Source organism: Saccopteryx leptura, chromosome 1, assembly GCF_036850995.1.
Source record: "Saccopteryx leptura isolate mSacLep1 chromosome 1, mSacLep1_pri_phased_curated, whole genome shotgun sequence".
Taxonomy (NCBI): Eukaryota; Metazoa; Chordata; class Mammalia; order Chiroptera; family Emballonuridae; genus Saccopteryx; species Saccopteryx leptura.
The window spans coordinates 155,279,332-155,832,383 of record NC_089503.1 but is presented as its reverse complement, the minus strand read 5'-3'; the positions used below and the strand labels follow the sequence as shown (position 1 = coordinate 155,832,383).

Genomic DNA, 553,052 nt, shown 5'->3' with positions numbered 1-553,052 from the left:
TGTCATGGTTTTCTCTTTAGAAGGTCTTCTCACAACAGTAGTGTCCCCCTTAGCGGCAATTTCGCTTTCCACGGATTTAGTTACCCTGGGTCACTTGTGGTCTGAAAATATTAAATGGAAAGTTCCAGAAATATGCAGTTTATCAGTTTTAAATTGTGCACCGTTCTGAGTAGCCTGATGGATTCTCGGGGGTCCCGCTCTGTCCCTCTGGAGGTGACTCATCCCTTTGTCCAGCGTCTCCATGCAGGTACCAAGTAGGCCTCATGGTGATCAGATTGACATTGTGTTCAAGTAATTTATTTACTTAATAACGACCCAAAGCCCCAGAGTACTGTTGCTGGCAATTCGAGTATTTCAAAGAGAATCTAAAAAGGGCTTCTTTTAAGTGAACAGGAATGTACTGTATATATAGGAAAAAAACGATATATAGTATATAGGGTTTGGTACCACACTCATCCCCGGTGGGTCTCGGAGCATCTACCTCTTGGATGAAAGGGGACTGCTATACTCTCTGTGTTTACCGGAATACTATGCTTCAGAAATTACTCCTAGGAAAAGCCTTTTAAAGCCTTTAGGGCTTTACTGATTCATGGAAAATTGTGTTCTTGCAAGTTATAGCTAGCTCTGTGGTTTTCTCCCATCAGGATATAAATGGGCATGGAAGTTTAGACAGACTTCAGGTCCACCTTTGTGTCTGGGGATAACAGCTTCATTAGTGTTGGGTACAGTTATAGTAACTTGGAAACGTGGTCTTCCAGAGATTAGACTCATCATTGTGAAGGAGATCAATACAACATTCAAAGATTATAACAGAAAATCTTATGAGGATTCGTACATGTAAGAATTTGGGAGTCCCTGTAGTGGCTTTGGTCTTTGCTGTACTGCCTCTTGCCCAGAATACTGTCTTTGCAAGTTGCACCAAAGCATGGCTTTGAGAGATGAACCCAAGATGAGTATTTGGGTAACGACCTCACTATGAAGGTGTTACTTACTGTTTTCTGCAAAATGAATTGCTTTTGGTCACGCTTACATCTCTAAAGTGTATATTACCTTTTGATAAAGTAAGCACCACATCGCTATAATAAATACACTGCCATGCAGGGTAGAGGAAGGGGAAGGCATTGCTCTGTGCGTTCCTCATTGACTGCATGGAGGCAGTTCTCATTAACTGAAAGTTTGTCTTAGCTTTTAAAAATTTCCAGATGGAAACACTGCCTCTCCTTATGTTAGTAGCTCAGTGGGTGGGGCATAGTAACAGTAGCTACTAGTTAATGAGTACTCATCTTGTGCTAAACAACATCTTATCCACGCATCACAACATAGCAGAGGGGGACAAACAGATCTGGCTTATGGCAAGAGTCACTTTTAACCACTTTGTTAACGTCTGTTAAAAATAGCTAAGGGAAGGATGCTGTTCATGAAAGGGAAGAACTCTATCAATCATACCGAACTATTTAAATATATATATTTTAACCTAGTTACAACCCAAGCAAGAAGATGCCAACCACCGTCACAGGGAAACAAGAGCCTGCTGTTTTCATATAACACTTCAAAAGCTGCCGATTATCCAGTCATGGCTTGTTCTTCCACCATTCTCTCTATAAGCAGTAGCTACTGCCATTTTAGCCCCAAACACAAAAGCCTAAATCCTGAGGATGCTTTTCTTACTTAGGAGCAGAATAAAAGTTGCTTTGCAGCAAGCCCACTGCCTTACTGGATTTTGCTTCCCAGGACCAGACCTGTGCAACCTTCTCACCTGCTTTAACATCTGACACTTTCCCATTCGACAGCCAGACAGTCCAAAGCTTTTAGTTATGAATTTTCATCTCCCAGGTCACAAACTCAGATGTGCCAAAATAGTGCTTTATTTTTCTATAACTGAACTTAATTAATTCCTCCCCCCCCCTTTTTTTAGGGGAGAGAGTAAGGCAGACTCCTGCATGTACCCTGACCGGAATCCACCTGGCAACCCCAACTAGGGCCAATGCTTGAGTACAGAGCTATTTTTAGTGCCTGAGGCTGATACACTCCAACGGTATCCATCCTTAGTGCCTGAGGCTGTGCTCAAACCAATCAGGCCACTGGCTGTGGAAGGGAAAGAGAGAGAGATGAGGGAGAGGAAATGGGGGAGAAGCAGATGGCTGCTTCTCCTGTGTGCTCTGACTGGGAATCGAACCCCAGACATCTATATACCAGGCTGATGCTCTATCCACTGAGCCACCAGATGGGGCCTTAATTTTTCTTTTGAGCTCCCATTTTTCCTGGTGATGGAAACTTGACCTTAATTCAAGGTATTTCCTTCTGCTTGTCCTGCTCCTGGGACACATCTTTATTCAGAGGCAAAGTGATGTGGAGAGCAAGGTGAATTACATAACATCAAAGGGTAAACAGAGTATATCAGGTTCTTGGTCTTCATCTAACCAGTCTGGCATCATCTGAGATGTATATTGTCCTATCTAGTCTTGTTGGCTAGTATCTTTGCACACTGACATTCTTTAATTCTTCTTTGGTCTAAATGGAAGAAAAGAAGTTACAAGATATGGAAGACAACATGGAAGACAAAGGAAGAAATTCACAAGGCAGGTATGGTAATTTCAGTATGTTTTAGAAAATTTACCCTATTACCACAATCTATATTGGGGGTAAAACTTTGTAAAGGTTTTTATATCAGAATGGAATATCAATGTTATTTCCACGAAGAAAGTAGTAGGACTTTATTATTTAAATAATTTGAAATGGAATTGATCCAAATTCTTTAAAGCAAAGCATTTGGGGGAACCATTTAATTATTCTCCTGAGATGAGCTGAATTGCTTCAGCTATCTGCATTTAAAAAAATTTAGTAAGACATTGAATTGTTTTGGGAAAGGGTTTTTTTTTGTTTTTGTTTTTGTCTCTTGCTTGTCCTTTGAGAAATATCAAATATTCTATTATCCCATTTCTACTAATTTATCAGCAGTGCTTTAATATTAAATCCATAGCCAAAAAGTTGAAAAGAATCATTCATTCATAGTTGGAGAACATCTGAAACAAAGCCAGAAAGGCCAAAACATAGTTCTTTTGATAAATATTGTCTTTTTAAGCTCGCAAGTTAGCATTTCTAGCCCATCTAACTTTTTGTACTAATACAATATTTTTAAAAATGATTTCTCTGCATGTTATTAATTGTGATTTTCACTGGAGGAATTGGAACAGAAATAAATATCACAGTCTTCCCATAATTACCCTGTGCCAGATGGAACAACAAGAACTGTATCTTCTGCCAATTAATTATATTTCTTTCTTAAATTACAAGTGCTTGGGCATTTCAAAAAATGTCATGGTTCCTATTTTATGCATAAGTTTTTTGCATATATTATTCCTCTGGAATAATATATATATTTTTTCTCCCACAGAATAAAAGGAAGTTGAGTACAATGGAACAAAGGAGATAAACGTGTTTAAAACTGGCATGATTTCATATTTTAATGCCATTATTTAAGCATGAAATTAGAATTGATTGCTGCGGGAACGGGAGGCAATAGGGTAGAATTTAGCATAATAGGTGCTCCATTGAGCCCCTGGGGTGAGGGGCTCATCCAGGTGGAGAGCAGTGCTGAGAAGGGGGCGCACTCCCCGCCCAGGGGAAGGCGAAGAGAAGCCCCTGAGAAAAGAGACCCCAAATGAGCGTTCATGAGGTGGGTGAAACCCAGACGGCGGATGAGGAGGGTGAAACCCAGACGGCGGATGAGGTGGGTGAAACCCAGACGGCGGATGAGGTGGGTGAAACCCAGACGGCGGATGAGGAGGGTGAAACCCAGACGGCGGTCATGTTTTTTAGAATCCCACTGAACAATAGGGCTGGATGTCCAAGGGGTGGAGAGCCAGATCATTGGCATGAGATTTTTGGAAGAAATGTGGAGTGATGAGCTGAAATTTGAATGAGAAAAAGCCATAAAAAAAAAAATCCAGCCCTGGCCGGTTGGCTCAGCGGTAGAGCGTCGGCCTAGCGTGCGGAGGACCCGGGTTCGATTCCCGGCCAGGGCACACAGGAGAAGCGCCCATCTGCTTCTCCACCCCTCCGCCGCACTTTCCTCTCTGTCTCTCTCTTCCCCTCCCGCAGCCAAGGCTCCATTGGAGCAAAGATGGCCCGGGCGCTGGGGATGGCTCTGTGGCCTCTGCCCCAGGCGCTAGAGTGGCTCTGGTCGCAATATGGCGACGCCCAGGATGGGCAGAGCATCGCCCCCTGGTGGGCAGAGCGTCGCCCCATGGTGGGCGTGCCGGGTGGATCCCGGCCGGGCGCATGCGGGAGTCTGTCTGACTGTCTCTCCCTGTTTCCAGCTTCAGAAAAATGGGAAAAAAAAAAAAAAAAAAAATAAAAATCCAATGGTAGCAATAAATGACATTTTTTAAAGATCATAATGTGATGAGAGAAAATGCTTATTCTTGAAATATTTTGAATTCGGTTCCCTCTGCTGTCTATAACATGTATGATCGAGTGGCAGTTGCGTGCCCTGTGCTGTGCCAGGGACAGACACATGTGACATGGTCCCTTGCAGAGCAGCATGGGATGCAGATAAGGACAATGGCATTGTGGTTTGGTGGAAGGGCAAAAATGAAATGATTTGCAAGCTGTGGCTGAAGCTCATAGAAGAGACTGATTGTTGTTGCCTGGGTTAAGAGTAGGGAATTTGGGGAGCTTTTGCAGAGGAAGGTTCTGGAAAAGGAGGAAGAAAGAGATAGTTTGTCAGACAAAGAAGACACAAGTATTTACATGGAGGAGAAAGCATGTGACAATTCGCCGATTCAAGAAATGTCAAGGGCAGTATAATTTTCTTGAAATATGTAGCACAGCATTGGTTTTTAATGAATAGTTGTTCATGTTTTAAATAAAATTTTCTTTTTAAGGGACCACCATTTTTAGTGTCAGTGTGAGGAGCAGGTTTGGTGGTCATAACTCTTGGAATAGTCCTAATAAAAAAAATGCTTTTCAGTAGTCATTTGTCAATGTTAGTACTGACAATTTAGTTGTATGCTGCTCTCAGGCACATGTACAATAAAAAATAACATTTCTAATACTTTTCACAATCTGTTCTGTACCTCGACTTTGTCAGAGCCTGGGTGCAGGAGAAGCTCTGTTCTTTGCATTATGGAAGGCTCCAGTTACCAAGGAAACACTGAGTCAACTGAAGCTGGGCTGCAGCAACTGCGTGGCACGTGTTTCTATACCTGTTCCCGAGGTCTGGGATTTTCTGTCCCTCCTGGGTTGGTCCAGCCCCACTTGTTGGCCTTGCCCATCTGTTGGGACCCTACTTCTGCTCCCGCTCAGCCTCCATCTCAGGCTTCTCCACAGTCTGGGCCAGGCAGGTGACAGTCCCGTGGGGGAAGGGCACCAGCCGCTGCCACTCACCTGTGTGGCTGTGGTGAGGCACAAGGGATCCATCTTGTCCCTGCCCTTCCCCACGTCAGGCCTGGCCTCCAGCCCTGCTGGCCAGTTGTCCCTGCCACCCCACCGCCAGGAACAGAGCCCGGAGCCACCCACAATTACGTAAGGCCAAATTCCTAGCAAATCGCTTCCCCCTTCCCTCACGGCCATTCTGCTTTCCTGATGGAAACTGAGCTGGCCCAGTGCCCTGAGAGCATTCACATCACGAATTCCATCAGGGCCAACTTGTGATAAGGGGTCAGGGTGGCGTAAGTCATTGACATCACAGGCGATTACGTTATTTCATAATTTCAGCCATTTCCCCTCCCAAATGGCAAAACAGGGTGACTCACATTTTGACTGCCTTTGAATGAATTGAGTGCCAAATTGACTTGGTGGTTCTCCCATAGAAATGATTGCTTTTTCTAAAGGGCACAACTGAGCATTGTGGGGGGCTTAAAAACGCTTGTGTAATTGGTCCTCTTTGTGCCATGGCGTGCGCGCATGCACACGCTTGTGTGTGTGTATGTGTGTGTGTGTAGAATGTTTCCAGAGATCATAATGAAAGGAGAAGGCTGAGTGTTTTTCATGATGCTGTGGTGATAGTATACGCACACACATGTCGGGAAAGACTTGCACTCTCTTTAGCAATTCCAGGAGCACTTGTTCTTGCACATATGAATCCATCCTTTAACTCCGGGCTTGTGATTTGCGTGGGCCAGTGGGGCATGAGTGGGTGGCATGCGGCCTGAGGCTTGAGTGGTACTTGTGCATCGGGGCTGGGCCTTTTGGGAAGTTCCCTTTGGGGAGCCTGTTGTCATGCTCTGTGGAGGCTCCACCTGAATCACAAGAGAGCACCTGGACAGAGTCGTTAGAGCTAGAGTTCTCCATGGACTTCCCAGCTGAAGGCAGCTGTGTGAGCAGCACCCATGGAGCGGGAGAAGCCGCCGCTGAGCCCTGCCAGATACCCTCACAGACCGAGAAAGACTGAGAAAGAAACCTTTGGGGGTGGCTTGTTACACAGCAATGGAAGCCTGAAACTCGCCATGACAAAGCATCCCCAAAAAACTTTGTTTTGTCTTTTTCTTTTTTAAACAGTGCATTTACTTAGTTCTGACTAGTCCTCTTTGTTGCCTCTTTCTTAGATTTGTTCTTCATCCTTCCCATGGCCTCCACTTCCCCTTTTCCCATGGAAGCGTGGAAGCTCATTCTAGGTAGCCTCAGCTGGGAAGCACCGGGGGCCCTGCTTACTCCAGAACATCTTCCTTACCAGCCTGTCCTAGAATTTGAAACTTCAACATTAATTTAAATGATCAGTTTCTCCCCCTAAGCTAAGAGTTTTCATCCTCAAGACTGAGCAGGCAACTATCCCTGGACACCTAACTGTAGTTTCTGTCACTTACCCTTGAGCCAGGTTTCGCTCGTTAGTTTGCTTGCTCAGGAGATGGCTAACTGAGAGGGGTGGATGGGCACCGGGCCCTTGCTCCCTGGAGTCTCGCCCACATGTTGACTTCTGTGTGCTGGGCTTTACCCATGTTTAGTCATCTAGTTAACGGCTGCTTGTCCTTCAGTTCCTGACTCCGTCAATACTTTCTTAGGGAGCTGTCCTGGACCCCCCCCCCCCCTGGATTAAGTCAGTTCTCCTATAATAGTGCCCATAGAATCAAATATCTCTTCCTCAGAGCAATTCCATTTCAACTTTTTTTATATGTTAATTATATTATATTTATGTCCTTTGGGATTATAACTCCAAGGGGATAGAGATCTTGTCTGTTTTTGTTCACTTAGCATATATTCTAACACATGGAATGTCCTCAACATGTTTTTTTTTGTTGAATGAGAGAATAGATGAAGGAAATAGACTCTGAATAATTAAATTCTTTTTTCTTATGTTAGAAAATTTTGTGCCTAGACTGAGTGATTTATTACTAATGTGGGCAAGAAAACATGCACACGGCATTCTAAAAAAATCTATGAGATATTTCAGAAAGGGAAATGAAAGTTAAGGGAGGTGTGCTGAAACTGACTTATTAGAGCAGTGTGGACTCCCTTGCAACGTCTGCTCCATTCACATTCTAACTCATAGATAGAACACATTACCAGAAGCCCGAAAACTAGCAAGAGCTAACATGAGCGCTAGCATGCATTGTAGAAACAACCCTGGGCAGCCATAAATATTACCTGTTTTTTTTAATGCAATAATAGTTAAAAGCTCCCCTTTCTTTTAAAAGGAAACAATTTGGGGTTTATTAAGGAAGAACTATAGTGCATCAATATACTTTACAGTTCCCAGATTTATCCTCATTAAAGTCTTGAGTAATTAAATAGAAAAATTATAGTGGGTGTACTAAAATGAGCAGAGAAAAGGAAGGGTTGGGGTTTTATGTTTTATTTTAACATTGCTATTCTGACTTGAATGGGTTGAGCAAGAAGGGCAATCATGATTTAACCAATATTCAAATTATGAAGAGCGTTTTCACAATTCTCTGAGGGTTGTGAGTCAAAAGCCCCCCTTCTGTTTCCTGAGGGATAAATGCCGTTTGTTCTTCAATTTAGAATATCTCGGGAAGTAATTGACCTGGAGAAGTGTGTCTCAAATGTGGTGCTAATGGCAGGGAAGAGGAAACTGGGCAGATGTTGCAGAAGTTTAGAAAAGGCTGGATTCAATGAGATTCAACAGTATTCTTCTCTTTTTACTCATAGGACTGATAAGAGACCCTGTCGAGCTCCAAGAAGAAAGGGTCTAATAGACAACATTTCTCATTGCCATCTGATTACTGAACTTTTAAAGTTAGTCAAGCATCTTAATTACTTATTTGTTTTGGCTTACTAGGCTCTTTGGAATTCAAATGTGTTTTGGTAAACACTTTGGAGATGCAACCCAGAGAGAAATCGCCCTCATGGGTATAGAGAGATGTAGGCATTTTACTAGCTCCTTGGTGACATCTTTCTCTCCTGTCCTTTGCTACAAGATGACTACAGTCCTCCTCTTCTAGGAACAACTTACTATGTTCCTGTTCCTATAAGTGTGCTGATTATTGTAACAACTACCAATTGTTGAATACCTACTATGTGCCAGGCATGATTTCCAATGTGATCACTCAGTAATCACAACACTATCCTCTGAGACAGGTATCCCATTTTGTCACCGTGGAAGCCAGAGTCCAGTTAATTCAGTAGGTGGTGGGACCCGGCTTTGAACCTGAGCGGCCCGGCTCCACTCTGCACCACAGCACTGCGCTGTCACAGTAGTGACTCGCCAGCTCTTAGAAAACAACTTCTTGGGGAGTTGGGAACTCTTTGTAATTTGTGAACTCTACGGGTTGCTAAACAAAGAAGCAAAGAAGTACAGCTTAATGTACCAATTTGACATTTGCTTAACTTCATGCATGTGTTTGGCAGAGTCAATTTTTCCGAAAGATTTCTTCACCTTTTAGAAATACGGAATCTGTCCGTTGGGCTGGTGCCACGCGGAGACTCAAGAGCTTCGCTCTGGGATGAACTGCTCATTCCCACGTGCGGGCTGCTCTTGAGTTTCCCTGTTCTTTCTTTACTTCCTTTTTTAATGGTGTTGCTGTAGACCTTATTATACGTACGTGTACAGATCCGCACAACAAGCTACAAATGATTCAACTACAAAACCACATTGTAGTCCTGGTGTTATATTCACCATGCCTGTCTATTAGACAGTTAGGGAGCCTCTAGTCTGTTTGGGCCAGCATCTCCATCCTGCCTCGATTCCTGGTCCCGCTCTTAGTTATTATCTGGGTTCTTCATCGTCTTCTAACCTTCTTTTTTTGTCCCATGCTGGTTTATGTTCCCTGCAGAATTCTCTGCAGTAGAGTTGTGCAGAAAATTGTCTTTCTGTTGGTAGTAGCTCACAACTTTGACCTCTTTCTCCTTTTTACTAGCCCAATAATTCTACTGAACTACATTCAAGTTATTCTCTGTTACCCCAGAGCTAGTCTTTTTTTTTTTTTTTTGTATTTTTCTGAAGCTGGAAATGGGGAGAGACAGTCAGACAGACTCCCACATGTGCCCGACCAGGATCCACCCAGCACACCCACCAGGGGCGACGCTCTGCCCACCAGGGGGCGATGCTCTGCCCCTCCGGGGCGTCGCTCTGCTGCGACCAGAGCCACTCTAGCGCCTGGGGCAGAGGCCAAGGAGCCATCCCCAGCACCCGGGCCATCTTTGCTCCAATGGAGCCTTGGCTGCGGGAGGGGAAGAGAGAGACAGAGAGGAAGGAGGGGGGGGGGTGGAGAAGCAGATGGGCGCTTCTCCTGTGTGCCCTGGCTGGGAATCAAACCAGGGTCCCCCGCACGCCAGGCCGACACTCTACCGCTGAGCCAACCGGCCAGGGCCAGAGCTAGTCTTTCTGATATGCTTATTTGTATAAAAAAAGAAAAAGTAAAATACAATATAAAAACTTGTTGGTTATTAGAGGCAGAGCAGAGCTGAAGCTGTGTACTTGTCTGAGGACATTGGATATAGTGCTCTTGAGTTTTAATTTATAGTTATGTTTCTTGCTCTTCATTGCATAAAATTATGAAAGTTTTCTAAAACAAGAGAACTGAGCATTAGTTCAATATTAGTTTATCTTCTCTACTTGAAAGGTATTTCCTTTCCTTTACCAATCTGTCTCAAATGGGTAGTTTATTTTTGCTCACACTCTTTCCATTCCTCAAAATCCTTCATTGTTGGACACTGTCCTATTATTTAGCCGAATCACTCTCTTGAAAGTTAACAATGACCACCTTATCACCAAACTTAAATCTCAGAACTCATTTTCTTGGACATCTCTGTAACATTTGACACCACTGACCAGCCACAATGGAAAATGTGTCCTCTGTAGGGTACTGCTACTGTAATTGATACAGGCTGTGAGCACAGTGCCTCTTTGACATCACCTTTTTAACAATTTTTTATATTAGACTTAACTAAGATCCTTAACCCTTTTTCCACATATACTACTGATAATTAATTTCTGTCCCATTTACACTGTAGTTTTTTGTGTTTTTTTTTTTTTAACCTTGACTCATTTGGACCATTTTCTGTCCTTTTCAATCAGGACCCTGAGTTTGCCATCCAGTGTGTTGACAAGTCCTAGTTTTGTGTCACCTGCAAATATGGCTTCAATTTTCTTATTGGAGTTGTTGAGGGAAGAAAACAGTCCTTATTTTGTAGGGCTCAGGATGAAACTGGACAACACACACTGTACTCTTCCCCAAGGCCGACCTGAATCGGTTATTCAGGAGAATTTAGGTACACACTGCTATTGCTTCCCTTTTTGTCTAGAAGGGTATCGTGAAAAGATTTGTCAAATATCTTCTAAAAATACACAGAAATTGGAAACTGACTAACCTAATCAACACACAAAAACAAATGTGTTAGTTTTGGCAGGACTTATTTCTACAAACTATTCTCCATTCACACTCAGCACTGTTCTCTTTTTAAATGCTTATAGCTGGCGTGATGGGAATGATTTGCTCAGCATGTGGATGAGGATGATTAGCATGTGTCTAGTCCATTGTTTGCAAAGTCGACTTGTTGCCCTTTTTCGGAAGGTCAGGAATCTATTTGCTCACTATCAAACTTTTTAGCCTTTCTTCTGCTTGTCTTGACTCCTCAGAGAGGACAGAGAACAGATTCAGCAATCTTCAGGCACGTTCTGGAGTCACTCTTGGAAACTGCATGGACAGGTCACACTTTAGAGACGTCGGGAGGTTCTTTTTTTTTCTTTTCTGAAGCTGGAAACGGGGAGAGACAGTCAGACAGACTCCCGCATGCGCCCGACCGGGATCCACCTGGCACGCCCACCAGGGGCGACGCTCTGCCCACCAGGGGGCGATGCTCTACCCCTCCGGGGGGTCGCTCTGCCGCGACCAGAGCCACTCTAGCGCCTGGGGCAGAGGCCAAGGAGCCATCCCCAGCGCCCGGGCCATCTCTGCTCCAATGGAGCCTTGGCTGCGGGAGGGGAAGAGAGAGACAGAGAGGAAGGAGGGGGGGTGGAGAAGCAAATGGGCGTTTCTCCTATGTGCCCTGGCCGGGAATCGAACCCGGGTCCCCCGCACGCCAGGCCGACGCTCTACCGCTGAGCCAACCGGCCAGGGCCGGGAGGTTCTTCATAGTCCTCTCTTCTCCCTTTTCCAGATTACGTTTGCTCCACTTTACAAGAAAACCCAGCGTTCTCTCTCTGCTCCTTGTTATTATGGCAATATTTACTAGAGTCTAAAGACTTGTACCTCTTGTGATCTCATTTTTCTCTAAATACAATTAAAGGAGCCCAGTTTATTGTTCTATTTTTCCACAATCTTGAGCTCATTTTGTACTTTTGCTTTCTTTGGCGCCTGTCTTCTACCTCCATGCCACTTTGTAACATTATTCTTGGTAACGGATCCCTTTGTCATCTATCCTTCACTCTCTTTTAAAGTTTGAGATCCTAGTGGTGCTGTGCATTGTCTTTCTTGCCTAAACTGTACCCACGAGCATCAAGCTTAGATTTCCAGATTTTAAAATAAGAAATTAAAGCAAGACTAAAAACATCTCTGAACCAAACGAGATGCGGAATCCTTCCAAAATTTTATGATTTCTCTCCAATCTTCTGTCTTTAATTTGCAACTAATTTTTTGACTTATATCTTTGATTGATCGATATGGTATTTACTCAAATTGTGTCATTAATATTGTACAACTGCAACTTAAATGGGCATGTATGCATTTGGGAACAAAATACAATGGCCTCTGTTTAGTATGCTGCTCAGCGCGTAAGAATAGAAGTTCCTGAGTGTCCTAGCCTGAAGTACTGGAGGAGCTCTTACTGGAGGAAAAGGAGGAAGACTTACTGGTGATGGAGGAAGACTTGCCCTCTGATGACATTGCAAAATGGTAGCCTGTTCTTTCGGACCCTTCCAATTGGGGTTGACCAGTTCTACTCTCCCCTTTGCTTTGTCCTCATACCTGTGACACTCTGTTTTCCTGATGTCAGCAGCTGCTGGGCTGTGAGCATCTAGAGGGTGGTCCCTGAGAAAGCATTAGGTGAATATATTTTTGAAAATATATATTTTTAGTATGGTAAGTGGACAGGAGGATGAAGAAAGTGGAGTCTGGGCTGCTACAGAAATTAAACTGGAAGACCAGGCTGGGGGATTGGTACAGGGACATGTGCTATGTACAAGGCTGTCTGCCACTGGCGGGCATGGGGGCTGGTGAGGGGGTGGAGGGATGGAGCGAAAAAGGACGAGAGAGAGAGAGAGAGAGAGAGAGAGAGAGAGAGAGAGAAGAGACTTCTGGACATAGACAGTGGTGTGGCAAATGCCAGGGATGGGGTGGGGAAGGGAGGTTGTGAGAAGGGGAGGAGGGAAAGGGGGATTAATGGTGATGGAGGAAGACTTGACTTGTGGGGTGAACACACAATATGGTGTACAGGGATGTGTCATAGAATTGGGCACATGAAACCTGTTTCATTATATTAACCAGTGTCCCTCCAATAAATTCAATTAAAGAAAGGGAAGCAAACAACCAGTGCCGTCTGTGAACCCGGCTATTGGCAGTAGAAAGGCCAATGGCCATGGGAAATAGAAAGCAAGCTAATTCAGAAATCTCATTCTGTTTTAGAACGATGGTGAGATGGTGCACATTTAGGCTTTATTTGGTACAGATGAGATGGTGATCACCGGTAGGAATTGTCCTGTAGTTACTCCATTGCTTCACTAGATGGTGCTTGTGAGCCAATTAGAAGAAAGATTTGAATGGAGGCTTGCTTTCTTCACTCAAGGGGGGAACAAGGGAAATTTGTGAATTAAATAGAATAAGGCAATGAAATATCAGAGAAATTTAAGACAGCCTTTTATAGTTGTCAGACTACTTGGAGAAAAATTCATCTTCCTTTTTGGTAAAAATATTAAACACTCGGAAGAAAAAATAATAATTAAGACTATTACAATCACCAAATTCTGAATGTTTTGTAGACTGTCCAAGCCTAGTGAATTAAAAAATTGTCTTTCCTCTCTTTAAAAGACAGCATTTATCTTTGGCTAGACACAAAACCATTTAAATTGTTTTATGGTGGGAGCATCATTTTATTTCATAATGTTATTTTGTGAAGTGGGTTGTTGTATATAGATTTTAAGTGGTGTCTAACGGACAACATTCCTTTACTTTTATTCAGAGGCATTAAAGTGTGGAAGTTACAAGGGAAGACCCTAGATTCATACTGCTTGGGTTTAAACCTAAGATCTGAAATTTACTAGTGTGTTACCTTGATACATTATTTCTTTACATTTCCTTTCCCTTATCTTGCCAAAGGTAGGTTACCACAGTGTCCATCTCATAAGGCTGTTGTGACAATTTATGTAAAAGAATTAAAACAGTGTTTGGCTCATAGTGAGCCCTCCAAAATAAATGTTAACTGTTTTGTCATTTTTTAGCATGTTTCACGTACTAAGGAAGACTGATACATTTGTAGTCACAGAGCAATCACAGGAAACATGGATGTAATTCCTTTCTTTCATTGTAGTAGTCTAACCTATTACTACTCTTCCTCGATCTGTGAACCTGACTGATATTTCACCTTTCTTTCGAAAGTAAACTGTCCTTGAAGTCCAGTAGAAGCATTGCTGTTCTAATGTGTGGTGTTTGAGAGGGTAGCGTAGCTTCTTCTGAGTTTTAGGAAAGGATGTTTTGTCTTCTCGTTATAGTCCCGTGTCTGAGCAGTAGCACTGACGGATACAGACTTCTCCCAGTGGAATGTCAGTTGCCAACATGTATCCGCAGGTGCCACGTGGTTGCCCAAATCATAGCAAAGAATGAAAAGGGTACGAGGAAGAAATGATTTTCAGAGTGGGCATGTTCTTTCTTCTCAAAACGGTGGCAATATGGATGTGGAAAAGAACATGGAAGGACAAATGTTCAATTAGATATATCAAACCTGAAGGAAAGGCTATGTCCCCATGTAGAAGCGTGAATTCACGAGTCACAGTTCTAGTTTACCGTTCTCTCTTTAGTACACATGGGCCCCTGTGCCCCAGTTTACAGTGATCAACATGTACTATGGTTGTCAGCACCTGTGCCCTTTGCTCTCAAATGTAGGAGGTAATATGTGAAAATAATACCTTATTTTTTGAACAACGCCAACAAAGTAGCAGGTATTTAATGAAGAGTTGCTCTGTGCTGGGTGTGGTGGTTGGAATCCTACCTGAAATAACACACTTAATCTTCACTACGACTCTGCAAAATAGCCAGTTATCACCCCCTGTCTAGCATGGAGGAAATGTTACATAGTCTGTGGACGGTGCAGCCAGGATTCAAACCCAGTTCGGTTTGACTGCAGAATCTCAGCGTCTAGCCGGCACCCTGAGATGTCAGTTCAAACAAAGACATCGTTCCAGTGGATTCCGGAAGTATAGGCAGCACCCTAAATGACACATTTCCTAATTGGTCTTCCCTGCTGAGACATTAACTTGTCAGCATGGGGTGTTATCCTTCATTAGCTTCTCTCATGCCTGGGTGGTTCGAGATGCAAGCTGTCCTTCATAATTTGGAGATGATACCCCTCCTGTGAGGCTGTGGCCGAGCAAAACCAACATCTGACAAGCAGTTCTTTCCACATCGTGTATACATGTGGATTGCTTTTTGGTTTGTGGCTCAGGCCTCTGTTGGCAGGGCCTGGCTTCTGTATTTTGTTCTGCCAAAGTGTGGTTAGCTGAAGCGAACCCTGTACTCATCAGAGCATCCTCAGTTCTGGTCCCAGCCATGCTCCGCCTTTGGATGGAAGGAACATCGCAAGTCCTTTGGCTTCTTGGGTTTTCTATGCAGGACCTGTTCAGACTATGCTTCCCTGATACGTGTCTGGTCCACAAGACCAGAGAACGAGGTGCCCACTTTTGCTGCTGCATCTTGTCATTGGCTGTTCTCAGATCTGAGATATGTACTCATTTCCGGGACAGAAGAGGGTGGCTGTGTGTCTTAGAGCCACAAGGAGGTTCACTGACTCTCCTGGTTTTAGGAAACTTCACTGTGGCCAGGTCCTGCTGTCCCAGGCCTGTTAGTCTGGCATTCTGATCTGGGCACCCTGCAACAATCATCCGTGGAGAAAGGCAGCTGGTTCGAGGATTAGCGGGTGTGCTTGATGACATCAGGTCCCACTGGCTCGATAGTCACCGTAGCAGAGATCAGCTGTGGCGAGCTCATCTCCTGTGTACAGCGGCCTCCATCTTCTGCCTCTTCCTCCTCCTCCTCACTCAGGGTAACATTTGTTTGACTGCATACTAAAGCTAGGCATTAGGCTAAGTGAGGCTTTCTCAACCTCAGCACCTTTGTTTCTGGGTGTCCTGTGCATTGTAGGATATTAAGTAGTTATCCCTGACCTTTATCTACTAAATGCCAGCAGCACTCCCCCCCCCCCCCCCCCCACCCACCTGAGACATGACAGTCCGCGATATCTCCAGACATTACTAAATGTCCCTAGCAGGGCAATATGAGTCACTGTCGAGATCCACCGGTCAAGGATGTTACCTAATTTAACCCTCATAATAACTCCTTAAAATAGGTAGAATTATTTATTATTTCCCATCTTACAGGTAGGGAAGTGAAGGCATATCATGTTGAGGAATTTGCCCAGGGTCATACAAAGACTTGTTCTAGAAGCTGAAGGTCATAGCACAAATCTGACTCCGAATTCTGGTGTCTTCTACCTCTCTGCCACACTAAGTATGACTGTATGAATTTGGGGTTCTGTTATTTATGCAGGAGCTCTGGTAACCCACTGTTTAAATTGAAACGACCTCTACCCACACTGCATTTAGGTAGTTCCAATCCCTGAATAGTATTTGTTTTTTCATGATTCTACGCCCTGCATGTGTTGTTCCTTCTGCCTAGAGTATGGCTTATTGTCTCCGTATATAGAGAGAAAGCAAATGTATCTTATAGCCTGATACAGCCTGAGTGCTATTGTCACACCCTCTGCGGCACTAGACTACCTGGTCACTCACTGCTCATATACCTACTGCTCCTGCTCCAACCAATGGCCATAATGCTATAACTGTACAGGTAGAACACCTGTAACAGAAAATAACCTTCTAAAATAGTTAAAAGAAAGAAACAAGATTCTATTCTGAGAGTTAAAACTGCATAATAAATACATACTATATCAGATTAGAGATTTACAGAGTTATTTCAAAGACACCAAATTATTTCCTGGTTTAAAAGGTTTGACTGTTTCTTGATGAATGGATTACCATCATCAAGGGGAAAAAAGAGTCCATTAGAAAAGGTCTGGGGAGCATAGACATACAGTCAGAAACAACCGTTGATGATAATCCATCCCAGTTCTGTCCAGGCCTGAAGTGGGTCCTATCTCTTTATGGAAGCTTCCAGTTAGTCTGAGGGTTGTATCTACTGTGGAGATCAGGACATCAGGGTAGTCCAGCTGATTTTGTTAGGTGTTTGACCATCCATTAAATCATTGTTTCTAATGTGTGATAATTTGAGTAGGCTAACTTTTACCTATTGCTTTGCAAGCTTCCCATTTATGGAACAAATGGATCGTATAAACATGCCTTCAAGTGAGCTGCTCCTTCTTTGACATTTACAAAACACGGTGGGTGATACCATACATATCTTTCAATAATGTAGACTCATATGGTAGGAATGTAGTCTGTTTACAGTTTTCTCTAAGACCTTCTGATACATCAAGCAGGAAATTTCATTGTGGGGCAAGTATTTGCGTGACACACAGGACAAGGCAAATGCATTTCAGAGATGAATGAGATAAGGACCGAGCCCTGGAGGTGGACATAGCCATAGGATTGAACGCCAGTCTGGGCAGGATGCAATGAGAAGCAATCAAAGCGATATGGCACATGCCCCATTGGAAAATCTCATGATCGGCAGTAGGAAACAGCTGAAATTTCCACTGACCTTTACCCAAGGCATTCCTGTTCCTTTACCCAAGGCATTCCCAGGAATGTCATTTGGGCCTTCGTCCATAGAGTTAGATATCTGTTCCTACCCCACCAGCGGAGATATGGATTCAGTGTTGACAAAGGATCCATAAAGTATTCACGTTTTGGGATGTATCTGAAATACTCTGTTGTTGAAGCCCTTTTCCTAACTTTGTAGCGAAGTAGTTTTAAGCCTCCCATCTCAAATGGCTAGAACATTTCATCAGTTCAGCTCATGTATTACCTATTATTTATTTATTACCCATTTTTATTTAATCTTCATGATGTGTTTCATTGAGCACGTGTGTGTATGTGTGGGTAAACTTCCTTTAATCCTTACAGCAGCCTTGTTCCATAGGCCTTGTCATACCCACGTGACAAATGAAGAGAGGGAAGCTTAGAGAATTAGAACAGCCTGCCCATCGGATACACACCTGGGCACGTGCTGGAAACAGGATCTGCATGCAGCTTGCCTGACTCCAAAATCTGTGTGCCTCCTATAACTCAGTAGTGTGCTTTGGAAGTTTAATTTTTGTCATGTAAAGTTGTGTCACAGTGTTCTTCTAGATGATCTTTGGGTCGCCATTTTCTTTTTCCAACAACACCCAATATTTTATGAGGGGATTTGCACTGTTGTTTGGGGATTATTTGATAGTATTGTTTGCACATCTACCCCCCTAGCCCCGAAGCACCGGAGGACAGCAAAGTTGTTCCATTCCCCTGTCTGTATATTGTATTTCTGATGAGCTCCCTCTGTGCCGTGGTCCGCAGAGAAAGCAGTGGTGTCAGAGGAGGGTGTAAATCCAGTTTATGAATCTTAAGAATGCCTCACTTTTCATTTAGCTTTGATAGCGACATGTTCTCATTGTTCTGGAACATCTGCGTTAAGGGTCCTGCCAAACACACTTCTCATATGACAAAGTAAAACCCAGTCTTACCCTAAACCAGAGAGGCCTTTAGTCAAATACTTTTATGATGTTACTAGCGTGTGGAACCAGCTGAGGCATATTGTCTATTATTTTTTTAGGGATGTATTAAATCTCTATTTCCTTGACCCTGGGAGCAGTGTAGAATTGGGACATCCAATGAGTAAGGAGGATGGAAGATGAACCGAATACCCTGTCAGTGTGTCAAGTTCATGAGGTCTTTGTTTCTTAGATAATATCAGAGAAGATCAATTAGACAGGTTCTGGGAGGAGCTATTAATAAATGACAATGTCTTACCTGGACTTGACCAAATGTTTTAGAAATCTTGGTACTATGGAACTTTTCAAACACCCACAGGAGCAGATACAATTGGTGTACTGAGCTCCAGTATATCCATCCTTAAGATTCAACAACTGCAAGCACTTCGCCAGTTTTATCTCTGCCCCCATGCCTCTCAGCTTGCTTCTCTTTCCTGCCAACTACTGGGAGGAAGTCCTAGGCTTTACATCATTTTATCAAGAAGTTAGTTCTTCAGTAGGTATTACTAACCGATAAGAGCTTACAAATATAATTACAATACTGTTTACACCTAATAAAAAGAACACCAATTTCTTAATACATATAATCTAAAATCTAAGGCCGTGTAAAAATTTCCCAATTTTTTCAGTGGGGTTATTAGAAACAAGATTCAAATAAGAACTAGATTTATATTTAATGGACGTCTTAAATTTTCTTCCATCTGTAACAGATTCTCTTCTCCCCTATCCCCTTTTTTCCTTAATGACATGAATTTGTTGAAGAAACCAAGTCATTGATGCCACCAAATGTCTCTCCAACAGAGCTATCCTCAGTGTCTGGGGCTATGCTTGAACAAACTGAGCCATGACTGTGGGAGGGGAAGAGAGAGAAAAGGGGGAGAGGGAGGGAGAAGAAGCAGATTGTTGCTTCTCCTGTGTGCCCTGACTGGGAATCAAACCTGGGATGTCCATACGCTAGGCCAATACTCTAGCCACTGAGCCACTGGGCAGGGCCTCATTGATTAATTCTTGTTTGTGCCCTGACCAGGGACAGAAGCCACAACCTTGACTTCTCTGGATGACTCTCTAACCAACTGAGCTACCCAGCCAGGGCTGGTGTGCTATAGTTTTGATTTACATTTCTCTTATTATGGGGGGATTGAACAGATACCCTGATGTTTAAGGGTCAATGGCATTCCTTTTTCTGAAACCACTGGTTCTCAACTGCAGGTGATTTTTCCCCCAGGGGACATGTGGCCGTATCTGGGCTCCCCTGGAGGGTAGTGCTGCTGGCACCTCAGGGATAGATTTTAGATGCTAGTAAACATCCTATAATTTATGAGGCAGCCCTCCCACCACAAAGGGTCATCACTGAAAATGTCAATAGTGCCAAGGTTGAGAAACCCTATGGTGAACATATCTACAGACCATTTCTCATATAGAGTTTTTGCTCTTGTTTTTTCCTCTTTGTAGGGTTTGTTTTCACCATTCACAAAAACCAATACTTCTCCCTATGGAACTTGGCATCTTCCTGAGACTTGCTGTGGCCAATAAAGCAGATGCTGAAGTTCATGTTTAGCAGAGGCTTATGGAACCAGCCCACAGTGGGTCGTGTCCTTGCCCCCAGCTCTTCTACTGTAGGAGCCTGTCTTGAGAAGTGAGCCTCCATCAGTCTGGGTCCCTAAGGCAATATGACTACAGACCCCCTGCTGACCAACCAAGAGCACACAGTATGGTTGAGGATGCTGCTTTATGCCACCGAAATGATTCAGACCACTTGTTGCTACAGCAAAGTCTAATCTATTTGGACGGATGTGATCCTTTCACATTACAGATCTTAACCCTCTGTCTGTGATAGACATTGCAAATAGTCTTTCTGTTCATCATTGGTGCTTTTACTTTGCTTATGGAGTTTGTTTTTTTTTTGCCTCGCAAACATTGCAATGGTTCCCCCTTATGTGTGGTTTCCCTTTCTGAGGTTTTAGTTGGGGGTCTGGGAATATTAGCTGGAAGATTCCAGAAAGAAACAATGGGTAAGTTTTAAACTGCTGCCATTCTGAGTAGCGTGATGAGATCTCGTGGGCCGGGCTCCGCCTGGGAGGCAACCCGTCCCTGGTGCCTTGTGTGGTGTACCCTCCCCAGCCTGCTCAGCCGGGGTCTCAGCGTTTGTGGCCAAGTCCCCCTTATTTACTGAATCGTGGCCCCAAAGCAGGAGAGCACTGATGCTGGAAGTTCATATGTGCCAAGAAGAAGCTACAGAGTGCTTTCTTTAAGTGCAAAGGTGAATGTTCCTGACATAATAAGGAAGAAAAGAAACTATACACTGAGGTTGCTGGGATCTTTGGTGTGAACAAATTTTCAATCACTGAAATTGTGAAGGAAAAAGACATTTGTACCAGTTTGCTGAGAGAGAGAGCACGTTCACACTTATTACAGTATATAGTTACAATTGTTTTTCTTTTATTATTAGGTATTGTTACTCTTTTACTGTGTCTAATTTTAAAATTAAACCTTATCGTAGGTATATAGGTATAGAAAAAAAACCCAGTATATGTAGGTTTCAGGGATCCACTAGGGGTCTTGGGAATGTATTCCTCAAGGATCAAGGGGACAATTGTATTATTATTGTTTTTATTTTTATTTTATTTTATTTTATTTTTTTTGTGTGTGTTTTTCTGAAGCTGGAAACAGGGAGAGACAGTCAGACAGACTCCCGCATGCGCCCGACCAGGATCCACCCGGCACGCCCACCATGGGGCGACACTCTGCCCACCAGGGGGCGATGCTCTGCCCATCCTGGGCGTTGCCATGTTGCGACCAGAGCCACTCTAGCGCCTGGGGCAGAGGCCACAGAGCCATCCCCAGCGCCCGGGCCATCTTTGCTCCAATGGAGCCTTGGCTGCGGGAGGGGAAGAGAGAGACAGAGAGGAAAGCGCAGCGGAGGGGTGGAGAAGCAAATGGGCGCTTCTCCTATGTGCCCTGGCCGGGAATCGAACCTGGGTCCTCCGCACGCTAGGCTGACGCTCTACCGCTGAGCCAACCGGCCAGGGCATTATTATTGTTTTTAAATTTGTAAAAAATGTACTCAAATCTCTCAGTCTTTTCCCTTTTTGTTTCTGGGTTTTGAGTCATGGTTAGAAAAGTTTTTCTTACTCCCAGATTATTCAGAAATTTGGTCATCCTTTGTTAAGCACTTTGATGGTTTTTTTTTTACATTTAATTCCCTACTTCACTTGGTGTGAGAGCTGGATATATTTCCCCCCATATGACTCTTTAATTGTCCCCAAACCACTTATTAAGAACTCATTTCCTCAAACTATTTGTGATGCTGTGTTTATTGTATATTACATTTCTATATGTTGGTCTATTTCTGAATTCTCTATTCCACTCCTCTGTTTATTCATGAGCCAATACATACAATTTTAATTATAGGCATTTAAAAATATATTTACTGTCTGTAAAACCACTTGTTCCCATTGCTTTTGGTTTAAGATTATTGTTTACTGTTATTGCTTGTTTTGTCTCTTCTTCCAAACTTTATACCATACTTGTCTAGTTTTTTTAAATTGAGAACTATGTTTATTTGAATTTCATCATTTACAACTAAATGTCAGGAGAAATTACATCTACGTGTATGATGGAAGGTTCTCTTCAAATATCTTTCCACTTGTTCTGCTTTTGTGAGTTTCAGAGAATTTCATAGTTTTTCTCAAATAGAGTTTGAACATTTCTTCTAACCTGCTATAAAAGTATGCTTTGGATGATTACTGTTTTGATGGGGCAGAAAATATTCTTATTGATTTTTTAAAATTACTGGAAATTCTGAGTCCTTACTCTATCACAAGCTGATCACAGTTTTCCTTTTTGGAATAAAGAGAGCAAGTCTTGTCTGAGCCCTCAGACTCTGGGATGAGAGGAACTATAAAATGCAAGCTAGTGGGATGATATTCCTCAACTCATCCTTTTTAGTTTATATATGTTATAAACAATTTCTCCTGAACATTTTCCTCTCTCAAAGCACATAATCTCTTTTTCAATTCTTGCCTCCTATCACATGCCATGAGACAAATTCCCCAGTACAGAACATTCCAAAAAATTGCTATAAAATAACATTAGATATAATAGAAAAACTGAGCTCATATATTATTGATTACATACAATTCATATTATATGAAACACAAACCTAGCCTAATTTTGTTTGTCTAAATTGGGGGTAAGTGCAATCCCATTGGAATTAACCACAGATTACAAGGCTTATCAATGGGAGTCTCTGTGCAATAGAACTTCTTTCTGGAACAGGTTTTTAAATTATCAATGCAAGTGAAGTTAATTACTATTGGCACATAGTTGTGATGTAACCCAAATCCAGGACATTATTAATATAATACCCATTTTTTTCTTCAAATATAGTTTCCTCCTCAAGATGAGTTTTGCTCAAGTAATAGATAGGCTTTAAAACAGAAAACAGTGGTTCATTTCTGTTGCTATTCCATTTTTCAATGAACAGTTCTTACAGATAACTTTTTTGATTAAAAAGAAAAAGTTGTGAATGAGATTATTTTCTCTTCACACTGTCAGAGGGAAGCGGTGTGTATAGGCGTGCAGTTGTGGTTGTAAGTGTGGTTGTGAAGAGTCACACTGCTAGGGTCAAATCCTGGGTCTGCTAGTCTCTGGCTATGTACTTGGGCAAATCAGTTGTTTCATTAAATCATACCTTTGACCATAGGGTTGACATGAAGATGAAATGTGGTATCGTTTTAAATGCTTAGTTCAATGTCTGACCGATAGGTAGGTATATAACTGTGTGATAAATTATACAGAAAATGTATGTGTGCCACTTTGCTATCTTTGCCAGAATCTTAGTTCAGATGAAGTTGCATCAGAATCGTAACCAAAGATGCTGGTAGAGAGGGGTAGGCGTGGAGGTAACCCAGCTAGGAGAGTCATGGCCCCGTTGCCCTGGCTGTGATCACAGTGGAGGGCTAACCAGGTGGGGTATTCTCACATGACTCCCACATTTCTCCACCGTCTGGTGAACCTACTTCCTTCCATCTGCTGGAAAATTTCTGCATCTGCCCAGGGGAGGAAGTAGGATCCCCCGCTCGTGGTGGAGGCCATCAGCTCAGTTTCCTGCCCCTGAAGGGAAGTCATGGAAGCAGAGAGAACAGCAAGACCATGACAAGTCAGCAGACAGGCCGTCCAGGACATGTAGTTCGCATTAGCCCTGTCTGCTCATGTTTTGATTAATGGGACACTCAGCTACTTCCCATTTCATAGAATGCCCCTTCCTTACTGGTTAACTAGCTCTTTCTACTGAAGCTCAAATGCATATGCCTATTTGTAAATAAGAGATCATGGGCGTGGCTGTCTTTTGAACTATATTGAACTCAAAGGAAAATGAGAAACAATACAACTCAACATCCGTTTTCCATTATTCCTTTTCATATTGCTTCCAAAAGGGAAACAGAACATCCTTCGCATGGAGGGACATTTTTCTTTCCAGTGTGGTCATTGGTCCCCATGAATAACTTTGCAGTCCATGCTCCGGGAGACCTCAAAGGGTAAGATGAAATGGCAACTCAGGCAACTCTGTGTAATAGTTCAAACGGCATAATGAATCTTCAGGGCCGTTACCCAACTGCTGGCTTTCGTAGAGCATTTTAGCTGTTCACGCATGTGGAGAAGATGTAGTAACAAAAAGAACTAATACAAGAGGAAGTGCATGCTAGATCCAGTCCAATCAAAATGCCTTTGACTACAGCTCTCCTAAAAGACAAAGTCTATACACATACTGTCTCTATCACATAGTGTCCCCTTTTTAACCTTTTGCATGCATTCCTTTGTTCACTCATTTATTCAACAAATAGATATTTAGCACCTACTGTAAGCTGTGCACTATTTTCAGGTCTGGGGATACTGTAGAGATCAAGGCACAAGCTTGCATTCTAATGGAGGAAAAGATATAATTATATGATGGAATATCAGGTCGTGATCAGGAATTTGAAGACAAATATAGCAAGGTAAGTGGCTATTTCATATACAATAATCTGAGAGGGCCTCCTCAAGGGGAAGGCATTTGCCTCCTCAAGGCATTTAAGTGGAGGCTTGGATAGACTGCAGAAGAAAGCCCAGGGTGTCTGGGGAAGGGTGTCCAAGCATAAAGAAGACCAGGGACAAAGATAGGTAGTGGGAGGTTCTTGGTGCAGTTAAGGAACAACAAGAAAAAAGTTCAGTTACTGGGATGAATGGGAGGAGTGTCTGGCGATGAGGTTGGAGAGGTGGCCAAGAACCAGATCAGCCAGGACTCAGTTGACTGTGGGCTTAATTCTTTGTAGGAATGATCCCTCGTGTGTTCTCTTTGTCGCTGCCTCGCGTGCCCTTGCTGTGCAGGGTAAGCTTTTACCTATATCCCATTGTGCTGTACTTCTAGTTGGGATGGAACTGCTTTACGAACAGGCAACAAAACGAATCTCCATCAACAGAAAAATTAAACTGTGGCAAATACTTACTATGAATTTGTAAACAACCATTAAAGGGAATGAGCTAAATTAATACTTGGGGGGATTTCCATGATACACTCATAAGTGAGAAAAAATACATTTGCATGTTTGTATGTAGCCTCATTCTTAAAAATCAAAGAGAATTCCCAACACCTATATTAGTATATATATTAAATTATGCACATAAATATACATACATATATCATATGTGTGCTTACATATGACTATATGAGCATGCAGAAGAGTATAAATTATACAAACAGGTTAACAGATTGTTGACAAACGGTTGTTGGTTTAGAGCAGATAGACTTAAATAGCAGCTGTGAACTTTGAGGCAAAAATCCTAGGTAAGCAGAGATCCCCATATAAAACAGGTGGACTAAGCCTGGTATGGAATACAGAGAAGGTCTAGAATCACACCAGCATTAGTCCCTTCCCAGAGTAATTCAGAATTGCTACCAGTTCTTTAGGAAGGGGGAATTGGAGTTGGATAGAAAAACCGAATGTCTATCTTTTATGTATAGTTTTGTACAATCGTGCACGATAAAGTGTAAAAAGTTTTCACTTAAAAATGTTTGGACATAAATTGATCTAAGAAGAGATTTAATTCATAAATGTACTTTCTGAGCATGTTAAATAATGAAATGAGTCAGACAATGACTCCAAAATAGTATGTGTTAAGGTTCAACCACTTTGACCAAATAGATAGATGTTCAGGTTGCTGAAGAAAGTCTTCATTCATTTGGTCTGAGTTCTGCTTGGGAGACAGGTGTGTCTACACAGGCTGAGGTTTCTTAAGTCAACAACATAGACCTTATCATTGGGGAACTTTTCTATATTTCTGAGCTTCAGCCAATGCTTTTCCAATGAAACCTGTGTTTGCACAAGAGTATTTGGTCTCCGTAGTAACATTTGGTAATTAAAGCAATCTCTGTATTCGAACCTCCGTCACTGTGATGATGACTACACTTTAGAGGAATTCTGGGAAGAGGCGTAATTTCTTCACCTCCTGAACTGTAGCATGCGACCATTGTCGAGAGACTTCTCCTTCTGGCCAGTCAGGCTTGGCCTACATACTTCTCCAAGTCAAGAGCACTTGGCAGGTTAGCTCATTAGGGACCAAATGGTCCTTTTAATGAGCTCTGCGGGTCATTGAGCTGAATTTCTTCATCTGCTTTGACTTTTAAAGTGATTATATGTGAGTAGTAACTCATGGGGGATTGAGAAAAAGGAAAAGGTTTCTACCTTTTGGAAAGGCTGTTCATTCAGTTTTCAAAAAATTGCCAGAAAACCCCATTGTTTACAAATTTTTCCATTCTGTTCTGTTTATTTGCCAAGAAAAATCTTGCACCATACCAACTTGTGTTAGTAAAACAAATGGCTCCTTTCACAATACAGCTCAGCGCATTTGTATATTTACATGACTTGTCCAGCACTGCTTTGGAAGGAAAGAGTCAGCCACATTCGCACATGTTTTGTTTTCCCTTGTGTGTAAGCTTTGACCTCTCAAACTAGCTCCCAATGAACCCGCAGGCCTTGGATTGCTTGTAGGCATTTTTCTAAGCCCTCTGTTGGATCGAGTTTTTCTGGGTTCCTTGGAACAGATAGGGTGTTTTCAGGGAGCTGAGCTAGTTTGATTATCTGGGGAAACTGTGAGTGAATAAATGACTGTGGACTGTGCCCTGTGGGTCCCACCTTCCTGGGAAGACCCGGAGCTCATGACGCTTAGTTGGCCATTATTTAATCTGTGTACCCAGTGATTTTTCAACCGGTGCACTGCAAGAATTTTTAAAACATGCAGTACCTGACAATTTAGTCAGGGGCACTGACTTTTTCTCCCTTAGACTGTCAAATAAAAAAAGTCACAACAGCCAATGCAACAACAGCCCTCTGGCGTGAATAAATCAAAATTATATGTATTTTTTTTTGTCAGATTGGCAAAAAGTATGATATTTTTTGGTGTGCTGCAGAATTTTGGTGATTAGTTTATGCGTGCCGTGAGATGAGAAGGGTTGAAAATCGCTGGTGTAGACTGACACGGAACAACTTGCAGCAGACCCACCAACAGCACCAGGCTGGCAGCTTGTCTAGGGGACAGGAGGCAGAGCTTGTGCTGTCCCTGTGGCCTTCTGTGCTTCATTAATCACATTCCCCAGTAATTTCATGGTTGGTGTGGGGAATTTTGTTTTTTCAGAAGATTCAAGAAATTTATAATTTATATGGTGCATTTCTCCAAGGAGTTGAAAGAAATTTTCAACTAGCCTCACACTTGTGAAATCTAAGCACTTGCTTGTTGGGTGATCTTGGACAAATTACTTCATTTCTCTTAACTTTTGGTTTCCTCTTCTGTAAAATGAGGGTAATAAAATCAATTTCATAAACCTTTGGGAGGACCAAATGGCATAACCTAAGTACACATCTAGTATGGTGCCAGGCATGGAAGAGGGTCTTCTGTGGATAGAAAATGCTGCTGTTAATATTGGTGTTTTGATTAGCTTTGGGTAGACTGATGCAGGCTTCTGCTTCCATGGATACAGGGAGAGATGAGTGAGTCTAAGACGGGGGAAAGAACCCATATGTAGGTTGTCATTCTGGTCATCAGTACACCAAAGAGGCCTCTGGACGTGCAAGTGAGAGATTGTGAAGACACACTTCTTCAGTCCTGTCCCCCCCCAATAGCCAGAGAGCTTCATTCACAGCAAGGAGAATTTGGCCACCTTCTGTGACGCATTCTAACTTTGGGCTGGACCCAATCTTGAAGCAATTTTGGAAATCTCAGTTCTACACTGTGAAATGAAGCCTTATGTTTCCAAGGACACTACTCAGCCTGTTGATGTTCACTGGAGCATGATCATACCCCACCCACTGGGGCCAAGACAAAGGCCAGTACAAACCACCAATGCCTTAAGATGAAACTTTGAGCATTAGCTTCAAGTGTTGCCAGTGTTTTGGCCAGTATAGAAAAGTCCATGATATCAGTGAAGAACAGAGTAGAATAAAAGACCTCAATAGGCATTTAAAATCAGCTGAACTTCTCTCTCTGTCCAGTTTTGTACATGTCCAGTTTGGCAATAGAGAAAGCAACCATGCGAGAGAAGCCAATACAATTCTCAATTCTTTGCTACTTGGGGAGGGTGTGTGTGTGTGGGGGGGTGAAAGACAGCCACTAGCAATTTAAAAACATCACTCTGCCTTGTCTGATCACATCATGCACAGGATTCTGGAATAGAATAATTCTGTGAAGAGTGAGTCGGTTTCCTTAACGCCAACTTTATAGTGCAGGAGTAATAAATCACCCAGATCCATGGAGTATTGATCGCTCTGTTCAGAAAAGGAGTAATTTCCCCTCCACTGCTTAATCCTCTTGTGAATATTCTTCCAGAGGTGTGCAAGAATCTGCTCTTAAGTCAACAGTCAGAGTGCGGGTCCAGTTACAAATGTTATTGGATGGTGTCACTGCTCATCTGTAATTGTCGTGAAATACTGGGGTATCAGCTTTCAAAATTAAATTCATTGGGGTGACACTGGTTAATGAGATCATATAGGTTTCAGGAGTACAATTTTATGATACGTGATCTGTATACTGCACTGTGTGCTCACCACCCAAAGTCCAATCATTTTTGGTCACCATGTATTTGACCCTCTGTACTCTTTACTATCCACTCCCTTCCCTCTTGTTAACCACTATACTGTTGTCTGTATCTATGAGCTTTTGTTTGTTTTTCTTGTTTGTTCATTTGTTGCTTTCAGTTTTATATTCCACATCTGAGTGAAATTATATGGTTCTTCACTTTTTCTATTGACTTATTTAACTTAACAAGATAGCCTCAAGATCCACCCATGTTGTTGCAACGGCAGTCTTTCATCTCTTCGTATGGCTGAGTAGTATTCCATAGTCTATGTGTACCACATCTTCTTTACCCAATCATCTAGGGAAGGACACTTTGGTTGCTTCCAGGTTTTGGCTGCAGTGAACATCGGGGTGCATATACCTTCCATGTATGGGGAGTTTTCATGCTATGGTCTCTAACAGAAAAATAAAGCTATTCTTTCAGGTTAGCTTTAGTATGTAGGAACTTGGGGACTAAAAGTGTATCTTAGTCATAGCACATGCATGTTTCCTTCTGATATAACATAAGTTCATCTGTGACAACAGTGTCTCTCCTACAAAGAATGCTACAATCCTTATGGTCTTCAATCTTATATCCTCATTCTAAAGCAGTGCTTTTGCTACTTGCAGATTTAATAGTTTGTAGTTAATTAACAATTAATAATAGTGATCATATGGGGCATACCTTTCAAGACAAAGCACATACTGATACATGAATTTTATTTACTGAATTCCTTTCTTCCTCTCATCTACCCCCTTGGTCTTTCTTTGATTTTTTCCATAAGTAGTTTAAAGTTATTTTATCTTGCTGTATTATAAATTTTTTCAAAGCTGTTTTAAATCCTTTCTGGAATAAGCCACACTACCAACAAACAAATAAAAAATAAATATTCATTTGTAATAATTAGACCACCCAGTTGAAATGCTGGTAGTTTTCTCCTTGAAAGGGTAATAGCATTGTTGCTATTTCATCATTTCCCGTTCCTTTCTTTGAAACCATTATCCTGTGGCTTTGAAAATTTCCACAGAAGAACAAATAGTCCCTTTGCTTCTAGAATTACCAGCAAGCTCATAAGGAAATTGTACCAGAGGTAACTCGTGCATAAGGAAAAAAATACAAAATTTTTTTTCCTGACTTTCCTGAAGCTGATAGGCTAAGGCCTTGGCCAAAACTTACAAGGTATTAACATCTTACAAGGGAGCTGACTGTTGGACAAGCCCTTCCTCCTTCCACAAAAACACTGCAGCTCAGCGGGTCCAACTGGGAGCAGCCCCTGCAGAATGTGGGACAGGCCGCAAAGTGGTGCAGATAGTACGTGGGCTTGGCAGGTTCCAGTCCACGGCAGGAGTTGCAATGTGGTCTCACTGTATTGACAGTTTTAACATTCACTTACATTCAAGAAGAGGAAGGGAAAGAAATGATTTAAGAGCCAGACAGTAGGGTTATAGAATGACAATGGAAATTGCAGAAGTTTTTCTCTCTGTTCTTCTGTCAAGCACCTGGAGCACCACATTTCAATGGTGCATCTGGGTCAGGTAAGAACTGGTGGGTTCTTGACAGTGGTCTTTCAGGTGGGACATCACCAAAGAGGCAAGGTGCGCAGGGGGCTCATGGTCATTTCCTAGGAACGGCACTGAGGACGTCACAGTAACTTGGACAGGATAGAATGGGGCAGGCAGCTGGGACTTGGACTTACACTCCAGGGCAATGTTGGGTCTAGATTACCCACAGTTACAAAAAGCGGAGTAAGGGGGCCCCCCTGGACAACTGTTGAATTTCAGTAAATTTTGCTGTTTAGCCATCAGGATATGGGTTTTCTTTTTGAAAAGTTCTCAATAAAAGTCAAGTATCCACCAAACTCATTATTCTACAGACATTGGCATTTGAAAAATACTCAAAATTCTTCTCATGTCGATGGGTTTAAATGTTATTCCCTAGTAATGCTTTGGGTCTTTGAAGCTTTCAGTTAAAGTTTTGGTTTATAACTCTGTGTTACCTTATATAATTGACTATCTGTTGCCATCTTCCATGTCAAGAACTCTTCATCTCCCAAAGCTACTTGCTAAGCTATGCCATGCATTCCTGTCAAAATCAACATTATTTTAATATGCCTTGTTTCCACCAAGCTTGTTGATTTGTGTTTATTTTAGCACCTGTTTTTGAATGATCATAAAAGAGAAGATAATATATGTCATGCTAATGATTAAATGAAATATCAAGACTTACATTTAGTTTGACTTTTATTACATTTTTCTCCAAATGATAAATATTATAACAATTTTTTTGAAACAAAAGTACAGGTGTTGACTTCAGAAATTCTCATGTTGTAAGGAAATACGTTATTATTTCTGGATTTAGGGGTTATTTTGGCTAAACACTTCAAAGAAGAGTCCTAAAAAATTCTCTAATTTCTGAGCTAAGTTATATATTTACTTAGAAATTATTTGTGATAAAAATGAAGATTTTTTCCCCCTTTTCTGGGCACTCCCTAAACCCAATGTCAATTTCATATTGTTTAAATATCAGCAAAGACATCCAAATTGGGAGTCCTTTTCACCAGTAAGACTGGTAATTAATAACATTTATAACTTTCTGGTCATGTGTTATAATAATTCACCTGTGTGTGAGGTTATTACAGCAAATCAATAATCTGTAGTTTCATTTTACACGAAGAGGTTTAATTCTTAGTTTTGTTGCCTTAATGGTGAATGTCGTCTGGTGTTGCTGATGTTGACATCTATTCTTTTAATCACACTGACCTCCTCCATGGTGATGGAGAAGGGTTTTATAAAAAGAAGTATGTTCTAGAACAGATTTTTACCCCTCATACTGATCCATGTAGTCACTAGCAACCCCCCCAAAGTTGCAAAGCAGTGATGCTTGAAAAGGAGACGTTAGGGGAAGCACTTACGTCTCTTGTCACATCTTGCTTTCGTACCATCCATCTTCCAGCATTTCTCTGGGTCTGTTTAAATCTCAGGCTATGGAAATGTTGAAGTCTCCATGAGTTCCATGGGAGAAGATGGAAGTATTTAAATAAAACTGTTGTAATTTGGGGGTCTGATATTTATACCACTCTATGAATATTGCTTTTACTGTATATTTAAACAATGTATTAAGGATGAGTGAACTGACCCACAGAGTGTCAGCTTGACACAAACCAGAGGCAGACGGAAGGAGGGGCCAGGCGTTATGTCTTCCACTGGAATAGGGTGCCATTTGCAAATACACTGCATATTTCACTGTGCACACAGTAAATGACCAGTGGTGACCCCTGAGGGAGACGTGATTTAGTGATGTTGTGTAGAGGTCTTACTAAAACTTAATGTAAAGACCTAAGTCTTACACAGTCAGGGATTTCACCTTTGATGTTAAGATTGGAATGAAGAAAACTGTGGAAGAATGTAGCAAGATTTAAAAACGGTCATAAATTATCTATGAGGGTGAAATAGCTGATGATTATGTAATGCCTGTTCTTTAAAAAGGATGAACATTTCTTTTCTTGTGAAAGTGACACTTTACAATGCAACAGCCATTAAAACCTGACCCTAACACGTGTGTACACATGTGCCTAGGGTAATCTTGAATCATTAAAAAAAACCCCACAAAAACAACTTTACAAACTGGTAAAATTGTTTGGCCAAAATATGTAGTTCTAAAAGTTCTGTCCTCAAATTAGTTTAACCATAACTCTTGTTTGAACTGATCAGGTGAGATCCTTTTTCTTTGATGTGGGAATTGAGGGAAACTGTTCCTAAGCCTCTCATCATTTCTTTATTAAGTTGAAGGACTGGCTGAAGAGTTGCTTTGTATCTTCTAAGTTAGCATCTGGACTCAGTGGTAAGCAGTAGACAATGTTAGGTCAGGAGGAAGGAGGGCCTGAATTCAAAGGCAGGGTGGAAGGTGGAGGGCCTAAAGAGAGTTTTAGGGATGCTTTAGGGATGCACTGGAGGCAGAGCCTCAGAGGGTAGCCCAAGGTGGGATTTTGGGGGGGGGGTTGAGAAGACAGGTGGACATTCAGAGGTTCAGCCTGAGCAGAGATGATAGGCAAATCCGTGGCCAGAGGTTGCAGAACTCAGTGTCTGCCACAACCTTGTGGAGGGAGGAAGCTGATTGAGACTCAGAGATCCCAGGTAGGGTTTTGTACAAAGGTTTAGGTGAGTTAGCTGGACATAGTCAAGAATACAAGTTTAACTCGGGGCATTAGCCAGGTATAAGTAAACAGACAGGGCCAGAGATGAGGGAAATTTCTCAAACCTTGAGCCGTTGGATGGATGGTTCATACAATGTCACATTAATCTCAAGACAGGATTAACCTCCTTTTTATTATTTAAAAAACTGTTTTCTTGGAGAGAACTTAACTAAATTGTGTGTGTATGGTGGAGGCGGGGGATCTTTCAATTTTACAAATTTCTCTTTTTTTCTTGATGAGAAAAAACAGGAATAAAGGGGAAAGTTTTATTGCAGTGTTCTGAGACTCAATTTTCCAACAGCAGGGTTTTGATAATCGTGAGGGTGGTGAGTGGGTGGATGAAATCTTTTCACACAAAACCAAGCAATTCTCAGAAACCTGAAGGATTTCCAAGAATTCAACTCAATCCTTACCCGCCAACCCAGAAGCTCCTCTCCAAACCGTGTCCCTTTGGGTTTTTATGGAGGTTTCCTTACATAGTAATGATTGATTAAATCATTGGGCACTGGTAACACTGGGGAACAATTTTTTTTTCATTTTCTGTTGCATGAAGTTTTAGAATTGTTTCTATATATTTCTGTATTGCTGATTCCAAATATGAAATCCATTTTTTGGTGCATGCTCTACTTTTTATGCAATTTTAATTTCTTTTTGTTACAGTTAATGGTATGCATTGGTTTTTAAATTGGAGTTAAAGGGCAATGACTCTTGGATTGAACATAACCACAAGGCAATTAACTTTTACATAATTGTAGTTGTTTTTAAATGTAAAAAATTATTATCTGATAAAAACACTCTTATTTTGTTTTAAGATTGAATCATGGCTTCTTCGAGTAGGTATAAATGTAAGAATAGTCCTGACATCCTCTGTTATATATGTGGCTGTTACACACTTCAACGTCAAAGGCGCAATATTTCATCATTTGTGACACATGCATATATTGCCTATTTTCAAGTTCCCCTTGGCGATCAAGACAAGAATTGGGCTCCTCATATAGTGCGTCATAATTGTGAGAAAATGCTTCATGACTGGACAAAAGGAAAACACAAAGGAATGCCTTTTGGTATTCCCATGGTTTGGCGTGAATCTAAGGACCACAGCAGTGACTGTTATTTCTGTCTGATCCATACAAAGGGCATCAGCAAGAAAAAACAGCATATGATCGCATATCCCACTGGTAGTCAACTTGGTCCCTACTGCCCACTAGTGGGAGTCCAGCTTTCATGGTAGACGGTAGCAGAGCAACCAAAGTATAAATAAAAATATAGATTTAACTATAGTAAGTTGTTTTATAAAGATTTATTCTGACCCTGGCCGGTTGGCTCAGCGGTAGAGCATCGGCCTGGTGTGTGGGGGACCCGGGTTCGATTCCCGGCCAGGGCACATAGGAGAAGCGCCCATTTGCTTCTCCACCCCCCCCTCCTTCCTCTCTGTCTCTCTCTTCCCCTCCCGCAGCCAAGGCTCCATTGGAGCAAAGATGGCCCAGGCGCTGGGGATGGCTCCTTGGCCTCTGCCCCAGGCGCTAGAGTGGCTCTGGATTCGGCAGACCAACGCCCCGGAGGGGCAGAGCGTCGCCCCTGGTGGGCGTGCCGGGTGGATCCCGGTCAGGCGCATGCGGGAGTCTGTCTATCTCTCCCCATTTCCAGCTTCAGAAAAATACAAAAAAAAAAAAAAAAAGATTTATTCTGCCAAACTTAGTGGAAATCCAACATAAAGTACTTGGTAAGTAATTATTATTATATGCTTTAACATGCTGTAACTCTGCTTTATAAATTTTATAAAGTAAAGTTACTTCCCTACTTTATAAATCACCATTACTGTGGAATAGGTGGGTGGTTAGAAAATTTTTCTACTAACAGAGATACAAAAGTGGGCCGTAGGTATAGAAAGGTTGACTACCCCTGGCATATCCTAATATTCCTGCAGCAATACAACCTATCTCACACTCTGAGACACTCCTGGTTCCAGTTTTCTATGGTTTTATTTCTTCTAAGGATGAAGAAAGTGAACATGGTGATCAAATGTATTTTGATAAGATGTATGAGGAAATGGTTGTAGAATCTGAAGGGTCTTCTTCTGATGCCAAGCAGTCATTAACTCCTCAGCAGTTTAACCAACCCAAATTGAATGACTTAGTTAGAGATTTGGGCCTATCAAAGAAAGCAGCTGAGTTATTAGCTTCCAAGGCTTCAAGGAAAGAATGTACTTCACCGGTCAGCTAAAGTATCCCATTTCAGGAAGCATGAACAAATTTTTGTGGACTTTTTTTCCAAAGACAAACACTTTGTTTACTATCATGATATCAGTAGTCTTCTCAGCCAGCTAGGTGTTACCACTTACAGTCCAACAGATGGCGGCTATTTCTTGACAGCTCTAAACGAAGTCTGAAATATGTTCTCCTACACAACAGTAATGTTTATGCAGCGGTTCCAATTGGTTATTTATTTATTTTTTATAAAGAAATTTTTATTTTAATGGGGTGACATCAATAAATCAGGGTACATATATTCAAAGAAAACATGTCCAGGTTATCTTGTCATTCAATTCTGTTGCAGACCCATCACCCAAAGTCAGATTGTCCTCCGTCACCTTCTATCTAGTTCAACTTATCTGTGAGAAGATTATAATGACATAAAAATTGTCCTCAACTTTCTGAAGTATGAGGATTATAACTGGATCATTTGTGTGGATCTTAAAATGGTAAATTTCCTGCTAGGACAACAGATAGGTTTCATGAAGTATCCTTGCTTTCTGTGTTTGTGGGACAGCCGAGCTTGGGAGAAACACTGGACACAGAAGGAGTGGCCGAAACATGAAGCTCTGGAAATAAGGATGCAAAATATTGTGAATGAACCTGTAGTTAATCGAGACAGGATCATTTTTCCCTCACTTCACATCAAACTTGGCTTAATGAAGCAGTTTGTTCAGGCTTTGAATAGAGAAAGTGAATGCTTTCAACATATCTTTTCTCTTTTCCTGCCTTGTCTTTTGAGAAGATAAAGCAGGTGTATTTGATGGACCTCAAATTTGAATCCTCATACATGATGAAGAATTTTCCAGGAAGATGAATAAGGAGGAGAAAACATCATGACAGTTTTTTTGTGGCAGTTACAAAGAACTTCCTTGGCAACAAAAAAGAAGAAAACTATGCACTTCTGGTTCAAAGGATGCTGTTGGCTTTTTGTGACATTGGATGTAACATGAGCATTAAGATTCACTTCCTGAACAGTCATCTTGATAAGTTTCCCCAAAATCTTGGAGCTGTTAGTGATGAGCAGACTACTGCTGGAGCATCAAACAAGATTGTCCTCAACAAGTACACCAACGCAAGAGCTACAAATGCAAATTTTTGCCTGAATAGAATTTAAATAAGTTTTGCGCAAATTTTATGATTAAAATAAATGTTTTGATATGTTCTGTTTTGAATTGTAGACAAATTCTGATGCAATCACATCTTTTAGTGTATTAGTGTATTTACTGCATTATATAAATTATTATATTTTCACAAAGATGATGACCAAGAATACATTCCACTTCATTATGTTAAACTAAATTTTGAAAATTTTACAATAAGATGAAAACCTAAAATCCTGAATTTCAAAAAACCCTGTAGCTTACAGAGAAAAACTAATGTCAGATTTGAGATCAGCACACCAGAATTAGGTAAGAACAAGTGTTTTAGTTGATGCAACAAAAATTTTGTTCCCCAGTGTAATTGATTCAACTTCTAGCCCCTCTCCTCTCCCAGGAGGTGGTGGTATAGAGGTGGAACTGCAAATATTAACTCTCTAATCACCTGTTTGGGTCTCCTGTGGCAACCAACCCCCATCCCTTTGGAGAGTCCAAAAGCCATTTTATTAATATAACCAAAGACACCTTTATGACTTTATTACTTGGGAAATTCCAAGGGTTTTAGGAGCTCCTTGCCAGAAACAAAATAAAGATCAAATATATTTTTGTTATGAGTTACAGTATCAGAGCTTCCTGCAATTTATTCATGAAAAATATATAGCCGGATCAAGGTTGAGGATGTGTGGAGAAGGGGTTTGCTACACAGGACCCTCCAATTTTTTTAAATTTAAAAATATTTTATTTATTGATTTTAGAGAGAGGAGAAAGAGAGAGAAAGGCATGAAGGAAGAGCGGGAAGCATCAAATCATAGTTGCTTCTTGTATGTGTCTTGACCTGGCAAGCTCAGGGTTTCGAATCAGCAATCTCAGCATTCCAGGTCGATGCTCTATCCACTGTGTCACCACAGGTCAGCCAGATGATTTTTATTAAAATGTTTACAGAATCTTTACAGAACCTTAGCAAGTTTATAGAAATATTAATAAAACAATACAGTTTCCAATTACCTCTCCCTTCCCATAGTCTCTCCTGTCATTATCATTAGTGTGGAATATTTGTTATAATTGATGTTCCAATACTGATACACTATTATTAACTAAAGTCTAAACTTTACAGTAGGGTTCACTCTTTCTGTTGTATATTCTATGGGTTTTGACAAATATGTAACAACGTATGTCCATTATTACTGTACTGAAGAGAAGCCCCAATGCTTTAAATAAACTTCTATTTTTAGCAATTCATTCATGAAGATCCCCTGAATTTGAAAGTGTTATACAAATCCAATTTTGATTAGTGGAAGGGGAAATCAATGAGGCAATTATTTTGGTTGAAAATAGCTAAAAATGCCCTGACTTATTCCAGAATAGAGAGTGTGTCTAGTTCAAACCTTTGCAGAAAAGGGTCTGTTATGGACTACATTGTGTCCTCCCCAAATTAATCTGTTGAAACTCTAACTCCAAATGTAACTGTCTGTGTTCCATACTTCTTTCCTCTGTTGCTACCTTTTTTAAGTCAAGTGTTTTTGTGGTGGTTTTTTCAAGGGTGGTTACCATTAAGTAATGAAAAGGGTACCTACCATATTCATTGTAATACCCTATCTTATGAGTATTTCTGCACTTCATCGTCCTTTGCTACTGTTAATCTCCATCCTCTCCCCCCTTTTTTTCCTTTGTTGTCACAGTTTAAGTTTGGTTTTGTTGTGTTCTTGGTGGAGCTGTTACTTGTGGTGTTGTTTTCTTTTGTTCTTTGAATCTGGTTGGAAAACCCCCTTTAGTATTTCCTGGAGTGGGGGCTTTCTGCTGATAAATTCTCTCATCTTTTCTGTATTTGTGAATGTTTTTATATCTCCTTCATACTTGAAGGATAGCTTTGATGGGTATAGTATTCTTGGCTGAAAGTTCCTCTCTTTCAGGGCTTTAAATATTGGGGTCCACTCTCTTCTAGCTTGTAGAGTTTCTGCTGAGAAATCTGATGATAATCTAATAGGCCTTCCTTTATATGTTGTACTCTTCTTTTCCCTGGCTGCCTTGAGAATTTTTTCTTTGTCATTGGTTTGTGTCATTTTTATTATGATGTGCCTTGGAGTGGGTTTGTTGGGGTTAAGAAAACTTGGTGTTCTGTTTGCTTCTTGAATTTGAGGCTTTAGTTCTTTCCACAGGCTTGGGAAGTTCTCATCTATTATTTGTTTGAGTATATTCTCCATTCCATTTTCTTTCTCTTCTCCCTCTGATATACCTATTATTCTTATGTTATTCTTTCTGATGGAGTCAGACAATTCTTGTAGGGCTTTCTCGTTTTTTATTATTTTTGAGTCTCTTTCTTCTTCTCTCTGTTGTGCCTCAAGTTGTTTGTCTTCTATTTCACTAATCCTATTTTCTATCTGGGCTGTTCTGTTAGCTAAGCTTGTTACCTCGTTTTTCAGCTCGTGAATTGAGTTTTTCATTTCTGTTTGATTTGTTTTTATAGTTTCAATTTCCTTGGTAATATATTCTTTGTGTTCATTGAGTTGTTTTCTGATCTCCCTAAATTGCCTTTCTGTGTTTTCTTGTATATCTCTGAGTATTTTTAAGATTTCTATTTTAAATTCTCTGTCATTTAGCTCCAAGGCTTCCAATATGTTAAGTCTTTTCTCCATAGATTTTTCCACATCTATTTGTGTTATCTCTCTTTCTTTTGTATCCATAATATTCGATTTCCTCTTTCTTATTGGCATCTGAGGGTGGTCTTGTTGATAGCACACAGGCGAACTCCCTCCGCGGCTTGAATGAACGTCCCTGCGGTAGTTAGCTTTCTCCACACCCTCGTCTCTCAGATTCAAGTGATAACAGTCCTTTCGCTTTCAGTTTGTGTGGAACTCCGGAATGCTCCGAGGATAAATTTTTCTGTTTCTAGTTGATAAATTTGTTGTGATTTTGGGGAGATCTGTCGGACAAGCTGCTCACAGCGCCATTTCCATGACGTCACTCCCAAATGTAACTGTATTTGGAGATAAGGCCTTTAAAAAGGTAACTAAAGTTAAATGAAGTCATAAGGGTGGGGCCCTTATTCAGTTGCACTAGTGTCCTTAAAAAGAGGAAGAGGCCTCTCAAGTGTCTCTCTTTCCATGGGCCCACAGAGAAAAGGCCCCCTGAGAACATAGAAAAGGACGGCTTGTCTATAAGAACTATAAGAAAATACATTTCTGTTGTGTAAATCAGTCTGTGATATTGTTACAACAGCCCCAGGCTGCAAACAAACAGGGTCCCTCTAGGAAAAAAAAACTCCTACTGAATGTTGGAGGGGTTGCACACTGCTTTTCTTTTTGAATCAGGAGACTCTCAGGTGAAGCCGTAGTTAAGTGTTTCTGAGGACAGGACCCCAAATTTACCTATGGTGTTCATCCCTCATGTTCCAGGGAGAAGGGATCTTCCTGAATCACCCTGGAGCTTAACTCCTCATTTCTTCCGCATGATCCTCTGTTGGTGGAATGTGACCCTGCTTGAAAAGGTAGAACTTAAACAAAGAGGTATGGAAGATGGGTTGAATTTTAAGGAGCCTGTGAACTTTGCTAATATGTATGTTTTTGAATCTGTGATATAGGTATTGAGTTTGTTAGGTGAGAAATGGTTGGGTACGGCTACACCTTCTACCTCATAGAAAACTATGTTCTACTCAATGGTAATGCTTGGCATGGTAAACAGAAACTTGTTTTATTTTCTTCAACTTATGGAGCAGCATGAAATGGATCTTTACACTGTTTGTCATATAATGAGTGTTAAAAGGATCACATAAAGGGCCAGAGTATGATATCATAGGTTTGGTGGAGAAAACTGGTTCAAGAATAAGGGATCATGGGAAATAAATTTGTGTGGAATGAAGTTGTAGGAAGAAGGCTAAGGGTTGTAGTTTTGATAGTTAGCATCCTAGGAAGTATCTTACTATGCTTTTCACTTTTCTTACATTCATTTTATTTATTGTAGGCTTTGAAATGATAAATAGTAAAGTTATAGAAGAATAAGGCAAACCTGTGGACTATGAACAAAGTTAAGGTCAAGGTCCTGACTGGCAAGAATCTCTATTAGAAAGCAGTCTGTTTAACCAAAAATGAATTCAGAACAATTTTATTTTTGGAAAAATCTGCTTGAAAAACGTGGGTAATGAGAATCTTCTCAAAGAACTATAGGACAACATTTGACCATTAAAATAAATGGTTTCCTAAGGAACTGACATCATGTCTTGCACATAGGTGGGAGCCAATACATGACCTGGAGGCCCGAGGTTTTTGGTTTTAGAATCATTTACTTTTTAGGACAAGATATTTCAGCTGAACTGTTAAAAGGTTAAAATCTCACAGCCACTTTATTTTGTGTGTTTATCTTACTGATCTTGGCTGGAATGCGAGCCTAAAGGCTCCTGTTGTTTTCTTGTGAGTGTTTCTTCTGCATGTGGTCTTTTTCATGGGTTAACAGCTATCTTAAACATCTTAAAAGGTATCTTCTTTATATATTTTTTTCCAGATGGTTCAACTGTTTCTCACTAATGTGAATTTCTTTCTGCTTGGCTCTGGATTTTATGACTATTATATGTCTTTGGTATGTATAGCATTATTTGAATAATGATCTCTTTGTTCATCCAGGAAGACAAGAAGGAATTCTTATCTTTAGAGCCCCTGATAATACAGGTCTCTTGGTTGGGATCAAAGATGATCATGTTTTAGTTGAGTCTTATTCAAGTATGTGAAGCAATGGGCTTCTAGTCCAGGGTCCTGCCTAGCAATGCTTTGTCAGTGTGACCTGTTTCTACCTTTTTAAATCTCTCTTGGAAGCTTGCCTCTGATTTAAAAAAAAATTTTTTTTGTTGTTTCTCTAACTGGCCCAACATGGACAAAATGGCTGGTGTATCCAGGATCCAATGTTAACTGATCAAAGATATGGGAGAATTCTATGTGACAAGGGAGTAAGATCAAATATAAAAGCAGGGCTCAGAGTGTGTTAGAAATCAATACATAAGGTATAAAGATAATCTAAGAAAAGAGACCTTTGCCAAGAAACTAAAACAAAAGTATAGGACAGTGAGAAATAGCTTCACCTCAAGATACAATGCAAGTACTACCTTGTTCTTATAGTTTTGACCAGAGGATTATAATATGTGGACCAAAAATTTTGGCTTTAAGGTTATTGGTTAAATGTTGCTGTCAAGGAAGGCCTACATCTGTGCCTAACTAAGGGCTCCAAATCTCCTCTTAAATTAAAATGATAACATAAAGAAGTCATTGGAAGAACTGATCTAATTATGTCCAAGGCAGAAGACTCTGTATAACCTTCCCAAAGTAAATACAAGGAGGGAATCTGAATCAAGTAAAAAAAAAAAAGTAAAAAAGTGAGGCAATTTTATAGAAATATATGAAACCAAAGCTACCTGATCAGGAAATTCTTGGAGACTAGATACCTATGTCTTCTCCTGCTGACTGATCCAATTTTAGTACGGCATGTCATTGACTGAATATACATATTGCAACACCTGTTCTAATTGGCATCCCTGCTTCAAAGAAACTATAGTGTAGGAAAAGGCAAAAGTCTATGCTCCTACAGTCTCCTCTGGACTGGCTGAGAGTGCAGTCCAGGAGGTCTAGTGGGTTGGACCTCTCCTAAGTGTGGATTGGAAGAGCAACTCAACAATCTCCTAGGTGTTTATACTGATATTTGGAAAGTGAATATACTTTCAAAATGTCAATGTTGGGGTCCACATCACAATTGACTTGCTTTGTTATGGTGCTATTGTCTCCATCAATATGAGTGACATCTCCAGATATGATATTTCAAAGATTCTGGTGTCCAATCTCACTCATTTGATTTTTAATGTTTTAAACCTATAATTGCGTGGTTGGTGGTTTTGCCATATTTGCTCAAGGCATTTCAGTGTTCCATGGAATTTGATCTTTTACTTCGTGAACTTTCTTAATCACGTTTATCCTCAGACAAAGGGGTGATAATAGACTAGTGGATGGGAAATCACAAATTATTGGCTAAGCCTCCACATAGTACATCTGGGAAAAATCCACCCAAGAGGGAGGCCCAGTGCTTTAGCTCTATAAATAGTGCTTTAGAAGCTAGCAGAAAACCCTCCCTGTTTACTACTCCAGAAAGGGAATCTATGGAGTAGCTATGGAAACTGAGAAGCCATCTTGGAATAGTCTCTGAGGTCATTCAGCTCATTAAAGAAAGCCAAGAAATTTTTCAGTCTTTTAAACACTGAAGGCTTTGGTGATGTCTGACTTGTCTCCAAAGACCCCACTCTCAATTTTTCAGGAGAATACTCTTCCAAGTCATTGGGACGACGCTTTATTTTTCATGCCTTTTATCTGTGTGGCCATCTTTACACTCTTCGCTGTTTACTATCCACTTTCTCTTTTTTTATCTTATTTTTATTAATTTTAATGCAGTGACATTGATAAATCAGGGTACATATGTTCTGAGAAAACATCTCCAGATTATTTTGACATTTGATTATGCTGCATACCCCTCACCCAAAGTCAAATTGTCTTCTGTCACCTTCTATCTGGTTTTCTTTGTGCCCCTCCCCTCCCTCTCCTTCCTTGTCCCCTCCCCCCACCCCACCCCCTGTTACCATCACATTCTTGTCCATGTCTCTGAGTCTCATTTTTATATCCCATCTATGTATGGGTTCATATAGTTCTTAGTTTTTTTCTGATTTACTTATTTCACTCTGTATAATGTTATTAGAGTTTTGGTGCTCAATCCTCCACTTTTCCTTTTCAAAGTTGCCAGTCAAGGGCAGTACAGTTGTTGCCCTCATCTGCCGTTTTGTTTTCCTCCACTTCTGCTACCCACCACCAACTGTGTCTGAAAATATCCACACCATTCGCCTCATCTCATCACCCAAGCGCTGTATCATTAATTTTTATCATAAATGATTTGAAATAGGTTATATACATCATGCCCCTTTATTTTCTGAAATCTACATGTATATATTCTAAGGAAAAGGATATTCTCTTATATAAGCATAGTACAGATATCAAATTTAGGAAATTTAACTTTGAGATAATAGTTTAATCTGCAGTTTATACTTCAACTTTTTCCACTCCCCAATAATGTCCCCTTTAAACTATATTTTCCATCATTTCTTGGCCTTTTGGCTAAGATCAAGTGTAGTGTCTGTTCTTATCAGTGTAAACTATATATATTTTTTCCTTTAATAGAGGATTCAGCATAAGATCCTGCATTTAATTGCTATGACCCCTTAGTCTCCTTTAATGAGACAGTTCTTGAGCATTTTTTGTTGTTGGAATGGACCAAGTATTGTACAGAATGTCTGTTAGTTTGGATTTCTCTGAACATGTCATCTGATCTGATACAGGTTTGCATTCTCAGCCAGAATGCTACAGGGGGCTGTCAGACTAGGATGTGCCTGATGTCCACTCTCCTTTTCATTGCTGACTTTAAACCTGATGGCCTGCTCAAGGTGTCCTCTGCTTTCTGCACTGTGGAGTGTCTGTTTTCTCTCATAAAACTAACAGGCAGTCATTGAGACCTTCCGAGGCCGCGCAAACACCCTTCTCAACATTTAGCAACCGTTGATGGTTCTTACCTGTACCAGCGACCGCTGTGATGATGGTCAGATACTGACCTTCAAATTCCCCCATTCCCTTCGCATTTATCGGTTGGAATTTCACTGGGAGGAAGAACCCTCTTTCCTCCCATTTATTGTCAGTATTGATTTGTGAATTTCTATTTTATTCAGTGGGTTATTATGTATTATTTAGCCTCATTTCATTTCATGCTCAAATTATGATAGATTTGGCTGGTTGGGGCCCCTTCAACATGGTTCTGGTTCTTTTTGCTATACTCTCATCCTTTTTTTGGACACTACTTTCCCCCACTTAATAAGACATTTCCAGTGCATGTTACTGTTTTCCTGATAGCACCGCAGCCCCCGGCCCCCGCCCCCCGGCGCTCTGCTCCTTTAGGTAAGGGACGGTAGTTAGCAAACAGGACGGCACTACCATGCTGCCCCTTCCTGCTGGGCTCAGCGGCTTCAAGCTCTTTTCTTGTAGCCTGGCTGACAGAATGTCATGTCAGGATTTCAAATATTTATTTATCAGTCTGATGAGAGAAAAGTGGCGTATCAATAGAGTTTTAGTTTGCATTTCTCTTGTCCTAGTGAACTCAAACTGCTTCGTCCCTAAAAGAACAACCATGGGGTAATGCTCTTCTTAGATTTGTAGAGTCCCGGGGCGGTGGCCTTTGAGAACAGAAAGGAACATGCAGACTGTCTTGTAAGGAGTTTGGACCTGGAGAGACATAGGGTCAGTAGGAGAGCAATCTTGTAGGAGGAAGCTGAGAAACAGAGGGGTTAAGTAATACGTCCGAGGTCATACCACATACTAGTGACAGAGCTATGGTTTAACACAAACGCCCTCCCATCTTCCCAGCCCCTTGGCAGTGATTTATTGGATATATATTTTTTTGAACAACTGCTTCTTTTAAGCTGCTGTACGTTTGTGTGTACATTAAAATTTGACCTTGTTATATAACTTCTGGCACAGAAAGTTATTGGTAGCCTGCCTACGCTCCACTTACGTTCCTGCTGAGGTTTTTACCTACAGAATGAAAAAAACTGTTGGATGGGTTTGGAGAGACAATTCTTCATATAAATAGTGCTAAAACTCCTTTTTTATGTGGACCTGTGCAGCTAAAATCTAAACAACAAAGACATTTGATTTACTGCAGGCATTAGGTTGGAGTGTTAAGTGGTTGTTTTAATTTTAGAGTTTTTATAAAAGAGCAGCTCTCACCATATAGTTGATTACAATTTAAAAACAGAGATGTATGATTTATTATAAACAGTGTTTTTGAGAACTAAACTTTTTTTTTTTGAAGAACTAAAAATATGTATTTCAAAAAACTTGAACTCTCAACGATGTAGGGACCTGACTCTTTTCTTTTCCTCCTTTGGAGATAGTATGTGGTGGTTAGTTTTACATGGTCAGTGTGTCTTCCTTGGTGGTGTCAAAAAATAAGAAAGAGGACTAGGAATCTTCTGGGTTCTGTGTCTGGCCAGGCTGAAGACAGGGTTTCAGGCAAACTGGATAAGCGACCTTCAGCATAGGCTTGGTCTGGCTGGTCTGATGTTCGGTTACTTTGTCTCTTGTAACTACCCATCCTGTCTCCCAGTCCCATCATCTACTCCCAGCCTTAGCCAACAAGAGCATAACTGATCAGAGTACCAGCAGAAGTGAAAGGTGATTCTGTCACCGTGAAATTCTGAGATCTGGGAATGCCAATGTCCAGTTATAAAAAGTGTACGCCTCCCTTTTCCAATCAAGAACCCCATGAAATATTTGCTTTTGAAACACATAGTGTGTTGAGCAGTCCCGATGCAAAGTATTCAGAATGTTTTTGTGTCACATTTTTCCTGAAAGATGAAAGAGGGAGATATTTTTCTTGCGAAGCTGTGTTAAAAGTTGAGTGTGAGGGTCTGTGTTATTTAGAGGCTTTGCCAAGTGAAAAAGAAAAGTAATTCTGATAAAGGTCTACATGTTGGACAGAGCCCAACACAATGGCTTTTATATACTGTGTCCAATTTTTATGGTCTTTTCCCATCTAGGCTCCCCTGTCCTTCATTGCATTTTGAAAAGAGAATGCATTATTATCTCTAAAGTGAACACACACACACAGGTAAGGCAAACAGCACCAGACAAAGACCCAGAGAGACCTAAAGTACTGTAAAAAATACGCCCTTCGTCTCTCCCACCCTTAGTATACTATTCAAAGTAAACCAATGCTAAGCCATCTGAACCTTAGAGGTATGCTTGAATTAAGATGGCTTCCTTTTAGATTTTTCTGATAAATTCATCAAAACTCAACTTTTCCCTTTCTTAACCATTTTCCTCTCTTTATTTGCTCTATCCTTGCCTTGAGCCTGCCCTACATGTGCGTTTCATTGGTCTGTTGGATAATGCAGCACTGGGTATATTGACAAGCCTTCTACACCATTCCTAAGAATAAACAGGGAGTGACTTCAGATTAAGAGAGATTGCTTTCCAGGTTTTGTTGAACCAGAATTATTAAAAATCTTGTTTAGGTCAACAGTGCTTGAATAAACAGAATGATAAAAATCCTTACATGCTTCTGTGTCCTGGGCACTATTCTATGTGTTCTACATGTATTATTCACTTAATTATCACATAAATCCACAAAGGTTTTATTTTTATCCCCATATTATAGAAATACAAACAGGGATAGAGAAATTAAGAAACTTATTCAAGGTCATGATCCAAGTAAGAGGTAAAATTGGAATTTGATTCTAAGCAGTGTGGCTTCAGGTTATTTGCTATTATACTTTTCTACTCAAAAAGAATAGTGACAAATGCTTTCATAGCGCGAGACACTACTGTAAGAATTTTATGTATATTAGCACTTTTAGTCTTCACAACAACTCTACGGAGTATGCTCATGTTCTATGTATCCCTCAGGAGACTCTCTGTCCTTCCAGACTCTGCTCTGTTCCTTGAGAGGCTGACCTTTGGGACTGAATGTTTTGCCAGAAGGTCTCTGGTTGTGTTTGGACAATGAGAGTTTCCAGCATGAGATCAGAAGGTAGAAGCAAAGTGAGTTCATGGTACTTATCATGCCAGTCCCTTCTGTTCAATGACTGAGGGTTGGCTACCTCTTTTTCTCAAAGACCACAGCTCCATTTATTTGGTTTTCTCTGACAGTCACTCTCTCTGAGTCCTGGTAACAATTTCTTCCTATTATCCATTAAACTGAAGAGTGCTGTTGTTAGCTTAGGGATGCTCTGATCCCCTGCCCACAAATTATTATAAATTGTCCTTCATTAAACTTCCCTCAAACACTGAGAATGCCATTGTTTTCCTGTTAAAACTCATACTGAACAAGGTATATTCCGTATTATCAGCATCCATACTTGACTTATAAGGTACAGGGAAGTTAAATAAAGCACCCAAGGTAATGATTAGAATTGGGATTAATATCTCGGCTGCCTGGTTAGTTCATGCTCTTCTGCCTCTTAGGTTAAGCATGTGTTGGGCTTTCTGCAAAAAGCTGGCAATGCAGGTTATTACATATCAGTGGATAATTAGTGGGTAGTTTACTGTAGCTAATGATAATGATGTAAATATTTACAGCATACAAGTTCTGTGGGGTAAATGTAGTGAGTTCCTTCACACATTTATCAGTTACTAAAGTTGTTCTTTGTGTCAAGCATCTTGCTAGATTTGGGGGATAAATCATCTCCAACATAAGATTGTGGCAAGGACTCCAGTATTTGTTTTCCAATATTTTGGATTTGATTACTGTAAAGAGAGAAATAGCAAAAAAGCCTAGGCGATTGATATAGTTGTGCCATTATTGTCCAATACCCATAACTTTTAAAAACTTTCACTTGAATCAATCATGTTAATCAGTGATTTGTAAAGTGTTTTCTTTATCTGGGCAGGAGAGGCTCTTCTGTTTGGTACAATATAATCAAGGTAGAGAGTCTTATAAAATCAAATGACACCTTTTTTTTTTTTTAATGTTAGCACTACAAATAAAATCCCAATGAACAGATATATGAATTATTTCTACCTGCTCATTAAAATATTCCTTTTGGAGGATCATTTCACTATTAGCTTTTAGAGAAAAGAACCCCAGACTGCAATATTAGTCCTGAGGCTTTGCCTCTGACTGGTTGTGAGATCCGGTTCACATTGGCTAATTGTTCTGGACTGCACTTTTCTCAGCTGTATAATAAGGAAGCTGGACTAGGCGGTCTTTTACTACTAAGATTCTATGACTCTTTGACTCACCTCTACTCTTTTCATCCCTCACAAATATTAGGAGACACAAAGAAATGAAGGAATGTATCTAAAGGTATAAAATTGCATTTAGTGCAGAGTAGGAGTGATATATAAGTCTCTTGATATCTGTTCTCTGGTTATAAGCCCCACAAAGAAATGTGTACTAGTTAGGGTGACAGTAACTGTCAAACAGACACAAAATGTACAGTCACTGGCAAATCATAGAAATTTACTTAAGGTGGCTCTCCTTTACTCAGGGACTCAGACCGACCGAGGGTCTGACATTTTCAACCCAAGTCTCTCAACATCATTGTGGTTATCTCCTTCCCTGGGAGGTGGAGGCAAAAAGAACAAGGGGCATATTTAATGTGTAGATAGGTCAGGCCTTAAAGTGATGCCTATCACTTCCACTCATTTTCTGTTTCGCTCAACCTCAGTATATTTCTCCATCTAAATGCAAGGAATGCTATCAAATACAGTACAGCTGTGTGCCCAGGGGAAAGAGAAGCACATGGACTTTAGCAACCCATGAGTAATTGTTGCCTTACAACAGAAGTGACTTAGGCAAGAATGATTGTCTTCATCTGCAGGGAAATTGCCTTATTCAGCTCTGTGATTTCTGTCTGCAGCACGCGCGTCTGAAAGCTCCTTCTATCAGTTACTCCAATGGAGATAGAAAAGAGACCACCGGGACCTGGAGCCGGAATGAGAGGAAGTCTTTATTCCGGAACTTCTTCCTGAGGGAATCAGTAGAGGAAGATCAACAAAAGGAAAACCCAACATGAAACAAAGAAGCAACAAATAAATGTTGAAAAAAACCCACACAAAAACCCAGAGGGGAAATATGAGAATGGCTGGGATGCTCATCACGGTGCCTTGACGTGCCATCCATCCTTCTAAGAGAATTCAGTCAAGAGTCACGGGATCCAGACCACAGTGGGGCATGCTGCCTTCGAAAGTGTCCCTGGCAAAGGAGACCAGTAAATGATGGCTTGTGTGGTTTTCTTCTTGTTTCTCGCTAACAAACAGATGGAGCCACAAGTGTATCAGTGGAGCCTCTTGTGGCTCAGCCTTCCCCTCTCCCAGGGTCTGTTCCAGGCTCTTCCCGGCGGCCACAAACTCCTGTGAGTGCCTCGAGAGAGCATATTTTCCACCCAAAATCATGATTCACAAGCCCCTTTTGTTGTAAACTAACCTGCAGAGCGGGAGAAGGGAAGGGAAGAAGGAGCAGCAGGCAGGCAAAAGATGTGTTTGGGTTTCTCACTTTGAGATGTGGGTACTGAGGCATCGCAAGAACTTGGCTGATATTTGACTTATCATCATAGCGTCTTTGAAAATATAAGCCAGAACACAACAGATCAAAATAGGAAGAAGGTGACCGCCCCGGGTGCCTCTCGCTGGTAACTGAAACAGATGAAGGGAACTTGGGAATGCAGTGTAATTTTGTTGCAATTGGCTATAAATATCCATTTTTGTAGTGCATATCTAATCATGACTTTTGGGGAAGCAAGAATCACATTCCCGTAAAAGCTGGCTTGGAGATTGTTAAGCCCATAGCATGGTATTCGTCCAATTCCTCCCGTATTTGGTAAGACTTGTCAGTTTATTTATTCATTCAGAAATATGCGAAGAAGGATGATCCAAGTCACAGGAGAGAAAGAGCACTTCGATCCTAAAGGGGAGGCCTGGGCTGAGTATTGGCCTGCCATGAGCTTATGTGACATTAAGCCACTTCTTTAACTTCTTTAGACCAAGGTTTCCTCTTTAGTAAAATACGTTGTTGTGGCTGACTGTCTTCAAGGATTCATTCAGTACTGATAGTCTGCAACTGTTGGTCATTGCTTTTCTTATCCCAGAAAGACTTTCAGGTAGCTGATTCTAGAAACATGTATCTTTAGTTCTGTATGCCCAGATACCAGTAGCTCTTTAAAAATGTATTCTTGGCCGTGGCTGGTTGGCTCAGTGGTAGAGCGTCGGCCTGGCGTGCAGAAGTCCTGGGTTCGATTCCCGGCCAGGGCACACAGGAGAAGCGCCCATCTGCTTCTACACCCCTCCCCCTCTCCTTCCTCTCTGTCTCTCTCTTCCCCTCCCGCAGCCGAGGCTCCATTGGAGCAAAGATGGCCCGGGCGCTGGGGATGGCTCCTTCGCCTCTTCCCCAGGCGCTAGAGTGGCTCTGGTCGCCCTGGAGGGGCAGAGCATCACCCCCTGGTGGGCATGCCGGGTGGATCCCGGTTGGGCGCATGAGGGAGTCTGTCTGACTGCCTCCCGTTTCCAGCTTCAGAAAAATGAAAATAAATAAATAAATAAATAAATAAATAAATAAAAATCTTGCTTCAGTATTCAACCAATCTTTGTAGAGTTAGCTGGCTAAAATAAAGTCATTCAAAAGATTATTGATATCTATCTACTATGGGAATCTAGAAATGATTAATGTTTGGTTCCTGCTTACAAAAAGGTTATAGAACAGTAGGCGATCTAAGACATTATGAGGAAGTGTTGAGTGCTATTAACTCCCCAGTACTCACACGGTAGGAGTTCACAGAGGGAAATTTCTGCCTCCGCTCTCCTTTCCTTCCAGGGCAGATTACCTTTTTGGAGTTCCCTGTGAGAGGCTGGGTGGTGAGGGGGAAGGCAGAGATCCTCTTAAGAATAAGGCCCCGGCCAGGCAACATGGGCATGAAGCAGTGACTCAGGAGGACATGTTTCAGCATCACAAAAGGTACATCTAAACCCTGGTTTCTTTATTTTATTTATTTATTTTCTATTTATTTATTTTTTTAAAGGGAGAGAGAGGGAACAAGAAGCATTCATATGTGCCTTGACTAGGTAAGCCCGGGATTTTGAACCAGTAACCTCAGCGTTCCAGGTTGACGCTCTGTCCACTGCACCACCACAGGTCAGGCTAAGCCCTGGTTTCTTGATTTCATAAATCATTCTTAAAGAGTAAGTGTCCAGTAACCACAGAATTTAAGGCTTATTTCTCACTAGGAAACAACTCTGCTCTTGTTTGAAGGAGAGATATGAAGATAATACTTTCCTTTTTTTCTGTGTGACCCAATGGAAAGACCATGTGGTTTTAGAATCAGAAACGCCAGATGGTTCATCTGTTTCTTACCTACAAGTTGTGTAAGTTTCCCCTTTGTCAAAGCAAAGGTAATAGTACTTGCCTCATAGAACTGCAGAGTTTAAAAATAAATGACACTCAGTGTTTGCTTTCTCCTTTCTTAGTCCATGAAATAAACCACAATGTATTTACTTAGGTACCTGATTTATACATGTAGTTATCTATTCTCCACTGGGGAAGCTCCCCTCGTAGCCGCGTTGACAAAAACTCAAACAGTATTGGCTTCATGTGGCCTCAAAGCTTTTGGTCGATAGACTCTATTGGTATGAGGAGTGAGACTTTGGATTCATTTTGCTTCTGGTGTGTTACCAGGGAAGTGGCCAGAATGTATGAGATTTTGTTGTGACTCATCATTTCTCAGATGCAATGTCTATGTTAAAAGGTCAACTTCCATCTTCATTTGACACAGGGGCCTTCTTTTTACACAATGGTGTTTGCTGAGCAAAGCAAGGCCACGTTGTCTTCAAATGTTGATGTCACAGGAGAAGGAACGTTAAATGAAGCAAAGTTTCTCTCCCCACATCTCCATTCTTCCCTCTTCTTCTCCTCTCCCTTAGCAGCTCTCGCTCTCGCCAGATTGCATATTTTCTTGCACATGACTCTACTCTGAAAACACATCCACCCTCTTGTTTGTTGAGAGTGAGCCATCTGGATCATGAGAACATGGCCTATACCATCCTCACTCCATCAGTTTATCATAGTTAGTATAAAAGATATCAAAGGAGGTTACAGCAGCTTTTTCCTGGGAGATGTTTAACTGTTTGTTATCATTAAGGATCATCTGACTTGGGTACAAAAGATGGGGCTATGTGACATCTGGAGGCTTTTTTCAATGCTGTTAATTCTATTTCCCAGATGTTAGTGCTATGGCTCACAGATACGATAATTCAGAGACATGTGAAAAGGACAAGAGATTCAAATTTCCTTCTTGGACTTGTATTTCTACTTCTCCGTTACTCACATGAACCTCTTCTTGAAACACATACTAAAGAGATGAGTTGGGTAGGGAGCCAATGGCAAAGAGGCCAGTGAGAATAACTAAGAGGTACCCACAGACTCAGGGAAGACACTGAAATGAGTCTCCTGAGAATCTCACTTTTTCAAAGTGGTTTGAATTAACTGCTCCTGAAGTTACTCTCTTTTAAGGCGGAGAATCATCTGCACAGGAACCCTACTGTGAGTCTGCATAAGACAGTGATGCCTGGGCTTTGCACAGTGGGTTTATGAATTTCTACTCTAGAGTGAGGCCTCATCAATGTTAACATATTACATAATTAGCAAAGCACAAAGTAGTTGGGCACAGCGACATTAGGCTCAGTAAACAAAACCAGACTGTGCAGAGCAGTTGGCCCAGGACTCTGTGTGGGGCGGGCATTGGGGGTGTGGTGAGCCAGTTCAATGCCAGCAATTACAACATGTGTGAGGCAGAGGAAATAGTCAACTAAATTAATACGTTGTATCAAGGAAGCTGAGTTTTTAGGTTGTGCAGTGTGAATATTTATTCTTGGGGAAATTATCTCTTTGAAGCATTGTATAAACAAAAAGCGTTTTTAGAAAGCTTGTAAGATAAAACATACTGTTATGGGAAAATGATGGATGGTTGTGTCAGCTACCTGGCCATTAAATTTTGGGCACGTTCCCAAGGCTCTGCCAAGATCAGGTCTCTGGATTTTAGTTTCTTCATCGTAAAAGAGGAGGTGAGATGAGATGATTTCTGAGGTCTACTTTTATTATATTGTATGATTGCCTAATAATTAACAAATTCGACATTCAGTACATGATGAGAGCATGATCCTAGGGTGCCCTGGGGGCCAGGGACCCAGACAAATGAGGCAGTAACCCTGCCAAGGGGCATGCAGATCTGTCTCCTTTGTGTTTGCAGGTGTTCTAAAGGAGTTTGCTGGAATCATCGTGTTTTTCATATCCATATTCCAAGATCCATAAGGAATATGTTACTGGAGGTGTTTCTGGATTCTGGTGGTTGGTCATGAGTTACTGCAGCAGAAAATGAAGGCATTAGTAGGGTATTGATGAGTGATGAGGAGCTCTAATGGAATGCTAATGATGGGGTCATCTGTTTTCCTGGCCTAAAGGGAACACTGGGACATTATCTGTATCTCGATGAATCTCTTGTTTCTGTCCTTTTCTGGCCAGCAATTCCTTACCATTCCACTGAAATTTAAGAGCCTATGGAAAATTCAATTTATAACCAGCTGACAATGTTTTGAAGAGAGACAGAACGTGTTATCTCACTGTCCCAGATGGTTCCATGTTCAGTTCTGAGCCTGAGGAGGTGTGTGGGGTGGTTGATGATGTCTATGGGAAGGGGAGGAAGCAGTGACGCCCGTGAGGAGGAGTGAGCATGCACAGGAGACTGATTTCTGAAGGTGTGCTAGGAAGAGTAAGACCTTTCTCGAGAGGGTCCATGCTCCAAGTGGGCAGAGCCGAGGTGGATGTTGGTCAGGAACAGGTGTACCTCATTTCCACACTCCGTGTATTAAAAGGTGGGTGGGAACTCCCTGGAGAGTGAAAGAGAGAAATGTTAGCAAAAAGAGAAATAGAGTAGTAAGGATTTAGGGAGTAAAGTGAAAATGTACTAAACAGCAGTTTTCAATAAATCAATGTATGCTGCATAATAAGTGGGTTATTATGGAAAGTTTGAATGACTGGAATGGGTTTCAGGGAAAGGGATGTTTTAGGACTGAGGGTTGTTGTTACAGCTAAGCTGTGTGGGCCGTGAGCCTGATTCAGATTGTCATGTTCTTTTGTTGTCAGGTTTATAGTATTTTACATGATAATATGTAGTATATATGATACTACATGATGGTCTGCTCCTTGTCTATGGATATATTTAAATGCTGGGCATAGTGAGTTGTGGCAGAGCACCGGAGGGATAAATGAATGAATTTTCCAAATATACTGCTCACAAAAATTAGAGGATATTTCAAAATGAATATGAAGCTATAAAATATCCCCTAATTTTTGTGAGCAGAATGCTTGGTTACACAATTTTCTCATGGTTTGAAGTATAGCTCAAAATTTGGCTGAGGATTTCAGAATTGTTGATTATTTGCTAAAGTTTACATTTTATCTATAACCAAATCAATCACCCATGACCTAAACACTTTTTTTTTTTAAAGTGATCATAATTTATTAACAACACAGGTGTGAATAGCAGTTATTTACTCAACACAATTTAAGCACTGAGTATCAATTTAATAATGATACAGGTATATAAGTCAGAAAATATATGTGTGTGTGTGTGTGTGTGTGGTATGGGCAGGTGGAAGTTAATAGATTGCAGGAAGTAGCTGTTTAGAGATTGGTGATACAAAAAATGGGGGCAAGGATTAGTTAAAACATTAGGAGTGATTTCCTCTGGGGACGAGAAATGGGAGGGGATGGAGGGAGGCACTGCTATTTAATAATGTAGAACTATTCTTCTATTGATATAAATAACTAAATTAACATATTTTTCTTCTGCTGTGTGAAAAAAGAGCAGGTAAGACAAAAGGGATACCAGTCCCAGCTGACAAGGGAGCAGGGGAAGTGGGGGGCATTCTTGTTCCTTGAGGTCATCAACCCAGCAGGCCTTTTTTCATCTCCTGAAATCTGGGGCTGTCCCAGGAGGGCTTGAATCCAAGGAAATGATCCAAGGTAAGGTGCCAAGAAAGGATTCTTCATCTTGCTCCCTGCCTCCTCTGCAACCATGTGGCTTCTCTCCCCTGGAACAAGGTGGTTTCCTCTTCCGACCTAAACACTTTAATTTATATCCGTATAACCATTCACTCAGACCATTTGCCAAAACTGTGCCGCGCTCTGTGTCACGATAAAGAAGCACCCAGCTTTCAGCGAATGTCATAGTTACGATCTGGATGCCTGAGATAAATCAGGGTGTTCTTATCTTTGATTAGGACATAGCTTTCATTTTATGAAAATAATTATAGAATTATTTTGTATGTAATCTGTTATATACTGTATAAAGATTTGGAAACCAAAAATCAAAATTAGTCATAGCTATTGTAGATAGACTATATCTATTAAAAGCAGTGCGGCCTAATATTATTTGGCATAATATGGGATACAAAGAGTTTTTTTTTTCAAAGAGCTTTCTATTTGATCTTGAATTATGCACAAAACTGCCATTATTTAACTTATTAATAGTTTATAATGAAAACATATTCAAGATGTGGTAGTTTTAAAATATGTCCACAAATTCTTTGTCACTCTTCTCATGGAGAGGTAGACTCTATGTTCCCTCTCCTTAGAACTGGGTGGGCTTTGTGACTGCTTCAGTCAAAAGAGTATAAAACCCCTGCCCTGTGTGCTGTGATACTTATTCTCAAAGCCTTCGGCAGCCAGGTAAGAGGTCAGTCGGGCTCGGGCCACCATGCTGGGAAGAAGCTCACACTAACCCATGGGGGGAAACCTCATGGAGAGACTCTAAGACTCCATGAAGTGACAGAGATGCTTGGCCAACCACTTGATCTCCAGCCCCCTGATGTTTGGGCTTTAGTATCCACCTCAGTAGAACCACCAAACAGACCCTGAGCCGGAATTGCCCAGTCATGCCCTTCCCAATTCTCCCCCCACCCTGAAAACTGTGACAGGTAATAATTTCTTTCCAGCTTTATTGAGAAATAATTGACTTACATCTCTCTATAACTTTAAGGCATACAGAATGAAGTTTTGATTAACATATATTGTGAAGTGACTACAATAGGTTCAGTTGAAATTCATCATCTCATATAGATACAAGAAAAAGAAAAGAAAGAAGAGAAAAAAATAAAAAAATATTTTTTTTCTTGTTATAAAAATATTTTTTTCTTGTTATGAGAAGATTTTTAGGATTTTAAAAAAAGATTTTATTTATTGATTTTACAGAGAGAGAGGAAGGGAGTGTGGGAAGTGAGAAATATCAACTCATAGTTGCTTCACTCCAGTTGTTCATTGATTACTTGTCGTATGTGCCTTGACCCGGCAAGCCTAGGGTTTCGAACTGGCAACCTTAGGATTCCAGGTTGACACTTCATCCATTGCACCACCACAGGTCAGTCAAGAAGCTTTAGAATTTAACCTCTTAACTTTCCTATATATCATACAGGGGGAAAATTTCCCCCTCCCCCCACACTTCACCTTTGGTAACTACAAGTCGTCTCTTTTTTTTTTTTGTATTTTTCTGAAGCTGGAAACGGGATAAACAGTCAGACAGACTCCGGCATGCGCCCGACCGGGATCCACCCGGCACGCCCACCAGGGGGCGACGCTCTGCCCCTCCGGGGCGTCGTTCTGTTGCGACCAGAGCCACTCCAGTGCCTGGGGCAGAGGCCAAGGAGCCATCCCCAGCGCCCGGGCCATCTTTGCTCCAATGGAGCCTCGGCTGTGGGAGGGGAAGAGAGAGACAGAGAGGAAGGAGAGGGGAAGGGGTGGAGAAGCAGATGGGCGCCTCTCCTGTGTGCCCTGGCCGGGAATCGAACCCGGGACTTCTGCACGCCAGGCCGACGCTCTACCACTGAGCCAACCGGCCAGGGCCTAAGTCGTCTCTTTTTCCATGGATTTATTTTTTATCTTTTTTTTAAATTTTTTTTAATTTTTTTTTATTTTTAAATAATTTTATTTTTTTTAATGGGGTGACATCAATAAATCAGGATACATATATTCAAAGATAACAAGTCCAGGTTATCTTGTCGTTCAATTATGTTGCATACCCATCACCCAAAGTCAGATTGTCCTCTGTCACCTTCTATCTTGTTTTCTTTGTGCCCCTCCCCCTCCCCTTTCCCTCTCCCTTTCCCCCCTCCCCCCCATAACCACCACACTCTTATCAATGTCTCTTAGTTTCACTTTTATGTCCCACCTACGTATGGAATAATGCAGTTCCTGGTTTTTTCTGATTTACTTATTTCGCTTCGTATCATGTTATCAAGATCCCACCATTTTGCTGTAAATGATCCGATGTCATCATTTCTTATGGCTGAGTAGTATTCCATAGTGTATATGTGCCACATCTTCTTTATCCAGTCATCTATTGACGGGCTTTTTGGTTGTTTCCATGTCTATTTTTTATCTTTTATTTTCTTTTTAGGTTCCACATGTAAGTGAAATATATGCCTTCTCTGTCTAATTTCACTTAGTATAATGCCTTCTGGTTCTATCCAAATCATAAAATTTCCTAATTTTTTATGGCTGAATATTACTTCATTGTGTGTATCTACCACATTCTTTATTCTTTCATCTGTTAATAGACATGTTCAATGATAAAAAAGTTATATTGTCACTTTAGAACATACTTAATTGTTGCTACCTTGATATAGAGATAATTAATAATTATAATACCCAGGAAAACAAGCATCACAGAGAGGATAAGATAAGAAAGAGGCTAAAGGAAAGCTGGTCAGAGGGCTATGTGATAATAATTATTAATAGAAATACACATTTTTTTTTTTTTTTTAGGTAGGAAGTCTGTCTGTTGTTTTGGATACTAAGGCATTAGGACCAGATCTTAGTGATCTATTTCTATTTCCTGACCTGTTGTCTCTCCTTCAAACATTGTGGATTTTTTCTTTTCACCAATTTGCTGAAAGCAAAATTAAAAATTCCCAACATTGGCTTCTTAAATATTGAGGTTATTGCTTTTAATTAATGTAAAAATTGTACATTAGAGACTTTTCAGTAGTCTCTGCTCTTTCCCTACAACAACTGTTTAGTCATGTCATATGTTGCCATATTAAAGAAAACCCCACACAGTCAAATATGACTCCAGACGGGCTGAAAGTTAGTAGGTCTTCACAGAAGATCCACAGGAAGAGGAGGAATAAGCTACACTATAATGCACAGTTACCTAAGAGCATTGAACATCTTTCCTGAGAATATTGTTATGAACCAGGTGGGGTTCTATACACTAACATAGAAGTGTGGGTGTGATGGTGGTGGGGTGGCTTTTGGATAGATAATCAACAATATTGGTGACATCTTTGAGGGTCTAGTATCAAGTCCTGGACTAAAGTCAAGAAAAGAAGCTCAGAGGCTATTTGTTTTTAGAGCCAATTTAGGTCACTCCCTTGGTGTATTTGTTTGGGTTAAGTAAGAGTAAGGACTCTGGAACCTGAGGTTTGAGTCCTTGTAAGACAAGGACTTAATGTGACACTGGGCATTCTACTTAATCTTCATGTGTTTCAGTTTTCTCACTTGTGAAATGGAGTTAATTACATTCTTCACATGGTTATTGTGAGCATTAAATTAGGGTGTGTGCTTAGCACATGACTTGACATGTCCTAGCATGATGAGTTTTTAAGTTCGACTTGAGAAATGGTAGCTTTTAATATAATATTTATGGATTATTATTGTTAATCAACAATAAATATTTCACAACTGTATCTAAAATTTTTTTCTAAAGTCCTGATTTTTAGTGCTTGCCGATTTCTGTGGTATAAACACTCCTATGTGGCTGATTCAAGCCACCACCAACATGATGTCAGCCAGATGACCGCATCCTTGAGAATTTAACCTTTGACTTTATGGGCTGATATGAGTCAGCTCCAGCATATCACTGAATGGATGACTGTCACTAAAAATGGCATCTGGCCACTTATTTACTAAATATTTATAAGAAATGTACAATTATAAGCTTAAGTTGCATTGAAGTTGTTTCTCTAATTATTAGCAATGAGGAGAAGGTTAATAATGAACCTATTTATTGGATTTCAAGCAGATATGATGATTCTGTCAGTGGCTGTAGCCATTGCCTTGGTAATCGGTGTTAAATGTATAAATGTGAAGCACCATTCAAAGAGCTAAAAGGACCTGGAAAAAAATTCTCATTTCATTTTTCTTCTTTTAAAAAAGTTTTGCTGAGATATCTCCCTTAAACATTTTTTCCCCCAAAGAAGCAGTGCCATTTCTTTCATTCTAAATGTTTGTTGGAAATCCTGTCCTAGTCATTTAGAGTGGCAAATGTCCAACTTTTATACATGTTTATCTTTGTATATGATTATATGTATTTCTATGTTTATGTTTATATGTTTAGTTGTATTGGTATGTTAAACAATTGGAGCTATTTTATCTGGAGTTATTGTGTTTATTTATTTTTTTCACTTTTTTTTGGTCTATCTCCTTTATAAGAATATAAACTCTATTAGTGTGGGGATTACATTATTGCCCTCATTACTTTTTATTGTCAGTACCTAGAATAGTACCTTGGACATAATAGTTGTTCATTAAACATTTGAAAAATAAATGAGTGAATGAATGAATGAATGAATGAATAAATAAATAATATAAATACACTGAAAAATAATTCATCTACTCTATTTGGCCTTTAAGGACATGGCTTTAATTTTTCTTTTCTTTAGTATTTTATTCCTTTTAACAATGTTTTTCAAGAGAGAAGGTAATAATAAGCTAAATGAACTCAGAAATTTGCAGATAGAAATTATGGGTTAGCCATTTAATTACTGGCTATTTGCTGGAAGCTCTTAGAGAAGGTCAAGTTGGTATAAAAGGAAGAATTTCTTATTTCCAAATGTGTAACTGTTTTTTCAAAAACAGTATAAGAAAGAGGAGGAAAAGATGGCAGCGGAGTAGGCAGACGCACAGACGCCCAGCTCTCACCACCAAACTGGAATACAAATCTATTTAGGAAAAATCAGCATGAAAAACCAACTCTGAACTACAAGAACAGCTCTCAAAAACCAAGGAGCAAAGAAGAAGCCACAAAAAACCTGGTAGGGAGTGCCTGAATCACCCCTGCTTACAGGAACGGAAGGGGGGGGTGAGGCTGAGAGCCCAGAGGGGATCTCACACAAGGGAAAAGGGCAGAAACTACTGCTCACAGCCACTTGCCTGGCGACCAGAGAGCGAGGTATGTTGAAAAGCCCAGCTTATCTCCCAAGTGGAAAGGACAGGGAGAGGGACAGACTGTGAGGGGCTAGGAATGCAGGAGACGAACTAAAAAAGCTGACTCATCTGTGCTGGAGGCGGCCATAGCTGAGGAGGGACTGAACCTTTCACAACACAGAGCTGAATTGCTTCCGGATCAGAGATCTCCAGACATCTCTCCAGCTCCAATCAGTGCAACAAGACACAGCTGAAAACAAGAAGTGGGGAGGAGGGGCAGTAACTCAGGTCTCCATGGAGATCTGAGATACACCTCCCCCTACTGAAGCTGAGAAAACACCCTGCCCCCAGGGAGATTAATTGGCTAAAGAGGCCTTCAGAGTCTCAGGTTACACCCACCGAATTCCTGGATACAGTTTCAAGGAAGCCCCCTGCTGAGATCAGTAAAAAGACTATCACCTGTTAAGAAAACAAACAAATCAAGACTTCAAAGCTGCCCAAATCTGAAAGTGGATTACAGATAACAGCTGATACCAACCCAAGAAGACCTAGAAATAACTGAAAACTGGAGGCAGACAACACCAAGCCTAGACTCAACCAACTCTACAAATAAAAAACCCCAAAACAAACAATGCGAAGACAAAGAAGTGCAATCCAAATGAAGCCACAAGAGACACCTTCAAAAGATGAACTGAGTGATATGGAAATAATCAAACTTCCAGATGCGGAGTTCAAAATAATGATTGTAAGGATGCTTAGGGATCTTAGAACAACAATGGATGGTCATTATGAACACCTAAATAAAGAAATAGCAAGTATAAAAAAGAATCAGTCGGAGATGACAAATACAATATCAGAAATAAAGACCACAATGGAAGAAATTAAAAACAGGATAGATAGAGCTGAGGATCGAATCAGCAAGGTGGAGGACAACTGGAATGAAGGTATGAAAGCAGAAAAGAAAAGAGAAAAGAGACTCAAAAAGTCAGAGGAAGCCCTTAGAGACCTCTGTGACAACATGAAGAGAAATAACATCCGCATCATAGGGGTTCCCGAAGAAGAAGAAAAAGAACAAGGGATAGAGACTTTGTTCAATCATATCATAGCTGAAAACTTCCCTAAATTAATGCAAGAGAAACTCACAAGTCCAAGAAGCACAGAGGACTCCATTAAAGAGAAACCCAAAGAAACTTACACCAAGACACATCATAATTAAAATACCAAAGCTAAGCAATAAAGAGAAAATATTAAAAGCTGCAAGAGAAAAAAAAGTTATCACCTACAAAGGAGCCCCCATAAGGATAACATCCTACTTCTCAACAGAAACACTTGAGGCCAGAAGGGAATGGCAAGAAATATTCAAAGTAATGCAGAACAAGAACCTACAACCAAGACTACTTTATCCAGCAAGGCTATCGTTTAAAATCGAAGGAGAAATAAAAAGCTTCCCAGACAAAAAACAACTCAAGGAATTCATTACAACCAAACCAATGCTGCAGGAAATGTTAAGGGGCCTGTTGTAAACAGATCAAAGTGGGAAACGAATATAGCAAAAAAGGAATACACCTTTAAAGAAGAAAATGGCAATAAACAACTTCATCTCAATAATAACCTTAAACGTAAATGGATTAAATCAGGGGTCCCCAAACTACGGCCCGCGGGCCACATGCGGCCCCCTGAGGCCATTTATCCGGCCCCCGCTGCACTTCCGGAAGGGGCACCTCTTTCATTGGTGGTCAATGAAAGGAGCACATTGATCATCTCATTAGCCAAAAGCAGGCCCATAGTTCCCATTGACATACTGGTCAGTTTCTTGATTTAAATTTACTTGTTTTTTATTTTAAATATTGTATTTGTTCCCGTTTTGTTTTTTTACTTTAAAATAAGATATGTGCAGTGTGCATAGGGATTTGTTCATAGTTGTTTTTTTTTATAGTCCGGCCCTCCAACGGTCTTAGGGACAGTGAACTGGCCTCCTGTGTAAAAAGTTTGGGGACCCCTGGATTAAATAATCTAATCAAAAGACATAGGGTAGCTGCATGGATAAGAAAACAGAACCCATACATATGCTGTCTACAAGAGACACACCTTAGAACAAAAGATACACATAGATTGAAGGGAAAAGGATGGAAAAAAACATTTCATGCAAATGGAAATGAAAAAAAAAAGCTGGGGTAGCAATACTTATATCAGACAAATTGGACTTTAAAACAAAGGATATAGTAAGAGATAAAGAAGGCCACTACTTAATGATAAAGGGAGTAATCCTACAGGAAGATATAACTATTATAAATATCTATGCACCTAATATAGGAGCACCCAAATATATAAAGCAGACTTTGATGGATTTAAAGGGCGAGATCAACAGCAATACTATAATAGTAGGGGATTTCAATACCCCACTAACATCACTAGATAGATCCTTAAGAAAGAAAATTAACAAAGAAACAGCAGACTTATTGGAAACACTAGATCAACTCGATTTAATAGATATCTTCAGAATCTTTCACCTAAAGCAGCAGAATATACATTCTTTTCAAGTGCTCATGGTACACTCTCTAGGATAGACCACATGTTAGGGCACAAAAGTGCTCTCAACAAATTTAAGAAGACTGAAATCATATCAAGCACTTTCTCCGATCACAATGGCATGAAACTAAAAATGAACCACAACAGAAAAGCTAAAAAATTCTCAAACTCATGGAAACTAAATAGCAGGTTGTTAAATAATGAATGGATTAAGAATGAGATCAAAGAAGAAATAAAAAATTTATGGGACACAGCAAAAGCAGTACTGAGAGGGAAGTTCATAGCACTACAGGCACACTTTAAGAAGCTAGAAAAAGCTCAAATAAACAACTTAACCCTGAATCTTAAAGAATTAGAAAAAGAACAGCAAGTAAAGCCCAAATGTAGTAGAAGGAAGGAAATAATAAAGGTCAGAGCAGAAATAAATGACATAGAAGCTAAAGAAACAATACAGAGGATCAATGAAACTAGGAGCTGGTTCTTTGAAAAGGTAAACAAGATTGATGAACCTTTAACTAGACTCACCAAGAAAAAGAGAGAGAGAACTCAAATAAATAAAATTAGAAATGAGAGAGGAGAAATAACAACTGACACAACAGGAATACAAAATATTGTAAGAAAATACTATGAAGAACTGTATGCCAAAAAACTAGACAACCTAGATGAAATGGACAAATTCCTTGAAACATACAATCTTCCAAAAATCAATCTGGAAGAATCAGAAAACCTAAACAGACCGATTACAACAAATGAGATCGAAACAGTTATCAAAAAACTCCCAACAAAGAAAAGTCCGGGGCCCGGATGGCTTCACAACTGAATTTTACCAAATATTCAAAGAAGAACTAACTCCTATCCTTCTCAAACTATTTCAAAAAATTCAAGAGGAAAGAATACTTCCAAGCTCCTTTTATGAGGCGAGCATAATTCTGATTCCAGAACCAGGCAAAGACAACACAAAGAAAGAAAATTATAGGCCAATATCTCTGATGAATATAGATGCTAAAATCCTCAACAAAATATTAGCAAACCATTTCCAACAATATATGGAAAAAAATCATACACCATGATCAAGTGGGATTTATTCTGGGGAGGCAAGGATGGTACAATATTTGTAAATCAATCAATGTGATTCATCACATAAACAAAAAGAAGGAGAAAAACCATAGGATAATTTCAATAGATGCAGAAAAAGCATTTGATAAAATCCAGCACTCATTCATGATCAAAACTCTCAGCAAAGTGGGAATACAGGGAACATACCTCAACATGATAAAAGCCATCTATGAGAAACCCACAGCCAACATCATACTCAATGGGCAAAAATTAAAAGCAATCCCCTTAAGATCAGGAACAAGGCAGGGGTGCCCCCTTTCACCACTCTTATTCAACATAGTCCTGGACTTACCACAGAAATCAGACAAGAAGAAGAAATAAAAGGCATTCAAGTTGGAAAAGAAGAAAAACTATCATTATTTGCAGATGATATGATATTGTATGTAGAAAACCCTAAAGTCTCAGTCAAAAAGCTACTGGACCTGATAAATGAATTCAGCAAAGTGGCAGGATATAAAATTAATACTCAGAAATCAGAGGGATTTTTATACACCAACAATGAACAGTCAGAAAGAGAAATTAAGGAAACAATTCCCTTCACAATTACAACCAAAAAAATAAAGTACCTAGGAGTAAACTTAACCAAGGAGACTAAAGACTTGTACTCGGAAAATTACAAAGCATTGATAAAAGAAATCAAGGAAGATACAAACAAGTGGAAGCATATACCATGCTCAAGGTTAGGAAGAATAAACATCATTAAAATGTCTATATTACCCAAAGCAATCTATCAATTCAATGCAATACCAATTAAAATACCAATGACATACTTCAAAGATATAGACCACATATTCCAAAAATTTATATGGAACCAAAAGAGAACACGAATAGCCTCAGCAATCTTAAAAAAGAAGAATAAAGTGGGAGGTATCATACTTCCTGATATCAAGTTATACTACAAGGCCATTGTACTCAAAACAACCTGGTACTGGCATAAGAACAGGCATATAGATCAATGGAACAGAACAGAGAACCCAGAAATAAACCCACAGCTCTATGGACAACTGATATTTGACAAAGGAGGTAAGGAAATACAATGGAGTAAAGACAGCCTTTTTAACAAATGGTGTTGGGAAAATTGGACAGCTACCTGCAAAAAAGTGAAACTAGATCACCAGCTTACACCACTCACAAAAATAAACTCAAAATGGATAAAAGACTTAAATGTAGGCCGTGAAACCATAAGCATCTTAGAAGAAAGCATAGGCAGTAAGCTCTCTGACATCTCTCGGAGCAATATATTTGCTGATTTATCTCCACAGGGAAGTGAAATAAAAGACAGGATAAACAAATGGGACTATATCAAACTAAAAAGCTTTTGCACAGCTAAAGATAACAAGAACAGAATAAAAAGACAAACTACACAATGGGAGAACATATTTGACAATACGTCTGATAAGGGGTTAATAACCAAAATTTATAAAGAACTTGTAAATCTCAACACCAGGAAGACAAACAATCCAATCCAAAAATGGGCAAAAGAGATGAATAGACACTTCTCCAAAGAGGACATACAGATGGCCAATAGGCATATGAAAAAATGCTCAACATCACTAATCATTAGAGAAATGCAAATTAAAACCAAAATGAGATATCACCTCACACTAGCCAGAATGGCACTCATCAACAAAACAACACAGAGTAAGTGCTGGCGAGGATGTGGAGAAAAGGGAACCCTCCTGCACTGCCGGTGGGAATGCAGACTGGTGCAGCCACTGTGGAAAACAGTATGGAGATTTCTCAAAAAACTGAAAATCGAACTGCCTTTTGACCCAGCTATCCCACTTTTAGGAATATACCCCAAGGACACCATAGAACAGCTCCAAAAGGAGAAATGCACCCCCATGTTTGTGGCAGCATTGTTCACAATAGCAAAGTTCTGGAAACAGCCCAAGTGTCCGCCAGAGGACGAGTGGATTAAAAAGCTTTGGTACATATATACTATGGAATACTACTGAGCCATAAGAAATGATGATATCGGATCATTTACAATAACATGGATGGACCTTGATAACATTATACGGAGTGAAATAAGTAAATCAGAAAAAAACTAAGAACTATATGAATCCATACATAGAAGGGACATAAAAATGAGACTCAGAGACATGAACAAGAATGTGATGGCAACAGGGGCGGGGGTGGGGGGAGGGGGGATGGGGCGAAGAAGAAGAGAGGGGTTGGGGGAGGGGATGGGCACAAGAAAACCAGATAGAAGGTGACAGAAGACAATTTAACTTTGGGGGAGGGGTACACAGCACAATCAAATGTCAAAATAATCTAGAGAGGTTTTCTTTCAACATATGTACCCTGATTTATCGATATCACTGCATTAAATTTAATAAATAAATAAAAAAAAACAGTATAAGAAAAAATTCAAAGTTCTATTGCAAACTGAATGCTCTATTGATATTCAACTAAGTGAGTAGCATTCCCAAAAAACAAAGTCTGTGTGATTTATAGGGTAAGGTAAGCAGTGGACCAACAATGCTATTTTCTTACTATAAAAACAGATTTAGGATAGAATGCTTCATATTGTTTTGAAATCTCTAGTGTCTATAGACTGATGGTTGGAATTTTACAATTACATTATTTTCTATCTATTTAAAATCATTTTTGCAAGCTCAGTTTCCTAGATTGCTAGCTCCCATCTTTCCATTTAATTAGTCTGAAGTGATCAAAGCCTAAATTCATTTAGGGACTTTGGGACAGTTTTATTTGACAGAGAATCTCTTAATATGTAACTCTTGAGTGCATTAAATGGTCATTAGGGATTGAGAGGGTATATTAGCTTTTCAATATTGGAGGTTCTCTCTGAGATTGAAAGTTGCTCCCAGAAGAGTTTACATTCTAATGTGAAGCTGACTGAAAACACAAATCCATGTTTGTGGTCACGGTGAGAGTAAAGTTAGCTTTGGCTCTTCTAATCTTGAGATGTCTTAAAAGGGGACATAGAGAAACAAAAATTACCTCGATGCCTTAGAGGCTAATGAGTATTAAAACCAACTTTTATGCCAACAGTGCTAGTTATTTATAGCTAAAAAGTGAATTTAGATCAGTGAAAACATATATTTCAAAATAACGCACATTTTGAAAGTGAAAAAAATCTGAGAGAATAGCAAGAAATACTGATATTAAATCTTTAAAACAGTTACATCATTTACCATTTGTTTTCTAAGAAAGATGTATTTATTTTCAGAGCAAAAGGCTAATTTTCAGACAGTAAAAAAAGATTTGTAACAGGTATATTGAGAGATGAACGTTTTTGGAATCAATGAACTTTGAATTTTAAGTAATGCATTATTATACCATCCATAGTAAAGAAATATGCTTCAAAATGCTCTCAACCCATATGTACTGATTTAGTGTTCCAAATGAGTCTTATTAAATCATAATTCAATCTTTAACTATATCAGATGAGTCTTTAATAATGTATTTTTGCTACAAGGAAAGGAAATATACATATATATAATATATATGGTTATAGAAATATTAAATAAACAAATGCATATATGTATAAAGTCTCCACTAGTTAGAGAGCTTTTTGGGGAAATTTCAACCGTGATATGAGATGAAAAAAAAGCTGTTCTGCCTAGAACTAAAGTTTTAACTTCCATTGATTTTATTATTAAATATATATACTTGGTCTTACAAGAGTTCAATCATATTAAAGATATTCTCTTTAAAGAGAATATCTTATGCTGATGGTAAATAATACTGTAAAGTATACTTAAAATTTTGTTAAGAAGGTGCTTTTTAACTATAATAAAATGATATTTATTTGAGATGTCTATCATCTATCTCTCTCCATCTACCTACTTTCCACATACCTCTTACTTACTTATAAATGTTAAACTAGCAATTTATTGATATGCAAGAGATTACAAATAAGTCCCATGTGAAAAAACCTGTTATATTGTTTTTGTGACTATGCCCAAATATATTTTTTAGGACACTCAATATCTTTCCATAGGTGTTTTTGATAACAATAATGTATCAGTGAGCTTTTGGCATAATTGCCTATTGAGTAGGTATGATATTTCATGTGTGTAAAACATTGCTGGTAAATTAGAATCTTGAGCTTCATATCCTTCTTTAAAGCCAGATGTTTAAAAAAAATGCTTACATTATTTGAAAGCTCATGATCTTTAATTAAAATTATATTTTTTCTAATGGTGATTTTTCCCATAGTCTTTACCTAAAATTAAAGATAAGTGTCATAAGGAACTAGGTGAATTATCTTGTTCTCTACACTTTATGAGAGCAAGTGGCCTCTCTCTTTCTCTTTCTTCCAGCCCAGCTTACCATCTCCTCAAAGTTCTCTTCCTCCGTGCCCGGGACCGATCCTCTGGTGTTAGTCCCCTCTGCTGCTTCTCCCTCACTCAAGTCTAGAATAAAACGCTTCTACTGGATTTTCCTGTAGCCCACATTAGGCAGACTAGAATTTTTATAAAAACTTAACAGAAAGAGAGAGAGTGAAAGAGAGAGAGAGAGAGAGAGAGAAAGAAAAAGAAAGAGAAAAGGATAGAGAAACTAAAAATAGTTAAACTTATATAACACAGATTTCTGATTCTACCATACTTAACTCATCCCCAAGACTTATGGACCCTATTTCATCCCATAACTTAGTTCTCAAAGTAAAAATCTTTTTTTTTTTAAAGGATTTTATTTATTTATTTTTTGGGGGGAGAGTGAGAGAGAGAGAGAAAGAGAGAGCGAGAAGGAGAGAAGAGCAGAAAGCATCAACTCCCATATGTGCCTTGACTAGGCAAGCGTAGGTTTCAAACTGGCAACCTCAACGTTCCAGGTTGACACTTTATCCACTGCGCCACCACAGGTCAGGCTCCAAGTAACAATCTTTTAGTTCCCCCAAAGGTATTATCATATAGGAATAATCCACTTGTCATCTTGAACTCTTGTGGCCAGGATCCAAAGATAGTTCTCAACTTTTCTCATGGTTCCATTTCCTGTTTGTAGTGATACACTAATTCCAGGGTCTGACACTGGTGGGATTCTAATGATTGACAGAGTGAAATCATCTCAGTCTTTGGTGAGATCCTGCCTTGTGTATACTGAGAATGTTTAGGTCCTTCAGAGGTATAAAATAAATGTTAACTGGAAAGTTAGTCTATGATCCATACAACTTCAATTACATGGTTTCATCAGAATTCATTCTATTTCAGAACAATAGTATGTAACAGAATTTTTGCAATGTGCTTATGTATGTTGGGAGTGTGTGTGGAAAGGACAAAATGGTCAATATTGTATACTTATGTATAAACTTCTAAAAATTTGAACTCACAGAGAGTAGAGTGCTTGCTACCAGGTGATCAGGTGTGGGGAAATGAGGAGATATTGGTCAATGTCTACAAACTTTCCACTTGGTGAACCAGTTCTGAGGATATAATATACAACATGGTGACTATAGTTAATAAAACTGCTTTGTATACCTGAAATTTTCTGAGGGGATCTTAACTGTTCTCATTTTCCCTTGGCCCCCAAAATAACTATGTGGGGTAATGGATGTGTTAATTAACTTAATTATTGCAATAATTTAAAAATGTATCAAATCAGCACATTGTACACATTAAATATATACAATTTTATTTGTCAATTATACTTTAAGAATAATAAAGATGGAAAAATGATATTCTCTAGATTTCTATTTCCCTACTCATGTTCTGTTTTTGGGTTTTGTACATCAATCTGTAGGAAAAGCAAACATACTCAGCCCTTACTATATGTGGGTAGATAATGTCCAAATACTGCTTTTAACTTTTTCCAGTACTACCACCTTCTATATTTAAATATTGAGTTGATATAACACGTTCACCAAATCTTAATAATAACAGTAAAAACAATGCAATTATTTCCCTACCATAGGAAAGATGTGTATCAGCAAATTTTCAGACAACCAAGGATGATGCTAAATTCTTTATAGCAATTTCAACAGTGATGAAGCCCACTTTGAACATAAGGTGGGGATTAGAGGAAGAAAGGACTGGCTACACCTACAGAGTTGTTTCATTTTAAGCTTGTTAAAACACTACAATTAAGCTGATTCAAATAAAAAGAACTGTCTAAAGTAAGTTTTTGGATCACCTGATAGTTTTGACTCATCCATATATGAGCTCCCTTTTATTCATTCGGCTGTTTGAGATGTGTAGGATTTCTTTTTCCATTTTCTTTTAAGTAATGTCTTCTTAATTCATAAACGAGTCCTGTGTCACTAGGTCTCAAACTTTACAAAATAATGTAGTTTAAACTCATTAATTGGATATAATTTATTTAGCATTTGTGATGACCTGGTCTAAGACCGACTTGAGTTTATTTTGCACAGCCTCTGGGAGGATGGTTGCCGAATAAATTTTCAGCCTTAATAGCATTGCAAAGAGAACCCTATTTCCAGAATAAGGCGTTGGTGTTGAGAAAACTGTCTCAAAATCACACAATAATTAAGGTGGGAGATAGGACGATAGCCCGGGACTCCTAATTCTCATTCAGAGACAACTTATCAGAAGAAACTTTCTTCCAGGACATTTAGAAATTCCATTTGTATATAGAACTTGATGAAAGCTTACTACTTTTTAGAGTCATCTGCACTTTGCTATGTGTGTATGCTCACCCTATGCCTATAAAACAAGATGTGACCATTTCACCCAATTTGGAGGTACAAATTTCTGACTAAATGAAGTTTGGGAGTAATTGAGAGAGTGAGAAGACCTTTATGGAACTGTGGAGTCATTGTTAAGCAACCCCAAATTAAATTTAGTCGCAGGGTAAACTGATATGAGGAGTGTGGCTAATGCTGTCAGAGGAAATGGGAAAACAAGGAAAGGGTTTATGAAAAGGATAAATAAGGGTTATGGAAGTGTTCACCCATTTGGACATAAACTGGCTCACAGGATGTTAAAAGAAATCAATTTAACTCCACATTTGTGTACATGGTAGAGGCTGGTTGGTTACCCAATATGGACTTTAAAAGAACAAACAAGAAAGGAAATGATTTGTGTCTGTCTTTTGAGTAACACAGAGGAAATGATAAGCGATGTAGACATAAGGGACTGCTTAACGGAGTGATAGGCATCATAATTCAGTTAGATTGCAATTGGGAATCAAGTGAGACCCAGAAAAGTAAAACTTATGATGATGATTACCAAATTAAAGTGGTAAAAATGCTAACAAGAAAGGTGATACTTGGGTATAAATTCAAGGGAGGGGACCATGATAAAATTGCAAGTTATGAAAAGAAGTGGCCACCAAAAAGATTCATTAGTTTTGTCTTTAAAGTTTTAGAGGGACTAAGTCACATATTATAATCCAGGGAAATTAAAAGTTAAAAGGATATTTTTCCTGCACCAGGTTAGGAAAATCTTTGGTCATTTGTTTTTCAAATAGGTTCTCAATCCCTTGTTCGCTCTCTTCTCCTTCTGGTGCCCTATGATGTGGACGTTGTTGTGTTTTATGTTGTCCCAAAGGGCCCTTAAACTATTTTTATTTTTTTTTTAATAATCCTTTTTCCTTCTGCTGCTCCGACGGGGTGTTTTTTTTCTACTTTGTCTTCCAAATTGCTGATTAGATCCTCTACTTTATCCAACCTACTGTTTATTTCTTTTAGTATAGTCACTTTTTAAAATTAATTAATTAATTTTTAGTTTTAGTTTTCTTCCAGGGTATTCTTGATGTCAGATATTTTATTCTTCATTTTTGACCGGTTCCTTTTTATGGTTGCTATGTCCTTTTTTACGCTTGACAACAGTGTGGTGATTGCCGGAGTAGGAAGGAGAAGGAGAGGGAGGGAGGGTATAGGGTGTTAAATGATGATGGACAAAGACTTGACTTGGGGGGTGGTGAACACACAATACAGTGTATAGAGATGTGTTATAGAATTGGGCACCTGAATCTTGTGTAATTATGTTAACCAGTGTTACTCAAAAAAAATGTGTGAATACAAAATATAAAATGCAGATGAAGGCTAGAAAATTACAGAAGAAAGCTAAAACAGTCTAAAATGATAATAAAAGCTACATTGGCAAAAGTGAACTTCATTGTGCAAGGAGCTAACATAAACGAAGTACTACTTTTTTCAGGATTCTAGCACGCAAAATCTCAGAGATGGAGTCAACCGGTCCTGGAAAACTGGCAAGTAAAACCCATGCATAGAAAGAGTGAACACATCGTTCAAATAGGAAAAGAGATTTTAAGTTGAGCTGACAGCAAGCATAGCTTAACTTGCCTTCTTAGCTTTGATGATACAAGTCATTATTTTACCCAGGGCTAGGAAGAAGATCCTAATTTATTTGAACTTTGGGGAGATTCTGTGTAGAGCTGTTATTGAGTGGGAGGATTTGCAAGCCCTGGTCTGAGAGGTGACACTTCCCTTTGGGAAACTGAGGCAGTGGAGAGATGCTGGCCTTGGAGTGGGTAGATGCTGTCCCTTCCGGGTCAGCTGCCCAGAAGCCCCATAAACCTAGACAGACCATGTTTATTATGGGGTTCAGGTTCTTCAATATTATTTGACAGAGAAGACCATTTCTCAGTTCCTTTTAATTTGAAGAGTATGGAGGAAAGAAAAGAAATATAACCATAAAAGCAAACCTGACCTTTCTCCTGTTTGTGGATCTGTGTAATAGAAATCTGGCTTAAAAAAGAACAGTTTCCTGACTTCTCCGCACCCCCTCCCTTACCCCCTGACCTCTGATCCTAGGAATAACTCTAAGACCAAATGCCAGGTGGGCAACGTCTTAATTTGAAGGAATGCTTTGTGAGATTCGGAAATTCTGGCAACTGTGTTGAATCCTTGCTTACAGAAGGGTCTGGGAAGCTTCGATGCCGCCGTGCTTTGCCCATTATACTCAGCATCTGTTCAGCGGGGATCGTGTCTGAGCCAGGTGTGTTCTCAGGTGTATGGATATAGAGCAAGGAAGCAGCACTCTACTTCCGAAGAACTTCCGAAGAACCTGCTATCAGGAATTGAATGTCATGTATTACTTTAGTGGAAATGCATATGGTATTATTGAACAGATATTTAGATGCTTTTATAAAGATCATTAAAAAATTAGTTACTTGACATCAGTGTCCTTGTTTTTTTTTAATCACTACTACTAGCTGCATCTTTATGAATTAAACATGGTTTTGTGTCAAATTTAAGATATTGTTTGTTATTAGATACATCAATAGTATAACAACTACTTTTGGGGGGAAAACAAAAAATGCCATATTGATGTACATGTTGATTTTTCAGACACACTCTAGTTGCTGAACTTTTTAAATATAGGGAAAAAAGTGTGATTTAGAATTTAAGATTTAGAGTGGGTCAGTAAGTAATAAAATGGTTAACTCTTATTGACTTGGTTTGGGAGATGAGCAGGGTCACAGAGAAGGAAAAAACAGTAAGTTATCCTAAACCAGAAATATTAAATGATGCTTCCCTCCACTTAACGTAGCATAAAAAGGCATCTGGCAGGGAGGACATCTGCAGCCTTTCAAACAAATCACAAGGCCACTTGCAGAGATCTCATTTGCGAGGAGCTAGAAAGCAATGCGGCTTCCTCGTGTCAACCTGCATTACTCACCCCAGAGACACATCCCCCACCGGGCAGGACAGAATGCTGTTGAAGAGGCCAAGCTGAATCGTCACTCCCGCATTCTCATTTGGAGTAGAAAGTGGAGGTATGGTAGGGAGAGGATAGAACAAATATTGGTTCTTTCTATATAATCTAGCCATCATCGATGGCTGCCAGTCCTAAGTGTAGATGACTGAACTGAAGATGGTGGCGGCTGCATCAGCAGCTGCGGCTGCAAACAGGGAAGGGCAGCACGTCGCCAAGTTGTTGTTTTGAAAACACTCACAGCACTCAGTGCACAGGATGGTTAGATGTATTTGATTTTCTTCGTTTGTTTGATTTTGTGTGTGTGTTTGTGTTTTACATCAATCACATTTCTTGCTCCTCCAAAAAAGATAGCACACACGTAATTACACATATTTACCTATCATGGGACTAAAATGCATGCTCAGACAATTTTACAACATCATAATTTTTTGAAAAACTAGGTTTCAAGTGATATATACAGTAAGCTTTGGGCCAAGTAGATGTAGAAATGGATCTCGAGTGCCAAATCTGATCTGGACAGTGAGTTGTCTACAGAAATTACTGCCAAAAGTATTAGGACTAGGTCAGAATGTCTTCTGTATAAACTTATGAAAAAACTTTCTGTATCAGGTATATGGTGTGTCGTATGACTAAAATCATCTTGAAATAAGCCAATAAACTGTTTGTTTTAAAATATGCACATACTTAGCGTATTTTAGCTTAATTAGAAGTCTGTGGACTAGAATGATACCATATCTGATTTTGTAGGACTTTTCTTGTATAAATAGTGCATCCATTTATTCAATCACGCAGCTAAAATGTATGGAACAAGGCAGGAAATAGATGGGTAAACTATCAAGTCCTGTGATGAGTGCTCTTACTGTTGCAAGCGCCTAGTAGGATGGGCTCTCCTGAACTGGCGTAGGGGTGAGAACCATATAGTTTGACCTGGGGGTGCGTAATCAGATTAGAATATGAGAGTCCTTCAAAGATGGTGCAGGCTCTGTAGTACCGCTAAAAGTACTTGGTGTATTAACTGTTAGTTACAAGTTCCCAGAATGACTAGCTTGTGCCAGCATTCAGAGCAATGCCTTGGCTCCTTCACTGACAAAAAAATGACTACCAAAAAAAAAAAAAAAAAAAAAAAAAAAAAAAATTAGCTGAACTAAGCAGTGTGCTTAGTGACCTTCTGGTGCAAGTTTCTATTTCCTTGTGGATAAGAAATAAGCATATGCAGACTATCACCAGACTGGGGACCACTATTTGAGAACCATTTGAGTAAGATATAGACTAAAAATGGGGATGGCTGACTTTAGGAATTTAAGTTGGAGATCGTGAAATAGATTCAACCAAATTAGTGTAGAGACAGTAGAAATAGGGCAAATTGACCAAGTTCCAGGAACCACTAGGGGGGAAAAAGATATAGAACATGGGAAATAATTGGAAATGGTGTTAGTGGTAATCAAGATAGTGGTTGAATATTCCAAAATTTGTGGCTTAGACAACTGGTATTCATCAACTCAGGTATACATGAAAGCAGATTCAGTGGCTAGACAATGGGGTTCAGTGCTGAACATGTTGTGTGGAAGTTAGATAACTATGCAACAGTCCAGTAGACATTTGGATATCTACATCGGGATCTCAGGCAAGAGATCTTGAATGATAGATTTAAAAGTCAATGAAGGAAAAAACAGTCAATGAAGAGGAGGAAGGTGGAGCAGGGGGAGGGGGGAAAATAGTGATGGGCAGAGACTTGACTTGAAGTGGTGAACATACAATACAGTGAACAGATAACATGTTATAGAATGTGCATCTGAAACCTGTGTAATTTTGTTAACTAGTGTCACCCCAATAAATTCAATAAAAAGAAAAAAAAATAAAACTTAAGAAACTTAAAAAAAAGGTCAATGGAATTAATAGAAAGGGAAGTCTTAGTTGTATATAAAGTTACCCAGGGGGAGTAAATAAACTAGTAAGAGAAGAGGAGCAGGATTGTATTTGGGGGAATAACATAGATGGTTAGTTAGAAGAGAAGGAATCTTCAAGGGCCAAGAAGGAGAAATGAAAAAGGTCAGAGAAAAATTAGGAGACTGTTATTTGAGCCAATGAGAAAAGAAAAAGTTACAAGGATTCAATGTGGTTAGACTCTTCAGGTAATGATTTCAAAGTTTATAGAATTTGAGAATAGTTTATTTATTCAACAGATATTTATAGAGTGCCTATTATAAGCGTGCGAGATGCAGGAGACTCAATATTGGAGAGCAACAATAAATCTCTTTCACTCTGATGGAACTCATAGTCTTGTTGGAGAGAGCGGTGTTAATCTAAGAATTACTGAAATAAATGTGAAATTCTGATAACTTTTAATTTTAACCTTAAGAGTTTCTTTGAGTAAAAAGATGGCTAGAATCAGGCAGCACCAAGCCAGAAATGGTTAGGAGTGCTCCACCAACAGGAGCTGGGGAGAGACTTTATAAAAGGCAAAAGCAAGTGAGTCAATTACTGGTGGGCTACAAAGCTTAAAGCCTAGATGGCTGTTTGTGGTTGATTATCCTCAGCATTTTGATTTCGTAATCTTGAGGCATTTACAGGTTTAGGTTTTGGTCTCCTTACATTGGCTACCATGACATTAGCACCACATCAGTCTAATGGTTTCCTTGTGAATTAATTTAGCAATACCTCCCCCCCCTTTGGTCATCCTCTCATATGTAAAAGAGTGACCAAAAGTTTGGACAGACAGACAGGAAGGGAGAGAGATGAGAAACATCAATTCTTCATTGCAGCTCCTTAGTTGTTTATTGATTGATTTCTCATATGTGTCTTGATGGGGGGGGGGGGCTACAGCAGAATAGTAACCCCTTGCTCGAGCCAGCGACCTTGGGCTCAAGCTGGTGAGCCTTGTTCAAACCAGATGAGCCCGTGCTCAAGCTGGCGACCTCAGGGTCTCGAACCTGGGTCCTCCACATCCTGGTCCGATGCTCTATCCACTGCGCCAGCGCCTGGTCAGGCAGTGCTACTCTTTATCACCCTTAGAGTTAAGTTGCTCTTTCTCTTGTAAAACTCCTAGGTTATGAACCAGACCTGTGGGAGAACTGTGTTTGCTGTTCATCTTGCTCTTGTTATTCCAAGCACAGTGAGAGCATCCGAGGTACTGCCGATGGCTGTGAACATGCGTCTAAGACCTTGGAGAATGTAGCACAAAGGAAGGCTACAATAATAACTTTCAGGAAGATAATACCAAGAGACTACATCTACTCCATAGCCAGGGCCCATGAACCAAATTAGTTGGCATCAAATTAAGTCAAAGAATGTGTTTGTTAATTTTCTTTGTTTTCTCTACTACCAGGTGTGTTGACCCAAGTATAGCAGGCAGTATTTCCTATGGGACAGATGCCTCCGTGTCCAGCCACTTAGTAATCTAAAGCAATTCTATGATCTAAAATTACCTTAGCAAGAAAACCTAGGACCTTGGCAGTAGACTCAGCAATCATTTCCAGAGTTAAGGAATATTTTCTTCTTGTACATTAACAGAAAAAGCAAGTAGTGTCTCAGTGAGTCTCATCTTAGTCATCAGAAACTGGAGGGGAGAAAAAATGATTTTCCCTCTAACCTTTATAGGTGCCTAGCTGAGACCCTATATAAGTACCTGGCTGAGACCCCCTTTTCTAAGGCCCCTGGTACATGGATAAGCTTATTTAGATGGTGAAAATTTCTCCACTTTGGCCGCCGTATTTCCAGACTACCTTTGGTAAGGTTAACTTACTTGTTTAGTCTTAAAACCAAAGTTTCCTCACCTGAGGCTTCACACTGGACCCATTCCAGCTTATGTCAGACCCAATCTGACCCCAGACCCAGTTTGGTTTCTGAGTCAAACCCAACTTTATTTTTAAGTTGGACCCTGTTAGACCCAGGCTGGTTCTGAACTGTCTATTAAAAGAAATGCTCAAATAATGTCAGAAAGCTCATGGGGCAAAAGCTGTGAACTTAGCCATGACTTCCAGAGGTGACCAGAAGGCAGTGAACTCCATGCCCTGTGCCTGGTTGCTCTCAGAGATCGTTGGTGGTTTCCTTTTGCTCCTCCTCCTGTTACTAGAAACGTTAAAAGGCAAACTGAGGCATATTAAACATTTTAAGAGTTTGAACGAAGATCAACTCAAATTGGCCAGCATCAAGCCAGAAGTGATTTGAAGCGTTCCCATTCTGGTAACATCTATGAAACAAAGTTATACTGCTTATAAAAATTAAGGGATATTTTATATCTTCATATTTATTTTGAAATATCCCCTAATTTTTGTGAGCAGAATATTTGGTGACTATTAAGTTCAATGAAGAGGGGAAGAAAAAAAATCCATATTCGCATGCCCCTTCATTGACTATAGTTTATTATTGTTCAGTGACTTCATTTCCAATTTTCCCTCATGGACTTGAATTCCTTCATAAACATTAATCTATAGCTTTCATCTGAAGAATAATAGTTTATTAATTAGATCAGCATCCTGGGATATCTTGAGTCTCTGATTCACCACTTGACCAGTTAAACAAACTTGGGATAACTCTTTGTGCCTTAAATTTTATTATAGGATTTTTATGGAGATTGATCCAGATCATAAATTTGAAATTACTTTGCAAGATAAATAGCACAGAACACGTGTTGATAGTTCTTATTTTTGGAAGTTACTATTTTCAGAAGTTATTATTTCCATGTGGTGTATAGAAGTTTCACTAGACACGGGTGTTAGGCTGAGTTATTAGTTGTGTTCTTGGTTCTATCACTAATAGTGTACATTTGGGTAGTTACTTCACTTATTTTACTCTCTGTCGACTCATTGGTGAAGTGGGAAGCACAGCACCCATCTCACATGCCTGCAGAAAGTAGGAAAATGCTTAGTGACACATCAAGCCTGACTTGGTCAGTCAATGCCCAGCATTTGCTCTTTCAGGGTCTGGGTTCATAATTTGTTAGTGGTTATTTCAGTTTAAGGGAATGACAAAAATTTGTGAACCTTGAAGTGGGCCTAACCTATCTAGGCATCTAGCAGTTAAGGGTCAAATACCTGCTCACCTTTCCAGTCATGTTCTGGGCAATATCTCCGAGAGTTCACTGGGTTGCAGCTCAACCAACTAGTTGTATTTTCCTTAATATTGCTTCTATACGTGCTCTATATTCTGTGCAAAAGTCTCTCTCTTTATAGCCCAAAGAACTCCTACTCGTGCTTTAAGGTTGAATTTAAGGGTCACTTCTCTAAGGTGAAAAAATTACGTGTCCCTCCTCATAGCATTTACCATATTGAATTGAATTATTGGCGCCATTTTCTTATATACAGGTGGCAATAAATGCCTTTTCTTTTAATTATTTTTTTTCCTATATTTTAAAATGACTTCGCCAATAAGATATAAAAGAGAAATATTTTCCATTCTGTTTTTTTTTTCATTTAAAGTATGTCTGAGTTTCCATAATTCTAAAAAGTGAACAATTTATATTATACAAGGAGCTTGCCAGTCTTAACTTTCCGACCTTTGGAAAATTAGGTACTTTCTATTTATTGAAGGGGACAACAAGGGGTCATTTCTACCCTTTAGGGGTGAGCTTATTCCACAGCGGAGGAAATACCATTTATATTGAGAGCTGCATGGCTTGTGGAATACTTGGCTGGAATCCTATAAAAGGAGAATTCATTAAGTGTCAGTTAAACCCCGTAACTGTCTATTACTGTTATCATGTTTTCTGCCAAACGAGAAGATAACATTTGTACAGAAACATAAAGATGCGGGACGTCGGCCAGGGGGCTTCTGGAAATAAATAAGTGGGCTCTGTTATGTGATGACAGTGGCGCATGCTCTCTGCTCTGCGAGGAAGCCTGAGTTGGGTTTCCTGACTGGGGTGCAGAGCGGAGAGGTCACTATTGCCTGCCCCGCCCTGTCTGGCTGTATTTCATTCAGAGTGGGCGGTGCAGAGGACAGGGAAACATGGAGCTCCGTGTACGGAGTTTGAATTCTGGAAGTTGGAATTCTCAGCTAGCTGTAACCAACTGTATGACACTGCTTTCTCAAACTCGGTCTCCTGATTTTTAAATCAGGTCAGTGGTGTCTGCTTCCCTGATGTGAGGATGAAACAGAATTACTTTCTGCAAATAAAGTGATATGAGAATGGAATGATTTTAATAGGGATCTCTTGAAAATGCAATCATTTTTACCTAGAGAACTTAATTTCTTGTTGTTAAACATCAGGTTCTATGCCAATTGGTGATGGTGGAGGTGGCTATGTTTGGGCAGGCAGTGCTTTCTTTCTACATTAAATCATGCTGCCTGAGCAACATGAGGAATAAGAGTCAATAAGATGCTGTAGCAATGATGAGGCTATGGGATGGACTTGATAGATCATATCATTAGAAACATGCTAATTTTTTCTCTCTACATTCTATGATTATTTTATTCCAAAACTTTTGACATTTATATACAAAGATTAACCAATAAGAAAAAAGTACTCAGATTTATTTGCTTTATTATTTTATAGCTTCTCTTAATGATTCTGTTCTTTTCCCTTTGTAAAAAGATTAATTAATTTAAAAATGACTAATTAAGGGGTGGTAATATAGGTATGTTAATTGCATGAACAGGTTTTCTAATGAATCTTTTTTTTTTAAATTAAGTGAGAGGCGGGAAGGCAGAGACAGATATGCCCTCATCAGGATCCACTCGGCATGCTCCTACCAGGTGATGCTCTGCCTGACTGGGCTGCAGCTCCATTTTTTGAAAACTGAGCTGTTTTAGTGCCTGAGGCTGAGGCCATGGAGCCATCCTCAGCACTAAGGGCCAACTTTGCTCAAATCATTCCAGCCATGACTACAGGAGGGGAAGAGAGAAAGAGAGAAAAATGCAGGGGGGGAGGTGAATAGAAGCAGATGGTCACTTCTCCTGTGTGCCTTGACTGGGAATCAAACCCAGGACTTACACATGCTGGGGTGACGCTCTACCACTGAGCAACTCTCCAGGGCCTGATGAATCTTATTCTGTCTTTTGCCTAACATCTCAGCAAATGATTTGGAATTGAGATAACAGAAGTAGTAAGAGAAAGATAGGCAAGCATAAGAGTCACAGACAGCCAAGGATACTTCTCACTTGACTTGAGCAGATGCAGGGAGAACCTTGCAGACATCTGGTAGTGAGCCTGGCCATGGAGGGTCACAACCTGTGCCCTGGCTGCAGTTCTCACAATACCTAGGTGAATCATCTCTGGAGGGCCGGTGGTACCATGAGGTGGGGTTGGTTTATAGAGCTCTGATATTTGGGTTAAATAAAAAAGACTAATTTTCTTTCTTTCTCTTTCTTTCCTTTCTTTCTTTCTTTCTTTCTTTCTTTCTTTCTTTCTTTCTTTCTTTCTTTCTTTCTTTCTTTCTTTCTTTCTTTCTTTCTTTCTTTCTTTCTTTCTTCCTCCCTCCCTCCCTCCCTCCCTCCCTCCCTCCCTCCCTCCCTCCCTCCCTCCCTCCTTTCTTTCTTTCTTTCTTTCTTTCTTACTTTCTTTCTTTCTTTCTTTCTTTCTTTCTTTCTTTCTTTCTTTCTTTCTTTCTTTCTTTCTTTCTTCTTTCTACCAATGCCTTGTGTTGGAAATAAGTGTGCAGCTGGAATCTCAGGTTTGGCAAGCTGCAAGGGTGAAGAGGGATGGGAAAAGGGTGGATGCAAAATGAACTGACCACAGCTTGAGGCACATGGTTCCTTAAGGAAGCAGAGGCCTTTCCAAGAGTAAAGGCGGCGGGAGGATTAGAATGTGAGCTCGGAGGGCAGACTGGGTGACGGTGTGTTTGACAAAGTCATCTGATGACAAAGCACAGCTATAAGCTGAGCTTATGGTTGACGGGCAGGTCCTGAAAAAAAAAATTGCAGTAGATGAAGTTTCTCTTGCTGCTCTTTTTCCTTTCTCCTGCATCACCATTTATATTTTCTCCTTTCTTAGCTTTCTTCTGGACACAACTCTATTGGTTAGGAAAAATTTATATGACAATTTTTGGGGGGGTCACTCTTCTAAGGAATACTCGCATGTTGAATGTATTAATGAGTAGAATGTGTTGATCAGATGTTGGTTTATTGCTTATAATGAAGGTTGAAAACATAAACAAGAGAAAATTTTACTTCTCTTTCTCCTAAAAGTCTGGGCAGGTGTGGTGACTCTGCCTACAGAATCATCACGGGTCTGGACAAGTAATTATAAGTGGCATGAGTGAATGGAAAGGCAAAGGACAGGATATCTTGGGAAACAGTGATGGGATCTGTGGAGTCTCCCTTTGGCTGTAGTGGGCAGTGAGGAGACAACTGAGAACAAGAGAGGATACTCTCACTCTCATAGATCACATTCAAATGTCTGTGTCTGTGTGTGTTTTGGGGGTATGGAGGAGATAATCAGCAGGTGAACAAAGTGAGTTCTCTGAAGAAAATAAAACCAGGTGATGAAACACTGACTTGGCTAGAGGTCAGGTAGTCAGGGAAATTCTCTTTGGGAAGGTAACATTTTGTCTGAGACTTGCATGGCAAGAAGGAGGTAGCCAGTCACTGCCATGGGAATGGAAAGGAGGCTGGTGTCACTGGGGTTACAATAATGAGTGGGAGGAGATGAGGCCAGAGAAACAAGCAAAGTCCAGATCACATGAGTATTGGGTTTTGTAGGTGATGGTAAGAAATTTTATTCCAGGGGTGATGGAGTAGATTTTATCTGACCTGATCTTCATTCAAGGCAAAATTTCCTTCCTCAGTAAGATGATTAAAGATTGGAGTAATATCAACTAGAGTATTTGAGAGTGATTAGGAGGTTTATAGTGTCATTCAAGGTCATAGAGAATTTAAGAAGTGATATATTCTGGAGAAAAAAAATGCTTCATACTCAAGATATTAAGTTTAAGAGGGGGCAATGAAGCATAAAAATTGCTGGCTAAAAATTTTAATTTAAGGGTAATCTTTAAAATAACATTTGGAAGCCACTGTAAACTTGTACCAGTGGTTGAAGAACTATGTTCATATTAATCACCCAGAATGGTGAGTATAGAAATAGAATATGAGAGAACCCAAGATCATGTGAGAAGAAAGTCTAATTTTATTGTATTAAATATTTGAACCTTGATTTTCAGGCATTCATAATGGCAAAAATGTCTTGTGGTCAGCAAATAAATAATCAATAACAGTTTACTTACTAAGACAGGCTTTCAAGACCTATCTTTAACTATCTATGAAGAGCCCTCCCTTGCCTCAGGGAAGATAGCCTGGTTTTCAAACTTTTAAAGTGATGTTAATTGCCCATGGAAACTCTCACTCCAATTTTAATTTAGGCACATCCGCAGAATAGATGACAGGATAGTATTCTTTCAGAATGGGAAAGCTGTGGATGAGGTTTTAAGGAAAACATGCAGATTACGAATTTTATGGTAACAGACAAAAACCGCACATCTACTCTGGGTCAATTTGCTGCTTTTATTTAAGTAGTCTATTTTTGGTGGAAAGTTAAGTCCTTTTAACAAGAAAAGTAATCAGAACAATTGGCGATATCTCCTATTTTATGCGCCCCAGGAATCAGATCGGCCCAGCTGATGCTCATCTCATCCTGCAGAAGACTGACTGATGGGGCAGCCTGTGGAGAAGTAGGAAGGGAAGGAAGAGGCGGGGCCACGACAGAGCCAATCTCTAGGGGTCCCTGAGCGTGTGGAACTAGTCTAAGGTAACCTTTATATGTTATTTCGAGAGGCAGGGCATGGAGTAATGGCCTAATCATCTTTGCCAGTACTATAAGCTAGGGGAGTCACTGAGAGGGGGATGAGAGGAAGCTCCCTATTTCCGGTGTTATGATAACACAGCCTTGGAGGTCGTGAAGGTAGATGTGAATTCTATGTACAGATGAGACAGGGGCCTAGTCACATAACTTGTGCAGAATCTCGGAGATCGTGAACATGAGACTAGAGTGATAGCAGTCATGTGTTTCTCATTTTCCTGCAGAGTCATTATTTCAGATTTCTGCTCGGTGATGCCCACAGATCATTTTTATTTGTGAAACCATGTGTCTCAACTCACTAGTAGCCATGTATTTTGGGTCCTGCGCTCTTTTCCACCGCACTTACCACATTATCTCCCAGAGGAAGTCTGTCAGATTCTGTTACTTTGATGCATATGGTCCCATGAGCGATTTACCCAACTGCTATCTATCAGAGTAGTGAAATTCTTCTCACAGTTGGGATGATTTACCCTTAAATTATGGGTGACCACTAAGCAACCAATTTGAGATGGAAACTTCTGTAATATGACTAAGCTGTGGTCTCCAGAAAGACATTTGCTTTATTCCAGCAATAACTATCATGGGAAAACACACCACTGGCTTTGTGTGGATGCGTAGGGGAAGCATTTTATCCCCCTAAGACACTGGAAAACTTTGGTAGTGTGAATGGAAAGGACACTGGAAATTGGACTGAAATGTGTATCTTAGCAAGAGGAAAATGCCTTGGCATAATGCTAATCTATTTATCCTTCAGGGTGAGAATGTCATTTGTAATTTAATGTTTAGGAATTATTTTGCCTTAAAAATGAATTTAAAGGCACAATTATTAATTACTTGGACACAGGAAATGTCAAAGTTTAATAATGATTCAAGAACATACTACAACACATATTTTAACAAAGCATCTTAAAAAATGATGGATATATGTTTTTTTGTGACAGAGACAGAGAGAGAGACAGATAGAGGGACAGATAGGGACAGACAGGAAGGGAGAGAGATGAGAAGCACCAATTTTTCGTTGTGGCACCTTAGATGTTCATTGACTGCTTTCTCATATGTGCTTTAACGGCAGGGGGAGGGGGGAGCTACAGAAGACCAAGTGACCCCTTGCTCAAGCCAGCGACCTTGGGCTCAAGCTGGTGAGCTGTGCTCAAACCAGATGAGCCTGCGCTCAAGCCGGCAACCTTGGGCTTTCAAACCTAGGTCCTCTGAGTCTCAGTCCGACTTCTATCCACTGCACTACTGCCTGGTCAGGCTGATAGGTCTTTATATAAAATAACACACATAACTTTTTACAAGGAAGAGTTAAATCTATGTATTTGCCAGAAGTTAGGCTATATCTATATTTATTCACAGTGGTTAGACAATTATATAATTTACAAAGTGATCCCCTGATAATTCAAGTACCCACCTGGCACCTGGCACTATGCATAGTTATTGCAATATTACTGACCATGTTCTCTTTTCTGAATATCAATTTGTACTTCTTGATCCCTTTACCTTTTTCACCGAGTCCTAACCCCCTTTACCTCTGGCAAACATCAGTTTGTTCTTTACCTCTATGTGCCTGTTTCGGTTTTGTTTGTTTGTTTATTTTGTTCTCTGAATTTCACATGTAGATGAAATAGTATGTTATTTGTTTTTCTCTGTGGGACTTGTTCCACCTAGCAAACTTTCTTTAGATCCAACAATACTGTTGCAAATGGTAAGATTTCACTCTTTTTAATGGCTGAGTAGTATTCCATTGTATATATTTACCACCACTTTTTTATCCACTTGTCTTTTGATAAGAACTTGGGTTGCTTCTATAACTTGGCTATTGTAAATAATGCTTCAATAAACAGAGGGGTGAATATACCTTTCTGAATTACTGTTTTGGGTTTCTGCAGATACATACCCAGAAGTAGAATCACTGGGTCAAAAGGCAGTTTCATTTTTAATTTTTGAGGACACTCCATACTGTTTTCCATGGTGGCCACACCAGTCTGCATTCCCACCAGCAGTGCATGAGTTTTCCCTTTTCTCCACATTCTTGCCAGCACTTGTTTGTTAATTTATTGATGATAGCCATTCTGCCAGGTATGAGGTGATATCTCCTTGTGGTTTTAATTTGCATTTCTTTGATGATTAGTGATGTTGATCATATTTTCATATGTCTGGCCATCTGTATGCCTTCTTTGGAGAAGTATTTATTCAGATCCTCAGCCCACTTTTTAATTGGATTGTTTGTTTATTTGTGTTGGGTAGTATGAGTTCTTTATAAATTTTGGATATTCACCCCTTATTGGTTATATAATTGGTGAATATATTATACATATTTAGCAGATTTTTTTTGTTTTGTTGATGGTTTCCTTAGCTGCATAAAAGTATTTTAGTTTGATGTAGTTCCATTTGTTTATTTTTTCTTTTGTTTCTCTTCTCTGAGGAAATATACCAGAAAAAAACTATAGTGAAGCAAAGCATCTTGATTGGTGAGATATTATATAGGTACAGACCATATTTGAGAATAAAGGGTAGCCTTTTTTGGGGTGTGGGTAATATATAAAGTGAAGATCCTGATTTATGAACATTAAAAGCCTTTGAAAGTTTAATAATTTCTAATTGAAGGGTAGACCAGTGGATATCCTTTCTGACCTTAAACAGAAGTGTTGTAGAGAATGTCTTATCTAGTTGTTCTCTATTGAAAGCAGAGAGTATCGTGTAAGCTGGCAAAAATCAGAAAAATAGGTTTCATAGGGAATCTCTATTTATAGTATTTTTTTTTTTTTTGCTGGACAACATATGGTTGAGTTTCCAGAAAACACTTATTGATTGAATATTTTACTCGATGATGTAGAGTTTTAAAAATAATCTCAGAGGTGCTTAAGAAGCTCATAGTCAAGTAACAAAGATAATACATAAACAGCTGATTCGCCTCTTTCTGCATCTTCTCTCCCTTTACTTACTGTTGTCTGTGTAACTTAGGCAAATTGTATTATTCTCATTTCCATAAAATACTAAACACACTCAAACTTCCTTGTCTTTACTCAAACACTTCTCACTCCTTAGATAACAGCCCCTACCGTAATCTCTGCCTAGCCAAATCTTACCAACCTTTCTGGCCCAATGTGTGGTTGTGTTTAGCTAAGTTGAAAGAAAGGACCTTTGAGTTGAGAAAGGTGAGAAATTAGACCCTCAGGCAATGGACTCCTCGTTAGCTTGGATGTTGAAGTCACTTAGAAGTAAGAATTGGTGGCAGGTAGAGAGGACTGTGAGTCAGTGGCAGAGATAATGAGAGTAGATGAGCGTGTTCTGGGAGCTGCATTTGATGGAAAAAACGACAAGGAAAAGATGGTGACATGGAGGGTCTCCCTGTAGAAGAGGAAAAGCAATTGAGAGGTAACTGGAGAAAAATGGGTTGGGAACAGCGTTGGGGAGGAAAGGGAAAAAAATTTTTTTTTTTTTTTTTGTATTTTTCTGAAGCTAGAAACGGGGAGAGACAGTCAGACAGACTCCCGCATGTGCCTGACCAGGATCCACCCGGCACGCCCACCAGGGGGCGATGCTCTGCCCACCAGGGGGCTATGCTCTGCCCCTCTGGGGCGTTGCTTTGCTGCGACCAGAGCCACTCTAGCGCCTGGGGCAGAGGCCAAGGAGCCATCCCAAGCGCCCGGGCCATCTTTGCTCCAGTGGAGCCTCGGCTGCGGGAGGGGAAGAGAGAGACAGAGAGGAAGGAGAGGGGGAGGGGTGGAGAAGCAGATGGGCGCTTCTCCTGTGTGCCCTGGCCGGGAATTGAACCCGGGACTTCTGCATGCCAAGCAGACGCTCTACCACTGAGCCAACTGGCCAGGGCTGAAAGGGAAAATTTTTTTACCACAAGCCCTAAAGTGGGTTATTTAACACTGCATACATAACGATTGACCTTGTGGTGTCCCCAGATGGTGGCCTGGTTACATGTAAGAGCAGAGGTGAAAAGACCAATCAAATAAAATCCTGAGGCTGTAGAATGCTAAGACTTTGTTACTGATTGAACAGGATTGCCACAGAAGAGTGGGAGGGACAGATGGGGCAGGTTAAGTGTTGGCATTGGAGAAACCAAGAGGAATCGGAAAATGCGCAGAGGAAATTGAAAGGGTGGAGGCTTGCTCTGAGGATGCTGAGAATGAATAAGTGGATCAGAAAACAGCATTTTAGGAGATTGCTGAGAGGATATTGTAAGAAAAGGAAGACGTGAGTGAGAAAGAGGTGTAGATGCTATTTTTAAGTACAATTACTAGATTGGAAAACAATGCGCTGTGGATTTCAGTACTGACTCTATCGGCTAATAGAGCTTCGGGCTAGTAAATGCATCTGTTTAAGTCTATTTCTTAGTATGTAAAATGGGATCATGATACTTAACAGACATTTCTCACAATTTGTCTTGAGAGTTGTGTTAAATAAGATCATATGAAATGTATCTATTTCTTCAGGGGAAGGAGTCTTATTTCAGTTAAATTACTTACTAAGCCAACTTGTTAAAATTCTACAATTAGATTCATTTTTTTTTTCTTTAGAGAAGTTACAAGTTATCATCATACTGGAGTTCCAATGGAAGGCTGAATGAAGGGTATATGAAGGGATGTCTTCCTCTACTAGGGAGGTCAGCATTTTCTCCCTCAGGTGAAGTTTACAGGTGACATGTGGTTCAACAAAGTGACCACAGGGAAATGAATCTTAGAATCCAAAGAAAGATGGCAGGCGATTAAAATTAGTGGGGGGTTCCTAAGAGCTGTAATTGTTTTTAAATCTTGGGTTGTAACTCTAAAGAAAAAGAAAAAGGAAACAATAATCTGTCTTTGTTTCTATCGATTATTAGAGTCTGCTTCAGCCTCCCGTGTTCAGGCTGGCCATTCTTTGGAAAATTGTTGCCAGTCAGAGCCCCGCGCTGCATTTAGGAAGAGGGTGCTGGTGAGGAGTAATTACTGGCCTTTCATCTAAACCCAGGAATCTTAAGTGACAGCTGTTTGAGGGACCTCTCATTCAATTAAGTGGTTTGAAACCCTGCCTGTGGTTCAGAAACCTGTGGTTCATGAGTGTGTAGCCACTGGGGCCCACACTGCCTCACTAGACTGTTCTCATTTCATTGGAAACCGACGCTTTGCTGGGGCAAGGAGGATGCCGGGTAGACATCCTGACCACAATTGTTTATTTCTAGAGGGCAAAAATCCCAATGGAAATTGGACTTGAGTCTGGCAGAAAATGACCCCCCCCCCCAAATACATATTATAATGCTGTTAGAAATGAAATATCTGTCTTATGTTTTTTTTAGCTCTGCATCTGAGAAGATGCAGAAGGGTTAGTACTCAAGGAGGGCAAGGTTCTCCTTACACTCTGTCCTCCTTCCCGCCCAGTGGGGACCACATCTCTCCTTCAACCCATGGTGATTACGTTTCTCGTTCAGAAATGGTGTTGCACTAGGTGGGATGAAAAGAAAATAGGAGGCTAAGTACTTCCTGGAATTGTTACAGTTGATAAGGAACAATTTCAAGGCAATCCGTGAGCCCCGCTAGTCAGACTGTTAAATTCAGAAGAGCTTGTGTGTGTGTTAGGACAGGCACTCCCTTGGGTGCTGTCCCTAAGGAACAAGGTTCTCAAGCAGAATGACAATGGCACCGCGCCCACGCTGCGGGAGGTGGAGGCAGGGGCCCTTCCCTGCCTGAGTTAGTTCTCTGGAATCAGTCTGGTCCGGCTCCACTTTCTCTATTTCGTTGGCCTCTTCTTGGCTTATATTTCTTGCTGTAGTTGTATTGCTCTACATGTTGGAGGCCAAATATTTATTGATGGTCTATTTTCCGCGGATACAATATTGCTCTTTGCTCTGAAAAGTGGTTAAGGTTGTTTCAATCTGGCCTCTTTCATGGAATAAATTTCTACTCTAATGGTTTTCTAGAATATAATGCTATAAGCTTTCAAGAGCCTTTAAAGCTAGATTTATTTGTGATCAATAAATGTAATAGAAATAAATAGCCAATAAAATATGACTTCTTAGTGACTGCCTTATAGGCTGGGAGAAATTATGCAAAGGGCCCTTATCTTAATTTTATACCGTTACCATGTAAAAAGGCACATCAGTGAGTGTTGGGGAACTAATGGAAGATAAAGGTATTTAAGGATAAAAAAAAAAGCAAAATGAGGTCAACCTACTCTCTTGTTCTATGTCCTTTCTTGATGTCATCCAAATTACCTATTGCCGGAGTTATATTGCCCGTACTTTCAATCTGGTGGCCAAGCAGGAAGCCTTTCTTATCAATGCCTGTCACGGCACCGCCGATTTAAGAAGCCTATTCTCTGGGAACAAAGGCCGGGACGTTCACAGAGCTGCCCCCTGTAACCCTAACCCGATACCTGTTTGCCTTTAAACTTTCCACAGTAGATCACTCCTCAGGCACACAAAGGCAGGTCCTCGCTCAGCTCCACATTTATCAGCAGAAAGAAAGCAAACATGGCCATTTCGCAGGTACACAGTGTCTCCACACCTATTACCGTCGAGGGCAGCAGTGACCTCCCCCTGGCCCGCACCACCCACAAGTAGCCTTTGATGTTACCGGAGCCTCGTGTTTTAATCCAGTCTAAATATCCCGCGTTTGAACTGCCAGAGTCCGGTTTCCAGCCACGTTAGAAGTGATATCAAAGACAGTCACGTTTTAATGGTCTTTCACTGTCAGACGGGGTACTGGGCAAGGGCCCGCTCGGCCTGGCTGTTTCCTCCCTCTGTTTAACTCGGCTGCCCATCCACATTCCGCCGCTCCTTCCCCACATTATCCAGATGCCACATGTCTGTTGCTGAGGGATCGGCTGCTTCTCAGGAAAGAAATCCTTTGGGGAAAATGAACCTGCTTCTTTTTACAAGTTTAAAAAAAAAAACCCGTCCCAAGAGGTACTGCTACATGGCTTTTCCCAGGAGAGTGGGTGACGTGCATCGTTGGGGTTGGGCACACAGGGACGCATAGCACAGGGTGGGAATGGTCACAGAGGAGGATGATTAGCCCAGGGGCCAGGGAGTCAGGAGCTGCAGACTCCAGGCTGATGACTGGGACGGAAAGGAAGTTTAACAACTGTTCTGTACAAGGAGCTGACTAAACAGATGAAGGTTTTCTCACTATGAAATAGAGTCGGGCCCTTTATGGAAAATGTTAAGGGTGGGACGATGTTGAAAGACTCTGAGGAGCTATCTTATGATACAGATGCACATAGGGGAGTTAAATTTTCAGTTCAGACACTTAGAGGTCACTTTTGTTTATGGACTCATAAAAATAATAATAACACCACATAGTTACCATGTGAGTATGTGGCTCATTCTCTTCTAAGCCCATGATAGATTGAACTCATTTACCCTCACTACCACGCTAGGTGCTATCCCTATCGTTCCCATTTTCCAGATGGGACAACTGAGGCACGGAGAAGTTAAATAACTACCTCTACATCACCCAGCTAGGAAGTGGCAGAGGTAGTATTCTAAGCCAGGCTTTTGCCTGCCGGGTCGATGCCCTAACTCACTACATTATATTATTATGTCAGTGACTGTATCTGACTTGAGAAAACCAAAAACACAACTTTTTTTCCTAATAAAAATTATTAGGTTAGTTTTATTTATTTAAAGAAAAACACACCGCTGTATCTGTGTTGCTCTCACAGTGTCGGCATAAGGGTAAGTAAATATCCAATGGGCCAACTTCCAGGCTTCCCTGCTGAGCCACGATGTTCACAGGGAAGCAAACTCTTCGAGAGCACTGGCTACATTGTCCCATTTGTATACCTCTCAGGAGGGAAAATGTCTCTGGAAATTTCTGGGCATTACTTTCTTTGCAATTGGCAAAGCCTTTTGTTTACCAAATGCTGTCCGCCTTTAAAAGTAAAACTTCCTCTGTGTTCCGAGTGTTGGCCCAGTTGGTACTTCTTCCAGGAGTGTTGAAAACAGAGCTTTAATTAGCAATTTTATCAGTTGCCCCCAGTCACTCACCTCCAGTTCTTATCGGAGTCTCTGGTAGCGCAGGCACTTAGGGACATCAGAAAAGGGCCGGCTCGTCAGTGTGACAGTTGAGAGGACTTCTGTGGAGGGAGAGAGTAGGGTCTCAGAAATGCACAGTATTGAATGGAATGTGATACCGAGCCGAAAGCAACGACCTCACGGAAGGAAGCTGGAGTCAGACTCGGTTTCTCGTGGATTTCTCTGTAATCCTGTATGGTATGTCTGTCACCTTTGTTAGCCAGCGCAGAGTCAGTGGTCTCGCGTCATGTGAAGATGGGACCCAAGAAGGGGGACTTTTCTAAACCAGTTCGTTAGTCACCGAGTGTAACATAACCCGGGGGTGGTTCTTCACTGTGCAAAACCAAAGGAGTGTTTTGGAAAATCAACATAGCGCTTGGAGAATGCTGTTTTCTGGTCAAAGTGAAAAGAATACTAATAAAATGAAGTATATAAAAAAGAACATGAACGCTTTGCCTTCTCTAACACAATCTGATCAAGGAGGTTTGATTCTTTTCCTAAATCCAATTTATGTTTCCTTGTTGTATCATGTATTGATTGTATTCCTGATTTACTAAACATGTTTTTTTCCCCCTGTATTTGAACTGTATTAAAATATATCACTACCTGGAAATAAATCCCTACTTCTTAAGAAATGTAAAGCTCTTAAACTATAAAAAGAAAACCCAGAATTTTATTATCTTCACATGGGCCCTGCTATCATTGCAACAGCAGAGAAAGAAAGAGGAAAAAAAAATCCGAAAGGGACGCATTGGAGCCAGGAGATATATATGCTTGCCTAAGCAGTTCTGATGATTTGATAGCTGAAATGTTTATGCTTTTGTTCACTTAGATAACGTACTTAGGACATCTATTTTAAACAACAGATAATTGTAGTGTTGTACGGAGGGGGCTGACATAGTGGTCGTTGGTATCTGAGGATTATTAAAACAAACTGAGATGGTTGGAGCACAGGGAGACTATTTTTGGTGGAGCAGTTACTTAACTTTTCATGCTAAAAATGATAGTGTTCTAGATTTATTGTAAAACAACAGAAAAACACATTTTCTTCAGAAGCCGAAGGGTGGAACATTAGTTAGAGCTTAAGGAAAACTTGCTTTGTTTTTGTTTTTCTTTCAGCCGTGCTCGAAAGTGAAATGGGTATATGACCTTATTTTGTCTTTTATATTTGAAAAAAATATCTATATATATTTTCCCTCTTTACTGTTTGATATAATTTCAAAGTAGTTAAAAGTACAAAATCAAAGAGCAGGTTAACTGTTCCCTGAAGGATATTGAATGTCATGGTCATTATTCTAATAATAAGAGGTTTGTTTAGCTGCTTTGATTTCCACAAGCTTGATAGCCCCTTTTCTGAGGAAAAAAATGCCTCTTGCCACAAGTTTTCTCACAAGTAAGCAAGCTAAGTAACATGCCAATCTTTGAACTTGTAACAAGTTGGAATCCCTGCTTCCTTCCCTTACTTATTGAGATATAGGAAAGTATTAGCAAATAAAATGTGAGACTTGGTTTAATAGGTTTAGTAGGCTGTGTTTTCTATAGATAAGCTCTACTAGAGATTTAAATCTTACACTCTGCTAGTTCCACTAATGGGACAGGTGCACCACAGTTCCTGACTCAGATTTTTCCTCTGTGTATAAAACATGTATTAATGTGTGCATATGACTAGTAATAACCTTAAGCAGTTATGACTAAATGACTTTCAAGCGACTCTCTCTGACCCCTTACCTCATCATTTCCCAGCTCACACTGTCTTGTACCCAGACACCTGTGTCTATCTGGGATCTCCATCAGTTGTTCCATTGTTCCTCACTTTCTACCTTCATATCCCTTCGTTCCTCCCTATCTGGCTTACGTTCTATTACGTGCTTGCATATCCCTTCAACTGTGTGCTCCTTTCTGGCTTTGTGGTACTAACCTCCTGCCCCCTCTGAGCCTGTGCCTCTGAGCATGGCTGAAGAAACACACAGAAGCAGCTGAATGGCCGCATCTGAAACCCATGACCGCTCACCTCAAGTGAGCCTCAAGATGACCACAGTCCATTTACATCTCCCTAGCTCATTTACTCTCCCCATCTCCCAGGAGAGGCAGTGGTTCTCACCCAGGGCTGATTTTGCCCTCCTGCCTCCCCCTGGAGGACACTGGCAATGTCTGGAGATGCTTTTGGTAGTCACAATCTGAAAGACAGGCTGCCACTAGCATCTAGTGGATAGAAACCAGGGATGCTGCTAAATCTCCCAGGATGCACAAACTGCCTTCCCTCTAACCCCCCATAAAGTGTCAGCCTGCCCCAAATGTCTCTAGTGCCAAGGTTGAAAATCCCTGTGTAAAGCATTTAATATCTTTTCTCTCTCTCTTTTTTTTTTTGTATTTTTCTGAAGCTGGAAACGGGGAGAGAGACAGTCAGACAGACTCCCGCATGCGCCCGACCGGGATCCACCCGGCACGCCCACCAGGGGGCGACGCTCTGCCCACCAGGGGGTGATGCTCTGCCCCTCCGGGGCATTGCTCTGTTGCGACCAGAGCCACTCTAGCACCTGGGGAAGAGGCCATGGAGCCATCCCCAGCGCCTGGGCCATCTTTGCTCCAATGGAGCCTCGGCTGCGGGAGGGGAAGAGAGAGACAGAGAGGAAGGAAAGGGGGAGGGGTGGAGAAGCAGATGGGCGCTTCTCCTGTGTGCCCTGGCTGGGAATCGAACCTGGGACTTCCGCACGCCAGGCCGACGCTCTACCACTGAACCAACCGGCCAAGGCCAATATCTTTTCTCTCTTTAAACTCCCAATACTTCTTCCTATGTGTCCTATAGCTAATTGTCTTCCTTTTCATCTGCGACCTTTTCATCTGAGGAGACTTGCTCAGGCTCCCTCTAGCATACCTGCCCACCTTCCTGCACCTGTGCTTCTCTTTCTGTTACTGTGGGTGCCCACCTCTGGTCCTGGTGGGCCGACCCCTCTATATGTATAGTAGCACTCATCCCCTCTACTCTGCTCAGGGACCAAGTGCCAGTAGTTTTCTGTTTTCTCTCTTGAATTACCAGTTCCCTCCTTGTACTAGATCGTTTCCGTCAGCAAAACAGCATGCTGATAATGTCTCCGATCTGAGAAGTGCAAACAAACAAACCCCAAATCTCTCTTGACTTCACATTCTCCTTTAGTGGCTGTGTGTCCCGAATTTTCCCCTCCCACTCTCTCTTGAACCTGCTCCAAACAGACATCCATCTCCTCTCCTCCAGAGGAACGGTTCTTATAAATGATACCAATCACGTATTCATTGCTTAATACAGGTATCATTTATTTGTTTTCAACTTTCCTGTGTCATCAGTGACTTCTTATACACCAATCACTCTTTCTTTCTTGAAACACTTTCTTTACTTGGCTTTATGTCACTACACTCCTGATTTTCTTCCTCCTTCATCTGTCTCTCCTTAGCTTCCTTTGTTGATTACTCTGTGTTGTAAAAAGAAGATACTTGATCTTTGTCCCTGTTTTTCTGGCATAGGGCTACTGAAATCCTTGGAATATTCTGAGTGATAAAAGTATAGGAGCACCTGACTAGGTGGTGGCACAGTGGATAGAGCATCAGACTGGGACACGGAGGGCCCAGGTTCGAGACCCCGAGGTCTCTGGCTTGAGCACAGGCTCATCTGGTTTGAGAAAAAGCTCACCAGCTTGGACCCAAGGTCGCTGGCTCGAGCAAGGGGTTACTCGGTCTGCTGAAGACCCACAGTCAAGGCACATATGAGAAAGCAATCAATGAATAACTAAGGTGCCACAATGAAGAATTGATGCTTCTCATCTTTCTCCCTCCCTGTCTGTCTGGGCCTATCTGTCCCTCTCTCTGTCTGTCTCTGTAAAATAAATAAATAAAAAAGATATAGGAGCATCTTTTGTCCTAGTGAAGTGGCTCTTGGTGGGCCCTTGGGGAGCTTTAAGATGGGGCTGGTCACCAGAAAGACCAAGTCTTAATTAGAAGCTTGCAAATTTCAGCCTCACTCCCCAACTTCTGAGGAGGGGAGAAGGGGTAGAGACTGAGTTAATCACCAGTGGCCTCGTGCCCACATAGTGAAACTCCATATAAATCCCTCAACAATAGATTTCAGGAAACCTGTGCATTGGCAAACACATCCCAATGCGGGAGAACGGCAAACCTCAACTGCACAGGGACAGAGGCTCCTGCAATTGGGACCCTCCCAGACTTTGCCCTATAGACCTCTTTATCTGGCCATTTACTTGTATCCTTTATAATAAAATGTAATGATAAATACAGTATTTTTCTGAGTTCCATAATGCTAGCAAATCATTGAACCTACGACCTCATCGGTTTGCAGATGCCTCCCATTCCACTCAGACAAAAACCTGCAGCCCTTACAGTGGCCTGCAGGCTGCGGGTGATGGGGAGCTATTCCTACCCCCAATGTCCACCCATTCGTGATGTGCCATCCCTGGCCCTGCTGCTTATTTAATGTGCCTGACTCGCTGCTGTCTGAGAGAACTTGGCACCTGCTTTACCTCTTCCTGTTAATGTTTTTCCCCAGGTATTCCAACGGCTTGCTCTCATTGCATTCACATATTTGGAGACATTGGTCTTTCCCAGTGAAGCCTGCTCTGATCATCCTAGGTAAGGGTTTAGCTACGGCCAGCCCCAACATCCTCCATCCTCCTTTTTGCTATGCTTCCCCCTGTAGCAGGGGTACCCAGATGTCATGCCATATGTTTTACGTAAAAAATATCTGTATTCCTCAATGACTGTATAAATTTCATATATGTCAGCATATTTTTGGGGGGGTCTGTTTTGTTTACTGCTCTATCCTTAGCATCTCGATCAGTTCCAGAAGCATAGCAGACTTACAGTGAAAATATGCTAGGAGGATGAAGGGACAAGAAAATTACAATTGGATACCATACAAACCATTCAGTGATGCAAAGTCTGGCTTTTATTCTTTAAACCCTAAGTGACAGTATTAAGGAGATAAATGTTTTAGTAAAAATAGTGGAGAAAAAGTCACCAACAGCTGTGGACAGTTTGCTCTGTTCCAGGTATACTAGGCTAGTGTCTTTATGTATAGTAGGTATCAAATTAAATATTTACAATACTTCCTATGGTATGGGTATTGAGTCATTTTACAGAAACAGAAACTAAGAGGAGTAAAGCAAATAGCTGAAGATCATATGGTTAGTAAGTGTTAGAGACAGATTTCAAAGCTAATACTGATTTTAAATATCATAAGTTTTCCGTGTTAATCGTGCTTTTTACAGAAGCGCAGGGCAATGCCACGCTGAGGTGGGTGACTAACACCATAGGTTCCACTGATAGGCATCATTGAGTTATTATGGTTTTTCTCAGAGTGTCTTAAAAATATTCATATCTAAAATTAACCATATATCACAGGATTTGGATAATATTTACAGAAAGAAATGATCAAGTGTTTCATTAACATATTACAGTCTTTATTTCAGAAACTCTTGCTGGGAAAACCATGTCAAGAATATACTGCTGCATAGAGTGAACTTGCATTGAAATGTTAACCACAACTTGGCAGCGTGTTTTATTTACTTTATCTTTTTTAGCGAGGGAGAGTGAGAGAGAGACAGACAGACAGACAAGGGCAGACAGAGGAAGGGATAGAGATTGAGACGCATCAACTTACAGTTGCAGCACCTTAGTTGCTGATTGATTGATTTCTCATATGTGCCTTGACTGGGGGGCTCCAGCTGAGCCAATGACCCCTTGCTTAAGTCAGTGACCTTTGGGCTCAGGCCCATGACCATGGGGTCATGTCTATGATCCCATGCTCAAGCTGGCAACCCCACGCTCAAGCTGGTGAGCCTGTGCTCAAGCTGGTGACCTTGGGATTTCAAACCTGGATCCTCAGCATCCCAGGCCAATACTCTATCCACTGCACCACTGCCTGGTCTGGTTTGGCAGCATTTTTTTTTTTTTATAATAAATTTTTATTAATGGTAATGGGATGACATTAATAAATCAGGGTACATATATTCAAAGAAAACATGTCTAGGTTATTTTGTCATTAAATTATGTTGCAAACCCCTCGCCCAAAGTCAGACTGTCCTCCGCCACCCTCTATCTAGTTCTCTGTGCCCCTCCCCCTCCCCCTAACTCTCTCCCTCTCTCCCTCCCATGTCCTCCCTCCACCCACCCTTGGTAACCACCACACTCTTGTCCATGTCTCTTAGTCTCATTTTTATGTTCCACCAATGTATGGAACCATGTAGTTATTGTTTTTTTCTGATTTACTTATTTCACTCCTTATAATGTTATCAAGATCCCACCATTTTGCTGTAAATGATCTGATGTCATCATTTCTTATGGCTGAGTAGTATTCCATAGTGTATATGTGCCACATCTTCTTTATCCAGTCTTCTATTGAAGGGCTTTTTGGTTGTTTCCATGTCTTGGCCACTGTGAACAGTGCTGCAATGAACATGGGGCTACATGTGTCTTCACGTATCAATGTTTCTGAGGTTTTGGGGTATATACCCAGTAGAGGGATTGCTGGGTCATAAGGTAGTTCTATTTGCAGTTTTTTGAGGAACCACCATACTTTTCTCCATAATGGTTGTACTACTTTACATTCCCACCAACAGTGAATGAGGGTTCCTTTTTCTCCACAGCCTCTCCAACATTTGCTATTACCCATCTTGTTGATAATAGCTAATCTAACAGGAGTGAGGTGGTATCTCATTGTAGTTTTGATTTGCATTTCTCTAATAACTAATGAAGCTGAGCATCTTTTCATATATCTGTTGGCCATTTGTATCTCTTCCTGGGAGAAGTGTCTGTTCATGTCCTCTTCCCATTTTTTAATTGGATTGTTTGTTTGTTTGTTGTTGAGTTTTATGAGTTCTTTGTAAATTTTGGATATTAGGCCCTTATCTGAGCTGTTGTTTGAAAATATCATTTCCCATTTAGTTGGCTGTCTGTTTATTTTGATATCAGTTTCTCTTGCTGAGCAGAAACTTTTTATTCTGATGTAGTCCCATTCATTTATTTTTGCCTTCACTTCTCTTGCCATTGGAGTCAAGTTCATAAAATGTTCTTTAAAACCCAGGTCCATGATTTTAGTACCTATGTCTTCTTCTATGTACTTTATTGTTTCAGGTCTTATATTTAGGTCTTTGAACCATTTTGAATTAATTTTAGTACACGGGGACAGGCTGTAGTCGAGTTTCATTCTTTTGCATGTGGCTTTCCAGTTTTCCCAACACCATTTGTTGAAGAGGCTTTCTTTTCTCCATTGTGTGTTGTTGGCCCCTTTATCAAAGATTATTTGACCATATATATGTGGTTTTATTTCTGGGCTTTCTATTCTGTTCCATTGGTCTGAGTGTCTATTTTTCTGCCAATACCATGCTGTTTTGATTATCGTGGCCCTATAATATAGTTTAAAGTCAGGTATTGTAATGCCCCCAGCTTCATTCTTTTTCCTTAGGATTGTTTTGGCTATTCGGGGTTTTTTATAGTTCCATATAAATCTGATGATTTTTTGTTCCATTTCTTTAAAAAATCTCATAGGGATTTTGATGGGAATTGCATTAAATTTGTATATTGCTTTGGGTAATATGGCCATTTTGATTATATTTATTCTTCCTATCCAAGAACAAGGAATATTTTTCCATCTCATTGTATCTTTTTCGATTTCTCTTAACAATGCTTTGTAATTTTCATTATATAGGTCCTTTACGTTCTTTGTTATGTTTATTCCTAGGTATTTTATTTTTTTTGTTGCAATCGTGAAGGGGATTATTTTTTTGAGTTCGTTTTCTAGTATTTCATTGTTGGCATATAGAAAGGCTATGGACTTTTGTATGTTAATTTTGTATCCTGCGACCTTACTGTATTGGTTTATTGTTTCTAATAATCTTTTTGTGGAGTCCTTCGGGTTTTCGATGTATAGGATCATATCATCAGCAAAAAGTGATACCTTTACTTCTTCTTTTCCGATATGGATGCCTTTTATTTCTTTGTCTTGTCTGATTGCTCTGGCCAGAACTTCTAGCACCACGTTAAATAAGAGTGGAGAGAGTGGACAACCCTGTCTTGTTCCTGATTTAAGGTAGAAAGTCCTCAGTTTTATGCCGTTTAATAGGATGTTGGCTGATGGTTTATCATATATGGCCTTTATCGTGTTGAGATATTTTCCTTCTATACCCATTTTCTTGAGAGTCTTAAACATAAAATTGTGTTGTATTTTATCAAAAGCTTTTTCTGCATCTATTGATAAGATCATGTGGTTTTTGTTCTTTGTTTTGTTGATATGGTGTATTACGTTAACCGTTTTGCGTATGTTGAACCATCCTTGAGATTCTGGGATGAATCCCACTTGATCATGATGTATTATTTTTTTAATATGTTGTTGTATTCGGTTTGCCAGTATTTTGTTTAGTATTTTAGCATCTGTATTCATTAGAGATATTGGTCTGTAGTTTTCTTTCTTTGTGCCATCCTTGCCAGGTTTTGGTATGAGGGTTATGTTGGCCTCATAAAATGTGTTTGGAAGTATTGCTTCTTCTTCAATTTTTTGGAAGACTTTGAGTAGAATAGGAACCAAGTCTTCTTTGAATGTTTGATAGAATTCATTAGTATAACCGTCTGGGCCTGGACTTTTATTTTTGGGGAGGTTTTTAATAGTTTTTTCTATTTCCTCCCTGCTGATTGGTCTGTTTAGGCTTTCTGCTTCTTCATGACTCAGTCTAGGAAGGTTGTATTGTTCTAGGAATTTATCCATTTCTTCTAGATTGTTGTATTTGGTGGCATATAATTTTTCATAGTATTCTACAATAATTCTTTGTATATCTATGATGTCTGTGGTGATCTCTCCTCTTTCATTTTGGATTTTGTTTATTTGAGTCCTGTGCCTTTTTTCCTTGGTGAGTCTTGCCAAGGGTTTGTCAATTTTGTTGATCTTTTCAAAGAACCAGCTCCTTGTTTTATTGATTTTTTCTATAGTTTTTCTGTTCTCTATTTCATCTATTTCTGCTCTGATTTTTATTATCTCCTTTCTTTGGCTGGTTTTGTGTTGTCTTTGTTCTTCTTTTTCTAGTTCCTTAAGGTGTGAAGTTAAGTGGTTTACTTCGGCTCTCTCTTGTTTGTTCATATAGTGGTTTGGCAGCATTTTTTAAGGTATAAAAAAACTTTGTCTTCCTGACTTGAGAAATTTTCAAAGGTTGCATCACTTTATATACATTTTGAGATAGCCTGTTTTCTGTGCTACTGTAACTATATACTATATGAAATACAGTGCAACGTTATTCACTTTTTTTTAATTTGTTGCTGAATTTGTATTTCTCATCTCCTGCCCTCACAAATTTCTAAAGGGAGATGTTGAGGGAAATACGGGGGAGGGGGGATGCTTTAGGGGAGACACTAGAATCTATGTAAACACAATAAATAAATAAATAAATTTAAAAAAAAGAGAAGCTTTTACCCATATAATAGAAAGATGAAAAACTAGATAGTATTCAGGGAACTCAGGTGATTATAGGAACATGTTCCCTCTTGGAAGGGAATAGATTTATATTTTATTTTTGACTTTACCATCTTTAATGTAGAGCAAAGAAATTAATCATTTCATATGCAAATAGAGGTCAAATGGCAGTCAGTGACTTAATACCAATGTCTGAAGATTCACACCAGTTCTTGTATTTTGTAACCTTTTAAAAGACATTTATTAACTTTAGCTGGATATCTTTCTATGGGATGTGAGAAAGGTTTTTTATATGGAACAAACTCAAAGAAACATATTAACTTGTGTTGGGTTGAACAGCACAGAATCAGTGGTCCATTACTCTAAATGGCTGCTGTAGGTCAGGAAATAACTATGATGAAGAAATTATCTGTTTTCATAATGGGCTCACAAAGGTCTTTGTATCATGTACTATTTAATACTGAAAAATGGAAGTTATAAAAGAAGTGAAAAATTAAATACTATAACCACAACTTGGAAGGATTTGTGATTTGGAAGGATCCTATGAACATGCAAAATTGTTTATAATAGAGTTCCAAGTAAGAATACTACAGAATAGATGTGAATAACCAGGTATGCTTTTTGGAAATATATTTCCATATCTGCACATAAAATTTTGAGTGCTTATACTTGAGTGATGGTGTATTGCTTAAGGTAATGGTAGAAACCTCACTAATTTTAGTGAATCAATTGCTGTGTGGGGTGGGGCTGTTCCACATAGTCGTTCAAGGATTCAGGCTGACATGGATGCCACCATCTTCAGTTCAGCATTTCCAGTGCCCCCTGGACATTGACAGTCCACTGGCAGATGGGAAGAGAGGGAGACCAGAGGATCTCTGTAGGGTGTCATGAGCTGGCCTGAAAGTGGAACAAATCACTTCCTCCACATTGGCCAGAATGCATCTGAGTGTAAGAGGGGTGGGCGTTGGTTTATCTGTATACCCAGGACATAAAGAAAATGGGTTTTGGTAAACACAGAGCAGTCTCTGTTTCAGGTAAGATCCTGGGTAGTATGTGTAGCCATTCTCATACTTTACTCTGTTTTTTTAATTTATTTTTTAATTTTTTATTCAGTGAGAGGAGGGGAAGCAGAGACAAACTTCTGCGTGTGCCCTGTCTGGGATCCACCCAGTAAGCCCACTAGAGGGCAATGCTCTGCCCATCTGGGCATTGCTCCACTGGTCAGCACCCTAGCTCTTCTTAGCACCTGAGGCAGAAGCCCTGGAGCCATCTTTAGCACCCAGGACCAACTTGCTCCAAGTGAGCCATGGCTGCAAGAGGGAAGGAGAAAAGAGAGAGAAAAATATGAGAGGGAGAGGGGTTTAGAAGCAGATGGTCGTTTCTCCTGTATACCCTGACTGGGAATTGAACCTGGGACATCCACATGCCAGGCCGATGCTCTGCCACTGAGCCAACTGGCCAGGGCCACTTTATTTTTAAGTGGTCACTGGATTTCTGTGTACCAACAAAGATCTAAGGAATGAAGACAGTGTCTCTCCCTTCCAGAATTGGTAGTTAAGTACCAATTCTTACTACTTGCCACCACCAAAACTTGAGGCTGGCAATAGGGTTCTATATGAAGGGACTTAAGGGGGACAGTACCTAGGATTGGCTTTTAAATATCACAATGGTCTTGCATACTCCATTGTGCCAACCATTATTTTATTGTGAATCAGTCTCAACAACTTAACCATTAATCCCTTGAACATGTAAACCATAAATCTTAATAACAAATGGCCACAAAAAAGAAATGGCTAACTGCAGCCACAAAAGTTTTATACATTTAGCACGTAGTACATGGTAGGTGCTAGAAATATGCTCATTACTGACAGATAAGCTTACTAAATTTTTCTGTCCATATTCTGGGAGCCCCTGAAAGGCAGAGACGGTGCCTTCATTCTCTACATCTCTGTTGATACATGATTGGATAATTAGTTTTTAGACTTTTGTCACACAGTGGGGAACGTATAAGCTTATGTTGTTGAGGAGAAATGGAGAGATATTTAGGTTTAGAGGGAGAAGTTCAGCTTGCAAAATAATCAGCTCTCTGATAGGTACATAGATTCAGTAACGTAGTGAGTCTTTTTCGGATAATCTGAGCAGGTAATTTCTCCACTCTGTTTGTTATTTATCTGTAAAATGCAGATAATACTAACAATAACTTTAACTCCGGTACACTGTGAAAATCAAATTGTTCTTAGTTTTCACTGACGAACTTGTAGGGTGTATCTGAGCCATCTAGGCTTTAGAACTTATGGGCATTTACAGTGCTCAGTTAAATTCTGCAGCATGTTCTCTATTTGTCTTTTTAGATCTATTATTTAGTCTTCACTATTCTTTTCTGTTACCCAGATGGCTGTCTTGAATTATTATCAACTAGCTACTCTTGACCTTGAGATAAGGCCAAAGGGAAGTACCAACTAGAGACTAGATAACTGAAGGAAAGAGAATTCGGGGTACTTGTTCTACTGCTTCTTTCCCTTGGGGTTGTGGGCTGGCAGGGGCTGTATTCCTCTCCCATGGGCCACGCTCCTATCAGACAGGTCTCTCCTATGATGACGGCTTTTACCAGGTCCCTATCATGTCCCTTTTCCTTTGTCCTTTCAAGCCAAGGAGTGCTGGTGGTCTCAGGACTTTAGCTCCACCCACACCTGCTCCGTTGGTGGCCCTTTGTTGTACTCAGCTCATTCACCCCTTTTGAGTGTGTCATCTGTATCCTGTTGGGAGTCTGATCTATACATACTCCAAGCACTGCATCACCACACATAATGTGCCATGCTTCAGAAAATGACGGTGTTAATCCATAAGAAACGTGAGATTTCTTCAAAGACAGAAGTAACCTTCAGATTCCCCTATAGCAGTGGTCCCCAACCTTTTTTGGGCCACAGACCAGTTTAATGTCAGAAAATATTTTCATGGACCGGCCTTTAGGGTGGGATAGATAAATGTATCACGTGACCGAGACAAGTGTCAAGAGTGAGTCTTAGATGGATTTAACAGAGGGAATCTGGTCATTTTTAAAAAATAAAACATCGTTCAGACTTAAATGTAAATAAAACGGAAATAATATAAGTTATTTATTCTTTTTCTGTGGACCGGTACCAAATGGCCCACAAACCGGTACCAGTCCGCGGCCCGGGGGTTGGGGACCACTGCCCTATAGGCATGATGTAGTAGCAACATAGGCTAAGCCTGCATACAGGAAACTGGACAAAATTCCTGACATTTGGGGCCTTCAAATTTCAAAGACGTCATCGACTTAGAAAAACAATGAAAGGGCATGTAAACACTGTGAACTTTCAGACGCAAATTATTTACAAGTTGTGCAAATATTGTGCAGGGCCAACAATATAGGATGTTACACATGCAACCGCATTATCTAGGTCAGCTCCTGCTTGAAGAACATTTGGCTACCCCCTCAGAGAAGTTGTGTGTTTTCCTCTGAAGTGTTCACCTGGGTGTCCTTTCTTTAAAATGTTTCTCTGGCATAATATAGGGGTTTAATATATAATTAAGCTGACCTCACACCAGAGTTTGAGACAGTTTCAAACTTAATTAAGTACCAGTTTAATTATTAGTAGGACCTCTTTATTCTCTTAAAAGTTTCCCAGATTGGATGATACCTTATGCAGTCCCCTAGGTATAATGAGACTTTGCTGCTGTTTGTGAAGTTCCTGGGATAGAAGCTATCTATAACCTGTATGAGTTTCCAACACACAGCCTTGTCCTGCTAAGCCACTCATTTACACATACTCTTCGCTGGCAGTCGGTGGCTCTTGGTTTGTTTCTGTGATTGGCTAGCCAAGTATGGTAGACTTAATTCTCTGCTTGGGTTTTCTCTCTTGGTCCTAGTTTTAGCATTCAGTTCCATGTTGAAATAGCTTTCTCCATAGGTATTTCAACCTTAATATAAGCTTTGCATGCCTTTTTTAAATAAAAATTTTTTATTTTTAATCTATTGTGTTGACATGGTTTCAGGTGGCCCACTCAATAGAACACCCTCCACACCCTGCTTTCTGAAACAGCAAGGTTTCTTTGTCTTTGATAGTTTGAATAGCAATTCATTTTTCCCCTCTTACGGAAGTCATTCTGAATTGTTTTATTTCTTTGCTTTACCCATGTTGTTCTGTTCTCCTCTTTTCAGTGTATCATGATGCTTCTGGGTAACCCTATGCACCATGAAGAACGGTAGTTTCTTATTCTTCAAGATTTTCATGTTCTTGAACTCTAGTTCCCTCTAAAGAGCCTACATTTTTAACTTTACCAGTATATTCTCTACTTTAAAGCATAAGTAGAGTTATCCCACACTTTTCTCAGTATAAACATTCATAAATTTGAAGCCCACATTACATTATAATTGTGTCAACCCTGGGAGATGGTAGAATTTTGATTTTCCTGGGGAGTTTGACACACCATTGAAGATTTCTGAAATATGAAGCCATTGGCAGAATTTGATCTTTTGCAGTCATAGCATATAGTCAGAGACAGAAAGCTTATTATAACTCTGAGATAGGATGCATACAAGTTAAATAACCTGGCAACGGCATGGGATTTTCACCCTAGCGAAAAGGTATTGGTTAAATAACCATCTACTTTTAAAACACACATCATCAGTAAAATGTTTATATTTTCAGAGATGTTGACTAAGCACTGAAATATCTGTCCAGTTTCTATGTTTTTTTAAAAACATTTTTGATTAGTCAAAATAGTTGTTATTTACTTATCCATATACTCATCCAGTTAGGAATTATTTACTGAGCACTTACTATATGTCAAGTACTGTGTTGGGCACTGGGGATAAATGGTGAATGAGTAGGACATAGCCGTTGCTCTCAGGGAGCCCACAGACTCCTGGAGAACCAATAGGCACCCAAAGAACAGTGTGATAGGGATGTACAGATGTAAAATGTGCCCCTTACTGAAGACCGAGTGATCAGACAAGGCTTCCTACAAAAAGTCCAGTTCAGGCTGGGCCTGAGACATGAGTGTGAGTTAGGGACAGAAGTGGAGGGGTTGGGAGAAGGGGAAGGGAGAATAGTGTTCTAGGAAGAGTGGGTAGCATGTGTCCCTTGGTCAGGGACAACAGGGCTCATTCAGGAAACCAAACAGTCTGTCTAGAATGTAGAGTGTAAAGGGCAGGGAGAGGTGAGATTGGGGCCTGGTGGAAGCAGAGCTGATAGGTTGCAAGGGGAGGAGTTAGGACCCAACGGTGGGAGTGGTGGGGATATTCAAATAGTCTGACATCCAGAGCCTTCACGGATCTGGCCCAGCATACTTTTCTGGGATATTTTCCTACTGTTGATCTACATGGGCTCAAGGATTCAGGTCAAGTAGACCAGAGATTGTTGCTCTGGTCAACTTTTTAGTGTAGAAAAGTCCTCTTTTACCCATCTCCAGAGACTGTCATCCCCAGTCAACTTGCCATGACTTTCATGATTGGAAGATGCCTTCTTCCTGTGCACCCCTCTATGAGGCTTCGCCCCTAGCTTTTCTTATGTGTGTGGCATACCTTCGCTCCCTGCTCGATGGTGCCTTGGGTACAAGGGCTTGTCTTATGCACCTGTTGCACCTCTGACAGCAGTTGTCTAAAATGTCATGTGATCTTTGGTCCATGTTCATCTCCAGTGAATCTATTCCGGATCGGAAACATTCAACCTCGAATGATCCAGATGTTGGACCTGTGGGACCTTCTTCCTTTCCTCTCCCCTACGTGTCCTTGCTGCATCCTTGGTATAGAAGGAGTTTGTAGGAGTGTCACTGCTCTGATGTCAGCAGAGGAAATGACCCACACCAGTGACAGCAGTACCTTTGAGGGACTTTGGACACAGCCCACTCTTCTACCATTGCAGTGACCAACTACCTGAAATGGAGCAGTAGAAGGAAAAATTGAGATAATAGACAACAAGATCAGCAGTCAGCCTACCAGATAAGGTCTTTGGATTTCTAGACCTCTCTGGAAGAAATTGGAAGATCAGAATTTCTGTGGAACATGTGGCTGTTTAGCTGGAGAAACAGGTTTTGTAAGGATGTGAACTGCCTTCACATTCTAGTTCATACCCCCAGGCTGCTGTGCATGGCAGGCATAAATTACCCACATCACATGACACTTGTCTTCTCAAACGTGCACAGAAATATCCTGGAGGAAGGGACCTTACTCCTGCAGGACTGCCGAGCGGCATGATCAGTGAAGCCCACACGCCTGCTGTGATTGGGAGCTGGAGTACAATGAAAGTGTGACATCGCAGAGCCTGTCTCTGGCTCTGGCCTGCCAGCTCACAGTGTGTTGTTGGTGGGGGCAGCGCCCTCTCTCCAGGAGTGAACTGGGCTCTGGGGTCCAGGCGGGGCAGCAGTCCTGTGTGGAGCATCATCTCAGCCAGATTAGCCTCTTCAGCGCTGAGGGGAGCACCAGTCTCTTCCTGCCCCTTCAGGGAGCTGGAGTCCACACCTCATTGTTGACCGGCTTTGATTGCTTTAAGCACTTGGCCATAGACAGTTTTCACCCAGCTCTGCGGCTCTGCAAGAGGTCAGCCTTTTCCCTGGGAGGTCCCCTGCAGGGAACAGGTTTTGGACAAGTTATCCCTCAGCTCTCTCCCTTTCTACACTTGTCAGGTTCAAGATGTTGCAAATGTTTCATTGCCTTTTACTGTACTTGATTTAATTATTTTATTCTGCGTGTACAATGCTTAGCTTTGTAATGGGTACAACTCAGTTCTTTTTCTTTTAAATTTAAATAACTTGTATTTTTATATTACACAGTTAATAATCTGCAGAAAAACTGAAAAGCTCAGTTAACATAAAAAGGAAATAAAAATAAGGCATATTCTTGGTAAGATTTTTCTCGCTCTGGAGAAAAGCATACACATATTTCAACCTATTGAAAGTCTGTAGACCTCATTTAAAATGATACCAGATGTTTGAATATTGATGGTTTATATGGGAATTTTATTTACACAGAGGTGCACATATATGGGCAATTTAGGAGAATATTATGAGTTATGGTTAGATTATTGAATTAAATTATTTATAGAATTAAATTAACATTGTTTATACCCCCAAATAAAGAAGCCCTACTTAAAACATACCACAATTTTGGTGACCAAAAGCTGAATGTTAACAGGATTGTAATACACTTGAGGATTCTATCAAATGGTCACTTTATTACTAAGAAAAATGGCATCTAATGATCTAGAAAGCTTATTCTATCTGAGAAACAATCATATGATCCATGAGATAATAACACAGATTAGACTGGTAGGTTTCCCAATGTGCTGCCCACTTAAAATAAAAAAAGAACCAACACATTTTTTTTTATATTGGCTAAGGCTCTTCCCCAATGGGTTGGCATAGCTGTGAAGAATCTCCAACTGGGCTTTTGCTGTCCTGTCTGGGGAGAAAACACTTCATCGGGCAGATCCATTGAGAATGAACATGGTGAGTCTTAATATTATTAGTTAATGCTGTAAGGGGGTATTGATTCTTTTCTTTGAGGCAAGAAATTTGGGGACAATTTGCATTGGATACAATATATTATTTAATAAAGTAAATTTAAAATAAATTTTTATTTTTTTCATTCTCATCCTTGAAAATTTTAAGGAAAAATGTAAGCCAGAGAAAAAAATATTGACTCCCATCTAGACAAAAGGAAAATCATGTGGATGAAAAGGAGAAATTTGTTGGGAATAAATGAGGCAAGTCTTTCATAATATGTAGAGCTCATCAAAGTGACATCCTTGGATGGTAACACTCTTGGTGGCTGCCAAGCCTATATGGCATATTGTTGATATTTATTCTTATCAATGTTGCATTAGTTCTGTATAAAAGTATTGCCTTGAGAACTTGAAATCTAAATTCAATCATCTCCAAAAACTAAAGAAATGATAGTTTTAGGAGTGCCAAACTGATTCAAAGAGCTTTCAGTGAGCAATTTCAAAGGCCTCTCTTAAAATTTTATAAAGGATAAGAAAAATATTTTAGATAAAAAGTTCATTTTGTGAGTAGTTGGCATCTGGTAGGTAAATAACTTGGAAATATAGAATGGAGTATGCAGAATAAGGCAGTGTTCCATATAAGATAATTTTAACATAGTAATGCTTTTATTTTAGACATTTTTGATATTATGAATCATATACCTAACTAGGGATTTAAAATACAAGTTATTTGAATGATGATTTAGTTATTATTTTAAAATGACAGTTGACACTTGATATTATATTAGTTTCAAGTATATAGCATGTGATAAGACATTTATATACCTTACAAAGTGTTCCCCCCAATAAGTCTAGTACCTACCTGGCACCATTCATAGTTATTATAATATTGTTGACTGTATTCCCCATGCTGTGTTTTACATCCCTGTGACTATCTGTAATTACCAATTTGTGTTTCTTAGCCCCTTCACCTTTTTTAATCTTGCCATCCAACCTCCCCTTCCATCTAACAACCATCAATCTGTTCTCTGTATCTGAGTCTGTTTCTATTTTGTTCCACATATAAGTCAAATCATATGGTTCTTGTCTTTCTCTGTCTGACTTATTCCACATAGCATAATGCCCTCTAGGTCTATCCATGCTGTTACATACGGTAAGATTTTATTTATTTTTTATGGCTGAGTAATATTCCATTGTGTGCATGTACCACAGCTTTTTCACCCATTCATCTATTGATGGACAATTGGGTTGCTGCCATATCTTGGCTATGGTAAATAATGCTGCAGTGAATGTAGGGATGCATATGTCTTTTTGAATTAGTATTTTGGATTTCTTTGGATAAATACCCAGAAGTGGAATTGCTTGGTTATAAGGTAGTTCTATTTTTAAATTTTTTGGAAACTTTATACTATTCTCCATAGTGGCTGCACCAATTTGTAATCCTACCAACAGTGCACTAGGTCTCCTTTTCTCCACATCCTTAACAACACTTGTTTGCTGATTTTTTTGATGATTCTGACAGGTTTAAGATGATATGTGATTGTGGTTTTAATTTGCAGCTTATGTTGTTTACTTGAGATCTTTTTGATTTTGTTTTTTAGGTAGGCCCATATTGCCAGTAATTTTCTTCTTAAGACTGTTCTTGCCCTGGCCAGTTGGCTCAGTCTACCAGCATCGGCCTGGTGTGCAGGAGTCCCGGGTTCTGCCCATCTGCTTCTCCACCCCTCCCCTCTCCTTCCTCTCTGTCTCTCTCTTTCCCTCACACAGCCAAGACTCCATTGGAGCAAAGCTGGCCCGGGCGCTGAGAATGGCTCCATGGCCTCTACCTCAGGCGCTAGAATGGCCCTGGTTGCAGCAGAGCAACGCCCCAGATGGGCAGAGCATCGCCCCCTGGTGGGCATGCCAGGTGGATCCCGGTTGGGCACATGTGGGAGTCTGACTGCCTCCCTGTTTCCAGCTTCGGGAAAATACAAAAAAAAAAAAAGAAAAAAAAAAAGAAAGACTTTTCACTGTATTCCATAAACTTTGGGTCATTATGTTTTCATTTTTATTTGTCTCAAGGTATCTTTCAATTTCTCCCTTGATCTCATTGTTTGGTAGCATGCACATGTTTGTGTTTTTCAGTTTCTTTTTCTTGTAATTGATTTCTTCACCCCATTGTGGTTAGAGAAGATGCTGATATGATGTCAATATTCTTAAATTTATTGAGACTTTGGGGTTAAACATGTAGATTATCCTGGGAAATGTTCTATGTGTGTGCTTAAAAAGAATGTATATTCTGCTGTTTTGGGGTAAAATGCTCTAAAAATATTAATTGAATCCATCTGGTGTAATGTGTCATTCAAGGCCACTGTTTCCTTATTGATTTTCTGTCTGTATGGTTTATTCATTGATGTCAATGGGGTGTTAGAGTCCCCTACAGTTACTGTATTACTGTCACTCTCTCCCTTTATGTCTGTTGATACTTGCTTTATATATGTAGGTGCTTCTACGTTGTGTGCATGAATTTTATAATAGTTACATTGTCCGGTTGGCTCAACCCCTTTATCATTATAAAATGTTCTTCTTTGTCTTTTGTATAGCCTTTGTTTTAAAGCCTAGTTTGTTTGCTGTAACTATTACCACCTCAGCTTTTTGTTTGTTTGTTTCTCCTTGCATGAAGTATTATTTTCATCCTTTTATTGTTAGTCTGTGTGTGTCTTGATTCAAGTGGGTCTCCTGTTGACACCATATGCATGGTCTTGTTTTTATATCCATTCAGCCACCCTATGTCTTTTGATGAGTCCATTTAAGCCATTTACATTGAAAGTGCTTATTAATAGGTGATGAAACTTGCTGACTGTCACAGACCATCTGATATCAGTGTATCTTCCCTGCTGACATTTGCCAAATCTCTGCCATTAGCACCTTTATGTGTAAGTATCATTATCAGCTTATTTTGATCTCTCTGCATTAGAAATACAGTGTCTATTAAGGTTAACAACTCTTCTATTTTTGAACAGTTTTATTAGCACACATAGCTTGCAGAAATGGATGGGAGACAGACAAATTTTGATTTGTACTTTTAAGGTGAAAAAATAGCTGGAGCATAACTGACTGCCCAGGAGAGATGGCTATGATGGTGCATTCACAGTGACACATGGTCCATGTAGGTCTTTCCATAGCTCCACCCCATTTCTTTTCTCTCTCTGCTCAGAGGCAACTGTTCTCATGAATTCTGTTTTTCTTATTTCCTTAAGAAATGTACATTTTGCCATATTTAGTTTTCCATGCTTTTAGATTTTGTATAAATGGAGTTATATTTTTATAAATTGCTTTTATAACTCAATATAATATTCCCCAGAATCATTCATGATGACACATGCAACCAGACTTTATTTGAACTGCAATATAGTAGTGTATTGTATGAACATAGCACAATTTTTCTGTAAACATATTTAGGTTTACCTATAAATATAAGATTTCTCCTGCTTTCTACAGTTGGAAAAAAAGCTGCTAAGAGTAGTCTTTCTTTTATTAATATTAATTTATTAATTTTTTAAATATTATTTTTAATTACAGGTTTAGAATATTATAGCCATTATTTCTTTAATAATATTTATATTCTTTTCTCCCTCTTTTATTCTTCTGGGATGTCCATTGATATGTGTAGATTGTTTCTCTTAATGGTGTTTCATACATCCTGTAGGCTTTCTTTTCTCCTTTTCATTCTTTTTTCTTTTTGCTCCTCTGGTTGGATAATTTCAAATAATCAGTTTTCAAGCTCAGTGTTTTGTTTTGTTTTTTTTCTTTTGCATGGTTCAGGCTACTTTTGAAGCTCTATTGAATTCTTCAATTCAGTCATTGTATTTTTCAGCTCCAAAATTTCTATTTGGTTCTTCTTTTGTTTGTTTTTTGCTATCTCTTTGTTGAACCTCTCATTTTCTTCTTGTATTTTTTTTTCTGATTTCATTAAATTGTTTAACTGTGTGCCTTCATAGCTCTCTGAGCATCATCATAACAATTATTTTTAATTCTTTGTTGGGAAATCCATGTATCTCTATTTCTTAGGGTTCAGTAACTGGAAGATTATTGTACTGCTTTGATGATGTCATGGTCCCTCTCATGCTTCTCCATGATTGCTATGGCTCTGCATAGGTGTCTGTGCATTTGAAATGCAGTTACCTCTTCCAGACTTTATGGACTGAACATAGCAGGGCAAGACCTTCACTTGTGGGAGAGGGGGAGGCGGACTCTGTGATTCCAGGTCTAGTGGTGCAGGGTATCCAGTGCAGGTGTGTGTGGTAGCTTTGGTCCAGGGCTGTATAATGTTTCATTGGCTCAAGCTTCTGAGGTCCACAGCATTGACAATTGCATGTTCCTTGGCAAGTACTCTGTGTGTGTGTGTGTATGTGTGTGTGTGTGTAGGAGGGAGCTCACAGTGGCTTAAAGGGATAATAGGGTCCTCAGAAGGACCTCCAGGTCTGTGACTAGAGATCGGGGCAGGCAGCAGTGGTGGTCAGATTGGGTGGTGTGCACACACTGGCTGTGGGTACCAGTGCAGGTGCCTGTGTAGCAGTGGGGATTGGTTGAAGACACACATATAGTGGTGGGGGTAGGGCCAACAGCTAGGGCCAACTGGGCATGCACCGGCACTTGAAGGGGCCCTGGCTGTTGGTGTGCCCTCTTGGGACTACAGGGTCTCACCTCAAATGTGTGCAACCTTTTTGTGAGGTTTCTCCACAATAATTTTCCAGATTTTTGTTCCACTGTATGGCTGAAGTTTCCTAAGTAGACTCCTGAGCTCTCCCAGAGCTACTTTTGTTCATGGATAACTAATTCTTCATGTTTGTGTGGAGCGGATGAAAGCGGTCTCCTACTTTGTCATCTTGGTGATGTCATTTCTTTTTGATTCTTGAATATGTCAGATTAGAGACAGATTTATTGGGGTATTTGAAGTGATATTGTCAGGATTTCTATGTAGCAGTCTCAACTTGCACTGAGATATGACCTGTTATACCTTAAATTGTTAGTCATATCATTCTTGTCTCTAAGAGTGGGTGGTCCTATGAAATTCTAGCCCTGTATGATTTAACTTGGCAGTTAATAGCTTATTAATTTCAGAATAAAATTATGTGGTTTTAAGCCTCCCCAAATTAAAGCCATTTATGTAGATTATTCTTGCTCTTTGTCCATATTTCATTAGTTCATGATTGCTAGAATTCTCTTATGGATACACCATATTTTAGAAGGAGAAGAGAGAGGGAGAAAGAGAGAGAGATATTGTTCTTATATAAAAATTACTTTAGATTCTGTCTGATATATTTTGGCAGCCAGTTTCTATGTAAAAAAAAATCACAACTCTTAAAGTAGCTATATGATCCCATTGCCACCTGTATTTTATTATCATCTTTCCCATCATCTGAAAAGACCTTCTAAATATCTGTAATGAAAAATCTTTTCAGCATTTGTTCTATAACAGACCACTACTTCAATGGAAAATCATCCTATAGAATCAGAACACATACATGTTAAATAATCTCAGACTTAGAATCACTAGAATCACTAATATCATCTGAAATATACAAGGTTAGTAAATGAAATAACACATCTTGGTCATGATCTGAATTATTTAAAGCACAGCATCTCCTTAAAAAATTTTTTTCTAAACATTTTTAATTACAGTTGGCATACAATATTCTATTAGTTTCAGACACTTACATACCTTACAAAGTGATTACCCTGGTAGTCAATCTGGTCCCTACCACCCACTAGTGGGTGTTCCAGCTTTCATGGTGGGTGGTAGTGGAGCAACCAAAGTATAAATAAAAAGATAGATTTAACTATAGTGAGTTGTTTTATAAAGATTTATTCTACCAAACTTAGCTAAAATCCAACATAAAGTACTTGGTAAGTAATTATTATTATATGCCTTAACTTGCTGTAACTCTGCTTTAGAAATTTTATAATGTAAAGTTACTTCCCTACTTTATAAATCACCATTACTGTGGAACCAGTGGGTGGTTAGAAAATTTTACTATTAACAGAGATACAAAAGTGGGGGGTAGGTATAAAAAGGTTGACTACCCCTGGTGTAAACAATAGTATCTCATACAAAGTTTCATAAAAGTTGCGAGTTTCTTGGATACAACTGCAGACATGAGAAGTAAAATTTAAACATAAGAAAATATGTATGGTGAATATATAAAGAAAGGAATGAGAAAATTCCAAGTGGCTTCCATGGCTCCTCACCTGGCCCCTCTTGGGAAACACAGGAAAAGGAAAAACAAGAGATCAAGACAGAGCCCGGACACAGCCCTAGGCTAGGATTTGCTAGCAAGTAAACAGCTTCTGACCTGAACTTGAAATTCTAGCATCTGTCTCTTAGAGACAGACAAAAATATTACAGTTCCGTAACATTTCCTTAAAGTTTCCCTTGATGGGTAGCCCTGTTCCCGTTTAAGTATCTCTACACAAGTCAGTTCTCTGCCTCCCTACAGCTTGTCCACCAGGTGCCTTCCTGTTACCTTAATGTTTCACTTCAAACACCACTTCCTCCTTGAGGTGTCCCCTTTGAGCTGTCCCTGATGACTGAGTAGAGGCTCCGCTTCCCCTTCCAGATTCCCAGGTGCACATTCTATTTACATCAAACAAACAAGTAAATAAAAACCCCAAATCTGTCTTGTGGTCAGTTAATTTTAGGAGAATTTATTCTAGACTTCTCATATATTGATTTTACACATTTGAATATTAATGGTCCTGAGAAGTAATTAAAGAAAGAAACTTGTCTTTACTCATTTTTTTTTTCAGAATTAATGGACTATGAAGCATCTCTTTTGAGAAGCGTTAGTCTGCAGATGTCTCTGGAACAAGGTTGAGAAATGCTGTCTTATTGTATTGTGCTTTGTTTTCTCTTCACTGTCTTTCTGCTAGGCCATGATTCTCGGTATTGCCAGTGCTTGGTATGGTGCTAGGTCCTTATTAAAATGATTTGTTAATAAAACGTGGGAGAGAGAAAGGTAATGGCTTCCATGTTTGAAGCTTGGGCAAATACGGTTATTTATTGTTGCACAACAAACCACCCTAAAATTTAGAGACATAAAGCAATCATTCTTTTTTTTTTTTAAAGTGTTTTTGTGCTTTTCCTTCCCACCCTCATCCCGCTTCACATCATGTGGGACCTTTGATGAGATGACACAAGTGGTCAGAGATACTTAGAATGGTGAGGGACTGGAAGAGCTGAGCCGGGGGCCCATTTCCAAGATGGTGTCTTCACTCACACGGGAGCGCCTACATGTGATCTCTCAAGCACGATGGTCTTAACATTGCTGAGCTTTTTGCATCATGGCTCAGAGCTCCTAGAATACGTGCTCCCAGAAGGCAAGAAGAAGCTGCCAGTCTTTTTTTAATGACTTACCCTCAGAGATCTCAAGTACGTCAAAGAATTTACAGCCAAGCTTCAAACGCGCAGCGGGTATGAGAATTGTGACGTCACTCATTGGTGTAAGGGAAACAAGAGTTTGCTGGGTAGGAGAGGTGGTTAAAGAATATGTTTTGAGTATGAGACACCTGTGAGCATCCAGGTGGGATTTCCAGCTGGGCTACATCAGGAGCTCAGGGGAAAGGTGGGAGCTGGAAGTGAGAGTTGAGGCTCACCCCACGTAGGTGTTGCTGCTAGCACAGGTAGGCTTCTCTAGGGAATGTCTGCAGAGATAGAGAGAAGGGAGGCCCAAACATAGACCGGTGTCATGGCCTGGGTATGTCCCCCTCAAATCTTGATGTGGAAATGTTACTCCACAGTGTGATGGTGTTAGGTGAAGCTTTTGGGTGGTGATTGGGCCATGAGGGTGGAGCCTTCATGAATGGGACTGGTGCCCCTAGGAATGAGACCCCAGGGCACTCCCTTATCCTCTTTTCGCCTTGTGAGGACACAGTGCTAAGACGGTGGTCTGCAAGACACCATGCTGGCACCCTGATCTCTTTGTGCTTCTAGCCTCTGGAACCATTAGAAATAAATTTCTGTTGCTTATAACCACACAAGTTAAGTACTCTGTTATAGCAGCTCGAACTCAGTAAGATACCTGAGTAATGCCAACGTGTGAGGGGAAGCAGAGGATAAGAAGCTGCGGCCACAGTGGTGGGAGGAGGGCAGCAGGGTCCTGGGCAGCCTGGAGAAAACCGAGCTCCGTAGGCAGGACATTCGAAGGCATCAGGCCCCAGAGAAGTCAAGTAAAGAGGTCTGCGAAGTGTCACGGAGTCCGGCAATCACGGAATCCTTTAATAAGGGCAGTTTCAGTGAAGAGAGATGGTGGACAGTTGCTGGGTGTTGGGATGAGTTTGGTGGGAAGTAGGGTGGGGGGGAGAGCAGGCTGCTGGGGGGAGGAAGCTCTGCTTCCCAGTTGAGAGCATGCAGCGGGGGAGAGCTTTCTCTGCCCACAAAACCCTGCCTCGGGATTGCCCCAGAAAGTCCCACGGCACCTCATCCACAAGGGTGAGAAATGTGTAAAAGTCACTGAACGGAAAAAGCTTTTTAGGAGGGCAAGGCAGCCAGGGTGGATCACATAACAGCCCAAACATGTGACACGTCCCCAGATAAGCCCAAAGCCAGAGCCAGTAACAGCTCTGGAATCTGCCAGGGAGTAACTGACACGGGGAGCAAACAGCCTTCCTCTGTTTGGCATCTGCAGCCGCTGGGGAGGGCGGTGGGCCAATTCCGTGCTCCTGAAGGGCTCAGAGCCCCTGGGCTCTGCCCTTAGGAAGCTGTGTCCATGGGGGGGGGGGGGCGCAGGACTGTTGGGACAGGGAAGTGTTGTGTCATCTCACACGTCCTGCTGTCCCCCTGACATTGCCCTGTCAGGAACAGGCACATGCAAGCCAGCAGGAGAAACAAAAGTTTTTTTTGACTCTTTGGGACTTAATGTGGCTGTTGAAAAATTTTGTTGCAGTTGACAAATTGTGACTAAGTGAATTAATAAACCTAAAACCCTTAGAACAATGCCTGTTCTAAGAGCAAACACCATATAAGTGTGAAGTATTACTATTAATATCATTTTATTATTATGGTATAACTTTAAATACAGGAGTACAGTTTGATTTGAAGGAAATCTTTTTTCCCCTTACTGTACATTTCATAGATAAGATAGACTTCATAATTTGGACCTTTTAAAGAACCATTATAAAATTGTGGGGGGTAAAAATGTCTTTAACCCTAAATAAAAGCACTATTACCAGAAAACAAAGTGACAGCCACCCACATGTACTTAACATAGAACCTGGATTTGACAACTGAGTGGATATATTTAACCTAAGTGGACGTTCTTTGTGGCTGGTGGACTTTGATTCCAGAGACTTCTCTTTGACTCTGATTATCCAGTTTGAGAGAGTGTCCTTTGGGAAAAGCGGTGCGCTCCAGTGATACAATGAACGGGTGTAAAGTGATCCGACTTGAAGGCCTACTGAAAATTAGGAGCTCCATTGTATACCTCTTGTCTTTTTTTTTTTCTTCTCTCTCAGAGAGAGAGAGAGAGAGAGAGAGAGAGAGAGAGAGAGAATGCTAGCAAGTTCAGGTCAGAAGCTGTTTACTTGCTAGCAAATCCTAGCCTAGGGCTGTGTCCAGGCTCTGTCTTGATCTCTCATTTTTCTTTTTCCTGTGTTTCCCAAGAGGGACCAGGTGAGGAGCTGGGGCAGCCAGCTGGGGAGGTCTAGTGTAGGATCTATGGGGATTATTTTATCCCTTTATTAGTATTCTGAAAAAAAACCCACCTCTACCCAAATCACTTCATGCTTGTACTTCTGAGAGCAGGATTCCATTTTAATTCTATACCTGCAAAAGTTTGATATAAACCCACATGCTGTGGACTAGATAGTAGGGAAAGTGAAAGTGATTTCTGACTTCAAGATATTCATAATGTATTTCAGATATGTTTGAAATTCATAGCCAACTATCTACCTCTTTATCAATCAATCTGTCATCTGGCTATTGTCTATCTATCTATCTATCTATCTATCTATCTATCTATCTATCTATTTATCTAACTATCATCTACTATCTATATAAACTTAGAAATGTGAAGTGTTTATTTCAAAATGTTAAGTTTTTTAATCAGAAAAATAGTGGGGCAAGTATATAGGATTGAATGATGTTTCAGAAAGACTGAATAGACTACAATAGAGTAAATGTGATGAATGAGAGACAAAGACTTTAAAAAGTTGTTCCATGAGTTAGAAATAACCTTTCCAAGTGTTTTAGACAGAAGTAATTGTGACAAACTGGAAAGGAGCAGATGTATGATTAGTCAGCCTGTGAGTGCCACCCCCGGGCTTTGCTAGGTTAACGAGGGTCATCTACTATGGTAGGAAGGGCTGCTGTGGCCTTGTGCTTCTACAGAACACAAGTAGGGTGGTCTCTGATGCTTAAGGAGAGGGGATTTTGGTTAATCACAGGGACGCAGCAGGTGTTCTGTAAATGCCCACTGTTCATAATGTGGCTCACATATGAATTTGTGAGAGTTTTATGGATCCTAAATTCCTGAAATGCCTACTTTCTTTTGCTGTGAGTGTACACTGACATTCTGCCTGGCCTTGGGCTTTCTTTAGGCTGCACATGCATGTTTGAAAACCTCCTGGACGCTATAGTGCTATGCCCAGACTGGGAATGTCAAGAGATATGTCTATTTCCTCAGCTGCTTAGGATAATTGAGTCTGCAACAGGATTTTTGGGGGGCCTTAAATATCAATTCAGATGTTATATTAATGAATATTGGTCTCCATTAATTTTCAAAACTAGAGTTTTTTTATCCTTTATAATGTTATGTCTAAAGTCAGTTATTCCTAACCTTAATTTTATGGGACTTGGAGTAGAGTTAATTCCTGTGCAGTTTTTACATCTCTGGAACTGATATCCTTATTGATCTAGAGACTAGAGTTTGTGTCTTCCAGAAATAAGGCAAAACCTGTTGGTGGTTAGAAAGCATTAATAGTAAAACCATCTGCACAAGTCAAATTTTGCCTGCTGATGTCTGTGGCAAAATCAGATAGAATACCAGGTTATTCCTAACTTAAGTTTTGATTATCCAAACAAATGGAGATATAGCAAGAGCTCAAGAAATGCCTTTGAGGGAAATGAACTCTCTATCTCTCTCTTTGAATTAGCTATTTGTAATGGTAATAATATTTTATAGGGATCAGGTAATTGTTTGGGTAATCTCACTGGTGTGAAATAATTTTCATTATCCTAGTGAACCATATGCAACATAGTGATACATGGTACCATACTCAGTTAATGATCTAACAAAAAGTGTGCCTTTGACGTCTACTACAGTAATCAACAGCCATATGAGGCTACTGACCACCCGAAATGTGGCAAGTCCACCGAGGAACCAAATTTTAAATTTTGTTTTATTTTAATTATTTTAAATTTAAATGTAAAAGTGGTTACATGGTTCGGTCATTGGACAACTTTTATGAATGTTTGAAGAAATGTGAGTATGTCAATTGACTATTTTAGTAAACTCTCTGAAGTCTGAATACAGAGCAAGTGCTTGCTATGAAAATTTAGTATCTGAATTGGGATTGTGCTATATGTGTAAAACTGGATTTTAGAAACAATACAAGGTGGAATGTAAAATATCTCATTGATACTTTTTTTACATTGATTACATATTGTAATGGTAATACTTAGATATAGTGAGTTGAAGAAAATACAGTATTCCATGTAATTTTACCTGTTCCTTTTAGAGTTTTGTTATGTGGCTGCTGGGAAATTTCAGATTCCATATGTAGTGACGTTATATTTCTATTGGACTAAACAGTACATGGTTGAGTATATCAAAAGAACAAAACATTTTTTTTTTTGAATAAAAGCACAGGGAAGATCTGGAAGTAGTGGGAGCTTTTAGGTGCTCACCAGAGAGGAAACTTTACAGCTCAAGGGATGATGCATACAGGGCTTGGATGAGAGTGTGTGTGTGCGGTGTGTGCACTGACTCAGTGTGAAACAGTGGGGGGTCCTACTGTAGAGCTGAGTCCTGAGACAGCCTGATCGTGCAGAGAGCTGACTTCCAGGCAAGGAGCCTGAGTCTTATTCTCTGGGCAATAAAGAAGCAATCTCAGCTTTTTGGAAAGGAGAATATTTTCTGGACCTTGATTTTTGCTTCACTGGAATGGAGAAAGATTGGAAGGGAGACCAGCTAAGAGAATATTATGAAATTCATGGTGTCAGGAGGACCTGATTTCAGTTAGGTGGTGGCATTGAAAATAGAAGTAATGATAAGGAAAATAATAATGGCTGATATTTATTAAGAGCTTATTTTGTGTCAACTGTTGTGATAAATATCTTTGCAGGAATTGTGTCACTCCCATAACACTTCTCTGAGGTAGGTTCTATTGTTGCCCCCACTTTACAGCTGGGAAGCTTAAGCATACAGACCTCAAGCGTTTTGATGACAGAGCTAATGAGATCTCAGTAAGAGGTAGACTTTGACTGAAGTAAAGAGATTGGCCAGGAAGAATTAGGTTCAATTTTGGGAGGTCTATGACATCTTCTCCTGTTTCTCCCATCTTTCCTGGAGGGAGGGCGGGGGAGGGTCGCCCAGCCATCAAATCACCACCTCTGTTCTGGGACTTGGCTTCTTTTCTCTTTTTTTCAGAATCTTAGAATATCAGATACATCAGTCTCACAAATTATAACCCAAAAGCATGAAACTTGAAGCTAGAAGACCTGAGTTTAATCCCTTACTTTGACTCATAATAGCTATATGACTAAGTAATTAATGGTGTGAGCCTCAATTCTTCTGTAAAATAGTGCTAATGATAATCCGTGACTCTCCGGAGTACAGAGAGGATGAAATGAGGTCACATATATGAAAATCCTACCTAGGTGACTGGTAAAACTTTAGGGTTGGAAATTTTTTCTTTCTTTGTAGTATATCCTAAAGACAGAAAAGTAACTTGTGGTGGAAAGAACACAGGTTTGTTTCTAGACTTGTCTTGGGCCAAGTTTCAGAGTTTCTTAAGGTTTGTTATCTCTGAAATGGGAATAAAAATATGTTCTTTTCCTACCATTATATTGTTTTAGGGTCAAATAAATTAACATACATGATTATGTGATTTAAGTTTGAGAAATGATACAATAGAATATAAATATGAATTGGTGATATTATAAAGTACACAAAGTTTTAAAACACAAGAAAGTCATTCACTGGATATTTAAGAAACAGTATTCAAAGAAAGATAAAAAGTGCCTGACTGGTGATGGTGCAGTAGATAGAGCATTGACCTGGAATGCTGAGGTTCCAGGTATAAAACCCCAAGGTTGCTGGCTTGAGTGCAGGCTCTCACCAGCTTGAGCATGGGGTTACTGGCTTGAGCATGGGATCATAGGTATGATCCTATGGTTGCTGGCTTGAAATCCAAGGTCACTGGCTTGAGCCCAAGGTTGCTGACTCGAGCAAGGGGTCATTGGCTCAGATAGAGGCCCCTCCCCCACCATCAAGGCATGTATGAGAAGCAATTAATGAACAACTAAAGTGCCACAACTATGAGTTGATGATTCTCATTTCTTTCTCCTCCCATTTCTCTCTCTCCCTCCTCCCCACCTCTCTCTTGCTAAAAAAAAGAAAAGAAAAGAAAAGATAAAAAGCAATAATCCAGACTCAGAAAACGGGCCTTGGAAACTTAAGTGATCTTGACCATAGTCACATAATGTTCTTACAGAACAGGAAGTAGAATTTTGTCATTTTAGGTTCCCAAGGTTTCTTCAGTCAACTGTCTTGAAATCTCAAATGTCAGATAACATAAAACCTGAATTCACTGCAATGATTTCAAAAGGTAAGTTGCCCTATATAGAGTGAATTGCCATTTATTTGTAAGTAACTGGTGTGTGTGTGTGTGTGTGTGTGTGTGTACATATGCACATATATGTGTCTTTTCTGAAAGAAATTAAATGTTGACTTAAGAAGACAATATCAGGGATTAATAATAATTCTCTACAAATGCTATAATGGTGATATATGTAGATGGAAGCTCTTTATTGTCTCAGAAAGATCTCTCAGAAGTACTGTGAAGTAAGTGTGAGTTATGAAACAGTGTGTACAGTTTGCTACCATTTGAAAAAAATAATATACATATATGCTTCATATATATATTTGCATATGTCTGAATATCTCTGGAAAGTTCTAAAATATTTAATATTACATGAAAGTTACTGTGGTCTTCCATTGTTCATATGATAATTCCATTTTAATGATTAGGTTTATTTTGCAAAAAAAAAAAAAGTGAAAGCATGAAAACTTAAAAAAGTAAAGATGTTGATGACTTTAGCACTATTGATGAGCCAGTAGCTAAGGACTTTATAGACAGCCATCAATTTAAATCTAAAAAATCAAGAAATAATTATAATATTATAATATTATAATGAATAAATAGAAACAACTTACTTCACCGTTACTTTAAATTATACTAAGAATATTGCCATTTTTCACTTCTGAGTAAAATGTAAAATATAATTTTTTAATAATATGTGGTATGTGCTTTAAATATTTTAACAAATTATAAATAGTCTAATTTATAACATCTAAAATTATATTCGAGTATATTCAAATAGATTATTCTAAGTGTGACGTTAGTAAATATTAAATGTATTGATGAATTTAACATAGTTAAACAATTTATATATTTCTAAATTTTTCTTAGATTTTGATTGTTATAGGTATATGTGTATTTTATTATTACTGCAGTATTGCTTCAAAAATAGGCTATATATTTGTTTGAAGAAAGGGCAGTACAATTCTTCTAATTTTTTAAAAATTCAGTTATATTTCTTTCAGATTCTAGTTAATAGGGACCTTGCTTTGTTTTGTATATTTAAACTAGATCAATACAAGGAAGTTATGGCCATTTAGTTTTTCTTTCAATTACTTAAATCTGCCAAAATTTTTATTTTGCCTCCTTTGCTGAAAAAAGGTTCAATATATAATGAATATATCATAACAAATGCATATTAAAATCATACCTGGGAATAATCGTTTTAGATTCCTTAAAGTGATATATATTATCCTATGCTAAATAGTTACACATTTTGAAATGTAGGATTTTGTTCTTCAATGTTTGTGACTGTACTTCCTAAAGTACCATTTTTCCAATAAACTCATTTATGATAGTCAACAAGTGGTGTCAATTTCAAGATTTCTAACATATAGTCTCGAAACACTAGAGCAATATCTTTGTCGGAACAAAGTACTAGTTGACAATTCAAAGACATACCTTTTTCTGAATGGTGTATTGTTAGGAGGAAATACTTGTGAACAAAAGGTGGAAATAACTGAACGGGGAGTCAGGTATCACAGGTTGAGAACAAGAATAGTGAGGAGAATATATGGGCAAAGTCTAAAGGCTTGAATGACAGCTCAAAGACAAGATGGGATTTCACCCACTTTCAAAACACCGCTTCTGTGCTCTACTTGAAAGCACCGGCTGCTTTTCTTCAATTCAAATGATTGTAAATATTCAGGGCTCAAGCATATATATGAGCTTCCACTTGCACGGGGGTGGGGGTGGAAGTAGCCGTATTTCTCTGGACTTCATTCAGCAGCTCGCCCCTTTTCAAAGATTCACATTTTCAAGTGCACTTTAGAGACGAGTTGTTTACATGTATATGCCAGAAGTATAATTTTTATTTTTCCTTATCGAAAATACCAGGATCATGACATAAGAGATCTTGCTGTTACCTATGATTTAAAAAATAATCTACCCCTAAAAGCTAAGGCCAAGGAAAACAAACACCCGTTAATGTGGTTAAAGCATGTAAATAATTCTAGCAATGTAATTTTGAAAATACAGGAATATTTTATGGTCCTCCTTTAGAATGGTGCTCTTCTAGCAAACTCGCCTGTAATCATTTAAGTGATGTTAATCAGGGTGGTCGAGAGGCCTGGGGTGCCGTTGTGGTATTCCTAGCAGAAAAAAATTACTATACATTTCAAAGACATGGGTGTTATAACTGGCACTTTTTGTGAATGGAAGATAAATATCACATTACAAAGAAACAAATACCCAAGGGAATAATAAAGTAAAATAATGTGAAATAGGACAAAAGACTGTAACTTTGAAATATAACTGAAAGGAACAATCTGGGGCTCCTTATGCCTTTTAAATTCTTTCTTTTGTAGGAATTGTAATCAAACTAACAAGATATGGGTAAATAAAATGAAATAATATGAATTTTGGGTGGGAACTGGAGCTAAAACATTTTTGAAATATAATTTTTAAAAATGTTTTTATAATAATGAGAATATCTAATCTATGCTATGGTGTTGTTTTTTTTAAAATAGAAGTCCTTAATTAAAACTAGGAACATTATGATTAGTTAAAAATCATTCGAAGAGAGGTAGTTAATTGGCAAGTTTTACTTTTGCTATTTTACTGAATACTTAGGCTATGAGAAAAGTTGGCTTAAATAGACTTGACTATACATTTTAATAGAGAAAATGAAATAGAAAATTAATCAGAGGTGTCATCCTCAAAATATTTATGCATTTGGGGGTTTTAAGTTAGATTAAAATGAGAGCAACCACAACAAAATAATTCTTTGATAGCCTTGAAAATCTTAGCCATTACTTTATCTGGGTAAATTTCCATTTCAGTTTCTTACCAATTTCCTTGGAGGATACGGGAGGGAAAGCTACATACTGACTAGCACTGATTTGGAAAGAGAAACATCTTCAACCCGTACAATTACCAAAAAATGACTGATCCTTCACTGGAGTTTGGAAGACATGACTTGGGATATGTATGCGTTTGTGACTTTTAGAGCAAGAAAGAGGAGCCTCTGAACTCCTTGAGTCTTTAGCTGTGAGGAGTAGTAAATCTTGGTAAACATTTACTATGCCTCATTTTGATATGAGACATAAATGAGGTCCAGAGGGATTAAACAATTTTCTGGTGGCTAGCTAATGACAGAACTGGATCACAAGTTGGGCCTGCCAGCTGCCTTCCGAGATTGTGGTCCGAGGATCCCTTACCTCTGCCTCCACCCGCACACACAGGAGCCATCCTTCTGCCTGTGTCTTTGCCATCTCTGTGTGGTAATGTGGTAGGAAGGTGAGGATGGTGGTCTGTCTTGCTCCCACCCGCCATTTATCCATCTTTTCAGCTGTGACACAGAGTGCTTCCTTTTTGCTCTCATACTTGTCTCTTCAGGGGTGTGTGTCGCATGCTTTCTGTCTTTTCCATATAAGACTGCCTCCAGGGTTCATGGGAAGTTGATTTCATCTAGTAAAATGCTCCCGATTTCTTTTTCTTTTTCTGTTTTTGGAATGGGCATGACACAGTGATCATAGTTAAAATATGTCCTAAGATCCTTATCTTCCAACCATGGCCCATCTGTGATACCTGTATTTGCTGACATCCCATCCCAAATTATCCCACACACAACTGTCAGGTTAATTACTTTAAAGCAGAGATTTCCCCAATGTCATTGATGTCATTTAAAATATGAGTTTACTGTGTTTACAGCAATAATTCCTTAGTAGGTTGTATAGGATTCTCCATGATCTTTCCCCCCAGTTTTCAGTGTTGTCTCTAGCCATTCATATCAATGGACACTCGACTCAGTAACAGTGACATTATTGCTCACTGTCCATCCAATGAGCTATGTTTTCCTGCATCTCTTACTAGGTCAGATCATGCCTGGTGTTGAGCCATGACAGGTGATGTTACCTACTAACACGGGCAATCAGGAAACCTATCCAACCAATATTATCAACACTGTCACTGTTACCAGTAGTACTTACAGGGCAGAGTCATACATTTAACTCAGACCATGTGCATTGAAATATCATTTATTAACTCTACCGATAATTAATCTGGTGTTCCTCCTCAGTTCTGCCTTCTAGGTAGCAGGGACCTCTGCCCCTGAGTTCCCCTTCTCCCAAAGTAACTAGACTAAATGTTGCATTGTGTTTAAATCATAGACCAAATGTAATTGAAACATTTTACTTGTTCAATCTCTAGAATCAAATGATCAGTCTCAGAGACTTTCGTCTTCTGTTGTTTCCTCCTTTCTAGGATGGTGTCTGTTGTATTGGTGGGGGTGGAGGGTTCGCATATGTCAGAGGAGAAAGCTAGGGTCCCTTGGACCTGGTGTCTCTTGCTTCTCTGGCCTCTGTATCAATGTTCCGTGCCCATTTGGTTGGCGCTTGTCCTGCTCGCTCTTGCTGCTGGTGTTATTTCCTAGGACTCCCAGGCAGAGTCAGTCACGTGCCATCTTATGAAGGTACCAGTGATCTCTTTGGGCCCTTTCTGCATGGTCCACTTTGCAGCCACTGATTCAGAGCCTTCTGACTCATCTAACCTCTGCAAACGCCCCACTCAGATTCAGTTCTCTGGCATCCCGTCGATGCAACATGGAAAGATAGCTGAGGAAAGCCACACGCCTCCATCCCTAACCACTATAACACATTATTTTCTTAACTTTCTTAAGGCTTTCCTTCTGCTGGGGGGGTTCCCTGCGTAGAGTCCCAAATTGGGAGTGTAGGGGAGAGCCCTGCCTGTGTCCTCTCTGTGCACTCTCCCTTACCTGGCGCATCTTGCCTTTCCAGGGCAAACTCGGGACAGTGTCACGTTTATGGCTACGTCCCTCCTACTCCTCTCTCTTTTCTCACACCGTATAGTTGTGCCCAGAGTCTAGCCTTCTCCATGTCTTCTGGCTTATGTGCTTCTGTTGTCAACCACAGAGGGGCGTGGTAAGTGTCCGAGCTGCTCTGCTTTGTGGGCAGGCTTTCTGAACCGAGTCTCCAAGTTGGGTTCTACCATGGACCAAGAAGAACCGGAATTGATTGCCTTTTTTTCACATAGTTATTTCTCATTTAAAAATCAACATGTTTAAAGGAAACTTAATAACTTTTCTCTCCTCAAACTTGATTTTACTCCTTTGTGTCCTATTTCTGTTAATGGCAGTCTAACCCCACCTCAGAGGAAGTCTTAAGTTCTGGATTGTTCTCCAGACCCTATAAATTAGCCTTTAGTTCCCCCAGCCTTTTCTTTAAGCGTCCATCGTTTCAGTTCCCTTTATTCTGTGCTATCCTAGTTCTGTACCCCAGTCTTCTGTCCTCTGTACATTTATCCTAGTTTCTTAACTAATTGTGCCACTTTCAGAATTTCCATCTCAAAACCATTATCCACACTGCCACACTGTCAGAATTATAAAATCCAAATCTCAAAATTTCCATCACCCCAAATATTTTGTTCTCCACAACCTAGGGATAAGTCCACTTACTTGACAAATATTTATTCAGGGTCTCCTAGGTTGTACTTACCTTTTCAATAGCTGTCACATCTGTTACTTTTCTCTTCATTCCTAAAATAACCACTGCGAGCCTATCATGATCTCTTGCTCAGATAGCAACACTATCCTCCCATCTGGTCTTTCCTCTTTCTTGTCTCCAATCCATTCTCCTAACAGCAAAAGAGTTGTAAAACCTGAATGTAAGAAAATGAGCTAACATATACACAGGTTCTAGAAGAACCAGGAAGAATTCCCCTTAAGAAGGAGAGAGAAGAAGATTGGAGATATAGGGAAAGTAGGTACAAAGAAAGGGAGATATATCAGAAGAAAAGGCAGGAGGAATCGTAAGAGGTGGGGCATGGTAGGATGTTGGCTGGAATCAAGTGGAGTGGACCCTGGGCATTTTTGGGTGTTTAGTTTACTAATGAAGTATCCAGAACACATGTTTGTTTGTAAATGTTTGTGATAAATACCCTATAAACGTCCTTGAGTAAACTGTGGTCGGTTTGTTCCTTCTGTAAAGCCATCAATATTGATAATGATAACAGCAACAACTGAATTTTATAAATAGCGAACAATGATAATAAAAATCAATAGTATTAGGGTTACAGATTGATCTATGAAGAAAAGAGGACAGGACCTTCTATACACCAATTGCTTAGAAATACCACCACACCTCCCCCAACCCCATTCTATAACATTTCTGAAGAACAGTGATTTCTCAAGGATCTCTAAAATCTCTGTTAGCCAACGTTCTTCACAAGGCAGAACTCTGGCCCTCTGAAGAGAGTCGCCTAACCTCTGTCTTCTTCTTTCAGACCGCTGTTAGGTTATCCTTTCTTCATCTGCCATCTGTTACCTTGAATATTAATCTTTATCACCTAATGTGTATAGTATCTTAAATTATTTCTTATAAAGAATTTAAGATGCATTCTATTAAAGTGGACGTGAATAGAAGCAGGCCTAGTGAGATCGTGGACATTTCTAAAAAGTCACTGGTTTTGCGGATGTCTGTTCTTCTCTTCTCATAACTTACCTCTTTAAACAATCCATCTTAAAGGTTTTTCAGTGCTTTAAAAAAACTGTTCCTAGAGGCTTCATACTTGTAACCCAAATATAGGTGACAGAAAGGAAGAAATGAATGAATAGTAAAGGTTGTACAGCAGTGGCTGACACTGCACCTTCGAGGACGACCTCTGCTGGGTTTCTTCTCCACCAGTATGGGTTGAAAAGTCCCGCGGAGGAAGGGAAAGTGAAGATTCTTTTGGATAGAGTGCTGGTCTGTTTCCCCTTCAGGAAACACTGGGCCTTGAAGCAGGTGTCACAGAACCAGTGTGGGGCACACTTCCCAGCAGAAGAGCATCTTCTATGAGCTCTTCCTAAGAAGTCAGCACACAATTACTACAGCACAGCTTGGCTGGTAGAAGGAGCAAAGCGTGACGGTGTGGGCTGCTCAATATGACAGTTAGTGGCCTTTTCCCTCTTTTTGTTTTTTATTATTAATTTTAATGGGGTGACATTGATCAATCAGAGAAAACATCTCCAGGTTATTTTGACATTTGATTATGTTGCATACCCATCACCCAAAGTCAAATTGTCTTTCGTCACCTTCTATCTGGGTTTTTTTGTGCCCCTCCCCTCCCTTCCTCTCCCCACCCCCCATAACCACCACACTCTTGTCCATGTCCCTGAGTCTCATTTTTATGTCCCACCTATGTAAGGAATCATATAGTTCTTAGTTTTTTCTGATTTACTTATTTTACTCCATATAATGTTATCAAGGCCCATCCATGTTGTTGTAAATGATCCTGTGTCATTTCTTATGGCTGAGTAGTATTCCATAGTGTATATGTACCACATCTTCTTTATCCAGTCTTCTATTGAAGGGCTTTTTGGTTGTTTCCATTTCTTGGCCACTGTGAACAATGCTGCAATGAACATGGGGCTCAGGCTCAGTCAGGGAGTAAATTCCAAAGGGGGGTTGAAAACTAAAAGTGGCTTTGAGGTGGAAATACCTTCATTTCACAGTAACTTTGGTGGACTCATTTAATTGTCTCTACCTTGTGGAAAAGTGCCAGTCATTTATAGGCAGTAGTTAATTTTGACATTTTACTCAACTTTTGTTTCCTTACTTTAAAAAAAAACAACAACTCCACATATTCATAATCTTACCTTTTTTGCTTCTGTGGATTTTTTCCATTTTTTTCCCTTTTATTCTTAAAATGTGCACCTTTTGCTGTTAAGATTTTTTTGCCCTTGGCCTTTGGTGTTTGGGGTTTATAGTTTTGAAGACTGATTTACTTTGGGTCAGGCGGCTTGGCACAGTGGCAATGTTTTAGTTCAGGAGATGTATTTATTAGTTTTATCTATCTCTGTTTTTTTCAAAGAACCCAGGATACCAAGAATTTAAACACACCGTACTCCTTCAACACAACTCACAGTAGCCACAGAAGCAGGACTGGGAAATGACAAAAGAGAGAGAGGGCATTTTCTCTCTTGTCATAATTCTCTGCTCATTATGTTAACATGGGAGTTGCTTAATTTTGTGGGAAGTTTAAAAACAAAAACCTACCTGGAGAGTGCATAGAAAATGTTGTGTAATATTATTTCTGTCGTTTTAGAAAGAATATTAGGTAGCATGTACTTTAGACTCCAACGTTGACTTATATGGAATGAATTTAGTAAACTCATACATAACTTTGCTCCTTTTAAAAAACTTTTTGCATATATTTTTATTTTTTTAAGGAAACCTTGGAGCAGCATCTCCATGATAGAACCTAATAAAATCTTACCTTCAGGCAAGCCTCTTGTATATAAAACTGGACACTACAGGGTTGGGGCTTTCTATTAGTACCATCCATTTTGTTAGCATTTTTCCAATTTATCTTGAGTTACTAACTCTCAGCGTACTATGCCTATTGTAAATATTTAAGCGTTACTGTTGACATAAAGATAATACTGACAAATTGAGTTAACATTTCTGTTGAGGATTACCGACCATGTGTAGCCCAGAACAACTTTAACACCCGCACCAAACCCGATCCTCGGGCCAAATTGTGTTTAGTCTACACTACAGCGCTGCTCCTCAAATGAATTTTTAGCTTTGATTTACACAAAACATGAAACAACCTTTCTTGCATCAATTAATTGTTTGACTTTCCTAATACATTTCCATTTTAACTAGATTATGTCCATATCAAAGGAGAAGGGACGTGTGCAAGATGTCAGTGTCTCGGGTGCGCATACCCACCCACCCTGGTGCACGGCAGCTCCATGGGGTGCGGTGAGGAGGGCATCTGTTCTGTTTCTCCACCGCCTCACCTGAAGCTCGCTTTCCCGATGTGCCTCACGTTAGGGGCATGCTTCATGTGGTGAGTGGCTCCCACATGATTTCACGGGCTGTAGCATCTTCGGCAAATATAAAATAATTTGGAGGATTTTATCTTGTAGAAGAATGCCAGGTCCATCCACACACACACACAAAATGACCCAGAGAAGCGAGCAAGACAAGCAGTAGGTGAAATCCCATTCATAGCGGAGTGGTACATTTCTGGTAACCTCTTCAGAGACTGACTTCTCCTGTTGTGCAATTGACCAGAGAGTGTCCATCTCCAGGCTTATGTCGATGTCATATTAATCTTAGCCCCGTATTTATAAGACGGACATCACTGTGAATATATTCGGAAGGAAAGTTTTACAGACATTCTCACAGTCGCTTAATTCTGGGGGCATTTTGGAATCTTGGTCTTTTCAGACTACACTATGTTAATAAATGAGCACGGACAGTTCTCTTTCCTGTTTTGATTAAATTCAGCTTCCATAGAAAAGCTTGCTACTAACAGTTTGATGGAGTTCAAAACACACATTAATTTGAGTTATTTCCTTTTCCTTAAGTCACTGATTCATTTGAGAAAACGGTAACAAAAGCCTGCTGACATCAGGAAGGCAAAATTATAATTTGGTGAAACTGCATCTTTCATAATTACTTTGCAATTTAATTTCCCTCCCTGCTTTAGTCCAGAACCCTGGACTCCGTGTACAATTATGGCTTACTCTCAGAAGAAGAAAAGCTATATTCTCCAGCTTATTCTTATAAAATGATTTCTGCATCTGTTAGTTTATATGTATTTCTTAGAAAATTTCCAAATAGCTATTTAGGCAAAGGAAACCCTTTTCTTACCGCCTTTTTATTTCTACATATTATATTTTTCCCCCAAAAGCCTATTTTCAGACCTATTGCATGAGGTAACTATTTTTTTTCCTTTAGGAAAGTATCTTATTACAGAATTAAAATAAAAATTTAGAGCACTTATTGCAAAGGTTTTACTTCCTCAGATAGAATGTCCCCTGTTTGTGACAAAGTGGTCAGGATTAAAATGTCCTGAAAAGATAAATATGAGCAAGGTCCTACCTTTTGAAGCGTCTATCTAATGAGGCTGTTGGGGTGGGGGCATTTTTCTACTGAGATGCTCTTCAGAAAAGGGAACTCAAGTTGGGAGAAACTCCAGAAATGCGATAGAGGTCTGTGCGGTCTGAGATGCCTGAGGTTCTCGTTTCATTAATTCCTTGGAGAAATCTATAGCCTTCTTTTGGGAAGCAAATGGCTTTGTTGAGACTCATCAGGCTCTGGGACATCAAATAGCTCTTACAAAACAACAGCGTTTTGAAGAAGCAGAAACAGATGGATTGAATTTCCTTTGAAACACAATAGGGTTTAAAAATGACGGGGAGAACAAATAATGCCAAATCCTCAACTTTTGTAAAAGGGTTTGAAACATTTCCAGCCTCAGAGGGCCGTCTTGTTCACTTATCAGGACGCATTGACAGCAGTTCCTGCAGAACCCCACCTGTCTGTGCAGATGCCACCGCTGAATCAGGTATTCAGATCCCGTGGTCGGCCTGACATCACATTCCAAAAGAAATCATACTGAGCTTTGGTTTTTCAAAGTTAAAAAGAAAATGAATTTAGTAGAGTTTTTAAGAGTTTAATGTAAAAACAAAATACATTAATAGCTGGTGCGGTGCGAGCCTGCCTTTTTGTTTGTTTGTTTGAATTAGAAGAAGAACCAAAAAAAGGGATAACTTTCAAGGTCCTGGGTACTTGGAATATTAATGACAAAGAGGGGAGGCATCTCATATGTTGTTTTCAATACCATCGTGTATAAGAAATGTTTTCAATGCAAATATAACAATTTCCAGGAGACCTGACCTGTGGTGGCGCAGTGGATAAAGCGCCAACCTGGAATGCTGAGGTCGCCGGTTCAAAACTTTGCACTTGTCTGGTCAAGCCACATATGGGAGTTGATGCTTTCTGCTCTTCCCCCCTTTCTCTCTCTCTCTCTCTCTCTCTCTCTCTGTGTCTCTCTCTCCTCTCTAAAACAAATAAAAAAAAGAATAAAGTTCATCTTTAAAAAAAGTTCCAGGAGAAAAAATTTAATAAATTCTGATGATTTAGGTGGCTGATAAGTGAAATTTAAGCAAGGCAGTATCATGATACAAGTTTAATTAAGATTAGCTTGGCTATAATATATGATGCATTGGATCTGGGTGAGGTAGCAATGACTCCAGCAGCTAAAATTTATTGAGTTCTTATTCATTGCTATGTCTTTTTATATGCATTATGTCACCTCTGCCTCTTGACAGCCCTGTGAAGCCATTACTATTATTGTCCCCATTTTACAGATGAGAATAATGGAGTTTAAGAAGTGACACTTGCTTAAGGCTATGCATGTCGGTCAGAGCCAATCCTGCAATGCAAGGCAATGTTTTTCAACATTTTGTTGTGGAGGAGTGTTGAGTATAGTATATACAAGAAAAACATCACAGTTATTCAAAGGAGAAAGCAATAGAGATGAAGAATAATGCACGTTTGGAAGGAAGCATGAAAAGGATAAAGTTGAGATTTCAAGGTTGAATGACTGGGGGGAATGTTGTGTTTTGACCGCAGTGATGATGGTGGATGACCTGATTCAGAGGTGGAGAGAGATGATGATGATGATGATTATGATGATGATGATGTGATGATGATGGAGTCTGCTTGAGCCTTTCTTTGAGATTTTACAATTAGACTGAGTTGGAGGCAACAGCATGACAGAAGGAGAAAAAGGGGTTTCAGTTTAAGAGGGATGTAAGGGCTGGAGCTTCAGAATATCAAGAAGGTAATGGAAAGTGTGGGACTAGAGGAGTCTCACATGGAGAAGAAGAATGAAGAGGGAGAGTCAGAGACTAAAATTTGACCCTTCAAAGATGCTGAAAATATAACATCCATTTTGTCCTAGAAGAGTTCTCTGACGAGTCAATAGGGAGAAATAAATGGTGGAGGAAGAATTTGAAGAGTTGCTTCATTGTATGTGGGTGACCTTCAGTTTGGGTGGAGACATGTTTGCTGTTCAATCTTTTTTAATACTTTCAACAATACTTGATACTATCATAAAACTTCTCCCATGCAATGTTGATTCATGTTATATTTGTGCAATTATGTTACTTTCTGTTCCTCTGTTTTAAGAGCTGAGGGAACATTTCCTACTTTTTCTCATTCATCTTCAGAGTTTATGGAGAAAGTGAACTCTGATGGAATCATGCTTGAGACGTGATTATAGCTTCAGTGTTTCCTTGCAGACCTTCCAATGTGTTCCTGATTGTTTGATGCAAGACAGAAAAACCACACTACATCCTCGCTAACACAATGATGCATTTCAGAGACTTCTAAGATGGAGCAATAGCGGGTCGAATGAACATTTTGGTTAATTATTTCTAAGTGAAAAATATGCCAGTAACTGACACGAAGCAGTTGTATTAGTTAGGAGGAAAAGTCAGTAAATTTCAGCTGAGACCAAAGATATCTTGGTTGACAATCATGTAACCCACAAAAATGTACCAAGTATTTTCTTTGTCCCTCAATAGTGGCGCATTGTCTCCATTTGTTTCTCAGTTTCTGCAGTCCTTTGTGTTTGTTTCTTTCTTTTTGTGCCCACTGCTTCAACCTTTTGCTGGAGCTACTGTGATTTTATACGTGGGCATCTTCCCTCTTCTTTCACGTGTCCTACAGTTCATTGGTTTATTGCTCCAGAGTCACACTTTTACAATTTAGATCCGATCATTTCACTCTCCTGTTTAAAGATCTATTATTCCTTATAAAATTATACCTGAATACATTAGTTAGTATGGCGTACAACATCCTCTGTTACCTGGTTTTTGCTAAATTCCAGTCTCGTCATTAGTCCTGCTCTTCCTCACGTATCTGAATTCCTGCTGCGCATTCCACATGCCAGGGGCTCACGGCCTCTGGACTGTTGATCATTGCAGAGCCAGCCTTCCACACTGCCCTTCCTCATCCATGGCTTGGTTTCTAGTGGGCGAAGCATCTATGAGGAGTCTTGCTGGAGGTATTTAGTTCAGAGAAAACGTATCTGCTCTGAGAGCCCTGAGAGCAGGAGTGGTATCTTCTCCACCCCTTCTCCCAGTTCCTAGCACAGGTTTGAGCACGTACTGGTTCATCTGAGATTTTTAAAAAACTAGTTCCAGGTCCCCAGAATCAGCGTGATGGCATAATAATAACAAGGACAACAAAGGACAAAGGACACAATGGTCTTGATAGTTCAGAAAGATCTTAAGTGGCTCTTCTTCCTACAGGGTTCAGGTCTGTCTTTGATTAAAGGTTATGTACAGAATCAGTCAGGATCCAAGCAAAAAACAGATGTCATGGTGCAAATGGTTCTACTGGAAAGAATTTAATAAGGGAACAATGATCAGAGGTGTGGACAAGGTTAAGGAAACCAACAAGGGATGGTGACATGCCCAAGACTAGTTAGAGCAGGAGGCTGTTGTTACCCTTTGAATTTGTTAGAAGAAGGGATATTCCACAATGGGACATGCCAGTATAATCTTTTTCCATGAAGCAACAAGTAAGAACTCTTCCACTAACACTTTATTGCCCTTAATAATTTCAAAGAAAGAAGTCATATTTTTGAGTGACAATTGTGGCGGCTTTTATTTATTTATTTTTGCAGAAATATTATTATAAAACAAAATGCCTGCAGAAAAATTCAGAAAAACATTCATTGGCTTGCAGAAAAGTTTCTATGCTCTTTTAAATTTTCATTAAATCTCCTAACCCCACTTTAACAGATCCTAAGACATGTCAAGTCCTCTGAGCTCTTCTCGAGATGACGAGGTTTAAGGAGCTGTGGCTGTACGGAAGTTTCTCTAAAAGTCTAACACAAGATAATGGAGAGGCAGAGGTTAATGGGTTGACTGTCAAGATTGACTTCTTTTAAGCTTCTGATCTCTGGGCTGAAGACTGGAAGATGGTGTTTATTTGACTTGTGTGTACGTGAGGTCAGTAAAGCACCCCAAATACCATCTTATTTTTATTTACGAATTCCATTTCCTAAAAGCAATAAGACACTTATTTCCTACCATGTGTTGCTGGGATATGACTGAAGAGTTCAAGTGGCTAAATTGAGTTGGTTTGGAGCTTAGTGACTCAGAACACTCTTACCATTCATCAGCTGAAGCTGGACTGCCTGTCTGCTCGTAATTTGGCAAGTAGCATTTTTGTCTACCAGAAGCACTCAGAAAAATTCTCCCGTCAGAAGTGAAGGATGTGGAAAAGGGTTCAGTAAAATCAGCAAGACAAGATATCTGCCCTGATTAGACTACAGCCTCAAATGTGCTACTGGGGTACATTTTGCATGGTGATGATCATTATTACATACAGAGAATGGAAAATGAATTCATCTTATCACGTCTCAGTCTCTAGCTGTTAAATGAAGAATGGCACCTATACTGGGAGAATAAATAGATGGTGATTTCCAAATAATATTTCTCCTGGTTTCTCTGGAAGAAAGCAGCTATATAAGTCCAAACCGGGGATGGGATTCTTAGTAACTCTATTTTTGTTCCCTAGAATAAACACGCTTAAACAATATGATGGGACATAATTTCCTTTGTTGTATAAATCAGGTCACAATATTCACCTGCTGACTTAAACCCTTGCTTCCTATTGCAATTCCATAAAAGCTAAAGGTCTTTATGGGGCCAAGAAAGTGCTAATTGAGTTGGCTTTCCTGTCTCTTCAGTGCTGTCTCCTCCCGTCTTCCTCTTGCTTGCAGCACTCCAGTCATGTGGGCTCCCTCCTTCTCAAGCTAGTTGAAGTCCCTCTCAATTCAACTCCTTCTCCTTTGCATGGGTGCATCATTCCCTCCAACCAGAATCTTCTCTCCTCAGGTCTTCATGGACCTGATGCCTTATTTTCATTTAACTCTTAGTTCAAAAGCCATCATCTCTAAGTAATTCCCTAACCATCCAATGTGATGCTGCTCTTGAGATGCTTTCTTGGTGCCTTTGTAGTATTCAACATTGTGTAACCTTCTCTTAGTTAATGATCTGTGTACTTGTTTATTGACCTCCTTCCACTGGACGGTGAGCTATGGAGAGCAGAAGGCTTACTGACCTTGCTCACTGCGTTGTTCCTGGGTTCTAGAAGAATGGCTGCTATGAAGTGAGTGCTCCATTAGTGGTTCAGTTATTGAATGAATGCTTGAGGGAATAGATCTCTCCCAGGGATTTAGCTAGATTGTGAAAACTTTATTTTCTCTATTGAAACAAACAAACAAAAAGTTGAATCACAATTACACAGCCCCTAACCTGTGTACACAAAGAAATAGAACATTCAAGAAGTTGGGTTTTATTTTAAATTTATAGTTTGCCTTGAGTTGATTTTTAAAAAGGACCCTCCTAATTTTTTATAGGGTAACTTTATTTTAGCCATGGTTCTAAGTTCTTAGGTATATCAATGAAATCCAATTAATTAAAATAGAAAACATATTTCTAAATATGTTCCAGTACCACTGTACCATGGTAGACTTCTAAAGTTAGGTTAGAATTTTCCCAATGTACATAATCTTTCTAAGTTGACATTAAGTGACAATAATTCTGAAACATTCTTTATACATCATTTTGTTTTTATTTTCAATGAATCTGACTGGTATACTATAATAGTATTATCAGCATTTGTATCAACTTTTATTAAATTATTCTAAATTTGCATCCACTTAGGTTTTGCATTATTGTAGAGTTTTCAGAGGAGGCTGACAATACAAAATTCATCTTCAAGACCTACTTTAAAGTTGTCATGGAGAGTTAAATGAATTCTAGCTCTGCAAATATTGTCACCAGCTGAAAAGAGAGAAAAAGGAATTTGTTTATTGATGTCTATTAAGACAAAATAACATGCCAATATTCTCTTTTTTATTATTAATTTTAGTGGGGTGACATTGATCAATCAGGATACATAGGTCCAGAAAAAACATCTCCAGGGTCCAATATTCTCAATGTTCCATCACAGATAAAAATGAGGTCTAACATAATATCATTTTTGTGTTTGTATTTTTTTTTCCTTTTAAATAATTTTATTTTTAATGGGGCGACATCAATAAATCAGGATACATATATTCAAAGATAACAAGTCCAGGTTATCTTGTCATTCACTTATGTTGCATACCCATCACCCAAAGTCAGATTGTCCTCTGTCACCTTCTATCTAGTTTTCTTTGTGCCCTTCCCCCTCCCCCTTTCCTTCTCTCTCTTCCCTCTCCCCCCGTAACCACCACACTCTTATCTATGTCTCTTAGTTTCACTTTTATGTCCCACCTACGTATGGAATAATGCAGTTCCTGGCTTTTTCTGATTTACTTATTTCACTTCGTATAATGTTATCAAGATCCCACCATTTTGCTGTAAATGATCCGATGTCATCATTTCTTATGGCTGAGTAGTATTCCATAGTGTATATGTGCCACATCTTCTTTATCCAGTCATCTATTGATGGGCTTTTTGGTTGTTTCCATGTCCTGGCCACTGTGAACAATGCTGCAATGAACATGGGGCTGTATGTGTCTTTACGTATCAATGTTTCTGAGTTTTTGGGGTATATACCCAGTAGAGGGATTGCTGGGTCATAAGGTAATTCTATTTTTTTTTTTTTTTTTTCTGAAGCTGGAAATGGGGAGAGACAGTCAGACAGACTCTCGCATGCGCCCGACCAGGATCCACCTGGCACGCCCACCAGGGGCGAAGCTATGCCCACCAGGGGGTGATGCTCTGCCCCTCCGGGGCGTCGCTCTGTTGTGACCAGAGCCACTCTAGCACCTGGGGCAGAGGCCAAGGAGCCATCCCCAGTGCCCGGGCCATCTTTGCTCCAATGGAGCCTTGGCTGCGGGAGGGGAAGAGAGAGACAGAGAGGAAGGAGAGGGGGAGGGGTGGAGAAGCAGATGGGTGCTTCTCCTGTGTGCCCTGGCCGGGAATCGAACCCGGGACCTCTGCAAGCCAGGCCGACGCTCTACCACTGAGCCAACAGGCCAGGGCCGGTAATTCTATTTTCAGTTTTTTGAGGAACCACCATACTTTCTTCCATAATGGTTGTACTACTTTACATTCCCACCAACAGTATATGAGGGTTCCTTTTTCTCCACAGCCTCTCCAACATTTGCTATTACCTGCCTTGTTAATAATAGCTAATCTAATAGGTGTGAGGTGGTATCTCATTGCAGTTTTGATTTGCATTTCTCTAATAACTAACGAAGATGAGCATCTTTTCATATATCTGTTGGCCATTTGTATTTCTTCCTGGGAGAAGTGTCTGTTCATGTCCTCTTCCCATTTTTTTATTGGATTGTTTATTTGTTTGTTGTTGAGTTTTATGAGTTCTTTGTATATTTTGGATATTAGGCCCTTATCTGAGCTGTTGTTTGAAAATATCATTTCCCATTTAGTTGGCTGTCTGTTTATTTTGTTATCAGTTTCTCTTGCTGAGCAAAAACTTCTTAGTCTGATGTAGTCCCATTCATTAATTTTTGCCTTCACTTCTCTTGCCATTGGAGTCAAATTCATAAAATGCTCTTTAAAACCCAGGTCCATGAGTTTAGTACCTATATATTCTTCTATGTACTTAATTGTTTCAGGTCTTATGTTTAGATCTTTGATCCATTTTGAGTTAATTTTAGTACAGGGGGACAGACTGTAGTCCAGTTTCATTCTTTTGCATGTGGTTTTCCAGTTTTCCCAGCACCATTTATTGAAGAGGCTTTCTTTTCTCCATTGTGTGTTGTTGGCCCCTTTATCAAAAATTATTTGACTATATATATGTGGTTTTATTTCTGGGATTTCTATTCTGTTCCATTGGTCTGAGTGTCTATATTTCGGCCAATACCATGCTGTTTTGATTGTCGTGGCCCTATAATATAGTTTGAAGTCAGGTATTGTAATGCCCCCAGCTTCATTCTTTTTCTTTAGGATTGCTTTGGCTATTCGGGGTTTTTTATAGTTCCATATAAATCTGATGATGTTTTGTTTCATTTCTTTAAAAAATGTCATTGGAATTTTGATGGGAATTGCATTAAATTTGTATATTGCTTTGGGTAATATGGCCATCTTGATTATATTTATTCTTCCTAACCAAGAACAAGGTATATTATTCCATCTCATAATATCTTTTTCGATTTCCCTTAACAATGGTTTATAGTTTTCATTATATAAGTCCTTTACATTCTTTGTTATGTTTATTCCTAAGTATTTTATTTTTTTTGTTGCAATCGTGAAGGGGATTATTCTTTTGAGTTCATTCTCAAATGTTTCATTGTTGGCATATAGAAAGGCTATTGACTTCTGTATGTTAATTTTGTATCCTGTGACCTTACTGTATTGGCTTATTGTTTCTAGTAGTCTTTTTGTGGATTCTTTGGGATTTTCGATGTGTAGGATCATATCATCTGCAAAAAGTGATACCTTTACTTCTTCTTTTCCGATATGGATGCCTTTTATTTCTTTGTCTTGTTTGATTGCTCTGGCTAGAACCTCTAGTACCACATTAAATAAGAGTGGAGCGAGTGGACAACCCTGTCTTGTTCCTGATTTAAGGGGGAAAGCCTTCAGTTTAGTGCCATTTAATATGATGTTAGCTGATGGTTTATCATATATGGCCTTTATCATGTTGAGATATTTTCCTTCTATACCCATTTTGTTGAGAGTCTTAAACATAAAATTGTGTTGTATTTTATTGAAAGCCTTTTCTGCGTCTATTGATAAGATCATGTGGTTTTTATTCTTTGTTTTGTTGATATGGTGTATTACGTTAGCCATTTTACGTATGTTGAACCATCCTTGAGATTCTGGGATGAATCCCACTTGATCATGATGTATTATCTTTTTAATATGTTGTATTCGATTTGCTAGTATTTTGTTTAGTATTTTAGCATCTGTATTCATTAGAGATATTGGTCTATAGTTTTCGTTTTTTGTGCCATCCGTGCCTGGTTTTGGTATGAGGGTTATGTTGGCCTCATAAAATGTGTTTGGAAGAATTGCTTCTTCTTCAATTTTTTGGAAGACTTTGAGTAGAATAGGAACCAAGTCTTCTTTGAATGTTTGATAAAATTCACTGGTATAGCCGTCAGGGCCTGGACTTTTATTTTTGAGGAGGTTTTTAATGTTTTTTTTTTATTTCTTCTCTACTAATAGGCCTGTTTAGGCTTTCTGCTTCTTGTTGACTCAGTCTAGGAAGGTTGTATTGTTCTAGGAATTTATCCATTTCTTCTAGGTTGTTGAATTTAGTGGCATAAAGTTTTTCATAGTATTCTACAATAATTCTTTGTATATCTACGGTGTCCATGGTGATTTCTCCTCTTTCATTTTGGATTTTGTTTATATGAGTTCTTTCTCTTTTTTCCTTGGTAAGTCTTGCCAAGGGTTTGTCAATTTTGTTGATCTTTTCAAAGAACCAGCTCCTTGTTCTATTAATTTTTTCTATAGTTTTTCTGTTCTCTATTTCATTTATTTCTGCTCTGATTTTTTTTTTTTCCTTGTTTTTTTTTTTTTTTCATTTCTGAAGCTGGAAATGGGGAGAGACAGTCAGACAGACTCCCGCATGCGCCCGACCGGGATCCACCCGGCACGCCCACCAGGGGCGATGCTCTGCCCACCAGGGGGCGATGCTCTGCCCATCCTGGGCGTCGCCATATTGCGACCAGAGCCACTCTAGCGCCTGAGGCAGAGGCCAAGGAGCCATCCCCAGCGCCCGGGCCATCTTTGCTCCAATGGAGCCTTGGCTGCGGGAGGGGAAGAGAGAGACAGAGAGGAAAGCGCGGCGGAGGGGTGGAGAAGCAAATGGGCGCTTCTCCTGTGTGCCCTGGCCGGGAATCGAACCCGGGTCCTCCGCACGCTAGGCCGACGCTCTACCGCTGAGCCAACCGGCCAGGGCCTGCTCTGATTTTTATTATCTCCTTTCTTCGGCTGGTTTTGGGTTGTCTTTGTTCTTCTTTTTCTAGTTCCTTAAGGTGTGAAGTTAAGTGGTTCACTTGGGCTCTCTCTTGTTTGTTCATATATGACTGAAGTGATATGAATTTCCCTCTTATCACTGCTTTTGCTGCATCCCATAGATTCTGTTATGTCGTATTGTCATTTTCATTAGTCTGTATATATCTTTTGATCTCTGCACTTATTTCTTCTTTGACCCATTCATTTTTTAAAAGTATGTTGTTTAGTTTCCACATTTTTGTGAGATTTTTTTTCTCTTTTTTGCAGTTGAATTCTAGTTTCAAGGCTTTATGATCAGAAAATATGCTTGGTACAACTTTGATTTTTCTGAATTTGCTGATGTTGTTTTTGTGGCCCAACATATGGTCAATTCTTGAGAATGATCCATGTACACTGGAGAAAATTGTATACTCAGTCACTTTGGGATGAATTGTCCTGTAGATGTCTATCATATCCAGGTGCTCTAGTGTTTTGTTTAAGGCCACTATGTCTTTGTTGATTCTCTGTTTGGATGACCGATCTAGAGCCATCAGCGGTGTATTGAGGTCTCCAAGTATGATTGTATTTTTTGTCAGTTTTTGTTTTAAGGTCAATAAGTAGCTGTCTTATATATTTTGGTGCTCCTTGGTTTGGTGCATATATATTAAGAATTGTTATGTCTTCTTGATTCAGTGTCCCCTTAGCCATTATGAAATGGCCATTTTTGTCTCTGAGTACTTTTGCTGTCTTGTAGTCAGCATTATCCGATATGAGTATTGCTACACCTGCTTTTTTTTGGATGTTATTTGCTTGGAGTATTGTTTTCAGCCTTTCACTTTGAATTTGTTTTTATCCTTGTTACTTAGATGAGTTTCCTGTGGGCAGCATACAGTTGGATTTTCTTTTTTAATCCATTCTGCTACTCTGTGCCTTTTTATTGGTGAGTTTAATCTGTTTACATTTAGTGTAATTATTGACACTTGTGAGTTCCCTATTGCCATTTTATAGATTGCTTTCTGTTAGTTTTGTGTCTTGTTTGATCCTTCTCTTTCGTTTTTCTATCTTTTGTTTTTATTTGGTTGTATTCCATACATCTTTCCTCTGTTGCTATCTTTTTTATCTCATGTGCTTCTGTGGTGGTTTTTTCAATGGTGGTTACCTTTAAGTAATGAAAAGGATTCCTACCTTGTTCATTGTAGTGCACTATTTTGTGAGTACTTTTGCACTCCATCGTCCTTTGCTACTGTTAATCTCCATCCTCTCCCCCCCTTTCCTTTTGTTGTTGTCACAGTTTAAATTTGGTTTTATTGTGTTCTTCTTGGAGCTTTTACTTGTGGCTTTGTTTTTTTTTGTTCTTTGTATCTAATTGGAGAACCCCCTTTAGTAATTCCTGGAGTGGGGGTTTTCTGATGATAAATTCCCTCATCTTTTCTGTATCTGTGAATGTTTTTATTTCTCCTTCATATTTGAAGGATAGCTTTGATGGGTATAGTATTCATGGCTGAAAGTTCCTCTCTTTCAGGACTTTAAATATTGGGGTCCACTCTCTTCTAGCTTGTAGAGTTTCTGCTGAGAAATCTAATGATAATCTAATGGGCCTTCCTTTATATGTTGTATTCTTTTTTTCCCTGGCTGCCTTGAGAATTTTTTCTTTGCCGTTGGTTTACGCCAATTTCATTATGATGTGCCTTGGAGTAGGTTTGTTGGGGTTAAGAAAACTCGGAGTTCTGTTTGCTTCTTGAACTTGAGGCTTTAGTTCTTTCCACAGGCTTGGGAAGTTCTCATCTATTATTTGTTTGAGTATGTTCTCCATTCCATTTTCTCTCTCTTCTCTCTCTGATATACCTATTATTCTTATGTTATTCTTTTTGATGGAGTCAGATAATTCTTGTAGGGCTATCTCATATTTTTAAATTTTTGAGTCTCTTTCTTCTCTCTGTTGTGCCTCAAGTTGCTTGTCTTCTATTTCACTAATCCTCTCTTCTATCTGGCCTGTTCTATTAGCTAAGCTCATTACCTCGTTTTTCAGCTCATGAATTGAGTTTTTCATCTCTGTTTGATTTGTTTTTATAATTTCAATTTCCTTGGACATATATTCTTTGTGTTCATTGAGTTGTTTTCTGAGCTTCCTAAATTGCCTTTCTGTGTTTTCTTGTATATCTCGGAGGATTTTTAGGATTTCTATCTTAAATTCTCTGTCATTTAACTCCAAGGTTTCCAATATATTAAATTTTTTCTCCATAGATTTTCCCTCATCTAGCTGTGTTACCTCTCTTTCTTTTGTATCCATGATATTCGATTTTCTCTTCCTTAATGGCATCTGAGGGTGGTTTTGTTGATAGTATTAATGAGATTTAATAAAGAATAAAAAGTTAAAAAAAATTAAAGAGTTTTTTTTTAAAAATTAATAATGAAATAAAGAAAAATAAAATAAAATAAAAATTAAAAAAAAGGAAATTATTCCTCCCCCTCCTTTTTTCCTCTCCTCTTCTCTCCCCTCTTTCTTGAGAAAATCTTGTGGTGAACCTAGAATTATATTGTACTAAATAGAATAAACAATGCCTGTAATGGAGGGCCTGAATTGGGGAGAAGTAATAAAGGGGCAAAAAAAAAAAAAAGAAAAAAGAAAAAAAAAGGGCGTATGGACCCACAAAAAGCAAATAAGAAAATAAATTGGGTCAAGAATAAAATGATTTGCTTTTAGGTGTTGGTTGACTAAGAGTTATGATGAGAGGAATAAGAGGGAAACAGGAAAATGGGGGGACAAATTAAAAAATTACTATTGTATTTAGTGTAACAAGAACTAGATAAAATGGAGAGCCAGGGATGGGAGCACTGCTAGTGTTTTAAAAAAGTGAAGTAAAAACCCCCCAAAATGCCACAAACATAAGTTTGAGTCCCAGATAAGATATTGTTCATTATTGAGGTTTGAATGAGAGGAGACGTAATGGAGAAAGGAAGAAACTAATATAGAGGGAGAAAAGAAAGAGAGAAAGAGAGAAAAAAAAGAGGGAACCACTAAAAGAAGAAAAAAGAAAAAGGAGAGAGAGAGAGAGAGAGTGAGAGTTAAGGGTTTTGGAGTGCAACCCTCATATAGAGAAAGGAAGAGGAAAGAAAAGATAATGGGAGATGTAACACTTATGGGTAGTGTAGTTCAAGGAGAGGAGAGAGTAAGACCGGCAGAGACTTAAACGACCCAATTGGAGGAGGAATAAAAAATATCAAGAATGAAGATAAGAGAAACAAACGAACAAATATAATAAAATGGGATTGGCTATAAAGTCTGCGTATTATTCTTGATTTTGAGAGGTTATCTTCTTGCTTTTTCTTTTCTCTCCCTCTTCCTGGTCGGTGACTCTGTACCTCGGGTTCTGCCCCTTTGGCACGCTCAGGTAGAGTTTTGCAGTTGCTAAGTCTCTATGGCGATGTCGTGTATTGTGCTTCAGTCTCGTTGGCAGTCGAGGCTCATTAGCATTTATAGACTCCGACAGTGAGAGAGTCCATGTTCCTGGAGCCTTTCTCCTAGTCTTTCCTTCCTCAATTAGTAGCCTGATAATCCAGCTGTGGGGTTGCTGCTTCCTCTGCCTGGATAGCAAGAGGAACTGGCAACTCCCCACTCTATTCCCACTCAGCACAGGGCTCTGGGTAAGGCTCAGTCAGTCAGAGCTGCTAGCATAATCAGGCGGGGCTTCCACCTACTCAAAGACCTCTGGCTCTGCCACTCTGTGGGATAACATGGGCGCGCACTGCTGAGGCACTTGGAGAAATCTCTCTCGCACTATCTGTGCGCAGAGCAGGATACCAGGCTAGCAGTCTCACACTCTGAGTGAAACCCCCACCCGCACAGAAAAGTTCCAGCATTGGAATTGGCTCTCGCTCCGTCCCCGTGTGTGGCTTTTTCAAGGCACTGGGGTGGCCTGAGATTCCGCTTTTGGCCCACACATAGGCCCCTGACTCTGCCCCTCTGTGGGATAACACGGGCAGGCACTGCCGAGGCACTTGGAGTAATCTCTCGCTCAATCTCTGCATGGGCAGACCAGGATATCAGGCCAGCCACCTCACCCTCTGAGTGAAACCCCCACCTGCACGGAAAAGTTCCAGCGTTGGAATTGGCTCTTGCTCCCTCCCCGTGTGCGGCTTTCCCAGGGTGCTGGAGCAGTCCGGAGATTCCGCTTTTGGTCCACACAGAGGCCTCTGACTCTTCCCCTCTGTGAGGTAACACGGGCTCCCACTCCTGAGGTGCTTGGAGGAATCTCTTGCTCACTCTCCGTGCGTGCCGACCGGGATATCAGGCCAGCCGCCTCACCCTCTGAGTGAATCCCCCTCCCGCACAGAAAAGTTCCAGTGTTGGAATTAGTTCTCACTCCCTCCCCGTGCGCGTCTTTCCCAGGGCACTGGGGCGGCCCGGAAATTCCACTTTCGGCCCACACAAAGGCCTCTGACTCTGCCCCTCTGTGGGACAACACTGGTGCCCACTCCCGGGGCTTTGGAAGGAATCTCTCACCCACTATCTGCACGCGCCGACCCAGAGATTGGGGAAAATGGCTGCCCCGCTTGTCTTTCTTTATCTGGGTTTGGCGCGAGTGTTAGCTTGTATTGCCCGGGTTGCCACAGGAACAGTTTTTCCTCGGCTTGGATCTCTGTGCCACAGCCTGGTTCGGCCGTTTGTGCCACGGCCTGTATCTATTCACCCCCTTTGCCCGCCTTAGTTTCTATATTCTCAGTTCCCAGTGAAAGCCGCCCTGTTTAGGTTAGTGAGGAAGGTGGAGCATTTCTTACTCCCTATTTCCTTTGGGGTTTGATTATATATTTAGCCAATTTTTCGCTCGACCATACCTTCGGGTGTATTGCAAAACATCTGGAGGCTCCAAGGATAGGTTTTTCTGTTTCTGGTTGAAGATCTTGTTGAGTTTTGGGAGAGATTTATCGGTATTGCTTCCTATCGTGCCATTCCTCTGACGTCGTCTCTGTGTTTGTATTTTAAGAGCAGTCTACAATGAAGTGAGGTGGATAAGAACATGAACTTTGATGTCAAAGAAATACAGACTTGAATTCTGGCTCTGACATGTTTTGGCTATGAAATAGTAGGGAAGTTATTTCAACTTATTGAATCTCAGTTTTTTCATCTACAAAAAAGGCTGATAATGCTCATTTCACAATGTTGTTGGGAGAGCTAAATAAGAGTATAGGTAAAGCACTTAGTACAGAGTCGAACACATAGTAGGCATTATAACTATTAGGTTTAAAACATTTTTTGGGGGGATGGTGATATTATACATCTTTATTTATTCTTTATTTAATTCAATTTTTAATTTTTTAAAATTATTGATTTTAATGAGAGAAGAAGGGGGGAGAGAGAGAGAAAGAGAGAAACAAGGGAGACTAGAGAAACAGGATCATAGATAGATCTGTTCCTGTATGTGCCCTGACCAGGAATCAAACTGGCAACCTCGGTGATACTGGATGAAGTTCTAACCAATCAAGCTATCTGACCAGGATATACTTAATTTTACTTTTAATTACAGTTTACATTAAAAATTATTTTGTGTTAGTTTCAAGTGTACAGCATTAGGCTGAAAACTTCTGATGCCGTATTTTAGATAGTCGCTCTCTTATGAAATGTGACGCATAGATTGAGTGAAGTCAGTGGTCTGTGCGTGTGTTTATAGGAGAGCTCAAGTGGGCTCTGTCTCGGATTGTCCTTATCTGTTTCAGGCTTGTTTGTTAACTCAAGACACTTTTTGTTGTTAAAATAACTCCAAGTTTATTAATTTACAGTTAATCATTTATGTTAGTGCTGTATAAACTTTCAGAATGGAAATAAAAAATACTTTTTTCTCTAGAGTCTATGAGTCTGTTAATTATACTTGTTGGTTAAACAACTTTTTAATTTTTTAATAGAGTGGTCACTATGGTAATATATGTCATTTGAAGTCTAGGTCATTGCATTCATTCAATGAGCAATTTTAAGAACTATTTTCTGTTCAAAATGTATTTGTGAGTATAACCTAAATAAGCCATGTATGCTTATATATGGTAAGAGAGATGAGACTTATTCAAGAGTGAGTCTATTTATCTTTTCAGGAAAAAGGTACGGTCACTGATAAAAACGATATGATTAGTTCAGAATGTTCTTTGCATTCAGAAAAGGGGAGGTGGAACGCCCGTGGAAACTGTGGTAGAAGACATGCTATTGAGTGGAGGGCTGTGGAGGCGGCCATCCAGGAAAGAAGAGCAACATAAGTAAAAATGGAGCAGAGATGAAGAGAAAGGTCAGCGTGGTGAAACATGGTCTCAGACAGGCTCAGGAGAATCCTGAGAGATGACTCAGAGGTTCCTGAAGTAAGGACGAGGAACCTGTACTTTTTAATGGGCCTTTTCTAAGTCAGGAAGTGGTCCATCCTAGTAGCCATGTGGAGCAGAAGACGTGATGGAGGCAAGTCAGGCAGAATGAGTCACTGAGAGACCTTGTGATAGTCCTACGCGATTCAGTGAGGCCTAAACCAAGTGTGGACGTGGTGGCCTGGAAAAGAAGGAAAATAATCAGGGATTTGGTGTGTAACAGAATAGAAGGATGGGGAAATGGTAGGGCTGAAGAGGAGGCTGCAGAATCAAATTACTACAAGGAAAATGGTTCTACAATTACTAGTAATAAGAAAATGAGATAGGAGTTTGTACTGAGATCGTAGATAATGAAGTGAATCTAAGTGTTAGTCAAATAATCCTTAGCATAACAATAACTAAAGTTTTTTTTTTCTTTTTCTTTTTTAAAATTTTTGATGAGTCATGTATATTACTCATCAAAGTGGTCAAAAGTGTCTATTATGTGGAACTTAGCTTTTGTATCTAGACCCAACGGGTCTGGAACTCTGACTCAGAACAAGCCCTTTTTGCCTTAGAGCTTTTTCCTCAGTAGACTCAGCATCACATCTTTTCCCAGAAACCCACATTTGAGAGATTAAATGATATTTTAATCTGTTACTACAGATAATTCCAGGCAGGAATAGACAAAATTTGATCTCTATCTCTGTCTGTATCTCATATATCTATTTCATTCATATAATTGTCTTTCACTTAATATAATTATTGGTAGAATAAAATCAATACATAATGCATTTTGATCATTTGATCAGTGTTCATAAACATAGAATTGGCATTTATGAATTCACATGGATCTCCTAAAGTTACTTTTGGAGAGGGAAATTTCCATGTTTTTCCTTAACCCAAACATGAATTTTTGAAGTTAGATTTCTGCATCTGAACCAATGTAATCTGTTTGACTCACCAAGAACTAAGAAACGGGAGCAAATAAAAAACTGTAACTTTCCATGTGGTTTGTGCTCACCAAGAAAGAATCTCTTGGCTAATTTGAGAGAAATAAAAATGTTTAAATAAGGAAGTTAGAATGAATAAAAAATAACATTTGAATATGAGAACCAAGATTTCCCACTTCCTTTACTTATGAAACTACTTCTGTTGACTATGAAGATTTATAAACATGCATTTTCATCATAAGTTGCATTGTGTAGTCTGCTCTCGTGGTTTATTGGTCTCCATATTCAGACCATTTTCTGCGGTAGTGTGAGTATTTTTTAAGAATGCTGGAGAAGTAGACACTGTCTCCCTTTTTCCCTGCCATTCTTTCATCAATCTCTTCTTGTATGGAATGGTGAATACTTTTAACATAATTCATCAAAATCTTTAATTGAACTAAGGCAGGACTGGGATAAATACAAGTATTATTTTCCTTTTGTAGTTGAAACTGAGTTCTGTACAGGACTTTTATTTGTAAAGTTGGGTTATTTTGGATGTAAATACTGGTAGTATATTCCCATTTTCAACATTTGAAAAAAGTCAAAGACATAGAGTTCTCTTGAACAGTATTAACAAATTCTGATGAGCCACCACATTTTACTGCAGACTTCCCATTATCTACGTGTCTTTATAGTGCACTGTCAGGAATGATGTCATTTCCCATGAAATTTTATGAATGCTTTACCCTCTAGAACCTTTTAGGCTGAGAGAGCCATGAAAGCCACATATTTTAAAATGTAATTCTGTAAGAGCCATACAATATATTTAACACTAAATACAAGTAAATATGTGCATTTTATGTAAGACCAACACTTTTAAAGTATAATAAGTCTCTGAATTCTTTTTAATAACGTTGTTATGCTATTGCTAACCAGTGATGAATAAAGTACTTCTTACCATTAATGCGAGTTCTGGTGCTTCATGGTTTTGCTGATGGCTTTGTAGTCTGGTTGATACGTGGTAAAGTTAAGCTTCATGCAGGCATTGAGACTTCCATCCGTTAAACGTGATCGTAGGTTGGTCTTAATGTTCTTCAGATGTGAGAAAGACTGCTCACATGCATATGTAGAGCTAAACATTGTCAGTACAGCAATACTCACACACAGCAGTGTGTGGTATGTGACGGGAAGCGAATTCCAAGTTTTGACAATCAGTTGGTCTGGGAGTTGAAGTTTTTCATTTCTCCCCACTTGTGTTTGCTCGCCAACACAGCTTGCTGTCCTGCAAGTCTTTCCAAATCTTTATTCAGTGACTTGAACTTATTCACCCACATGTCTGAGGGCTTCAGGTCAGCAGCTTGTAGCTCAAAATCTCTGACGGAGACACCAGGGATGTAACTCAGATCAGCGCTGTCTACTGCACACTCGTGTGGATGGGTGATGAACTTTAAAAAGACGAGTGCACTCATGAAATTCTCCAAAGTGCGCTTTGAATGACTGCAGGAGATTAGATGTGAAGCCCGCTAGCTGCTGGAGATCAAGATGTGGAACAGGGTCACTTGCTGTGCATACATCTTTAAACTCTCCCAGTTTTTCAAAATGTAGTAAACGACCTGTTTCAGTGTCAGCAATGAAGAGTTCCAGCTCATTTTCCAATGCAAACACTGCTTGTTGAAGGGATAAGACTGTATTTCCAATGCCTTTCATTTTCACATTGAGCTGGTTCAGATGTTCAGTCATGTCCACAAGATAGTAGAACTTCAGGAGCCACTCAGTGTTAGCTAACTCAGGATGCTTGATGTTTTTCATTTCAAGAAAAGTCCGGATTTTGTTCAGACAAGCTGTGAAAAGCTGAGCACCTTTCCTCTTGACAACCAATGCACACTGCTGTGCAGAAGCAGACCAGGATAATTATTCCCAACTTCATCCAGCAGTGTTTTAAACTGGCGATCATTTAAAGCTCGGGCAACAATAAAGTTGACCACTTGAATGACCAGTGACATCACCTCAGCAAGCTGCTCACCACACATCTGAGCACAAAGCACCTCCTGATGTAGGATGCAGTGAAAACTTAGGATGGGTCTCTTTTCATGTTCATGAAAATGCGCTACGCCTCCTCTGTTTTTCTCCACCACGCACGGAGCATCATCAGTACACACCGAAATAAGTTTATCCATTGGTAGATTTTTTTCTTTAGCGAACTCAGTGAAAGACTTGAATAAATCCTTCCCTTTGTTGTCTCTTTCATAGGCAAAACAGCAAGACTTTCCTAACATAGTGTATCACTGACAGCATACCTTGCAATCACTCTGAACTGGGATAAATGGCTTACATTTGTTGACTCATCCAAAGCGAGAGAAAAGAATGATGCTGTATTTATGTCCTTCACTTGTGTTGCTTCAATTTGATTTGCCATCATAATGGTACAATTGTTAACAGTTCTTGCTGACAGAGGCATGTCTTTTATTCATTTGATTATCTTGTCTTTATCCGAAAAGTCATCAAAAAGTTCATTGGCAACATCAAGCATGAATGTTTTGGCATACTCCCCATCTGTGAATGGCTTTCCATTTCTCACAATTGCTAAAGCACCAGCAAAGCTAGCCGAATTCCAGTCACCTTTTGGGTCCAAGCACGGAGTTGCTGCTGATTACCTTGCACTCTGCACAGTAGCTCTTGATATGCTTTCTTCCTGCTACTCCCAGCTGGATATTTTGATGCAAATGTAGTCTGGCGTGTGTCAAAGTGCTGCAATTTTATCATTGCATATTAGACATACTGCAAAACCTGCTTTCTTCACAAAGGCAAATTCCTCTGTCCATTCCTGCTGAAAAGTACGATACTCCTCACCTTTTTTTCTTTTAGCCATCTTCTTCGTCAAAAGGGTTTCTGCAATTAGCTAGCTGACTACTTGATTCAAAGGAGGGAATTTTACTCCCTGACCTCACAATGACCCATGTACATTACGCATTATCCAATAAATTTTGGTGTTGTCCTAGAGGATAGCTGTGATTGGCTCCAGCCACCCGCAACCATGAACATGAGTGATAGGAAATGAATGGATTGTAATACATGAGAATGTTTTATATTTTCAACGTTAATATTATTTTTATTAAAGATTTGTCTGCAAGCCAGATTCAGTCATCAAAAGAGTCACATCTGGCTTGTGAGCCATAGGTTCCTGACCCCTGCTCTATATCATCTGCAAAGAGAAGCTGAGACCATTTTTTTTCTCCATGGGCCTTCATACTGTATTCTCTATTCCTTTTTGTTTTTTTAATCTGTTTCCCATTTTGATTTCTGTGTTATTTATTTATTTATTTAGACAGAGACAGAGAGAGGGATAGATAGGATAGATAGACAGGAAGGGAGAGAGATGAGAAGCATCAATTCTTCGTTGCAGCATCTTAGTTGTTCATTGATTGCTTTTTCATATGTGCCTTAACCGAAGGGCTATAGCCAACCGAGTGACCCCTTGTTCAAGCCAGCGACCTTGGGCTCAAGCTGGTGAGCCTTGCTCAAACCAGATAAATCCTTGCTCAAGCCTGAGACCTTGGGGTTTCGAATCTGGGTCCTCCACGTCCCAGTCTGAAGCTGTATCCACTGCGCCACTGCCTGGTCAGGCTGTATTCTCTATTTTTTAGGTGATTAGGAAACCAATGGTCTGTATCTGTTGTATATCATTTCTCTTTTTCCTCCCCATTTCTCTTTTTTAAAAAAAAATTTTTTTTTTTTTGTTTTTAATTTTTTATTTATTCATTTTAGAGAGGAGAGGGAGAGACAGAGAGAGAGAAGGGGGGGAGGAGCTGGAAGCATCAACTCCCATATGTGCCTCGACCAGGCAAGCCCAGGGTTTCGAACGGGCGACCTCAGCATTTCCAGGTCGACGCTTTATCCATTGCGCCACCACAGGTCAGGCCCCATTTCTCTTTTGATAATATATTTTATTGTATTCCTCTTTGGCCTATAGCAGATTATTTCTAGAGTAACTCCCATGATATATGTCTCTCAATGTTCATGCCCTTGTAAAATTTCCTCTTTTTGAGTGTGGATGGAAACTATGCCTTTACTATAACCTAATAGAATATGACAAAGGTGATGGATGTTGCTTCCTTGATTATGTAATGTATCAGGCTCCATCTGGCTTGCAGACTCACTCTAGAGACTTCCCCCTTAGCTGACATTGAGAAAGTAAGTGGCCATATTGGGAGGGAGCCTTTGAGAGCTGAGGGAGGTCTCCAGATGATAGGGGATAAGCTAGTACCCTCACTCTTACTGCTATAAGGAAATTAATTCTGTCAACAGCCTGAGTGAGTCTGGAAATGGATTCTTCTCCAGTGAGATTCCAGATGAGCAGGAGGCCTGGCTGACAACTTGATTGCACCTGTGTGACCCTAGGCAGAGGACCCAATTAAGCATATTTAGATTTATGATCTGTAGAAAGTGTGAGACAATAAATACATGTTGTTTAAAAATGCTTGGTTTGTGGTAATTTATATGGTCATGTCTTATTTACCAAACAAGCTTGGCAAGGCCTTAAGAAGTAAAGCTGTTGGTATCTCAGGCAATACCATGCCAAGGTTATAGATGACAGGCAAAATCTTGCTAAATTTTTACCACAGAAACTTCTACAATCTAAAGCAATGTGTTGAATTGCTTTAATTCAATGGCTACAGTTGAAGCAATATTAAATGTATAGACACCTTTTGAGGATAGAGACTTTGTCAAATTCATCTTTGTATCTTCTTTGCCTGGCTGGGGTCTGACACATACTTGGCATAGAATATATACTGTGTCAATTAGATTTTTATCAATGATTGCACTATGTCAATAAGCACTATGAGTTATGGAATAGGTCAGCAAATGGTGACCCACTGGTCAAATCTGACCCACTGCTTGTTTTTGTAAAACCTTTGTGCTGAGTGCTTTTTATATTTCTAAATGATGAAAAAATAAAAAGAATAATATTTTATGATTTAGAAATTATGTTAAATTCAAATTTTATTGTTCATAAATGAAGTCTTATTGAAACACAGTCACATTCTTCATGTATATGTTATCAACGAGTGTGTTCCTGCTAGAAAGCAGAGTTGTAGTTGTAAGAACGACTGCATGTAGTATTCTCATCACTGCCCTACTGCTTGACACTCTACAAATGGCTGTGACTCAGTTACAACCCAACTGATTTTCAAGTGCCATGCATACTGCCAGATAATAACACTAAAACATTTAATATATATTTATTACAGTAGTGCATACCTATTGTATCTAACAAAGAAAAGTAGACTTTGAATGTTGTTCTTTCAAGGCACAATGGACTATGACTTATTTTGTTATTCAAATAGATGGCAAAGTAGTGTGTTTTTGTGCAATAAAAATATAACCGTGCTAAAAGAACACAAGATATGACCGCATTTCTAGACTAACTATGCGTGACAATATTCCATCCAATACATTGGAATGCAAAAACTAGAAAAATTTGATACCCATTACAGAAGAATTTATTCAAAAAAATAAAAATGAGACTACAACTAATGTAAGTTTCTGGGTGTCTTATTTGTTAATAAAGGAAGAAAAGCTGTTTAGTGAGTTAATGAAATTGTACTTCATTGCAGAAACCAAAGAAATCATTTAGAAAAAAACAAACTTGTTTAAAATTATGAACTTCCTCAAGAGAACAGTTGCTTAAACAACTGAAGACATTGGGAACAACATCAATAGTCAATTAAAAAACAAAGCAAAGGGTGTTTTTGAGTGTTTTTCTTTGGCTGTTAATGAAACAATAGATGTTGCTGATACTGCTTAGTTGTTGTTTATTTAGAATCAATGTCAAGTTTGAAATGACTGAGGAATTAATCTCTATGAATAATCTGTGTGGAACAACCACAGGTGACAATGTTTTGAAAGAAGTTGAGAAAACACTAACTTAGTCCAATCAGAAGTGGAATCTGCTCATGGATATTGTTACTGACAGTTATATGATATGGATGGAGCAGAAAAAGACTTAGTTGGACAGGTAGAAAATAAACTTATGAAAATATAAGGTGTTTAAAGTCTGTGGTTAGTCTAATATTTTCTAGAGGCATTTAAAAATACTTGAATATATCATGTGTTTTTAAATCTGTGTTATCAATGGTAAACTTGATTAGCTTTTATAGATTTAACCATAATCAATTCCATGAATATTTGCCATAAATAGAAGTTAATATTCTAACTTATTCTATCACATAGCAGTGTAATAACTTCTCAGTTCTAGAGATTTACTGTGACTTTTTTTTTTTTTGAGCTATGGAAGACAGTGAAATTTTTTTTGAAGAGCTGAACTCATTCAGTGTTTTTGCACACTACATGACTTTGGAAATAAGCTTCTTAATTAGCTTCACATCCTAATGGGTGGGAAGTAGTATCTTATTGTTTTAAATTTCCCTAATTATTAGTGATGTTGAATATCTTTTTAATGCTTATTGTTCCTTTGTATATCTTCATGAGAGATATATTTATTCACATCATTTGCTTATTTTAAAATTGGGAGTAAGATTTTCCATTTTTGAGTTGTAGGAGTTCTTTGTAAATATTTCCTTATTAGACATATTTGCAAACCTTTTCTCCCATTCCCAGTAAACACTTTTTTGACCTTAATGCAAATGCAAAGAAAATTTCCATATTTCAAATTCCAATCAACCCAGCAATTGTAGAGCTTCCACTTGTTCTTTTTTTTTTTTTTTTTAATAAATTTTTATTAATGATAATGGGATGACATTAATAAATCAGGGTACATATATTCAAAGAAAACATGTCTAGGTTATTTTGTCATTAAATTATGTTGCATACCCCTCGCCCAAAGTCAGATTGTCCTCCGCCTCCCTCTATCTAGTTCTCTGTGCCCCTCCCCCTCCCCCTAACTCTCACCCTCCCTCCTTCCCATGTCCTCCCTCCCCCCACCCCTGGTAACCACCACACTCTTGTCCATGTATCTTAGTCTCGTTTTTATATTCCACCAATGTATGGAATCATGTAGTTCTTGTTTTTTTCTGATTTACTTATTTCACTCCGTATAATGTTATCAAGATCCCACCATTTTGCTGTAAATGATCCGATGTCATCATTTCTTATGGCTGAGTAGTATTCCATAATGTATATGTGCCACATCTTCTTTATCCAGTCTTCTATTGAAGGGCTTTTTGGTTGTTTCCATGTCTTGGCCACTGTGAACAGTGCTGCAATGAACATGAGGCTACATGTGTCTTTACGTAACAATGTTTCTGAGGTTTTGGGGTATATACCCAGTAGAGGGATTGCTGGGTCATAAGGTAGTTCTATTTGCAGTTTTTTGAGGAACCACCATACTTTCCTCCATAATGGTTGTACTACTTTACAGTCCCACCAACAGTGGATGAGAGTTCCCTTTTCTCCGCAGCCTCTCCAACATTTGCTATTACCCGTCTTGTTGATAATAGCTAATCTAACAGGGGTGAGGTGGTATCTCATTGTAGTTTTGATTTGCATTTCTCTAATAACTAATGAAGCTGAGCATCTTTTCATATATCTGTTGGCCATTTGTATTTCTTCCTGGGAGAAGTGTCTGTTCATGTCCTCTTCCCATTTTTTTATTGGATTGTTTGTTTGTTTGTTGTTGAGTTTTATGAGTTCTTTGTAAATTTTGGATATTAGGCCCTTATCTGAGCTGTTGTTTGAAAATATCATTTCCCATTTAGTTGGCTGTCTGTTTATTTTGATATCAGTTTCTCTTGCTGAGCAAAAACTTTTTATTCTGATGTAGTCCCATTCATTTATCTTTGCCTTCACTTCTCTTGCCATTGGAGTCAAGTTCATAAAATGTTCTTTAAAACCCAGGTCCATGATTTTAGTACCTATGTCTTCTTCTATGTACTTTATTGTTTCAGGTCTTATATTTAGGTCTTTGATCCATTTTGAATTAATTTTAGTACACGGGGACAGGCTATAGTCGAGTTTCATTCTTTTGCATGTGGCTTTCCAGTTTTCCCAACACCATTTGTTGAAGAGGCTTTCTTTTCTCCATTGTGTGTTGTTGGCCCCTTTATCAAAGATTATTTGACCATATATATGTGGTTTTATTTCTGGGCTTTCTATTCTGTTCCATTGGTCTGAGTGTCTATTTTTCTGCCAATACCATGCTGTTTTGATTATCGTGGCCCTATAATATAGTTTAAAGTCAGGTATTGTAATGCCCCCAGCTTCATTCTTTTTCCTTAGGATTGTTTTGGCTATTCGGGGTTTTTTATAGTTCCATATAAATCTGATGATTTTTTGTTCCATTTCTTTAAAAAATCTCATAGGGATTTTGATGGGAATTGCATTAAATTTGTATATTGCTTTGGGTAATATGGCCATTTTGATTATATTTATTCTTCCTATCCAAGAACAAGGAATATTTTTCCATCTCATTGTATCTTTTTCGATTTCTCTTAACAATGCTTTGTAATTTTCATTATATAGGTCCTTTACGTTCTTTGTTATGTTTATTCCTAGGTATTTTATTTTTTTTGTTGCAATCGTGAAGGGGATTATTTTTTTGAGTTCGTTTTCTAGTATTTCATTGTTGGCATATAGAAAGGCTATGGACTTTTGTATGTTAATTTTGTATCCTGCGACCTTACTGTATTGGTTTATTGTTTCTAATAATCTTTTTGTGGAGTCCTTCGGGTTTTCGATGTATAGGATCATATCATCAGCAAAAAGTGATACCTTTACTTCTTCTTTTCCGATATGGATGCCTTTTATTTCTTTGTCTTGTCTGATTGCTCTGGCCAGAACTTCTAGCACCATGTTAAATAAGAGTGGAGAGAGTGGACAACCCTGTCTTGTTCCTGATTTAAGGTAGAAAGTCCTCAGTTTTATGCCGTTTAATAGGATGTTGGCTGATGGTTTATCATATATGGCCTTTATCATGTTGAGATATTTTCCTTCTATACCCATTTTGTTGAGAGTCTTAAACATAAAATTGTGTTGTATTTTATCAAAAGCCTTTTCTGCATCTATTGATAAGATCATGTGGTTTTTGTTCTTTGTTTTGTTGATATGGTGTATTACGTTAACCGTTTTGCGTATGTTGAACCATCCTTGAGATTCTGGGATGAATCCCACTTGATCATGATGTATTATTTTTTTAATATGTTGTTGTATTCGGTTTGCCAGTATTTTGTTTAGTATTTTAGCATCTGTATTCATTAGAGATATTGGTCTGTAGTTTTCTTTCTTTGTGCCATCCTTGCCAGGTTTTGGTATGAGGGTTATGTTGGCCTCATAAAATGTGTTTGGAAGTATTGCTTCTTCTTCAATTTTTTGGAAGACTTTGAGTAGAATAGGAACCAAGTCTTCTTTGAATGTTTGATAGAATTCACTAGTATAACTGTCTGGGCCTGGACTTTTATTTTTGGGGAGGTTTTTAATAGTTTTTTCTATTTCCTCCCTGCTGATTGGTCTGTTTAGGCTTTCCGCTTCTTCATGACTCAGTCTAGGAAGGTTGTATTGTTCTAGGAATTTATCCATTTCTTCTAGATTGTTGTATTTGGTGGCATATAATTTTTCATAGTATTCTACAATAATTCTTTGTATATCTATGATGTCTGTGGTGATCTCTCCTCTTTCATTTTGGATTTTATTTATTTGAGTCCTGTGCCTTTTTTCCTTGGTGAGTCTTGCCAAGGGTTTGTCAATTTTGTTGATCTTTTCAAAGAACCAGCTCCTTGTTTTATTGATTTTTTCTATAGTTTTTCTGTTCTCTATTTCATCTATTTCTGCTCTGATTTTTATTATCTCCTTTCTTTGGCTGGTTTTGTGTTGTCTTTGTTCTTCTTTTTCTAGTTCCTTAAGGTGTGAAGTTAAGTGGTTTACTTCGGCTCTCTCTTGTTTGTTCATATAGGCCTGAAGTGATATGAACTTTCCTCTTATTACTGCTTTTGCTGCATCCCAGAGATTCTGATATGTTGTATTTTCATTTTCATTTGTCTGTATATATCTTTTGATCTCTGCGCTTATTTCTTCTTTGACCCATTCATTTTTTAGAAGTATGTTGTTTAGTTTCCACATTTTTGTGGGTTTTTCCCCCTCTTTTTTGCAGTTGAATTCTAGTTTCAAGGCTTTATGATCAGAAAATATGCTTGGTACAATTTCAATTTTTCTCAATTTGCTGATGTTGTTTTTGTGGCCCAACATATGGTCAATTCTTGAGAATGTTCCATGTACACTAGAGAAAAATGTATACTCTCTCGCTTTGGGATAAGTGTCCTGTAGATGTCTATCATATCCAGGTGTTCTAGAATTTCTTTTAAGGCCACTATATCTTTATTGATTCTCTGTTTGGATGACCGATCTAGAGCCGTCAGCAGTGTATTGAGGCCTCCAAGTATGATTGTATTTTTGTTAGTTTTTGTTTTAAGGTCAATAAGTAGCTGTCTTATATATTTTGGTGCTCCTTGGTTTGGTGCATATATATTAAGGATTGTTATGTCTTCTTGATTCAGTGTCCCCTTAGCCATTATGAAATGGCCATTTTTGTCTCTGAATACTTTTCCTGTCTTGTAGTAAGCATTATGAGATATGAGTATTGCTACACCTGCTTTTTTTTGGGTGTTGTTTGCTTAGAGTATTGTTTTCCAGCCTTTCACTTTGAATTTGTTTTTATCCTTGTTGCTTAGATGTGTTTCTTGTAGGCAGCATATAGTTGGATTTTCTTTTTTAATCCATTCTGCTACTCTGTGTCTTTTTATTGGTAAGTTTAATCCATTTACATTTAGTGTAATTATTGACACTTGTGGGTTCCCTACTGCCATTTTATAAATTGCTTTCTGTTAGTTTTGTATCTTGTTTGATTCTTCTCTTTTGTTTTTCTATCATTTGATTTTGTTTGTTTGTGTTCCATACCTCTTTCCTCTGTTGCTACCTTTTTTAAGTCAAGTGTTTTTGTGGTGGTTTTTTCAAGGGTGGTTACCATTAAGTAATGAAAAGGGTACCTACCATATTCATTGTAGTACCCTATCTTATGAGTATTTCTGCACTTCATCGTCCTTTGCTACTGTTAATCTCCATCCTCTCCCCCCTTTTTTTCCTTTGTTGTCACAGTTTAAGTTTGGTTTTATTGTGTTCTTGGTGGAGCTGTTACTTGTGGTGTTGTTTTCTTTTGTTCTTTGAATCTGGTTGGAAAACCCCCTTTAGTATTTCCTGGAGTGGGGGCTTTCTGCTGATAAATTCTCTCATCTTTTCTGTATTTGTGAATGTTTTTATATCTCCTTCGTACTTGAAGGATAGCTTTGATGGGTATAGTATTCTTGGCTGAAAGTTCCTCTCTTTCAGGGCTTTAAATATTGGGGTCCACTCTCTTCTAGCTTGTAGAGTTTCTGCTGAGAAATCTGATGATAATCTAATAGGCCTTCCTTTATATGTTGTACTCTTCTTTTCCCTGGCTGCCTTGAGAATTTTTTCTTTGTCATTGGTTTGTGTCATCTTTATTATGATGTGCCTTGGAGTGGGTTTGTTGGGGTTAAGAAAACTTGGTGTTCTGTTTGCTTCTTGAATTTGAGGCTTTAGTTCTTTCCACAGGCTTGGGAAGTTCTCATCTATTATTTGTTTGAGTATATTCTCCATTCCATTTTTTTTCTCTTCTCCCTCTGAATAACCTATTATTCTTATGTTATTCTTTCTGATGGAGTCAGACAATTCCTGTAGGGCTTTCTCGTTTTTTATTATTTTTGAGTCTCTTTCTTCTTCTCTCTGTTGTGCCTCAAGTTGTTTGTCTTCTATTTCACTAATCCTATCTTCTATCTGGGCTGTTCTGTTAGCTAAGCTTGTTACCTCGTTTTTCAGCTCGTGAATTGAGTTTTTCATTTCTGTTTGATTTGTTTTTATAGTTTCAATTTCCTTGGTAATATATTCTTTGTGTTCATTGAGTTCTTTTCTGATCTCCCTAAATTGCCTTTCTGTGTTTTCTTGTATATCTCTGAGTATTTTTAAGATTTCTATTTTAAATTCTCTGTCATTTAGCTCCAAGGCTTCCAATATGTTAAGTCTTTTCTCCATAGATTTTTCCACATCTATTTGTGTTACCTCTCTTTCTTTTGTATCCATAATATTCGATTTCCTCTTTCTTATTGGCATCTGAGGGTGGTCTTGTTGATAGCACACAGGCGAACTCCCTCCGCGGCTTGAATGAACCTCCCTGCGGTAGTTAGCTTTCTCCACACCCTCGTCTCTCAGATTCAAGTGATAACAGTCCTTTCGCTTTCAGTTTGTGTGGAACTCCGGAATGCTCCGAGGATAAATTTTTCTGTTTCTAGTTGATAAATTTGTTGTGATTTTGGGGAGATCTGTCGGACGCGCTGCTCACGGCGCCATTTCCGTGACGTCACCTCCACTTGTTCTTTAACTTGGAGTAATTATCTGAAATTTAACAATATGCTAAAGGGCAAATATCAAGGCAAGAATTGAATAGACTTCTTTAAATGCCTTATGAATATGCTCAGATAATAATTATGTACTCAGGGGGTAGGGAACACTAACTCTGAACCCCAATTAAAAATGTTATTTCCCATCACAAAAAAATTTCATTCTTCTAATTAGTATCTATGTAGTATAAAAATTTTATTCAATTACAATTATTTTATTTTTAATTTTAACAATAAAAACTGTGGAAATTTGTTTCTTTCTTGTTATGTGAGTATCTAAACAATATCCTTGCTTTTATTTTCTGATTTACAAATCTTGAAATATTTGCTCTCTGACCTTTTACAGAAAAAGTGCACCAACCTGTCATAATAGATTTATTATAGGAATTAGACCTTACACACTTGTATGAAGAATTGGGGAAGTTAAGGTCAAGGAGAGAAGGTGGATGATCACCAAAGAAATCATGTTAACCTGAGAAATCAATCATGTTCAGATGCCTAAGTCACATTGCAAAGGAGAGGCAAAAGTATGTGGGGAGGAGAGAATGAAGCTGCTATGTCGAGTTCACCTCTGTGGCCCTCCACCAAGTAAGCTGGTAGTGCATCTGAGCCATTATCCATCAATAGTGTCAGTAGTTGGAAAGGGGAGCTGTATACAAGGTGGAAGAGAGCAAAGAGAATTCAGAACCCATGGGCACCTTTGAATCCATCACTACAACTAACCACAATGATTTTCAGAAAGCAAGGCTCTTGAATTACTTCTACCTTCCAAGTTTCATACAAATTCTTCCCCCCTGTCCAATTCTAACTCAGGACCATATGGTCAAAAGGATTCTGGGAAAATAAGTCCAGCTTAATCAAGTTGACATATGTAAACTACAATTGTGATTGAATCAGTAGATGGTGAATGATCTCATTTTAAAGTTGCATTATTTGGGCTCTTTGAGTTAATATCCAGTTTCACCCTCTTTTATTTTACTACTTATTTATGTAATACATATTTTCCTTTTAAAATCAACTTTATTGAGACATATACAATAAAGTGAACTAGTTTTCCATGTACATTTAGATGAGTTTGGCCAATGTATATTTTTGTGTAACCACCACTTATTTCACTGAAAATGCATAATGTTTCCATTATTCCAAAATTTTTCTCATACCCTCTATAGCCAGTTACTACTCCACTACCCTAGACAACTACTGATCTGCTGTGTAACACTAGGGGAAGAGAGAGAGAGAGAGAAAGAGAGAGATTTGTTGTTCCACTTATTTATGTATTCATTGGTTGATTTTTGTATGTGCCCTAACTAGGGATCAAACCTGAAACCTTGGTGTATTGGGATGATGCTCTAACCAACTGAACTACCCAGCCAGGACTCAATGCTCTTTTTAAAATGAATTGCTCAACCTTGCAATGTTCTGCTCTTCTTTCACTATTGTCTCTGTGTGCATATTCTGTATTCAGTCACCTCTTGCTGTGGGTCTCTCTTTCCCAGGATGAGTCTCTATCATTCCTACCAGGCTTTATCTAATCTCTTCCTGAAGTTTTGCTAATGTTAACTTGACCATCTTCTTTATTTAGTAAATTTGTTTCAAAAAGGACTATGTGCAATTAAAAAAAAAAAAAAAAAGAGATCTGGGCCCTGGCCAGTTGGCTCAGTGGTAGAGTGTCGGCCTGGCGTGCGGGGGACCAGGGTTCGATTCCCAGCCAGGGCACATAGGAGAAGTGCCCATTTGCTTCTCCACCCCCTCCCCCTTCCTCTCTGTCTCTCTCTTCCCCTCCCGCAGCCAAGGCTCCATTAGAGCAAAGATGGCCTGGGCGCTGGGGATGGCTCCTTGGCCTCTGCCCCAGGCGCTAGAGTGGCTCTGGTCACGGCAGAGCGATGCCCCGGAGGGGCAGAGCATCGCCCCCTGGTGGGCAGAGCGTCGCCCCTGGTGGGCGGGCCGGGTGGATCCCGGTTGGGCGCATGTGGGAGTCTGTCTGACTGTCTCTCCCCTTTTCCAGCTTCAGAAAATTAAAAAAAAAAAAAAAAAAATCTGGAAAAAGACATATGCTAAAGGTAATGTTCAGAAAGCCTGTGTCTACTCTTTTATAGAAAAAGGGCACCTATGCAATTTTATATTATATTATTTGTCCAGTCATTTGATTACCAACAGAGCTGCTACTGATATTATTGATGGGGAGACCTTGGCAGTGTAAGCTGTATTTTTAAAGTTGGTTTCTGAGGAAACATTAGGATGTTTCTCAAGCTCTTCTGATGTTGGACATGACACTCTATAACATTAGTTTGACCATACTCACTTCTGCTTATGGAACACCTTTTCGTTGATGTAGCCTTCAAAACAAAGTACCCACATTCTCTTCTAGGGCATCACATACGTAGGGACTTTTTCTGTCTTAACTTGAGTGTAAATTGTTATTATGTGAACAGTGGTAATTTGGAAGAAGATAATGCTGAGTTAAATAATTTAACATTGTTGAAAGGTTGTTTTTTCTATACAGTAGATATAACCTTTGAATTTTTGTATTTTACATATATATATGCATACATATATATGCATACATATACACATATATGTACACACATATATACATATATATATAAGGTCTACTGGAAAGTTCTGTTTTTGGAATAAAACAAAATACAAATTTTTCTTACCATCAATAAACTTTATTAAAGAATATAATTGCCATTATTATTAATGATTTCTTGCCAGCATGAGGGCAATTTGTATATCCCATTTTTGAAAAATGTTTTATCTTTTGATGCAAAAAATTGAACCAGTGCTTGTTTGATGTCTTCTTCATTTTTGAATTTTTTGCCCTTCAAAAAATTTTGTAAGGACAAAAACAAGTGATAGTCGGAGGGTGCTAAGTCCGGGGAATATGGTGGATGCGACAGACATACTTCTGTAGCATTTCTTCCTTGTTGCAATTCATAAAAATTATAGTGGCGTAAATGAACTTAATCAGTAGCCATGGGTACACTATCACTTCACACATAAGACTAACGTGAATCAACTTTGTTTTAGTTAATTTGCTACGTCAGTATGTATACATTAAGTGATAAAAATAGAGAGGCACACATGCGCCAAATAAACATGTGCTTACGTGTCGAAACTTGTGATAGAAACGGACAGAACTTTCTGGTAGACCTTATATATAGATATTATATATATGTATGTATATACATATATATTTTGTCATATGGTGAATGATTAACCTGTATGGCATTCTTGTATTACTTGGTTTTATATTAGACACATTAGCTGAGTAACCTTGGAATATAACAAATCCTCTATGCCTTTGTTTTTTATTCATCTCTACAATGGGGATGATGACAGCACCCAACCAATCAGGTTGTTTTGAGGATTAAATTAAATATTATATGCAATGTGTTTGGAAGACTGTCTGACTTACAGTTGCAACTCAACATGTGTTAACTGTTATTATGTACCTATTATAAATTTAGAAATATTACTTAGGGAACACGAGAAGGGAAAATGCAAAAAGAGAAACCCAATCTACTTAGTTAAGAGAATAAAAAAGGATCAATAAAGGAATTTGATGGGGTATTTACCAGAAAGAACAGGATATGAAAACATAAGATTGTTTTGCTTAATGGAGAAAATCTGTCACACTACTTTTTAAATAACAATAACAACAGCAACCTAACAAACCAGACAACTCTTTGGGAAGATCAAGTTATTAATAGTTGAAAGTTAACTTGGATTTTCTTTGTGAAACAACTATTTTCCAAAATATTTGATGTTTGCTTATTTTTATTAGTTACACAATTTGACATTTATTTGCTTTTTACAGACAATAGGAAAACAAGGTCTATTCATTTTATACTTATCTCTGTTCCACATCAGTTCTTTTCTATTATCCTTTATTTGTACTTTATAAGAAACTGATTAAATAACATCTTTATTGGTTTGCTACCACTTGTTATGTTTGTTTTTATTTTTCATATAATGGGGATATTGGGCTGCATATTCTGGTTCTTTTGTTATAGTAAGTTTTCTCTTGTCTGAAAAATGTTTTTGTGGGTTTTATAATGTTAGCTTTTTATGATGAAGATGATGTAAACTTTCCACTTTTTTCTAACAAATAAGAGACAGTTTTGATCTGAGATAGCCCAGTGTAATTAATGCCTATGGTTGGTATAGTCTACTTAGATTTAATATTTGCATTGAATATAGTAAAAATGTTTGCTTAGATATATGATTAGTAAATTTTTACTTAAAATAAGTAATTATAGGAAAATTTATAAAGAGTGTACTAAAATTTAAATAAAATAATTACCTATATATTTATCATATAATTTTGGAGGCTATGTCTGATAACTAATTTATACTCTTTATTCCCAAGCATGAATTTTTATATCTCTTTAAATTCCAGAAAGGTTTTGAGGATGTTAGCTGCTTGAATAGAAATGGAAATGATGTAATCATTCAAAAAAAGGATTAAAGGACAAGAAAATAAATATTGAAGAGTTAAAAATGATGGAAAACTTTGGTTAAAAACAATTACTACATTAAAATATTCAGGTCAACTCTGAGCTTCTTAATAAATGAAGCATAAAATATTCAGGAAAGACAAATACTTTTCTTATGACATATTCTAAGAGGAATTTACTACATGGAACTTATTTAGAGGTATTGGTATTAACAGCAATTTTGCTGATTACAGAGAAATATTTATATATTCATATATCATATTCATTCATCTTTTCCCACCTCTGCTTTTTGGATAAAGTTTTAATAAAATGTAACCTATATGCAAAGAATGATATGTTTGCACAAATCATGAGTATAAATCTCAATGAATTTTCACAAAGTAAACACATCCATGTAACAAACCTTTTAGATAATCAAAAAACAGATTAGCCATAGTCCTGAAAAGCCCCTATTGTGCCTTCCTGCAGTCATGGTCTTCCTTCCCAAAATAACTACTAGTTGGATTTCTAACACTGTGTATTAGTTTTGCTTGTGTGAACTTTACATAAAAGGAGTCAGGTACTACGAAGCCTTTTGTGTCCGACTTTCTCTCAATGTTATGTTTGTGAGATTCATCCCAGTTCTTTTAGTATAATTTTAAATTATTAATTTTCATTGCTCAGTAGTTTTCCATTATATAAATATTATGTAATTTATTTGTGCCTTTGCTATGGATGGTCGTTTGTGTAGTTTCCAGTTATTGGCTATTCTAAATAGTGCTACTATGGACATTTCTGTAGATGCTCTTTTGTGATACATGTATATATTTTTGTTGGGTATACATCTAAGATGAGAATTGTTCCACTATAGCATATACATGCATTCAGCCTTAATAGATTGCCAATCAATTTTTCATTTTTCACTCCTACCAACAGTGCATGAGAGTTCCATTTGTTTCACATCTTTGTCAACACTTGGTATTAATGTTCTTTCATTTTAGCCATTTTTGTAGGTGAGAGGTTGTATGTTATGGTCATTTTAGTTTCTATTACCCTGATGACTAATGAAGTTGAATATTTTTTCATATGTTTATAAGCCATTATTAGCATGTTGTCTTTCAATAAGAGTCTGTTTGCATCTTGTGCAATTTTTCTTTGGAGTTCTCTAATATGGTCCTCTATTGAAAGTCCATTTCTGTCTAGGGCCACAGAAGGATCCTAAAGCATTCTATACTCTTGATTGCAAAGCAAGACATATAGATTAGATTATCAAGAATAAATGCAGAAAAGTTAATGTTTTATTTAGATATTTAAAGGACTGATATAAATAAATTATTACCTAGAATGGGCTTGGATTGGAGAAATGATTGTTCATAAGGACAACTCCATTCTAACAAGAATAGGTTAAGGTTTGGAAAAGGTAACTTCTCAAAGGACCTGACTGCATTAGTTGGCTGCAAAATATGCTCCTGATAATAAGTAAGTGGGCTGTTGAGTGTAGTTTTCTAAACTTTTAAATAATATTATTCATCCCAATACTGAAAATTGTCTGCCAAAATGATGATTTTGGCATAGATAAATGTAGTGTTGAAGAAGATTGAGACAAAGACCTGCAATTTATTAAGGTTAAAAATTGCAGATGATATATTATAGAATTGTGCACTTTAACCTTATATAATCATATTAACCAATGTCACCCCCAATAAATTTTATAAAAAAATTGGTTGCTTGATGTAATGGGGCATCCTGCTCTTAGATTAGGAATGGCTCTTATCCTCTTTATATGAAATGAATTAACATATGTTATGTTTAAAAGAGTACTTTGTACCTAGTAAATTTTTATTGTTGTCATTGTTACTATTATTGTATTTTGCTATTTCTTCATCACACCTTTTGCTCCAGCTGCTTGAAATCAGGTATTGTTTGTGAACTTATCTTCTGTAACTAAATCTTCTGGCTGCTTCTGACATCTGTAGAAAAGCAGGTCTGGGAAGCTCTTTATTTTGCCTTCAATTTTTAATTATAGCCTTGCTGGTTAGAGTAGTCTTGGTTGTAGGTCATTACTTTTTATTGCTTTGAATATTTCATGCCAATCCCTTGTGCCCTGAAGTGTTTTTATTGAGAAAACAACTGACGGTCTTTTGGGAGCTCCCTTTTTGATAACTAATTTCTGTTCTCTTGCTGCTTTTAAGATTCTCTCTTTGTCTTTAACATTTGCCATTTTAAGTATTATGTGTCTTGGTATGGGCCTCATTGGGTCCATCTTTTTTGGGACTCTCTGTGCTTCCTGGATTTGTGTATCTTTTTCCTTCACCAAATTAAGGGAGTTATTAGTCATTATTTCTTTAAATAGGTTCTTAATCCTGTGCTCTCTCTCTTTTACCTCAGGTACACCTATTATATGAATGTTGTTGATCTTCATATTGTCCTAAAGTTCCCTTAAATTTTTGTCATTCTTTTAAATTTTTTTTTTTTTTTTTGCTGCTCTGGTTGGGTGTTTTTTTCTATTTTGTTTTCCAAATTGCTGATTTGTTCCTCTGCTTCATCCAACTTATTTTTTATTCCTTCCAGTGTATTCTTGATGTCAGATATTATATTCTTTATATCTTATTTTTCCTTTTTTATGGTTTCTATGTCTTTTTAATGCTGTTGAGCATTCTTGTAACAATTACTTTGAATTCTGTATCTGATAAATTGCTCACTTCCATTTCATTTAGCTCTTTTTTTTTCCTGGAGGTTTCTCCTGTTCTGTCATCTGGGGCATGTTTCTTTGTCTCCTCATTTTGGCTGCCTCTTTGTGTTAGTTTATGTATATTAGATAAATCTGCTATGATTCCTAGTCTTTGTTGAATGGCCTTATATAGTAGGTGTCCTGTGAGACACAATGGTGTTATTTCCTTTATTTCCTGAACTGAGTGCTCCAGGAATATCATTTGTGTGGGTTATCTGGGTCTTTCTGTTGTAATTGGGTTTTGATTGCTATTGGCAGTTCATGTGTGGGATTGGCCCTCAGGCTGGCTGACTGTGAGGTTAAAGACCCTCCCTTGCTTGGGGTTTAGAACCAACCCCCCTTTCCTCTGCAACTAAGATATCTCTTGGGAACCTCAGCCAGTGCCCATGGGAGTGGGGCCAGCTCTTTCTGCATTTCCACCCTTCCTACCATCTCAGTGTGTCTTCTTGAATCCTTGGTTATCAGATTCCTCTTCAGCTAATCTTCAGTTGGTTATTCAGACAAGTGATCTTTAATTTAGTTGTATTTACAGTTTACTCCTGTGAGGAAGTAAGTGTAGCTCTCACTCCATCTTGATCCTCCGGAAGTTGTTCTATTTTAAATTGTACTAATAATCATTTTGAATTTATTTCAAAAAAGAGAAAACAAACGAACAAATGAGCAATCCAACCTTTACCCAATGGCTACACAAAAACCATTTAAACAAGTACATATTTCTTTCCTGCTTGAGCCATCAACTCTTTTGGGCTCAGGGACACATTTACTCTGTCTCCTACCTTCTACGGCCATATATTCTTTGCACAGTCAGATGGCAGCAAGGGGAAGAATAAGGCTATATCCCAAAGGGAGAAAAATGCTAAGCAGGCTACTTAGGTTCCTGATTCCACTGAAAACCAATGGTGATGTAATTCAGAGTCAAAATACCTCCCCAGAACCTGGGAGAAATTCTGGTAGCCTGAAAAGGACAGAGGTTGTAAATGGCTCCAGTATAACAGGCCTCTCAGTTTATCTTTATAGAAAGTAAGACCAAGGGCCACCTTAGTTGTGTAGTTTTATAAGTGTAAATAATTTGTGGAGAATGTGTTGTTTATATTGTGGCTCTAATAAGATATTTTCAGGATGCCCAAAACTTTAGATGTAATAATCTGTTAGTATGATTTGAACATGTCAACATTCTGGAGCCAATCCTCATAAAATGCAAATGTCTAAGATACAGTTTTAGATTATTATTTATTTTATAATGCTAGAGTAAGAGATTTATAGTTCTCACTATATCACTATTTGCAGTTGACCAGATAATTTAAGAAATATTTCATCAACTATTCTTTTACTCATCCAACCTCAGCAATAGCTATTAGAAGCAACTACTCTGATAATCTTGTTTTTCTACCCTAAGCAGAAGAATGTAACAGTTCATACTGTGGTAGAAAGAAGGAGAATGATACCTAGTGAATCAAATTCCATAGTCCTGTGGAGGACACACAGTTATAGGATGAAGATACACCAAAAAGCATAAGGGGGCTTCCCAGAGGCACATAGCAGGGACAGCCAAGCCATTGAAGGAAATGCGTTAGTCACACCTTAGAATTAATTTTTTTTCTGTCACCCTATATTTTGTTTCTCTTTAAGAATTAATTTTAATTGAGGTACGTACTAGGATGCTTAACTTACATGTGTTGAAGAATTTATACATCTAGATGTGAGAAAGCACATTAAGATGAACACTGAATTTGTTTTTGCATATTTCTTGCATCGTTTCTATTTATATGTTACAGACATTTAGCTACTTCAGAATGGTAATTACAAAATAATAGCTTAGATGAAATACAAACATTTATTGCATTACATAGTGTGTCACAAGCCCTTACTCTCCTGAAATCTTAGCCATCAATGTCTATGCTTATGTTCTTTGTGTGCGCCTCTTCCAGGCTCTTGTGCTGTGAGAATTTCTAAAAGCATGACAACTGTTAAATACAACAATAGTCGTCTGGTATGAATGAATCAAAATTATACCTATTTGTGTGTGTGTGTGTGTGTGTGTGTGAGATCAGCAAAAAACACATTTATTTGATGTGCTGCAGAATTTTAGTAATTAGTTTATGTGTGTCATGAGATGAAAAAGGTTGAAAATTGCTGCTGTAAATCTTTAATTACAGGGTGTATGTGGTCTCAAAGAGTGACCCAAAACATTGCCATCTAGTGGCAACTATTGTGACACACACACACACACACACACACACACACACACACACACAGTCATGTGACTTCAACCCCTATACCTAGGGCTAAAGATTTCAACTCATTCAGTTAGTTGAATATTATAGGAAACCGTACATTAATATGGTGTTCAAACACAGTTTGAAAACACTTACTGGGAAATATTATGTGTGTGGGGGGCAATACAAGCATTGCTGTTATGCTATATATGAGCTTGCTATAGGCTATTGGGACATATTTGCTCACTGTTGTTTATTCTGGAAATATTCATTTGAGTTAAAAGTTATGTACTTAATTACTGTTGTGTTTGAATAGTTTTCATCTTGATGTAATACACCATTAGGGTCAATAAAGTTTATTTTTAATTTAAGTAGACAGACAGAGACTTCAAAGGAAAGAGGGTGAGGTCGCAAGTGAGTGAGAAAAGATGGCCAAGTTGATACAAAAGTATCAAAACACTGTAGGAAAAATATCCACCTCTTTTGCATAATCAATCACTGAAATGTGTCAATAAGAGTGAGGTTATTTTAAATAATTTACAAATATACTGAGATAAATAACTTCAGAAAAATGTAGCTAAGCTCTTAAATCCAACCTAGCTCTTAAAAGAAAACATTAAGAGGTAAGACCTAGAGTATCTGAAGATTTGTACAAATTACAATAAATCAAAGCTATTTCTTGTAGTAGGATATTTTCATTCCTAAAATTTAGCCATCTGGAATTATTTTTAAAGTACCATACTATTAAATCTTTTGAAATAGAGAATTTTCCTCTTAATAGGAAATCTGCATTTCATTGTAATGGAACATTATGTCCTTGGCCTGGCTGTTCTTGAATTGTAGGCTTAACATATAGTAGAGGCATTCTAGTAAATTTATTTCAGGCGTGAAAGCCTGGGGGAATAAATGCCTACATGTAACTAGAGGATTGTAACAACTTGATATCTACTTCTATCATGACGAATTCCATGCAAGTGATGCCATGAGACTCCTTGTTTTGTTGTGATGCTGAGAGAATGGAGTTAATTTGGTGATGGCAGTAATTAACTATTGGCAAATCAGACTGCATAAGGAGACACAAAATAGCTCCTTGGCAAGTTTACACAATAACACAGTGTGCCACGGGACAATAGTTTGCCTTTTTTCAAGGAAGGGAAATCGTGTACTATAAGACAAGATAAATCTGTAAAATGTGGGCAAATTTAAAAGGAGGCCCAGAAGATCAAAAATAACTCTAATATTTTTTTAAAGGAAACTATTCTTTTTTTTTTTTTTTTTTTAAATTTAGAAGCTATTCAAGAGGTTAGTAAAGTGATGATTAATGCTGGTATGTCTTCAGCTAGGGTCAACAGTTTTCAAAATAAATCAGACAAGTGGCATAGGGTTTATGAAAACTGGTTGGATAAAGATTTAGTCTCTGGTCATTGGGAGTGTGGACTTTTCGGCTGACCTCACAGACAGTACCTCTCCTCATGGCTTCTAGCTGGGGCTCTGATAGGACTGGAGACTTTCCAGATGATTAAGGATAGAGTGGGTAGATGAAGGATTGTGGGTGAATTGTTGAAATTCGCAGCTGTAAATCTCTCAAGGTTTCATTAGTTTTTCCTTAGGATCCCCAGTCTTCTAAATGATAGTTTCAAGACTTTTCACTTCTTATTTTCCCACTAACATTAAACACCTGAGAGACCTGGGCGGCAGTTGGGAGGCTAGAAGAAAGTTGGAGAGTGGCATTTGAAGAAAGTGCTCATATCTGTGGCACATGTGTGGGTGAAAACTGAGCATTTCCCAATGACGGCCTGATTAATACTGGTAACAAATTTCCAATAGCTTCTGATTTTAAGCTTAACATTCTTGTCCATGGATAAGAAATGTTTAAAATATTTTTTTCTAGTACTCACCATTCTTATGAAACTTCTATGCATATTTTAAAGTCATAGTATCATGGAATCACAAAATAATCTTGTCTGATACACTGAGGTGCCGGGGTGAAGTAACGTCTAAATCGCACATATAGTAAATATAAATGTTTCCAATTAGAGGAGAAAAGTAGAAAAATAGCTATAAAGTTCCACATAATTTCAGTACTCAAATAGTTTTATAGAGACTTTGCCCAACAAGATTTAAAAATTTTGTTCACATAATGCAAATATTACTGACTTAAAATTATTTGTTGTGTGGAAATCAGTTTGATTTCAGAAACTCAAATATGTTGTTTAGGATGAAAAAAGTCCCATGAAAGCGAATATGAGAGATTATATTACGGAATACCAGGGCTATTTTAGAAGAAAATTTAAATCTTATAATAATTATTTAGAGAGTTTAATGCTTTAATTATTTAGAAAGTTTAGTGCTTCTGATAACATTTCCTTATATGATAAAACTGTTGAGACATTGCCATATCAAGATAATATTCAAAATATTTTTAACTGTAGGATTTAAATTTTTTTTTTTTTTTTTTTTTTTTCTGTAAGAAAATAATCACAGCAAAATACAGAAGTCTGAAATGGGTTTCACTGGGTGCCAGGGGAGGTGTGAGCAGGTTGTGTTGCATCTGGAAGCCCGAGCGCAGAGTCTGATCCTTGCCTTTCCCAGCTTCGAGAGGCCACTCCACATTTCTTGACTTGTGGTCCTCCCTACCCTCTTCAAAGCCAGCAGTGGCAGGTGGAGCCCTTCTCACCTTGAATCACTCTGGCTTTGACCCTTCTTCCTCTCTCCACTACCTCTGTCCAGGACTCTTGAACCCACCTGAGTAATCTAGGATCTCTCACTGTTTTATTTATTTATTTTATTCTGTTTGTGTGTGTGTATGTGTATGTGACAGAGAGAGGGACAGATAGGGACAGACAGGCAGGAAGGGAGAGAGATGAGAAGCATCAATTCTTTGTTTCAGCTCCTTTAGTTGTTTATTGATTGCTTTTTCATATATGCCTTGACCAGGGGGTTACAGCAGACTGAGTGACCTCTTGCTCAAGTCAGCTGCTTTGGGCTTAATCCAGCAACCTTGGGCTTCAACCCAGTGACCTTTGGGCTCAAGCCAGCGACCATGAGGTCATGGCTATGATCCCATGCTGAAACCAGCGACCCTGTGCTCAAACTAGTGAGCCCGCACTCAAGCCAGATGAGCCCTTGCTCAAGCTGGTGACCTTGGGGTTGTGAACCTGGGTCCTCCGTGTCCCTGTCTGACCCTCTATCCACTGCGCCACCACCTGGTGAGGCTCCTCTCCCTGTTTTAAAGTCAGCTAATTAGCAACCTTAAATCTACCTGCAACCTTAATTCCCCTTGGCTATGTACGGTAATATGTTTACGGGTTCTGGGGGTTAGAACGTAGACATTTTTTGGGGACAGGGTCATTAGGCTGCTATGTTAATTTGGTGATGGCAGTAACATTAGAGTTATGCTAAATAAGAAACACCAGTAAGGTAGGAAAAGCGATGAGTTGGGCTGAGTGTGCCTGTGCTTCTACAGTGTGCCTGTCTGATCCACTGGCCCACTGCTCATTCTGGCCAACATGGTATTGCCAACCTGGTCAAAATTTGTATTTTTTTTCTAAATCAATAGTTGAAAAAATGCTACCTAAAAGCCATATAGTAGCTTTTAAAATGGAAGGAAGATTTTCTCTCATCCTGGTAAGTCCCTGATTGATATTGTTGTTAACCCCATTCCCCCCTGAGATGTTGTGGTGAGATAGCAGAATGACTGTGTACACTGGTGTAATTTCAGTTCTTTTGAACTTTGTAACTCGGTGGGTAACTTGAGGTCCAACACTTGAATGTGGTCTCTTCTACCAATTCTGGCTAACTTACACATGCAACAAACTGACTGCCCAAGGCTTGATCACAGAATGGAAGAGAGCTAGAACTATGGTTAGATTTCAAAATGACACCAGCCTTGCATTTACCAAGGAAGGAGACAAAACAGGAATCTAAAAGGTGACAGAAACAGAAAGATTGAAAGGCAAAAAAGTGGATAGAATATTTTTTAAAAGTGAATAAAAACAAACAGAAATATAAAGATGCAGCCTGATGATATATACTGACAAAAACCATGGAACGCAGAAAAGACACAGAAGGAAAATAAAAGTTATACAGAAACTTTAACAGAGAACTTGAGGAAAAGCAGATGTAGGAGAAAAAAGTATAATCACCAACATTGGGCAATGCTAGAGAAAGTGCCGTAAGATGGGGGAGGGAATGGGAGCCAGAAGGTTAAAATAATGTTTGCTTTGCTTAGCCTTAATAACAGGCAAGGGACTTACTGCCTCCTTGTAATTTTTCATCCAAATATTAAAATTTGTGACTAGTTCTATGAATCCTAAGACAATAACAACCACTTGCCCCTAAAAATTTCTTCTTACTCAAAAAAGCATACAGTACATTTTGTCATTTGAAAGAGTTTTTTGGGAGTCTTTATACTAAGTTTATATGTTTACTAGTATTTTAATTTAAGCATATTAGGATTTTTTTTAAGTGAGTGGAGATGAAAAATTTGAAATCTGTAACATTACCATGCAAGGTAATCTCCCAAAGAGATGGGCATGTATAACTTGGCATAAAACTTGGCCAAGCATGTTGAGTGAGATGTACTTGAAGCAGTGATCCCTGTTTTCTGCGCAAAGTGGAGATGTGTCCTGCTTGTAGGCAGGCAGATGGATTAAATGACATGTTTGGGTCCCTTCTAGTCTTAAAATGACTACAAAGATTACAATCTGTAAACACTCCATGTCCCAGCTGGTGGGCCAATTAACCCTTCTCTGCTTTGAAAATAAAGTTAACTTTCAGTTATCTGCACTAATTAGGGAAAGTGGGAGGGGACAGGTAAACCCAAATGATGGAAAGTCTACAAAGAATTTTACTTTTCTTTGAAAGGGTCTTGTAGTGACATGGAAAGGCGGTGCCTAGGAAGTACTTAACATGCACAACTTGACCATCAATATGAGCTCTTTGTTGTCATCAGTGACCTTCTCTAGCTTTGCCCTCTTTCAGGGGCTCGTATAGGGTCTCGCATCTCTTTGGGAAGTGTCCGTAAAGTTGAAATTGAAGTGCGCTGCCTGACCTGACCCTAGAGCTTGTGTCCCGTCCCCATTCCTCACTGCTTCACTCCAAATGGGGGATGAACATTATTCGTTGCTCACAGGTGGTTGAAAGCACAGGGCATTCACTCTGGCATTCAGGTGGACTGGATTCTCCTCTGGCATTGGCTGTTTCTCAAATGTGCCAAGCATGCCCCTTAATTCAGTGATTCTTGACTTACGGCTTCCTCCTTCTAGAAAGTTCTTTCCTTGGATAGGTATGGATGGCTCCCTTGCTTTGTTTCTTTAAGAGCCTGTTCAAATGTCTCCTTGCTTTACCCTCTTATAGAAAAGAATGGTACTCACCCCATTCACGTTCTCCCTCACTCTGTGTTATCTTTCTCCATAAATTATCATCATCTGATTATCTGACATGCTCTTTTACTGGTTTATTTATTGTCTGTTTCTGTGCATTAGTATAAATTCTTCGAGGAGAGAACTCTGTTTTGGTTACCAGTGTATTGCTAGCACATGGAACACTCTGCACATAAAGGTAATCTATAAGTATTTGTTGAATACATTAGTTCAAGATCTTTGTCTAATATGATGCTGGACTGAAAAAGGGCCACTTACTAAGTAAGCTGCCTGCTTCTCACCGACAAAGGAGAGAGGAATGCTGCCCGCGAGCTCTGTGTCATAGCCCAAAACTGAGCATCAAAAACACAACAGTCATTTAGCTGAACCAGCAACTGAAAATCACATCTCTCTGTCTCCCAGGTACTATATTGTATGGTATAAATTTCTCTTATTTCCTTGAAGGCTTTGCAAGGTGTAAATGTTCTGTGAAGTGGTCTGAGGAGCAGAGCAGGTGTAGGGCTGCAGGCTGATCTGAGTCAGCATGGTGAGAGGGCAGGTCTTCAGTAATGGAAGAGCAAAGGCCATAGCAGGCACATGGCCCACTAGGCTGAAGATACAGGCAAGAGTATGAATAAGAAGTCTAATTATACAGTCCAAAGCCAGGAGTGTAGGAGGTGTCAAGATGCCCAGGGCGAAATAGGACAGCACTAAGGTTGGAAGTGGTGACAAGACAGTAGGGGCCAGATTCTCTATGCTGATGAGTGTGGCCTTGTGTGATTCAAAGGCTTATTGATGGCATAGAGCCAGATGTAGAATTGTCATAATGGGTCCCTTCCTCCATGGCATATTAAAAATTATATTTTAGGCCCTGGCTGGTTGACTCAGTGGTAGAGCATCAGCTTGGCATGTGATGTCCCGGGTTTGAGTCCCGGTCATGGCACACAAGAGAAGTACCCATCTGCTTCTCCACCCCTTCCCCTCTCATTTCTCTCTCTCTCTTCCCCTCCTGCAACCATGGCTTAATTGGAGCTAAGTTGGCCCTGGGCACTGAGGATGGCTCCATGGTCTCTGACTCAGGTGCTAAGAAGTGCTCAGTTGCTGAGCAATGGAGCAACGCCTCAGATGGGCAGAGCATCATTTCCTAGTGGGCTTGCCAAGTGGATCCCCATCAGGGTGCATGTGGGAGTCAATCTCTGCCTCCCCTCCTCTCACTGAATAAAAATAATTATATTTTATGACTGTGTTGGTCTAAAGATGTTAATAATATATAGTAAAACGTTATCTCGAACCTAAAAGTTTATTTTTTTCTGATTTTAAAAGAAATTAAAACATTTTGTGGGGCCCCCAAAATATTGCAGGGTCCTGGACACTGTATTGACAATGGCTAATTGATAAGGCAACCCTGGTGTACCAGCAGCCTGGTTGTTTAGAATATAAAACAATCACGTGACATCCTTAGTTGTGGTAACCCCCAAGCCTTAGATTCTCTGATCAGGACTGAAACAAGTGCATACAGCATTATTCTGCCCAGCGAGAGCTGACCCTCATACAGTCAGTACAAGGAATTAAAAAATTCTGACAGAGGGTCCCTTAGGTTTCTTGGAATCCTGCTTTTACTTCCCTTCATGTTTATGGCCCTATAGTGCCAGCAGCTTGACTGATGATTTCACATAGAAAAAGTAAGAAACTGAAACTGAAAGCGACTGTTATTCCTGGAAGAGCTGAGACCTACCAAAAATGAAGATGACTTCAGAAGATGTCTGAATTTCTTTGAGTTGCTAGAAAAGAGTAGGATAGTTGTAGTGATGACAGTAATTAATCACCAGCATCATCCAACCACCATCTATGGAGTTCCTACTATGTTTCAAGCACTAGGCTAAGTAACCTATTTTTTTAAAAAAAAACATTTAGTCCTAACAGGCAATTACTATTATGAACCCTAACTTATAGATGAGAAAATGAGAACTATAGGAGTTGAATACATTTTTCATTGTGTTCTTGTGGCATAACTAGGACTCAACTAATTTTATGTGATTCAGGCAACCTTTTCATGGTATCTTTAATTAAAGTAGGGTTGATAGGGTAGTATAACTGTTTCCATGATTCTCCCTCACCCTAACTTCCTGACTGTTGATGTACCTGCTGTGACCCTTCTGAAACTTCTTAAATTCCTCTCTGGAAGCTTCCCACATTTATTGTGAACCCCAGCCTGAATTTTCTGTTCTTGCTGTGCTGTATGAAGCTATTTGCTCTCTGCCATGAGTCTCTTCTTTTTCTAAGCACTCCCTGAATAGCTTCAATGGTCCTTGAGCGACTTGGAAGATGGAATTATTTGGTACCCTAGTGTATTCTCTTTACATCTCATATGACAACTTCCTTCTACTTCAGTTGTTTCAGTATGTCTCTGTTGGCTTTAATGTAATTTTGATATCATTAAAGGTCATAATATAAACCTAGTTTTTATTTTAATAGAACTGAACAAATGAAGCCAGAAAACATGTTAGTGGGAGTAGGGTCACTGCCCTTGCACACTCGATGTTTCCATGTTTAGAAAATGCAATTTTGTCTGTTTGTTTTTTTTTAATAATTTTATTTTTTTAATGGGGTGACATCAATAAATCAGGATACATATATTCAAAGATAACAAGTCCAGGTTATCTTGTCGTTCAATTATGTTGCATACCCATCACCCAAAGTCAGATTGTCCTCTGTCACCTTCTATCTAGTTTTCTTTGTGCCCCTCCCCCTCCCCCTTTCCCTCTCCCTTTCCCCCCCGCCCCCCGTAACCACCACACTCTTATCAATGTCTCTTAGTTTCACTTTTATGTCCCACCTACGTATGGAATAATACAGTTCCTGTTTTTTTCTGATTTACATATTTCGCTTCGTATCATGTTATCAAGATCCCACCATTTTGCTGTAATTGATCCGATGTCATCATTTCTTATGGCTGAGTAGTATTCCATAGTGTATATGTGCCACATCTTCTTTATCCAGTCATCTATTGACGGGTTTTTGGTTGTTTCCATGTCCTGGCCACTGTGAACAATGCTGCAATGAACATGGGGCTGCATGTGTCTTTACGAATCAATGTTTCTGAGTTTTGGGGGTATATACCCAGTAGAGGGATTGCTGGGTCATAAGGTAGTTCTATTTTCAGTTTTTTGAGGAACCACCATACTTTCTTCCATAATGGTTGTACTACTTTACATTCCCACCAAGAGTGGATGAGGGTTCCTTTTTCTCCACAGCCTCTCCAACATTTGCTATTGCCTGTCTTGCTAATAATAGCTAATCGAACGGTGTGAGGTGGTATCTCATTGCAGTTTTGATTTGCATTTCTCTAATAGCTAAAGAAGATGAGCATCTTTTCATATATCTGTTGGCCATTTGTATTTCTTCCTGGGAGAAGTGTCTGTTCATATCCTCTTCCCATTTTTTTATTGGATTGTTTGTTTGTTTGTTGTTGAGTTTTATGAGTTCTTTGTATATTTTGGATATTAGGCCCTTATCTGAGCTGTTGTTTGAAAATATCATTTCCCATTTAGTTGGCTTTCTGTTTATTTTGTTATCAGTTTCTCTTGCTGAGCAAAAACTTCTTAGTCTGATGTAGTCCCATTCATTAATTTTTGCCTTCACTTCTCTTGCCTGTGGAGTCAAATTCATAAAATGCTCTTTAAAACCCAGGTCCATGAGTTGAGTACCTATGTCTTCTTCTATGTACTTAATTGTTTCAGGTCTTATGTTTAGATCTTTGATCCATTTTGAGTTAATTTTAGTACAGGGGGACAGACTGTAGTCCAGTTTCATTCTTTTGCATGTGGCTTCCAGTTTTCCCAGCACCATTTATTGAAGAGGCTTTCTTTTCTCCATTGTGTGTTGTTGGCCCCTTTATCAAAAATTATTTGACTATATATATGTGGTTTTATTTCTGGGATTTCTATTCTGTTCCATTGGTCTGAGTGTCTGTTTTTCTGCCAATACCATGCTGTTTTGATTGTCGTGGCCCTATAATATAGTTTGAAGTCAGGTATTGTAATGCCCCCAGCTTCATTCTTTTTCTTTAGGATTGCTTTGGCTATTCGGGGTTTTTTATAGTTCCATATAAATCTGATGATGTTTTGCTCCATTTCTTTAAAAAATGTCATTGGAATTTTGATGGGAATTGCATTAAATTTGTATATTGCTTTGGGTAATATGGCCATCTTGATTATATTTATTCTTCCTAACCAAGAACAAGGTATATTCTTCCATCTCATTATATCTTTTTCGATTTCCCTTAACAATGGTTTATAGTTTTCATTATATAAGTCCTTTACATTCTTTGTTATGTTTATTCCTAAGTATTTTTTGTTGTTGTTGCAATCATGAAGGGGATTATTCTTTTGAGTTCGTTCTCAATTGTTTCATTGTTTTGTCTGTTTTTTAAAGATACAAAATTTAATTTTCATTACTTTTTAAAATTTGAATTTATTGGGATGACATTGGTTTGCAAAACCATACAGGTTTCAAGTGTACAACTCAATATAATACCATCTGTACATCGCATCATTACTTTTTGATAGAAGTTGGTTGTTTGACACTTTTTTTTTCTTGTATTTTTCTGAAGTGAGAAGCTGGGAGGCAGGGAGACAGACTCTCACATGTGCGCGACTGGGATCCACCTGGCCTGACCACCAGGGGCGATGCTCTGCACATCTGGGGCGTTGCTCTGCTGCAACCGGAGCCATTCTAGTGCTTGAGGTGGAGGCCATGGCGCTATCCTCAGTGCCCAGACCAACTCTGCTCCAATGGATCCTTGGCTGCAGGAGGGGAAGTGAGAGACAGAGAGAAAGGCTAGGGGGAAAGGTGGAGAAGCAGATGGACGCTTCTCCTATGTGCCCTGGCCAGGAATCAAACCTGGTACATCCACACGCCGGACTGACACTCTGCCACTGAGCTAACTAGCCAGGGCCTTGATTGACACTTTACTAGCATTGCACATCTTAAATTTGTTCTTAAAATTGAGACAACATGTAAGAGCATGGTACCCAGTGCATGAAGACAGATCTTTATTTAATATGACAGAATTTTACTAAATTTCTGTGATTATTATGTAAAATTTAAATTATTTTTTATGCATCTTATTCAAAATGGTTATTTGTATAAATACCAGTAGGATATTGTTATATAATGTCCCTGTACATGTTATTAGTATACTAATATTTATTAAATATTATTTTTTAAGTACTTAAAAAGTTAAATTTGTTAAAGAAATGCTGAGTAGTAGAATATGTGATGGAACAAATAATAGAAATGAGACATACTTAAGGAAATAAATGTGAAAAATACAATATGTTTGAGATATGGCTACAATATCAACAAAGATACCAAAAAATGTGAAATTAAGGGGAGGACAAAAGGCAAAGTGAATGAAAATTTATGAAATGTAAGTTTTTCTTAGTACCAAATCTGGAGCACCCTAGTGTGAAAGGTTTTGAGCACCATGTGATTTCTATGGAAGTAATTTTTAATATCTAGATGCAAAACAGAAAGTACAGATAATGTTCACTGAAATTCTGAGGAAGGAGTGTCAGTTTGTTTAATTGTGAGAATGATTCTTCTTCTGAGGACTGAATTTTCATGCAGTAACTTTACCAGTTTAAGTTCACTGTGATGGTACGCTGCTCATGAGAATTCATCCGATTTCCATGGAAAGACGTACTTCACTGTTATGAGCATGGTCAGAATGGAAATCTCTGTTTTTATTTTTTGGGTTTTTTTTTTTTTTTTGGTTGTTTTTTGAATTAAGTGATGGAACCCAGCTATTACTGTGGTTTAATTTTACCACATGGCCATAACAAGTACTGATGGAAAATAAAGATTGTAGTGGAATGGACAGACTCACTGTAGAATTCTCAGCATCTGATAAGCTAATCATCCTGGGGAATTTTATCTCACATGCTGGCGGTGACACTGAAATGTGGCGAAAAGTCATCAGAATCCACGGAATTGAAGAATGAAATGGCAGTGGTCTTTTTGTGCTATGCACCAAAATCCATTTGAATGAACCACACCATCTTTAGATTGCACATGAAAAAGAGAAATGTTGTGTAAGGGTTTCTAAGTGTGGTCTTTTAAAAATTGGGTGTTACTGTTTTATAATGAAAAGGTAGAGCAGTCTGTACTAGGCTCTGAATATCAGATTGACTGTTGCTTGACACACCAAGTTCTTAGGAGTATTGATGAAAGGTTTGAATCATATTATACACATTACATATTTTTATATTGTGATTCATATTTTTGTAGTTATAATATTTTTATACTTTTGTCTTTTAACTTCTATACCAGAATTAAAAGTGATTTATACACCATTCATACAGCATTACTGTGTTCTGTATTTGTCTGCATATTTACCTTTGCCTGTGAACTTTATACTTTCATATGTTTCAAGTTGTTTAGCATTTTTTTGTTTCAGTTTGAAGGACTTCCTGTAGCATTTCTTATAAAGCAGGTCTAGTGGTCATTAACTCCCTTAGACTTTATCTAGGAAAGTCTTTTTTTTAAAAAAAAAAAAAAAGAGAGAGAGAGAGAGTCAGAGAGAGGGACAGACAGGAACGGAGAGAGATGAGAAGCATCAATCATTAGTTCTTCCCGCGACACCTTAGTTGTTCATTGATTGCTCTGTCATATGTGCCTTGACCGCAGAGCTACAGCAGACCAAGAAACCCCTTATTCGAGCCAGCGACCTTGGGTCCAAGCTAGTGAGCTTTGCTCAAACCAGATAAGCCCATGCTCAAGCTGGTGACCTTGGGGTCTTGAACCTGAGTCCTCTGCATCCCAGTCTGACGCTCTATCCACTGTGCCACTGCCTGGACAGGCTCTAGGAAAGTATTTATCTCTTGTTAATTTTTGATAGACAGTTGTGCCAGATTAGAGTATTTGTGGTTGGCAAATTTTTGTTTGAGAACTTTGAATATATCATTTGCCTTCCTTCTGGCCTCTTAAGGTCTCTGCTGAGATATCTGTTAATAGTCTTAAGGGATTGCCCTTCAATGTGATTAGTTGCTTTCTTGCTGCTGTTTTCAAAGTTCTTTCTTTGTTTTGGACTTTTGGCAGTTTGATTATAATATGTTTTAATTATATTGAATTCCTTGTATTCGAGTATACTGTGCTTCTTAAATCTCAATTCCCATTTCCTTTCCCAAATTTGGGAACTTTTCAACCACCACTTCTTTAAATAAGTGTTCTGTTCTTTTTTCTCTCTATTCTCTTTTGGGACCCCCATAATTCACCCTTATGAGCATGTCTCATAAGTGCCTTAGGATTTCTTTATTCTTCTTCATTCCTTTTTCTTTTTTGCTCTTCTGACTATGTAGTTTCAGATGGCTTTTCTTTGAATTCACTTATTTTTTTTCAGTTTGATGTTGAACCCCTATAGTGAAACTTTCAGTTCATTTATAGAATTCTTCAACTTCAAAACTTCTATTTTGTTCTTTTATATTTTTATTTTCTATGTTTACATTTTTTATTCTTTTTGTTGAAATTCTAATTTTGCTTATTTTTCATTTTCCTGAGTTCAATAAACTTTATGACAGTTATTTTGAATTCTTTGTTAAGTAATTCAAATACATCCATTTGTTTTAGGCCAGTTTCTGGAAATTTATTTTATATATTTGATTGGGTCATTCTCTCCTGTTTCTTCATGTTTCTTTTAATTTTGTGTTGGTATTTTTGCATTTGATGAAACAGCTTCCTCTCCCATTCTTTACGAACTGCTTTTGTAGAGGGAAAAGCCATCACCAGCCCACCTGGATAGGTATTCTGTGGCTCCTCAAACATTTGCCCTGGATGTGTCTTCTCTAGATCTAGGTATAGGTACATAGATTCTTCATTAGAGAGATTTTCCAGTATTTCTTTTTCTTCATGTACTTGTAATCTCTTATTCTCTTTGGTGTCTGTCTGCTATACCACAGGTCTTCTTTATCTTTTATGTTCCCAACAGCCTCCAGGTATCTAGACTATGCTGGGTCCTGTTGGTGTTCTGAGACAGGTGAAACAGAAGCCAGTCCCTGGCACCTTTCTTGAAAGTCAGAACATTGTACATATGGTCCAGCCTTCTTTTTTCCACCCCAGGGAGCTCCCCCTCACACGGGCCTGTGCCAGGAGGAGGGACTCTGATGGGAGGGTACCATGAATTTTCCAACAGGCTTCCATTCAGCTGATTTGACACTAACCAGAAAAATAAGAGCCTTTCAATTGTTTCCTAGATTTTTGATACTAGAAATCGGTTGGTATTTTGTTATTGAATCAGTGTTTCTGTGAGAGAAAGAAGGGTTGGGGGCTTCCCAGTCTGCTGTCATGATGACATCAGTGCTTCGGACTATTGAGTTTAAAACAACTTGTTCATCGTGAGTTAGACCCTAGATAGAAGCCTTAGAATAGGCTGTTGTATTACAACATTGAATCCGGTATTTATTTGGTAAAATATAATTTCAGAGATGGTTGAACTCAATTTTCTCTATAGCTATCAGCTCTGTGCCTGAGTAAGACACCTCTGATCCACATTGGCACCTCCCCTTTGCTTTCAGGCATAGTGGACTACAGTAGATAGCTTTTAATTTATCTCATACTAGCCACATCTTGCCCCAGGTACATACATAGTTCCTTCATTTTCTGTTCTGGTTTCCTGCAGTGAAATACAGTTCAGGCATGTACATGCTGCTCAGAAGTATGGGGCCATTAATACTCTCATTAGGGCAAGCTTAACCAGTGAGAGGCAACCACAGATAAAACCTTCTAACCAATCCTTGGGTGGACAATTCTGAGAGGCATCCTGTGAGTTCCTTAGAAGTTCTGAGGTGGAAACAAGCTCTGTTGTCCCAGTTATCGGCAGTGACCTTAGTATTGAATTGGCCTTATATTGGCCTCATTCTCCCTGATCCTTTAGTCCTGCTTTTTGGGATTACTCTAAAATAAATAGCCTATTTAAAAATATTTCTCTTGGCTCTGCTTTTGGGTAGAACTAAGGTGAGACAGATTTTTAATCTAAGTTTTATGTCACTTTATCAATCTCACCTCTAAGGAATTCTTATTTTATTTTATATCTTTTTAATTAATTAACTTAATTAATTGTGTTTACATAGATTCTAGGCTCACCCCGAATGCATCCCCCCTCTCCCCTATTCCCTTCAACATCTCCCTTGCCCCGCTCCCTACAACACCCTCCCCCCTTCCCTTCACATTTATCCCATCCTATCATCCCCTTTCCCTCTGTCCTCTTTTCCTCTGGTCCCTTTGATCCCTCCTCTGTCTCAATTCCGTTCCTCAGTTCTCATTATTCCTTGGATTCCTCAAAAGAGTGAGGTCATATGATATTTTTCTTTCTCTGCCTGGCTTATTTCACTCAACATAGTAGTTTCCAGGTCCTTCCATATTGTTACAAAAGGTAATATTTCCTTCTTTTTCATAGCCCCATAGTATTCCATTGTATGTATGTACCACTGCTTTTTTTTTTTTTAATAATTTTATTTTTTTAATGGGGTGACATCAATAAATCAGGATACATATATTCAAAGATAACAAGTCCAGGTTATCTTGTCGTTCAATTATGTTGCATACCCACCACTCAAAGTCAGATTGTCCTCAGTCACCTTCTATCTAGTTTTCTTTGTGCCCCTCCCCCTCCCCCCTTCCCTCCCCCTTTCCCCCCTCCCCCCGTAACCACCACACTCTTATCAATGTCTCTTAGTTTCACTTTTATGTCCCACCTACGTATGGAATAATGCAGTTCCTGTTTTTTTCTGATTTACATATTTCACTTTGTATCATATTATCAAGATCCCACCATTTTGCTGTAAATGATCCGATGTCATCATTTCTTATGGCTGAGTAGTATTCCATAGTGTATATGTGCCACATCTTCTTTATCCAGTCATCTATTGACGGGTTTTTGGTTGTTTCCATGTCCTGGCCACTGTGAACAATGCTGCAATGAACATGGGGCTGCATGTGTCTTTACGAATCAATGTTTCTGAGTTTTGGGGGTATATACCCAGTAGAGGGATTGCTGGGTCATAAGGTAGTTCTATTTTCAGTTTTTTGAGGAACCACCATACTTTCTTCCATAATGGTTGTACTACTTTACATTCCCACCAAGAGTGGATGAGGGTTCCTTTTTCTCCACAGCCTCTCCAACATTTGCTATTGCCTGTCTTGCTAATAATAGCTAATCGAACGGTGTGAGGTGGTATCTCATTGCAGTTTTGATTTGCATTTCTCTAATAGCTAAAGAAGATGAGCATCTTTTCATATATCTGTTGGCCATTTGTATTTCTTCCTGGGAGAAGTGTCTGTTCATATCCTCTTCCCATTTTTTTATTGGATTGTTTGTTTGTTTGTTGTTGAGTTTTATGAGTTCTTTGTATATTTTGGATATTAGGCCCTTATCTGAGCTGTTGTTTGAAAATATCATTTCCCATTTAGTTGGCTTTCTGTTTATTTTGTTATCAGTTTCTCTTGCTGAGCAAAAACTTCTTAGTCTGATGTAGTCCCATTCATTAATTTTTGCCTTCACTTCTCTTGCCTGTGGAGTCAAATTCATAAAATGCTCTTTAAAACCCAGGTCCATGAGTTGAGTACCTATGTCTTCTTCTATGTACTTAATTGTTTCAGGTCTTATGTTTAGATCTTGATCCATTTTGAGTTAATTTTTGTACAGGGGGAGAGACTGTAGTCCAGTTTCATTCTTTTGCATGTGGCTTTCCAGTTTTCCCAGCACCATTTATTGAAGAGGCTTTCTTTTCTCCATTGTGTGTTGTTGGCCCCTTTATCAAAAATTATTTGACTATATATATGTGGTTTTATTTCTGAAATTTCTATTCTGTTCCATTGGTCTGAGTGTCTATTTTTCTGCCAATACCATGCTGTTTTGATTGTCGTGGCCCTATAATAGAGTTTGAAGTCAGGTATTGTAATGCCCCCAGCTTCATTCTTTTTCTTTAGGATTGCTTTGGCTATTCGGGGCTCTTTATAGTTCCATATAAATCTGATGATTTTTTGCTCTATTTCTTTAAAAAACGTCATTGGAAGTTTGATGGGAATTGCATTAAATTTGTATATTGCTTTGGGTAATATGGCCATCTTGATTATATTTATTCTTCCTAACCAAGAACAAGGTATATTCTTCCATCTCATTATATCTTTTTCGATTTCCCTTAATGGTTTATAGTTTTCATTATATAAGTCCTTTACATTCTTTGTTATGTTTCTTCCTAAGTATTTTATTTTTTTTTGTTGCGATCGTGAAGGGGATTATTCTTTTGAGTTCATTCTCAATTGTTTCATTGTTGGCATATAGAAAGGCTAGTGACTTCTGTATGTTAATTTTGTATCCTGAGACCTTACTGTATTGGTTTATTGTTTCTAATAATCTTTTTGTGGAGTCCTTCGGGTTTTCGATGTATAGGATCATATCATCAGCAAAAAGTGATACCTTTACTTCTTCTTTTCCGATATGGATGCCTTTTATTTCTTTGTCTTGTCTGATTGCTCTGGCTAGAACCTCTAGTACCACATTAAATAAGAGTGGAGAGAGTGGACAACCCTGTCTTGTTCCTGATTTAAGGGGGAAAGCCTTCAGTTTAGTGCCATTTAATATGATGTTAGCTGATGGTTTATCATATATGGCCTTTATCATGTTGAGATATTTTCCTTCTATACCCATTTTGTTGAGAGTCTTAAACATAAAATTGTGTTGTATTTTATCGAAAGCCTTTTCTGCGTCTATTGATAAGATCATGTGGTTTTTCTTTGTTTTGTTGATATGGTGTATTACGTTAACCGTTTTGCGTATGTTGAACCATCCTTGAGATTCTGGGATGAATCCCACTTGATCATGATGTATTATTTTTTTAATATGTTGTTGTATTCGATTTGCTAGTATTTTGTTTAGTATTTTAGCATCTGTATTCATTAGAGATATTGGTCTGTAGTTTTCTTTCTTTGTGCCATCCTTGCCTGGTTTTGGTATGAGGGTTATGTTGGCCTCATAAAATGTGTTTGGAAGTATTGCTTCTTCTTCAATTTTTTGGAAGACTTTGAGTAGAATAGGAACCAAGTCTTCTTTGAATGTTTGGTAAAATTCGCTGGTATAGCCGTCAGGGCCTGGACTTTTATTTTTGGGGAGGTTTTTAATGGTTTTTTCTATTTCTTCTCTACTGATAGGTCTGTTTAAGCTTTCTGCTTCTTCTTGACTCAGTCTAGGAAGGTTGTATTGTTCTAGGAATTTATCCATTTCTTCTAGGTTGTTGAATTTAGTGGCATATAGTTTTTCATAGTATTCTACAATAATTCTTTGTATATCTACGGTGTCCGTGGTGATTTCTCCTCTTTCATTTTGGATTTTGTTTATATGAGTTCTTTCTCTTTTTTCCTTGGTAAGTCTTGCCAAGGGTTTGTCAATTTTGTTGATCTTTTCAAAGAACCAGATCCTTGTTCTATTAATTTTTTCTATAGTTTTTCTGTTTTCTAATTCATTTATTTCTGCTCTGATTTTTATTATCTCCTTTCTTCGGCTGGTTTTGGGTTGTCTTTGTTCTTCTTTTTCCAGTTTTTTAAGGTGTGAAGTTAAGTGGTTCACTTGGGCTCTCTCTTGTTTGTTCATATATGCCTGAAGTGATATGAACTTCCCTCTTATCACTGCTTTTGCTGCTTCCCATAGATTCTGATATGTCGTATTGTCATTTTCATTAGTCTGTATATATCTTTTGATCTCTGCACTTATTTCTTCTTTGACCCATTCATTTTATAAAAGTATGTTGTTTAGTTTCCACATTTTTGTGGGATTTTTTTCCTCTTTTTTGCAGTTGAATTCTAGTTTCAAGGCTTTATGATCAGAAAATATGCTTGGTACAACTTCAATTTTTCTGAATTTGCTGATGTTGTTTTTGTGGCCCAACATATGGTCAATTCTTGAGAATGATCCATGTACACTGGAGAAAAATGTATACTCAGTCACTTTGGGATGAAATGTCCTGTAGATGTCTATCATATCCTGGTGCTCTAGTGTTTTGTTTAAGGCCACTATGTCTTTGTTGATTCTCTGTTTGGATGACCAATCTAGAGCCATCAGCGGTGTATTGAGGTCTCCAAGTATGATTGTATTTTTGTCAGTTTTTGTTTTAAGATCAATAAGTAGCTGTCTTATATATCTTGGTGCTCCTTGGTTTGGTGCATATATATTAAGAATTGTTATGTCTTCTTGATTCAGTGTCCCCTTAGCCATTATGAAATGGCCATTTTTGTCTCTGAGTACTTTTGCTGTCTTGTAGTCAGCATTATCCGATATGAGTATTGCTACACCTGCTTTTTTTTGGATGTTATTTGCTTGGAGTATTGTTTTCCAGCCTTTCACTTTGAATTTGTTTTTATCCTTGTTGCTTAGATGAGTTTCCTGTAGGCAGCATACAGTTGGATTTTCTTTTTTAATCCATTCTGCTACTCTGTGCCTTTTTATTGGTGAGTTTAATCCGTTTACATTTAGTGTAATTATTGATACTTGTGAGTTCCCTATTGCCATTTTATATCTTGCTTTCTGTTAGTTTTGTGTCTTGTTTGATCCTTCTCTTTCGTTTTTCTATCTTTTGTTTTTATTTGGTTGTATTCCATACATCTTTCCTCTGTTGCTATCTTTTTTATCTCATGTGCTTCTGTGGTGGTTTTCTCAATGGTGGTTACCTTTGAGTAATGAAAAGGGTCCCTACCCTGTTCATTGTAGTGAACTATTTTGTGAGTACTTTTGCACTCCATCGTCCTTTGCTACTGTTAATCTCCATCTTTTCCCCCTCTTTCTTTTTGTTGTCACAGTTTAAATTTGGTTTTATTGTGTTCTTCTTGGAGCTTTTACTTGTGGCTCTGTTTTTTTTTTGTTCTTTGTATCTGATTGGAGAACCCCCTTTAGTAATTCCTGGAGTGGGGGTTTTCTGATGATAAATTCCCTCATCTTTTCTGTATCTGTGAATGTTTTTATTTCTCCTTCATATTTGAAGGATAGCTTTGATGGGTATAGTATTCGTGGCTGAAAGTTCCTCTCTTTCAGGACTTTAAATATTGGGGTCCACTCTCTTCTAGCTTGTAGAGTTTCTGCTGAGAAATCTGATGATAATCTAATGGGCCTTCCTTTATATGTTGTATTCTTCTTTTCCCTGGCTGCCTTGAGAATTTTTTCTTTGCTGTTGGTTTGTGTCAATTTCATTATGATATGCCTTGGAGTAGGTTTGTTGGGGTTAAGAAAACTCGGAGTTCTGTTTGCTTCTTGAACTTGAGGCTTTAGTTCTTTCCACAGGCTTGGGAAGTTCTCATCTATTATTTGTTTGAGTATGTTCTCCATTCCATTTTCTCTCTCTTCTCCCTCTGATATACCTATTATTCTTATGTTATTCTTTTTGATGGAGTCAGATAATTCTTGTAGGCCTATCTCATTTTTTTAAATTTTTGAGTCTCTTTCTTCTTCTCTCTGTTGTGCCTCAAGTTGTTTGTCTTCTATTTCACTAATCCTCTCTTCTATCTGACCTGTTCTATTAGCTAAGCTTGTTACTTCGTTTTTCAGCTCGTGAATTGAGTTTTTCATCTCTGTTTGATTTGTTTTTATAGTTTCAATTTCCTTGGACATATATTCTTTGTGTTCATTGAGTTGTTTTCTGAGCTCCCTAAATTGCCTTTCTGTGTTTTCTTGTATATCTCGGAGGAATTTTAGGATTTCTATCTTGAATTCTCTGTCATTTAGCTCCAAGGTTTCCAATATATTAATTTTTTTCTCCATAGATTTTTCCTCATCTAGCTGTGTTACCTCTCTTTCTTTTGTATCCATGATATTCGATTTTCTCTTCCTTAATGGCATCTGAGGGTGGTTTTGTTGATAGTATTAATGAGATTTAATAAAGAATAAAAAGTTAAAAAAACATAAAAAAGATAATAAAAAAATAAAAAATCAAAGAGTTGTTTTTTTTTTTTAAAAAAATTAATAATGAAATAAAGAAAAATAAAATAAAATAAAAATTTTAAAAAAAGGAAATTATTCCCCCCCCTCCTTTTTTCCTCTCCTCTCCTCTCCCCTCTTTCTTGAGAAAATCTTTTGGTGAACTGTGAATTATAACATACAATGCCTGTGATGGAGGGCCTGAATTGGGGAAAAGTAATAAAGGGGCAAAAAAAAAAAAAGAAAAAAAAAAGAAAAAAGAAAAAAAAAGAGCATATGGACCCACAAAAAGAAAATAAGGAAAAAATTTGGGTCAAGAACAAAATGATTTGCTTTTAGGTGTTGGTTGTCTAAGAGTTATGATGAGAGGAATAAGAGGAAAACAGAAAAATGGGGGGACAAATTAAAAAATTACTATTGTATTTAGTGGAACAAGAACTAGATAAAATGGAGAGCCAGGGATGAGAGCACTGCTAGTGAGTTAAAAGGGTGAAGTAAAAACCCCCCAAAATGCCACAAACATAAGTTTGAGTCCCAGATAAGATACTTTGTTTGTTATTGAGGTTTGAATGAGAGGAGATGTAAAGGAGAAAGGAAGAAACTAATATAGAGGGAGAAAAGAAAGAGAGAGAGAGAAAAAAAGAGGGAACCACTAAAAGAAGAAAAAAGAAAGGAGAGAGAGAGAGAGAGAGAGTTAAGGGTTTTGGAGTGCAACCCTCATAGAGAGAAAGGAAGAGGAGAGAAAAGATAATGGGAGATGTAACACTTCTGGGTAGTGTAGTTCAAGGAGAGGAGAGAGTAAGACCGGCAGAGAGTTAATCGGCCAAATTGGAGGAGGAAAAAAAGTATCAAGAATGAAGATAAGAGAAACAAACGAACAAATATAATAAAATGGGATAGGTTATAAAGTCTGTAGATTATTCTTGATTTTGAGAGGTTATCTTCTTGCTTTTTCTTTTCTCTCCCTCTTCCTGGTCGATGACTCTGTACCCCGGGTTCTGCCCCTTTGGCACGCTCAGGTAGAGGTTTGCAGTTGATAAGTCTCTATGGCGATGTCATGTATTGTGCTTCAGTCTCGTTGGCAGTTGAGGCTCATCAGCATTTATAGGCTCCGACAGTGAGAGAATCTGTGTTCCTGGAGCCTTTCTCCTAGTCTTTCCTTCCTCAATTAGTAGCCTGATAATCCAGCTATGGGGTTGCTGCTGCCTCTGCCTGGATAGTAAGAGGCTCAAAGAGCTGGCAACTCCCCACTCTATTTCCACTCAGCACAGGGCTCTGGGTAAAGCTCAGTCAGTCAGAGCTGCTAGCATAATCAGGCGGGCTTTCTGCCCACTCAAAGACCTCTGGCTCTGCCACTCTTTCCGGTAACACAGGCGGGTGCCCACTTCCGGGGCACTTGGAGGAAACGCTCATTCACTATCTGTGTGCGCAGACCAGGATATCCGGCCAGCAGTCTCACGCTCTGAGTGAAACCCCAACCACATGGAAAAGTTGCAGCATTGGAATTGAGTCTCGCTCCGTCCCCGTGCGCGGCTTTTGCAAGGCGCTGGGGCGGCCCGAGATTCCGCTTTGGCCCACACAAAGGCCCCTAACTCTGCCCCTCTGTGCGATAACACGGGCGTGCACTGCCGAGGCACTCGGAGGAATCTCTCATTCACTATCTGCGCACGCAGACCAGGATATGAGGCCGGTCATGTTTCCTTCTGAGTGAAACCCCCACCAGCACGGAAAATTTCCACCGTTGGAATTAGTTCTCGCTCCCTCCCATGCGCGGCTTTCCCAGGGCGCTGGGGCTGCCGAGAGATTCTGCTTTCGGCCCACAGAAAGGCCTCTGACTCTGCCTCTCTGTGGGGTAACACGGGCACCCACTTCTGGGGCTTAGGAAGAAATCTCTCGCCCACTAACTGCGCACCAACCAGGAGACTGGGTAAAATGGCTGCCCCGCTTGTCTTTCTTTGTTTGGGTTTGGCGCGAGTGTTAGCTTGTATTGCCCGGGTTGCCACAGGATCAGTTTTTCCTCGGCTTGGATCTCCGTGCCACAGCCTGGTTCGGCCGTTTGTGCCGCGGCCTGGATCTATTCACCCCCTTTGCCCGCCTCAGTTTCTATATTCACAGTTACCAGAGAAAGCCGCCCTGTTTAGGTTAGTGAGGAAGGCGGAGCATTTCTTACTCCCTATTTCCTTCGGGGTTTGGTTATATATTTAGCCAATTTTTCACTCGACCATACCTTTGAGTGTATTGCGAAGCATCTGGAGGCTCCAAGTATAGGTTTTTCTGTTTCTGGTTGAAGATCTTGTTGAGTTTTGGGGGAGATTTATCGGTATCGCTTCCTATCCCGCCATTACTCTGACGTCCTCTCCACCACTGCTTTTTAATCCACTCGTCCACTGATGGACACTTGGGCTGTTTCCAGATCTTCGCTATTGTGAACAATGCTACCATAAACATGGGGGTGCATTTCTTTTTTTCAGTCAGTGATATGGTGTCCTTGGGATATACTCCTATAAGTGGGATGGCTGGGTCAAAGGGCAGTTCCATTTCTAATTTTTTGAGGAATCCCCATCCTGTTTTCCACAGTGGCTGCACCAGTCTGCATTCCCACCAGCAGGGCAGAAGGATTCCCCTTTCTCCACATCCTCGCCAGCACCTATCCTGTGTTGTTTTTTTAATGAGCGCCATTCTGACTGGTGTGAGGTGGTATCTCATTGTGGTTTTAATTTGCATTTCTCTAATGATTAGCGATGTTGAACATTTTTTCATTTGTCTATTGGGCATCTGTATGTCCTCTTTGGAGAAGTGTCTATTCATTTCTTGTGCCCATTTTTTGGTTGGATTGTTTGTCTTCCCGGTGTTGAGTTTTACAAATTCTTTATAAATTTTGGTTATTAATCCCTTATCAGATGTATTGTTGAATATGTTCTCCCATTGTGTAGTTTGTCGTTTTATTCTGTTCATGTTGTCTTTAGCTGTGCAAAAGCTTTTTAGTTTGATATAGTTCTATTTGTTTATCCTGTCTTTTATTTCATTTGCCTGTGGAGATAAATCAGCAAAGATATTGCTGCGATAGATGTCGGTGAGCTTACTGCCTAAGTTTTCTTCTAGGATGCTTATGGCTTCACAATTTACACTTAAGTCCTTTATCAATTTTGAGTTTATTTTTGTGCATGGTATAAGTTGGTGATCTAGTTTCATTTTTTTGCAGGTAGCTGTCCAGTTTTCCCAACACCATTTATTAAAGAGACTGTCTTTACTCCACTGTATGTTCTTACCTCCTTTGTCAAATATCAATTGTCCATAAAGATGTGGGTTTATTTCTGGGTTCTCTGTTCTGTTCCATTGATCTATATGCCTGTTCTTATGCCAGCACCAAGCTGTTTTAAGTACATTGGCCTTGTAGTATAACTTGATATCAGCAAGTTTGATACCTCCCACTTTATTCTTCTTTTTCAAGATTGCTGAGGCTATTCATGTTCTTTTTTGGTTCCATATAAATTTTTGAAATATGTGTTCTATACCTCTGAAGTATGTCATTGGTATTTTAATTGACATTGCATTGAATTTATAAATTGCTTTGAGTAATATAGACATTTTAATTATGTTTATTCTTCCTAACCATGAGTAAGGCATATGCTTCCACTTGTTTCTGTCTTCCTTGATTTCTTTTATCAATGTTTTATAATTTTCTGAGTACAAGTCTTTAACCTTCTTGGTTAAATTTACTCCAAGAGCTGGTTCTTTGAAAGGGTAAACAAGACCTCTGGGCCTTACTTGCTGTGAATGGGAGCTCTCTGGGGTGGAAAAAAGAAGGATGGACCATATGTACAATGTTCTGACTTTTAAGAAGGGTGCCCAGGACTGGCTTCAGTTACACCTGTCTCAGAACACCAAGAGGACCCAGCATAGTCTAGTCCTTTATTTTTTTTGTTGCAATAGTGAAGGGGATTGTTTCCTTAATTTCTCTTTCTGACAATTCATTGTTCGTCTATAAAAATGCCTCTCATTGCTGTGTATTAATTTTATATCCTGCCACCTTGCTGAATTCGTTTATTAGGTCCAGTAGTTTTTTGACTGAGACTTTAGGGTTTTCTATATACAGTATCATATCATCTGCAAATAATGATAGTTTTACTTCTTCTTTTCCAATTTGGATGCCTTTTATTTCTTCTTCTTTTCTGATTGCTGTAGCTAGGAATTTCAGTACTATGTTGAATAAGAGTGGTGAAAGGGGGCACCCCTGCCTTGTTCCTGATTTTAGAAGAATTGCTTTGAATTTTTGTCCATTAATTATAATGTTGGTTGTGGGTTTGTCATAGTCATAGATGGTGGCCTTTATCATGTTGAGGTATGTTCCCTGTATTCCCACTTTGCTAAGAGTTTTGATCATAAATCGGTGCTGGATTTTATCAAATGCTTTTTCTGCATCTATTGAAATTATCATGTGGTTTTTCTCCTTCCTTTTGTTTATGTGGTGAGTCACATTAATTGATTTACAAATGTTGTACCATCCTTGCCTCCCCAGAATAAATCCTACTTGATCATGATGTATGATTTTTTTCATGTATTGCTGGATCCAGTTTGCTAATATTTTGTTGAGTATTTTAGCATCTAAATTCATCAGGGATATTGGCCTATAATTTTCTTTCTTTGTGTTGTCTTTGCCTGGTTTTGGAATCAGAATTATGCTTGCCTCATAAAAGGAACTTGAAAGTTTTCCTTCCCTTGAATTTTTTGAAATACCTTGAGAAGGATAGGAGTTAGTTCTTCTTTGAATATTTGGTAGAATTCACCAGTGAAGCCATCGGGCCCAGGAGTTTTGTTTTTTGGGAGCTTTTTAATAACTGTTTCAATCTCTTTTGTTGTAATCGGACTGTTTAGGTTTTCTGATTCTTCCAGATTGATTTTGGAAGATTATATGTTTCAAGAAATTTGTCCATTTCACCTAGGTTGTTTAATGTTTTGGCATATAGTTCTTCATAGTGTTTTCTTACAATATTTTGTATTTCTGTTGTGTCAGTTGTCATTTCTCCACTCTCATTTCTAATTTTATTTATTTGAGTCCTCTCTCTTCTTTTCTTGGTGAGTCTTGTTAAAGGTTTGTCAATCTTGTTTACCCTTTCAAAGAACCAGGTCTTGTTTTCATTGATCCTCTGTATTGTTTCTTTAGCTTCTATGTCATTTATTTCCTCCCTGATCTTTATTATTTCCTTCCTTCTACTACCTCTGGGTCTTACTTGCTGTTCTTTTTCTATTTCTTTTAGATGAAGGGTTAGGTTGTTTATTTGAGCTTTTTCAAGCTTCTTAAGGAATGCTTGTAGTGCTATGAACTTCCCTCTCAGGACTGCTTTTGCTGTGTCCCATAAATTTTGTGTTGTTGTTTGCTCATTATTATTTGTTTCTAGAAATTTCTTTATTTCTTCTTTGATCTCAATGTTAACCCATTCATTATTTAATGACATGCTATTTAGTTTACATGTGTTTGAGTATTTTTCAGTTTTTCTATTGTGGTTGATTTCTAGTTTCATGCCATTGTGATCAGAAAAAGTGCTCGATATGATTTCAATCTTCTTAAATTTGTTGAGACTGCTTTTGTGTCCTAACATGTGGTCTATCCTAGAGAATGTACCATGAGCACTTGAAAAGAATGTATATTCTGCTGCCTTAGGGTGAAAGGTTCTAAAGATATCTATTAAATCGAGTTGATCTAGTGTGTCCTTTAAGTCTGCTGTTTCTTTGTTAATTTTCTTTCTTGAGGATCTATCTAATGATGTTAGTGGGGTATTGAAATCTCCTACTATTATTGTATTGCTATTGATCTTGCCCTTTATATCCATCAAAGTCTGCTTTATATATTTAGGTGCTCCTATATTAGGTGTGTAGATATTTATGATGGTTATATCTTCCTGTTGGATTGCTCCCATTATCATTATGTAGTGACCTTCTTTATCTCTTACTATAGCCTTTGTTTTAAAGTCCATTTTGTCTGATATAAATATTGCTACCCCAGGCCCTGGCTGGTTGGCTCAGTGGTAGAGCATTGGCCTGGAGTGCAGGAGTCCTGGGTTTGATTCCCGGCCAGGGCACATAGGAGAAGCACCCATCTGCTTCTCCACCCCTCCCCCTCCCCTTCCTCTCTGTCTCTTTCTTCCCCTCCTGCAGCCAAGGCTCCATTGGAGCAAAGTTGGCCAGGGTGCTGGGGATGGCTCTGTGACCTCTGCCTCAGGCGCTAGAATGACTCTGGATGCAACGGAGCGACGCCCCAGATGGGCAGAGCATCGCTCCCTGGTGAGCGTGCCGGGTGGATCCCAGTCAGGTGCATGCAGGAGTCTGTCTGACTGCCTCCCCATTTCCAACTACAGAAGAATACAAAAAAAAAAAAAATTAAATATTGCTACTCCAGCTTTTTATTCCATTTCCATTTGCATGAAATATTTTTTTCCATCCTTTTACCTTCAGTCTATGTGCATCTTTTGTTTTAAGGTGTGTCTCTTGTAGACAGCATATGTATGGGTTCTGTTTTTTTTGTTGTTGTTATTTTCTGAAGTTGGAAACGGGGAGGCAGTCAGACAGACTCCTGCATGTGCCCGACCGGGATCCACCCGGCACACCCACCAGGGAGTGATGCTTTGCCCATCTGGGGCGTCGCTCTGCTGCAACCAGAGCCATTCTAGTGCCCAAGGCAGAGGCCATAGAGCCATCCTCAGTGCCCGGGCCAACTTTGCTCCAATGGAGCCTTGGCTGCGGGAGGGGAAGAGAGAGACAGAGAGGAAGGAGAGGGGGAGGGGTGGAGAAGCAGATGGGTGCTTCTCCTGTGTGTCTTGGCTGGGAATGGAACCTGGGACTCCTGTATGCCAGGCCGACGCTGAGCCAACCAGCCAGGGCTGGGTCCTGTTTTCTTATCCATACAGCTACCCTATGTCTTTTGATTGGATCATTTAATCCATTTACATTTAAAGTTATTATTGATATATAGTTGTTTATTGACATTTTATTCTTTAAAGCTGTATTCCTCTTCGCTATATTCTTTTCCCACTTTGTTCTGTTTACAGCAGGCCCCTTAACATTTCCTGCAACATTGGTTTGGTTTTAATGAATTCCTTGAGGTTTTTTTTTTTTTTTTTTTTTTTTTTGGTCTGGGAAGCTTTTATTTCTCCTTCAATTTTAAATGATAGCCTTGCTGGATAAAGTAGTCTTGGTTGTAGGCTCTTGTTTTGCATTACTTTGAGTATTTCTTGCCATTCTCTTCTGGCCTCAAGTATTTTTTTTGAGAAGTCGGATGTTATCCTTACGTGGGCTCTTTGTAGGTGATAGCCTTCTTTTCTCTAGAAGCTTTTAATATTTTCTCTCTTTATTGCTTAGCTTTGGTATTTTAATTATGATGTGTTTTGATGTAGATTTCTTTGGTTTTCTCCTTAATGGAGTTCTTTGTGCTTCTTCAACTTGTGAGACCCTTCCTTGCATCAATTTAGGGAAGTTTTCAGCTATGATTTGACTGAATAAAGTTTCTATCCCTTGTTCTTTCTCTTTTTCTTCAGAAATCCCTATGATGCAGATGTTATTTCTCTTCATGTTGTCACTGTGCTCTTTCAGAGTTTCCTCAGACTTTTTGAGTCTTTTCTTTTTTCTGCTCTGCTTCTCTGCCTTTGTTCATCTTGTCCTCTAACTCACTGATTTGATCCTCAGCTTCGTTCATCCTGCTTTTAATTCCTTCCATTGTGTTCTTCATTTTTGATATTGTATTTGTCATCTCTGACCGATTCTTTTTAATATTTCAATGTCCTTTTTTTATACTTGCTATCTCTTTATTTAGGTGTTTGTAATGACCATCCATTGTTGTTCTAAGATCTCTGAGCATCCTAACAATCATTATTCTAAACTCTGCATCTGGCTGTTTGGTTATTTCCATATCACTCAGTTCCTTTTCTGGAGATTTCCCTTGTGGTTTCATTTGGATTGCACTTCTCTGTCTTCTCATTATGTCTGTGTGTTTGGGTGTGTTGTTTGTAGGGCTGGTTGAGTCTAGGTTTGGTGTTGTCTGCCTCTACTTTTCAGTTGTGGTATTTCTAGGTCTTCTTGGGTTGGCATCAGCTGTTGTTTGTATTCCACTGTCAGGTTAGGCTTTTCTAATAAAGCCACTTTGAAGTCTTGATTTGTTTGTTTTCTTCTCAGTTATTTCGGTGGTAGTCTTGTCTACTGATCTCAGCAGGGGGCTTATTTGAAACTGTATCCAGGAATGTGGTGGGTGTAACCTGAGACTCTGAAGGCCTGATCTGCCAGTTACTCTCTCTGGGGGCGGAGTGCTTTCTCTGCTTCAGTAGGGGGGGGGTGTATCTCAGATATCCATGGAGACCTGAGTTATTGCCCCTCCTCCCCACTTCTTGTTTTCAGCTGTGTCTTCTTGCACTGATTGGAGCTGGAGAGATATCTTGAAATGGGTGACTCAGAACCACTTGTCTTATGTTATGTGGAAGGATCAACCCTTCCCCCAGCTATGGCTGTCTCCAGCACTAGATGAATCAGCTTCTCAACTCCTCCCATGCATTCCTCTGCCAGTCACTGTCTGTCTCTCTCTCTCCCCCTTTCCTTTTATTATTTTATTTTATTTATTTATTTTTTACAGAGACAGAGAGAGAGTCAGAGAGAGGGATAGACAGGGACAGACAGACAGGAACGAAGAGAGATGAGAAGCATTAATCATTAGATTTTTGTTGCACATTGCAACACCTTAGTTGTTCATTGATTGCTTTCTCATATGTGCCTTGACTGTGGGCTTTTAGCAGACTGAGTAACCCCTTGCTGGAGCCAGCGACCTTGGGTCCAAGCTGGTGAGCTTTTGCTCAAACCAGATGAGCCCGTGCTCAAGCTGGTGACCTCTGGGTCTCAAACCTGGATCCTCCGCATCCCAGTCTAATGCTCTATCCACTGTGCCACCACCTGGTCAGGCCCCCTTTCCTTTTAGAAGATAAGCCAGCCCTTTCAACACACTTCATTCCCAGGTCCCCAGGCAAGTGGCTGTGAGCGATATTTACTACTCTTTTCCTTGGAATGAGAACCCTCCTGGGCTCTCAGCCTCACACCCCCTTTGTTCTTATAAGCAGGGGAGACTCACTACTCCTCGGCGCTCTCTACCAGGCTCAGTGTGGCTTCTTCTTTGCTCCTTGGTTTTTGAGAGCTGTTCTTGTAGTCCAGAGTTGGTTTTTCACTCTGATTGTTTCTAAATTAATTTGCAATCCAGTTTGGTGGTGTGAGCTGGGAGTCTGTGCATCTGCCTACTCCGCTGCCATCTTCAGTTCTCTTATTTTAAATTTTTATTAAGTTTATTGGAGCAACATTGGTTAACAAAATTATACAGGTTTCAGGTGTACAATTCTATAATCCATCATCTGTATATTGTCTTGTATGTTTACCACCCCGAGACAAGTCTCCCTCTGTCACCATTTATCCCCTTATCCCTCCTTTACCCTCCTCTAACTATCCCCACCTCCCTTTCCTTCTGATAATCACTATCCTGTTGTCTGTGTCTATGTGATTTTTTTCCTTAATTCCTTCACCTTTTGTACCCAGCCCCCACCTCTGCTACCCCCCCACCAGCTGTTAGTCTGTTCTCTGTATCTATGAGTCTGTTTCTATTTTGTTAGTTTATTTTATTGATAAGATTCCATACATAGTGAAATCATCTGATACTTGTTTTTCTATGATGGGCTTATTTCACTTAACATAATACCCTCTAGATCCATCCATGCTATTGCAAAAGGTAAAATTTTCTTCTTTTTTTATGGCTGAGTAGTAGTAGTTCATTTTATAAAGGTACCACAGCTTTCTAAACCACTCATCTACTGATGGGTACTTGGGCTGCTGAGGAACTTAAAAAACACCAACTATTAAATAGTAATGTAAAATCTACAACAACAAAGTTTTGCAATCTTTTAGCACTCAGGTATGTGATAAAAGTTAGTTATTCTATTCTAGACTTTGTAAGAATGTGCTGATATCAGTGGCCAAATGGTGACTGAACTGGGGACAGCCCTGAGGCAAGAAATAAATGTTAAAGTGGGTGGACCTGAGAGGCCTGGCTGAGTACAGACTGGGAAGAGGCAGAAAGGATCTTTCATGCCTCTCACTGTCCCCTTTGATGCCCTTTTACTTCTAATAATCAGCATTGGTTATTTTACTCGGGGAGGAAAAGGTTCTGATGAATTCATTCACTGTGCAGTGTAGTGACCCTACCTTTGCTGTCTTCAGATCATTTGCATTGTAAAAGAAGGAAGGGAGAGTAGGTCTTGAGAAGAAACACTTCAGTCACAAGTGAGGGTTCCCACCAGCTTTCCTAGGGGTCTGTAAGTCACACCACATGGGCCAGTCACTCTTCTACCAGAACTTGTCCCTATGGCCTGGGTCTAATCGAGAGTATTGGAGAAAAAAACCTGTTGCATGGCATTAGAAATCACTTTTCTTTTTAGCCATCCTTAGGTTTCTTAACTCTCCCAAGAGTGCCCTGTAGAATGTTATCTCCATACAGCCTAGACAAATTGAGCTATTCTATGAGAGTTGGAAGGTAGTGTCAGAGGGTTAAATTTGTAATGACCCCGAGCAGGTTGCTCTATGAAGATGTGAGACCTGGTTGAAGATCACTCCAGTTATGGTCAGCAGACTGCCACAGGCTGGGCTTTCTGAGTGGAGCCATCCTCGAGGGCAACAGAGAGCTAGTTGGTCTGCTCAGTGACACGAGGATGAAACAATGCTATGCACTGATGTTAGAAGTCCCTTTGGCACTTTCCCAGGGTTGATTTCTAGCATGCCACATTGACCAATCCAGGAAAATCTACCCTCTGTGGGAAACAGTTCCAGATTAACTGGAGGCATTTTTTTTTTTCAGTTCTATCCCACCTTCAGAGATTCTGTTACAGTTGGAAAAACCCTGATTATGGAAAAATTTCACACTGTCAACTGCTATGAAATGTATATTGAACTATACTGAAATGGTTTGATTTTTTTTTCTTTTTTTCTTAAGGTGAGAGGAGGAGAGATAGTGAGGTAGACTCCTGTATGCACTCTGACTGGGATTCACCTGGCAACCCCATGTGGGGCAGATGCTTGAGTGCTGAGCTATTTTTAGCGCTTAAGGCCAGTACACTTCAATAAAGCTATTCTTAGTGCCTGGGACCATGCTTGAACCAGTTAAGCCACTGGCTGCTAGAGTTGAAGTGGGAGAGAAAGGAGAGAAGGAGGAGGGGGGAGAAGCAGATGGTTGCTTCTTCTGTGTGCCTTGACCAGGATCAAACTTTGGATATCCATATGTCAGGCTGATACTCTATCCACTGAGCCACCGGCCAGGGCTGGTTGGATCTTTCAGTTCCAGCTTTTTAAGGGAGTCATTGATTAGGTATATGGATTCTGGAGTTCTCTTTTGACCCACTGTGAAGCTCCTTGCTGAAATATTCTCTTAGGTCAACATAAAAGTGGGTCCAGCTTCTTCAGGCTGTCCCGATTAGATGAGTAAATGCATTGTTGAATCTGAGTTTTTCCAGAAAGACAAAACAATGAACAATTTTGTTGTAATACTTTAAAATCTTATAAAATATTATAAACTTTAATGAGAATACGTAAGTATATCATGCAAAGCTAAAGGGGTGTGGGAAAGTCTGTCTCTTTGATGGCTTATCAAAATGAACTGTTAGATATTACAAAATTTAGAAGAGGGATAAAATGCAACAATTCTCTATTTTTATTCAATTGGTACCAAAAATTAAATCACATTGAAAAAAAAAACTTTAACATTCTACTTATTCAGAGTCCAGATATTATAACTTAGTGTTTAAGGGTATAAACAAACTTCTCTTAAAGCATTCATTCCATCTCAAGCACTTTGATAATTTCTCTATAGTAAATTATGTTATTTTGCATAATCTTTATAACAACCTGTGTGCATTGTTGTCACATTTTAAAGGTGAAAAAATAGAGGCTCACATAATGCAGCTTATGAAGCTGATGCAGTTAGCGAGGGTCAAGGTCTGGAGGAAGTCCTGGTTCCTGTTTTTAAGTCCATGCATTTTGAGATACACCACACCTTCCCAAACAGGGATTGATGTCCAGACATGGCACATTATGCGGCTCTGAAACAGACCTTAGACCTTGCTTTGTATTTATAGACCTAGGCTAACGGCCGGTAACTAGTGGAGTTGCAGTCATGAATGTTGTGTAGGTGGGAAGTTTAACTGGAACTCTAAGATCATGTTTGGTCCATTGAGCTCCAGATGACCTGGGCATACTGGGGTTGGAAGTGGAGAAGATAGAGTATGGGTGAATCCAGAAGGAGACAGAGGGACCCAACTTGCTCATGCTTTCTGCAAAACCTGGGGAGAAGCTATATCTGGATTGCAATCTAGTGAACATATGACAATAGAGCAGAATAAGGCTCCACACATGCAAAATGAGCATTTCAAAAAGGAAGTAATTTTTCAAGAACCACGACAATCTAGACTCTAACTGTAATGATGCTTCTTCAGTTAGAAAATTTAGGGTTGTGGAAATTATGAAATAGGCTAACACTATGCAGAAGATGTATGCAGAGAGGGGGAGCAATGGTGGAGAGGAAGACAGCTTGAAATACCGGGGTTGTTGACTTTGGGACCAGCATGTTGAAGGTTTTAAAAGGCCTAAGAAACATTGAGATAACACTTTATGCCCATCAGAAAGGTAAGGTTTATACCTTTTGAAATAGTTCCAAAGCTCTTAGATGTTGTAGTCTCTTTTAAATGTTTTTTTCTCCTGACATTTCTGTTTGGGAAGTTCCTATTCATCTATCTGCAAGCTCATTAATTCTTTCCTTGGCCATGACCAGTCTACTGATGAGCCCATCAAAGATGGTTTTTATTTTTCGAATGTTTTTGTTTTCTAGTATTCCATTTTTCTTTTCTTAGAGTTTCTATCTCTCTGCTCTCATTATCTATCCGTTCTTGCATGTTGTCAGTTTTTTTCAATAGAGAACACACGTAGCATAACAAAAAATTTATTTTAAATTCACTGCATGATAATTACAAAATCTGGGTCATATTTAAGTTTGGTTCCGATACTTGTTTTTTCTCTGTGTTTTTTTTTCTTTCCTTTTGGCATGCCTCGTAATTTTTGTTGAAAGATAAGCATGATGTGTTGGATAATAAGAACCAAGGTAAATAGGACTTAATGAGAGGTTGTATGTTGATTTGGCTAGGAGTTGTGCTATGTCTAGTTTGCGACAGCTTTAGTCTTCAGGTTTCTCTAGTGCGCTTATTTCATATCCTCTGCTGTCTATGGGCTTCCCTGAGACTTTCTCCTTAGGTGGAATCTGCATCTTCCAGCTCTAAGCTGTAATCTAACATTATTATACTGGAGTCCTGTGGGACTGGTGGTCATGTGCGGAGGAAGAGAAGTGCTCTATGCCAGTGGTTTTCAACCTTTTCACACTTGGGGACTGGTGAAAATAGGAGAATTATTTTAGGAACCGCTAAGGCAGAAATCACCCTGAGCATAAGTGAATTGGACAAAGATCATTTGGTCTATAATTTTCACACAGCATCAGGGTAATTAACTCTTTTCCAGACCAGCACAACAATGGACTCATCTATAGACTGGTGGTTAAAAAAAATACTGCTCTATATTGTTATGATTAAAGCTCATATTTTTAGTAGGTCTGTGTCCTTGGACTGTGACCCTTACTTCTTACTTTGTAGAAAATACTCCATATGTTCTTCCAGCCTTAGAGGAGACAGGAAGGTATGAGGGAGGTGCTGTAGTACAAAAAAATCCCTCCCAAAGGTGAAATGAAGCCCAGTCAAAGTCCTGTAAAGTATTCTCCCCCTGGAGAATAGGCCTTTGTTATGGAGAATGCATGGGCACATCTCACAGTGGTTACCCTTCCTCTCTTTCTATCAGAGTCACGGGGAATATTCTTGGTGCTTCATGGTGAGAACCTAGTGTTTTCCAGGAGGTAAATCTCATAGATGTGTGGATGCCTTCCTAAGACTAGTTTCTAGGAGTTTCTCATTCTCATGCTGATTCACCCTCAGTTTCCAGCAATTTTTCCAAAATAACCATCTAAGTGTTCCTACCAGTTTTTGGTTCCAGTGACTTCTGCACCAGACTAGCAGGCAGTGAATGTGACTCTCCTCTGGCTTCTCCTGTCTTTCTAGATTGGGGTGGGGGGCAGTTTCCTTATAACCTCAGTTCTCTCTATGTTTAAGAAAAGTCATTGATTTCCAAGGTTTTCAACTTTGTTTTGGTAAGGATTAGGGTTTGTACAGCTCATTTTACACTGTATGATATAGTTGGCAACTTGAAAACTGTTTACAAGTGACAAATGAAATAACTCTTATAACTCTTTTTGTACCTGCCCATTTTTACACTCAAAACACATGGCCAGGGCTAAAATTTCCTTTGACATCATTGTTTTCCCTTGTAGAAGGCAAGTCTTTCATCGTCCATACAAAGGACATACAAGTGGTTGTTGGACAACAGTTATTCAGAGGTGAGCACCCTGTAAACTGGACGGCTTTTCCCTTCATTGAGCAGTTCTCCTACCTCCACCTCCACGCATTGAAGTGTTGTTGTTCTCTTCTTCCTAGTCTTTGCGACTCTCCATCACTTTCTCTTCTCTCTGGTTGGATTTCTCAAAGAACGGAACAGCTCAACCTGCACTTCTATATCTAGTTTCTTCAGTGTGCATAGTCCTTTGTTATATTTCCATGTAGGTGACACTTCTATCCTAAAGTTTGATGAGGAGAGGACCAAGGGAGAGAATTTGGTGAGTTGGGGGTGGGTGGGCAGGGCAATGTTGGATGCAGGCAGGAAGCAAGTTAGTGCTTGGAACTATCTTCTCTGTACTAGCTAAACACAAATATGAGAGGCACTGTGAGATATACAAAATGAATGAAATAAAGATATATACTTGGAGGGGTAGTTTATACAATATATCTCATAGTGCTATTCACTAATATTTTCATGCATAGCAGAGACATTTATTGAGCATGTTGTAATCTGTTCTAGGCACTGCACAACGAACACAGTGCCTGCATTCAAGGAGCTCAGTCTATGGAGGAAGTCAACAATCAGAGACATACTCCGACTAAAGCATAACAAATGCCAACATAGAGGAAAACATCAAGTATCATGGAAGCCCCAGAAAGAAGAATATGCTGTTAATCCTCAGAGGAGGTGGCTGAAAGGTGCCAAGAGCCAGCAGAAGAAGGGACGGGAAGATTAGGGAAGTCATATCGACCAAAACTTCATGTTGGTGTTTCACATGGTTTGAAAGTATTAAAACTGAAAGAACATAGGAAGTAGTTTAGGTTAATGTGCTTTAAAAAGGCACAGCCTATCAAAATATCATTAATTGGTGCATTCATGCAATAGTTTATATAACAAATGTGCCCGGGACTGTGCTAACCTTTGCAGACCCAAAGCTGCACAATACACGAAAGCCAGCCTCCCTCCTTCAGAGGGCACACACCACACCTCCACTTGACCGCCTACCCGAGGGGCGCTCTCCATACAGAGACAGGGTTTTTTGTTTTTGTTTTTGTTTTTTGTATTTTTCTGAACCTGGAAACAGGGAGGCAGTCAGATAGACTCCCACATGCGCCCGACCGAGATCCACCCAGCATGCCCACCAGGGGGCGATGTTCTGCCCCTCTGGGGCGTCGCTCTGTTGCGACCAGAGCCATTCTAGAGCCTGGGGCAGAGGCCACAGAGCCATCCTCAGCACCCCGGCAAACTTTGCTCCAGTGGAGCCTCGGCTGCGGAAGGGGAAGAGAGAGACAGAGAGGAAGGAGAGAGGGAGGGGTGGAGAAGCAGATGGGCGCTTCTCCTGTGTGCCCTGGCCGGGAATGGAACCTGGGACTCCTGCACACCAGGCTGATGCTCTACCACTGAGCCAACTGGCCAGGGCCGAGACAGGGGTTTTTTAAGGTAGGAAAATTCCTGGTGAAAGGAATATTAACTTTCTTTAAGCAGGCACTATTTTTCCAGGCAACCTGCTTCCTGTGCCCTGTGTTTTGATGGGTGGGCACCATTATTGCCATTTAACAAATTAGGACTTGTCATGCTGCTGCCAAGTCATCGAACCAGGACCCTCTGCGTCTGGTCTCTAATGCATAAAGTCATATATATATATATATATATATATATATATATATATATATATATATATATATATATTTTTTCCTCTGTCTTGCTGCTTCTATTTAGTTATTTTAAAATACTGATTTTTTTTTCTGATTATAAAAGCGAATGTATAGAAGAGTGTGAAGGTGGAAAGAGTAACCCCTTGTATCCTGCATTCTTGAGTTGCGCTGCCCAGTGTGGTAGCCACTAGCTACACGGAGCTATTGAGCATTGGAAATGTGGTCCGTTTGATATGGGAGGTGCTGTAAACATAAAACACACACCAAATTTCAAAGACTCGGTATGAAGAAAATGCGTAAAATATCCCATTCATACTTTTTATATGGATTACATATTCAACTAATATTTTGAATATATTGGGTAAAATAGAGCATATTATTAAAATTAATTTTATATATTTTTTTACTTTTTTATGTGAATATTAGAAAGTTAACAATCAGCCCTGGCTGGTTGGCTCAGCGATAGAGCGTCGGCCTAGTGTGCGGAGGACCCGGGTTCGATTCCCGGCCAGGGCACACAGGAGAAGCGCCCATTTGCTTCTCTACCCCTCTGCCGCGCTTTCCTCTCTGTCTCTCTCTTCCCCTCCCGCAGCCAAGGCTCCATTGGAGCAAAGATGGCCTGGGCGCTGGGGATGGCTCTGTGGCCTCTGCCTCAGGCGCTAGAGTGGCTTTGGTCGCAACATGGCGACGCCCAGGATGGGCAGAGCATCGCCCCCTGGTGGGCAGAGCGTCGCCCCTGGTGGGCGTGCCGGGTGGATCCCGGTCGGGCGCATGCGGGAGTCTGTCTGACTGTCTCTCCCTGTTTCCAGCTTCAGAAAAAATGGAAAAAAAAAAAAAAAAAAAAAAAGAAAGTTAACAATCACATAATCACATATGTGGCACCCTGTTCCTATTGGACAGCATTGATCTGCAAGATGGATGCTTAGTCTTTTTCCTACACTTTTACATAAATGATAAATTGTGGTTGTTTTATTTTCATTTTATACTTACTACTTTATTTTTATTTTCTGTTTATGGAGCATCAAGAATATTTTCTAAGCTGTTGCATGTTTTCCTATGACATCTTTTAAACTACTAAATAGTATACTATCACATTGGGTATAGCTTGTTTATTTAACACATTTTTTATTTTGGGGCATCATGGTTATTTCCAATACTAACGACACAGTAAATACTATTGTATATAACTCTATCTGCATCTCAGTTTACTGATTAGGAAAAATTTCTATAAATGGAATTACTGTAAAAATTTAAATTTAACACTTTCAATAATCATTGTCAAGATCCCCTGCAGGAAACTGTGTTTAATGCCCCCAGGTCCAGGGTTGGGTGCACCTTTCTCTCCTCTGTCTACGTTTTTACTAAGGGATTTCATTTAGTTTCAGAGAAACAGAATTCTATTTGAAAAACAAAGGGTTAGTCTTTGGAAGTAAATTTTCATTTTCTGAGAACCTTGAGGCTTAATCATTCTGAATCACTATGTTGTTGCTTAAAATTATTCTTGGGCTCTATCTTCTAAGAGAAAAATGAGTTAACGATATACACTTTTCAGGAAAGCAACCAAATATAATGCCATGCTGAAGGATTCTAATGGATGGTAGGTAAAAATATTTAAGATCACATTTTGCAGAGGTGTGCTGTTGGTTTCAAGCAACTGCCCTCTCTCTCTTTTTTTGTCATGTTAATTCAGCGGTTAAGTTTTTCTCTCTGTACTTCAGAGCAAAATTGTCACAAAAATTTTTTTCTGTTACATGCAAAATAAACAGATCTCCCCAGGAGATCACAGGCGGCTTGAGTGGTATTTACACCAGTGGGTTCATTGACTAGCAGAACATGCTGTTTGTGTCATATCAAATGTGGGCCGATCTGATAAATATGCCTAATAGTTCTGTGGTTTCAGTGACTCAGAGTTACTCGAGTTGACAGTTCTCATAGTCAGGACCAGAGGATCCATCACAGGTATGACTTGGCTTTCCCGGCCATTTCTCCCTGTGACTGGTCACACAGCTCAGGATCACAGCCGTAGTACCAGGAACCTCACCTGGTGGACACCACGTGCTCAGGGTGGCTTGGGCTGAATGCAATTGCTACAGCATGTGACCAGCGTGTTCTGGTTGGCTTTGATTTCTGTTTGACTGCCTGTAGCAGGATTCCTATTTATCTGGGATACTTGGATGAAAACTGTCCTTTTAAAGTTAGGCTATGGGAAAAGGGACAGTCTTTCCAAAACAAAGTCCTAGTGACAAAAGGCGTTTTTAAAAAGAGTGTGGTCACTGGTTTGTGCATGTTTGTGACTCCAACTGATTTATAATAGACACAACTGGTCTGGAGTTTCCTAACGATTTTGTTGTGATTAGATGAGATGAGCAAATATTTGCAAATACATTTTGGCCAAAATAAAAGTTTGCAATGGTCAACTTCAACAGGGAACTGAAAACCACATGTGAAGGAAATGTTTGTTTCTTTAAATCCCAGCCGCTGGTTGACTCTCTAGAGCACAGAGCAAGGCTGTAATACTCTTGCTTACCTAACTTGTGGTCCTTCATTGTCTTGTGACTTCTTTCTCTTAGGGATTAATTCTGTCCATCTGGCTGGGACTTTCTTCCCAAATGTGCTTCCGTTTCAAAAGTACACTGATAGCCAGAATCCGGGAGAGAAGATTGTGGTCACATCTCCTTAGCTATCCACAGAGGAGAAGCTAGTTGAGGCTCTGTGTAGGATAACATTGGTGTTGATGTAGCAGAAAGCAACAGGGTGGTTGAGTCTAATTAGCAAGTAAGAAAATGTTCCATATGCTGGTAGGAGAGGGCTCTGTTGCTGATGTTGCAAGACTCTTAAAATGTCAGGGCCTTTTATTATCTCCTTTTGCTTATAGTTGTTCACTATTTCTCAATCTAATCTTATGACATAATACTTTTTGATATGATCGTTCTGCAAATGCCAGGCCACAGGAGCCAGTAATATTGGTAAAATCCATAAACGCATTCTTTCTTGTATCCAATGCCCTAAAGAGTTTTTCTTTGGTATATATGTGGTAGGGAGTGAGTGAAAATAGTAGATACTTTTTAACAAAGAAGGCCAGTAAATTTAAGCTAACTGTGCTGAATTAAGTTTTAACAGAAACGGGAGAAGTGTGACAGTTAAAAGCATTTTAAATTGTGGTACAATGAACAGATCTAAGCGTTTCTTTTATTTTTTTTAAAAAAATTTAAGTATAGTTAGTACACAGTGTTATATAAAATAATATTAGTTTTAGGTGTGCAATATAGTAATTTTACATTTTTATATCTTACAATGTGATGGCCAAACTAATTCTAGTAATCACCTGTCACCATGTACACTCCTGTCACAGTATTGTTGACTATCTTCCCCTTCACCTTTTCTACCCATCTCCCACTACGCCCCTCTGTAACCATTCTTGCGGTGTCTGTTTTATGAGTCTGTTTTGTTTTGTTTGTTTTAATTTTTTTAGATTCCACATATAAGTGAAACCATTCAGCATTTCTCTCTCTTTGTCTGCCTTATTTCACGTAGCATAATACCTTCTGGGTCCATCGATGCTGTCACAAATGGTAAGATTTCATTCTTTTTTATTGCTGCATAATATTCCACTATACATACCTATATGTACATATACACACACATACATACATGCACATACACTGCATCTTCTTTACCCACTCAGCTACCCATGAACACTTAGGTTGCTGCCTGTCTTGGCTATTATAAATAATGCTGCAGCAAACATGGTGGTGCATATGTCTTTTTGAATAAATTTATTAACAAAATTTAAAAAGAGCAAAACACACACACAAAACACTAGAAAATAAGTACATGAAAAAGGACTAGAAAGAGAAACTTTCTGTTTTTATGGAAAAAGTACTCTAACAACAAGTACTTTTGATGTTGCTTTGCTTATTTCATTATATACTTTAAGATTTTCAGATGAAATATATATTTGTGGTACTGTCATAACAAGGATAATATAAAGATTTAAAAGTAGGAATAGAAATATTTTTCTGTCTAACAAATGTAAGCTAGGCAACTTTTTGATCTAATGGCTGGATTCTGCTCTCTCTCTAGAAATCAATGTTTTTCTTGGCTTTGTGTGTGTGTGTGTGTTTGTGTGTGTGTATGTGTGTGTGTGTGTGTGTGTGTGTGTGTGTGTTCCATCTGAATAACTGGTCAATTAACCTGATACTTACTAACTGCCAAATATCCATTCATTCATACATTTATCCCCCCAAATACTTGCAAACGTCTGTTATTTGAATACACTCTTAATTTCAGTGAGGAATGCAATGAAAAACAAATTATTTTGTTTTTAGTGGGATTCACCATCTCGCAGAGAAAGAAGACATCAGGGCACTTGGATAGCTCTGAGCTAAGGGTTAGATTGGCCGCACAGGTACTGAGTTGCCTGAACACGGAGGTGGGAGAAACCACTAAGAATTGGGCTAGGCAGAAAAGCAAGTTGAAAATAGAGGCTTGGTATGCATGAGCAGCTTTGCACAGCTTCCATAACATCTATGAATTCTTTGGCTCCGGAATTCTTCTGCTCCAATTCTTTTATTTTACTGGGAGTGACACTTGAGTCCTGGAGAATATAAGGAGCTTGGCTGAGGTGCAGGCAGGAGGCAGCTGAAGTGTGGCCTGAATCCAGTTTCTTTGTCATTGGTCCAGGACGCTATGATTTAGGGCAATTTAAGCAAGCGATGGGCTAGTGGACCAGCACGATCTTTGCTGTTCATCTCTCTTATGGGGTTAATATTTCTCTCAGAGTTTAAGGAATTTAAGTTTGAAGTTTAGATTTTGGATTTATTGTTCAAAACTGCATGAGGGTTTCCCAAGAAAAGGCACAGCCCTTTATGTGCCATTTTGCCGAACGGTGAAAGTGAGTTTCACAGAAGGTCACGTGAGCTTGCAGTGTAGCGTAAGAGACACGAAAAAGAAATTGTTTTGGGATTTGCTACCCCTACCCTTGTCCTTCACCTCTCACGGTCTTGATGCCTTCAGTTTATTCTGTCCGTAAAGAAATGTTTCGACAGCTTTCCGAATGCCTTGTGTTTTCTTGACAAAGCCTACCAGGAAAGCGCTGTTTGAAAAGTTCAGTGCTGCTTCCAATCTCAGGCTTTATCTTTGAAATTTTGCACACTGAGTTAAAATATTGCTACATTTGTGGCCTGGGATCGTCCCCGCTAATTCCATATGAAGCAAGAGTGCCAAAGAACTCTTAGAACTCCCCTTGTGAATTTGCCTGGTGAGCAGTTCTGAACTTGGCGTTTTAATCTCTCCATCAGGATCAACGTGATCCTGTGTTAAAGCCAAGGTCAAGTGGGATAAGAGTTGAACTTTCTCCTCCGTCTTGCGTGGCTCGTTGGAACATGTAACCTTTCTAGCTTGGTTTCTGCTTTGGAGGAGATTCTAAAGTCCAAGCAGATGTTTTTTTCCCTCATTTGAAAACCCCTTTTCATTTTACTAGGCATGGTGTCAAAGGAGCAATTGGGGGAGATTAGGTAGGAGGTGGAAGGTCAGTGTTTTCTTTGCTAATATTGCAAAATAAGAGGTCTCTGAGTTTGTTTATTTCTGTTTTCTGCCAATTGGGCCACTGCGAGCAAGTCGCTGATTCTGAAAACATAGACTTCCTTCATGGGTCAGCAATGGCGGTGGAGTCAAGGTAAGTGAGGAAAGGCCAGGGTGAGGCGTCTGATCCCTGCAGTTTGGAAGAAAATGAGACCCTTAAGAAATCGGCTTCCACCTTTTAAGGTTTTTTCCTCCAATGTAGTCAATCAGAATGATTTCCTTCTTCCACAAAATACTCTAATTTTTCGTGTGAGCAATAACCTATGGGTAAAACAATAGCTAAACTGCTGGTCTCCTTCTAATGTGATTCTATTCTTAAATGAACCATTGTACATTTTATTTATTTATTTACTTATTTATTTATTATTGAGAGGCAGGGAGGCAGAGACAGACTACTGCATGTGCCCTGACTGGGATCCACCAGTCAAGCCCCCTACCAGGTGATGTTCTGCCTGTCTGGGCCACTGCTCTGTTGTTCAGCAACCGAGCTATTTTAGCACCTGAGGTAAGCCCATGGTGCCATCTTCAATGCCTGGGGCCAACTTTGCTTGAAATATTCCAGCCATGACTGTGGAGGGGAAGAGAGAGAGAGAGAGATAAAGAGAGGGAGAGGGGAAGGTGTGGAGAAACCGATGGTCACTTCTGTGCTCTGTGACTAGGAATTGACCCAGACTTCCACATGCCGGGCTGATGCCCTACCACTCAGCCAACCAGCCAGGGCTTCACACATTATCTTTAATTATAAGTGATATTTATGCTCAACTTTATATCTCCTGTCTTTCACATGGTTCGCCAACAAGCTCTTTAAAATAATTGTCCTGCTCTGGCCAGGTAGCTGTTGAGCATCATCTCAATACACAAGGTTAAAGATTCAATCTCTGATCAGGGCACATACAAAAATTAACCAATGAATTCATAAATAAGTGAAATGGCAAATTGATGTTTACCTCTCTCCTTTCCTCTCTAAAATCAATTAATAAAAATACAACACAATAAAATAAAGTACCGTATTTTTCGCTCCATAAGATGCATTCCCTCTCCCCCCCAAAAGTGGAGGGGAAAATGCCTGTGTGTCTTATGGAGCAAAAAATAAAGTATTTTATTAAACATTTTAACACACTATTTGGTTCAGAATTTTTTTTCTTATTTTCCTTCTTAAAACCATAGGTGTGTCTTATGGTTAGGTGCATCTTATGGAGTGAAAAATACAGTAATATAACTGTCCTATAACAACTTCAAGTGGTTGGCCTTCTGCTTTAGAACAGCACATGAGACAACCCAGCAACTGACTGTGATGCTTGAAGGCAAAATATCATACATTCAATTCTGCCTTTTTCTGCCTGGAGGCAGTGGTCTAAAACCTCTGATTCATATATTCTTTAAAACCTATGGATAATGGTAAATAATTCCTTGTCTAATTTCATGGGCACACAACAAAGAAAGAAAGAAAGAAAAAAAAGGAGAAGGGGAGAGAAGGAGGGAGGGAGGGAAGAAAAAAGGAAGGGAAAAGAGTAAAGAACACAGAAAAAGATTCTAGAGGTTTATGGTTGAGAAAAGAGTCTTGCAATAAAATTGCAAATTGTTGTTGGGTACCATGGCCAGAATCACTGCCCCATTTGTAAAGAAAATAGTGTGCTTGAATTTTTCTTCAAATTATCTTGTTTTGGCATCTCTAGGAGCGCAAATGAACTTCCCATCCATTTGTTATTAACCAGGGAGCACTGCAGATGCCTCAACTCAATAAATGGGATCATGTAGATTAGAGAATTTAGACAGAAGATGAGTGTTCAACCCTCACTGCATAACCATATCATGTGGTGAGCATTTAAGAAATGCAATTGTCTAGGCCCCAATTCTTGGGCTTCTGATTGAGTTGGTCTGGTGTTGATGGGGGGAAGGAGGGTAACCCTGATTTGTTTTTAAAAGATCCCCAGATGATCCTAAGGGACCAAGGCTGAGAACCACGGCAGCTAGAGGATATAGAGGCTACTACTTTTGTTAGGTCATTTCGATTGGCAAAGGTAGAGTCTCTTTCAAAGAATATGAAAACAGGCCCTGGCCAGTTGGCTCAGCGGTAAAACATCAAACTGGCGTGTGGAAGTCCCGGGTTCGATTCCCAGTCAGGGCACACAAGAGAAGCACCCATCTGCTTCTCCACCCTTCTCCCTCTCCTTCCTCTCTATCTCTCCATTCCCCTTCCACATCCAAGGCTCCATTGGAGCAAAGTTGGCCCGGGCACTGAGGATGGCTCCATAGCCTTCATTAGGTGTTAGAATGACTCCAGTTGCAGCAGAGCAACACCCCAGATGGGCAGAGCATCGCCCCCTGGTGGGCATGCTGGGTGGATCCCAGTTGGGTGCATGCAGAGGTCTGTCTGCCTGCCTCTCCCTTGCTTCTAACTTTGGGGGGGGGAGAATATGAAAACAGTTACTTCTATTTATCTATGTATTCAACTATATTGTTTATGAGTTGAAAAAGTTTTTTTTTTTTTTTTTAAAGATTTTATTTATTCATTATAGAGAGGGGAGAGAGAGAGAGAGAAGGAGGGAGGAGCAGGAAGCATCAACTCCCATATGTGCCTTGACCAGACAAGCCCAGGGATTTGAACCGGCAACCTCAGCGTTTCCAGGTTGACGCTTTATCCACTGTGCCACCACAGGTCAGGCTGAAAAAGTTTTTGATGAAATTAAAATTAAGTTTTGTTGTATCCTTGTGAAAAAAAAAATGTGTAATGACACAGATGAATATTTCCATTGAAAGAGAGTTTGATTCTTGTGTCACAATTGCAAGGTATAATTAATTTACAGAAAATTTTTGTAAGTAGGAATGAATAAATGCCCTTCTTTTGGCCCAAGCTAATCTGAGTTGCTTCTCTCACTTGCAATTAAAATATCTGTGTTCAGCTATTGAATAGACAAAATGCATATTTTAAATATGGAGGAAAAGAGATCAGTGATTGGCGACAAATGAAGGCCTTTTAATAAAGGGTGGAACATGGGCTTTGAGAGTTTGAATTGAATGAAGAGAGATGGAAGAAAATTCTGAGTGGAAACCATTAATTTTCTGAATCCCACGTGAATGATGGGACAAAATTTTTAATTAGTAATGCTTTATTTTAGCACAGCAGTAGGTACTAAAGTTATAGTGACTATTACTACATTATCATTACTTAGCTGGGACTTCCGAGCTTCCTGACACTGCATCTTTCCCTTGTTTGGGCATTCTACCTTTTTAAAGTGTTTTGGGGTTGAATGAATAAGTGTTTTCAGCTAGCACTTGGAGGTATGTTTTTCTAGCTGGACTATAGGCTCACTGAAGGCCATTTAGTATATTTTTATTTCTGAAAATATGTTGCCATGTATAGCATGGTGCTTCGCCCATGGAAAGCACTTAATAAACACTTCTCAACTGGCTTTTCAGAGGAAGAAGAGAATGAAATCCCACTTGATACAAGATGGAGAAGGAGCTCAGGAGATATTAGTTAAATATTGCTAATTAGTTAAAAATTATAAAATATTAATTTTATAAGACCAAAGAGAATTTAAAAAGAGAGCTATCTTGAAACCTCACTAAAGATCTAAGTGCTGAGAAATGGAAAGATCTAGAATGAGGTATTGAGCTGAACAGGATGCTGAAGGAGTATAAAAAAGTTCCCATAGTTTCTTATTTATGTAGCTAGTTTTAAATGCAAACTTTACAGCCTCTGGCTAACTCTGAGCTGTGGCAGTGTGGTCTGGTACCAAAGTATGGGCTCTACTCGGACACACTCAGGTTCAAATCCTACCTCTGCCATTAACCACCAAAATGATCTTGAACAGATTATTTAGTGTTTTTTAGATTCCTATTTATGTTTGAATGAAGGACACAATGACACTGACCTTGTAGGATTATCAAGGAGTATGAAGGAGAGCATGTCCAGTAGATATAAAAGGTGTCTCACATTGTTAGCTGGTCATTACTATTGATTTCAGAAAAGCCATTCCATGAAGGACATACATGAGCAGTCTTTTTATGCATTTTCATGGCATGCCAGGCCACTCTCCCTCCCTGGGCAGCCATAAATCAGGAAAAGGCTACAAGGATCCGGTATCAAGCAGGGATTTCCCTTCAGCTCCTCCCATTTGTGCACCAGTAGCATGGTGTAGGGAAGAGAGTGTGGACATTAACATCTGATGCCCGAGGGTCAAATGCCAGCTCTGCCACTTACTGTCTTCTGTTCCATTATCTGCCAAATAATGCGTTATGAATCTCTGTTGATCCACCTCTCAAGGTTGCTACGGGCAATAAGGATGGAGAAAGTAATTCTGCGATCATAAAGCGCTGACCAAATGTAGTTATGAAAAAAGAGAGAACATTCCTAGTCTTCTTACCAAGAAAACAGAGAGGGTGAGGGCCTGACCATTTCAGTGTAGCCCAGCGATGGGAAGCGCTCCGCTGAAGACGCGCCAGCGTAGGTGCCATTCAGCTTCCTCCGTCCCTGTCAGGGAATGAGCCCTGGGAACAGACATAAGGCTCAAAAGTGTCTTTGGCTGCACAGAACTAGGGATTACAAAAAAGTCTAAAAGGAATAATCTTATAAATGACATCAAAATCCTCATTTGCACAATGACCCAGCAAATGATTCCTGTGTTTGAAGGTAATTACCTAACTCCGGGCTGACATGTTTATAAAGTAAGCCTGAAGCATTTAGTGGCCGTTTGTTTTTGTTTAGGTTTGTTTTTCCGTTGTGTTGCCCTGGGTCTAAAGAAAGCCTGCACATAATCGGAATGGCATGGAGCTATTTTAAAAAACATGGCCAGAGGAGGAGCTAGAGCCCAAGAGCTGCCACCGCAGAAATAAACAGTATCTACTTTTATGACTTGACTTTAATAACAATGGGACCCACAGCAAACCTCCCACCGCCACAGGCAGGGGCAGCACGGCCCTTTGTTCCCTGTTCCACATTCACCCACCCACCGAAGGTGCCTATTGCCACATCGACTTCCAACGCCGGGAACGTTTACTTTTCTCCCAGTGTGCAGGTTTGGATACACTTTCCTTCTGGAAATATATCAAAGTCAGTCTCTAGCCTGCGGTCTCGAGTGCAGAAGAGTTTAGTCATAGCTTGGTCCAACTTCTGAACAACGATATTAAGCTTATGATTTCTGAAATGTTTACATTCGCCCCAGCCATGCTGTTTACTGCGATTGTTGACACTAACACTGTTCAGTCCAGACGAGAGAACAAGATCAGCAACTGAGATTGTTTTTTGGTGCAAGCTTGCAGATGTCCTCAAACTAATGAAAGCCAGAGTATATTTCTTTCTCTGATCACGTGACCAGAAAGCCAAGGTTGTTGGGGACATTCAGGAAGGCTTTATTTTGCAAGGTTAACAAGTTATTGGGGGGGGGGGGGATAACGTAAAGCCACATTAGACACTGCCCGAGAAGATTCAGAGGTTGCTTGCTTTTGTGGGTATATTTCAGGGCCCCTCAAAGCCTCACATCTGAAAAAGAGTTGTAGTAGCATCTCTTTTGCTATTACTTTTTTCTATTTTTGCTATTACTTTTTAAACCGCAAGGGTGTGTATTGTTTTCGGTATGTAAAAGAAGCATCGATTTCAAGTAGTTTTCAATCAGCTAAAAAGCTGCTTTATTTTCTCAGTTTTGGCTTTGTAGACATGGTTTTGGAGCATGCACTGGCTGGTCTTGAAATATGCAAAGAAAGAAACTTGGTTCATTTTATCTTCTGTATTCATTTGTTCAATATTATATTAATGGACTAGTTGGGTCAATGAAAGAGACAGAGAAAGAGGCAAGTTAAGAGAAGGGTGATTTTAATGAACTCTTTGTAAAGCTGCTGAAGTCTGCCCTTTAAGTCAGAAATGTTTTCCCGTTAGAACTAGGCAGACTCTGAAAACCCTTGAACTTTTCTTTGAATTTAGATTTTTAAAGAAGCAATTTCTTTGTCAAGAAAGGAAAGGAATAATGTTTTTACAAGGATTTTCTATATTGCCCTTGAGATATAGATATAGTTTTAGATTTTTATTTGAAAAATCTTTGAAGCTATCAGTGGGTTGCATGAACCCTATTTCATGGTAGAAAACAATAATACAACGGGAACTCCATGCATACAACAGGAACAATTTTGACTTGCGCACCATGGAAGCTGTATGCTTTGCAACAGGATGTTAATGTAACAAAGGAATTTGGATAGAATCTTGAGGAGGTTTGCTATATAGTATCTGAAAGACACTATCTCAGGATTCTGTTCTAATCTGCTAAACTTGGACCTTTGAACATTGAATTCTGAGAAAAGCCTTTTTGATTGTTTTGCCATCATATTATTAAAGAATTTGCATAGATAGATAGTCTTTTGTTTAGAACCTTATTTGATATATCTAGCTACTAAGTGTCTAGGCTTTTGTGTGTGTGTGGGTGTGTACCCAAGTTAATTGTCTTGATAAGAGAAACTTTATGAGTAATGGTGATAGCTAACATTTTTAAGTGCGTGTTACACCACAGGAAAAGTGCTAGGTACTTCACATGTGGCAAAGATGGGCTGATATTCTCCCATCCCGTTTCTTCTTCTTGGCAACTCCACTAGTACATTTCCATCCTCCTTTGTAATTAGGCGTGGACAAGTGCGTTAGTTCTTGCCAATGGAATGTGAACAACAGTGATGCGTACCGCTTCTATCCTAGCCCATAAATCCTCCTACGTGTGAAGCTTGTGCTCTTTCCTTCTCTGCTGGCTTGATGCAGACAAGCCAATGATCTCAGAAGTGATGTGTTGAAAAGGGTGGATCTACAAGATGCAAAGATCCTTGGGTCCAATAGCCCTTTTTGCAGTAGAGTCCCCTGATCCTCAGGACTACCCATTTAGGATTGTATGTGGGTAGGAAGTAAGTTTTTGTCATGTGGGAGTCATATACTTGAGCATTAATTTGTAGTAACAGCTAGCAATACTTTAATACACATATATAATTTAATCCTTGCTTTCTGAGATAAGAATAATAATATCCACTTTATGGATGAGGAAACTGGCTCATAGAAATAAAAAAAATGTCTTAGGAGAACATAGTTTCTATATTATAAGGCTGAGACTTGATCCAAGTTCTGTTTGTAGATGCCTTTTTTTCTTGTTATTATTATTAGTAAGAGGTAAGACATATCTGTTAGTTCCAAATCTTATGGTTTGCACTACACAGTTAAACCTTTTAGAATTGGAAAAAGGGTTGTTTGTATACTACACCCCCCAAAAAAATTTCTGATTCACCAAAATTTGTCTTTAGTTTGTAGGTAGATAGTGGGAAAGTTTTTTTTCAAAGAAAATTGAGATCATTTATGTTATGTAACATTAATATTTTTAGATTAAAAAAGAGTTAAAAGAAATCGTATCACTAGGTTGTCACTATATGAAGGTTCATAATCATCAAATAATACAAGACTAAAATGTGTACTTTTTACAAATCACAATATTTTAGTTTAAATTGTTTATTTAAGACATATTAACAGCAACCACTTTTGTTTACTACTTAATATTTTACTCAAGTTATTTTCACGGAACTATTTTATGGTTTTAATCATAGGAAATTTTTATGGTCATTTTATATCTGATGAGGTCTATATTTTTACATCCTTGAGTCTCATTGTCATTCAAGAGACTGTGGGCTTTCCACATCTATCAGAGGATAGCACCCTAACTGCATCATGATGTTTGGATCATTGGAAAAGATGTTTTGAACTATTTCCATAATATATGCACAATCAAGTTAATAAGCTCAGTAAATTCATCACAGGATAATATGGCTTTAAATGTAGAGAGTTTGCGTGATTACTTATTTATATATTTATTAAAGAAGACAGACAAAACCACCATATGAAGTATTAGAAATTAAGCCAGAGTACATGCCCAAAGAGCAAAAGCCTACTGGTCTAGTGTGAAAATTTGAACATCAATTATATTTAAAAAAAAAAGCGAGCATTCTCAAGGTCCAAAACAAGTAGGAAAGGACATGAAGAAATTGAAGAAGCTCACAATTTGTACAACAAAATACTTGAAATACCAGAGGAAATACAGTTTTTGCTATTGTTTTATGAAAAAACATATTTATTCATGGTTAATAGCTAAGTATAACATTCCATGCTAAGGACCATGGTCCTTCATTTTTTTGTTGAAACATTGGAATGGTTTTCATAATAAAAAATGAAAAGGAAAACTGCTTCTCAGTAACAGAATGATGAGTTCGTTTCACTGCAGAGAGTTTGGCAGTTTTCTCTTTATCTCTCTGAAGGCTCCCTGCTAATTTTTAGCATTACTTGTTACTCTTGACCTCATCACTCCAGGAGCAGAATCTACTTTATGGGCCAAACTTCCTAGAGGAACACCAGGTCCTGCTCTTTTGCATGTAAAGTTCCATTTAGTCCTGGCAATGCGGGGCTTTCTGGTTCAAAGAGAAGAGTCTTATAAGACTTCTTGGACACCAAATAACTCTTACAAAACAACATTTTGATGAATTAAGTGTAAATGAATCAGAAACATATGGATTAAATTTCCTTTGAAATATGCATGCCTTTTCCGAATTAAGGGGGAAAACATTTGGCAAAATGTATTTTTGCTGAACCCAAAACACTAGAATAAAGCTCAAGGTTTTCCTGGACCCCCAAGTTATGCTGGAGTCTAATTTCTTTTCAAAATAATTTATGTTTAGGCTTAATACTGCTTTTTTTTTTTTTTTTAATTTGCAAGTACTCTGACCTCTACTTACTTCCCTGGATTTGTGCTTTCTTTTGTTCTTGATAAAACCCCTGGCACCCAGAAGTATGCATCCAACTTGATGTTCATATGTCCTTTGAGTTTGGACAAAAGTGCATCCTGCTTCCCTGTCAATAATTGTGCAATCTGAAATTTACATTTTATTGAAACTTAAAAGTACTATGTAAGTTGTCTAGAATTTCCCCCCGTGCTGTGGTCACTTGGACAAAGCATGAACCTCAAGGACTTTTGATGATGCACAAAAACGAGATAGAAGGTCTAAAATTTGCAGAGCTGAAAAAAATAAAATAAAATAAAATTTGCAGAGCTGAATACAGTGGAACCAAGGGAGGAAGCTTGTCCTTTGCGAGAAGTAGTTCCCTCATTCTCCACGCCTTTCCCATGTTCCTCGCCATGCCATTGTGATTGAGGAGGAAGTGGGCATGGTGGGCTTTTACTAAGTTTCAGTACCCTTTTTCCAGCTTTGACTTAATTTACCTCATTGGGTGAGCTGGCGCTGAGAGGGCCCAGGAGAATACATGCTTTCAGATTTGACTCTGCTGTGTGCATCAGCAGTTAAGATGACCTTGTTCTTTCACCCAAGAATTCTAGACAAGGGAAGCAAGACTTCTGAGCTCTCCGGTCTGCCCTAGACTCTTGTTCTTTTTTTTTCATGGCAACAGAATGGGCATAGAAATGAGCTGCTATCCAGTAACAGTGGGTGGGACTACTGGAAAGGGAAATCTAGTAGGGAAAGTAGAATCAATTATCAACGAGCTTTTCTGTTCCTCCCAAAGTGTTCTGTCCACTAGACTTGTGTGGGCCTAAAGTTAACAAAGGTCTTCTCACATTAAAAAAAAAAAGCAGCAAATGCTTTTTGGTAAAAAAAAAAAAAAAAAAAAAAGTAGAAATGTTAGTGATTTTGAAAAACACCAGAGTCAAAAGTGTGGATAGCTAGAAACAACTCGAGCAAGTGCTCCATGCCTGTGTTTCAACTCTGTGCCTTTTGAGCAGGGAGAGGAGTAGTTAATCTTGTTGAGATGAGGTAAGAGATGTCCTCACGCATGGTTCATGTCATAGACTTTACTAGCTGGCATCTGAATTGTGAATATTGTAGAAAAAGAAGAACAAAAATAAAAACAAATAATGAGGAAGAAGGAGGAAGATGATAAGTTATACCTACACAGTTCATGGCAAGGAAAAGCAGTGCGGCCTAGCTCAGGACAGGGGAATGTGCAGGGCAGTAATGAAAAACAATAGCAAAAACAAATTGGGATGGATGACTCATCAGGGAAAGGAAAGTCATCGTGAGATGCACCATCTCAGTTGCTCAGGTTATAAAGATGGATAGGACTTTTTTCTAGTCATTGGGGGGCTGATGACCTGCTTCAGGAAAAGAAATTAAAATTAAAATTCAAAAAGGCTAAATAGACTACATGTATCATGCATACAGAAAACGGGACCTCAGAGCGTAGATTCAGAATGTTTGGCCGTCAGGGAGTAAGATGAAAGATCTATGGTGAAATAGAGTTTAGACTGATCAGTTAGGGCCCAGCTGTTGAAGAACCTTCTTTGACTGAGAGATGTAACTTGAGCCAAATAGGAATAAAAAAAAGAAGGTTAGCCTGATAGGTATTTGTTCATCATTTGAATGACTCAGATGTAAATTCAGTTCAAAGTATGAAAATGTGTATGATAATTATCTGTTCTGTTTTTGAAAATTCCTGATGCAAATACTTTTAAAAATTAGGAAAATTTTGATCTCAACATTTTACCCAACATTTTTAAGGATGCAATAAATATTCTAAACTTTGTAAGTTTCCGATTCATTTTCATGAGATGCTTTTGTATTATAGATTTATAATTTCAAAATAAGTTTTAAAACATTGTTTCTTTTTCTCTTAAGGGCCGTATCTGGAATTTGGTGAGTGGCCACTTGGCGTTTCCCAAAGTGTGTCCATAGAACATTACTTCTGTGGGATGTTATGGGTGTTAGCAGAAAAAGGGACTCGTGGTCAAATTATTTTAAGAAGATCTGGAATAAACAAAGTTGAACAGATTTCTTTTTTTGGAAGCGTTCTCAGCAACTTTAATATGTTAATTTACCTTGTAATTTTAAAAATAAGATGCAAGATGCAAGCTTCTAGACTTTTTAAAAATGAAAACTTACGTTTTAAGAGCATTTTTCAGTTCACAGAAAAATTTCGGGAAGGTACAGAGATTTTCTCATCTACTCCCTGCCCTGCCCCAGCATGCACAGCCTCCCCCATTATCAATGTCTCCCCAACTAGGGTGCTACATGTGTTATAATCGATGAACCTGAATTAAATGTTATAATCACCTGAAGTCCATAGTTTATATTTGGTTCAGTCACAGGGATAGTCAAACTTTTTGTAAAAACCACCCACTTTTGCAGTGCTGATCAACCTAGTCCCTACCGCCCACTAGTGGGCATTCCAGCTTTCATGGTGGGCCAATCGCAGCGCCATTTGGTTGCTCTGATACCCACCCACCATGAAAGCTAAAACGCCCATTAGTGGGCGGTAGGGACTATGTTGACCAGCACTGAAAAAGTGGACAGTTTTTATAAAAAGTCTGACTACCCGTATGGGTTTAGACAAATATATATATAATGATATGTACCCGTTATGTTATCATACAGAGTATTTTCATTGCCCCCCAAATCTCAATCTATCCTCCGCTTATTCATCCTTCTCCCACACTCTCTGGCAACCACTGACCTTTTTACTGTCTCCATGGTTGGCCTTTTTCAGAATGTCATATAGTTGGAGTCATACGCTCTGACAATCTCTGTCTTTCAACTGGTACATCTAGACCGTTTATGTATTAGGTGACTATTGATATAGTTGAATTAATATTTACCATATTTGTTACTGTTTTCTACTTGTTACCTTTGTTTTAGTCGTCTACTCTTTTTCTGCCTTTTGTGGTTTTAATTGAGCATTTTATAATTTCATTTTCTTTTTTTTCTTACATATCAATTATACTTCTTTTTAACTCTTTTAAGTGGTTGCCCTAGAGTTGCTATATACATTTACAGTTAATCTTAGTTCACTTTTGAATAACACTATACCACTTTATAAGTAATAAGAGTACCTTGTAATAAAAAAAAAATTCTCATTCCTCCCTTCTATCTCTGAATCATTGTAGTCATTCATTTCATTTATATATAAACATACATACAGGGTATTACAAAAGTAAGCTTACAGTTGTGAGTACATAAAACACAGTTTATGTGTTTACTGAGTTTATTCTTGTATTATTATTTATTATTGTATTATTTTCTATATAAATATCTGTAAGCCTACTTCTGCCTCAGCCTGTATATAAGGACACATAAGATAGATACATAAGCATGCATAATCAAATACATTGTTAGTTTTATTACTTTGAACAAACTGTTATCTGTTATGTAATTAGAATAAGAAAAAGAAAAGTTTTTATTTTATTTTTCCTTATTCTGTCTTTGATAATTTTTCATTGATCAAAGTTTCTGACATATTATTTTTTCTTCTTACTCTAAAAAATTTCTTTTAATATATTTTTTACAAAGCAGATCTGCTAGTTATAAGTTTCCTCAATTTTTGTCTGAGAAGGGTTTTTTTTGTCCTTTACTTTTGAAGGATAATTTTGCAGGGTATAGAATTCTAGGTTAGTGACTTTTTTCTGTGAACACTTTAAATATCTCACTTCATTCTCTTCTTTGCATGGTCTAAGAAGGAGAAGTCAGATGTAGCTCTTATCTTTGTTCTTCTATTAGTAAACTGTTCTTTTTTCTTTTTGACTTCTTTCAGGATTTTTTTAACCTTTGATTTTCTGTAGTTTAAAAATGATATATGCCTATGTGTAGGCTTTTAAAATATATTTATTATATTTATTATTGGCATTTTTCTTCTGTTATATTGCCTGAGCTTTCTGGATCTGTGGTTTGATGTATGACATTAATTTGGGGAAATTCTCAGTCATTGTTATCTCAAACATTTATTCAATTTCTTTTTCTCTTTCTTCTCCTCTAGGTATTTCCATTACATGTATGTTACATCTTTTGTAGTTTTCCCACAGTCTTTGAATATTGTTTTTTGCCCCTTTGGTCTTTGTTTTCTCTGCTTTTTGGTTTTTGAGGGTTCTATATAGTTATATGTTCTCTAGTTCAGAGAGTCTTTCATCAGCTGTGCCTGGTCTGCTAGGGAACCCATCAAAGGCATTCTTAACTTCTGTTGCAGTGTTCTTTTAACACTAGCATTTCGTTTTGGCTCTTAGGATTTCCATCTCTTTGCTTGCATTGCCAATCTGTCCTTTCACACTGTCTACTTTATCCAGTAGAGCCCTTATTATATTAGTCATAGTTGGTTTAAATCCCAAATCCTGTAATTTTAACATCCCTGCAATGCCTGGTTCTGATGCTTTCTCTCTCTCTCTCTTCAAATTGTGTTTTTCCTTAATAGCCAGATGTGATATACCAGGTGAAAGAAACTGCTATAAATTGATTGGCCTTTAGTAATTTGGTAGTGAAGTGTAGGGGAGGGAAAGCTTTCTCTAGTTCTCTGATTAGGTCTCAGACTTGTAGTAATCCTGTGCCTTTCGACTGTGAACTTCACAAGTGGTTCTTTTTTTTTTTTTTTTCCTTCTTAGGTGAGACAGAATGGTAGAGTGAGTTGGAGTTGAGCATTTCCTTCTCCCATGTGTAAGGCTTGAGGATACTGAAATTGGGTATTTCCCTTCTTTGGGTCAGTTAGGCTCTGATAATACCAGTTAAATATCTTCACCTATGGGCAGGCTTTATTAAGAAGAGCAGAGTGCTCTGATGTATTTGAGAACAGTTTTTTCTCCTTCCCTTGCCAGAAGCACAAGAGATTTTTTTCCTGAGATTTTCTGTGGGGACCAGGTCGAGCTCCTGGAGGTAATTCTCACAATATTGTGGACGACCCCCTATGACTGGGTCTCCATGGTGTTTTAAAATGTCAGAGTTTCCCGCAATGAGCCTCCAAGAATCTGTCAATTACAGATCAGGTTTTCTTTCCCCACACTGGTTCCCATGGAGGTTTCCACTTGCGAATCTCTGCTTGGTAAGTTGTGAGTTCCCGTGTTTCCTGTTTGTCTGTCCAGTGTTGGGAACAGTCGGTTTGCTCTGTGTCTTCTTTCTTGTGGATCTAAGGAAAGTTGTTTTTTTCTGTTCTGTTCAACCTTTTACTTTGTTGTTAAGATAGAAGAGCAACTTCCAAGCTATTTACATGCAGAATGGAAACATTTGTAGTACTTTTTAAAACATAGGAGCTTGTTATTTAAAAAGTAAAAAAAATAGGAAGCAGATACTGAAATAAAATTAGGAGTGCAAAAGATTTATGGGTAACACCTGTTAAAGGAAGGGGCAGAAATGGGGATTGGGCAACAGGGGTTCTCAGAATGTGCAGCAGAGCTGACAAAGTGTCCACCAGCCCTGTGAAAACTGGGGAGCAAGGATTGCCCATTAGTGGAGTCCTCCTTTGGTCAGGCATGGCTGGACCCCTTTATCCAAGTCTTGCTTACTCATTGGCTGGTGCCACCCCGAGAGGATTGTGACATTTTTCTGGAAGTTTTATTACTTTAAATTTAAATTTTTGCATCTAGTCTTTGATGCATTTGAGTTAGCCTTTGTTTATCATGTGAGGTGAGGTAAGGTTGAGAATATATTTCATGTGTATACTGAATTGTTCCAACATCATTTGTTGCAAAATTCTTATTTATATATGGCTATGTGAACTTGCCATTTGTTATAGTGATTGTGACCCTGGCTTCTGGTGGTATTCTCCCCTAGCCTCAATTGTATCAGAGCCCCATCATCTCCGTTGCTGTCTATGAGCCAAATTCTGTCATGGCATCTCCTATCAGCTCTGATCTGCGGAGAAGAGCTACTATGAACTTCTTGATAATGATGCCCCTCTCATCAGCATATTTTGGATGGCTTTGGTGAACAGCGTGCCCTCTGGGCCTTACCACAGTGTGGATTCCTCAGGGGGGTTGTCAGAGCTCACAAAGTATCTCCGTGCCAGTGCGCCTGGTTCCCTAACCCTTTCGCTCCTTTTCTATAGTCTTGGCAGTTCAGGCATTTCAGCCTTGCTCAGCGGGAGTCGTCAGTTTCTCCAGCTTCTAACAGAAGCCGCCCTAGCTGCTAATTTATACCACCTCCTTGGGCCCTTTCCAGAACACTAAACCTATATTCTGAGACAGTGTCCCTACGTCAATTGACACTCAATAAATTCAGGTCCATGGTAGGCCTTGGTCAATTCAGTTCATACCTATTATCTCCAGCCCTGCTACTATATGCTGGCTGATTCTTGCATTTTTTTTTTTTTTTAACGCAGTCCCCTTTCCTCTCTTATCAGGCCCAGCTCACACTGGCTGCACCATTACTACAACTTGATCCTATCTATTATTGGTGCCCTGGCATAAGAGGAGGTGAGGGCAAATCCTGAGTGGTGAGTCCTGTTGCTTGGTGGGACAGGGGCTTCTGCAGGTTCTGCCCACCTGGGATGGGCCAGTATTGCCTGCCAGGCAGTAAGTTATCCAATCCCAACACTTCATTGTTCTGCCTGCTTTCTTGGACCACTGTCTATACTATGTTACCTGGATTCTAGGTTCATTAGGGATGAACACTTTTGAAAGGAAAAGGGAGGAAACGGGACAGGGCAGTGGGAAACAGGACAGGGCAGTGGGAAATAGGATTGCCGTGCAGATTTAACAAAGTCTCTGAGGCCTAATGAGAAACTTGAAGCAAAATGTACTGGTGTTTAGAAGAGACTCATATTATGTATTCAGTGGCTGGACCTTTACTATGCTCTTGCTTAGTCATTGGCTGATGCCACCTTGAGAAGGTCATGAGCTGAGTGCAAAAGCTGAGGCAGATGTGAAGGAGGTGACATGCCCAGGCTGGCAGAGGACTACACTCTTTGGCACTGGGTAGACTTCTTTCTTGAAGGAGAGTCTGAGTGTTACAATATTCTATGGGATACACTTTCATCCTGGATTCAAGAGAGTCTAGTTCCACTAATTCTGCTAATTATAATGACAGTAAAAACAATTTAGTAATGGGAAAATATAATTATTTATGACTATTAGTATAGCCATGCAAGTTTAGGTTCAGCTTGATTCGTTATACATACACTAAACATCTATTTCCTATCCAGATGTTATTATATCTGAAATAAAACTGTCTGACTTTCTTCCCCAACATTGGAACTTCATGAGTCAAGAATCCTAGCGTTATTTACAACTTTTGAAGATTCCCCAAGGCGGTTATTTTTTCTAACAATGGTGTTTCTTTACTCAGTTTTCTTTCTTCCTCTTTTAAATACCAAGGAGTGATTCTCTCCATTTTATACAGTACTTTCTTTTTTTCCCTCTTATCTCTGGCTTTGCAGAGAGAAATGACAATTGCTTGCTAATAGTTGTAGGCTTTTGGTCATATTCCACGGTATCTCACCAGGGACTCTCTGGAGGGGAGTGTAGGAAGATGGGAATTCCCTCGCAATCCAACAAGTGACCATCATTCTTTCTGCAGACATTCCTGACCATTAGTCTTGTAGCTCCTCACCCCCCACCTCTAATAAAGAACTTATTTAATGCTAATTCATATGCATTGTACAATTTATTTAATAGAACATTAAGTTTTGTAGCTTTATTTTTTAATATAACATAGTTACTTTTAAAGCAGTATGACCTCTTTCTGGAAGAAAACATATTTAAAAGAAATTTAATTAGCACTGTGATTTTTGAATTTTTTTAATTAAAAATTATGATCTCTGAACCTTTGAATTAATCACATCCTTGTGACCAGAAAAGGGCTCCACAAGGAAATAGGGAGCAATTCTGAATTTGGGCAGTGGTTAGAAAGAAGAATGGAAATAAATACGAATTATAACATTTTGTTTTTCTCCTTGCACATGGATGTTTTCCAGGACAATAAAAATAATGACTCTAGAGCCAAGGGAAGAGTTTGATACCAAGTTGAGAATCATAAATAAAAACAGGATTTTTGAAATGGAAATTGAGAATATTAAGGGGACTGGATAGAGAAATGCAGTGTGTGTGTGTGTGTGTGATGGGAAATTCCACTTTTGAACCTGCATTTTCTAACTTCTTATCACGAGGTATTTATTACAGCATTGGATTAGGTCATTGCAACTACTAGTTTATCCTTTTGTTTTCAATCAACTTCATGTCAAAGCAATTATTGTCCAACCTTTAAATTTCCTTTAAAATGATTGGGGCGGGGGGGGGGGTAGGTGGGGGTGGGCACAGGGAGGGTAGATAGGAATGCGAAGAGACTTTGCTCAGGGCAATGGGCACAGGATACAGTGTGCAGATGATGTTTGGTTGCGTTGTTCACTTTAAACCTGTATGGTTTTGTGACCCAATGTCACCCCAATAAATTCAATGAAGAGTGATTGGGAACAAAATTCATTGTTTTTCATGCCACCCCACTAAAAAAGCTGGTATGTCTAGTCCTGTATCACAACTAAGGAAAAGAAAAAAGCAGATTAAGGTACTGTACCAAAGAATTTGTATGAGAATTAGAATTAATCATCGTAATTCTCAAGCTTCTATTTTTCCAAATAATCATATTGCCTTTTGTATACTTATATATTCAATGCATTTTTTTTAATTCTTGTTCAACATGTTTTATTGCAAATATGTTTTTTAATTACTCAATATAATTTTAAGTACACAGAGGAAGTTATTATCTAATTAGTGGTAGGTTGGTAGAGAAATATATATTTAACTTCCATTTTAAAAAAAGCCTTTATTTGATCTAATTTGAATGTGTAAAAATCATACAAAAATAGTTAATGTAAATTCTAACTCTCTTACCTTTATATTATTCTCCTTTTTTAAGTGAGAAGAGGGGAGATAGTGAGACAGATTCCTGCATGTGCTCTAATCAGGATCCACCCAGCAACCCTATCTGGGGCTGATTGCTTGAATCAACTGAGCTATTTTTAACACCTGAGGCTAAAGTTCAGAGCAGCCAACTTATCTACATGCCTGAGGTAGAGCTCAAACCAATTGAGTCACTGGCTGTGGGAGGAGAAGAGAGAGAGAAAGGGGAAAGGGAGAGGGAGAGAAGCAAATGATTGCCTCTCTTGTGTGTCCTGACTGGGAATCAACCCTGGGACATCCATTTGTTGGGCTAAGGCTCCATCCACTGAGCCAACCAGCTAGGGCCATCTTCATATAATTCTTAATATGATGTTACTGAAAATGTATTTTGATCACCTAATCTATCCCATAAATATTGACCTTTGGATGCATAAAACATGGTTTACTTTTCCCACATTTAAAGAGAATTCTGCATGGGAGAGTTCTGTAATTTAGATCATTTTATTTTACTAGATCTTAGAAAAAGGATAAAAACTGTTGAGGGAATTCATAGTTTTTTGTGTTATCAGAGTTTTCTATTTATAAAAAAAACTATCATGCTCTGAGTGTCCTAATAATCATCTTGATACTGGATTTCTCAAAGCAACTATAGAGACTATATTTTTCTGAAGTTTTTTCCTCCAGGATATGAAGAAAAGTGAGTAAGCATTATTTTTTTTTTTTTAAAAAAGACATACCCTTTTTCACAAAGATAATATATACCGCAGTAACTTTTAAATTTTAGAAAATATTTGGTTAATATTGGAAGAATGAATGGATTGTTAGTGATCAGTTTTTCTCTCCATAGTTTTCTAGAATTTAAGGACAAACATAGATAACTCTTTTCAAACTCCTCTGGCCAGTGGGTATAAGCAGATGTGTTAATTTCCTTAGCCTTTTATTAAAAGGAAGGGCAGGATTTGGGACAAGGTTTTGGAGGCTTCTTTTCATTAGTACTTCTTCTATTTTGTTTTTTTGTTTTTTTGCCTGGATCTATGAGGTACTTTGTGAGTTATTTTATCATGAAACCAAAGGCCAAAAGATGCATATCTTTTTTGAAGATGTTATGCCTTAAATTTTACAGGGGCAGTAAGAGTATTTCTGATGCCTGATTTGTAGCTGAACTTTGAGAAATCACAGAACACATAGCTTTTCCCCCTTGGTGGCTAAGGGCCTTGTTAAGTTAATGTATAATTGTTAAATCCTATCAGGGGCTACGAATTTCTACAAGAAACAAATACAATGTATAAGAGAATGGAACATATGGAGGTTAATCTGTATTACTTAAATAGTTCTATAATTTGGGGTTGAAGCTAATTTAAGAGTAAACCATCTTAAAATAATCCCTTTAAAAAAATAAATCCCATTTTTCTTATTTCGTACTTAATAAATAAGAGTATATCAGAAAAAAACAAAGTTACGTGTGTCTGTGATGGTGTTGCTGTGAGGACATTTTCAGTGACTAGAGTAAAAATGTGTTTTTAGAAACCATCATATTTTTAAAAAAAAACACAAATGCAGGTTTTGTACAAATTATCATTGCCTAATAACACAGATATGATTTAACTTTATGTATTTGTGAAGTGGTAATCGCTAAACTTTTACTACAATCTCGGACAAAGAAGAAAATAGAAAATCAAAGGCTTTATAAGATCCTGCAAGAAACAGAATTTTATGTGGTCAGCAGTATGTGTGATAAGTTTAAATTAAAATTTTGAAATAAAGATTTATTAACTATTAATATTTTTACTTGATGACATTTAATATTACTACATAATTTTGCTTACTGTCTTAGGTGCCAATATGTTTGTGAAATTTAACTTGAATTATCACAAATATAAAACACTTTGGATTTAACTTCTCATATTTAAAATGTTACATAAAGTAGATTATATTTTGTGATAATTTCTTCTCAATATAAAATAAATTCTATAATTTAATTTAAACAAAACATGTTGCATTTATTCAAAAACATTTTCTAATCTCTTTTTCTGCTTAGTAAGTCCTCTCTGTAAATATTTACGAGTTTGCCCTTTAAAACAAAACAAAAAAGAACTTTTAAAATTCAAAGCAAAACACGACAAAAGAAACAAATTAGGAAAGTATTTCTTTCTTGGCAAGAGATCTTTTTGTGAATATTTGGCTTAGGATACTGAAAGTTGCGACATTTTATTCTTCTGGGGCAAGGGCTTCCCCCTTCCTTCCTCCAAAGTAATCTGGGTGCTGGTTCTGCCCTTTGTTTATTTTTATGCAATGATGACAGCACATCCTTATGTTGACCAATTACTGACAGAAAACAATTTAGGTAAACAGTGACAGTTGTGCTAGCAAATTTGTTTCCATTCTGTAAATTTAATCTACGACAGTCTGTCTTTGGTACTGTCTTCCAAATTTTCCACATGCTTTTTACTTTGTTCCCCTCCCAATGTGTGAATGACTGTAGTTGCTGGGAGTTTTGACTGTTACCTTCTTGTGAGACCTGTTTATTCCATCAACTGCTAGGAGACAGAAGGGTTCCCGGCTTCTAGCCACTTACTCTATCAACTCTTCAAGCTCCTGATTCTCGCGGATATCCCCAATGTCTTTTGATACACAGTACTGTAACATGCTGTTGTTCGCTTTCCGAAAACTCTATTTCATCAGTACTGCTGCTGAACCCATCTGTTAGCTCTATATTGCTGCAGGTTTAGATATTACTCGGAGTTTTATTCACACGTTTCGTCGTTTGCTTTTTGAAGGTGCACAACATACGTGCTCTGTGGTAAAGGACTTTTACTGAAAAGGAAAGACCACATGAAACACTTTTGATTTTTACATTGTTCTCACGTAGATTAGCATGAAAGACCGGAAACCACAGTCATATGTTGACTAAGACCCACTCTTTTGGAGTGGGGACCTCAAATTGTTATGATGTTGTAGGAGTAGTATATAAGCACTTACTGTTTATGAAAGACTTTCAGCTTCCTGGAGAAAGTGCCCTGCCAAGGGAGTTGGGAAACATTAAAGAGCTTTAGGAAGAAGACTCTCCTGTAAGCGGTATTTTAAAACAGACGAGATGTTCACCCTTCTGACCCACTTTGAGAGTACACAAAGGGGGGGCTGGAAACGTTCCCTTTGGGGTTTGCCATATTTTTCCCTGTTGATACTATAGAGAAAATGAACGTCACTGTAACTCCTTTGAGGAGTCTCAACTCACTGGGACTATTTTTTTTAACTACAACTGTGGTCCCTCAACTCCCCCTGCATTTTCTATGGGGTGGGCACCTTTAATGACCTCCCAATTTGAATTGAAGAGACCCAAATTTTCCCTGAAGCTGCTTTTTTGGGATATTGATTTTAAGATGTTTATTAGGAAACAAAAGACTCAGAAAGAACCTTTGACCCTCCCCTCTTTCCTGCCCAAGAGATTCAGACAGAGAAAACTGCTTCAGGAAGAATAATTTAGGCTGCTGCCTTAGCCTCATTTGAATTAAGGGTGGTAAATAGTGCACTGCAGGCTGTTAGCTGGTACCCCTGTGTCCCATAGTTTCTGAGTCACCATGAGAACTTTCCTGCCAGGGATGGATCCCCTCTTCCTCAACTATCCGTGAATCGCCGGTTCTCACTTCTGAAATCTAATGCCCAGTTATCCTGTTTTCTCCTTTGTCCAAAATGTCTTATAGACTCAGTGTTGGCTCACTGTTAAAGGGGGATTTTCATGGGTTGACCATGTCTATGTGAAGTCCTCATGTACGTGTATGAAATTTAGATTTTTCTCTTGATAATCTGTCTCTTAATGTGGCTGTGAGACCAGCCAGAAGAACTCCAAAAGTGGGAGGAAAATGGTAATATTTCTTTTAGCCCCTGTAGGGTGCAGAGAGTTTCCCCGACTTGCAGGACCTGAAACACTACAGACCCTTGCCTCCTGTCTCACTCGCTTCCCTCTTCTCCCACTCTGCCGCAGTGGCCTGGGCGCAGGATGCTCCCCGGCTCCTCCCCGCCCCCTCCCCGCCCCTTCTCTGTGTGCCCTGCCCTGCCCTGCCCACCTCTTCCCCAGCTCCTCCCTTTGCTGTCTAGGGGCAGAAGGAAAGGCGCCATTTTCTTCTTACAGGATTTTGCTTTGTCATAACTTTTGCTTTTTTTGGTGGGTTGCTTTTTGGCTTTTCTACCAGGCTGCTTGTGACTCGATGCAAATGGCCAGTGATATCTCCAGCTCCACAAACAAGGGGTGCAGCCTTGACGGGCTTGATAGCCTAGTGGTCTTCAGTGATGCCTTCCCACCGGCCCCCAGCTAGCAGTTCTGACACAGGGACTTCCTTTCCCACCTTCAGAGTCGCCTGTTGAGTTTCAAGACTTTGCTGACTTACTCTCTGGGGCCCCAAGGCTGGGATGTGGATATGAGCCAGCCATCTGTCACGGATTAGTGTTGGGGGAAGAAGGAACTTTCTGCAGAATAGTGTGCTATATCTACTGTGATGCCTACATTATTTGACTTGGAAATGATATCAATCAGCACTTCACCCCTCTCATACTCTAAGATAAGGTAGGCACTGGAGAAGAGAAAACGGCTTTCTTTGAGAAATTAATCACTGTGAAGAAAATACAGAGAAGGCAGTTAAGTTTCATTCCAGTGTACTCCCTTACTCCCTTTTTCTCTCAGTTTTGTCTCTGAAGTGGTTGTTTTTATTTCTGGTTGAGCTCTGCTCCCCAGAACATTCCCAATTGTCCCTCCACCCCCAGCCATCCGCCCTGCTGAATACTGCTTTTGCCAGATCTCTACAAGGTAGACAAGATCAGTTTTAAGTAAGTAGTCTATAAAAATGACCACAGATTTTTTTTTAATTAGCTCTTCTGAGCCAAAATTGTCTGCATAGAGCTATTCAAACTTAGTTTTGCTAAGAGTTAAGGTTTGGAAAGTATTACTCAAGATAATGTGCCACTGGGTACATTATCTGGGTGTTCAGGTAATGTAGAACTCATGGAGGGTGCGGGTGTCTTTATTCACATTGATACCCTTTTCTTCCTCTGACTACATGCTTTAGAGATGTGAGTGGTGAATACTGAATCTACGTCTGGACTTATCCTATTAGAGACAAGTTGTGTTAGCCACTGAAAATACATGACGTTTTTTTGTAGGGAGGATGCATTTTTTCCTCTCTTTGCCCATGACAGGAGGGCAAGAAAACAAAAGCTGGATGACTTAAGGCTAGAATTCACAAACCTAACTGTAGAGGAAGGTTCTATCAAGAGTTGGCTGGTAGCCCAAGGCATATTATGGGGCTCACTGAGCAAGTCCATGAAGCCCAGGACTAGGAGGCTGAGCAGAAAGAATTAAAGGTGGCACCGTCTTCTAGAAGAAGGGTGGGCATACTGCTAATGTGAGATGTCATTATGTGGTAGGAAAGGTGCCATTATCCTTCAAGGTGGTCTGGCCCTAGAGAAGAAGATTTAAACAGACTACAAAGGGTTCAGTTTTATATAGGACCTGGGATAACAGGCACACACTAGCTGAAGTCACCATGGAAGGGGAATCAAAGGGGAATCAGTGTGCTGAGTGCATGAGGGGCACGGGTTCTGGTCCTGTATGTAGACCAAGGTGAGCCTTGGTCACGATGCTTCCTCTGCTGGTGAATAGGGGTAGAGGGAGTTTAGAATGGCCGAGCAGTTCAAGTCTTGGAGTGTGACCTAATTCTCAGCCTAGCTAGTACCACAGAGTCTGGGTGGTAGTATTATTTATTTTCGTCCTTTTCAGAATGGCCCTGTGACAAGTAGCCTGGGTTTGCAGATGGGCTCACAGGAAATCTGAGTGAGTACGAGAGAAGGCAAAAGCAGGAAAACAATGCTTGTGCTTAAAATGATGAAATTCTGTTCTCAGGTTTTCATGCCAGGGAATACAATTTCAGGATAAAAGGGTTTCCAAATGTCTGAAATTGACCAAGGAGATGAAACTTTATTTGGCTATATGGGGTATAATGTTGAATATTATTTCCTCAGTGGACAGACAGACACTCTTGGATAACTTTCTGAACTATTGCTAGAGGACAATGGAAGGTCAGAGTTTAAAGCGATTAGTCTGGTAGGAGGTCCTGCCATACAATATGGTTGAAAAAAACAACAATATTATCTAGTTCTGGCAGGTAAGGTCTTGAATGTGCAAACTATCGAGTATAGTATCTTTAGTGACCATTTTCGCTTACTTTCATTGTTTTCGTCTTTAGCTGGTGAATTCTTGGCTCTACATGTATGTGTTAGAAAAATTTCTACACAACTCAGCAGTATCAGTGTTAACTATGAGAATTGTGGGCACATTGAAACTTTCTGCCTCCTTGTCTGTTTAGTTATGTAACTATTAGATAACATCCATTGAGAGGGTTATTCCAGTATTTGTCTTGGTCGTCCAAAGAAAATGGTGAGGAAACAAAAGCTGCTTCAACATAACCCATTTTTTAAAAAGAAAAATGTAATCTGTGAGTACGGGATAAAAATATTTTTTAATGTGTCCTGTTTGAAGAAATAAGACTTTTGGATTTAGAAGTGAAACATTGTTTTACTAATAAGCATGTTTTGTTTGTTTTTAAAGAACTGTAGCATGTACGTTCATCAAAACACCATTTCTGCCTTTTTGGAAAAATTATTTGTTTGGCTGAATTTCCCCACTTTTTAAAAAACCTTGTAAACTTCTAGGTTTTAATTATTTTGATAGGTTTGCAGTACCTCCAATTTTAATGCCATTATTTGAATAAAGTCTTTTTTCCCCCAGCTTCTATTTTATTTCTTATGTGTTGCTTACCACATTGGGTTGTGAGAACGGCTTAAAACCTTCAGGTTTATTTGATTTTTTTTCTTTTTGTCTCCCCATGTTATATTTATTTGAAAGGCCTTCAAACAGAAAGATTTGTTAGCTAATTGTGAGTTCTTGTTGTGATGGAATCTTTTAAGTTTAAGTTCTGAAGGTAAATGGAAGGCAAATGTATGTTTCCCATGATGTTAATTAAGAAGAGCAGATTAGGCCCTGGCCGATGGCTTGGTGGGTAAGAGCATCAGCCCCTTGTATGGACGTCCTGGGTTGTTGATTCCCAGGCAGGGCACACAGGAGATGCGACCATCTGCTTCTTTTCCCCTCCCTCTTGCCCTTTTCTCCCTCTTCCCCTTCCACAGACAGGGGCTCGACTGGTTTGAGTGTGGCCCTGGGTGTTGAGGATAGCTCTGTTGGAGCACATCAGCCTTAGGCACTGAGGATAGCTTGGTTGATTCAAGTATTGGCCTTAGATGGGGTTGCCGGGATGATATCCTGGTGAGAGCACATGTGGGAGTCTGCCTCATTATCTCCCCTCCTATCACCTTAAAAGAAAAGAAAAGAAGAAGAACAGATTAGAATTCAATTTATAGTTTTTCAACCAATAGTTATTGTTTTCTAAATTTAAAAAATAATTTTTACAACATAATTCATGAGACATCTATGTACAATCTCCTTAATAAAGGATATTCTTATATGTAAGGGAATATGAGTATTCTTTTAAGGAAAGAATTTTTTAATTTTTTTTCAAAGTACACAATCATTTGGCACTTCTGCACCTTTCGGATTTTCATGACTTTTAAGCAGTTATTACATGTGAATACATTTTGCTGCTTTTAGAAAGGTTAAGCCATAAATTTTAGGGGGAGATGTTTCTCTCCCCCTCCTTCAGATTTTTTTTTATTATTTAAAATTTGTCTTAAAGTCTGTTATCAGTTTCAAAAAACTGACTCAACTTGTTTGTCATAAAAATAACTTCCCAATATTGAACTTTGCTTTTGGAAAGTTATCAAATATTCGGTAGAATGTGGGAAAGTAAATTCCTCAATTTTAATGTGATTCCTGTAAGCGTGGCGGTAGAGTTAAAATGATCTGTTGCTTGGTATTTAAAAAATGTATTCCATGTATTCTGTGGCCCTGTTATTAATTTTAAAATCCTTACATTTACCAATAGTCTCAATTAACCAATATGCATCTCTTTCTCCACAATCAGCCTAATTTCATATGAGAGAAAAATGACTTTTCCCTTGGGGTCAGTGATGAAATCAAACATTTTTGATTATGTGTGGAATCTCACCTTGGACTGCTTTGTCCCTGTTCATAGAATGGGTAGTGAGGAATTAATTCCAGGTGAAACACTAAGGACTTACTTGTTTACCCATGCCATTGATTTAAAATTACTGAGTTCTTATTAGATAAATATACTAGATTCTTTTCTAATATATGGAACACTATAATTCTAACACTAAAGCTAAAGTAATTTTATGTACAGAATCTTCTTGGACCTGGAAAGTCTTCTGAAATCTTCCCCTGGGAAAATTAGTAAAGCTACTACTATTTATTAAATGCTTACCTTGTGTTATGGTTAAGCAAATTGTTTTACAAGTAATTTCTTTTTCTTACCATATCCCTATGAGATAGTTATTATTATTACTATTTATATTAAGTGAGAGGCAGGGAGGCAGAAAGATAGACTCCCACATGAGCCTCAACCAGGATCCACCTAGCAAGAATAATTTTTTTTTAGGGGGTGATATTCTGCCCATCTGGGGCTGCTGCTCCATTGCTCAATAACCAAGCCATTTTAGCACTTGAGGCAAAGCCATGGAGCCATCCTCAGCAGGCCTAGGGCCAACTCACTTGAACCACTTGAGTCATGGCTGCAGGAGGGGAAGAGAGAAAGAGAGAGAGAGAACAGGATGGGGAAGGGTAGAGAAGCAGATAGTCGCTTCTCCTGTGTGCCCTGACCAGTAATTGAACCTAGGACTTCCACACACTGAGCCGACACTCCAGCACTGAGCTAACCAGCCAGGGCAAGATAGTTTTTATAAATAGTTCATTTTACAGAAGAAAACACAGATTGGAGCCACCCAGATAATCTAATCCTTCCATAGTGAATCTCTTAATTTAAATAACATCTGCAAAGTTTCTTTTGTCATATAAGGCAACATATTTATAGCTTCTTTTCTTTTATTCTTTTTTATTGAATTTATTGAGGTGACATTAATTAGTAAAAGTAGACAGGTTTCAGGTGTAGAGTTCTATAAAACATCATCTGTGTACTGTGTTGTGTGTTCACCACCCTGAGTCAAGCCTCCTTCCATCACCATCTGTTCCTCTCTACCCTCTTGCACCTCCCCACCTCTTCCCCTGTTAATCACCATACTGTTGTCTGTGTCTATGAGGGCTTCTTTTGTTGGTTTTTTTTTTTTTTTTTTTTGCTTAATCTCTTTACCTGTTTCATCCAGCCTTCCAAACCCCCTCTCCTCTGACAACTTCTGGGGATTAGACATCTTTGGGACTATTATGCTGCTTACTACACTATATGTATCTTTTCAGCAAATGGTTTCAAAAAACACTAACTTAAACTATTGCCAAAGTGAAGGAAAAATAATTAAGCATCAGAGTAAATTCAGTAATTTCAATGCCTCTGAATGGCTTATTGCTGGCAGCCAATTTCTTTAGCCCCAGACCTGTGTGTGTGTATATTTAATTCATCCTGTCTAATGTTTTCCTTATTTTTGTCATAATCACTTTGAAAAATTACTTTAATGAAATATATTTTGCATCCAATAAAATTCATTCATTTTAAGCAAACAATTAATTGCGTTTTGTCATATTGCTTTTTATGTTTAAACATTTTAAAACTTAGTTCAACTAGAATAGACACACAGAAAAGGGAATGTGTTGTAAGTGCAGAGCTTGATGAATTTTCACAAACTGAAGTCATTTGTTTAACAAACGTTCAGGTCAAGTCATAATGATTATTTTTTTTGTATGTGTGTGTGTGGTCAGCTTTATTGGGCATAATGTATATACAATAAAATTAATCAATTTTAGGTATACATTTGGATATTTATCTAACTCTCACCACAATCATGATATAGAACATTTTTATCATTCCCCAACTACCCTCCTGCCCCATTCCAGTTGATCTCTATTCTCTACTTGTGACCCCAGAAACCACTGATCTGATATCTATCAATTTATTTTTGCCTTTTCTTGAACTTCATGTATAATTACTTTAATTAAGCAGGTTTTCATATTAACTTCGTTCCTTTAGCACGATGTTTTTGAGATTCATCCATTTTGTTGCATTTGTCAGCAGTGAATATACCACAATTTGGTTACTTTTTTACCAGTTAAGGGACATTTGGGTTGATTTCTGCCCCCATAGTTGACTATTATGAATAAAGCTGCTATGAACATTCCCATGGGAATTGTTGTGTGGACAGTTTTTGCTTCTTTTGGGTGAACATCTAAGACTAGAATTGTTCAGTTATATGGCAAGTGTATTGTATATCTTTTAATTTTAGAGAGAGGAGGAGAGAGAGAGAGAGATAGAAATAAATGTGGGGGAGGAGCAAAAAGCATCAACTTGTAGTAGTTGCTTCTCATATGCGCCTTGACAGGGCAAGCCTGCGGTTTTGAACTGGTGACCTTGGCATTCCAGGTTGACACTTTATCTGCTGCGCCACCACAGATCAGGGAATTGTATATCTTTATAAGAAACTGCCAAATTGTTTTTTACAATGGCTGTACTATTTTGCACTATCAATTATAGTATATCAGAGTTTCAGTTGCTTTCTGCAACCTAGGCAAAATCTGGCATTAGAGATTCCAAGATGGTGATGGAGTAGGTAGACTTTCCAACTATGTCCTCCCCAGGACCAAATTAGAGTTATAAGCAAATTTTAGAATAATCAGCTTTGGACTGGATGAAGAGGAGTCCATAACCAGGGAGTCACAGAAGCCACACCAAGACTGGTAGGAAGGGTAGAGACATGAAAAGAGCTGCCCTGCTCCTAGGAGCACGTGGTGGATGACAGTCCGGAGGGACTCCCAGTGCCATGGAAGTTAGCCCTGAGAGGTGTGGGTCCTGAGCCCCAGGCAGAGAGCCCCAGTCTAGAGCACCAGAGCCTAGGAGAGGCGCCCACATAGCATTTGGCGGTAAAAAGAAGTGAAGTTTCTGTCTGTGAGAAAGAGACGAGAGCTCTCAGAGACAAAGGCACTGTCTTCAAGGGCCAGCACAGAATATCTCATTCACAGCCATTTACTTGGGGCTCTGGTGGAAGGAAGGCTGAGAGGACTGGAGTGGCATGAGGAGAGGGTGAAATTGGCAACCCCAGGAAGAACATTGTGGGGGTCGGCCACCAGAACCCCTATGTTAAGGAGGAGGTGCTTCTGTGCTTCCTCTTTGAGGCATGAGGTAGTAGAAGCCAAGATGGTGGCCATAGAGACCTGTCAGTCTAGCCTCAAAGAGAGATCTGATCAGTTGTAGGAGGGACCATAAGAAGCGTGGGAAAAATTTAGAAGCTGTTTGATTGGTATAAAATAAAAGCTAGTCCTTCCCACAAATATAAACACCGGCCTATCAAGGAAAGGTCTCTTCTCTCTCACTTGAAAACAGACACGGGTCCCATTCATTAGCAGGTTCTGGGAGCAGCCCTGTGGCATGGGCTGGCAGCCGTACGGTCTCTCAAGTGCTGGCTCTGAGTGCAACCTGGGGACAGCAAGGGGCATTTGAAACTATAGTTCACAGATGGAATTATTGTATTGTAACACACAGAGAACACAAATACAATAGAGAAAAGAGCCTTCAATTCTGGGGAGAGCATGATCCTTAAATATACACCTAAATTCTAGTAAGTATTTGAGTCTAAAATCTAGTAAAGTAAGAAAAGACACTATTTTTACTGTGTGAAAATTCAGTATTGTGACCCTACTGCATTTCTTAGATTAGTCTTTTTTTCTTCTTTTTCAAGTGAGAGGAGAGGAGATAGACAAACTCCCACATGTGCCTTGACTAGGATCCATCCAGCAACTCTCTTCTGGGGCCGATGCTCTGCCCATCTGGGGGCATGCTCTCAACGAGCTATTTTTAGCACCTTAGGCAGGGCTCCAGGTTGCCATCCTCAGTGCCAGGGGCCTGTGTGTTGAAACCAATCAAGCCATAGTTGCAGAAGGCAAACAGAGAAAGAAGAGAGGGGGAAGAGGGAAGGGTGCAGAAGCAGATGATCACTTCTCCTGTATGCTCTGACTGGGAATCAAACCCAGGACATCTACATGCTAGGCCAATGCTCTACCACTGAGCCAACCATCTAGGGCTGATTTATCATTCTTGAATGGCTTCTCTGTCCCCAAAATCTTGTCATCTTTGTATATGGAAAATTTCCCATATTTTCCCATGTTGTTGATACATTTGGGGCATATGTCTTTGTCTGCTCATTTTGTCTGTGTATTAGGCAGCTTCACTCTGACTCCCCAGTTGGTTGTGGTGTCTTTATGAGGAAGATGAGCTCAGTGGTACTAACCTCCAGGCCACCTGAGTTTTGTTCTAGGAATGTTTCTTGATGGTTATATTTACCTTCTTGTTGTTTCTGAGTCTTGAATGCAGTTGGCTTTTTGGTGGTTTGGAGTTATCCCTTTAGGCTGCCTGGTTCTAAGGATCAACCTTGATCACGTGTATTAGACGCTGTGCAGTGTCTGTCTATGGGGTGATTATTCTCCGGTGTCTGGTGCCTGCTGGACTCCCCCTTTGGGAATGCCATATATGTAGCTAGCTGAGTCTAGTGTTGGTGTAGTTTGCCACTCACTACTAGTTGTGTTGGTTCTGAGTCCTCTTGGGTGAGGTTCAGGTATAAGTTGACATCAGCCATTGTTTGTAACACACCATGGGCTACCTGTCTGGAGCTATCACTCTGAACACTGTTTGTGTCTACATTTTCAGTGCCTCGGTGTGTGTGGGAGGAGCCAACCTGTGTATAAGAATCGGCTTCCTCCTGCTTAGAGCTGACAGCAGCTCCATAAAAGGACCCAACTTCCAAAAAGGTTTCCTCCACTTTTCAGCTGTTCCATCTTCTATTGCACCTGCATGGTCTTCCCACAGAGACTTCTATAGAAATAATGTAGAGTGGACTCAGACTGGCCTCACCCCATCAACTCTACAGGTTGCAAGTTGGTGGGCTAGAACAGCTGAAGTTGGCATGACAACATTAGTGGGACCCCCTACTTCAGGGGTCTCTTGGTCAGAAGCTCAGTACAGGAAAAGTGGCCCCACTGCAGAGCCTAATCTCTCAGACACTGCTGGATATACCGATTCTTTTTCTCTCCAGCAAAGTGAGCAGCAGGTTCAGATTGGATGGGGTCTACAGTCCCTTCTACAGAAGTTCTCCCAGTGTGACCAGGCGGCGGTGCAGTGGATAGAGTATCAAATTGGGACACAAAGGACCCAGGTTCAAAATCTCATGGTCACTGGCTTGAGCACGGGCTCACGAGCTTGAGCCCGGGGTTGCTGGCTTGAGCGTGAGATCATAGACATGACCCCATGGTCACTGGCCTGAGCCCAAAGGTCGCTGGCTTGAAGCCCAAGGTTTCTGGCTTGAGCAAGGGGTCACTCAGTCTGCTGTAGCCCCCTAGTCAAGGTACATATGAGAAAGCAGTCAATGAACAACTAAGGAGCCGCAACGAAGAACTGATCCTTCTCATCCCTCTCCCTTCCTGTCTGTCTGTCCCTATCTGTCCCTCTCTTTGTCTCTCTCACTGTCTCAGTCACAAAAAAAAGTTCTTTCAGCTGGGAGCACTTGGTCTCAGGGAGAAAGACAAAAGAGTCCTCCACTGAGGCTGACTATACTCCCCCCCCCCCACCAGGAAAGTGGCTAAACCCCTCTACCAGTCCCAAGAATAAGCTATAAGAAACCCACAGCTTGAATGTCCATGTTCCAAGCCTCTCTCCCTTCCCCCTTTGAAACCTAGCCAAGGGGGGGGGGATCTCTGGCACCCAGGCTGGTCAACTGTGAAGCTCCACCCTGTCCAATGCACATAAGCCACTGTGCAAGTGCTGACCACAGACAGCAGAACTCACCTCAGCTGGGCCCAATGTCTGATGAGCCCTCCCTTTTGGACATGCTTCCAGCAAGGTTAGTTTGGTCCTGCTCCAATGCTCTCCATGGATGGCCACTGGATGTGCCAGCCCTGGGCCTCCCTGGAGGGAACCCAGTGCAGGACCCTGCCCGTGACTGGCCCTCAGCAACTTTCTTGGATCTACAGGCAAACCAGAGTTTGTGGACACCTCTGCTGGGCCCAGTTGCACATGGAAATACTAAGCCACACACCTATGCTGGGTTTGGGGGTAGGTCAGCAAAAGGCCCAAGGTTCCCTGAGATATGCCTCTTGCTGCTTCTGTCTGCTGGCTGCTTGTTAGACTTGGCCACTGAAAAAACCTCTAGTAGTGTAGGGCCTGGAGCAATTCAGGGATTTGGAAAAGTGAGTGTGGCTCCTACCCCTCAACCCTAGGTGTCTATCTGTCCTGACTTTTTCACAAACCTCAGTATGACCACTAGGAGTCCAATGGGTGTGGCCTCTGAAACCCAGAGATTTGGTCTGCCCACGGTCTAGGCAGTTTCTACTAAATGTCCCCTGCAGCAGAAGCACCAGTCATATTCTCAGGAGAGTGTGAGGCAAGCTCTGGCCTCAACACCAGAAAACTAAGTCATTTCATGCCCTCTGCTTCCTGAACAAGGCTGCCTACTTCTCAGCAGGGTCTGAGAGACCAGTTGCACCCTGTGGAGATGGAAAACCTGGTTCCTTCTCCCTATACGGAAGAAGGGGTGTTAATCCCACTAGCAGGTGATTCCCTGCAACTTCCCAGGGAAGCGAGAAGCTCCTCTGTGTCTCATTCTGTCTGCTTTCTCCTCTTATTAATATTTAGCTACCTACACTAACATAAAGACCTTACTTCCAAATAAGGCCCCCTGTTGAGGGTTAGGACTTCAACACGTGAATGTTGCGGAACACAATTCCAACCCTAACAGAAGGAATTTTAGACTTGTTAATAACAAGACAGGCTTTTGCTGAGCAGTTTTCATTTATTTTTTCAGATATCAGGATACTATATGGTCAATGGAAATCACTTTGGGATGCTCTGTTCTTGAAAGACACATTGCCCTACCCAGAAGCTGAGGGTCCGCAGGGCAGGGATGACACCAGCTTTCTTCTCTGCTCTATTTCATCCCACAGTAGCAGGCTCTTGTAGGAAATGTCAAGTTGTTTTGGATGCAAGATCCAAGCAATGTGGAGAAAGCAGAGAGGTGAATACAGATACTCAAAAGCTCAATATTAATCAATGCTTATGTTTGTAGGAAGCTCAAAGAGATGTTGAAATAGGTATGCAGGTTACAGGGCCATGAGTAGAGGGGTCATTTCAGAGTGCCGCACCATATAGATTCCAAGCTTCAGTGGCGGACTGGCTGCCCATGGAGCTCCACTCTGCACTTCACTGTGGGTATCTGACCTCTGGACAGCTGGGGGAGAGATTATTTTTTTCTTCTGTAAAAATTGCCTCTCATTAAATGTAAACACTGCGGTAAAGGACTTATTGTGAAATTTGCCAAACCTCTGAAAATGCAGCCATTTAAAAATGAGGTTGAGAGAGTAATTTTGACAAGAATGTCTTATTTTGTTGGTTTGCCTGCTCTGATTAAAACCTTCTGTGAGGCACGGCCCTTGTGTGATAGACCCTGACACAAATTACAACGATGACAGTGTGTTCACCAGCTTGGTCACTATGAACAGACACAGTTACTCCATGGCTGGGTTGAACGGCACCCCCCCCCCCCCCCCCCAAAGAGAGAAAAGCCCGCTTCAGCAGTGGCTTCTTTGGGGCATATGTAATCCCTGCATGGAAAGTTACAAAACCCTAGGAAATCCCACCTGTGAATGATTGTAGTATTTAACCCTGAGGTTATTTTCTATAATGCTCATTTCACAAAAAGCCTCCCTCACCCCCATTTTAGTGGTTAGTTTGTATAAGGCAGGCTCATGACTGTAAGCCTGAAAAACCACAATTTCCCAACAGGCAGGCTTCCCAGTGAAATAGTGTGAAGGCAACAGGGTTAACAGGTTAACCTCATAACTCAGAGAAACCGAAAGTCTTTTCTAACTATGATGTTCTAGGCCACGATAACCTTGGGGTCCTCCGAATGAGTTTTCATAGGAGACATATATAATCTTATATGCGATTCATCATTAATCTGTTTCTGGTATGCATATTGTATAGTTATATTTATATACTGAAGCCCTAAATACCACCTTTGTCTCTGCATGAGATAATATGAGTGACAATATGAGACAATATGAGTGTGCTGCTGGTATAAGGCCATAGGCGTTTCAAGGGTCACATGTTTGAGAACTTGAGAAAAGTTGAACACAATTTTTTTTTTCATTCTCTCTATTTTTTTAAAACCATAATTTTATACAAAACTGTTTAATCTGTCTTATGGTGGTACAGTATTTACAACAGAAAGGTTGTATGTTAAATGGTTGACCTTTCAAGCAACTCAAACACCTGGTTAGCATAAATCTTTTAATAGCAACACCACTTTATTAACTCCTTTGTTACCAGAACTTTTGAAAAGCACTTTTCTAAAAAGCTGTAGGGTGACTGGCCATGTGAACCCAAAATATTACATAGTAATAAGAATCGGTAAATATTGTTTACATTGAGATAGGAAACTTTATAAGAAGCACAACAGGTTGTTACTGGGGTTCAGGTTATTAATCTCATTGTCAAATAGTCTGTTTAATTTATGGCTTCATTTTTTCATTTCTGAATTCCATATTCAAGTGCACTAATGATTCCCATATTGGAAGTAATTTCTTAGATGGAGGAAAATAGCTTTAACCATTATAGAAAAAAATCCAAGATAATAAAGATGGAAACACAGGACACCTTGAAAAATTTCGCCTTGGGAAATGGCTATTTACATTTCCACCCTGTATGTAATGAACCAAAAGTATATGGAGTTAGAATGGAGTATAAATATAACTTTTGTATAGTCCTTTACATAACATTAGTTAAATGCAGTCAATGGTTTTTTTAGTCGCTAAATGATGTGTGTATGTTATTTTGTAGAAATGATCACTTTTGGTGAGAAAAAGTTAAAAGGAGTGAATGTTAATTATGTTCTGATAAAGAAGTGTATTGTGGCTGTGATTGTAAGCAGAATTCCACTATACAAGCGTATATAAACTATACATTCACATATACACTATCCAAGTACACATAAAACTACTAGAAACTATATATAATTTTCTACATTTATTCATTCATTTATTCATCCATTATACAGATATTTGATGAGGGTCTACTTTGTTTCTAACATGGGCTGGGTTCTGAAGATACCAGCCACCTATCACAAAGACATGGTCCTCTGTACGACAGAGAGAGCCCATCAGATTCTACCCAAACCAAAGCCCTGGCCAGGGTAATCAGGGGAATCACCTCTTTATGATGAATTCTCAACACATATCTCAACTCTAGCAGATTGCTCCCAAATTAAAACTTCCTCATCCTTTAAATTTCTGTATATACTTTGCAAAGGCTTATTAACTGAATTAATTAAACAACATATATTTAGAGTTTTCTCTACGCCAAGAATTATAGTGGGTGTTACAATTCTTAGCATGCATTCTTGGCACTACATATATCTTGTTAAAATGAGTCATCTTCCTAGGTAAAAAATGTAGAATTTCCTTTTTATTTTGCTGAAGTTTGCAGTTCTTAAAATTACTGATGCTCTTGATCATAATTTTGCAGAGTAATGAGAGCCATAGACAGGTAAGCAAATAGTTACGGGATCGTGTGAAAGAAGAGCTATGACTCCTCTGTGAGCTTACATATGAAGGATATGGTAAATAGCTCTGGCTGAGCAGATCAGGGAAGACTGTACGTGGAGGGTAATTTAGGACCTATACTTTGAAAGATGAGAGGTGATGTAGGGAGGGCACTAGAGGCAGAATGATTGGCAGCCACAGAGGCATAAAAGTAATCAGCTGGTTTGGGCAATTTTGAGTAGCTTAGTGTGACCTTAGCAAAGGTAGTCTCCAAAGAGGGCAGGCAGCTCTATCCCTTCCCCTTAGTCAGGGGCTCTCTACTCACACCACACTCTTCACTCTGCTTTGTCCAGTTCACCCCGTGCTATCAAGGGCCCATAATGGTTAGGTGGTGCTTTCAGTTTCTCATACAATAGAACTTTTGTCATGCTCCCTGTTTGCTATTGGAAGTAATCTCGTAAGTATTAACATTAAAAGAAAAAATTAGTGAACTTTAGAGTCTCAAAGATGAAAGACATAAAAAATTGCAAAGGTGTCACTTGGTGTTGTGAAGCATGACTCTTCTATCTTTTGGTTTTAAGACTCAAATATTGTTACAGAGAATATAATATTGGTTTTTGGTCCAGATCATATATCTTATCCTATGGGGCCATCTTACAGCCTTGCAAAGATGTTGTTGCCCAGCTAGAACCACAACCAGATGATCATCCAATTGGTCATTAAGAACTTGCACTTCAAGAATATTTTGTGGTGAATATTCATGGCACACATTTTTATGCTTATTACAAGAAATACATCCACAGGTAACACCTTGCCTACAAACCATCTTGTCAAATGTCTTCCAATATTGTTTCTTTCATATTTTTAATTCTTCAATTAAAACTTTGGCTACCAGCCTGACCAGGCGGTGGTGCAGTGGATAGAGCATTGACCTGGGATACTGAGGTCTCAGGTTTGAAACCCTGAGGTTACCAGCTTGAATAAGGGCTCTCCAGCTTCAGTGTGTGGCTGTTAGCTTGAGCATGGGATCATGGACATGATCCTATGGTCGCTGGCTTGAGCCCAAAGGTCGCTGGCTTGAGCAAAGGTCATTGGCTCAACTGGAGCCCCTCCCCCCTCATCAAGGCTCATATGAGAAAGCAATCAATGAACAGCTAAGATGCCACAACTATGAGTTAATGCTTCTCATCTCTCTTCCTTCTTGTCTGTCTATCCCTCTCTCTCTCTCTTTTACTTAAAAAAAAAAAAAAAGACTTTAGCTACCAGCCAGAAGTCCATGTACATCTGTTCTTTAAATTATGTTGCTTTAAGTTCTGCCTTCTTCAGAGCTTATTTTCAGAGACACTGTATCTCCACATCAGGGCACCTTCCATGCTTGTCATAGATACTTAGAAAGTGGGCTTGAGAGTGTCCTTTTCAGTCAACGAAAATCAAGGATCATGAGGAAAATATGGAAGACCAACCCCTAAAACCTATGTCTCTGGCTTGGTACAGCTATTTGATGCTGGAACATTATTCCACATGCCTGATTTAAAGGCTAGGTTGTCTTCCCAGATCCTTTCTCCCTCTTTCCCATATTAGGTGTTTATCTGGGCATGTGGTTGCTTTAACTAGAAAATATATTTCTCAGTGTCCTTTCTCAGCTAATATGAGTATATGAGTTCTTGCTAATGGAATGTGAGTGGAAATAATGTTTTTTTCATTTTCTGAAAAAGAAATTGTCCTGGACTTTTTTTTGTCAGCTACTTTCTATGGGTGGGCGTGTGGACATGTTGTTGAGCCAATATGTTTTAAAGTTTTATTTATTCATTTTTAGAGATAGAGGTGGGGAAGGAGAGAGAAGTATCAACCCATAGTTGCTTCCTCTATGTGCCTTGACTGAGCAGTCCTTGGGTTTCGAACCAGTGACCTCAGCACTCCAGGCCAACTCTTTATCCACTGCACTAGCACAGGTCAGGTTGCCAATTTTAGCCATGAAGATGAGTGTTACACTTTTTGAGACAGTAGAGAAACAAGGCAGAGAGAGAACCTACAACAGAACCACCCCTTGGGATGTACCTCTAGACATCCCTGGATAATTCAACATGAGAGAAAAATGAACCACTAGCTTCTGGGTTTCTTTGTTATAGCAGCTTGTACTGTACTGTACTTTACTGGAATATTGTTATGCTTGGCAGCTCTGATCTGCTTACTGAATGTCTCATACTGAGGCATTCACCTCTACCAGGGCCCAATCGTAAATCAAAAGATGTTCTCAAAAAGAGACAACACAGTCACTGAAATAATCCCATTCTGAAGAAGGAATAAATTTGCTCTGAAACCTTGAGGTTTTGCCCAGGTTTGGGATTTGTCACAGGTGTCAGTCACAATCTGTTTTTTACTGTGCCTTGAGCACTATTGTAGAAGGTGTCTGTGCTCTTTGTAGCAAGCCAGTGAATCTGTCACTGGCTAAGATAACTAGAAAGAGAACCCATTTGAAAACTATTGGCTGGCTCACACAGAATCAAGGGGATGTTAGGAGAGTCGGGCTTGGAAAATGGGTAGGTGAGGCAGCGGACATCTGAGCTGATATCATAGTTGTAGGAACACACTGGTTGTAACCCTACCATTCTCAGTCCAGTTGCTGGGCACTCCTGAACTTGTGATGCCTCCACTGGCGCTGAAGGCCACCACGATGGCTCATTTTTAAATCATCCCCAGCATGTTGGGCGTTTGCTCAGGCTGACCTCTAACTACCATTATCTTTATCTTTTTGCGAGAAAGTTTTCTCTGAATCTACAAAGGCTCTTCAATTTGGATGTGGCCGGCTGAAAGTATCAGTGAATTAATATCTCTCAGCTCTCAACTGATGATTGATGGGAACTGGTATATAAATACACATGCTTCCTCTCCCCTTAGGTGGAGGTACTCTAATGTGTTTATTTTATACCATTTGCCCAAGGAAATGAGCTCTGGTCACCTCACAGTGGTAGCTGGCTTGGTAACTCCTCCATCATTGACTGCCTCTCCTTTTGCTTACCTCCCCTCTCTCCTCCTGGGGTTCCGGCATTATCCAAATAAATGATTGGCTCTTGAATCCTTGTCTCAGAGTTTGCTTTGGGAGGAACCCAGCCTAGGACAGCACCACTCCCTCAAAATTCAAATCCCAAGTGAGAATATTTAACTGGCTGAACCCAGGCCAGATTTGGCAGGTGGGGGAGGGGGACATATGGGAATATTTAATACCTTCCATTTCCATAGCTTGAGGTGGGTCCTTGTCTCTTTCCATGACTCATAAAATGGAGGTATATACAAAGTTTGGAAGGGGCATTGATGTTAAGGATTCAGAACCACTACCTATTTTAAATCTTATTAATATATATTATATATATATTTCTGGAATACACTGCAATGTACTTCTAATGAGTTTACTTTTCCCATTATAGTAGAAGAGAGAAGAGGAAGGTTGAAGTAGGGAGAAACGAGCCCCCCAAATTGGACAGCTAACCATAACACCCAGTGCTCGTCCTTAGGCCAAACAATGCCTTACAACTCTGTGATTTCAATGCAATTTACCTTAACTAAATACAAGAAAATTATTCCTTTGAGTTAGTTTTCCAAAGTTAAGTATTGGGCTACAAATATTTTTATATTCCACCTTTGTCAAACAGTACATTTCACAGCTTGGACAAATATGGCAAGTTTTTGAGAAAGTTGGCTAGAATTTTATGTGCCAACAAAGTTTGAGGAAATACTATGCTTAAATAGAAGCTCTGAAGGTGTGGAGGGGGTTTGGGGTTCAGGTGAAAAGGTGAAAGGATTAAATGGCACCAATGAGTAGTTACAGAATAGTCACAGAGATGTGGATTACAGCATTGGGAATATAGGCAGTAATAGCCAGTTAAATAGGTACAGGGCCAGGTGGTACTTGAAGCAGCGGGGGACCACTCTAAAGTACATGATTGTCTAACCAGTGTGCTGTACGGACATCTGAAACTAATAAAGAGTAATATTGGGTGTAAACTGTAATTGAAAAATGAATTTTAAAAATGCTCTAAAGCCAAAATTTTATTTTCTCAAATTGGTTGATTTTAATTTGTCAGAATAAGCCTAATATTTCTCCCACATTTGTCTAGTTATTCATCTTTATCTTCCCTCATTTATCTTGCTCTCTTAAAGTTTTATTTGACATGAGGCAGAATCTGCAGGCTGCGTGTGCACCTGCCCTCTGTTCCTGCCAGGGAAGGGTGGCACCTTTGGACGGCTTCGTTTTTTCCCCATCGAGGTCCTGGCAAAGTTATGCTCTCAGTTCAGCTATTCCTCTGTCTTTGGGGAAAAAAAAATAAAACAAAACAAAAAATGCTGCTCTGGCTAACTCCTTGAACTAACACTAGATTAAGATGGATGACTAGGGGTCATTACAGGAAGCAGACTTCACCAATCCTTGTTATTTGGAATCTGCCCCAAGAAAATTGCTTGTGGGAGGTCTCTCAATGTGTGGGAGCTTCTAGCACCTCAAAAAATCACTTCCAGAACTTTATTTAGGCACCATCTTTCACCTGGTATTTATCTAAAACTGTTCCCTGCAGGAAAAGCAAGTCATTAAGGAGAGGATGGGAGTGGGAAGAGCACACAGAGAACCATATGTGGGACGCATGTGTTCGGTGTTTGATTTGAACCAGGAGTCAGGGACTCTCGCAAGCCTTATTTGCTCTGATAGTTCTGTGTCTGAGATGTTCATTTCTTCCTTAATTTATTCATTTACTCTTTTATTTATTATGTAATGCCTGCCATGCCTTATCCACTGTGCCAATTACTAACAATACAAATATCAAACTCATCAGATTATCTGATTTATGTCCTCTTCTTCCATTAGAAACATCCATAGTGAGAGGTAATAGATTTTAAAGGTAATTCTAAAAATTTTATGTGATAGGATAGTATAAACTTATTTTGCATTTTTTTCAAGAACTATTTCAACATTGTCCATGTTGATTAATAAGTCATATATGCATACACATAGATATGTATATATTGAAACTTGAGGTGAGTAAAAGAAATTAGAATTCTTTTCTCTCATTCCTCCAAGACCTGCATCAACCCTAAAACCAATGTGTTTCAATCTTCTTTGCCTCATAACAGTAAGAAGAGAAGCAAAGGCAGATGAGATGAAAGAAAAGGGCAACAGAACTCCCATTTCTATTTTGTCTCAGATGAAGGAAGGCCATACTTCCCTTACATAATCTTGTTAAAGCTTTTGTATTAGCTTGATAGGATTCAGTTTTTAATGAATGCTGCCCAAATCATCGTGGACATCTCTTTTCCAATTGGCTTTCCTAAATTCTGAACCCATGAAAGGTGCATATTTTGAGTCTATTCCCATCAGTTGAAAGCATTCGATGGCTTACACCTATGTGTTTTGAATATGGTTGTACTCTTTGGTTAATAACAATTTCCTTTACCTACTTGTTTTTATTTCTCATTTTTTGAAATAGTAAACCTTAGGTTGACCTTGTAGCAGAGCAGAGTACACGAGAATATTTATCCTTATTCTGTGCTATGGGCTCAGTGTTGGTGAGATTTTGGCAAGTAGCTCTTGCTTATGAAACTGATGAAAGGGTTTTAGAGGCATGTGGGAGAGCAACGTCATGGGCTGAGCATCATTTGTCTTCCATAAGAAATGTCCCTTTGGACTCTGAGAAACTCAGAAAATGTGGGCTTTATAGAATTAGGTTTCTGCTGGGAGCTCAATTCCTCCTTTCAGTTTGTGGAAAAATTAAGACAAACTTTGTGTAGAGAAAGCCATGTATCAAAATAAATCCATTTGGAAACTTGGTGATATATCGTTCCCTCTGGATTGCAAAATATTTAAATCTGTGGTACCCTGTTGTTTGTTCTCCTGTTTGGCATATCTTCCCCTTATTATGTCTGGTTTCTTAGATACATAAAAACATGAGATAAAAATGATTCCTTCCAATCTGAGTTTAATGAGTAGAAAGGCACCTGCTTTGCATGTGTTGTGTGGTGGGAAGGGGGTGGGTATAAATTCTTGACTATAACTTCTGTCTCCATTTACATCACACTTAATAAATAAGAACGATCTGCATCCTCAGCCCCTCCTCTTGGATGGTAGAGCTGATTCCGTGGTGTTGCACATTCAAATTTAACTGAACACAGCAAGTTGTTATAGATTTTAAAATTGAGTGATGGGTAGAAGTTATTGGGAAAGAGTTTTGAATTTGGAAAAACTAAGGCTTGATTATTCTTCAAGGTTTTAAATTTTCCACTCCAGAAATTTGCATCTTTAGATAAGATCTAAAAGTGTTTGATTTCTTTGGGGGAAGTACACACACGATTTTCCCAATATATGTTTAGGGTCATTATTTTATATTTTGCAGTTGTTTTGTGTCCTTTCATTGTAAATTCTTTTGCCTTTTTTATTTTGAAGAAATAAGATGAAGTGAAGAGTAAATCACGGGTTGAAGAATATGCAGTTAATACCAACTGAAATGTTCTAAGAAAACATATCCTGATTCCTTTTCTATAAGTTGAGTCACTTAATTTATTGATGTTTTGATGCTATATGTTTTATGTTATTTTTAGAGAAAAGGTTGAGAATGTTATAGTTATAGAAATGTCCTCAAATAACCTGACCAGGCGGTTGCGCAGTGGTTAGAGCATCAGACTGGGGCGCGAAGGACCCAGGTTTGAAACCCTAATGGGCTCATTTGGTTTGAGCAATGCTCACCAGCTTGAGCCCAAGGTCGCTGGCTTGAGCAAGGGGTAACTCAGTCTGCTGTAGCACCCCTGTCAAGACATATATAAGAAAGCAGTTGGATTTCTTCCTGGGAGAAGTGTCTGTTCATGTCTTCTTCCCATTTTTTTATTGGATTGTTTGTTTGTTTGTTGTTGAGTTTTATGAGTTCTTTGTATATTTTGGATATTAGGCCCTTATCTGAGATGTTGTTTGAAAATATCATTTCCCATTTAGTTGGCTTTCTGTTTATTTTGTTATCAGTTTCTCTTGCTGAGCAAAAACTTCTTAGTCTGATGTAGTCCCATTCATTAATTTTTGCCTTCACTTCTCTTGCCTTTGGAGTCAAATTCATACACTTCTCCCAGGAAGAAATACAAATGGCCAACAGATATATGAAAAGATGCTCATCTTCTTTAGTTATTAGAGAAATGCAAATCAAAACTGCAATGAGATACCACCTCACACCTGTTAGATTAGCTACTATTAACAAGACAGGTAATAGCAAATGTTGGAGAGGTTGTGGAGAAAAAGGAACCCTCATACACTGTTGGTGGGAATGTAAAGTAGTACAACTATTATGGAAGAAAGTATGGTGGTTCCTCAAAAAACTGAAAATAGAACTATCTTATGACCCAGCAATCCCTCTACTGGGTATATACCCCCAAAACTCAGAAACATTGATACGTAAAGACACATGCAGCCCCATGTTCATTGCAGCATTGTTCACAGTGGCCAGGACATGGAAACAACCAAAAAGCCCGTCAATAGATGACTGGATAAAGAAGATGTGGCACATATACACTATGGAATACTACTCAGCCATAAGAAATGATGACATCGGATCATTTACAGCAAAATGGTGGGATCTTGATAACATGATACGAAGCGAAATAAGTAAAGCAGAAAAAACCAGGAACTGCATTATTTCATACATAGGTGGGACATAAAAGTGAAACTAAGAGACATTGATAAGAGTGTGGTGGTTACGGGGGGAGGGGGGAAAGGGAGAGGGAAAGGGGGAGGGGGAGGGGCACAAAGAAAACTACATAGAAGGTGACAGAGGACAATCTGACTTTGGGTGATGGGTATGCAACATAATTGAATGACAAGATAACCTGGACTTGTTATCTTTGAATATATGTATCCTGATTTATTGATGTCGCCCCATTAAAAAAATAAAATTATTTAAAAAAAAAAAAAAGCAAGCAGTTGGTGAACAGCTAAGGTGTCACAACAAATTGATGCTTCTCATCTTTTTCCTGTCTGTCTGTCCCTATCTGTCCCTCTCTCTGACTCTCTCTGTCTCTGTAAAAAAAAAAAGTCCCCAAATACACTAAATCTGGAGAAATTTTATTTTTAAATCTTGTACATGTCTATCTAGCCTAAACTCAGCTAATTTATATTTCTACTTGAATGTTGTGTTTAGGGTTGTTGGTGATTGTTTGAATTTATATTCTGAGAAAGAATTAAGACTTACCTTTCTTAAATAATTCAACTTACCCTTGCTGTTTGATATTTCATATCATAAACAACTGAATTTTTATGAATATGGATAGATATTTTGAATAGTGTGACTCACCAGTTTTTAGGAAGTGGGGAATGTTTTCCATAATTCCTATAATATTCACAAACTTAAATCTAAAGAACTCAGTAATTCATATATTACTCTGATTCCCAGTCTCATTCATTTTTATAATAAAAACACATTTGATAGAAATTCATGAAGGACTAAGTTTTGTGGATTGCAAACACATAAGTTTATATTTAAGTGGCCGAGCAGGAATAGAATTGGCTGGGTCTGAATCAGAATATGTAATTATTTTGCATGTCCCCTTACTTTGAGCTGTTTTAAAATAAAGATGAACTCATATAAAGTTATGTAGAAGCCTACAGATTAAATTGAAAAGTGTGATGTATGATATAAAGACTTAGTCATGGATTGTTTATCTAAACACATAGCATGGGGGTAAGACATTGGTTTACTATTAATATGAATATACCTATTTTTGATAAATTTCTAGATTTAATTTTTATGGTCTAAAGGAAAATATATAGCCAGGGAAAGATATGGAAATGACTGTAGACTCAGCTGCACATATTGGGCATCTTCTCTGCGCTAGGAACTAGGAAAAATGCTTTTCATGTAATTTATCTAATTGTCCTAATACCCGGTAAAGAGGAGGCAGGCTGAGATCAATTCTCTAGTGTAGTGTTTTCCACTTCTTCATAGGAATGAGTGGTCGGAGGTAGGAAAATCCTAGTAATAAAAGGACATGTAGTAGATTGAAAAGATAAGCACAAAGAAGTTGGTCACAAAAAAAGTGGGGAACCCCACAGTTAGAATTTTGGTTAGAGTCTCAGTGAGAACTACCCACTCACTGCTTTGAGCTGGGGGCTCTTTGAAGAACGAGGAAGTATATTTTGAATCTTCTGATGCAGTGACCCTGTCCAGTGGTCCTGCTATAATCCCCAAAGCCCTGTTCTGGTTCTGGCCTCCAGCCTTGGGCTCAGGATTTGCATCCTAGAACGGGGAGGTCAAAGTCATATTTCAGGCAGCGTGCATGGATCTTGAGCCCTGCTCAGAGGGCTCTTCTGAGCTCAGATACCCAGGGCAGGGGTTGGAATAGCTTGGAAACATTTCATGTGCTTTTTGGGGGACACAGCTTCTTTTCTCCTAGCGTGTGTGTATAATGTCTGGCCCTGGCTTTCCGACCCATCCTTCCAACGTACTGTCTGTTGGCTTCTTTTTGGGAAGTTTAAATTATTTGAATTCCAAGGAAAACCAAGGACAATTTCTGGCTGCTATTGTCTGGTAAATAACGTAGCTTTCGAGCATTCACGTCACTGCCTGTTTCTGGGACCGTCTGCAGGAAGGACTCCTTTCTAGGGTGACACATGAAGAGAACGGCCTACATTCCTTTGCCACGAGGAAAGAATTGCCACATGGGTTGGGCCAGACTTCTTTCGAAATAACTTAAAAATAGTTTTGATACTGTAAAAGGCCCAATAAGGGTCCAGCAATGTACATAGCCTCACTGAATCATATACAAGGCAAGGAGTCTGCCTTTATCACCAGTTCATCTTAGCTCATGATATCACTACACTAGATGGTGAGGAAGTGTGAACTCATCACAGAACTCAGCCAGAATTCCTGACAGTGTAATGTGTGTCCTTTTGTTTTTAACATATATAGTATATTTTTGTATAATCTGCATTACATCATAACTGAGAGGGAAAGGCCTGTAGATGAAAAAGGAGTACTATGTTTATCCTAGAAAAGGGAAGAGAAAACACTGAAATTCACTGAATACTGATTAGTGAGCTAAGTATTGTGTGGGGTGCTTACACAAATTTTTCTCCTTTAATCCTTATTTTGAAAATTATGAACACATTTTAGTATCTCCATATAATAATAATAATAATAATAATAATAATGAAAGAAACCTACAGAGGTTAAGTATCTTTTCAAATCCCAATTTACATTATGAATGAGTGGATGTACCAAAAAATGCACCTCATTTTATTTGTGGAAAAATTCATAATTTTCCCACTAAGTCATATTACTTTTGTCCCGTGATCACTTATCAATTTATTCAAAAATCATTATTTACTACTTATTCTCAGCCAGACACTATGCTAAATTCTAAATAGAGAGAAATGATCAGTATATATGTTTAAAGGATAGAAAGATTATCAGTTAAAAATTAATTAAAATACTGTGGCTATTGGAAGGGGAGAAGAGATCTTTTCTCATATAATACTACTTTGTTCAAATGGAAGAATGTTTTACTATACAGAACATCTTGATTGATGGTAATAGTTTGTGATGGATCCCAAGCTTGTCTTGCTACAATTTTGTATGTGCTAAGAGTATTTTATATGACCTGGTATAGAGCAAAGATCTAATTTTATGTGTGAGAAATTTATTTTCCAGAATATGTGGTATTTTACAATGAGAACTGTTAGGAGAGCTGCAGTTGAACTTGCCACACACAGGTATGGATTTAAGTTAGGCAGAAGAACCCCATTTAAATGCAGGTGGAGGTAGGAGGGGGAACACCAGGTACTGACTCCCCATCAGAGGTTCTCACAACTGCATGTGCTCCCATCTTGTGGAGGGATTGTTAAAACACAGATTTCTGGGCCCACTCCTGAAATTTCTGATTCCATAGTCTGAAATGGGGCTTGAGAATTTACAGTTCTTTCTTTTTTTATATATTCAGTGAGAAGAGGGGAAGCAGAGAGACAGACTCCCACATGCAATCCAACTGGGATCCACTTGGCAAGCGCACTAGGGGACGATGCTCTGTCCATCTGTGGTGTTGCTCTGTTGCTCAGCGACCGAACTCCTATTAGCACCTGAGGCAAAGCCATGGAGCCATCCTCAATGCCTGAGGCCTCACTCCAATAGAGCCTGGCTGTAGCAGTGGAAGAGAGAGACAGAAAAGTGAGAGGGGGAGGAGTGGAGAAGAAGATGGGCACTTCTCCTATGTGCCCTGACTGGGAGTCAAATCTGAGACATCCACATGCCAAGCCGACGCTCCACTACTGAGCCAACCGGCCAGGGCTGAGAATTTACATTTCTAATAAGTTCCTAGGTGATGCTGATGCCACTGGCCTGAGGATGATGAACTTTGAGAATCACTGCTCAACATGAAAGTATTTCCTTATTCCCTTATCCAAGATGGGCAAAAAATGAAATATTTGATGTAGTCCCTAGGTCGGCATGTTCTAGCAACTACCAATTACTGCCTTGGCCACCCCGATGAGATCTGGTGACCTGTCAGTGTAGGAATAAGGAGGTAGAGATTCTACAAGATGAATGCCAATTATACCTCTGTTTATAAAATCATGTTTAAAAATATTTGTTTTATTTTTACTGATACAGCTTAGAGTTTATGTGCTTAATAAAAACAAAGTAAATGTTAGAGGCCCTTGTTAAATGAGGAAGTGTAGAAAAATCCCTGTTTCACTGTGACTTCTAAGTGATAGCCAGTTGCATTAAACCCACTCTGAGGAAGCAGATATGTTTGCGGTGATGTGGTGCACATTGTACAAAGGACATCTCATTTACTTCAAACAGAAGAAGTGAACTCCAGAGATACACCTTTTCCTCTCGCGGAGGAGCAAATTGTGTGTTCTTGTACCTGGCATTTAATCCAACCATCAAACCCAATGGGCCCAAGTCTCTTTAACTCGAGTGAAGTGATAACTAAACATTTCAACCTCAGACTTGAGTGTTTGGTGTAATATATAAAATGCACTCAGCCGAGACCTTAATCTACAGCATTCTGTTTTCTCCTCCTTGATTTATGTTTAGTACTTTGTTGAAGGTTCTCTTTTCATCAGATTTCACATGGATGCAATGTTTCCTGTCTCACAGCCAAAGTCAACCCTTGAAGGCCCAGAGGGGGGTTGTGGGCATATAAATTTAACAAAGCGGAGAGAAGGCAGCAATCCAGGACCACCTGGACTGCCAGCAGCAGCTCTAGAACCGCACAGGTTGGTCAGTGTCCAGAATGTCAGAGGAGGAAGACACAGGGAAGAGCCTATGACCCCAACTGCCACAGAGCTCGTGGAAGTAGCATTCCTTATGTGGGAAGGTGAAAGGAGTCAGTGTAATCAGCGTAGGTTAAACAGACCTGGGATCTATTAGTCATGGGTCTTAAAAACAAAGGGAGTTTACAGGACTTGCAGAAGAGACTTCTGCAACTTCACTTCTCCAGCTTGGCAGCCTTAGGAGGCAAAAGGGCTCATTCACAAGACCGGAAATTTTATGCAAGCTTTTCTAAAACTATTACCTGTGCTAAGTGAGATTGGATTGTTGAAACAGTGTTATGGAAGAGAGCCACATGTGAATCAAATTCAGTCAAGTGGTTTTCCGGGTTTATTAATTGTTTTTCCTCTTGTGGCTATGAGAGATTATTGATAAAGAGTTAAATGATAAAACCTTCTGGCTTTTTTGATCATATACTTATTAGATCTTTCCAATGTGTCCCAGATTTTTAGTGTGCATTATGTGTGATAGTTTCTCAACAAAATCTGTTATTGTTGATGTAGAATATGAGACGGCAGATGCATTTGATAAATAATTTTAACACATTTGAGAAAAAAAAACATTCTGCAACACAATAAAAAAAAACACCAAAAGAACAAAATTTTGGATTCAGTGGAAGTTATTTATAATCTAAGAACAATTAATTTGAGTCTGCATAATTTCCCCTAAAGAGTCATTTAATTATAACAGAGAGAAAATGCCTTCTCTAAATTGGTGTCACCACTTCTTCCCCACCCTAATCAAGAATCTTGGGATCAAAAAAGGGGAAAAAAGAAAACTGGAATGTTTACTATAATATAGCCAAGGATTTGTAGGGTGTTACCAAAGGCAATGAAACTGTCAACATGGTTCCTTATAAGTTTATTATGCATCGATGCATTGGCATGTGTTGTACATTTGCTGGAAAAAATGTTTTCTAATATTCACTTTCAGGGTTCTTTGCTGTAAACAGCTGGAGAAGTCAAAACTCCGTTAGCTGTCCTAAACCTTTTATTGGCCATCACGTGTCAACTACTTAATCGAGATTTCGTCTGTTTCTTCGGCTAGTCACAGAGTTAGTGTTTTAAAGATTTCCGGACTGTCTTTATATTTTTCTGTTTCCTTAGAAGTCAGAAACTCCTTTTAAGATTCTATAATTTCTGCTTAAATTCACATTTCATGTGATAATAATTTTTTGATCACCGCCAGGGATAACCCACATTCCCTGCTCTGAGAGTATTACTTTCCCTACCTTTCCAGCAGTCACAGGGGGAAGGGACGTATCCCCCAGAGAGAGCAGGTGTGATGACAGAGGACAGTCTTAATGAAGATCGCCAACTTTTATTTGTTCAGATATACCTCACTCTAGGCAAAAGCAGCAAGTAGGGGATTTCTTCTCGCTGATTTTCCTTTCCTCCCCTCAGATATGGTCATACCATTTTATCACTAACTGCTCCTTTTGGTCCTCTAGACTCAGAAGCTGGGTTTGGTCTCCCTCGCCTAATACAGCCAATGGACCAGGTCTTAGAGTTTTCATTTTGTCAGTTCTGTTTGCTTTGTGCTGTCCCATCACCCTGTGCTGCTCCACTCCTGGCCTGGCCCTCCTCCTGGGCAACGTAGGCATCTAGGGTGCCATTGTCACTTTTATTAATGTGCTAAGGAGAAAAGGCTGGAGGGTAGGCACACTCTGACTTACAGTGTACCTCTATAAAATGTAAATTCTGAGAGGATGGGTCCTGTAGTGACTAAAATATCACTTTCAGTGGAGAGAGCGTAGCGTATAAATGTTGTAATTGTCCAAAAATAGTTATTGAATAAAACTTCCTGTTTGATGCTCTGGATAATGCGCCTTACTTTCATTTCTAAATCAGATAGAAATTTCACCCTATTCAGACAGCATGGAGGGTGCCACGGAAGTGGCTGTTTACGTGGGGTGAAGAGTAGGTCCTCCATCAGACTGTCTAGCATGTTTTCCAATCATAGAGGTCAAAGGGGTGTGTGGTTTGAGATGAGGTTGTGGAAGTAGGCATGGGCCGGAGAACATGGGATCTTAAAAGCCCTGTGCAGGAGTCTGTCTGTTCTAAGGGAAATGGGGAACAATTGAAGAAATTTCAGCAGTGCTGAGACATGAATACATTAGCATTTTGAAAGACATTTAGTATTGAGGCATGCCACATATTGCTGCCTAGTCATAAACACTTTAATGCCAATTAATTCACAGTTTGTTCTATTAACACATATTGTATTTTTAAGAGGCAGCAACTATTCGGTAGTTAGTAAAAATTCGCCTGAATGGTGAACTTGGAAGTGTCAGGAAACATGATAACATATTAGATACATGAAAAGAGAGAGGATGATGTATTTTTGGAGGAAAGAAGGAAGGGAGGAAGGAAGACCAAACTAGCTGCTTTCACATACATGGGTGAACTCATTTAATCTTCATAATTCATTTTGCAAAAAGACAACTGAAATTCAGCAGTTGAGAGGTTAGGAGAAGCTAAATTTGCCCAAGATCATATAGAAGAGTTGGAATTTTAATTCAGATTCTCCCACTTGTGTGCTTAATTCTTTTTCCAATAGAAAGGTGCATCTTGTCCTTAGGGGATGAAATATGCGAGAATGAGTGGAAGTATAGTACACCCTAAAGTATTGTTAGAAGATAGAACTAACCTTTTAATAGTTCTGCCAGGACCTAATTCTCAATGAATAACAGGTATCCAAAATCAAATGCTTCTATCCTAGCAGGAGCTCTATATGATGCTTTCTAGTGAATGGATGTTTGTATGATTTTCAAGGGAGGATGTGACTAGCATTTCTGTATGCTTCCCTTTCATGGATCTTCCTATATAATCTAAATATACATCATTAATTGCTGGACTATGTCCACATTTCCTTTTTGTATGCAACAAGGCTTTGTCACTTCTGAATGTATTTAAAAACTTGATTAGTCAATCATTATTTTGTTACTCATTTTACAAATATGTATTGAGAGTCTAAGTTCCAGGCACTGTTCAAGGTGCTGGAAAATAGCAGTGAACAAAACAAAAATTTCTTGGGTTTTATTCGTTTCTTGAATTCATGTGTTTTGGTTTCTAAGAGCTCTGTGCCAGCCAATCACTAATTTCAAATTGATTCAAACTTTAGACTTTTAAATTTAAAGGGCCTGCATCTACCCTCCATTTCTCTTGCATTTCCTCAGATCATTCTAGAATGTTGAGATTGGTAAACAAGTACATTCTATCGATCAATGCACTTGTTATTTTAAAGATTTCGATTCTTTCTTCATAGTCTCTGTTATTCCAGAGAGAAGAGAAGGGCAGCTCTTCTCTTTAGAGTAAGATGCTATGACCCCCAGCAAATGTTTCCCCTCTGATTTCACTCTCATTCTTTCTCACAAAATGTTTTCCTATACTCCTTTTTTTTTTTTAAGCAACATCGAAGATATTTTAATGCCCTGTTTTGTCTATTTTAATATGTGATGGTGTATCTGCACTGGTAGCATGGGTAAACGAGAACTGAAGCTAGATCTCAGCCTTTGATGAAACATCTTTTAAACCTCATTGAGTTCGTCTTCAGGGAGTTAATACAGCAATCTCAAACATCCATGATTTAGCTGAGAAGAGATTAATCATTCTTAAAGGCTGTGTGTTATAGCTCAAATACTTTGAGTTAACAGAGATGGGTGCTAGCCTGTGATGATTTCAGCCATTCTTCATGCTAACCTAGTTATTCACACTGAGATATTTGCTTCATTTATCAATTAGTTAGTTATAAAATTCCTATTTATATCTGGTAAGAACTGTTCAGATATTGAAATAATGTTGAATTGACATATTTGTCTGTAGTATCTGACTCAACTATTTAAATAATTTATTGGGGGAGGGTTGGATTATAGTTTTTATAGAACCAGAAGGCAGCAATCAGGAATGACCCTTTGCCTTGTATTTATTGGTCATTCAAGTTTGTGATACAATGGTTCTTCCAAGTGTTAGTAAGTGAAGAGGGAGTCATAAAGCTAGATAAAGACTGGACTTCAGGCTATGGGGAATGTTATAGATTCTTAAAAAAATTTTTTTAATTGACTTTAGAGAGAAAGGGAGTGAGTGCATGTATTGGTTGATTCTTGTATGTGCCCTGACTTGAGCTCAAACCCACAACCTTGGCGTATTGGGACAATGCTCTAACTAACTGAGCTAGCCAGACAGGGCTGTTTTGCATTCTTTGTTCCCATTGCTTCCATTCATTGCCAGGTACTTTATTGGTTTACATCCTAAATGAAATGGGAAGCAAGAAAATAAGATCACCAGAGAATAGAGTATTTTAGAAGAAGGATACTTGCTTGTGCTCTGCTTTTGCTGAAACACTGTGTTAATATCTTGTTGGACTGGGAATTTGGGTCATATTCCTGATTGCAGACTGAAAGGCAGCATCATCCAGGCCTTTAGAAGGCACCGGTGTGGAAAGTAGGGCTTACAGTCCAGTGTATGGTAACCAGAGCTGCACATGATGACCTTGGTGAGTCTGCATCACGGTTTTATACAAGGGTAGAAAAATGATTTTTTTTTTCTTTTGATTTTATTTTCTAAATTGCTCACTGTCAACGTTTTAATTTTTATTATTTATTTTGAGAGAGAGAGAGAGACAGACAGACAAGACCATTGAGCTGTCCCTGTAGGTTTCCTGACCGGGGATTGAACTGGCAACCTCTGGGCTTTGGGATGATGCTCCAATGAACGGAGTGGTCTGGTCAGGGTTAACATGTTTATTTTTATTTACTTGTTAATTTGCTTGCAGCAGCATACTGGCCATATGTCTCTGAGGAGTGCATGTGTTGGTGCACAGGCCCTTTTACTAATATTACAGAGGTCAACACATTTTATGTGGAGTTGAGATTTTTTTATTCCAGGGACACATTATTTAAACATTTTAAAATTTTTAAAAATATTTTTAAAATTTATTTTTAGAGAGCAGAGAGAGAGACAGAGAAAGAGAAAGAGAGAGAGAGAAGCGGGGAGGAGCAGGAAGCATCAACTCCCACATGTGTCTTGACCAGGCAAGCCTCAGATTTCGAACCGGTGACCTCGGTGTCCTAGGTCGATGCTTTGTCCACTGTGCCACCACAGGTCAGGCCAGGGACACCTTATTTAAACATACTGTTGCAAAAACTTATTTGCTTGTATTCTGCAGATTTATGTGGTTCCCTAAAATGAATTTGTGGTAATTCCCTTCCACATACTGGGGAAGGAGGATGGAGAAGAATAGCATACCAGTTTAAACACGGAAATGTTCAGAAATGGCCAAGATTTATCCCCAGGAGGACTGACAATGGAATCTTTCATTTTATTAAGACTTGAGAGAAGGCAGGGTAGCATTCAAGGTGAGTTCAGCTTCCATGCCACTCTTTAGTATCAAAATTCATAAAGTCTCACATAAAATCCGGTGAGTGAATAGATGGGCCTGTCAGGGCAAATCCTTTATGCACCTCCCAGGCCTGAGGCTGGGCCTCAGATAATGCTGCGAGCCTGGCTGCAGCGACCTGTGGGCTAGCCCCTGCTCAGAGCTGGGCAGGCTTCTAGGATGTGGAAGCTGTGCCAGAAATAGTGTCCCCAGGGAAATATCTAGGGGACCACGTCCAACTGACCAGCAGGTGTCATCTACCTTCACCAATATTGTCCATGGTCTGTGAGAAGCTTGCCAGCAGGAAGGAAGCTCATCAATGAATGTCTCCTCAGGGAGATTATTGAGGGTTCATTTTCATAGCAGTGGGCGGTAAAGATATGCTAAAATCCTGTTAACACACTAATGATATTTGTGGTTCTTTACCTGGTATTGGCATATTTAATCTATCCTCTTCAGTTTTGGAATTAGCCGAGGTCAGTGTTCTTAGTTTTTCATTTAAACAATCTAATATTGTAAATATTATCAGGCAGTTGGGCAAATCTTAGTACTGTCACATATAGTAATATAGGTCTCTATTCATTAAAGTTTTCGTGAATATTTCTGTGTATTTGTATTCGTGGAATGTTGTTGCCAGTTGAACATTCTTCTTTCTTAGCATTCATAGAAATATTTGAAATACAGGACAAGAGTTTGAGGCAAAATGACTCAATTGACAATTTATCATAAATGCTATAGTTTACATATGTTCAACCTAAGTGTGAGACTGCAGAAATACTGAGACTTCTTGGATAAGGGTAGACCCCAAAACAATTCATCCTCTGGCAACTGCTGATCCTATGTACCTTTTCCAGGTAGACACGGAGAACCCCGGGGTTAACCTTGTTTCTATGCTTAGCTTATCAGTTTACCCAGGACTCCCAAACAGAAGGTGATTCTTAGGAAAGGTCAGGTTAAATTGATCTTTTTGTTTTATGCAACTGTTGTTTTTGCTTATTTTGGAACTAGATCTGGCTTCTCTCTTGAAAATCATAGTCCATATACACTGGCATGGCTTGATTAGCTTACTCTTTTTGTTTTTAGTGCATGTACACAAGCGAGTGAGAGAAGAGAGAGAGAGAGACTGGAAGGGAGAAAGATGAGAAGCATCAATTCATAGTTGTGGCACTTTAGCTGTTCACTGATTGTTTCTCATACATGCCTTGATTAGAAGGGGCTCCAGTTGAGCTGATGACCCCTTGCTCAAGCCAGAGGCCTTGGGCTCAAGTCAACAACCTTGGGTTTCAAACCAGCAACCTTTAGGCTCAAGCCAGTGACCATGGGGTTATGTCTATAATCAAGCTGGTGACCCTGGGGCTGGAACCTGGAGCCTCAGTGTCCCAGGGCACCACTTTATCCACTGTACCACCACTGGTCAGGCTTGATTAGCTAACTCTTAATCTGAAGCACAATTCCTCTTCTATAGCATAGAGATTTTACTTACTAGAATGTCCTTGTGGTCTTTTATTATGATGTTGTTGTATTTTGTCTTATGTAGTCTAGAATAAGTGAGATAATCACCCCGACCTGGTTGCCTCATATAATTCCAGGAAAATTGTATTTTCTTTAAGAGGGGTGGGCAAACTGAAGTGGGCAGGGAGGATAGTGGTGAGGGTGGGCAGGGAACATGGCATCTTCTCTTTTGGGAACTGGATTAGTCTGGAGAAGCAACTTGTTCTCTCTCATTTATATGAATGATTTTAATGAAGGGAATACATGGCTCACCCTTGGGTAATGTCAGAGCACGAAACTAGGACAAAAAGGTGACAATTAAAAAGTTTGATTTGAAGGCGTATAAAGAAAATATTTCTACTGGTTTGAATTGTCAAAGAATGAAAAACAGTGTTTTGAGAGATGGCCTTAAATGAGTGGAAATTTCACTCATGTGGAAACTGGGAAGCTGGCTAACCACATAGCCAGATGGTGCCGAAGAAATTTGTGCATCCACTTAAGGTTGGCTAGCTCAGTGTTTTTCAACTGCTGGTTCATGGGCCTGTCCACCAGAAATTTTGTGCCACTCTGCAAAAGAGTTAACCACCTGATGTATGAAGATTATAGACCCCATGATTTTGGTTAAATTCGCTTATCTTCAGGGTGAGTTGTGCCTTAGCAGTCCTTGAAATAATTCTGTTTTCACTGGTTTCCAAGTGTAAAGTGATTGGAAACCACTGGGCTTTCCAACCTGAGATTGTATGGGTTGACGATTCTGATGTCAAAACTGAAACAAGGTAATAGGAAATCTGAATATTTCTTATGTGAATGCTTAAAAACAAAGGCACACTCTTTGAGTGCCTTAGATGTTCACCTCCCTGGACAAAGTATTAGACAAAGGATCTTATAAGGTATCTTTGAAGAATGTGATTGTCTTCTCTCTTTAAAGATGATTCTTTTGGGCAATATTTATAAAATAAAAGACAACTTTTCAGGTAGTATTTTTCATTTATGGTCATGCACAGCTTTCTTTTTGTCTAATGATGCTAGCTGATTCCTACAGAGTCCTGTGTCTTGCATTGTGGTCAATGCAATCATGAAATAAGCTCTTCCATCTTTAGAAACTTCACACTACAGATCCAGCTGTTCCTTTTTACCTAAACCACAGTGGTTCTATGACTTCCAGCTGTAGTCTCGGATGCTAATTCATTCCGAAGAGAGATTGGTGGGCCAAATAACTTTAACAGCTTTCTTGACCATTCTGGACTCCGTGTTGACTCAAAATTATACAGTACTCTCCAATTTATATTTTTACTTATTCTGGTAGCCTTTTAAGCTAACTGCATTTTCTTAATTTCCAGATAAATTAAGTATAAGTTCTTCTCATTTTTTTTGTAGGCATCTATATATTTTTAGGTATTTGGTATTTCCCTGAATTCCTTCTGAAATAAACTCCATTCTTCTTATGGTCCACCAATACAAAAAAAAGGAAAGCTAAGTATTTAGGAAGTTAAAATCCTCAACTTGCTCTAGTTTAGTTGTGATGTTAAACAGTACATATGTATGAAATAAAATGAAAATACTTTATAATAAGCTGAATTTTTTTGTTTCTGTGCAAATGCCATCGAGGAATCACACAACATTATCTGTACTCTCTGCTTAATGGTTTGTGAGCAATTATCTTTGGAGCATTTTTCTTTTATCTTTTGATGGTTTACACTTTAACCGTTTTTAATTCAGCTAGCAGAGGATCACGTTTATTTTGCATGGTTCTGAATGGCCTTATCAACAGCAAGACTCAGCGATTGTCCACTTTATTCAGTTGTGAGAGTCTGGGCAAGTGTAGGTGGACGGCCAGGGTCAGGCTGGGGTCGGGTGGTGTGCGCTGTGTGGCCTGTGGGTGTGGGGACTGAAGTGCCTGCCCCTGTCATGCTGGCCACTCTGTGCCACGGAGGCCAGGCAGCGGGGATGGACCTCCTGACTTGTTCCAGTCTAGACCTTGTGCATCCTTACGTGGAGGCTGTAGTCCCTTAGGGCCACTTCTCTGCAGAGTAAGCATACACATATTTATGAAACTTCTGCTCTATATTGTGAATCATTTTACTATAAAGTTTATACTGATTGAGATCTCCACTGGCAAGCTGCAGTTGATCTGTCTGGTTCATCTTGGTTATTCTCACCTGATTCAGGAGAAGCAGTATCCTGTTTTGAGACAGGAAGCTTGTTGAAATGTTTTCAGCTCTCTGTATTTTCTCTTTCGGGTTTTAGCTGAAATGAAAAAAAAAGGAGTTATAATCTTTAGGGACTAATAGATTTTAGGAAACATATTAATTTGTTAGTGATTCCCACCATAAATATTTTATTGTGTTAAGTTGAACAAATGGAAAAAAAAAGTATCTGTTCAATAGGGGTGTCTTTCAAGGTTGTCTGCAACCACTGTAGCTTACTAATCTATTGAGGGTGGGTGGCTGAGGCCAGCCGCTGCCTAAAAAACTCTAACCAGGTAGACAAGACAGCTTTACCTGTAGCTTCATCGACTCCTGCTGCTGCCCATATAGTTTCTTAGAAGTTGCTTACGGGTTTTTATTTCCTTAAAGTGGAGGGATTTACTTTTCATCAAAGGTTCACTTAGAACTTCCTATTTCCTTTATTGTCCACATACATTGTTAGGTATAGCTCTTTCCTGGTGTACTTTTTTTTTTTACTTTTCCAATCTTTATTTATTTATTTTTAATGGGGTGACATCAGTAAATCAAGATACATATATTCAAAGATAACATGTCCAGGTTATCTTGTCGTTCAATTATGTTGCATACTCATCACCCAAAGTCAGATTGTCCTCTGTCACCTTCTATCTAGTTCTCTTTGTGCCTCTCCCCCTCCCCCTTCCCTCTCCCTCTCCCCCCTCCCCCCGTAACCACCACACTCTTATCAATGTCTCTTGGTCTCACTTTTATGTCCCATCTACGTATGGAATAATGCAGTTCCTGGTTTTTTCTGATTTACTTATTTCACTCCGTATAATGTTGTCAAGATCCCACCATTTTGCTATAAATGATCCGATGTCATCATTTCTTATGGCTGAGTAGTATTCCATAGTGTATATGTGCCACATCTTCTTTATCCAGTCATCTATTGATGGGCTTTTTGGTTGTTTCCATGTCCTGGCCACTGTGAACAATGCTGCAATGAACATGGGGCTGCATGTGTCTTTATGTATCAATGTTTCTGAGTTTTTGGGGTATATACCCAGTAGAGGGATTGCTGGGTCATAAGGTAGTTCTATTTTCAGTTTTTTGAGGAACCACCATACTTTCTTCCATAATGGTTGTACTACTTTACATTCCCACCAACAGTGGATGAGGGTTCCTTTTTCTCCACAGCCTCTCCAACATTTGCTATTACCTGTCTTGTTAATAGTAGCTAATCGAACAGGTGTGAGGTGGTATCTCATTGCAGTTTTGATTTGCATTTCTCTAATAACTAAAGAAAATGAGCATCTTTTCATATATCTGTTGGCCATTTGTATTTCTTCCTGGGAGAAGTGTCTGTTCATATCCTCTTCCCATTTTTTTATTGGATTGTTTGTTTGTTTGTTGTTGAGTTTTAGGAGTTCTTTTTCATATTTTGGATATTAGGCCCTTATCTGAGCAGGTGTTTAAAAATATCATTTCCCAATTAGTTGGCTGTCTGTTTATCTTGTTATCAGTTTCTCTTGCTGAGCAAAAACTTCTTAGTCTGATGTAGTCCCATTCATTAATTTTTGCTTTCACTTCTCTTGCCTGTGGAGTCAAATTCATAAAATGCTGTTTAAAACCCAGGTCCATGAGTTTAGTACCTATGTCTTCTTCTATGTACTTTATTGTTTCAGGTCTTATGTTTAGATCTTTGATCCATTTTGAGTTAATTTTAGTACAGGGGGACAAACTGTAGTCCAGCTTCATTCTTTTTCATCTGGCTTTCCAGTTTTCCCAGCACCATTTGTTGAAGAGGCTTTTTTTTCTCCATTGTGTGTTGTTGGCCCCTTTATCAAAAATTATTTGACTATATATATGTGGTTTTATTTCTGGGTTTTCTATTCTGTTCCATTGGTCTGAGTGTCTATTTTTCTGCCAATACCATGCTGTTTTGATTGTCATGGCCCTATAATAGAGTTTGAATTCAGGTATTGTAATGCCCCCAGCTTCATTCCTTTTCTTTAGGATTGCTTTGGCTATTCGGGGCTTTTTATAGTTCCATATAAATCTGATTATTTTTTGCTCCATTTCTTTAAAAAATGTCATTGGAATTTTGATGGGAATTGCATTAAATTTGTATATTGCTTTGGGTAATATGGCCATCTTGATTATATTTATTCTTCCTAGCCAAGAACAAGGAATATTCTTTCATCTCATAATATCTTTTTCGATTTCCCTTAACAATGGTTTATAGTTTTCATTGTATAAGTCCTTTACATTCTTTGTTATGTTTATTCCTAGGTATTTTATTTTTTTTGTTGCAATCGTGAAGGGGATTATTTTTTTGAGTTCATTCTCAAATGTTTCATTGTTGGCATATAGAAAGGCTATTGACTTCTGTATGTTAATTTTGTATCCTGCAACCTTACTGTATTGGCTTATTGTTTCTAGTAGTCTTTTTGTGGATTCTTTGGGGTTTTCGATGTATAGGATCATATCATCTGCAAAAAGTGATACCTTTACTTCTTCTTTTCCAATATGGATGCCTTTTATTTCTTTGTCTTGTCTGATTGCTGTGGCTAGAACCTCTAGTACTACATTAAATAAGAGTGGAGAGAGTGGACAACCCTGTCTTGTTCCTGATTTAAGGGGGAAAGCCTTCAGTTTTGTGCCATTTAGTATGATGTTAGCTGATGGTTTATCATATATGGCCTTTATCATGTTGAGATATTTTCCTTCTATACCCATTTTGTTGAGAGTCTTAAACATAAAATTGTGTTGTATTTTATCAAATGCCTTTTCTGCATCTATTGATAATATCATGTGGTTCTTGTTCTTTGTTTTGTTGATATGGTGTATTATGTTAACCGTTTTAAGTATGTTGAACCAACCTTGAGATTCTGGGATGAATCCCACTTGATCATGATGTATTATTTTTTTAATATGTTGTTGTATTCTATTTGCTAGTATTTTGTTTAGTATTTTAGCATCTGTATTCATTAGAGATCTTGGTCTGTAGTTTTCTTTTTTTGTGCCATCCTTGCCTGGTTTTGGTATGAGGGTTATATTTGCCTCATAAAATGTGTTGGAAGTATTGTTTCTTCTTCAAGTTTTTGGAAAACTTTCTGTAGAATAGGAACCAAGTCTTCTTTGAAGGTTTGATAAAATTCACTGGTATAGCCGTCTGGGCCTGGACTTTTATTTTTGGGGAGGTTTTAAATGTTTTTTTTTCTATTTCTTCTCTACTAATAGGTCTGTTTAGGCTTTCTGCTTCTTCTTGACTCAGTCTAGGAAGGTTGTATTGTTCTAGGAATTTATCCATTTCTTCTAGGTTGTTGAATTTAGTGGCATAAAGTTTTTCATAGTATTCTACAATAATTCTTTGTATATCTACGATGTCTGTGGTGATTTCTCCTCTTTCATTTTGGATTTTGTTTATATGAGTTCTTTCTCTTTTTTCCTTGGTAAGTCTTGCCAAGGGTTTGTCAATTTTGTTGATCTTTTCAAAGAACCAGCTCCTTGTTCTATTAATTTTTCTATAGTTTTTCTGTTCCCTATTTTATTTATTTCTGCTCTGATTTTTATTATCTCCTTTCTTTGGCTGGTTTTGGGTTGTCTTTGTTCTTCTTTTTCCAGTTTTTTAAGGTGTGAAGTTAAGTGGTTCACTTGGGCTCTCTCTTGTTTGTTCATATATGCCTGAAGTGATATGAACTTCCCTCTTATCACTGCTTTTGCTGCATCCCATAGATTCTGATATGTCGTATTGTCATTTTCATTTGTCTGTATATATCTTTTGATCTCTGCACTTATTTCTTCCTTGACCCATTCATTCTTTAAAAGTATGTTGTTTAGTTTCCACATTTTTGTGGGATTTTTTCCCTCTTTTTTGCAGTTGAATTCTAGTTTCAAGGCTTTATGATCAGAAAATATGCTTGGAACAACTTCGATTTTTCTGAATTTGCTGATGTTGTTTTTGTGGCCCAACATATGGTCAATTCTTGAGAATGATCTATGTACATTGGAGAAAAATGTATACTCAGTCACTTTGGAATGAAATGTCCTGTAGATGTCTATCATATCCAGGTGCTCTAGTGTTTTGTTTAAGGCCGCTATATCTTTGTTGATTCTCTGTTTGGATGACCGATCTAGAGCCGTCAGCGGTGTATTGAGGTCTCCAAGTATGATTGTATTTTTGTCAGTTTTTGTTTTAAGGTCAATAAGTAGCTGTCTTATATATTTTGGTGCTCCTTGGTTTGGTGCATATATATTAAGAATTGTTATGTCTTCTTGATTCAGTGTCCCCTTAGCCATTATGAAATGGCCATTTTTGTCTCTGAGTACTTTTGCTGTCTTGTAGTCAGCATTATCAGATATGAATATTTCTATGCCTGCTTTTTTTTTTTATGTTATTTGCTTGGAGTATTGTTTTCCAGCCTTTCACTTTGAATTTTTTTTTATCCTTGTTACTTAGATGAGTTTCTTGTAGGCAGCATACAGTTGGATTTTCTTTTTTAATCCATTCTGCTACTCTGTGCCTTTTTATTGGTGAGTTTAATCCGTTTACATTTAGTGTAATTATTGACACTTGTGAGTTCCTTATTGCCATTTTATATATTGCTTTCTGTTAGTTTTGTGTCTTGTTTGATCCTTCTCTTTCGTTTTTCTATCTTTCGTTTTTATTTGGTTGTGTTCCATACATCTTTTCTCTGTTGCTATATTTTTTAAATCATGTGCTTCTGTGGTGGTTTTTTCAATGGTGGTTAACATTAAGTAATGAAAAGTGTTCCTACCCTGTTCATTGTAGTGCACTATTTTGTGAGTACTTTTGCATTCCATTGCCCTTTGCTACTGTTAATCTCCATCCTCTCCCCCCCCCTTTCTTTTTGTTGTCACAGTTTAAAGTTGGTTTTGTTATGTTCTTCTTGGAGCTTTTACTTGTGACTTTTTTTTTTTTTATTCTTTGTATCTGATTGGAGAACCCCCTTTAGTATTTCCTGGAGTGGGGGTTTTCTGGTGATAAATTCCCTCATCTTTTCTGTATCTGTGAATGTTGTTATTTCTCCTTCATATCTGAAGGATAGCTTTGATGGGTATAGTATTCGTGGCTGAAAGTTCCTCTCTTTCAGGACTTTAAATATTGGGGTCCACTCTCTTCTAGCTTGTAGAGTTTCTGCTGAGAAATCTGATGATAATCTAATGGGCCTTCCTTTATATGTTGTACTCTTCTTTTCCCTGGCTGCCTTGAGAATTTTTTCTTTGCAGTTGGTTTGTGCCAATTTCATTTTGATGTGCCTTGAAGTAGGTTTGTTGGGGTTAAGAAAACTTGGAGTTCTGTTTGCTTCTAGAATTTGAGGTTTTAGTTCTTTCCACAGGCTTGGGAAGTTCTCATGTATTATTTGTTTGAGTATGTTCTCCATTCCATTTTCTCTCTCTTCTCCCTCTGATATACCTATTATTCTTATGTTATTCTTTTTGATGGAATCAGATAATTCCTGTAGGGCTATCTCATTTTTTTAAATTTTTGAGTCTCTTTCTTCTTCTCTTTGTTGTGCCTCAAGTTGCTTGTCTTCTATTTCGCTAATCCTCTCTTCTATCTGGCCTGTTCTATTAGCTAAGCTTGTTACCTTGTTTTTCAGCTCGTGAATTGAGTTTTTCATCTCTGTTTGATTTGTTTTTATAGTTTCAATTTCCTTGGAGATATACTCTTTGTGTTCATCGAGTTGTTTTCTGAGCTCCCTAAATTGTCTTTCTGTATTTTCCTGTATATCTCAGAGTATTTTTCGGATTTCTATTTTAAATTCTATGTTGTTTAACTCCAAGGTTTCCAATATCTTAAATATTTTATCCATAGATTTTTCCTCATCTCTCTGTGTTACCTCTCTTTCTTTTGTATCCATGATATTCGATTTTCTATTCTTTAATGGCATCTGAGGGTGGTTTTGTTGATAGTATTAATGAGATTTTATAAGGAATAAAAAGTTAAAAAAATAAAAATAAAAATAAAAAATTGAGTTTTTTTAAAAAATTAATCATTAAATAAAGAAAAATAAAATAAGATAAAAATTTGAGAAAAAAGGGAATTATTCTTTCCCCTCCCTTTTCCCTCTCCTCTCCTCTCCCCTCTTTCTTGAGAAAATCTTGTGATGAACTGTAAAGTATATTGTACTAAATAGAACAAACAATACCTGTAGTGGAGGGCCTGAATTGGGGAGAAGTAATAAAGGGGTAAAAAGAAAAAGAAAAAATAAAATAAATAAATAAAAGAAAAAAATATATATATAAGAAAAAGGGGGGGTGGTATAGACCCACAAAAAGCAAATAAGGAAAAAATTTGGGTCAAGAACAAAATGATTTGCTTTTAGGTGTTGGCTGACTAAGAGTTATGATGAGAGGAATAAGAGGGAAACAGGAAAAAGGGGTGGAAAATTAAAAAATTACTATTGTATTTAGTGGAACAAGAACTAGATAAAATGGAGAGCCAGGGATGGGTGCACTGCTAATGAGTTAAAAAGGTGAAGTAAACCCCCCCCCCCAAAATGCCACAAACTTAAGTTTGAGTCCCAGATAAGATAATTTGTTCATTATTGAGGTTTGAATGAGAGAAGATGTAAAGGAGAAAGGAAGAGACTAATATAGAGGGAGAAAAGAGAGAGAGAGAGAGAGAGAAAAGATGGAACCACTAAAAGAAGAAAAAAGAAAAAGGAGGAGAGAGAGACAGAGAGAGTTAGGGGTTTTGAATTGCAACCCTCATAGAGAGAAAGGAGGAGGAAAGAAAAGATAATGGGAGATGTAACACTTATGGGTAGTGTAGTTCAAAGAGAGGCGAGAGTAAGACTGAGAGAGAATTAAACGACCAAATTGGAATAGAAAAAAAAATCAAGAATGAAGAAAAGAGACACAGACGAACAAATATAATAAAATGGGATAGGTTATAAAGTCTGCAGATTATTCTTGATTTTGAGAGGTTATCATCTTGCTTTTTCTTTTCTGTCTCTCTTCCTGGTCGGTGACATTGTACCCCGGGTTCTGCCCCTGTGGCACGCTCTGGTAGAGGTTTGCAGTTGATAATTCTCTATGGCGATGTCATGTATTGGGCTTCAGTCTCGTTGGCAGTTGAGGCTCATTAGCGTTTATAGGCTCCAACAATGAGAGGGTCTCTCACTGTGAGAGTGTTCCTGGAGCCTCTCTCCTAGTCTTTCTTTCCACAATTAGAAGCCTGATAATCCAGCTATGGGGTTGCTGCTGCCTCTGCCTGGATAGTAAGAGGCTCAAAGAGCTGGCAACTCCCTACTCTATTCCCACTCAGCACAGGGCTCTGAGTAAGACTCAGTCAGTCAGAGCTGCTAGCATAATCAGGCGGGGCTTCTGCCCACTCAAAGACCTCTGGCTCTGCCCCTCTGTGGGATAACACGGTGCCCACTCCTGAGGCGTTCGGAGGAATCTCTTGCCCACTCTCTGTGCATGCCCACCAGGATGTCAGACCAGCCGCGTCGCACTTTGAGTGAAACGCCTGCCTGCACGGAAAAGTTCCAGCGTTGGAATTTGCTCTCGCTCTCTCCCTGTGCACGGCCCCCTCAGGGTGCTGGGGTGGCTCGGAGATTCTGCTCCTGGCCCACTCACAGGCCTCTGACTCTGCTCCTCTGTGGGAAAACATGGGCGCTCACCCCTGAGGAGTTCGGAGGAATCTCTTGCCCACTCTCCTTGCGTGCCGACCTGCATATTAGGCCAGTCAGAATCAGGCTTTCTCTCACTCCGAGAAAGCCCTCCGCCCACACGGAAAAGTTCCGTTGTTGGAATTGACTTTCGCTCCGTCCCCGTGCGGCTTTCCCAGGGTGCTGGGGTGGCCAGGAGATTCCGCTTTCAGCCCACACACAGGCCCCTGACTCTGCCCCTCTGTGGGAAAACACCGGCACCCACCCCTGAGGAGTTTGGAGGAATCTCCTGCCCACTCTACGTGCGCGCTGACCAGGATATCAGGCGGGACGCCTCTCACTCTGAGAAAGCCCTCCACCCGCACAGAAAAGTTCCAGCGTTGTAATTGGCTCCAGCTCCCTCCCCGTGCCCGGCCCCCTCAAGGTGCTGGGGCTCCTAGGTGATTCCGCTTTTTGCCCACACAGAGGCCTCTGACTCTGCCTCTCTGTGGGTTAGCACAGGCGGCGCCCACCCCTGAAGTGTTTGTAGGAATCTCTCGCCCACTATCCACGCGCGCCAACCAGGAGATGCGGAAAATGGCTGCCCCACTTGTCTTTCTTTGTCTGGGTTTGGCACGCGTGTTAGCTTGAATTGCCCAGGTTTTTCCGCGGCTTGGATCTCTGTGCCACAGCCTGGTTTGGCTGTTTGTACCGCGGCCTGGATCTATTCACTCCCTATGCCCACCTTAGTTTCTATATTCTCAGTTCTCAGTGAAAGCCGTCCTGTTTGGGTTAGAGAGGAAGGTGGAGCATTTCTTACTCCCTATTTCCCCCGGGGTTTGACCATATATCTAGCCAATCTTTCACTCAACCATACCTTCGGGTGTGTTGCGAAGCATCTGAAGGCTCCAAGGACAGGTTTTTCTGTTTCTGGTTGAAGAACTTGTTGAGTTTATGGGGAGATTTATCGGTATCGCTTCCTACCACGCCATCACTCTGACGTCATCCTCCTGGTGTACTTTTTTAACAAAAAAATTTCCATTGATTTGAGAGGGAAAGGGAGAGAGACGAAGGGAGAGAGAGAGAGAGAGAGATAAAAGCATCAACTTACTGTTTCACATAGTTTTATGCTCATTGATTGTTTCTCCTATGTGCCCTGACTGGGGGTTGAAGCTATGACCTCTGACATGCCAGATGGATACTTTATCCACTGAGCCACCTAGCCAGGGCCCCAGTGTATCTTTTTAAGATCTAAATTTAACAGGTGTGCATTTGTGATGAGATGTTTTATGTGATTTAGGAATATGTACAACCACATGCACATGCTATTTAATCAAAGGTGTAAATGAAGTACAATTTAGAAACAGTTTTAGTGCTAAGATTGAACATCACTTATTTTCAGTTGAGCAAAAAAAATTAAACTACTTATAGCAATGCTATTATTTGCCTTAGTGATTTAATCCTAAAAATATTTTCAAAATAATATAAATAGAAACATATGTTAAGTGTGGGCAACTGGAACTATGTCACATTCTCTAAATAACCATGAATTGATGAATAAAAAAAATCTTATATGTTTATAATCTCTAAAAATGTAATTCAAATATTATAAATATTTTGTTTAAACCAAGAAGCTCAAATCTTTTGGCAATAATAATTTCTCTTTATTGAATCAAATGAGTTTATGTGCATAAAAGTTTATTACAAAGCCATAAATTGCTAGACAAATGTTGTCACCATAACAAATGTTTAATAAGAATTTCCAAAGAGAGAATGAGTATGACTCAGTACAACAAGCCCAGGGGAGGAGTGGATTCAGAAGCTAGAGGGACTCTCTTGACAGGAACACTGTTATCTAGGATCTTTGTCCACACTAAATTGAGGACAAAAAGAGTTTTTCATGATGAATAATTACAAAATCCTGTTAAAAGGTTAAACTAAAAATTGACTTAAAATTCTATGCAAAAAAAATTATGCTTGTGGGTACTTTTATTTATTTAACAAATATGGTTGAACTTCTCTTTGCTAGACACTGTTGTAGGTACTGGGGATGTATCAATTAATAAGATCAGAAAGATCCCTGCCCCCCTCAGTGCTTGCTTCTGGTGAGCAGAGAGAAAATGAACAGGAAACATGATTAATACTCTGGTTGTCATGCACATTGGAAGGTAAAGGCTGTAAATAGAAGAGGCAAAGGGTATTAGGCACCTGTGTGGGGGAAGGGAAGAACTTTGCACAAAAATGACCCTCCCTTTGTGTGACTCACTGAGACTAAGTACCTGAATGAGCAGGTGACATCCATCAAAGAACTGGTGAGTCCATAACCACCTCCCACAGGTCGGGGTCCCTGAAACCAGAATGGTGGAGTGTAAGCACAGCCTGAGAGGCGGAGAGGAGAGCTGAGCGGTAGGCTGGCTCCCCACTGACAGGGTGTGTGTGTGTGTGTGTGTGTGTGTGTGTGTGACTTCCCTGCTCACCAGAGCTGTGCGTGCATGTTGGAATTACTGTCACCTTTTCTATAACTTGTACCAAATCATCCACTTATGTCCTTCCATCCGTACTGTTCTTTTAAATAAAGTAATTTGGTACTGCCACCCCCACCATAAAAAAGAGAACTTGTAAGTGAAGACTTCAAGGAGGTGAGGGGTTAGTCCAGAGGTGGCCTGGGAACAGAGCACTGGGAAACAGAGGAAGAGGGGAGGAAGTCTAATGGGAGAACAGTGGACACAGCAAGGAGGCCAGTGCTGGTGGGGGACAGAGGACAGTGGAGAGGCAGGGCACTCAGAGGGCGGATGGGGAGCTGCTCGTCTGGCCGAATCAGCTGCAGGAAGGATTTTGGATTTGCTCTGAGTGAGCTGGGGTGCCGATGCTGTGACTGGCTCAGAGGGGTGATTTGATATGACTCGCACTTTAAAAGGATGTTTCTAGTTTCTGGGTTCAGACACATCTTTCGGCATCAGGTTAAAAATCCAGGCAGAAAAACAGGGCAAATGTGATAAGTCGTGGCCAGATTCTGAATATATTTTGAAAGTAGAACCAATGGGATGCGCCAGTTGGTAGGACAGGATGGCGAGGCATGGCTTCCAGATGGCTAGACAGTTCCTTGGACTCGACACTCTTTGTTCTTGGTGATGAGGCCTCCTGATATCCTCTTGGGTTTGAGTCTTTGTCTGTGGTCATCCTGGTTTCAAAGACTTGTGTTTGTCCACTTAGCATTGGTGCATCTGCCCTTTGGACCGCGCCCCTGGGTTCAGACGTCCAGCTCCAGCATTTGAACACTTCTCTCCATCCAGACCCCCCCTCTCCCTGCCCTATTATGTCCATTATTTGCCTGGTTCTATCTTCCAGCATTTTTTTTTTTTTGGCCTGGGATCCTTACTGTGGAATTTGTAACTAGCTGCTACCTATGGGGTAGGTGCTAACTATAATTTCAATTATTATTAATTTATCAGTTCAGCCACAATGAAGGGAATGGGCCAAAAGTTATTCAGGATTTTTTAAGAAGCAAGGGAATTTTTATTTTATCAATCCTTAGCTACACAAGACCCTATCTTGGCACCACTTAAAGCTGACTACATTATCTCTGGAAAATAAATATATTCAAGAAGACTTTTCTATACTTACAACATCCTTTTCCTAATGTAGGACCAAAAAATTACTTGGTTATGGAAATGATGATGATTTAAATTCTTTAAATAAAAAAGCATTTTGAAATTCAACTGTTTTGTAATATGGTTAGTGGATAATTGGGATATTTAAACAGTTACAAGTAAAATAAAATTAATAAATTATTTATGAAAAGTAGCTCTTATGCAACAATGTTTTGTCACAGATAGGGAGAAGTTTTAGGTTTGCTCCATTCACACGATTTACTGGTACAATCTCTTCTGAACTCCATTTGACCTTATCTTGCTTGCAATGGACTGGTTAGGAAAGCAAGCAGCAAAATACTTTCAAATAAACATTTCCAACAATGCATTTTATCCTCGGATCTGGAAATCTATAAAAAATACTTTTTCCCTAGTACATTGATAACACAGAGAGAATTCTTTACAACTGAAAATTATGGTATTTAAAGGTTTCAATATGTCTTTCCAGGTTTTAAGTTGGCAACAAGCCAATGACTGAATGGCATCATTTTAAAAGCCCATCTTGCCTCCACTTTTTTTAGGTTTTCTAGTTTTTCACATTAGTGCTTGCTCCCAGAACATATTTAATACATTTTTTAAAGTTCATTCATTTTTCTATTACTCTAGATACAAACTTTCCCTCAAAAAAAAAAAAAAAAAAAAACACTTCAAAAAAATAAATAAAAGACATAACAAATCCCTGAAAATCCAAGAGAACCTGCCCATGCTTAAATGGATAAGCACAGACGTTTTGGCTTAGTTCCCTATAAACTTAAATAAATGTTTACATAAGAATCTGAGTATTGTATCATTATTTTCAGATCAACTTCTAAACTGGTTGGTAACCAAACATACCTTTCTTGTGTGTGTGGCTTGCTGAGCAGTCTTAGTGGTTTAGAGCATCTGTGTTACATGTAATATAAATGCCTTTGAATTCTCCTTCCACAAACCATTGATTGACCACATAATGGGGACTTCTAAACCCCATTCTTTTGGCTAGTGCTCCAAACCCTATTGTGTGAACTAAAATGTGGCGTATTCTCTCCAGTGGAGACTTCACTGGATAACCACAGGAAAGACTCAAGTGTAAGCACTCTGAGAATTTCAGCACGAAAGGAAGGGATATATATTTGTAACACTTCACAAAAATGCTTTCTTCTTGTGTCTGAGCTCATCCAGAATCAATGATTTTTTTTTACTTTACTGTCAGCTCTTGATGGTGGTGGGGGACCCATACAAAACCTTCGAGTTTTGTTTCTTAGACTGCCCAAGCATTTTTATGACTGTGTAAGAGCTTGCCTCTTGTGGTCATTTGCAAATTACGGCTATTGCAAAGGATACGTGTATGAACCTGCCTGGGAACCATTTATGTGAAAGTTAATAAAGTGTATTTACTGGTCTTATGGCCTTAAGCAAGCAGAATCAAAAGTAACTGGAGACATTTGAAAATGAGGAAAACTGGGATGGTAAAAAGAACAAAAAAATAATCTCTGGTGCTTTAGAAATAGAGGTCAGCTTCATAGATGGGAAAAAATATGTATAAAATTAGGGGACTATATACCCAATGCATGTATGTGGTGTTAGCTTTATTTTATATTTACAAGTAATTACCACAGTCGTGTTAGGTTAATGACCCAAGGGCTGGACTGATGTCTCTTTGTTTTTATGTCTTTAACCTTTGCTTAGGAAAGTTTTTTCTCCTTATAGATGCCAATTTGTGCCCTATCTTAAAATTTGAGTTAATTTTTCCCTCTTAAAATATCCGTAAGCTATTACCTTTCATCCAGTTTATATTTCCTTCATGTGGTGCAGCTGTGTCTTCTTCTCTGGTCATTGAAGATTTTTGTATGATTTAGCACAGAGGTCGTGTTCATTGGTGCAAAAGGTATCTCTTGATTTTCTTCTGTGTCCTTTATATAACCGAGAACAATAATCTTCCTGTGGCAGGAGTATTTACCTGTGGTGTTGACGATGCTAGAGAATTAAACCAGCCATAATATTGCTCAGTGGAGCTCTGCTGGCATTTTGGATAGGACAGATCTTCTAGCCTTGCATCCCCAAAATGCAAGACTTGTAACATCCTTGACCCAAATACTACATGCCAATAGGCCCTCAAGACTTTTGTCAACACATAATGCCTCCTAGGAAGTTCTTATTGCCCCAGTTGAGATTAAGTCCCTTCCATGCATAGAAAAATTAGGAATTATTTATTGGCTGTTTTATTTGTCCATCTCCCACACTAAAATGAAACTTCAAGAGTGCAGGTACTTTGTGGTTGTTGTTCATTTTTCCTGTCACCTGTTGTATTCCCAGTGCTTAGCACAATGCCTGGCACTTAGTAAGGTCTCAATAATTTATAGAATAAATGTGTGCCTTGGCCAGGCTATACCTACAGGTTTTTATAAACTATTTTTTTTGGCAAAAGCAGATAATTTTAGCAACAATTTACCAAATAATCTGTTGATGGTCTGAGTTAATACAATGTCCACTAGTTCCAAACAGAGATTAGTTGAGATACTGGTAGAATGTGTTTTTCATTAAGTTTTACCACTTAATTTACTAGGAAACCTTGGAAAAGTCAGAGATCCTTTTTATACCTGGTTTCTCTTACTATGTAATATGATAATCAGTAACACTTGCCTTCTACTTGTGATAGTGACTGTTAGGCCAACAGCAATAATTCTTATCAAGATACCAGGAAGAGAAGCATTGTGTATGTAATAAAGAAAAAAACATAAATGGTCATTACCATTTGACACTGTTTAATATTATTATCTTTTGCTTTTGAAACGATGGGGGGGGGGCATCTTGTCCTGTTCTGTGATTCTCCTGATTAGGTGCCTAGCTAGTTAAAGGTCAGGGCTTACAGAAGAAAGGTTATAAGCAGGTGTCTTACAATCACTAACCAAGCAGAATATTGATGGTTATTAATTCTGTACACATGTTATACTTGATCATTTTTTGGGTAACCAGTTTCTCAAATATCTAGAAATCAATGCTGGGGAGTTAAATTAACCTTGCCCCTTTGTCTTCCCTCACCCATCACCTCTGTCACTTTGAAGGATAAAAATGTTTTGTTCTATAGTTACTTTTCAAAGATTTATCCGAATATAAATCTTTTGACTTTTCTGAAGCAGGGCTTCGAAACTTGTCCAAGATCGGAATTCATTCAAGATGCATTAGTCTCCTTTTGAACACTGGTTTAATTTCCACCAGTTGTGCAGATTCTAGGAGTAGTAGCTGTTTGAGTTTGCTGGTAGCTTGGCAACATTATTCCCAGTGTTTTATTGGGCTTACTATTTTGCTGAAGGCTTAACAGGCTCATTTTCAGATTCTTAATCAAGAACAAGTTTAATGATTGAAGGTAATTATCTCCAGATTAGAAGGGCTTTAAAAAATTTATCAGCATTCCAAAATTTAACAAATAGCTCTCTGATAATCTAATTAAAACCCTACTTTTGCTGCCAGACTGTTTCAAGCCAGTTACTCACTCAACCTCTTGCATCCAACCATTATCTTTTTAGGCTGTCTCTGACGATTCAGACACAGGGGTTGGCCCATGTTAATAATATTCATGTCGTCCCCTGGAGGAGGAGGATCTGCACTGCTCAGGTCTGCCTTCTTACTGAGTTTTAAAGGGAGATACTCTTCGTTTTTCTCTTGCTATGTAGGGACCCTTTCTGTCCTCCTCAAGCAGAGAGTCCGCTGGCTCTGTAACGCACCTATGTTTGCAGAACTGACAAAATTATTTCCAGCAGCAAATAGGAATCAGCTGCTTTGCATCATAATGAAAGGTTTTTCACTTTCCATTAGGTTTGCACCTTAGATGGTAATTAAATTTGGGAACCGTATTGTAAAGGAATTTGGTCTAGTTTAGAACGATGGAATTTTGATGGATAATTAAACACATGCAGAACACCCCAGACTGTTCGTGGGAGCTGTTTATATAAGCTGGGGGGCAAAAAATCATTTTTTCATAGTTCTGAAAATAAGTTGGACTTCTTCAATAAGCCTTATTTAGCAATGATGTGCTTTTAACCTGTTAGTAACTAGCTGTTGTTTTAGAACCAGTATCCCTAGTGAATTCTAACAATGGGATTTCCATGCCATCGAACAGACAGGTCTCAAGGAGGGTTCAATGAGGACTCCAGAAGCACAATTTACCAGGGAATTCATATTATTTGTTTTCAGCCATGTCGCTCCCTGGAAAGTTTTTGTTCCATCTTCTCTCCCCCCTCCCTGCTTTTCCAGGGGATTTAGTGGCACGGTTAGAGGTGGGTGCGGCAGGGAGACCGGCAGCCGTACGGCAGCGCAGGGGTCTCAGAACTCGTCTGTGTCTGGATTTATGTGCTTCCAATTATCAACGTGTGGGAGTTTTGTCAGAAAGCTGGGCTTGTGGTTCCTTTTGTTCTTCAGTGTCTATTGTGGCTTATGTTTCAAATGGGATACAAATGTGATTTATAGTGCACGGCACCGCGCGGTCCGGAACATTGGGCTTTCCAAGGCAACGCGACTTGAGCACAGGGAAAGGCTGCACGTGAGCAACACATTCTTGCGAGGGGACGAAGGAACAATCCGGCGTGGCCCAGAGTGAGGCTGGGGGGTAAACAACATGGGAAAGTTGATTCTACACAGCGAAGGTGACTTCATCCCCTGTGCTCTGGGAGCCCGGAGCCAATGCCATTGCTTAAACGCATATAAGGAGCTGTTCAGTACCCTCCCTGCTGCTGCGGAGAGAGCATGCGCTGATAGCGATGTTTTCCATCTCGTAGAACTGCATTCCTGATTGTATCAGACCTAAAGAAGTTCAGTTATCACCATTCCCAACAGCCACAAGATTGCAATATCCCCATAAGCACTTTTTGATGCCATATTGCTAAGGACTTTTTTCAAGTTTTGAGCAAATGGCCATGATGTATGAGCAACAACCTGTGCGGGCTGAGCATCCTTCAAGAGCCGACTCCAGAGGAGTCCTGCGAGCCAGCTCAGAGTTCCTGCAGATGTGTAGTGAGTGAACTCTGATTGTTGCAGCACAATTCATTCCCTCACTCAACAATTCTATGTTGAGGACTTTGCTGAGACAGAAAATAAATATGCATCCAAATGGCAAAAAGTGCATATAATTAGCACGCTTTTGATTTTAAAAGCAGCACACGCCTGAACGAAAGAACTGGGGTTTAGTATTGTTAAACCTTGTTTCCACAATGCAGATATAGCGTGACTTCTGGTCTGAAAACACACTCAACACGTATTTCAGATAGTCCTGTTCCTTTGAACGCATTGTTATATATTTAGGGCATTCATTTTTAAATTGTGAAATGAGGAAATTGGATTAGGATCGGCTTTAGGGGAAATAGCTGGGTTTCAGATCCCACGACTGCCACTTGATCTTTGTGGGAGGCTTGAAAAATTATTTAGTGTCTCTCATATTCTGTTTGTCCATCTTCAAAATAACACCTACTTCACAGGGCTATTGTGCATGTTCAAATGCGTGTGAACTGCTTAGATTAAGGGACCCTGTGACCTGGGTTTTAAAGAGCATTTTATGAATTTGACTCCAATGGCAAGAGAAGTGAAGGCAAAAATTAATGAATGGGACTACATCAGACTAAGAAGTTTTTGCTCAGCAAGAGAAACTGATAACAAAATAAACAGAAAGCCAACTAAATGGGAAATGATTTTTTCAAACGACAGCTCAGATAAGGGCCTAATATCCAAAATATACAAAGAACTCATAAAACTCAACAACAAACAAACAAACAATCCAATAAAAAAATGGGGAGAGGATATGAATAGACACTTCTCCCAGGAAGAAATACAAATGGCCAATAGATATATGAAAAGATGCTCATCTTCTTTAGCTATTAGAGAAATGCAAATCAAAATGGCAATGAGATACCACCTCACACCTGTTCGATTAGCTGTTATTAGCAAGTCAGGTAACAGCAAATGTTGGAGAGGCTGTGGAGAAAAAGGAACCCTCATACACTGTTGGTGGGAATGTAAAGTAGTACAACATTATGGAAGAAAGTATGGTGGTTCCTCAAAAAACTGAAAATAGAACTACCTTATGACCCAGCAATCCCTCTACTGGGTATATATCCCAAAAACTCAGAAACATTGATACGTAAAGACACATGCAGCCCCATGTTTATTGCAGCATTGTTCATAGTGGCCAGGACATGGAAACAACCAAAAAGCCCATCAATAGATGACTGGATAAAGAAGATGTGGCACATATACACTATGGAATACTACTCAGCCATAAGAAATGATGACATCGGAACATTTACAGCAAAATGGTGGGATCTTGATAACATGATACGAAGCGAAATAAGTAAACCAGAAAAAAACAGGAACTGTATTATTCCATACGTAGGTGGGACATAATAGTGAAACTAAGAGACATTTATAAGAGTGTGGTGGTTACGGGGAGGAGGGGGGAATGGGAGAGGGATAGGGGGTGGGGAGGGGCACAAAGAAAACAAGATAGAAGGTGACAGAGGACAATCTGACTTTGGGTGGTGGGTATGCAACATAATTGAACGACAAGATAACCTGGACTTGTTATCTTTGAATATATGTATCCTGATTTATTGATGTCACCCCATTAAAAAAATAAAATTATATATATAAAAAAAAAAAAAAAAAAAAAAAAGATTAAGGGACCCTGTGAAGCTCATTTCTGGTGAACCTTCTCACAATACCCCTTCTCAATGCTATGTTAGACTGGTCCTGGGACCCCAGTGACTCGTTGTTACAGTTCCCTACACTCAGGGTCTGGATCTGTGGGTTTGCAGAATATTCAAACCAGGCCAGGGCCTTTAATTGTTGTCTCTTTACTGGTCTGAGGACATCAGTTTCAGTTTTTTGGACTCAGCATGCAGCAAGCCAACACCTATCTGGATGCCTTCTGTTGTCAGGAAGCAGCTGCCACAAACCTGGAGGAAAGGGGACAAGAGCAGGGCATTCAGGAACAACGTGGGATAAACAGTTTCCCAGAAAAACACAAAGTCTGACGTGAGCACAGGCTGCTGCAGGTCCTGGGCCCCAGAGGAAAGGGTGAAGTGCTCGGGCTGTTCTGGATGGAGGAGTGAGACATGAAGAGAAGGAGAAATTACTCTGCCATAGCCACAGGACACATATCACTGCAGTGAGGGTCGGGGACCGCTGAGTCACTGAGGGAGGCACAGGAAGAGGAAGTGCTAAGAGCAAATTTCACCTACTTCCTGAACTCTCCCCTGAGTCCTTTCCTCCATCCTCCCTGGAGATTTTTCTCAGCTCTCTTGTTTGTCCCTTTTGAGTCAGGAGAGGGATGGCCTTCGCTTCGTGAGCAGACTCCACTGTGTTCCTGAGACAGAGAAGGGGCCGGGTTGGGGACTGGGCTGGGTTTCATGTCCCCCAGGCCAGTATCCCGTGGCTGGCTCACCAGGCACTCAGCAGGTGGACCCACAGGCGGTGGAGCTCAGAGCAGATGTCACCTGTCTGTCTGGCTTCTACATCTGGGTCTGTACCTCACCTTCGGGCAAAAGCAGCCATTTTATCCAGTTTTAATAATAAAAGTGATCTCCTACCACCTGTTGGTTAGTTTCAGGGGAATCTTACTGAGATTTTGTAGTGGGGAGGGAGGACAGGGTCGGTGATGGAGCTGGGCAGAGTATGTCTGTGGGGTTGCTCACAGGAAGGAATCCTAGAGCAACACACAAGCTCTCAATGTGTTTGTCAGCGTTCTCCAGGGGAACAGAACCAATTGGAGGGAGATCTCAGTCTGAGTCAGAAGGCCTCTCTCAGTCTGAGTCAGAAGGCCTGAGAACCAGGAAATCCAATGAGGTGAATCCCAGTTCAGGGGCAGGGAAGGTGAGAGAGATGTCCCAGATCAGTCAGTGATGCAGGGAAAGGGACAAATTATTCTTTCTTTTGTTTCTATTCAGAATTTCAAGGGGTTGGATGATGTCTAGCCGCATTGCAGATAGCAATCTACCAAGTCCATTGACTCAAATGCAAATTTCATCCAGAAACTCCCAGAAACAATGTTTAATCTGGGCACCTGTGGCCCACTCAAATTGATACATTAGATTAACCATCACACTCAGCATTTTACTTGGTTCTTCACTTCCTGCATTTCTCCCTCCTCTTCTCTCTCACCTAGGATATGTCTTTATCCTCTAGTATTAGGTATAGTTGTTTACCAACTATCCTTTGATATTTTTGAATAATAACTCCTAAATAAATATTGAATTTATTAGTGAGTCATCATTTCTACCAAGTACTCATTTAGCTCTCTGAAAGGTAAAGATTTTTTTAAGTAACATTTTTTCATCTACTCACCCTTAAAAAAGACAGCGAGTCTTCTTTTAACCTGCATATCACAGAGGACATAGTCCAGGTTAATGAATATTTAGTTGTAATCATGAGTTAAATTCAACTCTTATAAAGTCTACATTAAGCACATGCTAAATGATGAGTATGACATGACAGCTGATTTCCTGATGGCGTTTTCTTGAAAGTGTTCTATAATTAATTACTAGTATGACAGAAATGTGTTTGTTTGCTAAAGAAGAAGATGATCATAGGGCAGTCATTTCCTGCCTGATGCTTATTATAATAAGACTTTTAAATGGTGACTTCCAACTTGTGTGTTATAAACTATACATTTTAGAACTGGTAATTGAAAAGCAATAGGCATTGGTCAAGGGCACCAAAGCCACAGAGATGAGCTATGATAAAAACCAGAGTCCCTGGAATGCAACTGAAAAGAAAGTCCATGAATAACAGTATCATAAGAAGTGTTCCCAGAGGTGACACTGTTCAACTGTTTCTGTAGGCAAAGCTGATAACTTGAGGAACACAACTAAGTTTTCCTGATTTTTCTTTTTTTTGTGTGTGTGCTTTATATCTTTCTTCTCATTGTAAAAAAAGAGTGTCCCCTGATTATAAAAGAAGGTTACACTGATTTTATTGCATTTAGGAAACAATGAAGGCTTTAAAGGAAAAATCAAAGTCTATATTCATCTTAGTGTCTGTATTTGTTTTTGCTGTGTAACATACTGAACCCCTAATCTAATGGCAAAAAAACCCCCACCCAGTTATTTTATTTAGTCAATAATTCTGAGGGCTAGCTAGCTGTCTTTCTGTTCCAGGCTGGAATGGCCGTCTGGCCGTTCAGACGGTGACTGGTTCTAAATGCCTGGAGGTCAGCAGGCTGGTTGCTCCAGGGGCCTCAGCTGGGATGGATGGTCCTTTTACATGGTGTCCCCTTTCCTGTAGGTTATTCCAGGCTTCTCTACAGGGTGGTCTCACGGTTCCAGAGAGCAGTGGGCGGGTAGACTCTCATTCTGGGCATGTGCTAAGACTTTGCTTGCTTCACATTAGCTAATACCCAGTTGGCTAAGCTGAGTCAAGTGGGTAGCTACTACGCAAAGGTAGTCAATAGGAAAGGCACTAGGGTAGCCATCATTGCAAGCAATGTACAAAACGGTTTGGGCCATATTTATGTTTAGCTTTGTGTCTTGCCTTTTTCACTTAGAGAAATTACCATATGAGAACCTACCTATTAAAATTCTTCAGAAATATGATTCTTAATGGCTACATAATATTAAAATATCTGTTTGCACTATTATTTGCATACACACTTCCTTACTGGAAACAGTAGGCAGCTTTTAATATTTTCTATTCTAAAAATAATCACACAACCTTTATGATTTTGGTGCATATTACTCAATTGATTAGTATATATCTTGAAGCTCTTGATAAAAATTACCTTATTGTCCCTCAGAAAACCTGACACAATTATATTCTTCATTGTACTGTTTGAGAATATCAACTTTAGAACCATATCATGGACCCAGCTTAGTATATATTTTATCAATCTTTGTTAATTTAATAGGTAAAAAAATATATTTTCACATTTATAATTTTTATTAACTCTCTAATATTAAGCACTTAAGATAATAAGTGCTTAATTATCTTAAGCAAAATAAGATAATAAGTGCTTAATTATCTTAAGCATGAGAAAATGAGATAACATTTTCTCATGCAGGCCATTAGTTATTTTTAAGAAAATTATTTTTGTTTAAATAAAAAACTAAATGTATGTATATTTGTAAAAGATAAATTTGGGGTGAAAAAGTTAGAAAAATGGGTTTTATTACATGATAGGGAAAACCACATTTTTTGCCTTCAGTCTTTCATCTTACAATAGTAGATGTGACTGTCAGAATTTTGAAAATGTTCTCTGCTCCTTAAAGATAGGTCAAATAATGTATATTTTAAAAAGTAGAGATTGAGAATAGATGGTAAGACCCTTCAGTAGCATAAAAATCTGAATCTTTGTTTTGGATATGGGAGTAAAGGATTAATGGTTCTGTTGGATATGAAACTCAAAATACCTAAATTTTTTTTGTGTGTGTGTTTTTCCGAAATGAGAAGTGGGGGGCGGAGTAGACAGACAGACTCCCTCAAGCACCTGACTGGGATCCACTCGGCATGCCCACCAGGGGGTGATGCTCAGCCCATCTGGGGCTGTTGCTCTGTTGCAACTGGAGCCATTCCAGTGCCTGAGGCAGAGGCCATGGAGCCATCCTCAGTGCCTGGGCCACTTTGCTCCAAAAGATCCTTGGCTGCGGGAGGGGAAGAGAGAGACAGAGAGGAAGGAGAGGGGGAAGGGTGAAGAAGCAGATAGGCACCTATCCTGTGTTCTCTGGCTGGGAATCAAACCCAAGAACTTCCACATGCCAGGCTGATGCTCTACTGCTGAGCCAACTAGCCAGGGCCTCAAAATACCTAAATTTGAGAGAGAGGGAAAGAGAGGCAGAAGGGAGGGAGTGGGTGAGAAAGATCAGTTGGTAGTTGCTTTCAGTTCAGTTGTACATTGACCTTCTCATATGCATCTTGACTGGGGCTGAGCCAGTGTCCCCTTGCTCAAGCCAGCGACCTTGGGCTTTTCATGTCAGCCCAAGGGTAGCCATTGTTGAGTCCAAAGGAAACCTTGGGGTTTACCAACCAGCAAGCTCAATGTTTTAGGTGGACACCTTATCCACTGCACCACCACAGGTCAGTCTCAAAATATGGACTTTTAATTAAGCAAATATTTAGAAACAGTATCAGAGTAACACTTGGAAAATGTTTTTGGCTCTATTTTTTTGTGTGTTTGGAAAAGCAGCAGTAAATGTAAGATTAATAAATCCTAGAACTTTGTTTTTAATTTGAATGTTGGAGTAATATGAAGGCTAAATTTTCATAGAAATATTGGATGTCATAGAATGTCACAGAAACAACTTTCCTGAACTGAATTTACATATTTTCTATCATAGGTTAGCTGATAAAAATTCAAGCTTAATTTATGTAATCTGAGCAATGAGGGTGAGTTAGAATTCTGAGACCTTAAATTTTGCACTTTCTGACTTAAAAAACTGCATAAAGTAGTTTTTAAAAAATGTTTTTGAAGCAGAGCTTGAGAGTATACTTTGAAGACAGGACATACAACAGCCATCCGTTGGTCACAGGCAGCGAGCATGGGACTGAAGGTACTTCTGGTTGAGGCTGATGATGTGGGAACCATGGACTCTCATGACTTTGACCAACTTTTAAACCTAGAAAGGCTGGCAAGATGCTTATACCCCATTAGCAGTGGCAATTTTATAACACGGGACTTTAAATAAGAAAGGAAGGAAGAAGAAAGATTTTGAATTGAATGCAGGAGAGTAGGTAATTTCTTCAAGCTGTTGACATACACTGATTGTGATTCTTGTGGTGAGAAGGAGGATGTATCCTCTCGGAAGGAAACCACTTGTGAGAACTTAGCCAGGAAAAAAAAAATGGCCAAGTATTCACCTCCTACATCAAATATTTCTATGATCCCAAAAAGGAAAACTAAAAGTTCTTCAGCCTTAGGATACATATGGTTTTACAGTGTATATTATATTGTTTCATTGCCTGATGTCTTTTACGTATTCAAAATTGTTTGCAAACATTGAATTCATGTGCTACAATCCAAAACATATGCCACTGGAGAGCACATGCTTGTTGTTTTTCTGTTTTGTTTTTTTTTTCCTTCTCTCCTGTGTTACAGGTATTTACAATTTCTGGATATAACACTGTCACATTATTTCAGTTTTTACTTTGAGGACCGAAGAATGTTTGAGGAGTGAATGTCATATTTGGACAATGAGGATTCAACTGGTTTTTTTAGTCACAAAGCATTGACTAAAACTGTGATCTCTGCATTTTGGATGTGTTCTTCTAAGGAAAATGCTACAGCACCTACAGAATTACGTTTTATTGACTAAAATAATTTTTTTTTGTGGTTGGCTGTTCAAATGTTTGCCAAATTAAACAGCAGGTAACTCTCTTCCACAACAATAACAAAGCAAGAAAAATGAAATCATTTTTTTCTTTAATGCAAAATATTTTTTCAATATTTCTCCCCATTTTTATCTGTAAGTTGTATCATGCTGCTGAAAATTAGATGTAATAATAATGCCTCTAAAAGTGAGAATTATTGTTTTAAGGAAACTTAAGTAGATAAATTAGTGCTTGAATAACCTTGACAATATACCACATGGATAAAGTCTAGAAGATATTAGAAGTTATAATCATATGGGCTTTGTTAAACTCTTAAATCGTTATCATTGGCATGGTGAAATCTTTGTCAATATTATTACCGCCCCCTACTCCCAACTTTACTTCCCATGATCATTTAATGAAAATAATTAAACTCAATTGTATCCCTTTGGATTAAGTTCAACTGCATTTAGGAGTAACCTCAAAATGACTTGATCAAGCTAGAGAATTAGTTTTCTCTCAAGAGAAGTCTGAGGAGTTTCATCAGGGTCCAAAGTCTCCTTCCATGTTTACATTGCACCTCTTTAAAATTTGTATTTCCTGGCCCTGGCTGGTTAGCTCAGTGGATAGAGCATTGGCCTGGTGTGAGGACGACCTGGGTTTGATCCTTGGTCAGGGCACACATTAGAAGCAATCATTTACTTTTCTCCCCTTCAACCTTCCCCTTCTCTCCCTCTTCCTCTCCCACAGACAGTGGCTCAGTTGGTCTGAGTGTCAGCCTCAGGTTCTGAGGGCAGCTCAGTTGATTTGAGCATCGGCCCCAGACGGATTGCCGGGTGGATCCCAATCCGGGCGCATGCAGGAGTCTGTCTCGCTTTTTCCCTTCCTCTCACTTAAAAAAAAAAATGGATTTCCTGCCTGAGATTGCCTGACGGTTTAAGGTGACTGCTGGAAGTCTACCTATATTCCAGCTTACCAATCCTCAGGAAGAAAGTGAGCAGGGAAAAATGGGCATAAGTCTGTTATCTATTGTCCTTTAAAGGAGTTTCTTTTGACAACTTAGGTAAAACTTTTATTTACATCCCATTGGCCATAACCTAGTCACAAAGCTATCCTTCATTGCAGTGAGGCTAGGAAAAACACCTGCATATACTTCATTTCTGTTACTAATGGAGAAGTAAAGAATAGATATTGCATAGTCAATTAGCCACCCCTGGCTGATACATATTTCCTAAACTCTAGGAAGAGAAGACTATGTAGGTCCAAACACATAATAAATGCTATCTGTATTTGTTCCCTGACAGATTGCAAGGACCGTGCTAACACCAGTTTGAATACCTTCTTCTTTGTCTATCCCCTCCCACAATTGACCTCTCTGCAATACTTTCTCTTCCTAATTTCTACCACTGGGTGGACAGTGCTTACTTGCTCTCATAGGAGGGAGATTATTAAAAAGCTCTTATAAGTAAAGAAATAAAGGAGTTTGAAAATCTTTTCAATGTAAAATGTGACTTAACTGTATAAATGAAATGTATACCAGGAAGAAAAATAACATGGGTTATGAGTAGGTCTTCTAGGAGAACAGCAGAGTGGAAGACATGGGCCACACGGAAGGCAAGGGAGCACTTCTTGGAATACCACTGAAGAACCTTGAAGGTGAAAATAGAGAGGTTTTTTTTTAAATTTTTTATTTATTTTATTTTATTTTATTTATTTTTAATGGGATGACATCAGTAAATCAAGATACATATATTCAAGGATAACATGTCCAGGTTATCTTGTCATTCAATTATGTTGCATACCCATCACCCAAAGTCAGATTGTCCTGTCACCCTCTATCTAGTTCTCTTTGTGCCCCTCCCCCACCCCCTTCCCTCTCCCGCTCCCCCCTCCCCCCGTAACCACCACACTCTTATCAATGTCTCTTGGTCTCACTTTTATGTCCCATCTACGTATGGAATAATGCAGTTCCTGGTTTTTTCTGATTTACTTATTTCACTCCGTATAATGTTGTCAAGATCCCACCATTTTGCTATAAATGATCCGATGTCATCATTTCTTATGGCTGAGTAGTATTCCATAGTGTATATGTGCCACATCTTCTTTATCCAGTCATCTATTGATGGGCTTTTTGGTTGTTTCCATGTCCTGGCCACTGTGAACAATGCTGCAATGAACATGGGGCTGCATGTGTCTTTATGAATCAATGTTTCTGAGTTTTTGGGGTATATACCCAGTAGAGGGATTGCTGGGTCATAAGGTAGTTCTATTTGCAGTTTTTTGAGGAACCACCATACTTTCTTCCATAATGGTTGTACTACTTTACATTCCCACCAACAGTGGATGAGGGTTCCTTTTTCTCCACAACCTCTCCAACATTTGCTATTACCTCTCTTGTTAATAGTAGCTAATCGAACAGGTGTGAGGTGGTATCTCATTGCAGTTTTGATTTGCATTTCTCTAATAACTAAAGAAGATGAGCATCTTTTCATATATCTATTGGCCATTTGTATTTCTTCCTGGGAGAAGTGTCTGTTCATATCCTCTTCCCATTTTTTTATTGGATTGTTTGTTTGTTGTTGAGTTTTAGGAGTTCTTTGTATATTTTGGATATTAGGCCCTTATCTGAGCAGGTGTTTAAAAATATCATTTCCCAATTAGTTGGCTGTCTGTTTATCTTGTTATCAGTTTCTCTTGCTGAGCAAAAACTTCTTAGTCTGATGTAGTCCCATTCATTAATTTTTGCTTTCACTTCTCTTGCCTGTGGAGTCAAATTCATAAAATGCTCTTTAAAGCCCAGGTCCATGAGTTTGGTACCTATGTCTTCTTCTATGTACTTTATTGTTTCAGGTCTTATGTTTAGATCTTTGATCCATTTTGAGTTAATTTTAGTACAGGGGGACAAACTGTAGTCCAGCTTCATTCTTTTTCATCTGGCTTTCCAGTTTTCCCAGCACCATTTGTTGAAGAGGCTTTTTTTTCTCCATTGTGTGTTGTTGGCCCCTTTATCAAAAATTATTTGACTATATATATGTGGTTTTATTTCTGGGCTTTCTATTCTGTTCCATTGGTCTGAGTGTCTATTTTTCTGCCAATACCATGCTGTTTTGATTGTCGTGGCCCTATAATATAGTTTGAAGTCAGGTATTGTAATGCCCCCAGCTTCATTCCTTTTCTTTAGGATTGCTTTGGCTATTCGGGGCTCTTTATAGTTCCATATAAATCTGATTATTTTTTGCTCCATTTCTTTAAAAAATGTCATTGGAATTTTGATGGGAATTGCATTAAATTTGTATATTGCTTTGGGTAATATGGCCATCTTGATTATATTTATTCTACCTAACCAAGAACAAGGAATATTCTTCCATCTCATAATATCTTTTTCGATTTCCCTTAACAATGGTTTATAGTTTTCATTGTATAAGTCCTTTACATTCTTTGTTATGTTTATTCCTAGGTATTTTATGTTTTTTGTTGCAATCGTGAAGGGGATTATTCTTTTGAGTTCATTCTCAAATGTTTCATTGTTGGCATATAGAAAGGCTATTGACTTCTGTATGTTAATTTTGTATCCTGCAACCTTACTGTATTGGCTTATTATTTCTAGTAGTCTTTTTGTGGATTCTTTGGGGTTTTCGATGTATAGGATCATATCATCTGCAAAAAGTGATACCTTTACTTCTTCTTTTCCGATATGGATGCCTTTTATTTTTTTGTCTTGTCTGATTGCTGTGGCAAGAACCTCTAGTACCACATTAAATAAGAGTGGAGAGAGTGGACAACCCTGTCTTGTTCCTGATTTAAGGGGGAAAGCCTTCAGTTTTGTGCCATTTAGTATGATGTTAGCTGATGGTTTATCATATATGGCCTTTATCATGTTGAGATATTTTCCTTCTATACCCAGAAAATAGAGAGTTTTAAATAAGTGTTTATTGAGATGAAGGTAGAAGAGGCTTTTGTTATTAGAATTACATTTATAAACAATGCATTTATTTTTATTAAGTCCAAAATACATGGCAGCTACCGAAATGATCAGTTTTAAGCAATACCTCCATTCAAACCAACTGAGATTCTCTATTACCTATTGAATCTGAAGTCTATACCTAATATGGAAGCTCTTTCACCAAATATCTCCTCTCCATTTCAACTATACCCCTATTGCTTCAGAATATACTACTGGACTACAGATAAGATAGTATTTTTGCACATATGTTATTCCAGTGTGCATGGTCTTTATTTCTGAAATTCCTAAATACATAACTGCTCTATAATGGTATGCCTGGCAGAGTATTTTTTGTTATTTTTGGAATAGAAGAGATTATGTGACTCTTAAAAATGTGTTCCCTTTAAGACTCCCTGCCATACAACGACAGTCTTGAAAGTAATTCAAACCTACACCTACTTTGACCCTGACCCAGTCAGAGGGAGTTCTGAAAAACTCAGATGGTCACTAGGTCACAGGCTTAGCATAAATTCATTTATCTACAATTCAAATCCCTGTTATTTATCATATCTTTTGCCAGGTGCTAAGGTTACTCTCGAAACTGCCCCCAGAACTGCCCCCAAGCATGAGGTAACTGGACCTTGTGCTAATCCTCTTCTGATTACTATTAATATATTTGTATAAAAATGTTCTGATTATAAATAAGAGTTACACAAGAAATGAGACAGCTTACCTAGGTAAGTGTGCATTTGCAGGACAATCTTGCCCTCCTTTTATTGGATAGATTCGCAGTTGAGCGCTTGGTCATGCCACCCATTTTGTAAAAGAGTAGGTGCTATTCCATCTCTTGCTACCATGTGTATTTTTTTTATAATGTCTGGCTGATCTCCGTGGCTTTCTCTGAATTCTTTGACTTAACACGCACTTTTCAACTGAGGTGCTGCAAGAATTTTTAAAACAAGCAATGCCTGATCTGTCAGGGGCACTGACTTCTTTTCCCTTAGACTGTCAAATAAAATAATGACAACAGCCAACACAACAACAGCTGTCCAGTGTGAATGAATCAAAATTATACCTATTTTTTGGTCAGATTACCAAAAAATATATTGTATGGTTGTGTGATTAGGTTCTGGTTTTTGGGATATAATCAGGAGTGAAATTCTATGAAAAAAAGCTAGCATCTGCCCCTTTCAGTCTTGATGGCTGGGCAGTAGATACAACTAGAATCTTTTTTTTTTTCTTTTAAACTTATTGATTTTAGAAAGAGAGGAAGGGAGGTAGAGAGAGAGAGAGAGAGAGAGAGAGAGAGAGAGAGAGAGAGGGACCCATTGGTTGTTCCACTTATTTATATATTCATTGGTTGATTCTTGTATGTGCCCTGACTAGAGATCGAACCCACAGCCTTGGCATATCAGGACAATAATGCTCTAACCAAGTAAGCTACCTAACCAGAGCTGTGACTGAGTCTTGAACTCAAAGTTGGAAGGTAGGTTTAGAGGATGCAAGCCATTCTGCTAGCCCTAACATATACATCTCTGGATTATCTATCACATGAGAGATACAGATTTGACTTTCTTTAAGTACTTGCTTTGTTTGGGGAGGGGGAGGGAGAACAGGGGAATAGGTCTTTTTGTTTTAACAGCTCTGCCTTTATTCTAATACACTGGTTTAAGTTCTAGTTAGATCTGATTTTTCTTAGACAAGTTAATCTCTCTGAATTTATCCAACTATGAAATAAAAATAATAACACCTATCTTTAAAAGTAGTTGTGAGAATTAAATGATATATGAAGTTAAAGAATTTTGGAAGAAAACATTCAAACTCATGGAATAAGTATAACAAAAACTGGACCTTCTTTCTTATTTCCAAAGAGCTGGATCTTTGAGTAACAACCCATGAATACTTCAGTATTTTTAGAATAAATAGGCTTGGAAGCATATAGAACTCACTATATAGTACCATAGTAATACATTTTTAAAAAGCATGATTAATATAAATTGCTTGGAAACATAATAAGAAAAATGTCTGAGTGGCCCAAATCCCAGATTGAGAATCTCAAACATAAGGTTCTATCTTTTCATTTTAGAGACTTGATTCTGTCTTTGATTAAGGAAGGAATCTATCCTTTATTGTCTTGCTTCTTTCTTCTCTAACATGGGAAATATCACAAGATTTCTGGCCCCATGGATAACATCTTGATGATTATGAGAAGTTTTAATGACACAAAGTCATTATCTATAATGACTCAAGTTAGAACATGTGTAAAACATAGTAGAATTGTTTTCTGCTTTTAAGATATTCATATTATAATCCCATTGTATAAGGAATATTTATAGGCTAATTATCACTTTTTTAAATTAGTTCAAAGACCTATAACCATCTCACTGAATTTTGGAAGACACATTTTCATATCGTGACATTTTTACTTGTGTGGTCTCTTTTCCTGAATGTTCTTCTTTCCCATGTATTTTATTAGTACTACCAAACATGAAGGATTTATTTTTCCTATTTGAGTTTATACCACTATTTTCATTATGTCAAAACCCAGTTTGTGAAACTAAACTAATTTCTTTTTTGCTATCATATAAAATGTTAAGTTATTATCTTAGTATTCAGGACCTTCTTTTTATGTTTCCACCCTAACTGCAATCTTAGTTCTCTATACTTCCCAGTACAAACCTCTTTCTGAGATGATTTTAAAATATGTGTTTGGAAATCTAGTATTACCAAGAGATAATATTTGAGGCAATTATTAATATGCAGATAGACACACATACACCATGCACTACAATTTAGAAACACCACATAGTCATATAACAAATCATCTACAAAATTTTAACATCTTGGTGAATATTGACACATATATCAGCCTATGTATCCTGCAGACCTGAAATAAAACTTGTAATACTATCCCTGTGCATATGTTTGAAGATCTTATAAACGAGTGTCATTAATTAGAAAAGTTTTAGTTTAGAGTCTCGTTTTCTTTTGGACTTTTGTTTTGGGTTGAATTGTGTTTCTTCTTAAATTCGTATGTTGGAGTCCCAACCTTCTTTTCTCAGAATGTGACCTTATTCGGAGATAGGGTCTTTGTATTAATATTCAAGTAAAAATGAGGTCTTTTGAGTGGATGCTTATCCAGTGTTGACTGATGTTCTTATAGAAAAGGGAAATTTGGGCACACAGACACACATAGGAAAGACAGTGTGAAGAGACAAAGGAGAAGAGGACATTTCCAGCCAAGGAGAAAGGCCTGGAATGTATCCTTTCTTCACAGCCTACAGAAGGAGTTAGGCTGTGAAGCTTGAGTTTGCACTTCTTGCTCCAGGGCTGGGACATAATAAATTTGTGGTGGTTAAGCCATCCTGTCAGTGTTACTTTGTTACTAGAGTACTAGCAACTAATATATGAATGGTCACCAAACATTGTCTTTATTTTATAAATATATTTTTATATAAATATTTCAGTTGATGGCACCACCTTCTGTTTAGTTGGCCAACAAAACCTTGGAGACCATTCTTTTAGTTAACTTTATTGGGGTGACATTGGTTGATAACATCACAGTTTCAGGTGTACCATTCCATAATACATCATCTCTATATTGTATTGTGTGTTCACCCCAAGTCAAGTCTCCCTCCATCACCATTTATCCCCCTCTACCCTCCTCCACCTCCCCCATCTTCCTTTCTCTCCCATAATCACCACACTGTCGTTAGTGTCTATAATCATGTTTTCTTTGCTTAATCCCTTCATCTTTTCCATCCTCTGACAGCTGTTCTTCATATTTATGAGTCTGTTTCTGTTTTGTTTGTTAGTTTATTTTGTTTGTTAGAGTCTACATATAAGTGAAATCATATGATACTTGTCTTACTGTGACTGGCTTATTTAACTTATCATAATATTCTCCAGGTCCATTCATGTTGTTGCAAAAAACAGGAGTTTCTCCTTTTTTACAGCTGAGTAGTATTCCAGTGCATGAATATACCACAACCTTTTTATCCACTCATCTGTTGATGGATACATAGGCTGCTTTTATATCTTGGCTATTGTAAATAATGCTGCAATGAATGTAAGGGTGCATATGTTCTTTTGAGATAGTGTTTTGGCTTTCTTCGGATACATTCCAAAAAGTAGAATTGATGGGTTTTAAGGCAATTTTATTTTTAATTTATTAAATTTTTTTTAATTTTTATTTTTTTTTACAGAGACAGAGAGAGAGTCAGAGAGAGGGATAGACAGGGAGAGACAGACAGGAGCGGAGAGATGAAAAGCATCAATCATTAGTTTTTCGTTGCGCGTTGCAACACCTTAATTGTTCATTGATTGCTTTCTCATATGTGCCTTGACCGTGGGCCTTCAGCAGACCGAGTAACCCCTTGCTCGAGCCAGTGACCTTGGGCTCAAGCTGGTGAGCTTTTGCTCAAACCAGATGAGCCCTCGCTCAAGCTGGCAACCTCGGGGTCTTGAACCTGGGTCTTCTCCATCCCAGTCCAATGCTCTATCCACTGCGCCACTACCCGGTCAGGCTATTTTTAATTTATTGTGGTAACTCCATACTGTTTTCCATGGGCTGTAGCAATGTGCAGTCCCACCAACAGTACATGAGGGTTTCTTTCCTCCACACCCTTGCCAACATTTTTTTTTTGGCTTTATTGATGATCACCATTTTGACAGGTGTGAGGTAATACCCCACTATGATTTTAATTTGCATTTCTCTGATGATTAGTGACATCAAACATCTTTTCATATGTCTATTGTCCATCTGCCTGTCCTCTTTAGAGAAATGTCTATTCAGATCCTTTGCACATTTCTTAATTGGATTGTTTGTTTTTTGGCATTCAGTTTTATAAATTTCTTATTAATTTTGGGTATTAAGCCATTATCAGATGTATTGGGAAATACATATATTCTCCCATTCAATGGATTGTTTTCTCATTTTGTTGATAGTTTTCTTTGCTGTGCACTTTTTAGTTTGATGTAATGCCAGTTTGTGTTTCTTTTGCCATAGGTAAGCAATATATCAGAAAAAATATGGTATGAGAAATGTCTGAGATTTTATTGCCTATATTTTCCTCTAAAATTTTTATGGTTTTGTGTCTAACATTTAGGTCTTTAATCAATTTTGAGTTTATCCTTGTGTATGGTATAAGAATGTGGTCTATTTTTATTTTTTCACACATATCTGTCCAGTTTCTCCAACATGTTATATTGAATAGACCAGTGGGTTTCTTTTGGTCTGCTAGAAATTTTGCTCCATTCCATGAAAGAATTGACCACCCTGATGTTGTATGAAGATTATAGATCACACAACATCAGGGTAATTAAGTATTTCATGGACCGGTGGGCAGTTTCTGGTGGAGCAGCACTGGTCTGTGGACTAGAAGTTGAAAACCACTGAAATAGACTATCTTTACTCCATTGTTTTTCCTCTTTTGTCAAATTTACTTTCCTAATTTACTATAAATAAGTATGGGTATATTTCTGGGCTCTCTTTTGTATTCCATTGATCTTCATATCTGTTTTTGTGCCAGTACCATGCTGTTTTGATTTCCATGGCCTTGTAGTATAGTTTAATGTCAGGCAGTGTCATTTCTCTAACTTTCTTCTTTCTCAAGATTGTTTTAGCTATTCAAGGTCTTCTGAAGTTCCATATAAATTTTTGAAATATTTGTTCTGGTTCTGTGAAATACACCATTGGTATCTTGATAAGAATTGTGTTAAATCTATAGATTACTTTAGGTAGAATGAACATTTTAATTATATTAATTTTCCCTTCCATGAATATGGTATATACTGCTATTTATTTGTATCTTCTTCAATTTATTTTTTCAGTTTCTTATAATTTTGCAATTAAAGGTCTTTTACATCCTTGGTTAAATTTATTTCTAGGTATTTTATTCTTTTTTGAAGCAATTGTAAATGAGATTGTTTTCTTGGTTTCTCTTTCTGATAGTTCCTTATTGGTGTATAAAATGCAACAGATTTCTGGATATTTTAAATATCCTGCCACTTTATTGAACTCATTTATCAGGTCTAGTAGTTTTTTGATGGATTCTATTGGGTTCTCTATATACAGTATAATATCATCTGCAAATAATGACAGTTTTACTTCTTTCCAACTTGGATACCTTTTATTTCCTCTCTTTGTCTGATTGCTGTTGCTAGGATTTCCAGTACTATATTGAATAAGAGTGGTGAGAGCAGATATCCCTATTTTGTTCCTGATCTTAAGGGAAATGCTTATAGATTTCACCTATTAAGTGTGATGTTGGCTGTCAGTTTGTCATATATGGTTTTTTATTATGTTAAAATATATTCCCTCTATTTCCACTTTGCTGAAAGTTTTTAACATAAATGGGTGCTGAATTTTATCAAATGCAACTTCTACATTATTCATTCAATCATGTGATTTTTATCCTTCATTTGTTTACATGGTATGTCATGTTTATTGATTTGTGGATGTTGTACCAATTCTGCATCCCTGGAATAAATCCCACTTGATTGTGGTGTATGGTTTTTGTTTTTGTTTTTTTAGTTAGAGGAAAGGAGATAGTGAGACAGACTCCTAAATATATCCTGACTTGTATCAACCCAGCAACACCATCTAGAGCCAATGCTCAAATAGCAAGCTATTTTTAAAGCCTGAGGCTGATGTGCTCAGACCAATCAAGCTATCCTCAAGCCTGAGGACATGCTTAAACCAATTGAGCTACTGGCTGCAGGAGGGAAAGAGGAAAAGAAAGGGGGAAAGGGTAGGGGAAAGAAGAAGATGATCACTTCCCTTGTGTGTCTTGACTGGGAATCAAACCCAAGATGTTCATATACCAGGCTGATGCTCTATCCACTGAGCTGCCAGCCAGGGCAGTGTGTGATGTTTTTAATGTATTGCTGTATCTGATTTGCTGATATTTTGTTGAGGATTTTAGCATCTATGTTCATCAGGGATAGTGGCCTATAATTTTCTTTCTTTGAATTGTGTTTATCTGGTTTTGAAATTAGGATAATGCTGGGAGTGATTCTTAATCTCTTTCTTTCCCTTACTCCTATATACAAATCATCACCAAATATCTCTTAGCTATCATCACTTCTCTTCATGACCACTGCTTTTAGGAAGTCTAAGCCATGACAATATCTTGTCTGGGATATTGAAAGAACTTTCTAACTGATCTACTTGCTCCCATTTTTAAATGTACAATCCATTAAAAAAAACAAACAAAACAGTTATATTTAGAAAATATAGATTATCTCATGTTTCTTCCCTTCCTGGAAACTTCTGTGAAATCCAGAGTACTTATCTGGTTTATCAGGCCCTGCCTGATCTGCATCCAACTTTTTCCTAAAACACAATTCAAGGGACTTCTGCTTCAGGCCTGAATAAGTAACAGGTACCCAACAACGCCCTTGTGTTAAATTACTAGAAAACTGGACAAAATATATGCACCTGTTTTAAAGATACTGGGCAGTAGGTAGTGTCCAGTTTCTAAAGCAAGAGTGTCATTCAGAAGTGTACCATTTTTTTGTTCCCAGCTTCAGAGTTTTGGCTCAGATATTTATGCACAGTGGGAAAGGTAAACCATAAAACAAAGAACTCTTAAGTTGTTCCCAAAGAATTGGCATTATTTGCAACCAAGTATGGAAAAGTTCAAACCTGAGGGCACTTTCAACTACCATGGAGGTTGTAGAAAAAGCATTTAAAAGGAGACTGTCAGTTTCATTAGAGATGTAAGCTAAACCATGGATCACAGAGTTTACCAGAGGAAACCAGAGAAGTATGCAGCTAAGAATAGGTCTCTCTGGAACAGAACAAATCTTAAATACTCAACGAAAAAATCATTCTTATAAATGAAGACATAATTAAATGGACCAGAATCCAACTATATGCTGCATACAGGAGACACACGTTATATTCAAAGATACCAATAGATTGAAAGTATAAAAGATAGAAAAGGATTTATCATGCAAACTGCAACCATAAGTAAGCTGAAGTGGTCACATTAACATCAGACAGAATAGGATAAAAATGATAAAAATGTTCTAAAGTCTATGGTGATGGTTATGCAACTTTGTGATTATGCTAAAAATCATTGAATTGTACACTTTATATATGGGTGGATTATATTTTTACTAGTTGCAAAGGATCCCTTGACATATAGATTAGGTTTATATAAAAAATATTAAACCAGAACAAAATAAAAATGTAAATATCATTTCAAGGATAAAAGGAAAATAATTTGTCAGCTACTGTCTTTAGAATTTTTATCTTCAGTAAAATGACCCTATTGTTTTACTCTTCATTTTTTTTCAGATGAAGAAATAATATGATTTGCCTGAAGTCAGTTGAGAGTGAGAGATTTAAGATTATCATCTTAGATTTTGAACTGTTAACTCAAATATTTAACAAGTTTGAGTTGAGTGCCTATCATATGTAAAGAGCACTACACTTGCATTTGAGAGTTCAGTGGAAAATTAAAACAGGAGTAGATCCTGTTTTGTTGGGTCTTATAGTCCAGTGGGAACATAAACATTTTAGTAACTACAGCTGTGGTGAGCACCACACAAAGTGGACGGGAAGTGCTATTCTTCCAGTGGGAGGAATTGGGAAGGTGCAGGGAGGCAGAGAAGGCTTTCCATAACTATGGCAGGTGAGCTGAGATCTGAATGAAGATCAGGTGCAGGTAAGGCAGAGTAAGAAGAGCATTTTATGGGTTAACTTAACAGCTCTGTGGTTGGAGGAAGGGGGCACAGTTCATTTGAACAATAAAATAATAGGTCCACGTGGCTGGCCTGTTCAGCTACATAACCACACAGATTTCAAGAGTCTTTTTTAAAAACCAGACCTTTGGTTTTCCTGGATATGCATTATCTGGCTAAGACAGCATTTATTTTAAATTCTACATGTCTCATGTCTTTCCACATATTTGTTATTGCTTTGTAAGCATCAGTTTTTGGTTCAAAGCTTTTGAAACAAAATAAATAATAATAGAGAATGATATCATATCTTCCTTTAAATCCTGTGGATTAAGAGCCTTGAATAGTTTTTTATGAAAATCTTAGACAATATTTCCATTTTGTTATGGGAGATTATTATATTCTTTTTAAAAAGCCTCAATAAAAATAGGATCCCCAAATTACAAAAAAATTCTAGAGTTGGACGTTTTTGTACTGTAAAATGGAGCAGCCCGAATTTTCATTCAATCTTTGATGTTCTTACCAGCATCTTATTTTAATATACTTTTTCTTTATCGTTAGCCAGCAAATGCAGAGCAGCTAAAATACAATGTTAGGGACTCAGCGGTGCATATCTGATTGAATAACCAATAAACAAAATACAGTGTTTCATTTTCCCTGAAAACTGCAGGCCTTGTTTCTGCAAATATTTATCCTTTTCCCCCTGAATTTTTCTATTGTCTTGTATGTTCCTGTCATGTTCTCTTTTAAAATGCTGCTCAGAAAAGTCTGGGTGAGTCTAAAGAACACATTGAGAAAGCACCCACTCTATGTAATCTATAGATGTGAAACTGATTTGAAATCAGGGAGCATACAGAAAGTTTATAAATGAATTACCTTATGGAGTCAACAAGCAGAAGAGACCAGACCTCTATCTTTTGGCATCTAATATGTAGATAAATGTAGCCAAAGCCATGACAATACTGGTCCATAGAGATATTTTGTTGGGCCAATACCTTTGACCCAGCTTCCCTTTATATAATATTAATATTATATATATGTATGTATATATCATATATACCATATATACGCCATAAGACTCCTATCATAGATAAGAAGTTAAACTTCCTATAATACTATTAACTGAATTACAGAATGTATTCAGACTTTACCCATGTTTCCATTAATTTTCATTTTTCTGGTCCAGAACCCAATCCAGCATCCTTCATTATATTTAGTTGTCATGCCTCCTTAGTCCCCTCCAATCTATGACAATTTCTCAGTCTTTGTGTTTCAAGGCCTGGACACTTTTGAAGAAAATTGGTCACTTATATATAGAGCATATTTTAAGCCGGTTCAGTTAAGGTTATTCTTTATTGGGAATAATATAGCAGAGAGGATGTGCTCTCTCTCATCAGTGCGTCATAGCAGGGGACACATGATATCAATGTGTATTGCTAGTGATGTTGACTGTGACCACTTGGCTAAGGTGGGGTCTGTCGGGATTTTCTACTGTAAAGGCTCTTCTTTCTTTTTACTAAGTCTTTTGGGGGAGAGACTTTGAGATTTTTCAATCACCCCTTTTCTGCGTAGAGTTAGGCTCATTCATTTAAGCCTTTATCCATGCAATCATTATTGTTGTGTTCTGCATGCTATTATTCTTTGTTTCCCTTATCCCTCCTACACTCAGTAACTGAAACTCTTCTATGAAGAAGAGTCCTTCCTCTCCATTTACTTTTATTAAATTCATTTATTTATATCACTCTGATCTCATGTATACTTTTTTTTTGGGGGGGGTGTGATCCAGTACTATTGTTCTTTATTTTGTTGCTCAACTTGTTCCAACTCAGCTAGTGGGGACTCATTCATGTTGGTTTCTGTGCCCTCTGTGTATGTTCTCATTCTTTCTTTTGAGCACTTGACTTTCTGGTCCTGTAAGATGCTCCAGGCAGGCTTACATGTTCCCAGTGCTTGTTCTGATTCGTATACCGGGACTTGAGCCCTCTTATTTCTGACTTGGGTTCTTCTCCCCCTCTCCACTTAATACTGTTTTCCTCTCTACCCTCAACCTTTTAACAACTAGACAGATAACTTAAAAAATGAAGGACAACAAGGCTGATTCATGCATCTTGAGAACAATGTGATGAGGAGAGGGCTGTTCTAGTACAATCTGGGCTTGCAGCGTCTTATTTATTACAATTTGTTGGGGATATCAGAACAGTAGGCAACAAGCAATACAGAAATACCACCACATTAGAGCAGAAAGTTATCTTGATTTAAATGTAATAAAACCCAGGAAAGAATCTGGAGGTTGAGCACCAGTGAATCTAACTAATAACTTAAAATATTGGTGGCCATGACAGTGAACAGAGAATAGAAAAAAGAGCAATTCAGTAGACTCTATGTGGATGAACACTGGCCTTGTCATACTTCATCTTGTTTAAGGATAAGTAAGAAGAAAATTTTAATGTGAATTATATAAAGAATATTGTAGGACCCATTGAATGCCATAGAATATTTTATAAGATTGGTTACAGCATCCAGAAGAAAATTTCAGAAAAAATTTTGAACATAAAGCTTCAAATTAAGAAGTTAGCAAAAGAAAAAAGAACAGTAAAGCTAATGTATGAAAACCAGAATGAAGAAAATAATGATAATAGAAAAAACAGAATTAATCTAGAAAAAAGAGAAAAGTTAAATTTGAAAAATAACTCCAGATTGTGCTTCTCTCACAAAAGTAGCAAGTTTACTGAATATGGGGGAAGACATAAATACAAATAATATTGGGAATAAGATTGGAAATACAATAAATATGGGTGAGATTGAAAGAGTAAAAAATATGTTATGATAACAGGAAAATTTAATTGAAATGGTTCATTTTTGACAACAATATTAAGTATCAAATTAAGAAGAAAGAAAAAAATCTAAAGACAATATACATAGTTGAAATTAAAAATGTCAAAAATTATTTCCCAAAAGGTGCTAGTCCATGAGGTTTGACAGATGAGCAGTTTTAGGTTTTTGGAGAACTGTGATTCCCATCTACAGAAAAGTAATTCCAGTACACAAAAGAGATGGAAATGTTCCAATTCACTTTATAAAGGGAATATAATCCTGCTTCAAAAATGTGATAAACATAGATTCCCAGAGGCCAACATACTTATGAGTATCAATACAATAATGCTAAGAAGATGTTAACAGGCCCTGGCTGGTTGGCTCAGCGGTAGAGCATCGGCCTGGCGTGCGGGGGACCCGGGTTCGATTCCTGGCCAGGGCACATAGGAGAGGCGCCCATTTGCTTCTCCACCCCCCCCCCCCTCCTTCCTCTCTGTCTCTCTCTTCCCCTCCTGCAGCCAAGGCTCCATTGGAGTAAAGATGGTCCGGGCGCTGAGGATGGCTCCTTGGCCTCTGCCCCAGGCACTAGAGTGGCTCTGGTCACGGCAGAGCAACGCCCTGGAGGGGCAGAGCGTCGCCCCTGGTGGGCGTGCCGGGTGGATCCCGGTCGGGCGCATGCGGGAGTCTGTCTGACTGTCTTTCCCCATTTCCAGCTTCAGAAAAATACAAAAAAAAAAAAAAAAAAAAAAGAAGATGTTAACAATTAAATTCACAGATACATTAACTATCTCCATTATATCAGGTATATGGAGATATACTGAAATAATTTATCACAAAAATAAGTGAGAGGGGTAAAAAATTCCTTATGATCCAGAGACAGATGCTGAAGATGTATTTAGGAATATTCCTTAACTTTTCCTAATTCAAACTCTTAGTGAACTGAATATAGACTATTAATGATACCCTAGGTTCTCAATATTCTATCCAATAATTGCTAATAGATGAATTACTCTGTTATAGGTGGTTAGATGTGAAAAGTTAAAACACAAAATACCAGAAGAAGATATTGTGGTTATGTAGTTACATAATTAGGAAGTACAGTGTCAAAAGCAGAAACAAAAATGAAATTTGAGTGATTTGACTATATTATGGTTGAAAATTTTTTACTACCAAACATAAAGAAACACGTCTATGAGAAATAAAAAAGATAAACATTATGTTGGAAAAAATGCTATTATACTGAAAAAGAAAACATATATCATAGCATATCCATTAATGCAAAATGATTTCTTACAAACTAATGAGTAAAAGGTGAATTATTTAGTAGCGGAATAGTAAAAAGTCATAAGAACATATTTCACAAATAGGAAAATGCAGTTGTCCAAACAACATGATAATCTGCTCAATGACTAGAGTTAATCTTTAAATTAGAGCCATAATAGCAGTGCGGTGATTGCTGGGGTGGGGGAGGGGAAGGAGAGTATGGCGGGGAGAGATGGTGATGGACAGAGACTTGATTTGGGGAAGGTGAACACACAGTATAATATAGAATTGTGCACCTAACACCTGTATACTGTTGTTATACCCCAGTAAATTGAATTAAAAGAATAGAAAGAGCCATAATGATAAATCATTAAAAAAAAAATCTATCAGAGCACATCAGAAAACATTGAAAAGAATTTAAATGCACAACATTAATAAGAGTATACAGAAACCATCTTCACACATTCAGGTGGAAATTTACTTGGCTCTACCTTTTTGAGGACATTTGATAAGTATCACAACATTCAAACAAATAAACAAATCTACTCCTATTTTTTCTCCGAAAGAAACAGTTGTACAAGTTTACAAAGTTATATAAATAGGTATGTTTATTACAATATAACAAAAAAGTATATGTGTTTGTGAAACCACTTAAATATATACAATATGAAGATTAGTAAAATAAATTATGTAATAGCTATAAAATGATATACCATGTAACCATTAAACTATTTACTTATTGATAGAATGATATATAAAACACATTACGTGAAAGTTTCAGTTTATATCACTATATGTATATGTGTATGTGTGTGTGTGTATATATATATATATATATATATATCCACTCTTCCATAAATCTTAACATCATAATGTTAGCAGTAGCCTTCTTTAATGGTAGCATTATGAAGATTTTTTTTTATTTTGTTGTTTATGTGCATTTTAAATATTGTCTTATTATGGGCATACGTGTGCAACAAAGAAATTACAAAATCTTAAAACAATTTTAGTTACTCTCAAGACATCCAAAGTTGACTAAGCCTTCTAGGCATGAGAATTTGTACATATGGAACCCATGAATACTGAGGATAAACTGTACTGTGAATACTCTAGGATACTTGCTGCTGTTCAGGTTTTCCTGGGGGCCTCACCTGCTAGCAAATTACAACTAGGGTAGTTGTTGTCTTATTAGACTTGTCCCAGGAATTCTAATGGGCTGTGCTGTTTGTGGTATACTTCCAATGCCCCAGTCACTTTCCTAGAATCCGCAGTCTCGACCCTTTTACTAACCTTGGCTTTCTAAAGCATCTTGCAACTTCCTGGAAAGAAAATTCAAGTCTTTTTGATTGAAGCCTAGAAATTGCGCTCTCGGCTTCCTTATACCCAGATAGACAATCAGAAGACAGAGTAGAGAATGCTTTTGAACCTCACTTACATGCTAAAGTAACATGGCTCCTCCATTCCCTGCACGCAGCCTTCAGAATTTGGGTAAAGAACAAAGCAGTACTTAAAAGAAATTTGCTTTGAATAAGTTCTTGTTTGAGTAAGGCTTTTAGACATGTTTTTGAATACAGCAACATATATTTTCAAAAGAGGCTCTGAAGTTAGTGTTCCGAGAATAATTCCATATAACACATAGAAAACAAAACTAAGATGTACTTACAAACGTCTTCCTAATGTGTCTCTCGGTGATTAATTCCGTACTGTGATATATGAAATTAGAATGCTTTATTTGGTACCAATTCACTCTTCTTTGAGGTTAGTTACGAAAAGACTCCCAGATATCTTTCTTTCCCATTAATAATTTCCACTGTTTAGTAACTACACTTAGGTATAAATTAATTTGAGGTACGTCTGTGTCAGGAGCCTACAGATTTATGTGGCGCAATTTGATCTGATTTTGTGTCCATCACGTCCGCACCACAAGATTTGAGGTATGATCAAATGTTTGTCTGAAATGTTTCCACTCTCCAGTTCTTTTTCATACATTTGGAGTCATTTTTCTTAGTGGGAAGTGAGGGTGTACTCCAGAAAATGAAAGCTATTTTCACCACAAAAACAAACAAATGAATAGACAAACAACCCTTGCAGAAAATGATATGTATTTATTTATTATATTTAGGATGCCTCCAGGATGAATGTATGTGATTAACAGCAAAATATGAAATGCAGTTCTCTGCTCTTTATGAAATCACTTTTGGATTTGCTTTAAAAATGTTCTTCATTCTTCAGTCATAAACCCTGAATGCTTATGGAAGGAAATAGTCCTGTGATCCCCTGGGCTAAAGGGCTATAAGAATTGAGCAATAAATAATGCAGCTACCCAAAGATGATCAATTGGTATTGAAATGTACTAAATGATGCCTTGAGGACTGAATCAACTAGTGTCTTTTCTATAGAATCTGGTGTACTTTTATGTTGGTTTCACATAGTTTTGGAGGTGAGCTAGTTCTCCTTTTTGCACACTGTAGGTAACACCTGTGTAGTAAATGAGAAGAAAAAGAATCAGCATCTTTACATAGTCACTTATGACACAAATCTATTAATATTATTGGAAATTAAACATGGCTAACCTGAAAGGAGTTTGTCTAGTATTAGTATAACTTTTTTAGCCCACAGGAATGCTTTTTATTTAGAATGTTGCTTGTTTGTTCCCTCTTGAGTGCTTGGTCTGATGAGTAAAACAATTTTCAAAGCTCTGGGAGCAGAGCTTAATAGCAGCTTCCAAGTCTTCTCTCGAATCTCTTAGCATAGCAGGGTTGCATACAAAGAATTAGGTATCCCTGGATCCCATTCATCGCTTTGCTTTACTTCACCAGAAATTGGGAGGGGATCCTATGAGATGTTGTCAACACCAGCATGACCAATATATCATTATAGGATAGGCTCATGACCTTGGTAAGCTTTTCTTGGCAGCTCAGCGTTGTTAAATATCTGCCAGATTTCAGGGTCTAGCTGATGGTGCCAAATGTTTTCATCATGTCACTGTAGAGCTCTGGGTGTGCTGTTCTTTGTATCAAGCTGCAGAACTCACATTTGGAATCATCCACAGAAAGTTTGAGCTGAAAGGGGCCTAAGAAATGATGGAGTCTGGCTCTCAGGATGAGGAAGTGGTGGTCCCTGCTGGTGGAGCTACTCGCCCAAGATCAAAATTAGTTAGTGGCAGAGCCAGGGCTTAATGACCAGTTCCTTTGAACTTCAACTCCCTCTTATTGGTTTGTCCCCCTGTGCAAAAGTCATGCAACTTTGCTGAGTCGATGGAAGCGTAAGTAGTGAACAGGTAGAAATAGGTTAAGTGATAAGGCATGTCTAGTCTTTATTATTCCCTACTTAGGACGTAGATATAAAAGCACTTTTTTTGTTTGAGCATCTTTTTTTTTTTTTTTTTTTTTACATTGGTTCACTTAATGTCCACTGTTCAGGTCTTTTTATTTTTTAACTGATTAACTTTTTTGCTTAAGGATAATTTTCATGCAGTAAAATGCACAGACTTGAAGTATATAGTGTGAAGTCTTTATAAATATATGCACCCATGCATCCATCAACCAAATCAAGATATGGAATATTTCCATCACCCCCAAAACTTCATTTGTGCCTCTTTATAGTCGATTTACACCCCTCACCCCCACCAGAGGCAATCACTGTTTTGATTTGTATCATCATGAATTAGTTTTGCTTGATAAACAAAATGAAATCACACAGTACATACGTTATTGTGGCTGGCTTCTGCTGAACAAAATATTTTGAGATTCTTTTAATTGCAATTGTATTAGTTATGTGCTTCTTTTTATTTTTTGTGTAATATGTTTTCACGTGAATTATGCCCTTTTTTTGTTTGTTTATCCATCCTACTGCTAATAAACATCATGTGGTTCTCAGTTTGGGGTTATTGTAAATAAAGCTGTTGTGAACATTTTTGTACAAGGATTTTTGTGGACATGCATTTATTGACCTTGGGCGTGTTTGTCACAATGGAATTGTTGAGACATCATGGAGATGATGCTTCCCTTTCTTAGATGCTGGTAGGCAGCTTCTCACAGTGGCTGTACCCTTTTACGCTCCTGCAAACAGTATATGACTATTTTTATTGTTCTACAAATTTGCCCAAACATGGTATTGTCACTTTTAATTTGGGACATTCTGGTTGGTATGTAGTGCAGTCTCAACTGTGGTTTGGCTGGTTGACATTTCCCTCATGACTAATGATGTTGGACACCTTTTTATATGCTTATTTGACCAATTCATTCATTTATCTTTTTCTTTGATTGTCTGTTCAAGCTTTTGTCCATTTCTAAATAATTTGGTTTCTCTTTATGTTATTAATTTATGAGTTCTTTTACAAATATATCTATTGCTCATATTTTCCCCAGTGTCTAGCTTACCAATTCATTTTATTAATAATAGTTTTTGGTGAGTAGTTTTAAACTTTGGTAAAATTCAGTGTATCTTCCTTTCTTTTCTTATGGTTAGTGTTATTTGTGTCTAGTCTAATATATTTTTCTATGCTTCAAGGTCATGAAGATCTCTCTCCCATGTTTTATTTGATAAATTTTATCATCTTAGCTTTTACATATAATTCTTGACTATCTGAATAGAATTAGGTATTTCTACTTTCTACTGAGCTCATGGCCCGTGGAGAGAACAAAATGAAAAATTTCAGATACAACCTCATGAAAATATAATACATTGTAATATATGTCTTCTCTGACATAGTGTATATGCACCTAATGCAGAAAGGACACTTTTACACATATTTCTGTCAAATACCTACAGGTGAGGAAAACTACAACCCTCACACTAAGATTTTCCTCCTCTCTAGCCCTGAATGAAAGGGGCAGCCCTTGTTCCTGCAGCTTGCGACCTCTGTAGTTTGATGCTAAAACTCAAGTGGCTTTTACTCCGATTGTTCATTTCAGACTTCCACTTGACTGTGTTGATTGCTAGTCTTTGTTATTGATTGCTGGATGTGTTGCTTCTCATTCTGCATTTGCAATTGTGAACTTAAACTAGTATCAATTAGACAAATTTTCCTGCTCTGTATCCAGGAGGGCATAGCAGTAAGATTATTTGTGTGCTGTTACACACTTAACATCTCCATCTTCTTCCTAATGTCATTTAACACCTTTTTATGGACTCTCTAAAGTATAAATTGAATTGGATTATTCTCTGTGCTTGTAGTTGAATGGGCAAATCTATTTTACTAGGATTGCTCTCAAGGCTGTGTGTGAATTTCGTATGCCCAGAGTAAATGCTTTTCTGAGACCTGCCCTCTAACCACAATAGGTATCCCATTCTACATTCTTCCAAATAACAAGCAAACAAGCTAATTATTCTTTCCTCTCACATTCTAGAGTCTCTCAACAGGATGATCTTGCTGTTGTATCCAGAACAAATCTTTCTGATCTGACAAATGCCTTTAGGGATACCTTACGTTTCATTGAGGTCTTTTTTTTCCTTTTTCTTTTTATTATTAAATTTAATGCAGTGACATTGAAAAATCAGGGTACATATGTTGAGAGAAAACATCTCCAGATTATTTTGACATTTGATTGTGCTGTATACCCCTCCCCCAAAGTCAAATTGTCTTCTGTCACCTTCTATCTGGTTTTCTTTGTGCCCCTCCCCTCCCTCACCCCCTCTCTCCTTCCTCGCCCCATCCCCCCACCCCCCCTCGTTGCCATCACATTCTTGTTTATGTCTCTGAGTCTCATTTTTATGTCCCATCTATGTATGGATTCATATAGTTCTTAGTTTTTTTCTGATTTACTTCTTTCTTTTTTTTTTTAATAAATTTTTATTAATGATAATGGGATGACATTAATAAATCAGGGTACATATATTCAAAGAAAACATGTCTAGGTTATTTTGTCATTAAATTATGTTGCATACCCCTCGCCCAAAGTCAGATTGTCCTCCGCCTCCCTCTATCTAGTTCTCTGTGCCCCTCCCCCTCCCCCTAACTCTCTCCCTCCCTCCCTCCCATGTCCTCCCTCCACCCACGCCTGGTAACCACCACACTCTTGTCCATGTCTCTTAGTCTCGTTTTTATGTTCCACCAATGTATGGAATCATGTAGTTCTTGGTTTTTTCTGATTTACTTATTTCACTCCGTATAATGTTGTCAAGATCCCACCATTTTGCTGTAAATGATCTGATGTCATCATTTCTTATGGCTGAGTAGTATTCCATAGTGTATATGTGCCACATCTTCTTTATCCAGTCTTCTATTGAAGGGCTTTTTGGTTGTTTCCATGTCTTGGCCACTGTGAACAGTGCTGCAATGAACATGGGGCTACATGTGTCTTTACGTATCAATGTTTCTGAGGTTTTGGGGTATATACCCAGTAGAGGGATTGCTGGGTCATAAGGTAGTTCTATTTGCAGTTTTTTGAGGAACCACCATATTTTCCTCCATAATGGTTGTACTACTTTACATTCCCACCAACAGTGGATGAGAGTTCCCTTTTCTCCGCAGCCTCTCCAACATTTGCTATTACCCGTCTTGTTGATAATAGCTAATCTAACAGGGGTGAGGTGGTATCTCATTGTAGTTTTGATTTGCATTTCTCTAATAACTAATGAAGCTGAGCATCTTTTCATATATCTGTTGGCCATTTGTATTTCTTCCTGGGAGAAGTGTCTGTTCATGTCCTCTTCCCATTTTTTTATTGGATTGTTTGTTTGTTTGTTGTTGAGTTTTATGAGTTCTTTGTAAATTTTGGATATTAGGCCCTTATCTGAGCTGTTGTTTGAAAATATAATTTCCCATTTAGTTGGCTGTCTGTTTATTTTGATATCAGTTTCTCTTGCTGAGCAAAAACTTTTTATTCTGATGTAGTCCCATTCATTTATCTTTGCCTTCACTTCTCTTGCCATTGGAGTCAAGTTCATAAAATGTTCTTAAAACCCAGGTCCATGATTTTAGTATCTATGTCTTCTTCTATGTACTTTATTGTTTCAGGTCTTATATTTAGGTCTTTGATCCATTTTGAATTAATTTTAGTACACGGGGACAGGCTATAGTCGAGTTTCATTCTTTTGCATGTGACTTTCCAGTTTTCCCAACACCATTTGTTGAAGAGGCTTTCTTTTCTCCATTGTGTGTTGTTGGCCCCTTTATCAAAGATTATTTGACCGTATATATGTGGTTTTATTTCTGGGCTTTCTATTCTGTTCCATTGGTCTGAGTGTCTATTTTTCTGCCAATACCATGCTGTTTTGATTATCGTGGCCCTATAATATAGTTTGAAGTCAGGTATTGTAATGCCCCCAGCTTCATTCTTTTTCCTTAGGATTGTTTTGGCTATTCGGGGTTTTTTATAGTTCCATATAAATCTGATGATTTTTTGTTCCATTTCTTTAAAAAATCTCATAGGAATTTTGATGGGAATTACATTAAATTTATATATTGCTTTGGGTAATATGGCCATTTTAATTATATTTATTCTTCCTATCCAAGAACAAGGAATATTTTTCCATCTCATTGTGTCTTTTTCTATTTCTCTTAATAATGCCTTGTAGTTTTCGTTATATAGGTCCTTTACATTCTTTGTTATGTTTATTCCTAGGTATTTTATTTTTTTTGTTGCAATCGTGAAGGGGATTATTTTTTTGAGTTCATTTTCTAATATTTCATTGTTGGCATATAGAAAGGCTATGGACTTGTATGTTAATTTTGTATCCTGCGACCTTACTGTATTGGTTTATTGTTTCTAATAATCTTTTTGTGGAGTCCTTTGGGTTTTTGATGTATAGGATCATATCATCAGCAAAAAGTGATACCTTACTTCTTCTTTTCCGATATGGATGCCTTTTATTTCTTTGTCTTGTCTGATTGCTCTGGCCAGAACTTCTAGTACCATGTTAAATAAGAGTGGAGAGAGTGGACAACCCTGTCTTGTTCCTGATTTAAGGTAGAAAGTCCTCAGTTTTATGCCGTTTAATATGATGTTGGCTGATGGTTTATCATATATGGCCTTTATCATGTTGAGATATTTTCCTTCTATACCCATTTTGTTGAGAGTCTTAAACATAAAATTGTGTTGTATTTTATCAAAAGCCTTTTCTGCATCTATTGATAAGATCATGTGGTTTTTGTTCTTTGTTTTGTTGATATGGTGTATTACGTTAACCGTTTTGCGTATGTTGAACCATCCTTGAGATTCTGGGATGAATCCCACTTGATCATGATGTATTATTTTTTTAATATGTTGTTGTATTCGGTTTGCCAGTATTTTGTTTAGTATTTTAGCATCTGTATTCATTAGAGATATTGGTCTGTAGTTTTCTTTCTTTGTGCCATCCTTGCCAGGTTTTGGTATGAGGGTTATGTTGGCCACATAAAATATGTTTGGAAGTATTGCTTCTTATTCAATTTTTTGGAAGACTTTGAGTAGAATAGGAACCAAGTCTTCTTTGAATGTTTGATAGAATTCACTAGTATAACCGTCTGGGCCTGGACTTTTATTTTTGGGGAGGTTTTTAATAGTTTTTTCTATTTCCTCCCTGCTGATTGGTCTGTTTAGGCTTTCTGCTTCTTCATGACTCAGTCTAGGAAGGTTGCATTGTTCTAGGAATTTATCCATTTCTTCTAGATTGTTGTATTTGGTGGCATATAATTTTTCATAGTATTCTACAATAATTCTTTGTATATCTATGATGTCTGTGGTGATCTCTCCTCTTTCATTTTGGATTTTGTTTATTTGAGTCCTGTGCCTTTTTTCCTTGGTGAGTCTTGCCAAGGGTTTGTCAATTTTGTTGACCTTTTCAAAGAACCAGCTCCTTGTTTTATTGATTTTTCCTATAGTTTTTCTGTTCTCTATTTCATTTATTTCTGCTCTGATTTTTATTATCTCCTTTCTTCGGCTGGTTTTGGGTTGTCTTTGTTCTTCTTTTTCTAGTTCCTTAAGGTGTGAAGTTAAGTGGTTTACTTCGGCTCTCTCTTGTTTGTTCATATAGGCCTGAAGTGATATGAACTTTCCTCTTATTACTGCTTTTGCTGCATCCCAGAGATTCTGATATGTCGTATTTTCATTTTCATTTGTCTGTATATATCTTTTGATCTCTGCGCTTATTTCTTCTTTGACCCATTCATTTTTTAGAAGTATGTTGTTTAGTTTCCACATTTTTGTGGGTTTTCCCCCCTCTTTTTTGCAGTTGAATTCTAGTTTCAAGGCTTTATGATCAGAAAATATGCTTGGTACAATTTCAATTTTTCTAAATTTGCTGATATTGTCTTTGTGGCCCAACATATGGTCAATTCTTGAGAATGTTCCATGTACACTAGAGAAAAATGTATACTCTGTCGCTTTGGGATGAAGTGTCCTGTAGATGTCTATCATATCCAGGTGTTCTAGAATTTCTTTTAAGGCCACTATATCTTTATTGATTCTCTGTTTGAATGACCGATCTAGAGCCGTCAGCGGTGTATTGAAGTCTCCAAGTATGATTGTATTTTTGTTAGTTTTTGTTTTAAGGTCAATAAGTAGCTGTCTTATATATTTTGGTGCTCCTTGGTTTGGTGCATATATATTAAGGATTGTTATGTCTTCTTGATTCAACTTCCCCTTAATCATTATGAAATGACCATTTTTGTCTCTGAGAACTTTTTCTGTCTTGTAGTAAGCATTATTAGATATGAGTATTGCTACACCTGCTTTTTTTGGGGTGTTGTTTGCTTGGAGTATTGTTTTCCAGCCTTTCACTTTGAATTTGTTTTTATCCTTGTTGCTTAGATGTGTTTCTTGTAGGCAGCATATAGTTGGATTTTCTTTTTTAATTCATTCTGCTACTCTGTGTCTTTTTATTGGTAAGTTTAATCCATTTACATTTAGTGTAATTATTGACACTTGTGGGTTCCCTACTGCCATTTTATAAATTGCTTTCTGTTAGTTTTGTATCTTGTTTGATTCTTCTCTTTTGTTTTTCTATCATTTGATTTTGTTTGTTTGTGTTCCATACCTCTTTCCTCTGTTGCTACCTTTTTTAAGTCAAGTGTTTTTGTGGTGGTTTTTTCAAGGGTGGTTACCATTAAGTAATGAAAAGGGTACCTACCATATTCATTGTAGTACCCTATCTTATGAGTATTTCTGCACTTCATCGTCCTTTGCTACTGTTAATCTCCATCCTCTCCCCCCTTTTTTTCCTTTGTTGTCACAGTTTAAGTTTGGTTTTATTGTGTTCTTGGTGGAGCTGTTACTTGTGGTGTTGTTTTCTTTTGTTCTTTGAATCTGGTTGGAAAACCCCCTTTAGTATTTCCTGGAGTGGGGGCTTTCTGCTGATAAATTCTCTCATCTTTTCTGTATTTGTGAATGTTTTTATATCTCCTTTGTACTTGAAGGATAGCTTTGATGGGTATAGTATTCTTGGCTGAAAGTTCCTCTCTTTCAGGGCTTTAAATATTGGGGTCCACTCTCTTCTAGCTTGTAGAGTTTCTGCTGAGAAATCTGATGATAATCTAATAGGCCTTCCTTTATATGTTGTACTCTTCTTTTCCCTGGCTGCCTTGAGAATTTTTTCTTTGTCATTGGTTTGTGTCATTTTTATTATGATGTGCCTTGGAGTGGGTTTGTTGGGGTTAAGAAAACTTGGTGTTCTGTTTGCTTCTTGAATTTGAGGCTTTAGTTCTTTCCACAGGCTTGGGAAGTTCTCATCTATTATTTGTTTGAGTATATTCTCCATTCCATTTTCTGTCTCTTCTCCCTCTGATATACCTATTATTCTTATGTTATTCTTTCTGATGGAGTCAGACAATTCCTGTAGGGCTTTCTCGTTTTTTATTATTTTTGAGTCTCTTTCTTCTTCTCTCTGTTGTGCCTCAAGTTGTTTGTCATCTATTTCACTAATCCTATCTTCTATCTGGGCTGTTCTGTTAGCTAAGCTTGTTACCTCGTTTTTCAGCTCGTGAATTGAGTTTTTCATTTCTGTTTGATTTGTTTTTATAGTTTCAATTTCCTTGGTAATATATTCTTTGTGTTCATTGAGTTGTTTTCTGATCTCCCTAAATTGCCTTTCTGTGTTTTCTTGTATATCTCTGAGTATTTTTAAGATTTCTATTTTAAATTCTCTGTCATTTAGCTCCAAGGCTTCCAATATGTTAAGTCTTTTCTCCATAGATTTTTCCACATCTATTTGTGTTACCTCTCTTTCTTTTGTATCCATAATATTCGATTTCCTCTTTCTTATTGGCATCTGAGGGTGGTCTTGTTGATAGTACACAGGCGCACTCCCTCCGTGGCTTGAATGAACTTCCCTGTGGTAGTTAGCTTCCTCCACACCCTCGTCTCTCAGATTCAAGTGATAACAGTCCTTTCGCTTTCAGTTTGTGTGGAACTCTGGAATGCTCCGAGGATAAATTTTTCTGTTTCTAGTTGATAAATTTGTTGTGATTTTGGGGAGATCTGTTGGACGCGCTGCTCACGGCACCATTTCTGTGACGTCACCTGATTTACTTATTTCATTCCGTATAATGTTATCAAGGTCCATCCATGTTATTGTAAATGATCCGATGTCATCATTTCTTATGGCTGAGTTGTATTCCATAGTATATATGTACCAAAGCTTTTTAATCCACTCGTCCTCTGACGGACACTTGGGCTGTTTCCAGATCTTCGCTATTGTGAACAATGCTGCCACAAACATGGGGGTGCATTTCTCCTTTTGGAGCCGTTCTATGGTGTTCTTGGGGTATATTTCTAAAAGTGGGATAGCTGGGTCAAAAGGCAGTTCGATTTTCAGTTTTTTAAAAAATACATAGATAACTTCAGTCAACACTTCCCTTTACTTTTGACTCAATACACTGTATGTTGAAAATCACTATTTGTTTCTATGAAGTATATGCTTAAATGTCAATAAATTAGTAGATACCCCAGGGCTTCTCTGTATGCAGGTATACATTTTGTTCATGCATATAGGATTTTCTTAAAAGAACATAATTTTTAAATAATGAAAATAAATGCTCATTATATACAATTTGCAATATTAAAAAACCCAATCAACTGCATCATCTGAAGACACCCATTGTGACTGCTTTATTGTAATTCCATTACATCTGTATTTTAATGGGATTTACATTTACTTGAGAAGACTGGAAATTAGGTCAAATGAGGAATTCCAGATTGAGGAAATAGAATAAACATATAAGAAGAAAAACTTAGTAAGTAAAGCAATGCTCTTTCAAATTTAGTTGAAGCTTAGAATGTAGAAAGGAAAGCAGTAGGTAACACATTGTGCTGGGTTGATTGGGACAGAATAAGCTGGGGTTTGAGCTACAAACAAGGGACTCCAGTCTTTACATGACAGGGTTTAGGGAACTGACCAATAAAGGGCTTGATCTGGGAAATGATGAGACAATCCCAACATGATTGAAGTCGTGAAAAGCCCGGAGTCAACCAAACAAGAAACAGAATAAGCACAGTTTCCCAGGAGGAGGTAACAAGGATTGTGAAGTGGGAATGTGATGGAAGAAAGATACAAGAGTTATTTCAGATGACTGTGGTAGGAGAAGGAAATGTCACGAAGACTTTGAATTTGGTGGTTAAGATAACAGGAAAAGGAAGTTTAGGAAAAAGAATGTTTAAGAAGAGAACAGTTAGTTTAGGAATGTGCTGGGGCTGTGGTTTGGGCAGAAGTCTCTGAAGTTCCAACTCCACCATGGAGCAGCTATATGACAATGAGTATATGGGTAATGTCACCACGTCCTTCTGAACTACTTTCCTAATATGTTCAAATGAGCTTACTCATCCCAGAGAATTGTTCTGATAATTATAATTTAGAATATGTAAGAGTACTAGGACATTCTGGTTTGAGGTGCAGTGGAATATTACATAGTCCAGCAGACTGTTCGCAATTTACGGTTGGTATTTTACAAGAGGTCAGAACTGGCTTACAGGGAGTGGAATGAGCTGTTGTTGTCCTTTGGTTAAATTATTTAACTCTGTTAGGCATTGAATTTTCTTCCGTTTTAGCTTTTGTAGTTGAAATCAAAGTAAACATATCTGTATACATAGCATTTTCCTTCTGTTACTTTAATTCCTCACTTTCTTCCAATATGTATTAGAGGGGGGAAAAAAACCCAAATGAGAAATATCTGGTCAAATTCATGGGGTCTCATTTCCTGAAAAACTGACATTGGATTTCCTTACATATTTCAGAATTGTGTGTAGGTTCTGACTTTACTAAATGAGAAGCTGAAATCCTAAAATGTGCATCTTCCAACTTTTTCCAGCCTGTAGTCTATCTTTGGATCAGCAATAATTGCCTAGACAGCTATAATAGCTTCATTAATTTTTGTTTGTGTTCTGTGTTCTTTGTGCAGTGATGGGAGAAATGCATCTTCTGTATCAAAATCTAAATGTGTTTGTCCAAAATGAACAACTGCTTCTGATATAAACACTCCTGATCTAACATGTAAATTGCAATAGGGGTTTCCGCATAATCATCAGGGCAACAAAACTGGAGTTTAGCCAGAACCATTATACCAGCTTCAAAATCAGGAGTATTTACATTGAAATTTAATTTTTAAGCTGCATTGTCAACATTTTTTTTGTATTATCAGATGCCAAACATTTGTATTTTTCAGTACCATATCCGAATTCATAGCTTACAACTTACCAAGAGAGCCAGTTGACTTTGTTTTATTGATTTGTAATCTTAAAAGAATAGTTAATATCATGGGGGTACTTTTCAAAGAACTTGTCCCTTCACTGTTGTATATGTATTTTAAATTACCTCTGTTTTCCGTCTTGTGTCTGATGCTCTGGTCTTTATGATGACCATTACAATTTCCAGTGTCTGTTTCATCTTTATAGTTAAATCCATCAGGGTTCTGACATGCATAAAATGCTTCATGAAATCTTGTGGCACCTTTATGCTAGGCCGTCCCAGCCTCCTCTATATTGTTCCACTGTAATAAATGGGCCACCAGAGCCAGAGCCTGTTGACTTGATTTTCAAAATACTTTGACTGCATGAGCCAAATTTACTTCTTCTAACACTTTGTATTATGTTGTGCTCTGCATGTAGTAAGTTCACAGTTGATTAATAATAATAATATATGTATTCAGAAATTAGTGTTTTATAAAGCACACTACTAAGTAATTTATTAATATTATCTCCATCAAACCTTATGCTGTTAGTACTATTCTTATCTCTGCGTTATAGTTGACAAAATTGAAACAGAAAGGCTAATGTGTTGTTCAAGGTCACCTAATTAGTAAGTGGCTGAGCTCAGACTGGACCCAGTCTGTCTGGTTCTAATATCCTTTGAATACCATTTTTCTACATTGTTTATTACGTACTATACTATAGTATACAAACAGATACATCATAAATATAGTATATATCATGAATATAAATACAACAAATATAATACACATACTGTATATATATCATAAAAACACAGTATCAACAGAAAACTAAATTGTCTCTAACCATCTGCAAAAGCTTAAAGCTTCCTATAGAGCTCTATTGCCTTTAGCAAACATTTTCATGCCCAAAGGTTAACACCAACATAATATTGAGAACGCTTATAATATTCAGAGTCTGTTTCTCAGACTCTATACTAATTGCTTTATTATGAATATTTTTAATTTATTGATTTCTAAAGAGAGAAAAAGAGAGAAACATAGATTTGGTGTTCCACTCATTTATGCATTCAATGTATTAATAATTGACTGTATAACAATTGATTCTTGTATGTGTCCTGACTGAGCATTGAATCTCCAACCTTGGTGTATCAGGATGACACTCCAACTGAGCTCCCTGGCCAGGGCTGACCACTGGTTTAATGAAACCACATATACATGTATACACATACCTCACAATGTCTTTTTTAACCATGGCTTAGTAAAACTGAGTACTTTTTATTGCCCAATTACATATTGTCCAGACTTTTATTAAAATATACAATCGTTACAAAAAATGTGACATTATTAAAAACTAAATACTTGGTGACATGTTAGCAATATGTTTACTTTATCAGTTGTTTACTTTCAGGCCTTGCAATAAAATCTGTCCAAAACTTGTTTCTTGGGAACCTTCTAACTGCCTCATTGCATGCTCCGTAGATTTCATCTATAAGTTTGTTACTCACCTTTCATATTTTTGCTGCGACACCTTAGTTGTTCACTGATTGCTTTCTCATATGTGCCTTAACCATGGGGCTGCAGCAGACTGAGTAACCTCTTGCTCGAGCCAGCGACCTTGGGTCCAAGCTGGTGAGCTTTGCTCAAACCAGATGAGCCTGTGCTCAAGCTGGAGACCTTGGGATCTCAAACCCGGGTCCTCCGCATTCCAGTCTGACGCTTTATCCATTATACCACCACCCGGTCAGGCTGACTATACTCAGTTTAAAGTCAGCAAACACTGCCCCAATAACTAACCTCATCTAGATTAATTTAGTTAAAGATTATGTATTTACATTTGGCAAATTTTTCAAAAATTATCTCAACTGCATAATTTATCTGTATAGATGGATTTCATCAGGGTTTTATTCTTTGGTTTTTGTGGGTTTTTTTTGTTTGTGTTTTTTTATTTTTATTTTTTTATTTTTCTGAAGTTAGAAGCAGGGAGGCAGTCAGACAGACTCCCGCATGCACCCGACCGGGATCCACCTGGCATGCCCACCAGGGGGCGATGCTCTGCCCATCTGGGGCATTGCTCCATTGCAGCCGGAGCCATTCTAGTGCCTGAGGTGGAGGCCATGGAGCCGTCCTTAGCGCCCAGGCCAACTTTTCTCCAATGGAGCCTTGGATACAGGAGGGGAAGAGAGAGAGAGAGAGGAAGGAGAGGGGGAGGAGTGGAGAAGCAGATGGGCACTTCTCCTTCATGCCCTGACTGGGAATCAAACCTAGGACTTCCACACGCTGGGCTGACGCAATACCACTGAGCCAACCAGCCAGGGCTCTCCAAATTTTTATATAAAGTATTTTATATTCTCTAAATTCAAAGAGAAAACCCAAGTCCATTAATATTTTTCAACACAATGATTGGATCTTTTATTCAAACTTTTTGTTGTATCATTGAAATCAATTATATCAAGGGTTTCTTCTTCAGTCATCCTAGATTTATATAAATTGATGCCAGCAGACTTATATTACACAATATGCTAATCTTTCCAGAACTGTTCTTAGTTTTCTGGGGTGGGTATATAATAATAGTCGGAAAATTTAAAGTGAGTAAATTTTAGCTACTTCCTCCACACTCCTTCCCAGGTTTAATGAGAGCCAGTTTTAGACATAAATCTGCAACACAGACAGACATTTATTTATTTATTTATATTTTTCTGAAGTGAGAAGCAGGGAGGTAGAGAGATAGAGTCCTGCATGAACCCAACCAGGATCCACCCAGCAAGCCCACTAGGGGGCAATGTTCTGTCCAACTGGGGCTTTTGCTCATTGCAGGGGTCGGGAACCTTTTTGGCTAAGGGAGTCATGTACACCACATATTTAAAAATGTAATTCTGTGAGAGCCATACAATATGTTTAACACTAAATACTAGTAAATGTGTGCATTTTATGTAAGACCAACACTTTTAAAGTACAGTAAATCTCTGAATTCTTTTTAATAATGTTGTTATACTGTTGCTAACCAATGATGAATAAAGTACTTCTTACCATTAATGCGTCTTATGGTGCTGCATGGTTTTGCTGATGGCTTTGTAGTCTGGTTGATATGTGGTGAGGTTAAGCTTCATGCAGGCTTGAGACTTCCATCCTATAATGTGATTGTAGGTTGGTCTTAGCGTTCTTTAGATGTGAGAAAGACTGCTTACATGCATACGTAGAGCCAAACATTGTCAGTACAGCAATACTCACATGCTGCAGTATGTGGTATGTGACAGAAAGCGCGTTCCAAGTTTTGACAATCAGCTGGTCTGCGAGTTGAAGTTTTTTCATTTCTCCCCACTTGTGTTTGCTCACCAACTCTGCTTGCTGTCATGCAAGTCTTTCCAAATCTTTATTCAGTGACTTGAACTTATTCACCCACATGTCTGAGGCCTTCAGGTCAGCAGCTTGTAGCTCAAAATCTTCAATGGAGACACCGGGGATGTAACTCAGGTCGGCGCTGTACACTGCACACTCATGTGGATGGGTGATGAACTTAAAAAGACGAGTGCACTCGTGAAATTCTCCAAAGTGTGCTTTCAATTACTGCAGGAGATTAGATGTGAAGCCCGCTAGCTGCTGGAGATCAAGATGTTGAGCAGGGTCACTTGCTGTGCATGCATCTTTAAACTCTCTCAGTTTTTCGAAGTGTAGTAAACAACCTGTTTCAATGTCAGCGATGAAGAGTTCCACCTTGTTTCCAAATGCAAACACTGCTTATTGAGGGATAAGACTGTATTTCCAACACTTTGCTTTTTCACATTGAGCTGGTTCAGATGTTCAGTCATGTCCACAAGATGGTAGACTTCAGGAGCCACTCAGTGTTAGCTAACTCAGGATGCTTGACGTTTTTCATTTCAAGAAAAGTCTGGATTTTGCTCAGACAAGCTGCGAAACAGCTGAGCATCTTTCCTCTTGACAACCAACATACATTGCTGTGCAGAAGCAGACCAGGATAATTATTCCCAACTTCATCCAGCAGTGTTTTAAACTGGCAATCATTTAAAGCTCGGGCAACAATAAAGGTGACCACCCAAATGACCAGTGACATCACCTCACCAAGCTGCTCACCACACATCTGAGCACAAAGTGCCTCCTGATGTAGGATGCAGTGAAAACTTAGGATGGGTCTCTTTTCATGTTCACAAAGGAGCGCTACGAATCCTCTGTTTTTCCCCACCATGCACGGAGCACCATCAGTACACAACGAAATAAATTCATAGGGCAAAACAGCAAGACTTTCCTCACATAGTGTGTCACCGACGGCATACCTTGCAATCACACTGAACTGGGATAAATGGCTTACCTCTGTTGATTCATCCAAAGTGAGAGAAAAGAATGGTGCTGCATTTATGTCCTTCACTTGTGTTGTCTCAATTTGATTTGCCATCATAATGGTACGATCGTGAACAGTTCTTGCTGACAGAGGCATGTTTTTTATTCATTTGATTATCTTGTCTTTATCCAAAAAGTCATCAAAAAGTTCATTGGCAACATCAAGCATGAATGTTTTGGCATACTCCCCATTTGTGAATGGCTTTCTGTTTCTCACAATTGCTAAAGAACCAGCAAAGCTAGCTGAATTCCAGTCATCTTGTTGGGTCCAAACACAGAGTTGCTGATGACTAGCTTGCACTCTGCACAGTAGCTCCTGACATGCTTTCTTCCTGCTGTCCCCTGCTGGATATTTCGATGCAAATGTAGTATGGTTTGTGTCGAAGTGCTGTTTTATATTTGATAATTTCATCGATGCAATTTTATCATTGCATATTAGACACACTGCAGAACCTGCTCTCTCCACAAAGGCGAATTCCTCTGTCCATTCCTGCTGAAAAGTACGATACTCCTCATCCTTTTTTCTTTTAGACATCTTCTTCATCAAAAGAGTTTCTGCAATTAGCCAGCTGACTACTTGATTAAAAGGAGGGAAATTTACTTCCTGACCTCACAATGACCCATGTATGTTATGCATTATCCAATAAAAATTTGGTGTTGTCCCGGAGGACAGCTGTGATTGGCTCCAGCCACCCGCAACCATGAACATGAGTGGTAGGAAATGAATGGATTGTAATACATGAGAATGTTTTATGTTTTTTATTACTTTTTTTAATTGTATTTTTATTAATATGAATGCAGTGACATTGATAAATCAGGGTACATATGTTGAGAGAAAACATCTCCAGATTATTTTGAGCTTTGATTATGCTGCATACCCCTTACTCAAAGTCAAATCGTCCTCTGTCACCTTCTATCTGGTTTTCTTTGTGCCCCTACCCTCCCCCCACTCCCTCCCTCTCCTTCCTCGCCCCTTCCCCACCCCTCCACCCCACTCCCTGTTACCATCACATTCTTGTCCATGTCTCTGAGTCCCATCTATGCATTGGTTCATATAGTTCTTAGTTTTTTTTCTGATTTACTTATTTCACTCCGTATAATGTTATCAAGGTCCATCCATGTTATTGTAAATGATCCAATGTCATCATTTCTTATGGCTGAGTAGTATTCCATAGTATATATGTACCAAAGCTTTTTAATCCACTCGTCCTCTGACGGACACTTGGGCTGTTTCCAGATCTTCGCTATTGTGAACAATGCTGCTATAAATATGGGGGTGCATTTCTCCTTCTGGAACTGTTCTATGGTGTTCTTGGGGTATATTCCTAAAAGTGGGATGGCTGGGTCAAAAGGCAGTTTGATTTTAAATTTTTTGAGGAATCTCCATACTGTTTCCACAGAGGCTGCACCAGTCTGCATTCCCACCAGCAATGCAGGAGGGTTCCTTTTTCTCCACATCCTCGCCAGCACTTATTCTGTGTTGTTTTGTTGATGAGCGCCATTCTAACTGGTGTGAGGTCATATCTCATTGTGGTTTTAATTTGCATTTCTCTAATGATTAATGATGTTGAGCATTTTTTCATATGCCTATTGGCCATCTGTATATCCTCTTTGGAGAAGTGTCTATTCATTTCTTTTGCCCATTTTTTGATTGGATTGTTTGTCTTCCTGGTGTTGAGATTTACAAGTTCTTTATAAATTTTGGTTATTAACCCCTTATCAGACATACTGTCAAATATGTTCTCCCATTGTGTAGTTTGTCGTTTTATTCTGTTCTTATTGTCTTTGATCATGCAAAAGCTTTTTAGTTTGATATAGTCCCATTTGTTTATCCTGTCTTTTATTTCCCTTGCCCGTGGAGATAAATCAGCAAATATTTTGCTGCCAGAGATGTCGGAGAGCTTACTGCCTTTGTTTTCTTCTAAGATGCTTATGGTTTCACGCCTTACATTGAAGTCTTTTATCCATTTTGAGTTTATTTTTGTGAATGGTGTAAGTTGGTGGTCTAGTTTCATTTTTTTGCAGGTTGCTGTCCAATTTTCCCAACACCATTTGTTGAAGAGGCTGTCTTTACTCCATTGTATTTCCTTACCTCCTTTGTCAAATATCAGTTGTCCATAGAGCTGTGGGTTTATTTCTGGGTTCTCTGTTCTGTTCCATTGAACTATGTGCCTGTTCTTATGCCAGTACCAGGCTGTTTTGAGTACAATGGCCTTGTAGTATAACTTGATATCAGGAAGTGTGATACCTCCCCCTTTATTCTACTTTTTTAAGATTGCTGAGGCTATTCGTGTTCTCTTTTGGTTCCATATAAATTTTTGGAATATGTGATCTATATCTTTAAAGTATGTCACTGGTATTTTAATTGGTATTGCATTGAATTTATAAATTACTTTGGGTAATATAGACATTTTAATGATGTTTATTATTCCTAACCATGAGCATGGTATATGCTTCCACTTGTTTGTATCTTCCTTGATTTCTTTTATCAATGTTTTATAATTTTCCAAGTACAAGTCTTTAGTCTCCTTGGTTAAATGTACTCCTAGATACTTTATTTTTTTGGTTGTAATAGTGAAGGGGATTGTTTCCTTAATTTCTCTTTCTGATTGTTCATTGTTGGTATATAAAAATGCCTCTGATTTCTGAGTATTAATTTTATATCCTGCCACCTTGCTGAATTCATTTATCAGCTCCAGTAGTTTTTTGATTGAGACTTTAGGATTTTCTATATACAATAGCATATCATCTGCAAATAATGATAACTTTACTTCTTCTTTTCCAACTTGAATGCCTTTTATTTCTTCTTCTTGTCTGATTGCTGTGGCTAGGACTTCCAGGACTATGTTGAATAAGAGTGGTGAAAGGGGGCACCCCTGCCTTGTTCCTGATCTTAAGGGGATTGCTTTTAATTTTTGCCCATTGAGTATGATGTTGGCTGTGGGTTTGTCACAGATGGCTTTTATCATGTTGAGGTATGTTCCCTGTATTCCCACTTTGCTGAGAGTTTTGATCATAAATGGGTGCTGGATTTTATCAAATGCTTTTTCTCATCTATTGAAATTATCATGTGGTTTTTCTCCTTCCTTTCATTTATGTGATGAATAAGATTGATAGATTTGTGAATATTGTACCATCCTTGCCTCCACAGAATAAATCCCACTTGATCATGGTGTATGATTTTTTCCATATATTGTTGGATCCGGTTTGCTAATATTTTGTTGAGGATTTTAGCATCTATATTCATCAGGGATATTGGCCTATAATTTTCTTTCTTTGTGTTGTCTTTGCCTGGTTTTGGAATCAGAATTATGCTCGCCTCATAAAAGGAGCTTGCAAGTCTTCTTTCCTCTTGAATTTTTTGAAATAGCTTGAGAAGGATAGGAGTTAGTTCTTCTTTGAATAGTTGGTAGAATTCACTTGTGAAGCCATCTGGCCCAGGACTTTTCTTTGTTGGGAGTTTTTTGATAACTGTTTTGATCTCATTTGGTGTAATCGGTCTGTTTAGGTTTTCTGATTTTTCCAGACTGATTTTTGGAAGATTTTATGTTTCAAGGAATTTGTCCATTTCATCTAGGTTGTCTAGTTTTTTGGCATACAGTTCTTCATAGTATTTTCTTACAATCCTTTGTATTTCTGTTGTGTCAGTTGTTATTTCTCCCCTTTCATTTCTAATTTTATTTATTTGAGTCCTCTCTCTCTTTTTCTTGGTGAGTCTAGTTAAAGGTTCATCAATCTTGTTTACCTTTTTAAAAAACCAGCTCCTGGTTTCATTGATCCTCTGTATTGTTTCTTTAGTCTCTATGTCATTTATTTCTGCTCTGATCTTTATTATTTCCTTCCTTCTACTACATTTAGGCTTTACTTGCTGTTCTTTTTCTAGTTCTTTTAGATGCAGGGTTAACTTGTTTATCTGGGCTTTTTCTAGCTTCTTAAAGTGTGCCTGTAGTGCTATGAACTTCCCTCTCAGTACTGCTTTTGCTGTGTCCCATAAATTTTGAGTTGTTGTATGCTCATTATCATTCGTTTCTAGGAATTTTTTTTATTTCTTCTTTGATCTCATTCTTAATCCATTCGTTATTTAACAACCGCTATTTTGTTTCCATGTGTTTGAGAATTTTTGAGCTTTTCTGTTGTGGTTGATTTCTAGTTTCATGCCATTGTGATCTGAGAAAGTGCTTTATATGATGTCAATCTTCTTAAATTTGTTGAGACTACTTTTGTGCCCTAACATGTGGTCTATCCTAGAGAATGTACCATAAGCACTTGAAAAGAATGTATATTCTGCTGCTTTAGGATGAAAGGTTCTGTAGATATCTATTAAATTGAGTTGATCTAGTGTGTCCTTTAAGTCTGCTGTTTCTTTGTTAATTTTCTTTCTTGAGGATCTATCTAGTGATGTTAGTGGGGTATTAAAATCCCCTACTATTATAGTGTTGCTGTTGATCTCGCTCTTTAAATCCACCAAAGTCTGCTTTATATATTTGGGTGCTCCTATATTAGGTGCGTAGATATTTATAATAGTTATATCTTCCTGTTGGATTGCTCCCTTTATCATTATGTAGTGGCCTTCTTTATCTCTTACTATATTCTTTGTTTTAAAGTCCACTTTGTCTGATATAAGTATTGCTACCCCAGCTTTATTTTCATTTCCATTTGCATGAAATGTTTTTTTCCATCCTTTTACCTTCAACCTATGTGCATCTTTTGTTTTAAGGTGTGTCTCTTGTAGACAGCATATGTACGGGTCCTGTTTTCTTATCCATGCAGCTACCCTATGTCTTTTGATTGGATCATTTAATCCATTTACATTTAGGGTTATTATTGACATGTAGTTGTTTATTGCCATTTTATTCTTTAAAGCTGTATTCCTCTTTTGCTATATTCTTTTCCCACTTTGATCTGTTTACACCATGCCCCTTAACATTTCCTGCAGCATTGGTTTGGTTGTAATAAATTCCTTGAGGTTTTTTTTGTCTGGGAAACTTTTTATTTTTTCTTCAATTTTAAACGATAGCCTTGCTGGATAAAGTAGTTTTGGTTGTAGGTACTTGTTCTGCATTACTTTGAATACTTCTTGCTATTCCCTTCTGGCTTCAAGTGTTTCTGTTGAGAAGTCTGATGTCATCCTTATGGGGGCTCCTTTGTAGGTGATAACCTTTTTTTCTCTCACAGCTTTTAATATTTTCTCTTTATCACTTAGCTTTGGTATTTTAATTATGATGTGTCTTGGTGTAGGTTTCTTTGGGTTTCTTTTTAGTGGAGTTCTCTGTGCTTCTTGAATTTGTGAGAGTTTCTCCTGCATTAATTTAGGGAAGTTTTCAGCTATGATATGATTGAACAAAGCCTCTATCCCTTGTTTTTTCTCTTCTTCTCAGGAACCTCTATGATGCGGATTTATTTCTCTTTATGTTGTCACAGAGCTCTCTAAGAGTTTCCTCAGACTTTTTGAGTCTCTTTTCTTTTTTCTTCTCTGCTTTCATGCCTTCATTCCAGTTGTCCTCCAACTCGCTGATTCGATCCTCAGCTGTATCCATCCTGTTTTTAATTCCTTCCATTGTGGTCTTCATTTCTGATATTGTATTTGTCATCTCCGACTGATTCTTTTTTAATATTTCAATATCCTTCTTTATACTTGCTATTTCTTTATTTAGGTGTTCGTGATGACCATCCATTGTTCTAAGATCCCTAAGCATCCTTACAATCATTATTATAAACTTCGCATCCGGAAGTTTGATTATTTCCATAACACTCAGTTCATCTCCTGAAGGTCTCTCTTGTGGTTTCATTTGGATTGCACTTCTTTGTCTTCTCATTGTGCCTACCCAGGGTGTTTTCTTTGTAGAGCTGGTTGAGTCTAGGCTTGATGTTGTTTGCCTCTAGTTTTTACTTGTGTTGTTTTAAGTCTTCTTGGGTTGGCATCAGCTATTATTTGTAATCCACTTTAGGATTTGGGCCGCTTTGAAGTCTTGATTTGTTTGTTTTCTTTTTTTTTTTTTTTTTTTTAATAAATTTTTATTAATGGTAATGGGATGACATTAATAAATCAGGGTACATATATTCAAAGAAAACATGTCTAGGTTATTTTGTCATTAAATTATGTTGCATACCCCTCGCCCAAAGTCAGATTGTCCTTCGCCACCCTCTATCTAGTTCTCTGTGCCCCTCCCCCTCCCCCTAACTCTCCCCCTGTCCTCCCTCCCCCCACCCCTGGTAACCACCACACTCTTGTCCATGTCTCTTAGTCTCATTTTTATGTTCCACCAATGTATGGAATCATGTAGTTCTTGTTTTTTTCTGATTTACTTATTTCACTCCTTATAATGTTATCAAGATCCCACCATTTTGCTGTAAATGATCTGATGTCATCGTTTCTTATGGCTGAGTAGTATTCCATAGTGTATATGTGCCACATCTTCTTTATCCAGTCTTCTATTGAAGGGCTTTTTGGTTGTTTCCATGTCTTGGCCACTGTGAACAGTGCTGCAATGAACATGGGGCTACATGTGTCTTCACGTATCAATGTTTCTGAGTTTTGGGGGTATATACCCAGTAGAGGGATTGCTGGGTCATAAGGTAGTTCTATTTGCAGTTTTTTGAGGAACCACCATACTTTCCTCCATAATGGTTGTACTACCTTACAGTCCCACCAACAGTGAATGAGGGTTCCTTTTTCTCCACAGCCTCTCCAACATTTGCTATTACCCGTCTTGTTGATCATAGCTAATCTAACAGGTGTGAGGTGGTATCTCATTGTAGTTTTGATTTGCATTTCCCTAATAACTAATGAAGCTGAGCATTTTTTCATATATCTGTTGGCCATTTGTATCTCTTCCTGGGAGAAGTGTCTATTCATGTCTTCTTCCCATTTTTTTATTGGATTGTTTGTTTGTTTGTTGTTGAGTTTTATGAGTTCTTTGTAAATTTTGGAAATTAGGCCCTTATCTGAGCTGTTGTTTGAAAATATCATTTCCCATTTAGTTGGCTGTCTGTTTATTTTGATATCAGTTTCTCTTGCTGAGCAAAAACTTTTTATTCTGATGTAGTCCCATTCATTTATCTTTGCCTTCACTTCTCTTGCCATTGGAGTCAAGTTCATAAAATGTTCTTTAAAACCTAGGTCCATGAGTTTAGTACCTATGTCTTCTTCTATGTACTTTATTGTTTCAGGTCTTATATTTAGGTCTTTGATCCATTTTGAATTAATTTTAGTACACGGGGACAGGCTGTAGTCGAGTTTCATTCTTTTGCATGTGGCTTTCCAGTTTTCCCAACACCATTTGTTGAAGAGGCTTTCTTTTCTCCATTGTGTGTTGTTGGCCCCTTTATCAAAGATTATTTGACCATATATATGTGGTTTTATTTCTGGGCTTTCTATTCTGTTCCATTGGTCTGAGTGTCTATTTTTCTGCCAATACCATGCTGTTTTGATTATTGTGGCCCTATAATATAGTTTAAAGTCAGGTATTGTAATGCCCCCAGCTTCATTCTTTTTCCTTAGGATTGTTTTGGCTATTCGGGGTTTTTTATAGTTCCATATAAATCTGATGATTTTTTGTTCCATTTCTTTAAAAAATCTCATAGGAATTTTGATGGGAATTGCATTAAATTTGTATATTGCTTTGGGTAATATGGCCATTTTGATTATATTTATTCTTCCTATCCAAGAGCAAGGAATATTTTTCCATCTCATTGTATCTTTTTCGATTTCCCTTAACAATGCTTTGTAATTTTCATTATATAGGTCCTTTACATTCTTTGTTATGTTTATTCCTAGGTATTTTATTTTTTTTGTTGCAATCGTGAAGGGGATTATTTTTTTGAGTTCGTTTTCTAATATTTCATTGTTGGCATAGAGAAAGGCTATGGACTTCTGTATGTTAATTTTGTATCCTGCGACCTTACTGTATTGGTTTATTGTTTCTAATAATCTTTTTGTGGAGTCCTTCGGGTTTTCGATGTATAGGATCATATCATCAGCAAAAAGTGATACCTTTACTTCTTCTTTTCCAATATGAATGCCTTTTATTTCTTTGTCTTGTCTGATTGCTCTGGCCAGAACTTCTAGCACCACGTTAAATAAGAGTGGAGAGAGTGGACAACCCTGTCTTGTTCCTGATTTAAGGGGGAAAGCCTTCAGTTTAGTGCCATTTAATATGATGTTAGCTGATGGTTTATCATATATGGCCTTTATCATGTTGAGATATTTTCCTTCTATACCCATTTTGTTGAGAGTCTTAAACATAAAATTGTGTTGTATTTTATCAAAAGCCTTTTCTGCATCTATTGATAAGATCATGTGGTTTTTGTTCTTTGTTTTGTTGATATGGTGTATTACGTTAACCGTTTTGCGTATGTTGAACCATCCTTGAGATTCTGGGATGAATCCCACTTGATCATGATGTATTATTTTTTTAATATGTTGTTGTATTCGGTTTGCCAGTATTTTGTTTAGAATTTTAGCATCTGTATTCATTAGAGATATTGGTCTGTAGTTTTCTTTCTTTGTGCCATCCTTGCCAGGTTTTGGTATGAGGGTTATGTTGGCCTCATAAAATGTGTTCGGAAGTATTGCTTCTTCTTCAATTTTTTGGAAGACTTTGAGTAGAATAGGAACCAAGTCTTCTTTGAATGTTTGATAGAATTCACTAGTATAACCGTCTGGGCCTGGACTTTTATTTTTGGGGAGGTTTTTAATAGTTTTTTCTATTTCCTCCCTGCTGATTGGTCTGTTTAGGCTTTCTGCTTCTTCATGACTCAGTCTAGGAAGGTTGTATTGTTCTAGGAATTTATCCATTTCTTCTAGATTGTTGTATTTGGTGGCATATAATTTTTCATAGTATTCTACAATAATTCTTTGTATATCTATGATGTCTGTGGTGATCTCTCCTCTTTCATTTTGGATTTTATTTATTTGAGTCCTGTGCCTTTTTTCCTTGGTGAGTCTTGCCAAGGGTTTGTCAATTTTGTTGACCTTTTCAAAGAACCAGCTCCTTGTTTTATTGATTTTTTCTATAGTTTTTCTGTTCTCTATTTCATTTATTTCTGCTCTGATTTTTATTATCTCCTTTCTTCGGCTGGTTTTGGGTTGTCTTTGTTCTTCTTTTCCTAGTTCCTTAAGGTGTGAAGTTAAGTGGTTTACTTCGGCTCTCTCTTGTTTGTTCATATAGGCCTGAAGTGATATGAACTTTCCTCTTATTACTGCTTTTGCTGCATCCCAGAGATTCTGATATGTCGTATTTTCATTTTCATTTGTCTGTATGTATCTTTTGATCTCTGCGCTTATTTCTTCTTTGACCCATTCATTTTTTAGAAGTATGTTGTTTAGTTTCCACATTTTTGTGGGTTTTCCCCCCTCTTTTTTGCAGTTGAATTCTAGTTTCAAGGCTTTATGATCAGAAAATATGCTTGGTACAATTTCAATTTTTCTAAATTTGCTGATATTGTCTCTGTGGCCCAACATATGGTCAATTCTTGAGAATGTTCCATGTACACTAGAGAAAAATGTATACTCTGTCGCTTTGGGATGAAGTGTCCTGTAGATGTCTATCATATCCAGGTGTTCTAGTATTTCGTTCAAGGCCACTATATCTTCATTGATTCTCTGTTTGGATGACCGATCTAGAGCCGTCAGCGGAGTATTGAGGTCTCCAAGTATGATTGTATTTTTGTTAGTTTTTGTTTTAAGGTCAATAAGTAGCTGTCTTATATATTTTGGTGCTCCTTGGTTTGGTGCATATATATTAAGGATTGTTATGTCTTCTTGATTCAGTGTCCCCTTAGTCATTATGAAGTGACCATTTTTGTCTCTGAGTACTTTTTCTGTCTTGTAGTCAGCATTATCAGATATGAGTATTGCTACACCTGCTTTTTTTTGGGTGTTGTTTGCTTGGAGTATTGTTTTCCAGCCTTTCACTTTGAATTTGTTTTTATCCTTGTTGCTTAGATGTGTTTCTTGTAGGCAGCATATAGTTGGATTTTCTTTTTTAATCCATTCTGCTACTCTGTGTCTTTTTATTGGTAAGTTTAATCCATTTACATTTAGTGTAATTATTGACACTTGTGGGTTCCCTACTACCATTTTATAAATTGCTTTCTGTTAGTTTTGTATCTAGTTTGATTCTTCTCTTTTGTTTTTCTATCATTTGTTTCTGTTTGTTTGTGTTCCATACTTCTTTCCTCTGTTGCTACCTTTTTTAAGTCATGTGTTTTTGTGGTGGTTTTTTCAAGGGTGGTTACCATTAAGTAATGAAAAGGGTACCTACCATATTCATTGTAGTACCCTATCTTATAAGTATTTCTGCACTTCATCGTCCTTTGCTACTGTTAATCTCCATTCTCTCCCCCCCTTTTTTTTTTCTTTGTTGTCACAGTTTAAGTTTGGTTTTATTGTGTTCTTGGTGGAGCTGTTACTTGTGGTGTTGTTTTCTTTTGTTCTTTGAATCTGGTTGGAAAACCCCCTTTAGTATTTCCTGGAGTGGGGGCTTTCTCGTGATAAATTCTCTCATCTTTTCTGTATTTGTGAATGTTTTTATATCTCCTTCATACTTGAAGGATAGCTTTGATGGGTATAGTATTCTTGGCTGAAAGTTCCTCTCTTTCAGGGCCTTAAATATTGGGGTCCACTCTCTTCTAGCTTGTAGAGTTTCTGCTGAGAAATCTGATGATAATCTAATAGGCCTTCCTTTATATGTTGTACTCTTCTTTTCCCTGGCTGCCTTGAGAATTTTTTCTTTGTCATTGGTTTGTGTCATCTTTATTATGATGTGCCTTGGAGTGGGTTTGTTGGGGTTAAGAAAACTCGGTGTTCTGTTTGCTTCTTGAATTTGAGGCTTTAGTTCTTTCCACAGGCTTGGGAAGTTCTCGTCTATTATTTGTTTGAGTATATTCTCCATTCCATTTTCTTTCTCTTCTCCCTCTGATATACCTATTATTCTTATGTTATTCTTTCTGATGGAGTCAGATAATTCCTGTAGGGCTTTCTCGTTTTTTATTATTTTTGAGTCTCTTTCTTCTTCTCTCTGTTGTGCCTCAAGTTGTTTGTCTTCTATTTCACTAATCCTATCTTCAATCTGGGTTGTTCTGCTAGCTAAGCTTGTTACCTCGTTTTTCAGCTCGTGAATTGAGTTTTTCATTTCTGTTTGATTTGTTTTTATAGTTTCAATTTCCTTGGTAATATATTCTTTGTGTTCATTGAGTTCTTTTCTGATCTCCCTATATTGCCTTTCCGTGTTTTCTTGTATATCTCTGAGTATTTTTAAGATTTCTATTTTAAATTCTCTGTCATTTAGCTCCAAGGCTTCCAATATGTTAAGTCTTTTCTCCATAGATTTTTCCACATCTATTTGTGTTACCTCTCTTTCTTTTGTATCCATAATATTCGATTTCCTCTTTCTTATTGGCATCTGCGGGTGGTCTTGTTGATAGCACACCGGCGCACTTTCTCGCGGCTTGAATGAACGTCCCTGCGGTAGCTTCCTCCACACCCTCGTCTCTCAGATTCGAGTGATAACAGTCCTTTTGCTTTCAGTTTGCTCCGAAGATAAATTTTCCTGTTTCTAGTTGATAAATTTGTTGTGATTTTGGGGAGATCTGTCGGACGCGCTGCTCACGGCGCCATTTCCGTGACGTCACCTGATTTGTTTGTTTTCTTAACAGGTGATTGTCTTGTTTGATGATCTCAGCAGGGGACTTATTTGAAACTGTATCCAGGAATGCGGTGGGTGTTACCTGAGGCTCTGAAGTCCTCTTCTGCCAGTTAATCTCTCTGGGGGCGGGTTGCTTTCTCAGCTTCAGTAGGGGGAGTTGTATCTCAGATCTCCAAGGAGACCTGAGTTACTGCCCCTCTTCCCCACTTCTTGTTTTCATCTGTGTCTTGTTGTCTTTTTGCGCTGATTGGAGCTGGAGAGATGTCTGTATCTCTGTGACCTGGAAGTACTTTTGTATTTTGCTTTGTGGAAGGATCAGCCCCTCCCCCAGTTATGGCCACCTCCAGCACTGAATGAGTCAGCTTTTTATGTCATCACCTATATTCCTCTCCCCCTCACCATCCGTCTCTCTCTTTCTCCTCTTTTTGGAAGACAAGCGGGCCCTTTCAACACACCTTGTTCCCTGGTCGCCAGATAAGTGGCTGTGAGCAGTATTTACTGCTCTTTTCCTTGGAATTGAGAGCCCAGCCTCACCCCCCCCCGTTCCTGTAAGCAGGAGAGATTCAGGCGCTCCCTCCCAGGTTTGTTGTGGCTTTTTCTTTGCTCCTTGATTTTTGAAAGCTGTTCTTGTAGTCCAGATTTGGTTTTTCACGCTGATTGTTCATAAATTAGTTTATAATCCAGTTCAGTGGTGTGAGCTGGGAGTCTGTGCATCTGCCTACTCCGCTGCCATCTTCAGATCCTCTTTTCTGCTCCAAAGGTCTGCAATCTCCTGGTAGGGTATGTCCACCAGGCTGAATCCCTTGGCACTGTACGCCTGGCGGACCTCACCGCAGCTCTGAGCCTTCCTGAGAATGTTTTATGTTTTAACATTATTTTTTTTTATTAAAGATTTGTCTGAGAGCCAGATGCAGCCATCAAAAGAGTCATATCTGGCTCGTGAGCCATAGGTTCCCGACCCCTGCTCTATTGCAACTGGAGCTATTCTAGTGCCTGAGGTGAAGGCCATGGAACCATCCTCAGTGCCTGGGCCAACTTTGCTCCAATGGAGCCCTGTCTGCAGGAAGGGAAGAGAGAGACAGAGAGGAAGAAGAGGGGGAAGGTTGTAGAAGTAGATGGGTTCTTCTTCTGTGTGCCCTGGCCAGGAATTGAACCCAGGACTTCCACATGCCCGGCTGACGCTCTACTGCTGAGCCAAACAGCCAGGGCTATAGACATTTATTAAACAATAATTGTTACTAAGAAAGACAAAAATAGTATATATAGCCTATTCCATAAACTTGATGAAGTTTTAACTCTCTATCCTTTTAGGAGCCCTACCTACTATTATTTTTCATAAAAGATTACTGTGGGAGACACAACAACATTTCAAGGACAACTCTGCTGCCCTGAATATAAGCATTAGGCTGACAGAAATTCTCCAAATTTAATGGCTCTATATAAGATTCTTTAGGGATTAAACCTCAATCACTATCCCTAAGGGAAAAAGGCACATAAAATACTTTGAAAGGTTTTTTTAAATTGTTTTATTGATTTTGAGAGAGAGAGAGTGAGAGAAAGAGAGAGAGACTATATACTTGTTATTCCACTTAGTTATTCCATTTAGTTGTAGATTCATTGGTTGTGTCTCATAAATGCTCTGACCAGGGATCAAACCCATAAACAGGGTGTACTGGGATGACACTCTATCCACTGACCTCTGACAACTGCAAGATTTTTATATACTATTCATGAACGCATAGGAGATTGGCTATAAAATAGTTTTAAGCAATTCACTTTGTCTAAATAGCTTTTGATTTAACTAGTGAAAGTGAATATGTAGTTTATCCTTCTAATAAGGAATCCATTATTCTGCCAAAAACAAGAAAACACATTTTCGACATGTATTATGCAAATGAACAAACTTGTATTATCAAGCAAGATGTATAGAAGGATTTTGGACATTTTAATATGATAGTCACTAATCATTCTTGGAGTATGAATTTTTGAATAGGGCAATGACTACCCCTAGAGTAAAAGTTTAAATTAATTAGTATATAGTATATTAGTATATAGCACATATATAGAAATATATGCATCTGTGACCACAGAGCATGCTCTGTATTGTGCCGGTCTTCTTTTCCATGCTCATTTGGCAAGCAGCTTCTCTAGGATCTGGTGGCCCTTACTTGTGAGAGTGGACTTAGAAGAGAGAGGTTAGTGCATGGCATATGAGGCCTCATGGGCAAGAGAGGTAATCAGTATTTATTCCCATAAACATGAATAAATGGCTCTTTCAGAAACAGAACCAAATATAATTGATTTGCTACCCAGTGATAGGACTTGTCTAGGAAGAGTGCCACATCAGGGGTGCACACTGGCCTCTGTTTCAGAAAGTTGAACCCTCTGCAGCAACAGTAGCTAGATCAACCCTCCTGAGTGGGAGTCATAGTCACGGCACTTGTGCAGCTTTATCCCTCCCATGGCGACCAGCAGGCTTGAGTGCTCATTCTGTCAGTGCTGGGTAGTTGCAGATAAAGGCTGACTAACACCAAATGGTCAAATAATTTGTCTACTTAAGTTCCTCTTCAACGGTGAGTCGTTTCTGGTTGGCATTAATGTGTAATACAAAGATCTTTTCTGTTTGTAACTATTTTCCATATGTTTACTCACATGCCTCTATTCCAGACCGTCTTGCTTCTAATTTTCCAATCGTTTTCCTTCCAGTCCTTATACCAGCTCCTGTCCTGTGTCTATGTATATTATAACCCTACACTGTTTGATAACATTGCCACTTTTCAAATATCACTTTTGGCCATGGATGTATCATTTGCATATTATGGTGGGCTATGCTAGACCTGCCTGACTTTATGACTTGGCCAGTCCAGCAGAACAGTTCCAGATCCATGGTCACTTGGTCTCCATATGTTCTAGCATCCCATCATTAGCAGAGCCCAGTAGCTTGCCAGAGGCTGTTTTTCTAATGGTGTGCAGCTCTCCACTGCAGATGTCATGGCCTTGCTCCAAACCCCAGAGCTTTCTCTGTGGTTCTCTTGCTGGGGCTTGCCATAAAATTCACACAAAATTTTTTTGCCACCCTGGTTGCCTCCAGCACCATAGGGTCTTCTGGATAATATTGGTCCCGGTGGCAGGACTGTTTTCAATGTTATCTGAACTTTCTGGAGAGCCCTTCCTTGCTGCAGGCCCCACTCAGAGCTAGTAGCCTTCCACGACACCCATATAGGAACTGTAACAGTGGTTCCAAGTGTTGGAATGTGCTGACTCCAGAACACAAAAAGGGAATTAAAGATGAAGCCATTTTGTCTTCTACTTTGGAGGGGGTATCATGGCACTGCTGGCCAGTGGAACCCTAATAAAATTATTGAAATGACAGAGGCCCCTTTCTGCACAGAGTTTATCCCTACAGTCTGGAACACAAATCTCCCCCCAAGGCCTCCAGTGTGCTTGCTGCAGCCTCTTGTTTGTCCTGATTGGTCAGTGTGGTGCCATTGGTGCGTTGGGTTAATATGGAGTTCTGTAGCATGTCTGCCAGCTCTATATCTCTTTGGATAAAATTACAACAGAGAATGGTAGTGGCCACACTGTAACTATATATTAACCCTTGGAGTAGTGAGTTTTTGGTTAACCCTTTGAGTGAGGACGTACATGAACATTCATACTACTCAAAGGGTTAATATATATTCTTGTTCCTTGCCTGTGTATGCAGGTTTTCTAGTCCTCTTTCCTGATTGGATAGAAATACTGTATTTATTATACCAGTGGCCACATACTATATACCTGAGGTCATATTAATCTGCTCTAGCAATGATGCCAAGTCTGCTTGGAAGCTGTGCCCAGGTTCTGCTTGGCTGAACTTGCCCCGATCCATTAGGAATTATCTGCTTTCTGCAGGGTCCAGGCTGGGTCTGTGGACCCACTGTATGTCAGACTTTGGTCTGTGGACCTACTATAGGCCAAACTTTGGCCAAGGTCCCATTTATTAAATAGCCCCTCAAAGCCCCCATTCTATCAGATGTACAATAGTGACACTTTGGGTTTCCATGTATCAATGTCACCTTGAACCTTGGGCCAAATGCTTTCTAAATGTCAGGGTATTACCCTTTCCTCAGTGTACAGTCACACAAGTGGTTACAGGTTCCTTTGAGGAAGAAACTGAGAAAGTCCTTAGAGTAGTGACTTGCCTTGGTGTTACTGGGTCCTCTCCCCTGGGGATCCAGAACTCAGTTCTTTAGTCAACAGATCCTGGGTTTGAAAATGAATTCAGGTCCAGAAATGGGGTAAGGGATTATGAATTTTTATTGGGCAAGTGTTCATCCATTCTTGGTTTCTTTGGATCATATAGTATATATTTAGTTCCTTTGTTGGCAGTCTATCGAGTTTTCCTCAAGGATGCTGCATTCTATTAACTATCCATGTCTTTGTCTACAGGTGAGGACCACTTTGGCTGCCACTCAGATTTGTTGGTCCTCAGCATAATCATAACCCACTGGCACCTGAATGCTATTGCTCTGGGTGTTACAGCCTATGGCCATCAGTGGGCCAAGTTTGGTACTAGTCTTTCCTGTCATCAGCCCAGAGGAGGACCACCACTAAACTTCCTAGTGATGCTGGTGCCTCCTCACCAGTGCATCCTTGGTGGCCTCAGTGAATGATGTATCCTATGAGTGATGGTCTCTTCTGGGGGGGGGCATAACCCTCTGCTGGGTCTTTGGCCTTAAGAAATACACCCACTCCAGCATACTCACTTTGCTGATTCTTTTAATCCCATCTCTTGTCTGCCACGGTTATTCTGGCATTCCAACCTTTACTGAGTGAGCCATTGCTTTTCCCAGAGTGGGAGGCATCCTAGCCGAGAGTTCGCACCATCACCTTGAGTTCTTACCAGGCGTTAAAGCCTCTAATAGAAGAGACTACTACCAGGTTAATAAATTGTCCCTTATATATAGTTTAATGTTCTGGCCCCTTTATTTTGGCAATTTTAATATCCGGTCCGGGAACATACATTCTAGGACTTGCAGCTCCTTTGAGACATATAGTCTTTCCCTTTCTGATTGATCCAAGCCGCCTCTGGCTGGGTTGTACACTCACTTGACCCTGATGATGGGCATGGCAGACAGGAGAAGTGGGAGGAAGGGCACCTTTCGCCTTGTGTGGGGACATTTTATGAATTGACTTTTCACCCTGAGCAAGAGCTGGTCCTTGATGGAGAGAAGCAGCCCGATCATGCAGGTTCTGAAGGTGCAGAGAAGTCTTGGGCGTCAAACCTTTGTGGCATGTGTGGCAGATGTTTCCATTCTAGTGGTACATCCCAGGCTCTCCAGATCTGTCTTGATTAAACATTCAATCTCTTTTAAGGTTGGCCACTGTGATTCTGGAATCCCAGACTTCTCAGTTTTGTTTGTCTGTTTTCTTTCTTTCTTTTTTTCTTCTTTCTCACAGCATGCCATGCAGGGATTCTTTTCAGGCCATCAAAAAGTTTTCTGGCTTTCTTAGTTGATTTTCAGTTGTGCATTGATTGCTTTCAGTTTTAATATATCAAGCCTTTAATTTAGTAACAATTATCCGATCCAAATATCCTTGGATTCATCGTTTCTTTCACATATTTCTAACTTCTTCATTACAGTATCTTGCCACTGAACTCTCCTTCATCGGCAGGCCAACTGAAATCACCAATGATGGACACTTTCACAATTGGACAGCCGCCTACGGCCAGCAGTCAATGGGGCGTAACTTGCCATTGAAGGAGGGGTGTGCATTATTAACCAGAGACTGAGTGATCTAGTCCACACATGCCACTCACCACCTGCTGATTTGGGTGAGGCCAGGCTATCTTTGTGGCCAACTGTCATAGTTTGAGTTCTCCTAGAAACACTCTGAGATGAAGTTAGAAATGGAAAAAAAATACCAATGGGGAACAACACCTGTGAAAGGAAAAGAAAGAAAGTAGCCTTGCCTCATTTGTCCAAAGTAGTCTTTGGACAGTTTCTCTAGAAAGCTACTTTAAATGATATTTTGAAATCACTGTGGCCAGTTTGGTTGTTTTCCTGAGGAGAGGGTCTCAGAGCTGCACATGCTACCATGATTTAAGAGTATCTTCCCTACAATTGATTTGCTATAACCCCTTTGAAAGTACAGCTTATATTTTCCACCTTTTATGGTCCATGTTATGAGCTATAGTTTAAAAAGCAAGTACAAAGAAAAGTATCCTTTAACTAGAAAGTCAATTTTCTCTATTGACTCAATAGTGTGACAATATTTTTGCTATAGTACAACCAGTTTATCAGTTTCAAAATGAGAAAATGTTGCTGGTATAGTATCACTGGACCAACGGCTGTTCCTGTCTTTAGTGGACATGACTTTGGTGTTGAGAGGCCTCAAGAACTGGAAATTTTTCTAGGTATTTTCTAAGTGTGTAAGACTAGATTTGTTCTATATATATTTTGAAAAAGCCTTTAATTATTCCTTTGCTTTTGACAAAATCCAAGTTACCACCTTATTTTCTGAAGAATTGGTCCATGAATTATTAAATATACTCAGTAGCAAATATAGTAAAGCTTTCAGATGTCCAAGAAAATTTTATTTAGTATTTTTCTTGCATAACTCATTTTTAGTTTTCACAAGAAACAAAGTTTTGGAACACAGCTGTACAAAAATGTTTTTTTGAAACCCACCCTAGCACTACTCATATACATATATACAAGTGACATGGTTTATGAAAATAGAAAATTTGGTCAATTCGTTTCTGTTGGATTTTATAAAAAATACTTTCTCTCCATGGAGGCATTTGAAAATAGGAGATACTGACTTTTATTTAAAATATAGTTGAATATACTTTGACTATAACTTATTGGAAAGCCAAAATTTAAACCACATGTTAATGAATAAGAATGTAGGTCACAGGGAGGATATTGCTCATAAATCAAAACTTGGTGGCCATTATTGTTTTACAGGGAAATTTAAAAATTTTTATTGAAGTATAGTTGACATGCAACATGATGAGATTCAGGTTTACAACATACTTTTTCAACATTTATATACCTTAGGAAGTGATCACCACAATAAATCTAGTAACCATCTGTCACTGTACAAAGTCATTATGGTACTTTTGACAGTATACTGTTTGCTGTACTTTACATCCACTTCACCTATTTACTTTATAACTGGAAATTTGTGCCTCTTGTCCCCTTCACTTTTTCACTCATCCCCTCACTCTCCTCCAGCAACCATCAGTTTGTTCTGTATGTTTCTATTTGTATTTTGTTTTGTTTTCATATTCTACAGATGAGTGATATCACATGGTATTTGTCCTTGTCTGACTTATTGCACTTAGCGTTATACCATCTAGGTCTATTCATATTGTTATAAATGGCAAGATTTCGGCCCTGGCCAGTTGGCTCAGTGGTAGAGCGTCGGCCTGGCATGCAGGAGTCCCAGGTTCAATTCCCGGCCAGGGCACACAGAAGAAGCGCCCATCTGCTTCTCCACCCCTCCCCCTCTCCTTCCTCTCTGTCTCTCTCTTCCCCTCCTGCAGCCAAGGCTCCACTGGAGCAAAGTTTGCCTGGGCGCTGAGGATGGCTCTGTGGCCTCTGCCTCAGGCACTAGAATGGCTCTGATTGCGGCAAAGTGACGCTCCAAGATGAGCAGAGCATCGCTCCCTGGTGGGCATGCCGGGTGGATCCCGGTCGGGTGCATGAGGGAGTCTGTCTGACTGCCTTCCCGTTTCCAGCTTCGGAAAAATGCAAAAAAATAAAAAATAAATAATAAATAAATAAATAAATGGCAAGATTTCATCTTTCATTGTGTGTGTGTGTGTGTGTGTGTGTGTGTGTGTGTGCATGTATTCCACATTGCATATATATTCTATTCTTCTATCTGTGGACGCTTAGATTGCTTCCATATCTTGGCTATTATAAATAATGCAATGAACATAGGGGTACATATAGCTTTTCTAATTAAGTCTTTTTGGGGGATAGATATGCCCAGAAGTAGAATTGCTGGGTAATATGATAATTCTATTTGTAGTTTTCAGAGGAGTCTCCATATAGTTTTCTACAGTGGCTGTACCAGTTTTCAATCTCACCAGTAGTGTGCAATGATTCCTGTTCCTCCACCTCCTCACCAGAACTGTCCTGTGTTGTCTTTTTGATAATAGTCATGCTGATAGGTGTGAGGTGATATCTTATTGTGGTTTTGATTTGCTTTCCCCTGATGATTAGCTATGGTGAGCATCTTTTTATTTGTGTGTTGACCATTGCTTGTCCTCTTTAGAAAGATGTCTACTCAGGTCCTCTGCCCATTTTTAAATTAGATTCATTGGGATTTTTTGATGTTGAGGTGTGTGAGTGCTTCCTATATAATATATTTTAACCCTTTATTAAATATATCATTTGTAACTATCTTCTGTTCATTGAGTAGTTTGTTGTTTTGTTTATGGTTTCCTTCTTTATATGCAAAAGTTTTTTAGGTTGATGTAATCCCATTTGTTAATTTTTATTTTTGTTGTTCTTGCTGGGGAGAATGCCCCCCAAAATATTATTTAGATAGATGTCAAAAAAGTTTACTGCTTACATTTTCTTCTTAGAGTTTTATGGTTTCAAGTCTTACATTTAAGTCTTTAATCTATTTTGAGTTTATTTTTGCTCATGGTGTGAGAGAGTACTCCATCTTAATTTTTTTGTATGTAGCTGTCCAATTTTCCTAACACCATTTATTGAGAAGAATACCTTTCTGCAATTGTATATTCTTGCCTACTTTGTCTTAGATTAATTGACCATATAAATGTGAGTTTATTTCTGAGCTCTCTGTTTTGTTTCATTGCTCTGTTTGTCTGTTTCTGGGCCAGTTTGCTAGCCATTCTTACTCCTCTCTGTTTCTAAATAAGTCTTATGACTTCAAATATGTTGTAATTGCTTAAAATATTTTGCTAGCTGGAATGATCCAAGGGAGAAAGCAGTACATTACAGTTTGAGAATGAAGTGGTGGTGCTGGTCTCATAAACCTTATTATTTCAGAATTCCTTCTGCTGTATCTTGTGGGGAAATACTAATATTATGTTCAGGTTAAGTACTTTGAAATTATACAGTTCTCATTAACAATGTGATCCATTATTGGTCATGCAACCTTGAACAAGACACTTAAATTCTCTGACCCTCAGTTTCCTTATCCATAAAATTGTGAAAATTCTACCTACTTGGCACAGTTAAATGTAAGACAATGTGTGAAACATGGCACAGTGCCTGGCACTTTGGTAAACTCAAAGTGTACCTCTTCTTTCTTTTCATTTAAGCAAGACAAAAAGCTTTTGACAAAATACATTTTGTTTAAAATCATTGCATTTTTTCACATTAAAACTTCCACATTTTGGCCCTGGCCAGTTGGCTCAGTAGTAGAGCATTGTCCTGGGTTCGATTCCCACTCAGGGCACACAGGAGAAGCGCCCATCTTCTTCTCTACCCTTCCCCCTCTCCTTTCTCTCTGTCTCTCCACCTTCCGTAGCCAAGGCTCCATTGGAGCAAAGTTGGCCCAGGCTCTGAGTAATGGCTCCATAGCCTCCACCTCAGGTGCTGGAATGGCTTACAGAGCAATGCCCCAGATGGGCAGAGCATCACCCCGTGTTGGGCATGCTGGGTGAATCCTGATCCTGGTCAGGCACATGTGGGAGTCTGTCTCTCTGCCTTCCTGCTTCTCACTTCAGAAAAATACAAAAAAACAAAAACAAAACAAAACTTCCACATTTTAGCAATTGTCATAATTTTAACAGATGCAATTATTACATGTGTGTAATTTTGTTTTAATAGTATTGTGTGTTGTAGTCTTTTTGAGGGTTAGGGAAGGTAAATACATAAGGAAATTGTTTGGAAATATGCATTCTCAATATAATCATGAGAGAGTGTTAAAAATATTTTGAACAATGGAAGTTTCAGTAAAATCTGTGCCAATGTGGGACCTTTCCTTCATTCCTCATTTCTTTAATAAATATTAATTGTACATAAAAAGTCAAAGACTTGGGTGAAGAATTCTAACATTGTCCTTGCTCTGATAGAATAGAATTATTCTAATAGTGAGAGAGATATGAACCAAATAATCATACTGTTTAATATAAAATTGCAGCTGAGAGGCATACCATTAATTAAAGATGTGTGGTGCTTTGAATACTTAAATATTATATTTTTATGTTAAATATCTGTTTAGTATATATAATTAGTGTGTTATTGCATATGTCTAATGTAATATTTAATGATATTTAAAAATATTCATGCATACCTAACATAAATATGTTTAAGATAAATGAAATGTAGGCTAAATTTATGTGGATAGTATTTACATACATTTCTGTAGCAGTAAAATATGTGCTTTTGCTGTTGAACTCAGGACTCATTAATTCCTTGGGCACTATAAAAGATTTTATTCTTACCCCATTTTAAATAAAATTATATCAAGATTGGAGATACAGGTTGAAGAAGTTGGAAGGTGAGGCTAGAAAAGAGGAGATGATAATGAGAATTACGATTATAAATTTTGGAGAAAACTATTTATTTTTGGTTCAGAGGCTTTCTAGCCTCAAGGTTCAATGTAGGAAACAACTCACATGAGGCATATTTCCTTTATGGAGCATGTAGGGGTTTAGAGGTAATGATGGATAATTCCATCTAATATGAACCAAATAGTACACTACTGAGACACACAGTATGCTATAGCAGTGGTCCCCAACCCCCAGGCTGCAGACCAGTACCGGTCCGTGGGCCATTTGGTACTGGTCCACAGAGAAAGAATAAATAACCTACATTATTTCCGCTTTATTTATATTTAAGTCTGAACGATGTTTTATTTTTAAAAAATGACCAGATTCCCTCTGTTACATCCGTCTAAAACTCACTCTTGACGCTTATCTTGGTCACGTTATACATTTATCCGTCCCACCCTAAAGGCCAGTCCATGAAAATATTTTCTGACATTAAACTGGTCCATGGCCCAAAAAAGGTTGGGGCCCACTGTGCTATAGGATTGATAGGATTGGTTGGTTACATGACATAGATTGCTTAGGAATTTTCCAAGTGAACTTAGAACACTTGCCTTTAAAGATTTAGTAGTTGCTCTAGAATGAATTACAAATTAGTTTATAAACTTTTCACACATTCATGCATTTTGTGTCCCTAGTACTGGCAATGAATCTCACAGTCAATCACTCTAAAAAATGAATAGTTTCCTCTGGATAAAATACTATTGATAGCCCTTTTATGCTATTTCTTTCTTTAAATAAGACTAGTTTTTAAATAGGAAATTAATGTTCAGAAAATAAGCTATAATAAAACAAAAATTTACAGTCATTGCTGAAGGCAAAACTTTGCAGAAAGGAGTTTTTGTGTGTATATAAATATTTTTATATTTTAAAAGTATTCTATAATATGTATATTTTATCCTCTTTAATATGTGTTGGACATTTACTCTACTATTCTTTACAGCTGAATATATTAACATCCTTTAACATTAACATGGACTTTTCTAAATTGACAGTTTCTTCCAAAGAGTTAGACAGAAATTAGCTTTCAAAATTCACAAAATTATAAAACATGTTGTACACATAAGCAAATAAGAAGTTGCCTAACCAATACTATATTTTTAACCATATGGTGAAAAAGTATTGCCTCTGGCTGAAACCATTCTTATCAGTTTTAAGTCCACGGATAAAATTTATCCTTACTTACCAATACAAATCAATCAAAGTTCGAAGACTTATAAGCCCTAAGCAGTACCCGGTATTCCTGATCCACACCATAAAATCTGTGAGGAATGCTACTTCTCCATGAAGTTACCATGTGTCATCTTTAAACAAGATGTAGAATTTGGTTCTTCTTCCTTTGTGGTTGCAAGAAATTATATAGTGAATCTCTTCCAATCTAGATAGCATTTGGATGTTGTGGTGCCTACCAAGGTGAATGATTATAGGTTGCCTTGCCTTGGCCTCTTGAATTGACCCAGCCTGTGCCCCCCCCCCCCATCCCCATGTGCTGTTTATTCAGGATCTACCTTTCATGAATAGAATAAAGTCAGTACTGATTTAGAGTTCAAATTGTGATGGTGAAATTCTATCAAAACTTCCTTGTTTCCCCTCTACCATGCCTTCTTCACAACTACACAAACTAAACACATTATGTCTATTCAGGAAAACTAGATTATTCTGTAGTAAAAAAATTACCCAAATTATAGTAGCTTGAGATGACAGAAGTGATCTCTGTTCCATGTATGTCATGGGTTGGCTGGACATTTTGGTCTGTGTCATTCTCACTTGATACCAGGCGGTGGAGGAAAGTGAGAGCATGGTGAATCATGCCCTACTTCTTTAAGCACACACCCAGATGGATATTGTCACATTTCATTTGCAAAGGAGAGTCATGAGGCCTCACAACTGCAGGAGAGCAGAAATTGCAATCTTGTCATGGTTCTGGAAGAAGAGTGTTTCATTTGGTGAAGAACACCAGTGACGACCTCAATCCACCTTCACCTTCCCAACATCCCACATGAGGGGGTATGAATGTATGCAGGGTTAAATACTTAAAATATTTGATGGCTTTAATATATGTGAGAAGAATAACGAATAATACACTGAAATGACCATGTGTCTTTTTAATCAACAAAACAGCAATACTAGTTTCTCATCTTTCTGATTATTCCTTATTTAAGTAATATTCTGGGAGTTTGGGGAATCCAAAGATAGATTTTGTTGACTATTAATTTTCAGGGGTTAACATACAATAACTTTTGGAGAGAAAATATGTAAAATTTGGAGCTGGATGACCCTCAACCTGGCACAGAATATACTGGACTTGGATCTGGGTCTCAGCTTCCACCCTGCACGGAGTTTTTCTTCTATGGCACAACTAGTGCTCCTATTGCTCTGGAGAATGGTTTCCATCACTGAAGGATCAGTAGTTTCTACACAAATATCCTTGATTTGAGAAGAAAACTTTCTTGAATACTACATGGAAGAAGTAACTCAAGTACTTTTAGCCAGTTCTTATTTTTTAATGTTTCCTAATCGGTGCAATGGGAAGTGGATTATCTTGTTCATCACCAGCTCTTCATTTAGGTCCTATTCTATTGATCACTCTCATGGCCCTGTAACCTTGTTCTCTCCTAGGTCCCATCACATTATTATTTCTTGTCTTTCTTGATTCTCTTTTCCATTGTTTTCATCTGCTTCTCCTCTCCCCTGCCCCCTCAGTGCTGGCATGCCCCCTACTCCCCTTTGCTTCCTTCCACTTCCAAAGTCCTCTCCAAATATTTCCCCTCCTCCGTTGCCTCCTGGTGGCTGCTTAATTTCCGATATTCATGTTGCTCACTGGAACTATCATTCCTTTGTTTCTTGTCTGTCTACTGTGACTTGCTGTCCGTCCTGCTGTTCTGTCATTTTCTAGGACACTTCTATAAGATAACTGTAAACTATTTTATAACAATTCCAATTCAAAAAGTGGCTTTTTTTTTTTTACTTCTTATTACTCTTCTAAATCCAAGCCTAAAATCACATAAATGCACTAGGTTTTTTCAAAATTCCAAAGAACAGTCGAACGCTCCAGCATAGAGCAGAAGAATGGCACAGATTTGGGGAGTCAGGTAATACCCAAGTTTAAATCCTGGGTTTGACAATTTTGAATTGACCTTGAGCAAGTTACTTGACCTCTCTGCACATCTGTTTTTGTCTCTATTCATTGGGAATAATAGACTAGACACACATAATTGTTTTGAGTATTAGGCTTGGTTATATATACAGTACTTATCTCAGCAACTAGAGCATAATAGAGCTTTCATCAATGGTGGCTATTATCATCATTGTTGTTGTTATAGCTCTATATCTATATAGAGAGTGTTGCTTAGACATGATATTTATATTCTAATCTATATAGCAAACTCATATTCCTACTTTAGAACTATACAGGTCTCAATGCCAACCACCTTTAACTTGCACTTTTAGGAAAAATTGCCTTGCTCCTTAGTGCTCTACTCAATAACACAGTGGGTGGTCGGTCCCTGCATAGAGGATGCTAGTGACTGAATCAGGAGTAGAATGAACCTTAGCATTCCATCTTCAGATGGGCAGGTGGGTATGAAGTGAACTTGCGTGAAGGGTTCTGTCCAATATTCAGGTACCCTTTAGGATCTAGACTGGAACATGGGGACAGGAGGGACTATCAGTAGTAAATGTACAGTGTATAGTAAGAGAACTCTCGGTATGGAGAGGACCGTGGAGCAAGAAGACAGAGCACAGAGAAGTCATGGCTATGTGTCCCTTGGAAAAGGCCAGTGAAGGTACTTGTTATTTGGGGCTTTTGGGTTCCAGATGACTTTTTAGTTTTAACTCTAGAAATAAATCTCGCAGGGTCAACACATGCTGAGCTTCTGCTCCCTGCAGCTAACTGGAAGATGTGCCCCGTGTTACCTTTCAGAAGGCACTTCCGCCTCACCCCCCACACCAGGAGGAGCTTCTTTGGGATCCCAGAATATGGTGCACATACCTACTGTACTGAACATGCTCTAATAATGTATAACGTTTTCTCCAACATAATGAGAACTTCTGTTTTTCCTTTATAATTCTGGCACATAACCTACTTTCTGGCATACAGTAGGTGATGGGAGTCCTGATTTATTAATAATAAAATGAATAAATAAGCGAATTCTTGCTTATCCTTCCCACAGAACTCAGAAAAGCACTTCACTTACAGGTTGAGTTAAAAACAGAACTCACTCAATTATTTTGAATTGAGTGATGACCTTTGCTTCTCTTCTGAATAAGTAGCATTAGCTCTCCTGTTCAGGTAAAAGGAGAGAGGTGAAAAGCAGCCATGAGACTCTCCTTTATTTTCTTGTCTAACCCGAAATCCGCATGGGCATTATACACCGTACTCTAGCTATGTCTTGTGAACGTGGAGAATTGCAAGCAGCACTGAGTAAGGCAAAACTCTGGATAAGTGAATTATATAATTAAATTCTGCATCCTAACACTCCAAAATTTATAGGACCTATTGTGTAATTAGTTTACAAAAGAGAGAGCACTTGAGTTATTTACGACAGATGTTACCTAACTTAAAACAGAAAGAGTATATTTACTTCTATGTAGTTATTACAATGTAATTAAAACCATAAAACCACCTTATCTGAATCTCAGAGCCAGAGCATGCTTTTCCTCTCCTTGGCCTTCTTGCCTGTTACTCTTCTCTGATCAGGCAGGGACCCTAGCAGAGGGCTGCGGGTTGGCCACTGTAGGCTTGCCAGACATTTTAGTGAGGTTTTATTGATGTTTTTTGCTCCACTTTGCAGTGGAGTGATGAGATAACTGAAAAGCTGTATGTCTATTGGCAGAAACAAACCTAGGATGCAGCTGATGACAAAAACCACTTTTGTGCCTATATCCTTGGTGTGGTTGGGAAGCAACACAGGGAATTCAATCAGCAGATCCGTTAAGGGTCTATTTTATTTGTGCGTGTGCATAAGCCACTGCTATTGTATTCAGATAATTAAGAAGCAGGAATAGAAGCATCCTCTTACCTTCAGGTGGTCTTCATATAGGACTCTGCACACTTTAAAATGTGGCCATAGATCATCATAGTGTGACTGTTAATAGGCACTGTCCCTGCTAGAAATAGTCTTGGGCTGCCCACCTACCACAGTTAAAGCTGCTGGAGGAAAAGTTCTTGTAGGAAATTATAGCTGGATTAACAGAAAACATGAACTATCTCTTTATTCAAGGCATGGGGAAGTATGCCCAGATATCATATGTCTACTCCAATCACTTCAACTCATTCTACCCAGAATCATTGGCTTCTTATAGAAGATTTCTGACTCCTTCGTAATGGCTCGCTTGAATCAGGACAATATTATTCAGGGATTTGACAACATGTGCAAACTCTTTTTGAATTAATTTTCAAAGTCTTTTGTGACTGGTGTCAATTTGGCAACAGTGTTCTTTATATTTGTGGGCTCAAGGTCTAGGTTTTGGGGTTGTTAATTTTGAGAATTTCCCCTCTGACAACTGCATCTCACCTTTCCAGAGACAGAAATACTGTGTGTATCAGAATACTAGGGCTAAAATAGGGAGAGAGACATAAGAGTTTGGGGTTATAAAGTGGACATGGTGACTCTGAAGAGAATGTTTAATAGCAACATAATTTGAGATTAAGGCTGAGGCTTATACTCTGCCTCATTCAACGGCTTCAAAAGCTCACAGAAAAAGAATGAGAAACTTTTCATACGTGGCACTTATTATCACTTATACTACAAAAATCGGTACATGGCTGCATAATGTAAAAAAAGATGAATTAGTTAAAATGCAGACAAAATATTGGCTAATGCCTTTGAAAAAGTTATATATAATAATTAAACTACAAAAGATAGAAAATGTTTCACAGCTTAATTTTATTCATTGTTGTCCTGAAGACCTCATGAAACATTCTTATATCTATTGCATGGGTTGGGCACAGTATAAGAAAGTTAAAAATAAATACAGTCCTTTCTAACCAAAGACTTTGGGGTTGTAGCTGGTGACCTTGTGAAGCTGTGATCCAGTGGCTCAGGGAGCATTTCTCTCTCTCTCTCTCTTTTATTAGAGCCTGTCACTAATTTTAGAACTGTGCAGAATAGAGGGAAAGGTCCGCAACATGGTGTCTCAGGTAGTATGGTGTCTTCTCTGCACTGGCAACTTATTTCATTCACAGATTCATTAGTACTTTCACAGAGAGCACTTTTTTTTATGTGGGGATCCATAAATACATCTCCTAAGACCATTTCCTTTTTAAAAAGAAATGAAGATCAAGGATAATAAGAGGTACCCATTTTGTTATATAAGGTGTCATACCAGTATCCAGATGTATTTGCAGGACTCTATGATCCAACTTTGGACTCTAAAATTCCATTTATTTTCTGAATGCATCTTTAAAAAACGAAGTCATTTAGTACAATCTGTACATTTCTGTCCTATTAATAATTATTAAATCAACACTAGGATTATACCTGAAGGAAATCATGTCTTAGATTTCTGTTATCAAAGGAAAAAGTAACCATTGTCAAACACAGTAATATTTGCAACATTTTTTTTAAATTTAAATGAGAGGAGGGGAGATAGACAGATTCCCGCAAGTGCCCTGACCAGGATTCACCCAGCAAGCCCGTCTGGGGCCAATCCCCTACCCATCTGGGACCATGCTTGCAATTGGAGTTATTTTTAGTGCCTGAGGTGGAGGCCGTGGAGCCATCCCCAACACCAAGGACCAATACCCAAATTAATCAACCCATAGCTGCAGGAGAGAAAGAGAAAGGGAGTGACAGAAAGAGAAGTGGGAGGGGGAGGGATGAAGAAGCAGATGGGTGCTTCTCCTGTGTGCTCTCACCAGGAATTGAACTGAGACTTCCAAACACCAGATTGACACTCTACCACTGAGACAACTAGCCAGGGCTATCTGCAACATTTTTATAAATTTCCTTACACTATCACTTAGGTTTTGTAACCCATTTTGGCTAACTGCTTTGACTGGTTATATGAAGACAAATGAGAATTTGGCCAGGAGAAAGAGAATTTGGTCTGGAGAACTTCCATTAACATAAGATAATTTTTTAAATTTAAAAAACAGACTTTAAAATAATGTTTAATTGGTGTTGGTAGCCATAGTGATACATTTTGCTCTTATTTTGGTACTGCCTAACGAAATGTACACAGTTGTTTTTGGCCAAAATATTTGTCTATAATCTTGTAGATTTTATTGCAATATCTTATTAACTTTTTCATTTTCTTTGACGTAGTAAGAGTCAAGGCCAAGCATACCTCTATAAAATTAGGCTTTATTAACTTCATGTTTGTTAAGTCAAAATTCCTTTCCTTAATATTGCTTAAGTACAATTAGGTTTCTGAGGTTTAAATTCCTTTCTTTAGTAGGAATGATTATGGGGTTTATGTTTTTCCAAATAAAAGCTATAGCAGTGCTGATGATTCATATTTTAAAACATCCAAGTAATTATACATTTTGCTAATAACTGCTAATATCTTTAACAGTAAACCTCTAGTTTAACTGAAAATCTGAAATTCACAGGTCAAGTATTTGTCACATGAGAGGGCTCTGGTTTCCAGGTATGTTGATATCTAGTGATGGGTGAAAAGCCTACTTTCTCTCTCTAATCTTCTTTATTGGTATACTTTTTCTGACTTATCATCATTGTATTACTATCAGATATTTAATCTACAGTAAAACTGTTCAAGACAGATTTGATTCAGTGACAATCCTGATTTCTAGATGTTTGTTTGTATTAAGAAATAGTGTGCTCACATGCTAAAGCCACACATTTTTTTAATACTTAAAACATATTTAAATAATTAAAATGTTTTATGCTCTTATAATGTGCTAAGCACTACTTAGGTCCTGGAGGTACATGCATAAATAAAAAAGCATTCTGATTTTAAGGAAATTTCAATCTGAGATAGACATACAAAATAGGAATTACAGTAGCCATGCACAAAGAGGTAAAGTAGATATATAAATTTATCTTTTTTTGTGGTTAAAATGATTGAATATTAATAATTTTATATGGGCCATACAAATACAAAATGATAGAAGAATACAGAAGAAGCAAAAACTTTGCTTGTGAGGTTGATGAAAGTTTCACAAAAAATGTGTTATTTAAGCAGTTATTCGTGTGACAGTTTTCCCCATTGTTATTTTTTTTTAATTTTTTATTTATTTATTCATTTTAGAGAGGAGAGGGAGAGAGAGAGAGAGAGAGAGAGAGAGAGAGAGAGGAGAGACAGAGAGAGAGAAGGAGGGAGGAGCTGGAAATATCAACTTCCATATGTGCCTTGACCAGGCAAGCCCAGGGTTTCGAACTGGCGACCTCAGCATTTCCAGGTCGACGCTTTATCCACTGCGCCACCACAGGTCAGGCTCCCCATTGTTATTAACAAAGGTCAGTCTATTCTTATAGCAGGGCCACTTTATTTATTAACATTTAAAAAAATTCAAGTATAGTTGGTATGCAATATTAGTTTCAGATGTACAATATAGTGATTTGACATTTATATACCTTACAATGTGGTCACCACAAACTTATCACAATGTTATTGACTATATTTTCCTTCACCTTTTCGACCTACACCAGACCCCTCTCCTCTGCAACCACAGTTTATTCTCTGTATGTGTGAGTTTGTGTCTGCTTTGTTCATTCATTTGTTTTTATTTTTTTAGGTTCCACATATAAGAAAAATTATATGGTATTTGTTATTCTCTACCTGACATTTCACTAAGCATAACACCCTCTAGGTTCATCCATGTTGTTCCAAATAGCAAGAATTCATTATTTTTTATGGCTGAGTAATATTCTACTATGTATATCTACCTCAATTTCTTTTTTTACTCACCTATCGATAGACATTTAGGTTGCTTCCATATTTTGGCTATTGTACACAATGCTACAGTGAACATAGGGGTGCATATATATTTTTTGAATTATTGTTTTCATTTTCTTCAGACAAAAAATACCCAGAGGTGGAACTGTTGGGTCATACGGTAGTTCTGATTTTAATTTTTGAGCAATCTCCATACTGTTTTCTACAAAGGCTAAAGTGACTTCCCTTCCCACCAATAGGGCCACAGGGATTCCTTTTCTCCACATCCTCACCAACACTTGTTTTTGTGTTTTCTCGTTGATGATAGCATTCTGACAGGTGTGAGGTGGTACCTCATCATGGTTTTGATGTGCATTTCCCTGATGATCAGTGATGTTGAGCATCTTTTCATGTATTTGTTGGCCACCTGTATGTCTTTCTTACAGAAATATTTATTTGGGGCCTTTGCAATTTTTAAATTGTATTTTGTTTTTGAAGTTGAGTTGTATGAGGTCTTCATATACTGTGGTTATTAATTCCCTTATTGGATCTCTCATTAGCACATATCTTCAGTGAGCTGTCTTTTGGTCTTCATGGTTTCTTCACTGTGAAAATGTTACTTAGGCCCTGGCTGGTTGGCTCAGCGGTAGAGCGTCGGCCTGGCATGCGGGGGACCCGGGTTCGATTCCCGGTCAGGGCCCACAGGAGAAGCGCCCATTTGCTTCTCCACCCCCCCCCCCTTCCTCTCTGTCTCTCTCTTCCCCTCCCGCAGCCGAGGCTCCATTGGAGCAAAGATGGCCCGGGCGCTGGGGATGGCTCCTTGGCCTTTGCCCCAGGCACTAGAGTGGCTCTGGTCACGGCAGAGCGATGCCTCGGAGGGGCAGAGCATCGCCCCCTGGTGGGCAGAGCGTCGCCCCTGGTGGGCGTGCCGGGTGGATCCCGGTCGGGCGCATGCAGGAGTCTGTCTGACTGTCTCTCCCCGTTTCTAGCTTCAGAAAAATACAAAAAAAAAAAAAAATGTTACTTAGCTTGATGTAGTCCCATTTGTTTATTTTTACTTCTGTTGCCTTTGCCTAAGGAAACCTAGTCCCAAAATATAATGCAAAGACAGCTATAAAAGAGCTAACTGCTTGTTTTCTTGGGAATTTTATGGTTTCAGGTCTTCAATTTAAATCTTTTATTCATTCTAGTCTTCCTCTGGATGCAATGAGAGGTCACTGGATGGATTTCAGCAGAAGACAGGCTCACACATCTGACCGAGGCTTCAAACGCTTCATCTTCCTGCTGTGTTGAAAATAGAGTCTACAGGAGGATGCAAGCCCTTCTTCTCTGCCCCTCCTGCTCTACTCTCTTTTCTGTCCTATGTCCCCGGGGCTGCCTTGCCCCCCACTTCCAAATGGCTGTCTGGAGAAGCAGGTGTGGGAGGCCCCTGAGAGAATGACAGAGAGGTCTGGGGACCGATCTCTTCTGCTGTCCATCCTGCCTCGCCTCGGTGTGGACAGTGTCTGTCTTAGCCATAGCACATGTCATTTAAAACGTTCAGAAGAAACTAAAATGGATTTCTCAAGACTGAGTAATATTGAATTATACTTTGGTGCAATCCCTCTTGGTATTATTTGTCACCAACATTTTAAACGCACTTTTAAAACCTGTCCCTCAATTCATTTCTTCTCTTCTAGAGCGGCGTGCCAATGGCCATATGACGAGTCCTGCTCCTGGGGGAGTCTCTCTGGATAGGTATCTCGCTGATCCCATCCTCGATGATCGTGGAGGGAAGCCAGGGCTCGGCCCTTGCCATTTTGGGAGGTCTGCTCAGCAGTACCCATGGCTCTCCGCCCACATTTTTACCCTTAAGAAAAATAGACGCCAATAATAGGAAACAGCTGCTTCTCTCCTACACTGCCCTAGCGCAGTATTGAGCCTGTAACTCTTGCTCGTGGACCTTATGTTCCACTAAACTAGGAGAGAACGGTGCTGGTGAGTCCAACTGAGGAAATTCACTTCTCTTTTCACTGTACGGGGAACAACACAGCATTTTCCCTGTTTGGACAAGTTTCTCTGTGGCTTAAATTTACTGGTGGCCTTAAATAAGACCAGTTCCAGAGTTAACCTTTTTTCTCCCCATCTGGGCTCAGTTATCATTCAGGTTCTTTTTTTTTTTTTTTTTCAAATTGGTTTTCTCATGCTTGGTCTGCGGCCGGCTGCCTTCCCCCTGGGCGGGTGGCGATGCCGCCCGGTTACTGGAGTGAGCGCCTGATTACAGATTGCAGCTAATGACGTTTGGGGTGGACACAGCCTCGCTATGCTTTGATGTCCCTCTTTTTCTCTTCTAATAGTTTCTTATTAGTTAAAACCTTAAGTAATACATGTGAGTTTCTTGGAAATGTTAAAGCATTTCTTTTTATCTGCTCTACTTTATGCCAGATTGTGTGTAGGCTAGTGACCTAGAAAGCCATTTACTGATATATGGTATATAATTTAGCCACACTGGTTTGATTACATTGCTGGCTATGATTTAGGCCCATAGAAGAGTCAACCAGCAATTTGATTGAAGCCACACACTGCCTTGTCATCCAAAGAGCAGAACAGAAGCCTTAATTAGCCTGGTTGATTAAGCAAAAATCCCCTTGTAGCTGGTTACCTGGAAGACTATATCACAAGAGTCGATATGGACTTGACTTATTTATTTATTTTTTTAAAGAGAATAACAATCTCAGGAAAAATAACTACATTCTGCTATTTTTTTCCATTGGCTTTGTGATGATACAGCATCCATGTTTAACCTAATGGTGAAAATGGCTACTGAATCATTTTTCGGGTCAGAAGGAATGTAAATTCATTCAAGTCACGTTCTTTTCACCTCTAGCCAGAGGGACCCCTGGTGCTTGGGGCACTGAGTAAGCGTTGAAAGGCCCCTTTCAAGAATTTAAAAGGACACTGGACACAATTAGAGTTTATTTTAGTGACATCTTGGGGAGAATAATATTTTCTGGCACCTTTTATTTGCCTGAGTGAAATGATCCTCTAGATCAGGGGTAGTCAACCTTTTTATACCTACCGCCACTTTTGTATCTCTGTTAGTGGTAAAATTTTCTAACCGCCCACTGGTTCCACAGTAATGGTGATTTATAAAGTAGGGAAGTAACTTTACTTTATAAAATTTATAAAGCAGAGTTACAGCAAGTTAAAGCTTATAATAATAATTACTTACCAAGTACTTTATGTCAGATTTTCGCTAAGTTTGGCAGAATAAATCTTTATAAAACAACTTACTATAGTTAAATCTATCTTTTTATTTATACTTTGGTTGTTCCACTACCGCCCACCATGAAAGCTGGAAGCCCACTAGTGGGCGGTAGGGACCAGGTTGACTACCACTGCTCTAGATTATGAAAATGTTTTACTGAAATAAAATAATTTGGGAAATTCTATTCCTTTTAAAAATAATAAATAAATATGGAATTGAGAACCTTCTAAAGCAATTACCATCCTGTATACCACCTCCTCATTCTAATCATGGTCTGGCTGTTGTCTCCTTGGGCTCTATAGCAATAACCCCTGCCAACTGGATCCTGACTACTGTTTTTGGGTTTACCTGTGCGGATCTGCACAGGAGACATTGTGGAAGTGTGATTTCTCTGTCAGCTACTTGTTAAGGGAATAGCTGGATTATTTTTCATGTAATGTGACAATGTGGAACCAGAGAAGTTGTACCAGCTGTTTCCTTTCAGTGGGCCCTTTATTCTGAAGGCTTAATTCTAACTAAAATTGTTATTCTTGATAGAAGAAGGATCTTTTCTACTTTGTGAACTGCTTTAATTGGGCTCATTGGTTTGGTTTTTTAATTGGAAGGGAGAATAGGAAGTGGCAAATTTTTATTTTAATCATCTTTGTGTTAACTTTTCCCTGACAATTTCCATGTTTTGGTTGATTATCCCCAGACTACTCTCCATTGTAACCTATCTGACTTGTTCTCTCACAGAGAGGAAAAAGGAAATGTCAGATGTATTACCAGGATATAGTCCACATATATTTCTGAATATAATAGTTAATGCTAAATTATTAAATTAATGGGATGTATTGAGATATAGTATAAATAGCCTTGGTCTTGGGATCAGAAGACCTAGTTTGTGGCCCTAGTTCAGCTATTCATCATCAAGGCTAATCATTTTGCCTCTTTGCAGATAAAATGAGAGTAGAAAAATGTATCAATCTTTCAAAGCATACACTATAATTTACCCTAGTTTATTCTGAGTTCGAATTGGATTAAATCTAGCACCTCTCACCCTACTTACTGAAGAAACCGCACGACATGACATCCTATAGCCCAAAATATCTGCATAAAGCTATTTAGAAAATACTGGAATGGCTAGGCACTCTGTTTAGATTTCACATGTATGATACCACATCCTTCTATTGTAGATAAAGTCAGAAAAAATTTCATATTGTTTTTAGGCACCTTTATGATTTACAGAACTTCTCCAAATAAATGTAGGAAAGAGATTTCAAGACTGGGCCTGACGATATCAAAGATGGGGAGAATTGGCATCTTTCCATTTATTGAGTTCTGTTTCCTGAATCTTAAAGATATTAAATAATATTATTTCCCATTAGAGAATTATTTTCAAGTAAAAAAGGAGTAAACACATCTGGTTTGACCAACTACTCATCCGTCTCCTTGTGAAGGAAGAGAACAGAATTTTAACATATTTTAGAACTCTTCTTGAATGTTTTACTATGAGTGTTATTACATATTTAACTAAGCCCCAAACTACCAAATTTTCAGAAATACCTGGGTTTTCTCTCTTAGTGTTTACTTACTCTGGGAACATAGATACTACAGGATTTTTTTTTTTTTAAATCCATGTTAAAATAACATGTAAAATGGGCCATCATCAAAACTGTTTTTTAAAAGCAGAAGATGTGACTAGTCTCAGAAAGGTGAGTGGGTGGAGGAAGGAGCTAAATAATACTGACCATAATTCAGTTAGGTTTGTAATCAAGACTAAATGGAGATCAAAAAGGAGGAAATGGGGATTTAGTCTTGACACAAAGAAAATGCTTCAAAACAAAAGACAACTGGATGAAATGGAATAAACTGCAGAGAAGGGGTGAGGAAATGTAGGAGTGGAGACAGATGGGAAAGAGGGGAATTCTAAGAAACAAATTGCTGGCTTTCTGTTTGCGGAATATAGTTGCTGTCTACTTTTAAGTAGAAATTTAGAAAAACTCAACTATTAATCCATGTAAAAAAGTCCAAGAAGTTTAGGAAGAGATTAAAACTATTAAAAAAAAAAGCTGAGAACTTGTGAATGCAAATTTTCCCTGTATTTTTAACCTTCTCCACAATCTCCAAATAGCGAGCAATTCTAAGTTCAGTTTGGAAAAATTAATTTTCATTTGCTCTAAATGAGTAAATAGATACCTTAATTAACCAACCATAGTTTTCTGAATATAATTTTTACTACCATTAATTCAATGTATAAGTAAATGAGTTATGTAAATATGAAGTGCTTCCTCTTTAGTCTTAAATTTCTTTCTTTCTTTCTTTTTCTTTCCTTCCTTCCTTCCTTCCTTCCTTCCTTCCTTCCTTCCTTCCTTCCTCCCTCCCTCCCTCCCTCCTTCTCTCCTTTCCTTCCTTCCTTCCTTCCTTCCTTCCTTCCTTCCTTCCTTCCTTCCTTCCTTCCTTCCTTCCTTCCTTCCTTCCTTCTATTCACAGCCAGCACCACAGCTGCCTGGCCCGTGCAGGTTCACATTTGATTCGCACAGACGGTAATGAAACAATGGAGCCAAGAACTGGTGGGCCATTAGCTTTAATCCTAGCTTGTACCCAGCAGACAAGAAATACACACAGTGGGAAAACACTTTCCTTTCCATTCAGGGCTCCCAAAGCCACTGACTTATCCGAGTATCCTAGAATCAAAGGTTTCTACCTCACCAGCCTTATTCACCTCTGTTCCCCATCTCCTTCTCTCTGCACAAACTGTCTTCTCCTTTAGCATTCCGTCATCTTGGCTGTTTCTCTTCTCTTCCACGTGGCCTTTCTCAGCTCTCCTCCAGCATGGGCTCCTCTGTCCCATTTTATAGTGTAAAAATCAAGATCTTTAATCCAATATACAAACAAAGAAGTCTCTGATACAAAGTCATGTACAAGAGGCACAATGGGATTCCTCATGAGAGTGCACCACTCCACATCATGCAACAGTCAAGGGTGTGGGGAAAAGCTTAGTGTTCAGAAGATCTTAGTACTAAAAGGGTGGGAAATGCTTACTCTTAAAACTAAGCTTTAGGCTATAAGGAAGGACCTTGCCTGCTTACAGCCTGTCCCCCACACCCAATGCAAACTATAAGCGAGCAAACATATACATCATATTTAAAAACTTATTTGACCAACTCTCTCTTTCTTTCTTTCTTCCTTTCCTTTCCCTTTCTTTCTTTCTTTCTTTCTTTCTTTCTTTCTTTCTTTCTTTCTTTCTTTCTTTCTTTCTTCTTTCTTTCTTTCTTCCTTTCTTTTCTTTCTTCCTCCTTCTTCCTTCCTTCCTTCCTTCCTTCCTTCCTTCCTTCCTTCCTTCCTTCCTTCTCTCTTTTCTTTCCTTTCTCCCTTCCTCCTTCCCTTCCTTCTTTCCTTCCTTCCTCCCTTCCTCTTTCTTTCTTTTCTTCTTTCTCTTTTACCTATGGTAAGCATTTGAAACAATTATTAAAATTGTATAACAAAAGAGTCTCCTCCCACACAGTCCTTTAGTCCCCCACTGTGTTTTTCCCAGTAGTAAAATGGAAAGAATTTGACATTGGGCACCTTGTGGATGAAAAGGGGCCCCATGCTGACCCTGACAAACTCAGGGGGGACTTGCATGGTGGCCTTGCAAATTTAGAGACCTAAAGTCACCACACAGGATGGTATGGAATTAAAATTTTCTAACTTAAAGCAGTTCATGGTGGGTACTTAAGTCCTAGGGAGATATTTTTCTCTAATAAATGCCTTACCTTAATTAGCCTATCTGTTGTCTTTTGCATCTACAGTAAAATGTACCTGATAATGTGCCTTTGAAATGTAAGGGTAATCTTCTTTCCCTGACTCCTCAGGGCAAGTGTCCCAGCAGGAGCAGAAACAGAAACCAATAAACTCTCTCATTGTTATTATTATCTGTTAATTAACTGACTAAGACCCACCTATGTAAAAGAAGTTTCAGTATATACATTTTTACTTTTTATCCCATCCCCCCACCTTTGCTTTCTCCCACCTCCCTAACCTATCACTATAAAGCCAGTAGTCACCATCATGGCCATTCACATGCAGGTTCCCATTGGATTCGTACGGATGGTCATGAAACAGCGGAGGCAAGAACTGGTGAGCCATTACCTTTAATCCTAGCTTGCACCCAGTGGGCAAGTAAAAACACACACTGGGCTCCAAAACCCACTCATTCAGTGCTCACAAAGCTACTGACTTATCCGAGTTTCCTAGAATCAAAGGTTTCTAATTCACTAGCCTTATTCACCTCTGTTCCCCATCTCCTTCTCTCTCTGCGCAAACTCTGCACAAACTGGCTTCTCCTTCAATACTCCGCCATGTTGGCTGCTTCCCCTCTCCTCCATGTGGCCTTTCTCTGCTCTCCTTTCTCTGCTCTCTCCTCTAATGCTAATCTCAGGATCAGAGAGCAAACTCCCGGTCTGCCCCACTTTATAGTGTAGAAATCAAAACCTTTAATCCAATATACAAACAAGGAATCTCTGATACAAAGTCACTTATCTGAGGCATAATGGGATTCCTCATGAGAGTGCACCACCCCACATCAAAAAGGGTGGGAAAGGCTTAGTTCTAAAACCAAGCCCCAGGCTACAAGGATTCTGCCTGCCCACAGCCCGCCCCAACACACATTAATATAATCACGCCCATTCCAAGCAAGAAGGGCAACTAATATCACCTGGGTGATGAGCTTCCACGTGGGCAGTGCCATCTTTAACAAAGTGAGCATAATATATTTTATCTGCCCAACAATCACCAACCAATTTCATGTAACCCCTTTACATCAACTTCCACTTGGATTTTAATCTATAAAACTGCCATTTTCCAGAGCATTTCCTCAATCTGTTGAGACTTTGCTTCCTGGCAATTGTTGACAGTTTGGCTCAAATAAACTAAAAAATTCTTACAGATCTGGAAGTTTCTAACATTGATGTAATGTCTATCATTAGCATACTACTTCCCACACAATGCCTATCATTAACATATTACTGTGTTTTTTTAAAACACATATGTACCCATCTATCTTTTTCTGTACCTATTCATCTAACTTATTTTGGATGCATATCACAGTAAATTGCAGATATATTTACTCCTAATTATTTTAGCATAATTCACTAGATTTTGATACTTATTAGTATCACATTTTAGTTTTTACTTTTGATAAATATTTATATATAGTGTAATACACAATTATTAGCGTGAACTTGTTGAGTTATTACAAATGCATATTAATTAGTATGTAATCTGGATTCATTTCCAGACACAGAAAATGATCGTCAATCAGAAAGTTTTCTCATGATGCTTTCTAGTCTTAGAGGCAACTGCTGGCCTTCCTGTCATTGAAAACAACAACAACAACAATGAAACAAAACTATTTTAGTTTCATCTATGTTTGATACATCAGTATTTGTTTCTTTTTAATGCTCAAGTGCTGAATATACCAGAGTTTGTTTATCCAGTCTCTTATTGGTGAACACTTAGCTTTCTCCTGTTTTTGGCCTTTACCTGTCAAGTTTCTCTATTTTAGTTTTTTGGTGAACCTATGTTTCATTTTTCTCAGGTAAATATCTAGGAATAGAGTGGCTGGACGATGGACTATGTATGCATTCCTTTTATCAGAAACTGTTATACCTTTTCCAAAGTGGTTGTACTATTTTATACTGCCACCAAAAGTATATGAGAATTCTGGGTGCTCCAATGGCAATAACTGTGTGTTAGGTTCTTTAATTTTAGTTATTTTGGTTAGTGTGTAGTGGTGTGTTATTTTTAATTGATATTTTTTTTTCTGATAACTGATGACATTAAACAGTTTTCACGGGCTTTTTGCCGTTATTTTCCCTAATTTTTGGCTGTGTCTTTGTCATTGAGATGAAAGAGTTGTTTATGTATACTATATATTAGTACTTTGTCAGATACATGATTTACATCTATTTTCTCCCAATCCATAGTTCATCTATTAACTTCCTTAAGAGTATCTTTTAATGAGTAGTCATTTTAAAATATGATAAAGTCAAATTCATTGGGTTTTTAAATGGTTGTTGTTTTCTGTAACCTCTCTAAGAAACTTGTAGACCAGCCCCACTTTACACATACAAAAAAGCCTCTGTAATGTGTCTTTTTAAAAGCTTTATGGTTTTGGCTCTTATGTTTGGGTCTAGGATCCATCTTGAGTTAGATTTTGTATATGGTGAAGTGGGTTTGCCTCGTATTAACATGTTCACACTCACTTAGGCTCACCATTGATTGTCTTATATTATATTGTGTGGTAAAAATCTCATTGTATCTTTAATCCTCAATGATATGTGTGTTCTCCAACAGTTACTGTCTCCTTTCGTTTTATAGTTTGCAATCTCCTGTGACCTGGGAGATCAGATAGTCATGCTTGGGATAATCGTTTATTCATCCAACACTTATGGAATACCTATTATGGGATAAATTCTAACAAGCACTATAGATAAAATGAGAAAATCTTATGCTTGTCTAAATAGGAAATGTCTGCTGAGGACACAAATAAGTAGGTCATTGTAGTTGAGATTGAAAAAGATGGTAAGATGTAAAGAACTGTGAAGGACACAGATAAAGAATATCTAATAGAGAGTTTTAGAATCAGGCTGATTTCAGAGCTTTGATAAGAAGGATGAGTAGGAAGATTTAAGGGTGCAACAAGGGGTTGTTAGCAAGACTTCTGCCCTCAAAACTTTATATAATAGAAGAGACAAAACATCTAGTGCTATAAAATATATAATATTTTGAGATTTTAGATTTCAGAATGGAAGAAAAAATATCTTCCACAGTACATGGATACACACACACACACACATGTGGGAGAATTCATAGGGGAGGTAGTATTTGAGTTGGGGTCATGGGGTTCTTTGAGATTAAATGAATGAATAAGTACACAGTGCTTCAGACAGTACCTGACATATTGTGTTAATAATAGTCATTATATTAGTAGTATTGAATGATATATAGAACTTGACCATTTATATTGAGAAAAATCACTTTAGGCACATGACAAAAATTTTAAGCTGTTCATAGATATATGGAGTGAAAATGGAGCTTAGAGAATAAAAGTTCAGGAAATATTTAGAAATTGGAAAATAGTTCACTTTGATTAAAACACTGTATGAAAACAGACTAAGTTTTAAGAAAGATGGAGAGCTTTGCAAAGCAAGTTAAGCATTTGGATTTTATTTTGGTTGTGACGGGAGCCATTGCTGGATTTTAATTTTTTTAACTTTTTATTTTTAATCCACAGAGGGAAGAGAAAAAGCTACATACACCCTGGTGTAAAATCTAGGTTTAGGGAATAGAAGGAGCCAGATAAACAGAGATATAAGGAGTGGTCACATGGATAGAGGAATCAGGATTGCTGTTGTGCAGAAGGAATTGTTGGTCAACAATCCTTCATGGTACTAAGAGGCTGAGAGGATGGAAACTAAAAAGATCCAAAAATAGAGATGGCAGTTTGTCTCTATTTTATTGGCCTTTGAAAGAACAGCTTCAGCATGGTGATGAAGGCTAAAGTCAGATTTTAAGGGATTAAGAGAGGTTTAAAAGTGGAAATGAAACACAGTATAGTTTACTTAGAAAAGTTAGATGGTGAAAATAAAAGTAAGGAAGATCTGATAATAGCTGAATGAGTAGCAGAACCAAGTTCAGATTGTTTAGATGTGATAATATTTGTAGATTGAATTAGGAGGGGAGTGGGAGGGGAGTGAAGGGGAGAGATAGGAAGGGGATTGTGTTGCAAATAGAAGGGGGATATTTTTCTGGGAAATATGTCCAGAGGAGACAGTAGGAAAAAAGAATAAAGGTGCAAATGTAACAGTTGCCATTGGAAAGACATTTTGTTCTCTGACAGAGAGATGGAAGAAAAGATAGCAAGGGAAGATGAAATAATAACAAGTGTTTGTGAAAAGGAAGGGATTTGAAGACATTCATATAGATATTTCATCAGAAAGTGGGAGGCAATGCCATCCAGAGGGCAAAACTGTGCAGACAAAACTAGACTTGAGGAGATGGAAATTTGAAATGAACTCTGTAGTAAATGTGTTGTGGTGTGGGTATTAGTTTTAGCTTGCTGGTTAAAAATTACTCAAACTAGGAATAGGGCTCTCTGCAGGGGCCCAGCTGGACTGCACCTTGATCTCAGATGTCCCAGTCTATAGAACTGTGAGACAATACATTTAGTCATTTAAGCCACCCAGTCTATGTTACAGTGGTCTAAACAGACTGGTACAGTGGGGCCCTATTTCTCATGGGAGAAAGGAGCTACAAATATAGGAGAGGAAAGAAAACTGGAATTAATACTATGGTGTCGGGCTGGAATTAGAGGTATTGGAATAAATTTATATAAGTCATATTCATATATATTTATATATGGATAAAATAGATATTAGCCCTGACTGGTTGGCTCAGTGGTAGAGCGTCGGCCTGGCGTGCAGGAGTCCGGGGTTCGATTCCAGGCCAGGGCACATAGGAGAAGCGCCTGTCTGCTTCTCCACCCCTCCCCCTCTCCTTCCTCTCTGTCTCTCTCTTCCCCTCCCACAGCCGAGGCTCCATTGGAGCAAAAGATGGTCCGGGCACTGGGGATGGCTCCTTGGCCTCTGCCCCAGGCCCTAGGGTGGCTCTGGTCGCGGCAGAGCGACACCCCGGATGGGCAGAGCATCACCCCATGGTGTGTGTGCCGGGTGGATCCCGGTCCGGCGCATGCGGGAGTCTGTCTGACTGCCTCCCCGTTTCCAACTTCAGAAAAATACAAAATAAATAAATAAATAAAATAAAAATAGATATTAATATATATGGATATTCTTATATATATTTATTGGTTATGCTCACTAAGAAGCCCGCATAATGAAATCCCAGTAGTAATGTGCATACCTAATATGCAGAACTTGCTTTCTAAACACAATTCTCAACTCTAAGGAGCTATAACCTTTGGAAAAAACGCCTGCCTCCAAGGCTGAGGCAAGTGACGTAGAAGATGAGCATGGGAAATCTTATAATGCCAGAAAGTAAGGAAGCACTCAGAAAACTCTCAGACAGAAGCAGCTTAAAAAGGCCCCTGATGGCCCAACATTGATGTAGTTTGCACATCAAAACAATGAGAGCATGGACTCTACTCCATTGCATAAAATAGGAAGCCATTTGTCCACGTAGATGTAAATAAATAAAAGCATAAATAAATGGAGAGAAGCAAAAGCTTCTTGTTTCAATAAAATGTCAGTTAAGAAAAACAGATGGAGTGATGGAATTAAGAATCATCATTTGGCAGCCATTGCATTAACAATTGAGTCACAAAACACCCACCAGTGGATGCTCAGACTAGTGGGTGAAAAGTTGATGAGGAAAGTAGCATTACGTTAGTAATGAAGATTTGTTAATTACCAAGGAAAAAGTAGCTTTAGGTAGAGAAACTTGGAGAACCCCACCTTTATCAATATAAATACCACCAGTAACAAGACAGATAGAAATTGTGTACCATCTGGAACAATATAATGGGGGTGAAAAAGGTGAAGGGATTTAGAAGTATAAGTGGGTAGTTATGTAATAGACACAGGGACGTAAAGAACAGCATGGGGAACATGGTCAATTATATTGTGGTGACTGTGTGGTGCCAGGTGATGCTTGGGATAGTAGGCAGAGCACTTTGCAGGGTATATGACTATCTGACCCTAAGCTGTATACCTGAAACTGGTACAAAATAGTATTGGAGGTAAGCTGTCATTGAAAAAATAAAAAAAGAATACAGCATCACTTCTGTGATATTTTCTCCTAAAATGTATAACTTGAATCTAATTAATAGAAAACATCAGACAAATCTAAATTTAGGGACAGGCTACAAAATAATTGGTTTTAATTTTGAATGCATCGAGGTCATGAATATCAAGGAGAGCCTGAGGAACTATTTCAGATTAAAGAAGAAAAGACACTACTAGCTGCTATGTGTAGCCTTGGGTTGGATAATTTTGCTAGGAAGAATATTATTGAGTGATCACTGAAATCTGAATAAAGCCTGTGGATTAAATCACAGCATTGTATCAATGCTAATTTCCCGATTGTAATGGATTTACGGTCTTTGTGTAGACAAATGTTCTGTGTGAACTGCACACTGAAGTATTCTAGGGTTATGGAGCATGATGTCTCCAACTCTCAAATCATTTAGAAAAAAAAAATCTTTGAATGTAATTCCAAAATTTTCTGTTAAAAATTAAAAGAAAATTTTTTAAAGAGCAAAAACCTTCAGCCATTTGCTCTTTATAGGAGATGTGCTTTAAAACAATGAAAAAATACATGTATAGCAGAATAGAAAAATAAATTATTGGGACAATAATAATAAAAACAAAACTGATGTAACAACATTTCTATTGTAAAATAGACTTTATAAGGAAAAACTTTATTAGGAAAAATGCAGACCATAATATAATGGTAAAGGCAGCATTTATAAGGAATATATATAATTCTGAAGCGATATGTGCCTAACAACACAACCATCAAGTACATGTTAATAGTATACAATGAGAAAGTTATAGTTCTCCAATATGGTAAAATTTTAAATTCATGCTTCTCAGTGTTTGATATATAAAAAACAACAAAGAATTAGTAAAAATATATAACTGAACTATACAATTACACAGTTCTAAATAACAGATAATTATAGAAGTCTGCATTTTCAAATTAGAGTATTTACATTATTTTAAGCACATATGGAAACTTTACAAATGTTGACCCTTTGTAAACCGCAAAATAGGCTCAGTGCACAAATACAAAATAAACCATGTTTTCTATCTGTGCTATGTAGAAGGGGATCAATAACCAAACCAATAATCTACATGTCTCCAATAAACACAATTGTAAATAATGTATCTTTCGATGGATATTTAGAAGTGAACAACATCAAAACTTATAGCACGCAGTAAGAGAGCTTGCAATGTAATTTGCAGCCTCAAAAAGCGTATGTTGAGACAAAAACATTTCAAAATTTAATAACTTCTAGAATTTAAGGAGTAAGAGAAAAAATCTAATAGCATCAACCTAAACATATCAAAATAATGAGAATTACAGACATACTTAGTGAAACAAAAAGCACTAAAATAATAAAGATAATTAAGAGATAGTGCTTTAAATGTATTGATAAATTATATTAGCTATGGCAGAATGATTGGGGGGGGAGAAAAAAAAACTAAATAAGCATTAAGAGTGAAAGAGAAAAATCCCGCACACAGAGTGATTGAACAAATAATAAATGAGTTTTATAGAAAACCTTAGTGAAAATTTTACTGCAATGGACAATTTTCTAGACAAATATAAATGAACAATTGGTTGATAAGCAAATTAATCCAATCAGCAGTTTAGAAATTTGTCATGGGTAAGTATCATGCTCGGGCAGTTTCAGGCAGACATAGGTCGCCGCCTTCCCTGTCTCTGTTCCAGGCACTGAAAAAGCAGCGAGCTCCCAAGCACATGTCAGGCAACGGTCCCTGAGGCTTGCTCCCAAGACCCCTCCCTGCACCTCTCCCTTGTTCCGCCTTCTCCCTCCACCTCCCTTCTCCTCTCTCCCTGTGTTCGTTTCCAGCTCAGTTCCTATGACCATGAATTCTCATGTTAAAATTTCCTGGCAATTTCCATTTCAATTCAGCAACATTTGTTGAGCAGTTGACTGCACCCGAGGCCCTGAGACTGGAACAACAGAGACTGCCACAAAGTAGATTGGCAGCTAGTGAGGGGCAGTGAGAGCCTCAGTCTTGGGTGAAAACACAGCTGACAATTTACAACCCCCTCAAATCATCAACTCATCTGTATGTTCCCCCTTGCCTTTCCTCAAATATTTTGGACTCTTTTGTAGACATAGCTTTAAACACAAAACAAATGACAAAGATTCATGAGATAAACAGTGGCAAACTAATTGCAGCTGTGGAGCATGAGGCAGCACAGTTCAGAGGAAAAGCATCGTTGAAATCAAAATTAAGAAGACCAGGTTTATGTAAGTGGCTTTGCTACTGAGTTACCTGAGGCAAATCGCTTGGCCTCTCTGTGCTCCAATAGAAAGAGAGCTACCGCCACCTCTCTTGTTGGTTGTGCAATACTGCTGAGAAGTAAAAGAAATAAAATTAGATAATTGATTTGATAGCCTTTTAAAGAGTAGAATATAAATAATAGTGGGGTAATTATCCTCTTCACAATCAACATCATTCATGCATAGTGTACTAACATTATATTTGACCCCAGAGATTTCTATTTTAAAAATTTGACAGCTTTTGAAAGTAAGATGCATCGATTTTCAAGGTAAGGGATTTCTCAAGGAACTTTATCTTTCTCAGTTTGCTTTTTTCATAGTACAGAATTCACAGTGCTGTGGCCTTTGAATGTTTAACCTCAATTAACATATATTGTGACCCAGTAAACACACATGCAGTCTGATATTTTCTTTAATACAGGACTCTTACTTTTATCTCTATTTCATTTAAAAAGTTACATTTATTTCATGACCTTAGTTTGAAAACAAGTGTTTAAATATAACATATCTGATATCTGTATTTTTTTGAAGACAACTCCAATAAAAACATCCTGTTAGTGCTAACTGGATGGGCCAAGGAAAAGTCAGTTTCTCCTGTTGAATTCTAGAGCAAGAAGTACTCCAATTTTAGGTTCTGCAGTTGAGTTCTGATTGTGCTGCATACAGACGTCTTAAATTGTAGCACAAATGTTGGTTACAGAAAAACAAAAAGCAAAATACCCAGAACCCCCCCCCCCCCAGACTTTCAGGTTTCCTTCCAATGCCCATTAATAGGAAGAATGATTGAAAGGAATTCTTAAGGACGAGCTCACAATAAGATGGGAGGGGGTTCTACCTTGTTATATTTTAGAGCATGAGCTTATCAAATCCAGCTGAAATTTTTGGACTATATGCTCTGTCCTTTTTTAAAAAGGGAAATTACCACCCTGCCTGGGTAGCTCAGTTGGTTGGAACATCCTCCCAAAGCTCAGAGGTTGCCATTCAATCCCAGGTCAGAGCCCATGCAGGGACGGAGTGATGTTCCTCTTTCTTTTTCTCCCTCCCCCCCCCTCCATCTAAAATCAGTAAATTAAAAAATAATTTAAAAGGGGGAAACTACCAAAAAAATTATAATAGGTGATTAAGAGCTGGGGTACCTCCATATTTTTCTCCACAGGCACTTAACCTTTAGAAAATGCAAGCAATGATAATTATAATATTTATCATCCCACAAGATATTACCTTTTTATAAAGCGAGACTGTTGCATTTGTTTAGACGAATTAAAAACTTTGTATTTGTATATTAAATTTTAAAAGTAATTTTAATATATAGCGACAACAGTATCATCTGCTTTTTGAAAACCTTGATGAATCCCAATATACATGTACAAAATTATCAAATAATTATATAGAGAGGTACTTACTTTCCTCCCTTGTATTAAGAGAAACTTTTATAGAAATGCATTAGTTTAAGAGATTTTTAAAAAATAATGATAATGTACAGTTATTACAGTTCTTTTCCGTGCTAAGCACCATGCTTGTTACTTTACACATCTCTTTATCCTTGCAACAATCAAATATGATAGACAATAAAAGAGGAGAAGCTGAGGCTTAAACAACTAAGTAGAGGTAAATCCATGATATAAACTTCGTCTGCCTGTCCCTGAAACCTGAGCCCTCAAATTCAAAGTACATGCAATTTTTAGGAACCCAAATATTAGTATAGTAAATAATTCCCCAAAATGAATTTTCACAGCCGTTCTTGTCTGAGTAGTAGGCCGACAGCAGGTGCACAGGCACCTCTAGCTTAGTATGTCTCTGTCTTCCTCAAGGCCCCTCACAGTCCGATCTCTTGGCAATTTCCCTTTTCCTCCTTTAAATAAGTTGCCTCCCTCTGTCCCCGAAGCCAGCAATCTGGGAGACCTTGACACTCTTTTCTCAACCCCCATGTCCACGCCACTCACATCCAGTCATCCACTGAATCGTACTTGCCTCCTTGGTGGCTCCTGACCCCTTTCACTTTCTCCAGACCAGCTGTCATCACCTGGTCAAACAAGTTCATTCTTCTCATTGCTCTGTTCCTGGCTGAAGTTATGCTCCTCTCACTTATTTCTGCCTCCAGTTTTCCTCTGCTCCTGTCAGCTCTCTGCATGGCAGCTAGAGTGACCGCAGAGCTCTGACACCACATCTCTGAGCACATCTCTCTGCTACGGGTCCTAGGGCTCCTCCTTTTCAGAGTAAAGCCTATGGCCCTTGCTCGGATGGGCAAAGCCCCTCATCCATATGTTCATCTCACTCCAGTTCTTGGACCCCTTGACTATGTAGCATTTCTAAATCACGGCCCATTTTTTTGAGCAGCTATACATCTCCAACTTCAAACCTTTCCAACTGCTTCTAAGTCAACCTAAACTGTTTCTCTCCAACCTTCTAGGTTAGGATCCCCTTGTAAATTTTCTCTTAAAATCCTGGGCATACATATACTATAGCAATCTCATATGCATTATAATGTACCATCTTCCTGCCTGCATTAGATTAGGGAGGGAAGACTCTATGTCTTGTTTATTTTTGCATCTCTAGGGCTCAGCATAGCACCTGGCACATAAGAGAGGCATACCAGTATACTCAGTGAAAGCACTGTCATGCAGAGTAATTCTCATGAATGAGCACCTTCAGTACCTAAGAAATAATAGATGGCTCAAAAAGATTGAATTAACTTCCAAAAAAATGTTTAATTTACTTATAGGGGTTTTTGACTCTAAAAAAAAACAACTTCACTTTTAAACGTGAATCTCTTATCCTAGGAAAGTATATTTGACTGAAAATGAGAATAACTACCAATATTTACCTTGCATTGAAAAACAGGTGAGAGAATTAAGAGTAAAAAAACCTCACAGACACAGACAATGGTATAATGATTGTCAGAGGCTAAGGGGGTGGGGGAGATAGAAGAGGATAAAAGAGTCTAAATGGTGATGGAAGGAGGCTTAACTTGGGGTGGTGAACACAATACATATACAGATGATGCATTATGGAATTGTACACCTGAAAACTGTATACTTTTATTAACTGATGTCATCTAATACATTCAATAAAAAAGAAAAAAAGTAGGTGAGAACAGAATAAAGGCCAAGTAACAAAATATATCAGACAGTTTCACTTTAATATCAGGAAAGAATGGAATCTTCATAGAATGCATCCACTGCCAAGAATCTGACCTAGGAATGTATAAAGTCATAGAAAAGGGACAAAAGCAGAAGTTCATAGGATGTGCACACTCTCTGGGCTGCAGGTGCAGATAATAAAAACTCTCATTAGGAACACTGGAACTAACAAGTCGTCTGTCTCGCTTTACAAACCTGTGCCAAGGCTCAGATGAGAAAAACTCTGTGAGACCGTTTTGTAAAGTATACAATGGTATCAAATACAAGATTTGTGACTACTAGACAGTTAAAAGATAATGTGGTTTTTTGTTTGTTTGTTTGTTTTGTTTTTTGTGGAGCCTTCCTGAATATTCATCTGGAACACAGCCTCACAAGGTTAGAGTTTCTCCTTATGTGTCTACCCACTGTAGAGTTCACTCTCCAAACATAGGGGCCAGGCTTACTGCTGGTTCTTCCAGTGCCCAGGACACATCTGGGCAGCTGCAAGTGCTCCTTATGTGCTTGCTGAATGATTTATTCCAAGCTATTACAAGTGTTGTTACAAGGTATTCTTTACCGTGAGGTGATTGGAGGACATTCTTGACAAGACATCATTGTAGAAAGACTCTGGTATACTTTTGATATTTGGTATTGCTAATGATGTTTTGACTATTTTAATAAACTAGCTATATTTCAGAGAACTTAAGAAGAAGAAGAAGAGAAATAGTTAAGGGCTGATGGAGTTTGTGGAAAACCATAAAGTTATTCCAAAGAATTACCTATCTTTTTCTACCTGCAGAACCTGATTATGAATTTTAGCTTTCACCAACACTTTCTTCCTTCTAAAAATGACACAAAGCATACTTCTTTAAAAATTAGACTATTTTTCAGGGAACATTTTATATTTACAGAAGAGTTGCAAATAGAGTACAGAGGATTTTCATACGTCCCTCACCATAGGTCATGCTTTCCTGATGTTAACACCTTACATAACCCATTTATTTATTTTTTTATTTGAAATGAAGTAGAAGGTAATTTTGAGCAACTGTAGAAGTGTCTGAAGAATTATGTGATACTCATTGGATAGCATGAAAAAGAACATTTTAGTTACAGTGCAAGAATTAGAAGTCACTGAGTCCATCATTGTTATAGTTATGTAGAAATAGCTGAACTTAGAACTTTGGCTCTGTAGAAAAGTCAGTCAGATAATAACTTCTGTGAATAGGCTCCTTGGTTTGAAGCTATTCTTATAATCATGGAGGCAAAAGATATTACTCTCTGGAAAATGCTGAAAAAAATCTAAACAATTCTATTCATTATACAATAGACAAGGAATGAAACAATATGATATACATAAAACTAGTTCAAGATGATATGTCATGATTAAAATGAAAAAATGTTGAAATATACATGCTTATTGCTAAGAAATTATATAAGTTCACATAGTGGTGAATTAATGAGTATTCATTTTAGTTCAGTTGAGTACATGTAAATATATATTTATGGAACAGTTAATTTTCTTTAATTGTTTAAATTTATTATAAGCTTAAGTATTATTTAAGGTTTTTTGCCATAAGTAATGTAAAAATAATAAATTATACAAGCAAGAATTCGTACTTAGTCTTGCATAGTATATAAAGATAGTAAAATGTGTTTCATATGAAATACATAGGGCTGTGTAAACAGGTTTTGGCAGATTTTTTTTTTACCCTTTAATATACTTCACATTTATTCTCCTTCCTTTACTGCATTCTTGCTGCATTATACAAGGAATATAATATTACCTGTGGATCTAATAATCAAATATTTTAGGTTCGGCTGATTCTGGAGTCAAGATATTTAATTTAATAAAGAAGACCTGGTGACCATATTTAAATTCCACAGCACCTTTCCCTCCCTTCTGATACAATTAAAAACATAAAGGCGTCAAACGATTCATTCACTCAATGAACTGAGGCTTATGAGGAGACATGAGTATCGCCACAGGCCTGCGACAGTATTGGGGAGTTTGCACCCAGTTACTCACCAACTACTCAGGGGAAAGCGCGGCTCACCCTGGACTCGCTGTATGGTCTTGAGCGAGTCACCTCACATTCTTGAACCTCAGTCAACCCATTTGGAGAATTAGGTGAAAGCTAAGCCTTAGTGAGAAACAGATGCTACATCTGAGATGAGTTTTCTTGTATAAACAAGTAATTCCAAAGTTTAAGTCCAAAGAAAGTTGCTGTGTGAATGGCCATGATCCATCTGAAGTAGATAGTTAGGTTAAGGCTTTGGGTTAAAGGTTTCTGAATAGTAGTTAAAGCATCACAATATTTCTTTGGGGGTTTCTTAAAAATATTTTTGTCTCATTTTTTTTATTCCCTTCTACTCTGAGTTTTAGATATAGACTGTTGTGACTCTTCCATAAATTTATTTAATGCTTTTGAAGCATTTTCTGTTTAGTAAATTATACCTGTAACAGGTCAATTAAGTTGTCAAGATAGGGAAATACAACTCAAAATAGTCCAGTTATTCCCGAGTGAAAGTTAAGACCTCTTCCTTTTGGGGTAAAACGGAACAATCAAGGGCTTTAAAGACATGTGGTTTTAAAGGCAACACCTAAGTTTGCATTTCGGTTTAATTCCCAGAAGATTACTTGTCACTTTGGTAAATTCTTACATTCTAAAACACTTTGGGAAAAAAAAGGAGATAGGTAATTTAATAATTTGCAGAGAATTTCTCAAAGGAAAGAAAAACCCCTCTTGAAAAATGCTAGTTTAAGCTGTGTGATTGCTTTCTCTCCCCTACAACTGCTACTTCACTGATGGAAATAGCTGCGCACATCAAAGTAAGAGCTGTGGTTCCAGAAACTCTCCGAGCCTGTCCGTAGCTCTAAACTTCTATTTCCTGTGTTGACTTCATGGGTTGCTATCATCGGTGCCCATTTCAAAGCTTCAGGTTAAATGGGCTGCGGTTTCCCATTGCATAATGTTTTGTATTTTAAAGTGGGAATAAGTCACATGTGAATCAGCAAGCGAATGGGCACTGTGGAGAATTCTTTGCCTGCTAGTTTGTGATGCTCTGGTTTGTTTTTTGGCAGCTGTGATGTTCTTGCCTTTGACTTGTTCTTAGCAAAGGGAGCAGTAGCTTGGCGTTTGAGTGGAAAACAATCCGGGAATCTCAGAGGGGAGAAACTAAGAAATGAGAAGCCTGAGGCTAGTACCTTCTGGTGGACAGATGAGAGGCACTTCTGTGCTTGTGCTCTCTTCGGCCACGTGCCCAGAACTCCTGACTTCGATGTGAAGCACATACCTGGGACAGAATTGGGCCTGGGTTTCTGTAGTGACTAAGCGAAGTCTGTTTGAGTGAGATGCAAAATAATTGGCTAGAGTGTGATCACCCATGGAAGACGAAGAATGTGACAGGCATAAATGTAAAAGCTTTTGAGGGAAAATGGGAAATACCTATAATTAATATCTAGAGAAAATATTTGGTAAAAGTTTCTAATTCATTAAACATCTGGGGAAGCAGGCTAAATGAAAGTCGCAAAAGATCCATTATTTTGATAGTTAAACTATTTTAAATAAGTTCTGATTATGGATGATTTTTTTTACCAGTCTCTGGAAAAGTTGAATTACAAATATTTTCTACTCTAAATGTCTTATGTAAGCGATGTGAGATGTGGATGCAAAAAATTATCTACCTCTCTATTTCTCTATCAATCATATTATTCATATAATATATAGTGTGCTTATAATCTTCATATATAGTATATATATATATTTATATATATAATTCTTCACGTGTGTGCATATTACCCTCAAATGCAGGTGCAGGATCTTTTCAGGCTCTTGCCAAAGAATGTTATTCTGAGATGTACAAAGAAGGAGTAGCTTTTGTTCCACAAAACTACTTTCTCTTTTAGGAATTAGGACCCTGACCTTCTTGCACCCTGGAGCTGGAGGTAAGGTAGATGAGCATCAAGCAGGACACGCATGTGGGAGCTCCTACAAGCTGGAGGTATGTGCAAATCACAGTTCTGCTTTCATCTGGCACAGAGTGCAGATTCTACCATTATCCTGTGTTGTGAACATGTTTGAAGAATAAGGGAGGCACAGCAGTAAGAAACATTGGGGAGGATGAATTGAAGTGCTAACCTGGGCCCTGGATGGCAGAAAGAGGTGAATTGATAAAATTAAATGCCCATTATTCCACTTCAGTCACCAAGTGTGCTTCTGAGAACACCTTCAGTAGGACTGAGTTTTATACTTGATCAGGATGAAAGATGGAGGGTCCAAAAGTTTTACAGTTTGTAAATCACAAAGATGGTTGGTGAATGATGTTTCGCAGAAAATACATCTTTAGAAAATACTTTTCAGTTGTCTCCTTTTTAAAGATAGTCTGCAAAAACAACAAAAAGAAAAAAAAATCTCAGTTTTTACTGGAATCCTTAGTGGAAACTTAAGTTGGCTTCATATGAGAGTTTGAAACATGCCTCCTTAGTTATATATCTATTTTTGAGAAAAATAACTTCTGCCTACACACAATTCTGAAGTCAACATTTGCTATGTATATTATTTATGCTTTGATATTCAGAGTGTATACAAAGCTGAGTGTGTAAACTAGAATACATTCTAATTTGATAAAATGCCAATCATAAAGGGGTTGTTGATTTTAAAGAAATCAATGAGTTTAATCTGTTAAATGTGACTGAAAAATTCTTTTTATTGTGGTCTGCAATACCCAAATAGCTTTGCATTTCCAAGTTTTAATATTTTAACATCAAGTTTTAAAAATATATTTAAAGAATCCAAAACTCTTTGATTAACATCTCATTCAATAATTTCCAAGGCAGGGAATTTCAAGGGAAACATATGAATATATAAGCTAAGAGATTTATTTTTTAAGGAAAATGAAAATATTTTAAATCAACATTTTATTCTCCATTTCCTTTTTCCTCAATATTAACAGTGATCACTGCTATGCTTTTTGGAGATAAGAAAGAGCAAGAAAAAGATTTTATTCAATTAATAATGTTCCCCTCTGCACTAAATTGAAATGGTTCTTTTACTTCCATCCAGTGGTCAATGAGATATTATTACCTAGGATATATAGTTCCTATAGATCAACATAAAAATAATAAAACAACTAAAAAATATGCAAAGAATAAAAACAATTCACAGGAGAGAAATAATTAATGAATTTAAGAACAGATATGCTGTTTTACAACTACCAGAGTATAACTATAAACAAAAGAAAGATATCATACCACAACTATCAAAAATGAAAAAAAAATTTTATTACCAAATGTCACTAAGGATGTAGAAAAATGATAACTTTCACATGCTACTAATTGGTTAAAAATTGTAGAGTTTTTGACAATATCAAGTAATGTTAAAAATGTGCATATCCTTCAAGACCCACAAACTTCACTTCTGAGCATGTGTTCATGAGAAACTTTCGCAGCTGTCTATAAAGAGATGTGTCCAAGAATGTTTATTTGCAGCAATGCCTGTGTTGGTGAGCAACTGAAATCAACCTAACTATTGAATTGTTGTTTTTAAATTTTATCCATGTTGATATTTATTTAGTTTACTTCTTATAACTATTGTACACTAGTCCACAATATGACTGTCCCTCAATTAATTTATCCATTCTTCTGCCAGTTAATTTATTCAGTGGGGAAGGAGAAAGGAGAGTAAGATCAAGCTTAGAAGAGCCACAATTTTTTCAGCATAATTTCTTAAAATAAAAGATTTGAGAAAAAGTATGGAATGATGTTAAGATTTGCTAAAGCTGGGTGATGAGGGTGTAGGGGTAGAGACATCTGGAGGTCTTTCCATTGGTTAGATTTCAGTTATCCAATATTATTCAAATATATTTCTTTTCAGAAATCTTTCTAACCCACCCAAGTATTATTCTTGCTTAACTTTATATTATTTTATAACTCTCTGTTTGTATTAGATCAGTTTGCAAATACTCTATCAATTTGCGCTTGTTGATTTGGTACTCTCTAAGTCTTTTAGTCGAAGAATAGTAGAGCTAGAAAGACCTGCTTTGACCATTGGTAACATAATGAGGAGAAGGAGACCTAGAATGTTTCATGATCCTGTGTGTTGGCCATCAAAGTAGACAACTATTTTCAAAATTAGGAAGTAGCTGTTTTTTCCTTTTATATTCTAGGTATATTATGTTCTTCACCGAGTGCAGTGCACAGTAGGCAGCAGAAATGGTTGACTAGACATCTAGGATCAGTTTTTGAGAGGCAAGGCTTGGGCCGTGGGAGGGCACAGTGCTGGGATAGGAAAATATGATGTCACAGGGTTGGGGGTCGGGGAGTAGATTTGTGAAGAAAGAAGGATCATGGAATGGAACTGAGGATTGAGGCTTAAAGTGTTTTCAGAAAGTTAGACCGAAACACATAAGGGAGGCTTTCTCTAATATTAGCCACCTCCTCATTTTCTGCCATTGATTCAGCCATTAAATAAGCAGGTGCACCGAGGAAAGGGGAACACTACACTTTCCCCTCATCTCAGTGATCATGCTCCTAACTTTTCTACTTGTATTGCTGTTACCTGCCATGTTTTACTTCAAACTGTATCATGAAACTTATTTTTTTGTCATATGTGTGACTAAAGTTTAAAAATTTGGTTTGAAGTGTGGTCAGATACCTCATTTGTTTCCATCTTGTGGCTTGAGAGTTTTTCTTCTATCCAGTGAAAACATCGCTGACGAGTCAGGCTAGCACGAAACTCATCAGCTGAGTTTTGTAAATGATCCTGAAAGTCTTCGTTCTGAGCGATGGGAAGATTGAGGGGGCACCCTTGTTGGGCTGTGCTGAGGGTCTCACTTGGTTCTAATCCAACCTTGTGTTTATTCACTCATTTATTTCATGTAGTTTGAAAATCTCTTGTGTGCCAGGCAACTGTGCTGGTACTGGAAATACATGGTGAAAAGGACTCAGTCCTCTTTTTTTCCAAGTTTATTACAGCCTCTGGGCCAGGCTGATTGGTAAAGAGGCAGTCACAATACAATGTACTAAATATTGCTGTAGTCTGTTTAGTCAGTACCCCCAGATCAGATGTGTGGGAGTAATCTTGACCCAAATGTCTTCTTCCCCCAGACAGAATTGATGTTACAGCAAATCAGAAAGTGAAACGTACCAAAAAACAAACACAAAACCATTATTGAGAAACAAAAACCCTAAAATACACACTCAGCCACAATTATTTATAAACATATATATTTCAACTTTTCTATTTGGAGCAGCAATTTCAAACCATAATTGTCCAATTCCATTTGCTGTCATATGTATGCATCCTCCTTGCAACCAAAGGAAATTATCTCTGTGTACATGAACCTAAAATTTGGGTCAGGAGTGCCTGAAACCACTCTGGAAGTGCTGAAACCACAATACAAGAAGAAACTAGCATAATGCCAGTGAGGCTTGTTAGACAGACACATCAAGACTAGAATAGAAATAGGAATCGGTAGCTTTAACCCAGATCTGTTATCACTTTGCTACAATGGATAGAAGCCCATCAATCCTCATTTAATTTTACTAACAGTCTAAAAGAATAGATCATCTTTAAAGCTAGGCCTAGGTGATAGGGGGAAAGAGTAGGTATGTTTTTGGGTGCCTGGGAAGGCAACACCTTTATTTTTTAATGTAGACCCTTCATCCAAATATACACAAAGTCTTGGGTTGTAGTAAAAGGTTAGTCTGACACTTTAAATCAGGGGTCTCAAACTCGTGGCCCACGGGCCGCATACGGCCCAGATTGTGCTTGTTGTACTGATTTTTTTTTGTTTTCAACTGCAGTGAGAAAAGTGTTGCGTAACAGTTGCCTTTTGTAGACCTAGTGCGGCCCGCCGAACGGCTGTGATCTTGCTCTGCGGCCCACATGCTGAGTTGAGTTTGAGACCCCTGCAAATTATCCCCAAATATTTTTAACTTATAATGAGAGGTCAACGTTAATATGATTCTTATAGAGTGAGAAAAGTGAGGGTCAGAGATGTTCTGTGACTTGCCCAAGATCACACAGCTAGTTTGTGTCAGAGAGAGGAATGGGCCTTAAAGGTTTTTCAGACGTGTCTAAGAAGACCCCGTGGGAAGCTTGGGCCAAGGGGCAGGGCTCTCTGGGCCATTCACAGTTTAATATCAATTACTGGCCAGGTATGCAAACAAAACCAAAAACAAAATATTTGATACAGGAAATTTAAGACAGAAAATTATCTATAGGTTAGAGGAGCTTGACACAGCGACTCAGGGAGGTTGGGGCAGCACCAAGATAAGCAACTTCAAAACTTCATTACTCAGAGGGCAGAAGGGAGATGGGAGGAGGGCCTGAGACCCTGTGATGGGAATGGGGACCTTGTTGGAAGGAGCATTTGATGGGGACCTGAGAACAGGACTACTGAAGATGATTCTAGGAGACACAGTCAGGGGAATACCTTGCATTCTTCCTCCAATAACCTACAAGGAAGCTCAGTGGGAAACCAGTTTATTCACAAGACAATCTGGAAACAAAGTAAAAATCCATCCCCCTTGGACAACAGAGCAAAACATGAAGAGGATGAGAAATGGGTCAGAGGAAAAGACCGCCATATGCTTTTCAATGAGGTAGCTACATGTTTCATCTCATACATGTGTGTTTCCACCTTAAGGGATGTTTGACTTGAAAAAGGGATTCTACATTCAAAATTCAGTCTAAACCAACATTAAAAGAACACTAACGTCTTTAATATTTCTATCTACAAAGTACTTTTGGTTTTGTTCTCTCTTAAAATGCTGAAAATTATTGTTTCTATTTTAAAATGAAAAAAATTGAAGCTCAGAGTAACTAATAGACATGTTCCCCATAAAACATGGCTAAAAGTTGAGCAACCAGGACTAGAGATCTGAGTCTTGGGCCTCAAATGTAGGTGCAACATCCACCATTCCTAAATTGTGTGCTAAGGCATAAGGCCATAACTAAATATTATAACATTTCAATGGAAATACAGTGACCTTGTTTGGATGCTATATGAACTACTATATGTATAGTTTCAACATTAAATTGCTATGTCCATTTGTTCATGTAATCTCTTTGTGAAGCTAAGTTTTTTATGATAAAAAGGAAGGACCGCACAAAAATGAGTTGAAATCAGAAAATGCAGGTAGCAGTTATGATGATGATGATGATGATTCCAAGGTTTGAGCAGTTGTACTGTGCTCAGCAGGCACTGAAATATTAGGATATAAATACTGATAAGTTGTTAGGACCTAACTATTTAATAAATAGAACTGTTATGTTATTTCTTTTAGCTTAAGGTGTGCTGTGAATAAGTGACTGTGATATTAAGAAGGTTGTCAACTGAGAAAGCATCCCTGCTCTCGGGATATTACCCCATTTGTGTCCAAAGGCAATAGGAAAAAGAAATCGAGGTTATGGGTGAGGTTAAACTACTGCGGGTAGAGAGGATTCACAATCCCTCAGACAATTCTTCCCGAATCTGATAGCCTCTGGCCACATCGTTGTTGTTTTTTTCCTTTTTCTTTTTCTTTTACTTGAAGAGTAAACCTGGGCTCCAGTCAAGTTTCACAACTGGACAGCCGAGGTAATGCAGAAAGGAAAGCTATGTGTATCCGTAAGCTGAGGGGTAAGTCTGGAAGATGACTTGCAAGACCAGCATGCCCATGGTTCCCAGTGCCGTCCATCAGTGCTGGCTCCTGTCTCAACCTGTCTCTGCCATGCGCTCACGTGAGAGGTTAGCTGAGGCAGCCATCCCTTTACTTGTCATTCAGATGGTAGTCTCCTTTTCCCTTTCAAAACATAATTCTTGAAACGATTTTTATATCTTGAACACTTCCTCCTTATCTTTGTGCAGACTTCTAAAATGTGCCTGATAATGAAATCACACCTGACAATAAATTCTCCAAGAAGGATAGACATCTTAAAAGATCAAAGAAAGTAGGGATTAAAATTTGTAAGTGATGTTATTTTAAACAAAAATGAGTGAAACTGACATCTTGCGACATTATAGAGTGCCATGACACTTTGTACTTTGGGAACTAGAAAAATATTAAGATCTTAAGATCAAAAGATGAGGTATTGAAATCTTAAAGAAATGAAGTTTAATATTCTATAAATGTATAAAGTCGTTCTCTCATGAGAGTTAGGATGGCACCGGGGTCAGTACAATTACAATGAAAAACTCTCGCTTTAAATTTTTAACATGTACATTACAGGTACAGTGACCTTTTAATACGCAAAGTTCTCAGCCCTGGTTATGAACAAAAGTCACTCACGGGACTTTTTAAAAAAGTGCATATCTCAGGACTTACTGAATCCTCTGGACTAGGGCTCTTGAGTCCATGGTAAGAAAAGAACAATTGATGTCACTGGTGTCATCTGGGCACTTGTCAGGAATGTAGAATCTCAGGCTCTGCCTTTACCCCACCACATCAGAATTTATAAGTTTAACAAGAGTCCCAGTGATCTGTGTTAATTCCCAGAAGCACGGGTCTGTGGGAGGCAAGCACCAGCCTGGATTCGGGGCACTTGTGTGTCACAGTTCTATCACTTACCAGCTTATTCAAGTCATTTCTGCACTGTGAGTCTATTTCTCCAGCTATGGGAACACATATAATTATACCTACCCAACTCATTTCAGGACTGTTGTAAGGATATGAAAGGGAACATGGAAAATATGTGGAAATACTTCAAAAGATTAAAACTGCACTGTTTATATAAACTGATACTCAAATGTGGTCAATAGAACCACAGATTTGTAGAACTACGTGGCTCTTCAATTTATTCCACCTCAATAGTTTGAGCCACATCCTTGATTTCTGCATAGTTAACCCAACTGGCATTTTTTTAACCTCCTACTAAAAATGCCCAAAGGTAGCACTACTTTTTTCTCATAATTTTTAAGTCACAAGGAAATAGATACAAATGAAAGCATAGCTCAATTAGTGTCAGTAGAGTGCCTTGTAATATGCTCTGTACATAAATGCAATTCCATATCTAGAATTTTCAGATTAAGAGTTTCTGTAAGGCTCCCTTGGCATTTTGAATCCCATCATTTCTCTTGTTATGGATGATTAATGTTTGATATGTGGTTTCTTTATCAATGGCTCACTTTCTTGAGATAAGTTCTCTGTACCATTAGGTAAATTGGGTACCAGAGCTCTGTCATTTGTGTCCAGGGAAATAACTAGAAGAATATAATCTTTAAAATTTGCCTGGGCCCGGTTCTTCAAACTCCTTTGCTCAATTTGTGATAGCTCCTCTTGACTTTTTGTGCCACACTCTACCCCCAGCTCCAAACCTACCTGTGAACCTCCTCCAACTGTTGCCTTAAACGCACACCTTATGAGAGGTCCTTCTGAATGAGGCATAGCACTCCCTAAATACAGGTCTGGGTTTATCGTTTACTTTACTCCTCACTCTGACTCCTGAGCCAGCTGTAATCTCAGGACCATCAGCCAACTCTTAATGATGTCTCTGTGTGGGCGAGAATATCTCTCTATATGTACTTCGTGTTCTGCAGTACCATTTATTTGGTACCTGCCGTGCTGGATGCAAATTAGAATAAGGCTTGTTTTGCCCTTCCTTTCACTGTCGATTTTGCTTTTCGCATTTTCCGACCAGCAATTGTATGGTACGTTCATTGCTGATGTGACTGTAGCTTCTCTGTGCTCTCGTTTCTCCCAGCCTTCAGCTCATTCCCTTCTGTCTCTTTTCATCCTACCGGGTCAGTTCCCACCTTTTGCATGCACATTCACTGTGATTTTCTTCAATCTAATGTCTATCTTTAATTTAAGGCTGAGTTTTTCCTGGCCATTTGTCACTGAGGGCAGACTTTAGACTAATGAAGTATTTGACCACACTGTTTACATGTTTCTCACTGTTATTTCTGAGATGTTGTGGGACATGATTTAATTCCATCAAGGGACATTTTCATTCTGGAGGTATTGCATCCTAGGAGGCCACTAGAAAGACAGTCCTGAAAAAGTAAAACCAGTCCAGGTGTCATGATGATTCCTTTGAACATTTCTTTTCAAAAAACAAAGTGGGACCATCCAGTAAGGCTTTCAGAAACTGAAAAAAGTTTTTTGTTTATATCTCCCTGTGGTCGCTCTTATGTGCATGGTATTTCCAGCAGAGGTTTCATTTTAGTATGTACAAACTCAGATTCTGTTTTACAAATCTCGCTCTTTAGTTACGTAGCCACAGTTCAAATGGTAGCAACTTATTATTTATATCATTTGAATTTGATAACTGTTTGCAAAATGTATTCCTATTATTCTGCATCTTTTTAGTGTTTAGAAGGAGTTAGGGAATCCAAGCAAGGGTCATCACTATCAATTATTAAAAGATTAAAGGGAAATAAAATTAAATAAATACAAAGCAGGTGAATGTCCTAGAATCTTACATAGTTTTGGTCACTTGGATTTAGGCTTCATTTTAAAGTGTTAATACTAAAAATGTACCAACTAGTCATGCTCTGAAATCCTTCCTATGACCTTGCAGTTCATCTTTCGTGTGTTGGAGATTCTGCCATTGTGTTTTTGTTTCTTCCCTGCTGGACTGGACTGTTGTCATTTGTCAATAATCTCTGCTTCCTGGTGTTCACAGCCTTCCACACCGGATGGAGATAACTTGTGCAACCTACCGGATATTATGAAAGTGATGAAATGTAGCTTTCTGAAGCTAGGTGATAGACGGCATTGTCGTTTTCCTTTTTTGCTTTCTTATATTACTTGCTTTCGGGAAAGTCAGCGGCCACATTGTGAGGACACTCAAGAAGCCCTATGGAAAAGCCCAACAACCATCCAGTAAGGCTTGAGGAACCGAGTCCTCTGGACAATAGACAAGACTAAGCAATACTGGGAGTGGATCCTCCAGCCCAGCCAAGTGCCCAGGTGACTGCAGCCCCAGCTGATGTCTTACCTGCAACCTCATGACAGCAGCTAAGCCAGAAGCCAGAGCTAAGCCCTGTGCAAAGCCACTCCTGAATCCTTGACCCACAGAAACTGTACAGAAACAAATGTATTTGTTTTAAGGAACCACATTGGAGAGCAATTTGTTATATAACAATGTGTAACTAATGCATAGATACTTGACCCTCAGTGGGAAGGTCTCTCATCCAAATGATATTAAACAAATACAAGTCACAAATCAAACTGCTAAAAATTTAGGGTTACTCATGTCTAGTTTATTTACATATTTACATGTCTCAAATAAAATCACTTTTCCTTTGTTTTCTGTTTGAAGACAAGTTAAAATACAAAATTATAATGCCATAAAATTGAATAGAAAAAAATTATAATCATAGAAATTTTACTTGAAGTCTTTAAAAATTAATAGAAATAGTTATTTTATCTCTAAATAACTAGAAATTAGTAACCTCTTTTTAGGTTGGCAGTTTTTGAGATCTGTTAAAGAAACTAGAGTAACTTAATTGAGTGCCACTCGCCAATATTTTCCAGTTCTGTGTAAAGTTAACTGAACATATAAAACATATTTCCTTCTGCTGTGGACTTTTTATTGTCTTGAGTCTGTAGTGAATGTAAGGCTGCTAGGCTTAAGGGTATAATTTTGTGCAGGAAACCACAATAAGGTCTGGGAATAATTGCCACAAAGACAAAGATTAAAAGATAAAGTTAGCAGAAATCTCCTGACATTTCTATCAAAGTCTGTCCTCTAGAAGAAAAATTGCAATTATGCATTCAATGATGAAATTATGATATGATGTTAGGGGAAATGCTATAGATTTTATTTTGTTGGATAGCCCAGCAACTTTCTACCTCTATAGTTTTTCTTACTTTAAGTGAAAGGAAAAAAAAAGTATTAAATCTTTTTCAACCAAATTACTTATTTTTAAGATGAAATAGTCATATCCATAAGAGAGGAAAAATTTAAATTTAAATTTTCTTTAGCTTTAAGTATCTCTATCATGTTCCCCTTTTCTTCCCGGCTCTCTCATGAAGTCAGTCACCCTGAATATCCTCACCCATTTTGCTTGATAACATTATGGAAAGTAAAATAAATTTGAGCCAAACAGTGTGTTATTATTATGGGAAGATTCTGGTAGTTCCTGCCCTGAAGGCAGTCTGGGGATGGTTTATGTAATCCTAGTCCTCCCTAAATTGAGGTCCACTGGGTCCAAAGGCGGCATATGAAGCTTCTACAAGATTTCTCAGATCTTTCTGCGTTTTATTTTGGAATGTTGATGTTAGTGTAATGATGTTGTAATATACCCGAGAAGTGTCTGGAATGGTCAACTGTAACTCAGCCCTGCCACCCTCTCTGCCCCAACTGTATCTTCAGCCCGTGGTGCCCTCTGTCCCTGAGTCGCAGTAGGGAAAGTACTCTTCCCATACGCTTGCAGAGAGCTTGCTGCTCCCACCCGACAAGCCCTATCTTGGAACAGTGCACTGGACCACCACTGCTAGTTTCATCTGGAGGGTTTATTAGAGAGATCCCAAGGGAAGCAAGAGCCAAAGACAGGCTCCTGTGGCTAGTTCCTTGTCGGAAAACCTCCCCAGACTATGGCAAAACATGTTACTGTGAGAGGGATAGAAATTAAGAGTCTGATTTCACAATGAAAACCAGCATCCTTCCTTAATCCAGTGTTTATTGGGCATGCCCAGACATGCGGCTCATGCCACATGTACAGAAGATATTTCAAGACTGACTTTAAGGAGACATTTCAACTCCTTGAACGAATACCGGAAAGAAATGGTAAATAAGAATGCAGAACATTACTTTTCTTTTTTTTCCAAAGGTGCTCTCAGCCTTTATTTTGAAAGTATTACTAGAATAATATCATGCTTTTAGTGTGCAAAAACCAATGACAAAGCTCCAAATTATTGGGAGGCTTTAATCTGTATTGTTTCTATTTTAAAACACGAATCCATAGTTACCTAGAAAAGCTGCAACTCAGTGATGGCTCGGCCCACATCGTGAAAATACGCTTTCCGTGTTGTCTTTGTGCAGGGCAACATTGGTGTTGAATAGAGAAAACAGCAAACAGTAACTTGAGCTGGTTGAAATCCAAAGCTCTGTTTTCCACAGACACATAAAATTAGCTGAGAGTAGCCAGCATTCTGGCCCGAACGCAGCCTGGGTGTGCTGTCTGCTTCTGTTACCACCTTCTGTCTGCAAACCAGGTGCACAAAACGTCACGAGGAAGTGAAGTCTGCTTGCTGGTAATTAATGGAGTTATTTAGTGAAGGAAAGTCAAAGCAGTAGTAAGATATTATACTCGAGAGTGTTAGAAAAATTCTCCTAACACTTGGCTGGGACCTTGCAAATGAGAACTTCTAATCTCAGTGAACTAGTATATTCTTACACTCATTAAAATTAAATGTCTAATCATCAACCCTTGCTTAAAGAGGAGGGGAGGGAAGTAAGATTTTTTTATGGGGTGAATAAAATGTTCCCTGCAAAGCAAATAAGGTAAAGTTACTCATTATGATGAACTGTGAAAATAATGGCCCACTAAACATCTTATGGTGCGTAAAGGACTAAATTTAAAGCTAGGTCACCTCCTCTTCTCAGAATGGGTGCCCCCTGGATAAACTGAGCTCATGATTGGTGTTAAATCTAGACTTTGTGTTTTTCTATATTTGGAATTATTTTCTCTGGATAAAATCATGATTTGAATGATATTTAATGATGAGGTTGTGATGGCTTACTTAAAAATAGAAAGAAATAATAGATAATCCATGATTTATGATTAATAAGCATGAATCGTTTTTCATTCATAAAAAAGGAGGAATATACTACAAACTAATGAGAATTTTTAGAGGCTTTATATATTATATGTTCATATAGTAACTCTAAGCCTTTTTCATAATAAATGTGTCTGGGAAAATTAAGGGGTAATAATCCCACGTTTGCAAGAAAGATCCTATTTGCATTCAAAATCAAATGGCTAAACAGGAAATAAAAAAAAAGCAAAAAAAAAAGAAAAATATTTTTTCTTTTAGAAAACTGGCAATCTTTTTTAGTATGTTAAATACGGAGTTAAATTGACTGCATCAAATAGGAATCATTTAATCAATTAACAAGTACCTATCAATAATTCCTGGAAGATCTAGTATGATTTGTGAAAAAATTGTCTGGGCAGTTTATAAATCCAGATGCTACGAGCAGAATTGTACTGCTTAGCCAGTGTGAGTTCATTGTTCTGGGGGAGTTATCCTAAAGAGGAGAAACACGTCAGCCCCTCTGCAGAGGGGGAGGAGATTACTATACAGTTTAAGAGATTAGACCTTCACACAGAAAATAAAAACATCAGGTAGTTGATCACAATTCATAATTCTCCATCTGTAAAAAATACTATTTTTTTGTAGCATTGGTGAAGTAGCTAATTAAAATTCATTCCATTAGTAAGAACTTAAATATCTCTTGCCTAGAGCAATGATGCTTAATATTTTCTTGGTGGTAGGCCCCTTTTGAATATGATGAGTATTGAAACTTTAGTGTAAAGAATATATTTTAATTTATTATATTGCTTCATAATAAAATAAGACTCAAACTGTGTTCCTTTAAATTATGATATATACAAATATATACACAAATATGTACATATATATAACCAACATAGTAAAAATATCTACCTTTATTTATTTATTTTTAAGACTTAATTTATTCATTTTAGAGAGAAGAGAGAGAGAGAGAGAAAGAAGAGGGGGGATGAGCAGGAAGCATCAACTCCCTCCCATATGTGCCTTGACCGGGCAAGCCCAGGGTTTTAAACTAGCTACCTCAGTGTTCCAGGTGATGCTTCATCCACTGCACCACCACAGGTCAGGTCAAAATATCTACTTTTACATTTGCTTTCTTAGAGAAACTAGAGGAACAGTTCTTTGGTTTCACTGACAAATGATAATTGAAGCCACAAATATGAATGGAGTCATCCATGGGATATACCACGAAGAGGAATGAATGGAAGAACACTAAAGGATACAATTAGGAGAGAGTGCTGGCAGAGAAACCCATAATGGAGAATTAGAGGCAAGATCCAGAGAGACAGGAGATATGCCAGAAGAGAATCATGACAGGGGTGAGGGACAGTATCTTTAAGGACGGAGTAACCAATAATGCTAAGTGTTATTGATGTCAGGTAAAATAAGAGGGCCACCATGTTGTTGGCTGTTTAAGAGAAGCACAGGCAAAGTTCTCAAAACATGAGGAAGTCATAGATCTATGAGACTAAGGATTATGATTTTTTGTATTGATATTTGAAGTTTTCTGTAATAATAGTGTTCAGAATGGAAAAGATGAAACGATGACTGATCTAGATAAGAATAGAAAGAAAATGCCTGAAAAAAAACCACACTGTAATGGAAATGAAGAATGCTTTTGATGGGTTAATCAGGAGACTGGGTATAGCCAGAAGAAGAATCGGTGACCTTAAATATAGGTAAATAGTAACTCCTCAAACCGAAAACAAAAGAGAAAAAAAAAATAAAACAAAACAAGCATCCAGGAATGGTAGGATAATTTTAAAAGGTATAATATATGTGTAATTAGAATGATAAAAGAAGTAGGTAAAATTGAAAAAAAATCACTGAAGTAAAAATGGCTTAGAATGTTCTAAAATTGATGACAGACCAAAACCACAGATTGAAAAAGCTTAGAAAATACCAAGAAGATAAATGCCAAAAAATATACGCCTAGGCATAACCTATTCAAACTGTAAAAAACTAAAGGCAAAGAGAAAACTTGGAAGAAGTAAGAGGGAATAAAACATTCTACTTTAGAGAAACAAAAGAATTATGTCCTACATACAGAGAAAGAAAGAGACTATATGAGACTGATTAAACTAAGAGGATTTTTCTTGTTTTTTAAGAGAAAAATTAGAATGAAAACAGCAGTATAAGAGGAAAACTTATGGATAAAGAAGGGAAATTAAAAATAAGTGTTCCTCAGAATAGAAAGCCCAGAAATAAAACCACATATATATGGTCAAATAATCTTTGATAAAGGGGCCAACAACACACAATGGAGAAAAGAAAGCCTCTTCAACAAATGGTGTTGGGAAAACTGGAAAGCCACATGCAAAAGAATGAAACTCCACTACAGCCTGTCCCCGTGTACTAAAATTAATTCAAAATGGATCAAAGACCTAAATATAAGACCTGAAACAATAAAGTACATAGAAGAAGACATAGGTACTAAACTCATGGACCTGGGTTTTAAAGAACATTTTATGAACTTGACTCCAATGGCAAGAGAAGTGAAGGCAAAGATAAATGAATGGGACTACATCAGACTAAGAAGTTTTTGCTCAGCAAGAGAAACTGATATCAAAATAAACAGACAGCCAACTAAATGGGAAATGTTATTTTCAAACAACAGCTCAGATAAGGGCCTAATATCCAAAATTTACAAAGAACTCATAAAACTCAACAACAAACAAACAAACAATCCAATAAAAAAATGGGAAGAGGACATGAACAGACACTTCTCCCAGGAAAAGATACAAATGGCCAACAGATATAAGAAAAGATGCTCAGCTTCATTAGTTATTAGAGAAATGCAAATCAAAACTACAATGAGATACCACCTCACCCCTGTTAGATTAGCTATTATCAACAAGACAGGTAATAGCAAATGTTGGAGAGGCTGAGGAGAAAAGGGAACTCTCATCTATTGTTGGTGGGACTGTAAAGTAGTACAACCATTATGGAGGAAAGTATGGTGGTTCCTCAAAAAACTGCAAATAGAACTACCTTATGACCCAGCAATCCCTCTACTGGGTATATACCCCAAAACCTCAGAAACATTGATACATAAAGACACATGTAGCCCCATGTTCATTGCAGCACTGTTCACAGTGGCCAAGACATGGAAACAACCAAAAAGCCCTTCAATAGAAGACTGGATAAAGAAGATGTGGCACATATACACTATGGAATACTACTCAGCCATAAGAAATGATGACATCAGATCATTTACAGCAAAATGGTGGGATCTTGATAACATTATATGGAGTGAAATAAGTAAATCAGAAAAAAACAAGAACTACATGATTCCATACATTGGTGGAACATAAAAATGAGACTAAGAGACATGGACAAGAGTGTGGTGGTTACCAGGGGTGGGGGGAGGGAGGACATAGGAGGGAGAGAGGGAGAGAGTTAGGGGGAGGGGGAGGGGCACAGAGAACTAGATAGAGGGTGACGGAGGACAATCTGACTATGGGCGAGGGGTATGCAACATAATTTAATGACAAGATAACCTAGACATGTTTTCTTTGAATATATGTACCCTGATTTATTAATGTCATCCCATTAACATTAATAAAAATTTATTTAAAAAAAAAAAGTGTTCCTGTAAAACTTATCCCCTTAATGGTGTCTTTGAATGATATAAGTATGAGTTATCTTTTAGTTAATGCTCTGAGTTCTATTTCTGATTTAACACTGTCCAGCGGGTATGGCTTCAATACGTTTATGATAAAGATATTTCTCACAATAATTCTCACAAGATTTTCTCAAGTTTTCTGAAACCACCATATGCTCATTAAGTTTTCCATAATCATATATTTGATATAGTTAGAAAATTTGAGTATGAATTATGATAGATTAAAGGATATGTCTACTTTTCTGGGCAAAGGCATGGCAAAAATGTCTCTTGGAAAGGGCTGCTTCATCCCACTTGACATATGATGGTATGCAGCATATTTATCACTAGAGTCATTTGACCTAAGGAAGATGGCAATGGAATGTTCATAGTATTTCTAGAAAATTGGAGAGTCTTGAAAAACTGTTCATCTCATAAGAGGAAATATATATTGTCATTTTATCTGAATCCAGTTGTTGTATAAGATTATCTGAAAGCTAAACATATGCCTTTTTTATTTCATTGTTTCTTAAAGAGAAGATTGTAGATGGGCTGTAGGATTAGAGAAGGCACTGGGCTGATTTTTTTTTTTTTTTTTTTTGAGTTTGTAATTGATTTGGTCTTCTATTTGCTTCTTTTTGTGAGGAGGGGTTAAGGAGACAGAAATACTGAGCTCATAACTCTGGTAATAAAGCTTTCTCTTTGACTCTTTAAGCCTTAACTGTAGACAGCAAAATCCCTGCACAAGCTACTCAGCTAGAGACAGGATGAAGGTTTGGGTCTTTGAGCAGTAGTGGTGCCGTGCCAGAGTGAAAGGTGTTGTGTTTAGTGAACCCTTACTCCAGATGGGACTTCTTTCTCCCATCACTCAGTTTAAGTGGATGGAGGAATCTGGGAAATTTGACCATTTGCTCATTCCCTCTGCAAAGGATTAAATCACTTATTATGATACTAATAAGCTTTTTGAAAGGCTTGCATATACTCATATGTACCCTTATTTAATCTTTAAATATTATTAAATCATATAATTGATATAAGCTAAAGGGAAGATATGTAAAAAACATGTTATGGAATAGAGTAATAAAATACTCAGGTATGAAACCAAAGTCACTGAAGACTCATGTTTTCCTTACTATCACAATCCCTTGGTCTGTCTACAACCACTATCCTGTTGTTTATCATTGCCTTACTATAAAAATAGTTTTCTATTATATATGAATCCTTAAACAGTTGAGTTTTATAAAAATGTTATAGTCTTCTGGGATTTGCTTATTTATCAATATTGTATTTTGGCAATTAATTTGTAGTGTTTCATGTAGTTACAAATTCATTCTATAGTGTTCTACTGAGTGAGCATATAGTACAATTCATTTCCCTGTTGATACTGAAAGGCGTGTCAGTTTTTATTTTTCTGGTGCTCATGTGCCAAATTTCTTTGGGAGTAGAATTGCTATGTTTTAAGGCATAAATAATGTTTCACTTTCACTTTATAAGGTAGTACCTAATTATTTTTTAAAATGATCATAACAATGAACTTTCTTCCAAGTAGTGTCAATAAGTTCCTGTTGATCCATCTTACTCTCTAATATTTGGTAATATCAAACTTAATTTTTGCCAGTGTACTGGATATAAAATAGTATCTCAGTGTAACCTTAATTTGAATTTTAATGATTACTACTGAACCTGAGAATTTTCTTTCATATTTATCCTCTTGTCTGGAATCTCTGTTCTTATTTCTGATTGTTTTATTGGCTTGTATCTTATCAATTAATAGATATTATATTAATCAAACCAATTTATACTCACCAATTTTATACTTACCACTTTTTATGTATTATGATTATGCTATTCCTTTGTTAGTTTTGTGCTGCAAGTAATCTGTCTCAGTTTTAGTCTATATTTTTACTTATTGTTTTTTGATTAACAAAAATTCTTAATTTTAAGGTTATCTTATTAATCAAAACTTAGTCAGCATTTTGTCCTGCATCTGTCATTAGTCTCATATTTTTACCTGTATGAATTTGTTTCTGATCTTCTGATTTAGTTACAATAGTCAATTTGTCTATCTTATGCCAATACCACATTGCCTGAAACATTACAGCTCTATAGTAAACACTATCACAATGTGGGGCACATCATAACTATCTTTTTGTCCTTCTTCATCAAGTTTTTATTGTTTTTTATTCTTCTATGTAAACTTAAAATCAGCCTGTGAATTTCCTTGTAAAACCCTATTACAATTTAGTTTGAAATTAAATAAAACTGAAAGTAAATTTTAAAAGTGACATTTTTGACTGTCCTGTCATGGCTCAGTACATAAAAGCATAGACTCAGTACATAAAAGAATGCTGAAGTTGCTGGTTTGAAACCCTGGGCTTGCCCAGTCAAGGCACACAGGAGAAGCAAGAGTTGATGTTTCCCACTCCTCCCTCCCTCCTCTCTCCCTCCTCCCTCCCTTTCACTCTCTCTCTCTCTCTTTCTCTCTCTCTCTCTTTATCTGTCTTTCTCCTCTCTCTAAAATCAATAAATAAAATCTAAAAAAAAAAGTGACATCTTTGAAACATTAAGGATTTGTACTCAAAATGTTGGTCACCACATAGTATTTCTAGAGCAAATTGTGTTGGTTTACACAAAACTGTTGACTTTAGATCATATTTAGTGAAGTGGAATTGATTTGGATATTTAAAAAATCACACCAAACACTCAAGGCAGAAATAATATCAATTCTACACAAGTTCTTCTAGAATATCAAAGAAGAGTGAACACTTTTGTGACTCATTTTATAAATTCAGAATAATGCTTTTCTTAAAATGAGACGAAGACATTACAAGAAATCTTAACTATACGCTACTTTTCATGAGCATAGATGCAAAAAGCATCAACAAGAAATGAAGTCATCAATTAAAAAAAATATAACAGTCAGATTGAGGGGGATTTACCTAGGGAAAGCAAGGCTGGTTTAATAGTCAAAGTCAATGCCACCAATGTCTCAGTGTAAAGAAAATCCACGTGATCATACTTATATAGAAGCATGTGATATAATTTGAGATCTATCCAGGACAAAACTCTTGATACATTAAGAAAAATGGTTACTTTTTCTCAACCCAATAAGGGGTATACAAAAAAAAAAAAAAAAAAAAAAAGAAAGAGAAAAAAAGGGCAACGTAATCCTTAACTGTGAAAATCTGAATTCTTCCCCTTTAAGATTGGGAAGGAAGAGCCTAGACACACTCTCACCATTACTACTGGTCCCATATCCTCACTGTGGTCCTAACTAGTCAATAAGGTAAGTAAGTAAAAGTAAATAAAAGTAAGTGATTGAAAGTGAGTAAAGTAGAAGAAAGGTAAGAAAGTAAAAGTAAATAAGTAAACAATTCAATGCCATAGAGAATAGAAAGGGAAAAAAGTCTTTACTCACAGAGGATAGGTTGTCTATGAAAAATCTACAAAGGGGCTACAATAAAGGTATTGGACGTAAAGGTAAGTGTAGCAAGGTCAGAAAACAAAAGTTGATTAGATTGCTACATACTAATAATGAACAATTTGAAATTGAACTGAAAACTTAGAAAAAAGTTTAATGATTGGCCCCTTGTTAATTTAGTGAACTTGATTATTTTTTTCTCATACAGCATATCATTAAGACATTTGGTCAGGGTTTAACTTGGATTTTTGGAGCCCTTCAAATCAAATAATTTCTTTACTGGGAAAGACTTCTCAGGGTTCAACATATTCTTAGTGTTAGTTTACATCTCTGATAATGCAATCAAAACTCAGCAGGTACATGCAACCCAGATTGTCGGGAGCTGTTATTTTCAACAATAGCTCTGCATCATGACGTGGCATCACCCAAATGCAGATGCCTCGTAAATTATAAAGAGACAGACAGTGAAAGATTTCTTGACCAGAACTGTGAAAGGTGTCAGCTTAAAAAACTTCTGGTCTCTTGGAACCCAGCATGTCACTATGCATTTCATAAAAAATGTCTTTCTAAAGTGCTTACAGAATGAACCTACTAATTGATAATAACTTGAAAGTAAAGCATAGATGTGGTCTGGATATGGTCAGTGTCTGTTTACTTTTAACTTAAATGTTAAATTTCCCTCAAACCACTGACTTTAAACATGGTAGGCTCCTATCTCTCTAATCCTGCTTTTTTAGCCTATGTTTTACAATGTACATTATCCACTGTGGCATCGCCATGTTCATAAGCTGCCAAGGTGTTTATCCCAAGCTGCCTTGATGATAGATGTACCATTAGATGTGTCTCCACTAGAGCTATGAGGCATTGAAATTTTTTTCTTGGCCACATGTCCTCAAGGCCCTCAAAAGAGGAAATAATTATTTTCAGGCCACCACAATGACCTAAGTAAAAACATCTGGTATTTCTACACCCACTGTTCTAATAGAAAGTTAGCCACACAAAAAGCTACCCATTTGCTGGTTAAATAGTTATTTTAGGGGGCTTTTATATATTCCATAATGATATGATTTTGTTGCCCTCAAATATTTTTGTACATATGTTATTTTATTCATTTGTTCATTCATTCTTCAAATAAGTGAAAACGTAGTATGTGTCAGGCACGGAACCAAGATATATAAGAAATTGTGCAGGAATGATGGTGAAACAAAATCATATAAAATTATTTTTAAAAACTAGTCAACCTAGGAGAAATGAACTCTTCAAATTCAGAAGCATTGAATACACAGATTAGTTCCCAATATTTACAAGTAAGGTTACCTTTCTATTCTGCTGTCTGTCTGGGAGAGAATCTATATGGAAGACAGTTGTCACATGGCCAAAGATTATAGCTGTTCTATGACTTTGAATTCCATGGCCAGTTTTATTTTCTACTACTTTGATTCACAGAATGACAGATTAAATATACAAACACTTAAAATACAAAATGTTGCCTGAAAGGCAAAAGGATGTGTAGACTCCTGCTGCTTAGTCAAAATAACTTTAAAAGGTCCTGGAGCTGGAAGAAAGTGAGACTGACTTTGAAGGTGTGTTATGCAATTGTCTTCATAATATAGAGGGGTAGTATCAGCTCAGAAATAAGGAAAGGATAAATCCAGTAAGTGGTCTAAGAACTCTGTCAGCAATGGTTAGTATTTATGTCCTTGAATTCTGTTTACCCAAAGGAAAAACAAGGTCAAAAAGCCCAGAAACATTTTGTGGGAAGCTTGTGTAGTTCAAAACCAGTTTATTTGCTTTGGTGGCTAATTCTTTGTAAGCAAAATCTCATGTCTTTCCAGCCGCAGTAGCCACACCACTGTTCAGAGGAGTGCACTTCCCGCATTATGATATTAATAATGAGGAGTGGAGAGTTACCACAAATGTAGGGAAGAAAAAAATGTAAAACAAACATATTTTTTATGTGAGTGATATCATTGGAAAAAGAATTTTATGAAATCAGAGACAAGACTTAGTGCCCATAAATGGCATCTATTAGTTTTTACAAGGTTGTTTTGAACTCACAATTTAAGTTTAGTGGTCTAGTTAGCAGAGTGCATTATTAAAAAACTACAATCTGGTGATCTTGATTCAGACAAAGCCAATAGAAATGTATGTACATCCTTACAGGATTCTACAGATTTAAGTATTTCAACCGTCTAGCAGATTTATGGGGAAAATATCACTTTGATATTATTTCTTTGGTGAAGGCTCTTGTGTGAACAAGGGGGGATGTATTTAAACACCCAAAAGTCTTGGAATAGCTATGGGAACACATTCCTGCTCAGTTAATTGCATTTTCAGTAAAAACACAATTTGAATGAGCTTGGTTATGCCTTAGATCTCCCTCTACACAGTAGTAATTCCGAATTTCTTAAAACGCAGAATATGGGGTCACTGTATCAAATTGTAAGGTTTCATTGATCATGGAAAAAAAGTTTTGTTTTTTTATTTAAAGATTTTATTTATTGAATTTTAGAGAGTGGAGAGAGAAAAAGAGGGATGGGGAGAAGCAAGAATCACCAACTCGCTGTTGCTTTTGCTTGTTATATGTGCCTTGACCTGGCAAGCCCGGGATTTCGAACCAGTGACCACAGCATTCCAGGTTGATGCTTTATCCACTGTGCCACCACAGGTCAGGCGGGAAAAAGGTTTAGGATGAAAAAACACCTTTCCAGAGAGTAACTGAGATTAGGTCGTTTGTTGTTTCTTTGACCTCATGGCAGAGGGAATGCCAGGGGGTAAGAGATGGAAGGATAGCAAAGCGACTGATGGGAGAGGCAGCTCAGCACGGGCTCATCGATGCAATACAATTTGGGTACCAGCCATACAAGTTCTAGTATAGTGTGGTCAGCACAGTGAAGTGTGGACCCCAGAAATACAAGCTCTTATGCTGGGAAGATAGCCTGCCTTTCTGAATACAGAGACCACTGATGTCAAATGATGAAATGTCATACAACCTAACTTGCAGGATTTGGAAAGCAGTAGTGTATTGCTTGGTCATAAGCAGGGGGCATAGGAGGTCCCTGATAATACCTGCTTTTCTGCTTGCTGCTGTAGCATTTATTTTTTAGTATGGCAATTATATTTTAAACATGCTGGATTGTGAGAATGGAGTTCAAGAATATTAAACAGAAATATGGTTGTTGTGCATAGGGAAACCACAAAGGAAACTAGTTTAAAAATAAGCACGTTAAAAATTGAACATCATTGCTAGCATCACAGTAAGAGCAGTGTTGTTAGAAAGAGAATCAGAAGTAGTTTTCACATGTGGTAAAGGATTGGGAAGCCCATGGCGTATGGTTAAGGAGAGTGGTTTATCAATCACTAAAAACATTCATTATTTCTCCATTAACAGCTCTGTAAGGCATCAAAGATGTGCTTGACTGTTTTGTCTAAGTCAAATAAATGGTTCCTCTTCCACAGGCTGCCACATTCACAAGCAAGGTCATGCTCATGTCAGACCAGACCTCAGAGTTTGTTTGCTACTGTGTACCAGGCTCTGTGCTAGGCCCCGAAGATAGAGCTGAGGAAGACAGCTGAGGTCCTTGTTCCCATGTCCCAGTTTGGTCAGGGTGCAGACATCACGCTGAGACCTGATTCACATTCAGCTCTGCTCCGTGTGCACCAGTCTGGTCTCCATTCCTTCCTTTCCCAACCAGACCCATAGTGCCATGAGGATAAGAGACTGTCAGACGCTCCTTCCACAGCATGAACCCTTGCTGGGAATAACTGTCTAAAGAGCAAGACAAAACTAACAAAACTAGAATCTGAGATAAGGCACTGCATTCTCAGTTTGCTGCTCTCAGTGCTATCTCTCAACCTTGGTGCTACTTGGCCCAATCAATTTCAGGAAAGTCGAAATGAGTTTTTTAGGCAGATTCCCAAATAGGAATGGTTAGAAAAATTCCTAAGAGAGAAGTGGTTAATAATCAGACAGAAATACTTCCTGTCAAGTTTGCTGGTGCTCAGTTGACACCTCCCCCTAAATAGAGGGTTGTCCTAGGTATTGGTCATAGGCAGACAGTACAGTATTCACCTCCATAGTACAGGGTGAGGGAGGTTATGAGAAAATCTACATTTTTGAATTCTAACTAGTGAATAGAATGGAATTGATCCAGTAAAATTACAAAACCTGTGAACTAATTATTTTATAGGCCAGGGGTCCCCAAACTGTGGTCCCCTGAGGCTATTTATCCAGCTCCCACCGCACTTCCAGAAGGGGCACCTCTTTCATTGGTGGTCAGTGAGAGTACTGTATGTGGAGGCGCTGCAAAGCGCAGTGTCGCTCACGTACAGTACTACTTCTGGTGATGCGGGACGCATGCATCACGGCTCCGGAAGCATGTCATATCATTTGTTACGGCTAGCAGTGACAAATATGGAACCGGACATTGACCATCTCATTAGCCAAAAGCAGGCCCATAGTTCCCATTGAAATACTGGTCAGTTTGTTGATTTAAATTTACTTGTTCTTTATTTTAAATATTGTATTTGTTCCTGTTTTGTTTTTTTACTTTAAAATAAGATATGTGCAGTGTGCATAGGGATTTGCTCATAGTTTTTTTTATAGTCCGGCCCTCCAACGGTCTGAGGGACAGTGAACTGGCTCCCTGTGTAAAAAGTTTGGGGACCCCTGCTGTAGGCTGTTGAGATGCAGCTGAATGCTTTCTTTCCCTGGGGTTTATAGGTCCAAGTTTTGTTGTGATGACTTATAGTTGAGAGATTTTAAAATTCATTTTTTAGGCTACCCACCTATGGTCAGAGAGTCCTTCACTACAAACACAAGGAAAAAACCCCACAAAATTATTTGATAACCACCAAAGTTACTTGGTATCTTAAAATATTCATAAAATCTTTTCACAGGATTGGAAAACACCAGCATAATAAAATAATTAAAAATTCAAGCAATTAAAGTAATATGATTCAATGGGAATTATAATAATATATAACATGCAGATAATTAGGTTTTGCACAACCAGTAGTATTTCTTTCTTATGTGAGTGTGTGTGTTTAAATTGTGTAAGTTACACACACACACACATATAAATATAAAGGAAGATCAAACCAAATAGTAACAAAACATTTTCTCTAAAAAAATTTATAGACGTAATATAAAAAAGTACATAGAATATTGTTTCTTCTTCAACATCTATTCCCATATTATCAAATATTAAATAAAATAACTAATTTTATATCTAGATTTAATTGGTAGTATTCAATAATTTGCAGTAAAATACAACATATTAAAAATGTGAAAATGCAAGTTCTAGTACAAAATGCTGGAATCAGACTAAAAAGATCACCTCACTAGATTTGGCATAAGAAAGATATCAAATGAGTTAGTATTTTGAAAAGAGGGTATGGGTGTGGTCAATTTCAAGATATCATCAATGTCACAAATGGGCACGTCACATTAGGTACTCAGGGCAAAGAAAAGCTTAACCTATCGTCTCTGTTTCTTTTTAATGCTCCTTTACTTATGGTATCATACACTGTGTTTTCAAAATATCTCTGTTATTCCCCAATGGAAGAAGCTCTCGATGGTGTGAGGGCAACACCAGTAATGACTCGAAGTAATAGAAAGCATGGTCTCCAAGAACCGGCAGGCAATAAAGTACCAAGAGTTTCTGCAGCCTTCCTTATACCCTAGGGGAAGCATTTGAATGCTTGGAGTAGAAGGATGGAAATGAAACACGTTTCTGCCTCAGGTGTGCAGTACTGATCTTTCTTTTATCCCCCAGCAAAGTGCTTAGAGAATAACGTTGAAAATAATATGTACATATAAACACTTCCAAAGTGGAAATATCTCTAATATTAAACTCTATAGGTGCAGATGCACAGTAATGTCTAAAACATGGAAATGACACACTATTTCAAGGGGAAGCAAATGAAAACCAAGCCAGTATGTGAAGCTCTAAGAATCATTCTTGTACTCTGTAATTTATAGAGGGAAGGGCTCACCTGGAAAATTGCTCTGGCCTCAGAGAAGAAGCTTTGTTTGCATGTAAGGAAGTATAGAATCATATCTTAATAAGTAAAATATTTAATTTGATGTCAGCATAATTCTATTGACTTATTTTTTTGAAAATTGCTATTTTTTTTACTATTTTCATTGAAATGGTTAATTAAACACATTCCCTTCTTTATTTAAACTACATATCTTAAGTGTAACAAAAAACACAAATGGAATTAATTCCAATAGTGAATATATATTTATGAAAACAGTATTCCTAAATATATATACATATTAAATTTTTAGTGAAAGAATATAACTTTTCCCAAATGTTCAATGTGTAAAGAACAAACAAAAGATTCTGATGGTTATGCCATTAATTTTATTTTAAAATATGTCTTTAATTAAAAAATCCATTGGTTTCTTGGACTGTGGATATTATTAACATATGATGATTGTTTGAAAAATATAAATTCAAAATAATAGCTTTATACATGATTTTTAACTGTTCATATTAATGAGGAAAGGTGAGAAAGTTGAACATGATTGTGTGAAAACAAGAAGGAGAAAGTAGTTGCCAAGACCTACCACGGTTGTTTAGTGTCGATGTTGAAAAAATAAGTTTTTGATATGTTGACTCAAAGAAAATCATGAACCTGTAACCTGAAAGATGGGCTGGGGTAGAGGCATTAAGAACAGAAAGAGCTGTTTGTTTAAAGACCTGGAGACAACAAAAGTTGTGTCACATTCAGAAACCTGATTTCAGTTCACTGTGGCTGGAAACTGATTGAACCATTTGGAGCATTTATTTCTGTAGTGGGTATAGAACACGGAACAAGAACTGATCTTTGGTCGTGATTTGTAAATACTCATCTGATCTGTAACTAAAGGCCTGTTCAGTATGGTTAGTAAATCTAATCTTAATTTGCCTTTCAAACGGTTATGATATTTAAGGGCAAGCAAATGATATCTGGGCATTATTCTAATTAGAAGCAAATATTCTTAAATGTACCAAAGTTTTTTTATCTACTCACCTACTAATGGACACTGGGCTCTACTTAAAAAAAGGCAAATATTCTTATAGATCCTGTGCAAATGATAAGGCAAAGAAGAAACATGTTATTCTACTTAGTTTCTACTGAATCAACTACAACCTCTAAAAGATAATATATAGCAACACCTTCCAAATAACATTAGTTTGGTTTTCAAATTCTTGGTACCCTAAGAAAAATAGTAAGCTCTTGCTGTAACATTAAAATTTAACAGAATTTACATAATGCTTTTTGATTATTCATTTATTCATTAACTTAAACAGTTACTGAGGATATACCTTCAGCCAAAAGTAACCTATAAACCTATGAAATGCTCATTTGTATTAATAAATAAGAAAGAAAAAGTTAAAATTAGTCACCATTCACAACACTAGGTTGCTAAAATATTTCCTTCAGGTTCTGAAAATATAAAGTGTTGGTGAGGATGCATTGTAATGGAAACACAGTGTGAGTTTAACTATTACCATTACTGTGAAAACCATTTTGTATCACCTTGTTAAGTAGAAATGCACCCAATCCTGAAACTCTATTCCTAGGTGAGTGTGCATACTATATGTGTTTATAGAAGCAAAAACCAAAAAGGAAAAAAATAAACAAACAAAAACTTTAGATCCTCACCCCTGTTAGATTAGCTATTATCAACAAGACGGGTAATAGCAAATGTTGGAGAGGCTGTGGAGAAAAAGGAACCCTCATTCACTGTTGGTGGGACTGTAAAGTAGTACAACCATTATGGAGGAAAGTATGGTGGTTCCTCAAAAAACTGCAAATAGAACTACCTTATGACCCAGCAATCCCTCTACTGGGTATATACCCCAAAACCTCAGGAACATTGATACGTGAAGACACATGTAGCCCCATGTTCATTGCAGCACTGTTCACAGTGGCCAAGACATGGAAACAACCAAAAAGCCCTACAATAGAAGACTGGATAAAGAAGATGTGGCACATATACACTATGGAATACTACTCAGCCATAAGAAATGATGACATCAGATCATTTACAGCAAAATGGTGGGATCTTGATAACATTATAAGGAGTGAAATAAGTAAATCAGAAAAAAACAAGAACTACATGATTCCATACATTGGTGGAACATAAAAATGAGACTAAGAGACATGGACAAGTGTGTGGTGGTTACCAGGGGTGGGGGGAGGGAGGACAGGGGGAGAGTTAGGGGGAGGGGGAGGGGCACAGAGAACTAGATAGAGGGTGGCGAAGGACAATCTGACTTTGGGCGAGGGGTATGCAACATAATTTAATGACAAGGTAACCTAGACATGTTTTCTTTGAATATATGTACCCTGATTTATTAATGTCATCCCATTACCATTAATAAAAATTTATTTAAAAAAAAAATACCAGAATAAATAGTGTCAGTTTTATAGAACTGTGAGACAATAAATATAAACAAACTGCACAGGAATAGAAAACAGTTTTTTTTTTCTTCTTCTTAAATTTGGCCAAGAAATGTGGCGTTAGGCTCACTTGCATAACAAGTAACATGTAAAACCTTTTCTATAGATGTTTATTTTTTATTTTCCTGAATCTTTGAAAAACTGTTGTGTATGTGTGAATACACCATCATATAGGTTTATTCTTGAATACGTAATTCTACATAGGTGGCATAAAATCTGTTGTATGTTTCATGCTCAATTAAAAAGAAATTTTATAAGGTTTCCATGTATTATGGAAAGACCAGCATCTGTCCCCTTTCTAATTAAGTCCATCCTGATTATGTTAAATGTGTTCTGGCTCCCGTTAAGAAAATTCTCTAAATACACACGAAAGGAACCTGGTTATGAATTGTCAGCAAAGAACAGAAAAGATTTAAACAAAGAAACTCCAAGAAGAGCTTAACAGAGAAATATCTCAAGACTGGATGCTTAGACTGAATGAAATAGTAATCCTTCTCCTTCCTCTCTCATGTCGAATCTACACCAAAATAATACTTGAAACCAAACTCTTTGGAGGCTTCAGGAGTTTGGTCAATTTTCCCTTCCTGTTGCTTTTCACTTTGGAACACCTTAAGGCTCCTGGGATCTGGCTAGTACCGGGAAGGAAAATGCCAGGTTCTACGGGGAACCATGTTTTTGACGTGATATGCCCTGACCTGAGGAAGCCAACCCCTGCGATAAATTTTATGTTGAAAAGCTCAGTCTCTAAAATGTCAAGAGGGTTGAACAGATATAAAAATTTCAGGTAATAAAACAATATTTATTATAATAAAGCAAAATAGAGAATTGTCAGAGGCTTCCTAAGTGAGAGATGCGGTTTAAACTTTGGATCCTGAAACTTGGGCTCTCTCCTTAGTATTGCCATTAATTTTGGGATTGGTTCCATTCGTTTTCCTCTGAACAGTCCTACCTCATTAATACACAGTAGTAAGATCTCCCCAAGCCTGATCAGTGGGGATATGCAGACATTTTAAGGGTGTGCAAATTCTGTTTTTACTCATGTATTTATTCGCTCAACAAATATTTGCCTGCCAATTACGTGCAAGGAGCTAGTCTAAGTTTGGGGATATAATGGTGAAAAAATACATCTAGTCTTATGGACCTTAAATTCCAGGGGATATTAAACAAATCAATATGGAATATGTTAGACATTATTTTATCAAGCCAGAATACTTTGGAAACACCTTTCTGAAGAAGTGACTTCTAAGCAGAAACCTGGTGGAGATGAGGGAGCCACATGGATACGCTGGTGGAAGGGTCCCATAAAGTGGGACCTGCACTTACAGAAGCCTTCGATGTGCTCATGCCTGTGGGTTTGGTAAGCAGTGAGAACAGTGAGTTAGTGGAGACTGAACATGGAAGACAGTGGGAAGAGATGTGTTCACAGGAATAGCAAGAAAGAGATACTCAAGTCCCAAGTCTAGGGGACACGTTTATATATCAAAGAAATGTTAACTGGCACACTCATTGAAATAGTTGCTGTTCTATTCATGATGAAGAAGTATAGTGAGGCTCTGCTATTTGAGTATAGAGTTTCAGAGTCTTTCCTTCACCAAATTTGCTGGGACAGCAGGCAGGGATGTACGTAATTAAAAAAAGAGGAACTCTAAATATTTAAGAAGAGGTAGGGAGATTGTTGAAACAAGAGAAGGAGACAGTTGGAAAGAATGTATTTCCCCTGATGAGGCTCTGCATTTGGAACAAGTCAATCCAAACCCCCCACGTGATGCTTCCGTTTCCTCTCCCCTTTTCCCTCTCCCCTCCGTTCGAGAGGTTACGTGTGGTATGATTACATTATAAACCATTTCTGAAAGTGACAAAAGTATAGAAATAGTGAACAGATTAGTTGTTGCCTGGCACTAAGAAGAGGGTGGGTATGAGAAGGAAGTGAGTATGACATAAAAGGGCTATATAGATTTGGCAAGGACAATGTTCTCTGTATTGACTCTATTCATTTCAATATCCTGGTTGGAATACTTTTGCAAGATATTATCACTGGAAAAAAGTAGGTAAAGATAACCAGGCACTCGCTGTTTATTTATTTTATTTTTACAACCACCTGTGGATCTACCAGCATTTCAAAATAGAAGTTTATAAAAGTTTAAAAACTGATGACTGTTGTGATACCAGCGGGGAGCTTGAAGCAACTGAGATCCCTCTCACCCAGTGTACTTCCTCTGGCATTCCTGCTGAGGCCACCTGGCCTCAGGTGTTCTGTGGCATCTTCATCCCTTAGTGTAGTGCAGCTCATGTTACACAAAGTGCAGCTCCTTTTTATAACAGAGCAACTTATTTAAATTACTTTGGAATACTTATTTAAATTATTAATCAATTAAATTCATCGGTATTCTCCTAGACAAGCAAGCTGTGATCCAGCCATTCAGAGTAGAAAAACCACTCAAATGAACCAAAATGGTTTTTATATAGGTTATGATCTGAAAACTCATATACAATAGAAAAGGGCCGTGAAACATTTTGGAACTGTTTTGGTGAAGAAGGGTTTAAACAGGTTGTCTTGTTTCTATCTGCCAAGAGACAGCAGTACACGAGATGTTCCTTTTTAACAAATCTTCTCTAACACTGTCATCAGAATTTCCAGTGTTGCTTATTTTGGTGGGTGTGAAGTAGTCTCATACTGTTTGATTTCCTTAGGAATTCGTAGGAGGCCTGCATATGAATCTTTCTCAGTGATATGTGCTGCAAATATCATTTCCCAATCTCAAACTATATATGGAATGGTTTCTACACTATAAGATTTTGTCTTGCTGAAAATTTTGTTAATACCTGCCACAAACTATTTGGTGTTACAAACCTTGAATCATTAAAACTGTGTGTTGTGGCTGTAGGAATGGATGCAAGGTTTATCAGAGGAAACTATGTAGTCAAAAAATAGACCTGCACACATATTTGAATTTGCATTATGAATGAAATGTGTGCATGTTTAGTTTACCTGAGGCTATTCCTGCTTATGAATGTTGTCTGAGCATAATTATTAATAATGCCCTTTTCAATTTCAAAAGCTTTTTGCTTTGGATGAAAAGTAAAAACAGTAATTCTATTATAAGGTCTACCGGAAAGTTCTGTCCGTTTCTATCACAACAAGTTTCGACACGTAAGCACATGTTTATTTGGCACATGTGTGCCTCTCTATTTTTATCACTTAATGTATATATACTGATGTAGCAAATTAACTAAAACAAAGTTGATTCACGTTAGTCTTATGTGTGAAGCGATAGTGTACCCATGGCTACTGATAAAGTTCATTTATGCCACTGTATTGTGTACAAATTTCAACAAGGAAGAAATGCTACAGAAGCATGTATTATATATACATGACAGAGGCAGGCCTAGATGTAAAGAAGGATGTGATTGGCTATCCATATTGAAAAGAATAAAGTTTTACCCATAGCCTGCACTATAACAAAAATAAATTTCACATGAATTGAAAATGTAAATATGACAGAAATCTTAAAACTTTTAGAAATGATTATAAGAAAAAAAAACTTTGTCAAGATGAGGACAAACTTCTTTAAAACGACAAGAAAACACACACCATATTAAAATTATTCATCTGAATTCTCTTTGAAGAACATCCTGACAGTATGTGGGAAAGTTCAAAGATGCTCACCTATCACATAGTGAAGAGGCCATCTGACCTTGTCCAGAGAGGAATGTATACAGGACATTCACTGCATCAGTAGTTATAAAAATTTAGAAACAACCAATATGTGCATCAGGCTGAGGATAAATAGTGCAATTTTCACAGAATAGTATGTCTTGTAGCAATTTAAAAAATACATGTATTTTGAAAAGCTTTGGGTTGCCTTATAAGAAATAGGCATGCCTCAGTACTTGATTTTCCTGAAGTCTCACCTGTACTGGGGACAGGAAGCAACTATCAGGACAGAATATGAAGAGAGAACAGTTTTGTTTAAGTACGTAAAGGTGTCACACAAAGATGCATTTTATCTTCCTATTCATTTACTGTGTATCAGAACACATGTGAAATACAAGACTAGACTCAGAGGAAAGGGAGTGAACAGCTGTGGAAGAAATACCAATAACTTAAAAGATGCATGATACTGTTTGACTGATGAAAGGTAGCAGCAATGAGAAATGACTCCTGATGAAAGTGAAAGAAGAAAAAGCCAAGTAATACTGCATTTGAGCATCAAGAAGACAAAAGTTGTGACTCCGGAATTACACAGCATTAAAGTAGACAACAGAATTGAGACTGTCCAAGGTTTTGCTGATTTTGGTTCAGCCATCAACTCAAATGGAGACTGCAGCCAAGAAATTGAGAGAAGGCTCAGACTCAGAAGAGCAGCAGTAGAAGAATTAGGAAAAATCACCAGGAGCAAAGCTGTGACATTAGAGACAAAGGCTAAGTTCAATCATATCTTTGTTATTCCCAGTTACTAACTATGGATGCAAAATCTGAACAGTAAAGATGGCTGCTAGAAATATTGATTCTTTTGAAACATGGTGTTTCTGGAGAGCTCTGCACACACTCTGGACTGCTCAAAAAATCAACAGGTAGTTCCTATAGCAAATTTACCCGAAACATCGCTGGAGGCAAACATGACAGAACTGGAAGCTGTCTTTGTAACACCATGAGCCATGAGAAGCATGGTTCTCTAGAAAAGACAATAAAACTGGGAAAAATAGAAAGCAGCAGGAAAATACAAAAGACCAGGTGGATTGACTCCATAAAGGAAGCCACAGACCAGAGTCTACAGGACTGAGCAGGGCTGTGAGGACAAGACAACACAGACCCCACTAATTCATGGAGGCAGAGCTTAGAGCTTAGACTTTTCCTCTCCAAAGAGACTCTGTCACCTGTTTCCTACATTCCACATGCCTAGGCTGCTGAGGACGATTGCACATTTCAGCACCGTTTATTTTTGTGAAAATGAAAAAAGAGAGACACTATATATATATTTTTATATTTTGAGATTTTTTTTTTAGCAAACTCAATATTAAAAAACAACAGGCAACCTGTCTTTAATATGTTGTATTTTAGCTGCCTGGTAATATCTTAAATATAATTAAATGTGAGGTCTTAAAAAAAATTCAATAATACATTTTAGAACTTAAAACACTCCCGAAATTCTTATCTTATTCTATGTTAAGCTCATGCATATTTTATAAAATTATACCAGTTCACAGAATATTTTAGAGGTTCCAGAAAAAAAAAACTTTACACATATAATGTAAATTAAATATGTATTATTTTAATTTTTCTTGTGTGAAACTGTTAGTTATACTGTGATATTATATAAGGTCTACGGAAAATTCTGTCCGTTTCTATCACAACAAGTTTCGACATGTAAGCACATGTTTATTTGGCGCATGTGTGCCTCTCTATTTATTATCACTTAATGTATACATACTGATGTAGCAAATTAACTAAAACAACGTTGATTCACATTAGTCTTATGTGTGAAGCGATAGTGTACCCATTGCTACTGATAAAGTTCATTTACGCCACTGTAATTTTTAAGAATTTCAACAAGGAAGAAATGCTACAGAAGCATGTCTGTCGCATCCACCATATTCCCCGGACTTAGCACCCTCCGACTATCACTTGTTTTTGTCCTTACAAAATTTTTTGAAGGGCAAAAAATTCAAAAATGAAGAAGATATCAAATAAGCACTGGTTCAATTTTTCACATCAAAAGATAAAACATTTTTCAAAAATGGGATATACAAATTGCCCTCACACTGGCAAGAAATCATTAATAATAATGGCAATTATATTATTTAATAAAGTTTATTGATGGTAAAAAAATTTGTATTTTGTTTTATTCCAAAAACGGACAGAACTTTCCAGTAGACCTTATACCTAAGACTGGTTTTAATCTACGTTTATTTTTATATCAGAAGGCTTTATGATCCCTATATCTTTTGTTTATTGAATATATTTCCTTTGGTCCATTAGACCAGTGTTTTTCAAACAGTGTGCCACGGCACACTAGTGTGCTGTGAGACATGGTCAGGTGTGCCGTGGGGAAATTAAACATGGGTCTTCAAACTACAGCCCACTTACATACAAACAATGAGAAACGGGCAACTTTTTTGAGAAAAACCACAAAGGTAAACGAGAGAGCCCTCAAAGCTAGCTACCTTGTTGCTGAACTCGTAGCTAAATCAAAAAAGTCCCACACTGTGGCAGAAACATTAATACTGCCAGCTTGTAAAGCCATTGTAAATGAGATGCTTGGCCCTACCGCGGCCAAAGAGATAGCTAAAGTGCCTCTCTCAGATAACACAACTGCCAGACGTATTGATGACATGTCTGCGGACATTGAAACTGTTGTTTTGGAAAAGGTGCACATCAGTAAGAAATTTGCCTTGCAACTTGATAAGTCAATGGATATTAGTGGACATTGTCAGCTCTTGGCCAATGTGCGATTTGTGGATGGAGAAGCCATTAGAGAAAACTTCCTATTTTGCAAGGTACTGCCAGAAAAATCAACAGGAGAGAAAATATTTTGGGTCACGTTGGAATATCTTGATAAAAGCGGGCTTACATGGGAAAACTGCACAGGTGTCTGCATTGATGGAGCCGCAGCCATGGTCAGGCACATCAAAGGCTTCGTAAGTAGGGTCAAAGAAAGAAACCCAGATGTTATTGTTACGCACTGTTTTTTGCACCGTGAGGCCCTCGTTGCAAAGACCTTACCAGCAGATCTAGCTCCTGTGTAGGATGATGTTGTGAGCATAGTGAACTTTGTGAAGACGCGACCTTTGAGATGTCGCTTATTTGCATCTTTGTGTAAAGAAATGGGAGTGGAACATAAAATCTTATTGCTCCACACGGAGGTCCGGTGGCTGTTGCGCGGCAAAGTGCTGGCCTGTGTGTATGAGTTGCGAGAGGAACTTAAAGTATTTCTGACAAACGAGAGGTCTGATTACTCAAAGCTGCTTGCAAGTGATGAGTGGTGTGCAAAGCTGGCATACCTGGCTGGTATATTTCATTGTCTGAATGAACTGAACACACGGATGCAAGGCCGAAATGAAAACCTGCTTACAAGCACTGATAAAATGAACGAATTCTGTTTAAGGGTGCAGCTCTGGCAACAACATGTGCAGCGTGGCAACCTTGAGATGTTCCCGCTCACCGAGAAACAACATGATGGCAACACTGCTGCAATGTGCGAGGTGATTGGCAGACATTTGAAACTCTTGAGAAGACATTGTCATTTTATTTCTCTTCAGCCTTCACAGAATGCCTTGACTGGGTTAGGGACCCATACAGCTCAGTATCCGTTGCGGAAAGGACATGACTTTAAAGGAGCAAGAGGAACTCATTGAACTGAAACAAGATCGTGGTTTAAAGCTAAAGTTTGCTGATCTTCCTTTGGACAGTTTTGGTTATCTGTTGCCAAGGAGTTCCCCATTCTGGCCAACAAAGCTATTTTACATTGCTCCCGTTTTCAACCACATATCTATGTGAGCTGAGCTTCTCAAGCTTGACTGCGATAAAAACTAAAAACAGGGAGAGACTGAGAACTGTTGAAGAAGAGCTTCGTGTGTATCTTTCTACCATTCCTGCCAGGATATCCCTTTTGTGTTCATCGAAACAGGCCCAGGTTTCACACTAAGTAAGTATAAGTACATTTAGAAACTATATTATTAACTATATGTATAATATGTACTGTGTTAGAGTGTCATTTTGGTAGGTGGTGTGCCCCAGGATTTTGTAAATGTAAAAAATGTGCCGCGGCTCAAAAAAGGTTGAAAATCACTGCATTAGACTAATATTTACCCATGTCTCAGGGAGGTTTGGATAACTATCTCTACTGAAGAGTGTTTTTAATCTTTGGTTTCACTACTGGATACTGTAACTTTATCACAGTGTTAAAAGTAGATAGTGAGGGACTATAAGAACAGCTGCCTTGAAACAAATTATTTGCTTCCTGAAATTGACAATTTGATGTTGATGTTGAGGACCCAATCCAAGGGCTAAGATTCGGGGTCATATCATGCAGAGTATCCAAGGTGAAGGGAAGGGTGTTCTTGTTCTTTGCCTTTAAAAAAAATATTTTGTTTACTGGTTTTAGAAAGAGGAGAGAGAAATAAAAAGGGGGGGGCTGGGGGGAGTAGTAGGAAGCATCAACTCATTGTTGCTTCTTGTAGTATGTGCCTTGACCTGGCAAGCCCAGGGATTTGAACTGGCAACCTCAGCATTCCAGGTTGATATTTTATCCACTGCGCCGCCACGGGTCAGGCAATTTTGCCTTTTTATCTCTGAAGTGAACATCTGTCTGATAAGTTCCATTTCTCTTCTTTTTGCCTCTTCTCATGCATCAGAGGTGGCAAAGTGTTTAATGGGAGGGGTAAGGCAGGGACGGTGGTAATGAGTTTTATAGGAGACTAATTAAGGACCTATTCTCCTGTACTTTATGTTTTAATGAGGACCTGGATTATGTTGTTAATATTATGAGTTGTCCCCTTGAGACCATTTTGCATACTTTCTTTAAAAATTTATTTCCTGAAAATCATCTGTTTCATTTTATTCTATATTTTTGTGCTCATCAGCATGTTAACTGGCAAATACCAATATGCTAAGTAACCATGTGGATGCCCTTTGACTTGTGAGAAGCATTGTACCTCATTTTTTTGACTGGCTTTTGCTATGTGGTAATTGTTAGGGAAACATCTGGGCACACTGTCACATACTTTAGCATCCGATCTCATTGCGTGACATTTTGTTCTGTGACATTTAGTTCCCACTTGGGACTTGGAATTGGAAACCTAAAATTGAGTTCCATTTCCTATATAATAGTAGGGAATTTCCCTGGATAATGATGGTTAAGGTTCTCAGTAATGGAATTTCAACATAGCACTTTGGGAAAAAAATAATAGCAAATTATTATCAGTGATTTTCTTTATAAAATACAAATTCTTAGGTCCCAGAACTGTTTGGAGAGAATACTTTGGAAGTTTCTTTGTTTTGAGAATATTATTCTTTGCCTTTTAGACTCATGGTAGATTGAACTTTCCTGCAGTGATGTTTGTATACCTACATACCTACACATCTCTCATTTACTCCTTACACTGACTTTTATTTTCTCTGTAAGGAAGTATTTAAGAATGTTCCTTTTGAAATATCCAAGTACACTTTTCTAATCTTTAGGTTACCCACAGCAGAACTGTTTGTCATAGGTTCTCTCAGCTGGTACTCTCTTAAAATCAAAAGAGAGAGAGATTAGATAATTGCTATTGTCTTTGCCTAATTTTGACAGATAGCTGAGAGCCCATTGCCTTTGGTTCATAGCCTGGAATTAGACCAGTGAACCCATTACAGCTCTCCTGTGCTGCTGGACTCTCCAAGCTGGTACTGAACAACACCCTCCTCCGTTCGTCTGAGGAAGGATAGTGTGTCCTCCCTCTCTCCAGCGGACTTGGTTAAACTCACATGCTATTTAAGGTAAAACTGCAGCAGCCAGCATTCAGAAGAAGGGATAGCTGGTGTGCTACAGTTTTGTCAAATTCTCCCTTGAAAACATGCACACGGCACACACGAGATGTCTTAGATGTAGTTCCAGAGGAAACAGACTCCGTGACAGGGCTTTGCATGCAGGAAGTTTACTGGAGAGTGTTCTTGGACACCTGTGACGGGTGAAGGCCCTGGGTTAGGCAGAGGGAACAAAAGTTGATCAGAGATGAAGTCACAACAAATATCGCTGCTGATCCCACAGGGGGATGACCCCGTTGAATCATCCCCAATGGAGCAAAGGAGCAAAGGGGCCATCCACCTGACCCCGAGGTGTCCCTGGAGGTGGATTCCATGGCGAAGAAGGGGGCGGGGCGTGCACCTTGTCTTCAGCAACCAGGGAAGGAGTGCCGGGTCCCGAAGGGGTGACATGGGCCATGTGCCATCCACTTCTAGGCAAGATTCTAAAAGCTGAAAAGCTGAATCGCTTTCTTGGAAACAAAGATGAAGCCATATTTTGCCCTATTTCTAAATATTTTTACAAAAGAATTAAAAATTAAATAGAAGGGCCCCACACAGTGCAGAATACTCAGGAGATACCCTTGCCCATTCCTTACGCCTTCTATTCCCTGTGGGTTGGACAGTTACCACTTTCACTTTTCTTGAGAACGATGAAAACTGTGTATTAGTTGGTAAAAAAAAAAAAAAAAAAAAAGAGAAAGAAAAGAAAGGAAAAGCTGAATAATTACCAAACCATTGTTCTACTGAGATATATGTACCTTTTCTAGAAATGCTCATGCTCCCAGGGTGCACCTCTTCCTTCAAGGACGTACTGTGAACATCAGTGCACAGGCGAGGTCAGCCCGTATCTGAGGGAAGACAGTTGTGTCTATGCTGAGGTTCTTTGTATGCTGTCTCTGCCTCCTTTGTTCTGATGCCTCAGAAAGTCCATCTTTCCAGGGGGAATTGGTTTAGAAATAAAATTCATCCTTATGAGCTGACCCAGAGCCCAATATCCATAGTGCTGGGATGTATATATGATTTTAATATACAGTGATGGTAGTCAATGGTCATTCTTATTTTTAGAAAAGAAAGAAAGAATACATGAATTAGGCCCTGACTTTTTGGCTCAGTGGTAGAGCTTTGGCTAGTGTGTGGATATCCTGGGTTCAATTCCCAGTCAGGGTACACAAAAGAAGTGACCGTCTGCTTCTCCATGCCTCCCTCTCCCCCTTCTCTCCCTGACTTTCTCTCTTCCCCTCCTGAAGCCATAGCTTGATTGGTTCGAGCACATCCACCTCCGGCACTGAGGATAGCTCCATGAGGTCTCTGCCTCAGGTGCTAAAAATAGCTCAGTTGTAAGCATGACCCCAAATGAGCAAAGCATCAACCCCAGTTGGGGGTTGCTGGGTGGATCCCGGTAAAGGCACATGTGGGAGTCTTTCTCTATCTCCTCTCCTCTTACTTGGAAAAAGAAGAAAAGAAAGAAAAAAAATACATAAATGAAACCTGAAATCTTTATAATAAATTAATCTCTAGTGAGTGTAAAGATATTGAACATGACTTAGTCATTATTTTGTCACACTAAGACTTTTTTTTGTTAAATGTTCACAACTGACCAAAAAGAGGGCAGAAAACGAACGCTTATTGCTTCTAGTTACTATACAGTACAGTCAATAAAGATGATAACATTCAGTTCTTACTATCGTCAAAAACATTAGGCATATGTGAGGTTTTTGGTCATTCATTTTTATTTTAAATGGGGTAACATTTTAAAGTTTATACTGTAGAAGTGTGAGAGCCGGTATTAAAATGATCTCTCTGATAGAAAAATACACGCTATTCCTCCCAAGAAAGTATCCATAAAGAGAAACGTGTCATTGAAATGAAACCATTTTATTATCCTTAGAATTACATTTCTGAAAAAAAATAGAACAATATTAGGCTGGAAATGGTGTACTTTTTATTTTTGGGGGTAGAGTGCTCATGTAATGGAGAGAAGAGAGAGTCTGGAATTAGGAGACCTGCATTCATTAACCTAGTAGTAAGCTCTGGGAAAGAAAATGAGCCTTAATTTTATCATTCATAAAATTAGGATATCAAATTAGAATGATAGAGATCAACATTTTAGCCAATTTACTGCATTTGATATAAGACAAATCTTGAACAAGTTTTTTGGTGGCAGAACTCTGCTGTGTCCCAGAACCAACCTCTGATATTTTGAATGTTGAGCATGCTTGTGGTTACATGCAGCGTTGATCTAGCATGGGGCTAGCCCAGAGTAATTTTATTTTGTTAAATCCTGTTGACCTCTTGCTTGCTTCACTACAACTTGTGCAGGAGAAGGTGGAGGCTGGGATGGTCAGGAATGGGGGAGTAAACCCTGAGCACCACAGGAATCCTGGATTATTGGCTCTACCAGTCAATGAGCAGAGGAGGAATAAACAAATTAAGAGAGAATGTTTGGCAAATGTGTCTATATCTACAAAGGACCCTTATTGTTTTTTAAAAAATGGATTCACTAAAGTTTTTGGAAAAAGGGCCCTTATTCTCTACTTGTCTTGCAGTTTCACAGAGTATGATTATAGAAATCAATTCAGTAATGTATTAGGATGCAAAAGTTGGTCCTGTGGTTCTACTGGGAAAGTTAAGACTAAGAGCTGGCAGCCGGTATTGTAGATTAGGGAGAGTCCAGGTACCGGTCTCTGGTGCGCGCGGCCATGAATGGCGGAGGTTAGGACTTCAACCCACAACAGGCCCTATGTTTAAAATGTGTCTTTATTCTTTTTCCCCCAATAATAGGAATGAATAACATAAATGATTAGAAAGCATGAATTTTATCACCATGAAATATTAAAAAACAGACAGGAGACTGTAATAATAATTCCAAGTACCCAATATTATCTAATTAAAGTCTATCTTCTTCTTGTGAGTCTAAGAACTAGCTTTCACATAGCTATTTAATATCACCTGGGGTTAAAAATGAGGAGAAAGAGAGAGAGAAACTGTTGCAGTTGAAATATGCTGACTTGACTATTTCTTAGGAGATCCTGGCAGATGGAATGCAGAATTCTCCCAGGGGAGATAAGGAGAGGTGATTGCAGATTCCCACTTAAAAATGCTGTGTGTTTATTTTTTAAAAAAATACTCTTTAGTTTCTTTTTTCCTGCATGAAGCTGTTTGCATTTGAAAATGTACTTCACATCCAATATATCAGGAGAACAAAAAAGATATTGTGTTTTTACATATATGTAGTGCTATTTTTCAGTGTTTCTTATTTTTCTTAGATGCTCCCCCCAAATATATATATATATTTAATTTTATATATTGATTTTAGCAAGAGAAGAAGAGAAAGAGAGAGAGAGAGAGAGAGAGAGAGAGAGAGAGAGGAACATCGATCTGTTCCTGTATGTGCCCTGACTGGGGGTCCAACCTGCAACCTCTGCACTTTGGGATGGTGTTCTAACCAACCAACCTATCTGGCCAGGGCACAGATATTTTCTTATATCATTGTTATAGATATTGCCTTAAATACCACTTATGAACATACTGATCAAATCACTGAAAAAAAAAGGCTATTGGAAAGGCTGATGTTTAAAAAGCAGATGTTAAAATGTTTTTAATGCTGAATTGGATCGATACGGGACCCCTAACCTGAATGCTTCCCTTAACCATAAAAAGCAGTCTTATTTATTTTTTTAATTTATAGTACCTCATGAAACACTGATTTTAATTTACTTTCTTTGAGAGACCTCTCTGAGAATATGTGCACTGTCAGCAGCTTGAGTTGACCGCAGAAATGATAACTAAATAATTTGGAGAATTGTAAGATTATTTAGGCATTTGAGACATGTATAAGGTAATTAAAACCAAACTTTTGGTGGGTTGAGGCTTGACTGCACTCAGTTATTCTTCAGCGAGGGTCACTGCCTACATTGTGGGAAGGCGTATGTTCAGCTGCCAGTTGTGACAGGCACATGGGATGTTTTGATTCTTCATTTGCTGTGCCCATCTCTACAGGATGCAATTGCCTGTATTAAAACATGAACATAGACTCTTTTGTGGAGGACAATAAAAATATGTAAGATAATCCGTGTCATGTGAATACATAGTTGGCTTTTCTCTTTGAGTGTAGAACTATCGTCCTTGCTGCCATCATAGAGAAGCCAGATGGAAATGTTTATTATTAGCCACTGATCACCATTATTCCATTTTAACTAATATACAGGGTTTGCAGAGGTGTTTTTAGTAGATTATTCACTTACAAAGGCACTTTGTATTTTATTCTTTTCTAATCAGCGGAAGAAAAGAGAAGTGCCTGTTCTAAAGTTTCTTTGTCTCATTGAATGTACACAAGACATAGTCAAAGATATAAAGCAGGTTTTTCTTTTTATTTCTTTTTTATTTTACAATAAAAAAAACAAATGGCATTTCATTTTTAGATTTTATTCTACATATTGATGTAACTTGAAAATACTACTACATACTCTTGGGATAAACTGAAGAAAGACTTAGAATATCATGTTGTGATATAGGTTGATAATTAGTAGGGGGATCACCTTTTATTTAGTGAAAACTTGCGTGCACCTCAGTTATCATTCTGTAATGTTTGCAGAATTATCAGGAGCCTGGCTATTGTCAGAGCCCTCCTCTGGCTTTAAAACAAAACAGGAGAAATCCAGTCTTTCCCTTGTTAAAAAAAAACTAAACACACTTATTATATAAGCAGATCTTGAAATCTCTGATTTGAATACATAGGTGAAGGCTAATCAGAATGAGAAAAAAAATGCAAGATGAAAAGATGTATGTTTAAGTCACTGGTCTCATTTAAATTGTCATACCTAAGGACCGTTTTTGTTTCTGTACCGGCCGAGCCTGCCCTTTGGTACGCTGCTTTGCCCTGGTTCTCATTGTGTAGGGTGCCAAAACCCACACTCCGGTCATGGGACTGAAGCTGGGTCAATCACAGCGCCCACATCCCTTGAAATACAAATTCCTCTAGAGGTTGGTATGTTATTCAGACTTGGCCAGTGTGAGTCAGATCTAGGCTGTTTCCATTTTAGGATCTTGAGAAAAAGGGTTTGGGTTTTGAAATTGGGAAGAAGGAAATCGGATGCAAGCGGTAGCCAAGCGAATGAAGCCAATCAGAGATGAGAGGAGAGACGTGCCCAGAAGGCCGCAGGGCGCCGCTGCTCCGCGCTCTGGCTCTGCTGCGGTACAGACTTGCCCTCTTCCTTCCAGGGTTCCTTCCAAAACACTCCTCTTTCTTTTTTTCCTTACTGCTTAATATAAGTCTCAAAAGTCCTGTCTAGCGAAAGAGACAAGAATTCTTCACCAACATGGTAACTGCATGTCAATGTGCTACTTGTAATGTACTTGATACTGTCCCTTAAATATCTCATCGCTTCCTACAGATACCTTCCTGTAAACAAAGTTTGGATTGCACTGATAAGGAAAAGATAAATTTTACTCATGTGAATAAGCATGAACTCTGAATTAACAACGCAGAAATTATGAGGTCTGTGCAGCATGAATGTTTATCCATCTAAGTAGTGCCCATAACATTGCTTAGGCCCTGGGTCCAAGTTCTTCTGTATTCTCATATTGTCTCTCTCTCTCTCTCTCTCTCTCTCTCTCTCTCTCCTCTTCAAATCAGTTTCATTGGCCTCCTCTAGCCCCTTGAAGTCAGCTATTGCGGCCTTCTGGCGTTCCTCCATGAGTCTCATGGCTTCACAAGCCATTCTTGTTTCCATTCCATCCCTCTTGATCCACTGTGTAAACTAGGTGGACCTGAATACTTAGGAAAAATCAAAAGCATTTGGTTGTTATTAGAGTAAGGAGAGCAGACTCACACATGTAAAACATTAAAGAAATCTTACAAATGTTTGAGTGGTTTTCTCCCTGTTGTTGTTTGGCGCTGCGGGCCATTTAAACACCTCCTGCCAGGCACACAGCACGTGAGCTTCCCTTTTTTATAAAAAAACAAAACAAAAAAAAACAACCCTTTTTATTTTATCACTAAATACAGTTTTAGGCTAATAAAAACAAACAAGGACAATATTTTTATTTTCTTTTCCCAGCATTTTTATTAATTTATTTAAATGTAACATGCTATACACTGTTCAGCCTTCTGGGAGGTAGGAAGAGGGAGGGAGTCTATGTCTGTACGAGGAGCCTCCTCAGAACCAGTGCTCCGATGGACACACGTTCCTGGCTGATGTACCCTGACATTGTGGCAAGGGGGGCCATAGTTCCCACCGAGGCAGAGCTCCCCAAATCGTGATGATTTAAAAAAAATACAATATTCAGGGCTGGAACTGCTTTTCCTTCGGTAGCACAGTTCAACTGCAAAGAGGACCAGAATTCTCTCTCAATATTGAGCAAAGATGACATTTTTAAATGCAAGAGAATCTCACTCCTTATCAAACTGTATCTGTGTGCGTGTGTGCGTGTGAGTGTGTGTGTGTGTGTGTTTGTGTGTGTTGGGAGAGAGTGGTAAAGAAGATGTTTTCTATTTTTGGCTTCTGCAAGCTTTGATACATTTTGCTAGAAGCGGTTTTAGTGTTTTGAGTACTACAGTGATGACTGTTTACACAGTCTCTCTGGTAATCTAAACGGCTATGTGAAATACGAAGCCAGTTTGTGCCCTCTTTGCTGTTAACCGTGGTCATCTAATACTATATTTGTCTCATCAAACATTTAATTTGGGTTGTGGGTGGTCCACGTTCATGTGTCAGGTGCAATTATTATTTTAAAGTAAAAGAACAAAGATAATCTAGTTCTGATAGGAATGCATTACACGATAGCTCTCAGACTCAGTTACCAATTAAAGTTTAACATACAGATTCCAACCACAAAAATTAAACATTTTTAGAGTCCCACTTGTCAACAAGCAAGTTGGAAGCCAGGTACCATGAAATGCGACTATAGCCATAGCCAAATCACTGCCTCAAATGCATTTCTTTTGAAATCCCAACATTTTTTTTAAGTGAGAAAAATATGATTTTTCATAGGATTACTTTATGGAAAAGTTTCTTATTAAAGCTAATTCTTAAATAACAGATTAACTGGACGTGCTGGGTAAGCATCGCCACCATAAAGTTATAAAAAAATCACAAAACACCAGCCTTTCTAGAGGTTAAACTTGAATGAAAGACACATTCAGTGACTCTTTTTCTTGTACCAAAATACCATGTCCAAACAATAAAAAAACAGACCTTTTCAAAGCAAGAAATATGAAGATAAAAATTGCAGCCTCAACATACTCTTATAGTTATCACTTGAAATATTTAGAACAAATAGTATTTCTTCTACATTTTTAAAATCACTACAGACACTGCAAATAAGGCTTATGTATTTATGTAGTGGAATACAAGGTGATGATGACACTACTGTACTGTTTCCTATACCTGCTCTAACAAAATGAAATTCGATAAAGTTATTACAGAAACTTCCATCTGCAGAAAATAAGTTTTATTGGTTTTGTAAAGACTAGATCATACAGCTTGAACAGGTTTCAGTATGTGATTACACATATACCAGGATATATTTGCTCAGATTAAGCCCCTGGGAGAGTTGCACTTCACACCAATCTTCATGAGAGATCCTTTGGGGAAGAATGTACCATGGGGAACTTATGAAGGGTTCTTGTGTGTGAAGACAGCCTCTTCATCACCTCCCTACCACTGTGACACATGGCAGACTATTGTTAGTAAATAGTGAGGCTAGGCTACTAAGGTGTATTTAACAATAAATTTTCCTTCTCTTACTATATTTTTGGAGACCCATGGATGTGTTGGAAGAGAACTATTTAGCCGACTGGTCTATTTCTTCAGAAAGGAAGCCTTAGCAGTGATACATGTTTTTAAGTGATGGCAGACATCTGTCACTCAAGCCATGCCACAGCACGGTCATGTGTGTGGGTGATGGTTCTCATTACTGAAGTGCAGATCAAGTCAACTGATAGCACATGGGGCACGCAAACTGCTTGTCCAACGTCATCTCCTATTCTCGAAGTGTTTGCCAGGTTCTGAAAACACTTTGTCATGAACGTGCATGTGGTGTGCTGAAGACAAAGGAAAGGCAATGCAGAGGGCAGCTGTTGAGGGTACTTTCTTAAACCCCGAAAGATATTTAACATCCTATTAAATAAATAACTTAGAAGGAAATAGAAAGGGATGAAGGCAGAATGCACAAGCATACCATACTATTTGTTTTGTTAGAACAGTTTTACACTAACATGTGTACATTTTTTTAATCCTATCCAACCAACGCTTCCGCTATGCCACACCCAGAGCTCCTTTGGTTGTGCATATAATATCACCCAAGTGCTTTCCAGTCAATGCTTGCGTGTCTTACTGCTCACTGAATCGTTAGGCTTGAATGAGCAGCAAAAGTCTTTGATATGAGTTCATATTCCATAAATAACTTTTCTGAAGTTTATTCAACAGATTGTCCTGTGTCCTTGAAGTTCTATCTCAGAGGTTAGAAAACAAAACAAAATAAAACAAAAAAAAACAGAAACCAAAACATAACCCAAAACCCAGCCATAATGTCGTTCGCTTGGGAATAACTTCCATCCCATTCGGTCCACCTCTGTCTTGATTATAAGGCAAGACACAGAACTAATTAAGAGAACATCATACGTCAGCAGTTGAGTTACAAAAACCTTCCAAGACTTCCTTCCTTTCAAGCAAGCAGACATCTGCAATGCATCTTTGCCTTTTGAGCTACTGTCTTCAAGAAGAATACCCACGGTTCCTGGCCAATGAGCCTTTGGTTGTGTGGCCCCCGAGGGCACTGCCTCCTCCTATGAGTGCACGACCATTGGGAGAAAGTGAGCTGAGGTGTTTTTCCTGCGAGTTTTCTGTCCCCTCCTGGGAGCTCCTTTTCCATTCAGTGCCACATACATCTGTCTCCCATTGTGCTGCCAGTTAAAGGAGGCATAGGTATTGTATCCGTTTTCTTCTATCCTCTCCTTCAGCTTACAGTCATTGTTAAATTCTTTCTGCAAAGGAAAAAAATCTTTTATTCTTATGCTGATGCTACTTGACTCCATTTGACACAAACCATCCATAGAAGCCCAGCTCAAGGGTGTGTTTGCTGTTGACCTTCGCACATAATTTATGCCCTCAATTCACAGTGTCAACAACAGAAGAGTAAAACTCATAACCACAAAGCAGATTCTGTGTTCAACGACACATGGCTTGTTTTAATTGATCATTATAACCGCATATTGGGGCCCTTTGAACGTGCTGGCATGCCTTGAATATGACACAGTTTAAGTGCCTAGAATGATTACAATAGAGCAAACATTTCACTAACAATATTTGTGATGAACCAATGATGAAGAACGGTGTTATAAAATTTTTTTTTCAGAGGAATAACTAGGTTGCCTCATGGGAAAAATTAAATTATAAGAAAAAGTGGCCTTTTCAAGTTTTCAAACTTTACTCCTAAATCCACAGTAAGTACACTCACACTGATAAAAGAAAGCAGATCTCATAGCAAACTGTAATAGTTCTAAATAACCATGAGGCTAGGGTTGGCAGAGGGTCTTCCTCTTTTCTAAATACCAGATTTCTGAATTTGGTAAATTATTTGCAATTTTCATAATTTGGAATTTTGATAGATTTTATTCTGAGATCTCGGAATGGTTGAAAACTGGGACATGGAATGCCTAACTTTGTGAATTACCATATCAAAGAAATTATAAATGTGGTGACTAGCACTGCCTATATTGTATAAGCCCCAAGACTTTGATCTTGAGAAATTCCACTCTATAGCTATAGTTCTTTGGCTTTGTTTCAAGTGACCATGTGTTTTTAAGGGGATCTTTTGGGACAAGGATTGATGTCTTATTCATTCCATAAATCCAGAATCTCACTCTGGAGTTAACAAAAGGGAGGTACCTCACTAATCTCTATAGACTCTGGCTTCAGAAATGTCCTTTCCTTCTACCCAAGTTAAAGCAGTTAAGAAGCAATGGAAGTGGAGCTTTTGCTCCTTTGATTCCATCTTCTTCATCCAAAGCTAAGTCATTGTAGGCACCTTCTAGCTGAGACCTCCATTGGGCAGTTCAAATCGTTTCTCTCACCTCAGGACTTCTTGAAATTTCTACTTATAGTTTCTAAATGTGTATATTGAAATGTCCAGGTTTCTGTGGGCTAGGTCATCATTTTGAACTTCATCAGAACTATCATAGCCAGCTATAATTTATGTTAATCTGGTTAGTTTAACTTTTGTTACCTGGAATTAATTTACTCTATGTGCTGCTTTTCTATAAAGTAATATTTACATGTAACATTCAAATGATGATTTATTTGGTTAAAAGTAAAAAGAAAAGGTAAATTATTTAAGGTAAGTATTTAGATATAATAAATATTATGCATTTTAAATCCTTAGAATGGATTTATTTTTATATTTATTTCATCTTAGTTTGTCTAGAACAATATGGCTTTCAAAGCAGAAGTGGTTTTTACATGGATAATTATATTCATTTCAATCAATGGGGTACAGTTCAGGGCCTATAGATAACTTGATATTTGAAACAGAGCTTTGTGTAGAAAGGTAGCAGTAGACAATTATTTTTGCTCCCCGAAATAAATTTGTAGGGCAACTCTTCTTAAAGTGAGGTTACTTGTAGCAGACATCTCATCTCAGGTGTTTTAAATATTAGATCATAGCTCAAATGTTGTACCAGAATCTCTTCAGGAGGGGCCTAGGAATCCATGTTGTTTATAGCAGTTGGGAAAATCATAAGTCTTAGAGTTTTGTTTTTAATCTAGGCTAGAGCACAGTCTCAAAATAGGGTCTTAGTTTAAAAGATTTTTGGATTTCTTTAGGATACCAGGTAAATTTCTTTGGTCCTTACATTATGCCCTTTGAGAGCCTGTTCTGTTTAAATTCAGTTTTATAATTTAATTTCTTAATTCTGTCAATCAAGAAAAAACTAATAATATAATAAATGCATTGTTCAGAGAATAAATAGTGAAAATAATATGGGAAATACACATCCTCCCCCAATAGAGAAAATACACAAGGGAATAGAATATTGGGCTGGTGTAATTAATCACTCTGGGTGCTTAATTGATGTTTTATGAAAGCTTATCAAATCAATGAAATTTGCCCCCCCCAATTTTGTCACCTATGTACAGAATTATATAAGATGTGGACTCATGAATTTTGATGGTATACTCTTTAGATGCAAAATGCTCAGTCCCATTCTATCCTGAATAGGACATTCAGTGTAAGGAATTTTTTCCGTTTAATTTGAACAGGTTAGGATTTTTCACTCTTCCTGTTGGCAATGCAAAATCACTCGAGCAGACTATGATGAGAGGATGGGGGTCTCTCTGGGACATCCTGGTAGTGGGGAGCATAGATTGTAATGAGTGAGGAAACTGGAAGTGGGGATAGGTTTATGCATTGCACAACTCTGTGAACTCCATGGTTCTAAGTGCTGAGGAAATAAATGGTGGGGGGCAGGGAAGACCCCTCATAATCTACTAGGAGGAGACAGTCAACATACAGCACATTAATGAAAAAAATATCTGATAAGAGCCATTGCAGATAATCAAAATGGGGTGATGTGATAGAAAGCCACTGGGCACCTACTTTAGATAGAGAGATAGGATGAAATAATTGAGAGACCTTAGAGCTCAGGAAGAAGCATACATGAGTTGTGTTGTGATAAGAAAAAAAAAAGAGAGATGTGGGGAAATGGGAGGAAAAATATTACATACTTTTATGCTATAGTTGATTTGAGAGTTAGTCATTTTTCTTTGGTGTTACCTTTATAAAGAAGTATATATTATTGATTAAAAATTATTTTAATCTTTGATTGTAATTAAACATTTTACATTTTCTCCCTCAATATAAATTCACGTTGGCTGACTTTACTTTAAAGCATTGGTTTTCTTCTCTCTCTGTGTGTATCAGTATCTCTTCGAAGAATACACATACACCTGGTCTTTTTACCCAGTTACTCTGGTCATAGTAGATTAAGAAAAGACCTGGGCACATTCATTGAAAAGAAAAAGAAAACAATGCTTCAAAAGTGATTTACACTGTGAACCTCTAAATGGAACCAGTTTTTAGAAATAGTCTATTACTGCCTGATCAGGCAGTAGTGAAGCAAACAGAGCCTCAGCCTGAGATGCTGAGGACCAAAGTTCAAAACCTTGAGGCTGCTGGCTTGAGCATGGGTTCACTAGCTTGAGCACGGGAGGGTCGCCAACTTGATTGTGGGATCATAGACATGACCTCATGGTTGCTGGCTTGAACCCAAGGGTCATTGGCTTGAAACCCAAGGTCGCTGGTTTGAGCCCAGGGGTCACTGGCTCGGGTGGAGCTTCTCCATCAAGGCACATCATAAGAAAGCAATCAATGAATAACTAAAGTGCCACAACTATGAGTTAATGCTTCTCAACTCTCTCCCTTCTTGTCTGTCCCTTCCCTCTCTCTCTCTCTCTCTCTCTCCCGCCCTTCACATACACACAAAAAAATTGTCTATTACTATTCTAGACTCATTAAGAGAGTAACATATAATGGTATCATACAATGGAAAAATTTAACTAAAATTCCTTTGACTCCCCTCACCCCATAAGCATTTACCCCAGCCAAAGGGACTAATCCAAAGTACCCCTGACTCTTCAATTATAAATGAACCTGATATGAATGAAATACAGAACTATTCTATTATAGAATCAGGTTTCAAAGATTCTTAATTGCAATTACTGAACTAGTAGTATCAGAAATACCTTGGACCCTGTGAAAAGTACAGATTCTTAGATCCTACCACAGACTTACTAAATCAGAAAATCTTGGGGTGGTTTTTAATAAATCCAGTGATTTGTACACATAATCTTGAGAGCTGCTGGCATACCCATCCTTATGTTAATTGACAAAATAAATTTATTTACATATTTTAAAGTGACACTTCTTAATACTTTCTATGGAACACTGGATTGTATGTATCCAAAGCATTGGCCAGAGACCAGCTCCATAATGGAATTAATCAGTATTGTCTAAGTAAATAAAATTCTGGAGTTGATTGAATGGCACACAACATGACCATTTTTTTTTGATATGTCCGTTCCACATCAGATTTTAACAGAATACCAAATACCTGAGTCTCTTTTTTATCTTTAGCTGTAATATATACACATATCATATGATTTTCTACTCAATTCAAGATCTTTATTTTCAATGATTCTTCTCCAAGTTGTCTGCAGTGCCCCTGCCAGTCTGCCCAGATAGGTCTGTAAGAGTCTGACCAGTGAGCAATCCAGAACACTGACTGATTGTAGGGAATCACCCATCTAACCTTGAACCCTCTATGACTTAGATTGGAGAACTTTAGTTAAAAGCCCTGAGTGGATGTCTCTTGGATGCAAAACCAAGAAACTGTGTGAGTGAGTGAGTGACCTTTGTGCAGACACAAAGAAATGAAAGTGAACAGGCTTTAGAAAAATTAGCCTAGGGGCTCTAGATTGGCCCTTTTTTGGTGCTTGTTAAATATTAGCAAAAGAAAAAGGAAGTACTGACCCAAATTAGCCCTTTCTCCATGTCAGCAAAATGGCACTAGTCATTTTTTCCCCTTATCACCTGACCTCCCTCCCTTTTAATCCTGTTACCTCAGTTCTGCTTCTGATCAATAAAAGCTAAGGGAGAAGGAAATTCAGGAGGTCTTATTTGCCTCCCTTGGCAGGCCTCCTTCTCTCCCTTTTGACATAAGTTTGTGTCTTGAGTAGTTTTCTTCCATGCAACACTGGTAGTTTCCAGTGGGCTGAAGTACTACAACCGACGTGTGGTAGACTAATGAGTGAACAACAGAGGAGACTATAGAGTTGTAGGAGTGACTCTGCCAGCCTTGGCAACCCTGGGACCAGTCCATGGTGGCTTTATTTATTAGCAATAGAACAACAACAAAGCTTTTCAATGTTTGGGGAAAAACATTCCAAAACTGACAATATTTGCTGCAGTAAATTTTTAAAATAAAAGCAGGATACTTACTGAGCCATAGAGTTTCCCCTTCTTGTTCATGGCTAAATAATAGTTGCTGTTAATGGCTTTGACGGCAACAACTCCGATTTCCACTGAAGTTATCTCCAGGATACCTGAAAGATACAATTAAAAAGGCTATGCTTAAGGAGTCATACAAATTTAGTTGAAAGAAAGAAAAATCAGCAGAAACCACTGAGTTTATTTTTGATGGTTCTAAAATCAAAAGGTTTAAACAAAATTAGAAATAAAACCTTATCCCCTTTCCAGGTGCCTAAAAACTCAGGAGCTGTACAGAAACAGGTAGTAGTTCTTTAAAAGAATCCCCTTATATTTTACTCTGAGCACACAGGGAAAATATTGTTTTAATTAAAATGCTTCCTTTGCTAACTCTGCATTTTCAACTCCATAAATATTGAAACAACTCTACTCATCTTAGCCTAGATTTCACAAAAATTTATCAGAGAGCACATCTGTACTAGGGTATTAAATTAAATCTATAGCATATGTCAATAATATGTCAGACTTACCTCAATCTGTAAAAACAGTGGTAAACTGTTTCTTTTTTGTAGGACACTTAGATAAACTAAATCTTTTGGCTACATTTAACTGATAAATTTAGTTTTGGCAAATGCGTTGACATTTCGAGTTACAGAAGAACTAATCCCACATCCACACTGTCTTTAAAATAGCAGAATCACTACTCAGGGTTGGGAGAAAATCTATCAGCATTTTTTAAAGTTTTTTTTTTTTTTCTAGAAATAATGGGAAACTGAGGGATAATTGAGAGGCGTTTTCACCTAATAAACAAGTTTTGTTTGATACATCTAGAGAGAATGTTCCCTGAAAAGTTTGTAGGTAACTAAAGAAAAAGCATCTGATATCTTCCTCAAAATGCCCACCCTATTTTAGGTTAAGAAGACCTTGGGTATTAACTATGTACTTCTTGTTTTATAACTCTCAGGAAAGCTTTCTCAGGGGTTGGAAGCAGCATTGTGACATCAAAGGCCTCTGGATCCCCAGTGGCTGGGTTTGAATTGACTTTGTATTTATTGGTGAATGATTGTAGCGGAAGTCACTGTGTTTCATTCCATTTCTGTAACGGGCAACATAATAGTACCTCTCTCATAGTCTTGTTGTGAGGATTAAGTCAGCTATATACATGTTAAGTAATTAGAGCTTGCCTACACCTTAGTGACTTAATTATTATTAGAGGGAAGTTCTCCAAGAGTTGTAGATCTTGGAACTTCTTCATCAAATTGTATAATCCTGAACAGGAACTCACAATTTACTATTGGTTTAGCCCATAAAATCTGGAAGTTTATTATATGTTAGCATTCATCCCTGGGCAGCTGAAACCTGTATAACTTTGTTAACTCAATATATTCAATAAAAAAGTAAATTAAAGAAATACTGTCCTAAGTATGGTTGCCACATTATATACTCTTCCCAATGAAAAAGAGTAGTTTGTTTTCAAGATAAGAATGCTCTTTCTTTCCCAGGTTGATGAGCCATGGGGAGGTCAATAGAAATGCTTGAGTTCTTCCATGGCAAAGGTGACAAAACCAGAGAGTCTTATGCTGGAACTCCATGCCATGGACCATTCTGTCCAGATATCCTGTAGGAAGCTGCTGACTTAACATAGCACACACTCTCATTAGTAGAGTAAGAGAGATCTTGATTGACAAGCTCAAACCAAGGAAAGATTGTAAAGGGTGAAGGAGATATTATCTATACTTTTAACATCTATTTTCTTTATGCTGATAGTTGCCTTCAAGGTATGAACTCATGCACACATGTGCATTTGCATATTTAAAGGAGTTCTTTCTTATAGTTTTCTTTAATTCTCATAACAATCCAATGAGGAGGTATTTCAAATGAATAAATGGAGGATACTGAGGTTGTATAACTCACACACAAGGTGATAAAGTGACACAGGCCAGTAACGATAAATCCAACATTTAAGCCTTATGTCAGACTATCCTGCTCTCAATCTCTTGAGTGTTTTGCCTCTACATCCTATCTCCCCACTCTTCCCTGTTTCCACATGAGAATCCTGTTGGAAAGCCATCTGATGAAATGACTCATAAGGTAAGTCTTTAACAGGCATGCAACAGAGGATAGTGTCTGAGTTTTAGAAAAGGAAATCTTATATATTGAATACTTTATGTTATATGCAGAAGATATAGAGCAAGGCAGTTGGTAGAAATCCTGGGCAAAATATTTAGGCTGCCCAAGAGGCAAGGAAACACCATCAACAAATTGTGAGGAGTTTCCTATGTGTGATTTTGTGCCTGGGAAGTGCTAGAATGAACGGCATGAAGGCTGATTTTAGCAAAGAATAAACGAAGATTTTTGAAGGTGAGTGAGAAGTCATGGGATTAAGTTGTAGTAACAGACTAAACTGGGAAAAGGAGAAATGTTGTGATACCAATATTACCTAATCCTTGGCTGATTATTTGTGAGAATGCACAGCACATGGTAGAGCATACATAGCTTAAAATCCATGGGTTCCTTTCCACTTTGCACAAAATAGAAACTCATTATTCAAGAAATCTATCAAGTAACCACTTGTTCCACTCTACAACTGGTTAAAGCTAGCTTAAAAAGGTTCTGTATGCATCAAAATAGAAAGAGAGAAGATGTTGGTTATTTAAGGTCCTTTCAAATTCTAAAAATAACTTTTTGTATACGTCATATGTCAGAAAATCATAATTTGATCATCTTGTGGCAATGACTGTCTCTGTTGTAAATATCTGTGAATGTGAGTGACTTTCTGAGACACTCATGTGTGGAGGACATCTCAATTTTTTATCAAGAATCTCTCCAAAAAAAAAAAAAAAGAATCTATTCAGTGTTCTCTGTTCTTTGGTGAGCAAGATCAAGTTCGCTTATACAAGCATTTTTGGAAAAGAACACTAGAATTTTGTTTGATAGTTGTTAGATTAATAACTTATAGTTCTACATGTGTATACTTCTGATGAAAACTTAAAATGCCAATTGAAGGATAGACTCCTTGGGGAAATTAAGTGTAGGACATATAGGCTCTTTCTGTATTTCTCATACCCTATGTGACCTTATAGTTATGTCAAAATGAAAGTTACAAAGGAAGCATTATTTTGTTACTCAAAGAAGTTAGAACCTGAAAATTATATCATCAACAAAAAAGAAACATAAATTATGTTTTACATTTATATAACTTAGGTATTTTTATAAATTTAAAGACACATTCTTGTAGTGAAATTCTATTAAGTTGTAACTACATGTTTTGATATCTCTCAAAAGATGAATATGCCAGGTGGTATTGTAAATCTGTTCAAGGGCTTTTGAACAGTTTAATTCAAACATGTAGGAAGACCTAATAGGAGGAGGATGCCCTTTTTAGAAAAGATAATACGAAGTAAAGTTATAGCTCCCTTCTTGCAAAGTCTATGTTTTATTGGGAATATAAGACAATGCTGAGAGAATTCCAATACAACATATGATGTGATGGTGAGTGCTTCAAAGGAAGACACAAGAGGCAAAAACAGAGGCAGTTCAGACTGATTGAGGTTCCAAGACAGAATAACTATTGGAAATGAGACCTGAACCGAGTTTTTTTTTTTTTTTTTTTTGTATTTTTCTGAAGTTGGAAACGGGGAGGCAGTCAGTCAGACTCCCACATGCGCCCAACCGGGATCCACCCGGCATGCCCACCAGGGGGCGATGCTCTGCCCATCTGGGGCATTGTTCTGTTGCAACCAGAGCCATTCTAGCGCCTGAGGCAGAGGCCATAGAGCCACCCCCAGCGCCCGGGCCACCTTTGCTCCAATGGAGCCCTGGCTGTGGGAAGGGAAGAGAGAGACAGAGAAGAAGGAGAGGGAGAGGGGTGGAGAAGCAGATGGGCGCTTCTCCTGTGTGCCTTGGCCGGGAATCGAGCCCAGGACTCCTGCATGCCAGGCCGACGCTCTACCACTGAGCCAACCGGCCAGGGCCCGAGTTTTGTAGGTTGAGTAAGAAGCTTCCAAGGGAAAGGGAAAGACATGAATAATACCCTTATGGTGAACAACATGATGTTTTCTGAAAAATTGTCAGTTTGGTTTACCAATTAGAGTAAAAGGAATAAGGCAGGAATTGTAAGACATAAAGTTGGGGAGGTAAGTCAGACTCAAGTTATCAAGTACCTTGTACGGACAATAAGGATTTAGGCAAATACAACATATTTTACCTAAAAATATATAACTCTTTAAAGAACACATTAGAAAAATCAAGCATTTAGCAAATTCTTTTAAATAAATAATAGTCATCTGTAAAGTTTATTTTTAATTATATTTGAAATCCTGGGTAATAAAGTTTGATAATCAACATTACAAAAGAGATTGTGATATAAATCAGCTCTTATTAATTGACAAATGATATCTAATGATGCACCATCACCATAGCAATGGAGAGGATTTTACAGACTGATGAACTCCATATGGAAATAGCCTAGAAGTCGTAATTTTTATGTAACTCGCAGAGTATGTCATGTTCTGATGAGTCCTTGAGTAGGAAATCTGAGGAGGTGGCCGCTCACCAGTGTCTTTCCTGGTTTGTGGTTTCATTCTTTACCAGAAGAGAGACATCTGATCCATTTTCTCCTGAGCAATCATTGGACCAAGGCTATTTGGGCTATTAGGATAAACAAGCTATTGTACTGGATAGTAACTTTCTCCCATCCAAGTACTAACCAGGCCCGACCCTGCTTAGCTTCCGAGATCAGATGAGATCGGGCACGTTCTGGGTGGTATGGCCGTAGACAACTATCTCCTTAAATATTTTTTCACAGACACAACAGGAGAAAGTATAAGACAAGTAAAACTTTCATAGAATGGATATTGATGGGGAAATGAGCCCTGTTATTCTCTACTAGATGAGCAGAATACGGCTAAGTGAAGGAATCATAGATTATTCGGCTAACAGGTACTGAGCACAGATGTGCAGGGTTTTCATTAACTCTCACTTTGGAGGATGCAAAGACAAACAAGATACAGGCTTTACTTTGAAGGAGCTTTAAAACCGGGTACAATATTGACACAATTAACTAATTACATTGAAGAAAAAATGGATCATGTGCTATATCAGAGAGAAAAGATGTTGGCTCTCATGGTTTTAAGTAGTAAAGAAGTCATCTGGGTAAAAGATGTTGGTGTTCAAGGTGAGCCTTCCAGGCGGAGGATTTGAGGGGCAGGATCTTACGAGGTGGGAACTTCTAAAGTTGAGTGGACTATTCTGGACAAAGAAAAGAAAATGAGTCAAGACAGGCCACCGGGAGAAAGAAGATCTCAGTGCCTGAGCCGATCTGGCTTTCCCCACTGACTGCACCATCGGTAAAAGCTTCATTGAGCAACAATGGTGCTTTCTTAGGAGAGGGATATACTTTTCCAAAAATCAGTTGTGAAACCTGGAAGCAGTTCAATCAATGTCAGAGCCTCATGAATTCAGAACTGGTCACGTCTGTTATTTTCCTCTAAACATTTTAACTCAAAATAGATGATAATGCTATATCATGTGATAGTTTAAGCCAGTGTGCTGAAATATATCACAATGAGTATAATGTAATACACAAATTCTAACTTCTCTAAATTAAATCTTTCTTTTTCTCATGATTGTCCGTGTCCTAAGGGATCTATTATATTCTAATATAGAAAAACCCACTGAGCTCCTTGAGCTTGTTTTCACATTTACACTCTAGACCAGGGGTCCCCAAACTTTTTACACAGGGGGCCAGTTTACTGTCCCTCAGACCGTTGGAGGGCTGGAATATAACAAAAACTATGAACAAATCCCTATGCACACTGCACATATCTTATTTTAAAGTAAAAAAAAATGGGAACAAATACAATATTTAAAATAAAGAACAAGTAAATTTAAATCAACTAACTGACCAGTATTTCAATGGGAACTATGGGCCTGCTTTTGGCTAATGATGGTCAATGTGCTCCTCTCACTGACCACCAATGAAAGAGGTGCCCCTTTCGGAAGTGCGGCGGGGGCCGGATAAATGGCCTCAGGGGGCCGGATGCGGCCCACGGGCCGTAGTTTGGGGACCCCTGCGCTAGACCTCAGAGATGATGTGACCAGACCCAAGAGCGTGGGGCTCCACGGGTCCAAACACGGTCTTCTTTCCCAGTCACTGTGGGTCTTATCTCTTTAACTACATATCTTTCTCAAAGAACCACAGCAACTGGAGTGGTCTTTCTTTATTTTTTATTAGAACAGGGCATACTTCATAATATATGCTCAACATATACTAATTGAATAAATAAACGAATCAATGAGTGCTTCTGAGTACAGGAAAACTAGGTGTGCATTACATAAATATATATATATTTTTATTAGAGTCATATTTGTAATCATTCATGAGAGGCATGAATGATTCCACATCTAATGAAAATGAAACTGAAAGTAAAAGGAAATGTCAAAGTGTTGTATGCTTCAAAGGAAAAGTCAGTGAAGTACAAAATATAATTTTTTATTTTATTTTTATTTTTTTAAGGGAGAGGAGGGGAGATAGAGAGACAGACTCCTGCATGTAACCTGACTGAGATCCACCCAGCAACCCCCACTTAGGGCTGATATCCCTATCAACCCAGCTATTCCCAGCACCTGAGGCCCACACTCTGACCAACTGAGCCACTTGCTGCAGGAGGAGAAGAAAGAGAGAAGGGGGAGAGAAACAGATGGTCACTTCTCATGTATGCCCTACCAGGGATGAAACATGGGACATCCACATGCCAGGTACATGCTCTATCCACTGAGCCAACTGGCCAGGGCCTAATTTTTTAAATATATCTCAGGAAATTATTATAAATCCGAAGCTCCTTTAAATTTTCTAAATAGTAGATGAGTGGCTCTGAAAATATTTATTATGAAAATTGTGAGAAAAGGGTTCTCAAACATGGATCAGAAAAGACATCCAGGTTGTGAGGTCTCTAGTCAAAGCAACATTCTTGATTAAAACAAACAAACAAACACCAATTGGAGCAAACTGAATTTAAAGACAGTAGTAGCACGAAAATCAAGAATGGATACAGAGCGACTCTTATGTGTCCTATGCATTCGCGTCTCATTTAATATTCACAAACCACATCAAGTAAATATTATATTCTTAACATGCTGAAACTGAGCCTTGAAGAAATTAAATAAGTTGGTGAACTCATACTCTCTGTAGTAATGGCAGATTTGGTGTTTGCATCCAAAGCCTGTTCTCTTGCCAGTATATCAAGCTTTGTTACATAAAGTTGAAAAGAACAATGTAACAAAAGCCATGATAAAGACAGTTGTACCTATTTTAAACACTTCTTCCATGTTCTAGCAAACACTTGATTTTTAGATTTCAAAAGTACTTTAGAGAAACATATGGCTTTGTCAACACAAAGGGATTAACTTTTATATAGATTAATTTTCTAGGTAATTAAAGTTTATAGCTCTTAGACTTTATTAAAAAATAATTTGGAACTTAAACTTTCCTTTTTTAAATTTTATCTAGAAAATTAAATTTAACAGGGTGACATTGATCAATGAGTACATAGGTTTCAGGTAAACATTTCTATAGTATTTGAACTGTTGATTATGTTGTACACCCATCACCCAAAGTCAAGTCTTTTTCCGTCACCTTATATTTGTCCTTCTTTACACATTCCCCCTACCCTCTCCCCCATGTCCCGATGTCCCTCTCCCCTGGTAACCACTTCACTTTTATCTGTGTCCATGAGTCTCAGTTTTATATCCCACCTATGTGTGAAATCATCCAGTTCTTAGCTTTCTCTGGTTGACTTATCTCACTCAGTATAATGTTCTCAAAGTCCATCCATGTTGTCATAAATGGCACTATGTCATCATTTCTTATAGCTGAGTAGTATTTCATTGTATATATATATATATAGGTACCGCATCTTTTTTATCCAATCCTCTATCGAGGGACACTTTGGTTGTTTCCATGTCTTGGCCACCGTGAACAGTGCTGTGATGGACATGGGGGGGCATGTGTTTCACTCATATCTTTGTTTATATATAGATATGATAATCAGAAATTAATGTTTTTTTCCTGATGACTCAGATCCATCAAAATCGGCTCTGAAGACTTTCCTGGCTCCGAAAGGAGAAAGCTCTCAGGAGCCCTTGAGCATCTCCATTTAAGCGAGCAGATAAATTAGATGTAGCCTTGTTAGAATGGAGTCAAAAATAGGAGCAAACTTTGGTAATACTCTGCTGAATCCAGGGCATGAGGTTTTGTGCGGAAACCCTAATACCTCCTCGTTATGGGGTCTCAGAGACCTCAGAGAGTGGAAGCCTAGACAAATGTGGTGGTTAAGTTCTAGGGGAAACATAAAAATCTCTAGCTTTACATCTAGCACAAACTATATTAGCTTTATCTTTCATGTCTATGGTCAAATAAATGTAGTAATTTTTCCTATGTTATAAAAATTATAATAGAAATTTTGCAAATGATTAAGTAGGGTATAATTCTGCTTCATAAATACTAGTGTTGAAAAAAGTTAAACAATTATTTTTTCAGTTGGTAGTGAGTTCATTTACACCCTTGAATGTATTAAAAACATGATTCCATTCATGGTTCTTGACAATAAAATGCTACTTGACATTTAGAAAGTCCAGTAGAGTCTAGGTTTATATGATCATGTCCAGAAAAAATAGATGGTAATTTTTAATACCTAAATAACGTCCATCATAATAATTAGAAATATTTCAAATAACAGATGATTTCACTTCTCTTTAATGCAAAACAGAGCTAAATTAAATGAAATCTCAAAAAAAAAAAATGATGTGAACTGTTGGATTCCCACACATTACAAAGAACCTTCCTGACCATTCTGCTAAGAGACTTGACCAAACTTTAGCCTGACTTCCAGCTGCACTAGGCTGTCCCTAAAAGGTGACCCCAGCTCTCATGCTGAGCTTTTCTTTAAGAAAATTCAATGCTGCCAGACTGGAAGTTGTACATTGTCACAACCCACCTTACCAAACTATATTCGGTAATTCTCCACTTACCCTACTCTGTAATTTTTTCATTTCTATATAGCCTCTAGTCTCTTTTGTCCCACCTGTTTCAATGTCCCATAACCTCTCCTGGTTCCCTATCTATTCTCCCTTAAAAACTTCACCCACCTCTCTCTCAGCTGGAGTTGAGCTCTGTTAATATTATAGCCTCTCTCCCTTACTGCAGTAGTCTTAACAAAATCTGCTTTGTCGCCAAGCGCCTGGTGCTGGGTTTTGGTTTGTTTGTTTGCTTGCTTGACAATCACTCAAACTCAAAAAGTCATGTTGTTTAAGGAGTAGAAAACTGTCATCAAATTCATAAGGAGCACATGCCCAGGAAGATATTATACAAACGGTGCATGGAAAAAGGAAGAAGAGAATGGGGTCTGGAAGATGGGAAAGGAGAGCACCTTACTGAGAAGCAATGGAACTGTGGGGTAACAGAACTATGTTTGTGGATCTTCTTAAGGACCACCCCATACTTTCTAACCTGCATGGGGTTGCCGATTTGCTTGATTCAACAATTTTAACAGCTTCATCTAAATCTAGCTTAACTGTCTTGAAAGAGTGTCAAAATGTACCTGAGTAATTTTTGTATTATGTACTTATTTCCTGTCCCAGTTCTCTCTACCCTGCTGCTCCATGTCTGTCTCCACTCTCCCCCCCCCCCCCCACACACACAATGAGGCTGAGGCTGGTAATAACCTCACACTCAAATTTTGAAAGAAAAGAGCAAAGTCACATTATAATTACATGATGAAATTTAGGAAGGAGCTTGGATGTGAATGAGAGGGAAGGAAGCGGTCGCTTTTAAAGAGCAGAAGCACTTGTCTTAACATCTCAGCTCTGTTACTTGCTGACTGTGTCACCTCGGATAGGTCATTTATGTCCCCCCAGTTTTTGTTTCCATGGGGCCAATTGCTAGCAGCTCATGGGATTGCGCAGAATCCCAGTCCTGGATGTTGAATAGGTATATACTGTCTGCTGAATCAGAGCAGCTGGTAAGCTAATCATTCTTTTATTCCAGTGGCTCTCAAACTTGAACATGCATAAGAATCATCTGGTAGGTGCCAGGGAATTTGAATTTCCAGCAATTTCCCAGGCAAGGATGACTGTACTGGTCCAAGGACCACACACTGTTCTATAAACTATAACTCAGAGATAGAGCAGGCCTTTGATATAAAAAAGTATTGACAGGAACATGTGCAGAGAAGCTGAATTACAGACAAGAATGGACACAAATAATTGTAGCAGCTTAACATCAAAGAAATAATTTTTAAGGAACGTGAAACGAAGCACTGGGGTTTTGTTTTGCTTGTTTTTTGATAGTGTGGGACTTTTAACATCTGCCCTACTGTGATATGTGGACTTGGAATTTGTTTACAAATATATTACAGTGTTGTACATAGTCAGTTTTTCAGACTTGCAGGAAGATTATTATCAGACTCTTTATTTCCTTCTCTTTAATAAGAGTGTGGAAGCGTTGGTGGAAAGTTAAGTGCCTTCTTGATACCCTTTTAGGTATTTTATAGACATTCTTATAGGACTAATTGTGTTGACACTTTGGGAATGAAAGGCCTATAAGGGCCCCTTAAAGCTCTTCTCAGGCCAAGTAATTGCTACAAATCAGTAGGGATTCACTTCATTGCCTACCCCCCACCCAGAGTTAAGGCATATACTTGTTCTAGAATGATCTCAACACCTTTAAAAGGAGGACAGCAGAGTGGACTAATCATTAATCTATGTCTGGTCTACCTTGTACTATTAGAGACTTGGGATGCCTGTCCAGCATAATGCATAGCGCTACTTAGTTTCTCTATTGGCCACAGTCTTTCAGATACCCTTAACATTCATTTAGAATTGTAGGTGGAAACTGGACCTGCATGCACAGAACACCCTTATCATTCCTATATAAAATGATATACCTTCCCCATTATGCCAAAGACCAAAATGCCCTTTTACATTCTCATCTGGTGCAGAGATTAAGGTGGCTTTATTTATACGCACAGTGGCAAATTCTAAAATTTTTCTCCATTTAAAGGCTATTTTGATTGACCAGGATTGTAACTTAACCATCGCCATTGATCTAATATTACAAGTATCGGAAACTAACAACCCAGTCTATAAACAATATTTCTGTGTTGTAATTGAAGTGTTAAAGTGTGTTAAAGATTAATGTCCCACAGCATTTTTATTGCTAATGAAGTCTAACTCTGGTTCTTTCTCATTGATCATTAGTCAACAAACATTTGCATATGGTCATCTAATGTGTTTCTTCATGGTGCTGTGCTAAGTCAACAGACTTAGTAAACTTAACAGTTTCTTCTTTTTTTTTTCCTCACCAGCAGAAAATATTTTTTTATTCACTTAACTCTACTGAACTATGTCAGGAAATAGATAATTTTCAATATTCTATTATAATAGTGCCATGGTTTCAAATATTACCTCCTGTGTTTCAAGATTATATTCACCGTAAGACAGATATTACGTGTTTCTAAGGATGAGGATTAATTTGAAATTCTTGAGAATTGCCCACAATAACTGCTGATATAAATTGAATTAACTTGCAAAATGAGAAAAGATTTTGTCTCATTTTGCATGAAACCAAGAACTAGAAAAACTTGTGTGCCCCTGGAGATAGAAACTCGACCTCCACTCTTAGCTACCAGCAAACCAGAAAAAGAGAACATTGGAAATACTGTCACGCTTGTGTCATTTGCTGTGACCCAAGATAGGTGACATTGTACCCCACTTTCCAATGGGGTAAATGGTCAGAAATGGCACAAGGCAGAAGAGCTCAGGAAGGGAGGAGGAAGGCACACTCAGAAAATCCTGGCACAGTTTATTTTCCTGGTAATAAGGGCAGTACAAGGCAGAGAGTCATTACTGGAAATATTTCTCTTTTAAAGATAAACATTGGTATAGAAAATATATTTGTAAATAAAGTTTTATAAAACTAGTATGTTTGCCCTTTTCTCTTTTTAAGTAAATAAATCAGTTCTTTAAAAAATTCTAGAAAATTAGAAATCCTGTTTTATTTGTTTGTTTCTTCTCAGGGCAGCCTGGCCACACCTCACTTTGTTCCTATTCTTATTACATCTTCTGCATTTCACATTTGGGGAAAACGCCTGAGGGGAATCCTCTTGTGTGGCTTGTGTCTCCCTGCTGAGCCTTAGAAGGAGGGAAGGTCTGCCATTCCGTGTAGGAAGAGTTTTAAATACCAACCATGTTAAAATCAGAGAAAATTACTTGCTATGTTATTGCTGTTGGACACATCTATACCCAATTCAAAATGATACTAGAAAGATGTTATGCTCTAGTAAAAGCCAACCAACTTCCTAAACTAAATCCACTGTGAAAAAGAGGTATTGGTAGGCATGACAGTGGTTAAGACTCTCCACCCCCAATGCTCCTAAATACTAAGTCATTATAAATTCTTTTGGGAAACAGTCTTCTTATCAGTTGTTGGGCAGATAAAATATATTATGCTCACTTTGTTAAAGATGGCGCTGCCCACGTGGAAGCCCGTCGCTCAGGTGACATTAATATGTGTTGAGGCTGGGCTGTGGGCAGGCAGGATCCTTGTAGCCTGGGGCTTGGTTTTAGGACTAAGCCTTTCCCATCCTTTTTGATGTGGGGTGGTACAATCCCATCATGCCTCAGATAAGTGACTTTGTATTAGAGACTTCCCTATTTTGTATACTGGATTAAAGGTTTGGATTTCTACACTGTAAAATGGGGGCAGAACAGGAGCTTGCCTTCTTAGTTCCTGAGATTAGCATGAGAAAGCAGAGCAGAGAGCAGAGACAGGCCACATGGAGAGGCCAGGAGAAGCAGCCAAGATGGTGGAGTGCTGAGTGAGAAGCCAGTTTGTGCAGAGTTTGTGCAGGGAGAAGGAAGGAGATGGGGAACAGAGGTGAATAAGTCAGGTGAGCTAGAAACCTTTGATTCTAGGAAACTTGGATAAGTCAGTAGCTTTGTGAGCACTGAATGTGAGTGGGTTTTGGAGCCCAGTGTGTGTTTTTACTTGCTCGCCGGGTGCAAGCTAGGATAAAGATGATGGCCCACCAGTTTTTGGCTCCATTGTTTCTTTACCGACTGTCCGAATCCAATGCGAACCTGCATGGGCCAGGCAGCTGTGATGGTGGCTGCGGCCACTGGCTTTACATCTAAAGTCTAATTTAAAGTACAGATTTCAAAGCCTAAAAATCAACTAAAATTACTAAGAAAATTTAGTCCCATAGATTTAGTGAGAAAAGTTCATATCATCTAAGGCTTCAGAGAAAGCTAGGTTTCAATAAATTGTAGAATCACATGCGAGCTTGACAACATCTAGAGATTGTTTGGTACATCTCTGATTCCTGTGGTAATAGATGACACCTGGAAACCAGGGACAGTGTGAGACTTATCCAAGGAGATTACTCACAGTCTGAAATAAATAATTAGTACATGTTCTTTCTACTACACCATGAGGTTCCTATAAAGATTTATAAACTGTTGGCAGCCAGGCAAAGATTTTATATCTACTTAATGTTTCATAGGCCAATTTATCTTGTTCATTACACAGAAACAATTTATCCTAGTTGGGTTCAACCACTGTATTTTATTAATTAAGGAAGAAATATTTGAAAGCCAACATAAAGGGTTAGAAGAATTACTCTATGGCATCTTTCCCTAAAAGATCATCATGTCAATAGAAATAATTACCCTAAATACATTCTTATATTCCTATAAAGTATCTATCACATTTACTCTAGTTCTTCTAAATTTCTCTAGGATTCTAAATATAATATAGAATATATTTTCTCCTCAATTTATTGAGAAAAATAAAATGGGTCAGTAGAGCATGTCTTGATTTTGGGTTTCTGACAAGAAAAAAACTTAAGATACATTGAAGTGTTCACAGGTTAGTTAAGCATCAACAGCCCTTAGTAATTTAAAAGAGTTATTGTATAACAAGTTTTAAGTCTCAAGCTCAAAGCTTACTTTGAACATGTTATATTGTAAAAATGCCAAGCTTTTCTTTCTTTCTTTCTTTTTTTTGCCAATTAGCTTTTTAACTCTTTCAAATATTCTTTTCATAGTTACTTAGAGGGTGAGTAATTATAATACTTGCTAAATAATATATGTATGGCTATTGGGAGGTATAGTTTTATTTGATTGTGCAAAAGACCAGTAAGCTGTATAACTTGCTGAAGTGAAACATTGACTCAGTGGCCATCTATACAACTAAATGTTTCTGTAACTAATGATATTGAGAAAAGAAATTCTGCTTGCTGCTGAAAAGGGATTGTTTAATCGAGATGCTCATGAAGGTCGTGGTCTTCTGGACCGGCGATGGCCCTTATGTGGCCGTACACCAGGACAGAAGTGGTGTTTTCTCCCTGATGTTCATGGCAGGGCCTTGTCGCAGCCACAGTGCACAGCTAGCACCGAAAGCAGATCTCTTAGGTTGACACGAGAGGAATCAAATTCACTTCTAATCACTAGAAAATCACACAGCTGATATTTTACAGGGTACATTGGAGGAGATACTTTCATAGAAATGAGTGTCAAGTTATTTTTTTCTTGCACTTAAAAATTGTATTTTGAGACGGTACAAAAACAAAGATTAAAAAAGAGTCAGACCTTCTGGCATAGACGACAATGAGAAAAGCAACATTGGGCTAAGAAGAGATTTTCTTAGGTACTATTATCACCTTATCCACATGTGGGTGGAAGGAAGGTATTATTCCTCTATGGAGGAGTAACTACAGATTGATATTAGACCCAACATATATCCTTTATGGTTCTTTGTAATTATACATGGGAAATGGAATGCTATCTATGTTTTAATTCTCAATGAACATTTTCGTTTCATTAATTCTTGTGTTGATAAGTTGTTTTTAAAGAAATTACTAGGCAAGATGAATTCTACCTGACACATTATATCTGTTTTCCCATGGCGGACAAAGACCAGGCATTATCTCAATATTATCTTATTTAAAAACCAGTGCCTAAATTGGTTTAAAATAGTAGGCTGTTGAGAAAGTACACAAATGCTCTAAGAGAAAACATCTATCTGATCTAATTTGGAGAGTGAAAACTGATAGATAAGGGAACATTATATGTAGGTGGTGGGTTCAAATAATCACTAAGTGATAGGAACAATTAGGAGAGCTGCAAGAAATGCTGAGAAACAAATAAGTGGAGAAATATATATATTTCAGACAAATGTTATTTCATACGAGTCTTGGTTCAAGTCCTAGTAAGCAGCTCTGAATAAAACATGCTGAAAGTTCAGCATTTAAGATTAGAAGATAGATTACAACTACTACGTGCTTGAGTTCTCATGAATATAAGATATTTCTGGGATCCAGATTACAAGAGAAAGAGATAAAGAGGAAACCAAACACCAAAAGTTAACAGGGAAGAAACACTGAGGGAAATAAAATTGATGGACTAATTTTAGTTTATTTTATTTTTATTATTATTTTTTACAGGGACAGAGAGAAGAGTCAGAGAGAGGGATAGATAGGGACAGACAGACAAGAATGGAGAGAGATGAGAAGCATCAATCATCAGTTTTTCATTGCAACACCTCGTTTCATTGATTGCTTTCTCATATGTGCCTTGACCGTGGGCCTTCAGCAGACTGAGCAACCCCTTACTCAAGCCAGTGACCTTGGGTCCAAGCTGGTGACATTTTTTTGCTCAAGCCAGATGAGCCCACGCTCAAGCTGGTGACCTCGGGGTCTCGAACCTGGGTCCTCTGCATCCCAGTCTGATGATCTATCCACTGAGCCACCACCTGGTCAGGCTGGACTAATTTTATTTTGAGTATCTTGCATTAACGTACACATTCAAACCATGCTAATTGCAAATGCCTCATTATTCTCAATTTATTTTTTCCCAAAATTGTTAAACCTTTAAAAATTTGTGAAAAAATAGAACAATCTTCAAAGAAAAGCTGTTTCGAACTTCTTTGTAGTATTCCTCAGTTCAACTGGATAAAACTCTGCTTAGAGTTGAAAAAAATGTGTCCATTTACATTTATTTGTCAAAATTTAAAAGCATTCTTCCCAAAAGAAATGCTATTTTAATATACTTTAGTTCATATAATCAATTATGAGAAGGAACTTGAATTGACTTGCTCAATTCTGATTAGCTTGCATTGTCAAATAATTAAGTTCACCTGAAATAAAATGATTCATTTACAATAATTTATGGTGATTAAAATTTTGATGCATTGTGTGGGATAGGAAATACAGAAGCTAAAATGAACCATAAAAACTTGGGAAAATATTTGAAATTGCCATCAAAATGGCAAAAACAATTCTCATTAAAGTTGGCTGTTTAGCAAGTTAGGTTAAAAAATTAATAGAGGCCCTGGCTGTTTGGCTCAGTGGTAGAATGTTGGCCCAGCATGTGGATGTCCTGGGTTCAATTCTCAGTCAAGGCACACAAGAAAAGTGACCATCTGCTTAACCACCCTCCCCTTCCCCTTTCTCTTTCTGACTTTCTTCCCCTCCCACAGCCATAGCTGGATTGGTTAAAGTGCATCAGCCTGAGCACTGAGGATGGCTCCATGGAGCCTATGTCTCAGGTGCTAAAAATAGCTCAGTTTCGAGCATGGCCCCAGCCAGATGGGCAGAGCATTGGCCACAGATGTGGTTGCCAGGTGGATCCTGGTCAAAGCACATGTGGGAGTCTATCTAGCTCCTTTCCTCTCACTTGGAAAAGAAGGAAAGAAATTAATGAAAACATCTGTAAAGAAGAATGAGCAATATTCAGTAGTTTAATTTAAATGCTATTTCAAATGTTACTCCTCAACTACTGATTCTAGAGGGTCAGAAAAAAAACTGTGTAATATAATTTAATTTAGTACAAACGCTGAAATATTTCAGTGTAGCTTATTCTTGGGTAAGATTCAAAGTAAAACCTGGCTTATTTGTTTTCACATGAGGATCTTTATAAATGGTGTCCAAATAGATGTCAAATTTAGTATCATAATATGATTTCAGAGAGAAATATACTATACTTAAAATTTTTATATTTTAAGGGAACAGATTCAGAAATCAGGACCCATAATATGGCATGCACTTCAGTCATTGTAATTAAATAGATACATAAATAGAATCATGCACATCTGTCTTATACAAACAAATCAGTTAGAAAACAATTTTAAAATTAAAAAATCACTGATCAAACAAAAATAAATAAAACTAGACATGCCCTTAAAACGTTTAAAAACTTGGATGAAACTATGGCAGACCATGGAAAGGGAACTCAAAAATAGAACTCTACTATGCCATTTTTATGTATGAATAGGTTACAGCTACTGTGAAGTTGAGCTTATTTATTTATGCATTGATACAAGACCTAGTTATATTTTCATGTGAAGGAAAAATATTCAGTATGCAGTCTTCAGATTCTTTCAAAAGCCTGCTCTTTGATCACTTGGCAGAAGTGAGAATTATGGTGAAGAAACAGAAGAGAGAATTTGGCCAGAGGGAGGGAGAGACTCAACTTGCCCCTCGTTTATTGGATGCATGACCCTTCTATTTCTACATGTGGACCACATTTGTACCACCAGTACTTAGCCCATAGCAGGTACCCAATATAAAATCATGGGGGGGACCCAATTTGTTTATCTAAAGAAAGTAATATGCAAAGTACCTCTTCCAACTTGCGCAAACTATTTCCCTCTGGAAAGAGGAAAAGAAAGCTAGTTGCTACAGCAGGTATTCTCTCTGTGTCTGATGTGCCAGTGCTACCCAGAACACTCAGTGGGGTGAGATCAGAAGCCAAGGAATAGAAAATACCACTATGCCTCCAACGCCCCCATGCCCCAGCTGGTCTTCCGTCCTCAGCATGAGTTCTCGCCTGAAGACTGATGCCTCACATTATTTTATGTATGTGTATTCAACTCAAAGTAATGAACATGTATCCCTAGGGCTGGTTACCAAATGTAACCCTGTGAAAATCAAATTATATGAAACCTACTAACTGAGCATAAAAATAGCCACTGTGACCAGCATGTTATAGGAAGAAAAGGAATAAGACAGAGCCCCACACCTAAATCCAGAATTATTATTTTTTATGTCTTTTCTTACTAAATTTCACTTACTTCAATGACAAAAAACAGAAACATTCAGGGACCACTATTTTCTCCACTCTTACATAGGTGTGCAGTCACAAAAATCTGCTTAAAAGGGTTTAAAAAAAGGTACCCCAACCATAAAGTCTAATATCCCAGTCTACACCCTGGATGTTCTTTGCCTCAGAAACTTGGTCAAGGATGTTGAGGTAATGCGGTCTGTTGCAAATGTCCAAATATAAACAACTGCTTGTTGACTCTAAAACCCTGATGGGTCTTTTCATCTTGAGTGCTTAACAGCTTTCTGACATGGTGGCAGATCCTATCTTTATTCCTGTAGCCAAGAAACAGCCTTGTCATTCCTCTTTGCTTTCTCAGTCAACACTCTGAGTCCAGAGAGGATGACAAAGTCTTTTCTTTATGTTGAGACTTAAAAGCTACTGGGAAGAGTACGGCCACTTCACGCCCCGACTCTTTCATCGGCAGCAGCTCCTCTTTTTATTGTTTCCCTGACCGGCCAGTTGACAGAAACAGCCGCTAATAATTATGTTGGAGGTACAGGGCTGTGGGATCTAATTGCACAGACTTGTGCCGCGTGTCTTATTCAGTTACACCAACTCGGTTTCCAAAAAGAGAGCTTCAGAGACATTTTCTTAGCTGTCTCCACACTCAAAACTTCAAGGGGTGGGCACACTATACTGTTGACTGGCTAGACTTGAAAAGTGTTTTTACTTTGTTTTTCTTTCACCTTCACTCAACCCCTTCGAACGTTCTGGCATCCCTGTAGAGTGAGGATTGTACTGCTCATTGGAATCTGATAGTTCCCTTTCTTCAGTTGCCTTGCTAGCTCACTACTATGTAAGGCAATCACGCTGGAAAGTCAGAGACATTTTTTACTGTAAAATGAAATGAAATATTGACACACTAACTCTTTTGGTAGACACAATTTTTCTGGCAAACTTGTAATAGGCTAAAAAAATATATAACTAGTTGTTTTCTTTGCAAGATGCTTTCTCAGATTCTGTCCATTTTCCTTATTCCTTGCCATGACCTGACAACTTCAAGCTTGTTATTAAATACTTTTAAAGAGTCTAAGAAAGAGAAAGCTATATAAGGAAAATTATTTCATGTAGACTCCAATCCAGAATAACTTATCATATTTGAAGAATTGATATTACTGATGAAGATTTTGCTGTTACTGTCAGCAAATAGGTACACACACTGATTTCTTTTGACTTTACCAATTGTAGCTTTTGTTATGGTTGTTGAATCAGATCTCTCAATTGTCTGATATATTTTGATCATAGGCTTTAACTTGACATCATTGTCTTCTCCATCAATACTTCCAATTTAAACCAGCACTTATATCCACATGATAATTTAAGTTAAAAAAAATCAGAAAATGAGCATGTACCACATCAGAAACATTCGCTCTGACATTTCGGGCTCAGACCTTCTCAGTAGTTCTGGCAAAATTACCATCTAGAAATCCAACAAAAGAACAGCTGTTTTAGGTGGGAAAATCTTGTCAAGCTGAAGAGCCCAACCCTTAAGAACTGACAAGATCTTGCTCCAGTGCAATGTTGGTCTCTACTGAATGTGAACAGACAACTGGAAATTTGCACCAAATTCCTTTTCCTAAGATAGGTAGCCTGGCTTCCTACAGGGACATCCTGTTTCAGAGCCTTGGTGTCCCCAGGGGATCTGCCAGTACAAAGCTTGTCTGGGATGACACACATTAATAGCAGTGTCCTCTTGTCACTCAAACTGCCCTTTTATATTTATAAGCTCATCCTCACGCGTTAAACAGTTTGCATGTATTTTTGTACCTTCAATATCTATCTAATATTTATTCAAAAACTGTGAGTTCCTTAATTCTTTAGTGAGTAGCTTTTCAGCATTTCCAAAAGGATTGAATTTTCCAGAGAAAATTTGGCTCAAAGAGCACGGTAAACAAAGTGTATGGACACGGTGGTAGTTGATACTTCTCTTTCTCAACATATGGTTTATGTTACAACTGAGCAGGTCCCCTGCTTTTATCTCTGGGAGCTGTGAGGGTGACTGCTTAAAGGGTCTCATTGCCTAATTAATCCTTACTTAAAGTCCTCCCAGGTAAGTCTAACAGGGATAGGAAGTGGGTTTCTGTTAGCTGTTCCACCTTTCACCTCCCCACACATCTGGGAAATATTCAGTTTAAGATGAGGTCCAAGCCTTTTGGCATTAACTACCTCCAAACATTAAGATATCACCAGCAATTTGCCTCTGCTTCAGAAAATTAAAAGCATATTTAAGATATGAACATGAATATACCACTAATATTACTGGCAATAATTGAGAGAGAGCTGTTCTGTTCTTTTATTATAATGGGGGAAAAAGGGATAGTATTAGATTAAATAGGTAGAGTGAGTCCAAATGATAATATTACTCTTCTAAAAGATCTGCATATACATTTGTATGTGTATTTAAAACAATAAAGTTTATAAATGCAACTCTTTTTTTTTTTTTTACAGAGACAGAGAGAGAGTCAGAGAGAGGGATAGATAGGGACAGACAGACAGGAACGAAGAGATGAGAAGCATCAATCATTAGTTTTTCATTGTGCATTGCAACACCTTAGTTGTTCATTGATTGCTTCTCATATGTGCCTTGACCGTGGGCCTTCAGCAGACCGAGTAACCCCTTGCTGGAGCCAGCGACCTTGGGTCCAAGCTGGTCAGCTTTGCTCAAACCAGATGAGCCTGTGCTCAAGCTGGCGACCTCAGGGTCTTGAACCTGGGTCCTCTGCATCCCAGTCTGACGTTCTATCCACTGTGCCACTGCCTGGTCAGGCTGCAACTCTTTTTCTTTATGGTTGTTGTACTGTTGTTATGGCAGAGAAAACACATACCCTATATTAATAGTATATATAATGTGGTCTATTCCTTAGGAAAATAAAATTTATAATTTTAGTTGTTTAAAACATAGACTACGATTACTAGCTCAATCAGACATCATCTTTTTTCTTTTTTTGGCTAACATTATTGACTATTTAGTTTAAAATAGAAAAAACCCCAGATATTTCACTTCAGACTTTAATCCAATCTCTTGTCTTTTGCGTTTTTATTCTTTATAATTAAAAGTGAGCTTGTGGGTAACTCACTCTAAACAGTTATGGCTGGTAAATTTGTGCCAATTGGTTATGACATCATTTGTACACTATAGCTGAATGCAAAAGAGGGATGGGAGAATGTGAAGTCACTCTGAACAGTTTACCTGGGAGCTAGGATTAAATTCTTTTGTCAAGGTAGAAATTGATCAAGATTAGCCATTCCTTAAAAATTGTATGCACTTATTTTAGGAGCTTCGTTGTTGCTGGGTCACTCCACAAAGACTTTGCTTCCACACAGTGTTCATCCTGGAGCTTTGCTCAGCAACTGGGACTTAGTCTAAAAAAACAAACTGCTTACATTATATAACATCCCAATCCTTGACTACTCTTTTATGTGAGTTTAGTCTTTATTGAATAATTGCATTGATAAATAAGAGAAAGAGAAAAGGAAGAGGAAATTGAAAATGTGGCTCTTTGTGCCTTAAGTGGAGACTTAGATATTTTTCTCATGTGATTTCCATATTTGGTTCAGTGTTTTCTAAAAAAGCATTGACATTTAAAACATTCTTTAAAAGGTCATTTTGGAGACATGTGAGCAAGTTGTATGGAGAGTGTTGCATGTGTTCCTTTCTCTGTAAAGGGTTCCTTCCTCTGTAAAGCCCTCGTCAGCTTCTTAGATGAATGAGGATCCACCTTCTGTGTCTTTGGGTCTGTGACACATTGTTGTTGATCCATTTTGCATGCAAAAAACATATGGAATTGAGAATTAAAAGCAGTTAACAGCCAACCTATTATAACACACATAAGCAAAGACCACCAAGAGTGGAAATCATGCTAGCATCATGCTAAAAAGAATGTGAAACTGTGCTATGAATATTATAGTTACTCAGTACATAGTGATTGGTTGATGTTTACACGCAGGCGCTTTTGGGGCTTGAGCTGGAGACTTCTAAGCTGTGTTCTGATGGTAGTGCATCTGAATATAAATAACTGAAGAAAAAAAAAGACAAATACCCCTGTTTCTATCTCCCTCCCCTTAAGAAGCAACAAATGATGGTATTAAAACCCAGCATGTGTAAAGTACAAGCATGAGCTCCATTTTTACCAAGCATTACTGCAGAGATATGCTTAGCATCTTGTTAATTTTTTAATTTTTTTTATTTTTGGTAGGGAATCCAGCTTTGGTTTGGCAAATTGTGAGCTGCATGAATTTGGAAAAGCCAGCTAACCTCTCGGAATCTCCTTCCTCATCTGTAAAATAAGGAGGTTGCCCCAGAGGTGATTTTCAAAGTCTTTTCCCACTTTACAGTTCTATGATCTATGAACAAGTGCCAACATTACAATTTAGGATTTGGCACCTGATTTTATACTATGCTAGTGCCATAGAACTGCTCATTTCATTAATTTCACATGTTGCCTTTCTCTCTGTAACCTGGTTTGACTTTGTTGTTTTTCCTTTAAAGGAACTAAGCATACTATCCCTTTGGCAACTGCAGGCGGTTCTTAAGAGAACTTTTTATCCTGCTTGAAATAAATCCAATGCCTAGTGATGCACATGTCCTACTGCCCTCTAGTGGGTAAAACCATACCATCCCTAGATACAATTAAGATAGAGCCACACCTGAATTGGGGTCTCCGCTTCTTAATTACCAACTCCCAAATGATTCCAATGCTGCTGCTGGTCCTAGGACCACACTTGGAAGAACAAAGCTTAGTAATTAGTGTTCTTTGGAAGAAACTTGGTTCAAGGAAGGAAGGGAACATTCAGCATATGCTAAGCAGTTAGTTTATAACTAGTTAGTAAAGAAGAAGAAGAAGAAGAAGAAAAAGAAGAAAGAGGAGAAAAAAACAGGAGAAAAGGGGGCAGGAGGATAGGATAGAGGAGGAGGAAGTGGAGGAAATAATCAACCTAACAGATTGAAAGGACTCTTGAGGCAAAGCCACATTGCTCATGATCAGTAGGCACCTCCATGAAGTTTCTGAGTCTAGGCTTACTGTAACAGCATGTGTACTTGGATTTGTATAGTGTTCTTTTAATATTGTATTTTGGTAAAATTTAATTAGCAGGTAGGCCTACAAAAGGTTAGAAGTGGTTGAACCTAAGACAGGATTAAACTCACTCCAGACAGAAAATATTCATCATACTTGTATTATTTATTATAGAAGTAAGCTCTGTCGATAGAACAATGAGTATCTATGCCCAGATGCACTGAACTCTTGCAGAGCTGGATTTCAGCAGAGTGGTTTAAGTTTAGCAGCAAAACAAACAAAACAAAAATACAAAGCAGCAACAATAAAAATCTATGCCTATGTATCTTCTAAGCACTATGTTAGGTAATAAGGCATAGACCTTAACAAGGAAGACAAAAGAAACGTTTTGTCCTGAGTTCATTTCACAGAGGGGAAGAGAGGAAATGAATATATAAATATGAGAACGTGTAGGAGATGCACAGTAGCTCCGATTTATGGGGTATCAGTATGTGCTTGATCCTGTGCTAAGTTCACTGTGGTCCTTACCTCAATGGCTCTGTTATAAACCCTATTATAGACATAAGAAAGGAGAAATTGAAACAGCTCAAAGTCAAGGTCGAAAGTCTTACAGGATATCACATGTGTAGGCTCTTAACCACCAGCGTGTTGTATTTCATTGTTCTTTACAATGTTAACTCTGATTGGCTACCAGATGAAGGGGATGCTCTCCTTCTGTGCAGCTGGATTTCTGTGTTCTCAACAGCTGCCTCTTTAGTGGGACGGAAGGAGATGATGCCGAGGCTGCCAGTGTGGGTATTAAGTGACATGTGTCTGGATCTCACTCGCTGTGCATTTGTGTTCTGCATGTGGGGATCATGGCTGCTGGAAGGGGGAGGAGCTGAAGAAGAGAAGGCGGAGCTTTCTGAATGTTAGATCTACTATCATTTCCTTCCCCAGCGCTTTCCTTCTCTTGCATGAATTGCCCCGGACCTCACTTCCTTCCTTTCCGGGAACAAATGCTCACAGGGTGGGAATGTGGTTCTCATCTCTTCTGCTCCTACAGCCAGGAATGGCCACCACGTCCTCACAATAGTGGTAAATGCTATTCCAAAGTTATCTCCCCAGTGCTCGGCTTTAGGAAGCCTCAGTTGTCTCAAGACTGGGTGAGACCTCAAATCATTTTTTCCGTGTGTGGATATAAATGTCCTGTTGTGCTGTTAACCTTAGGTTTTCCACCTTCTTCCCTTTACCTTTCCATCTCTGCACTCTAAAGTGAGAATCTATTTGAAAATCCATTTGAAAAAGATGAGTGGATATAAGTTGAAGCTGTTGTATTGACCTTTTTTGGAAGACAACAAATTGATATTTACTTTTATTTCTATTAGTTACCCATGAAAAGAAGAATTATTGAAGAAGGTAAGTAAAGCAATTATGAAGGAAAATGAAGAAGAGGAAAAATATATCTAGACAACAATTTTACATAAGTTTGAGGAAATGATTATTAAGGGAAATGTCACCTGTGGATCTAATAGAAGTAGCATATAAATACATATAAATACAAATAAATAGAGGGTTCACAAAGCCCACATTTCCAATTATGTATCTCTCCTATAAACTGAAATGTAAGTAATCTTTAAAGTACTGTCTTAAAACATTGTTTCACCCCTTGCCCCCTTCTCATCCCACTATAAAGAGGAATATGGTTAACTTCACACACAGAAAAACCTAAATATAGAAATGCCCTGGAAGCTTATCAATAAAAGTGCCTTTAGAGGTCATATTAAAGAATGTCAATCATTTACATAGGACAAAACAAGAAGTACACAATAGTTAAATGAATTAACCTGGTTCTATGCAGCTTGATGTTTGCCTAGGATTTTCCAGTCCCACCTTAATATTTTCCCCAATAGCTCTAGAAATATGATACTATACAAAGTAGCATCCATCTGAGATGGTCATGACAGGAACACAAGAGCTGATCCTGAGATCATTCAGTCTGCTGGAAAATGAGTGCATTGCTCATAAACAAACCCTAGGAAGGCTCAATGGAAACTGATCATAAATGTGTGTGTGTGTGTGTGTGTGTGTGTGTGTGTGTGTATGTGTGAGGGAGGTCATAACTGAGCATAAGAAACATCCTTATAGCACAGAATGTTTTCTGTCTCTCTTTCCTAATCATTAGCACTTAGCATTTCCCTCTATAAATGCAAAAGGATTTTCAAATACATAATATTGTATTTGGTTTAATTTTATCTTTCTCACATAGTGCCCAACTCAGAATTTAGCTGCAACATAAAGTACGGTGAATCACAGTGAGAATAAATTAAAAACCTGTCTACTTTTTTTCTAACCATCAGTTATAGGGACTTATGCCTATAGGTTGAAATGTGTGGCTCACAAACTAACAATGATCATTTACAACAATGGTCACTCACCAAGAGACACTCTTGCATCTTAATGATGAGAAGTAATGCCCAACAACACCTTCCCTTAAGCAAGCACTATTAGATTAGAGAAGTCTCCTAATTTCTTTTTTTGTATCAAGAAAATGATAATTGAAAAGCTTCAACTGTGTCCATATGCGCCAATCCTGTTTATAGTTAATGTTCTACTTCGTATGTATCATAGCATATAATTAAAAAAACCTTTTAATATCAAGGATATTTTTTTAAAATAAAAGAAAATTAAAACAAAAGTCTTTTTAGGAGTTCTGCTGGGAAGAAACATTCAGATTTTATGATCTCAGAGCTACTTGTCAAATAAAATATTTGGCATGTTAAATTTATTCATTGATTTACAACTTGAACATCATTAATGGAGATCAATGAAGTTCTCCTTATTTATGTCACTATTTTAATTCATTGTTTAACATGTGGATGCTAATCATGAACAAGTCCTTTGTACAAATTCACATGTGGTTAAGCTATATGCCTAGACTTTGCTTATTTGTCTAGCTTTAATTTTCTCTTTTCTTCCCTATTGACTACACATGTTAGAGAAGTACAGATTCAAAGAATAACAAAGAATTCTGTAAACAACCTTTATAGAGATACTATATTACAAATGCATACCTATTTTGATAATGCATTTATATTCTTAAATATTAAAAATATCAGAACTAGTGAATGTTAATAATGATAATGACTTCAATTATCCTTAGAACCTATATTGTTTGTCACCTCACTCAAACTGAGGAAGGGGTCTATCTTAAATAAGGTAGAATGTCAATCCCTACCACTACTTTTATAAAACCATTTATCAAATCCTAAAAATGGCTCTAGGATCTAGTGGTTATACTTGTGTTATTAAATATTCTAAAACAGGTAAGCCCATACCATGTTAATGATCCCAAATTATCTTGTAAACAAAACAAAACAAAAACAAAAACTCTAACACTAAAATATGATAATGATAACACACAAAAAAAGCTATCATTAAATCCTGCATAAAATAGTATTAAAAGTATGGTATTAGTTTAATTATTAATTCAATAGTATGGTATAAGAAGATGCCTATGGTCAAGTGAGATTTTTTTCATCAATTCAAATATAATTTAATATTAGGTAAACTATACCCACTAATACAACTAGTATTTAACATTAACCAAGAGGTTTGAATTAATGTACTACAACATTAAACATAAATTAGAAGGATAGATATTAACCCTTTGAGTAGTACGAATGTTCACGTACGTCCTCATGCCTCCTGACCATCCAGAGTATGATCGTATACATACATCTTTAAACTTTGAGCTGGAGAATAAAAGCTGGAGCAGTAAATGTATGTTCTTTTTGTTTTCATAAATTAGTTATCAAACAAACAGTTTAAGTTAATAAAACTGTAACTGGAACTAATTTCATTTTTTGAAAAAAACTCACTCCCGAGGGTTAGCGAGCATGAAAAAAACTCACTACTCAAAGGGTTAAAAAGAAGAAGCCATACTATCATTGCCTTTGGATGATAATATTACCTAACTAAAACAACAAAATAATTTAAAACCATTAACAATTCTTCTAGTTAGTTCCATACAAGATATTTACAATTGTTTTTTATATGCCAACTACTAATAGACAACGAAAGGAAAATGATCTTTTTATAAATCCAAATAAAAACAAATATAATTATAAGCAAAATATACAGGACTTATAGAAATAAAATATTTAGAGATATAAAAAGCAAATATAAAGAGATATGAATATTATAAACACTTTAGGTTTTTGTTTATTATGTATTTAATGCCATTTCAACCACAATTTCAATATTTTAATTTGGTAAGGGGGCCTTATCTTCCACTGGAAAATATAAATAGTTAAAAATAGTCAAATTTCACCTTTGAAATATGTTAAAAGACAACACTTTACTCTCAGATAAAATATATTATATAGATATAATAATTTAAACAATGATAGTGGTACAAAAAGATTGACGGATAGACTAGATAACTGAGATACTAATTACCTTATTTATAACATTTTTCTTTAAGCAGAAGGCGAATGAACTTCTATTCAGAAACATGACATGACCTTAAAACAACCATCAATTTGCTAGAGAAGATGCCAGTTCTATTCTAATGTTTCCAATTTTTCATTCTTGTTCTGTTCTTGGCTGGCTGTACACATACTTGAATGCATGGCCACTAAGTATCTTCCAAAAATAAAACTGTTAAAAATTAAGAAGGATATGAAATCCATTCTAACAAAAATGATTTTAAAAACTGTACATGAATTGAACTCATCAGAATGCCAAAGCAATGGGCTTGAAAATAGAATGTTAGTACAAAACAGATTCTTTCTTAGTGTTGCTCTGTTTATTTTAAAAACATAGTAAAGAATATATTTCACCATATTACAGTGTCCTCCTTTATGCTTTCATTGAGCGGATAATTTGTGACTTTTAAAACATTAGTTTTGTGTGCCTGTGAATCTTAAATCTCATAATACACTTTTGCCTCTTCTCATAGGCTGCTTGAAAACCTAAGGATCACTATTTATAGTCCCTTCTTTGCCTATTGTAACTTTTGAAGGTAGACAATTTGTATTAATTCATTCTGAATTCTATCTACGATTCAATTATTATATTTTCTTTGCTTTATTTTACTTATTTATTTTATCCATTATCTTTACATGTTTTCTCAAATAATTTATAGCAAGGCACAGGATAAATAAATAATAAGCAATTATTTAGTATGTCATATATAGTTTATAAGTAAAATAGCATGAAATAAATCAGAAAAGTATTTATTATAGGTGATAGGCAATTACCTAGCTATTTGGGAAAAAAGAGATGTAGTTGGATCCTTTCATCAAATCAATAACCAACTCCAAGTTAATAAAAACACTACACTTGAAAAACAACAGCAAAATATAATCAGAAGTAAAACTACAGGGAAATAACCTGGTTTCAGGGCATGAGAAAACAGAACACAAGGACATACTTCTAAGTGAAAATTATAGATCTGAATATAAAAATGTTTGCATATCAAAATATATAATAAATAATCAAAAAGAAAAGATTTTAAAGAGAGAATATTTTATATCACAAGGTTAACAAGATCATGAACCCTGGTCCATTAAGAGCTCACATAAATCAATGAAAAAAGAAAAACTAAAACTCAACAGAAAATTGGGCAAATAAGAAAAATACAATTTAGGAGAAGACATATATAGGTTTAGAGATATGAAATATTGAACCCTTTAATTAGTAAAAGAAATCCAAAATGAAATAGAAAAATATTTTGCTTATCAAATTAGCTAAGATGAAAATAACCAATAATTATTATTGCTGGTATGGGTTTGGTAAGTTGCCTATAGGCCTATAAATTGTAACATTTTTAAAACAAGTAAGTGACTTTCTAGAATAGCCTTAATAGTCTTACATCCTTAACCCAATAATTTCATTTTCAGAAACCTATGCTGCAGAAATAGAGATGCCAAAAATAAATTTATGTATTAACAGTACTCAGAAATCATCATATGTAATACTGACAAAATGAAAACAATTTAAATGTCCAACTAAAAGTATTTTAAGTAAATCATTATTTTAATATATAATTGTTATATTTCCACTCCAATCATAGAAAATGTTAGAAAAACGTTAGAAATAACATTAGATATTAATTTGAGAAATTGCTAATAATGTAAGCTTTAAATACGATCCTAGACCATCACAATTCTAAAAAAGCAACAATTCAACCTATATCTTATATATTGTATATATCAGAGAGGAGAAAGATAATCTAAAATAACTGATTATTTCTGAGTGATGGTTTTCTTGGTGATGTTTATTTTTCTTTATAAACGTCTACATTTTCTACAGTGAATATCTAGAACATTGTTTTTCAGAGTACCACATTGATTCTCTGGAAAGATGACTGAATAACCAAAGTTGAGGGATACTAAAAGCAGTAGAAGTTATGAAGATCTGTGTATGTCTCCTGGAGTTCCTCGTTTGTCATTCAGAGGTGGTCAGTGCTGTATCTCCATAGGAAGAGGGGGCACAGATACCATGCAGATTGACAAAAGCATCTGCCCAGGGCCTTTAGCTTCCTAAGGCTTTGATGTGCCTAAAAGATCAGCAAAGTTTTCCCCTTGCTCCCTCATTGCAGCAGAAGTTCAAAGAAACATTTACAGTGAAGACTAAATTGTAACAAAAACCTCTCCCTGGCTTTGGATTACAGTGTAAAGTTCATCTATAACTTTATGTATCGGAAATGCCCTAACAGCTGAGTTAAAAAGTGTTCTTTAATTTCATTAGCCATTTGTGACTGATGGACTCTGTTTCAAGTATCAAAGACAATAGAGACATTTTGTTGTTCTTCAGCAAGGAATGTCAGAAGATAATGTACAGAATTAATGTAGAAGAGCAAACTATATTTAGATTGAAATTACCTAACCAGCTACTTAATAATTGAACCTAAAGCATGTTACAAATATCAGATTGTGGGTATATGTTCAGGGAAAGTCAAATCAATGGCTTTAATTTCCTGTGCATTTAGGACCAAGTATATTTAATTTTTAAAAGCTCCTTTCTTTTGCTATTTTCTTTTCTAAAAATGATCAAAGCAAACAATTAATATGATTTAAAGCGAGTATTTTTTTTAATCTAAACTATCTAATCTGTCCCAAAATGGAGATTAAAATCCAAAACAAAGGACATTATTTTTAAAAAAGAACACTTTAAAAATTTATTAATTTTACTTGAAGCCTGTACATCTTTGTTTCTAAATGTTGTGAAGTGATGAGAATCATTAAATCATTTTAGAATTCAGTAATACAAGTAAGCAAAAAGTAACCTACCCCTTAAAAATGTTACACATATTAAAATTTAGTTGATGTTTAATTTTTAACTGTACAAATAATAATACTGAAAGAAATGTGGGGTTGTGGAAAATAAAATATTAAATAAAAAATAAAAATAATTTGAGTAAGGCATCCTCGCAGAGAAGCTATTCTTGTTTATATGAATGGGCTATGTTCTTCCCTAGCAGGAGAAGCCTCGATATTGTGTATTTGCCAATTATCTAAAATGCGGTGATAACCTCCTATCAACACTCTAGATGTGAACCGGTAACTTGTTAGGCCCACACTGAGAAATTTGCACTACATACTTATTTCTCACACTTGAAATTCTTTGAATTGTGCCCTCTTATCTTAGAGGTTTTCTCTGGCTGATCTTCTTGGCTCTTCAGCATCTTACCTTCTCACTTTTGACTGAGTTCCCCTCTTCGTGCAGGCTCCTCATTATCTTGCACAAAGGATGCCCCCTCCAGGCCCCATTCCATTCTACTGATGCCCCTATCAACACCCATCTCTTGCCTCTGAAGACTTAGTTCCTCATGCTTACACACCTCTTTAAAATAGGGTACAGCATTTGTTCAGTTCCCGTAGCTGTAAGTTGCTTTCTCCACTTGAGTTAATAGGACAGAAAATGGTTAAGAAATCAGAATTTATGGGAGACTAGGAGTGAGGAATTTTAGAATGTAGTCATATCTTTTCCTTACTATTGCCCAGTGAGCATGAATTTTTCCACTTCACACACATCGACCAGTTTGGGCGGTTGAGGAGTGGCGGTAAAAGAAAGAGAGGAATATGCCTGACCAGGCAGTGGCGCAGTGGATAGAGCATTAGACTGGAATGCAGAAGACCCAGGTTTGAAACCCTGAGGTCGCCAGCTTGAGTGTAGGCTCATCTGGTTTCAGCACAGCTCACCAGCTTGAGCCCAAGTCAGTGGCTTGAGCAAGGGGTCCCTCACTCTGCTGTAGCCCCCCGGTCTAAGCACATATGAGAAAGTAATCAATGAACAACTAAGGAGCCGCAACGAAGAACTAATGCTTCTATTCTCTCTCCCTTTTGTCTGTCTGTACCTACCTGTCCATCTCTCTGTCTCTGACACACACACACACACACACACACACACACACACACATACACACACACACACACACACACACACACACACACACACAAAAGAGGGATATAGACAAGTGACAGTGGCAGATGAGACCAAAGCAGGGGTGGAGGGCACAAGCAGGAGTATCCCCCCTTCCAAGTTCAACACAGAATTTGGAAGGCAGAGTGAAAGTGGTGGGAAGAACAGGAAGGACATTCCCTGGGCTGCCTTCAAGAATTGCCTGAGAGTTATAAACTTCAGTAAGAGCCATAAATGTCTGAAATCTACTCTTGTTCCCAAATGCCCGTCTTTTTAGCTTCTTGATGCCCTCCCCCACGTTAACTCTTTAAAAAAACACTTACCTAATATCAAAATACTATGAAACATAGTAAATGTTAGAAAGTTTAAGGACATGGCCTATGCAGGCATTAAGACAAGAAAGTGTTCCTTTCAGGACAAATATTTCTTTACCATGGTGGCTGGAGGTATCATCATTGGTCAGTGTGCTGGTTTAACTTTTCACTATTCTGATAATATTAACATATGGTAAATGATTGCGGGCCTGTAGCTCCTACTTTATGAGTGAAGGGCATCACTGAATATGGTATTCTGAAAGAGAAGGCCATTTCAGAATTTAGGCTCTTGTAGAATAGCTGTTATTGATACACAGTGAGGCCTCTTTCTAAGATTTAGAATATACCACATTGGGTTAATTCAGAAAGACAGAGACAAGAGAATTAAGATTCTGTGCATTCTTCTTGGCCATACCTTCCACAGAATTTCCCAAAAAAAAAATGTTGAAGGAAAAGATACAGTCAGCCCAAGAAGGAAAAAAAAATCCACTTTCCTATATAAATTCTAGAAAATAACACGAGATGCACCATAAATTCAGGATAGATGTGTATGATGATCTGAAAAACACTGTCCATCTAATAAGGAAAAAAATTGTTCTCACAAATTCTTCCTTTGTTCTTATTTCTAGCATCTCTGGGGCCTGTCTGATCACTAGGTTCCAGAGTAAAAGTTTGAGAACAAGTTCTCAGTGAAAAAAATGGCAACACATGTTTGTAAATATAAGAAATATTATACTGTATATCTTTATAATAAAATTTGCTTTCCTATTTATATCATGCAGATTCATTGAACATGTCTTCTTGGGAATTTGATATATGTAATAAGTAGTGAGCTAAATAAACTCAGTTAGGGTTAGCTTTTAAGGAATTCTTAGAAAGGAGCAAGGATTTAGATTAAAACTGCATACTCAGTTCTACTTTTTTGGGTCATGGGTCTGGTTGAACGAAGGCAATGAGAGATCAACATTGTCTAGATTGTTATTTTATATATTTAGCTAGCTAGGTGCAGAGAAGACAGATCCACACTGCACCAGCCCATCATGAGAAAATAAGGACATTATACTTATCACAGTTTCCAAGTCGGTGAGTTACAGTGAAACTCAGGACATTCTCCCCCCTAAAAATATCTATAAATGTCCACATTATACGCCACCTCTATTATGCAGGAACCACCTTGGAAGAGACTTCACACCATTATTTGAAGACTGAAGTTGACTAGGAAACTGTCAGGGTTACTGAGCACTGCTATTTTAGGACCTACATGTAAGAATAGAAACCCTCCTGAAAATAAGCTAAAGTGACTATGGAGAAATCATGGCACAGTGGAATGATCACAGAATCCGAGATTAGACAGACCTGTACTGGGATCTGCCTTTTATTGAGAGTGATATCAAATGACTTTAATTCATAAGATTTATATAGGGAACATATTATTTAATTTATGGAGAGTATGGAACAAAAACTAGCTATTCTATTTCTATACTCTGACTAATCCAGTAAACTTTGCAGAAATATCATTTGGTGAAGGCAGAGGCAGAGCTGAGAAAGCAGCCCTATCTTTTCTAACATAGGCTGTAAAAACTGGGGTATCTCCCTTAATAACTACACCATACATTGAACATTTGTGAATTTAATCCTATTTGGGAATTGGTGAACTTCCATTTTCAGTCCACGCCACCTGCTACTGTTTATTCCTTAATTACTTGTCTCCTATATAAAATTATATTATTGTGGTCTTAAATTTGACCTTCATAAGCACCACGGACAAACCAAAGACCACTTGTGAATTACTGCACATGCATTATTCCCTGCAGGACACAGGGAAGTAGAAGTCACTCTCTAGCATCTAGACCTTGCTCTTAATTCAGCCACTGAAATTCACTGTTCGCTGGAATGAGGCACATTCTGTCAAGGGGCAAAACATTTGTGGAAAGTTAACAAAGGTGAGATACAGATTTAGTAACATACTCTATATGTTACTAAATAAATTGAACGAATGATACATTTAATAGGAGTTCAAGGGGAAAGGATTTTGGATTAGGAAAGTTACGAAAAGTTTTATGGAAAAAAAACAGAATCCATTATTCCAAGTATTTACTGAGTGCCTGCGTCAGTACATGCACTCCACAAAAACAATAGGCGAAGGATGTGTGTGTGCGTGCCAATGGATCTTTATAGTTACGGTAATGAAAATACTCTAAAATTCTTTCTAACCTTGCCCACATTAAGGTTCATTTATGTTTTTAAAAAGATCAGTTATACACTCTTCAATGTTTCAGTAATTTAGGTTGGAGATGGTTTCTCCTTAGAGGAGTTTAGCGATGTCTGCAAACTTCAGGATGTCACTGGTGACTCTGTAAGGGTTAGAAATCCTGAGGCAAGCAGACGGGTCAGGGCAAGGCTGTGATCAAGCAGCCAGAGTGGTGGTCAGAGCTGGAGGCAGACATAGGGACCTAGGAGACAAGCCCAGAGGACAAGATTTCTATCAGAAATCTTGGCAGAAGAGAAACATAGGAACATCCGCAAAGAACAATGAAGACAGGTGAGGGTGACCATACAGGAAAAGCAGCAGCCCCAGGCGAAGGCTCCCCTCTTCCTGGCCAGGGGTCCTCAGTGCCGTCCATTGTTGCAGTCTAGTTTGAGGCTTAACCAAACTTTACCACTGCATGGGAAGAATTACAGGCAGATGATGACACCATATTCAATTAAAGACAGACTGTTACCAAAATAGCATTTGGAGCAAGTGTACTTCTCACTGGGTTGCTGTAATACTGCAGGATATATTTGAAAAATTTAAAAAGATTAAGTGAATATTTTTTTTGCTTCCTAAATTTAAAACAAGCAAAATAGCCACATGGGATGTCAAGTACAGCACAGGGAATACAGTCAATAACATTGTAATAACTATGTAAATTGCCAGGTGGGTACTTAAAATAATAGGAGGAACACTTTGTGAATTATATGATTATCTAACCACTATACTGTACACTTGAAGCTCATGCAAAATAACAAATGTCAACTATAACTGAAAAAAAAATTAAAAAACAAACAAACAATAAAAATGTCAGATTAAAGATGAGTTTACTTTGGGGAAAAGTTAATTTTTTTAAACTAAAATTAGGGTTTTACTGATTTTTTTGCTGACTCCCTGACCTACTTCTACTTCTAGTTATGAATAGTTTGTATTTTCAATACTTAGGATTGAGAGAGTACAAATTTCCCTTCAAGATGATTTTCTGTGAAACATTTGCTAAGAATAACAGCGAGTTTCAGCATCATTCTGATATTACGGTATGTACGGGGTCACTGGTTTCTAGGGGTCAGCAAAGGGAAGGAAGTTTTTGGACTTTCATAGGATTCCATTTGAAAAATAACTTTTTGAATTTGGATAAAAGCACTTGTACACTCTTGCTAACTTCCCAAATCACACACAATTATTTGTTGACTTCCTTCTTTGCACATTGTGTATGGACCTCCAATCTGTGGCTTTGGACGCCAAAAGATTTCAGTTATTGTGATTGGTGGGTACATTACACACTGTCTATAACCCCAATAAGCATTACATCTCATGCATATATAATATCTTTCAAATACATGTGGAAATTTTGTCATGCTAAAGTAACAAAATTTTTAAAAAGCATTCCTACTAGCTTTGTTACAAGTATAACAGTTCCATGTGGGCATCTACAAAATATCTTAACCTTAGAAATGGCCTTCAAGTGCCAAAAGGTTGGGGATTATTGATATATATTGTTCATTTTATTAAAAAATAATCGATGATAGAGTGAGGAAATAAGAATATTTGAAGATACATTGGGGGGAAAAGTCAGCAAAATAAAATCGAGGATTGTATTTTCTGAGAGCATCAGATTTCAACCAGATTTTTTTATTCTTCTGTTTATAAGAATATTAACACACGACTGAATGACCATTTCTATCATCATCAGTTTCTGCATGAACACAGAATCACTGTTTGTGATGTGTTTGGTCCTCTCTCATCTTAAAACAACCTTTCTTTGACTTCAAGTTGTTCTGCAAGTTTCTCTCCATTTTTTTCTCCCCTTCTCAGCAAAATGTAAGTTGTCTATAGATAAAGCTTCTCCTTAGCACCAACAGTTCCCATACCACTAAATTCCAATGGTCTCACCCCTCCTCTCAGTTGCTTTTGAAATAGCTCTTCCTCCATGCGACTGGAAACCGTTCTCACTCGTCTTCTGAGATAGCACGCTCTCTGGATTCCGCATAGCTCTTTGGCACTCTTTCTGAGTGATTCTTCTACCTCCTGCCCTGGAATCAGACCCGGGTGTTCTACACTGTCTTCACAGGGGCCTCTCGGTTTCAGGACTGACGTTACATACACATGATGATGATGCCCAAATAGACATCTTCACCCTGACTTATAACCTAGGCTAATAAACTACAATCTACTTGCCAGTTGACCTTAAATTTTAATTGTGACCTTAATATCTACAAAACTAAACAATGGATTTTCTTCCCAAAGCTATTCCCTGCCCCTATCACGGGCTTCTTCATCTCAGTACAAGGCAATGCCATGTCCTTTCTCTTACCTCCTCACCCCCCACCCTCACTGGTCAAACCGAAAGATTTGTTTTATCTCTAAATTGTGTCTTGACTCTATAGCTCTCTTAGTGCTATTCAAAGCCATTGCCTTTTCCACCTGTATAATGCTTTCATTTTGCCTTCTGACTATCTGTTGTCCCCAAGATAAAGGGATTAAAAAAACAAACGTAATTCATATTATGTCATTCGCCTCTACTCCTTCCCTAGCTGTTGCATTAGAACGAATGTCAGACTACCAAGTATGGCCTAGAGAGCTACAATCTTTTTATTATTTTTTAACTTTTCCCACCACTCTGACCTTCATACTCCATTCCCCAGTCCTATTGGCCTTCTTTCTTTTTCTTGAACACATAGGTTAAATTCTTCAGGACTCTGGAATTGTATCCTATACCTGTCCCCTCACTTTGGCAAGACTGACTATCTCATCATTCAGGTTGCAGTACAAATATGCTGCTCACAAAAATTAGGGATGAGAGAACCTGCAGATACTCCAGTTCTTTCAGCCTTTTGTCTAGTGCATTTTCACCAATGAAATGAGAGTTGGTTTTGCATCTCATTTGCATAATTGAATATCTTTTTTGACTTGTCGTTTGCTTTTCTGATGTTTTGTTTAATAAAATAAAATCAAATACTTCTTTTTTTATTGCTTCATATTTATTTTTAAATATCCCCTAATTTTTATGAGCAGTATATCATCTCCTCATAAATGAATAACCTTATATAAGAATGTGTCTTAAAGTAGTTCCATCCTGAAGTTTCCACAGTGACTGAAATGTTTGATAATCTAGGCAGTCCTCTATGTAATTATTGAGCAACTAAAATGTGGCTACTGATATTGAGAAACTGAATCATTTCATTGAATTTTCACTAATGAAATAATTTAAAGCAAAATAGCCACTCTTGGCTAGTAGCTGAACTGTATTTAGAGTTCAGTCCTAGGACAGCACCTTATTTTATAGTTTTCAAAGATAAAATTAAAATCATATTGTTTACTTTTTATCTTTATTAATCGACATGTAAAACATTATCTCTTTTCTACAATGTAATCTTCATAGAGCAGGGAAACTTTTATCTGTTTGCTTCTATATACTCAGTGCCTAAAAGAGGGCCCAGCACGTAGCAGGTATTCAATAAATGTTTTTTAAAAATGGACAGATGAATGAAGGGATGAATTCATCTCCTCTGCTTCTTGCTGAAGTTAGTCCTGTGTCATAACCTCTCCGGTCCAGACTCTTAATAATACTGTTCTTTCTAGATTCCCTTCAAAAACTCAAAGGAGTGTTGTGTGATGATGTACCCAGGGCAAACCTTCCTTCCCTTGCTGAGAATCACTCCTTTGCTTTCTGTTTTTCTTTTTGTTCATCCTTTATATCATACTCTTACTTTGATTGCTACATAAATATATTGTACTGAGTCTCAGGGGTTGAAATTTTATTGAGTATGAAGTCACAGGTCTAGCTGTAGCACTTCGTAAGTGTTCCATTCTTAATTAAACCCAGCTCAAGTCCTAATCACAGGGTTCCATTGTACTGGGATGGGACCTGGTGGCTTGGGCTCCGGGCTCTTATTTTCCCTATAGGAAAACTATTTCCGGTCTCATCTTCTATTTTTCTAACATAAAACAATTATTTTTAGTGTCTGTGTAATATGATTTTGTTTATGGTGGGCCCCTGATATATTTTTATTGAATTAAATATAGGAGTCTTCCATACAACCATTCTAAAATACATAATTTTCCTCAAGACTTATAATTTGGAATAAAATGCCAATAGAACCCGTCTGGTTGAAAATATTTTAAAAATATGAAGATGGTTAACAGGAAATCCCAAGGGCTCTACTGCCTTCTAGCATGCTGTGGATGCAGTGGTTAATAGGGCATTGCTAGACTTGTAATATTTCTTTGAGAAAATGTCTTTACTGTTTTTGAAGAGTTGTACATTTAAAGGTGGGCCAGCAGTAAGTTATTAAAAATGTAATTTTTTAAATGAAACAATAGTGGGATGGAATAAGCTGTAGGTATTAAACAAAGCTAACAGTAAGGAAACTTATCAATGGAACAGCCCTGCCATAACGGAAGGAAGCGGAACTGGGCACAGAAAGGGTGCTGTCTCGGTCTGGTGGGAAGACCACACCAAATACCACTGGGTGGCTTATGACAGCAGAAAGTTGTTGTTTGTAATCTTGGAGGCCAGAAGTCAGAGGTCACAGAGCCATGATCAGGGGAAAGGCCTGCACCGGGCCGCAGTCTTCTCATTGTGTCCTCACACGTGGAAGGGGCTGGGAAGCTCTGTGGAGTCACTTTCATAAGAGCACTAATCCCTTTTATGAGGATGCCAGCCTCATGGTATAATCACCTCCTAAAGGTCCCACCTACTAATGCCATCACCTTTGGGGCTTAGGATTTCAACCTAAGAATTTTGAGGGGATACACATATTTAGATCATAAGAGGTACTGTACGTGGGATCTGGACTTTATAATCATTCTGACAGTAACTATGCATTTTATGTTTGCCCTATCCTACGAGTAGTAAAGAAAATGCAGCAATGATTTCTATCAATCCATTTGTGGTAAGGTAAAACCTGCCATTCTTTCCATTATCTTTGGAGGTTTGTAGGGGTAGATTAATTTGAATTTCAGATAAACAATGAGTGGGGTTTTTTTTGTTTTGTTTTGTTTTTTTAGTATATAAGTATCCCATGCAGTATTTTGGACACACTTATACAAAAAAATCACTTATGGTTTATTTCAAATCTCTGTTAAACTGGGTATCCTGTATTTTATCCCATAGCCTTATGTGGGGAGGGTGTTTACATGAGGAAGGTGCTTACATGGAGAGGGTGTTTACGTGGGGAGGGTGCTTACATGGAGAGTAGAACTTAGGTCCTCCTCATCACCTCTGGGTCTAAATTCTTGCTTGTACCAAACCCTCCCCTTGATATGTCCTCTAAAATTTCAATCCCACTTTTTGTGAACCTTCTCTTTTTTATGAGAATCCTGGTTGCATTATGAAATAAGGCTTTTTTTCCCCCTGAAATCTTTTTCATATATATGTCATTATTATCTTTGATGAAGTCATTTTATTTCTCTTGCTGGAATGCAACTTCGTTATCTTGAAATTAAGTTAGACTTGGCTTGGGTGTGCATGTCATATCAATTTGACTCATACTTGGTTTTGATAATAGATATTCTAACTTTGCTCTGGTTAAATATCTTTAGAATAAACTGAAAAGCTGTTTGGGTATAGGTGTCAATAACTTAAAAAATTTGTATGCTCTTTGTGCTAAAAAGTCAGCTTTCTGAGACAGGAAGTTGGGTAGATAAGAGCACAGTGTTTGGAACCATGTAGACCAGGGTTCAAATCTTAGTTTTGCTGTCTGCTAGCTATGGAAAATAAAAGTCTCTTTTGTTTATCTAAAGGCTTGGGATAACAAAAACATTAAGGTAATAGAATTATTTTGAATATTTTAACTCTTGATAGGCATATATTTCTAAAATTATGTAATAAATATGTATTATATATGAATGATAAAGTAAATCACAATATGGGTATAAGTTAGACCTTATAGGAGTCTTAAAACAATATTTATGGATACCTCTAAAAATATAAAAATTATGCAGGAGAAAAACAAAATTATGACCCGAATAAAATATACTATGTACAGAATGAGATCCACTAAGAGTAACTACATAATAAAGAATTACATAATCATAGATACAGAAAAAATAATGAAAGGAAATTGACCAAAACAGAACAGCAGTCACCTCTGGTCAGTGGAATTTTGAGCAATTATTATATTAATGAATCTTTATCTTACATATTTCTAACACTGAACACGCAAAACTATTGGCAATGAGAAATTATATCTTTGAGTATGGAAACATACATGTATAACACACATATGTAATATACATAAGTGACTACACATAATATATATGCTCTTAAATTATATATATTTGAATTTTATATATAATTTAAAATATATATTCTGTTTAAAATGATCAATAAAATTCTTAAAAATAAAAGAACAAAATTTGTATTCTATCCTTATTTCATTACATTAAAAAAATCAGTATCTGGTTTCAATAAAGAGCTTGGGAAATCACTACGGTCATTTTTGGTTTTGATTCATGCTTTAGGTGGAAGTGCAGTTATTTTTTAGAAGAATGTTGATTTTAGTAACTTCCTTACTGAGAAAAACTTGTTTATATTTACATCATTAGGTAGTTTAGAAAATAATTCCCAATGAAAATTATTATGTATTTTATTGCACCTAAGAATTTTAAAAGTAATTAAAATATGTAAATACCTATTTGTTGAAATTAATCTTCTCAGGTTCGCTTGCTTACTCTGAGATTGTTAAATTAATACAAATAAACTAATACAGATTAAGCTATGCTGAAATTTGAATTCTCTTGGATTTTAACATCTCTTATTCTCTCTTTTAAGAAGATAATGTATGATATGAGTTTCTTATTTATCTTATTAAAATACACTCATCATCTGCATAAGGCACACTTTAAAGTCATGATGGTACCTATCAATTTTCTTAACTTAAAGGAGTAGCTTAATTAATCATCTAATTGTAAAGAGAGTGGTAGATAGATGTGTAGAAAATAGATAAACTAAGTCATGTATTCTTTTTAAAATTCCTTTTTAAATTTAAGCATAGTTGGTACATAGTCTCATATTGATTATATTAGTTTCGGGTGTACAAATATAGTGATTCAACATTTTTATACCTTACAGTGTGTTCACCTCACTAATTTTAGTAATCATTTGTTACTGTGTAAATTTAGCACAATATTAGTGACTATTTCCTTCTTCCCCTTTCCACCAATCCCCCAGACACCACTTCTGGTTACCACCCCTTTAGTCTCTGCTCTATGAGTCTGCTTGTGTTTATTTTGCTTGTTTGCTTATTTTAGATTCCACATGTAAATGAAACCATATGGTATTTGTCTTTCACTGCCTGATTTATTTCACCCAGCATAATGCTCTTTAGGTCCATCCATGTTGTCTCAAATGGCTGAATTTCATTCTTTTTTTATTGCTGTGTAATATTTCATCATATATATATATATATATATATATATATATATATATATATATATATATATATATATACACACACACACACACACACCATCTTTATTCATTCGTCTACTGATGTACATACAAACAGATGGCCAACAGTCTTAGGAAAAAAGATGTAACATCACTAATCATCAGGGAAATACAGGGAAATGCAAATCAAAACCATAGTGAGATACCAACTCACAGCATTCAGAATGGCTATTATAAAAAAAGTCAACAAATACTAAGTGTTGCTGAGGATGTGGAGAAAAGGGAACCCTTATGCACTGCTGGTGGGATTGCAAACTGGTGCAGGCACTATGGAAAACAGTACGGAGATTCTTAAAAAAAATAGGTATACCATACAAACCAGCAATTCCACTTCTGGGCATTTATCCAAAGAACAAGAAAACACTAATTGAAAAAGATACATGCTCCTCCTTGTTTGTTCATTGCAGCCTTATTTACAACAGCCCAAATATAGAAGAAACCTAGGAATCCATTCTTGTATTCTTGATGCTTAGAGTTATGCTCCGTGTAAGACAGGTCATCTACTCTGATTTATCCCATTTGATATGATCTGATTTGTTTTTAAAGTTAAGTGGTTTTCCAAATATTTAGAGACAGAAAAAGCTCTGAGGCTTTGAGAACGATGAGTAAAATGAGTTAGATGATCACAAATAGTTTGTGTGCCTGTTTAAACAGGGGAACTCACTACAGTGTGTGCTTTTCTCCTGGAAGTATGGTGATTCCCAGACCATCTCATTTTTGGAATCTTACCTTCTCAAGAAAGGAAGGAGGGGAGGCTTCTAGGTTACCAATGACTCATTTCTATACTAACGTTTCTGTTGATATTTTGCTACTGTTAATAGTTGGGTATTTGGAGGTGCTGAAGTGAACCATGTCAATTTCCACTTTGTAGATAAGATACAAAGTGTGAATTTTTCAATAACTAGGAACCACGTTTTAATTTCAATTCAGTGGTAAATTCGGAAACTAGTGCGTATCTGTAGAATAAACCAATTATTCTATTGTTAGTGATTCCATCTCAGGCTAAGGCAGGTCAAAAGTTAACTAGCATTTTAGTCCATGAAGCAGGAGCACATCTGAGAATGCGCTAACATGGGCAGGTGACTGTTATTCAGAATTAGCCACAATATCAGGACTGATGAACAAAGAGTACCACGCCAGTAACTCAGGCTTTGGTTTTGGCTTTGAGGGGCTTTTCTGAAGACTTTGATGCACAAGTTCAGGATGCACTGAATCTATCATCAGAACTCAACTGTTCAGTAAAAGAGCTGCTTGTACAAACAGTGCAATAGCTGCCACAGAGGAAACTCATACCTAACCCTCCGTGCCTCCGGAAAGTGACACCAATGCAGAGGTGGCATTGTTTACCTGGACCAGGGCACAAGCCAGGCTCCTACATTTTCATAACAAAATATCAACTCTGCGTTTCAGAAAATCTACTTGGCTCCTATACACTCCTCTCATGACTTTTTGATTCAGATACTGATTTTTGAGATCAGCAATCAAAAGCCCAACGACAGCTATCAACGTATTTTAAGTCCCAGCACAGGGTTAATTTAGATCACTAGGAGTACATCATTTGGATATTACTCTGGGAAGTTTCTAGGTTCTGTACTTATGGGAACCAGGGCAAGGTGATTCCTCTGTAACTCTTTTTTTTTTCTCCTCAGGTAAGTTAGGGATATTAATAGTATTTAACAAGACTTTTTCTGAAGTTTAAATAAGTTTATGTATAATATGTGCTCAATTAAAAAAAATAAATAAATATCATAGGCCAAAAAAATAAATAACTGCCAACAGAGTTGTTTTGTTACTATTAAAATAAATGTTACTTCCTACACTCCTTGTGAGAATTGATGACATACTTAGAAAAAATGTTTTAGAATTAAATTCCCTTAATATGACATAGTGCAATATGTTTGAAATTCTATAGACCCAATGTTCTCATCTCTCTTATGGAGATAATACTATTCATTTCATAGAGGTCTTATGATGATTGTGAATTAATTTATGCAGGTAATGTGCTTAGAACAATGTCTGATCAATACTGTCTTCTTGTTAATATAAGTTTCCAGATCTATAATCCATTCTCCCTCTTTAGTAGCCACAAAAGAATCCAATGTCAAGGCCTATTTTTATTGACCCGATGAACTCTCTACTGCTGTTGTTAGTCTTTCTTCATTCCCTTTTCTGAGGAGGATACAAAGAAATTAACTACTTTACAAAGAACATAACAGATTCTTAAATTGCATTAGTGGTAACATTTAAATCTCCTTTTCAAGTAAAATGCTTAAACAGAAATTAAAGAATGTGTGACATGTTAAATGCCTAAATTCTCAGTTCTTACTAAAATATTTTGCCTAGTGTTTATGTTGCCAGAATACTGTGATCATTGGCATTCCTCAGCTCAGGTACGAGGAAGGTATATTTTTAGTTAGACGTGCCTATTTAATATAAATATAATATAATCTGTACTGTATTATATTTGCTGCATCTTTCCTGACTCTCCAAGTACTTCATACTAAAGGGCAATTATGTTGCCTTTTTTAAGTCAAAAAATCAATTTACTCTTAAATTTAATTGCATTTGAGAACCTTAAGAGTCCTCAAACTTTTTATATATTTTTTATATATATTGTCATGGCAGAGTCATGAACATCACCTAATGGACATATCTAATCTTTCCATCCTGTTCAGAAGGTGTGCAAATAGACCCTGGTCTTCATATAAGTGTTCAAGTCTCTGAGAGTGGTAGTATGTTCGGTTGCCGCACTGGATCGTGCATGGGAATTTGTTCCATCAGAAGACTTACAGCGCAGCTGCCGTTTTACTATGAAGTCTGTGATGGATAAAGCCCAGGGCTACTGGTTCAGCTACCGCCTGCCCTGAGTCACGCTATTCCCTCTCCAAAACACATGTAATGTATTAACAATCTGATAATTAGTGCACATTCCTTCCCGCTCCTTAAAACCTCACTCCCAGATGCGGCTTCGGTGGGATCTTGGTTTTATTAGCTTTCATGATTCACTACCGTAGTGACACTAGTTCCTTTTCCCATGTATCTGACGAGGTGGTGAGGATGAAAACTTAGATCTTAAGAAGGCAGAAACCTCATCCTCTTTGCATGGGCCCGGTCTCCATGTTACATGTCGGTACAGTGCAGCACCATGGTCTTGATTCGTGAAAAGGAAAATAAGACTTACAAGAACATATATCTTTCTTGCACTTGGAACTGAAAAAATGGGGTAGGAAAGAAGACCACTGATTCAGGAAGTGTAACCCTTGACGGCTGGACTCTTCACAGGCCTCATCTTAGCCAAACACCCTGATGTATGTGACCCTCAACCTGGTATTGCAAATAATCTTCCAAAGCTGTTATTTATACAAAGTCAAAGTGTATTCCCTTTCTACTTGGGATAGCAATGGCTTTGTTGTGGAAATAGTTAAAGGTTGAACAGAAAGATAAAACAAAATATATGGGCCTGAAAGAAACAGACTCAAGTAGAAGAGGAGGCTTTTTGACAACTCGAAAGTGTGGATATATCCTGCTCTCTATATTTACAATCTACATTAAAATGGTACCATTTACTAAGAAAGTGGAGAACTAACAGGCATCTCAGGTTCCTGAACTCCAAACAAAGTGTGACTAATTAGGTGTTAGTGTACAAAGGTATCATGAAAACAAGAATAGTCCGTATTTTTCTGCAATACTTGAGCAACACTATAATAATAACCGCAACTATAATTTGGCATAAAAGACTTCTTCTATATGACTCTGCATAGATATGTTGGGAGTAGGGTGCATTTATATTTAAATCATCATGATTTAGTTTTCCTAATCTGCATTTTGTAAGTAGAATAAATTGAGATAAATTATCTTAAGTGGTACTTTGGACCAAATATTCCAAACACATCATTGCCTTTCCCAAGAGGCATGATCCTTTAATGCTTTAACAAGGGAATGCTGATCATACAACTCTCAGTGTCAGGAAAGGGTGGGAGGTGAAGTTGTTACAATTTCCCCTAGGAAATCAATGATGGGAATCTAAGGATTGAATTTCAGTTTCATTCCTAAACTTTCACCAACTCCATTCCAGCTCAGCCTCCATAGGTCAGCCAACAGGGGCAATAAAGAATATTCTTGGCCAACTTAGTTTTAACAAATTTGAGAATCAAAATCAATTAGATGACGACCATTAGCAATTCAGTTGAGCTTGGCCAACTTCTTCCCCTGAAGAGGAGTGGTCCCCAAGGGCAATATCTGGAAACAGGATCTCACCCACTATTATCAACAAAAAGTTGGGTACGTTTCAGTTTACTGAAAAGTCAACTCTCTTCGTCCTTTTTGGGGAGGAGAATTAGATCCAAATTCAACTTAGATTTAAGTCTAAAATAAGTAATTTTATTAGCTGATCTACCTAACACTTTATTACACAATGCATTCGATGTTGTAAACATGATTTTTGGCAATCTCTGACTTTAGTTCAGGAACTGAGTTGGAAAACACTGGACAACATTTGGATAATGACAATCTCATCTTGTCTCTTTGGAGAGTAATAATGTAAACAAACGAGCTCTTTACTGGCAGCCAAATGCAGGGAGTTTGTGTCTGTTCCTTTTTTAATATCTATGTCCCAGGAATACTTTCTGAAGGCAGAACTACTCCCTATCTTGATTCAGTGTAAGGATCTTATATGACATTCTCAACTGTTTCTCCATCAAACTCTTCTTGTGAAAAGTATTTCTTAAGAAAATCGTGAATTTATCTTCTGTTTTTAAAAGCAGCTCTAACATTCTCTGATGCTTTAATGGAGGGAGTGTCCATGAAAAGGTGTCCAGGATGGGTTTAGTTGTTAAGAGGGTAAGAGACTCTTATCAAACTGATGCAATATTACTCAACTGCTACTCTGAAGAAGCAAGAATGAAGTGAGAGAGAAAAGAATTACACACTTCAGACTAACCAGGTGACCTTATAACCCTTTCCCTCGCAATATACTTGACTTTCACAAATCTAATGTTTCACTTCTTCCTGCTCCAACTGCCAAAACTTTTAGAGGGAACAGAACTGTTACAAAAAGAAATGTGTGTGTAGGCGAGGGATGCCATCTAGATCACTAACACTACCTGTAATTTCCCAAGATTTTATTGAAAAATAGTCAAGTAGTTATATAAATGTCTAACCACTATGTTATTCACCTAAAACTAATATAATATTGAATGTCAACTGTAATTGAAAAAAAAATTAAAAATAAAGGAAAAATGCACTCTAATGTCATTTGGAAAGATGATGAGTTATTTTGGCTTGAAACCAACAAAGTTCATGTTGAAGTAACTGGATGTTAGATCTGCAAGGGGCCAAGGAAGTAATCTACTTCAACCTCCTCATTTTTTACCTGACAGGACCTGAGCTCAAAAAAACCAGTTGCACAGTCACATAGCTCTCCATTGCTGGGTTGGGGCGGAAATTGAGATAATCTTGTAATTTCTCTGCATTTCTTTTCTCATTAGTTTACAGATACAAAAACTGGTCTGTATGTATATGACTAACAGTGAATCTGATATCAGAGATGCAGTTGAGATTTTCCCGTTGAAATTGTGTTCCACGCTTTCTGGGAGACATATATGAAGTCATTTAACCACCTAACAGCTCCTTGAGTGAGACGCTATTAGTGTCTACCTTACTGAGAAATAAAAAGCACCTGAGGTTCAGTAACCTGCCTGAGGTCTCTTACCCTATTAAATGGGGAAGCCAGGACTCAAATTCAGTGTTAGATCCAGTGTCTTTACTCCTAACCATTAGGCTATTTTGCCTTTCTTTGTAAGGTGCTTCAATGACAAAGTTGACAATGTGGGACAAAATTCTGCTTTCTCACCTTCTTTGTGAATATAAGTTTCTCTTTATGGCTACGTACAGTGCCTTTTCACTTATAAGGTTGTCAGGACCCTAAAGTTTCCTAATCTCTACTGCCATGAAGCCCTGTCAGATTTATACATTTCCCTTTATCTCCTTCAGAACTAACCACACCCAGTAAGTTATATGATGAGGAGGCAGAGCCCATGTGAGGGTAAGTGGAGCTGGTGTATTTCAGAGGCTGAGCGATTTCAAAGTCCGGAGGCTCGATGGAAGGCGAAGGCTTTCCAGGTCAGCTCAGACTACGGGGTCCCCAGTGTGTTTCTATCCTTCCTTTGTTTGAGACTGAAAGAGTGGCACAGAAAGAGTATTGTAACTCATTGAGAATTAGAAGGCTTCTACATGGCAGAAGCTTCAATGGATAAGGCACCACATTCACAAGGGAGAAGAGCTTTAACCTGTGTTTGCTGGCTAACTTCTTTATAAAACTTCTGCAGGTTAGAAAGACTCCTAGCACTAGGCCATGTACTTTCCAGTTCTGGGTAAACACTGGGCATGCAGTAGACCACTTTCCTGGACCACTTACACTTAAAATCAGAGCTGTTCTGTTTGATGGAGAATTTAGAGTCAACGTTTTGATCTTCTTGGCTCTTAATTATTTGGCTTACTGAGCAGAGGTTTGACTAAGCATACATTAAGCAAACAGAGGGCTGAATCAGAAGCTCTAAAAAAACAAAAAGACACTATATAGAGCACAGGCAGCTAGCTGCTTTCTTGCTCTGCTAATAAAGGACTCGCTCCCTCCAGATTGTTTATGTAGTGTGCACAGAGTGTCAACAGATGTGGATTGGACTGGAAACCTTCAGACGTAATTAACCTCAGTAGCCTTGTTATGCGGTCCCACCTATACTCCACAGCTCAGCCTGCACCCAGAAGAATCTCACAGCTAGCTCACCCCACGATTGCAACATTTCATGAAGAATCTGTGATTAAAGCCAGACATATAGACACAAGAAACCATGTGTTGCATATTATCTCCACACATCAGTTTGAACAGTACATGCTCTACCCATGACAACACTAAAAGTTAGTACATTGTATCTGAAATTGATATATCTATTTTGAAAACCAAGAAAAAAAAATGAAAGTCATAATGAAAAGGATTAGCCTCCATAAATCGAAGATTTCAGAGTGACATACTCTGAGAGAGGCTCTCTTTTGTGGTACCGTTGTGTTCAGTGTGATGCAATACACACAGCCCAGACCTCCACAGCTCAGTGTGCACAGAGGCTCAAACCTTTTAGCAGTCCATTATGGGCAATCTCAAACCCCAGTGAAAGGTTCCTAACAAGATTCGAAGTCTTATAAAGTTGGGTACATTGTGCACTCCTCTCGAACCATCCATGGTACCTTACAGAGCATTTATATTTAGCTTATGTTGTAATGAAGTTTTGAGGGCTTTCTTCCTACTATTAGGAATGTTTTGAACCTGCACATTTTTATATAAGAGATTTTACCAGAAAAAATTATATTGACACACATTAGAAAGATATCATTGCAAAAATCATACACATTTTCAAAAACACGGACATGGTTCTGGGTCTCCTAGGGAACATAATCTTTAATTATTCCACCTAGTCTTGCCATTGGACAGCTTTCCAGGGAAATCACAGAAGTGTCCACATGCTCTGGGAGAGGGGAAATTGGAATTATATAAACATCTTTGGGGCCAATCCTGCAAACTAAAGGAAAGGGGAGATTGTTGTTCATTGGACTTCTCAGGGAAGATATGCAACAACATTTGCATATGGCCCCTTAATAGGCTAGGTAATGGTAGTCTAATGGACTGGACTGGGAAACCTGAGTCTATCTTAAAAATAAGTCATTTATGTTCAGCCCAGTGATTGTTTAGAAAATGTCATCTTCCTGAACAAAATCATCATTTTGCAATACTTGTATCCATTTATGAACCCTAAAAGCTGATCTTTCGAGTCATTCCAATCCTCACTGTTCTGAAACCACAAAAAGGTTTACTACCTGGTGTTCACCTAATGTTTGAGCTCATAAGGACACCAAGATGCATTTGGAGAATTCTGAAGTCCAAATGTTATAATTCATTATTCCACTCTTAAATGATACTGTCTTAACCACATAAGAATTAACTTTAATTAAAACAGATTTCCTTTACTTGTTTAAAATATACTCTTCCAAGAAAAGTAGTTTCAAAGGGTAAGACATTTACTAATGTGTTAATGGGATGTTCTGATTTAGCCTGACATTGGAGATTTCCTGATGGCTTTTGATAATGCCGCTTTAGCTTTTCCTGCTAGTCCCCCAACTCTTGCTTCTCTGTGGCAACCATTCATTCTGCCACACCCATCTGGTCCTTCATCCTGAATACATCAACCACATTTCCAATTTAGTCCATGGCCACCACCTCCAATTACTTGCAAGCTCAGCCACTTCTCCAGATTGCATTATTCCTTCTTTATTGGTTTTAACATTCTATTTGTACTCAATAATTAGAAGTTTTTATAGATCTTATCATTATACTACCAACCTTATCTCCTAAATTAGATAGCAAGACACTTAAGCTTGGAGGCTAGGACCTTACACTTCTTATTGTCACACAAGATGCCTCTAGCCCCTCTGTCCTCAGTTGCCTAATTTCTTTCTTTCTTTCTTTTCTTTTTTTTTTTTTTTTGTATTTTTACAAAGTTAGAAGTGGGGAGGCAGTCAGACAGACTCCCACATGCATTTGACCAGGACCCACCCAGCATCCCACCAGGGGGCGATGCTCTGCCCATCTGGGGTGTTGCTCCATTGAGGCCGGAGACATTCTATCTAGCGCCTGAGGTGGAGGCCATGGAGCATCCTCAGTGCCCTGGCCAACTTTGCTCCAATGGAGCCTTAGCTGCAGGAGGAGAAGAGAGAGATAGAAAGGAAGGAGAGGGGAAGGGTGGAGAAGCAGATGGGTGCTTCTCCTGTGTGCCCTGACTGGGAATCGAACCCAGGACTGCCACATGCTGGGCCAATGCTCTACCACTGAATCAAGCGGTCAAGGCCCTCAGTTGCCTACTTTTTAAAGAATATTAAGGGCAAGGCTTTATCCAAAAAATATTCTGTCTTAATGATATTTTAAGATTTGGAGCTTCTAAGGAGGTCTGCTTCTGAGGCAAACATGGACAGATTCCTCATTTTTCTTACTTAGACTTCTATTTTTTTTCTGAATAAATATCCTAGTTATCTCATTGACCCAATATAAAATACAAACTGAAGTACCTGGAATGTCTATGCCAAAAGATACTCCACGTACTCACCAGCAATAATAAAAATTTTAAGTGGAAAGAGTTGCTTTGCAGATGCAACTCTTTGTCAAGATTATTCTTCAGTGTTGAAATCTTGACTGGAATGATGACAATCACGGAGTTTGCTAGTTCAGCTAAAAATGACTTGTGCTCCCCACAGAAGCTTGCTGTGTCTTTTTAGCTTGTGGTTTATTGCTTTCTGAGTTCAAAAATTTTTTAAGTTGGAGAAATAACAGCTGAAGTTTTTCAGACACTCATAAGAGACTTCTATTTTAATGCTGAGGTATTTGAAGGCCACTCAAAGGGTCCACCCATCCGTCTCCTCCCCAAGGGCAATGTCATAGATTTGAGAATTCTGACAGTCTCCAAGAACTACTGGGTGCATGGAGATGACCCATAGTGTTAATTAGGAGAGCAAAGATTGGTGCATCATTCTGGAAACCCAATGGAGAGTAAGAGTTCCACTCCAGATGACTGATCATCAAATAAGAATTTGGAAGGGGCCAGAGCATCCGGAATTATCTCTCCAGATAATAGCTCTGTTTAGGAGCTGAGCCAAGGAAGAGAGAGAAATCTCTCCTGCACAGTCTGGCAAGACTTAGAAACATTGGGCTTCTGCAGATTCCTCGTGCCTCACAAACTCATTATTAGGTTGCACTTAATCTACATTTGCTATTTTTGGAAGTTTACTTGAAATTTCTCACTGATTTTGATTTGTCTGCTCAGCAGTTTTGTAGTTTCATTTCCTAAGTACCTGGATAGCATTTCTCATTCCTTTCATATGAATTTGCAAAAAGTCTCCCTCTCCAATACACACATGTGCACACAAACACAGTCACACACTACTAGAAAGGTGACCTGTATTTGTTTTGTCCACACAAATCCATGGCTCTATGCCTTCTGCTTCCATTTTTACAGGTCCCTCAAGGAGACTATACTTTCTAAAAACACCTGACTGCACCAAATAACATCTGGAGAAGAGGGACAATATTCTGTAATGATTAGATTTAAGAAGACCTAACTTGGCCTCATGGTTCTGCTCCTTGCTGCCTCTGTCAGCTGTGACAATTTATCCCTTAATTCTTTGTAAAAATGGAAAAAAAGTTATCTGTCCCATAATATTTTTGATAGAATTAGCCCAGACACATATAAAGTTTCCATAACACAGTATAAAGCCTAGCAACTCCTTTTCTATTTCCTAAACACTAACATACTCACAGCAGCTGGTCCTTTATGCACTGTCATATTCTCTGTCCTATGGAAACATATCATGCGGTATCAATGGATGCATATGTGCTAGTGAGTAAATACTATGTAAAGTGTCTTTTGCCTCCCTAAATCTGAGAAATGGTTTCAATACAATCTTCCCTTCTATGGGCTTCTCCCCCTCTATCCACAATGTCCCCAATCCCTTGGACATAGTCTATATATTTTTTCTCCTCTGCTGAAAACAATCTCCCACCTTCCCCTCAAGAAACTTGAATTGACATCACTCATCTCTGAGTGTTCCTGCCCCAAACTCTTCTTTTTCTTGTGTCTCTGATGCTCTGTTCTTTGCTATTCTATATGATTATGTGCTTACATGTCTATCTCTAGTTATACACTATGAATTCCATGTGCAATATAGCAGTGGCTAATTTTGCTTTACCCAAAATATTTCAGAGGGCCTATTAAGTAGTAGTATCTCAATAAATATTTGTTAAATAATGAATGCATCTCCAAATAAGTATGCGCTATTACTTTTTCAGTTTTCTATGGCAATATAAATTTTCCTGGAGTTCATTTTGGGGAAAAGCCAAATATGAATTTAATTTACCCAAAATTATGTGTTATAAGTAAGTTTTGTTTCACTTGCTCATATTTCTAAATGTCCATCATTCATGCACTATTTTTTTTCCTCTTCTTTTTCCAAGTGAGAGGAGGGGAGATAGAGAGGCAGACTCCCACATGTGCCTTGACTGGGATCTTCCGGGCAACCCCTTTCTGGGGCTGATGCTCGGCCAGTTTAGGGCTATGCTCACAACAGAGCTATCTTCAGCACCTAAAGTGGAGGCTCCACAGAACCATCTTCAATGCCTGGGGCTAACATGCTTGAGCCATTGGAACTATGGCTGTGGGAGGAGAAGAGAGAGAGAAAAAAAGAGAAGGGAGAGTGGGAATAATGGAGAAGCAGATGGTTGCTTCTCCAGTGTGCCCTGACTGGGAATTACACCTGGGACATCCATACACCAAGCTGACACTCTACTACTGAGCCAACCAGCCGAGTCATGTACTATTAATAATTTTCAATTTGTAGTACAAAAGATAATGGCTGTTCAAGTGAAAACTTGCATTCAAATAACTGATGAATCTTAATTAAACATAATTTTCTTTTAATATCTAATTACAGATGTCATCAGGAAACTTAATTAAGTAGAAATAATAAAATGGGTATGTAAACTTTCATAAGGAAATAAAATTACTGCTTACAGTGACTCAGCAAGTTTCAGCCATTGGGTATTCTTAAAATCAATAGCAATTAAAAAATAGCAATTTCAAAAATATGGATTGAGCCCTAGCCAGTTGGTTCAGTGGTAGAGTATCGAACTGGTGTGTGGAAGTCCTCAGTTTGATTCCTGGTCAGGACACACAGGAGAAGTGCCCATCTGCTTCTCCACCATTCCCCCTCTCTTTTCTCTCTGTCTTTCTTTCCCCTCCCGCAGCCAAAGCTCCATTGGAGCAAAGTTGGTCAGGTCACTGAGGATGGCTCCATGGCCTCTACCTTAGGCACTAGAATGGCTCTGGTTGCAGCAGAGCAAAGCCCCAGATGGGCAGAGCATCGCCCCCTAATGGGCATGCTGGGTGGATCCCGGTCGGGTGCATGCGGAGTCTGTTTGTCTCCCCCCCACCCTCGCCACTTCTCAATTTGGAAAAATACAAAAAAAAAAAAAAAAGTATATATATATATATATATATATATATTGAAATTAAAGACATTTCAAACAAAGTTTGGCTACTATAAATTTTCTGTGAGAATTTGGATTGACGGAAGAAATTTTACAAATTGTCTTAAATACCCAACAATTACTAAAGAAAGATAAGTTTGTGGGAAAGTGAAAATGGAGTGTGAAAGATTTGTCCACTGTAAATGGGACTCTCTAATAAGGTTACTGACAAAAGCTTTCTTCCTTGATTCATGAGACCCTTTTTATAATATAAAGATAATAATTCTTGGTACCTGTTATTTGTTCTATGTCATTAGGACATTTATTAACTTAGAAGGTAGAGTGTTACTGTGTACATATCCACTTGCAATTGCTCATGATTTTGTAAACAGTTAGTCTAGTGGAAATCTTAATTATTCCTTTTGTTCTCATTAGTGATTTTCTTGGTTTCCGCAGATAAATTTTTCTTTCTTAATATGTTGTTTCTCTAGCTCTTTCATAGACCTACACATATACAAGTTAGGATAGCCCTGGATCAGGGCTAATGAGACAACAAATTAGCAACTGGTAATGAAGACAGCTTCCTCACATTTGAATTTCATTGTAGGATTTTGTATATATTCCAGAAGCTCAAAGCTTCAGAGCATGGAAAAAAAGGGATTTCAGGCTCAGTCCTTGGCTATCGGCCAAGGCATAGGTGGCTAGGAGATTTCCAAACTCATTTAAGTTACATATTCTGCTTTGGCAATTTGAATGTTAAAAAAGTAAAGAAAATCAAATTCACATTTCGTACTGTGATGCCTCCTATAGGACAGATGAAAAATTCCTTTATGATGAGAAACTAAAAACCTCAGAAGTATTAAGGGGAGGTACTAAATTATATCCTCTTATGAGCGGGCAAGCACCCTTGTTATCACAAAAGAGACACCTCCATAATGCAATGCTATGCAGACTCATAGGAAGATACCCATCTTATATTTATGGTATTTCATATTTAACAGTAATTTAACAGAGTCCTTCTCCAGATAGAATCAGACTGTCAATCACTTAACCCATGGCCTATGATAACAAATGTTTTGTTGTCACAGCTGGCAGAGGGGTATTCCTGGCATCTAGCGGCGTGTAGACCAGGAATACTGATAAAGATCCTACAGTTCTCCGGGCAGCCTCCCACAACAAAGAATGATCTGATCTAAAATGTCAGTGATGCTGAAGCTAAACAATCCTAATCTAGGAGAAATGTATTAATGCAGAAGAAATTTTATTAATTAGGAATAAGGAAGGAGATCAAAAAAGAAAAAAAAGATTCTAGTTTAAATGCAATATCATTAGTATTTTCACATATGTAGTAAGGTTATCACCACTTACTGAAAGCATTGTTGTGAAACTAGATAAGCTTGTGTATGTAAAAATATCCTGTAAACTAAATAAGATATCTTAATGAATTCAATCATACTGTGAATTCTTTTGATTCAAGGAAATTAAGGTAGAACTATAGCAATATAATCTCTGTGGATGGTGTTCTATAGATGGTTTTAACATGGAAAATGTCAAGTTGTAGAATACAAAACCAGTTGCATTTCTATTCACTAACAACCAACTATCTGAAAAAGAAATAAAACAATCCCATGAACAGCAGCAGCAAAACTAAAAGAAAAAAAAAGGACTTAGGAATAAATTCAACAAAGAAGATGAACAACCTGTTCACTGAAAACATATGGCATTAATGGAATAATTGAGACAGAAATAAATGAAAAATGTAAAGACTTTAAGTAGGTTATTTAGATTCATTTTTAATGAAGATACTCTACTACAAAATGAGGTAAAATTAGATAGCCAATAGGTTAAGTAAAAAAAATTAAATATATATATATATAGAGAGGGGTATTATATGCAAACACTAGAATTGGTTATTGAGTACTATAGATTCCTCAATAATGATTATTTTCAGTTATCAGTGTCAGTGTGAGTTATCTCAAATGACAAAGAGTGTGGTTTGTGGGGAAAGAGTGGAGGTGACCTAATGACCTTGGAGCGCTCTTTCCATACCTACAACCTGCACTCAGACTTTATACCCCAAGATTAGATGTCAACAGGCTCTGGAAGGTTGTCTTGTAAGATTCCAGACATTGCCACATTTGGGAGCTCTTCAATCAATCATCTCATTGTGGTCTTTTTATGTCCTTTCCTGGTGGTCAATTTAGTTCTCAAATAATTTGCCAAGGGAAGAACTTTCTTTTTGTTCCTGTCTTCCTTTCTTCATAAATCCTGATTCCGTAATGCTATTTAAAAATACATTTAGAAGGAAACTCAAAACCTCCTTCTTGCTTTATAAAATTTCTACTCAACTGAGCCATGACTAACATGTACAGTATGATCGCAATGAAAATTGTTTTTCCTCATAAATATCCTAACTCTCAGATTTTCACTCTTATGACTTGAAGCCTTGATGAAGACATAGGTTAACAGTAAAAGTCTATTTCATCCTAGGATGTTTTTATCTCAGGCCCGGGTACCTCTTTTGTCATTACGGTATTTGGTAGGAATATCTATCTCACTAATGCGACAGTTAGTTTCAGCAAAGAGAGTCACAAATAGACATACTGTTAAAAAGAAAAAACACACCAGGTTAGAAGGGAAAAACTCACTGCAAACATAATTAGCCCATAGTGTGTGGGTTATGTGTATTAGGCAAAGAAGTCAGATATACGACTCTTCAAGTTGCAAAGATAAATGTCAATAAGAGAAATGTTAAAAATAATGTAGCATGGGAACAACTTACCACAGTTGGACAATGTATGGGTGCAAAGAATGACGACAATTTTTTTTTCTTCCTCCTATTAATAATATACCATTCACCTTTGATTTGATCCTTTTGAAAACTGCTCTTCTGTCATGATCATAATATGTTCAGATTTTAGCCAAGCCCCTGTGAGAGTTCACTCTGACACCTCTGTACCAATTATTTCCTATTTTGTACTATTTTATTTTTCTCTCCCTCCCCCTTAATGGAAGCCAATTAGAATAATGAGGGCAAAAGGTTATATATACATCTGGCTCCTCCATTTAACATCCTGGTTTATCTTTTATGCTTTGTTGAAAACAATGGTGAAAGGTGTACAAGGAGACCTCCTTATATATATTTTCAATGCAAAAAAAGAAAGCTTTCTACATTTTGTACATATATGACATCAGAAACAACTCAGACATGGAAACATTAGGGAAATCACTGCTTCTTAGCTTCCTGTTTAATTGTCAGAGCCAGGAAAGGAGGTGAGGAAAGAAGGCAGGACTTGCATGGGCTGACACTCTTTGAGGGACCAGGCTGGAGTAGGTATGGCTTTGATTATATTTAAGTGAATTAGTCTGTTTCCTTTAAACAGGAGAGATTAACAAGCCACCATGGGCCTGCTGTGGGATTCTGACACTTTTAGTGGCTTGTGACATATGATTTGTGAATATCAATTTGCCTTCAAAAGCAGAAAGCAAATCTACCATTAGTATGAGGTATGCCAAAAGTTGATACTAGGTTAGTTTGGTTGAAATTCATTAGTAAAGACATTTGCTAAGAGGAGAAAATAAATCTTTAATTTGATTAGATATTTGGATCATTTTTTAAAGTTCTCCTTTGGTCCTTTGGACTTAAAAATGGTTACATATAGATGCAGGAGTTTAATTTGAATGACTTGAATAAAGAGAATACTTCAGGTTTTGAACTTGGAAATGATGGTGGCATAAAATAAAAAGGAAAAATCAGCAATTCTAAGTAAACTCTTTTCAACTGTGCTTTCTTAGTGAAAGAGTATGTCTTTGGGAAGTTTGGCTTCAAGACAGATATTTCCCCAAGTTCAAGAAAATAATAAGTATTTTCTCCCCATATGTGATTAGGTTAAAGGCATCATCTTTGATATTAAATAAATGACATAAAGAATTTCAAGCTGAAAAAAATTGATGTAAAACTTTATTTTAAAAATATGTCTAGGCCCTGGCCGGTTCGCTCAGCGGTAGAGCGTCGGCCTGGCGTGCAGGGGACCCGGGTTCGATTCCCGGCCAGGGCACATAGGAGAAGCGCCCATTTGCTTCTCCACCCCCACCCCCTCCTTCCTCTCTGTCTCTCTCTTCCCCTCCCACAGCCAAGGCTCCACTGGAGCAAAGATGGCCCAGGCGCTGGGGATGGCTCCTTGGCCTCTGCCCCAGGCACTAGAGTGGCTCTGGTCGCAGCAGAGCGACGCCCCGGAGGGGCAGAGCATCGCCCCCTGGTGGGCAGAGCGTCGCCCCTGGTGGGTGTGCTGGGTGGATCCCGGTCGGGCGCATGCGGGAGTCTGTCTGACTGTCTCTCCCCGTTTCCAGCTTCAGAAAAATACAAAAAAAAAATATGTCTAGTTTAGTATTTTTTAAAGAGGTTACTACTGGAAAAGCACACACACACACACACACACACACAGAGACACACACATATTTAGTCATTGGGAATATCAACACAAAAGTATCAGGAGCCAGATTTTTGCATCTTCAGGTACAAATTTGTAAGTGGCAAGAGGTGACATCCTTTGGTCTTGATGTAGGCAAAGTGAATGAAGAAAGCACAGAATACTACAAAAGCTTATCCCAGCTATAAATTTTTATTTGCCAATGTACCACAGTGCCTGGTTTGCCTCGGCTTGACTAAAGGATTTCAAATTCGACTTGTATATTTTATCTCATTAAAAAATACAATACAATAGTGATTAAGTGCATGCACATTGAAGCCAGTCCACTGGATTCAAATTCTAGCTCTGCCACTAATTAACTGTAAGATGTCAGTTAAGTTACTCAGTCTCTTAATGGCTTCATATTTTCCTATCTCTAAATTAGAATAACACAAATATTTATATGCTGGGTTGTTTGAATATTAAATGAGTACATATATAAAGTATTTAGAACCAACTAAGCATTTGATTTCATTAGTGGTTATTATTATTTTATCCCATTGTGAAAACAGTGCTGAAATGCTATCTAAAACCATGGAGCTAGAGATCAGTAGTTGAGAATATTCACCCAGTTTAAATAAATCATTCAATGCTGCCTAAAACAATCCTTGTCACATCGTTTTTTAAAACTTTACTTGTTTATTTAATGGATCCTGCCAATGTCTGAAATGATAAACCATAGCACATGAAGAACCTCTATGCTGACTAAAACTGAACTGCATCAAAACATTTTCCATGATCAAGCTAGAAAAATAAGGATTTTTTATGTAGTCAATCTAAGAGATTGTAAGACTATTACTGAATGCTTCATTTGTTTTAATGTAAAATAAGAATAAACTTCATAATATTCCAAGTTCTAATTTTTCTCTTGCTAGTATGCAGTTCCACTACATCAGAAAATGTGACTGTAACTAACTGAAAACTTTGTTAATTCAGTTAAAGTGTCAGTCACTAAAAAAAGACATGAGATGATAGGAGAGTCTAGAATAGCGTGCTTTTATTCTGTAATCATTGTCACCAAAAGGAAAAATAATATGACAATTGATGGATGGCATTTTTCTGGTGAACCAATTCAGCAGTGTTCAATTTCAGATTCTTTTATAGTTGAAATAATTTGATGTATTCTTTGGAGCACAAAACACTAGGGCAAAATGCCTTTGGCCAAATGCCTCATATAGCGCAACAGGATATAACAAATAACCTCAAACCCCATGAAGTCTTTTTGGATTGTGAAAAACCCCATCACATGCCTTTAGGTTGGCCAATACAATAACCATCTCAGACTCATAAATTATGACCAATGACAGCAGTTACATACTGCTAAGTTCAACTGGACAGATTCTGATTAATCTTATTAAATGACCTGGAAGCCTTCAGTACAAAGAAGAAATACATATATAAAACACATAGATGAAAACATGATGCATCTGAGAATGTGCTAGTTGTTTTTGATTTTTACTAACATTTCCCGATTCATATTCCCTGTGACTTTGCAGGAGACGTTCCTGAGTTATATGGCCTCTAAGTGGTCTGAGGTGACTTTTGTAGTTCTAAAGAAATACCTCTGACACCAGCAGGGATCATATAACTTGCACACTCATGGAACACCCAAGGTGAGCACAGTCATAGCTTTCTGTAGAGCCAGTCTCAATATCTGAAAATAAGAAAGGGTCATAGACAGGAACTGAAACAAAACCAACTGCCACAGCAGAAAGAGAACACTTGTCACAAGAAAGAGGAATGCCTCTCAATAACAGATACGACAACGAAGGGCTGCTTGAGTTCACAAGATGGCTCCCGAGGACACTACAGAATCTCATCAGTATTCTCTTTTCTACATGTCCGGCTTTGGAAGCTGTGTCACAAGTGATCATGTTGAGGGCTAGGCTCCTGCCACCACTCTTGGGATCAGAAGCATTTGTGCACAGATTCCTCTGGCATCCAAAAAAAAAAAAAAAAAAAAAAAAAGTAGGGAGGGGCTCTGAATCTCTAAAAGTGTGTTTACACCATTCTCATTTGGTATAGCACCCCACCTCTTCCTCATAATAGCAGTGACTCGCACACTGAAGGGGTGACCAACAGCCTGCTTTAGGTGGGTATCACCTCTCCCCACCCCTCACCCAGACTTAGCATGTTTACAATAGCGCCTTGAAAACGAACCTAATCTCAGATTTATTAGAAAGTCTTCCACCAACCAAGAAGTATTTAAACATTAGCATATGTTTTTAACTTTAAAAATGACTGCCTCCTTCTAGAATATACTGGCAGTTTCTTCTTTGCCAGAATGTGTGCAAAAATGGAAAAACTGTAGACGAGGACTCTGTGTCAGAAAGTCATCCTGCCAAATTTTTCAGCTTATCCAGAGCTCAAAACATCTTTGGCCTTTCAGCCCATTAAATCTACACTTAATTTACTGCCTCCCTTAATTTTACTGTTTCTTAGAGGTCTGTTGGGATTAAAAATGCTTGGTGTGTTTGTTCAAGTTCAGATTTCTGTACATGCACCCCTTACCCACCCCTCTTCCCCTGGGCAGTACTTTTGGAATAAGACTCTTATCTTTTGAATTCTGAGCAAATATCTGGGTTATTCTGATCATGTGGTCCACAGGTCCAAACTTGAGAAATAGCCAGCATTGCATACGATCAGCTATTTAAAATCTGGCCTCTTTCTCTATTTGCTTCAAATCTCTCTGTAAAGTCCTTGTCAGAGGATTCTTATCTTCATTAAGAGAAATGGGGATGGGCTGCATCTCAATCTGGAACTCACAACTGTCTCAGCAGCCGTTCCATTGCTCAGAGAGTTTTAAAGCCGCCTGTGGATTTGGATGGACCTGTGTTATCTGCCTGGTTTTGAGAATACAAGTAGAGATATTTGAATGCCACTAGGGCTGGTGATTGAACACTAATCCCGGCTCAGATCTTGTGACCACATCCCCTGCTGATTGCACCCACCTTGCCAATATCACCACCTTACCTCTTTTCTCCAATTCCTAAGCCCCAGCACTCAGTTAACTATGAATCTCAAAGAGAAAAAGGAGTGAGCTCATAACACTAAATTAGGAGATACCACTGTCAGCCTCAGCCTGGAGGAAGTTTCCCCATTACCCCCAGACAATTAAAGCATTCATCTACTGTCTACCACTTCATAGACCCTATTAGTGTGAGAAACTGGTTTTCTGTAAGAGTAAATGACACTTTAGCATCATTCTTTTTTTCTGAGCCTTAAAAATTCAAGTGACATAAAGAGTCATGATACTAAATTTTGGGAGGGGTATACTATTATGGAAACATTTTTAGATGTGACAAGCTGAAATATAGGATGTTAAATGAATTTTATCCACAGTGAAGGGATAGATAATGCAGAGTTTCAGAGACAGCAAGAAATGTATGCCAACTTCAACACATTTAAACACTGAACTTCAGAGAGGGCACTCACGTACATTTTAATTGTACTAATTATCCATTTATTAAATAGATCTTCTGTCACCTTTAACTATGAAGGGTTTTCTTTAGGTGGAAAGGTTCTCATGGGTTAAGTGTGCAACTTTAAGAAAGTGGCTCTTGGACTGATGAGGACGAAGAGAACAATTCCTTTTAATCCAAGCTGGATTTATGACCCAATGAAAAACAGACCACCAATCTCGCCAGGTTCTGCATTAAACAATCAAAGTCATGCCGCTGCTCTCACGGTGCCCAGCAGTAAAGGTGCTATGTGCAAATGCACTATATTTTTAAATGATGTCTTACAAATAGTCATTTAACAATTTAGACTAAACTAAAATTTGAGGTTCCATTATGAGCCTGGTACGTCTTTGCTAGATATTTCTACATAAATTATTCTCATCTTCATTCACCAGATGAAGACTCCGAAGCTCAGAGACCTATCTCAGTCACTCAATGAGAGGTGGATAGTGTTGGAACTCACCTCTATCAGAGCTCCCACTCGGTGCTTTCTATGATAACATACTGTTTTGTTGAATTATCCTTTCTTTTGGACCACATAAATTTGTCATAGATTATAGTATTTGTTTACTGTGACTGCTGTAGCAAATTATCCCAAATTTGGTGGCTTAAACAAAAGAAATATATTCCTTCACAGTTCTGGAAGTCAGGAACCCAATATCAGTTTCACTGGACTGAAGTCAAGCTGTCTGGTCTCTAGGGCAGAAATCCGTCCTTGCCTCCTGGGCCACATTCCTTGACTCAGGACTCTTCCTCTACTTCAAAGCCAGCAATATGGCATCTTCAGATCTCTCTCTCTTCTTCCTTCATCACATCACCCTCTGCCTTCTGTGTGCATGTCTAGTCTTCTATTGCCTCTATCTTAGGAAGACATTTGTGGTGGTATTGAGGGCCCATTTGGATAATCCAGGATAACCTCCTCATCTCAAGATCCTTGATTGAATCACCTATGCAAAACTTTACTGTAAAATGTTTCAGACAACATTTACATGTTCCAGGGATTAGGACCTAATATCTTTGGATAACCATATTCATCACATTACAGTCCACCTTCTGGACCCCCAAATTTATATTCACCCATAGGTTAACTACTTCCTTCCACCCTCAAAAGTTATCATCCATTATAGCATAAGCTCCAGTCCAAAATCTTATTTAAATATCATCAGCTCAAACATTTCAAGTTTCATCATCTAAATAATATAAAATCAGTATGGATAAGACTCTGGCTATAATTCATCTTGAGGCAAAATTTCTTTATTATGAACCTTTAAAACAAGAAAATAATGCATCTTCTCCATGATCGGATAGCTTGATTGGTTGGAACATCATCCCAAAGCCCAGAGGTTGCCAGTTCGATCCCTCATCAGGGTACATAAAAGAGTAGGTCAATGTTTCTGTCTGCCTGTCTGTCTCTCCCTTCCACTCTCTCTCTAATAAACAAATCAAAAAAATAAATATTTAAGAAAGAAAGAAACAGAAAGAAAGGAAAATAAAGAAATAAAGTAAGGAAAATAAGGTAACTGTTGTAAAATACAATGGTGGGATAGGCATTGTACAACAATTACAAGTATTCTTATTACAGAAAGAGAATTATAGAAGGCAGAAAAGCCTCACTGGTCCCAAGCAATTTCAAAATCCAGCAGGATAAATTCAGTTATGTCCCAAGGCCTGGGAATAGTCCTCTGTGGCTTGAGGGTCCTGCCTCTGGGCCTAGGGTTAGGTTCTCTGCCTCCTTACCTGTGGTTCTACACTCTGTGCCCAAGGTTCTGTGGTCACCATGATCCCTCCTTTTGCTTGAAAGTGCCATGTGTTTACAGCTGAATAGTTTTATTAGCCTATTTTTTGTCTATAGAAATTTGGGAGTCTGAAAGCTTTCTTTTATTTTGTGCTAAATCTGTCTCTTTCAATCCAAGCTGGCAGTGTTTCTGCTGATATAATGCTCTAAAAAAACTGTGGGTCTCCTATGTATATCACTGGCATTCATGTCAGTAGCCAAGAGGGTCCTCCTGAGATCTTTCTTTGTTAATTTCTATTCCTAGTTTTGTTGAAATGATTGAAAGAAGCCATCAGTCATATCCCTAATCTCTTCAGCACCAGCATAAGGCTGTCCAGCCACATCCTTGGCCTTTTTTTGGAGCACAATATCCTAATAGTAAATCTCTTAATGTAGCCTCTTTTGCAATCTGGATAGCCTGAGAATTTTCCAAATCATCCAGTGCTGGTTCTATTTTGTTTAACATTTTCTTCATTTTACCTCTTTCCTCCCTCAGTTTACTATATGCAGCAAGAAGAAATGAGGCTTCACCTTCAACATTGTTCTTGGAAATGTCATCAGCTAAATTTCCAAGTTCAGCACTTCCAAGCTCTGCTTTCCATGCAACATATCAAGTGCAGTTCAACTAAGTGTCTGCCATGTTTTCACAGGGATGGCCTTACCTCCAGTTTCCAATAACATGTTCCTTATTTCCTCTCACCAGAAGCACATTTAAATTTATATTTCTACCAACATTCTGTTTATGAAGATATATGTATGCTCTAAGATGACATAGGGTTTCTCCACTGTGCACTTTATTTCCTTCCGAGCCCTCACCAGAATGCCTTCAATTCCACCAGATGAATGCTACCAGATAAATGCCTTCATTTGTCTGCTGCCAGAAGTCTGGTGAAGACGATATAGGCTTTTTTTTTTTTCTTTTTTTTTCTTTACAGGGACAGAGAGAGAGAGCCAGAGAGAGGGACAGACAGGGACAGACAGACAGGAACAAAGAGAGATGAAAAGCATCAATCATCAGTCCTTCATTGCGACACCTTAGTTGCTCATTGACTGCTCTCTCATATGTGCCCTGACCGCAGGCCCTCAGCAGACCGAGCAACCCCCTGCTCAAGCCAGTGACCCTGGGTCCAAGCTGGTGAGCATTTTTTTTTATTTTGCTCAAGCCAGATGAGCCCGTGCCCAAGCCGGTAACCTCGGGGTCTCAAACCTGGGTCCTCGGCATCCCAGTCCAATGCTCCATCCACTGTGCCACCACCAGGTCAGGCGATATAGGCTTTTTCTATCATGTGCCTCAGAATTCCTCCAGCTCACACCCATTATATAGTCCAAAGCCACCTCCATGTTTTTAGGTATTTGTTAGAGCAGCACCTTACCTTGAACATGAAATCTATATTAGTTCCCTGGGGCTGCTATGACAAATTACCACCAAGTTGGCATCTTAAAACAATAGAAATTTATTCTCTCACATTTCTGGAGTCCAGAAGCCCATCAGTTTCAATGGGCCCAAATCAAGGCCAACAGAGCCAAGCTCCCTCCATTGGCTCTACAGGGAGAGTCTACAGTTCCATTTCTTGACTTCTGGCTCCATCATCTGTCTTAAAAGTCAAAGCATTGCATCAATAAATCTCTTTTTCTCTGCTTCCATCATCAAATCCCTGTCTGCCTTCTCTGCATATTTAATCATTCTCTGTCTCTCTTTTTTTTTTTTTTTTTTTTTTTTATTTTTCTGAAGCTGGAAACAGGGAGAGACAGTCAGACAGACTCCCGCACGCGCCCGACCGGGATCCACCCGGCACGCCCACCAGGGGCGGCGCTCTGCCCCCCAGGGGGCGATGCTCTGCCCATCCTGGGCGTCGCCATATTGCGACCAGAGCCACTCTAGCGCCTGAGGCAGAGGCCACAGAGCCATCCCCAGCGCCCGGGCCATCTTTGCTCCAGTGGAGCCTTGGCTGTGGGAGGGGGAAGAGAGAGACAGAGAGGAAAGCGCGGCGGAGGGGTGGAGAAGCAAATGGGCGCTTCTCCTATGTGCCCTGGCCGGGAATCGAACCCGGGTCCTCCGCACGCTAGCTCTGTCTCTCTTATAAGAACAAGTGATCACTCGTAAGGCTTACCTGGATATTGCAAGATAACCTCCACTTCTCAAGACCCTTAGCTTGATCACATCTGAAAAATTTGTCACCTGAAGTAGCATTCACAGGCTTCAGAGGTTAAGACCTGGTATCTATGGGTAGCTATTATTCAGCATTCTATCTTTATTCTCTCCTAGGAGGTATGCTAGGCTCCTAGAATCTAGTCCTTAATCTAGAAAATGAGTACATTGCACAAAAATGTTAATTATAATTTAATTCAATATACCCATTTCATATATTAAGTCTCTGAGGGCAAGATAAAGTAAAGACCTACCCAGGATCACACAGTGAATGTTTCGACACAGCCAAGAGGATGAACCATATCCCTTACTCTCACTCTTTGTGGTTCATTCTTCTTTTTCTCTAAATAAATTACCAAGAATCACTCATTTGCTAATTGTTACCAAATTACCCCAGAACCCAAATACCACTCTGAAACCATAAATATCTCACAACCAGCAAAAAAAAAAATTTAAGAAAGAGTCAAGTCATCATTTATCTCCACTAAACATGGACAATAGTAACCTTAGGCAAGTTGGAGAAATATGGGAAACAATTTATTTTGAGGATTACATAATATTTCCATTCACAAGTTTGTATGAAAGTAAGTACTTAACATTCACTTAAGTAATGATGGCCCTAACTTATTTTCTAAGTTCTCAGAACTGTAACACTTAGAACTGAATGAAATTTTTAAGATAAATTTTTTTTCCTGGTAGTTCATGTATTAAATCATACCTTCCAGACCAGGTGAATAAGCCAAAAAGTTCTGGATGACTTGTGTCAAGGACATGCAATTGCAAAGAGTAATTTACCTGATAAATACATAGAAATAAGCCATGATGTGCCAGGCACTGTATTAAGAGCTTGCATGCAAAGGTCAATGTGGTACATCTAGCCCTCACCCTCAACAAGCTTTCTGTGTATGAGGAAACTACATGGGGAAATTAATCAAATGTGAGATTATGTTACACTATTAGATGCAGGTGTTGGGGAGCGCAGGTCCTGTGGGATAATAGAGTGGTCAGGAAGGCTTTCTAGAGATGGCCTCTAAATGACCCATGAAAGAAAGGAGTACTGGGGACAATGAGGACAGGAGCATCCCTCCAGCCAGACCAGGTCATGTGTACAAATGCTATACATGAGGGGACAGCCCTGTCCTGGAACTAACTCCAAGTCAGCATGTCTGTAACAGGAAGTATCTTAATAAAGGAAGTGGGAGGGGTTCAGGTTAGGGAACAAATCATGAGGACCTTACATGGCATGCAGAAGAATATTGCTGTTATTCTGAGGACACTGGAATGACGTTTAAGTATTTAATAGGAAGCCGGCTTGGGTAGATGTGTGCCTTCTCCAGAGCAGACTGGCTAAGATGAGGGCGACTTGGTGATGGGTATTTTGGGAGTGAATAGGGGCTATTAATAACATATTAGAACAATCAGTGCTCACTGAGACAGTCCCAGGCACACCAAGCCAGACGGGCACACTTGCCTAGGTGTGAATCCTGACCCATGTAGGCTAGCTATGCAACTGCACCATGACTTTTAAACTCAGTTTTCTCATCTAAATATAGCCTGGTGGTGACAGTGATTATTTCAGCCATGTCACAGATTTTTTTTGACAACCAACTGATGAAACCACTCAATTGCTTTATAAACTATAAAATAAGGGGATAGAATATCAATTTTCTGTCTAATTTTTTTTATGCCATGACTTAGAAATCTTTTTAGCAAATAGTATAACTAAAAAGAACACAGTAGTCATAGCACAAAACGGTAATGAGAGCTAACATTTCTGAGCTCTTAAAATGCTCCAGGCCCTATACAGGGAACTTTACATTTATAGTCTCATTTGTAAATTTAGAAACCCATCCTTCCAACAATGATTGAGGGGGATGATATTATTATCTTCACTTAACAGTTGCAGAGATCAAGACCCAGGGAGTAATTTGTCCCAAGCCAGCCAGTCTTAGAGCCCAGATTCCAACTCTAGAATTTGGTCTCCAGAGCTCGAGGTCTTGACAGTAGTAGACACAGTTGCACTCAGGCTATCTGCATCCTGCTCCTAGTTTGTTATCAAACTAAATACTTAAGTATACTCTTTTGCAAGGTGAAGAGCTGGAGTCTACTTTTTCTTTCTACTCACCTAACCCAAATAATACTCCGACAGCTTAGAACAGAATGACAGGAAAGATAGAGGGAGCAAGTGGTTCTGTGGCCGCAGGAGTTTGCTTTGAGAACCTGCTGGGAAGTGACAGACCCTTCGGAGTGATGTGTGTGTGTGTGTGTGTGTGTGTGTGTGTGTGTGTGTGTTAAGAACTTCTGCAGGAGGGACATTTTAAGTTATGACCACTTAGCACGTCAGGAATGCTAAGGGATGACGACATTTGGTGCACGTCAGAACTACTTTTTCATGCTACCAGTAGAAAATGAGTGGTGGGTTCTTTGTTTTGGGTTTTGGTTTTTGCCAATCAAATTACAATTTAATATATTTCGGTATATGAATTATACTGTTGTTTATACTCTTTTCAAATAGTCCTCTGCTTTCTCTTTGTTTATTCTGTCCTTCAAAAGTAAAATAAAAAAATGCCAATTTTCAGTGAGATTTTAGCAAACAAAACAAAACATGTAAGCCCTCAAATCTATTTATGTGTTTCGCTCCCACACGATAGCACGTTTTCATGTATGTTGCTTTGTATTTCGTAAGCTACCCCCTAGCTTGCAAATTCTGCTCCACCCCGTTGGCCTGCCTGTCGTTTCCTGAACATTTCCTGTGTAATCTGCGTCCACAAGGCTTCTGTGCTTTTCTCTAAGGATAGCCTTGCTCCTCTCTTTTTCTCTAAGTCTAGGTCTAGCTGAAGCCCCTTACCCTCAGGGTGACTCCCGAGGGGTCCTTCACCCCTCCCTCATTGCAGGTTGCTGTTTTTCTGCCCTGCTCCTTTGGTGTTTAGTATAAATGGCCTTATATTCTCTTCCGACTCCCTGTGAAAGTCTCCTGCCCCTATCTCTGGACTGAAAATGCTTTGAGGGCATGGGCCACAAAGGTTACAGTCACAGGGCGAGAAACAGGACACTTCCCTGCAGAATCTACCGAAAGCTGAGCCACAGTGAGAATCCTGGCTCGAGCCATGTTGTCACTTGACATAGTAGATTTGTTTAGAAATATTTAAAAATTGAGTCACTTTTCCTGTGGCCTTGTATGCAATAACCCACATTCTCCCCAGCCCCAGTGGCCTGTTCGGTCCTTTGTTTTGTCTCTTACTCTCTTCTGTTCCCTTTTTTCAGTTGTGCCCTGGGTCAGGTGCATCTTCTCGTCTTCATGTTTAGTTCTTCCCTCTCTCCTCAAGTTACTTTCAATTTTCAAATGTCTGCTGCTAGTCTCTTAATGAAGCAGACTTCTCTTTCCCCAAAACTTCAGGACATTGTAAACACTGCCATTCCAAACCTTTTAAAAACTGCCAGGTGCATTTCTGATTCCTGCAATTTCAGTAGTTCTCATTTCCAGCTCATCAAACCATTCAACTGCTTTGTAAATGCTCTCTCTTCCAACAAGGGGAAGCATCCTAGTTACATAAAAAAAAAGTATATACTGCGAAGGCTTATTATGCAGCAGGCAATATTAGGCCGTTAACTGCATGGACTCTGACTCCTTCAAACTTCCCTGACCCTGGGCTCAGTGTGCCTTTTCTGTCCTCTTCCGGGAGGTGTCAAACACGCCCCATGTGACCGTCCCAACCTCCACCTTCAAAAGGCTTCTCTAGCCCTGAGGTTTGGAACAACTCTCGAGTGTTTTGTTAGAGTACCGGACCTCTTTCTCCACAGCATTTATCCCTAATTTCCATCATGTATCTCTTTGTTTGCTTGTTTCTTTTTATTTTTTTTGACACTATAGATGAAAGCTCTATGGGAGCAAATCCAGCATTTTTTTTCAGTACTGTATTTAAGTGTCACACAGTATCTGACACAACAAAGCAAGCAGTCAATGAGCTTCTGTTGAATGAATGAAGGATCTCATGAAATCTTTCCTGTGTGGGAAAGAGGTGGGCACTGTGAATATCCTTGCTATACTCATGACATCTTGCCCAAATTATATCCTACTCTCTGGCAGTGTGGAGCCTCATATCTGCCCACTTCTGTGCTTTCAAAGGTCCCTTTTAACCCAACTCCAGACTTGTGATCACTTTTGATGAAAGCCCACACTTTTAGTTCCTCCACCTTAAGCCTCTTGCAGAAACTGGAATGGGCTCTCCTCACTCTGATACCATGGCGGCGATGACTTCGGCGGGATTCCTTTTAGATCACAGGTTCCCCTTGCAGTTCATTTAACAACCGGTCAGATGCCAGGGTTTGGGTTATATTTCCCTCACACCTTTCTTGTCATGTCAAACTTTGTGCCGTGCTACTCATTAGCTTGACTTCTTTCCTGGGAGTTCAAAACCCTTGTCTTCATCACTCTGGCTGCGAATCTCCTCCTCTCCCAGTCTGTCTACATGGTCTGTGGCCGCCTCTGCTTTTCCTCTGGCTCCTCACATTCTAATTAGTACCTGTCCTTCGCCCGTTGCTCTGCCTTCAACCTGAAAGCCCTTCTGTAGTTTTGTTCATCTGCTTTTATACCCTAATCTGACTACTAGCACTTTTCTTTTTTTATAATTGTGGAATCATCTCCTTCAATAGAGATATTCCAAAAAATGCCTCTCATTTACTACAACGGTAATGACTGTTATGAATAACATTGCAAATCAATCTCACTGTAGGTCATAAATAGTATGTAATTTAGCATCCATGTGTTCCCATTTTCCCCAGGCCACAGAATATTAGGTTTTCCTTGAACACTTCTATCAATAAATCAAAGCTCTTTCAGATTTCAAAATATATCTAGATCTAGATTTAGACCTCTACCTAACTTGAAACTGATTATAAAAAAGCAGCTTGGCTTTTCCTTGTTATTACAGTTAGTAACAACCACTTGGACACATGTGAATAGTCAGCTTCGGCATCTAATAAAACAATTCAGCACTCAGTGCCAAGGTGCTCTTCCTGGACAACTGGCAACACAGGTGGTCTATTAGTGCAAATTCTAACTTCTGCAACTGCCTCCATAGCTTTCTAGTAAAGATATGTACATTTCCGGGAGTGGCCAGGCCAGAGTGCACCTGCATGTGGATTCTACATTTCTCCCCTTGGATAGAATGAAAACATGGGTTTCATTTTCAGGAGCTGCAGTTGACATGGACAGGGTTGTTCAGAGAAGCTTTATAATCTAAGTGAAATTCTGAAAGTCGAAGACAGGAAAGGCTTTAAATTAATATTCATCTTCTTTGGAATAAATGGTGACTCAGATAGAAGGGGAATCATTATTTGATTTCCTAAATCACCTTCACTTTCTCTTACAAGAGGTCCAGACAGAGGCAAAAAGACAGAGAACGAACAAAGGAGCTGGTAAGTGTTGCACGGACGAAACCAATTAGAAAGAAAGGTAAAACGAGCCTGCAGGGAGGGTTCCTGGGAACAAACTATTGAACGTGGAGGGAAATGCAGAAGGCTGACTTGGTACCCAGTCAGCATGCATTCGGAGAAGGTTCTGCTCTGTGGTTTGCCGAATGTGCTAAAGGGCGAAGGTAGAGGAAATTAAATTGGCTTCTGTGCTGGGAGAAGGGAGAATTCACTGGAGACTAAAAAGCAGAGAAGGCTCCTTTTGAGGCCGAATTTACACTGCTGAAGACTTTTATGCACAGAATATTAACCATTTATTTTGGATGCTACACATCCCAAAACGTCCAGGCCACTGGCTCTACCTGGGATAGGTGATGCTCAACACTGATAATAGGTGACTTTCTCTGGATTCAGTGGTATGTGCATGTGCGGGGTATAGAATCCGGGGGAAAGAGAAAGAAAAGGAGGAGAAAATAATGGAGTGGTGAAGGGATGATAGGGTACCAGGTATTCATGATGTCTCAGAAGCTGGTTGTCACAGATGGTTGATAATTCAGAGGTAAAGCTGACTCAAGATAGGACTATGAGAAAGAAGTTGGTGGCGTGTGAGCAGTAAAGACACCATAAATATGTCCGGTTATGCTCAAACTGAGCAATGCCTCCAAAAAGATCAAGGATGAACCAACATGGATGTTTTTCAGTAAAGCATGTTAACTCAAGGTCTTTGAAAGAAAATAATAATGATTACAGAAAAATGGTTTTTCCAAAAAGTTCTTAATGTGGTAGCTAACTGTGGCTATTTAGAACTAAGTTGCAGTTAAACTACACTGTTCATAATAGAGTTAGAGTTGTAGTTTAATTATCAGGTTATGTTTAGTGGACAATTACTTGAAGTGGGGAAGATATCGACTTAATCAATACTTTACCTCCTCTATTCTAATTCACTGAATGATTCATTAATATTTCAATGTCATTATTCATTGTAGGAAGCATGCCAGACATTCGAAAATTCCTCATTAATGATAACACACATACTGACAGATTAGATAGAGGTAAAGTTGGACAGATTCAGGGTGAAGAATTATTAGGTGAACTATAAAATGCTTTACTGCTGGCCCTGTGGATCTATCAAATGGTAATTGGATGCACGTGTGAGCAGCAGTAAACAGTCACTGTCCAGTTGTCCACCTTACAGGGGAATCTACTCTGTGTCATCTTTGATTTATTGTTCCAATTAGAACACAACGTTCAAAGAAAGAACACAACTGACCTGATTTAAAAGCCAAGGAGCCTTTAAGACCATTATGTTGTGGGTGACCTGGCTCCCTTCTAGATATCTTGAAACTTTCTATTTATATAAAATCTGTACTAATTAAATTCTTATTTTAAACTAAACCTGTAAATAATAAACATTTAGGACTCATTAACTCTGTATCAGAGTGCTGCTGGTAGCTTCTCAAGGTGTAGCTATAGTTTCTCTAATATTAAAGGCACATTTCTAGGTTATCACTTGTTATATGGACTGACAGGCAGGGGTAAAGGTAACAGGCACTGAAAAGAAAGCATGCCAATTATGAACAGTAAGCCTTTTTAATCTGTAAACCCAAGTAACAAACACCACTGGTCAAATGGCAAATGTAAATGATCTTCAATCATTGCAATATCCCATGAAAAATGAACATACTTCTGCATAAAGGACTTGAGACAAAATGAGGTTCATTACTTTTCTCAACAGATAAAACTCTATTAAAATTATGTAAACAAGAATCTTATGTGCCTTTCTACTGGAAAATTAAAGGAGAACTTTAATTTCTGGGAGGGAAATGCTAATATTTTACTGACTTATATTAAGCAAACATCAACTATTAATGCTGACAAATGTTGGAACAGTAATACTAAAAATGTCATCTGAATTACTCTTCACTGCAAAGTTCACAGAATTAATGTTAAGATAGATTAAAATCACTTTGAACTAATACACATGCATTAATCTTCCTTCTGAAGCATAATAAAGAAATATCATTTGTACTACAATTTTGGATAAGTATATATAGACCTTTAAGGCTTAGGAAAGATGTAGATATTCATAGGCAGCTCATAAATGTGAGGAACATTAGCTTCATTTCAAATGAGCTGTCAACATTTTTTCCAGCATTGTGGCTTGTGGAAAGTCAGACATTTGGATAATAAATGGGGTTTGCCTCTGAACATGAAGGTAATTGTGCAGGAATTTAAAGTGCTCATTCATGTTCTACCAAAAGTTCATTAAACACTGAAAATGTGAACTGGAATATGATTTTCCACTCTAAACTAGAAGGTAAAAAAAATGTACAAGAAACACATATACAATGGGGTTTTCTTTGTTCAATAAGATATGATTCTTCTCTTCAATTTCATGCTTAAACATCATTTTAAAAACCCTGTTTGGAAAGAGTGGTCCATATTTTTGAGAAATAGATCTCCTAAGACCTAGGGATTAGTGTCTCTGAATTCTCATATTCCAATACTGGCATGTGATTTCTGCTGTTTTCTTGGGTTTCTTCAGGTAGATGGTTATAAATCAGGTCTCTGAAGAGAAAACTCTCTGTAATTGTGAATTTTTAATGGATTTATGATAAAGTCATCAAAGTGGAGGGTCCATATGGTAGAAATGCAGTAAAGGTAACAGGACCAGTGTCACATAAACATTAAATGCAGTGCCTTCCACCTTCATAAATCCTCAATGCTTGTGATTAAATGCTGCCGGTTATAAATTATACAACCAAACCCTAGAAAGAACCACAACTTAAATAAGACACCAGGGGAAAACTTAAGATGTATACTGGTTTTCTTCCCAGAAAATTGTTGTCTAATTTTTAGTAAGTAATACTTAGGTCCCTATTTTTCTCAATAATTATTTTCTCATTTTATTGATGTTCCTATAATAAGCTCTCATCTTGATTAAAAGTAACAATACAAACCTTTAATCCTAGACAATAATCTTTCATTTTTATGTACTAAGTGCTTTTTTGATTTGCAGACTCATTTTAAAGCTTTTTCTATCTATCTATCTATCTATCTATCTATCTATCTATCTATCTATCTATCATCAATAATCTATTTACCAATCTATCCATCTATCTATCTTTAGGCCTCCAAGACTTTGCTCCTCATAGAATCATATATCAGAAGATTTTGCAACAGTCCAGTTTTCACACGGTATTTATTTACAATCAAATTATTTTATTACACATGGAAACAATTAAACATGTGGCCCTCAGCTGTAAACAATTAACTATATACAATGACATTCATGGAGCTTTCTTAAATAGTCATATATTTCTAATGCTTTCTGTTGAAATGAGTGAGTCTGATGAATGTATATTTGGAGTGCTCATAAGCAATTATATTCCCACACATAATATCCAAAAAGATACTTCACCTAGAGGATGTCCTAATAGAGTCTGATACAAGAGAGCCACCTGCAATGATACCTTTGACATAGTTCATATCCGTTCCACCATCATTTTACTACTGTTCCAATTTCCTTCTGAAGAACTGGTTGTATTCATAGTAAGAAGTAATTATATGTTGGGGTACTTTGTTTTTTAGACTTTTGGGGTATCTAATTCTAATATGCTGGTGTCAGTGTCACTAGTAGCAGAGAAGTGGAAGAAATAAAGAGTGATATAACCCAATAGACTTAGGCTTGAATCCCAGCTCTGCCAATTTCTGGTTGATGACCTTGGGTAGTTTAAATTTTTTCAGGCTTAGTTTTCATATTAAAAAAATGTGAATGGTTATATCTAAATTGTAGGATTGTTATGAGTGTTAAATACATATTTAAAGAAATAATGTGCATACTACATATTCAGTACATACCAATTTCTGTGTTGTCTCCCGTACTCCTTTTCCAGAAAGATCATAAGCGCAGTAGCTCTCCATTGTGAGACTGTCCATCCTTGGCTGTCTCAGGTTTAGGGATACATTTTCTTTGCACTAGACTCCCCTTTTCTATAAGTGACAACCACAGGAGAAGCCCACAGCTGTTTCACTCACATTCAGAAATAAGTCCACCAGTCCCGGTTGCAAGGGCACCACCTAACAGCTGTATGCAGCCTTTCTAGGAGGCCAGAATTGGAGCCGAGTGGTAATGTTTCAAGGGCAAAGCTCTAGATGTAAAGAATGATAAAACAAACCTAAATGAGCCCCAGCATATCTAGTGACAGATACACCACAGCTATTCTAAATTATTCAAGCTTTCTCAGACTTCTAACAGGAGAAACATAATTCATCTCTGCTCTCCTTTATTCTACTATTCTATAATGGCTAAGAAAAAAAAATACACCCCCCCCCCCCAAATAAGAGAAACTATGATAATCACTCAAATTGAGGAGAGTTTCTTTAATGAGTAATATTTTTAGAACCATCCAATTTTTGGAACCAGCTTTGGAGTTAAAAATGATTTTACAAAACTCGTGGGAGATTTTCTTATTCTCTTGTGTGAACATTTTGCTGGCAAAAAGCCAGTAAAACAGTGATTTAATAACCCAGGACATCACAAACATGTAACCTCTTAGATAAGCTGTTATTGTATTTTAGCAGCAATAACATTAGGGTCAGAAGTAACAAAGAAAATTAAGCTTCAAATAAGCAAACCTCAAAAGAACAACTTCAGTGTATTGAGAATAATTAATAACTTGTTTAGGAAAATGTTACTGAAATGTGGTTTTTGGACAAGGAACTGACACTCCTCAGAGGTTAAATACCCTAATATTTAACAGGCTACCATTTGGTGGGCTGGGTGGCTGGTCACCCCTGTAGGCATGGCAAGAGTTTGTCATGTGTAATTATGCAACATTTAGACAATATCTTAATGATACCATGTAGTTCAGCTGCATCAGTCCAGCTGGAAATTGGAGCAGTGTCTGATTACCAGGCCACATGTGAAATTAAGGCTTTTTCAGCCTCTACTTTTCACGTGCTATGTTTTCATACAGATGTTCTTGGAAAGCCTAAATTACTTATGGCTTGACATTATTTAACAGAGTAAGACCCACCCCCTTCCCTTTCTATCCACTTATTAAGACTGCATTACTATAGAAGATATTGTAATTTTAACAGGAACTATTAGTATAATTTATCATCTGGAAGAGATATTAGTATATTTTAGACATTTAGGACGGAAATTTACCATGCTTGTTTCTATGCAGTGAAGGTTGTATACTTTTCTCTTTGCAGATAATTCTTAACTGTAATATATAATTAAATTGTACACTGGAAATCATCTTACTAAATCATTAATCCCATGGTGATCCTTATTTTAGAAAATACTGATTTAGGTTGCATAAACAAACTAATATAGATTGGTCCTTACATCACAGTTTAAAAACACTTAAAAACACTTCGCAATAGCGAAATCAAGATAGTGTCAAAAAAAGAAAAGAAGAAAGTTTGCTCAAGAGTAGCACTCTAAATTATCATCTTTCTTTAAGTTATCTCCATGAACTAAAATACAAGCAAGAATTTCAGTCCTTGGGTATTATTTATTTGAAACTCTCAACTCAGTCTTCAGTAAGGGAACCATTTCTTCCCCATTGTCCTATCTGGGTGATACCACAGCTATTGCTTAAAAGTGAACAAAGGTATCAACTTTTAAACCAACTATAACATCTATGTACAGTGTTTAATGAATTCAGGTAACAATGGGAAAAAATCATTATCATAAATGACATTATTCTAGCTGCTTTTTATAAATCAGAATGGGAAAAATATATGGGCAATGGGCTTTTAACATCTTTAGTATTAAACATAAAATGAGTACCTTCTACAACTACTGTTACTTTGAATAATCGCTAATTTTACTTTATACATATTACTAATTTTAGTAAATGGAAGCAGCAGTTGAGGAGGAATAGAAGTTAATGTTCAGTTAGTCCTCAAATAAGAAAACTAAGTATTAATTCTTGTCAATCTTTACTTAAAAAGAAAATGCTAAGTTCTGGTAACTGTTTTTCCCTTTTGTGCCAGATACCTTCTGGGCCAAGGAATTTTGAAATGTATGATTCACGTATTTAAATTAGCTGGCAAATATGTTTCAAATTCCCCAACAACTGACAAAAAAGGTCCCTTTAAAAGGTGACTTGAAAGTACCATTGAGATCATGCTAAATGGTCATTAAAGATGTTTAAATGTCTTTGTCTACTATCTTCAGTGTGCCATTACATAGCCTCGGGAGCCTTTCAAATAGCAATCAATAGAGGATGAATAAGACTCACCACTTGAAAGTAACTAGGAAAGGAAGCCAACAGAGTAATCTGGCTTTGCTGGACTAATTCAAGAAGAGACACAATATCCACCCCTCCTCTTCCCCTTCTCCCTCCTCCTCCCAGCCCACACCCCTGCAAGAAAGAAAGAAGCAAAAGAGCTGGAGAAGGGAAGGAAGGAAGGAAAGAAGGAAGGAAGGAAGGAAGGAAGGAAGGAAGGAAGGAAGGAAGGAAGGAAGGAAGGACTGAGGGAGGGAGGGAGGGAGGGAAGGAAGGAAGGAAGGAAGGAAGGAAGGAAGGAAGGACTGAGGGAGGGAAGGAAGGAAGGAAGGACTGAGGGAGGGAAGGAAGGAAGGAAGGAAGGAAGGAAGGAAGGAAGGAAGGAAGGAAGGAAGGAAGGAAGGAAGGAAGGAAATAAATTCAGGGCATAACTTGAACTAAGGAGAAAACCCTCATCCTAAGGGGTAAATGACAGCCATGGAAACAGACTTATGACTTTTACTTTGAAAATAGAAGAATGACAATGGAATTTGTGTGAGGTCTGTGTGAATCCAGCCCCAGATGTTCACAATGCTGTAGTAGTAGGGCTCTGCAATATGAGAGGTTTCAGAAGAAACAGTACAACGGGACACCACAAAGCAGCGCATATGCTATTGACAACGCAGACATGAGCATCATGTTACCAAGAGAGAAGGCAGGCCCAAGACTAATAGCAGTAGTGCCGGAAAAGCGAACTTCATGGACTGCAATCACTCAAGCCAACAGGAGGGACCCCCCCCCCCCCAAATCAAAACCAGAAAAGTGCTTTCGCTCCTATCTAGAGAGGTGGTGGGGTAAACGGATGGGGGTAGGGAGAGAGTAGAATTGACTTTTCTTTTTTAAATAAAGTTTCCATAAAACGCCTATAATTGACAGAGGATAATTATTTTCAGCTTGAAGAAACTGTCCCAAAACTCTTAATAAGATTGCCAGCGAAAAGAAACAGAATGTGTTTACTTGGGCCATTTCCAGAAGGGAGGGGAAGGGGACCTCGGGATGAGGTAGAGAAGGGCAACGGGATCGAGAGGAGCATCCGCACGCGGCAGCCACTCTCGGGTGTCCCGTGGTGACAAGCCGAGAGACAGGGCGGAAGAGGTGACGAGGAGCGGGGCATGTGCAGGGAGCGCCCCGGGGAGGGATGCGGCAGCGCAGTGTATACACGGGAGGGGGGTGATTTAGTGTGAAAGTATTCCACTTAATCATTTTACAGGGGTTGGGGACGTAAATATTTAGCTGGCCACATGTGGAAGAGATTTCCCCCTTGCGGGTGGGGGCGGATGACTGGAGGCAACGCGGCGGGTACTTACTGTAGGGGCAGTTCTCCTTCTTGGTCCCGCTGACCTCCCCGTTCTTCTCGATCTTGAGAAAGTACTTGGTGAAAGAGAAGAGCTTTCTCCAGCGGACATCTCCTTGGAGGTGATTGTAGCTCCGCACATGCCTCCCCGCGCTGGGGGGAGAGGAGAAGGAGGAGGAGGACGAGGAGGAGGAGGAAGAAGACGAGTTGGTGGCCCCTGGTGACACCATGTCCTGACCAAGGGCTTGGCAGGTGACAGGGACGGAGGACACCAAGAACAGCAACAAGAAGCAGCAGCAGCAGCGGCGGCAGCCGGGCAGGTTGGGAAAGGCTGAGGCACAATGTGTCAGTATCCATTTCCACATTGTACCGACACTCTCGGCACTGGAAATCGTCTTATCAGAAGGAACATACTGGAAGGGTGAGACCCGGTGAGAGGCGAGGAGACAGCTGGAGGTGGCGGCCGCTGGTTAGCTCCCTCTGGGTGCGGATCTGGCCAGAAGTGAATGCGCCACCATCCATAACTCCTCGGAAGGGCCGCTGCCTCTCCTCGCTTCTGTGGGGGACCCGCCGTGAGACTCTGCAGTCTCCGGGGGACTGGCGGACGTGGGTGGCCGCAGTAGCCGGAGCTGTTTGGTGGCGGGGTGCTGTTGGTCACCAGAGATCTTCGCTCCCCCAGGGGTTACTTTGTTCTCTTCTTCACCCCGTTCTTCACCATGCTAGAGAGACAGAGAGGAAAAAAAAGTCCGAAAAACAGATGACAGCACGGTGAACAAAACCCACGGGGCTGGGGTGGGCTGGGGCAGAGCTCCGCGCCGTCTGCAGCGGCTCCCGCCGGTCCCTCTCCGGGAGCTCCAGCCCGCCGGACGGCTCGGACGGCGCGTCCCTTCGGGGTGGGCAGGCTGGAGGCAGCTGCCCGGTCGCCGCTGTGTCCTTCTCCCTCTTGCTTTCTCTTTTTGGTGGTGCCTGTTGATGTGCAGCCTGCGCAAAGTCACTACTTGTTTGGGGGGGGGGGGGGATGGCGGTTGCTGTTTTGTTTGGCCCTGTTTCCCTCCCCCCTCCCCTTCTTTGGAAAGCCGGCTTGTAAACAGGTTGAAGCCCGGACTCTAAATGTCAGTGATTCGGAGCCAGAGGTGGGCTCTGCCTCTGCTGGTCAAACCTCATTTGCAGGGTGGAGAAGCAGGGGGAGGGGGTCAAACGGCGGTGGGACATCTGAAACCCCGGGCTGCTGGGAACGCCTGGGAGAGGGCGGAGGGAGGGGGCCGAGAGTGGGGAGCCGGGGAGCCCTGGGAAGGGAGCACGCCGCCTCTGCGGGCTGGGGGACTGCGGTGTCCCGTCCCGGAGCCCCGCGCGCACAGGCTCCACCCGCTGCGCCTCTGGCTCCTGCTGACCGCTGCCCAGGCGGCCCTGCGCTCCCCTGCGCTCCCCTGCGCTCCCCGCGCGGGCCACCAGTGCAGACAGTGTCCCGGGCTTCCCCAACGCTGCTGCCTTGCAGCCTGAACCAATCCCCTCCGGGGAGCCCCTTTCTCACTTGTTTTCCAACGTTGGGTTTTTCCCCCTTTTGGCAGCGCAGCACTTGAGAGCCACCTGGAGCCTAGTGCTCAGCAGACTCTTCCCCTCCCTCCCGCCTCGCTCCCAGGAGGAGGAGAGGGCTGGGGCCGAAAGCGGAAGATGCTGAGGGACTCGCCCTGCTGCCCCACAGATTGGAAACGGGGCTGAGTGAGTGCAGAGAGGGAGACATAATTAACTCCCTTCCCTCCACCCCTGCCAGCTTCCAAGGAGGTCCCTGCTTTAATGAATCACTGATTTCTCCCTTCCGTTGCTGAAGTAAAGAGTTCACACTTTGGCCCTCTCTGCCTTTTAAGCTCAAGGAGATTTATCGTCACCCTTAAAAGTCGCCTCACTGGGCGCAAATGAAATGGGGGACCCCAGTGACGGGTTTGTAATTGCTAACATGAGCCCTTGCCTGAATCATTCGTGCACTTCAAAGCACTTTATTGAGATTGTGAGGATTTAACCACACAATTTGGCCGATACTCTGCTGTTGTCTTCTGTATGCAATTTCCTTTGCACTTTGTCATAAAGGGCAAGTCCTATCTTCAAATGTAATGTTTCAAAGGGGTCTGTTTTACAAGGTAATGGCACTGCCCGTCTCTGTTTTGCTCACACTGCACACTGACCACCCCACAACTCCCTCATTGCTACCAGAAACATTGAGTCTAAGGTATAGACAGAACCAGCTCCTTAGTTAGGAAGCCTTCACCAAAAACTAAGAGTCACAAGGAGGAAATACTGTGGTCAGCCATTACAATTTGAGTAAGTATCAATTCCTACAGGATCACTTCTTTAAGAATTACTTTAGACTAGAGAAAGCTTGCCTGGAAGGAGTGGCTAAAGATGTATATGTATGAAGTGTCTCTATTCTGTAAAGCAGTTGGACTTTTGTGTTAGGTTGTAACATAGGCAGTTGCCAATGTTTTATGATTTTTCACCTAAAAAATAAAACTGGACAATTTCATATGGTTCAATCTAATATTTAAGCTGTTATCAGAAGAAGAAGAATCACTTCAAGAAGATCACTTGAAGGTGATCTTGGGAGTTTGACCTCTACAACTGTACTTTGGAAGGGACTAATAAGAAGAGCTTGTGATTGTACAAGCCAGAATCCATATATTGTGTATTTGGCCTTAATCTTCCATTGTGAACAAGTGGAGATACAAAGAAGTTAAAAATCTCGCTTTTGAGATGGCCGTCAAGAAGAATTGCCCAATTATATTGTTTAGTGACCTAAAAAATGACTTTACATGTATGCTCTTATATTTTCTTTCTTTTTTTTTTTTTATTTATAATTTTTACATTTTTCTTTTTTTTTTTTAATTTTATTTATTTATTTATTTATTTATTCATTTTTAGAGAGGAGAGACAGAGGGAGAGAGAGAGAGACAGAGAGGTAGCGAGAGGAGGGAGAGACAGAGAGAAGTGGGGAGGAGCTGGAAGCATCAACTCCCATATGTGCCTTGACCAGGCAAGCCCAGGGTTTCGAACCGGTGACCTCAGCATTTCCAGGTCGACGCTTTATCCACTGTGCCACCACAGGTCAGGCCTATGCTCTTATATTTTCTTGGGCATTCAGAGCCTTTGAAATAGAACCATTTAATACTAGAATCAGACGGTTTTTTTGTTTTGTTTTTTTTGTATTTTTCTGAAGTTGCAAATGGGGAGGCAGTCAGACAGACTCCCACATGCGCCCTACCCTGATCCACCTGGAATGCCCACCAGGGGGCGATGCTCTGCCTCTGGGGCGTTGCTCTGTTGCAACCAGAGCCATTCTAGCCCCTGAGGCAGAGGCCATAGAGCCATCCTCAGTGCCCGGGCCAACTTTGCTCCAATGGAGCCTTGTCTGCAGGAAGGGAAGAGAGAGACAGAGAGGAAGGAGAGGGGGAGGGGTGGAGAAGCAGATGGGTGCTTATCCTGTATGCCCTGGCCGGGAATCTAACCCGGGACTCCTGCACGCAAGGCCAATGCTCTACCACTGAGCCAACCGGCCAGGGCTAGAATCAGAGTTTTTAATTGCATTATTTATAGCTCTTTGCAATGTTTATTCAGAAGATTTCAACAATATGGTAAACAAATACCATATTTAAAAATTTTAAATTTAATAGAATTAGCCCTTATTTCTGTAGCTATTAATTTGAGAGTTAAGCACATAAGAAGCATACATCAAACAAATCTTGCTCTTCCATGACAGCATGGATATTTAAAAATAAACACACAATGCTAATTTCAATTTTCTGGTTGACAGTTTTCTACTTGAGGTGACAAATGCCTGAAAAGGAGTGTAGTGTTTCTAAGGGACTAGAGTTTCAGCCCAATTGTTCAGCAGAATCCAAATGTTTGAGTTGACGACTAATTAAAACTACATGTTTTTTTTAAATTATGTTTGATGAAACCATACAATAAAATTCTGTTGTAAAAAATTCAAAACACAAGAAGTTATTATTTTGAGGTTTATGTTGCACATCAACCCTATCGATGCCACTTGAGATCCTTTCATTTTTTTAACTTACAAGAGAAACCCCACCCCCACCCCAAAGGGAGTCTTTCTCTCTCACACCCACATCCACACCCACCCACCCCACACACCTATCCACCCATTCTCTTTGCCAGTGGAAGAAGCTATTCAGATCTTTAAGTTAGAAGTGTTCTGTTTTTATTCTGTCTGAAATGGGGGAAAACATGCCCTTGAAACTTCCACGTTAAAATCTGTTTTGTAGCAGGTGCACGGCTTAAAAGTTCTAGAGCCCTTTCTCCACTTTTCTGTACGGCATGATGACAGGAAGGGCATTGACAAAACAGCCCAAAGGAAAAGCTGACATAGCTTTTTAGATTATATCTCATTCTTCTTTTTTCTTTTCTGCACAGCCTTTCTTTTATAGCACAGTTGAATCCCTAAATACTCCACTGCTTTGCATTGTTAGGTCACCTCTTAGGTTAGCCAGAGAAAGCCTGAGAAAAGTTCCACAGGAAAGATGCTCTATTTAACGGAATTCAATCTCTCCCAATAGATTTGAATCACTAACATAAATGTATGAATGTAGATTATATCTCTGTAATGAGGCCTGAATCATTCTCAGTTACTTCAAAGGACTGAAACTCTACCTTCCTTTTTTTTGCAGCAATAATCAAGTCTTAATGGGTTCCTTTATTAATTGTCTCTCTGCAGTGATTTGAAAAGGACAGTACAAGCTTCAGATTAGAGTAGGACCTACTCATTCTAAAAGGCTGGGTTTTTTTTTTTTTTCTCTCTCTCTCTTTTTTTCCAACCTCTGGAAGGCATGCTTTCTTTCTATGCCCTAAGCAGATCCAGTAATACTAGGCTAAATCTTGATTTTGGGGGAACTAGAGGTGGCCTTTTGTTAAATGTGATTCCTTGAGAAATGATTGAGGCTTTTAAAAGCGAGGCCATGGCAGCAGCCATTGCAGCATCTTAAAATGTGGCTATTTAATCTCAGCGAAGTGGTTCGCCTTCCACACTTGCAGATCCCCCGGTAGCTGCTCTGTTTGAGCAGTTTACATTTTAAGTATGTGGTTCCTGGATTCTTTATGTTCCTGGGCACTATCTGTGGTTCAGTTACAAGATGTGTGTTATATTATGTGTGATGTTATTGGCAGTGTCAGTAACCTGATTCAGATAATAACCAAGTCAGGTCTGAAGCCAGCCAGGCTGTTCTACAAAGGAGACATGTGCAGGCCTCATTTGTGAACCCTGCAGTGCAGCGCTCACAGGTTAGTGGGTGTGAGTATGCAGTGCATGGTCCCTTTTGGATGCAGAAGGTGTCAGTTTTAAGGTATTGATGGGGCTTGCAGTCCTCCCAGGATGCAGCTGGAGATGATGCTTAGAGTCAGTGATAGAGAGGGCAAAAAAAATTAGTGATATCTCATTACTTTTTTGAACTAGGGATTTCTAGTAAAAAGAAAAAAGAGTTCTCACCTGAGTTTTGAACTCAGGTGTGAGCCTCTACTGTTGATTTGTTTTTTGTAAGCACCTGTTCTCTCTACATTTTCTTTTCTCCCTTCCTGCTTCTCTTCTCCTTCTCACTGACCACTCACCAGTCTAACATTCTTAGATGCCAATATAAAAGTGATAAAAGATTAGAAGGCTTTACAAACGGAAAAATAATTTATCTTTGCTACAATAAATTAGCCAGAGAAAAGTGATAAAATGGTTTAGTATTGAATTAGTAAAGACTAGTTGATTAGCTAAATAAATAGTGATATATATTTGGCAAAAGAGACTATTTTAACAAAGCTTGTGAGATAGAAACAATTAGAAAGCAACGCACACCACATATTTTCAGAATATTCAAGGACTTTTTTAGTATGTAATCTGAATTTATAAGTTCGTATCCAGAAAATTTATGGCATCTTCTAGAAAAGGAGATTTAGAATCTACTTCTGCTTTTGTATTCTAATTTATAATATTAAATTTCCATAAAGTAGTATGGTAGGTATTTCAAAGCCTAGCTATGGGCTTAAACAAACTTTTTTTCCTCCAAATTTTGAAGCTAAGGTACATTTTCTATTTCATAGCTTTCAAGCAGACTTAATGATCTATTATTGAAAAAGAAAAATGACCATGATGGTGAAAAGGGTCATTTGATGGAAAAAAGAGTTCTATATAAGAATGCTTAAAATTATACAATAAATCACCAAAAATCCCTGGAAACTGAACTCTGCATCCTGGCACCAAACACTAACATATTTCCAACAGAGCTGCTGTTCGTCCTCTCCCAGTTGATGGTAAACAGAACCTTGCCCAGACGAAGCTGTGAAGTTTCCAGAGTTCTGTTTGTTTCCTGTGTTCTCAGCTGTCCCTCCAAAGATCGATGCCTCCTTTCTCCTCAAGCCCCCTAAGTTTCTCAGACCTGTGTCCCAGATCAAAATTTTAAACATCATGCTATCAGTCACAATATTTATGTTTATGATTTAATTGGTAGGTCACAATGTTTTTTTTAAAGCTGCAATGACTTACAGCGAGGAGCATTGATAGTGTGTTCATTGCTTCACCCTTTCACGCATCTAATTTTTATACAGCTCATGTTTGTTGATATCTACTATGTGCCAGGTAGGCATTGTGCACAGTGCCCAATGTTGCCAACAAATAAGAGCAATTTACCTTGCAAAGAGCATGAGTGAATAAATACTAATTCTTGCGTTTGTCATGATAATGATAAACAAATTAAAGTTATATTAGGACTCAGGAAGCAAATGGACAGATTTGGGAGGAGAAAGAAAAGCTGCTGAAATTTCCTTCGGGTTTTCCTAGTCTGTACAGAAAGAGCTGAAGAAAACTGGGACTTCTGTCCCTTGGCTTCATGAAGGATCAAGACACAACGTCTCCCTGTTCTGTCCCTGGCACAATCCCTCACCGTTTCTCCTGCAGTCTGTGTCCTTTTGACAGCTCATCCTGGCTTGCTCTTCTTCCTCTCTGCTCTCTGCTCTCAGACTCCTGGATGCACCTTATTTTCTTTCTATATGTGGTTTTAATCACTTCCCAGTGACTTCCCTAATCCATCTGCTGTCCTGTGTGTCTCCTATTGAAACATACAAATGATCAAAGAACTCGACCTGACACACATTCTCCCTATTTGACAAATTGTGCCTCTGTTAAATAGACTTTGACAAAGGAGATTTATTAACTAGGAATTACTGTCCACAGAAATAGGATGGCGTTGGGAGAATGCAATATCTGCAGTGCTGGTTTTTCTTGGATTGGTCCCCCCTATCCATTTCTGCCCTTCTCTGCTCAACTGCAAGCTCACATCCCTGTTTCACCCATGTCCCCCGAACACACACTACTTGCAGTTGGTTTTGTCGGTGGAAAAATGGGTGTTTTCAGAGATCAGAACACAGGTGAGAGAACTCTGGGTATTTCTTTCTCGCCTCCTCCTCTTTGTTTTAGCTCACTTTTCTGGCAGTGGCTGTCTCTCTCCGATGAACACTTCCCACCTGGTGACCCCACCTCCCAGGCTCCAGCTACCATTGGAGTCCCTGCAATAATAGTTCTTCCGCTTGCCCCTGGAGCTCAAGGAGAGGTAACAGTTCCTCTCTGCTGCTGGTGAGACATCATCATCCCTTTCTTGCTCGTTCTTTCACCTGCCTGCACCTCTAAACTGGCCACTTTCTGTGAATGTCTTCACCTGAATGCACAGGGGTCAATTCTGTGTCTTAGGGCATCAACTGCTATACTCACCTCCCACAGTAAGTAACCAGTTCATAATAATATGGGTTTTGTGTGGATGCAAGCTAACAGGGCAGTGTAATAACAGACGAAGTCCATGCGGAACATAGTGCTTGCTCGAAGTGCTAGATTTTTTGAGCTGTACTAAAGATAATGACACACAGCACTTGTCCGCAAAATATATGATTCAGTATTGAGTTTGGATAGATGATTTACTATATTTTATTTAGTGAATGATTTTGAGGTCCAAAAATCAACAATTAAACTAGGTTGACTGCTAAGTATTCAGTAGAATAATACCTTTACATAAATAACTTTCAAAAAATAATTTAGTGAAGTCGAGATTCTGTTCATAATTGGTATACATTTGTGGAAAGTTGTAGGAAAAGTTCTATTATAAAGCTAGCTCTCACCTGTCGGTTTCCTGTGAAAAATTTTAAAGATTTCTAATATAAATTTTTACTAATCTTTAAAATCATTAATTTTTTTGTGAGTAAATTTGTCATATCAACCTTAGTTTATAGTTTAGTATAAAAAGGAAGAAAAACATTAAAAGTCCTATTTTCTAGGCTGCTTTGTTTTTATTAAAGACAAGCCTTTAAAAACAGAGATGCAGACAGCCTCGAGTTGTATAGTGAGACACAAAAGCTGGGTGTAGTATTGAAATTGCTATGATGAAATATGCACAGATGCTTCCATGGGTTGGCGACTGTCTGGACAATTCTACCAATTTCACAGATCACCTCTAGAAATCAACCCAGCCTAGAACTCATGGAGGGCTTTTATCCTCTCACCTGTCACCCTAAACAATGATAAAATTTTGGAATAGACTATAACTTCCTTAGTCTTACTGCCCTTAATTTAGAGGTGAAAATATAAAAGGATACATTAAAACAAGAAGAAAGGATTTTTAAAAAGGGCCTGGGAAGGTGAGCAAGCAGCCCAGGGTGAAAGGGCTAGTAGAGATGAGATATATTCATTCATGAGATTATATTCATTCAGTTAGAAAGGAATAGGAATTTTCAACGTTCACATACTGAAAAGATGTAATATACTTGCAGAAATAACAGCAGGCCCTGCTGAGGCTGTGGGACAGAGAGGGAGAAGGGGAACTTTTCTGAATCTCTGGGGCCTTTAGCATGTTGTTTATAAAGTTCTTACCATTTATTTCAATGTGTGCCTTTTGGAAGAGCATGTCCTTGTTGTTGAAAACATATTAAGCTGTTCTTAAATTAAGAGAGCATCTCCCTAAATCTCTTAAATCCTAAGGGATAGGGAGACTGCTCTCAGGATACTGGATCAAAATTAATATCATTTTAAAATTAATGTCTTCTCAAGAATCAATAAGGCTCCCTTATTGTCTCTCCCATCTAGCTTCCTTATTCCTGTTTTAGTTATCAGTGGAAGTTTGGGTATTTTGGGTTGATATATTTAAATTTTATAGGTAGAGGAAGAAAAGACTTTTCAATACTTTGTTGATTAACTTGTGGGAAAGAAATACTGTTTTGCCTTTAACCAAAATGTCAACTTGTGGGCTATTAAAGTACATTGTTGCTACTTTATAGCACAAGATAGCAATATTTCCTGGATTTATTTACTTGATTTTGTTTTTACTGTTTTATCTATACTTTCTGTGGTTGAAAATAGGGGAATATATATATATATATGAACTATTTTAATTTCATATTTTCTGCAATTTGATACTTAATGTGGGAAATCTCCTTACTTCTCTCATTCCTGTCATCACACACACACACACACACACACACACATACACACACACACACACAAATGTATGCATATTCACATGCACACTTTCAAGCATCCCCTGTTAGACATCTAGTCTCACTTAAAATTATTGAAAAGTAAAGTCTGTCAGGTCGTTTGCAATTGACTGAAAAATATTTTTTAACTCTAAAGAATATATTAGGAAGATGGCCGACAGCTAAATTGACCCATTTTCATTATTTTTTCCACTGTTATTGGGAAATAAGTGACATTCATCACTGTATAAATTTAAAGCATACAGCATATATTGTGAAATGGTTGTCACAAAATGTTTAGTTAACCTCCATCATCTCATATAGATACAAGAAAAAGAAAATAAAAAATATTTCTACTTCTGATGAGAATTCTTATGATCTATTTTCTTAACTATGTTCCTGTATATCATGCAGCAGTGTTGACTATAGTCATCATATTGCACATTACATCCTTAGTACTTATTTATCTTATAACTGGAAGTTTGTACCTTTTGACCATCTTCCTCCAAATACATAAGCAACTTTTGTGCTAGTTCAATATTTGCTTATAACAGATTACTGTTATTTATATCAATTACTGCTAGATTCTGTTTCAACGGTCAACTTCTAGATATAGAAATAGTTCTTGTAAAAGAATTACTTAGCAGAGCAGGAAAAGTAGCCCATTGTCATAGGGAGGCAACGATGATTATCTGATCTATGGGAGAAATTTAAGTGTTACAAGAATAGACAGGTGAGTTCTTTGTCATCGACAAATGAGATAGAGCAGGAATATTGAGTTTAGATACATATGTTGAAGTCCAGGAAAGTGAAGTAACATACCAAATAGCAGAGCTAGGACTTATTCTCATTGTCTGACAAAATCCTGTGGCTAGAAAAGCACCGAGTTCCCAAATTGAGTATGTACTTTGAATTTCAGAAATCCCAGCTGTCAAAGTTTGGGGATATATATGTTAAAAGGACCCAAGGGGCTAGGACCATGGTCTGTTTCGTTAAATTTTTTTTTTTTGTATTTTTCTCTTTTAGGTGTCTGATTTTATTATTTCTTCCAGAAAGCTCTGGGTTTGGAATATATACTCTGATAAAAAGCATGTCTTCTGCTTCTTTATTCCTTTCATAAATGTAGTCAATTGTTCGGCCAAACTGCCTCTTCTGCTTGGTTATGGACACTTCAACCCGAACAGTAAAAAGAGCCTTGTTTTCTAACTTGGGGGCTCGTGTTCTGTGTCACATGACCCTTTTTCTTCTTTCCTTTGGGGCAGAGACCTGAGTCTTGAGATGGTTTTGCATCACGATAAAAATAATTTTATTTTGTATAAAATCCAAAAGCTGAATGACTGCACCTATGTTTTACATAATTAGGAGAAGATTTTTCAGGCTACCTGAGAACACTTGCAGGGAGCCCCTGGTGCTTGCCTGGCTGAGGCTTCCTCCTACAAGTTCCCCATCTGACCACTAGAGACCCAGGGCATGAGGCCAAATCACTTAAAAAAAAAAAAAAAAGAACAAAAAAGACGGTAAGAAAAAAAATGCCCTATTTACTGGTTGCTTAAGTCCGCCATTAGCTCACAAACTGTTGCTATCTTCAACGTTGTGTTTGCATTTTGAGTTTGTTGGTCGAATTTTTGTTAAGGCATTTTTAAATTAAGTAAAATTTGAATCAGAACTCACACAATAAACCTAAGGAAAGGATCTTCTATTATCAAAATCCAAAATAAAATTGCCCTGAGGTTTAAAAAGAAAATTACAACTAGCAGAGCCAGAGGGAAAAAGTGACTACGTTATCTTTTGTAAATAAATAAGCAAGGGGAATGAAAGACAGCGAAGGGAGCTACGCATTCGGGAAAGAGGGAAACCTCAGACTTAAAAAAAAAATAAAGCAAGTTCCAGATTTAGCAATATAAAGCATAATTAGTTTTGGTACGTAGGAACATTTCATTGATAAACACTACCCTTTTAGGCCTACTGAAAATACACAAGGCCGTGTCAACATGACAGCAGAAGGCTGTTTTAGGAAGAAATTAATCATTGTATAAAGTTTTGGGAGCCAGTTTTCATTTACATCATTTTTTTTTTGGTCTTAAAAATATTTGGTTCTGTCACTTGGAGGGAACCCCCTTTTCTTTTTCTGCTTGAATTGTCTTTATTACCACGGGAACTTTCCAAACCGACTCCATTGAGTGACTGTCAGGGAAAAGGGAACATTTGGGGCTGGCTTTATGTTGCTGGAGAGGGGAGAGAAGGCTCTCTATTTCCCAACTTTCATGAGGAAACAATGGAGGCTGGAAGTGCGTTACAGTGGACAGCGTAGGAGAAGACAGAGAAATACACTGCTCACAAAAATTAGAGGGTCAGGGACCGTGCAGAAACTCCAGGACTTTCAGCCCTTTGTCTAGTGCATTTCCACCAATGAAATAAAAGTTGGTTTTGCATCTCATTTGCATAATCAAACAACTTTCTTTGACTTTTCTGATGTTTTCTGACATTTGCTTTTCTGATGTTCTTGTTTAATAATAATAAAAAAATCAAATGCTTCTTTTTTTTTTAAATCACTTCATACTCATTTTGAAATACCCCCTAATTTTTGTGAGCAGTATATTCTGTCGCATGGGCTATATGCCCTATAAAGCCCTGGGAAGGCGGAAGGGAGAGACACCCGGCTGGTGTGTAATGGAGGGACCCTGATCAGGCCCCTGTATTCACCCAAGCAGCTGAGACTAAGAGCCTGGACCCGAACCATTTCCTATTTGGTGGAGAGAAGTGGTGAGGCCCTGTTCTCAGTTCTGAGGGTAAGTTTCTTGCGGGCAGGGCGAAAAGCTTGGGTACAGCATGACGGAGAGAGTGGTGGTCCCCTTGAGCACATTTTCCGTAAGTGACCCCGTCCTTACGACCAGTAACATAAAACCGTCACTCAGTTTTCTGGTAATCCTTTCTTTTCCGTGCTAGTGTATGGATAATATTAAAGTTAGTAAAAAGAACAGACATTTGTTTTAGAACAGAGAGGATCTTTAGTAGATTTTTAATGATTTTTTTTTTCGTTTTAAGAAAGGTCTTAAAATTCATAGAATGTGAAGGTAATTTGTTTTAAATTGAGCAATGTTTGAAACTCAAACCAGTCATTGCCTCAGCAGATGCTGTGTGTTCTCTGTGCTGTCGAATATTATTGGGGGTTAGTTTTCTGGCAAGAGTTTATTTCCCAGAACTGTTTCTTATAGGAAAACACACAAGTTCTCAGCCTTTACCTTTGAGACTTCTGTATTGCTGGAGAAGACTGAATCCATCAAGGATGCCAGTGAGGTGCAGAGTGACAAATACTCACTAACTTGTGTTTTAATTATCCCCACTAATAACAGTGTCTTCTACCATGTTCATGTGGTGAAGAAAGAATAATTCAAAATAATGGTCAGGCTCATATAGCTTGTCATTATTACATTTTCAAATACACAGGAAAAGAGGGAAGAGTACTAAAACTGGAAGTTAGGAAATCTAGATTATATTTCTGGTCTGCCACTAATAATGACATTGCCTAAGGTTAATATTTAGGCAAAGGGATTGCTACCTTTTGGCTCTAAATTCTCAAATGTATGAGACCCAAAATAATAAAAGATGTCTTATGTATTATGGCAGTAGTAGAAACAGATGGCATTTAACATTGAAAGTCTGGTCTTATTACTTGAATTATTTTATGGAATAATTGTGGAATAATGGAATGATGGAACTGAAAGGTCTATCTAATACCAAACTCTATTTTTATTTTTTCTCCTTCATTTGCAACTGAGACAGTGATGGTCCATAAAGGGAAAAATCAGTTTGCTCAGGATTATCTAGCTAATTAGTTATAGAACATGTAACTAATTTTTTTTCACTATACCAATCTTTTGAAAGAAGCAGAATGTAGAATTGCTGTTGTTTCAGGGAGATTGTAAGTAATAGAGTGAGAGATATAGTGAATAAATGCAAATGTGGATAAAAGGAAACTAATTAAATAGATTTTTAAAAAACCTTATGTAAGTTTCTATAAAAAGTTGAGCATAAAGCTGGGTATCTTAAGATGGGAAAGTGTTGGAAGGCACAAATATAGTACTTGATTGAACATAAAAAATCAAGAGACAATCCTGATAGCTTGAGCCCCCAAGTCAAGGGACACATAAGAAGCAAGCAATGAACAACTAAAGTGCCACAACTACGAGTTGATGCTTCACATCTCTCTCCCTTTCTCTCTGTCACTTGCTTAAACAAACAAACAAACAAGCAAAAAACATCCCTGTATGAATAATCAGAAAATGATATAATCTTTCACCAGCTAATTTCTAGGAATTTATACCAAGGAAATAATTCTTGACTTTCCCTTCTTTTCTATGGAAAAATGACTTAATTGGTGATCAGTTTCACTCTTGAACTAACTGGACTGTATGCCTGCCTTTTTTGGACCTTCCCTTTCCTACGAATACTTTTTTAAACAGAAAAGTTTGCTTTAATTATCACCTGACATCCTCTTATATTTAATATATTTTCTTTACTTTTTTTTAGAAAATTTATCATAGACTTGTTAGCAAATCTTAGTCTCATGATTCCCCTTTGTGATATAGTTTTCTTAATATGATTATACATTACTCTACATTCTTTTTTTGTTTCTTATATTCCATGGACAGGGTGTCCATACCTTGAATTCTTAGCCAACACTAATCTCACTCACATTTAAGTGGCTCTGCAGATAGGTGGAAATAAAACTGACTTTACTTTGTAAATTTCCCAGTCCTGATTTCATAAAATCATCTAGTTATCAATCTTAATTCTACTCAGCCATAGGGAAGGATGAAATACTTCTATTTCTGGATAGATCTTAAGACTATCATGCTAGCTTGACCTGAGGTGGCACAATGGATAAAGTGTCAACCTGGAATGCTGAGGTTGCCAGCTCAAAACCCCAGGCTTGCCCAGTCAAGGCACAAATGGGAGTTGATGCTTTCTGTTCCTCATCCCTTCTCTCTCTCTTTCCCTCTCTCCCTTCTCTCTCTCTCTCTCTCTCTCCCTTCTCTCTCTCTCTCTGAAAAATGCATAAACAAAGCCAAAAAAAATAATATCATGCTAAAAAAAGTAAGTTAGACAGAAAAAGTCAAGAACCATATGATTTCCCTCATAAGTGGAATATAAAACAGAGAGTAATCAATAAGCAAAAACTCATATACACATACAACAGTATTGCAGTTAGCAGAGAGGAAAGGGGTACGAAGAGGATGCAGAGAGTAAAGGGGGTCAAATATATGGTAATGGAAAGACTAGACTTTGAATGATAAACACACAATGCAATATAATGATGTATTATGCAATTATACACTTGAAACTTATATAATGTTATTAACCAGTGTCATGTCAATAAATTTCAATTTTAGAAATAAATTTAAAAGAAAAATTGAACATAAAAATAGTTTTCATTAAATTGTAAACTATCTGAAGTGATCTATACATTTTATTTAGATGTGATAAACACTGGAAGAGAATAAAGCAGGTGAGAATATAGGAACTGGGATGTGAGAGATGATTTACAGATTTAGTAGGGCTTCACTCTGAAGACCTGGCTGTTCTTAAGTAGTGAGTTATTTTCAGGCTCGCTGAACCCCAGGAGGGAGTTTGTTTTCAAAAAATAAAATTAGTCCCAGTTACAGTTTTATTAACTTAAAATCATGTTTGGTTGATAACTAATTTATGGAAACAAGAAGAACATACATTTGCCTTTTTTAAGTGTTGCCTTACACATTTTTAAAATAAATCGATCGTACTCTGGGTAGTCGGAGGCACGAGGATGTACATGAATATTCATACTACTCAAAGGGTTAAGTTAAAAGGAATAGCTCTGGCTTTTGTGTTGAGAACAGGTTATAAGAGAACAAAGGTAGTGAGGGCCATAATACAAGGGGAAAAAATGATAGCTTACCAAACACTGTAACCTTAAAGGTGGTGAGAAGTGGTAATACTTTGGATATATATTAAACTACAATTAATCGTATTTGATGATGTACGTGGAGCCTTAGAGAAAAAAATGAAGAGTTGAGAATGAATGGCACTAAGGGTTTTTGTCTTGAACAAGTAGAAAAAACTGATGTAATATAAGAGAGAGAGAGAGAGAGAGAGAGAAAGAGGTGGCATAGCTGGAGGAAATATGTCCTGGAGGAGGAGAAATGGCCTTGAGTAGAAAGGGAGAGAACAGGATGTCATGTAGGGCTAGAGGTTGGATTGGGAGAGGAGAACTGGAGGGTCACCTTTGACGGGACAGAGGACATGGCACATAACCTGCCGGTGACACATCTGTTCACGGCAGCCTGTGAGGGCTCTCCCCCCGATTGCTTCTCTTTTCTCAGTGAAGGAGATAGCAAGGTCATCAACTGAACCTATTTACTCTTTAAAATTAGAGAATACATACTTTTGGCCCCAGAAATCCCACTTTCAGTCCCTAGGCTATAAAGCCAATCAGTGGCTTGTAAGGACATAGGTATAAGTGGCATCATTTATAGTTAACAAGAAAAAAAACCCCATCTTTAATGTTCACCATTCATAGGAAAATAATTTAATATATTTTGGGTTATTGAATAGTTTCTCTTATTTGAAAACGAGTTAAATGTTTATACATTTATTATTTATCTGGAAAGGGGGGCTGTGTCATATTTTTGAATGGGCAAAGAGAGATAAAAGGTACTGTGAATACTGTTACTATTTTAATAAACCAAATCAAACCTTACATGCATGTCATATGTTTATATATATGTGGGTAAAGATATTAAAGGTAAACAACTTTAATGTTGGTGACTTCTGGGAGTAGATACAAAGTAGAATAATGAGAGATTTCAATTTACTTTCTTTTTCTATCGTTGTACTACTTCAGTGGTGATTAGAAATACTGACTGAGGCCTGACCTGTGGTGGTGCAGTGGATAAAGCATCGACCTGGAATGCTGAGGTCGCCAGTTCAAAACCCTGGGCCCGCCCGGTCAAGGCACATATGGGAGTTGATGCTTCCTGCTCCTCCCCCCTTCTCTCTCTCCCTCTCTCTCTTCTCTAAAATAAATTTTAAAAAATTAAAAAAGAAATACTAACTGAGTCCTGGCGGGATATCTCAGTTGGTAGAACATCGTCCTGAAGCTCAGAGGTTGCAGTGAGATTCATGGTCAGGGCCCACACAGGAACAGATTGATACTCTTGTCTCTCTCCCAAAAATCAATGAAATAAATGTTAAAAAAAAACTTATAAAGAAAAGAAACACCTATTGTTTATTCTTATAAAAATATTAAAACATATTATCATGTAAAAATATTTTCAATGGAATAAAGTTTACATACAGAAATGAAAATCACCTGTCACTCCACCACTGTTAGCAGTCTTCTGCCCAAGTCCCTAGGTGACTGTGGCTCCTTCACTGAATCCTGACCCTGAGCTTGTCCTTTACCTTCAATATCCTGTACCTATGACTACTCAAAAGAGGAACTACGTTTGCTTCCCAGCAGAGTGCTAGAAGTTACCTGGTGTGCGTGCAGAGTGACCCAGAGCTACTGTTGGTCTGGGCCAAAGCAAGGCTGTGACGGCAGCTGCCTTGCCCTGGGCAAGTCTGACTCGTGGTACAGCCTGTGCTCCAGAGATCCCCGAGGCGACAAGTTGCAGCCTCCTGCTGGGGCTGAGGCTTGGCTGAAACTGCTTTCTCCTTAGGCTTTTGTCTCCCAGCCCTGCCTCCTCTCCCACTCCCTCACCTGTTTCTCCTGGGAGCACTTCCTTCATAAATCACTTGCACATGAACTCTTGTCACTGGGTCTATTTCAAGGAAATTCAATCTAAGAAAGTTTCACTTAACAATATTGCTATTAAATTCTCATATGGTCATAATCAAATCTTGAGGCCTCTGCTTTGTTAGGTAGCAACAAATTAAACTGTTTCAGAAGGGGATTAATGTCTTAGTGTTGGGTCGAGGTTCTTAGATTTTATATAAATCTGCTGTTAATGATTGCTTACTCAATGCCTATGACTTCAGTGGTCAAAACTTAAAACTCTATTCATGTCAATAAAGAGTATGTTTAGGAAGAGCCAAGACCCATCAGCTTTTTTCAAATGATGTTTCCTTTGTTACTACCTACTATCCATTTCTAAAAATTTTCTCAGATAAAATTCATTTCTATCATAGCTAATTTTTAAAGCCGATTTGCTTTCCGTCTTCTCTGTCCTAGGCCCTTTAAATAATGCATTTGTCTCACTCTCCTTGTACCCTCCCTAAAACAAGAATAGCTGAGGGCACTGGACCCTGGTCATTACTTCCAAGTTCCCAATTCTGGCCCATGTTTCTTGGTGTATCCTTGCCTGGAATTTTGCTCTCTTGGCTTTGACTCTCAGGCTTCTTTGGATTGATACCACAGTTAGACACATGTCTGCAAATTGACCCTTGGCTTCTCTTCTTGAACCTAAGTGGTGCTTGGACTGTGGAACCACGGACCACAGATGCAAGCAAGAGGCACATTGACATATCAAGGCAGCCCCTCAAACTCCAGCCAGTTAGGCCAGCCCTGTCCGGGCTTTCCTTCAGAGAGAGGGGATTGGACAGGTGCTACTGTTAACCTTACCAACTATGGTTGCTTACCTGGTGTTCCGAAGACTGAGTGTCAGGAAACGTGGACTGGTGCCTGTAGTTACAATTCTAAAACATGTTATGTTCACTTGTTCGTTTCCTGAAATCATCTCAACTATGCCTATAATCTATTTTTTTTTAGTTCTAATCTTAATTCTGTTCTTGATTTTAAGAGGTCTTCATCAATGAAATCAGGGCATAACACTGCCAAGTGTTATTTTTGAACTCTAATATGTACTTGTAAATCTTTGGTAAAATAGGTTTAGTAACCAATTCCATGAATATTAACAAGAGAATAGCAAATGGTACCTACCTTAAGGTAGTTTATATTCTACTCAAAGAATAATATATTTGGTTTATAAATCAAAAATTCACTTTTTTCCCCTCTAAATCTCCAAGCTATACATACTTGATAATTGAGTGTGTGAATGAATAAGTAAATTCTTGTCAGTGATTGCTCACATTTTATTTCTCATGGAGAATTTTATTTTAGTTCCTATGCCTACATAAATTCCAATCAATAGTGAGGCTAATCTCAAATTCTTAACAAAGATTCCAGAAGCGTTGGAGTTTGGGTATGAGGTGTAACTGGAGGGTAGTTTTAAGCAACATGATTACCAGAAAATAGATATTTGTTTCCAGTGAATTGTAGAGGGTTCACGAGTTTCCTCAGGGGTGGAAAACTGTACTTGTCCAGAATGTTAACTGTATAGATATGACTTATGATTTCGTAGAAGAATCCAAAAGCCAAGGTTCAAAAGGACATTTGACTTCTTGCTGAATTTTTTAGATTCAGCGATACTTAACTAAAGGTCAGAGTGGAATTGTCCACCTGGGTATGGCTTGGCATCCAGTCCTGGAACCGGTCCAGATCTGACAACCCGGGCAGCACGTGCAGATCCAGGAGAACGCAGAGCTCTTCATGAGCGCTACATTACGAAACACTATGGGCCAAGGCAGGCACGCCAACTATCCTGCAAATGCTTAGGGATTATTACCGGGAAATGACTTCCCAAGTAGTGTCACGTTTCCCTTGTCGTTGAGTATGCCCTCATGGCGACGTTGCAGCCATGGACTGTGCTAGGATGTCATGGTGCTAGTTCTAGTCCTGGTTGAAAAACTTCCACATTGTGAGCCTCCACGTTCCTTTCGCCTTCCTGCTACCTATAATGAAGACCTCTCCCAGGTAACTTTGGAAGCCACATGCTGAAGATGGTAGAACTTTTGTCAGTCTAAGTCCCCAAATGACTCTGTAGGTGATAGATGCCCCACCAACCTATTGTCCCATCTAGTACTATAACATGATCAAGAAAAGCACTTCTGTTGTTTTGAGCCTTATACAGTGTTGAGTCTACTTGGTATAATTATGAGTCTACTCTTATTAGTACAGATTCCCAACCCAGCCTGTTGTGGAACCCTTTTTTCTTTCAATTGAGCTTAATAAAGTGCGGTGGAATATGGCAAAGGCCTATGGTATATTGGAGCTATTGCTCTATTGTTAGGGTTGAGTGCATAATGTTGCAAATGAAAAGAGAAGGACGTGCAATCTGAGGCTAATTATCTGAGATAATAAAACCAGCGGGATGGTAAAGATAGAGCTTGGAGTAGTAGAGTACATTGGGGAATTACAGCACAAACCGATATTGGAGTTCATGGAAGATCCTTCTTGTTACTGATGTGTTGGGGCAGGGTCGAGGCATTTGAGTTCTTGAATGAGCAGATGGGAAGTTGGAAATAGAAACATTCAAGTACTAATATTAATGTAACCTAAGATGTGTTGTAGATTGATGAGGTGTGTGTGTGTTGTATTATGCTAACCTATAATCAGGCCCAAAGCAGATATTCAACAAATGTTTGAATCAATATATATAAATGGGAGCTGCGTTGATGACAACTGAAAATAATTTACCAAGAGTTCTCTAGTTAAGTAGCCCAGCACTCTGCAATAGAATCAGGCTCCTAGTAATGGTCTAGGCATATGGATCATTCTATTATTTACAGATGTAGTAAAGTGTCAAAATTTAAAGTACTCATTCAACACTTCGCCATTCAAAAACATTCATTAAGCATCTGTTCCATGTATGGCATGGTGCTCGGCACTGGATTACAGGGGAGATTAGGACAGACAGGATCTCTGAGTCTGTCTGGGGCTCATTTGCCAGTAGGAAAGTACTAAGTGAATGATGAATGTTGAAGTTTGGATGAGGGAAACAAACAGGGCTACTTAACAGAGAATATCAGGACACGAGGTAATGAGGAAGAGTTGGACATGTGAATGGTGTTCTAGACAGAGGGAACAGCAAGCATGAAAACACTGTGGCATGAAAAGGTTTGAGAAAGCCAAGGAACTTGGAAAAGGCTGGTGCACTGGAACATGGTGTGTAAATAGTGATGCTGCTGGGGTCTGATCAGTAAGACCTGACAGGTCATGGTTAGCAAGCTAAGGTTGTTCTTTTTTTTTTTTTTTTTAAGAGTTTTACTTTAAATATAACAAGGAGAAAATGAGTTTTAAGCAGAGCAGTGAAATGATCAGAGACCCAGTAAGGTTAGCGGTCGGGACGCTGTTGTCATAAATCAGACAGGAAGTGAGTGTGACTGGGTGGTGATGGTAGCGATGCAGAGAAATGGATTCGAAGACTAGAGGGAGACTCAACAGGATTTACTGTGCTGGTTGAAGGAAAGGGGAGGTCTAGGATTGCCCCAATTTCTTGTACTGTAACTGGGTGGATAGAGGCCTATTTGGGTGGATCTGGTATAGGACAGAAAATCAAGTGCTCTTTGACATGTATTTTCTGAAGTGCCTCCCTTTTATCAAAGCAAGTCTATTAAATAAGCTGCAGATCATAATGATGGTATTATCACTACAGTGCTGTCTGTTATGGAGAAGATTTAGCCTTACGGCAGCCTGTATTGTGTATTATACAGTTCCATTTAAGTTTTCTTATGCATTAAGAGAAAAGATAGATGTGATACACACACACACACACACACACACACACACACACACACACACACACACACCCAATTGGTTCTGTCCCTGATGAACCTTCCCTAACATACAGAGCTACAAATGGTATGTTCTGAGATGCCTGTCTGTATCCCTATCCTCAGCTAACTATCCATCAAATTAATGTGTGACCAAAGATGGTGTAGCCAAAAAACCAGCTCAGCCAATTGGTTTTATGATGATAATGTAAATTAGCAGCCTGTTTCTGCAGAGATTAACATCTCAGCAGAAAAACGTAAATCCTCCTTTTGATACAATGAAATCTATTTAGTAGGCTAAAATCTATTACTTAGGCCAGAAGTTCTTCAGTTTGACAGATATTAGTGCCATCTGGGGAACTTGTAAGACAACGGATAGCATGCTCCGAGCCCCAGCCCAGGTCAGTTGATCTGGACTGCAGGAGTAGGGAACTGGGGATGTGGAGTTCCATTCTGTTTCACTCATACAGACACCCTAATGTGCAGCCTGTCTTGAGAACCCCTGATATAGACTAAAAATTGTGACATGGTAGCCGTTGAGCTGAAGCCAGCCTCCTAACCTGTCTGGCTGGGTTAGTTCCCTATTTAAAACAGTAATTGTCATTCAAATACATTAGATCTGGTATCGAGTTTTGCAGTTCACTCCAGGTCCTGCTCCTCTCTGTTACCTTACTCCTGGCTGCTTTGCAATCGAACATTACCTTCTGTGTCTCTGATGGATTTTGAGTTCATGATCGTTGACTTCTAGATGTGAAGTCTTACCATCAAATGTGTGTTACAACTCAAGGTGGAGGGACTTAGAATAAGAACATAATGATTGGGAGTGCATGTGACAGCAGTTCACGAGGCACACATTCAAATCCAGGTAGGGTGGCACTAAGGAAAAGAGTGAGTCTGATCCTTCCAAAAGGCAAGACTTCAAATAGAATCTGAATAATGAATATGTTTTTTTTCCCTTTTCCAGAGCTAGGAGAACAGACAGATGATATTGTCATGGTTAAGGTGTCTTGAAATATATATGGTAATAGATTTCTCTTAATTCTTAAATATCTTAATTAGTTTGAGTGTCTTAATTTCTTATTTGATTCTTCTGTTCATGTAAGGATCTATAATCCCCCCTCCAAATATGTTTTGGTTCACTGATCTTGAAATTTGAGAGAAAGAACACTTTGGGCTTTATAGTCATGATATATTTTTTCTAAATGCTCCAGTAACAATGTTCAGAGAACTTAGGTAATTGTTTGATTTGGGCAATGATGTCATTGACATTTTATTGCTGAATTTTTTTTTCTTTTTTTGGGGTGAATTTTTTTTTAATAGTAGCAAACTCTTGACTTTAAATCTACTTTTTTGGGGATAATAGAACTATAAAAGAAGTAAAACTCATCTCTAGTTTCTGCCCATGAACTTTAAAAGAAGTAGTGAAAGAAAAAGAATTTAAAAAGAAAATCAACTTCTTTATGAGTAATGCAGACTGCATTGGACAATCATCCCAGATGTTTTCTAGGCTTATGTTGGTCAGCCATAAAATTTGTTATAGATGGCTGGTATGTGACCTATTTTTGAGCTCTTCCTTTCATCTCGTGAGCAATCTATTGTTGTTGTCACTGTGCTGTTTTTCATGGGAAAGTGCTCTCTATGAGGTAGAGCAGCGTTATACCATTCGCAATTGAGTATTTCCGTTCAAATGTACTGAAATAAAGGATTGCCAGGTAATTTAAAGTAACTCTTTAGCATGCTTAAATTAGTGTCTTAAAGATCTTGGTTTTCTGATGATGAAGGAGGAGGTGTTGAATGTTCCAAAACAGGGTTGTGTCAGCTATTAGTTTATTCCCCCATTTATTACATAAGTGAAGTCTGATGGGATTGTATTGCATTAAAGAATGTGTCACATCTGTTGTCAAATAGAAAATATATTTTCATTAAAAATGCATGGTTTGAAATAACTCTTCTTAATGTTTCAAAAGACTCAGAGGTGACATGGATAAAAAGCTTAAAAAGAGATGTAAAATCTAGATAGTTAAAAATGTCACAACTTCTTTATTTGATCATTGTTTGCCATTTCGGCAATAAAATTTATCTGAAAACTTTATAAAATTCAAAGCTGCATTAATGATAGCTTTAGCCTAATATTATTCACAGAAGTTTTAGTCATATATAATTTCCCTGAATCAGGTTGGTATTTGTCATTAATGACATTTACCCATAGCACTGCCTTGTATTGATAAAGCAACAAATTATATTTTAATAATAGAGTTAGTAAAGATGATAGCTAGTGATTTGGTCATTATTTTTGATGATAAAAGTTTCTCAAATTTTAGAAACCTCTTTTGACACCAAGTTCAAGATTATCTAGCCTACAATGGATTACATCAATTGCTTAATTCCCATTTTAATCCATGGGAAGGAGCCAAATGGAATATTGTTTGTTTGAAAACAATTAAATCATTCTAAAATTTGGTGGCCTCAAGGCAGTCAAGCCCAATCAATGGCCAGAACTTTGGTTTAGTTTGCTAATGATGTCAAATAAAAGTTGTGGCTAGATACTCAATATCAGCTCCTTTCCTAGACCTAATGTTGAATCCAGAAATCACGTCTGTTGTAGTTCGCTTCAAACCAGAAGCACTTGGCAATTCACCGAGAGTCCATTTTGTGCTTTTGTTCAATAATCCATATAGATTATTAATCCAATCAAAATTCTGAAACATTTTGTTTAGGCTCTTCATTCAATTAAAAATGACTTACTCTTGTAATCAGTGTCTTCCTTGCATGCTTAAACAGCTCATGAGCATTCTCATCAAGTTCTGGGTCTTTACGATTGCCTTAGCCCTAACAGCTGTAATAACCTTCTCAAAACAAAGGAAATAAATAATTCATAAACTAGAAAATAAGCCCCTGAATAATTGAGTTAATAACTCATATTTGAATAGGTATTAGGAATCAACAGACCACATTTCATTTTAAGTTCTCATAATGGTGCATAGATATCAATGTCTATTGTATGACTCAGAGGATAAGTCACAGTTATTTAAACTTAGGAGTGCAACCTTTCCGAGAAAAATATTTTCCCCCCTACTAAGATTTTCCTGAAAGTTTGGCTCTAAAACTACTTGGGTATTTGTCTATTTACTCATGATGCATATTGATTAACAAATTCTCTGAATCTTTATTAAGATTAAAATGTATAATTGAACCATCATGATATAGTATCCTCTGTCTAGCAGTTTAAAATGTATGCAATATGTTTAGGATTAAGAAAATGATTCAAAAGTACAGTTATATATTCTATTTTTCTTTAAGCTGCAAATTATTTTTAAAGTGTATAAATAAAAACTGACCATTAAAATTCAAATTAATACATCTTTTCATCATATTGCAAATTGTTACTCATAATTTGCTCAAAGAACTTCATTTACATAATGTAATCTACATGAGTTGTCCCTTTTCATCAAGCAGAATACTTACTCTAAAAAAAAAAAAGACATTTGAAGAGCAAACAACTGCAGTGGTCGGCAAACTGCGACTCCCAAGCCACATGTGGCTATTTGGCCTCCTGAGTGTGGCTCTTCCACAAAATACTACATGCAGGTGCTACCTTGTTAAGGAATGTACCTATCCATATAGTTTAAGTTTAAAAAATTTGGCTCTCAAAAGAAATTTCAATCGTTGTACTGTTGATATTTGGCTCTGATGACTAATGAGTTTGCCGACCACTAGAGGGTATTTTAAAGACTACCACAGGCTATTTTCTACTATTCTATCATTCCTTACCAGAAATCAAGACTTTCCAAGAACAAGGTGTTCATAATTATAGAATATATGTGTTAAGATATAAAGATATAAGGCTGCTATATACTTCTTTTTCATGTCTAGATTTTTCTTTATTCTTTTATTATTATTATTACTTTTATTATTATTTCCAGTCTGTGATAAAACAATATTACTAATTTGTTAGGTTTGGATGAATGAGAAGACTCTCATGGCTGACCATCAAAATGTCCTATAAAGCTTATATAAAAATATAATGCTTGTTTTTAATCCATAAAAACATTCTTCTGTTTTGTCAGAATGACAGGTTCTTCTTTTTAAATTATTTTTTTTAAGTTAATGGGTTGATATGCTTTCCCAAACTATATATTTTTCAAGCATACAACCTCCTATAACACCATCTATACCCCGTATTATGCACCCCTGTCCCAAGCAAAGTCTCTTTCTACCCCCATACCCCCCTTGCTCTCCTCCCTCTACCTCTTCCCCCCTTTTTCCCTCTGGCTATTACGACCCGGCTGTCTGTAAATATGTTTTGGTGAATACCTTCACCTTCTTTGATCCCATCACCTCTTCCCACTCCTTTTGATAGCTGTCCATCTGTTCCCTGTGACTCTGCCTCTGTTTCTATTTTGTTCCTCAGTTTATTGTATTCATTAGATTCCACATATAAATGTGAGATCATATGGTGTTTGTCTTTCTTTGCCTGGGTTATTTCACTTAGCATAATACTCTCCAGGTCCATCAATGTTGTTGTAGGAGGTGAGTTTTCCTTCTTTTTCATAGCCACATAGTATTCCATTGAGTACCACAGCTTTTTTTTTTTTTTGTATTTTTTGTATTTTTCTGAAGTTGGAAATGGGGAGGCAGTCAGACAGACTCCCACATGCACCCGCCCAGGATCCACCCGGCATGCCCAACAGGGGACGATGCTTTGCCCATCTGGGGCATTGCTCTGTTGCAACCAGAGCCATTCTGGCGCCTGAGGAAGAGGCCACAGAGCCATCCTCAGCGCCCGGTCCAACTTTGCTCCAATGGATCCTTGGCTGCGGGAAGGGAAGAGAGAGACAGAGAGGAAGGAGAGGGGGAGGGTTGGAGAAGCAGATGGGCGCTTCTCCTGTGTGCCCCAGCCAGGAACTATCCTAAGAGAGTTTGAGAGCTAGTGTGTATCCAGAAAGAACAATAGCTTAGTATACCAGGTATTTCAAACTATGACATATACTAAACATGTAAATTGGGTCTGTTAGTCTGGGTCTATTCAAGCAATAGATGATAGGAAGTTCTAATATAACTGAAATAGCCAACGTAGCATAAAGCATGCTAGTCTGTGTTCAGCCGACCTGTAAAAGACAATTTGTAGGATGATTTTTCATTTGTAATTGATATAGTCTGATTAAAAGCAGCTAAGATAATGAAATCACAATAGACTTTTAGAATAAAAGGGAAAAATTAGGGAGGAGGACCATACAGCACAGTCAGAGTTAAACTGTTATAACCAATGTTCAGGAAAAGATTCTAAAGAAGAAGGTTGGTGGGAGTGGCGAGATAAACAATCCAACATAGAAGGGAGGCATCGCTTTTCAGGAGCTCTTTTGGGCTAGGCTCTTTCAGAAGGGATAATTTTTTTTTAACTCTAGACGAGTCTGTCTACACCAATACTAGGCTTCTAACCAGGTTTAAATGTAAAACAATTTAAAAGTCTAACATGCTCATTGGGAAAGGGTCTACTTATAAATGCTGTTGCTGCTGCTGGCACCAATGATGAGAAGGGAGACCAACACCATGCTCCAAGAGCTCTCACCGCTATTAAACCCTTCACTTATAGGAACTTATTTAGTCCTCAGAATAATAACGTGGGGCAGGCAGCTTATCTCCATTTTATAGGTAAAGAAACTAAGGGTTTATTTCACTATTTCATTCATTCAATAAATGCGAACAAGGTGTGAGGAAACAAGAAAACATGCTGATGAGAAGTTAACTAAAAAAGAAAAGATAGTAGCACTCCTATTTACATTCTTTTTTTGTCCTAAAATTGGATTTATTCAATTAATAACTGAGTACCTGTTACACACCAGGATCCACACCAACCTCCAGGTACAGTGATACTTCGGTTTTCATCGATAATCTGTCCGAAAACAATTGGCAAATTCCGAAACTGATGAAAACCGAGGCAATTATTTCCATATGAATCAGTGTAAATCCAATTAATTTGTTCTAGACACTCTAAAATACATACTAAAAACACATTTAATAGAAAGTAAATGTAGTTTTTAATACTAAAAACAATAAGAAATTAATATAAAATGAATATAAAAGACTAATATAAAGAATAAATGAAAGGGTTTAGGGAAACACTTAACAGGGACAATGAGTTTTGAGCACATATGATTTTATCTTATGTGTGTTATGTACATTTTGAAACTGAACAATGCAAAATAAACACATTACAACGAATACTGTATATGCAGTAATCACTTACATGTAATTGTAGTATTAGCACTCGCAATCAATAAAAAAAAGCACAAACACACTAAAAAGCAATGAAATTGTTAAATTGTTTGGCTAGAAGTGCAGGGTGATGCTCACACAAGAAACAACGCCACACTGAGCAGGAGAACGCATGGATCACCCTTTGTTTTCACAAAATTAACAGCGAGGTCACGTGGGCACGCTGATGAAATTCGAGGCAACCAGTGAAAACTGAGACAAATTTTTTGTGGAAAAAATTGACAAAACCAAAATTGACAATAACTGAAGTCAACAAAAACCAAGGTATTACTGTACATAAAAGCTGCACAACCCAGATATGCTTCCTAATATTTCTGGAATGTATAATGTTATAAGGGAGTCATGAAATTTCATAAATAATATATATATTTTTACTTTTTTTAATCGCTAAATTGAAATTCAAAGAATCTGAAAAGTCACCATCCTAAGGATATCAAGGTGATACTTAATATTTAGGAACTTGTCAGTATATAATTCCGAGTGTCAGTGAATAAAATAATTCTGTTTGAGGTTTTGGTGCTGTGAATCATTATTTATTTTACTTTTAATGTAGTAATCTTTTAAGACTCCACAATAAAAACCCAAGTGTAAGACCATGCTTGCAACCCATAGCAAATACTCATCCCTAAATGACCTCCAAGTAGAGAAGGACAAAGAACAGAAAACACTTAGAAACTGTTTTAGGGTTTATCTCAAAACACACCCACATACACACATGATAGGATAGGTGAGAACATCTCTTTGAGTCTGGCAATGTTTACAAAACAAAATTATGTTTTTAAAGAGGTTTTGCTCTTATCCCCTTTTAAGTTTTATTTTATTTTTAAAGCATACATATGTGGTTTCCTTTTATCTATTGACAGAAAGAAGGAAGAAAAATTTATTTCTTCCTTTACATTAAGTAAAAATTGATGATTTCACATATGTTTACCCTAAAGTTTTTTCCCCTCTAAATGTACCCTTGCCTGATAATATATAGGATACTCAGTTAAGTTTGAATTTCAGATAAACAATAATTAACTTTTGTTACCACGAGAAGTTCCTTTTTATTTGTTAAATCTGATTAACTTAAAGCAGTTTTCATGAACTATCTTTCCTCTACCATTTGTCAATTTAGTCACTTTTTATTCATATATTCAATGAATATTTATCAACTACCAATTATATGCAAAGTAATATTCTAGCCACATTGTGGTATAGCTGATAATCAACAGAGATTTTGCTCTCATAAGGCATACATTTTTGTCAAAGGGGAGAATTCATAATACTGAACATTTTGAGAAGTTAGGTAATAAAAATATTTCTAAAACATGCTCTTCTTTTCCACACTGAACAAAATATCTGTGATTCTAAAACCTTCTTGGAATATATAGTTGATTGCCCAGTTAAAATTTGTAAATTGTTTTATCACTAAAAAACTTGAAATATCTAATTTTACATTTTATCAATCAGCTCTGTTTTTTTTTGGTTTGTTTGTTTGTTTTTGTATTTTTCTGAAGTGAGAAGCAAGGAGGCAAAGAGACAGACTCTTGCATGTGCCCGACTGGGATCCACCCAGCATGCTGACCAGGAGGCGATGCTCTGCCCATCTGGAGAGTTGCTCCATTGCAACCAGAGCCATTCTAGCATCTGAGGTGAAGGCCATGGAGCCATCCTCAGCACCCGGGCCAACTTTGCTTCAGTGGAGCCTTGGCTGCGGGAGGGGAAGACAAAGATAGAGAGGAAGGAGAAGGAGAAGGGTAGAGAAGCAGATGGGTACTTCTCCTGTGTGCCCTGTCTGGGAATCGAACCCAGGACTTCCACATGCCGGGCTGATGCTACCGCTGAGTCAACTGGCCAGGGCCTCAATCAGCTCTTTAATTAGTCTTTTATTTTATTCTTCATATGATTAATGCCTGAAAAGGTGGAATAAACTCCTTGGTAAAGCAACTGGATTCTGTGAAGGAAATTTCTTTTTCTCATTCAGTTTTGTCATAACTGTTACATATAGTTAAAATAGGTGATATCCCTTGAGATATTCAAGCATAGGCTGGTTGCTGTCCTGAATGAAGTTTCAGAAATGATCACAGGCCCTGGCCGGTTGGCTCAGCGGTAGAGCATCGGCCTGGCGTGAGGGGGACCCGGGTTCAATTCCCGGCCAGGGCACATAGGAGAAGCGCCCATTTGCTTCTCCACCCCTGCTCCTTCCTCTCTGTCTCTCTCTTCCCCTCCTGCAGCCAAGGCTCCATTGGAGCAAAGATGGCCCGGGTGCTGGGGATGGCTCCTTGGCCTTGCCCCAGGCGCTAGAGTGGCTCTGGTCACGGCAGAGCGACGCCCCGGAGGGGCAGAGCATCGCCCCCTGGTGGGTGTGCCGGGTGGATCCCGGTTGGGCGCATGCGGGAATCTGTCTGACTGGCCCTCCCCGTTTCCATCTTCAGAAAAATATAAATAAATAAATAAATAAATAAATAAATAAATAAATAAAAAAGAAATGATCACAGCAGGGGGCTTGAATGGCCTGTGAGCTTCCTTTCAGCCATGAGTCTCTGTAATACATAGAAACATCCTGTTTTGTAGGAAGAACATCTGTGCACAGAATGCCCTTGGATTCAACACCAGCAAACTTCATCAGAATAGTATCAAATTAATTACATGTTTCTTTCTAGCTTAAGTCAACATTTTCTAGTTTCTTCTCCTTATCTTTGAATCAAAACTGAACATAAAAAATTAAGTAAAACAAAACTTAAAATTAAGTAGTACTCCAACATGAATCATTTTAATTAATCCTCCCAATTTTGTGCCATAGCTACTATCGTTACCTCCATTTTACAGAAGTAGAGCTGAGATGAGACGTTCAGCAGTTTTTCTAAATTCAGGAATTCAGGAATTCAGTGGAGGAAGTCTGACTCCAGAGTTGCTGTCTCTCAATCATCATTAGGAGGGAGGGCCTATCATCTCTCCTCATGAGTCTCCACATTAAAAGCTCATTAGTTTTCAAAATGTTTTTCCCATAAAGCTTAAATGCCACACATATGTAGTTAAATGGATTGTTGGAGAAATCAGTTGGTATATATGACCATTGAACTGAAGCCCAGCACACATTGATTTCAAATGAAAATGTGGGACATATGAAGAAAAACCGGCAAATACAATCTCAATTTTTACAGTTTATACTCACTAAGTGTCACATGTTGGAATACTCTATGATCACTCTGTCACACACACACACACACACACACACACACACACACACACACACACCACACACACACATATATACACACTCAAATCTGGGACTAGCATACACAAAGTGACCAGAGAAGCTCCAGACATAATGTATCCGTGACTCGATGGCTTTATTTTACCTGGTTTGTTCTACTCATTCTTTCTGGGGGACTCTGCCTCACTTATACTTGTACATGGGAGCACATCTCTACCTGTTCTGGGAAGTACTTTCATTTTGTAAGCAAGAAGTCTTCCTAAAAGATAGCCCTGGAGTGGGTGTTTGGAAAACTGGGTTCTGGCCCAGGAGCTGCAGCTGATCAGTTCTGTGTCTCTCTGTGGTCACATTTCTTCACTGTTCTGGGCCTCCTTCCCCATATGTAAAGGGAAGGGGATGGAGCTCCAGTACCTGTGAACCAGGTAACCCAGCCCTCCCTGCCACTCAATGCTCCAGTCTCATATTTACCAACTTTACCAGCATGTTCTCTAGATCCAGCTTATACACCTCTAGAGACATCCCATCCTACGTACTCTGTGAGAAAAGTTTTCCTTTATTTGAACCTAGATCTTTCTCTATGTGGTTTCCAATTTTGGTCCCATTTTTGTTCTCTTTGGTGTCCTAGAACCAGGGTACTCATTGTTTCATTTTTGAAGAGAGCTATTCTGTCTCTTGTCTCTCTTACCCTTTTCAAATCTCAACTCCAACCTCACAGCTTGAGCTATTTTAACCTTCCTTATGAAATGATCATGACTCTTGTTCCATTGGTCACTTGTCTCTGGATTGGGTTACTTATCAATGATGTTCTTAAACAGCAGCACCCAGAAAAAATAACCAATAAAAACAACAGCAGCTGCATTCTAGTGCTTTCTATGTGCTGGCCACTGTTTCAAGTGTTTTATATAGCTATTATTTTGTTAATCAGTTTAGCAGCATTACGAAGTAGTACTGTTATTATCTACATGAAAACAGAGGAAGAGAGAATGAGCAGTTTGTCCAAGTACATGGCATCACTGATAACGTCATGAACTCAGGTAACCTGGGCTGCTGAGTCCATCCTGTTCACAACTGGGATAAACTGCATTTTAAAAAATTTATACTTGAAAAAGTTTCTGCACTGCTCAATTGACGATGACTTCTATCTCTTTTATTCTAGACTTCTATGAGTACAGCTTTAGAATTAGGTGTATCTATGTTATGTGTGTAGACTCCAATTTTGAAAACGTGATTAGTCTAGATATCACACACTATATGGAATGTAAGGATTTTAAGAATTAAAATAAGCCATGTTAGAAAATGGACATGCAAATAAGATACCAAAATATAACACTGTTAAGTAAAGTTGTTAAGTAAAAAATTTATTCTAAGATTAATGCGAACACAGAGAATGAATGTAACTAATTCTATGGATGAGAATGAGAAATTCCATCATCAAGAGTTACATTTCAGTAGGTTCTTTAAGGATAAATAGGGGTGCATTAAATAAAACACAAAAATATTGGAAAAAATACTTTGTCTTTATTAATTATCTTTTAAAAAACATGTCGCAAGTCTAGCCAAGGATTATCACCATGTTCATTAGACAATACTTCACAGAAACAACTATTAAAATAATTAGAACAATGTTTGGTAATTTACGGTCATCTAGAACTTTTATGTTCCTCGTGGTTTCGCAAAGATTTTGTTCAGCAATCTCTAATGAGTATGAAATGTAATCTATCCAAGTACAAACATTTGAACTCATTAAGTGAAACTGTGTGCTATAAAACGGTAGTTCTACCATGCACTAGCTTCTTGTCTTTTTTACCAATTTTAATCTCCACTTTCTTGAGCTAAAAGCTGAGGCGTTTGGTGTTCTTTCCATCATCTGTTGACAGGTTAATCTTTTTACAGAGGGTCTGTTTCGTTATGTTCTTCTTAGTATAAAATATCTTTAAAAACAAATTTTAGGTGCTTTGCCAACCTCAATAAATTCTAGAATTCATCAGCTTTCTAATATAGATATTATTTTAGCAAGCCCAGACTTCTCTTATCTCTGAGTTATTTTTCTCCTTTTACTTTCTGTATTTTTTTTTTCCGTTGATGCCTGTGGCTATATAGAAATCCCCGTTAGGATTATTTGAGATTATAGAGTCAGAATATCATTTTTGAAAACTACATCTTTTAGGACTGGTTTTGGATTTGAGCCATCTTTTTTTTTTTTAGGCCTAGATCCAAGCAATCTTACCAGTATTTCTTGCTGTCTTGGAAATTTACCTTGTTGAAATCCACATTACATGTCTGACTTCCTGCCATGTTGCCTTTACTCATTTTTAGGTGTTCTGTAGCCTTTCTAATCAAACTGTGGTCCATATGCCAGCAGCATTAGCATTTCTGGGAGGTTGTAAGGAATGCAGAAGCTCTGACCCTCATGCCAGGCCAACTGAAACTGAGGGGGCATATTAAAAAAACACTCAGGTCCTTAGAAGGACATTGAATTAGAGAATTACTGTTGATGACTGGGCAAGATCCTTCCTTCAAAGCTCTTCTCATTTCCAGCCCGCTGATCAAGTCTGTTTTAACAACGAGGCTGATAGACATCTAGTAGGGGAAAAAACTTACTCAAGGCAAATACAGAATTTATCAGATACTTTACTTTTAGCCACATATTAATTAATAAGAGTAGACAAACATTTATGTAGAGATTATTACTATGTTCAGAGCATAACTCTTTACATTCATTATCTTATGCAAACTGCCTGCTATCATGGTGATATAGATACCATTATTGATACCCACTTTGCAGATGAGGAATTTGAGACCAATATCAAGATGTATCTTTTTTTTTTTTACGAAAATCACAAAACCCTGCAGAGCTAGGTTTCAAATGAAGCCTACGTAATTACAAAATCTGTGCTTTACATAACAATGTCGAACTGCTTTGTCCCGCAATAGAATGAGACTTTTGACAGGTTTCAGGGAGCTTGAAAGTTCCCCCCACAATTTGTTTGTCTTTCTTTCCAGGTTCATATCCTCTGATTCTTCTAAGCTGCTGCGTCTGCTACCTGTTCTTATTCCTGCCCACACCCACCTCTCGTGCACTCACCGTCCCCTGTGAGAGTAATCTAAACACTCTCTCGCTCTCTGTGTGTTTTTTCAATTGTGAATTACTTGTCACAAACTTTTTCATAACATACTTGCTCACCCTTAATTCTTCTTGCTTCTGACCACTCCGATTTTTGGACTGGTCTTGATCTTTAAAGCTGCCATCAAATACTGTTTTTCTTTCAACTAAGATCCAGTTTTTTCTTCCAATTACAAAACCTTTAATTTTTTAGGTAAACATTGTTCATAATATGACTAGCCCTGGACATTGACCTAGTGGCCATTTCTTGGCACATTTCAAAAATCACTCCAGTTCTTAGAGTAGAAAAAAGAACTTCCTTCGGTAACTAGGCTGGCTGTAGAACATTTGCTAACTTTTTAACCATATTCTCTCTCTTCTTTTACTTTCACTGAGATTTTTTTTCACGCTATTATAAGACTTGAAGAGTTCTACACGAGTTTACTTCTTCATGACAAGTAGTGTGCATCAACATCTTCTTCCAATATCTTACTAAAACCAAGTACAACTTTTTGTTATAATTATGATTTCAAAAACAAATCTGGCCATGGTCGGTTGGCTCAGTGGACAGAGCGTCACCTTGGTGTGTGGATGTCCCAGTTTTGATTCCCAGTCAGGGCACACAAGAAAAGTGACCATCTGCTTTTCTCCCTCTTTCTCTCTTGCAGCCAGTGGCTCGATTGGTTTGAGTATCAGCCCCTGGCACTGAGGATGGCTTGGATGGTTTCAGCACATCAGCTTCAGGCACTGAAGATAGCTCAGTACTCGAGCATTAGCCCCAGATGAGGGTGCCAGGTGGATTCCAGTCAGGGCACACGCAGGAGTCTGTCTCATTATCTCCCTCCTCTCACTTAAAATAAAACAAAACAAAAAACACAAACAAACAAATAAACAAATCTTGATTTGCTACCTGGAATTAAACTCTAAATGTTGTTGTTACTCTGGGCTTTGAATACACAGTAGAATTCTTGATCCTCTCTTTAGTCGTTTTAACTACAAATTCTTTTTTATCTGTGCCAATTACATAACTTGTTTTATTGTAATGGCAGATGTCCTTCATTATATCTTATTTTATTGTTTTATCTGATAATGTTCTACTACACCTTAGACTTTGATTTTATAGTTAATATAAACCTGGCAGGCTTCTAGATGATTCTGTGTAATATACTCTATAGCCAGGTGTTCATTAATCTGTCAGAATAATCTCTGGTGCAGTGACCAGGTCCTGTCCTATACCTCTATTTATTTAGCTAACCACTATTTTTTCAATCTTCTTTCTATCTACAAAATCCCCAACTCTTCTAGTGTGGGAGCTGAGATAAGACTATGCTGTCAATAAACTGTTTACTTTCCTGCGTGGAACTGATTCCATTTATATCTTGTAACCCTATTCAACATTAGCAGCAAGTAGAGGCTAGCCAGAGAATTCATTCATTTATTGTTCATCTCCAAACTACATTTATTGACAGATCTTTGTTCCGGGTACAGTATTAGTTAGCAAATCAGTAAATCCCCATGGACTCCACACTGAGAGGATGCCATTCACTTTAAGAAGAGAGACTAGCTACTACTTGTCCCTGTAAATTACATAAATGGCTCTCTCCATTCTCCTATTCCTCCTTTGTACATCCATTTCTTCATATCTTGACTCTAGATGACCCTGCTCTCTTTTCAAACATATACGGCATACTGCTTTCTTTCCAGGAATTATACATCTCTTTCCAGAGGATCCCACTGGTGAATCAAGTTTCCTTTTTCTACCTTTCTTCTTTTGTGTAATATTCTCCCATTGAACTTGATCTGGTTGGATACCCCTCTACCCATCCAAGACCGCTTTCCTTTCTGTTGCCTGCTTAGGTTTTTTCTGTTATCTGGGAAGTCATTTTCTCTTTTCATCAATGTAGCAAAGGTGAAAAATCTATTAACTTTTATCTTTAATTTCATCAATTTAAATTTAATTTTTTTGATTTGCCAATACCAATGCAATTTTTTATTACCTCTAGCAAGAAGACTAGTAGTGTCTTTATACCAAATTACCCCTCTCCTCCACTCCTAGGAAAGTTATATGAGCAAATGAGTGGAGTGTGGAGGTCTGAGTGCCTTCTATCCTTCTGAACTTCTTGTGTGAATTTGATCTTACCTACTACTAGTATGATAGCTTTTAAATGATCAAATATTAAATGCAGTCAGCAGATAGAGTTGGTTAGTTAATTTAAAAAAATACTATTTTTTCCTCTTGTTTTATTCTTCCTACTTTGCTGGTACCTGTTGCATGAGTTCTTCATTGACTTGTAACTGTCCTTTCAGCTAGTGAGTGTTACTTTGTAGTGTACGGTGCCTGTTGGTGTACCATTTAAGCTACTGTAGTTGAAAATTGCATATTCCCAATTTAGGACTTATACTTTAAATTGAATGTCACAAGGCGCAGAAGATGCCACGGGGCATGTTAAGATCAACAAATACTTCTCCTGTGACCAGTTCACTGTAACATTTTATTTCAAAAGAGGAAAATAAGATCTTATAAAACCTGAAATAGCCCAGGCTGGATAGCTTGGTTGGTTAGAATATCATTGGGAAACACAGAGGCTGCCAGTTCAATCCCCGGTCAGGGCACATATAGGAACAGCTGTTCCTGTCTCTTTCCTATTCTCTTCCTTTCTCTCTCTAAAATCAATGAAATAAATATTTAAAAAAATCAAAATACATTAAAAAAAAACCCCGAAATAAGCTTACCAATGCTTTAAGTTAAACTAAAAAAAATGTATATGCATTTCTAGTGAAACATTGATTCTTCTCTTTCTTTCATAATGGCCTTCACGATGTGTAGGCTTTGATGTCCTTTAAGTTGTGTGCTCTGCATACAATCTGAGGTTAGGTGATAGCCCCGGACCATTCGTCTGCATCAGCTGAGATGACCTTGTGCTGTTCACAAAGGCTAAGCCTGGTGCACACACTGCTTCTGCAGGGTCCATGCGCTTCATAAAACTCCAGCTCCAAAATCCCCCTCAGACACAGTTCTCTTCTTATATGAAAGGAAATGGAAATTACAAAATACCTACATTTAAATAAAATTAAGAATGTAACACCAACCGGAGGTTGCGAAAGGCCTTTTTTTTTTTCATCAGTTGTGGTTTCAAAAAACTGAACTGAATTGGGAGTTCTCTGAATCTTTCATAACTTAATTTAAAATATTCTTTCTTTTCAATTAAGTAAATTTCTTATGCTGCGTAAGGAGATGTTGAGAATGGAAAATTCTGGAGTGTACGCATTACAGTTTTCACAAAATGGGGCGTGCTTTAAAATGGGCCCTAAAGGGACCTCCGTGTTACATTGGGGCAGTTGGAGGTGTGTTTTCGTTCAGTCAGAAATGTCATTCGAAAATGAAGGCTGAAGTTTAATGGTTCAAAATATGTGTTTGGTGCTTTACAAAAGAAGTTTCTGCTAGTATACAAATACGTCTAGGCTCAAACTGTCCCATCTCCTGTATAAAGTGTTTCTCCACTTTTTAATTAAAATAAAATTTAAATTATAGTTCACACATAATATTATATTAGTTTCAGGTGAGGGCATAATGACTTGATATTTATATACCTTATAAAATCATCATCACGATGAGGCTCGAGTCATTGTCTGTCACTGCACTGAATTACTATGGTATTATTGGCTCTAGTCCCTATGCTGTAGATTATACCCCTATGACTTATTTTATAACTGGGAGTTTATACCTCTTAATCCTCTTCCTGTTGGTTTTGATACTACTTAGAGAAGCTCTCTGCAGTTAACCCAGCTCTACCCTCTGAGAAGACGAAGTCCTGCGTAGGTTAATTTACTTGTCCTTGGTTATGTAGAGAGGATATTGAAGGGTGTGTGCGTGTGTGTGTGTGTGTGTGCGTGTGTGTGTATGTGTGTGTGTACTTGTCTCTGGGTTTCAGCTGAATCCCACAGTTGTGGGTAATAAGCATTAGAAATGTCCATTTCCATATTATAAGGAGTTTTAAGGAGATGCCTGACCCTACCTCCAGGGCTGGTGAAGAAATGGCCAATAGGTTCCTTCAACTGTCATCCTCAAGGTAACTCTCAGGCTACATCAAAAGAAGACAGGAACTTACTGAGGAATAGATTTAAGCATTTCTTGAGTTTTCAGCCTAGTAAGGAGAGTAGTAGTATTTCACCTCTTCTCCTCTTTAAGGAAAGGAAACTGGCTGCTCCCTTGCTCACACAAGAGATGATTCAAGAGAACCCTCGGTAGTAACTGTGGGTTTCCTCAACAAGGGAACACTGGCACCTGTTCCCTAGTTGAGTGTTTGCTGAGCATCAGAAACTTTTAGGCATACCTCTTGTTATACTAGCATAGGCCATGATAAGAAAGCACTTTGGAGAAATTGACACTTGGAGTTCAAAGGCAAACAGAACACATATCCTGGTTCTTGCTTTTTCCTGGATAATTTTAGATGTGTGGATAAGGCTAAAACAACAACAACAACAACACACACACACACACACACACACACACACACACACACACACACACACACACACACTCCCAATAACATGGTAGAAGAGATGACAACAGGAAAGCAGCGTGCCTTCCCGTTGTTTGCCAGGAAAATAACGTATAACTCCATGGCCAAGTCATCGTCACAGACAGATTCCAAGGACCAAGTAAATGTTGTGAACAGCTATTAGGGGTTAAGTAGATATAGTAAAATGCAGCCATGTGGGAACCATCTTGAAAATATTCTACCCAAGAACATGATGTGATAGTATGACATTACCTTAATTAACAGTTGGAGGTTATGCAGTGTGGGTCCTGGAGCTGAAGATCAGTGTGTAAGGGTGCACAGGGTAATGGTGGAAGGTAGTTTTACTCATTTCAAAAATTATTTTCCAACTTGTAGAAGGATTGTATTTGCTTCCCTATCTTCTCTACATGACTCACTTTGTTCATGGAATTTGAGCAGAAGTGCCACGTAATATTTCTCAATCAAGACTTTGAGTCATCTTGTATTTCTTCTGTAATGGCAGAAACAGGTCCCAGATTAGGGCTATCTCATCTTTATGAGTTCCAGAATGAAGACACTGGGAGAAAAGATGTCAATCAGCAGAGGACCCACAATGTAAACTAGATACAAGTTCTTAGTATTGTAAAATACTAAGTTATGGGATTGTTTTCTGCCATTGTACAAGCTATCAAAATATGACAGATATGGTCACCCAGAAAGAACATCAGTGGGTCAATAGTATGGACATTTTCTATGCAGGCCTCTAAAAAAACCTGTAAGTATATGCCACAAGAGAGCATAAATTTAGATGCCTTCCCTTAGGAGTCACGTATGGCTGCCTGTCAAGAAGGCAACTATATAAGACGCTTGGTTCTTTCCTTCAACATTCTTTTCCTTGAAAAAAGGGATAGCCAGAATCACAGAATGAGTCAGAAACAAGGAATGAAAGATCTAGAAAAAGTAGAAAAACAAAGTACGTGCCTGGTCTCTCTCCTCTGCAGTGTGGTTCAGGCCTGAACTTGGCAAGCAGAAAGAGACTTTTATTTGAATGTGAGATAAGAATTGACATTTAAAGTGGATAGGACTAAATTTTGTAATAAAAAAATGAGTCTCAGTGACCAAAAGAAGACTCTTTGTATTGCATAAAGACCTAAAAAGCCAAGAGGTCTCACCAAAATATCGTTAATCAATGTGGAATGAAGATCTAAGCAGGGGTTTGGGAAAAAATGACTGATTGTACTTCACAGGGTATAGATTATTCAATAAACTTGTTCTAGTAATATAGTTTGTCAGTGACAGTTTTGGAACCAGAATTTAGGAGTTCTTACTCCAATATATAATACTATTTTGAATATCTATCTCTTAAACAACATTGTCTGTGGGAATTAATCAAATAACAAAAGGCAAACTCATCTTTGAGTGGTTCATTATTTGGCTGGCCATAGTGAGAAGCACTATTGTGAGCAGAATTGTAACACATCTTTCTTAGAACTGACACCCTGAATGTAATAATTGGTATGCATTTTTGCCCTAGGGAGCCAAAGTATACAATCACTGGAACAGAGTTTCCTCTGGTAATTACCAACAGCTTTTATTTAATATTTTGTTTACAATTGCTTCCTTGCCTGAATCTAAAAAGGATCTAAGATGTGTTTTCCTCAGTGTTAACCTTTTCAAGCCCACCAATATTTACAGACCTTCTACTGATGTGTGTAGTACCCTTCAGGATGCAGATGATACAAATATTCCTGTTCTGAACAAAATATTAAGAATAAACTAGTTCACATTTGAGATTACAAGCTACAGAGAACCAGAAAATGGCAGTAACCTTTAGATCTCACAGTGAGATGGACCTGTGTACTCTCAGACATAAATTTGTAATAATTCCTTCACATACTTCTATTCTACAATGATTGTTTAATAAAAGGACATTCATTGAAATGGGTTTGCATTTATTTTCTAAATGAACATTACTGAGAGAAAAAAATACTATCGTTTAATCTACTTTAAATAACTATTTAAAAAAACATGAACCAACGAAAATGTACTACCCAAATTTATATTCACCATTTATTACAGCTAATAAACTCTTAGATTAGTAAACCAGATTATATGGATCTTATAGTTTTATGTCAAACACATAATTGATGGTACAACAGTGTCCTTTGGGTGATAAAGGTTAGACTACATTTATTCTTAAATTTTGTTGTGATTTGGTTTTCCTTTCGATAAAGACAATTTTATAGACTAGAAAGAATACTTGTCGAGAAGGCAGACATTCTGGGTTTCAATCTTTCTCCATCCACTATATAATAGTTACATAAACTTGTATAAGATAGTCACTGCAGAAAAAATTTAACTATATTGAAAAAGTTATAATTATATTTAAATTCTTTCTAAGGAAAATATTATTATCTATGTCCAAAATTATGTCTGTTAACTGTCACACTTATGCTTTCTAATGCAAATATTTGCTAAATAAATAAAAATGAAGTGCTGTATTGGATAATTTATCCCTCATTCTCTTTTCATTCGACAATATTTCTTCTATAGCAATGCACTTCTAGCAAAGTACATTGTGTGGTTATTGAATTTCATGTTAAACTTCAAGTATTGCTTTCTGCTGAGAGGTACATTTTGGTATTAGGCTCTAAATCAAAGGTCTAAATTGGACAGACATTTATAGGATAAAGCCATTTTACTTTATTCCTTTGCCTAATGTTTATCTGCATAAAATGTTATAAAACCTTTATGAAACCTGGCCAACAGGACCTTAAAAATATGTTTACAATATGTTATTTCCCTTGCTTATAAATAAATATCAACTGTGAATAAAATATATCATCTGATTCAAAAAACTAACAAAATTTAACATTTTAACTCTAAAGTAGAATAACTAAACATGGATGCATAGAGTATATAGACACCTGGATGAGAAGAGAATTGGTCTCTTAATGAATAGTGAGTGAATTGAAGATATTCTGGGCTCAGTTATCTATTTAAAATATTTGCTTAGCTTTCACTGTGCCAAATGAATGTGTCAAAATCTCTTCACCTAAAGAATCCAATGTATTGGAACAGATTGACAGCTGTCAGGGGAGAGGGGAAGAGGGGTTTGGGCAATTGATGTTAGTTAAGGGATTAAAACATAGACAACATTGTGGGGACATGGGTTAGGTGGAGGTGATGGGCAAAGAGGAGAAAAATGGAGACGAAAGAGACTTTGCTTGGGGCAATAGGCACATGATACGGTGTACAGATGATGTTTTATTGAGTGGCACACCTGAAATCTGTGCCCCAATAAAATCAATTTTTAGAAAATTAATTTAAAAAAATAACAGTAATCCTTTTGTTCTAGTTTTAGTGCAGCCTCAAGAAGTATAAAAATCAGATGTGTGTGTTCAAAAAAAAAAGAGAGAATTCAATGTATGGAGGATCAGGACATGGGCAGGGAGAGTTAAAGAAGGCTGGAAAGTATCCTGGTAAACAGCACAAAAGGGAAGGGGAGAAAAATCCAAGGGAACAATGACCATGGAAATCTAACAATGGCTTGAAGTGATTCACAGAGAATGAGATGCCACAGCTGTGCCATAATGGGTAGCTTGAAATTTCCTAGTAAATGATGGTGGAAAAGCCATCAGGGAGAAGTCCACCAAACACAAACACATATAAGAGCACATCACAATGGGAGAAATGAAATGTAATAAGTAGGAAAACAGTAATAAAAGTGAACAAGTAAATGCAGGCATGATCATATTTGGCCTTATATACAGTGTGTCCATAAAGTCATGGTGCACTTTTGACCGGTCACAGGAAAGCAATAAAAGATGATAGAAATGTAAAATCTGCACCCAGTAAAAGGAGAACCCTCTCAGTTTCTGTAGGATGATGTGGCAGCATGTGCGCATGCGCAGATGATGATGAAACACCATGTATACAGTGGAGCAGCCCACAGCCATGCCAGTTGAGATGTGGACAGTACAGAGGAAAGTTCAGTGTGTTCTGTGGCTCGCTAAATTCGAATCCGTGACCAAAGTGCAACATGAATATCGGCATGTTTATAATGAAGCGCCACCACATAGGAATAACATTATTCGGTGGGATAAGCAGTTGAAGAAAACCAGCAGTTTGGTGGAGAAACCCCATTCTGGTAAGTCAGTGATGAGTCTGTAAAGGCTATATGGGATCACTACCTAAGGAGCCCTAAAATATCTGTGCATGAGCCCACATCGAATTGCACTGAATAGGTATGAAACTTGGAGAGTTTTCCTTTTATTTGGTGCAGATTTCACATTTCTATCATCTTTTGTTGCTTTCCTGTGACTGGTCAAAAGTGCACCATGACTTTACGGACACACTGTATTATAGTAAGACATCTGTGTTTGATACCTCAGACAATGGGTATCATCCAATGGTTTGAAGATCTAGAGTATATAATATTATACGATTGTTGTGTTATTTTTCTGGAGCTGCCCTGACAAATGATTATGAACTGGGTGAATTAAACAACAGAAATTTATTGTCTCACAGTTCTAGAGGATAGAAATCTAAGATCTAGGTGTTGGCAGAGTCTGTTTCTTCAAGGACTGTGAAGGACAATCTTTTCACACCCTCCTTTAGTTTCTGGGGATTTGCTTTCAGTTTTTGACATTCTTTGGCTGTAGATGTGTCATTTTGATCTCTGTCTTCATGTTTGTGTGGTGTTCTGCTTGTGTACATGTCTGTGTCCAAACTTCCTCTCTTTATTAGAAAACCAGCCATGATGGATTCAACTAAAAAAAACTATTCATTCTTTCAACATTGAGAGAAAGACACAATGAAATGGATTGATTAAGAGAGAGAGAAGACTTCCATATGGTATTGACATAAAAGGTTTGCAGCAAATTTGCCTCTCAGATTTCTGCATTGTGCAATGACTTTAGAACTTAACATTTATATTCTCATTTTATCTACAAGTGGTGGTATTTACAAGCAGGCAGTACCCGAGGACACACAATCAACCAACCTGGAATATGTAGAGGAAAAAAATGAGAATAAAACTGATAAAAAAAAGTAAAAACATAAAGAAATGTGTACAATATTTAGTTCATTTGCATTAATTGGGTTTGTTGATTGATTATGTAGAATTATGTTTATATTATCTGGTTTTCTAACTTTGCGAGCTGTAGAATGGTACTAGTGCTCCTCATTTCCACACCCTTCCTGAATCTTGGAATCCAAAGATAAAAGTAGAAACTAAA

At 38.4% G+C, this 553,052-nt stretch overlaps 1 protein-coding gene, 1 long non-coding RNA gene, 2 other non-coding genes and 1 pseudogene across 4 annotated transcripts; 2 read left to right on the top strand and 3 right to left on the bottom strand.

Annotated features, from left to right (window-relative positions):
• The first annotated feature begins 43,056 nt into the window (after positions 1–43,056).
• LOC136390070 (U2 spliceosomal RNA) lies at positions 43,057–43,182 on the top strand (annotated as a pseudogene).
• A 43,260-nt stretch (positions 43,183–86,442) lies between these two features.
• On the bottom strand, positions 86,443–86,518 carry TRNAA-GGC (transfer RNA alanine (anticodon GGC)). The gene has a single exon. It is a non-coding gene; the product is annotated as a tRNA-Ala (tRNA).
• A 4,202-nt stretch (positions 86,519–90,720) lies between these two features.
• On the top strand, positions 90,721–538,854 carry LOC136400916 (uncharacterized). The gene is made up of 4 exons (XR_010750427.1): positions 90,721–90,889; positions 227,397–227,489; positions 380,342–380,436; positions 538,508–538,854. It is a non-coding gene; the product is annotated as an uncharacterized lncRNA (long non-coding RNA).
• FGF10 (fibroblast growth factor 10) lies at positions 424,579–511,999 on the bottom strand. The gene is made up of 3 exons (XM_066377991.1): positions 509,653–511,999; positions 431,144–431,247; positions 424,579–426,134 (listed from the first exon to the last, which is right to left on the bottom strand). The coding sequence occupies exons 1-3, from the start codon at positions 510,002–510,004 to the stop codon at positions 425,937–425,939; spliced, it is 654 nt and encodes a 217-aa protein (XP_066234088.1). The 5' UTR covers positions 510,005–511,999; the 3' UTR covers positions 424,579–425,936.
• TRNAA-UGC (transfer RNA alanine (anticodon UGC)) lies at positions 513,116–513,191 on the bottom strand. Its single transcript has one exon. It is a non-coding gene; the product is annotated as a tRNA-Ala (tRNA).
• Positions 538,855–553,052: the final 14,198 nt, after the last annotated feature.

Bases quoted from the DNA above. Each gene is read 5' to 3' on its own strand.
- FGF10 (XM_066377991.1), bottom strand. From the start codon at position 510,004: ATGTGGAAATGGATACTGACACATTGTGCCTCAGCCTTTCCCAACCTG. The intron at 431,248-509,652 runs GTAAGTACCCGC...TGTATCTTTCAG, and splicing joins GAAGGAGAACTGCCCCTACA to GTATCCTGGAGATAACTTCA. The intron at 426,135-431,143 runs GTAAGTATCCTG...TTTCCTTTGCAG, and splicing joins AGGGGAAACTCTATGGCTCA to AAAGAATTTAACAATGACTG.